At 39.0% G+C, this 576,716-nt stretch overlaps 2 long non-coding RNA genes and 1 other non-coding gene across 3 annotated transcripts; 1 reads left to right on the top strand and 2 right to left on the bottom strand.

Moving 5' to 3' along the window:
- Window positions 1-24,472: 24,472 nt before the first annotated feature.
- On the top strand, window positions 24,473-24,575 carry LOC116753773. The gene has a single exon (XR_004349869.1). It is a non-coding gene; the product is annotated as a U6 spliceosomal RNA (small nuclear RNA).
- A 275,992-nt stretch (window positions 24,576-300,567) lies between these two features.
- Window positions 300,568-420,423, bottom strand: LOC116753103. The gene is made up of 3 exons (XR_004349682.1): window positions 420,292-420,423; window positions 304,280-304,346; window positions 300,568-302,461 (listed from the first exon to the last, which is right to left on the bottom strand). It is a non-coding gene; the product is annotated as an uncharacterized LOC116753103 (long non-coding RNA).
- A 550-nt stretch (window positions 420,424-420,973) lies between these two features.
- Window positions 420,974-537,845, bottom strand: LOC116753102. Its single transcript, XR_004349681.1, has 3 exons — window positions 537,757-537,845; window positions 491,001-491,085; window positions 420,974-421,141 (listed from the first exon to the last, which is right to left on the bottom strand). It is a non-coding gene; the product is annotated as an uncharacterized LOC116753102 (long non-coding RNA).
- Window positions 537,846-576,716: the final 38,871 nt, after the last annotated feature.

The raw sequence follows: 576,716 nt of genomic DNA, 5'->3' as shown, positions 1-576,716 counted from the left end.
ATATATATATATGTTAGCATACGGTATTTGTTCTTCTCTTTCTGACTTACTTCACTCCATACGACAGACTCTAGGTCCATCCACCTCACTACAAATAACTCAATTTCAGTTTTTTATGGCTGAGTAATATTCCATTGTATATATGTGTCACACCTTCTTTATCCATTCATCTGTTGATGGACACTTAGGTTGCTTCCATATCCTGGCTATTGTAAATAGAGCTGCAATGAACATTGTGGCACAGGACTCTTTTTGAATTATGGTTTTCTCAGGGTATATGCCCAGGAGTGGGATTGCTGGGTCATACGGTAGTTCTATTTTTAGTTTTTTAAGGAACCTCCATACTTTTCTCCATAGTGCCTGTATCAATTTACATTCCCACCAACAAGGCAAGAGGGTTCCCTTTTCTCCACACCCTCTCCATCATTTATCATTTGTAGATTTTTTGATAATGGCCATTCTGACAGGTGTGAGATGATATCTCATTGCAGTTTTGATTTGCATTTCTCTAAATGATTAATGATTTTGAGAATTCTTTCATGTGTTTGTTGGCAATCTGTATATCTTCTTTGCAAAAATATCTATTTAGGTCTTCTGCCCAATTTTGGATTGGGTTGTGTGTTTTTTTGATATTCAGCTGCATGAGCTGCCTGTAAATTTAGGAGATTAATCCTTTGTCAGTTGCTTCATTTGCAAATATTTTCTCCCATTCTGAGGGCTGTCTTTGTTTTGTTTTTTTTTTTTTTGTGGTACGCAGGCCTCTCACTGTTGTGGGCTCTCCCATTGTGGAGCACAGGCTCCAGACGCACAAGCTCAGGGGCCATGGCTCACGGGCCCAGCTGCTCCACGGCACATGGGATCCTCCCAGACTGGGGCACAAACCCGTGTCCCCTACATCGGCAGGTGGACTCTCAACCATTGCACCACCAGGGTAGCCCCCTGAGGGTTGTCTCTTTGTCTTGTTTATGGTTTCCTTTGCTGTGTAAAAGCTTTTAAGTTTGATTAGGTCCCATTTGTTTATTTTTGTTTTTATTTCCGTTTTTCTAGGAGGTGGGTCAAAAAGGATCTTGCTGTGATTTATGTCATACAGTGTTCTGCCTATGTTTTCCTCTAAGAGTTTGATAGTGTCTGGCCTTACATTTAGGTCTTTAATCCATTTTGAGTTTATTTTTGTGCATGCTGATAGGGAGTGTCCAATTTCATTCTTTTACATGTAGCTGTCCAGTTTTCCCAGCACCACTTATTGAAGAGACTGTCTTTTCTCCACTTTATATTCTTTCATACTTTATCAAATATAAGGTGACCATATATGCGTGGGTTTATCTCTGGGCTTTCCATCCTGTTTCATTGATCTCTATTTCTGTTTTGGTGCCAGTACCATACTGTCTTGATTACTGTAGCTTTGTAGTCTAGTCTGAAAACAGGGAGCCTGATTCCTTTAGCTCTGTTTTTCTTTCTCAAGATTGCTTTGGCTATTCAGGGTCTTTTGTGTTTCCATACAAATTGTGAAATTTTTTGTTCTAGTTCTGTGAAAAATGACAGTGGTAGTTTGATAGGGATTGCATTGAATCTGTAGATTGCTTTGGGTAGTAGAGTCATTTTCACAATGTTGATTCTTCCAATCCAAGGGCATGGTATATCTCTCCATCTATTTGTATCATCTTTAATTTCTTTCATCAGTGTCTTATAATTTTCTGCATGCTGGTTTTTGTCTCCTTAGGTAGGTTTATTCCTAGATATTTTATTCTTTTTGTTGCAGTGGTAAATGGGAGTGTTTTTTATTATTTCACTTTCAGATTTTTCATCATTAGTGTATAGGAATGCAAGAGATTTCTGTGCATTAATTTTGTATCCTGCTACTTTACCAAGTTCATTGATTAGCTCTAGTAGTTTTCTGGTAACATTTTTCAGATTCTCTAGGTCTAGTATCATGTCATCTGCAAACAGTGACAGCTTTACTTCTTTTCCAATTTGGATTCCTTTTATTTCTTTTTCTTCTCTGATTGCTGTGGCTAAAACTTCCAAAACTATGTTGAATAAGAGTGGTGAGAGTAGGCAACCTTGTCTTGTTCTTGATCTTAGTGTAAATATTTTCAGTTTCTCACCATTGAGGACGATGTTGGTTGTGGGTTTGTCAGATATGGCCTTTATTATGTTGAGGTAAGTTCCCTCTATGCCTACTTTCTGGAGGGTTTTTATCAGAAATAGGTGTTGAATTTTGTCGAAAGCTTTCTCTGCATCTATTGCGATGATCATATAGTTTTTCTCCTTCAGTTTGTTAATATGGTATATCACATTGAGTGATTTGTGTATATTGAAGAATCCTTGCATTCCTGGGATAAACCCCACTTGATCATGGTGTATGATCCTTTTAATGTGCTGTTGGATTCTGTTTGCTAGTATTTTGTTGAGGATTTTTGCATCTATGTTCATCAGTGATATTGGCCTGTAGTTTTCTTTCTTTGTGACATCTTTTTCTGGTTTTGGTATCAGGGTGATGGTAGCCTCATAGAATGAGTTTGGGAGTGTTCCTCCCTCTGCTATGCTTTGAAAGAGTTTGAGAAGTATAGGTGTTAGCTCTTCTCTAAATGTTTGATAGAATTTACCTGTGAAGCCGTCTGGTCCTGGGCATTTGTTTGTTGGAAGATTTTTAATCACAGTTTCAATTTCAGTGCTTGTGATTGGTCTGTTCATATTTTCTATTTCTTCCTGGTTCAGTATTGGAAGGTTGTGCATTTCTAAGAATTTGTCTATTTTTTCCAGGTTGTCCATTTTATTGGCATATATTTGCTTGTAGTAATCTCTCATGATCCTTTGTATTTCTTTAGTGTCAGTTGTTACTTCTCCTTTTTCATCTCTAATTCTATTGACGTGAGCCTTCTCGCTTTTTTTCTTGATGAGTCTGGCTAATGGTTTATCAATTTTGTTTATTGTCTCAAAGAACCAGCATTTAGTTTTATTGATCTTTGCTATCGTTTCCTTCAGTTCTTTTTCATTTATTCTTGATCTGATCTTTATGATTTCTTTTCTTCTGCTAACTTTAGGGGTTTTTTTGTTCTTCTTTCTCTAATTGCTTTAGGTGTAAGGTTAGGTTGTTTATTTGAGATGTTTCTTGTTTCTTAAGGTAGGATTGCATTGCTATAAACTTCCGTCTTAGAACTGCTTTTGTTGCATCCCATAGGTTTTGGGTCATCGTGTTTTCATTGTCATTTGTTTCTAGGTATTTTTTGATTTTCCCTTTGATTTGTTCAGTTATCTCTTGGTTATTAAGTAGTGTATTGTGTTTGTATTTTTTACAGATTTTTTCCTGTAATTGATATCTAGTCTCATAAAGTTTTGGTCGGAAAAGATACTTGATATGATTTCAATTTGCTTAAATTTACCAAGGCTTGATTTGTGACCCCAGATATGATCTATCCTGGAGAATGTTTCATTAGCATTTGAGAAGAAAGTGTATTCTGTTGTTTTTAGACGGAATGTCCTATAAACATCAATTAAGTCCATCTTGTTTAATGTACCATTTAAAGCTTGTGTTTCCTTATTTATTTTAATTTTGGATTATCTGTCCAGTGGTGAAAGTGGATCTTCTTGGACTGATCCCTTGATCATTAGATGATGTCCTTCTTTGTCTCTTGTAATAGTCTTTGTCTTAAAGTCTATTTTGCCTGATGTGAGAATTGCTACTCCAGCTTTCTTTTGATTTCCATTTGCATGGAATATCTTTTTCCATCTCCTCACTTTCAGTCTGTATGTGTCCCTAGGTCTGAAGTGGGTCTCTTGTAGACAGCATATATATGGGTCTTGTTTTTGTATCCATAAAACCAGTCTATGTCTTTTGGTTGGAGCATTTAATCTATTTACATTTAAGGTAATTATTGATATGTATGTTCCTATTCCCATTTTCTTAATTGTTTTGGGTTTGTTATTGTAGGTCTTTTCCTTCTCTTGTGTTTCCTGCCTAGAGAAGTCCCTTTAGCATTTGTTGTAAAGCTGGTTTGGTGATGCTGAATTCTCTTATCTTTTGCTTGTGTGTAAAGGTTTTAATTTCTCTGTCAAATCTGAATGAGATCCTTGCTGGGTAGAGTAATCTTGGTTATAGGTTTTTCCCTTTCGTCACTTTAAATATGTCCTGCCACTCCCTTCTGGCTTACAGAGTTCCTGCTGAAAGATCATCTGTTAAGCTTATGGGGATTCCCTTGTGTGTTATTTGTTGTTTTTCCCTTGCTGCTTTTAATATTTTTTCTTTGCATTTTATTTTTGATAGTTTGATTAATATGTGTCTTGGAGTGTTTCTCCCTGTATGGGAGTCTCTGTGCTTCCTAGACTTGATTAACTATTTCCTTCACCATATTAGGGAAGTTTTCAATGATAATTTCTTCAAATACTTTCTCAGTCCCCTTCCTTTTCTCTTCTTCTTCTGGGACCCCTATAAATCGAATGTTGGTGCATTTAATGTTGTCCCAGAGGTCTCTGAGCGTGTCCTCAATTCTTTATATTCTTTTTTCTTTATTCTGCTCTGCAGTAGTTATTTCCACTATTTTATCTTCCAGGTCATTTATCTGTTCTTCTGCCTCAGTTATTCTGCTACTGATCCCTTCTAGAGAATTTATAATTTCATTTATTGTGTTGTTCATCACTGTTTGTTTGCTCCTTAGTTCTTGTAGGTCCTTGTTAAACGTTTCTTGTATTTTCTTCATTCTATATCCAAGATTTGGATCATCTTTACTATCATTATTCTGAATTCTTTTTCAGGTAGACTGCCTATTTCCTCTTCATTTGTTAGGTCTGGTGGGTTTTTACCTTGCTCCTTCATCTGCTGTGTGTTTCTCTGTCTTCTCATTTTGCTTAACTTACTGTGTCTGGGGTCTCCTTTTTGCAGGCTGCAGGTTCGTAGTTCCCATTGTTTTTGGTGTCTGTCCCCAGTGTCTAAGGTTGGTTCAGTGGGTTGTGTAGGATAGTTTGCACACAGGCTTCTTCATGGCGGCAGCAGCAGCCTTAGCGTCTCATGCCCAACTCTGGGGTCTGCGCTGATAGCTGCGGCTCACGCCCGTCTCTGGAACTCCTTTAAGCAGTGCTCTTAATCCCCTCTCCTCGTGCTCCAGGAAACAAAGAGGCAAGACATTTTCCCGTTCTCCCTCCCGGCTAGCCGTGGCGCACTTCAGTCTGTATTCACACCACCAACCCCAGTCCTCTCCTTGGGATGTGAACTCCGAAGCCCGAGCCTCAACTCCCATCCCCACCGGCCCCATGAGCAGACAAGCCTCTCGGGCTGGTGAGTGCCGGTCCGCACTGATCCTCTGTATGGGAATCTCTCCGCTTTGTCCTCTACACCCCTGTTGCTGTGCTCTCCTCCATGGCTCCGAAGCTTCCCCCCTCCGACACCCGCAGTCTCCGCCCGCGAAGGCGCTTCCTAGTGTGTGGAAACATTTCCTCCTTCACAGCTCCCTCCCGCTGGTGCAGGTCCCGTCCCTATTCTTTTGTCTCTGTTTATTCTTTTTTCTTTTGCCCTACCCGGGTACGTGGGGAGTTTCTTGCCTTTTGGGAGGTCTGAGGTCTTCTGCCAGCGTTCAGTAGGTGTTCTATAGGAGTTGTTCCACATGTAGATGTATTTCTGGTGTATTTGTGGGGAGGAGGGTGATCTCTGCATCTTACTCTTCTGCCATCTTGATGCTCCTGCTTCTCATACATTTTTAAATTGGTATTGAAAAAATTTTGTTACAAGCTTAAATTGTTATAAATATGTAATTCTAAATATTTATGTCTTTAATAAACATTATAATAATGTTTATTATATAATTATTATATTACTGTATATATATTCAATGAAATGTAAATAATATAATTTGATAATCACCATAACCCATTTAAAATGCACTTAAACATGACCTTCTTTAACAGTCAGAATTTTTACATCACTCACTTTTTTCCTTAAACTCATATCTCCATTATTCTCCCTCAGAATTTTATCCAATGTAGTTTTATGCTTGAAAGTCTTTTATTGATCATTTCATTATATGTTGCTGCAGCAACTACCTGTCTCTTTAGATATATAGTTTTCCTTGTGACCACAAAATATTAAACATTAAATATTAAAGTATTCAATAATCTGATAATTTTTTGGCCAAAGTAGATGGCAATACTCTTCTATGATTCTGAATAACTTTTCAATGAAATACAACATACAAATTTGCCTCCCATATGTGTTCCTTTTCTCAAATATTTCATAATCTTTTGGAAGTAAAGTTTCATTTTCTCTCTTTCTTTGAAATAATGCCTAATACACCCCTGAAATGCAGACAGAAACACAGGTACATGAAAACGCTTACCAAGCTCTCAAGATGGAGAATGGCAAAAGTGCAGTGAGAGCACTCTCAAGAGATTGGCCTTTACCAGCTTCCTTTTTACAAATCTTAACTATTCTAATTCTAAGGTAGAGAGAGATATTGAACACTGGCATGAGTTTATTGGCTGGATGAAAAAGATGCCACAACCTTCAGTACTTCTTACCACCAGGACCAATTCTTGGAGAAATGCAGTATTTGACAACGTTTAGGAAATGGAAGAAGCTAGTTTACTGAACAAAATGAGCCATCATCAATTCTGTTGGCCAATTTCTGAGTTCCTATCACCTTGACCCAGGCCATAATATTCTGTTTCTAATGCCAAGCTTTGCCTTAACCCAAATATGTATAAGATGGGAAAAGATGGATAATCCTACTGCTACTGACCATGGCATAATTACTGGCAGACCGCAGTATTTCAAACATTTGTTTTGTTTTCTGTTTGGCACCTCAGAGTATTTTCATCTCAGAGCAGTTTACCAGAGTAAGACTCAGAATGGGTGAAAACTGAACTTTCTCTGTCAAAATAGAAGAAAAAGGAAATGAAAAAGGAAAACCAGCACATTAACTCAAAGTCAACTAATTAAGGACCTTAGTTACATTGGCAAAAAATCTCTTCATCCTTTCCCATGTCAGACACCTAATCACAGAATGACAACTACTATATTTGCAGGTTCCTTTCATACTCTAAGGAGGGGATTACATGGGGCATGAACCCAGGAAGCAGGAATCTTGGTGGTCATCTCGGAATCTGCCTACCACACAAAACCAAACAGATCTTCCTAAATTTCAAAAAGTGCTAACATTTACTAATGCTATTCATTTACAAATAGGCTCTACACACATTGTCTTTAACTAAATGCCCTTTTTCTATTTGACCCAGCTTTCAAGGCCTAGTTCAAATTCCTTCCTTCCACAGTCCTTGATCTGTATTTCCCTTATGGTAGTCTTATTATTTGTGTAAATATTTTATTCCCTTTATAGACAAGTAACTCCTTGAACTACATCTGATTTATCTCTACAACATTCACAGGATCAAGTCGTGCCTTGAAAGAGAAGGCGCCAAAATATTTGATTAATGATTAAATGAAGAAGTAAAAATTTGCACTGTCTAAACTTGAGTATGTTTCTAGCTCCAACTTCTCAGCCTCTCTCTATGCTTATCTTCAGTTATGTCTATGACTAGGTTGTAAAGATACAGAAAACAGGGACATAAGGTACGCTCAAGGATGTATTGTACAATACAGAGAATATGGCCAGTATTTTGTAATAACTGTAAATGGAAAGTAACCTTTAATAATAGTATAAAAATAAACATTAAAAAGAATAGAAAAGAGGGTCAATGTGTTCTCTGTCTTTCCTAATATGTTTCCTTATAAAACTTAGATGTAATTTCTACATATATGTGTATTTATAACCAAGTGGCCTTAGCTCACTGATACAGACTGACTCTAAGAATAATCAAGTATGTGCCAGCTGTGGTTTATGGTAATATGTTTTTTCATTGTTTCCACCTATTTTGAAGTGGGGAAAATTAATACTGTTGAAATATCTGAAGAAGTCAGAGCTGTTTGGGATTCCAAGTTTCCAATATTTAGCAAGTATCTTCCTCCACCAGATTCCCATGGGAAATTTGAATAGAAGACCCACTACTTCAAAATATCTTCCTGTGACTATCACCACAAACCATTCTGTGGAACTCCCCCAGCTCTGGTAAGATGAACAAAATCACTGGAAAGCCACAGTGAAAATATTTGGCCTTTAGTCTAAAACCCAGGTGAAATAAATAAATAAATAAATAGATAGATAAATAAGAGGCTCCTTGGAAGATCTATGAGAGACTCACATCTTAACCTTGACCCTGATGATCTTGCCACACAAATGGCCATAGGTAATCCCCCCACAAAAAGAAAATGCATCAGAGGAAAGGAAGCATTTTTCTCTTGGGCTAAGAGCAGAGTTCAACTAACTCTCACACTGCTGAGACTTTCTAATACAGGAAGGTCCCCTCCTTTGGGAAGTAGCCCAAGACCCATCTACCATACAAAAGACGGAGTAATTCCAAAAGGGAGAACTACAAGGGAAGCAAATCATGCAGACATGCACACTTTGAAACGTTTTGTCAGGGGAGAAGGGACACCTACTTGCCCTGAATTTACAGATTAATATTATACTTGATCTTGCCCCACAGCAGTCCTTGCCTTGTCAGGTAGAGAGAAGGTGTGTGGGACATCTCTGAGAGAGCTCCTACCTGTTTAGGGATCTGACACGATGAGAAATCTTCCTTCCTAGTATTCTGTGGATCATGTTTTATTAGATGCTTACTTGTTCTGGTGATTGGCCCTCTCCATTTCCTCTTTTCCTAAGTACCTGTCAAATACTGGAGAAAAGAAAGTGAATAAGCTTGACATTAAAAAAAAAAAAACCCTGAAGTCCTTTAAGCTAAATAGGCCACTCTGCAATAGAGAAAGTTGCATAACAAGTAAAAATCCTTGAGAAAAAAAGAGAAGCATGCATGCAGGATTTAATGGCCAGAGTCTAATTAGTTTTTGACTGGTGCTATAAAACTTAGAGAGAAGCAAAGATAAATATTTCAGCTAATTTCCCTATGTACTGTGAATAAAAGAATGGAAATAATTCTCAAAATTGAATGTTATGAAGTCATTTGCAAAGTATATTAAGCCAGTTCTTCTTTGTAATGAAGTATCCTTTACAGTTTAAGAGACTTTCCAGAGCTGACATTTCTCTCATAAAGAACATGGATCTTGTGGCTTCATTATGACTTCTTGAAACAATCTGAACTTTAGACCTTTTCATCTGCCAGCTGAGGACACATCTACACACTAACTGGTGTTTAATAGCAGTGCAGGGCACCAAGGCTCAAAATTATTTCAACTCTCATGACCTAAAAATCTGGCCAGTAGACATGTTAAAAGCCTCCTTGCTAACACCTCATTTCTTTTTTCTCCCCACACTCAGTGAGAGAGTTGCACATTGTGCTCATTTAAAAAAAAAAATCAGATTGCATGGTGGAAGGTCACTGAGAAATGAATGTCATTATGAAACAATTCAATGCATCACTTCCTTTCCTTTGATCAGTTTGATTCCCTTCACTGGAGGCCTGATAACTTCCCCCAAAGTGGTCTCCTGTGCATGATTACCTTGAGGCAATCTAGATGATGCTACATTAGGGAGGTGAGAAAGAGCAAATACGAAAACAGAAATTACTATGTATAAGTTTGCAAATGAGTCAGTAAGGCTCCCTTTGCCACCTTCACTGAGAAGCAAATATGTTGATTTCATTTTGAGTTATAGATTCTGATGCTCTTACCTTTAGCTTGGTGACTGGTAAATCTATCCAACATGCAATTTCATTTTATATAATAGTTACCTTTTTAATGGTTCTTTAAATATCCTATATCAGTTTGTAGGGTTTATCCCTACATGTTTGCACAGCAAAAGAGCATATTTTCTCTTCTAATTCAAAAGGCATCCATGGTGTATTTTATTCTGGAATGACGTTTGCTTTATAATGAGAGTGTTTGCTTTCATTATGTATTAATACATTTATAATTTGTTGATACCATATTTTTTCCAGTGCACAATTCATTATTTTCATCAGGAGAAGAAAACATAGGACAGAAGAACTTGCAACTAGGTTGTGAGCTCCTTGAGAAGAGAGAACTTAGTTCCTAGCACAGGAAGCAACAAAATCTGAGTAAATTATTTGTTAAATTAGTAAAAGAATTAGTGTAATAGCAATACTTCTGATATATATGAATATATACAAAATTTTCACCAAGTGAATCCACTGTACTTAGGAATTAACTATGCAAATTACCTATTGATAGCAACTGACTCAAGATTAAGCCTCATATATTTGGAAGTATGAGATGCAATTTAGAGGCAATCAAATGCTATTTCAAATAAATATTTTAAGGAAATACAGAAAAAGTTGAATAAAGAAAACATGATATAGCTTCCAGTAATGGAAATGTATATAATCCTGGCATTTACCACCTAAAATATTTATAATTTCACATCTAAGGCTATTGTAGACAATTATAAAAACTGTCATCAACTAAGTGGAAATATTGCATATTAACATTATTCATTCATTCATGCAACAATATTTGTTTTTTAAATTGTATTAAATTGATTAAATTGTATTGAAGAAAATTATATTAAACTGCCTACAACCTTGTCTATGATTCTTGGGTTCTGTGATTTTTTTCCTCCAAAACAGATTCTGTCATTAAACAGGGAACTTCTTAAAGTCTGGAAACACATTTCCTTTAACTTGGTATTCTCTTCATCTTGCACCTAAATTTTTATGGAATGAGAAACAGTGAAATATATGTTAATTTCTGAGAATTGACAAAAATACTCTGGGCTTCTTATATAAACATGAAATTAGAAGATTTGTTCAACAATTTGTAAATATGAACTCCATATATTATTATTTATCAGAGAAGCATGAGGATTATGACTGCCATCATTCAGCTGCCTGTGGGAACCATTTGATAGAATGGAGTTTGTGGGTCAGTTAGAAGAGTACTGGCTAGGAGCTGAGAGACTTTGGCCTTCTCATGATCTTAGCCACTTATCTTCTTTGGGTCCTATTTCCTCAAGTGGAGAATGATGAATTAAATTAGGTCCATAGTTGTCAATATTTTTAATTCATGATAGCCTTTGTTCAAACAAAAATCTTTCTTGGAATTTACATGTGCAAAAGAGGTAATAGCTGAGATGTTCCTATTGGAATGGAGTGAGGGCTCTTCATCCCTCCTAGTTCACTCTTCATTTACCTGTCTTTCTCCTACCCTACCTTCCAGTGGTAGCTCCTTAGGGAATGGGGCATCTCAAGGAACTCTCATGAACCAAATACTAGACCAGGTCACTGAATCACTAAAATCCCTTTTTAGTTCTAAAATTGTGACTTTAGCATTCAGTACTAATGGTAGCCTAGGATATATCTCTATAATTATGAGCTAGAATATAGCCAAATATGCAACATAGATATTATTCATACTGTTGTTTTCTAAACTAAGTGTAATAATGAAGGCATAAACAGGAATAAAGTGATAAACTTCAGATCCCTTTTAATTCTAGTGACTGGTCAGTAATGACTGAGCAGCTCCTCACTTTTACTTTGCAAACAGTGGCTAAAACTGGCCAAGCCAAGCCAGCATTCTGAGATGATCTTCTGCAATCAGAAGTGGAGTCTGAAGTCCTCACCAAGAAAATAAGAGACAGACACTAACTCATTAGAAATTAATAAGTAAAAACTGCAATAGTGCCAAGGCCCAAGGTGACAAGAGAGAGGGTCAGAAAGATCATTTAACTTGGGGAGACCAGAAGTTGAAATATAACAGTAAATTGTGAAATCGAACTTCAGGGTCATAGAGACAAGAGTAAGGGTAAATAAACCAGAAATAAAAGAATCAGAAGTATCTAAGTTATTCCAAAGTCATGAGCTAGCATTTGTGAGTTATAAGCAGGCTAGGCATGTGAATAGTCCTGGTCTAAAGAACCAGGAATGAAGGGAACAGTTTAATTTTGTGTGTGTGTAGCTAAAATTATTATCAAGGGATTTTAAATGTCTAAATTTCCCTCTTTCCCTGTTACTGCTGATAATTAAGAATTAGCACTATCCATGCCAATTTATAGTTCAGCAAAAACAGAGACAATCATTACTTAAACAGGGCTTACCAGTGGAGAAGGGGACCATGAAAAATGGCTTTATTTTTCTATCAAAGGTCTTAAAAAGTAAAAATACACATAATTCTCTTAAAATACTGTCTCTAAGATGCAGAGACTTAGAATAGCTCAGTCCTGACCCTGGGTTATGAAATCTCACTTCTCAATATCCTGAACTTTTGCACTGGATTCAAACCTCACCTTTCCCTCTTTTGCTAATAACTACTCTGCAAAGTGCACACAGGGTTTCACCACCCTCAAACACCCCTATTCTCACAGGGGTTTAACAATCTCTGTCAAAAATGCATATTTTAGGGCTTCCCTGGTGGCGCAGTGTTTGAGAGTCCGCCTGCCGATGCAGGAGACACGGGTTTGTGTCCCGGTCCGGGAAGATCCCACGTGCCACGAAGCGGCTGGGCCCGTGAGCCATGGCCGCTGAGCCTGCATGTCCGGAGCCTGTGCTCCACAACAGGAGAGGCCACAACAGTGAGAGGAAAAAAAAAAAAAATGCATATTTTAGACTGGATCACTTATTTTCCCTCCCCTCAAGTTAAAATGGTGTATTAGAGATTGAAAATAAATAAAAGTAGACTGCACAAAATATAGCTCATTTCCCCAGAAGGTAAATGTTAAAGGCTGATGTTTTAACAGGCCAGATGACTCCTTTCATGATATACATGTGCCTTAGCAAAAGCCTTTAATCTCTTCAAGTCCTGATTTTCTTGGTTGAAAAATGGAAAATCAAAATTAAAGTAGTAAAATCTCAGCTTCAATAAGGAGTGGAGATTTATGGTTTAATTTGGTACCAGGCTAACCTGATAACTGCCTCTCCCCAACTTCCATTAGGCTTACACCCATACACAGATAGTCTGTGATGGTGCCCAAATGCAAACATCTACAAACAACCCCTGGAGACATTCCTCCCAAAAATAAAGCCAATATCAACTGAGGAAAAAAAAAACCAAAACAGAATATATATATATATATTCTTTTTTTTAACTTCATAAAACAAAGCACTCCAACATTCCTGAAAGAAAGGTGGGGAAACACCTACTGCTTATCTTCATAGATCAGAAATCCAAGGTCTGTACTAGTGATTCTCAACCCTGGTTACACATTAGAAACCCCTGAAGATGGCTTGAGGTAGGTAGAATTCTAAAGATGCCCCCCACCACATACACACACACACACACACACACACACACACACACATACATATCCACACAACATTCCCATGACCTGGTTATCTGATCAAACACTAATATAAGTATGGTTGTAAAAAGATTTTTTAGATGAAATTAAGGCTAGTTACTAATCAACTAATTTTAAAATAGAGAGATTATCCTGGATAATCCATGTGTTCCTATATCATTACATGGGCCCTGAAAAGCAGATAAGGAAGGCAGAAGGGTCAGAGATACACTGCAGAAGAGAAGTCAGGACAGATGAGGCAGAAATGGAGACTGGAAAGAGCTTAAGCACCAGAAGGACTCAATCCATCATTACTGGCTGTGAGGACCAAGGCCAAGAACCAAGGAATGCAGGAGGCCCCTAGAAATTGAGTATGATCCCCAGCCACAGCCAGCAGAGAAACAGGGTCCTCAGTTCCACAGCTGCATGGAAATGAGTTCTGCCAACAATGTGAATCAGCCCAGGAGTCATCTTCCCCCAGAGCCTCCAGAAAGGAACACAGCCCTGCCCACAACTTCACATCGGCCTTGCAGACTTGGAGCAGAGGAGCCCACTGAGCCTGCTGGGCTTCTGATCTACAGAGCAATGAAATAATAAATCGGTGTTGCTGTAAGCCGTTAAGTTTGTGGTAATCTGTTATGGCAGTAATAAAACACTAATAGGTGGTTTCTCTCTTAAAAAACTTAGAGGATAAGGCAAGGCACCAGTATTTTTCAAAAGTTTCCTAGGTCACTGCTAATCAAACTTTAATGTGTATAGGAATTCTAGTCATCTTGTGAAAATGCAGTGCCCAGAGTACTATTATTTCAGGAACCTCATCATTCTATATTAATTTCAAGACTGCAAATTGGTGGAGTGGATGTAGAAGCTGAGTGATATAGAAAGTGAAGGCAGAGGGGGGCAGAATACACCCTGATGGGTGTGGATCCAACAAGCAAACCACAGCAGGTGGGATTTTTAAAAACTGAGCTGCAGGGTACAAGCAGAAATTCTAATTTTTGAGTCCTTTATTAGTTCATAGCACCACAGCTATTAGTTCATAGCAGTGGAAATAATGAGAAAATCTCACCATTGTAGGGCAAAAAAACAATAGATGAAGAATGGCCAGATTCTGTTGATGATCAGTAATGATGATGAGAAATGGATTTAACCAGCAGTTTCCTAATATGAAAAGCCATGGGAAATCCAGATACTTTATCTTAGCTAACTGAATTTGGATAGATGTTTCCTCATTTCCTAAAATAAGGAGGGGGGCAATGATAAAACACTAATGAAAAGGAAAGAAAGCATCACAACAATTGAGTAAAGGAGCACATCTCTGAAGACAATCTACTGCAGGAACCTGGAGAAAATTTAGAATAATATTTTGCATCCTCCCTGGGATACAAGAAGACATAAAATCTATTAAAAAAAGAAGAAGAGATGATAAGGAAATAAAAAACATCAAATTAAAAGGCTATATAGAGTGACTTCTGAGGGGAATAGTGACTGGAAAAGAGCATGAAGGGTATTTCTGAAGGCTGGTGATTTTCTGAATCTTGCGCTTAGTGCTGGTTTCACAGGTGTGTGTATGATGTAAAAATTCATCAGGATGTATTTTTTGATACATATACTTTTCTGTATATATATTTTAGTTCAATAACAACATTTAAAGGGACAGAAATCACTAATGCATCAGCAGAGGATAAAAAGCAATAGGAAGAGATAAAAAGAAGGTTCAATGTGAAATGAAAAATTGCAATGAAACTAAAACTACAATAAGCAGAAATAAAACCTGAGTATGAAACATTGAATAGTAAAGTTGGTACTCAGAAATCTAATAAGTTATGTAAAGTAGTTAATTTGTAGAGTCCTTAGAACACAAAAAGCACATTAAGAGTTTATAAAAAATTTTAGAGGAAAAATGACATTAATAGTGAAGAATAAAGATGCAACCAGAAGTCCTAGGTCCTCCCAGGGAGGAAATTTGAAAAATTGAGGCATAAGTAGAAAGAACAGTCCAGAGTTTGAAAATACATTTGTTTTTGCCATTTTTAGAAAGCTACCTCAGCTTTAGTCCAAGGAAAATTGAAAAGATAGATCAAACAAGATACATCCAAGAATGAAAAGTTAAACAATATTACAATGTGAAATCATGCAAGCATTTAAGAGAAAAAAATGTAGTCCCACAAGAACAGGAATGTTTGTCGACTTAATTCTGCAACATTTCCCCAGTGACAAGAAAAAGAGCCTGGCATATATGGGTTGCTCAATAAATATTTGTTGAATAAGTGAATAGAAAAAAGAAAAATATACTTTAAAAACTGCTTATCATAAAAAAGAAAGAAAACTTCAAATTTTTCTTCAGTAAAATAAATGTAGAAGAAAATAAAACTATATGCACTCACATTTGAGGCAGAAAAAGACATCCCTTGGCAAGGAATTTCATATGCAGTTAAAGTTCTCTTCATAGATTAAGACAATATAGACACATTTTCAGGTATAGAAAGATTCAGGAAATAGATCCCTTATCAGCCCTGCTTGAAAGAAAAATTTCTTGAAGGCGTATCACAGCTTACTGAAAGATGAGCAAGATAAGAGAGAGATGAGAACTCAAGCATGTTAAACATAAAGCTAAAACTGATTAATAGTTTAATATATGGTGATAAAGTAAATATCAAGGGATTTCTTAAAATAAAAGATAGGTAATGTAAGAATGATGTTCTACCAATCACCTGGGTTCTATTTATATAGACAGATACTAAAAAGTGAGGAAAGGAAGTCATGGTAGAAGAATGAGAGAGAGTAAGAAGGAACTAAAGTGAAATCAATTCCTCATTTTCATTATGGAATATTTTTAAATGTATCATTTAATCCTTCTTTCAGAATTATAAAACACAGAGCTTGCTGTTGAAGTTACAGAAGAAAGTAAAAGCAAACAAAACATAATCCATACATAAAAAGAAAAAAATAAAGATATAAGGTATATGGCATTTGAAAAGATGTTCAAATTAAGACCAAAATATTAGATATAATAATAATTGTGAGTAGGCTGAGCCACCCCCATAAAAGAACTTTTCACAGTGGGTATAAGCAAAATCAAACCATATGCGTCTTATAAAACAATGCATACGAATTAATGTGAGAAAAAAGAAGAAAGGCTAAGATATTTCTCAGCTAAACACAGATAGAAAGAGAATGGACAGGGGATATTAATTTATAAAATATACAAATCAAGGCAAAAAATCGTTAAATTTGAAAAGTTATTGACGAAAAGAGGCAACCATGAATATTTTAAAGACATATTAAATAACAGCAAGTTTTTTAATTTAGAAACTCAAGAACACATTGACAAGAAGCAATGGTACAAAACCTTAAGTTAAAAATAAAACGTTTCGGTTAACTTTGCACTCTGAAAATTAAACTCTGGCCCATGAAAAATTTAGGGTTCCTTATGACCTGGTTCCTAAAGCAAACCTCCCATTCTGGCTGATGGATCATCTGGCTGATGGACAGTTATCACTGTCACACCAGGCTTTGATATTCTATTACCTGGAACCTTCTTCAACGCATATTAATTTTTTTTTTGCGGTACGCGGACCTCTCACTGCTGTGGCCTCTCCCGTTGCGGAGCACAGGCTCCGGATGCGCAGCCTCAGCAGCCATGGCTCACGGGCCCAGCCGCTCCGCGGCATGTGGGATCCTCCCAGACCGGGGCACGAACCCGTGTCCCCTGCATCGGCAGGCTGACTCTCAACCACTGCGGTACCAGGGAAGCCCAATGCATATTAATTTGAAGCAAGGCTAATTTGCTACTCTCTTTTAATCACTGGATACTCATTCCAGGCCTGACTCACCATCTATAGCTATGTCACTTTCCTTAGAAAAGGTTCAACTCAGCCTTTTCTTCCACTGTGACCTATGCACTGAACTTCCAGCACGTCTCAAGCCTGAGTCTGCCTGTGTTATGATGCAGATACAAAAGGCTGGAGTTGTATATTTCTCAAAAGCAGATTTTGAGAGATGGGAAGAGCCAGCACAAAGGTAAAGAGGTGCAATCGTCCCAGAAAGTGAGTCTGATTGATAACAAAACACTGGAATTGCCAAAGATAAGTTACTTATAACAATAAAACTACTTTACATTGAATAAGCCATAACTCCTGCCTTTAAGGAACTTCCAGAGAGGAAGCAAAAACACTTAACCTTATCACTTAAAGTTTATAAAATATTCTTATGTGCATAATCTCATCTTTCACAATAATCCTGCCAGATAGGTCAATAGCTCTTGTAGTTCCCATTTTACAGATGAGGAAACTCAAGGTCATAATGGCTGAGTGATTGACTGTGATCACATGGCTAAGTGGCAGAGTCAGGAACTGGACCAGGTCTTCTATATTCAAATGTCTCAATAGTACCCTACTGAGCCTTTCATAACAGTGGAAAAAATTCTTTTTCCTCTGCCACCTTAGGTTCTCCAGCTAGGACTCTGTAAATTAGACTTCCAAAGACAGATTAATAAGAGAAAAACCATTTATTAACATGTGCATCTTGCATACACATGGGAGCATTTAGTGATGAGTGACTCAAAGGGTGGTTAGAACCTGGGCTGATACAGTATCTTAACAAAAGAACAGATTTTAAGAAAAGTCAGAAGACAAAGGAAAAACACTTTGGGCATCTTGAGGTGGCAAATTGTGGGAAGACAAATACATTGGGAAAACAATTGTAGGTAAGGGCTAGTTTTAGCAAGGTCTGTTATGTAGATTACTCTGGTGCTGTATCTGGGCTGATAAGAGTCTAGGGTTGTCTTCAGCGATTAACTTCTGTCCCTTCTGGTAGAGAGGGGAGTGGAGACAACTTTACAAATGTATGTCCTGCTTTTAGGTAAATAGAGGGAGTGCAGAGAGCTTTTCTTGTATCTGCTTCTTAATTGCTTTCAGCTCAATATAATCCTTATGCCAAAGTGGTATATTTTGGGATGGCATACTCTGCTACCCTTCACTTTCGTGCTACTTCTGAAATGTACCTCAGGTACACTGGTTGCCTCTTTAGTTCCTTCTTGACTTGCAAATCGACATTTGGAGGAAATTCAGTGGGTTTATGGCAGACTATTGCTATAGCAGTAACAGGTCACAGACTTTTAGCTTTGTGACAGCTCAAGTCAATGACAGGCACAATACCATGAAATATTCCTCCATTTTCTTAATAAAGGGCTCTGTCCTAAACTTTGGGGACCACAAGGAATCCGACGAAGATTCAGCCCAGATTAGGATCAGTCTGCCAGCCTCTGGAGCAGCAGAACAAATAGCTATGCCCTGACTCTGCTTCTGCTGGGAGGACCAACTCCGCCTGATCTCTGTCTAGTAGCGCAGCAGAAATATTAACTCTAGGTTCCATTGCTGCCTCAATTCCCTGCCCTTAGTGTGTCAGCAGGAGCCTGGTAATGTGACGATGATGTTCTGTATACATTTGGATGCTGAATAATTCTTAACTTTTTCAAATTAGGAACATTATTAGAAATTTAAAATAATTATATGTATTAGTGACTGAGCCCCAGTGAGTTGGCAGTTTCTAAGAATGTGGAAATGACAGATCTCTTGGAGATCTGATTCCCAATTAAGATCAGTCAGTTCTCTTAAGCACTGACTCATTTGTAAATATCACCAAAAGTGGAAACTGTTTAACTAGGAGTTTGAAATTCTAGAAAGGAAAGACGTGAAAGAAATGAGCTCCAGCCAGGTTTTTTAACCTAACCAACAAATGCACTGTGTAAAGCACCTGGGATAATAATTAACTGGCTTTAATCTTTCTTTTCAGGTTGCTGATACCTGAATACATGTTAAATAGAGAAGGTTTTTTAATTTTTTAAGTTTTCTCCCTTCAGAGTTCTTTAAAATCATAGTCTTTCAGCTTTACTTAAAGGGCCAGGGGACTTTTTGAAAGAGATAAAACATCACTAAATTCTTTGTTTTTATCCCTAAGTAGAACAAATTGCCTAATTAATAAACATTTTAGATCAAGGACATGAAAGTAGCTCTGTTGAGCGAATAAAATATACTATAAAATATTTGTTCCAAACTACAGTGTTAATTATATGAAAAAAAGAAACATTGATTATTGAATGTGATTTCTTCCTCTCACATATTCAAAGTAAATGCCCACATATTTTACAAAAGAATATAATCTAGTGAGAGAAGATGGACAGGTGAGAACAATCCTGCTGTTCCATTAAAGGCAGCTTCCACAGAAAAGGAAGGGGCAATTCTTCTAGACCTCCTGTGACAAGTGTATGGAGTCAAAATAATTTTGAGAATGTTCTCTTCCCTTTATTCTCCATTACTGAGCTTAGATCCAGGCAAGAGGCCCTGCTTTGAGCCCTACACTTTAGGGAGGTCCCTGACTGCAATGTACAACAGAAATGTACCAACATATAACACCATTCTTGCAACTAATGCTGCTCAGACCCCAGTGAAGTGCTCCTCTACATCTCTTCCCCACGTCCTCAAAATGAAAAACCGTTATACCTGAATTCCATGAGTGAGTGCTGTGTTGCAGGCACAGGGGACAGACACTGCTTCAGAGAACCAGGAAGAGTTGAGTGGTGGCTGCCCTCAGGTGAAAGAAAAGACAAATTCATCCTTCTTCTCAGAGAGCTTGAAAGCTCTAGATAATGAAGAATCAGTGTCCAAGCAGTGCCAAATGTCCATTTTTCAGCCTCTCTCGGTGTTCCAAATCATGTTTCTGAAATTACTGACAAATTAACATGACATTTGCAACAGGTGCACATAGTGGTTGAAAAAGATTTTGCAAAAATATTAGACAATTTATGTTGTTATAATTTTGCATATGCATATGGAGATACTGATTCTTTACCTTGGAAAATAGAATTGCCAATAGTTTCATTTTTATAAAAGTATTTTACAAGAGTAAATTTTGTAATTAAATTCTAAAATTCAGATGTTAAAATTGTTTTGACTTAAAATTCTAATACACATTAAATATGATTTAGTCTTTGACTTTAATAGAGATTTTAAATAGTTTAGTAAAGAGCTACTTTGAAAACATAAAAATTCTTTGAAATTTTCACTTCCTTGCATTGATTTAATCTACATTTTGAAGAAAAATTATTCATATTCTGTACACTTTTAATGAAACTATGTTGTTATTTTCTAATCTTTCAGATCAATGTGAATTAATACATCAAATTATGGTTGAAGTAGAAGATACAATGGGGCTGAGAAAAGAAAAACTATTGTAAAGAAAAAATTTTAACTTCAAAGAAATAATTTGTTGAACTTTTGAATAGCTGAATACAATGAAAATTAAGACCTTGTAAACGAACCACATAACATATTTCAGCAGGACATTACAAAATCTTTATTTCTTATTTTAAAAATTATGGATCAAAATGAGCAAAAAATTACTCTCATCAAATAAACAACTTGAATAGATTAAGTGATTTCTTCAATAAATATTTTAATTGCTGATCAGAATAGTGGGAAATAAAAATAATTGCTCATATCAAATTTCCAACTCAGGAGCAACAAATGCAACTCTGGCCTGCCCAATAAAATGAATTACATTTATGAAATTTAAAAAGTGGATAAAAATACAAAACTGGGGAGCTTTACTATGATTATTAGAAAATTACCATCACGTCTTTGTGACAGTGGAATACTTTCTAGAAACACACAACTTGCTTCAAATCATTCATTTTGCTTTTTCATTTGACAAGCATTGCAGAAAACTTTGCTTGACACCACACGTTTTTTCAAATGGGCAAAGAGAGTATAAACTGCCCTTTCTATTCTAAGTGCAAAGACAAAGTATTTTATTATTACTCTTCCATGTTCCATAACCAATCTTCCGAGATCAGTTTTGACCAATGTAATATCTGTGACTGAAAACATTTAGGTTCTTGATAGCACATACACACACACACACACACACACACACACACACACACCACAAAACATAAAACATCATTTGTACCCACAAAAGTAAACATGCAATTACTAGAACTGAAACTATTTGAATAAATAGCAAACAAAAAATAGTTTTAAATAAAGACAAGTAAATGGTAATACTACAGAACACTGGAATGGCATTTTGTGGCACATTTATTTTGTGACCCTATTAGTACAATACTACAAAAAATCTAGATTTTGTAGAAGTCATTTCAAACAGTGAAACTAGAATGGCCAAATATGTAAAACAGTTTTTAAAATATTGTAATAAATGTCACTACTTAGGATTGACTGCTTAGCAAATACTCTTAATTAAGAATTGCCAATGCCTATTGATGGAATTGGTTCATTTTTTCTTTTCTTCCCTAGGACTGGCTTTGTGAATTATGAAAGTTAAGATATATACCTTTAAGATGTATCATTCGGTAAGAAAATAACAAGCCATTATCGGTAGTCTAATTATATAATTGCACTATTTATGGTCACTGTGAAATGGATTTTATGGAGTTAAAAATCAGCATATAGGATTTGATAGTATATTTATCACATTTGGGGGAAAAAAGCAGAATATTTCAGTCCTTTATTTAAAAAGATGTCTAATCAATTCACAAGAAATCTATAAAAATAACATTTAAACATCGGAAGAAAGGCTCACTTTACACATGAGAAATGAGAAATGCAAATTAAAACTACACTAAGATGCCACCCCTCACCTGTCAGATTGGTAGAAATTAAAAAGAATAGCAACACTCTTTTGCAGGGCTGTGGGGACATAGGCGCTCTCACATATTTGCTGGTGCGAAAGAAAATTGACACAACCCTTTGGGGATGAAATTCAGCAATATCTAAAGCACTTACACATGTGTTTGCATTTTGACGCAGTGATCCCACTTCCAGGAACTTTTCCTGAAGATAATAATAATAATATGAAATACGTATATACAAGATTGTTTTCACTGTCATTGAAAAATATTGAAAATATCCTAAATGCCATCCATAAGATAGTTGTTGAATAAACTATAGAACATCCACACAATGGACACTCTTTTATTTAAAAGGAATGAGGAAGATGTTTATGAACTAATAGACAGGGATTTTCAGGATATTGTTAAGCACAGCATTATGTCAGGCAGATGTTTGTGGTTTAAAGCTTTCGTAAAATGTTTTTGTTATGGTTACTTTTCCCATTCTTCATAAATACTCTTTTTTAAAACTAATTTTGTCCTCATAATTATGTTTTCTTTTTCTTAAACAAACAAAAAGTCTCCTGATTTCTATAAACTTCTGGTTATACAAAACCAGCATTTTCTTCAGACTTGTGGACTATGGTATGTAAGTAAAACATGTATTGTCTTTTACTTGATTTTTCTGATAGGTTTTTCACCAAAATTACTCCAAAGCATTTTTCTAAAGCAGCAGTTCTCAAACCTACCTGAGCATCACAATCTGCTGTGGACCTTTAGGATAACTGAGATTCCTGAGCAACACATAAGTCTAGGTGCTGCTCAGGAACCTGTGTTGTCTGAAAGCCCTATAGCTGATCCTGAGACTCACTTGGGTTTGGGAACCTCCACTAACATGCTTACAAAATAAGAAAGAATAAAATTATTTTTGCTCTGTATTTTTTTATCTAGTAGTTTGTGGTAATTATCAATAACTTTTTAATCAGAGCTTAACTAATTGGCCAAAAGTGTCTCATCCTGAAATTGGGCGATTTCAAAAACAAAATAAACGATAGTGAAGAATTCTGCTTGCTTCACACAGCAGTTTAGTTGAATGATACCTGGACTAAAAGCCAGTCCCCAGGAATTGATTCCTGCCTCTGATACATTCCTGGCCTGTGAGTTGGGAAGGCAGTTAAGGTCAGTATCTGGTTTCTCTTTTGTAAAATGTGTACAGTTTGGTCTTTTTCACATAGCGCTGAGAATCAATGAAAATACATGATATAAAGTGTTCTTGTACACTAGTAAGTATTATAATTCTGAATATAGTTCTCATTATGTTTGAAAGCCTATGTATTTATTATATTTTTTAAAAGTTTAATTGTATATTTAGACTGTATTATTTTTATATATTAACATCTATCATCTATCTATCTATCATATAACTATCTCTTTCCATTCATTCATCTATTCCACCACCTTCCCTGTGAATTAAAACAAAACACGAACTTTGGTTATTTGGGAATACCACGTTTGCCTGTATTCATGCCAGTGTCAGCATCAGGCAACTCACAGAGGATCTGAGGTGGAGTCATATACTGAACATCTGAGGCAACACAGAAATAACTCTCCTGGTGATGAACAGGAGTTCCAGACTTCTTTAAAAGACAGATGAATGATTATGTTCCATATGATCTAATATAAACATTTACATCTGTTAAGCATATATCTTTCATAAATTCTGGCAGAACCAAATACAATTCACAAACAGTTATTATATAATTGCCTTATTTTCTGATGCATATTGCATACCATTATTTCAGAAAACATACCAAGTAAAATCATATTTATCTTAGATAAATGCATCGTGTATATTTTCAATAAAGTGAGAGAAGTCACCACAATAACTTAAAAACCACATATGGCTGAGAAAAATGCCAAAGGGGGGAAAATTAATTTTGATTTTGGTGGTATGTTTCCTGAGCTGGAACAGAACCCTGAATTGCTGGTGGCATTCACACCTCTTCATTACTGCCGTTAACAATTCTTTATCTACTTCTGGAGTCTATAAAAGCTGAGTGTATCAGAGAGATGCCAAATTCATATATAACTCCTGATACAGTGTTATGAAAATGATTCATTAATAAGCAATATTCAGACCTCTGTGATGAACTGTGGAGTCCAAATCAATTCACAGAGGACATTTCTCAATCTTTTTTCTTTTCACATTCTCTTATTTTGAATACATTCAAAGTAAAATCATGGCTACTGTAATTCTGTAGCAACTTTCAAGCTGAGAACATTGTGTTAACTTACTTATCATACAATCATACTCTGTATTCTGGTCCTTAGACAGGTGGCTTTCACATCTTTTTGATTGAAAGCAACTGTAAGAAATATTTCATGCCCTGACGTGGCACACTCACCACCCTCCCTTGCAGCAAACACATACAGTTAAGAAACAAAATTTTTGAAATAACACATTTACTTATTATTACCATTTTTACTTGTTCTATTTTCTTCTATTCTGTGTCTTTGTAAAATACTGGTCACTCAATTAAATTGATTTAATGTTCCATCAACATGCAGCTGAAAAAAAACTGCCTTATTGGTACTGTCCAAAACTACTTGGAGTTCTGAGCTTGGCAACAGCATACTAAAATTGGAACAACTGGAGATTAGCATGGCACCTGGGCAAGGATGACACACACATTTGTAAAGAATTCCATATTTTTTAAAAAGTCACTTGGGGAATTGTCCAATCATGGATGAATGGACAAGCAAAATGTAATAGATACAAACAATGGAATATTATTTAGCCTTTAACAGGAAGGAAATGTTGACACCTGCTAAGACATGAAGGAATCTTGGAAACATTATGCTAAGTGGAATCAACCAGTCACAAAAGAACAAATACTTTATGATTCCACCTGTATAAGATAGCGAGAGTAATCAAATTCATAGAGACAAAAAATAGAATAATAGTTGCCAGGGCTGGAGGAAGGACGAATTATTTCATGGGTATAGAGTTTCAGTTTTGCAAGATGAATAGAGTTCTTCGGATGGATGGTGGAACAGTTGCATGAAAATGTGAATGTACCTAATGCCACTGAACTTTACGCTTAAAAATGGTTCAAATGGTAAGTTTTATGTTATGTATACTTTACCACAATTACAAAAACATCACTGGACAACACAAATTTCATTGATATATTTCAGATTGATTGAATCAGAGGTTGGGATCCTGAATCTGGGAATTTTTAAGAGCTATCCAGGTGAATTTGATGCAAAGTGGTTTGGAAATCACTGCTTTAGAATATAACTATGATTTTCCCTCCTAACACCCACATTCTTTTGCCATTTCTCTGAGAGAAACAAGAAGTGTGTGGTGAGACCCTGCAGATCCTAACTTTACTCCTGATCAGGATTTTTTTTTTTTTTTTTTTTTTTTTGCGGTGCGCGGGCCTCTCACTGTCGCGGCCTCTCCCGTTGCGGAGCACAGGCTCTGGACGGGCAGACTCAGCGGCCATGGCTCACAGGCCCAGCCGCTCCGCGGCATGTGGGATCTTCCCGGACCGGGGCACGAACCCGTGTCCCCTGCATGAGCAGGCGGAGTCTCAACCACTGTGCCACCAGGGAAGCCCAGGATTATTTTTTTAAAAAGATTAAAATTTACCCTCCCCAAAGACCTCACCTCCAAATAGTATTAGAATTGGTCATTAGGACTTAACATATGAACTTTGGGAAGACACAATCATTCAGAACACAGCAGCTATCTTTTTTTGTGTGTTTTATATACCAAGTCCTGTACATACATTAATTTATCTAACATGGCAGTGTCCCATTTAGGATTTATATTTTTATTTTATTGATGAGGCAACAGAAGCTCAGAGAAGTTAATACCTTGCCCAATGTCTGAAAGCCCATACCTGATGGAAACTACATCTATCCGGCCCCCAAACTTTTAGTCTTTTCAACACTATCCTCCTTCTCTGCACAATTTTATTCCATTCTTCCACAGCACAGTGGAGGAGACCTCATTACTGTCATTTTAAAAATAAGAAAAGAACCTCAGGGAGATGACTTTATGAAGGTCACCCAGGAAGCCTTCCACGTTTTGATTCGATTTTCACCCATAAAATAGAGCTATTTTACCTCTGAGAAATATATTGAAGAAACCAAATAAAACTGAATGTCATAAAAATAATGCGAGAAGAGTAAAATCTTGATTAATATGAAAGTGCCAGGCAGCTACGGTTAATTGAAGGTTAACTAGAGGCTTCTTTTTGTTTTAACCTTTAATGCTGAAAATCCTTTCAGAATAGATTTAGCCACATCCTGGTTTATGTAAGTTTAGTGTAATGAACACAGTTAAATCTTTCTTTGAGTGTTTTCTTTTTCTTTTTTTTAACTTCTGTATATCCTTGTAGATGTGGATCATATAGGAAATTGATTTGAATTTTTATGGAGGCCAAGAAAAAAACTAAAAGTGGCTCTTTAGACCAAGTCTTTCATAGGACCTCATATGGTCTCTTGCTTTAAAATAAAGCACCAAAACAGTTCCAGGTCTAGTTCATTTTTTTGTTTTTGCTGTTTGTCTGTTGTTGTTTTTTTTTTTCCTTTGGAAGGTGTTTTTTGTTTTGGGGTTTTTTTTTTGTTCGCTTTTTCTTTTTTGTGAGACTGATTCAAGGAGGTTGGTCTGTGGAAGACAATTATACAATTGAATAGTACTTTAAGCTCCTCTCCCTCCAAATGGAATTTTAGGCTGAAGAACTATTACCATTTTTTCTGCTTATACAGGATATTCCCTTATATCGAGGAAAAAATGTATTTACAATTCTATAGATTATTCAGAGATAATAAAACTCTGAACTTTTTCATTTATTAGGAAAAATATAAAGGTGCAGTTTTCTCACAGAAGCCAGTGAATCCCACTCTGAACAGTTGACCTCAATCTCCCTTTGCCTAGACTGACACCCATCATCCTTCCCTGTTTGCATTATCCAGCGCCTTTACTATTTTCATTGAAATACATTTATTGAAACAGAGGGATGAATAATTTGATGTGGGAAAGAGTGAAGACAGAATCAAAGAGACACACACCAGAAATGGCTACTACAAGTGCTTTGGGTGTCTTTATTGGCTGGTCAACACTATAGATTTTATAGATTAGCAAACTTAATTTAGAAATAGATTTTATTGTTTAAATTAGTGATTTTCAAAATAGAGACTAAAATAGTTTTTAAAAATTAATAGAAAATTGGGGCCTTTTTAGGAGTTAATCTGCGGCAAGTATTTCTGGTTACAAAAAAACGTTTAATTTATACACTTTTATTCTTATAAAAGATGCTAGTAGAGGAAAATAAAATACCAAACATCAATAAATGTTATGTTGGCAAATATAAAAAAATAAAAATATAAAATATTTTAGAAACATTTACTCTGCCATAAGACTATAGTTTAAAAGTCTAACCAAACATTTCCCTTTAAGAAGGGCCCCCTATGTTTGATTACTACAGAGGCCTCTGTCTAAACACTAGTTTAGAAGACTACTGTTGACCCAGGTCTGATGAGGTAGTCAGCTGAATCCTACTGCTATAATATTGCATTGTCCAGTGAATCTTTCATCCTAGGTATAGTCTTAGCACCCTAAAGGAAAAACATAAAGCCGAGGAGTGGTAGAGTTTATAGGACAGTTTTGTGTATGCTGGCTACTAAATGACTGTATTTGCAGAAGAATTTCATTTTTAATTACTTAGAAAGTTTGCTTTCTTTACTTAGAAAGATGCCACGAAAGCAGTATATAACCTTCTCCTGCTTACAACTATTGGCTATTGATTTCTACCCAAAGAAGCCTAAATATTTGTATATCCAGATTGGTTTAGGTCAGTTTATAACATGATATATCAAAATAAAGCTTGAGTGAGATTCCTAAGGATATTCAGCCAGTGCATAGACTAAAAGATCAATAATATCCTTTCCACTTTAAAGACACAGAACTCTTCCTATGAGCCTACATTCGGAACATTCCTAGAAAAGGAATCAGTTCTCTGGAACATTTTGGTGATTAGAAATGACTTTGCCAAGAAGAATTTGCTCACACCTGTGTTCTTGGATTGATGGTTCTTTTATAGAAGTTGTTTTGCTATAACACAAGTAGACCTTAAATGAGAATATAGAAAGCGTGATGATAATGTAGTCCCAGCATTTTACATGGAAGGGGTTGTAAGTAGAGAGTACACCTGAAGGGGCAACGATTGAGTCTGGCTACCAGAAAAGAAGCTGAAGGCTGTCCCAGTCAGTGTGAAAAGTAACCTGAAGTTCTCATGCATATGATCTTCTTAGAGAAGAAGTAGGACCACCCTCTTTTCCCCTCTACATAGCCCTCTCAGCCTTCCTGCTGCAATTCAGAATCTCTGCTTTCAGGCTGAGCTTAATGTTTACCTGAGTCTTGCATTACAAGATTTAAAAATTGTTGGGGAGATGCCAAATGATCTAGCAGAGAGATCCACAACAAGACACATAATTCAAACAGGTTTGACAGACATAGGATTCATATTTCTAGTATATTGCCTGGAAAGTCAATTGCCTTTCATGTCTAGTTGCAAAGAGTTAACAATCCATGTAAAACCCAAAACTTACATTTTCAGCAGAAAATCTGGCTCCATGTTTTTGAGAGTTATTTATGTTATTAAGAGGGCTAAATGTCACTTATACATATCACCACATTTGTGGAGATGGCTATCAGATATCTTAATCTTCAAAGCTGTTATATATTGTGGTTGGAGACATATTCTATCAAACTACCCCTTTTTCTAACACTAGCCAAGGTGATGACAGAGAGAGAGTTGCCTAACCTGATGAAATCTCATTTCCCAAATTCTTCTATCTCATCTAAGTTAGTTTGGGTCAGCATCTATCTTTCCTGCTTTCTTCCATCTGTTCTATTTTCACACTTGTCTAATTTATCATTTGATTGATACTCTAGCTATCTACCATATTGTTCAAAAGACAAAGAGAACATTATATCTTTAGAATTTTAATAAAATAAATTTAAGTGATTTTAAACTTAGTGCCTTTCCCAACCCACAGCCTTACTCTACCTTTACTATGAGCCAGTTGCTCCATAGCTACTGGAAAGACAGTAAAATAAAAGGGTAGTACAAGCTTGAGGAGGGGGCTAGGGAAATAGTGAAAGTTTGTTAGGCACCTCCCACTATAATGGCATTAGCTGAAAGCTTACTTTTCCTTGAAGATGTTGGAAGATCCAAACAGCACTCCTTCCCTAACCCTGAGAAAAGCTATATAATATATAAAATAATCATTTTTCTTGAGCTCATTAGAGAGCTGAAGTCACAAGACAATCAAGTAAACTGAATTCTAAATAAGGACAAGCCTCATCCAAAAGACATCAAGACATACAAACTTATTCACCTTAGGCAGAGTATGGGACATACATCAAACAAGTGGCTAAAAAGAAATCAGCTAAATTTAACAAATTCTTAATACCAAGTGTGACTCTGCATTTCAGTTAAGAATAGCTGGTGGAGTGAGACACAAGGGGAGTTCACACTCACTCATACCCTCTTTTCCACAGACCTCCATCAGGGGCTTACAAAAAAAATGGAGGCAGCACAAGTGATGAGGTGAGCCCCGCCAGTGGCACAGGTGTGAAGGCGGTGAACAGCAGCTGCTAATGACCAGGCTAAGGCTGTGCCTACTTCCCTGAAGTGTTCTTTCCTACAAAACAAAAGCCTTAATCTGCTATTGTGGGGAAATAAACTCTCTCCTCCCAGGCATGGGTAGAGATTCATTGCTTCTGAGGTAGGAATAGATGTAAAACCTGTCTGCCTCTGGGAAAGGGGTAGAGGAGCCTATCATCCTAAGGACACAACCAGTGATCCATTCTTGCTGAGTTAGAAGTAGAAACAAAACTCCTTCTCCTTGAACCTAGCATCCTACACTCTTCAAAAAAGAGATCTGCTATTACTGCAGGAAAGGTAGAAAACCTCTGCCTAAGAATACTGAGAAAAGGAGCAGGAATGGAGAAAAGGCCAAACCACAGAGACCCAGGCACACAAATCCACCTAAAACTTACCAGGAAAGTAAAATGCCCTACCCCCACAAGAAATCTAGTGGCAGGGACTACCAAAACCTGAGACTAGAATTTGAACACTGAGAAAGAACTTCCAACTTCCCAGGCACCACCCTAAATACAAGCTAATGGAAGCCAAACACTGGAAGAACTGAAGCCTGTACTATACCAGGAACAGGTTTACCAAGCCCAGCTCAGCTATGGAAATCCACTCCCCACACCTAGAGCTTTATTGAAAAAGAGGCAAGTAAAGAGGGGTGGGGGAGGGGGGCTTTACCATTTACTGGCATATATGCTATTTATCTCAGATTCTATACTTCTTTTTAACAACATTAATCATTTAGTCAAAAAATATAAGACACACACTGAAACAAGAAAAAATCCATTTCAATAGTTAAAGCAATTAATAGAACCAGAGGAATGACTCACATATTTGAACAATCAGATGGGTCTTTAAAATAGTCATGATTAATATGTTAAAGTATCTAGTAGGAAAGATAGATCACATACAGGAACAGATAAAAATTATAGCAGAGAGAAAGAAATTAGTTTTTAAAAGTTGAGTACATGCTAGTAAAAAGAAAGAGCCATCAAAGATGAAGATTTCCTTCACTGAACTTATCAGAAGACCAGATACTACTGAAAAATAACCAGTGAGTGAGAAGATAGGTAAATAAAAATATCCAAAATGAAAGGTAAATAGAAGCAACAGAGAGAGAGGGAAAGAAAGAAAGAGAGAGGGAAAGAAAGAAAGAAAGAAAGAAAGAAAGAAAGAAAGAAAGAAAGAAAGAAAGAAAGAAAGAAAGAAAAAGAAAGAAAGAAAAAAGAAAGAAAGAAAGAAGGAAGGAAGGAAGGAAAGCAAGCAAGAAAGAAAGAAAGGAAAAAAGAAAGAAGAAAGGGGAAGGAAAAACAGGAGGGAGGAAGAAAGAGGAATGGAAGAAAAGAAAAAAGAGAGAAAGAGAAAAGAGTATCCAACAGCTGTGGTACCATATCCATTGGCCTAATATGCATGTATCATGCTTCTCCCAAAAGAAGAGAGACAGAGTGTGGTAGAAGACATATTTAAAGAGGTAATGAGAATTTTTCAAGATTAAAGGAAGAAGACAAACCAAAGATCTAAGAATCAGAGGACACACGCACACACACACACACACACACACACACACACACACACACACATATATATGAGTCAAACTGCTTAAAACCAAAGAAAAAGAAAATATCTTGAAGGCAGAGAAAAGAGAAACATTACATGCAAAGAAACAAAGATAAGAATATAGCAAAGCAGAAGGCAATGGAGTGACATCTTAAAAGTGTTTAAAGATATAGAAATTATCAATCCAGAATTGTACACCCAATAAAACTACCTTTCAAAAGTAAAGACAAAACAAGTTTTTTTCTTTTCATATCAATGACTGCAAAGATAATTCTTTGCCAGCAGAACTGTGCTAGAAGAAGCATTAAAGGAAGTTCTTCAGGCAGAAGTTTTGGTTCTATAAAAAACTAGATCTATACAAAGTAAAAAGGAGTACTAAAAATGGTAAAAATGAGCAGAAATATAAAACATTTTTATTTTATTCAATTTAGAAGCTAGTTGAAGATAATATTTGACAAGGGCCAGGAATACTCAATGGAAAAAGATAGTCTCTTCAATAAATGGTGTTGAGAAAACTGTATATTCACAAGCAGAATAATGAAATTGTACCCCTATCTTAAACCACTCATAAAAATTAGCTTGAAATAGGTTGAAGACTTAAACATGAGACCTGAAACCATAAAACTACTAGAACTAAGCACAGGGAAAATGCTTCTCAAGATGCATCTTGGCAAAAATTTTTGATATGACAAAAAAGCACAAGACACAAAAGCAAAAGTAAACAAGTAGGACTACATCAAACTAGAAAGCTTCTGCACAGCAAAAGAAACAATCAACAAAATAAAAAGGCAAAATAAGAAGTGGGAGAAAATATCTGCAAACCATGTACCTGATAAGGGGTTAATATCAAAAGTATATAAGAAACTCATACAACTAAATAGCAAACAGACAAGCAAATAAACAAAACAACAACAATAATCCAATTACAAAACAGGCTGAAGAACTAAATAGACATTTTTCCAAAGAAGATATACAAATGACCAACAGGTACATGAAGAGATGCTCAACATCACTAATCATCAGGGAAATGCAAAGTAAAACCACAATGAGATGGGCTTCTCTGGTGGCACAGTGGTTAAGGATCTGCCAGGCAATACAGGGGACATGGGTTTGAGCCCTGGTCTGGGGAGATCCCACTTGCCATGGAGCAGCTGAGCCCGAGAGCCACAACTACTGAGCCTGCGCTCTAGAGCCCGTAAGCCACAACTACTGAAGCCCACGCGCCTAGAGCCTGTGTCTCTCAACAAGAGAAGCCACCGCAATGAGAAGCCTGTGCACCGCAACGAAGAGTAGCCCCCGCTCTCCACAACTAGAGAAAGCTCACATGGAATAATGAAGACCCAATGCAGCCAAAAATATAAATAAATAAATAAGTAAAATTAAAGCAAAAAAACCCCCCACGATATCACTTCATATCTCTTAGAATGGCTATTATCAAAAAGAGAGAGAGAGAGAGAGAAAGAGATAACAAGTGTTGCTGAGGATGTGGAGAAAAGGGAACTCTTGTGCACTGTTGGTGGGAATGGAACTATGGAAAATAGTATGAAGGTTCTTCAAAAAATTAAACATAGAACTACCACATGATCCAGCAGTCCCACTTTTGGGTAAATATCCAGTGGAAATAAAATGAGGATCTTGAAGAGCTGTCTGCACTCCCATGTTCACTGAAGCTTTATTCACAATAGCCAAGACACTAAAACAACTTAAGTGTCCATCACTGGAAGAATGGATAAAGAAGATGTAGTGTATAATATATATACTGTATATATAATGGAATATTATTCAGCCATGAGAAAGAAGGAAATCCTGCCATTTGTGATATGGATGCATGGATGGACCTTGAGGGCATTATGCTAAGTGAATTAAGTCAGACAGAGAAAGACAAATACTGTATTCTATTACTTACATGTGGAATCTAAAAAAAGCTGAGCTCCTAGAAACAGAGAGTAGAATGGTGGTAGCCAGGGGCTGGGGGGGTACAGGTGGAGAATAGGGAGATGTCAGTCAAAGGGTACAGTTTTAAGATGATCTTTCCAGTTATAAGATGAATAAGTTGTTTTACAGCACAGTGATTATAGTTAATATTATTTTACTATATACTTGAAAGTTGCTAAGAGTAGATCTTAAATGTTCTCACTATAAAAAAGTAATTTATGTGAGGTAATAGAGGTGTTAACTAACCCATCTCTGGTAATCATTTCTCAATATAAAAGTGTATCAAAAAAAAAGTGTATCAAATCATCACAATGTACACCTTCAACTTATACAATTTTTTACGTCAATTATATCTCAGTAAAGCTGGAAAAAATCAGTTACAAAACCGTATGTGTTAACAAACAGTAAATGATATACGAGGTGCTGGAAAGAGCGTATAATGTACTCTTTCGAGAATCTTGGCTGTAAAATAAAGGAAAAAGTTAGGTGGACTAGAATGAGACAATGAATCAATTGCCTCTTTTGGCTTTAGTTAAGGGGAAATTTGAATATGTTGAAGACAGTTGATAAAAATTTTAGTAAGAAGAAATAAAGATGGGAGAGAAAATGTGCTGGGGCTAGTTTTAGTGGGAAGAAATGTGGTTCAGACCCATATGGAGGAATTAGTCTAACACTGATGGACAGACACCTCTTCAGTAGAAACAGAGCAAAAGCAGTAAGCGTGGGTATGAACTCAGATGACTGTAACTGTTTATTGTAAATTTTTATAGTGTTGAGTATTTAGATAGTATCCTGCTGCCTCCTTAAAGTTTTGATTTTAAATGTTCCATAGCTTTTATAAAGTAAGTTCTGAAGAGCTGAAAGCAAAATGGAGGATTTGCTGAGTAACAGTTGCATAATAATATAATAATAAAAATAATGGCAGGCATTCCATTCTCAGAAGGCAAAGAGGAGGATGAGTACCCTTTAAATCATCTGACACCTATTGGAACCAGAAATATAATATTTATCTGACGAATACATTTTTGTAATTAAAATATTCTTGAAAAAAATAAATGGTCTTATGTACTTTGAGGGTCAACATCATAATGGAAAAAAATCTACATTTTATTCTAAGTTTTAAAGTCTGTCTTCCCAATCGAATAAGATGCTTGTGGCTAAGGTGTGTTAATAAAAATATCCCAGAACTCTACTCTGTAATATGTATTTTTAATCACTTTCTCCAGATAACTTAATTCCTTTCTCAGATTTTTAAAATGAAGAATGACACGTCATTGTTATGACACAATGAGGTAAGTTTTCAAAGTGTGAGTGGGTGTTAGGCAGAAGAAAACTGCTAACAAATTAAAAAAATGTAGGTTGGAGTCCCACATACCATTTTAAAAAACAGTCATGTCTATTGCTCTCAATCACTTATTGCTAAAAATAAAATATCACAGGATATAAAGTGTCAAAGAGGCAGTCAAGAGACTTCCTTCACATTTTTCATTGCATAAAATTAATTGGTTCAATTGAAGTTGGAGGATTGTCTGGGGGTTTCTGATAAATGCTCTTTAAAAACCTTGTAGCAGTAGGTTTTGAAGTGAGAAGGAAATCTATTTATTAGTACAAGATGTTCCATTGGAGGCATTTGTAATTTGGTCAAACTAATTCTAGAAATAAATGTTCCCATCAGAAGTTGCATGCATTGCCAATAAAATAAATGTGAGATAGAACTAGTGCACAGAGAGAATGTTGCTCTTAGCGGAAATATAAATCTTTTTTTTTTTTTTAGGTGAGATCAAAAACTCTAAGTAAATCTATTTTCCTTGTTATGGTGCAGAGTACATATAAGGCTCTCATCCTGGTCTCAGAGTCTCCGTTAAGGGGCACAGTCCTTAGTGTCATATTGTTCTTCTTGTGAATAGAGTTTGATAGAGACATGTTGTTTGTTTTCAACTGTTATACGAATGCTGGCCTGTGAAAATTCCAAGACAGATCACAGGGTAAGAAACAGTTGGGCGAGTCATGCTTCCACCCTCTCACCAATAGTTTAGAGTATATTATACTACAGTATCTAAATTTGAAAACTTTAGAGTTTACTACCACTACCACAGCGTGAGTTGCTTGGGTTCAGTGGTGATGCAATGGAAAGGGCCTCAGTGCAGGGCTCACCTGGCCCAAGTTTGCACCTTAGCACTAAAACTTTTGAGTCAAGTTGGCCAAGTTACCTTCCTGGGGCTTAAGATATACTTGCATAAATGGAAATAATGAAAACTGCTTTCATCAAAAATTTGTTGAGTGAATTACCCAAGAAAATGTATGTTAGAGCAATCTGTAAATTTCAAAGATCTATATAACTTTAAGGAATTTTTATTATTGCTAAGAGTAGCAAATGTCAAAGCTGCTCCAGAAAGTAGGGCCAACAGTGAGTATTTGAAACTCCCTCTTGGTCCTGATTTGGGAAATCTTTTCATCAGTCACAACAGTTATTTATTTAACGGCCTTAGTTCTGTGTCTTTTTAAAAAGTCCTTGACCAAATAATAATCAAACCTTTTAAAGAGCAGATTTCCTATTTTAATGACTTGCTAGGACTTAATGAGCCACAATGACTAAGAGTGACTGATCATTGTCATGTTCATATGTTGCTGTGCATGTTCATATGTTACTATGGGTGACTGTCTAAAAAAAGCTTATTCATGAAGACAAAGAGAACTGCATGTGTTGCTTACAGAACCTCACACCATGGTGGGAATGGAGCAGGAAGCACAAACAGCCAGGCTCACTAACTCAGAATGAGAGCTAGGAAATAATAAGGGTGCAGTTGTATTTTGTTTCCTAATAGAAATTGGGCATCTGAGGCCAAATATCGATAATTTTTTAAAACACTTTAAAATTCTTCCCCCACACTTTTCATTTTTCTACTTTTCTAAAGTTACATTCTTTTATATATGACTACTTTTCAAAATGCTTGTCAATGGATGTCACAGGATATAACAGGAAAAAATAAAACAGTGTTTCAGTACCTCTATGTATAAAAACACAGAGACATATTCTCCCATTTCGCCCACCTCCACACACACCCACTGTGGAAAGGATATGTGTTGGCTTATGAATCCCACTTAAGTGGCTTATGTTCCCACTCAAAGATTTTGCTGCAACGAAAGAGTTAACTGACTTCAGAGGTGTGTGTCAAACTCCCTCTGAGGAAAAATTGTGCTGGTACATCAAATAAGCATTTGGCATTGCCAAAGAGCACTGGAAAAGACCCAATGTCATAGTCAGAGTTTGGAGCATGCCCAGATAGTACAGATGAGGGATCAGAAAAAAGGAGTTCAATTCTGAGCATTCTGTGTTGGAAGAATTAGTTCCATTTCAGAAGCTTTCACTGCGTGGTGACCATGTGTCCACACTACTCTAGGCACTGGGACCTCACTGGAGAATAGGCACAAGTCCCTCCCTCAAAGAAATCACAGAGTCCCTGAGCAGGGATTTCTAATGTCCTGTGGTGTGATGGAGAGACAGAAGACGGATTCATTCTCAGCCTAACCTGAGCTGACTCAACTGAGTTGCCCATTAAATGATGACTAGAGATTGTCCCCGATTACAATGGTTCAACTTAACGATTTTTTGAGTTCACTATGGTGTGAAAGCTCTATGTATTCAGTAGAAACTAATTCCGACTTTGAATTTTGCTCTTTTGCCTGGCAAGCAATATGCAGTAGATACTCTCTTGTGATGCTGGGCAGGGCAGCAAGCGGCAGCTCCCAGTCAGGAAACAGCCCATACATTTACAGCCATTCTGTACCCAGACAACCAGCTGTTTTTCACTTTCAGTGAAGTATTCAATTAATTGCATGAGGTATTCAACACTTTATTATAAAACAGGTTTTGTGTTAGGTGACTTTACCCAACTGTGGGCTAATGTGAATATTCTGAGCACATTTAAGGTAGGCTAAGCTATGATGGTGGGTAGGTTAGGTGTTTTTTGTTTTGTTTTGTTTTTTGTGGTACGCGGGCCTCTCACTGTTGTGGCCTCTCCCGTTGCGGAGCACAGGCTCCGGACGCGCAGGCTCAGCGGCCATGGCTCACGGGCCCCACCGCTCTGCGGCATGTGGGATCTTCCCGGACCGGGGCACGAACCCGTGTCGCCTGCATCGGCAGGCGGACTCTCAACCACTGCGCCACCAGGGAAGCCCTAGCTTAGGTGTTTGAAATGAATTTTCGACTTAGGATAGTTTCAACTTTTGATGGGTTTTTCCGAACATAACCCCATCATAAGAGGAGGAAGATCTGTAGATATCAGCCATATCTTGGGAGCACTGAAAAAGCAAAAGCATTTAGACTGAGAGACGGCATATACCAAGGCAGTTCAGCATTGCAGGGACACAAAACATGGGATAGAAGGGCAAGCAATGAAGCTTGGAGAAATAAGCAAAAGTCTTTATGAAGGGATTGTTCTCTTTTTAAGGATCAAGGAGCTTGGACTTCTTTCTGCAGATATAGTTTCATAACCTCTCTTATCATCAACTTGACCTGGAAAGGTTCTTTCTTAACACAGATTCCTGCTCCACCTCTCATCCTTTAAACAGCTATCAATTCAGTAGGCCCAGGTTGGGCTCTGGAATATATCAGTTACAAAGAAAACAAAAATCCTTTTAAAGGAAAACAGAAAAACACAGTATAGAAATAAGTCTGTCAGGAATCACAAAAAATATAATTAATTTTGTTTTACTATGTTGATTTAATATTTGATATTATTTAATATTTTTTCATGATAAACCAACAAGCTCTTAACAAGTAATAGATGAGAACTTTCCTAATCTATTAAAGGGTATCAATCAAATATATAGTAAAGAGCATGCCTTATATTGAAACTTTAGAAACTTTCCTACTAATGTCAAGGACAAACTGCGGCTCTTGTTGTCACTATTAAGTAACATCTTACTAGAATATTTGACAGAAGGAGGGGGAAGATCAGGAGGTAGACAAAAAAAATAAGAAAAGGAGAGGTACAGAAAATGTGAATATTCATGAAAACAAGATTATCAACTTAGAAAATCAATAGGCATCTAGAATGAATTATTAGAACTAATTAGAACATTTTCCAGTATTGTTGAATACAAGATGAACATAAAAATTAATAATGTTTCTATACAGTCAATATTCATTTAGAAAATGAAACCTTAAAAAGGATTTGACTGACATTAAAAAAACAAACAGCAACACTGCAAGATATCTAGAAATAAATCTACCAAAATGTGTAAGACCTTTGGGGAGAATATTCTCAAACTTTTGAAGGTCATAAAACAGACCAGAATAAATGGAAAATACATAAAATTCATGGATGGAAAAACTCATTATCATAGTGATATTAATTCCCACACATTATTAATTAAATAGAATTAATTGAATTAAAATTCAATTATTTTTTCCAACTATTTATTTATAATACTATGCCTAAGTTACATGGAAAAAAACATGCATTTCTGCCCCATTTCAGGAAGTTTCCAATCAACACCAACTATGTGGTGACAAGTATCTGTAATTGTGACATCTTTGGGTTAAGACTAACAGAAATTCTTAGAGGACATTTTTATGGTACGTGACAAAATGGTTTTAAAATTCAAAGAGAAAAGTAAAGAATCTAGAAGAATCAAAAAAGTTTTGAAGAAAAAAATATGAGATGGGGGCTTGCCCTACAATATCAAAACATTATAAAGCTATACCAACAGAAATAGTGTTTTATTGGAATGATAAAATTGAGAAAAATGTCTAGAAACAGACCTACACATATGGGAACTTGGTATAGGACAGAAAAATTTAGTTGGAGAAAAATTGGGTAATTGCTGGAACAATCGAACATCCACATGCCAAAAAGGAACAAGAACAACAAAAAGAACCTGGACCTGTTTTCTACACCTTTTATTAAAAGTTAAGTAAAAATGAATCATAGACCTAAATATAAAAGAAAAAATATAAAATTTTTATAAGAAAACACAGTAGAAAATCTTTTCAGCATTTGGGTTAGGCAAAGAGTTCTTGGATACAACACCAAAAGCATGGTCCATAGAATAAAAAAAGAGAGAGGGAGAGAGAAAGAGAGAGAGGGAAAGGAAGGAAGGAAGAGGAAGGGAGGAAGGAAGGAAGGAAGAAAGAAAGGAAGAAAGAAAGAACGAAAGACCTTATCAAAATGAAAAACTATTGCCCTACAAAAGAACGTGTCAAGCAAATGAGAAGATGAGCCACAGATGGAGGAAAAAAAAAAGACCATTTCTGCCCAACTTGGGACTCCTCTAATGGGATTTGTTTGCTCTGGAGTGCCATACTGAGTTGGCCAAGACTTCGTCAGATGCGTTACAGTCTGAGGCTTTCCCTGCTCAATAATGTTTCCTTCCTTCTTTCCTTTCACAAGTTTCAGATCCATATAATGATATGCTTGCTTTCTTCACTGTGTCTCATCATCTGCTTTCCAGAGGATATAAACTAACATTGTTCTAAATGCTAGAAGATAAGGGATTAAGGCCATGAGGTTTGGGACCCAAGAATTTCATAAACAATAAATTTGTCAAGTAGGAAAGTAATAGAAGCACATTCTATAATATATAAGATCTAGAAAAATATACCCCAATATACATTTTGTTCTAGATTTCTATTGTTTAATCTGCTCAACCTTTTCCTATGCATACTTTCAATAATTAGAGAAATTTAATCCATTATTGGGAAATACTACAGCCACCCACACTACCACTACATCTTCCTGTCAAAACACATGGCTGATGGAATAAGTGAATGAATTAATGAAAGCCTGATGCATTTAATACTATTTTTGTCAGTATTATTGAGAATAGTCAAAAATATATTGAAAGAGAAGATTGATAAATGAGGACTGTATATTAAAACATAACATAAAATAAAAATTAAAAGTATTGGTATGCCAAAATAAATTATGCAGATAAATTAATATGGGAAAAATGTGTTTAATTTACTTTATTTTTTAATTTTATTTTTTTATTGAATGATTCTTTAAATTCCATAGTACTTTACAATTTTCAAAAGAGAAAATATTTTTAAACTCATGATATTGGCAAAATATATAAAAATATAATACTCAGTGTGTTAATATTATAGAAATAAAGGCACTTTTTAAGTATCAATATTGAAGGGAACATTTTTACAATATCTATTGAGGGCATTTTGGCAATATGAAATAAACTCCTTTTTTATTAAAGTACAGTTGATATACGATTCTGTGCCAATCTCTGCTAGATAGCAAAATGACTCAGTTATACACATATATCCATTTTTTTAATATTCTTTTCCATTATGGTTTATCCCAAGAGACTGGATACAGTTCCCTGTGCTCTACAGAGGGACCTTGTTGTATATCCTTTCTAAATGTAATAGTTTGCATCTACCAGCCACAAACTCCCAGTCCATCCCTCTACCTCCCCCACTCCCCCTTGACAACCACAAGTCTGATCTCTATGTCTGTGAATCTGTTTCTATTTTGTAGATAGGTTCATTTGTGCCATATTTTAGATTACACATATAAATGATAATATATGGTATTTGTCTTTCTCTTTCTACTTACTTTGCTTGGTATGATCATCGCTGGTTGCATCCATGCTGCTGCAAATGGCATTATTTTGTTCTTTTCTATGGCTGAGTAGTATTCCATTGTATATATGTACCAAATCTACTTTATCCATTCCTCCGTCAATGGACAGTTAGGTTGTTTCCATGTTTTGGCTATTGTGAATAGTGCTGCTATGTACATCGGGGTGCATCTTTTTGCACCAGGGTGTATCTTTTTGAATTATAGTTTTGTCCAGGTGTATGCCCAGGGGTGGGATTGCTGGATCATATGGTGATTCTATTTTTAGTTTACTGAGGAACTTCCATACTGTTTTCTATAGTGGCTGCACCACATTATATTCCCAACAACAGTGTAGGAGGGTTCCCTTTTCTCCACACCCTCTCCAGCATTTGTTATTTGTAGACATTTTAACAATGGCCATTCTGACCAATGTGAGGTGATACCTCACCGTAGTTTTTGTTTTGTTTTGTTGGCCACGCGGCTTGTGGGATCCTAGTTCCCCCAGCAGGGACTGAACTCGGGCCCTCGGCAGTGAAAGTGCAGAGCCCTAACCACTGGACCACCAGGGAATTCCCAGAAATAAACTCCTTAATAATGCACATATTATATGGTCTAGGAATTCCAGTTCTAATGCTTAGTCCTGAAGTAATATTCCTAAAATACAAACCAAAATTATTTTTCAGAATGTTTTTTATGACACTTTTTATAATTGCAAAAAAATAATGGGAACTAAATATGTCACTAAACTTAGAGTATTGAATGAACAAATTCTGAATTGTATATAATGGGTTATTCCTTTGACAATGTCAAAAATTGTGTTTATTGACAAAGAAATAATTTATACAGTATTGTTAAGTAAAAGAAGATTATAAAATACATGAGGTGGGCTTCCCTGGTGGCGCAGTGGTTGAGAGTCCGCCTGCCGATGCAGGGGACACGGGTTCGTGCCTCGGTCCGGGAAGATCCCACATGCCACGGAGCAGCTGCACCCGTGAGCCATGGCCGCTGAGCCTGCGCGTCCGGAGCCTGTGCTCCGCAACAGGAGAGGCCACAACAGTGAGAGGCCTGCGTACCGCAAACAAAAACAAAAACAAAAATATGAGGTATACTAACAGGTTCTGAATACTTATTTCAAATAATCTTTATAAAAACAACATTCTGCTCAGAAGATTAAGTAACATAGTAAATGTCACCAATTGATAAGTGGTAGAGCACGATTTGGATACAGAGCTACCTGTTTCAAAGGCATGCACACTTTCAGCTATACCATGATTATGTGATTTTAAAATAATTTTAATAAAAACTTCAACATTATAAAATGAACAAAGTCAAAAGAGCTTTTAATAAAAGCACAGTATTACCTTCCACCTTCCCCCGACTCGTCTTCCACCCTAAAGTCAACTTTAAATTCTTTGGTTTTACTTCTAAGACTAATGATAAGTTCCGTTAGTCTCAATGGTCTTACTTATTTAACTAAATACAATATCTGTTGACTCTCTAATTTGAAATAAAATCTCTCTCCCATACTTTCCAATTTTTCATAGTTATGTTATTTTTTGATACCTCTATTGGACAAATTGTGCCCAAACCTTTACTTTTTACTCCATCAGTTTTTAGAAAGTATTTGACTTCACTAAGTCTTGCTGAGGATTTCCAGTGTGATGTTGTATAAAGTGGTGATAGCAGGGACCCTTGTCTTCTCCACAACATCCAGAAGAAAACTAAACATTTCACGATTAAGTATGAAGTTCATCATGTGTCTGTTTATTTTTGGTAGATTCTCTATATCATACTGTGGAAGTGAACTTTTATTTCTAGTTTTGTAATGTTTTATATCATAAAATATTTATTGAATTTTATCAATTTTTTTTCATTCTATTTAGCTAATTATTTTCTTCTTCATTCCATTAATGGGTTTAAATTGATTAATTTCAAATGTTAAATCAAACAAATTCTTGAAACAAGTCCAACTTGCTCATAATGTCTTTTCCTCATATATTGCTGGATTTGGTGTGCTAATATTTCATTTGGATTTTAACATTTCTGTTCTTGAGAGATTAATTCATAATTTTCCTTTATTGGGACATGCTTATAAGGTTTAATATCAAGATTGTGCTTGCCTCATAAAAGAAATTGGAAAGTGTCCCTCTTTTCCTAATCTTTCAAAGATTTGTCTGTGTAAGATCTGTGATGTTTGATGAATTTAACAGGTCAATCCATATGTGACTGAAATTTTCTTTGTGGGGTGATTTCTAATTAAAAATTTCGTTTTTTTAATAGATATAAGACTATCCAGGTTTTCTATTTCTTATTCTGTCAATTTTGGTGAGCTGTATTTTTCTAAAAAGTTGTCTATATTATCCAAAATTTTTCACTGAGTTTGAACAAGTATTTATTTCTTCCCATAATTCTGTCCTTTTGTATTACGTATTTTGCTTCCATTTGAAAACATACACACATTCATAATGTTTATGTCTTCTTGATGAATTGACCCTTTTATATTATGAAATGGACCATATCCTTGGGGGTTGACATCTATTTTATATGACATTATTATAATCACTGTAACCTTCTTACATTTACTCTTTGCATGATATATCTTTTCCATCCATTTCCTTATAATCTCTCTGTGTCACTACATTCAAAGTGCATCTCTTATAGCATATAGTTGGTTCTTGCTATTTTACTGACTCTGATAATCTTTGTCTTTTAATTAGAGTGTTTACTCCATTAATATTTAACATAAGCATTGATATGGTTGGAATTAAATGTACCATTTTATTATTGGTTTTCTGATTGTAATATTTTCTTCATTCCTGTTTTCTTTTTCCTGATACTTTTGTATTGTTTATTTTTTAAATTTACATTGCAATATATCTACTAATGTTTTGCTCATATCTCTGCACATATTAATGTTTAATTATGTGTTTTTAGTATTCTGTTAGTTGTTTTCCTGGAAATGCCCACATATATTCTTGACTTATTAAAGTCTATATGGAAATTAGTACTGTTAAAATTTCAAAAACTTTAGATTATTGTAATTGCTTTATATCCTTTTCTCTAATTTTTTTTGTTTCATTCCTGGATGTTATATATGTATATCTAACATTATATGTAGTGCACTTATTATATATAACATATTATGTATACTATATATCCCCATAAAATTATTTTTGCTTTTAAAAATCAACATTTATATTTACCCCCATATTTTCTATTCCTCTTATTTTCTTTCAGAATCTCATTGACTTCTCTGTAGGGAGAATCCCCCTTAGTATTTTCTTTAATGTGATTCTACTGCTACTGTATCATATCAGTATTTCATTTGCTATTATCTAAAGCTTCATTTTCTCTCATTTTTGAACAATATTTTCAATGAAAACAGAATTCCAGGTCAGAGGGCTTTTATTCTCTCCCATCAATACTTTGAAGATATCATTTCATTGTATTTTGTTTGTTTGTTTTTTGCAGTACGCGGGCCTCCCACTGCTGCAGCCTCTCCCGTCACAGAGCACAGGCTCCGGATGTGCAGGCCCAGCGGCCATGGCTCACAGGCCCAGCCACTCCACGGCACATGGGATCCTCCCGGACCGGGGCACGAAACCGCGTCGCCTGCATCAGCAGGCGGACTCTCAACCACTGCGCCACCAGGGAAGCCCTGTATTGTATTTTTATACGATACATTTTATCATTTTTGTTCAAAGTCATTTCCCATGTTTACTGTTCTTTAAATGTAATGTATCATTTTCCTCTGAATGATTTAGGGTTTTCTTTATATTTGTTTTTCAACATTATGACTTTATAAGCTTAAGTGTTTTGTTTAGTCTTTTAATTATGTTTAGGGTCACAGAAATGTTTGAATCTGTGATTTGATGTCCTTGAGCAGTTTTTTGGAAAATTCTCAGCCATTATCTTTTCAAGTACTTCTTTTACCCTATTCTCTCTGTCTCTTCTCCTTGGACTCTATTTACACATATGTTAGACTTAAATCATATCCACTGTGCCTTGGGCTCCATCTCTTGATTTCCCTATGCTTTAGTCTGGGTACTTTCTTCTGATATATCAGGATTACTAATTCTGTCACTAGTTTTCTTTTTTGCTTTTTCTATTCTGGTGTTAAACGAATCCATTCAATTCTTAACTTCAGTCATGTTTTCCATTTCCGAACTTCCACTAGATTCTTTTTTATAATTTCTGCTTATCTGCCAAAAATTCTCCACCTTTTCATTTAATTTCTTTTAATCACATTTATTTTATGATACCTGATTTTTTTTCTCCAGATCTATTTCAAAGTTCTCACTTTAGTATCACGATTGTTTCCTTCCAAGGCGAGTTCCTTTATTTCATAACATTTCTTTCTTGGTTTTATTCCATTTTTCTGATATAGATTCTTAAATAACTTTCTCAGAAATGGTGGATAAAAAGTAAAATTTATGAATTCTTACATGTCTAAAATAACTCTTTTGCTCTTACCCTAGGTCAGTACTTCAGCTGAGCCTCAAAAATTGTGTTTAAAAATGGGTTCCACATGAATGACTTTATCAACATCCAGTGTAGCTAATAGTAGGTATGATACTAGTTTTTTTTTCATTTATAGGTGAATTAAGGATATGTGTGTGAGATCACCTGTAGCAGATGTTCAAAAAGACATAATCAATTAGTCCCATGTTTTCAAGCTTTTAGTTTCTCTGGCCTTTACTCAGGAAGCTAGACTTCTGACTCCATTGTGGTTTCATTGTGCATATTATGAAATATGGCTCTTTTTCCTCTGTTTTACCTTTCAACATGTCATCATGTCTTCAACTGACTTTAGTCTTCCAGAAATTTGTCTCTCTCCTTTCTCACTCCTTAACTCTGTCTCATGATTCACTTCATTGTTTAGGGTTTATATGGTTTTTTAAAATTAATTTAATTTTTTTATACAGCAGGTTTCTATTAGTTTTCTATTTTATACATATTAGTGGATATATGTCAATCTCAATCTCCCAATTCATACCACCACCACCCGCCCCCCAGTTTCCCCCCTTGGTGTCCATACATTTGTTCTCTACATCTATGTCTCTATTTCTGCCTTGCAAACCGGTTCATCTGTACCATTTTTCTAGATTCCACATATGTCTTAATATATATTTGTTTTTCTCTTTCTGACTTACTTCACTCTGTATGACAGTCTCTAGGTCCATCCATGTCTCTACAAATGACCCAATTTCGTTCCTTTTTATGGCTGAGTAATATTCCATTGTATATATGTACCACTTCTTCTTTATTCATTCATCTAACAATGGGCATTTAGGTTGTTTCCATGTCCTGGCTATTATAAATAGTACCGCAGTGAACATTGGCATGCATGTGTCTTTTTGAATTATGGTTTTCTCTGGGTATATGCCCAGTAGTGAGATTGCTGGGTCATATGGTGATTCTATTTTTAGTTTTTTAAGGCATCTCCATACTGTTCTCCATAGTGGCTGTATCAATTTACATTCCCACCAACAGTGCAAGAGGGCTCCCTTTTCTCCACACCCTCTCCAGCATTTGTTGTTTGTAGATTTTCTGATGAAGTCCATTCTAACCGGTGTGAGGTGATACCTCGTTGTAGTTTTGATTTGTATTTCTCTAATAATTAGTGATGTTGAGCAGCTTTTCATGGGCTTCTTGGCCATCTGTATGTCTTCTTTGTAGAAATGTCTATTTAAGTCTTCTGCCCACTTTTGGATTGGGTTGTTTGTTTTTTTAATATTGAGCTGCATGAGCTGTTTATATATTTTGGAGATTAATCCTTTGTCCATTGATTCATTTGCAAATATTTTCTCCCATTCTGAGGCTTGCCTTTTCGTCTTGTTTGTGTTTATACATTTTTTTAAAGTTTTTATTTCTATACATTGTCAGAGAGATGAAAAGTGAATTGAGTATTCTATATTTATTTTCTTGAGTCAGAACCCCACATCACTTTTAAAATGAATAAATGAGCAGGTAAATGAAGGGACATTTTATTACAGCCATTTACTTATTTCACAGATTAATTGTAATATCATGACATATGCCAACTTTAGCCTTCAGGATTTCTCATTCTTTTTATTATGCTACTTTGTTTTCCATTTTTGGATATATAATTAATGCAGGTTAAATAAAATGATTGTGATCTGACACTTTCTAGGCCTACGTTTTTTCATAATTCAGACCAGGAGCTTGTGTTTTCTAAAGAAGTTGGGATAAAAAGCATTGACCAGAGATTCACCAGCATAATTATAATTTTTTGAATCTCTATAAATTCTTCAATAGAGATGAATTTCAATGCCTTTAGTGCTTGGCACCACAGAATTGAAAGAACTTCAAAAACCACTGTCATCAATCATGCATGGCAGTTCTTTACCCAGACACATGTTAAGGGATTTAATGGGTTCTTATGATGTGTGCACCTTGAAATTTCTGAGTTTGATTTAAAAGAGCTCACTAGGATATAATTAACTCAGAACTTAGAGCCTTGTGCATAATTTAGAGGCAATTACAGTTCAAGGAAATAACAAGCCAACTTTTCAAATTCAAACAAAAAACAATCTGGAAAAATAGAATTAATCACTGGCAATTACTGAGTTAAAATTTCTAACTTATTACCTGAAATACTCCCACGTAATCATGCATTCAACTCTAACTGAGCCAGTAATTGTAATCATAATTAGGGATGTGCAGGCATTAAAAACTCAAAAGACCATAAAACATATGAAGCTCCTGTTTTTTAAAAATAACTGCTTAAACTTTCTACCCTCAAAGTTTGTAATGTAGTTTAAATCCTAGTAGTTGTACCTTACAAATCTGAAACTTGTGACAATTTTAAATGGTTTTTAGACAAAATATAATTTGTACAATTTTGGAAAATAGGTTTGAAAAATCAATAGTAGGAATCCTGTTTGTTCTTTTAAGTAGTTTTAACATGTCTTCTAGAGTCTTATTTGGATATTAATTGTATTTTAAAGCAACCAGTACGCTAACTACAAACCCTCTTCTATGTCTCATTAATAGGGTCTGGAGTTAGACTGTTTTAGTTACTGCTACACTTGAAAACAATAAAAATAATTTCTGACTTTTCATTACATTTAAAGTAGCTTAGCTTATTCTCCCTGATTAGTCCAAATAAATGGAAATTTTACTATACTTATCAGTAGTTTTAAAGCCATCCCTCACATAAATACTCATTAAGACTATAAAATGACATTTCTTCCTGTAATCCAATAATAAGGAAAATTAAAAAGTTTAAAGATAATTTGTGAAGATTTATTCATAAAGAGAGAACATTTATTTCATTTTAAAGAAAAGTCAATTCCATGACTGCCACAAATTGAAGAAAGCAGCATCCTTGCTTACCTCTCTTCTTCTGGGCAAGTAAATCTCCAGTGCAGGTGTATCCAAAATGCTGCCAACCAAGTCTGCACATTTTTCCTTCCTTTTCTCAGTCATTCTACAAACGTCCCTAAGTTGAATTTTGGAAGGTTACTTTTTGATTATCATAACAAGTAAGCATTAAAAACAACAACTATAACAATGAAATTGTCCTTCGTATATAAAAAAAAATAGCCCAAACATAAAATGAAAAGACAGTGAAAAACATCAGATATTTAATATTATGATAGTATTTGGCATATGGTAGACATCAGCAAATTTCTCCAGAATGAGAGTAGTAAAACCTTAACACAAGGAATGAGGTTAACTCTTAGTCAAAAGACCAAATAACAGTAATAGTAATAACAGCAATAAAAATACTGTAAAATAAATCTGCAGAATTATGACTAAGAAGATTTAGAAAATGCCTAAGTCTAATAAAGAAAGATCAAGTTGTTTTCTTAGGACTTAATAGTCATAGCAATTTCAATCCAAGCAATAATCTGACAAAAGAAAACAATAAACACAAACAAGTGGTCTGTATATTGTCTAGCAAAATGTACACTATCATCATAAGGATGACTGGGTCAGAACAATCCATGGGGAGGTAATCCATCTATTATTGTATCCATAAAGGGAATATGGCTGGATCACAATTTCCATGATTAGCCTACTACCACTAATTACAAATTTCATCCAACTATTCCCTTTACTCTGATTTCATGACTAACAAATACATTTTCTATAATATTTTGGCTTTCATATAGACTTTCCTAGAAAAGAGAGGTGCTAATCAAAATATAAATTGTCATATATAGTTAAATTTCTCTTTCTAAATCAATAAATTAGTATTCTTGTTTTTATAGCCATGTCTTGTGAGTCTAGTTATAGAAAACCAATATCCCTAAATGAGCTAATTCCAAATACTGCCAAAATTTGTGTTTCTTGGCCTGTAAGGCTGAGTTACACCTAAATCATCATCTTTTAAAACCCAAATACAGAAATCAGCTGAACTCCTTGTCAACATTTTAGATATTTATATTATCCTTTTAGTTCCATGAGCATGAAAAGATATTCCATTGTGTAACTGAGTGTTCACTTTTGTACTTATATTATTTATTATTTGTTTACATAAAAATATTTATTGAGGAATTATACAATTGTGTCAGGCATCATGCAAGTCACTGAAATGAGGAAACAGATTTTGATACATGCAATGATAGAATGTACATTCTATATCTAGCAGGTCTTATCTATTGAGCATGTTCTATGTATCAGGCATTGTTCTCAGAACTCTTGTGACTATTATTCCATTTAATCTGTTCAACCACTCAATTAGATATTCTTATTCTTTTTTTTTTTAAGATGAAGAAACTGAGATGGATAAAGTTCAAAGTTTAAAAGGTTAAATAATGTCTCAGAATCACACAATTGAGATACAAAGTCAGAGGCAGTGTCTAAATATTGATGGTATATGGATTCCCTTGGTAAGAAAGAGAAAAATTAATTACACAAAATATAAAAATGTAAATAACAATTAGTCTGATGAAAGACAATTTATAATGATATATGAAAATAGTGTGAAATAAGACCAGATATGTAGGCAGGGAACACATCATAAAGGATTTTTGTACCATGTTAAGGAGAAACCACTTAAGAGTTTTAGCAAAGAAGATTGGCTCTTTTAAAAGATCACTTTGGTTGCAAACTGGAGAACACAATTAAGAGTCTGAATGGATGTAGAGAAACCATTTAGAAGTAATTTTAAGAATCCAGTGTGAAAAAGACTAGAAGTCATGGAGATGTGGAGAAGTGGACTGCTTCCCAGTACTAGAACATAATGTCAACAGAACTCATGACATGCCAAGGACAGTTTCTAGGAAACTGACTTGCCCAGCTTAATGGATAGTACAGCCATTCCCTGAGACAAAGAAAGAAAATAATCACATCTTCTAAATTATGTTCACAAATCCTTACTAATATCACACTTCTTAAATGTGTCAAGCCATAGCCAATTGTTTCTTCACTTTGTGACAGTCACAATGTGTATTTCAACTAAGTCTTCTTTACAGTCTCATTCTAGGTTTATGTTCTTACTAAAAGGATGCAGGGAAATGATCTCTCTGTCTAGAACTGTTCCCATTTGTCCCTTCCTGAATACTCCCCCTTGTCTTTTCTTTCCTACTAGATTTTTCTTATTAAAAAAAACAAAAACAAAAAGCAACTAAAAAAAAGAAACTTTATTTTTTAGAGCAGTTTTAGGTTCACGGTAAAATTGAGAGGCAGGTACAGAGATTTCCCGTATATTCCCCAATGGTACATATGTACAGCCTTCCCCATTATCAGCACTTCCCAGCTGAGTGATACATTTGCTACAATTTATGAATTTACATGGATAAATCATAATCACCTAAAGTCTGTAGTGTACGTTATGGTTTACTCCTGGTGTTGTACAGTCTATGGGTTCGGACAAATGTATAATGTATCCAACATAATAGCATCATAAAGAATATTTTCACTGCCCTAAAAAACGCTCTGTGCTATGCCTATTCATCCCTCTCCTCACCCCTGGCGACCACTGATCTTTTTACTGTCTGTATAGTTTTACCTTTTCCTCAATATCATATGGTTGGAATCATACAGTATGATACAGCTTTTTCAGATTTGTTTCTTTCACTTAGTACTATGCATTTAAGTTTCCCCCATGTATTTTCAAGGCTTGATAGCTCATTTCTTTTCAGTGTTGAATAAGATTCCATTTTTGGATGTTCCACCATTTATTTATCTATTCACGTAGTATAGGATATCTTGGCTGCTTCCAAGTTTTGGCAATTGTGAATAAAGCTGCTATAAACATCCATGTACAGATTTTTGTGTGGACATAAGTTATCAATTCTTTGGGTAATGGCCAAGCAGTGCAATTGCTGGATTGTGTGGCAAGAGTATATTTAGTTATGCACGAAACTGGCACACTGTCTCCCAAAGTGGCTGTACCACCCACTAGATTTTTTTTTGTTTTTTTTTTTGCAGTACGCAGGCCTCTCACTGTTGTGGCCTCTCCCGTTGCGGAGCACAGGCTCCGGATGCGCAGGCTCAGCAGCCATGGCTCACGTGCCCAGCCGCTCTGCGGCATGTGGGATCTTCCCGGACCGGGGCACAAACCTGTTGTCCCCTGCATGGAGCAGGCGGACTCTCAACCACTGCGCCACCAGGGAAGCCCCGCCCACTAGATTTTTAACCACGTTCATATAGCCAAATTTTCAGAAATATTTCTACAATATTTGCAGATATTGTACACTTGAAATCCAGATCATTATTCAAGATTCTAATGAATGGTACCTCCTCCAGGAAATTCCATCTTTCTTAACTCTACCTTCTTTGCAGCCCCTCAGACCTTTCCTTCAACCTATTTTATAAGAATCACTTCATTTGTTTCGAATTCTAGCTACTTGTTGTTATAACTGCTCCCTGACCCCATGTTTAAAGATGTGCTGTATTTGTGTCTCTATTTCCTTCATGCCAAGCATAGTTTATTTTGCATATAATAGAGGCTACGTCAGTTGGTAGCGCAATGATTAGAGAACCATAGTAAAAACAATAATGCCTGTGTAAGTATACAGATTCCTAATAAAAAATATTCAGTTGGCTATGAGTTCAAATACATTAGAAATCATTACAAAGAAATTAAAAGGATAATAATTATAAAAATTAAATATGCACTATTTTTTCTAAGTGCTGATGCCTCTTGTAACATGTTTTGTTTTTGAATGTTCCAAATATTTCCAAAACACTGATTAAGTGGCTCCATTTTGCAGTGACTCGGGGAAGCATTCAACCAATGCAGAAAACCTTACTTCAATAAGGGAGAAAAGAGCTTATTCTTGATTTCAGATCTATGCGCTAATGACCATCTTCATGGCAGCTGTCTTCTATGGTTTCACCAGTTGACCTTAAGGAGTACAGTTCCTTGGAAATATACAAACTAAAATACATTTCCTGAAAACATGATAAAACATTAATCAAAACTAAATCATCTATAAGAGTTGTACCATGTGCCTGGCACTAGAACTATTACTGGTCACTGAAAGGAATGAACAATTACATTAGTAATTCGTCATTAGCCCTGAGGAATCCTACTAAAGTGTTCTCATAGCTGATTGAAGTGGAGTGGAGGCAAATCAGAGAAGGCTGTGAAGGACACAGTTTCTGCAATTTTACATTATTTGACCATGTCCTGATTCTGCTGTGAATGAAGCTGTGGCATTTTGAAAAATCAGCCCACTAATGGACAGTAATCCTGAAACTAAAATGAGGGGGAAAAATTGCAATACGAGCGGTACAAAGATAATAGAAAACATGACATTTACATAAATGCCACTTTCTAATTTAATGAACTTGGGCAAGTTCCCTAATCTCACTGTGCCTCCCTTAATTCCTCTGTAAAGTGGGAAGAGTAATAGTTCCTACCCCTGAATGTGGCTGCGGGGATTAATGTGTTAATACAGGCAAATTGCTTTGGACACATGGAAACTATCAGTAAGTGCTGTTTTTGTTATAGTGGTTGTCATTTCCTCAAGATGCCTCCAATTCAAATTAGTTTTCTACAACCTCCAATCTGGATCATCTCTACAGTGCTGTGGAGACCAGAATGGCCCCTCCACTCTTCCAACGCATCCTCTTCTATGGCTCCTCTGTAAATTGGAGTCCTTCTGTGTCTATTTTTCATGTCTGTTCTGGGGGCACGTCCCTCCCATTCATTACAAAACAACCCCCCATGGATGCCTTCTCTTTCCTTTAACCTCTGCTCTTCCAGCCCCCAGTCTCTTATCTTTTTCTCCTCATTTCCTGATATGCAGTGATGTGCACTTGGTTCCATTGGGTTCCAATCTACCTAGATAGGCCTGGGGGATGGGAGCGGAGAGGGCAGGTGAAGATCAATTAGAAGACTGTCTCCATTGTCAAGTTGGCCTTTCTCTTACTGTTCCTAAAAGTACCTCTGTCTCTTCCTCATCTTGACTTTATTATCCTAGCTTCAGGGTCTGCCAGGACTCAAAAAACGGCCCTAGGAAAAGGAAGATATTAAAGAGTGAAAAACTCACCTTCCACAAATTGCAAATGATCTTGTAAAATCCAAATCAAATCAGGTCACTTCCTCTTTAAAACATACTCAGAACTTCTCATTGTATTTAGGATAAAATCCAAACTCCACACTATGGCCAACCCGACCCTGCATGATCTGGCCTCTGCCTACTGTTTCTACCTCATCTCTCACCACTCTCCCCTCCTCTGCACATCACCAGCCTTCCTTAGTTTCTGCACAGTTTAGTCTCTTTGCTGCTTCCATGCATCTTCCTGAAACCATCTTCTCTCACCTCTTTCCCTGAATAACTCCTTTGTCTCCATTAGGTTTCAGCTTGATTGTCACTTTCATTGCAAGCTCTTTCCTTTCTGACTTTTCCACCTAAATTAAAGTTTTATGCATTTTCATAACACCATGCATTTCTCTCTGGAGCATTAGTCATCATTTATGATTGTATATTTATTACTTTGAAAGAGTTCTAATGTCAACTTTCTCCAGTAGGCCCTTCATGGACCATGTCTGTCTTGCTCACAGCTGATCCACATGGATTCAGGTGCATATTTATTAAATAAATGTTTCTATGAATTCACAGTGTGGAAAACACCTAACTACATGGTGTTTAGAGTTCTATAGACCTTACCAGCTATGGGACAGGGGGCTTCACTTCTCTAAGCCTCAGGTTCCTCAGCAGTAAAATGGAGTCACATACCTCACAGTCTTATGCAAAGTTCACAGCATTGGGACAGGTGTTTAGCAAACACTGAGGGACTCTCATCCAGTCTCCCTGCCATTATGCTTGCCTCCCACTGGCTGTTTTTACAGCCAGTGTGTTAAAAGAGAAGTTGGATCACACTGTTCCTCTGCTTGAAAATCCCAATATCTCCCCCATCCCATCCAAATTCCGTGGAAATACACAGCCCCATGAGCTGCCCCCTCCCCTCACCTTCCGTTTCCCAATCTCCTCTCCTCACCCTCTCCCTATCTCTCCTCCAGCCACATTGATCCCCTTTCTTATCTTTGAGCACACCAGACATACTTCTGCCTCAGGTCCTTTTCATTGGCTGTTCTTTCCATTGGGAGAAGTTCCTTTCAGTGATCTAAACAGCTGCTTCCTCACTCTCTCCAGGGACTATTCTATTTTAATTACAATCTCTCCTTGCTCTCAACAGTCCCCACCCACCTTCGCCTACTTTATTTTTTTGTCATCTCACTTATCATCCTTCAAAACATTCTAAAAGTGACTTATTTATTATGTTTATTGTCTGCCTTGTAGTACTAGAATGTAATGTAAACTTTATGAGAGAAGACATTTTTGTCTGTCATATTAATTGCGTATCCCTAATATCTAGAACAGGACTTGGCCTATAGAAGGCATTTAATAAATATTTTAAATTAATAAATGTAACTATCTTATTAGGATTATTATTATCATTATATAAAGATGAAATCTATTCTCCTTAAGGCACCCTTCTATGGATTCTATCCCCATTTACATAATAAAAAAGTAATCTAGTTACTTGTCCCCATGACACCTTCAAAACAATTTGACACTTCAGAGAATTAATTAAGGACAAAGCCAAAAATTGCCTTGCATTGAGAGGCAACTTGGGATTTTTGCCATTTGGTCATTCTTATTTGAAATGTCCTGTTTTGCCAAGTATTTTTCATATAATTTGGCATTTTGGCCTTTTCTCACCAATTTCTGTTTCTGATCAAAGCTGAATATCTGCATTAAGCCACAAACGGAGAAAGGGTCAAGACCTTGTTATTTTCCCCTGTCCATCATTCCCTATCCTCAGGCTCCCTTAGGTGATTACAAGGCCTGTCTCCCATATTTGTGTGTCTGGTCCACTGTGCCCCTCTAGATCTTGATTTCTTGATTTTGCCTTACATAATCCTGCTGCTTCTCAGTTGCTCACACCGATTTAGCTACTTGGCCTGATTAAGGCTTTGACTGACATCAGTATTTGTCTTTTAGAACTCTATTTGATCTAGCTTTTCCAATTTGGTCCTATTACATCTTGTTATAATTTCTAATTTCCCTTTGGGGTGTCTTGGGGCTTGAGGCTGGGGGCAGGAACCAAGAAGAGACCATAATTGCAATGATGTGGGTGGTGGGAAAATGATGTATATTTTAAAAGGTTAATTTAGTAGTTAAAGCACCTTAAACCCTTTCCTGATGGGATTGTCACATGGGAGACACAGGAGAAAAAGACCCCCTTGGGATACAAAATTATGGAAGAGAATAAAAGCTAGTGAGAAATAAAGATTATCTGTTTGTTCAGTTCCTCCAGGGCAAAGAGGCCATGTATTACCTTACTTTTGTATCCTGAGCACCTAGCATGCAGTCCAGTTCATACCAGGCATGAATAAATGTTTCTCATTGAATATGTTGGTAAAGATACACATACGGCAGCAGCACTAACATAAATTGGCAATGGATTATTGTCATTATGTGGTTATTTTCCATCAGAAGTATATCATGACTAAGCAGTTAGCATAATCTAAGTATATGAGAAAAACATACAAACAATATTCAGAAGGTCGTTTTACCATGCTTTCCATGGCAGAAAAAGAAGTGGATATGGGTGAGATAGAGCAAACTAGCTCACCAGTGTCTAGATTCTTAGAAAAATCTCCCAGGGTTGTAGGGAGGATTAATTATGTGAATCCACTTATAGCACTTAGAAAAGGACTGCCATAAGTGCTCAACTTACTAGAAATGTTAGTTACTATTTTTACTACTTGTAGAACTTTTTAAGAATATATATTCCTGCTTCTGATACACAGGACCCATTAAGTCCAGGCTCAAGGAGCGAAAGTTTTAAAGTTCCTCTGCCGATTCTAAAGCGAGTCATTGACCTACCGCCTCTATGTCCCAGGGAGCCTGTGTGCTAACAGAGTGAGAAAGACATGGCTGGAGAACGCTGTTCTCTCTTACACCAGTCCTGGAACCAGAGGGAGACAGGAGCCCATATTCCTTTTCATGTTCTGTGTCACTAGTCGTAAAACCCTGGCCCTTGATGTATCTCAGAGGTGGACAATCATAATGTTTAAGGTCATTGTCATTCCTCTCGCTTCAGACACCAGGTTTAGACCTTGGGGAAAAACAATCAACATTTTCATGATTCTGGATAGTGTGAGCCTGAAAGTCAGTGAGCTTAAAGAAAGACATCCAAACCCTAACTGTCCTTAGTTCTACATAAGAATTTCCAACTCAGCTGTACAAAATGAATTTCATTATCTCTTCTTTTTATCTTGATTCTCCAATAGTATTTTCTCTCTTGGTTAAATGGTCTATAATCCAACCAGTCTCCCTTAGAAATCAAGGGTTTATCCCCATCTACTCTAGCTTATTCACCACCAAACAGTAGATATGAATATAGATATATAGATATCGATGAATATATATGAATATGATGTATATAGAAATGTATACATATGAATATATAATAATATATATAAATATAGATATATAGATACAGATAGCTCATGAAACTGTCCCCTGTCCCTTTGACTGCCACACTGTCCTCTATACCACATCACTATCCTGCTTGAAGCCCTCCATTGATTTTTCCATGCCTGAAGGATAATATGCAAATAGCTTGGTACAGACCAGAAGGATCTCCACAGCATACTCTACAATATACTAAGCAGTTAAGGAAATGGGCTTTGGAATCCCACAGAGCTGGGCTGAATTACGACTTCATCACTTACTAGCTGTGTGATCTTGGGGAAGTAATTTTTCTATGGCTCAGCTTCCTCACTCATCAAATGGAGATGTTAATAACACCCTCACGAAGTGCTTAAGAATATTAAATTATATATGATACTCATCATACCTAGCAGAATAAGTGCTAAATAAATGGTGGTAGTTGTCACTGATGTTATGATTAGTTGCAGTAACATAATCTAGCTCCAATTTATCTTTTTAGGCCTATCTTTCCACCCCCCACCCTCCCGTGTCTCTCCACGTCCATCTGTCCTCTGTACCCCAATCACATCTGACTTCTCACCACTCTCTAAACGTGCCCTTCTCTATCATAGCTCTGTGACTCTGCACATGTCCTTATTTCTTCCTGTATTTTGCCTTTTCAGATTCTCTGAGTGTTATTCATCTTAAAGAACTGCTTTAAATCGCACCTCTTCTCTGAGGCCCTTTTAAGCTTTTCCTCTTTAAAACAGCACTCAGTTCACATTTCCATTATAGGTATCCTTATACCAAAAAAAAAAAGTATGGTATTGTCAGGATGTTCTATTTAATCAAAGATTAAAGAAACCGTAAGTGGCAAAGAAATGTAATCATTTCAAAAATAAAATACTCTGTAGAACTGCAAGAATTTCTGTTGCAATTCAGGAGAGTAAAGACTGCTAAGAAAAATAATGAGCAGGCATGAAGTATTTTCATTATTTTTACTGAAGCTCCAAAATAGATTCTCCTCACTGCAGTTTCTTTTGCGGGTCTGTATGCAACAGTGCAGGGGCAGGTGCAACCTCTAGCAGTCTTGCTCAGCCATTGGTTGGTTCCACAGTGGGCCCCTCCCCCAAGCAAGCAACTGTCAATGAAGGACAATTAGTGGTCCTGCTAAGCCATTGGTCAGCACTGCACTAGGTCCCTCCCCCTCCCCTCCTCTGTATAAAAGGAGCCCAAATTCTGACTGGGACAAGATGGGTTTTTCTGAGATATTAGTCTGCCATCCTCTCTGACTGCTAGCTTTCCGATTAATGTCATTCTTCCTTGACCCAACAACTCGTCTCCCAATTTATTGGCCTGTCGTGAGATGAGCACAGCGAGGTGCGACCTGGTAACAAATTTGGCGAAGCCAGCCAGGAGCTTTGCTATCTGTGACCAGCAGGCTCTGCTTGGGGAATTTTTGGGTAAGACCCTAGCACCTGCAGGGACCACTTGCCCTGAGGATCTTCCCTTCAAAATTCCTGAAGCAGCACCGGCTGCCCCAGCGCTTGGCAGTTGGAGCAAGGAATTGACATTTGGGAACGAACAGGCTCCATATAGTAGGATAAGTCATTGTGGTGTGCATAACCAGGAACATTTTCCCCTCTCAATTCGGGCTTTTTCCTTTAAGGGAAAAGCCAATTTGTTCATTTGATTGGGGTACCCTGTTGAAGAGGGGACTTGTTGCTGGAGTCTACTTGACTTGTCAACCAGTTCATTGGCTTTTGTTCTGCATTCATGTATGATAGAATCTGTTTGTGCTTTTGGTATTGGAATTTGCTTGTGCTTTTTGTTTTTTGTTGTTCTTGAACTTATAAACATGGGAAATACCCCCATCTGTCCCTAAGGAAAGCCCTTTGGGGCGTATCTTAAATAAATGGTCAATATATAGCTGTGGGCCTACGACTAAGGAAGAGACGACATTCTATTGTAATAGTGTGTGTTCCCAATATATGTTAGGATCAGGAAAGCAATGGCCCTTGAATGGCTCACTAGTTAATTATTATATAATCTTGCAATTAGAATTGTTTTGTGAAAGAGCAGGTAAAAATAATGCGATTCTGTATGTAGAAGCATTTACGCTATTGTATCAGGAGGAAAAGAAGACAGCTGTAGCCTATGGTACAGCAGTATAAAGGGAAAACCTGTTCTACAGGAGGGAAGCAGAGCAAGTGAGAGCAAGGACATGTTATTTCAAAACTTAAACCCCCCTCCGGCCAACCTGGCTCCCCCACTGGCTGAGCAGGCTGCACCAGCAGTTGTTCTGACCACCCCCATGCCACCAACATATTCACCACCTCCTGTTTCCCCTACTTATGGGAATCAATTAGAAGTTTCTACGTTAACCCCTGGGGCATATGGGCCTGGTTTGGTATCACCATCTAAGACCCGACAGGGCACCCAATTTGGACAAGGAGCCACTTCAGGAGCAGGGCAATTTCCCATGCACTGATATCCTGTAGGAGGCCTTAATGCAGATGGCCAACCAGCTGGGTTTCTATGGATGCACAAGCCATTCTCAACTTCAGAGTTGTTTAATTAGAAAAACCATAACCCTACATACTGAGAGGACCCCCTCCACATGACTGAATTTTTCACTTCTTTCTTTGCCACTCACTATTCCTCTTGTGCAGACATTCACACTCTATGAATATGACGCTTACTGGGGGATGAAAGAAGGATTGTCATTGACAAGGCTAGAGAGGAAGCACACCAGCTTCATCTTGCAGATCCAGATGGAACTCCAGAAGCAAATCTGGCAGTTCCTATTGCTGATCCTGACTGGGATCCTAATAATGGAGATATGCCACTCCTAAAGCATTATAGGAAGTATATCTTAGTGGGTCTTTAAAAGGGAGTACCTAGGCAAAATAGCTTAAACAAAATTCAGGAGATACACCAAAAACCCAAAGAGGATCCATCAGAGTTTCTAGAAAGAATTTATCGAGCTTACAGGCACTACATTGATGCAGACCCTGAGGCCCCCGAAAATATGAGAATGGTAAATATGGCCTTCATTGGGCAAAGCATCCCAGATATAAGAAGAAAATTACAAAAGTTAGATGGTGCATTTGGAGTGAATCATTCTCAATTGGTAGATGTTGCTTTTAAAGTGTTCAACAACGGGAACAACGACAGAAGTAAGAGGATGCAAGATGGAACACAGCTTTTCTGGCAGCAGCATTGGATTCCTGGAAGGCAATTAACCTGAAGAGAGGTAAGCCGCCATTGGGGAAGGAACAACGTGTTTACTATAAAGAGGAAGGGCATTGGAAAAAACATTGCCCTAAGCTAAAAAATAAGAAAGAAAACAACAAAAGAAAGGTGGGAGCCTCTCATATGGTAGAAAGAGAGGTACACTCTAATGATGAATGGAGATGCCTGGGGGCACCCTTGGGCTTGAGGCGTCCAATTCCAATTTCTCCACAGGAGCCCTGGGTAACTTTGACGGTGGGGGACAAGTTGATTGACTTTCTGATAGATACGGGTGCAACATACTCCGTGGTAAACACCAAGGTGGCACAGAAAACATCTCAATCCATCATGGTCACGGGAGTTTCAGGAGAAGTACAAAATCATTCTTTCTTACAGCCTCTAGACTCCTGTAGATTGACGTGTCAAAATACCAGCCAATGTATTCAGAAAAGGACAAGGAAAGGGGCCAGAGAGTGGGGATTCACTCTCTATCACAACTTGCCTGCCTAGGAATGTAGTGCACAAGGAATTGTTTTGATTCTTGAGGCCCTCTTGGACGCTGTGTTGCAGCACTTTCATAATAGTATCCATTATGGGAGAGATGCCACCACATAATGGATTCAAAAATATATAATGGGGCCTAACCTACAAAGGACCATCCAGTGAGTCCCTCAAAGTTGCATGATTTGTGCTAAAAATAACCCAAAGACTGCTGTCACACCTCCCCAGGTGGGGACTCAACACAGAGGAGCCTGTCCCACCAAGGACTGGCAAATAGACTTTACTCAAATACCTCGAGCCACAGGAAATTTCAGATACCTGCTAGTACTTGTGGACACTTTTTCAGGATGGGTGGATGCATATCCCACCAGGACAGAAAAAGCCTCCAAAGTGGTTAGAGTCCTCCTTAAGGAAATTTTCCCCTGATTTGGACTGCCTAACTCCCTTCAAAGTGATAATGGGCCTGCTTTCGTCTGTAGCATAACCCAACAAATGTCTAAAGCACTGAAAATTAATTGGAAGCTACATTCATTCTGGAGACCAAAATCAACAGAAAAAAAAATGAGAAAATGAATTAGACACTGAAAAAGAACATTGCTAAAATATGTCAACAGACTAATTTAACTTGGGAAAAGCCCTTACCAATTGCCCTGCTACGGATCAGAGTGACTCCCAGAAACAGGCTTAAATTAAGCCCCTTTGAAATAGTATATGGTAGGCCATTACAGGTGTCTGCCACACGGGAGAATCTATAAATGCTCTGAAAGACCTTGCTGTTGCCAGTTATGTTAAAACTCTGGGCACTATACTAACCTCTGTTCATGAGTTTGTTTCCAGCAGGTCTGCCTATCCAACTGAGGTAGCCTTATACCCTTTCCAGCCCGGAGACTGAATCCTCCTTAAAACCTGGAGAGAACAAGGGCCTGAGCAACAGCTGACTACAAGGTGGACAGGACCACATATGGTATTACTTACCACACACTTATCTGTCAAGTTAGCTGGAGTAAAGCCATGGATACATCACACTTGGGTTAAAGTAGCCCCAGTGTCATCAGAAAATGACCCAATTCCTGAGAGGCTTAGAGAGCAATGGGTTTGTGAACACTTAGAAGGGTTAAGGTTGCTCTTCAAAAAGAATAAGCACTGAGATTAAAAGTTCATTGTAGAAGGAGTTTCATCTGGTTCAAATAGTTGTAGATAAAGACAGAGAACTGTATTGCTAAAAATTACTAAAAATGTTAAGGAATATTCCCGACCCAAAGCTGATCAATTCCCTTTCACAATCATCCCCTCATTGTCCCTGTTCAGCAGGAAGTCACCCTTTTGCCCACAAGATTGTGGAATGGACACTGACAGTGGGGAGTTGTAATAGGGGCAGGGGGGACACAACCTATAACAGCCCTGCTCAGCCATTTGTCAGTGCCTCAGTGGGCCCCTCCCTCCTCCCTCCTCTGTATAAAAGGCGCCTGAATTCAGACTGGGACAAGATGGGTTTTTTTGAGACACTAGTCTGCCATCTTCTCAGTCTGCTAGCTTTCCAATTAAAGCTGTTCTTCTTTGTCCCAACAGCTCATCTCCCGATTTATTGGCCTGTCGTGCGGCGAGCAGAGTGAGCTTGGGCTGGGTAACATGTACACTGTACTGGAATCTGATTCATCAGTAATAGTTACTCTACAAATATGATCTGCAAGACGAGTTTCCAAGTCCTAATCAGATCATTAAAGGCGCTATGCCTAATACAACTGCATCCCATCCTGTCATATGACACTGACAGATGGCTTCCCCGTAGGAAATGAGAACTATCAATAGCATTCTTCATAGACACAGATTTTGGATAATGGTAAGGTGTTAACAGATCCATTAATATATTTTTTCATTTTGGTGGCACGATAATAAAATTTAGCATTAATGACACAGTTTGAACTCAATAAGCTATTCCATAAAATCCTTGTTTACAAGTAATTGACAACAATTGTGAAAAACATTCTGTTTTGTTGTTGGCCATCTGTAGCAGTGTATGGAACAAACTCAGAGATACATGGTGCTGTTTCTCCCTCCACCTGTGTTGGTGGACAGGTTACCGCCTACAGGTATTTGCCTTCAGGAAACCATCAAAGATGGGCACTAATCAGAACTATTCCCCATGACAGAAAAGACCTTCTCAGTCATCCAGCAAGAGGATATTTTAGAGCAGTTCCACTGTAGACACTTTTCCCCTCAAATATCATCTTAATATAACTGTTTTCCTTCCTTCCCTCCCTCCTTCCAGAATTCATAAATATTTATCTATGGTGATAATAATAATGTTTTAATGAGATGACACCAGAAAGGACATTTATTGAATACATTATTTTAAAATGTCTTGGTATATATATACTATCTCTTTTAGTATTGTAACAATTCTAAGAGCAAGGTACTACCATTTGATTTGTACATATAAGAAAACTAACTCATCAGTAAAATAACTTGTCCAGGATCACATGGTTAATAAGAGGCAGAATTGGAACTTGAATCAAGGTGTGTCTGACGCCAAAGATTCTCTTTCTGTAATATTAAATGGCCTGTCCAAAGAAAAGGAAAAATTAGTCAATCGGTTTAGCAGTGCCTTCAGTTATAGGTAACATAAACTCAACCATGATAACTCAACCAAACAGTGATTTGTTGTTTGCATAGACCAAGAAATCCAGCACTGGCATGGCTGCTCAAGGACGTCATGGAGGAATGAGGCTTCCAGTAACTTCTGATCTACTCTCTTTAGAATGTGCTTAATTCCCTTGATTGCAGATGTGACTCCCTTCTACTGGTCATCAATCCTTTACTCCAAACAAGAAGTGGTAAAATGTGAAGGACAAAAGGCTCATGTGAGCTGAATCTATCCTGTCTTATCAAGAAAATAATAGCTGGCCAGTAGTGTTTCCTGGTGACTTCCACTTAGTCATTAGGACAGTGTTGTATGAGCGCCCTTTATTATAAGGGAACCTGGGGAATTAATGTGGATTTTAGCTGCATACATTGACAGAATGAACAAAGCGGGGTTCTATGAAAAAGCAAGGATAGATTTCTGTCAGGCAGCAGTATCTGGCAACAAAACTCTAGCTGGGAAAATGAGAATGGGAACTCAGTCAAATATTGAAAGAAATCTATGAAGTCAGAAAGAGATGATTCATTATTTCTCACCAAAAAATATATTGGACAACTAGATAAAAAGGATTGTGAGGGAGTCATTTCCCAAACACTTAAGTACATTCTCTGTTAACCTCCCTATTGGTCTAATTACTTAGGTACCAAAGAGCAGTATCCTCTGATAGCTAGACAATCCCATTTATACTGCAAGAAAAGGGCCACTTAGGACACTCAAATGTAGCATAAAGATTCAATTGGAGAAGTGGTCTCTTAGCCTTTAGGATGATTTCAGAAGGAATCTATGGCCCTATCCATACCCAACGCTTCAATAAATAAACAAATCAAGGCTGCAGACCCCAGACATTTTAAGATAGAAATCATTGTCACAGTGCTTTGGGAATCAAACAATTGTACCTCTGAGCTTGACGAAAAATAGAAAGAAAAGCAAAGAAACTCTCAGATGACAGAGTTCATTTAATCAACTCTTGCTAAGTTAGGCCTGGTTACACTGACAAGCTGCTGAGTCTTCAAACTTGAGACATGCTGAATATTGCCTGTTGATGAAAATAAGCCCCTTTCTTTTCCTCTCCAGCACAGACCTAGAAATTCATTATAATTATTCTCTGTAATATGCATGGGTATATATGCATCTATACACGTAAGGAATTTTATAAAGAGAAGTTGATGAGAGGAAATTAGTGTCTCTTCCCACCGCAGCATCAAGCTTAATGACATAGAAAAAACAGGTGTTAAAGCTCATATGCTAAAATTGGGAGGTTTACACCTCCCTTTGCATGGAGTACTTGCAAATTCATAAAGCTTTCCACATTTCCCCAAGATTCCCTCGTGAAACTTTGTCTGACCCTTAGCTCTCAGAGCAGTTGCTACATCCTTGTATTAACATGTGCTTCACTGTATTTAATTATGAGTGTACATATTTGTCTTCTCCACAAGGCTGTAAGGTTCTTGAAGGCAAAAGCACTATATAGGAAATTGAACTTGAAAACAATATACAGGGACGTCCTGAATTCTCCATCTCTAGAATCTTTAAAGCTAGTTGTTGGTCATAGAAATGTGTAGAGGCAAGACGCTAAATCAAATGACTCTTTCAAGACTCCCAATCCAAAAATCTGTTTTAAAAGCTATCCTTTAAAAACAGAATCAGAAAGCATCTATTTGGTTATCTGGAATAAAACGTAATTTCATGTTCTCTGTACTACTTAATTGGCTCTTGCTAAAAGAACATTTAAATTCTGGGTCTCAATAAAGCTACAATGGTAATTATAAAAGATTCAAGAATAGTATTCATGTCTCATTTCATCACCATAAAACTTACTGCCTAAATCTTACTTATTTCTATAGGCCAAAAACAGCTACCAAAGGAGCAATATCTCCTCTACTAATCATCACTAATAGCTTTTAACAGGACTGAGAGTTGAAACACCATCATTGCTATGTAGCTGGATACACAGAGAAATATTAGAATGTGTTAAATCATACATTTCAGGGACATTTTCCTAAAGAGATTAATGCCAAAACCCACTCTTATAAAGGAATAGAAAAAGAGCTCAAACTCTGATGGTTGTGAATACAGAGGGCTATAGAATGATGCCCCCAAGAACTTGGAAACGAGACAATAAGACTGGCTCTGAGAGTTAAACCAAGAGATCAAAGCAGAGCAGAAATATGCAAGGTTGCCTCAAAGAGACAGAATGACTCATAGGCCTCCAGGGCTTGAAGAAGTCCAGATTAACTGTATGAACATTTCTAAAGACAGAATATTTTATTCACAGAGTGTCTGTCAGTTATAGAAGCACAGAAAAAGTTAGAACCTGAAGGTCCCTGGGGTAATGTGGGCATCACTTCTTAGCTAGACTGTCCGTAGCTTCTCTTGTAAATTTAGTAAGGTGAGAAAATGTACTCACCATCCTCATCTTGATTCATCACTAAGTGTTGCTCGGCTGTACGTTTCGGCCCTGTGCACTTAAGTCAAAATGAGTTCATCTGATGCAGGTCTATCTTGTTCACTGTGATATCGCCAGTGCCCAGCATGGTGCCAAACGCAGTGCATGCTCAGTACTTTTTTCAAATGAGTTAATAGCTCTGAGACTTGACAAGGGAGAACGAATGGGCCTTTGAGTCCAAGATTCTGGAATGCAGAGCTAGAATTGACATATCGATTATTAACATTATCAACTGGGGAGGATCTTCAGCAACCCCATTTTATTGGATCAAACAATTAAATTTCTGGCTTCACAAAAACTGTCTAAGCAAACTAGGAGCAGCTTAAAAGGAAAACTTTTTTACAAATTGAAGGTCTGTGGCAACGCTGCATTGTCAGCTGATGGTTTCTTTCAGCAATAAAGTATTTTTTAATTAAGGTGTGTACATTTTTTTTAGACATAATGTTATTGCAGACTTAATAGACTACAGTATAATGTGAACATAGTTTAATTTGCATCGGGAAACCAAAAATTTCACGTGACTTGCTTTATTGCGATATCCGCTTTACTGAGGTGGTCTTGAACCAAACCTGCAATATCTCCAAAGTATGCCTGTAGTTGACTCATGTTTTATTTATCTATTTTTAATCCAATATGGTGATCTATGCCTTTTACTTGGATATTTAGACCATTTATAAGATATGTGGTAAGGGTTTAATTCTATCTTGCTATTCGTTTTCTATTTATCTATTCTGCTCTTTGTTCACTTTTCTTTTACTACTTTCTCTGGATTAAGTAATTTTTATAATTTTATTTTATACCTCTGCTTACTTATAACAGTAACTGTTGTTATTTTACTCATTGCCTTAGGGTTCATAGAATGCATCTTTAACTTGTCACAATTTATCCTCAAGTGATATTATATTGCCTCACATATATTATAAGAACCTTACAGCAATATCCTCGATTTCTCTCCTCCCAGCATTTGTATTGTTGTTGTCATGCATATAACTTCTACATATGTTATAAACTCCATAGTACTTTGTTACTACTTTTGCTTAAAATTGAATTATATTTTACTATTTTTGATGCTATTCATTCTTTGTGTATATCCAGATACCCATCCGGAGTGATTTTCTTTTGCTTGATGAACTTCCTTTAACATTTCTTGTAGTGTGAGTCTGCTAGATGAATTCTTTTACCTTTTGTATGTCTGAAAAAGTATATTGCCTTCATTTCTGAAAAATATTTTTGCTTGGTTAGGAGTTCTATGTTGTCAGTTTTTATTTTCTGTACTTTAAAGATGTTGCTTGACTATCTTCTAGCTTGTACTGTTTTTGATGAGATATTTGCTGTCTCCATCATATTTGTTCTTCTAAATGTGTCTTCTCCAGCTGCTTTCATTTTTATAATTGCTATTTTTAATCAATTTGATTACTATGATTTTTCTTCAGGTTTCTTGTTCTTGGGTTTGGTTGAGCTTCTTGAATCTGTGTTTTTAATTTTATCAACTTTGTAAATACTTCAGCCATTATTTCTTCAAATATATTTTCTGTTTCATCCCCTTCCTTCAGAGACTACAATTACATGTATGGAGGGCTGTTTTAATTTCCCCTGTACTTCGCTGATTTATAGGATGCTCTGTTCACTTTTGTATGTTTGTTTTCCCTACCTGTTTTATTTGAATGCTTTCTAACCTTATGCATTCATGGTCAGTAATTTTTTTTTTCTGCAATGTATAATCTGCCACTAATTCCATTCAGTGTATTTTTCATCTCAAATATTGTCATTTGCATCTCCAGAAGATTGATGTGTATCTATTTTTATATCTTTTATTTCTCTACTTAGCCTATTGAATTTTTTCTCTAGCTCCTTGAATGTCTGGTATTCAATTATATAATGATTTTAATGTCTTTGTCTACTATTTCTGCCATCTGTGTCATTTGGGGTCAATATCTCCTCTCTGCCTCTTCTCTGACACTCTGCCTTATGGACTCTAGCCACCTTTACCTCCTCAAACCTCCAACTCAGGCCCCTCAACAAAGAGAGGTTGTCATGCTCCTCTTGGGTCTCCAACCCTGTGCAGTGTCCTGGAAATTTTCTTAAAACAGTAAGCTAAGGCAATCAGAGGGCTCACCTAGTTTGCTTACTGTCTCTTAGGGATCAGTGTGCCTCATGGTCTATTGTCCAATGTTTCAAGAATCATTGTTTTATATATTTTGCCCATTTTAGTTGTGTTTCTGTTTTAGTAATTTCAGGTGGGAGGATAAATCCTCTCCCTGTAATTCCATGTTGGCAGAAAGCAGAAATCCGAATTGATTTTTACTTTTTGTCTTTTAACTTTCATTTTAACTTTTAAATATATATAAGTCAAGTAATTTCTAGTGACACCAATATTTGCCAGGCACTGTTCTAGGTACTGGAGATACAGCAGTGAACAAAGCAGCCAAATAGCCCTGTTTTTCATGGAGAAATGGCTGTCTCTTTTAGAGAAATGACTGATTCCTGAAACATTGTTAAAAATTCTGTACCCCATTCCAACATGTGTGTATCAGAGGGTTACCCACATTACCACACAATTCTCCCACACCAACTGGGTATCCTATAATTCAACTCAATTCTGATGCCATCTACCTGAAGATAGAATCAGATTTCAAGAGTTAAAATATCAGTCCTATAAGACTGCCCCCATCCCCAACTTCAGACACTAATCACAAGTCCAGTTTGTCTCCTGTGCTTCTGACCAACCTACTATCAGAGGTTCCAATGACCCCGCTCCTGGTTAATTTGCTAGAGTGGCTCATAGAATTCAGAGAAACATTTTACTTACTAGATTACTGATTTATTATAAAAGGATATAACTCAGGAACAGCCAGGTGGAGGAGATGCATAAGGCAAGGTTTGGGGAAAGGGTGTGGAACTTCCATGCCCTCTCCAAGTGGGCCACTCCCCCAGCACCTCCACGTACTCACAAACCCAGATGTTCTCTGAACACCCTCCTTTTGGGTTTTTATGGAGGCTCCATTACACAGGCATGATTGATTAAACCACTGACCATTGGTAATTGAACTTTATCTCCAGCCCCTTTACCCTCTCTGGAGGCCATGGGGCGAGACTGAAAGTTTCAACCCCCTAATCACATTGCTGTTTCCTCTGGTGACCAGCCCCTATCCTTAGGTGACCTGTGACCAAGGCGCATTCCAAAAATAACCTCATTAACATAACAAAAGACATCTTAATAGCTCTCATCACTTAGGAAATTTCAAGGGTTTTAGGAGCTCCGTGACAGAAATAGGACGAAGACCAAATGTATATTTCTTATTATAAATCACAGCATCACAATTGTGTTACAAGAGAAAGCAAGACGTCTACTGTAATCATGTCAAAAATATTCAGAAGCCAACTGAAGAAGTTTCCACTTGCCAAAGAGAGGACATTTGAGTATTAGTAAAATAATAACTGTGATGCATTGATGCATATGCATTGATGCATATCCAATATGCATATCCAATGGATGCATATCCAAGATGCTTAAATCTATGAATTTATAATGGTACTAAGAAAAGAATAGGTTATCTTTGAAAAATGCTATGGGATTAAATTGTTATTTTGATAACTAAGAAATATAAAGAAAAACTTAAATATTTTTCCTGCCTTTCCTAGAACCAAATAGTAAATACAGGAAGTTTTTCTTTAGATAATTATTTCAACTAATAATAAAATTACACTATTAATATTTTGCAAACTCTAATGAAATTTCTTTTTTGCGGTACGCGGGCCTCACTGCTCTGGCCTCTCCCGTTGCGGAGCACAGGCTCCGAACACGCAGGCTCAGCGGCCATGGCTCACGGGCCCAGCCACTCCGCGGCATGTGGGATCCTCCAGGACCGGGGCACGAACCCGTGTCCCCTGCATCGAGCAGGCGGACTCTCAACCACTGTGCCACCAGGGAAGCCCCTCTAATGAAATATTTGCTCTGGTTTATGAAGATCAGTGACTACTAACATCACACACTAAAAATAAAAACCATACATTATGTGCCCCTGCTGGAATACCACCTAAGAACTATTCTTGCTAAAATCTCAAATACAACTCTAGTCAAGCTTCTAGAGTTAACTACCTAATTTACAGAAAGTATAGGAAACAAAAACATATTAAACAATACTATAGAGACACAGTCAGAAAATCCAGATTGTGGGAAACTCTACGGGACAAACATCCTGGTTTAGTCAACAAATAAATAGCATGGAGGAAACAATGAAGTAGGAGGAACCTATGCATTTAAGAGACATTCTGGGGTGGCAAATTTTGTTCCTCTATACCTTCAAGTTTTTCCCATGATGACTACAGACTTCATAATTTATTTGATGTCCTTCCTTTCCCAGAGGTGTTAGTATCTTGAACATAAAAGGCATTCAGTAACTATTATTGCTTAATTTGTTGCAAAACTCTGTAGTTAAGAGTTATAGAACTCCTTGAATGTGCTGAGGCATTTTATTGATAGCTAATGGTAATGAAATCACTGTCATTCAATTAAATTTTTCAGGGAGCACCTACTACAAGCAAATCCTATGGTGGCAAATTTAATAGGGAGATAAATAACTATAGTCTCTGTCCTGAAGGATCCCATTAGATAAGGGAAAATATGGAAACATTGTGGTGAATGCCAAAAGAGAGGGAGGTGTTATCTCCCTCTCTTTTGGCATTCTGTCCAAAAATGGAGATGGGGGGATGGAGAGAAAAGAGAAAGAGAGCATTCCAAAGGGTAAATCCAGGAAGACATCAATTTGGTGGGCAATGGGTCTATCGTTTCATTGCTCGTGGCTTTGAAAGATGAGCAGGACTTCAATATTTGGGCAAAGATCTGCAGGCCAGGAATGAATGAGGATGATTTCAGAGGAATGACTCTTTTCCTATGATTCTGTAATTGACTGTGAAGCTTTACTCTATCTCATGTCTAGTTTATTTAAAATACAAAGAGCAAGGATAATATATCTCTTCTTTTGTAATTTGTTGCAGTAATATTTTTACTTTCATGGTAATATAATAATTTTTTAGACTGTCACTAATTTCTTTTTTTGCAAATATCACAATACTTGAATCAAGGGTGACATTTGGTCTTTTGACATTTTGTATTCAGCCACCCAGAAAAAGACAGTTTGCATCATTAAATGTTGCCTTTTGAAGCACTCAGTAGGGAGTGGGGGCAGAAATCCTATGTTAATAAGAAAAATGAACCATCAGATACATCCTAATTTTTGAAATAACATTTTTTTACCATTTAAATATATGTTTTGTGTTTTATTTTTATTTCTCTGTGGTATTATAAAATCCTTTAGAATGCACTGTAATTCACTTAATCGCTAGTATATTCTAAGAGGCCCTTCTGGGAATTCTTAACAGAAACAGCATGAAGTGGGCGTTAAGAACACTGCAGCTTGCTTTATAATTTACAGTGTAGGTGTAAATCCTTTCTCTTAAGAACAGCACAAAATTGCCATTAAATTCACTTCAGGAACATTTAAATTAGGTACAGTTATATTTTAAAATAACATTTTGTATTTTCCTCGTTATACTCAAGTGAACTGTTCACCCGAAGAACAGCACATGTATAATGTATAATCAGTGTAACACCGCATAATGACGATTGTATAATAAATAAGAACAATGCTGTTAATTAAGATCTTGATTGAGCCCAGAATTACAGCTAGTGAAATATCTCACATTGTCTCCAGGCCATTTTGTGCAAATTGTCAATATTAACCTCCTAAGCTTTCTTTCAAAAGACGGGTCCAGGGCTTCCCTGGGGGCGCAGTGGTTGAGAGTCCGCCTGCCGATGCAGGGGACGCGGGTTCGTGCCCCGGCCCGGGAGGATCCCACATGTCGCGGAGCGGCTGGGCCCGTGAGCCATGGCCGCTGGGCCTGCACGTCCGGAGCCTGTGCTCCGCAGCGGGAGAGGCCACAATAGTGAGAGGCCCGCGTACCGCAAAAAAAAAAAAAAAAAAAAAAAAAAAAAAAAAAAAGACGGGTCCACACTGGCAAAGCCTGGGAAGTCAGATAAGAGAGAAACAAAAATGCTTCTGCTAATGTGCCCCTACTTCCAGATCATAGAGAGATGCTAAGAAAATGCATGTTTATATAGAGCCATGAAGGATGATGAAGAAAAACAGTAACATTTGCGGCAAGTAGAAAATTGTGAGTGTAGCAAGGGTGACAAGTAAATTGTGAACATCTGTGTGGCAGGAAATATATAGGACGGGGTTTGTGGTAAAAACCAGAAGCAGCAAAATGTATAGGCAGGTGTACTTCGAGTTAAGAGGTGTGGCCTCAGAAATGGGAGAAATTGTTTTATGAATATTTCCTTAGTTAAGTTTTTTCTATGAAGGAATAAAATTGGAGCTAATCAAATATTTAATATTCAGGATTTGAACTGTGACATTTTCAATAACGTGATGATAAGGTATTCAAATAAAATTGAAAAATCTTATCCAGCCTAAGTATAAAACACAGACACTCAAATACAACATTAAAAAGTAGAAAGTTTGGTTTGATGTATTATTTGTTTATCCATTCCAAATATTTATTGTGACCCTTCTAATTATCAGGCACTGCTCTAAATACTAAGGATACAGCAGAGATTGAGACAAAGTCCCCACATTTTTGGATCTGGTATTCTATTGAGGTAGGGAAGAGACTATACATACGCCCAAATAAATAATCTCATATAGTCATATTTTAAGCTAGGAAACAAGTTAATGTGATGGAGAGCATGTGTAGGGGTGAGTCAGAGCAGACACTCTATGAGTTGGAATGATGAGTAAAGGCCCTCTGGGAAGGAGGCCGCTAAGGCAGGATCTAAAGGGAAAGGATTCCACGCAGAAGGAAGGGCTGGCACACACATATTGATTCTGAAGGGACCAGGCATTTCCAAGGGATGGAAGAACAGGAATGGGACTAAAGTCTCACTGCCAAGGTGAGAGTGATAAGAAATGATATTGGAGGCCTGACCAGTGGCTAGATCTTGTGTGTCTTCCTAGCCCACAGTGAAGAGCTCAGCCATGGGACACTATTGAGGGGTTTTAAAAGGAGAGACACAGAATTTGATATACATTTTAAAAGGATCAAGCTGCTTTAGGAAGACTGTAAGGGAATAAAGAGTGGAAACAGAACAGTTAGCAGACTGCTGCATTAGCTCAGAAATGTCTTACATTAAGGGAGTGGAAGTAGATATGGTGGAAGTGATGCATTCATTTCATAATTTGAAGGCCTATCTAAGAATATTTGCTGATAAATTAAATGTCTCTGTTTTTCATTCTAAACAACTGGGTGAATGGTAGAAATTAGTTTGGGGGTGAAATGAAATACTAGTTTGCACAGGTAAATATGTAGAATAGACAGTTGGATATTTTCGTCCAAGTTTAGAGGACAGAACAAAGTTGAAGATAAACGATTGAGTGCCAATAACATGTAGATGATACTTAAAGGCATGGGACAGGATGAGCTGATATAAGGAAAGAGAATAATTAAAGAACAGGGCCAAGCACTAAGCCATGGGTGTAAGTCAATATTTCAAGGTCTGGAGGAGAAAGAGGAACCCAGCACAAAGGAATGACGGTGAGGCAGGAGGGTTGAACATGATGAAGTCAAAGAATCAACTATAGGGGTTTGATAGGATGACGGTTATTGCTGCTGATCTTAATGAAAGCTGTTTGGGGGCAGCTCTGGGGATGCAAGCCTGGGTAAAGTGGGCAGAGAGAACTTGGGAATAAAGAAGTAGAAAGAGGAGGTGTAGATAATTGTTTCCAGGGCAGTGGCTATAAAAGCAGAGAAAAAAACAGGTTAGTAGATGAAAGGAGCAAGACATAATGTCAAGGGACTGTTTTTTTATTTCTTTGTTTTATTGTTTCTTTTAAAATAGCTAATATTAAGGCACGTGCACATGCCAAAGAGAGTAACCCAGTAGTGAGGAAGAAGTTAATGCTGCAGGAGAGAGAGGGAATAATTGCAGAAGCAAAGACCTTGAGGTATTGAGAAAGGATGACCCTAATTTCCTCAACGATGCACTAAGTATTTGTTTACTGTAACTCTTAGCTAAGCCATTGAATAGAGGGATTCTAATTTAATTGTTCTGGGCTGGGTCCTGGGCATCAACATATTTTTTAAAAGCTCCCCAATTACTTTTAATGTGCAGCCAGGGTGGAAAAGCAGTAATCTAAACAAAAGTGTTTTGTGTTTAGCATTTTGGGGGCTTTTCTTTATAGTTTGATGACATCTATATCTGTCCCCAGCAGTTTACCGTTTACTTGTGCGTGAACTTTATATAAATATAATCATACTGTCTGTATTCTGTGTGTCTTACTTTCTTTTGATTTCCATTGTGTTTATGGGATTCACACATGGTGATGCGTGCAGTTCCAGCTCATTCATTGTCACTACTCTAGATGGTCCCAGCAGATGAAAATGTATGATTTCTCCATTCCCCTGTTTAATGGATATGGGAAACAGTTTTTCTTCAGTTTTTGACTATTGCAAATCACATTGCCATGAGCATTCTTAAATATGTAATTGATTCACTATCACAATTGTTTCCTGGGAAATGAGACTATAAACTGGTATAACTAATTTAGAAAATAATTCGACATTATGTATATGTCTTTAAAAAATGGTAATTATATTTTATGTTCAGTTCCATAATAGTATATCACAAACTATATTTTGAAATTGTTTTGAAAAGCAAATGGTTTACATTTGGTTGCAATTCAATTTGATCTTCCTCTTCATTATTTCTTTTATTATGTTTATACTTAAAAAAAATTATCCACCATTAAATAGTAGTTCAAAATTCACCTAGAGTTTTCTTAGTTCCATTTATTCTACATTTAGCTTTCTAATATACCTGAAATTTTCTATTAAATAAAATTGAAAGACAAATTATAAATTGGCAAAAAAATTACAAAAAGAAATTGATAGCCAAAAACTCAATGGGAGGAAAATCTAGTAATAAAAGTGACTTGAGACATGAACAGATAATTTACAAAAGAGACATAATTGCTAATTAAACACAAGGACAGTGTTCAATCTTAGTAATTAAAGAAACAAAATGTAAAACTACTATATAATGTTTTTCACACTTGTCAATATTTTGAAATAAAAATATCTAAGTCAGTCATTCTTAAACACTGCTTGTAGTATTTATCAGTACCAAATTCTTGGAAAACAATTTTATAACATATATCAAGAGCTGTGAAAAAAAACAAGCTATAATTATATGCCTAGGATTTTATTATAAGGAAATAGTTTGAAATGTGGATAAGGATACGTATTCAAGGACGTCCATTGAAGTGTTATTTATAATAGAAAAGGGAGAAAAAGGCTTGAAATAATGTAAATGCCCCCAAATAGGGCAAGCATTAAATTAGTTGTTTGCTCATACAATGGAATAGTATTAGTTTATTAAAAACATGTTTCCTAAGGATGATGATGTGGGAAAATACTAATAACTGAGAAAAAAAGATAGTTGTGTATAACTATGATCTCTATTTTATGAAATGTTTCCATTTCCATCTATCTTGCTACCTGGCTTGCTTGCTCTCCCTCCCTCCCTCACACTTTCTCTGTCAAATCATACGCCAAAACATTGATGGAAAGAGAGGAAGTAAATTTTGTTTCTTTATAGTTTGTTTTTACATATCTTTAAAATGCTATTAAGATGCTTCTCTGTGTTTGATTTAGTTGAAAAGAGTGCTTGACCTCTTAAAATACAGCAGGTTAAGTGCTGAGAATAAAACCATCCTGGCTTGATTTGCTCAATTTTACTCTGTAAACACACATCCTTTTCTGGGTGCTCAGATCTGTCAAATCAACCTTTGTCCCTCATTGTCTATTTTGGTCTTTTCTTATTTTAAATAAGAAAAGACCTGTGTGCACCTTTCCAACAACCACCAAAAACAGCCATGATAATCAAGTCTAGGGGAGCTGATGGCCCGACATTGCCATCTCACGTTGCACAAAGAAGAGAAGGATAAGAAAAAACCAGCAGAGCTGCAGTCACACTGAGTACATACCTCCAGAAGCCTGTGTAAATGAGTGAACCACAGGGACTCTGGGGGTGGAGGAGGGGTGCACTGGGCAAATACAGAGACCCCAGGGAACATCTTCTGATTAGTGTTGACTTTGACTACTGGTTCTCTTTGAGATCTTGTCAACTGTAAAATGGGGGTGTTATGATTTCCCTTCCAGAGATGCTATGGAGTTAAATGAGAGTGACTTAAGCAGAATACCTGTACAAAAACAGTAGGTAATAAATGAATGTTGCTATCATTATTTACACCACTTCAAATTCTCAAGCAGAGAACTCAAGGCATCTCTCCTCATTGAGACAGTTTAGACCGTTTAGCTAATACATTATAAATGATGAGATGAAGTCACAGTGTTGATTTCCCACACAGGACATATCGATCCTCTCTTGTAACAACATCCTTTTTCGTAATAACTTCAGTTTTTGTTAGGCCACATTATTGACACACAGATTTTGTGAGATGAATATTGATGCTGCAAATCTTGCTCCATTCTTTAAAGTGTAATTAACCATTTTATTTTAATCTGATGCTCTAAAGGTGTCAGTAAGTGTTAGTAAAATGCTAGCATTTTTCTTTGGAGACTGGGAAAAATAACCTATGCCAAGCAACTTACTTGAGGTTGAAGGAGAACCATGTGGCTGGAGCTGCAACTTTTTTCTCCTTTTTGCACACAGAAGAAAATGTCAGATCTGTGATGGAACTGGCAAAAGATTGGAGCTGATTTGGGGGCATAGAGGAGGAGACGTTTCCTCAGGCAAGTGAAGCAGAATTAGGGAAAGGGGGCAGCCTAGGTCAGATTTTCATACAGACCCCAGGAGGAAGGCAAAGCAGGGCTGCAATGGATGCAGCAAGATTGAATATAGAGATATCTGCAAAATACCTTGGTCCTAATGGGAGCATGGACAAGAGACATGAGTGAGGAGGACGCATCTCTACTCTAGGTTGGCAGGGATGACTGAAAAGGCCAGGCATGGCGAGAAGGCACACACTCTAGCTCTCTGACCAGTGTCCAGTGATGGCACAACCTCTACTGATGGTGTGAGGTCACACTTCTTCAGGACAATGTCCTTTGTACAGCACCTGAGAGTCTTCCCCAAGGAAGATAACCCAGTAGGCAAAATCTGTGCTCAGCAACCTGAGACTTCCTGTCTGTGCGCCTTTGTCCCTTTTGAGGTGCTTTCTTCTTGTCTTCCTTCAAGATCACAGTATCAACCCCAGCTGTATAAAATATGGGCTCAGAAAGGAGATGGTCATGTATACCCAGATGTCCATTTTTACTTCCTCAAGAAGGAGGAATATCGAAGGCTTCATCACCCAATTAGAAAGATCAGTAAATAATTTTGGAAAACAGAAGATCAACACCTGGTAGGAGATCCATTGTAGCCCAGTTCCCAATTTAAAGGCTTTCACAAAAACTTCTCTTCTCAAAACTATCTCTGCCCAAAACCTGCCAGTTGTAGGCGGGAGTCTGGTTCCCTGTCAGTTGAAGGTATCAAACCTCCCATAAAAGAACACATCAAGCCACCATCACTCAGCCTCACCTTAACATGATATACCATCCCTTTAGCAAACTCATAGCCAGTAGAGGAAGTTGTGCCAGTACAAGAGTAGAAAGAAAGGTACAGAACCACAGTTTTTACCTTGGTCATATAGACAAGTTACCTGGGGAAGGGTAAAAATAATATAGTTTCCTGACTCCATTCCAGACCTACTGAATCACAATTTTTGTATGGTTGGCCTTTAGCATCTTCATTTGTAAAAAGATTTCTGGATAATTTAATGCATAGTTCAGTTTTGGGAAGTCAACATGGGGTAAAAGACCTTGAGTAAACCTCGTAGCAGCTAGAAAATCACAAGCTTATTGCTCTCTAATTCAACTTAAGCCCTGCTATCTTCAGCATTTGCGAGGTGTGTCAGGGCAACCTGATGGTTGATACCAGCACAAGGTAGTGTTGAGCATCTCAAGACATCTTATCTGGAGGCTCTACTCTTTTTCCATGGACATGGGCAAGAGAGAGAAACCATAGACACTGAATCTTATATTTGATTCCAAATCTTCAAAGTGCTTGAATAAAATGAACACTGTTAGAAATAGCAAAAAATCAAGCAAAATCAAATAAAACAAAACCACCTAAATATTCTTCAGTTAGGAGGGGTTGATTAAGTTGTGGTATTTCCATCCAACGGGAATAATTTCAAGTGATCCTGAATAAGTACATTTATAAACCTAAAAAAGATGACACACTATATTATAGACAGAAAAATAAACATTATATATAACATGTCTAATATCTGCTCAAAATTACACATTATCACATACATACAGATTCAGATTATGAACAAATCTTTAAAAAATGTAACAAAATGTTCATTATGGCTATCCCTGAGTAAGGAGATTATGAATAATTATTGTTGCTTCCTTCCCATTATTTTCTGATATACTTGCAAGGAATATGAATTATTTGTTCGTTTTAAAAAAGTGAAAGAAAGTACCACAATGTTCTCAGCGTCTCTCCCCATAGCTATCACAATAGCTTCTCCTCAAACTTGTCTGCTTTTGAGCTCACAATGTTTGAATATAACTTTGATAATATCTTAAAATGCAGATCAAATTGTTTCCATCCTCTCCAAATTCAGTGATGTCTCATTAGCTACCAAACGAGGTCCAGCTCCTACTTGGGTCATTTGAGTTTGCTCGTGACCTTTCTTCAGGTGTGTTTCTAACTTTAAATGCTCGGTCCCTCCCTCCATACTCCTTGTGCTCTCATCCCATCAGAGCATTCCTGGTGCTACCAGCACACAGAATATTTTTAATGCTGGATGGCTTTCCTACTTTTTTTTTCTCAACTTTTTCAATCATACTCACACTTTGATGACTGCTCAGAAATTACTACCTACATCAGGCCTCCCATCGACACTCCCAGAATTAATGGTCCCCTCCACCACACCTACACTGCACATTGGCTGAACCTCCTTGTACCACCTATTTTTTTTTTTTTATTATATTGTTGCTTTTTTTTTTTTTTTTTGCGGTACGCGGGCCTCTCACTGTTGTGACCTCTCCCGTTGCGGAGCACAGACTCCGGACGTGCAGGCTCAGCGGCCATGGCTCACGGGCCCAGACGCTCCGCGGCATGTGGGATCCTCCCGGACCGGGGCATGAACCCGTGTCCCCTGCATCGGCAGGCGGACTCTCAACCACTGCACCACCAGGGAAGCCCTATCACCTATTTTTACTCTTTCATGTTCATCACTTATAGGTTTGCTTCCACTGGCAAATGAAGACTCCTGGAGCAAAGTCATAATCCTGTTCATCTTTGGATCTTTCATAGTTCCCAGCTCAGTGTACTGCGGATTGTGCTCACCAATAAAAAACACATTATAGTGACTTACATAAAAGCCTGAAATGTTAATAACCCATTTAACAATACACTTCTTGAAACCTACAGGTTTGGAGAAACTGAATCATCCCTACATAGCTGGCAGTAATGTAAAATTGTTCAGCCTCTCTGGAAGTAGTTTGACAGTTTCTCACAAACCTAAACAGGCAAGTACCATATGATCCAGCAATTGCAGTCCTGGGCATTCAATGAAGAGAAATGAGAACTTAAGTTCACACAAAAACTTTGTATTAACCATGTTTCCTACTTTCTGTGTTTGATGGGGGGTGTTTTGTTTTTTAAAATTTTTATTTATTTTGTATACAGCAGGTTCTTATTAGTTATCTATTGTATACATATTAGTGTATACATGTCAATCCCAGTCTCCCAATTCATCACACACAACCCCCCAACCCCCACACACACCCACTTTCCCCCCTTGGTGTCCAGACGTTTGTTCTCTACATCTGTGTCTCTATTTCTGCCCTGCAAACCGGTTCACCTGTACCATTTTTCTAGATTCCACATATATGCATTAATATACAATATTGATTTTTCTCATTCTGACTTACTTCACTCTGTATGACAGTCTCTATGGAGAACAGTATGGAGGTTCATTAAAAAACTAAAAATAGAATTACCATATGACCCAGCAATTCCACTACTGGGCATATACCCAGAGAAAAACATAATTCAAAAAGATACATGCACCCCAGTGTTCAGTGTGTCTGATGTTTTGACATCTGGGGCCTTGCTGACTAGTGATGGACTGCCCCTCCAGTGGTTGGTTAATGGTTTGTAGATTTCTCCAGAGACCAAAGCACTCTCCCTGGAGCCTGCCTTTCATATGCAAAGGAATTAATCCAAAAGCCAAATCCCCAATTTGGCTGCCTGCTTCATGGCAGCTCTTACATTTCTGAGACAATATTCCCCTGCCCTAATCACCCCAGGGCCAGGCATCAGGCAGCCTTTGTACCCTAGAGCTCACTGAAATTATTCAAATTACCCAATCCTAACCTTGTTCTCTTGCTTAAGCTACCCTTCCCTTGAAAACTACCATAAAGGCCTTCCTGCAGTTCCCCTGCACTTTCTCTCTGCCTTCCACTGACCTTAGTGTTCTCTTATGTGACCCTGCATGGCATGGGATGCTCTCTTCCTCTTGGGAACTGTGAGTAATAAACTATCATTTCAATGGCAATGTCTCCTGACCTGTTGGCCTCATCATACATGAATAAAACAAAACTCGGGTATGCTGTAATGCAAATCTGTACATTAATGTTCATAGCAGCTTTATTCATAATAACTCAAAACTGGAAATAACCCAGATATCATTCAAAGAGTGAATGGTTAAACAATCTGTACTATATCCATACCACAGAATATTACTCACCAATAAAAGGGAACAAACGATTGATACATGCAACAACTTGGCAGAATTTTCAGAGAATTATGTTGAGTAAAAAATGCCAATCCCAAAAGGTTACTTCAAGATTCCATTTGTAATAGAAGTTAGAAATGACTAAATTATAAAAAGTAGAACAGATTGGTGGTTGCCAGGGGTCAGGGTATGGAAGATGGGCAGGAAGTATTAGCATATTTTAGTAAATTAGGTTGTCTATCCAAAGTCACCCTCCTGCCAGATAAATTCTGCTCCTCGTTACAACACCCATTTCTAGACCAAATGATAGCTATGCAATTAAAACACACACACACACACACACACACACACACTATAAAATATTGCTTGTCATAGCTTTCATAGGGCAGGAAAAAGAAATATAATGGAAATTATACACAGATCATCTGATGTTGAGGAAAACTTAAGAAGAACAATATACAGAAGTGACTAATAGTATCAAAGTGATTATTTATTACACATTTACTTTAGAAGGAATCACTGGTGATGAGATTAATATATCCCACCAAAGATTTTAATTACAAAAGGATGTAATCACCATATCTGTAAATCAAGAGACCAAGTAAGGCCATGATACATAGGGAGTTACAAATAATGATCAAGGGCAAAATTATGTACAAGGAGACTATGCTTACACATCCAACACTCCATCAAAGTCATGTTCAAGGCGAAATGTGTGGTTGTAGGTATCAATCAAAACACATCCAAATGAACAGCAGATGACTAAAATATGAAAGAACAACAGGAGGTAGCTGCAGGAAGTGGAGATAAGGCCACCAAACCATCCTATCTGAAGTGTGTGGAGGGCATAAGGGTGGGGGGCTGCTGACAAGATTTGTCTTCTGAAATAGAAAGGATGAAGGCCTTGGGAGTCAATTAATGGGATATGAGGAAAGTTCATGGGAATCAGTAGAACACTGAACAAAAGGTATGGACAGGTGGGCAATAAACGGCCCCCCACTTTATCCCCTGTTAATTGCAGAAATGGGGAAGTGGGTACAGGAGGAGTAACGGAAAGTAAGTTCAGTGACAGCTGTCCCAGTTGTTGTTTCCCCTCCTCTGGGAGGGGGACTTCTCTGCTAACTCTGACACATACCATTATAAGAAGTTTCCACCTCTTTCAGATAACAACTACAGAGACATACATCTACACGGCGTATAAAAGGAGGGAAATCTGTGACCATTTGGGGCAGAAACCAGGTGACTAGTTGGTTCAAGTGGGTGATGAGAGGGTGGGGATGGTAATGCTGATTAAGGGAGACTATCTCTTAAGGCTCACTTTCCTTCCACAGTCTATTATGCCAAGCTTGTATCTATTCAGAGAAAAGTAAAAATTCTTAAGAGTTATTTTACAGTGGATTTGGGCTACTATAAGGGATATTTGGCCCTCTTGAGGAGATTTTCTGGAGAAAGTCAAGTCCTCATGGTGTATTAGTCAGGGAGGGCTACTGCAACAAAGTACCAGAAACTGGGTGACTTAAACAATAGAAATGTATTGTCTCATGGTTGCAGGAAGTCCAAAATTAAGGTATTGACAGGGTTGCTCCTTCTGAAGACCATGAGGGGAGGATCTCTTCCAGGTCTCTCTCCTTGGCTTGTAGATGTTTGTCTTCTCCCTGTGTCTCTTCATATCATCTTCCCTCCATGTGTGTCTCTATGTCCAAATTTTCTCTTTTTCTAAAGACACTAGTCATATTGGATTAAGCTCTATCCAAATAACCTCACTTTAACTTTGAATATACTTGTAAAGGCCCTACATACAAATAAGGTCACATTCTGAGGTATTAGGGGTTAGGACTTCAGCATATGAATTTCATGGGCATAACACATGTGAAACCATAGATGAGGTATTGACTAACAATTATTTAGGTACTTTATGTCCTAGATTGGGTTTACAATGTTGATGAAGATTACCTACTAGATAATAAAAAAAAGGCTCAAAGATTGGAGAGAGAAGAGATTCAAATTATTTTAACTCTACTGGAGACAGGCAACTAAGTTACTGTCCTATTAGAGACACTTGGAAGCTAAAGGCATCCAGATTGGGCAGGGTGTACAGTGGGAAAGGGAAGATGAAGTAGTCTTGTGAGTGGGGCCTTTGAAATATTTTAATACACAGATGTTTTTGCTTCTACATATGAAAGTAGAAAAACAATGTGTTATTTACTTTCCTACCTCATAAATGCCAGGTGGGATCCTCCATTTCAGGAAGAGTGGCATGTACAGAAGTAGTAGTATGGCATATACATTACACCCTAACCCACCTTTAGTGTCAAGGTACTCCTCCAGAGGTACCTAAACGCTCCTGTCTTTTGCCACCAATAGGTGGACCAGGATTTAGTACAAGTGACCCTACCCAAAGGTTTCATTTGGATTATGCCCTACTGGCTAGAGAACAAAAAGTCTCAGTCACAGTAGCCCTGACTTCCACCAGCAGGTAGGGGTAGAGAGATAATATTAGCAAAACAATATTCAGGAGCATGCTTACCAAATAAAAGTTTCTTGAGATTATGTGAGCAGATTTACAACGCTCAAATCTCTCTGGGAGTCAAGGAAAAGTTGTCTGTCTTCAAACCTCACCATCCGAAGAGAAGTTTAGCACCTTGCTGCACTCTTTGGGTATTGAGACAGCACATGCCTCATCTGGGCATTCTACTCAGTCTTTTATGTCATCCAACCTCCAAATCAACATTTTTTGAAAGGAGCCCCAGGCAAGAGGCTATGTAGGAAGCTGTCCAGCAAGCTGTGGCTCAGTTTCCACATTTGGGGCCCCATAGTCCTATTACCTCTTTGAGAAAAAAGTCTCTGTGACTGATGATTTCACCAACTGAAGCCATAGACAAGGGGAGGCAGCCTCCATGTGGAGGTTCCTCTGGGGGCCACCTTCCTGACAGAGCCACCAGATACTCCTTTGGAAGCTAACTATTAGTTTGCTTCTGGGCTTTTCTGGAGAGTTGACATCTGAATATCTGACAAATGGAAATCCATGCCTCCAGCCTGATAGCCTCATCTTGGAGTGGTTGAACTCAGACTCAATAGCAAACAAGGTGGGAGGGGCCCAACAAGCTTCCTGGCCAAATGGAAATGGTACTAGTGATATCTTGGCTTTACATGAATAAGTGGCAGCAATCTCTCTGAGGGAAATTTTTTCTAAAAACTTGGGCTTAGTTCACTAATTGTTCAGCTAAGATCAAACGTGATGGTACCCACTGGCCTACTCTGACTGTTCCACCTCAGCACCTGCTATGGAACACCAGGCTATTCTCAGAACTCTAGACAATCATCTCCTGGAGGAAACTTGTTATATTTTATCGACTCTTGTTTTGTTACCGGTAACCTAACCATTTCATCTGCCACTGGGAAAACTAAGACTGGCAGGTTAAAAACACTCCTCTTTGGGGCCAGGCACTGTGGAAACAAATTACAGCTGCTGATTAAGTGTGTGGGTCACTCACGTAGATGGCCACAGTAAACACCTGCTCTTTGATGAAACTGACTGGCAGTACCACCCCAATTGCTACAACTTGACCAGCATCAGACCTGGAAAGACATCCATCACCACAGACTGAGCACAAACTAAATGAATCTATGTTTCTGGTGCAGAAGCTGCATTGTATGCCTGACTTTGGACTCCTTTCAAAATTGACCTGTTTGCCTTGGGATGAGGAAGCCCACATTACATGGGATATTGCCCCTGCCTGCTCCTAGTAGGTTGACCGTATGGGACTTTTGACTCTCTTTCAAGGTTATCAGTGCTGCTTCACTACTTTTGACAGTTTTTCTCCATCTGTTTCACACTCATAATGGCACTTTTTGATGAGTAGTGTGTTTACATTTGGTGAAGTCCAGTTTATGAATGTTCCATGGTTAGCACTTTTGGTGTATTGCTTATTCAATAGTTTTTGACCACAAAAAACATCAATTTTGTATGGTTCACCGAAACTAATAAGGTTCAACTGTGTTAATATGTGTTCCATATATTAATTCATTTAATTTTCACAATAAACTATAGGATAGACATCCCCATTTTACAGATGATGAAATTGAAGAAAGAGAGATCAAGTAGCTTCCCTTTAAGGTCACATGGTTAACTAATGACTGAGATTCAAACACAGGCAGTCTGGCTCTGAAGGCTGTGCTCAATCATGATGCTGTATCTATTGCACATTCTACCTGGCACTGAAGTATCAATATATATGTCTCTCCCTCTAGTCTATGTGCTCCTTGAAAGAAAAACTGCTTACTTGTCTTTTTAACCCTTGCACCCAGCACCTTGCACATGGTGATGTCAATAATATTTGAGGAATGAATAGATAAACGAATGGAGAGGTCTACACCAGTGCCACCACCAGGGACTGCTGGTTGGACATTGCAGGGGCAATGGTCATGTTCTTTCAGCCTTGATGCGTTTGCATAGTGTATCTGCTGACCTTTGAACATACATCTGGTTTTATGGAACTCTCACCTTTCAGATCTTCCCTCTTTAATTAAAGTATTTAATATCATAATATAGATACTCATAAGTAATATGGTAATTTCAAGTGGGGATCTCTGACCTATATGGCTGAAGAAAATCGTATTGTACAAAATCCCAGGTATTAAAAAAACACTATCTCAAGGACAGAAAAATGGTGCATATAAAGGATTACAAAACTTAGATGTTATTCTCCCAATTCTACTGGAGAACCATTTCTACTCCTTCAAAAAAAAATTCTGCATATCTATTATATCCTCATATAACAATTATAACCACATATGACTATATACATAGCTCTATATATCTACATAATATAGTTATGTCTATGAATAGAATGTAATCCAGCCACAAAGAGACTAGTTTGTGGCATATTTGAAATATTATCATATTCATCAATAAATTTGGAAGAATCTCACTATCTCCCTTTATAATTTAACAACATCATTGTTTGAAAAAATTAGTTATTCACTCTTGGCATTGTTGCATGCTACACTAGCATACTTAGGTGAGAAAATTTATGAGAGTTTCTCTAGGCAGTTCAGTGACAATGAAGATGAGTTATGTTATAATTTTTGGTAATTAGCATTCATAAAAACAGAAACATCCTTTACATATAGTCAAGGTATAAAACTCCTTCCCAGATTTAAAACCTCTAAAAAAATCACTTCTAATTTGTGCCTTAGAGTTGAATGCCCATTGTGATTTACCAATTCTAACTCATGTCAGCCCTGGTGCAAAGGATATTTTGCAGAAATCATAGCTTTGCTATATAACTTTAATATCACTGTAAGTGAGAACTGCTGAAGCCAGATCTGAGTGTTCTGCAATAACATAATTTTATTTGTTTTTAGTACTACCTGTGAAGGTATTTTACAACTATTTGATCTGATGTAAAATAAAACCCTTATCCTAACTTTCTAATTTGTATTCAGCTTTGAGAGAACAATTTCTTCACCACACAGGTAGCATGTAGATAAATACATGTTTCTATAAATAAGCAACTGGAAGAACACACAGGAAATGTTTTTCAAAACCTAACTCATTATTTTTCATCCTATTAGGGCCCTTTAAATAAAGGTGCCTTGAAAATTCCAGATGTTCTTCTTATTATTATAGTCATTTAAATTATTAGTAGTAATATATCATATTAATTGCTCTTAATGAGGATAATAAATAACTACAATAGTAATAATAAAAATTAATTGCCCTTCATAGAATTAGTTACATTTTGTAATGTTTCTGGATGGGTATGGTTAGCAACACTATTAATTTTTCCCAGAATGCAATACAAAACATAATTTTGATTAGGGTATTAGAAGATCCTACAACCCAAAATTTTATATGCATAATGTACCACCAGCCAAATTCAGGGGTGATATGTTATGAATGTCTCTGTTAAAAAAGGAGTGTACAAATACTGTCCTATATTACACTCTCACCCAAAAGTCAGAATGATGATGACAATGAAAATGTCCAGAAATATAAGCTACAGAGAGATGTATAGAATTCCAGGATTTCTAGATTAAAGAATTTGTGAGACTCTTGACTGACCTCTTATTTTAAAATGCACTTATTGGAAATAGAATCTGTAAAACAAAACAAAACAAACAAACAAACAAAAAAAAAACCAACTACCTGAAAACAAAAGTCCAGGACCAGAAGTCTTCACTGGAGAATTCTACCAAACATACAAAGGAGAACTTATACTGATCCTTCTCAAACTCTTCCAAAATATTGAAAAAGAGGGAACACTCCCAAAGTCATTCTATGAAGCTACAATCACTCTGATACCAAAATCAGACAAAGACATGACCAAAGAAGAAATTACAGGCCAATGTCTTTGATGAATATAGATGCAAAAATTCTCAACAGAATATTAGCAAACCAAATCCAACAACACATAAAAAAAGATCATACACCACAATCAAATTGCATCCATCCCAGGGTCACTAGGATGGTTAAATATATGTAAATCAATCAATGTGGTACACCACATTAATAAAAGAAAAGACAAAAATGACATGATCATCTCAATAGATGCAGAAAAAGCATTTGATAAAATTCAACATCTATTTAGGATAAAAACTCTTACCAAAGTGGGTATAGAGGGAACATATCTCAACATAGTAAAAGCTATTTATGACAAACTCACAGCCAATATAATACTCAATGGTGAAAAGCTGAAAGCCTTCCTGCTAAAATCTGGAAGAAGACAAGGATGCCCACTCTCACCATTTCTATTCAAGATAGTATTGGAGGTCCTAGCCACTGCAATCAGACAAGAAAAAGAAATAAAAAGTATCCAAATTGGAAGGGAAGAGGCAAAAGTGTCATTAGGCAGATGACACAATACTATATATAGAAAACTCTAAAGACTCACATAAAAACTACTAGAACTGATAAATGAATTCAGCAAGGTAGTAGGATACAAGATTAACATGCAGAAATCTGTTCATTTCTTTACATTAACAATGAACTGTCAGAAAGGGAAAAAAAAAGATCCCTTTTAAAATCACATCAAAAAAAAAAAAAACTTATGAATAAACCTGACCAAGGTGGTGAAAGACTTATACGCTAAGAACTATAAAACATTGATAAAGGAAATTGAAGATGATTTAAAGAAATAGAAAGATATTCTATGCTCTTCAATTGGAAGAATATTGTTAAAATTGCCATACTACCCAAAGCAATTTACAGATTTAATGTGATCCTTATCAAATTACCCATGACAATTTTCACAGAACTAAAACAAACAATCCTAAAATGTATATGGAACCTTAAAAGACCCAGAATGGCCAAAGCAGTCTTGAGGAAAAAGAACAAAGTTGGGGTACAACCTTCCCAGACTTCAGACAATACTACAAATTTACAGTAGTCAAAACAGTGTGATATTGGCACAAAAAAAAACATATGGATCAATGGAACAGAATAGAGAGCCTAGAAATAAACCCACACACCTACAATCAATTAATGTTCAACAAAGGAGGCAAGAATAAACAATGGAGAAAAGACAGTCTCTTCAGCAAGTGGTGTTGGGAAAGCTGAACAGCCACGAGTAAATCAGTGAAGTTAGAACACTCCCTCACACCATACACAAAAATAAACTCAAGATGGCATAAAGACTTAAATATAAGACATGACAGCATAAGATTCCTAGAAGAGAACATAGGCAAAACATTCGCTGACATAAATTACAGCAATGTTTTCTTAGGTCAGTTTTCCGAGGCAATAGAAATGAAAGCAAAAATAAACAAATGAGACCTAATCAAACTTAGAAGCCTTTGCATAGCAAAGAGAACCATGAATAAAATGAAAAGACAACCTACGGACTGGGAGAAAATATTTGCAAACGATGCAACTGACAAGGGCTTAAGTTCGAAAATATACAAATAGCTCATATGACCCAATAATACATTGTGTGTGTGTGTGTGTGTGTGTGTGTGTACACATACACACATAATGGAACACTACTTAGCCACAAAATAAGAATGAAATAATGCCATTTGAAGCAACACAGATGAACCTAGAGATTATCAAACTAAGTGAAGTAAGCCAGGAAGAAAAAAATCATAGGATGTCACTTATATGTGGAATCTAAAGTATGATACAAGTGAACTTATTTACAAAACTGAAACAGACTCACAGACATAGAAAACTTATGGTTAGCAAAGGGGAAAAGGGGTGGGGGAGGGATAAATTAGGAGTTTGGGATTAGCAGATACAAACTACTATATATAAAATAGATAAACAATAAGGTCCTACTGTATAGCACAGGGACTATATTCAATATCCTGTGATAAACCATAATGATAAAGAATATATATATAAAACGGAATCACTTTGCTATACACCAGAAACTCAACATTGTAAATCAACTATACTTCAATTTTTTTAAAATGCACTTATTGAATTCCAGCCCTAGAGATTCTGACTCAATGGACCTAGACACAGGCTCATAATCTATATATATATTTTTAGCATCTTTATTGGAGTATAATTGCTTTACAATGGTGTGTTAGTTTCTGCTTCATAACAAAGTGAATCAGATATACATATACATATATCCCCAAATCTCCTCCCTCTTGCATCTCCCTCCCAATTTCCCTATCCCATCCCTCTAGGTGGTCACAAATCACCGAGCTGATCTCCCTGTGCTATGTGGCTGCTTCCCACTAGGTATCTATTTTACATTTGGTAATATATATAAGTCCATATCACTCTCTCACTTTGTCCCAGCTTACCTTTCCCTCTCCCTGTGCCCTCAAGTCCTTTCTCTACATCTGTGTCTTTATTCCTGTCCTGCCCCTACGTTCTTCAGAACCATTCTCTTTTTTATTTTTTTTAGATTCCATATATATGTGTTAGCATTCGGTATTTATTTTTTTCTTTCTGACTTACTTCACTCTGTATGACAGTCTCTAGGTCCATCCACCTCACAACAAATAGCTCAATTTCATTTCTTTTTTTCTGGCTGAGTAATATTCCATTGTATATATGTGCCACATCTTCTTTATCCAATCATCTGTCGATGGACACTTAGGTTGCTTCCATGTCCTGGCTATTGTAAATAGAGCTGCAATGAACATTGTGGTACATGACTCTTCAACCCTCAGAATGGGAGAAAAGATTTGCAAATGAAGCAACTGACAAAGGATTAATCTCCAAAATTTTCAAGCAGCTCATGCAGCTCAATATCAAAAAAACAAACAATCCAATCCAAAAGTGGGCAGAAGACCTCAATAGATATTTCTCCAAAGAAGATATACAGATTGCCAACAAACACATGGAAGCATGCTCAACATCACTAATCATTAGAGAAATGCAAATCAAAACTACAATGAGGTATCACCTCACACCAGTCGGAATGGTCATCATCAAAAAATCTACAAACAATAAATGCTGGAGAGGGTGTGGAGAAAAGGGAACGCTCTTGCATTGTTGGTGGGAATGTAAATTGATATAGCCACTATGGAGAACAGTATGGAGGTTCCTTAAGAAACTAAAAACAGAACTACCATATATATATATTTTGTGTGTGTGTGTGTGTGTGTGTGTGTGTGTGTGTGTGTGTGGTACGCAGGCCTCTCACTGTTGTGGTCTCTCCCGTTGCAGAGTACAGGCTCTGGATGCACAGGCTCAGCGGCCACGGCTCATGGGCCCAGCCGCTCCGCGGCATGTGGGATCCTCCCGGACCGGGGCACGAACCTGCGTCCCCTGCATTGGCAGGTGGACTCTCAATCACTGCGCCACCGGGGAAGCCCCCATATATGTATTTTTGATAGGTATCTCAGAAGACTTTGGTGAAGGATTTCCCATACCACACTTTTTGAAAAATGTGATCTGGAAACACTGAAGTATCAAACAGGCTGCCAAGATAGACTCAGACATGTAGAGTGAGGCTGAAACCTGGTTATCAGAGTCAGATGACATCAGGGCCAGGCTGGAAGTGATGTCCTAGAGGTTGGGTTAAATCTCCATCCTTGTTCATGTCCAAGATCAGATTGGTCTTAAGAAGTGAGGTGGGGCTGAAGCTACAGGCAGGGAAGCAAGTGGTCCTGGCTGAGGACAGGAAAAAGCCCCAGAGACTAGGAGACAGGCAGCCCCTGCCACTCAGCACTCCTCTCACTCCTACCCCATGGCTACTCTGCAGCCAAGTGGAGTATAGTATGGCTCTCCTCTCTCAAGTCAGCCCAGACTCTGGGTGTGAAGAGGAGCCAGTCTCTCTCTTCTCAACCTTGCTGGAGTAGTCCCTGATATAAGAAGATTTTCTGAAAAGTTGTCAAGTGGAAACAAAGAAGAATGAGGAAGGCAGAACAACCTGGGGCTGGGATTATGAGGATACACTGATGGGTAACTCTCTCTGGACTTACCAGTGAAGTTGACTTCTGCTTTGCCAATGTCACATCTATGAGTAAAATGACTTCCTGGAATTCACTTAAAGGCAGGAGTAGAGCTGCTATAGAAATCAGTGATTTCTAGTTTACCTGACCATCAAGGTCTAGGGAGCATTAAAATCCCTCCCCCAAAGATTCTCATTCAATAGGTCTTGAGTATAGTTTAAGAATCTGTTTTTTAAATAGTGTTCCAGTTAATTCTTAAATGCAGCCAGAATTGGGAACCACTGTACTAAAACATATCAGAAAGTTAACTTATGCCTGAATACTGTCTTCGTTTTAATGAGTTTAAGCTTGAAAATTCTAATAATTAATTCTACGCTTATTAATTACTACAGCCAACTGTACAATTTTCCATGTGTGTTTGAAATGTTGCTGAGTGTTTTCATGACTCTAATTATAATTCAAGTTAAGATATTTTAGCTAGAGTTCATCAACAATTATTAAATTAGTATTTTGTAAGTATGTTGCTAGTTCTCTTTCACCTAATGATCCATGGAAGAAACAAGAGTGTGACTAAAATTTTAGCATGAGACAATAGTCTTCAGAAAATGAAAGGGCAAAGCCTAATGAAGAAAAGGAAAAATAAACACAAAACTCATATCCTCAAAGCCCAGTTACAGTGTAATCTTTAGCAAATTATAAAGTATAGATTTCATATAATATACTTTCTTTGTGAGCAAGATTGACAACAGTAATGACCACGAGGTTTATTTAGAATTTTTCCTCAATTAAGAGGAGATGGTAAAGCAGAGGGAGAGAGAGAGACAGAAGACGGAAAACTGAGTTTTGTTTTACGTCTAAAAGATAAAGAAATGTTAGCTGTGGAAGCTATCATTCTTGAGCTAGTCATAAGAGCTGAAGACACAAAAAATAATATTTAACTTTCAAAAGATAAGATAGATGTTAAAAATCCTACTTAGAAGACATTTAAAGCAAAGTAGCATCAAACTACTCAATTTTTGGTCACTTTTAGTATAGACTAGAAAGTTCTATGATTCTTGGAAAAATTATGTGCCAATTGAGAGAAAAATGTCATAGAGAGCTGTTGTATAGGACACAGGATCTCCCCTGGAAACTGTCTCATTATTTTCTGCAAACTACTAATTAGCTCTCATCCTGCCAAAGCCATCTATATCCATACGGTTACTATAGGGCTTTCCCTGATAGTACAATGCAACCTCACCCTCTGGTTACATTTGATTGGTCTTGAGGTAGGCATCTGACCCAAGCTGAGCAAATAACTCTTCTCTGGGAATTTGGTATGGGTTTTAATAGATTCCTCCTCATTTTAGCTGCTCACTTGAAAAAAAGTGATGAATTCTTGGGAAATTACTACAGAAACTACTTCCTGTCACAACAACTAGAAAACAGAGAAGTCAAGTCTGCGATAAGAAAAAAGAAAGAAGTAAATGTGAAAAGAGAAGCAGAGACAAGAGAAAAAGTGTCTGTGGCAATTTATATCCTGGTGCTGATTGTTCTTCAGGCTTGGATACACTCAGTTCTACTTCATGCTAGTCTAAATCAGGCTTTCATTATTGCAATCAAAAGATTTCTAAATAAGGTAGAGGGAGAATGCAATAGTATTGGCCAAAAGGGACAAAAGTCAAATGCCCAGAAAAGGAGGAGGACTCTGAAATTACCAGAGATTGCAGACTGGGGAGGGCTGAAACCAAATTGTTAGTAATGTTGTTATTGGAAAGGAAAAAGAAATAACCAGACTTAATCCAGGAACCCAGATATAGGTAGTTGATACCTAAGAAATTTGGTTACCAGGGGATTGGTCAGGTTGGAAAGGCTTTAAGTAGATAAGTTTGGTGGAGGTAGACAAAGTTAGCATCCACATCTGAAAATCAACCTCCAACTTCTGACTGGAGAAGAGGAAGAAGTGCTATGTTCATTTTCTAGAAGATCTTGATTCCAGTAAAACAGAAAGAAGAGGCTCCCATATTGGGTTTATATCCTGTCTTTGCTGTGGCTGATATCTTTTGGTTTATCTAGCTATTTTAGATACTGTGAGGTTTTTCTACATACAAGTGAAAGATGTTTGTATCATATGTAGTCATCTCTTAATGATCTTCATTTTTTAAGATTGAGTTAAATCTATCACTGAACATGGTAATACCTAAATTATAAGGATAATGAAAATACAGGTGTTATTAACAGCCTTCTAAGGATGGGCCTTGAAAATTCAAGCTAGTCATTGATGACATGTGTCTCTGAAGGCAAATGTCATGATTATGCAGTTTAACTCATGTCATATAAAGTTATCTGCTACTAAGCATACCAAAATGGTTCTGTGAATTACAGAAAAATTTAAAATGGACATATATTTAATCTGCACTCCTACAGATTGCTATTATTTTAATCACTACATTGATGTGCTAAGAATACTTAAGGATCTCAGCTGCACTGACAAATCAATTAAATTTAAAAACTATGTAAAATTTAGATAAATGGACCTTAGTCTGTTGATAGATATGAATATCTCTTAGATTTTAAGTGCAATAGGATCAGCGTGATACTTACTGAACCAGTTCATTCCATAGTGCCTAATACTGGGGACTTGACCTCAAAGTTTACTGAGAAAATATTCTAAGATGATGACATGCTATGTAAGGTTTTATAGAATGAAAAAGTACTGAGTTGGGGGAATGAAGAGTAGGTATCAAAATTCAGGGGGTTTTTTAGTCTTAATGAATTCAAGCAAGTGAGTCTCTGAACTTCAATTTTTTAAAATGAAATAATGTAAATAGTACTTTTCCTTCCACCTTAAAAGGGTGGAAGTGAAGAAGCCAAATAGCACTGGAGAAAGCTCTTTGCAAAAAGAAGAGAAAGAAATACAAATAAAATAAAGGAAGACCCATTCCACTCCTACTCCCAAAAGGTCTCTACATTACCAGCTAATAACCAGGACTGAAACTGCTGAAAAGTGAGAGTGGAAACAAAAAATCGGGAATACATGGATGGCTTTAGAAGTAGCAGAAGAAGAAGACGCTTTTATGATGTGATTTTGGATGTGGCAAAATGGTCCCTCTGATTAAAACCAAAATAAGTTGGGCTTCCCTGGTGGCGCAGTGGTTGAGAGTCCGCCTGCCAATGCAGGGGACATGGGTTCGTGCCCCGGTCTGGGAAGATCCCACATGCCGTGGAGTGGCTGGGCCCGTGAGCCATGGCCACTGGGTCTGCGCATCCAGAGCCTGTTCTCCGCAACGCGAGAGGCCACAGCAGTGAGAGGCCTACGTACCGCCAAAAAAAAAAAAAAAAAAAAGAGAAGAAAAGAAGACCTTGTCTTCTTACTCACTAAGGCCCCAGGCCCCCAAAATGAAATCTATATCCACTTGTCAAAATGTACTGTCAATTAAAAAAATGATCTTTGTTAGTAAGCTCATAGTCTAATGGCAGAATTAAATTCATATGTGAAAATTTGCAATATGTAATGTGATTAATTCCATAACAGAAGTGCAAACTTCAGTGAGAACAAGCAGAAGGGAGGTAGAATTGGGAAAAGCTTTTCTCAGAACAGGCTTTCTGGTTGAAGGTATGAAAAAAGAATTGGCATGAGAAAATTGGATACCTCAGAAAGGAATCCATAAAACGTACGGCTATTACACAAAGAGAAAACAAACGGTGTGAAAAAATAGATTGCTTTGCCAGTAGTATTATGATTGGTAATTTGGGGACAAATTCCAGACTATTTGGGTCATAATCTATTTGAGTTCCTTTTTAGGTTCTACTGCTACCTAATCAGCTGCAGAAGAAAACAGTGGCAAAAGAAGTTTCCAAAAGAAGAGTGGAGAAATTGTGGGTGACTATATTCCTGAAAGCTGAAAATTTTAGTTAGAATGAAGAAAGCCAATACCATTCTAATGGTAATACTATTCTAATACCATTCTGATTCTCTATGACATGAAGGGGCTCTATGTACTTTGAGTGGTTTCATATGCCCAGATCTTCTTTTGTTTGAAATTCTCCCAGGTACATATTGTCAGAGCAGGAAAATAATATTCACAAATATAAAAATAATATGCTAATAAGCACCTCTGCTTACTTTTTCTTGAACATCTTCAAAGAAAAACTACCATTTCTTTCCAGAATTACTTACAGTTAATTTTCACACTAGGTAGAAGCAACTCACATCATCTCAGTTTCACAGTTGGTCATATGCAAACCTGTTGCTATCAAAAACTAGCTGAGAATTCATGGAATTTCTCCTTAATGGCCCAAATGCAAGTGTTCTGATTTCTAGTCTTCTATAATAATTTCTTTGCTGAGTTTCCTTTCAATTTCACATGTAATTTTTCTTGGATAAAGAAGAAAGCCCTAGAGGATTTTCCTTGTTCTCTACTGCTTCAGGAAAACAGAATTTTAAAATAGCTATAGTTTGCCCAATGGAGAGAGAGAGAGATGAGTAACTTTCAAACAGTTACAGCTCTTCTAAATATCCTAGCAGTGTACTCATTATTTGCATTAAAGTTAAAAAAAAAAATTGCACAGCAAACAGAACTTACATCCATCTGAGGTAACACGTTTCATTATATTTTATTACCCCCAAATCAATTCCTAAAGCAATATGTGAATTAAAATGTTTTATCCAGCATTTTCAAGAAACAATTTAAAATTACACAGCTTATAACAACTTGCCAGAAATATTGCAAGCAGCCATTAATTCACTCTAAACCAATTAAACTCTACATTAATACATGCAGTAATATACATATACTTGTTTCTAATTTCCTTTTGTAATGAAGCATGGGTACAAGGCATAGCCTCACTTGACAAAAAAATTGTAATTCTCTTGTTTGATCTTTCCGTGTCCTCTCTGGCCCCTACTACCAAGTGGCAAAAGTCATTTTGTCCAGTATCATCTTCATTTTTCATTTATAAAAGAAATTTATTTTAAACAGTCATCTATACTCTGTAGTGAGTTTCTAGGTACTCTGAAAATGCCTTATATTTCAGAGACATTTTATCCTCAAATCCATGGGGAGGGACTCCCAGAAGGTTAACGAAAAGTACATAATAAATGTTCCAGGACTTAAGGTCAACAGTATGGGAAAAAACGAATGCAAATTTCACTCATTCGTAGTCAAGATCAGTTATGTATTAGGCTTCTCCAGAGAAACAGAACCAATAGATAGAATTATTCCCATCTACATTTTTACAGATACTCCCAGAAATAATATTTAATCTGGGCACTCAAGTTGACAAATAAAATTAGCCATCACAATGTCACCCCTTGTCAACTTGGCACCCATTCACATCTTTTAAAACCATACTTAATCTCCAAATAAAAACAATAACAAGGTCATATTTGTGCCTAACATGGTATAACTATCCTTCATACAATCGAAAATTCACTAATCCCTTGCCCAGAAGAGGAGGTAAATTTCTTGAGTGATGCTTCCTGCTCTCCTTGATATCCCATAACTTAAATATTATGATGTAAAATTAGCAGTACTTAAATGTTATGATATAAAGCCAATGTTACATAAGTGAATAAAAGAGAAAAATATATTTCTACACACATATACACAAATGTACATGTGTACAAATGCATATGTGTGTAGAAATATAAGCAAAATAAGAAGGAATTACTCATGACAATTCTAGTTCTCATTTCTGTAACTGGTCATGTGGTCATAGCTGGTATTTATAAGTACCTTCTTCCACTATTCATACATTCCCTTTACCTTCACCAAGCATCTCAGCTGGTCATAGTTCTTTATCTTCTGGGGTGACCCAAACCTTTATTCCTAAAGGGTCTGGGCCATTGTAGTCCTGCCTGGACTGAGTTGTAGTTTCCATTGACCTTAATTCCAAGGCATGGTAATTCTAAGAGATGCCCTAAGGCATTGCCTGTATTTCAGACATATTCTTCCTTATCTTCATAGTAGAGTAATAGTCCAATTTCCCCTTAGCTGGAATCAATCACCAGAGCCAACACGTTGATTCCCCTTTGCCTTTGAATTTCCTTGTCTTTGCCTCCTTTTTTTGAATGCCTTCCTCTACATTAAACTGAGGCATATTATTTTGCCTGCTGATTCAGAGGCATGAGGAGCTTAAAATGGCCAAGTGGTAGTCTTAACTCCAGTTCAAGGGAATCATTATTGTGTCTCCTGGTGGAAGGATTCCTCCCTCTGGAACTAAGACCCTTAAGCTAGCAGGGCATAAAGTTGCTTGAATAGGATTTTGTTTGTGGGTCACTTAGGGTTAATAGTGAGTGGTGCCACTCCCATTTCCGCCCCTTGAGTCATAGATTCCTGAATCCTGGCCATCAGAGAAATAGCTCCATATATTGGACACTGATTCACAACAAATGCAGCCTTCTAGAAAACCTTGCCCCAGCCCTGCAAGGTATTGTCACATAGCTGGTACTGTAACTTAGTCTTCAAAAGAACATTCCACTGCTCTATTAAGCCAGCTGCTTCACAATGGTGAGGAACATGGCAAGACCAGGGAATCCCAGGAGCATGGGCCAATTACTGCACTTCTTTGGCTATGAAGTTTCTTTATCAGAGGCAATGCTGTGTGCAATTCCATTACGGTGGAAAAGGCATTTTATAACGCCAAGGATGGCAGTCTTGGCAGAGAAGCATTGTGTGCAGGGAAGACAAATCTGCAACCAGAACAAGCGTCTATTCTAGTAAGAACAAAATGCTGTCCCTTCCATAATGAAAGCTATCCAATGTAATCAACCTGCCACTAGGCAGCCAGCTGATCACCCTGAGAATGGTGCCATATTGGGTTACCAGTGTTGGTCTCTCTGCTACTGGGGAACTGGGCACTCAGTGGTGGCAGTAGCCAGGTCAGCCTTAGTGAGTGGAAGTCCATGTTGCTGAGTCCATGCATAACCTCCATCCTGCCACCATGTCCATTTTGTTCATAAGCCCATTGGATGATGACAAGAGTAGCTGGGGAAAGAGACTGACTGGTATCCACAAAACAGGTCATGCTATCCATTTGATTATTAAAGTTCTCCTCTGCTGATATTACCCCTTTGATGAGCATTCACATGGGAGACAAATATTTTCACATTTCCTGCCCATTCAGAGAGGTCTATCCACATACATTTCCCAAATTTCTTTGTCACTAGTATTCTAATCATGGTGTTTCCAAGTCCCTGACTATCCAGCCAAATCACTGGCCACAGCCCATAAGCAGTATATAAACAAATTTCAAGCCATTTTTCTTTCCAAACAAAGTGAACAACACAGTGCTCTGCTCTATGTTCTAGAAGGAACTTCCACTGGAAGGATTTCCCTTCAACCACTATCATTCAGGGATGTTCCAGAGAGGGACAATACTACAGCTGTCCATTTTCAGGTGGTACCTGCAGAGTGTGCAGAACCATCTGTAAACCATGCCTAGGTCTTCTCTTCTTCTGTCAACTGATCTTAGAGAACTCCCCATGAAGTCACAGATGGAGGCTAGGTGAGAGAAGGCAGTGTAGCAGGAGTGGGGACCATGGGCATTTGGGCCACTTTTTCATGTGACTACTTTCTTGTGTCTTCAGGGTCTGCTTGGGCCCAATCACATATACACTACTTCCATTTGATGACAGATATTGCCATACATGCCCAACTTTGTGGCTTGGAGGTCAAATAACACCCAGTTCATGATGGACAGCTTAAGTTGTGTAGTAATTTGGTGGTCCATGGTAAAGTATTCAGTCTCTACTAAGGTCCAGGAGCAGGCCAAGGGCTGTTTCTCCAAAAAAGAGTCATTATCTGCAGATAATAATGGTAGGGCCTTGCTCCAAAATCCTAAAGACCTGTATTACAATTCACCTCTAGGTATATGAGACCTCTCCCATCATGACTTGACCTTTAAAAGGCCTTTGTATCTATCATCTAGAGGAAAATATGATGCTGTAACTGATCTAATCAGTGGCTGGAAATTGCATGAACAGAAGATCCCAAAGTTTTAGTTACTTAAGCTGTGCACACTTTTAAATCTTGTATTGGCCTCAGCAAACCATTTGGAGAAGCAGCAACATATATTAAGGAAATGCAAGAAGAATTCTAAAGCACAAGAAATACTGAGGTTGTAATTAATTATTTTTAGTGTAACATTTGAGCTTTTGTCCATTTAAAGCATAGTTATTAATTAGACTAAATTCTTCCCAGTATTCCATTTAAGTATTTCTTACTTAAATACTGCTCTAGCTTTTTTTTAGTACTCTGTGGTGTGAATCTTATTTGCTACTGGTTGGCATTGTTACCCATAAGAATTCCAGAAAATTATCAATCTGTGTTTCTTATTGGTGATTCAGATGATCCAAGTTAACCATACTAGTGTTCTCATTTAGTATTAATTCTGGATTAGCATGCCCTTGTTCTTCCTAACTTGTCAAACTTCACATAAATATATTTCCAATTGTGAGATAATTGTATATAAATTATAATGATACATCTCTATCTTCATACCTTGAATGGCAAACAGCACCCCTGTCTGCCACTGATAATTCAAGCACCATTGGATCTTCTGGATTATATGGCATAAGTGGTAGAGCAGCTTGGATGTGTTGCAAACTCTTCTCTTGTTCTGGTTTCTATGCAAAACTAGTAGGTTTGGGGGTCACCTGGTAAATGGGCTGGAGTAGCACATCCAAATAAGGAATATGTTATCTCCAAAATTCAAAGAGGCCTAATAGGTACTACGCCTCTTTGTGGGTTGCAGGAGGGGTCAGATGCAACAACTTATCCTTTACCTTAGAAAGGATATCTTTACATGCCTCACATCAATGGATCATTAGAAATTTCACTGAAGTAGATAGAAGACCCATGAATTTTAGTCAGATTTATTTCCCGCCCTCTGACATACAAATATCTTACCAATTAAGTGTAGGTTGGTTGCTACTTCTTGCTTACTAGGTCCAACAGCATAATGTCATCAGTGTAATTGACAAGTGTGATATCTTGTGGAAGGGAAAAATCAAGATTCCTACAAAGTAAATTATGACATTGGTCTGGAGAGTTGATATACCCCAAGGTAGAGAAGTGAGTAAAGGTGTATTGCTTGCCTTGCTAGGTGGAAGCAAACCAGGATGGAGAAAAAGGCATTTGTCAGATCAATAGCAGCATACCAGGTACCAGGGAATGTGTTAATTTGCTCAAGCAATGAAACCACATCTGGTATGGCAGCTGCAATTTGGAGTCACACATGGTTAAACTTTTGATAATCCACTGTCATTCTCCAAGATCCATCTGCTTTCTGCACAGGCCAAATGGGAGAGTTGAATGGAGATGTGGTGGGAATCATTATCCCTGCATCCTTCAAGTCCTTCAAGTCCTTGATAGTGGCACTAATTTTTGCAATCTCTCCAGGAATGTAGTATTGCTTTTGATTTACTATTTTGCTTGATAGGGGAAGTTCTAAAGACTTCCACTTGGCCTTTCCCACCATAATAGCCCTTATTCCATAGGTCAGGGAACCAGTGTGGAGATTCTATCAGCTACTCAGTATGTCTATTTTATTTATGCATCCTGGAACTGGGGAAATAACCACAGGATGGGTTCTGGCACCCAATGGAAAGGTGGACCTCAGCTAAAACCCCATTGATCATCTGAGCTCTATAAACTCCCCACTCAACTGGTGAGGCACAGTGATGTTTTGAATCTCCTGGAATTAGTGTCAGTTTAGAGCCAGAGTCCAATAGTCCCCAAAAGGTCTGATTATTTCCTTTGCCCCAATATAGAGCTGCCCTGGTGAAAGGTCATAGGTCCCTTTAGGAAAGCCTGGGAGAACGATTAGCCGTATAACTTTTTGGTAGTGTACCAGGGGTCTTACCTCAAGGCGGTCCACCTTCCCCTTCACTCAATGGGTTCTGAGTCTGTAAACTAGCTCAAGTCTGTCGACTGATTGAGGGTGCATAACTCTCTGATTTTATAATTCAGGTTAGATTTGTTCACGTGACCTAGAACTTTTCTGATTCTACAGATCACGTAAGAATTTAGTAGGCTTTCTATCTATTTTGTACCTAGGAACACCGTGATCAATTAGCCAACACTATAGACCTGAGTGAGTCAGACTATTCTGACTGCTGCTTTGACTCTGTTGTCCATTATGGTAATGGTACCCACTTGCCTTTGGCACTTGGAGCCACCACTTGGCCCCTGACACCCTGAGATCCAATTACTCCCGTTGCATTTAGGTTTCCCAGTTCAGTGATTGCAATTTCCCTGTGAGATCTGGTCTACAGAGAAGTGTGATCACAGACCTTTTCAAGGATTCTGGGACTCCCTTCACAAATTCATTCCTCACAGTTTTGGTGAAAGGTGTGTCTTCTGGACCCTTCCAGTGTGCACAAGCAGGTCTTAAACCACAAATCCACTCTAACATTCCAATCTCCTTAAGCCTTTGAATCCCTTCCTTTCCATTCATTAAACCCAGGCATGTCCAGCATTTTCAGTTCACTTACAGTGGGTCATCTTTTGGTCCATATTTCAGTCAACCAACCAAAGAAACTGTTAGAGCTCTTCTAACTCCCCAGGCTACAGCATCAAGGGCAGAATCTTTACCTAGTGAGCCCATGTCAATGGATTCAGCCTGATCCAACTTTATGTCCTTTCTTCCATTCTCCCATACCTTTAGTGTCCATTCCTATACATTTCCCCTATACTTCTGTCTTTATAAATTAGAAAACTCAAGTAGTTCTTTTGGAGTGTAATGCACCTTCTTATTGGTCACACATTGTACTTCACCTTTAGGGACCTACCAGGACTTGAGTCTAGTTATAAGTCTAGAAACAAAAAGGGATCGTAGGAGTGGCTCCTAAGGAGAATATGGTGAAGAGTCACTAGAATTTAGTGGTTCAACGTCCCCAGCTTCAGTAGAGTCTTCACACATGTCTCCATCCCAACTAATAATCCTATTACTTCCTAATAAATGCCCTCACTTCAACAGGAGATACCCTGTGAGTCTTGGAGTTCAACTTGCATTGTAATTCAGTAAGTTGCAGAATGAGGTTTGCATTTGATTTTCAGCAATTTCAGCTCTGTAGGTACAAGAGATAAATGTCCTTCGTGGCACACAGAAGTTCTTAGGTTATTTATGTATTGCTTGAGCTAGGAATTTGAATTCCTGTGCTCATCCTTTTCTTTTGCCACTTTGTCAGCAATATTAGGAGCCAACATCATTATATTCATTAATTTTCTTTTTTTTTTTTTTTTGCGGTATGCGGGCCTCTCACCATTGTGGCCTCTCTCATTGCGGAGCACAGGCTCCGGACGCGTAGGCTCAGCGGCCATGGCTCACGGGCCCAGCCGCTCGGCGGCATGTGGGATCTTCCTGGACCGGTGCACGGACCTGTGTCCCCTGCATCGGCAGGCGGACTCTCAACCACTGCGCCACCAGGGAAGCCCCATTAATTTTCAAAAAATGTTCAGAAGTAGCATATAAAGTGACACCTAGCTCCTTGCTTCTTATAAGTGATTGATTAGGAATATCCAATGCAGGTATTTTGCATATCTCTATAAACAGTTCACACTGTGGACCATCAGTGCTGTCTTTACTACTTAAAGTCATTAGCATCTTTAAATCTAATTAGATTAAAGAGATAATTCCTGACTCTCTACACCAAAACTTGTATTAGTCAGTGTTCTCCAGAGCAACAGACACTGTAGGAGATATATACACAAAAACTGATAGATTGATTATGAAAAATTGGCTCATACAATTATAGAGGCTGAGAAGTCCTATAATCTGTTATTTGCAAACTAGAGACCCAAGAAAGCTATGGTGTCATTCAGTCTAAGTCCAAATGCCTGAGAACCAGGGTAGCCTATGGTGAAAATTCCAGTCTGAGGGCCAGAGGAGATGAGAGGAGAGGAGAGGAGATATCCCAGTTTAAGCAGTGAGGCAGATAAAAGAATTAAAAGAGATGAGTTCCTCCTTCCTCCATTTTTTGCTCTATTCAGGTCTTCAATGCACTGGATGATGGTCACCCACATTGAGGAGGGCAACCGACTTTACTGAGTTCACTGTTTCAAAAGCTAACCTCATCTAGATACACCCTCACAGATACACCCAGAAATACTATTTAATCTGGGCACCCCGTGGCCAGTGAAGCTGACACATAAAATTAACCATCACAATTAATATACCATTCTTACCTTTACATTTTCAATTGTATATAGAAACTGACCTCCAATCCAGAATATTAATATCTTTCTGAAATCCATTCAAAGATAAAGAATATTGGCTAATTGTATAAGAGTTACCACATTAATCATTAATTTCTAATAGCGTACTAAAAATTCTTATTTGGGTCCAAAACAAGGATACTGAAATTTCTATAAAAATCAATCAATTTGAATAAAATTTCTCATCCCAAGAAAGTTTCAAGTATTTAGTATAGGGAAAGGGAAATAATGCTACTGAGCTTCTACTATGTCCTAGACTTTTTAAGTGGATTTGCTTATGAAATTTTTACCAAAAAACTTAGCTAATAAGGAAATGGATATTCAGAGTTTCCATATTTGCCAGTGTCACACAGTTTGTGGCAGAGTTGAAATTCAAACCTACCTCTAATCCCAAGTCTGTGTTCTTCAGATAATATAAACCTTCTACTGAATGAGTCAACTCTTTCTATTTGAGAAATGTTACTATCCATACATATATAAACATTGCATGTACTTGAGAATATTGCATTTTGCTTTTTTTCACTTGACTTTATGGCAAAAGTATTTTTCCGTGTATATGTATAGGCTCTAAAATGTTAAATGTCAACATCTTTCTAATGCGTTTTATTGCTAGTACACTATAATTTCTTTAACCATTTCCCTGATATTAAGCAACTAAATTGTTTCCAAGTTCTTTTATTATAGATAGGTCCAAGTAAGGTAGTCGTTCCCTTAGATTTTTGTTTCTATTAAGCTATTTCTTTAAGACACAGTTTTAGTTGTGAAATTCATGAGAGTAAAGGAAAGAAACATCTATATAGCTTTTACTATACACTGCTCCTTTTTTTCTCAAACAGATGCACTAATTTAAAATGAAATATTGTTACTTTTAAAAGGAGCCATTGTCAACACTCACGTTCTACAACAGGGAGAAAAACATGAAGCTTCAGGAATTTATCACTCAAAAGTGTTGTGGATTGATTGCCCTTGAAAAAGATAGTGATAGACCTCTTCCCCTCCCCTGAATTATATTACATCCCAGAGGACTGAAATGGTCATTAATTTTTAATATTATCTCTTCTCAGTGAAAAGTATAATGAATTTTCCTTATATACTCTTATAGGATTGAAGTCCTAGAAATTCTGAGATTTCAGGGCATCTATAGTGAGGCCAGAAAATGTTAACCAGCTGCTGAGTTCCTGGAGAAGAGTATATAGTAAAAATAAGAGTAATTGTTAAATTACCTACAACATCAGTTCTTACCATACTAAGAACGATAGATGTCTGTACATTGTTTTCCTGTTTAGACAATATTTTCCCATTTGTTTGATCTTGGGGATGGGGTGGGGAGTAGATTACACTAGGCTGGGGTTTATGAGATATAGAGAACTGTGTGCCAGGAATAAAGGTAGTGCCTCTGTCCTTATTGAAGTTAACAGTTTCATTGGATTAAAAAGACATCATCACATTAAAAGTTAGCTATATGCCAAAGAGGGTGATATTAAATACCTTACAAGCAAAATATATAATGTGTAAGAATATAAAAGAAAAATGTTTATTCTTGATTTGAGCGATCAAGGTAGTTATTATTGCTGAGGTATGGAAATTCCTTTTCAGAAAAGTCATATATGATGAGTGTCCCAGTTACATTCTGGCCCTTCTCCTGCCCTCCCATCATCACCTCAGTGCACTGGATCCAGGCCTTTGGGAGCATCCCAAGGGGTTTCCTTTAGGAAGGTCAGCCAAGTTCTGGATCTCACACTTCCTTGCCATCTCTGGAATAGATCCTTTTAGCAACTTGAGAACAGAGAGCCGTGCCCAGTGATCCTCTACCACTCTGTAGCAAAAGATTTCTCCTGCATCAAAACCATCCATGTCTAAAAACTTTGGTCAAGTCTGAGTGTGAAAAGTATCAAACTACAAGAATGGGCAGTGAAAGGAGCTGCTGACCGCAGGAGACAACTTAAGTGCATCCATTCATTCAACAAATACTTATGGAATACCTACAAGATATCTGGCTCTGGGTGCTTATACACATCATTAAAATATGAAGGAGGGGACTTCCCTTGGTAGTCCAGTGGGTAAGACTCCATACTCCCAATGCAGGGGGCCTGGGTTCGATCCCTGGTCGGGGAACTAGATCCTGCATGCATGCCGCAACTAAGAAGCCCTCATGCTGCAACTAAAAAGTCCCGCATGCCATAACGAAGATCCCACGTGCTGCAACTAAGACCCAGCACAGCCAAAATAAATAAATAAATAAATAAATAAATAAATAAATAAATAAATAAAATATGAAGGAAAAATGTAGTATTTAATTCTGAATATAGGACAGAAAATATTCACATAATTTATTTACAGTAAGAACAAAGAAAATAATTTACTCCAACCCCCTTATTAAGAATATCAAATAGCTTAGACTACCAAAAGTGACCTACTCCAAGTCAATAAGTGGTTAGGGTCAAAGCCAGATCTTAGAACTCAAATCATCTTATTCTTTGCTAATCCACCTTACCCAAAGGTTCCATGAAGACATTTTCATCACTTTTGCCTTGCTGAAATTTTCAATCCTCTTCCCTGAAAGAAATTGTGAAAAATGTTTCTCAGTGAAGAAGTAGTTTTTATCTTTCTTATTATTATATCCCATGATTGTTAGTTCTTCACTATCTAATATTTATTCTTCAATGAAGTGACCTTGAGTAACTAGGTAAACATCTACAATGCTTCACAAACTATTACAATGGCTCAAATAATGGTATAAATATTAAAGCTGTGCTGTTCATCAAGATAGCCACTGGCCACATCTGGCTAATTGAGTTAAATTTTGAATTGAAATTACCTAAAATTAAGTATTCAGTTCCTCAGTTGCATTAACTGCATTTCACATGTTCAATAGCCACAGGTAGCCAGTGGCTACCATTTTGAACAGTGAAGATATACATTTCCGTCATTGCAAAAGTTCTATTGTAAAGTATTGTATTAAAGCAATGAACCCACTTTTCACCCTGCATTGTAAAGAATGAATTAACTTACAAAAATGCATTTTTTTCCAACACATTCTGCCTTGAGTAATAAGATATTTGCATAAGGATGTGCAGGAAGAGGGATTTTACCGAGAAGCAGTACAAGGGAAATACAATCATCTCGTGTTTTCCTACTTCCCTACTTGCAAAACTGAATGCTTAAGTGGCATTCTTTGAATGCCACAGACGCTGAAAATCTTTCTCTTCATATAACCAGAGTTTGAAAGCTTTTCCATAAGTCCTGTGAAATGATTTATGGAGAAACAGCATTACCGTTCACTATGGTACTCACTCTCTTGCACGTATATTAAATATAAAACAAATAAATAATATATACTAAAGAAAACACATATGATTATTTAGGAAGAAAAGTTGTTTCCAAATGGATATTTAAATGAAAAACCATAAGAGAAAAGATAATATTTTTGACTACGAATATTAAATTGGGCACATCCTTTTTCCAAAAGTAGAGAATTTTGTAGAAAATCATGGAAGCATAAAAATATTTTTATGTAATAACATTTATAGTAGTAAAAATTTTAGAAAACCTAAATGGCCATCAATACAATATTAACAAAACAAAATAGTCACTTCCATACAAAGTCATATTATATAGACATAAAGGAGAATGACCAGAACAACTGAAAATGCAGTCTTCTCCCAGGAAGGAGCAGTATGATTTCACATAAGGGAAATAAAAAGTGTGCATATACAAAAAATAAATAAACAAAAAGGAAAGATAACCCTAAAGTACTAATGTTGGTTACTCTGGTCAACAGTATTTAATATTTTGGGTGTTTGCTATTCTCTATTTCTCTCTCTCTTTGTCTCTGTCTCTGTCTCATTCTCTCTCCTGTCTTTGCTAATTGTTTTTTTGATATTGAATATGTACTACCATTATAATGTAAAATGTATAATATATTTTTAAATAAAAAACTATTTCTCTAACTGGATATCATTTTAGTACAGAGTTCAAATAACAAATACATGAATGTATAAACAAACAAATACAAAAATAAATATAGCTAACTTCCCCAACACACTTAAAATATAGTTTTGGGACATCTCTAGAAAATGAAACAGAGTTTACTTTTGAGTATACTGTAAGAAACAAGTCTATAAGGAATAAATTTTACTTAGTTACCAGCCTTGATTAATAGTATAAAAGCAACAATGAAAAGAGCAAGAGGAGTTTAGAAATAAAAAATTGAACTGAGGATATATAGATATATATATATATTTATACTGTGGCACTGTGTCCTGATAGTTATAGGACTATTCCCAAAGTTTGAGTTTTAATTGGATTTTTAAAACCTTGAAAGGCGAAACAAACAAATCAATAATGCTAAACAAAGCAGTTTATTAGTCTGGTTACCAGCTTTATGTATCTTTATTTTTTTCAAATATTTACTGTGCACGTTGCAGGCAATAAGTGAATTTTCTAAAAGAACAACTTTTAAAAGAAACTCAAAGATTGTAAGTTTTTCTTTCCTTTTCCTCTGAACCTTAATGAGATCAGGTTCACATAGTTATTACAAACTGGGGAGGGACGAAAGAAGAATAGATGAAGGGGGTGGTGATGGGAGAAAAAATTCTAAACCATTTCAGTGGAGTAAAGATCAATTTCATTTTAATATAATTTTTAATGATTGTTCAAACTCCTATAATGCACCCACACACAAAAGGCTTCAGTTAATGTGTGTGTATTTTGAGCAGTTCCCCTCTTCGACCCTCCAGTTTAATTTCCGTCCTTCAAATGAGATGAATGGAGCGTGAAGCAGGTCATATCTCAATGCTGACACATGTGTTGCAGATAGAACACACAGCCTGGAGAAGCAGCCAGTGTGGAGATTAAATCAAAGCAGCTCTGAATAGATGGGAGGTCAGCCAGGGCCAGCTTTGACATTTGATAGGACCTTGTGATCAATCAGACCTTTCTTCACTCTTCCAGTCTTCCTTATGACAGTGGCCTTAAAAAACAGATGGGATATGTTACAAAGTGCAGGAGAAGCACTAGATTGTGAAAGGAGATAGGTGTCAATACTATCAAAGGGACAACTGTTATTTGAAGCAGCCAGCAAATCAGAAGGCCCTGCTTTGCTGAAATTGCTATGTTAAAGTATGCCTTTCATCATGTGAAATCCGAGCCTTGAGAACGATGAGATAATTTTTAAACTGCTTTTTAAAATTTCTTACCTCCTATGCATTACACTGTAAACTTTGAACTTTCCTGATATCCTAAGATTAAATTTTAGCCAGTCTTCACTCTGAATAAGCTGTGTTTCCAGCAAAGCCAAGCTTAGTCTTTGCTCTATTTGTTTCTTTGTCTTCTGGGGAACACACACACACACACACACACACACACACACACACACACACAAATAAAACCAACACATGATAACCTTTGGAAGGAAGGAATCAGAGGGTATTAATGTGGAGCACTCACTGGGTGGGGACCTGAGCATAGTTTCAGGAAATCCCAGTCGTGTCGCCAAGAGGGTCATGAAAAATGAATGGCCCTGGAGGAGCACTGTGACAGACTGTTTTAGTGAGTGGTAACAGGCCATCTCTAGGATGAAAGGCCATGTTTTACAATTGTACAGGCTACCGGCTATCACACCATTCATTATGCCTGCCTGATTTAAGGGAGATGCCTTTTATGGGGGTGACATGGGAGCAAATTATTTTCGGGAGTACCACAGCTCTCTCTTCTCCCCCTCCACCTACCTCTCCATCAGGCCCACTGTCATCCCAGCCGCATAAATACGCTCTCATATTTACACAAGCACATCCTCTGAATTTCTCCTGTCATAGAGCATTTCATACTCATAGTTAACCTCTCCAAAATGTGTCACCTCAGGGTATAGTGGGATGGGAAAGCTGTAATGTGGGAGCGTGGCCTAAGGAGGATTGAGATACTGAGGAATAGCACAGATTCACTCCGCTACCTCTCCTTATGAGATGTCTTGTTGGGAGACTGCGAGCCAAGGTCATTTGGCCTTAGAGACAACTATTGAGCTAATTTGCAAAGTGAGTTTCCAAAGTCAGATTTTTACTTGACATGTACTCCAACTTCACAGAAAAGATAGCATTTGGGTCCCGTTTTGTTTCTTGGTTGCAGTGGTTTGTCATTAGCTAAATATGCAAAATTACTCAAACTCTGGACAGGTTCTGATGAGAAACCAATTGCATAAAATTTTCTCTAAGTTACTTTCCAACACTAATACTTTGTGATTGAAATTCTAAGATAGAAGTATAATACAACCAAAAATTTCTATCAGCAGATTAGATATTCTGGTAAAAATAACTTCATAGAACTTGTTGATGAACTAACTCAATAGCAATATGCAAAATTCCATTTCGAAAAAAAAGAATATTTAAATCTATTCAGAAGAGTTATCATTAGAGTAATTTGTTTATGATATATGATTTAGGTCCCTTAAGGTGTTAAGTGAAAAAAAAAAACTTTATATTTCACACTAGACTGTTGAGGAAAAGATACATATAACATACTTAGATTTTAACAAAGTTAATTCAGCTGCTTTCTTAATACAGCTGCAGTACAATCAGTAGTTAAAATGTGGTATCTACAACAGTGCTTTCATTGTCTGTGTCACAGGGTTTTCTGAAGAGACGGTATAGTTACTCTGATAAAATTTTCCAGAGAGAATCATAACATAACCGAGAGACCTTTGGATTATGAAATGCACTTGTGTTTATGTGTATATTTAATCTATGCAAACTGTGCCCTGATTCTGGCCCCTAAGAGTTCAGATGTTTGTGAGAATTTAGAGATTATTTACAGAGAGCATTTTTGGGGAATAATTTTATCATTGAAATGTGACACAAATCTTCCAAAATTGTAATTCTCTCTAGCAAGGTAATCCTTCAAGAGGTTTTTATGTCTCAGAGAAAACTGTGTGTAATCAGAAGACTCCATAAAATACATGTTGGTTTGAATCATTCTCTATAATTCCATTTAAATATTGCCAGCTCCAGACACAGTCGAAATTGCCCTGTATCTCATGCACATCTGCTAAAGAAGTCAGAAAGAGTTGGCAATTGGCAGTTGAGTAGCTAAAAGAGGAAGGAACAAAAAGCTTTGCTGTTGTTTTCCAATTAACTTTCTTTTCAAGTGAAATTTGGAAAAGAAAAAATAAGAAAAGTGGAAATGACCTAAAAATTCTGGTGTGATAAGATAAACTTTGGCCTGACCATCACCCTGTTACTGAATACATAGTCTGAGTATGAGAAAGTGGACCAAAAAACACAGACTGTATTTTCCAACAATTATTTTTAAAACTTATGCTAAAACTTAAAAGTGAGTGATATAAGGGATTCAACTGTAAAGACATTAAGTTTGTTGGAAAATTACAGGAAAAAGCAAATAAAAAAGTTAAGACTCTTAACCAAAATTCCATTTTTAAAAATGGAACAAATGCCACATTCTTAAAAAAGATCTGCTTTCTCAAATAGAACAAAGACAGTTGTTAATATTGAGTCCATTGTATTTTATATTTCAATTAGCTTTAAAAAATAACAAACATGTAAGCCAATGGCGTTTGTGAGAAAGACCCTAGATGCATAAGGCATGTCATAAATGCTCTAGCACATAACAGTTTAAAATACATGCCAGCTCCCTGTTCCCTTGTGAGAAACAAAGAGGTGAGAGTCTTGGTTACAGGCATAACATGGGGTTTTTGTCGTATTAAACCAAATGTCGCTGTAAACCCTGAGATGGAGCCCTTGGGATCATGTGCTCCTGATACTAAAAATCAATCTAACTGTCCAGTTCAAATATCTCCCACATTCTGGACATTTAAGATCAGCCAAAGTTTTCTTAGGGGTAGAGGCTATAACCTGGTGACAGAGTTTATTTCAGCTTGGGTAATCACCCCTCCCTTCAAAAACATCATGGGCTCAGATTTGGCAAAGGGGCCTATTTGGATTCAAAACCCATCTCAGGCTGCATCCATACAGACACTGAAAGGGCTAACCCTCGTTCTGTTTCATCAGCATTGTGCCATTAAGAGAATCCACCCTATTTATCTACGCTGTTTATTAGCCTGTTTATGCAAAGAGGCACAGGAGATCTTCTTTGCCTGGAGTGATTAAGAGTTCAGGCCTTGCAGACAAGGCAAGCCTGAGCTCAAATTTCAGATCCACCTCCTACCAATGTGTGACATTGGGCAAATCTCCCTGAAGTAGGAGTAATAGTGATATCTACTCCAAAGGGTAGTTATGACAATTATCTAAAATGATTATATAAAGCAATTTTCACAGTTTTGGGTACAGATAAAGCATAACATAAAGGTTAGCTATTGTTAAATATTAATCCAACCTATTTTACCTTTGAGCATTCTAACCTGAGAATTCCAAGGACACAAGGGAACATCACGCCCTAATGGACTTTTTAGCTATCATTTTATAATTAAAGGAATTAATTAATCAAAATATAAAGTAAGATAGTGGAGAGGTAGGAGACCAGACTTGAAGTTGGTATACTTCAAATGGTGACTAAAGGATTCATTAACAATGACATCTTATTAAATGGATTGGAATTGCCTCTTCATAAAATATTGCATGAGAGCAATTAGAACATTTTAGTACAGTTTGTCTTTTAGAACACAAATGTATTTTAATCCATTTCTGCATAATAAATTATCCTAACATTTACAGGCTAAAAACTATGAAACATTTATTATCCAACAGGTCTTACAGATCAGGAATCCAGGATCAGGTTACCTGGCTAGATTTGACTTAGATTCTCTTATGAAGTACATTCAGTTTTGGCTGGGGCTGCAGTCATCTCAAGGATTGACTGGGAGGATCCAGGCTTATTCACAAGGCTGTTGGCAGGCCTCAGAAGGTCTACTTTCAAGCTCACTCCCATGGAACTCCCCTCAGGGCTGCCTCCTGAATTGGCAGCTGGCTTCCCCCAGAGTGAGCCATTCGAAAGACTGAGAGAGCCTGCAGATGGAAATCACGGTCTTTTATAATCTCACCTCAGAACTGAGATCCTATCACTTCTGCTGTATTCTACCTGTTAGAAGTGAGTCAAAAAGCCCAGACCACACGTAATAGGTAGAGATTACATAAGAAAGTGAATCCCAGGAAGCAGGGATCACTGGGGGCGGGCGGGGGGGCACCTTAGACATTACCTATAGTCTCTCCTCTGGCTCCCAATGGTTTATATCCCTCTGAAATGCAAAATATACTCACTTGTCCCCAAAGACCTCAAAATTCTTATCCCACCTCAATATCTGCTCAAAGCCCTGAATCTCATCATCTAAATGAAGTCCAAGTATGGATGAGCTTCCTCAAGTGTAATCCCTTGGTATAGTTCCTTGAGACTTGTAGACCTGTGAAACAAAAGAAACAATCTGCCCCCCATGCCCCACACACTCACCCAGCATGCAATGGTGGGACAGGCATGGAATAACCACTATAGACAGTCCTGTTCAAAGCAGTGGGTGGGAGATACAGAGGAATTAACTAGTCCATGGCAATTCTGAAATTCAGCCAGACAAATGTTGGGAGATCCTTGATTAGGTCTCATATCTGAAATAATTCTTCATTTTCTCCACTCTGTCCTCTGGGCTCCTGGTTCCACCCTCTTCTGAGTCATCTCTCCACTCTCATAAAAGGTAGCACATGTTAAAATTCTAGTGATTCAAAGGACAGTCTCTCCTCTTTGCATGCTGTCTCTTCCCCCTCAGTCCAAGCTGTTGATGTTTCTGCCTATATTTCTTTTGAGAACTTTGTGAGTCTCCTGTGTAACTTCTTGCTGTCAAATCCAATAGACAAAAACCATACCCACAAACCTCTTCTGGATAAATCCCTCCCTTTCTAGGCCTTCTGCTGAGTCGACTGAAGGGCAATGTCCTGAAACTTCCTAGAAGTCCTATTGTTTGAGAGACTCCTTGGCACACTCTTAATCTCTTTAAAGGGCCTTTAGTCTGATGGAAGGTTCTCTGAGGCACTACCTTACATCTTTTCAAGATCTTAACAGAAGATTCTGTGGCTACACCCTGGACTTTATCTCTTACTTCATACAATGTTCTCCTAGTGCTGCTCAGAGAACATTTTTTTTTCGATTTTAGCATCCTGGACCTTTTGAAGAGTCTGAGAGCTTTCAAACCATCATGGCGTGGCTTCTCTTTCTTTAACAGTCCTTCTCTGAGTTTCTCTCCCTCTCTTTCATCTCATACTTTACTTCAAGCAGCAAGAAGAAACCAGGCATTACCTAAACACTTCACTTGGAAATATCCTTAGATAGATCCCCAGTTCATTCAGTATATTTCCTACTTTCTATATTACCACAGGCAAAAGTATTGCTAAATGTCTGCCCTTTACTACAGCTTCCAATAAGATTTTTCTCCCATTCTTTTAAGTCTTCACTACCAGCCTCTACAAAATTCAAAATTGTACGAATAGTACATTCAAAGCATTTGAAGTTTTCATCAACACTCTCCTCAAAATTCTTCCAGTGTTTCCAACTTCTACACACTGCCTGGTTCCGAAGCCACTCCCACATTTTAACTTTTGTTGTGGCACGACCACTTGCAGATGCCAAAATCTATATCAGTCGGGGTTAGAGTTCACGCAGCATTTATACAAAGAGAACCATTAGAATAGATAGATTGATAGGTTAGATAGCTGATAGATCAATAGATAAATGATAGATAGATACATAGACAGATAGATAGGTTTTTTTTTTAAATAAGATTTGACATCATACAATTCTGGGGGATGTTTAATAAGCCTCCAGAAGGCTGTTGTCTTTAGTTTGATGCTGAAGCTTGAAGTCCAATGTAAGCAGTTGGAAAGGGAAGAGTGATGTAAAGTGCATCAGATAAAAGAGAAGTTGAAATTCACAAGCATGACTTGAGCCCATGAAAACAAACTATTAGAAACTGTGTGTGTGGTTTTTTGGTTTTGTTTTGTTTTTTTAGAAACTGTGTGTTCTTATTGCCTGTGACCTTAGTGGTGTGAGTGTCTTGAAGCAGCCAGGGGTCCCTGGTCATGAATCTAAAAATATGCACCTGGCCCAGGAGTCAGCAAAGCTAAAGTAAGATCCATTAGAAGGTAGAGCAGTTGCAGACATGGCTACTGTCTCCTTCACATCAATGAAGAAGCCAGCAGAGAAGCAATACAGGTACTAGATATAAAAGAGGTGTTGCTACAGTTCCACGCTCCAAATCTCCCAAAGATTCTGTCTCATGGTCCGTCCTCATCAAAAACATACAGAAAAGGAAATTTTGAGGAATGTGGTTCAAGAGAGTCAAACTGATACTAAAAAGCCACCACAATAAGCTCCTTTAATAGTGTATGTATGTACTTTTAAAGAAACTTTAATCGATTTTATCTATTCAACAAATGTCAAGAACTATTCTGCGTGCTAGGAGTACAAAAATGAACAAAGCAGAGAAAAATTCCTGTTTTCTTGGAGTTGATTCCCCATTTCAGGAAGAGTGACAACAATCAAAACATAGTGAATAAGTAAATTATATAGTACCTGAGAAGGTGAAAAGTGCTATAAAAAAATCCAGATAAGGAGATTGGGACTCTAGACTAAGGAAGGACTCCATAGGTCTCATTGAGAAGGCAAATTTATACAAAGACTTAAGGGAGATGAGAAAGATGCATGCATTAACCATGCAGATATTTGAAAAGAATTTCCTTAGTACTTAGAAAATGGTATATAGTCCACAAATGAAGGGATCAAAGAGTATATAACTGAATAAATGAATGAATAAAACCGAGCCAAATATAATGGGAAGAAATAAGCCAATGTAGGAGCATTGTCTCCCCACAAGCTTTTCAGATGAGTTGCATTGAGGAAGTATTTCTGTTTCCTGTAGTTAGGATATTTGCTGGCAAACATCCTGGACAATTTAAAAATCAAATTCATTGCAATAGTGTGAGGTAGCTGATGGAATCAAAGAAACTGTTTAGCCAGGCCTTGGAAAGAAGAAATCAGGACAGCTCACATAGTGCAGGTAAGAGGATTAATGGATCAGTGAGGATTCTCTTCAGAGTACCATTAACAAAGTGAATCAAGGACCATGTTTCATTTTTGTGTCATTCCACTCAAGACTCAAATTCATGGGGGATTATCTCACTGTTCAAGCCTGGTCACATGTCTATAGACTAGTGGGAAGAAAGGCAGGACAACTGGACTAACAGTGCCACGAAGATCACTTGGAACAAGGGTCATTAACTCTTCAAAGGAAAAGCATGTGTTACTAAATGAAGCAGGAAGGGATATTGGGCAGGTAAAAGCAATAGACAACAACCACCACTATCAAAACTCTACGTAACTGGCTGATGATCTACTATATGTACATAATAGGTAAAGAGACTCCAAAGAAGGTATGGATCCCAAAGGTTTTGGTGATTTAAAGATTTAAAGACAAAGCCAAGTATGAGATTTTTCTACTCTGTCCCCAGCCCTAGGGCCATCTTCTATTTCAAGGGTGGCTCATGCTTTGCCTACTTGGCAATGGTGCATAGAAACAAGTAGTGGAAGGAATGGAAGGGAAGAAATGTCTTGAACTAAGTAGGATGATTAGAAACACCTACTGCCTATAGATATGACCTTGGCTGATGAATTATCATTCTGAGACCACATAAAAAGCCAGGAGCATTGCAAACAGGATAAACAGATAAACATTCAGACATTGGGGCTGTCTTGACTGTAGAAAACATTACTTGTTTCTTCTCAGCCTATTTGTCAATGTCTTCTTATTCTATTGCTAACATTTCACTGACTGGTATATTTAAAAAATATTAATTCAGAACATGAATCTTTCCTTTCTTCTCTAAAATGTCTTTGGCTATGTGATACTTTCACACAAAGGAGCTTATTTTTGGCACTCAAAAAATTCCTTTTCTTCCTGCTGGCAAGAAGAATTCACCCACTACCTGCTAGAGCAAAATACTTATTTTGCTTAAGAAAAGGAAAACAAGGAGGCTCCTCCAAATGATACAGAAAAAAAAAAAAAGATATTAAATTTTAAAAAGGACAAAATGACTCCTCTTTGAACATTTTCCAGAACAACACACTGCTGCCTGTGTATTGTTCCGGAGGCTAATAGTTATATAAATGCCTCTCGAACAGCATCTATTTCATAGCATCATTGTCTTTCCCACAAAAGGAGTAGGCAATGGAATAATGACTCACTTTTTAACACACCCTTATTGATATCCAGAGCTCATCAAAGGAGAGATTACTGCATTATTTTTTCAATTTTCTTTCCTCGTTTTCTTCTTATTGTTCATTTTTTTGTCTTTATTATGTTCTTCTTTGATGTGTGCATAGGACCCCTATGTTCACACTGGTGTTGTAAGGAGAAATTAGACTAAGAATTAAAACGTTAGAAATCCCTTTGGTCTAGTAGTTTACTAGGTACTCTGAGGCTGATATTTTCTTTAAAGAGAGGGAGAAAAGTGGAGACTTTGTAAACAAGACTTGTGGAATTTGATGCTCAAATGGATATTATGGGGATTAGACTAAAAGGTCATTTTTTAAAATTCTTGGTTGCTTGGTAATTTAGATCATATCACACTTTGTTAGGAAACTATAAACTTAATTATATGATAAAAAATAAACTTGATTATCAAAAAATCAACATGGTGGAGTAGGAGACATGGTACTCACCACCCACCATGAATACATCAAAAATACATCTACATGTGGAACAATTCTCACTAAAAAACTAACTGGAAACTGGAGGAAAGACTTCTGTACAACCAAGGCTGTAAGAAAGATCCACATGGAATCAGGTGGGAAGGGAAGAGAAGCAATCATGTTGGGACATGTGCTCCTGGAAGATGACAGAGTAAAAGGGAGATTACATGGGTGAAGATCTACTCTGGGGAGTAAGCTATTCCAGCCACATATTAGGCACCACAGCCCTGGGGTCTGACAAAGGGAAGTCACTTGGCTGGTTGGTGGGACACTGGGACTAACAGGAGGGCTGTGTGAAGCCTGGACTGTGCTTAGGAGGATCACACAAACACTTGCTTATTCCAGAAGCAGGGTGAAAAAGGTGGATGGAGAATGCACAGGTGGCTACTGGTTGACTGCGATGGCCCTGGTGCACACCCCAGCCTGAGCCAAGCAAAAGCTCCAGCCCCTCTTACTTCACACTGCAGCTCCACACTGGAGCAAGGGCTGCCAGGGCCAAAGAAAGAGCTCAGTGGTGAAACACAGAGGGGACTCAGATAAGAAGTGACAGCAGAGCACAGCAGGGGCAGCCATTACCGGCACTTACACAGGCAGTGCATCAGTAGCAGTCCTGATCTCTGACAACAGCTGGACCACCACATCCCATGCCCTGACACATGCAAAGAGCCCATACGGGACCCACCTGCCCTGAAGCATGGCTCCACAACAGGGCAGGAGTGGCAGAGGCTGAGGGGAGTGATTGGCAGTGAGAGACAAAAGAGACTCAGGCCCAAAACTGCCTATGAGCAAGGCAGAGACAACCATTACTGGTGTTTGCACAGGAAGCACATCAACAGCAGTGCAGACCTCTGTCTGTGCCAGGTTTCCACAGCCTGCACCCCTTTACAAGTTGAGGGCATGCACATGCCACTCTTGCTCCAGCACTGCTTCCCTCTGGGGCAAGGGTGCCAGTGCTGGAAGAGGGGAGAGCACACACTTAAAGCAAACAGAGCCAACTTGGACCCAACCCTCGGGGTTTCAGCTCCAGCAACTTTGGATCTGATCCCAACTCCCACAGGGCAGTGACAGCCACTGAGCAGAGGGGAAGCTCCACCTCAAACTGGGTTTGGACCTAGTTCCTCCATCTCAACCCCACCTCCTACCAAGGTGAGAGCTGCCAGCACACCTTAAAGAAAGAAATGAATTGTGTTCATGTCAAATCCAACTCTCCCACCAAAGGTATTAGGCACATGCAGACTGAATAGGGACACTCCCACATAAGGACACCCTTTCAAAACAGCAATAGGTAACTGTTTCACCTAAATTCATAGAGATAAAGTTAAGCAAAATGAGAAGATAGAGGAACTGGTCTCACTTGAAAGAGCAATAAAAAAAAAAACCCTGAATAATAAATAATGAAACAGAAATAAACAATTTACTAAATAAAGAATTTAAAGTATTAGTAATAAGAATTAACTGAACTTAGGAAAAGAATAGATGATGAACACAGTGAGAATTTTAACAAGGAACTAGAACATGTAAAGAAGAACCAGAAGAATACAATAACTCAAATGAAAAACATGCTAGTAGGAGTTAACAGCAGACTAGGTGATGCAGAAGAACACATAAGTGATCTGGAATATAGAATAATGGAAATCATCCAGTCAGAACAGCAGAAAGCAAAACAAATTTTAAAAAATGAGAACAGCTTAAAAGCTCTCTGGGATAACATTAAGCATACCAACAGTCACATTATAGGGGTCCCAGATGAAGGAAGAGGATAAAAAGTGTATTTAATGAAATTATAGCTGAAACTTCCCAAACATGAAGAAGGCAACAGATATCCAGGTACAGGAATCACAGAGGATGCCTAACAAGATGAATCAAAACAGATCCAGACCAAAACATATCCTAATTAAAATGGCAAAAGTTAAAGATAAAGAGAGAATTCTACAGGTAGCAAGAGAAAAAGAAAGAGTCATATACAAGGAACCCCCATAAGGCTATCAGCTGACTTTTCTGTAGAAACTTTACAGGCCAGAAGGAAGTACAAAATATATTCAACAAGATGAAAGGAAAAAACCTGCAAACTAGGATACCCTACCCAGTGAGACCATCATTAGAACTGAAGGAGAGATAAAGAACTTCTCACACAAGCAAAACTAAAAGAGCTCATCAATACTAAACCTACCCTAAAAGATATGTTAAAGTGTCTTCTCTAAGTGGAAAAGAAAGGGCTATAGAAGAAGTAAGAATTTATAGGAAAGGAAAAATTCGACTAGGAAAGACAAATATATAGTAAGGACTGAGGATTAACTACTTAAACTAGTATGAAAATTAAAACACAAATAATTGTAAAAGCAACTATAACTACAATAAACAGTGGAAGGATAAACAGGAAGATGTAAAATATGATATCAAAAACACAAAATGTGGGGGAGGCGGTGAACACATAGGTCTTTTAGAACGTGTTTGAAATTAAACAACTACCAGCTTAAAACAAGTAGTTATAGTTGTAGGTCAACATATAGGAGCTCCATGGTAACCACAAATCTAAAACCTACAATAGATATACAAAAACTAGAAAGAAAGGAACACAAGCATATTACCAAAGAATATCATCAAACCACAAGGAAAGAAACAAAAAGAAGAAGAAACAAACAGAGAAGAGCTACATAAATAACTGGAAAACAAGTAATAAAATGGCAATAAGTACATACTTATCAATATTATTTAAATGTCAAAGGACTAAATGACCAAATCAAAAGACAAACAGTGGCTGAATGGATTGAAAAAAAGAGAGAGAGACCCATCTATATGCTGATTACAAGAGACTCACTTCATAGCTAAGACAGATACAGACTGATAGCGAGGAGATGGAAAAGATATTATATGCAAATGTAAATGACAAGGAAGCAGGGTTAGTAATACTCATATCAAACAATGTAGACTTTAAAGAAAGTCTACAAAAAAAGACAAAGAAGGGCATTATATAATGATAAAGGGATCAATACAAAGAGGATATTACATTCATTAACAAATATGCAGCCAATACAGGAGCACCTATATATATAAAGCAAATATTATCTGACATGAAGGGAGAAATTAACAACAGTGTAATAATAGTTGGTGACTTTAACATCCCACTTACATCAATGGACAGATCATCCACACAGAAAATCAATAAGGCAACAATGGTCTTAAATGACACAATAGATGATTGGACTTAATAGATATCTACTGGACATTCTGTCCCAAAACAGCAAAATACAAATTCTTTTCAAGTACACATGGAAGCTTCTCCAGGATAGATCACATGCTAGGCCACACAATAAGTCTTAACAAATTTAAGAGGACAGAAATTATATCAAGCATTTTTTCTGACCAACAGTATGAAACTAGAACAGTTTGAAACTAGAAATCAATTACAGAAAGAAAAATGGGAAACATGTGAAGACTAAACAACATGCTACTACAAATACCAATGGGTCAATGAAGAAATCAAAGAGGAATTCAGAAAACACCTCAAGACAAATTAAAATGGAAACACAACTTTCCAAAATCTGTAGGATAGAGCAAAAGCAGTTCTAAGAGGGAAGCTTATAGCAATACAGGCCTTCCTCAAGAAACAAGAAAAATCTCAACCTAACTTACCATGTAAAGAAATTAGAAAAGAAGAACAAAGCCCACGTTCATCAGAAGAAAGGTATTAATAAAGATCAGAGTGGAAATAAATGAAATAGACACCAAAAAAATGGAAAAGATCAATGAAACCAACAGCTTTTTTTTTTTTAAAGATAAACAAAATTGACAAACTTTTGACCAGGTTCAAGGAGAAGAGAGCAGACCCAAATAAACAAAATAAAAAATGAAAGAGGAGAAATGACAACCAATACTGTAGAGAAACAAAAAATCATGAGAGACTACTATGAACAGTTACATGCCAACAAATTGGACAAACAAGAAGAAATGGAAAAATTTCTAGAAACATACAATTTTTAAGACTGAATCAGAAAGAAACAAAAAATCTGAACAGACCAATCACTAGTAGTGAAATTGAATTTGTAATTTAAAAACTCTCAGGAAACAAATCCAGGACTGGATAGCTTCACAGGGGAATTCTACTAAACATATAAAGAAAAGCTAATACCTATCCTTCTCAAACAATTCCAAAAAATTGAAGAGGAGGGAGCACTCCCAAATTTGTTCTATGAAGCCTCCATTACCCTGGTACCAAAATCAGAAAAGATACTATAAAAAAAAAAAAAGGAAAATTATAAGCCTATACCTTTGATGAATATAGGTGCAAAACTCCTTAACAAAATATTAGCAAACCAAATCCATCAATATATAAAAAGGATCATACAACGTGATCAGTGAGATTGAGTCTAGGGATGAAAGTTTGGTTCAATATTCTCAAATGAATCAGTGTGATACACCATATTAACAAATTGAAAAATAAAACCTTATGATCATCTCAATAGATGCAGAAAAAGCATTTGACAAAATTCAACAATGATTCATGATAAAAACTCTCACCAGAGTGGGCATAAAAGGACCATATCTCATCATAATAAAGGACTCTGATGACAAACCCACAGCTAACATCATACTCAATGGTGAAAAGCTGAAATCCATTCCTCTAAAATCAGGAACAAGGATGCCCACTCTTGCCACTTCTATTTAATATAGTACTGGAAGTCCTAGCCACAGCAATAAGACAAGAGAAAAAAAATGCATCCAGATTGGAAAAGAAGAAGTAAAACTGTCACTGTTTGCAGATGACATGACACTATATATAGAAAATCCTAAAGTCTCCACAAAAAAATTATTAGAACTAATAAATGAATTCAGCAAAGTTGCAGGATACAAGATTAATATACAGACATCTGTTGTTTTTCTATATACTAAAATTGGACTATCAAAAAGAAAAAGCAAAAAACCAATCCTGTTTAAAATGGCATCATAAAGAATAAAATACCTAGGAATAAGCTTACCCAAGGATGTAAAAGACCTGTAATTTGAAAACTATACAACATTGATGAAGGAAACTGAAGATGGTACAAAAAATGGAAAGATAGCCTATGCTCTTGGATTGGAAGAATTAATACCCAAAATACCCATGACATTTTCCTCACAACTAGAACAAAGAATCCTAAAATTTATATGGAACCACAAAAGACTCTAAATAGCCAAATGATTCTTGAGAAAAAAGAACAAAGCTGGAGTTATCATGACCCCTGACTTCAGACTACAGTACAAAACTGCAGTAATCTAAACAGTATGATACTGGCACAAACACAGACACATAAATCAATGGAACAGAATAGAGAAACCAGAAATAAACTCAAACTGCTATGGTCAATTAATCTACAACAAAGGAGGCAAGAATACACAATGGAGAAGGACAGTCTCTTCAATAAGTGGTACTGAGAAAACTGGACAGCTACATGTAAAAGAATGAGATTAAAACATTTCCTCATACCATATACAAAAATAAACTCAAAATGGATTAAATACCATTTTGTAAGACTTGAAACCATGAACCTCCTAAAACAGAACACAGGTAGAACATTCTTTTTTTTTTTTTTTTTTGCGGTATGTGGGCCTCTCACTGTGGTGGCCTCTCCCGTTGTGGAGCACAGGCTCTGGACGCGCAGGCTCAGTGGTCATGGCTCACAGGCCCAGCCACTCTGCGGCATGTGGGATCTTCCCGGACTGGGGCACGAACCCGTGTCCCCTGCATCGGCAGGCAGACTCTTAACCACTGCGCCACCAGCGAAGCCTGGTAGAACATTCTTTGATATTAACTGTAGCAATATCTTTGGATCTGTCTCCAAAGTAATAGAAATAAAAGCAAAAAATAAACAAATGAGACCTAATTAAATTTAAAGCTTTTGCACAGCATAGGGAGCCACCAACAAAACAACCTACAAAATGGGAGAAAATATTTGCAAATGATATGACCTACAAGGGGTTAATATCCAAAAAATAAAAACAGCTCGTACAACTCAATATCAGAAAGAAAAAAAAAAATTATAAAATGGGCAGAAGATCAGAATAAACATTTTTCCAAAGAAGACATACAGATGGCTAACAGTCACATGAAAAGATGTTAAACATCACTAATTATTAGAGAAATGCAAATCAAAACCATAATGTCACCTGTCAAAATGGCTATCATCAAAAAGTATACAAATAACAAATGTTGGTGAGGATGTGGAGAAAAGGAAACCCTGGTGGGAATATAAACTGGTGCTGTCACTTGGAAAACAATATGGGGGTTGCTCAAAAAACCTAAAAATAAAACTACCATATGATCCAACAATTCCACTGCTGAGTATATATCCAAAAGAAAAAAAAAAGAGAAAATAAAAGAAGGAAAAGAGAAGAAAAAACTAATTTGAAATGATACATTCACTCCAGTGTTTACAGCAGCATTCTTTACAATAGCCAAGATATGGAAGCAACCCAAGTGACCATCAACAGATGAATGGATAAAGGAGATGTGGTGTATATAGATACACATATTTATATTATATATAATATATTATTATTGCAATATTATAGTTTAATATAACAATAATTAATATATTATATTATTAAAAACAATATATTAATTGTATAATATAATATATTATATAATAATTATATATTAATACTCAATATTTATTTATTGTGTATTTATAGCATATGTAAATATTATATATATATTATTCAGCCATAAAAAAGAATCAAATTCTGTCATTGCAACAACATCTATGGACCTAGAGAGTATTATGCTTAGTGAAATAAGTCAGGGAAAGATAAATACTGTATATTTTCACTTATAGGTGGAATAAAATGAATGAATATAACAAAACAGAAACAGACTCATGGATATAGAAAACAAGCTACTGGAAACCAGTGAGGAAAGGGAGAGGAATGGGGGGAAGACAGGGGTATGGGATTAAGAGACACAAACAACTATGTTTAAAATAGATAAGCAAAAAAAAGCCAAAATAAAATAAAATAAAATAAAATAGATAAGCAATAAGGATATATTGCACAGCACAGTGAAACATATAAATTATTTTGTAATAGTTTTATCTGGAATAAAATCTATAAAAATATTGAATCACTATGCCGTACATTTGAAACTAATATAATATTGCAAATCAACTATACTTCAATACAAAAATAAACAAAAAATAAATAAAAATAAACTTGTTTAAATGTTTCTCACTGAAATTGGTCATAGAATGACATATAGTTTTGCTGGATTTTGGCGGGGAACTAAATTAGAAAATTCTGCAAGCTATCCTAGTTTTTAAAAATTAGCAAGATGCCATATAGAACACTTAACTTTCGGGATATCGATTACTGAACAACTGGTCTGGAAAATTAAAGATGCTTTCCAGAGAGTGTTATTAGAATAAGGATTGAAGAAAAGCCTTCATATGGAGAGAACTAGACACAACTATCAATAAAAAGCAGTTGAAAGGATAAATTATTATTCTAGGAGATTATATGTTTATAATAGGAAATAAAAGGTATGCAACTATAGATGGCATCACAATACAATGAAAAAAATCCTGTAGAGAGTAGGTAGTCACTAGTTCCCTGATGCCTTCCACTAACAAGATGAGGTCATCTGGAATTACACCAAAATCTTGGGAAGTCATTGAGAAGACCTAGTCCCCAGGGGTCCATGACTCGCCCTATATCCCTGCAGGACCTCAGTTTTCTCTTAGGGTAGATAAAGAATTGAGAGCAATATGGTTTTCCAAAGCTACAGGTTTATAACTGGTGGGTCACACCTTCATATTGACACTTCTAAATCACCTTGGTATTTCTACTTCAAATTCCACTTTCCTTCTTTCACCCACCAGTTACTTATTACTTGTCCCAAACTCTTTTTCTCAGCTCCATTCTTGACCCCTCAACATGGCCTCTTATTTTAGACACTTGACCACCATGTTTTAGGCCAAAAACCATGTCTCACTCTACCCCATATCTCTAGCACTGACACCTAACCAAATGCTTAGTAAGTGAGTGATGAATGAATGATGTATAAATATATAAAGAAAGATGTGGATGAGTGTTAAAGGAATAAATGATAAATGTCTGGGTAAAAGATTCATCCTTCATATCACTGAAAATGTGGAAGATACGTTTTGATGACAATTTCAATTTTCTATGAAAACATAGTACTATAGAGAGCCACGATATTACAAAATAATTTAGTGCTCTACTTCATTAACATCATAGGTAAAATAGGCTTTTTGTAGTCCTGTTTGATCCTCCAGCGAGAACTTGACTCTTTTGTAAATTCTGAGTTGTGCTCTCAGCTCCAATCTGACTAACGCATGACTTGTATGTTCTTTAAGTTGGAGAACATCAGAAAAAGTAGAAATTAACTCTCAATACTCCAAATTTAACATGACTTGTAATGTTTTATGGAGGTTTTAAATGCTGACAGTCATGAGCTGACACACAGAATATAGCTCTCCACCCTTATCCAGGCATCAAGCACATTGCTTAGAGAAGTGCGACCACATGTCAAAGGGAGAACAAGTGCTCTGTGACTCTGAAGACAGAATCAGGATCCAAGACAGCAGTCACCAGTAACAACCTGAAGAAGACTAAGACTTCTAGTAATGGAATGGGGCTCCCCTGAAGTAGGCAGCTCACACACCTTTGGGCATATTTAAGAAATAGAAGTACCTAGCATTTGTGCAAAAGTTTAAAACTGACAAAAAACTTGACACATTAAGCCTAAAGAACTCTGGGCCACCCTAAGGATTCCTTTGCCCATTGAGCAGCCACTCCAAGCTAGATCTTGACTAATGGCTCTCTTTAAAAGTTGGCGCAAGGACTTACCTAATCTGTCTGTCTATCCACCTGCTGACCCTTCCATCCATCCATCCACTATCCATCCATCCACCCATTCATTTTACTCATAAAAATCCTCTAAACCTGTCTTTCCCAGGAGTGCTTATGCTCATGGCACCCAGGACATTCCCTTTCCCCCGTGTTCTCCCTTCCCTGGTGTTCTTTGCTCTCCTTCCCTCCTGCTGCTCAGATATGATTGTCCCAATCCAGGACCCTCCCCTGCACACACTGTAGGATGTATATATTCTGCAGCCTAACCACTCACTATGACTTATTTCCTCTCCATGAGACAAACTCCTTAGAATTCTGGGGAATAAAATTTCTCCTCTTGTCACTCACATTGATTATTTTATTTTTATGACACCATGTGAAGAAGGCAACATTAGTATTAATGTTTCCACTTTGGAGCTAAAGAAAGAGAGGCCCAGAGAAATTCTGTTACTGGCCTAAACTCACATAGGTAAAGTGATAGGACCATTACCCGAATCTGGATCCTCTGGCTACAAGCTTGGTGGTCTTTCCACCACCATAAGTGGGACAACTAGGAACTGATGATTTAAATGGGTAATTCTTTCTTAAGGCTCGAAGACTCTATGTATATATGATTCAACTTTTAAGTGTTATTTGTTGATAAAACAAATATGGGGATCTATAAGTGTTCCTAATACCAATCTCTTTTCATAGAGTACATTGCAACAGTTATAAACTCAGGGTACTATTATTTAAGTTGGATAAGATACTTTAAGCTTATACAAAAAGGCCAATTTTATTTCATTATTATTGCTATTGTGTCATTTTAACTCAGACAGGTTAATTTAAGGAAAAAAAGTATTTCAAAGGCAGTAAGCCACAATGGTACTTGGCCAGCTGGCTATAAAACTCTGAAAATTAATGATCACCCCTTAAAATTTTCTCTAGAGCTGCATTGTCAGGAACTTATTCTTTCTAAATTTAGCCATTGGCAAACAGTCACCCTTAAATCTAATAAAATTTAGTAAGACTTTCCATACATATTAGGGTGTGTCTTCTTAGTAAAATTATTATTTAAACAACTGTTATTTTGTAGCATAAATGAATCAAGATGAGTTGTGCTGGGGAACTAGAAAAGAAACTCCAAGGAATGAGCCTCCAAATGTTTGTGGTAAACAGTTTAGCCTGGGTTAGAGGAAAATCAGTCTTATTTCAGCCCTATATCCACATACTGTAAGTCTTCAAGTATCCAAGTAAGATGATGATAAATGTCACAAAAATCCAGGCAGAAGGAGGCTGCATAGATCGTCAGTCCTCAGTAAGATCTTGCTGAAGGCCAACTTTTAGTGAATAAAATAGTTACAATTGCCGTAAGTTTGGGGGTATAAAATGTGTTAAATTTGCATTAAATTTACATAAACCTACCTAAATGATTCCAGCTGCCAAAGAAAAATATATAGGCATCTTCTTACATTATTTTAAACTTCATATACCTTAAAAATGAGAGAAGGGTTTCGGAGAACTTGGTTGTAAGATTTTCTGAAGAATGCTATTACAAAATTTGATAGCTTGATTAAATAACTGGGTTAGGGGAAATCTGTTTGGCTAATTTTAATTCAAGTGAACCCATTTTTAAAAATCTTCATTGTTGAAAATGTGCCTAAAATATGTCCTTTTTTCCTCTCCTTAATTAGTTCAGTATATGTATCGAATATTATTAGAGGAGACAGGGTCATTTAGGTGAAAACTCAAATGGGTTCCACTCCTAGGCCTGACATCTGTGGCCCTGAGATATGAGGCAAATACTCGAAATTCTTGCATTTTCTATTTTCTCAGTTGTAGAACACAAGACAGGGCTCTCTAACCTGACTCTAGAGAAGATCACCTGAGGGCTTTGATTAAAAATTACAGCCCCAGGACCTGCTCTGAGAGTTCCTGATTTGAAGGAGCCAGAAATCCATGTTAATAAGCAGCACTGTAGATGACACCAGCACAGTTTTGGTCAGAGCACCAGAGTTAGGAATTGCCTGACTAGAGGAAATCTAAAGGTCCCCAACAAATCTAACAGTTTATGTCTGCTTAACTCTTTGATGTTTAAGTACCTTGAAACTTCATAACACCTGCGAAGGTCAAGTACTTGAGGAATTTGAGGTCTTGAAATTAGCACTGGATCAGAAGTGAAGGGTTAGAATTCTTATGTGTTTCACTCACTGGATACATTACATTTGCCATTCGTTGTAAGCTTTACACATACCTATAAAGTGAAGACTAATTCATTTCAAAGATCTCTCAAGTTTAAAACTCTACAAAGAACTTGATACGAGGATAAGAATCTAAGTTATGTGACATATACATTCCACAGAAACAGTCTCTGTGTAATTGATATGAACCTCATGAATGGATGCTTCAGCACATTTGAAACCTGATTCAAACCAAGCTCTCGTGCTTCTCTACAGAGAGCTTCCCAAAAATGTCTCATATTTCTATTTTAAAATAGAAATATGGAGAAAAGAAGGCAGAAAGTGTCTTTAGATGCTTTTGCTCAAAAAGCTAATCATTATGTAACATCTCCATTCAAGCTGTCAGTCTAATATTGTGCAAAATATTTGCAATAAAGGACAAATCTGGACTAACTTTCTCTACTTTGGGTCTTGAGGAAAGAACTGTGCAGTATATCTGAAACATAAATCTGTTTGCAGTGGTCAATATTCTAGAGGCAGTAAAAAAAATAGGTTTCCTGATAAGGCATCAGTTTTGCAGTGAACACAGTGAAATATGTTACTTTCAAGTTGAGTCCATTTTTGAAATTCCAGGCAAAGCCATCACAGCCCCTGTCATGAAGGCTGGATAATTGGGATTCGTTGCACAACCTATATGCTCTAAAAGATGATTGACATCACTGCAGTTTGTGCTGTGTAAAACTGGCCACATTGTCAAAACCTGGGCAAACACAGTTATCACAAAAGATTAATTGAAATTCAGTTAAATACAAAGATAGGAGTTTTCTTTTCATAACTTTTTAGTACATAATTTTTAAAGTCACGATTAGAATAAAACAAGTTATCTAGACTTACACTCTCCAATATGGTAGCCACTAGCCACATGTGGCTATTGACCCTTAAAATGAGTCTAATACAGGAGAAATGCAAATCAAAACTACAATGAGATAACACCTCACACCAGTCAGAATGGCCATCACCAAAAAAATCTACAAACAATAAGTGCTGGAGAGGGTATGGAGAAAAGGGAACCCTCTTGCATTGTTGGTGGAAATGTAAATTTATGCAGCCACTATGGAGAACAGTATGGAGTTTCCTTAAAAAATGAAAAATAGAATTACCGTACAAGCCAGCAATCCCACTACTGGGCATATACCCTAAGAAAACCATAATTCAAAAAGAGTTATGTACCACAATGTTCATTGCAGCTCTATTTACAATAGCCAGGACATGGAAGCAACCTAAATGTCCATCGACAGATGAATGGATAAAGAAGGTGTGGCACATATATACAATGGAATATTACTCAGCCATAAAAGGAAGTGAAATTGAATTATTTGTAGTGAGGTGGATGGACCTAGAGTCTGTCATACAGAGTGAAGTAAGCCAGAAAGAGAAAAACAAATACCATATGCTAATACATATATATGGAATCTAAAATAAATGGTTCTGAAGAACCTAGGGGCAGGACAGGAATAAGGACACAGACATAGAGAATGGACTTGAGGACACGGGGAGGGGGAAGGGTAAGCTGGGACGAAGTAAGAGAGTGGCATGGACATATATACACTACCAAATGTAAAATAGATAGTAAGTGGGAAGCAGCCACATAGCACAGGGAGATCAGCTCAGTGCTCTGTGACCACCTAGAGGGTTAGAGAGGATGGGAGGGAGACACAAGAGGGAGGAGATATGGGGATATATGTATCTGTATAGCTGATTCACTTTGTTATAAAGCAGAAACTAACACACCATTATAAAACAATTATACTCCAATAAAGATGTTAAAAATAAATAAATTTAAAAAAGAAAAAATAAATGAGTGTAATACCAATTTAGGTATGCTGTAAGTATATAGTATGCACCAGACTTCTAAGACTCAGTTTTTTTCCTTTATAAATGCAAAATATCTCATTAAAATTTTTATATTGATTACATGTTTAAGAAATAATATTTTGAATATATCAGGTTAAATAAAATAAATAGAATTAATCTCATTAATTTTTATTTTAATGTGATTACTAAAAACTATATATACACGGCTCACATTATATTTATTGGATGGCATTGCTTTCAACAAAAGATGAGAAAATGTACCTTGTCAAAACAGCTTCATTGATCCTATTTGAAGCTCATTATAATCATACATACAACATATGAGTTCAAGATACTAATGTTGCTCCATACCAGTTTATTTAATGCTAGACGCATACTGATGTCTCTCTAAACTACACAATTGTAGTTTCAGAATATTTTTTATTTATGTTGAAAGGACTTTAATATATAACAGAGTGCCTTAGAGAGTCTTAGAACTGCTAGATACCCTAAAAAATCATTTAGTTCAGTCCCACCTTTTAGGGAAGTAAACTAAGAAATAAAGAGTTAAAGTGATCACCTTACTATCACTTAGGAGTAAAATTAGAACTGGAGCCTAGATCTCTGAATTCCAAACCACTTCTATCACAGCAGTGCTACTTAAATTTGACTGTGCTTCAAAGTGAGAATAAAAATATTCCTTGCTTTTCCCCCGCAGTAAATAGTCTTATTTTTACAAAAGAATTTCAATTCAAAAACATTTTTTTCTGGTTTGTACCTTTTGGCTACCTCATCTAATTCCCTGCCCCTTCCCCACCTCTGGTAACCACAAATCTGATCTCTTTTTGTATAAGTTTGTTTGTTTTGGAAGTATAATTGACCTACAACACTATGTTGGTTCCTGTTACCTGACATAGTGATTTTTTTATTTCTATACATTTCAAAATGATCATCATGGTAAGTCTAGTTACAATATGGTACCACAGTTATTGACAATATTCCCCACATTGTACATTTCATACCTGTGACTCATTTATTTTGTCTGGAAATTTGTACCTTTTAATCTTCCTCCTATTTCTTTCCTCCCCTCCACCCTGCTGTCCTCTGGTAACCACCTGTTTGTTCTCTGCGTCTTTAACTGCTTCTGTTTTATTATGTTTGTTCATTTTTTTGTTTTTTGGATTTTACATATCTATATATGTGAAGAAGATATAACAATTATAAATATATATACAACTAACATAGAAGCACTTAAATACATAAAGGAAACATTAACAATTATAAAGGGAGAAATTGACAGTAACACAATAATAGTAGGGGATTTTAACACTTTAATATCAATGAACAGATCAACCAGACAGAAAATCAATAAAGAAACACTGGCCTTAAATGACATTACACCAAATGGACTTAATAAATCTACATAGGACATTCCATCCAAAAGTGGCAGAATACACATTCTTTTCAAGTGCACATAGAACATTCTCCAGGAAAGATGACATGCTAGGCCACAAAGCAAGTCTCAGTAAATTTAAGAAAACTCAAATCACATCAAGCATCTTTTCTGACCACAACGCCATGAAATTAGAAATCAACTGCAAGCAAAAAACATAAACATGTGGAGGATAAACAATATGCTACTAAACAACCAATGGATCACTGAAAAAAATCAAAGATGAAATTTTAAAACACCTTAAGACAAATAAAAACAAATAGACAATGATCCAAAATTTATAAGATGCAAAAAAAGCAGTTCTAAGAGGGAAGTTTATAGTGCTACAAGCCTACCTCAGGAATAAAAGAAACAAATCTCAAATAAAGAACCTATTCTTGCACTTAAAGGTACTAGAAAAAGAAGAACATACAAAACTCAAAGTTAGTCAAAGGAAACAAATAATAAAAATAGCCAAAATAAATGAAAAGAAGCCTAAAAAATAATAGAAAATATCAATGAAACTAAGAGCTGGTTCTTTGAAAAGATAAACAAAATTGATGAACTTTTAGCCAGATTCATCAAGAAAACAGAGAGGGGGCCCAAATTAATAAAATCAGAAATGAGAAAGGAGAAGTTAGAACTGACACCACAGAAATACAAAAGATCATGAGAGATTACTATGAACAACTGTACACCAATAAAATGGACAACCTAGAAGAAATGGACAAATTCCTAGAAATGTTCACTCTTCCAAGACTGAACTAGGAAGAAATAGAAAATATGAACAGATCAATTACCAGTAATGAAATTGAATCAGTAATAAAAAAATAAATAAATAAAACTCCCAACAAACAAAAGTCCAGGGGCAGATATCTTCACAGATTGATTGTACCAAACATTTAGAGAAGAGTTAACAGCTACCCTTCTCAAATTGTTCCAAAAAATTGGAAGGAATGCTTCTTAACTCATTCTATGAGGCCAGAATCACCTGATACCAAAACCAGACAAAGATACCACAAAAAAAGAAAATTACAGGCCAATATCACTGATGAACATAGATGCAAAAATCTTCAACAAAATATTATCAGACTGAATTCAACAATATATTAAAAGGACTATACACCATGATCAAGTGGGATCTATCCAGGGATGCAAGGCTGGTTCAGTATCTACAAATCAATCAATGTAATAAGGCACATTAACAAACTGAAGAATAAAAATCATATGATCATTTCAGTAGATGCAAAAAAAGCTTTTGACAAAATTCTACATTCAGTCACGATAAAAACTAAACAAAGTGAGTATAGAGGGAAAATACCTCAAGATAATAAAAGCCATATATCATAAACCCACAGCTAACATCATACTCAACAGTGAAAAGCTGAAAGATTTTCCTCTAAGATCAGGAAAAAGACAAGGATGCCCACTCTTGCTACTTCTGTTTAACATAGTACTGGAAGTACTAGCCACAGGAATGAGACAAGAAAAAGAAATAAAAGGAATCCAAATTGGAGAGGAAGGAGTAAAACTGTCACTGTTTGCAGATGACAGATACTATACGTAGAAAATCCTAAACATGCTAACAAAAAACTACTAGAGCTCATCAATGAATTCAGTAAGTTTGCAGGATACAAAATAAATATACAGAAATCTCTTGTATTTCTATACAGTAACAATGAACCAATAGAAAGTGAAATTGAGAAAACAATCTCAGTTGCAATCACATAAAAAATAATAAAATACCTAGTAATAAATTTAACTAAGGAGGTAAAAGACCTATACTCAGAACACTGATGAAAGAAATTGAAGATGACACAGATGGAAAGATATACCATGTTCATGGCTTGGGAGAATTAATACTGTTAAAAGGACCATAATACCCAAGGCAATCTACGGATTCAAAAGCTAAGTTTTAAAAAATTGCCATAATTGAGACCATACTCATTAAGACAATTAGTCTGATTAAAGTAATTTAATAATGTCCTATTATTTGTCTCCTTCCCCAATAAATATAATTTGACCTAAAAGGATTTTGTGATACAAAATAATGAAAACATAAAACTCACAAATTACCAAGAAGGCAATCAGTATTTAAAATAGGATATGTCTAAACAGAAGAAGTAGGGTGGGAGGAAGAAACCAGCTTGACTTAAAGAGAAGCATAATGCCTGGAGCAAAGATGGACCTCCAGACAAACTGGCTGGACAGGCAGACTGCCTGCTATGAAACAAAGAACAACAATACCCCTGGAAGGATCAAGTCACCTAAACAGAGGGAAGGAGGACACTGACCAAACTTGCAGGAGATATTTTTAAAACCTCATTAACTTAATAATTTGACACAGAAGAAGGGTAAATGAAAACTGTTACTTCTTTATTAGAAAGGGAGACAAAACTGTCCCTGCCAGAGGCTCTCGAGATATTGACTTGGGCTCTTTGGTGAGTACTTAACCCCTCCGAGGGCTGTGTCAATTGAGGTGCTGCATCGGTCAATCTCTTGGAAAGTGAAGGATCCAGTCAGACATTTTACGGTTTTCTCATTGAAAAAAATAAAATAAGGTATTGATATTACATTTTGTGGGCATTAGGAAAGAAGAACTAAATTAATTAGTTCTTTTGAGGTCCATTTAAAAAATAGTCTCAAGATTAAAGGACAACAGTCCTTCTAAATACTGCTTTGGCTAAACTGACCAGTTGTTTTGATCAAATTCTATGAAACGTAGTGTATAACATGCCAGTCATGGTACCTGCGCATGCTAGGTACCCAGTAAAAGTTAATTATATCTGAATCACTCAGGAGATATCACTGTAAATAGAAGGTTAGGATGATTAAGGACAGGAAAGAATCAAGCAACAATATTCTATTTATTTCAGCATTCTGATTTTATTTAAATTTTGACATTCCAATTGCAATGTATTTTCATTACATGTAACCCAGAAAATATAAAAATATAATGTTGAAAGTAGAAAGAATATAAAGTATAATAAAAATTCTTTTCTTCTTTTATTTTATCCAATTTTTTTTGTCTCACAATGTCTTTTCCCTTAGCATTTGGGTCTTCTCAAACATAGTTTTATGTTACTTCAGTCTCTCTCTAACTGTTTTCTTCACTGGGAAACCACTTTACTGAGCTTGACAATACTTGATGCTCAGTGAAAGACTAAATAACACTAACATCAGGAAAGCCTCCTGGCCACCTAGGGAAGATCAAAGAGCGTTGGTATCTCTATGGGGTCACCAGCACTTTAACTGTAAAACTCAATGTTGTCATTGCACCTAGAAGTGATCTGGCTCAGGGGAACCAATTCCCACTAATCAAACCATTAACAGCTAGCAAGTTAACTGCTAATCTACGAAGACAAAAAGATCTAACGAAAAAAGACAAGAAAGTTCATATCAGTCAGTCAGACATTCTTCTATAAGACAGTATGCATGGGAAGCTAAATAATAATTAGTAACTTGATTGAGGTAGTTGGTCTTAATGTGTGTCATCAGACTATAAAGGTCAGATGCATTTATCCACACACTTGTATTTGCCTGCCAAAAGGTCTGGGGTATTTGAAGGACTAGCAAGAACATTCTTTTCCCGTAGAGTACAGGAGATATTCCAACAAATGTTACTTCTTGACACTTCTTCTAAATTATTCCAGGATAACCATCTCTCTTCTTTTAATACTGTCTTTCTACAAAAGCGTATCATAAAATTGGTTAAATTTCAGATTACTACATCACAATCACATTCCAATTCTGCTTTTCTAAGAAGTCTCCTTGATTAGAGTTTTAGGTATTATCAAGACTTTTCAGTGCTACATTTACAGGTGTCTTTTAGTTTACCCAGAGGGAGCGCTAATCAAATCCATTATGTGCAGATTTTATCAGGCCAACTCATTGAAGGTGATGCTATTTCCAACTTCTTGGTAGATACGTTACTACTGCACTCAGTATTGACTATATAAGGTCTCCTATATACCCTTCTTTAGTAATAGAAGTATTGAGCTTCTTTCTAAATAACTCAGGATATGTCTAAATCCATTTTCCGTGGGGAATTTAGATTTACGTGACTCAGTCACTTCAGAGAATACAGTATCATCATCTAAAAATTCCAGATCTAGACAACCAGATAATTTCCTTTGGAAGGGCAAGCGTTTCTCAATTTTAATTCCTTCCCAGCCTTCCAAAGCCAAGTAAACATCATGAAGTGGGCCTTTGGCAAACTTGGCTTCACTAAGTGAAGTTTCCATTTGAAATTACAAATATAAAAGCAATCCTTATGTTCCATTTGCCTCCACCATAAGGATAGACCTATTTACTTCAGATTTTAGTGTAGACTCAGGATTGTATATTCTGCTTTACTCTGCAGGAACATACTGACTCAGATACCTATGTAATTTCTGTGAACTACTCAGAACAAATTTTCTAAAACAAAGTGACTATATAATATCTAAGAATGCTTAGTTCTTGCATTAACTATAGCTTTTAGGAAGAGTACAGGTTATAATTTTTATAAATATTCCATTTGTTAGATCCCTGGGGATCTCTATTACATCAAACCAGGTGCCGTCTTTTCCCCCTCACAGTCCGTATTTTAACAATCATTCTTAGTACAGCTGTATTACAGTTTTTATGAAAGGTAATAATACATAAAAATCCTAACTAAGCAGGAGGCAAAAGAAGATGAAAAGTACCCCTTCCTCATACTATCAAAGTCCCAGTTTGGGGAATATCTTTTTATTTTTGCCTATGATGGCTAAATTTCTAAGGAAGCTTCTGGAACTGGATACGCCACCTCTCATTTTCCATCAGGTTATAAACCAAAAGTAGAGTGACGTACAAAGGGCAGGTGTGGTAGGAGAGGTAGGGTTGTGGGAGTTGGTGACAGGTCAGTACATGGACTCTCCCTTCCTTTGAACTTTCTAGAAGTCCAAAGTAAGTTGTAGTTGCAAACATGAGAGAAATATCAAAAGCTCATGAAATCAACTAAATTAACTGTGAAAGGTAAGCTATAATTGTTAATCTTGATTAATTATTTAAAATGCAACAGTTTTTTTAAATTGACATAGAAAAAGAAACAAGAAAAACTGTGAGCACATTGACACACAGCATAGGTGATAATGTGGTGATGCTTACTATCATCTCAGCAGTGATTGTATATGTTCATACTTTCTTATCTTTATATTACTTGGATAAGAAATCTCATGATTTTTGTCATAATTGTGATCATGATAAGTGATCATTAAATTTTTGTCTCCATAACTGTGATTCCTTGAAAATGTCAAAAACTAAGGTATTTTTCTCCTATTCCAACAGTTTCCAATCATTTTCCATTTCTCTCCCACTTCCTTCCTTCTCCCCTTCCTTCTCTCATGCTTCTGCATTTTCCTTCAGCAAGTTCAGAATTTCTATAAGAAGTTGGCCGCGATTATCTCCGTCCAGCATAAGAAACAACCCTGCCATGATGAAGGGCAGATCCAGACTATGGTTCCTGATAAACTGGCTTGCTACAGCCCCACCCAATTTAACGGACTTTAATCTCTGTGCAACTTTTTATGCCTTACTACGTTACTCCTTACTCCCACTAGTGATGCTCTCTCACTTAGTCTCCAACTTGGCCACGTGCCTTAGTGGAGGCACTGCAGCCCTGTTACAACATAGTTCTCCAGCTGGAGAGTTGTAGCATGAGTTGTAGCAGTTATGTTAAGCAAACTAGCATGAGTTTTTAAGACCCCAAAATGTACCCTGGAAATCCACAAATATCTCTAGGATACAGGAGGCAAAATTAGGAGAAAACATGGAATTTGGAAAAGAACATAAGAGGAAAGCATGAGCAAAATAATAACAATTTCGGGTAACAGCCAAAAACATAAGTGAAAGAGGGGAGGTATTTTTGAACCCCTAACTAATATATTAAAATGTGTCATTTCACATACTCACACTGCATGCATGATTTGGCTTTCTTTTTCTCAGCCACAGCAACAGCTAGGAATACTTTGTTGACAGTTTTTACCTCATAAATTTGGTTCCCTGATCCGAATTTTCTTTACAAGGGGGGAAAAAAAAGAGAAAACTTAAAGATCTTCTCTCAAACGAGATTGTCTTTCCCCTGGAGTTTTCATTGATTTATAACTGCATCGATAGTTCACATTTCTTTTAAAACACCGTGTTCTAATGTTCAGTCTGGCAGAGGCTTTCCTTTGTATTTGACATGATGTCCACCAAATCTTCCTGTTACGGAGAGAGCTTGGGGTCCTGGGAAAATCAATAGACATTTAGCTACCAGGGAGACAGGGAGATGAAGCAACGTACATGGTGGCCACTAGCAACTACTGGGATAGGAATGTCTCAAAAGGCTGAAATGAAGCCACAAGTCTGCAAGTTGTGGAATGTAAGCAGTTACATAACCACTTTTTGGGTTAATTATTCAGTCTCTCTGCTCATATTCCCTTTAGATGAGTTGCCCCTGGGAGCAAAGCATTGTCATTTCACTGTGACAATTGCCTCTTCACTGACCATCGTTTTGTCAGAAAGGGAATGGCCCTTCAGAGAAGCCATATTTGTTTAAGTTTCTAAATAACAAATCTTTGGTCTCTATGATTCACATTGCTTTGCCATCAGTTTTAGACAGTGTTCAATTATACATCGAGTGAAAGACAAGTCTTCCCTTTCAGGTCCGCCCTTGTCAAAAGCCTGCCTCCCCACGATTTGTGGTGGGTGTTCCATTGTAATGATTCTGCTAGCTGCCTCTTCCCTCATCTCTGCCCCAAAATCAAATCATCTGCTAAAAATAGTAGCCTTACTGAGGAGAAATGTAGAAGAAATTAACTGTGGTCCTCAGAAGGTATTCTGGGAAACAGCATTCGACATCAAAGTCCAGCTCTGAAATGCGACCTATCATGGGCTGGACAGATAATGCTTTGTGAGTCAATGGCTAACATGTAAACAGATGGCATTCTCCCCACCAACACTCCACCCCACAGCTCCTGAGGGTGAGATCCTGCAATTCACTGCTTCACAGTGGTTGAGGCTATTGTTTAACAAGTTTCCATTCATCATGAAGGCAAGGACCTGAGTCTTACTTGGGAAATGTTTTGTATTAAAGCTTTCAAGCAGCAAACTTACCATCAAGGAGAAACAACAGTCTCCTGTGGGAAATAGCCCAACTTAAAATAAAATTGACCAAGCAGAAAGTTATAAATAATATTATTTTAACAGGGTTTTGAGGTGCAGCCAAATATTTTGGAATGTTCTCAGTCCAAACAAAGCCAGCATACTTCTCATTTTTTCCAACCTCATGACTGAAACGAGAGATAAATGGAAAGGAAAAAAAGCCCACAGTTGCGAAATGCAAATTTAAAAGAAAAATCAATCTGGACAGTCATAAAAACCAGGTGGCAGGCAAAAATTAGACTCATTTATGAAGAAATGCACAACATTCTTTAAAACAGGCAATAATTAAGGTACAGTGAAAAGAGCAAAGAATTTGGAGGCAGAATAAAGTTTAGATCCTAAGTCCATCACTCATAAAATGTGTGCATCTGGCTACATTTCTTAGCTTCTCTGGGCCTCACATTCCTCATGTAGAAAATGGCGATGACTTTTATCTGACTTTCTCAGAGTTGTTACAAGGATTTAGAGTTCAGGAACAGAAGCACCTAGCCAGCATTCAGTACAAACAGGACCACCAAATTTCCCCTGTCTTCCACTGCTTCCCAAGTCTCTCCTTTCCTCCCTACCCCCACCCAAGCACACAGGAAGCACTAAAGATGCCTTGGACTTAAATGTATTAAACAGCTTGTTTGTTATTAAGAGTGGTTGTGTAGTACTAAAAAAATGCTATTGAACTAGAAATCTACTGAAATCAGTCTGTTACTGATTTTGTGACTAGTATTAGATTTGAGAAGTGGCCTCCCTTCTCTGGGCTCTCTTGTCTTTAAAGTGAGGCCACGGGAGTAGAAAATCTACAAGGAATCTTCCAATTTTCGCATTCAGGGAATTGCAGGGATCTACGCCTATATGAACCAAAAGTTTTGTTTTGTCTTGTTTTGTTTTTACCCTTTCTTGATATGTTATTTCAAAACAAGTTTTAATATAGCTAGAATTGGGATTTTTCTTTGATATGTGGAAATCTTAGTGACAGCAAAGTGAGCCTTGTTTTCAGAAGTTCAATACGTGTTTGTGGGATGAATACGTTACACTAATTAGGATGAAACAGAATGCTTCTATTAATATAAAACCTTGGTTCAATCCTAGTGCATGGCTCCTCCTTAATTATAGCTCTCTTGCCCACTACTCCAATTTTATGGAAACATCAAAAGTGCTGCCCCTCAATATTGTCAAATGAAGGAACAAGTGGTTAAAAATCTTCTGCTTCTGAACCATGTTTATCCATAGTTCATGAATCCTTTATTGTTTTTATGAAGCTCAGGAAGTTCAAAAAAATAAAATAATTATCTCTTCCAAAATAAATAAAATAATTATAAGCTATCCTTTCCTGATAATTCCTAAGGAAAAAAATAGAGGACCTAAACTTACGGACTCTGAGTGGTACATACGTATTTCCACCTCTACACCTTTATCCATGTCTGGAATTCCCTACTTCCATCTCTTTCTAGGCTTGGTAATTATCTACCTTTTCAAGATATAAGTGTAAGTCTTATACTTCTTTATATCCTCAAGACCTAGACTAGTCCAGCACATAGAGGATATTCACTAAACATACATGGGTGGCATTTAGAGTACTTTCTTTTTTCTAGTGTGTCACTATGTAGCAGCCCTATCACATTTTTCTTTATTTGTTTTTTAAAGTTTCAATAGATTATATTTAGTCTATCATGCATACTATCTTGGAATATATACTAAACTTTAAGATTAGGATCTAAATGGCATGCTAAAAGATTTAATGAACATTCCAAATGGTCTGATTTCTACCCAGAAGTGGTTAATAGGATATGGTATAGATTATCGAAGATACAAAAAACTTTAAATATTGATAGCACTTTGAAGTTCACTGTGCTTTCATTACATTCTATCAAAGTGAATCTGGGCATACCACAGATAGAAGCCCTGCATTCAGTATTTCTGACATCAAATCCAGGACTTTCTTGACTACATCACAGCTATTAAAGGCCCCATGATGTGATGGACCTACTCTGAGTGGGAGGGAAAAAAAAAAACCTAAAGGAATATCAGAAACACCACTACCAAATAAATGAAATGGAACCACAGCAAATCACTCGACCATAAGAACTAGGAGAAAGAAAGACTACACTTAATTTTAGAAAAACGCTGCACATACCTAAAGCCATCTAGAGCGATGCCACATATTAATATTTTCTAACTTAAAAAGGCAAAGCGAAAGGTTTTATATTCACACCTGGGATGATCTGAACACCCTTCAATGGCTCTTCTATCATAGCCGCCCCAGGGTAATGCGATTACAGTCACTTCCCACCTGACACAGCCTTGTTCACCACTGCGGCTGCAGCCGCAACAGAAAGAATAGCATCTGTACTATGAATACTTTATTGATTTTTTTCTACTGTTAAAGCAATTTAACATTTATTACCTCATTTAATCCTAAAGCACCTGTAAGGGAGAGAGGATTGCCTTCTTTTCTATCTCTTTCAATTTACATATGAAGGAAAGAAACTCAAAGGAGTTAAGCATCAAGTTCCAAATCAGAGACAAAATTGTGACAAATAAAAAGTATTTACAAGAGTTTGATTTCCCAAGCATGGACATTCCCAGTTAAGTTCCCTGCTCCAAACTTTCTTATGGTTAGGATCCTTTCTTCCTGATGAACTAAGACCCAGGGGGAAGAGAAACCAGACAACAATTTAAAATATCAGTCAACCATTCAATTAAAAGCAAAATAAAAGAAAAACAAAAAATAAAATATCTCACTGCAAGGACCAGGACTTGGCCGCTTTGGGGAGGAATCAGGCAATGGCCTTAATACAACAAGCAGATAGTCCATGGATTTTGATAATCCATATTAAGTTCCCCAGGAAAGTAACAAGGACAAAAATCTTATGATAATATTTGGGGGAAATCGGTTAAACATAGTGAAATAGGTTTCTTTATTTCAAGACTTCAATGTACTAATAAATAATGTAAATTTGCAAGAAAGAAGACAGTGTGCAATTTTCCTCAAGTAATTTAAATTATTTGATTGTGGAACCCTTTCCCTCACACTTTTTTACATGGAACATCTTAAGAGGTTAAAGTTTAATGGACACAAGTTTGGGGAGAAAGTGCTCTATCTACATCTCAGCAATTTAGTGATCAGCTGTATGAAAGCTGAGGTGTGTAACCAAGTGGTTGAATGTTTTCAAATCCATATGTTTACGGCGTTAGCAATGTCTAGATTTATTTTAATGCCTTTCACGTATGATGATTGCACAGAAAGTCATGGGCATATATTTGTAGAAATATAAAGGTCAAGTCCAATCCTTGAGCTTACTAATTTGTGATTATTTCATACTGTTTCGATTTCTGTCATAAAATATAATCTGTTGTGTTTGAAGTAGAAGAAATAATTTTCATTTGGCCTTGATTATGTGACAAGTCAAATTTCTAAATATGACAGGCCACGTAGACAAGGAAGTAAGACAGTATCATATACCATAAAAAGTGACTCCACTACAGGAAGTGATAATAACTTATTGATCACTTGCATGAGGCAAGCTTTGTTTCAAGATTTTTCTTAAATGGATTAATTCAATTAATGCCAGTGAAGACCCTAAAAAGTAATTATTATTTTCTCTTTTTACAAGCTGAGAAATGCAGCAGAATTATGTAATTCGTCCAAAGTCATCCAACTAATTAATACATTGGTGTGGCAAAATTTGAGCTCACACAGTCATTTGCAGAGTTTGTGCATCTAACTATCACATTAAACTACTTTGCAAGCATTCACAATAGAAACGCAACCGCAACCTTTTTGGAATTTCTATTCTTGCTCCTTAAAAATAGATATCACTCAAGTAATATGTCTCTTCCATAACTGCAGATTGAAAGAAACACATTTGTTCTCACATTGGAAATAGGGAAACAGTCCAACACTAAAGTTTAAATTGCTTTCCCCCTTATATTTAAATCAACTCCTTTGATATCTAGCCCTGGCTGAACCAGTGAAAAATCACACAGGAAATACCAACAGGAGGCACCAGCTTGATTTTATAACAGCCTTAAGAGAAATGAAAATATAACTTCAAGGAAAAGATATGTGGCTGACTTTTCTCCCGTTGTTCAATATTACTGATACACTTTCCTAAAGGAACGTTTTCACTAAGCACATTGATATGTGGTTTAAGTATAACAGTTCTACGAACTAAAAAAGGTTAAAAGATCTTAGATAAAACTGTGACAGTCAACCTGAAAATTACTGGTCTCTAAGATGTACCTTTTAATCATTTCTGAGAAGGAAACTTAAAGTGAGGAACATTTATTAGTAAATTGATTTTCGCTTTGAACTGATCCCTAATGGCTCTGAGAGAAGTCCTGGTTTAACCTTGGGATATATTTCATTATCATGTCTATGGTCAGAGCTCTTTACCATGTACACTGAAACTACAATTCTGAAAGAGATGTGCTCTTTTTAATAAGATCAATCTCCTATATATGTTTAATTTCAAACTTTGGTGATGCTTTATGAAGTCTTAGCAATAAGAATAATACTAAGAGTACACAATCCAAGTTTAATAATACTCAGCACTTATAAGATTTTTCCCAACTATATGCAAAGACATTGTCTAATATTCTTCTTGACAATATCCTTGAAACCCAGGCGAGTGACAAGTCTTATTCTCCATATTTTATAGGAAAAACCTCTGAGTCAGAACAAAATGAAATGACTTACTTAAGGTCAGACTGAAGGTTCATGTTGATATCCTATATAGTAAAGTGATTTTTTTAAACTCTATTTCTTTGAACGACAAGTGAGGAGGTAAATGTGATTGTGTCATTCTTTTTTCCATAATTTAATGATGATCTATCTATATGTCCACCTACTTGTTTGCTTATGCTCCTCAGCCTTAAATAAAGAAACTGAGGATGTTACTGAAACAATAATGTTTCTTCTGTAGTCATATCATGAGCTTATAAAAATACTAAGTGCTGTGGTTTCTCTAAAGAAAATCATTTGCATTACATTGCTTACTTCAACCATCATGACAAAGCCTGCTTCTTCTAAAGCAGGTCTAAAAAATAGCTAGAATTGATTTAAAGAAAATAGGTAAAGGTCCTCATTTCTTTGATACCTTGATTTGTTTTAGAGTGTATTTAATAATCTGATATAACTGTCAGTCACCCCAGTAGAGGAAACCAAAACACTCCGCGTATTTTAAGCAAGAAGTTATCCAGTACAGGGAATAGGGTGTTTATAAGATTGTGGATTCTAGGCTAGGTCTCCAGAAGTTGCTCCCAGAATACCACAGAACTCCCCTACCAGGGCTCCAATCCTACCACTAGAACTATTGAGCACACTGCAGAGTAGTGACCGGACACCAGGAAGCTGGAATCAGGAACCCACCGAAGCTACGGCTGCTGCTTCCACAGATGTCTCCAGTCCCAGGGAGCTGAGAAAAAGCCATTGGAAGTGCTCTTGCAAAGGAGCATGTTGTCTTCAACACCCTGTTTGCCAGAAACACACACCCAAAGGGAACAGGAAGTCACCCTTTGTCTCAGTTTCACCTGCCAAGTTTTGTGTGCTCATCTATTTTGCAAAAGCCAATTTTCAGCCAGAACTCCAGCTACATGGAAGTCTGGAAAACTTTTAAGCATTGAAGTTTATGCAGTACAGAGAAGCACAGCAAAAGACAAATGGAATGAGATTGAACAAGATATTACACAATATCTACAAAATATGAATTAAAAATATTAGCTATGATTAGCTTTAAATCACTTTTCATCATTTATAAAGCATCATTAGTTGCATGATATACCATTTTCCTAAGAAAGAAAAAATACTATCCATTACAAAGATGGCTTCAATTGTAAGATGCAAGTAATTTCAAAGAAAGTAACATGTAAAAAGATGTGCATGTTAGAATCGATGAAATACAAGTCAAGATAGATTGTAATGGTATGATCTTTTCATGATATTATGCATGGCCATATAGAGCAGTTTATAGTTTTTACAGAAAAAATGAAAGTTTCAAATATATTAACATTTCTATTTTAACTGACATGCTAATGTGTAAAGAGAAAAGTACCAAAGGATAATAGAATGGTAAAAGACTGGAAGAGATATTTTATCATTTACCAATACATGGATGTTACCAAATTAAATAACTGAAAGCTATTTATACCTCTCTATGTCAAGAACAGATTGCATTGTAAATTTCCCTATTAAGAAGTTCTGACCTTGTTGAGAAGTGGAAAAAGATATTTTATGAGTGATGTTAAAATACATGAAATCAAGACACCCAGAGTGACTGTATTCCATCAACTTCAACGAACCACAATTGCTACCCAAAACATCACCCTGGATAAAGTGTTTCCCGGGGAGGGTACAGAGAGTCAGAGAGCCAGGAATATGTGCAAAACTATAACCTGTGAGCCAACTGGAAGCCTAGGAGACAACCAGGACCCTTGGCTAAGGCTCAATGTAGATGGATACACAGCAGGGTCTGCACATTGTTCAGTACCCTGGAAGTCAAGTGCGGTTGCAAAAGGAGAAGCAATCAGTCAACAGCGCTGAGATGGCTTATGACTGGAGCCTGAGGTAGATATTTGTTGTGTACCTACTACGTGCCAGGCACTATTCCAGGTGCTGTTAACAGAAGAAGCAACCAGGGTCCCATAAGATCTGTAAAGTAGTATTCAGAGACCGTAGTTCTCAGAACAGAGTGTGTTAGCTGGTCCTGACAAAATTATTTCAATGACGTCTCAATTATTCCACTTCTGTTTTAACTTGTCAAATGGGCCTGGTGGCCTGAGGTCAGAACTTAAAGAGCTGTCCCCTGAGTTGCTGAGAGGGCTGGGCACGTTCTGCCATCACCAGAAAGCACAAGTGTTTTTCCATAGTAACAATCTGTTCCTGGGTACCAGCACCAAAATGTCTAGAAAATAAAAGTGGGCTTGTGATATTTATGGTACACAATATATTTTGTTGTCAGCTCAAAGGTTGCAGATGTCATTTGCCAACAAGTTGCTTATTTGATTTATGGAATAATTAATTATATGTAAGATAAGCCATGCACTGAGGAATAGAAGCTATAATTAATCAACTCTCATAGCAAAGAAATCTTTATGCAATTCTGAGTGCAAATTTATGGACCCCAAAACCAGTGTCTCTCAAACTGCTTTACTTTTTCTTGATATCCCATTCTTCAGGTGTGGGCCAAGGAATGTATGTCTAATAATAACCCTTTATATTCTTTTGATGCTTTGTAATTTACTAGTGATTTCTGATGTGTGCTATTTGGTTGGGTCATCAGCGCACCCCTACAGGGAACACAGAGGAGGCATTGTAACCTGTTCTGAGGGCTGAGGAAACAAACCCTGAGAGGTTAAGTGACTTGCCCAGTGCTACCTAGTCAATGTCAGAGCTGAAGGAAACCCTGGTACAGGGACCCCCAAGTCTGCTGTGGAAAATGCCACATGTTGTAGGAGGTAAGGAAGAGTACAGCTTTGAGTACCTGGATTTAAGCCCTGACTTTGCCAAGCAAGTCCTGTGTGAACAAATCTCTCAACCTCCAGGAGCCTCTGTTTCTTCACGTATAAAAGGGGACAACACAATTTCTATTGCAAGCTTCTGGTGAGGATTACATAAAATGAAAGAAACCATGGGAAAGCCCCTCTCTCCTGGTGCCTGGGACATGAGAGGTACCTAAAACATCACCTTCTGGCTGCTTCCCATCTCTGTGCCCAGCCCTGACTGGCCATTCTTCTCCACCTCCACAGCTACTGGGTGCTCAGTTCATCAAAGACTCCCCGTAATTCTGCCACATCAAGGGAAGATCAGACAGCCTTAAAATGAATCCTTTTCGATACTTCAGTAAAACCCTTCTGAAATAGATCCACTCCAAAAAATGACTGTGCCTAAAACAAAACAATATTTGAGCCAGGTTCACATTTTTTTTTACGATAACAAATGTCTCAGTCTAGACAAAGCCACTTACGTGGGGAACAGAATTTTGACCAGTGCTGCACAGTAGCTATAGATACTTTCATGTCTGTCTTCAAGGAACCTAGAACCTAACAAGAAAGGACTTACCAAGAGAGAGGACATATATAATAACAAACATAAATCCTTAGTTATCTTTTTCTTAACTGAATGTGAGAGCTAGCTTCTTCATCGGTCAACCTTAACTCACTGCTAATAAGAATTACAGTTTTATTTCCTTACAGATGAGGCAACTGTTAATTATAATAATACCCTGTGTTCAGAATACCAACAGTGGTTTTCTTATTAATTAATGGTCAATTCACTCAATCAAAAAGCAACAGTTGCTTTCCCTAGTGTCATTTCTGACTGCAAGTTTCAGGGCTTTTATTAAAATAAAATCTCCGTTCTCACCATAGCCATCTCTCCTGGCTGGATTATTTCCTACTGAAATCTTGCTGGAGAGTGTCTGTGCGCATGTACCTGTGCATACGAGTGTCCTGGAGAATGGGAAAAGATGGCGAACACATGGAGGAGTATTTACTGCAGAAACCTAACGTGGAGTGCAGTTCATGAAGTGGGTCAAATAGCCCCTGATTTATTGCTCTCTATGAGAACATTTTCATCACCATCAATAATACTTCTCGGAGCACAGTCTCTAAGTATGCGATTTCCTCTCTAGGCTGTGGAATATGACTGCAGACTCAGCCACAGAACAATTTTCCAAGACATTCTTAAGGTAACTTAAGGTAACTATATTTTTCATCAGAGACACACAAGCACCAATTTTTCTGATCACCCCTCCATTGAGTGTAGTCTGTGCCGATCAATTTGATCAGAAGTAACAACTGAAATGAGTTGATCAGAACGGTTCTGCTACTGAGCTCAGTGATATTTGCTGTGTAGGAGAAAACGAAAAAAGTCACCTAAACGGTGAGTTGTTTGTGGTCTTGTGCCCCATATAAACATGTTGAATATATTCCTCCTGGATGGCTAAAAAAAAAAAAAAACAAACTCTTTTATTTGTTTTGAATTGGGTACAGAAGAGGGGTGGTTTAAAAGAAGAATGGTGGGGGAAGGGAGGATATTGTATAAAATGTACGAATTACTTTTAAGCAATTCAGAATGGAGCTTATGTTAACAAACACATATCAACCCCCCCCCCCATTAATGGTCCTGTGCCAGGAAATGTTGATAGAAAGACAAAAAAGGTATCGCAAATGGTCCTCATGGAGCTCACTGCCTATCTGGGGAGACAAGGAGTGCGCCATGATGACGTGGTACGAAGTATGAGGGAAGAATCACAGGACGCTGTGGATACATGTTGGAGAGCAAGGCGGTAACTCTGAAGAGGTAATTGATGACCTGAGACTGAATCGTTGAGTAGGAAGCAGCCTGGAAGCAAGGGGAAGGGGAAGAACATTCAGGAGAGGACATAAAAGCCAAAGAGAGTATTGCAGGTTAGGGGGACACTGTCCAGGGTGACTATGGCTGGTGCCAGGGCAGCAGAAGGGGAAGCTGTGAGAGCTAAGGCAGGGTCAGACCTTCACAGGCCTGTATGGCCTGATGAGGAGAAAGCTTCAGAAGAATTTCAACAGATGACATGACTCAACCTACTTTTTGAGGCATCTATGGCAGCAAAGTAGAGGGTGGGTTTGAGGAGGGTGAGGCGAGAGGCAGGGATGCATGCAGAGGCTGTGGTAGTCATTCTCACCATCTAAGGACTTGAGTCAATGCAGAGGAGTGCAAATGAGGAGGGCATACAGCTTAAAAGTAGGTACAGCCGCTCCCTGACTTAGGATGGTTTGACTTACAATTTTTCGATTTTGTGATGGTGCGAAAGCAATACACATTCAGTAGAAACAGTAATTTGAATTTGAATTTTGATCTTTTTCCCAGGCTAGTGATATATGTATGGAAATATCCTCTTTTGTGATGCTGGGCAGGACAGCGAGCTGCAGCTCCCAGTCAGCGAACGATCATGAGGGGAAACAACTGATACACTTACAACCATTCTGGACCCATACAACTAGTTTGCTTATCACATTCAGTACAGTATTCAATAAATTACATGACACTTTACTATAAAATAGGCTTTGTGATAGATGATTTTGCCCAACTGTAGCCTAATGTAAGTGTTCTAAGTATGTTTAAGGTGGACTAGCCTAAGCTGTGATGTTCAGCCGTTTAGGTATATTAAATGCTTTTTTGTCTTTAGATAGTTTCTCCTTACAATGGGCTTATCAGGATGTAACCCCATCGTGAGACGAGGAAGATCTGTATAGGCTAATGTGCTGGTGATTAAAATAGTAAAAACCACCTTATAAATTCAATCTTGGTTTAGTCTTCGTTCTCTCCTGGTCTTATTAGGCAGCTTAATACCTGGTCCCGGCATCAAGAACATTTGGGTTTTATAGTGAATTCAGTATTTAGTTTGTTTTTGTTTTTATCAATAACAAAAAGCTGCAAAGGTGAATCACTGACATACCTGGGATAACTGAAAGGAAGCCCCTTTAGCTCTTTTCACTATTTCGTGCAGAAGATGTTAGAAACAGCATTTTCAGTTGTTAACATTACACATCAAAGACAGTTGACTTTTACTAGAACTAACATTAAAAGCAACACAAACAGCAGCAGCAATGGTAATGGTCAAGGGGAAGTTTCCAGATGAGCCACGTCACTCAACCAGTGGAGTACCGCTGAGAGTTAAGTACCAGTAATTACAGGGGATGTAGTTACTGAGTTGCAGCTCTGCAAAAGGAGGAAAAAAACACTCTGTCCAACATAAAACACTCATTTGCTATTCTGTCCCTAAAAGTTGCTCCTTGGATCCATCTCAAAAATGTGTCACAAAAGACAGATTGTTTTTCCAGCTTACTCTTTTTGTCCGGATGTCACTAAATGTTCAAATGTTCATAGTTTTGCCTTGTACAGAACAGAAGCTGTTCGGGCTTTTTTTCATCTTTTTTATTTTTTCAGTAGGTCCAGATTACTTTTTATTTCATGTTCTACCAGGTATAACTGGAACACATTTTTTTTCTTCTTAAATACACAATCATATATTTAAAACTTTTTTCAGCACACAGTTTTGTCGCACAGTAAAGGAATTATAACAGTTCGCTATACAGAAATGTTAATGATTTTTTTCTTCCTCACTAAATGCTATTTGCATGTAACTGATGTTAGATATTTTTTTTTGCCCACCTCAGAATAATCATAGTGAATTTAATCCTGCTTATCTTTCATGCTGAACAAAAGTCCCATCTATACACGTGTGTGTGTAGTGAGTGTGTATATAGAGGTGTGAAGGTGACAACTGGTGCACAGACAAAATAGAGAGTTTAGAGATCAAAATTATAAAGCTAAAAGCCCTCTAAATATTATGTAGATAATTCCTGTGTCTCCCCATCAGTCCTCCTTTTTTAATACTTCAGATACATAAGAATGCATCTCATTCCTCTCAGCCTTAATCTTTTACTACACTTTAATGAAACATCTTAAATACTTGTGACACATCCACTGTGTTCAATTCACAGTGCTAGAGCCTCAAGGTACTTACCATTCAGGAAACACTGTAGGATAATTATAGATATTTATAAAATAAGCCAGATCGAGGGACCTGAGAGAAATACAAAGAAAATTCAGTGAAGAGATTAGAGAATGGGAGGAATCATGATCATCTGTAGGAATTAGGGAAAGCTTCATGAAAGAGGTGATTTTGAACCCTTAAGGATGGGTAAATGTTCTTGATGGGAATGAAGATGGTTCATTAGAAAGAAGTGGCAAAGACAAACCCAAGATGGAGTGTGCTATACAAAAAGTACACCAAGTAGGCACCTGTGGGTGAGAGTTATGTAGTAGAAGTCAGTGAGATGAGTCTGGAGGGAAAATGGACTCCGATATGAGATTCCTATAAAAACCCAGGTCAGACAGACATATTTGAGTTAGAAATAGAGAGCTACTGAAATATTTGGAGTAAGAAAATGACTATCATAACTATGTTTAAGAAAAATTTATCTGGCAGTTACATATTTTAAGACGAGGGAAGACATGGTACATTAGGAAGTAGGGAAATTAGGAAGAGATCTCTTTAGAACAGTGGTATTGAATAGGACCTGAAGAGAAATAGTGAGAATAGAAAAGAGAAGCTAGATGCAAGCTCATTCTTTCTGTGTCATGGCCAATGTATCATTTTACTGTGATTGGCAAAGTCACCGCTTTATGTGTGGAAGTAGGATGGCCCTTTTGAGTGATGTTCTGTCATAGACTGTTTCAGAGGTAGATCAGCTGGTTGATGCTGACATATTTCCTGCGAGGGGCGACTCACTCATTAGAACTCAGGTATTTACTACAGAAAAAAATATATATATACGTATATACACACTAAATTTGTCTTTTATTTTGGGAACCAGAATGAAGTAGGAGGATACTATGTTGGAAAGGCAGAAAGCTAATGAAAATTAAGTGTTCAAAAGGTTCGATCTTTCAATAAAATGCCACAAGTCTATGGAAACAGGATCCTGGGGTCCAGATGTCAGTGTTACTCAGAAGTCACATGTTGAAAAGACAGGCAGAAATGGAAACAAAATAGGAACTATGTGCTGGGAAGCATGTAGGGTAATTTTCAATCAATGTTTAATAAATACATATCCAGCACTGTGCTAGGTGCCATCCAGACCTTACAAAGTCCACAGTCAAGTGTGGTGAATTGTAACTAGGGCAGGGAATGGGGAGCACATGGTATAAATGAATGGATTTGAAGCATGGTTGAGTGTTAGAACAGTTTAAAAAGTTAAGATATACTGGCTTGGAAGTATTTATCTTTTGAGAGAAAAAGATTTCCCTGTGGGCACTTTTATTTATCCAATTTTTGGAAAAGGAGTTTTCATTTTGTTTCCTCTGACAGAATGTGGGATCTATTGTGAGGCAGAATTGATAGGACTTACATGGTGAGGAGGCAGGACCCATTCAAGGCTCCAGGAAGTCTTGATCCGGGAGAGTAATGGGGTGAGAGGGATATCACAGTGGCTTAGTCCTTCCCCACCATGCACTCTGGAAAAAGACCACCCACCAAGACGATTCACTGTTTTTCTGTGTACTTATCCCATGTACATATTTGGTAGTTGATGGAAAGAAGGGGTAAAAGGAGTCGTTTTAGATGAAATTTCCATACATTCACAATTCAAGCCAAAGACAGCCATTAGAAAAACCAAAGAACTGACTTCTCATTTCATTAACATTCCTTTGCTTCTTTAATCAAATTTCTCTCTCCTTACCTCAAACCCTGTCCTTTCTCATCGTGAGTTCTAGGGACTTGTCTTGTTACTGGAGTCACAAGCCTCATTTGACTATCTCATTTTTTCATTTGTAAATGTAAATTTGATCCCTGACCCTTAACTTCTTGCACACAGACCTAATAAGCATATTCTTTTAAATTCTCTGTGCTCCTTTGTAAGAATTACAGTACAGGATATTTCAGCCCAAGAAAATACAGTTTCTTTTCTTTTTTTTTCTGCCTCATAGCACCATTCTAAATATATTACTCTACAGAAGAGGTTCTCAAACTTGGCTGCATATTAGAATAACTTGAGGACCTTTTAAAAATCCCAGTGCACAAGCCATACCAAAGACCAGTTAAATCAGGACCTCTTGGGGGTGAAACGCAGGCACCAGCGTTCTTAAGACTCCCCAGGTGAGTCCATTGTGCAGCCAGGATTAAGCAGCACTGATCAACAGCAACACTTATTTATTGATACTTCTCAGTTCCATGAACTGGCATTTACTTTCACGATTCTTGTGCCCATGTTATTCTCCTAGCATCGATTCCTTTCCCTACTTTACCTTCTAAAACAAAACAAGACAAAACCAAACCTGCGCAGTCATCAAAGCCCAACTCAAATGCCCTCTTCTTTACAGAGTCCTCTTTTCTTTCCCATCACCAGTCTAAACTTAATTGTTTACCCCCCTCTCTCCCATCCAAACTGCTCAAAACCACATGAAACATTGAGCTTTGAACTCTGGATGGCTGTGGACATGTATTTTTCCCAAACGGATTTTAAGCTATTTGAAAATAGGGATTTGGGCACATAGTGAACACTCAATAAATATTTTTAAATCAAATTAATATTGCCAAAAATAAATAATATAAATCAATCTATACCCTTCCTATAAATAACGTGGGGGCGATGACTTGTCCCTTCTATTAAAACTAAGTTCTTTGAAAAGCCATAATACCATTTCTTATAAAATCGTGGGATGTGATTTACTATTCCTGGCAACAGCTGCTGCTCATCAATGATAACTTCAAAGTCAGTGATAACATAATTCAGCAGACATGGTGATTCTCAACGTACGCATGATGCCATATGGGCTTCAATACAGCAATACTTCCTGCTCATACAAGTACACTCCAGGTTTTGTTTTGTAAAACTTAAGTTAGATTAAATGAGCACTGGCCAAAGCATCGAAAGTCCTCCCAGGATAATGGCTATAGACTAAATGGTGGGGCGGGGGGAGAGAGAATTAGTTTTAAGGGTAACAGAACACAAAACCCACTTCTTCTGGAAGAGACAACTTAGGCATGACCAAGGCATCTCCCCTGCATTCCAGGTGTCCCTGCCTTTCCTCCCTGCTCCCATTTAAACCCTGGATTTAATTTTATCTTAAGGTGACTGGCTCCACTGTCAAATGGGGAGCAACTTGCAGGTAAATATTACTTATGTTATGTTTTACTCTTTTTTTTTCATATATAACACTTACCTATCACAGTTCTTATCACACACAACAGGAGTCAAAACATTTCATAAGTCAGTAATTGAACAAAAGGAAGAACCCTGAATTGATAAAGGTAAGCATTAGTATGAATAGCTCTGTCTCAAAAATGTCCCCTTTTCTTGCCTATGGAAAGCAAGCACCAATTCCAGCCAACCCCGCAAGTACAGTGATTTGAACAGGTGCCCGATTAAATAGGAACACCTAGAATAAAAATAATTAAATACACAAGTGATAAATCAAGCAAATATTGAGTGAGTGATATTACTTAAAAGTGTACAAATTTTAAGTTACAAATTTCACTTACCCACTCAAAATCTTAAGAAGTTACAGTTAACCTATAGGACCAGAACTAGGGTGAGGGAAAAGAGGCACTCACTTTGGGTGTACAATTTAAGGGGGTGCAAAAAACCTTGATAATCAAGGTAAATAATATTTAATGCAATATTCTTAAAAATCAAAAAATGTAAAATAATCCATGATAAACAATTATAAGGACACAATCCATATGGGATAGATTTGCAAAATATTGTATGAGCATTTTTATATCATGAGCAATATTATATGAATGTTACTACATAATGCTGTTAATAAAGCTCTCAGTAAGGTTTTGGTGCACACAGCTTTGAAACTATAACCAGATATGCACAGACATGGGCTGCTTTATAAAAGGAAATCATTTAACACCAAAGGCTGCTGTGGGTGATTTTCCATAAAAAGCAGCAAATAATTTCTCACGTTTGGGTTTTAATATGTGTTGGGTTTTAATATCAAAGTATCTATTGTGTTAGAAAAGAAATTGATACTGCCCCTATTATAGTGCTCTAACAAGTATTTATATATTGAAAGACATATGCTTTCATTTGACTGTTCACTCTTCTATCGTTTCTTGAATGTCTAGCATGGAGCTCGGCACTGAGGCTAATGCGTTGGCCAGCTAGGGGCAGACACACTTGTCAGAAAACACCAGTAATAGAATACTGAGAAAGACACAATCTCTGAGAAAGAGAAAGTGATGGGGTTACCATGGAGACGGGAATGACTGCTCCCTAGGGAAAGGATAAGGGGACAAGCTGAAAAATATTTCAGGTCAGGGTAATATAACTAATTAGTTAACACTCACTTTTCAAAACTACTTTTTTCCCCCCTAACAGCTAGCTGGCGATATGTATGAATTGCCTTAAAATTCAGAATAATTTTCATGAAGCACTTCCATTTTAAGGAAATTACCTGAAAGAAATCTCAGTGGAGTTGTGTTAAGATTTCTCTTTATGAATGTTGATCATAGTTCCTTCTATAATATAATAAAAATCAAGGAATAAACCTAATTAGACAATATGGCTTGTTGAGTTACATGTATGGTATAATGGAATACTTGCAGCAATTAACAATCTGTTGGTAGGGAATCAGTAATTCCACAGAGTGGTGTATACACCTGCTGCCTTTCAAAGGGTGCTCCCTGGTCTAGCAGCACAGGCATTCCCTGGAGCTTGTTAGATAGGCAATATGCAGAGTTCCAGGCCCCAGCCCCGACCTACTGAATCAGAATCTGCATTTTAACAAAGTCCCCAAATGATTCCTATGCACATTAAAGTTTGAGAAGTACTGGTGTATGCTATATATTTTTTGTTTGTTTTTTTGCAGTACGCGGGCCTCTCACTGCTGCGGCCTCTCCCGTTGAGGAGCACAGGCTCTGGACGCGCAGGCTCAGCGGCCATGGCTCACGGGCCCAGCCGCTCCACGGCATGTGGGATCTTCCCGGACCGGGGCACGAACCCGCGTCCCCTGCATCGGCAGGCGGACTCTCAACCACTGCGCCACTAGGGAAGCCCCTATGCTATATTTTTTAAGCAAAATAAAAGTATGTGCATGATGACTCCATTTCTGGCTCCTCCAGGTTTACTCAATGAGTAGATAGATACACACATCAAAGGGTACACAGTGACGATCTCTTGGGACTTTTTATTTTCTCTGTGCTTTTCATTTTCTCCTTTTCTTCATGTTTTCTAAATATCCAACTACAAATGTGTATTAGTTTTGTTACAAGAAAAAAGTAATTTCTATAAGCGTACTTTCTCTTTGCTATTTTTCTTTTAAAATGATTGTTCACAATGAGTGAATTATTTTCTGTAAGATAAAAATTCAGGTCAATTGCACATTGAGGTTTGCAAAATTGAAAATATAATTTCACATCAATTGGTTCTAGGACCATATATCTAGTACAATTTTGATTTTAAATATTTCTTTACCTTGTTTCCATAAGAATATGTGTCTCTTTCTATTTATGTATCTTGGCTTTCTGCCTGTTAAAGACAACTATGTTTGTAGCACGTCAGCAGGTTATGTAATCTCTCAGTTCTTGGGTTCCTTTGAAACTCACCCTCTCCCCTGTTGCCATCCTAAAACAACTAAGATACACAAGTTTTCTATTTTTCTCTTTAATTTTGTTTTAGGACTTGAAAAGCCTCCTTTAAAAAAACAAGTGTAATTAGCATACCCAGCTGTTACTAGTATGAACCCCCTTTGGGGGCTATTTTAAATCCCATACTCTTCTTAGAGGAGGACTCTGAGGTTAGAGGACACAGGAGGTGCCAGACTGGAAGCCAAGGCAAGAGGGAGGAAAGACCTCCACCTGGAGAGTTGCACAGGTGGGCCTTGGTAGCATAGAGTAAACATGACAGAGAAAAGGGAGGTGTCAGAGGAAAAAGAGAGCAGCCTACCTCTGAAGCTTGACTCCAGCAGTCCCAGCTCATTCCAAGACACTTAGGGAATACAAGAAAAATCCCATTCCAGTGCAAACTTTTTAATGTAACACTTTGTTAATGAATCAGTGCACATGTCCTCTGAGAAGGGACACAGTAATTGTGCTTTGCTTATCCCATTCCGGGGATCTTATAGAACAAGTCGAGTAACAAGGCCCATCAATGCAGCAGCCTGATTAAGGCAAGCCTCGCCCTGTTGGGCATCTGTGCTCTTTTCTGTAGCAGGGACCTTAAGCAATAGCAATGGGAAGATAAGGAATTCAGAGAAGTCACAGGTAGAGGAGATGGGGAAGATTATTGAAAAAAATACTAGAAGAAATGGAGAGGAAGTAGCAGGCTTTTTCTATATGATCTCATTTAATCCTCACAACAGATTGTGCTGTATGGGAGCTGGCTGAGATTCAGTGAGTTCATCACTTTCCGCAGTTGATTCAGCTAATGATGGTGCAATAGGAATCAACGTAGGTTTAGCTAGTTCCTTCCACATAAACACACTACCTCAAGAAACAATTCTGATTGTGAGTCATTCACTGTATCCCAAAAAGCTTAAAACTTTAAAAAGTTCCCCAAAGCATCCCTTCCCTGATTCATAGACTATCTTCCATCAGAATATCCTAGGTATCTTGTCAAAATGCAGATTTCTGATTTCTTCCCTGACTGGGGCATAGGAATTTGAATTTTAAACATTTCCCAGGTAGCTCTGAGGCACAGACCACCTAGGGCACCTTCCTATGCCCTAGGAAGGGCATATGCTACACATTAGAAGGAGACCCTTTGTCATTCTTAGAGCAAATACTTAGACCCTTTTCCACCAACATGCCTTTGATAACACTACTCCCTCCTCTTGGTCTGCACTCCATACTTTTCTGCCCGGTTCAAGGCTCCCTAAGGTGGAGGGGAAGAATCTGAAGTGAGAAAAGTGGAGGTTGAGTCTTAAACCTCATCATTAACTAGTGGTGCTAGGTAAGGAAGTAACAACCTCTCTAAAATTTAGTTGACTTTTCTATAAAATGGAGAGCATAATTCCTGCCTCAGCCACCTCACGTGAGGATCGTGAGGAACTAATAGGATTTAACTAAAATGGACTCATAGGCTGTTACTGATGTTTCATACACATGTTAGTAATTGGGTGAGGAGTAGGGACTGTGGAAAGTGGAAACAGCCTGGGCCTTGACATCAGACATGAATCAGAGTCCTAGCTCTGCCCCTTACTAGCTCTCACCCTGAACACTTAACCTCTCGGAACCTGTTTCCTTTTGTATTAAAAGACAATAACAAACGTGTACGCCCAATAGCAGGAATGGAATTAACCGAAACATACATCAGTAGGGGACTAGCTCAATTAAGGATATTTTGTCCATACTGTCAGAGAGGAGTGCCTTCTCCCCACTCCTGAGTTCCATGGAAAGGGATTTTTTAAGCACCCCAATGGCCTCTCACCTGCCCTTCAGTCCCTCCACCCCTGGTAAAGTGGCATAACGTATCTAAGTGGTAGGTCTTGGATCAGCTTTACTCTTCATTTGGAGAACTGTGCTAGGCTACACAGATGGGTTCTACATAGGCAGGTTAAGTATTAACAAGCCTACTTGACTAGTCACGTAAAACCCCAGCCTCTGGTTCTGGCCTCTATCTGAAATAAAATTAAATCTGTGGCCTCAATGTGCCATCCATTTGTTTTGTTCTCAAATTATTCAGAATGTGGGAGCAGGGGGCAGGGGAAGAGGGGTGCTATTTATTGGATCCCCTCAAAGTTCCAACATATATATTGTAAACTGTGTAACAACTAAAATAAAAGAGGTGAAGCCATATGTACTTATTGTCATGAACATTACCTTGGGATATATTGTTAAGTGAAAAATGTCAGATGCACAACAGGGTATTTTAGTGTATTCCCCTTTGTATTAAAATAAAGGATGTATTCACAGAAAAATGCACATATATTTAATTAGGAAGTTACCAGAAAAATATAGAAGAAACCATTTACTCTGGTTGCTCTTGGGAATGGAAACGGAGGTGTGTGGTGAGATGTATATGCTCTAACACGATTTTAACTTTTAGTTATACTTGTATTACTTTTTTAATTAAAAAAAATTTAAAATGCCCATCTATCACATTGTTGTCTTGAGGAGTAAACAGAAGTGCAATGGCAAATGAAGCCCGCATAACAGAGTCAATAAGTCCAGCTTCTTTTCTTCATTTTTCTACCAGGAAGTCAGCTTCCCTTTGCCAATAATATTCCTTTGGAGCCGTTGCAGGTCACTTTCTTATAGGACTGCCCTCTGACTTCTCTTAGCTTCAGCTGTGCCCTTAGTCATCAGAGGGTCTCCCCCCACAGAACGAAAGCTACAGGACAGCAAGGGACCAAGAACCATAGCTTTCCCTGCACCTAACCCAGTATCTTAACACAGTAGAGAGCCAAAACATGTTTGTAACACTGAACAAAACACAAGGCTCATAGAGCCCAAGCCAACCACCTACTTGAATTGTCAAGGAGATGGAGTTGGCATAAAGAAAGGCTTTGCATGACTCTGCTAAGCAGGAAGCACAGCTTCAGAGCGCAGCTGAGGCTCCCCGGCAGAACACAGACTCGGCACGTGACGTTATGTGCAAAATCACCACATGTGTGCTTCTCACAACCATCCTCATCACCTCCCCACACGGAAATGTTAAATGGAAACACATGGCTAGCACAAAACAAATCTGACTTATTTTCCCTCTGTGTGTTTGGTAATTACTTATTGGAGTTTAAGAAAGTATAAATTAAAAATTACCGAAGCAAGGGAAAATGAGCTGAAAGCTCCTTTGAAGTTTTTACCTTGGGCATGGTTTATAAAATTATACATTGGTGTTATGGGGTGAGAAGTTTGGCTAAAGTCCATCTTGGATAGTAGTGGACTCTCTTTGAAAGATCACAGACTAGGAAGTCACACAGAATATGTCCAAATCCTGACTCCACCCTTGCCAGGTCGGTGGCATATGCTCTCTAAGCCTTGGTTTCCACTGCTATGAAATGAGAATACTTACCCTGAGGGTGTAAATGGTAAAATACCTATAAAGTACCAGATCCCTATTCATGGTAATAATTATTAATATAGAAATTAATTGATGAAAAATAATAGAACTAACTCTGACTAATCATCTGTTCAATCATTCATCTTGATTTTTTCCACTGGTCTGTGATCTCATAGAGTGTGGAACCCTCCTTTGTTCATTTTTATGACCCTAGCACTGAGCACCTTGCTTATATTGGGCTGGCCAAAATGTTCGTTTGGTTTTTTCTGTAAGATGGCTCTAGTAGTACTTAGTTGTCTTTAACTTCATTCAAAACAATTTTGTTAGATTGTATGTGACAGCTGTCATATCAGAGTGCATTAAAAAAAAAGACGTATCATAATTGGTGAATTTTTGTGTAGCCATTTTAATATTGAAGATGAAAGAAAAAAAGCAACATTTTCAGAATATTATGCTTTATTATTTCAAGAAAGGTAAAAACGCAGCTTAAAAGCCAAAGAAAATTTGTGCAGTGTATGGAGAAGGTGCTGTGACGATCAGATGCGTCAAAAGTGGTTTGCGAAGTTTTGTGCTGGAGATTTCTTGCTGGACTATGCTCCACAGTCAAGTAGACCAGTTGAAGTCGATAGCTATCAAATCCAAACAATAATTGAGAACAATCAACGTTATACCATGCAGGAGACAGCCAACATACTCGGAATATCCAAATCAAGCACTGAAAGTCATTTGTACCAGATTGGTTATGCGAATTACTTTGATGTTTGGGTTCCACATAAGTTAAGCAAAAAAAACCTTGACCACATTTCCACATACGATTCTCTACTGAAACGTTACGCAAACGTTCCGTTTTTAAAACAAATTGTGATGGGTGATGAAAAGTGGATACTGTACAATAACATGCAACAGAAGAGATTGTGGGGCAAGCAAAATGAACCACCAACAACCACACCAAAGGCCGGTCTTCATCCAAAGAAGGTGATGTTGTGTATATGGTGGGACTGGAAGGGAGTCCTCTATTATGAGCTCCTTCCAAAAAAACAAACGATTAATTCCAAGTACTGCTCCCAATTAGACCAACTGATAGAGGCACTCGACAAAAAGCATCCAAAATTAGTCAACAGAAAATGCATAATCTTCCATCAGGATAGTGCAAGACGGCACGTTTATTTGATGACCAGGCAAAAACCATTACAGCTTGGCTGGGAAATTCTGATTCATCTGCAGTATCCAACAGACATTGCACCTTTGGATTTCCATTTATTTCAGTCTTTACAAAATTCTCTTAATGGAAAAAATTTCAATTCCCTTGAAGACTGTAAAAGGCACCTTCAACAGTTCTTTCCTCAGAAAGATAAAAAGTTTTGGGAAGATGGGATTATGAAGCTGCCTGAAAAATGGCAGAAGGTAGTGGAACAATACGTTGTTCAATAAAGTTCTTGGTGAAAATGAAAAATATGTCGTTTATTTTTACTTAAAAAAACAAAGGCACTTTTTGGTCCACCCAATATATAGCTCACTCCTTAACAAACATGTATTGAATAAAGAGAAAGAAAATTCGAAATAACTTCAAACCAGGCTAGCCAATGTCATTTCTACCCATATTCAACATGAACTTCTGTATCAGTGCACTTGGTCTCTTCCCACTTCCTTTTCACATACCATACTCAATTCTAAGAAAGGGAAAAACAGCAGGCCAATTGCGTGGAAACTGGTCCTAACTCGTTTAAGATTTCCAAGAATGAGGATAAGTTAAAGGCATGCTCCTTGAATTGAGAAACCAAATTATCAGACAGTGTTTCTTAGCAACATGCAATTTGAATCTCCCTACCTCAAACCTGGCCCTGTTGTTTTGGGGCTCAATTTATGTTTTAAGTAACTTGCTCTGGGACACAAAAAAGAAACTTTGCAAAAATAATTACAGTGTAAAATTTGGTCTTTATAAAACCATAGGGTTGCCATGGAAAGTTGGTTATTTCATATTCCCCCAAATATACACTAAACTTCTACTGTGTGCCAGGCAATATTAGATTCAGGAAAAGCTCAACACAATTAAGACGTGACCCTATTCCAAAATATTATGCTTGCCATCTAATAAAATAACTCTACATTTCCCTTCTTTCTCTCTTTTTCTTATATATGTATATATTAAACATTTTCTTTATCCATTCAGTCATCAACGGACATTTAGCTTGCTTCCATGTCTAAGTTTGGGGAATAATGTTGCAATGAACATGGGAGTTCAGAGATGTTTTTGACATCATGATTTCAATTTCTTTGCATATATATACAAAGTGGGATTGCTAAATCATATGGTAGTTCTATATTTAATTTTTTAAGGAACCTCCATACTATTTTCTGTAGTGGCTACACCACTTTGCATTCCCACCAATAGTATACAAGGGTTTCCTATTTCCCACAACCTCCTCAACACTTATCTTTTCTTTTTTAAAAAAAAATTATTTTTAAGTAATAGCCATCCTAGCAGATATGAGGTGATATCTCATTGTGGTTTTGATTTGCATTTCTCTGATGAATAGAGATGTTGAGCATCTTTTCATATACCTATTGGCCACTTGTAGGTCTTCTTTAGAGAAATGTCTATTCAAGTTCTTTGCACAATTTTTTTTTTAAACAACACCTCTAAAATGAAAACTATAAAACATTGCTGAGAGATTTTCTGTGTGTGAGGTATCATTTTTTTTCTCCTTTTATTTATTTTTTTATACAGCAGGTTCTTATTAGTCATCCATTTTATACACATCAGTGTATACATGTCAATCCCAATCTCCCAATTCATACCACCACCACCACACCCCCTGCTGCTTTCCTCCCTTGGTGTCCATATGTTTGTTCTCTACATCTGTGGCTCAATTTCTGCCCTGCAAACCGGTTTATCTGTACCATTTTTCTAGGTTCCACATATATGCCTTAATATACGATATTTGTTTTTCTCTTTCTGACTTACTTCACTCTGTATGACAGTCTCTAGATACATCCATGTCTCCACAAATGACCCAATTTTGTTTCTTTTTATGGCTGAGTAATAATCCATTGTACATATGTACCACATCTTTATCCATTCATCTGTCAATGGGCATTTAGGTTGCTTCCATGACCTGGCTATTGTAGATGTGCTGCAATGAACATTGGGGTGCATGTGTCTTTTTTTTTTTTTTTTTTTTGCCGTACGTGAGCCTCTCACTGTTGTGGCCTCTCCTGCTGTGGAGCACAGGCTCCAGACACGCAGGCTCAGCGGCCATGGCTCACGGGCCCAGCCACTCCGTGGCATGTGGGATCTTCACAGACCAGGGCATGAACCCGTGTCCCCTGCATCGGCAGGCGGACTCTCAACCACTGCGCCACCAGGGAAGCCTGCATGTGTCTTTTTGAATTACGGTTTTCTCTGGGTATATGCCCAGTAGTGGGAATGCTGGGTCATAAGGTAATTCTATTTTTAGTTTTCTAAGGAACCTCCATACTGTTCTCCACAGTGGCTGCATCAATTTACATTCTGACCAAGAGTGCAAGAGGGTTCCCTTTTCTCCATACCCTCTCCAGCATTTGTTGTTTGTAGATTTTCTGATGATGCCCATTCTGACTGGTGTGAGGTGATACCTCACTGTAGTTTTGATTTGCATTTCTCTAATGATTAGTGATGTTGAGCAGCTTTTCATGTGCTTCTTGGCTGTCTGTATGTCTTCTCTGGAGAAAAGTCTATTTAGGTCTTCTGCCCATTTTTGAATTGGGTTTTTGTTTTTTTTAATATTGAGCTGCATGAGCTGTTTATATATTTTGGAGACTAATCCTTTGTCTGTTGATTCATTTCCAAATACTTTCTCCCATTCTGAGGGTTGTCTTTTCATCTTCTTTATGGTTTCCTTTGCTGTGCAAAACCTTTTAGTTTCATTAGGTCCCATTTGTATATTTTTGTTTTTATTTCCATTACTCTAGGAGGTGGATCAAAAAAAGATCTTGCTGTGATTTATGTCGAAGAATGTTCTTCCTAAGTTTTCCTCTAAGAGTTTTATAATATCCGGTCTTACATTTAGTTCTCTAATCCATTTTGAGTTTATTTTTGTATATGGTGTTAGGGAATGTTCTAATTTTATTCTTTTATATGTAGCCGTCCAGTTTTCCCAACACCACTTATTGAAGAGACTGTCTTTTCTCCATTGTATATCCTTGCCTCCTTTGTCATACATTAGTTGACCATATGTGCATGGGTTTATGTCTGGGCTTTCTATCTTTTTCCATTGATCTATATTTCTGTTTTTGTGCCATTACCATATGGTCTTGATTACTGTAGCTTTATAGTATAGTCTGAAGTCAGGGAGTCTGATTCCTCCAGCTCTGTTTTTTTTCCCTCAAGACTGCTTTGGCTATTCGGGGTCTTTTGTGTCTCCATACAAATTTTAAGATTTTTTGTTCTAGTTCTGTAAAAAATGCCACTGGTAATTTGATAGGGATTGCATTGAATCTATAGATTGCTTTGGGTAGTAGAGTCATTTTCACAATGTTGATGCTTCCAATCCAAGAACATTGTATATCTCTCCATCTGTTGGTATCATCTTTCTTTCATCAGTGTCTTATAGTTTTCTGCTTACAGGGCTTTTTTCTCCCTAGGTAGGTTTATTCCTACGTATTTTATTCCTTTTGTTGCAATGGTAAATGGGAGTGTTTCCTTAATTTCTCTTTCAGATTTTTCATCATTAGTATATAGGAATGCAAGAGATTTCTGTGCATTAATTTTGTATCCTGCAACTTTACCAAATTCATTGATTAGCTCTAGTAGTTTTCTGGTGGCATCTTTAGGATTCTGTATGTATAGTATCACATCATCTGCAAACAGTGACAGTTTTACTTCTTCTCTTCCAATTTGTATTCCTTTTATTTCTTTCTCTTCTCTGATTTCCATGGCTAGGACTTCCAAAACTATGTTGAATAACAGTGGTGAGAGTGAACATCCTTGTCTGGTTCCTGATCTTAGAGGAAATGCTTTCAGTTTTTCACCATTGAGAATGATGTTTGCTGTGGGTTTGTTGTATATGGCCTATATTATGTTGAGGTAGGTTCCCTCTATGCCCACTTTCTGGAGAGTTTTTTCATAAATGGTGTTGAATTTTGTCAAAAGCTTTTTCTGCATCTATTGAGATGATCATATGGTTTTTATTCTTCAGTTTGTTAATATGGTGTATCACATTGATTTGTGCTTATTGAAGAATCCTTCCATCCCTGGGATAAATCCCACTGGATCATGGTGTATGATTCTTTTAATGGGTTGTTGGATTCTGTTTGCTAGCATTTTGTTGAGGATTTTTGTATCTATATTCATCAGTGATACTGGTCTGTAATTTTCTTTTTTGGTAGCATCTTTGTCTGGTTTTGGTTTCAGGGTGATGGTGGCCTCATAGAATGAGCTTGGGAGTGTTCCTTCCTCTGTAAATTTTTGGAAGAGTTTGAGAAGTATGGGTGTTAGCTCTTCTCTAAATGTTTGATAGAATTCACCTGTGAAGCCATATGGTCCTGGATTTTTTTTTGGTGGAAGATTTTTTGTTTTTGTTTTTGTTTTGTGGTACATGGGCCTGTCACTGTTGTGGCCTCTCCCGTTGCAGAGCACAGGCTCTGTATGTGCAGGCTCAGCGGCCATGGCTCACGGGCACAGCCACTCCACAGCATGTGGGATCTTCCTGGACCGAGGCATGAACCCGTGTCCCCTGCATCAGCAGGCGGACTCTCAACCACTGCGCCACCAGGGAAGCCCTGGTAGAAGATTTTTAATCACAGTTTCTATTTCATTACTTGTGATTGGTCTGTTCATATTTTCTATTTCTTCCTGGTTCAGTCTTGGAAGGTTATACCTCTCTAAGAATTTGTCCATTTCTTCCAGGTTGTCCATTTCATTGGCATAGAGTTGCCTGTGGTAGTCTGTTAGGATGTTTTGTGTTTCTGCGATGTCTGTTGTAACTTCTCCTTTTTCATTTCTAATTTTATTGATTTGAGTCCTCTCCCTCTTTTTCTTGATGAGTCTGGCTAATGGTTTATCAATTTTGTTTATATTCTCAAAAAAACAACTTTTAGTTTTATTGATCTTTGCTATTGTTTTCTTTGTTTCTGTTTCATTGTTTTCTGCTCTGATCTTTATGATTTCTCTCCTTCTGCTAACTTTGGGTTTTCTTTGTTCTTCTTTTTCTAGTTCCTTTACATGTACGGTTAGATTGTTTATTTGAGATTTTTCTTGTTTCTTGAGGTAGGCTTGTATAGCTATAAACTTCCCTGTTAGAACAGCTTTTGCTGCATCCCATAGGTTTTGGATCATCATGTTTTCATTATCATTTGTCGTTAGGTATTTTTTGATTTCCTCTTTGATTTCTTCAGTGATCTCTTGGTTATTTAGTAACATATTGTTTAGCCTCCATGTGTTTCTGGTTTTTACATTTTTTTCCTGTAATTGATTTCTCATCTCATAGCATTGTGATCAGAAAAGATGCTTGATATGATTTCAATATTCTCCTCATTTAGCTAAAATTCTCTCCTCATTTAGCTAAAATTTTATCTACAAAGTCTTCCTTTCAGCTCATGACCTTCTCATCTACAAGACTCACAATCTATTTAGAACTACTATTTGAGCAGTGTCTCTGCTAGACGTAGGGTCACAGACCTGCCTTCCCAATCCTAACTTGTGAAGAGGATTCCCACTCTTTAGCTGTACAGAATTGCTTTCTTTGTGTGGAAACTAACTTTAAAAGTAACTATTTGTTTGGTATTAAAGATCTGAGATTTCTTTAAAGATTTACAGGATAGATTTGATTTTGCTAAATATTATTTACAATTTGACAGCTTTAGTACCATTCTACTCAGTGTTTAATTTTGTTAATACTACCAATGTCAGCTAACACAGCCCGAGCACTTTCATGTAGCAAGAACTGTGATGTGTATAAGTATTATCTCATTGGATCTCTACAACAGCCCTATGAGGTAGGTTCTGTCATAATCATCCCCATTTCACAGATGAAGAAACTGAAGTTTGGAACACTTGAGTAACTTGTTCAAGAGCACACAGCAATAAATTGCTGTATAAAGAGCTGAACTCAGAAGTTCAAACACTTAAAGAAAACAAAACCCAATCCCCAAATACACATAAAAGAGGTAAAAGTAATTTCTGTGAGGACTTCACATATATCAAAGATCTTTAGAATCAGACATACATAAACTCGTATTATGGTTCTCCCCTTCTCTAGCTAGGGGACACTGGGAAAATTACTTATTCCTCGTTAACTGTTTCTTTATCTTTACAACTCCTTGAGATTAATACCTCTTGATGAGTTCATAATGATTAAATAAGATAGTATCTGTAAAGCACTTGGTACATAAAGGAGGGAATAATAATAGCACTATTATTATTCTAATGGGCTTCGCATCTTGCATCAGATTTAAAATTCAGATTTCTCTGAAAGGAAGTTCCACCATTTATTAGTTCCATGCTCCTGGGTATTTTAGTTAAATTTTCTAGGCCTCAGTTTCCTCATCTGAAAAGGTGGGGATAATAATAGATACCTACTCATAAAATTCCTATATAGCAGTCCCTGACACACCCTAAGTGTTCAGTGTGTTATCTGTCTAATGATTATGACAATGGCTAGACATAATTGTATAGTGGACTTGTTCAAAGTTCAGTACATATGAGGACCAGTGTGCATGAGAACTTGATTTGGAAAAAAAGAGACATAGTATGTGAACAAATCTGTTACTTGGAATTGTCTGCTGGCCCTGCCTGATCAGACTTGTGTCTGCATCCCATTAGAGCCATAAAGACCCATGGAAGAGCTGTGCCATATCAAGCCCACTGTGAACCTCCACTTACAGAGAGCAATCCAGTTGGGAAAGAGCAACCTCTTGGGCACAGTGTTGGCTCAATTCCTCAGAACAGTGGAACCACCCACAGTACTCAAGAGGATAGCAGCACACAGGACAGTGAAAGAGACTACGATTCTTAAGGAATCATCAATAGTAGAGCAGCAGAAGGATACAGGATTTAGCAAGGGCCAGCTTGGAGGTGAGCACATCTAGGGAAATAACTGAGGAAGACTTTTCAGAGAGTTCTATTATACAGAACAATGAGCCAGAGTAATTTGAATAATGACTAATAAGGTAACTTCATTTACATTCACAGGCTGATGAGGTCTGAAAAAATTCAGGTTACATTATAATAAAAACACATAATTATTATTATTATTATTGTGGTGTAATTGCATTTGAAGCACAGACTTTGCTCAGAGCTGCTTGCTTGACACTTTGGATTGCACCAATTTTCTAATGGCACAGACCCAATTTTCTGATGATTTGAGTTTTGACTTTCTCTTGACATTGCTTAGTGGGTCAACATGAGTAAGCTTTTAAGAAATTGTGTATTTGTTCCTTAAGTACATTTCCTTTTTTAAAATGTTGACGTGTTTTTCCATGTGCCTAATTAAAGTTTACATAAACCTTCATGTTTGTGCTTTCCCTTGCATCCTGTGAGAATATGTTTTAAATTGACTTAATTAACATAGGAACAATTAGAAATAGGAGGCCTTGCATTAGTAAATTTTTCATTATTCATTAAAACCTAAAACATATTCCTCTTAAGAATGTCCATCCAAGAGGCTACTATCTCAAATATACGTGTAACATGCTTATCCAGTCTGATTCACACTACAAATGCATCAGAAGGATTAGGGGATAGAATAAAATTTTTTTTACATTTTTTGTTCAGTTTAATTTTCTTAATGTTTAATAAGAAAGCCACAAAGCTATAGTCATCTTGTTCAAGGTCTCGTAAATATTCAACATAACTAGAGAGATTAGTTTTCTTCAAAAGGCCAATTTATACACTCAGTACTGCTGAAATTGAATTTTTTGCTTTAGTTAATTTCTCTGTAAAATAAATCCCTCCCCCCAACAAAAACTCTTTAAAAAGGTAAATAATCTGTGAACTGATAGTGAGGTAGCTCAAGGAAATGAAGCATATGTTTTCAGTAGAGGATAACAAAATATGAATATCTTTTCAAATTTGCCCTCAAAAAACTGATATTTATTTGGCAAACTGTCTAGAGAGTTAAGCTGCCTCATAGAGGTCTCTTTACTATGAAGCTGGTCTTCATCCAATCCTATATTATAGGCATTAGTGAGAGTGCTATCAGTTGCCTGGCTGGTTAAGAATGGACTTCCTTAAATATTTCTTATGTGACAACTAATCCTTCCAATACTTACATATGGAAAGTATGCCAACAAAAATATCTAACCAAAAGATAACTTCTGATTATTTAAAATGCACATTCAACATAAAGGAGCATAAAGCCTTTGAAGAAAGATAAATTTTTCAACACATCAGCAAGTATTTCTAAGCAGAATCAATACCATTGTTAATTAACAATAACTTTTTATCAAACACTTAGAGTCACTATGCTAAACACTTTACACAGATTATATTACTTTTCTAATTATAACTATGGATTATTATGTAATTATGGGGAGGTGCTATTATTATCCCTATTTTAGAGACGAAAAGTGAGGCTTGGAGAAGTGAAATAACTTAAGGTCAGATAATCAGATTACAGAGGCACAAGTCTAGCCCATAAAATTTACATTTTACAAGCTTGCTTTTATCCACCATATTAGGCACAAGATATTGTGATGAGAGCTAAGAGGGAGAGGGAAGATCTGTAAGCCTGAGTTCCTGCCTCAAGTTGTTTATAATCTCATATCTAATGTAAGGAGGTAATACTACAGGGCATAACCATCCCAGGCGAACTGTGTTCACCTCAAGGCTCCCTCTCTCCAGCATTTTACTCATTCCAAGGAGAGGTGCTTGGACACTTGAGGAAGGGAAGCATGAAAGCATTCAACTCCTTTGCCCTCAAAATAGGGCAAAAAATTTAAATTTGGCATCATGATCACAATACCTAGAAACTACCTAGTACTAAATCTTGAGATTCAGGAAAATACAGTGGGGTTTTGGAGGAAGAAGGTAGAGACCCCTGTCATAAGGGAGATCAACTGGCAACACAGAATCAGCTTAATGTGGGAAAGTTAGAATGTATCTTCTTTATGACACCAAATTCTTACGGTTCTGGTAGGGTCCAGGTGGCTGCAGTACCTGCTTAGAGAAAAGCTAGCAACTGAAATATCTATTTTCCATTTAACATTAGTGAGACTTGGCATTGACAAAATCATTTTCATAAAGCAGAAAACCAACTTGTTTCACAGGTCTTCCTATCTGCATGCTATTTTCTCATGGTGGGTAGTAGATTAATTCTCTAGCTTCTGAAGAAAATTTTTTCTTAGTTTATTTTGACTACCCTTGTTTAGAAGTGACCTGAATTAAAATTACCTAGTCTATTTTTAGTAGATTATTTTAGATTTTTCCCTCTAAAATTACAGTTGTGCTATAATGTGCAAATTTTCATTGCTTTTCAACATGAAATTAAAATTACATAGTTATAAAAAGAAGAACTTCAATTTACGATTTTTGAAAAGAAGTCTTGGACTTCAAAGTATAATTACCTAGAGCTCATTAAAATGCAGGATTATTAACCCAAGAGCTGAAGTTTCTAGTAATAGCAGATCTTTTATAAGAGTAATTATAAGAGTCATAAATATTAAGCATGACAGAAACACTCTACATTTAAAGGGAAAGTGTGTGCTCACATCTTTACCAAATTCAATGTGAAAAAGAAGACAATAAAGGAGCTGCCAGATTGCTAAAGAGTGGAGCATAAGCCCTATGTTTGGACTCCTTGTTAATGTAAAGCATTATAATAAAATGTTCCAAAATGTTCTATGTATGAAAAAAAAATCAGTGGATAATATATATTAATTAGTAGGAAAGGTATCTAGTAGCACCTTAAAGTATCTTTTTCCTAAACTGTTCTGGGAAAAATAGCAGGTAGACATAATATACTCAGTATGATATTTTGTAAAAATGTGAAGAGAAAATGACTAGAAAGAAATTTGCTTAAACATTAACAGCAGTAATCTTTGAATGGTAAATTTATGGGTGATCTTTCCAGCTTTTTAATAACTTTCAGTAATTTCTCAGCTTTCTAGAATGAGCACGTTTCTTGTAGCTCACCTACAGCAACTTTTAACAATTAGAGGGTTTTTTTCCAAGATTTCTAGTTCTTTTTCATAATGATTTGTTCTTGTTTTATATTTAAAATGGTATCCTTTACATGTCTCTGGATATTAATTAAATTTACTGTGTTTTGTGGCTGCCTACCCCTTTTAAATTATATTCTGAATCTATTTGCCCACTTTGTCTGCAGGGAGGGGTTGAGACTTGCTGCAAACTTGCATAGCAGTGTTTTCCATATATGTTAGTGGGGTCACGGGAAAGGTGGATGTGCCACTGGGCTAAGTACCTCCATGGTCGGTCTTCTGCGAATGAAGTTTCCTTTCACTTCTAGTTCATCACCAGTCTCCAGGAGCACTGCCTTGTCTCTATACCCAAAGTCCCATACTCCTTGCTCCTACCTGGAGGTAGACAGTGTCATTGCTGTCCCTAGATTGCCTCCTGCCTGTTGCTCCCGCAAACTCTGCTATGAAGCATCCTGTTCTGTTTCCTCTTTGTTTATTACTTCCCTCCATAGATTATGATGTTTCCCTTCTCCTGGGATTGTTTTAAGTGTGTGCTATATATTTAATCACTAACATAAACAAACAAAAATCTTTCCTATTTTTCCTAAATATTTGGACTGAAGAGGCAGACCACAAAATGTATTTAGTCTGCCATCTTCAAACAGAAAAAGTAAACAAAAAACATTTTTTATATGTTACTGTAAAACTGTCATTTTAGTAAAGTTAGATTTCTGCTAATTAAAAAAATTTTTAAGTGCTGCAATGAACACTGGGGTGTTGATATCTCTTCGAGATCCTGATTTCCATTCTTTTGGATAAACACCCAGGAATGGGATTGCTGGATCATATGGTAGTTCTATTTTTGATTTTTTGAGGGACCTCCACAGTTTTTCCATAGCAGCTGCACCATTTTACATTCACACCAACTGTGTACAAGGATTCTAATTTCTCCACATCCTCACCAACATTTGTCTTTTGTTCTTTTGACAATAGCCATCCTAGCAGGTGTGAGTAGTAGCTCATTGTGGTTTTGATTTGCATTTCCCTGAAAATCAGTGACATTGAACATCATATACTTGTTGTTCACCTGTTCATATCCTTGTTGGCCACTTGTATGTTTTCTTTGGAGAAGTGACTATACAATTCTTTAGCTGTAAATGTTGATAAATAGATGAATGGATAAAGAAAATGTGATTATATATATATAATGTCATGTAGTATGTATACATATTACAATATAATGTGTGTGTGTGTATATATATATATATATAATGTAGAATGGTGGTTATCAGGGGCTGAAGGGAAGGGGAGATGGGAAATTGCTAATCAATGGGTATAAAGTTTCAACTATACAAGATGAATAAGTTCTAGGGATTGGCTGTACAACATTATGCCTATAGCTAACAATACTGTACTATACGTTTTAAAAATTAAGAGAGTAGATCTCATATTAAGTATTCTTACCACAATAAAATAAATTTTTTTAAAAAGTAAAAAATACAGAAAGGATGGAAAATTCACTAAGTCATATTCACTAAGTTAATTGGTGCCTAAGGCATCCAGTTCCAAAGATGTGATAAAAGTACCAGCACCACCTGGTCCTGAGTTTTGCCTTTTAATATTGTTCTGGTGGTATGATTTTTTATTTTTTTTTTTGCTTTTGAGGATTTCCTTTTATTTCTTTTGGTAAGTACATGAAGATTCATAGATTTCCACTTAAAGACTGACTCTTTAAGCATAAGTTTATTAAGAAACAGCAATATCATAGTCGAATAATCAAGTAATTAAATTAAAAAATATTAAACTATTAAGAATTCTAAGTGTATATCAGGGTTGCAAATGACTTGAAGTGCTATAACTAATGGAAATTTATTTATTCATCAAGTCTATTTGGGGACATGTTACAAAGCCTAAATCATTCAAATATCATCAGAATGTAATAAAGGAAAATGTCAGCCAGTGTTTTGGAACAGGCCCCTTGAAAATGCTGTTAATGATATAATTTCACTTCAGTTCTCTCAGAAGCCTCTTGAAAAATCAAAAGGTTCAGTCTTTTAATTCTGACCTAATCTTTATGAATGGAATATATTTGATCAATATGTTTCCTATAAAACTTTATTTTCTTCTTTTTTAAAATAAAAGCTGAGAATCAAATGAAAATAATAACTAGAAAAAGGAAAATGCCAAAATGGTTATTCTCTTAACTCATGAGTTTGAAATTTTCAAACTGAATTTTATCCTTTTGAGGTTCAAGTTCTATTTACAGCCAACAAAATGAGATTTCCTGGTTCTGTATAAAGGAGAAAGCCCTAAATTCTTTTCAACACCAAGCATGTCTTAATAAAATGCATTTGACAATTTAAGGGTAAAGGAATCAGATTCAGGCAGCTTAGATTTCTTTTTAAATACACAGCAGTTGGAATTTGAAGAGGGAGAGGCTTGGCGCAGAATACCTTTGGCTTTGCCTGAAACATTTAGGAAAAGAGATATAGTTGAAATCATTTGCCAAGTTCCAAATGTGGTTTGTTTCTCCAATATATAAAAATTATGGTATTAACTTTTCCTAAAATTACCTCCGGTAGTTAACTATAGGAAAATCACAACAGAGAATTTCTTAAATGGGCAAAAAAGGAGAAGTATAAGAATGGCAGTATATTCCTGCTGACTAATCTTTGGCTGTGTCTAACTTAAAGAGCCTGTCTTCCTAAACTTCTGAACTTAGATTTGGGCAGAACATTAGCAGAGACTTCACCTCACTCTTTTACATACTATTTAGGTGGTGGGGTTGGTAAACAGCAAACTTGAAAGGAGAGGCCTTGCCAAGGCCAGTCATATTCACTGGAGATACACAGGTGAAGACAGTTAGTGCATCTGATCCTGGTATTTACACCATCGAGAGCCACCCTTAAGCTGAGCTGCACTGATGGAGGAAGGGAGAGGCAGAAAGGACTCTGTGGTCATCTTCACATATTACGACTGGGTCACAGTTGAGAAGCAAAAGAAATCATCTCTACGAATGGCCAATAAGTATAAAAAGATACTCAACTGCATTGCTAATCATAAAAAATACTAAACTGCAGTAATAAAATTGTATATTTATCAATCATTTTCACCTCTCAGATTGGCAGAGATTACAAAGATTCATAGAAACTAGTTCAGGGAAGGTGTAGAGAAATAGCATTTTCTTGTAATAATTTCTTATTATAACTTTTCTGGAGAGAAAATTTGATAAAATTCAACAAAAGATCTAACAATTCCACTTCTACAAATGTATCCTAAAGAAATGAAGACATATTCTAATATGTATGTATAGGAATATTCATTTAACATAAAAAACCATGTTGTAATTTGGGAAAATTATAAGCACCTCAAAAGCCTGACAAAAGGAGATTGGTTGCACATGTTATTATGTATTCATAAGAGCCATTAAAAGTGATATTGTATCAACTCTCTGTTAAGAAAATTTTTTAAAAATGAAAAGAAAAAGAAAAGAAACTACTTTGTATTTTTTTAAAAGTAATATTGTAGAATATATACTAAAATGTGATAATGTTCATGATATAATTGCTAAGTGAAATAGAGCAACCTAAAACACCATATTAGAAGATGATTACATTAAAATAGGTATAAAGAAATTGCTCTCATGCCTTTGATCTCTCTCTCTTAGTGTGTTCAAGGACTCTGTACTTTCACCACACCCCTGTACCAGCTCATGGTGATCTCAATCAGACTCATGGGTTTAAATACTATATTTGGTTTCCTGGTCGATTTAAACCGGGAGTGCTGCTTGTGTGAGGCGCAGGCGAGAGCCAGTGTGCGTGTAGGCCCCTGCTTGTCTGGCAGCCTCCAACTGCCCAGTGGCCATGATAGCTGTGTGGCTGACAGGGTCTTGGTGCTCCTGCTAGGTGTCTGACTTGTGTCTCTGAGGTGGGAGAGCTGAGTTCAGGACGTTGGTCCATGAAAGACCTCCCGGCACCATGTAATATCAAACAGCGAAAGCTCTCCCAGAGATCTCCATCTCAACACTAAGACCCAGCTCCACTCAATGACCAGCAAGCTACAGAGGTGGACACCCTATGCCAAACAACTAGTAAGACAGGAACACAACCCCACCCACTGGCAGAGAGGCTGCCTAAAATCATAATAGGTTCACAGACGCACTAAGACTCACCATGAGATGAGGTTCTGCCCACCAGAAAGACAAGATCCAGCCTCATCCACAAGAACACAGGCACCAGTCCCCTTCACGAGGAAGCCTACACAACACACTGAACAAACCCTACCCACTGGGAGCGGGCACCAAAAACAACGGGAACTATGAACCTGCAGCTTGCAGAAAGGAGACCCCAGACACAGTAAGTTAAGCAAAATGAGAAGACAGAGAAACAGACAGCAGATGAAAGAGCAAGGTAAAAACCCACCAGACCAAACAAATAAAGAGGAAATAGGCACACTACCTGAAAAAGAAATCAGAGTAATGATAGTAAGGATGATCGAAAATTTTGGAAATAGAATGGAGAAAATACAAGAAAGTTTTAGAAAGGACCTAGAAGAACTAAGAGCAAACAAGCAATCATGAACAATACAATAAATGAAATTAAAAATTCTCTAGAAGGAATCAATAGCAGAATAACTGAGGCAGAAAAACTACCACAGAGCAGAATAAAGAAAAAAGAATGAAAAGAATTGAAGACACTCTCAGAGGCCTCTGGGATAACATTAAACACACCAACATTTGAATTAAGGGGTCCCAGAAGAAGAGAAAAAGAAATGACCTAAGAAAATATTTGAAGAGATTATAGTTGAAAGCTTCCCTACTATAGGAAAGGAAATAATCAATCAAATCCAGGAAGCAAAGAGAGTCTCATACAGGATAAATCCAATGACAAACATGCCAAAACACATATTAATAAACTATCAAATATTAAATACAAACAAAAAATATTAAAAGCAGCAAGGGAAAAGCAACAAATAACATACAAGGGAATCCCCATAAGGTTAACAGCTGAACTTTCAGCAGAAACTCTGCAAGCCAGAAGGGAGTGGCAGGACATATTTAAAGTGATGAAAGGGAAAAACCTACAACCAAGATTACTCTACCCAGCAAGGATATCATTCAGATTCGATGGAGAAATTAAAACCTTTACACACAAGCAAAAGCTAAGAGAATTCAGCACCACCTAACCAGCTTTACAACAAATGCTAAAGGAACTTCTCTAGGCAGGAAACACAAGACAAGGAAAAGACCTACAATAAAAAACCCAAAACAATTAAGAAAATGGTAATAGGGACATATATATCAATACTTACCCTAAATGTAAATTGATTAAATGCTCCAACCAAAGACATAGACTGCCTGAATGGATACAAAAACAAGACCCACATATATGCTGTCTACAAGAGACCCACATCAGACCTCTGGACATATACAGACTGAAAGCGAGGGGATGGAAAAAGATATTCCATGCAACTGGAAATCAAATGAAAGCTGGAGCAGCAATTCTCATATCAGACAAAATTGACTTTAAAATAAAGACTAGTTCAAAAGACAAAGAAGGACACTACATACTGATCAATCCAAGAAGAAAATATAACAATTGCAAATATTTATGCACCCAACATAGGAGCACCTCAATACATAAGGCAAATGCTAACAGCTGTAAAAGGGGAAATCGACAGTAACACAATCATGGTAGGGGAATTTAACACCCCACTTTCACCAATGGACAAATCATCCAAAATGTAAATAAATACTGAAACACAAGCTTTAAATGACACATTAAACAAGATGGACTTAATTGATATTTACAGGACATTCCATCCAAAAACAACACAATACACTTTCTTCTCAAGTGCTCAGAGAACATTCTCCAGGATAGATCATATCTTGGGTCACAAATCAAGCTTTGGTAAATTTAAGACAATTGAAATCATAGCAAGTATCCTTTCCAACCACAACGTTATGAGACTAGATATCAGTTATAGAAAAAAATCTGTAGGAAATACAAACACATGGAGGCTAAACAATATGCTAAATGACCAAGAGATCACTGAATAAATCAAAGAGGAAATCAAAAAATACCTAGAAATAAATGACAATGAAAACATGATGACCCAAAACTTATGGATTGCTGCAAAAGCAGTTCTAAGAGGGAAGCTTATAGCAATACAATCCTATGTCAAAAACAAGAAACATCTAAAATAAACAACCTAACCCTACACCTAAAGCATTTAGAGAAAGAAGAACAAAAAAAACCCAAAGTTAGCAGAAGGAAAGAAATAAAGATCAGATCAGATATAAATGAAAAAGAAATGAAGGAAACAATAGCAAAGATCAATAAAACTAAAAGCAGGTACTTTGAGAAGATAAACAAAATTGATAAACCATTAGCTGGACTCATCAAGAAAAAAAAGGAAGAAGACTAAAATCAATAGAGTTAGAAATGAAAAAGAAGTAACAACTGACACCACAAAAATTCAAAGGATTATAAGAGATTACTACAAGCAACTATATGCCAATAAAATGGACCACCTGGAAGAAATGGACAAATTATTTGAAAAGCACAACCTTCCGAGACTGAAACAAGAAGAAACAGAAAATATAAACACACCAATCACAAGCACTGAAATTGAGACTGTGATTAAAAATCTTCCAACAAACAAAAGGCCAGGAACAAATGGCTTCACAGGCAAATTCTATCAAACATTTAGAGAAGAGCTAACACCTATCCTTCTCAAACTCTTCCAAAATATCGCAGAGGGAGGAACACACCCAAAGTCAATGTACGAGGCCACCATCACCCCGATACCACTATTACTCAACATAGTTTTGGAACTTTTAGCCATAGCAATCAGAGAAGAAATAAAAGTAATACAAATCAGAAAATTAGAAGTAAAGCAGTCACTCTTTGCAGATGACAGGATAGTATACATAGAGAATCCTAAAGATGCTACCAGAAAACTGCTAGAGCTAATCAATGAATTTGGTAAAGTAGCAGGATACAAAATTAATGCACAGAAATCTCTTGTGTTCCAATACACTAATGAAGAAAACTCTGAAAGAGAAATAAAGGAAACACTCCCATTTACCATTGCAATAAAAAGAATAAAATACCTAGGAATAAACCTACCTAAGGAGACAAAAGACCTGTATGCAGAAAACTATAAGACACTGACGAAAGAAATTAAAGATGATACAAACAGATGGAGAGATATACCATATTCTTGGATTGGAAGAATCAACATTGTGAAAATGACTATACTACACAAGCAATCTACAGATTCAATGCAATCCCTATGAAAGCACCAAGGGCATTTTTCACAGAACTAGAACAAAAAATTTCACAATTTGTATGGAAACACAAAAGACCCCGAAAAAGAAGAGCTCTTGAGAAAGAAACATGGAGCTGGAGGAATCAGGCTCCCGAACTTCAGACTCTACTACAAAGCTACAGTAATCAAGACAGTTTGGTACTGGCACAAAAACAGAAATATAGATCAATGCAACAGGATAGAAAGCATAGAGATAAACCCACAAACATATGGTCAACTTATCTTTGATAAAGGAGGCAAGAATATACAAGGAGAAAAGACAGCCTCTTCAATAAGTGGTGCTGGGAAAACTGGACAGCTACATGTAAAAGAATGAAAGTAGAACACTCCCTAACACCATATACAAAAATTAACTCAAAATGGATTAAAGACCTAAATATAAGGCCAGACACTATAAAACTCTTAGAGGAAAACATAGGCAGAACACTGCATGACATAAATCACAGCAAGATTCTTTTTGACTCACCTCCTAGAGAAATAGAATAAAAACAAAAATAAACAAATGGGACCTAATGAAACTTAAAAGCTTTTGCATAGCAAAGGAAAACATAAACAAGACAAAAAGACACTCCTTGGAATGGGAGAAAATATTTGCAAATGGAGCAAATGACAAAGGATTAATCTCCAGAATTTTCAAGCAGCCCAGGCAGCTCAATATCAAAACCACAAATAACTCAATCCAAAAATGGGCAGAAGACCTAAACAGACATTTCTCCAAAGAAGATATACAGACACATGAAACAAACACATGAAAGGATGCTCAGCATCACTAATCATTAGAGAAATGCAAATCAAAACTACAATGAGGTATCACCTCACACCAGTCAGAATGGACATCATCAAAATATCCACAAACAATAAATGCTGGAGAGGGTGTGGAGAAAAGGGAACCCTCTTGCACTGTTGGTAGGAATGTAAATTGATACAGCCACTATGGAGAACAGTATGGAGGTTCCTTAAAAAACTAAAAATAGAACTACCATATGACTCAGCAATCCCACTGGTGGGCATATACCCAGATAAAGCCATAATTCACAAAGAGTCATGTACCAAAATGTTCATTGCAGCTCTATTTACAACAGCCAGGACATGGAAGCAACCTAAGTGTCCATCAACAGATGATTGGATAAAGAAGATGTGGCACATATATACAATGGAATATTACTCAGCCATAAAAAGAAACGAAATTGAGTTATTTGTAATGAGGTAGATGGACCTAGAGACTGTCATACAGAGTGAAGTAAGTCAGAAAGAGATAAACAAATACCGTATGCTAACACATATATATGGAATCTAAAAAAAAAGAAAAGAGTTCTGTAGAACCTAGGGGCAGGACAGGAATAACAACCCAGACATAGAGAATGGAGTTGAGGGCATGGAAGGGGGAAGGGTAATCTGTGACAAAGTGAGAGAGTGGCATGGGCATATATACACTACCAAATGTAAAATAGGTAGCTAGTGGGAAGCAGCCACATAGCACAGGGAGATCAGCTCAGTGCTTTGTGACTACCTAGAGGTTGTGGGATACAGAGGGTGGGAGAGAGACACAAGAGGGAGGAGATATGGGGATATATGTATACGTATAGCTGACTCACTTTGTTATAAAGCAGAAACTAACACACCATTATAAAGCAATTATACTCCAATAAAGATGTTAATAAATAAATAAATAAATACTTTATTTAAGCTAACAACTACTAAATTAAACATCTCTAGTCCAGATTTCTTCCTGTACTCCAAATCCATCTATCCAAATCTCCATCTGCATAGAAAATGTCTCAAACTTAACATTTCTAAAACCAAGCTCCTGGGCTCTTGGTTCCCATAAAACCTGAGTCTTCCAGAGTCTATCTCATCTCAATTAATGCCAACTCCATTGTTTAAGATACTCACCCAAAAAACTTGGAATCATCCTGACTCCACACTGACTTTTATATCCCACATACAATCCACTAGCAAATCCCATCAGCCTTCCTTTCACAGTATAGACAGGATCTAATCACTGCTCCCTACCTCCACTGCTATCATTCAAGTCCGAGCAAACATTATAGCTCATCTGGGTTATTAAAATAGCTAAATCTCCCTGTTTAAACTCTCTGCCTTTATTGTCTCTTCTTCATGTTTTATTCCTCTCCACTTATTGTCTATTCCCTAAACAGCAACAGAGTGATCATATTAAAACATAAGTCAAAACACGTGACTGTTTTGCTCAAAACTCTCCAAAGACTTCCTACATCACTCCAAAGAAAAACCAAGTCATCCTAACGGTGCCCAAGGCCCTACCTGATCTAGCCGACTCATCATTATGACCAGCTTCCACCATCTCCCCCACTGCTCACTCTACTCCAACTATGCTTGCCTCCTTGTTGTTTCTTAAACCTCATAACTAACACTTGCTGTTCCATCTGCCCCAAATACCCTGTTCTGAAATATCTCCATGGCTCATTTTCTCACCTCCTTCAGGTTTGTCCGTAAGCGTCAAAAATGGGGCTTCCCTAAATGCCCTCTTTAAAATAGGAATACATCCTATTTCCCTCTCCTATTCCTTTCTCCTCACCCATGTCCTCCCTATTCCCCTTTCCTTGCATTTATTAGTGCCTAAGATACTATATAATATACTTATTTTCTGAGTTTCTTCCCACCCCAGCTGGAACATAAGCTCCATGGGGTAAGGATTTTAGGTTTGTTTGAGTCACTACTGTATCCTTAGTGCCTGAAACAATGTCTGAAACAAAGCAGGGGCTCCAAGAATAATTGGTGAATGAATGATAAAGACATATACTAAAGTGTGCAGTACTTACCTTAGCATTAGTTTAGACTAGTGTATAATGACACGTATCCACCATTGTACCATCATACAGAATAGCTTCACTGCCCTAAAAATCTTCTGTGCTATACCAGTTCATACCTTCTTCCCCACCAACCCCTGGTAGCCACTGATCTTTTTACTCTCTCCATAGTGTAACCTTTTCCAGAAAGTCATATAGTCAAAATCATACAGTATGTAGCGTTTTCAGATTGGCTTCTTTCAGTTACTAATATGCATTTAAGGTTCCTCCATGCCTTTTCATGGCTTGATGGCTCATATCTTTTCAGTGCTAAATAATATTCCATTGTCTAGGTGTACCACAGTTTATTTACCTGTTCCCTTACTAAAGGACAACTTCCAAGTTCTGGCAATTGTTAATAAAGCCACTATAAACATTTGTGTGCAGGCGTGTTTTGTTTTTTTTTTTGACCGTGTCGCATGGCTTGCAGGATCTTAGTTCCCCGACCAGGGATCGAACCTGCACCCTGGCTATGAAAGCACAGAGTCCTAACCACTGTACTGCCAGGGAATTCCCCGTGTGCAGGTTTTCATATGGACATCAGTTTCTAACTCATTTGGGTAAATATCAAGGAGCACAACTGCCAAATCTTGCAGTAAGAATATGTTTCGTTTTGTAAGAAACTGCCAAACTGTCTTTCAAAGTGGCTGCAACACTTTGCATTTATGTCAGCAGTAAATGAGAGTTCCTGTTGCTCCACATTCTAAACAGCATTTGGTGTCAATGTTCTCGATTTTGGCAATTCTCATAGGTAAGTAGTAGTATTTCATTGTTGTTTTAATTTGCATTTCTCTGATGATTTACGATGTGGAGCACCTTTGCATATGCTTATTGGCCATCTTTATGTTTTGGTGAGGTGTGTGTTTACATCTTTTTTCTACTTTTTAATCGGATTATTTATTTTCTTATTATTGAGTTTTAATAGTTCTTTGTATATTTTGGTAATAGTCCTTGATCAGATATGTCTTTCGCAAATATTTTCTCCTAGTCTGTGGCTTGTTTTCTCATTCTCTTCAGATTATTTCTATAATTGAATAGTCTACATTTAAAAATATATATATTATAGATCACATGCCAAGTGAGTATTCAATTATTTCAACTTCGTCTGTGTACATAACAACTATTTTATGTTAGTTATACCATAGAGAATGCACATGAATCAATATAGCCTGAATCTATATAACTGAATATCCTTCTGTGTATCTTTCCTTTTTTTTAACATACACCTTAAAATAAATGTAGCCATTGCTGGGATGCCTCATTCCTCCTAGTCCAGGCCACATCTCACTTTTTATAGGCAGAGCAAAAGCAAATGCTTTATTTCTAGACAGAGCATCTGTCCTGAGTCCCAGATTTCCTACCTGGTGAATTAAGCAGCACTCTCTCTCTCTTTACCTTGTACAGGAATTGCCCCAAGCAGATACTCCAGTCTGCCTTGCCTCTATACCTGTTCTGCTCTGCAGAACCAAGCATGACTGCCTTGCCAGAAGTTTCCCTAGCCCCAAAGAAATCAGTCACCTAGGACCCACCTCAGCTGAAAAGTGTTCAAGGAGTTCACGCTCCCAGAAGCCACAAAGCTTCCAATCCAACCATCTGTGATCAAAACCCTAAGAGGCCAAAGATCCCCAACAGCCAAAATTCTATCCTCCCTCTCAAATTTTCCAATCCCTTCAAATTTTTCACTTTCATTATCTTTTCCTTGTCTCTACTAAGGCCTGCCATAGGGTCAGAGGGAGATAGATGGCATCTACCCCACTCCCTAGCCAAGAGACTCCCCCTACCAATCCATGTCTGCTTCTAATAGAAAAAAAGGGCTCTCTTGATTACTACTAAGGGTGCTTAAGCACATTTCTTAATCTACCTGAACCTCAGCTTCCATATCTGTCAAATAGAGATAAAATTGTCTTACTTTCAGGGCTATTACAAAGACCAGAAATGGTGTGTAAAATGCATTACATATCTTAACTACTCAACAAAGCTGCTCCGGTTCCCACTGTTCATTCTATGTACATGTCTCATTTAGTTCCCTGTCTGTCTGTTCATACCTTTCCAAACTCTCAAATCCATGTTGCATCCCAAGGCTCTTCCTTGAGAACGTACATGTGAGAAGACAGGATGTTCATTCCTGGTTTATGTAAGTAATATCTCTTGTGAGATGAACTTTTCCACTTTCTAATTCCTGGCTAAGTAAATAGAAAAAATAAGGCTTAGATCTGATGTTACACATTGAGCATATTCAGCAGTATCAATCTGAGGACTGACTTCTAACTTTATAATCAGTAGGAAACATTTTACTGTTACATCATGGACTGTTAGAGATGAAAGGGAACTGAGGCTCAGAGAAGTCTCCTACCTCCTGGCCATAGCAATTTTCCCTGTGCCACTCAGTTATCCTCGTTGCCCTGTACTCACCACACTGCTCTGATTTACCATACTAGAATAATTACATGTCTACTCTTCCAGCCACTTAACCCAGAGGTGGAGTTAGGCTGTACAGATCTAGCCCTGGAGTAACTGGGCAGAAACAGGCTGGAAGGTGGGGCCTGCAGGGTCTGAAGATGGTAAGAAGGCCATACATTTTCACTACCTTCTCTTAATGCCCCTGGTGTTGCTGCCAGTTCAGCCTCTGAAATATCCTCATCATAATTTTGACAATTGTTGTGTTTACCATTATTTTTAATTGTTGAGAGGTACCATTTTTAGAGATTATTCTTTCCTTGATTGCCTCCTAGCTATGTTTCTGATGTATCCCCACTTCTACTTTTCTGATATGCTCATTTATAATCAAGGGAGATATTTAGAGATTGGTTAGCAATTTTCCCCTCAATCCATGTAGCACGAATGACCCTGAACCTCTGCAACAAAGAACCACACAGTATGGTTGAATGGGCAGTCTCTAGAACCAAGACAAGGCTTAGAGACTCAGCTCTGAAATTACTTATTCCTGTTTATCTGCATTTGTAAGTTATAAACTGAGGCTTAGTTTTTCATCTGTAAGTGGGGACAATAATATCAAATTTATAGGATTATTGATATAACACTTTGCAAATGATAACCCCCATAAATCACACATGTCATCTGTGATTTGTTTATTTAAACAATTCCAACTGAATAAATGAAGATAACAGGCACACTATTTGGTAGACAAGGCTGGACACCACCAGCAGAAAGCCAGCATGGCCTTAAGAATAGGTTTTGACACCTTTTAAAATACACTGCCCAATTGAATGTTGCACCATGAGGATGGAGAAACGACCGAACTCTTAGCAAATGTACAATGATACTGTAAAGATTGTGGTCATTACTAATGAAATGTTTGCAGAGCGTAAACATCTTCCAACTGTTAGCAAATCAAATTAAATATCAGAATGGCAGGAGGTCACCTGGTATTTGAAAGACAGACCAACTGGTAGTTATAAGGAAACCAATTAGAAGATTAACAAAACTGAAATGGCTTATTGTTATATAAGTTACTATTTAAAACTCAAAGTTTTTAATTCAGAAAATAGGAATCGTAGAAATTCTCTAGCCGTATCTTCCTTGTGGCCCAGAGTTGTGAAGTGATTTGCTCAAGGTCACACAAAAACGTTGAATGAGAATCTCTAGATAGTTCCAGGTAATATTTAAGCTCTTACATTAAAAAAAAAAATTTAAACAAGATGCCTGTTATATATATGATAAGCTACTGAATTCTTTTTTCTGTTGTATATGAAAAACTCCTAATTATTCAGTGTTTATTAAGAGCCAGGCATTATAGATAGGATTTCACATACATTGTCTCATGTTTTTCTCTCAACACCCAGTGAGGTGGGAACTACTATGTTTCCCATTTAAGCGGTGAGGAAACTGAAGCTCTGAGAGGTCAGTAAACTGGTTCAAAGTCACAGAACCGGTAAGTAGCAAGAGTCAGGCTTCAAATCCAGGTCTGCCTGATTCTACAGTTGGTGCTTTTTGCATTGTCTTTCTTTTGATTCTCAATCTTTGTAAAGATCAGTTATTAAAGATACCAGAGTAATGAACCATCTTGGTGCTTCACAAGAAAATTTAAGGCAGTCCAGGGTAGAGCCTTTCTGACGCATTATTGCTAAGCCTAAAATATAACCCCCAGCAAGGTCAATGGGCACTTTTCCCATTTTGACTCCTGTTTTGAGCTTCAGCAAGGCTATTCAAAAACACATCAAGACTACAGAACAAGACACAGCCTTCCCCAGACCACAGGAATATCCATTATGTTCCTACAAATATTGTTAGAAAGAAAATTGAGAACAAATAGTCCCTCTGGTGGAGTGAAAGATGTTCCAGGATTAAAGTCGGGAAGTCTGACCCAGTGTGACCACTTCATACCTCTGTGACCTTAGAGCAAGACTCTTAACCTTACCTGTAAAATGAGACAAGGCTTTGAAAGAGTAAAATGGAATAATTTTAATATCCCTTGAAAAGCTATGAAAATAAATTATGAAAAAATATTTATAGAATCTATCATTCTTTCAAATAATAATAGAATGTAGAGGAACCTACTTGGTGCCAAGTTTAAAAAACAGTCCCTGCCTTTAAGGAGTTGATAAGCTAAGTGGTAAAAAGCTAGATACACAAAAACAAAACAAAACAAAAATTAGACATCTGGTTTTCTTTCCCCATTATTTTCAGGCTACAAATAATGTTGGCATATGTGGAATAAAGCATTTCTTTTGCCTTTCAAAATATTTTCTTAGAATAACCTCTAATTTAAAATTATGTCTACATTTTACTGGTTTAAGGTATCTGTTGCTGTAATAATTAATCATCCCAAAACTAAGTGGCTTAAAACAATAATCACTTTTTCATTATTCTTTACAGTTGACTCGCCTCAGCCAGACAGTTCTTTCTGTGGGTCTCTTAGGTGGTTGCAGTCAGCCCACAGCTGGTGCTGGAATTATTTCCAATACTTCCTCACTCACAAGTCTAGTGAGTCCACAGTTGATGCTGGCTGTGGACTGAGACCTCACCTAGGGCTCTCGCCCATAACACATATACATGGCCTCTCCGCATGGCTTCTCCATGTGTGCTCTGCTTCCTCATGACATGGTACCTGTATGCCAAAAGCAAGCACCTGAGAAATCCATGCAGAGGCCATATTACTTTTCATGACCCCGCATCAGGAGTCACATAGCATAACTTTGGCTATAGTCACGGACCCACCCAGATTCAAGGGGAGTGAACATTATCACTTCTTAATAGAAGGAGTGTAAATGTCATATTGGAAGAAGAGTATGATGAATAGAAGTCATGTTGCAGTTATCTCGCAAAATACAGTCTACCACAAGGCATAATAAGCAAAATTCAAAGGTCTATTACACCTAATGAAAATTTGTTAGGTATATGTGCATACGAGCAAAAGGAATACAGAGAAAGTTACTATCAGACTAGGGTATTGGGGTAAAAGAATTGTCATTCTCCCAAATGTATGTTTTTGCTACCCTGTGTTTTCTTTCAAAATGCTCACCATGATACCAGATCATCTATGTTTTCCAGTGTGGACAGTAGGAAGAACTCAGGTGGGGAATAAGGATGTAAGCTCGCATGGTGGTTTAGGGCCTCGGTGGAAGATTAAGAGGTTGAGCCTTTGTTGTTTAGGTTACAGGAGGCCAAAGACATCCATTGAGAGGGTCAGCCTGTGTGAAGAAGTGCTTTAGGAAGATGCATCTTAAACTGGGTGGGGAATGGAGGCCCCTACGGGCGAAGACAGTAGTTCAGACTCCATTGTGATAGACCAATTGTAGAGGTGCAAAGTCCTCAAGAAGGATGGGAGAAAGAAGAATGGAAAGGAAGTGGAAGAAGTCAAAAGCATTCTACAGGAAGAGGGACTGGGATTTGGAGACTGGAGAGTTGTGCAGTGAGCTGGAGAAGGGAGAGCCAAGGACACCTCTGAGTTTGCTGGCCCAAATAACTGAAAGAACCTGTGAATCACTCACTGACCTAAATGGGAAGGTTGAGTAAGGGGCAGGGCACAAGTTTCAGGGGAAACAATGGGAAAAATTCATACAGTTCCTCTTTTTTTCCCACCCAGTTCTTTACAGACGAATTTTAAAGATACAGGCACAGAGATGTGTTTGTGAATCTATGTTAATCTCGCTCAAGACATCAACTCTTCATTTTCAAACTTATAGACTCGCCACATCCATGCCTTCATCTCTCATTTAATATTTTCTTGTATACTCTTCACTGAATAATTTCTACTTGTATTTCAGGTCTCAGCTTAAAAATCCTTTCCTTGGGGAAAGCCTTCCTCTGCTTTGAGATGAAATTAGATTCTTCTGTTAGATGCACGCACAGCACGCTGCAGGGCTCCTTCACAGCACTTAGCACACTTGTCATTATTTAAATATTTGTGAAAAGATGTCAGTACCAGTGTTCCTCACTAGAACATGAGCTCCACCATAAAGGAGCTGCATCCTAAGTGTCTTCCCTGCTATCCCCAGTGCCACCCACTGCACCTGGCACATGGCTGGTGCTCAGTAACTTTTGCCTGACTAGCCAGTTCCTGGGGCTGGATACTACCAATGTAAAACCTCCAGGGGAGAGAGATCAAGTAAAGGAGGCCAAGTGGTGAGGACTCTGGTAAATTACAGTATGATCCACTAAAGCATTCAATTCCCACCAAAAGCAAAACAACAACAAAACAAAACAAAATAACACTGTGTACTAAATAAAACATATCTTTAGTTGTCTCCGGCTCACAGGCAACCTTGTAACTCTGATTCAACTTGTATTTTCTCAGGTAGAATTGCCCCATACTAGGTAAGAGTCAATCAACTGACATTCACAGCCAATGCGGATCTTCCACAGGGTGCTCTCACTTAATAAAATCACCTTCATTAACGCTGTTCTAATATGAATTCTAAACATCAGCAAAGGATGCTATTTAAATCCTGTTCCCACATGTCATCTACCACCCCTTTCTATAATCCTCTTCCATTCATTGAATGTAGGACTTGGAGAGAAACGTAAGCATCACCCATTCCAATCCACACATTTTACAAATAAAGAAATTGGGGCAGATGACTTACATGGCAGGTCACACAATTGGTTATTAGAGACATGAAGATATACGATAAGAACCCAAACTCACCTGAGTGCCATCCAGTGCTTTTCTCATATCACCACATCATCTGAAATGAAGCTCAAGGTGAGTTTTAAAACTGCAACACGGCTTCCAGGAAGACGGCGGAAGAGTAAGACGCGGAGATCACCTTCCTCCCCACAGATACACCAGAAATACATCTACACGTGGAACAACTCCTACAGAACACCTACTGAACGCTGGCAGAAGACCTCAGACCTCCCACAAGGAAAGAAACCCCCCACGTACCTGGGTAGGACAAAAGAATAAACAGAGACAAAAGGATAGGGACGGGACCTGCACCAGTGGGAGGGAGCTGTGAAGGAGGAAAGGTTTCCACACACTAGAAATCCCCTTCGCGGGTGGAGACTACGAGTGGCGGAGGGGGAAGCATCGGAGCCGCGGTGGAGAGGGCAGCAACAGGGGTGCGGAGGGCAAAGCAGAGAGATTCCTGCACAGAGGATCAGGGCCGACTGGCACTCACCAGCCCGAGAGGCTTGTCTGCTCACCCGCCGGGGCGGGCAGGGCTGGGAGTTGAGGCTCGGGCTTCCGTCAGAGCGCTGGGAGAGGACTGGGGTTGGCTGCGTGAACACTGCCTGCAGGGGGTTAGTGCACCACGGCTAGCCGGGAGGGAGTCCGGGGAAATGTCTGGACCTGCCGAAGAGGCAAGAGACTTTTTCTTACCTCTTTGTTTCCTGGTGCGGAGAGGGGACTAAGAGCGCTGCTTAAAGGAACTCCAGAGACGGGCGCGAGCCATGGCTAAAAGCACGGACCCCACAGACGGGCATGAGACGCTAAGGCTGCTGCTGCCGCCACCAAGAAGCCTGTGTGCGAGCACAGGTGAGCCATGGCTAAAAGCACGGACCCCACAGACGGGCATGAGACGCTAAGGCTGCTGCTGCCGCCACCAAGAAGCCTGTGTGCGAGCACAGGTCACTACCCCCCCCCCTTCCGGGGAGCCTGTCCAGCCCGCCACTGCCAGGGTCCCAGGTTCCAGGGACAGCTCCCCCGGGAAAACGCACGGCGCGCCTCAGGCAGGTGCAATGTCACGCCGGGCTCTGCCGCAGCAGGCCTTCCCCGCACTCCGTGCCTCCCTCTCCCTGGCCTGAGTGAGACAGAGTCCCCGTATCAGCGGCTCCTTTAACCCCTTCCTCTCTGAGCAAAGAACAGATACCCTCTAGCGACCTACACGCAGAGGCGGGGCCAAATCCAAAGCTGAGCCCCTGGGAGCTGTGAGAACAAAGAAGAGAAAGGGAAATCTCTCCCAGCAGCCTCAGAAGCAGCGGAGTAAAGCTCCACAATCAACTTAATGTCTGTGGAATACACGAATAGACAATGAATCATCCCAAATTGAGGAGGTGGACTTTGAGAGCAAGATTTATGCTGTATAGCTTTGCTTCCACCATTTGTCCTAGGGTTCTATCCGTCCATTTTTTTTTGTTTTTTTTTTAATTTTTTTCTTAATAATTATTTTTTATTTTTATAACTTTATTATATTTTATCTTACTTTATTTTATTTTACTTTATCTTCTTTCTTTTTTTCCTTCCTTCCCTCCTACCTTCCTTCCTTCTTCCCTCCCACCTTCCTTCCTTCTTCCCTCCCTCCCTCCCTCCCTCCTTTCTTTCTTACTTACTTTCTTTCTTTCTTTCTACTTCTACTAATTCTTTATTTCTACTTTTTCTCCCTTTTATTCTGAGCCGTGTGGATGAAAGGCTCTTGGTGCTGCAGCCAGGAGTCAGTGCTGTGCCTCTGAGGTGGGAGAGCCAACTTCAGGACACTGGTCCACAAGAGACTTCCCAGCTCCACATAATATCAAACGGCAAAAATCTCCCAGAGATCTCCAGCTCAACACCAGCACCCAGCTTCACTCAACGACCAGCAAGCTATAGTGCTGGACACCCTATGCCAAACAACTAGCAAGACAGGAACACAACCCCACCCATTAGCAGAGATGCTGCCTAAAATCATAATAAGTCCACAGACACCCCAAAACACACCACCAGACGTGGACGTGCCCACCAGAGAAACAAGATCCAGCCTCATCCACCAGAACACAGGCACTAGTCCCGTGCACCAGGAAGCCTACACAACCCACTGAACAAACCTTAGCCACTGGAGACAGACACCAAAAACAATGGGAACTATGAGCCTGCAGCCTGAAAAAGGAGACCCCAAACACAGTAAGATAAGCAAAATGAGAAGACAGAAAAACACACAGCAGATGAAGGAGCAACATAAAAACCCACCAGACCTAACAAATGAAGAGGAAATAGGCAGTCTACCTGAAAAAGAATTCAGAATAATGATAGTAAAGATGATCCAAAATCTTGGAAATAGAATGGACAAAATGCAAGAAACATTTAACAAGGACCTAGAAGAGCTAAAGATGAAACAAACAACGATGAACAACACAATAAATAAAATTAAAAATACTCTAGATGGGATCAATAGCAGAATAATGGAGGCAGAAGAACGGATAAGTGACCTGGAAGATAAAATAGTCGAAATAACTACTGCAGAGCAGAATAAAGAAAAAGCAATGAAAAGAACTGAGGACAGTCTCAGAGACCTCTGGGACAACATTGAATGCACCAACATTCGAATTATAGGGGTTCCAGAAGAAGAAGAGAAAAAGAAAGGAACTGAGAAGATAGTTGAAGAGATTATAGTTGAAAACTTCCCTAATATGGGAAAGGAAATAGTTAAGTCCAGGAAGCACAGAGAGTCCCATATAGGAAAAATCCAAGGAGAAGTATGCCAAGATACATATTAATCAAACTGTCAAAAATTAAATACAAAGAAAACATATTAAAAGCAGCAAGGGAAAAACAACAGATAACACACAAGGGAATCCCCATAAGTTTAACAGCTGATCTTTCAGCAGAAACTCTGCAAGCCAGAGGGACTGGCAGGACATATTTAAAGTGATGAAGGAGAAAAACCTGCAACCAAGATTACTCTACCCAGCAAGGATCTCATTCAGATTTGATGGAGAAATTAAAACCTTTACAGACGATCAAAAGCTAGAGAGTTCAGCACCACCAAACCAGCTTTACAACAAATGCTAAAGGAACTTCTCTAGGCAAGAAGCACAAGAGAAGGGAAAAGACCTACAATAACAAACCCAAAACAATTAAGAAAATGTGAATAGGAACATACATATCGATAATTACCTTAAATGTAAATGGACTAAATGCTCCCACCAAAAGACACAGATCGGTTGAATGGGTACAAAAACAACACCCATATATTTGCTGTCTACAAGAGACCCACTTCAGACCTAGAGACACATACAGATTGAAAGTAAGGGGATGGAAAAAGATATTTCATGCAAAAGGAAACCAAAACAAAGCTGGAGTAGCAATTCTCATATCAGACAAAATAGACTTTAAAATAAAGACTATTAGAAGAGACAAAGAAGGACACTACATAATGATCAAGGGATAGATCCAAGAAGAAGATATAACAATTGTAAATATTTATGCACCCAACATAGCAGCACCTCAGTACATAAGGCAAATACTAACAGCCATAAAAGGGGAAATCGACAGTAACATATTCATAGTAGGGGACTTTTATGCCCCACTTTCACCAATGGACACATCATCCAAAATGAAAATAAATGAAACACAAGCTTTAAATGATACATTAAACAAGATGGACTTAATTTATATTTATAGGACATTCCATCCAAAACAACAGAATACACATTTTTCTCAAGTGCTCATGGAACATTCTCCAGGATAGATCATATCCTGGGACACAAGTCAAGCCTTGGTAAATTTAAGAAAATTGAAATTGTTTCAAGTATCTTTTTCAACCACAGCGCTATGAGACTAGATATCTATTACAGGAAAAGATCTGTAAAAAATACAAACACATGGAGGCTAAACAATACACTACTTAATAACAAAGTGATCACTGAAGAAATCAAAGAGGAAATCAAAAAATTCCTAGAAACAAATGACAAGAGAGACACGACGACCCAAAATCTATGGGATGCAACAAAAGCAATTCTAAGAGGAAAGTTTATAGCAATACAATCCTACCTTAAGAAACAGGAAACATCTCGAATAAACAACCTAACCTTGCACCTAGAGCAATTAGAGAAAGAAGAACAAAAAAACCCCAAAGTTAGCAGAAGGAAAGATATCATAAAAATCAGATCAGAAATAAATGAAAAAGAAATGAAGGAAACGATAGCAAAGATCAATAAAACTAAAAGCTGTTTCTTTGAGAAGATAAACAAAATTGATAAACCATTAGCCAGACTCATCAAGAGAAAAAGGGAGAAGACTCAAATCAATAGAATTAGAAATGAAAAAAGGATAAGTGGGCTTCCCTGGTGGCGCAGTGGTTGAGAGTCCGCCTGCCGATGCAGGGGACATGGGTTCATGCCCTGGTCTGGGAACATCCCACATGCTGCGGAGCGGCTGGGCCCGTGAGGCATGGTCACTGAGCCTGTGCATCCAGAGCCTGTGCTCTGCAATGGGAGAGGCCACAACAGTGAAAGGCCCGCGTAGCGCCAAAAAAAAAAAAAGAAGTAACAACTGACACTGCAGAAATACAAAAGATCATGCGAGATTACTACAAGCAACTCTATGACAATAAAATGGACAACCTGGAAGAAATGGAGAAATTCTTAGAAATGCACAACTTGCCAAGACTGAACAAGGAAGAAACAGAAAATATGAACAGACCAATCACAAGCACTGAAATTGAAACTGTGATTAAAAGTCTTCCAAAAGGGGGCTTCCTTGGAAACGCAGTGGTTGAGAATCTGCTGCCGATGCAGGGGACACGGGTTCGAGCCCTGGTGTGGGAGGATCCCACATGCCGCAGAGCAACTAGGCCTGTGAGCCACAACAACTGAGCCTGCACGTCTGGAGCCTGTGCTCTGCAACGGGAGAGGCCGCGATAGTGAGAGGCCCACGCACTGTGATGAAGAGTGGCCCCCGCTTGACCCAACTAGAGAAAGCCCTCGCACAGAAACAAACACCCAACACAGCCAAAAATAAATAAATAAATTAATTAATTAAAAGAAAAAGAATGCAAAACAATTCTTTAAAAAAAAAAAAATCTTCCAACAAACAAAAGCCCAGGACCAGATGGCTTCACAGGCAAATTCTATCAAACATTTAGAGAAGAGCTAACACCTATCCTTCTCAAATGCTTCCAAAATATAGCAGAGGGAGGAACACTCCCAAACTCATTCTACGAGGACACCATCACCTTGATACCAAAACCAGACAAGGATGTCACAAAGAAAGAAAACTACAGGCCAATATCACTGATGAACATAGATGCAAAAATCCTCAACAAAATACTAGCAAACAGAATCCAACAGCACATTAAAAGAATCATACACCATGATCAAGTGGGGTTCATTCCAGGAATGCAAGGATTCTTCAATATACGCAAAACAATCAATGTGATAAACCATATTAACAAATTGAAGGAGAAAAACCATATGGTCATCTAAATAGAAGCAGAGAAAGCTTTCGACAAAATTCAATACCCATTTATGATAAAAACCCTGCAGAAAGTAGGCATACAGGGAACTTTCCTCAACATAATAAAGGCCATAAATGACAAACCCACAGCCAACATCATCCTCAATGGTGAAAAACTGAAAGCATTTCCACTAAGATCAGGAACAAGACAAGGTTGCCCATTCTCACCACTCTTATTCAACATAGTTTTGGAAGTTTTAGCCACAGCAATCAGAGAAGAAAAGGAAATAAAAGGAATCCAAATCAGAAAAGAAGAAGTAAAGCTGTCACTCTTTGCAGATGACATGATACTATACATAGAGAATCCTAAAGATGCTACCAGAAAACTACTAGAGCTAATCAATGAATTTGGTATAGTAGCAGGATACAAAATAAATGCACAGAAATCTCTGGCATTCCTATACACGAATGACAAAAAATCTGAAAGTGAAATCGAGAAAACACTCCCATTTACCATTGCAACAAAAAGAATAAAATATCTAGGAATAAACCTACCTAAGGAGACAAATGACCTGTATGCACAAACTTATAAGACACTGATGAAAGAAATTAAAGATGATACAAATAGATGGAGAGATATACCATGTTCTTGGATTGGAAGAATCAACATTGTGAAAATGACTCTACTACCCAAAGCAATTTATAGATTCAATGCAATCCCTATCAAACTACCACTGGCATTTTTCACAGAACTAGAACAAAAACTTTCACAATTTGTGTGGAAACACAAAAGACCCTGAATAGCCAAAGCAATCTTGAAACTGAAAAACGGAGCTGGAGGAATTAGCCTCCCTGACTTCAGACTATACTACAAAGCTACAGTAATCAAGACAGTATGGTACTGGCACAAAAAACAGAAAGATAGATCAATGGAACAGGATAGAAAGCCCAGAGATAAACCCATGCACATATGGTCACCTTATCTTTGATAAAGGAGGCAGGAATGTACAGTGGAGAAAGGATAGCCTCTTCAACAAGTGGTGCCAGGAAAACTGGACAGGTACATGTAAAAGTATGAGATTAGATCACTCCCTAACACCATACACAAAAATAAGCTCAAAATGGATTAAAGCCCTAAATGTAAGGCCAGAAATTAACTTTTAGAGGAAAACATAGGCAGAACACTCTATGACATAAATCACAGCAAGATCCTTTCTGACCCACCTCCTACAGAAATGGAAATAAAAACAAAAGTAAACAAATAGGACCTAATGAAACTTAAAAGCTTTTGCACAGCAAAGGAAACCATAAAGAAGACCAAAAGACAACCCTCAGAATGGGAGAAAATATTTGCAAATTAAGCAACTGACAAAGGATTAATCTCCAAAATTTATGAGCAGCTCATGCAGCTCAATAACAAAAAAACAAACAACCCAATCCAAAAATGGGCAGAAGACCTAAGTAGACATTTCTCCAAAGAAGATATACAAACTGCCAACAAACACATGAAATAATGCTCAATTTCATTAATCATTAGAGAAATGCAAATCAAAACTACAATGAGATATCATCTCACACCAGTCAGAATGGCCATCATCAAAAAATCTAGAAACAATAAATGTTGGAGAGGGTGTGGAGAAAAGGGAACCCTCTTGCACTGTTGGTGGGAATGTAAATTGATACAGCCACTGTGGAGAATAGTATGAAGGTTCCTTAAAAAACTACAAATAGAACTGCCATATGACCCATCAATCCCACTACTGGGCACATACCCTGAGAAAACCATAATTCAAAAGAGTCATGTACCAAAATGTTCATTGCAGCTCTATTTACAATACCATGGAGATGGAAACAACCTAAGTGTCCATCATCGGATGAATGGATAAAGAAGATGTGGCACATATATACAATGGAATATTACTCAGCCATTAAAAGAAACGAAATTGAGCTATTTGTAATGAGGTGGATAGACCTAGAGTCTGTCATACAGAGTGAATTAAGTCAGAAAGAGAAAGACAAATACCGTATGCTAACACATATGTATGGAATTTAAGAAAAAAAAAATGTCATGAAGAACCTAGGGGTAAGACAAGAATAAAGACACAGACCTACTAGAGAATGGACTTGAGGATATGGGGAGGTGGAAAAAGTGAGAAAGAGGCATGGACATATATACACTACCAAACGTAAGGTAGATAGCTAGTGAAAAGAAGCTGCATAGCACAGGGAGATTAGCTCGGTGCTTTGTGACTGCCTGGAGGGGTGGGAGGGAGGGAGACACAAGAGGGAAGAGATATGGGAAAATATGTATAAGTATAACTGATTCACTTTGTTATAAAGCAGAAACTAACACACCATTGTAAAGCAATTATACTCCAATAAAGATGTAAAAAATAATAATAAAATAAAACTGCAACACTATGAAAATGTTAGACACAAAACAATTTTCATCATGTACCTATTTTAATATAAAACATAAATATGCATATGGATAAACATTCTCACACATTGCTTTTCTTTAATTTTGGGCATGACCCAGACTGGGATCTGAAATTGATCCCTTGCTAATGAGGGACAACTAAAATTCAAAGATTTAATGATAAAAATTGTTTATATTTGATAATAAATAATGCAGTAATGGAATATTTATTTATCTCAGGTTCAATAGCTCAAATGAGTGATGGACTAGGAAAGGTCTGCCACTTTCTGAAGGCTTACACACAAGAGCAATTCACCCTGTTAACACAATGTGCTAAAGCACAGAGCCAAATATCGACTGAGCTATCTGGACACTCTAGGCTGACTCATTTGCAAGATGGTTCTTTTCTTAGATTCTCAGGATAGAAAAGACATAATATTAGTTTTTGTACATTGAAAAAAAAAATAGTGTGACCTTGTTTCCTGTTACTGCTGTAAAACTGAAGAAAACAGAGACGTGTTAAAATGGCCTAAAATTTAAGTTGATTCTGTGGCCTATATGTCTCACCAACTACCAACACTCCTCCTCTGAAGACCTTCAGAATCCCTGTGCCACTGTGCTTTGTTCGCATTTTAATTTCCTCAGAACTCTAGAAAAGATCCAAACCTACAACCTTGATGCCTTTTTCCCTTCCCCATGCCTCCCTGGCACAAGTGCCAAAGAGAAACCACCTTGCTGCCTCCGTTTACTTACAGAATGATAATATTTCAACATAACAGAGGGGCTGTTTGTGCTTTATCTTTTACTGCATTTTTATGGGGAACAATATATTTTCTTATTTTCCTCCCCTGATACCATAACAATCTTTCCTAAATTAAACATGTAACAAATTTCTCATACAACTTTATTCCCAGGTTCTTTTTAAACCATCATTAAATATCTTCATGCTGTTTGACAGTTATTCCTCATCAGTGTGTTACCTTAGAGACTGCAGGCTATAAACGGACGTTTACAGTGTGCAGACTGAGAGGAAGAGATTTGAGGATATGAGGGGGTGGTGACTGGACCCTCCCCACAACTGTAGGCAGAGATAGGCACCAGGGGACCAGAAAGGTGCACACTTGAGAAGCAGAGTTCATCCTATTTATCTTTGTATGCCCAGGACCTTTGTATATTCCAGGCACAATAAGGTTATGTGGAGATATTTGAAGGAAGGAAAAGGGGGAGAGAGAGGAGGGGGGATATAGGAGAAAAGGTAGAAGAGGGAAATGGGGGGTAGGGAAGAGGCTAAAGGTTGGGGAGATATTCAGTGGAGAATAAAGACAGGTGGAAAGTACCATACCAGAGAGAAATCTGGAGAAGACTTCCAGATTTGATCCAAGACAAAATGTACATAGATGGCAAAGTGTTTCCTCAAGGGCCATAGGTCCTGAAGAAAATGACAATCTGCAAAGCAGACCAAGGCCTCCCCCAACGTCTGAGACCACACACTGCAGTGGACATAGGCAGCTGTGATCTAAGGGGCATTGTGACAGCCAGGAAGGTGGGCTCAGGGGGAGGTACAGAGCTGAACTACACTGGCAAAGGTGGCAGTCACTGGTTTGCCAGAAATGTGTGTATCATAGTAAAACTGAACTAACAGCCATGATATCTGAGAGGAAATTATATGGGCCAGAAAGAAACACACTTAACTTATCCAATAGTTGTAATTATCTGGATTTATGGATCACATCACTGAGCTTAGCTGAAAGAAAAGAAAATAGACTAGAATTAGATGTTGGCTATAGTCAAGCAGCTGTGTGTCAGCTTTAATTTGCAGCCATTCTCTTTGACACACAGTCTTTGTGGTGCTGAGCAAGAATTGGTAAGGCTTCTAAGTGCCTAATTCATATTACTTTTGCTGATGTGTGGACCTCATCTAAAGTACCATTAAAACAAACAAACAAAAAAACCCTGGACACTTGAGCTACATTTAAGTCCCTTAGGTAACATACTTGTGTAGGATAGTGCTACTTTGGCACTTGTTATTTCTGGAGTCAATCCATACATGTAGATGGATATAAAATCAATCATAGAAGAGGGAAGGAATATTTTGATCAATTTTTAGTGAACAATCTAATTCAGCCAATATTTCTTGGGAATCATGTATACTGCTGACTACAGGGTTAATTTTTGTGTTAGACTTCGCAACAGGTTCTGATATTGTATATTGCAAATGGTGATGGTCTGCTCATAATAGAATGAACTGTCACCTGTGGAGACTTCTCAGCTACTTGAAGGGTCTAGGAAGTAGCTTGGAATAAAAAAATATACCTCATTAGAAGTCAAAAGAGCTGGTTCTACCTCAGGCTTTCCCACTAACTGGGAATGTGATCTCAGACAAATCCCTTCATCTGGCCAGGCCTCAGTTTCCTAATCTGTGACATGAAAGAGCTGGACCAGATGATCCTTAAGAGCTCTTCCAACATCAGCAGCTGAGATCCAGACACAAAATAAGGAGCAACATCGAAATCCATAACCAAAATCCCAGGAAGTGTAGGAAGGGGGTCATCTCCGTAAGGTCTCTACTTCTCTGCCTTGGAATTCATGGAATTGACCAAGACTACAATAGTAATCACTGGTTCTGATAATTATGTAACAGGTGCTCAGGAAGGTGGCTTTTGACATCTGAAAACATAGAGTAGAATGGTAATGCACGCAAGCAGAAGTCTAATAACACTCTGCCTCAACCAGTAATATTCATAGGGATGAGGAAACAGAAGATTAAAGATGATATTAAAAAACACATAGAAAACAGAAGGCAGGGTACAGCCAAGGCCAAATGTTTTGGGTTTGTTTAGCTTCACTTTTGAAAATAATTTTAGGTTGATAGAAGAGCTGCAAAAGAGCATAGAATTTCCTTAGGCCCTTCACCCAGCTTCCCCAATGTTACCATCTTGCATAAACATAGTAAATATCAAAACTAAGAAATTAACATTGCTACAATAATATAAACTAAATTACAAATTTTATTCAGTTTTTATTAAATTACAAATTCCAGTTTTTCCACTAATGTCCTTTTCTGTTCTGAGACCCAAACCCAAAGGCCTGATTTTAATTGGGACAATTTAAGATTTTCCTTGCAAGACCCAGAATTGCCAAAGGAATTCTGAGGAAAAAGAACAAAGCTGGAGGCACAACTCTCTAACACTTTGGACAATACTACAAAACTACAAACAAATCAAAACAATGTGGTATTGGCACAAAAACAGACATACAGATTAACGGAATAGAACACAGAGCCCAGAAATAAACGCACACACCTACAGTAAATTAATCTTAGACAAAGGAGGCAAGATATATACAATGGAGAAAAGACAGTCTCTTCAGTAAGTGGTGTTAGGAAAGCTGGATAGTTACATGTAAATCAATGAAATTAGAACACTCCCTCATACCATATACAACAATACACTTGAAATGGTTCAAAGACCTAAATATAAGACATCACACCATAAAACTCCTAGAAGAGAACATAGGAAGAACATTCTCAGATATAAATCATAGCAATATTTTCTTAGATCAGTCTCCCAAGGCAAAAGAATTAAAAGAAAAAATTAAAAAATGGGACCTAATCAAACTTAAATTCTTTTGCACAGCAAATGAGACCATCAACAAATGAAAATACAATCCACGGAGTGGGAAAAAATATTTGCAAACCATGCAACTGACAAGGGGTTAATATTCAAAATATACAAACAGCTCATATAACTCAATATAAAAGAGCACAGGGAATATGACCAATATTTTATAATAACTGTAAATGGAGTATAATCTTTAAAAATTGTGTAAAAATAAAAAATAAACAAAAAAATTAGAAGAAACACCCCAAGCAACTCAATCAAAAAATGGGCAGAAGACCTAAATCAACATTTCTCCAAAGAGCACATACAGATGGCCAACAGGCACATGAAAAGATGCTCAACATTGCTCCTTATTAGAGAAATGCAAATCAAAACCACAATGAGGTATCACCTCACACCAGTCAGAATGGCCATCATCAAAAAGTCTACAAATAATAAATTCTGGAGGGTGTGGAGAAAAGGGAACCCTCTTGCACTGTTGGTGGGAATGTAAATTGATACAGCCACCATGGAGAACAGCATGGAGCTTCCTTAAAAGCTAAAGAAAGAGCTACCATATGATCCAGCAATCCCACTCCTGGGCATATATCTAGGAAAAATGAAAACTCTAATTTGAAAAGATACATGCACCCCAATGTTCATAGCAGCACTATTTACAATAGCCAAGACATGGAAGCAACCTAAATGTCCATTGACAGATGAATGGATAAAGAAGATGGATGACTAAGAGACCAATTTGATTACCTTACCTTTATTTTTACAGAACAAAAGCCAACATGATCAGTTTCAAGGGATTCTTCTAAATATTTAATTTCCCATTAATTCCTGAATTCTCTTGGTTACTCCAAGATTTTCATATGGTATAGTTTTACTAGAATTAGACTTGGACTATTAAGAATTCTGGAGACACAATTACTATGCCACTACTAACTACCTCTTGCTCCAACCCACGAAATTAGGCTAAATATCCTCATCTGTGCTCCTTTAAGCATATCTCATAATTATTCTTATTACACTATCTTATAATTGTGCAATCTCCAATGAACTTCTGAGTGAGAGTTTTTTCATCCAATTATACCAAGTACCTGACAGATGTTAGGTACTTGGTAAACACCTGTTGGATAAATTCATGATAACTTTTCTTCAGTACACCAACATTATCTATACACCAATATTAAACACATATAATTCTTTAAGTTAGCATTGTTGATGCTAGTCAATAACAAGCAAAATTGTTCGGTGGCATATGTTGTCAAATTTCCTTATGAGAACACCAAATTTTAAGCCTACATTCTCCAGCAAACCCTTAAGAGAAAATTTATTTTATAACCAACTAAAAGACCTCTGACCTTCCTATTCCCTTCAAGGCATATTTCTGACTCAAAACAAATATGTTTTTGTTCTTTCCATGTTTGGGAGATTTGTCCACTAAACAGAGCAAGAGCTGTTTTATTTTAACTGCGGACTTAAAGTACTTAAAACACTGCCACTCACTATATGCTACTCAATAAAAAACTGTCCTTAGTGTAATCAAAAAAGAGCAGAGACGATGAAAGCCATTCACTGCCATGCTTCCAATGCTTTAAGACTACTTCTTCAAACCACCATTCACTCTCATACACGGTGACTCATGCAAACCCATGTCCTTCTCAATGACAGGTCCCAAACCCTTCCGGCTTGACCTACTGGGAGGTAGGGCTTCATGATGAGAATAAAGGTTTTAAAAAGTTTCTGATCAGCCAGCTGGTGGATAGGACTGAGCTCTGAGGAATTAAAGATGATTTACTCATCCATACATATGTATTTACACTGTAAGCAAATCTGCCTACAAACCACATCATTGTAGAGGAACAGAGCTCAGGAGGCCCGTGTAGAGGATCATGCAGTATGCTAAGGAGGTAAAGTGGCTCACTAAGACCTCACTATTAAAATCCCAGTTTGCAGCCTACATATTTCACAATATAAATTGTCGGATTGATTCTTCTAAAATCACTGCTTCAAAACTGGATGCCAAAAGTAGCAGCAGCAGGCATCGCAAATCAGACCATGTTTTTCCCTTGCTTGAAACCTTTTAATGGATTCTGATTGTGCTGGGGGTCCAGCCTGTGGGCATGATTTACAAGTGCTGTGGTGTTCTGGGCCTTGCATACACTCTAGCCTCATCTCTCATCATCTCCTCTCTCACTGCACAGGCTCCCATCCCGCTGTCCTACTTGTGATTGTTTTGAGCTGCTGGTCCACATTCCCATTGCTAGACCCCTGTTAGACCCCATCTTCTATGCTTCTATCTCCTGCTATGACTCCCTACATTGGACTGTTTAGCCCAACATTGAAATTCACCTGTTTTCTTTCCTGTTTTCTCTACAATATAATAAATAACTTGAGAGCAGCAATCATGTCTATATGATTCATTGCTTTATTCCCAGGACCTTGTACAGTGCCTGGTGCATTATAAGTAGTAAATAAATATTTTTTTTCAATGAATTAATACATTTAAAGAAGGAAATAAACATTCCTATTAGTTATCTTCAAATAATATCTAAATATCTCATTAATATCACTTCCCCCTAGAAAAATAACATTATATAAGTCTAAACCCAAACTATATGATATTTTATAAGGGTTAGTTTGCTATAAATAGAAAATTAATTATTACCATTATAATTATTACCAAGCACCATACTATAACTATGCCCTTTAATCAATTAGGTTACAAAAAAAAATTATATCTACCTACACTATTCCCTGCAAAATGATACCCAGTTTCAACATGCTGGGTCCCTAGAGCTCTGATCCACTAATTTTGGATTTACAGCCATCTCTATTATACCTAAACGAGAGTGCTTTCAATGACTATTCCCGAACTACTGGTACCTAGGCACTGTGCCATTGGAGCCCATAATCCTTGATAACCCTCAGAGTAAGCAGCCTGCACCCCTCTGTATATGCATTCTCCTGGCTATAAAGATCTCCCATAAAAAATGCTTTATAGCACAGTGGCTTTTTTTAATATATAGTTTTATGGTTTTATATTCAGATCTATGATCCATTTTGAGTGTTTTTTTTGCATATGAATGGCCAATTGTTGCAACATTCTTATTTTTTGTGTTTTGTTTTGTTTTTTAAAAGATTTAATTTTGGGCTTCCCTGGTGGCTCAGAGGTTGAGAGTCCGCCTGCCGATGCAGGGGACACGGGTTCGTGCCCCGGTCTGGGAGGATCCCGCATGCCGCGGAGCGGCTGGGCCCGTGAGCCATGGCCGCTGAGCCTGCGCGTCCGGAGCCTGTGCTCCACAGCAGGAGAGGCCACAACAGTGAGAGGCCCGCGTACCGCAAAATAAAAAAGATTTAATTTTATTTATTTTTGGCAGCGTTAGGCTTTTGTTGCTGCACGCAGGCCTACTCTAGTTGTGGCAAGTCGGGGCTACTCTTCATTGCAGTGTGCAGGCTTCTCACTGAGGTGGTTTTCTTGTTGCAGAGCATGGGCTCTAGGTGCGCAGGCTTCAGTAGTTGTGGTGCACAGGCTTAGTTACTCTGCGGCATGTGGGATCTTCCCAGACCAGGGCTCGAACCCATGTCCCCAGCATTGGCGGGCAGATCCTTAACCACTGCGCAACCAGGAAAGTCCCTGGCATTTTATACATATAAAAGAGTTAAACTTTTATTCTTGTAATATTCCAGAGTTTTTCAGAGGGTATCACATGACAATAAAGCGGTCTTTCCCACAAGTATTTAGTTTCCTGTCTTCTTCTGCATGTGAATAAAGGATTGCATTTGGATACCTGCTGAAATAAGCCTTGATTGATTTTTTTCAGGTGTTTCTCACTGCCATAGCAACCTTAATCAAATACCTTTTCATGAATAGCCTTGTCAGTTGCAATATAATATTCTCACTGAATACGGTCTCCAGTTCTCTTTCTGCCAAGCTCTCTGGAGCTTTCTCTTTCTTGACCTAACCTTTCCTTCAGATTCCTAAGCCCCATGGAAATAATATACTTAAATAGCATGTATGATTTTTAAAAATCAGAACCTCCTATGAGCCCCATAAGTAATGACACATACACACACACAAAAGACAAAAATAGATCATGCTTTCAAGGGTAATAGATATTTTTAAATTAATTTTTATTAGAGTATAGTTGCTTTACAATGTTGTGTTAGTTTTTTTGTTTGGTTTCTTTTTAAAGAAGATGTTGCGGCTAGGAGTTTATTAATTAATTTATTTATTTTTGCTGTGTTGGGTCTTCGTTTCTGTGCGAGGGCTTTCTCTAGTTGTAGCAAGCGGGGGCCACTCTTCATCGCGGTGCGTGGGCCTCTCACTATCGCGGCCTCTCTTGTTGCGGAGCACAGGCTCCAGACGTGCAGGCTCAGTAGTTGTGGCTCACGGGCCTAGTTGCTCCGCGGCATGTGGGATCCTCCCAGACCAGGGCTCGAACCTGTGTCCCCTGCATTAACAGGCAGATTCTCAACCACTGCGCCACCAGGGAAGCCCTGTTGTGTTAGTTTTTACTGTACAGCAAAGTGAATCAGCTATACATATACATATATCCCCTCTTTTTTGGATTTCCTTCCCATTTAGGTCACTTGCATGATTTGTCAAATATCTGTAATCCTTCTCAAATAACCTTGGAAGGAATTGTTTTGTTTTTTCTTTTTCCCTCCCAAGAAAAGTCATCATTCATCTTAAGAGAGAACATCTTGTCGAGTGTTGCAGTTCAACAAAATAAGGAAAACATCTCTGCCAAAATGCAGCAAATGTGATTACACAAGTCCAAGGAGAAGCCCATAATTAGATCATTACCATGGAAACAACCTAATTACATGTGTAAAGTAGTGAGGGCTGAGTCGCAGATCTGAATATGTTAATGCCATTGTCTATGTTATAATATTTCTGCTACTTAGCCTTCCTCAAATGTAATCATATAAGCCATATATTTAAATCCCATCTCAGTTTAAATGAATGAAAAAGTACTGTGTAGTTATGTGAATGGAGTTTAGGGTTATTCACTATCTTTGTTATAAACACACACCTGTACACTCAAATAAGAAAAAAATGTGTGTATTAATAATAAATGTACATTAAAAAATGTATATTAGCACATAGATAGCCTTAAGTATGCATTCTGTAATTTCAAACTGTGCAAAAATTATAAGGACAACCAAAGTTAGGGCAAGGTGATTACATTTTTAAAATTTATACTAAGGAATAATTTTTTGTGGTCCTCTATTGGTTATTTGGAGTCCAATTGCTTTTTAAGGTCTCATTTGGTCCCTGAAGGCTAACATGTGAGTGTCCAATTATTTGTTGTTCAAGCCACAGTCAAAGGTATAAGCCACATCCCCAGGGGCAGTGGAGAGGCTACCCAGAACAATTTTATTAATATAAGGGCCAGTTAACTTTTTTAAATTATCAAAACTAAATACCTGTTCCTAGCTGCCTTTTAACATTATTTACAAATATTCTTGTGTTTGAATTTGTTAAACATCTTCCATTTTCTATCCTTGCTTGTCCCAACAGGACCCTCTTCTGTCAGTCATCTCGGACACTGGCTGTCACTTGCACTACAGGCAGGTATTTTTTCTTCCCTGCTGAAGTCATAAGCTGGGTTTTGGTGAGGTTGCTTTCGTCCTCCTGTGTGGTGCCATTTAGAAAAGTATCTTCCCCAGTAGACTCTGACCTCCTCAGCTCTCTTGGAAACAGCATGGCTTCCAGAAGTGAAGAAGGCAAGACAGGAGATAATGCTGATGGTCCTCACTCCCTGCACCCCCCCGCCCCACACGATCAGGCTCAGAGGGAGAGGGTAAGGGCGTGAAGGGCCTTTTTATTTTCTCACTGGTCTATATTTCTCATGTCATCTGTGCCTCTGATTCTAGCAATGCTCCTCTCCTTCTGTCATTCCCTACTCCTCCCTACAGACACAAGGAACCGGTCTCCTGCTGGGGAGGAGGAAAGGAGAGATGAATGGAGGAAATTGTGGCTCTTTTGGGATGGGGACGCAAACTCATTCTGGAGCTATCTTCTATGTGCCTTCTGTAGCTTTCTTCTCCCAGTGCACCATACACACACACACACACAAAAACAGACACACACATCTGGGAACTGAGTGGGAGAAGTAGCCAGTTTATCAGCAGTTCAAGGATCCTGGTCCCCAATAACAACATCTTTTGTGTACTATAGATTCTATTGAAACATAATTTTTCACCATAAAATTATACTCATTTCTACCAAAGATAGCCAAATTAAGACTAATTTGTTTCCAAAATAAGTCTGTATTCAATCAACTTGGCCTGGTTATTTACATAAGTACAGTAAGAATAGTGATTGGCCATATAGGCTCTTTTAAATTTGCTTTGCTGGAACTTTTTACAAGCACTCTCCAGACTGAATTTTTAACAGCCTCTTAAGGCTAAGAATCCAAGCCAAATATTTGCCATCAGATTTCACCTGAAATACCTATAGATTTGAGTGAATTCTTCTCTTCTTGAGGTCTCTCAAAAATCCTGAGGCTTTTTTTTTCCTGGGCCTGCAGGGAAGTGACCTTCCTTTTTACCTGGCAGGTTGCTGGGAACCCTGTAAGCAAAGTAGCAGGCTACTTTTCCAAGGGACTTTGTTGTCTCCATAAAGCCAACCTTAGTTCCTTAAAGCTGTCTGGTCATATCTGAGTCTATTTATGTCTCTCTCATACATCACATTCCAGTCAAAGTTTTGGTAACATAATCAATGTTTCTAATTGTGTCTTCTTATAGGAGAAAAGATTCTTATTGAACTTATACAAGTAACGTTCTCACCAAAACAATAAGAATATGCATTGAAAGTTTCTGAATCCTCGAGGGATCGGGTAAGGAGAAAAAGATAAGTGTTTCAATTCTACTTAAAAAGGTATAATTTACCAAATTGCTCTAAGTCACAGTTAGCTTAAGAAAAAAAGAGAAAAAGGTTTTCTTAAATTTGGAGATGCAAAACATTTTAAAATATTTCAAATTTTAAAAATCATAAAAATTATAATCATCTTCCTCAGTTCATTTAGTCCCATGTAATTAATTCTTTCTTTGCTTGACCTTTTGTTAGAAGTTTTATGAAGCCATCAGTTTCTCCATTAGGGTTCTATAAATTCTTACCTTGTTCAGTGGTATGATTTGAAAGTCATCAGAACTCATATTCTAGAGCACTTATTAGGTTCTTTTCCATGAATTTCTCTGAAGATGGTACATATTTGCAGGAAGATTTGTAAAGCATATGAGTAAAACAATAACTGTAAATGATAAAAGGCTTAAAATGTCCATTACTAAATGTCTGATTCATCATAATGGAGCTGACAAGGAAATTTAGTTATCTCTGTGATGCACAACATTTTAAGATAATAACTAGAATTATGACTGATAACATTATATTAAGACATATCCAAATTTTAGAAATCCTATACAATTTTTAGAACATTTATAATAATAATATTTACCCATACAATATAAACTAATAAAGTTTATAATCATTTATTTGACAATGCTTCCCATGTAATTTTTTCCCATGTAATTTAATATATCAAATAACCCTAATTAGGTTAGTATCTCTTTTTTTATAAGGAAAGAAAACAAATATTTTGAGATGTTACAGGAGCCCTCTGGAAAACCCCTAAGTTATTTCTAGGTCAATAAGACATCTTCTAGAATTCAATTTTTTGGAAGTTTGTCAAAGATATCAAAAAGGTTGTAAAACACTTGGTCAAATAAAATCATAGGTCACTGTGAAATAATACTTAGTTATCCATTTAACCAAAGTGACAAAGACTTCACAGGCAAATACAGAAAGTTAAATAGTTGTAAAAAGCTTTAGCTCTTTTAATATTGAGAAAACTCAGTTGTTTTTGTTTTCCTGAGTAATCAAAGATCTGATAAAGACAAAATATAAAATCTTTGTTTTTATAGATAGATTACATTAAAAGTAAAGAAGACCTTTGTTTTCAATTTCTCATTAAGAGCAGACCAATAGTCTAAGAAAACTTCATCCCTTTAACAGAGAAAAAACAAATTTTAATTTTGTACCAGCTTACTTTTGATATTTAAACTCATTTACTTAATAAAATTTATTCCAGTCTCAGTCAGTTCTAACCACACATAAAATTCCTTTCTAAAGATCACTTTTTCCACAAATCTTCTACAACTTTCTATGTTTATTTTAGTTTGTACTTTGTTCTCTTTCCCATTTAGAAATAACCAGCATTGCTTTAGGACAAAATCACTTTCCTTCCTCTCAAAATGTATTCCCATACCTCATGTCATTTTTCCCCAAAAAACACATATCTTATTTTTCCTTCTATAGATGTTTTCCATCTTATTTTTAGTAGCTTTAACTGCATACATTAATTAGAATTCTTAACCCTTAGAAACCTTAATTTATAATGAAAACTAAGAAGTAAGCCACTGTGAACTGTCTGTTACTGCATTCTTTAGATTGACAAATTCCATAATATGTAGAACATACATTGTCTCATAGCAGAACTTTTTAATGTGGCATAAAATGTGTTTGTTAATAGAACAAAACATCTTTAGTTCCTCTGTAATAAGAGGTCAAAGTAGGTAAAATTAAACTTGTTTAGCATTTAATGTTCCAGTATTTTATCTTATTTGGAAATAATCTGGACATTCAATAAATCCTCATCATTTAATTTAATTCTAAGGGTATAAGTTACCAAAGAGATTTGAGAAAATATTTCAGTAGACATACCATAAAACAATCATTGCTAAAAAGCTCATCTAAAAACTTTTTTCACATTTACCTCTATTTAACTCATTTGTTCTTAACAATCCTACTTAAGATTACTCATGAAAATTTCATGAGACATTAAAACAATTAGTCATAATCTTAAGTTTCATTGTTCTTCTTTATGACAAACTTTGCAACAGAGACATGAGCCCATTTGACTAGTTAACCCAGGTAGAACAAAAGTTGTTTATCTGCGTTATATTTGATGCTTACAACTCTGAAGATATTTCTGTATTAATTAAAGCAACAAGCTTAAAATTTGCTTTTATTTACCAAAAATTATCCTACGTCATGTGAACTTGAAAAAAATTGGGGTTAGTTTTTATTATATCTCCAAGGTTTAGAAATACCGTTAACCCTTGAACAATGTGGAGGTTAGGGGTGCTGATGCGCCTTTAAATAAAAAATCCATGTAAAACTTTACTATAGGCCCTCTATATCCTTGGTTCCACATCTGTGGATTCAACGAACCATAGATGATGTAGTACTGTAGTATATACTTATTGAAAGAAATGTGCATGTAAGGGGATCCGTACATTTCAAACCTGTGTTGTTCAAGGATCAACTGTAATTTATAGATGCTTATCTTTAAGCTAATTAAATAGAGCCTTTTACAAATTAATTTTGGTAATACCATTCAGAGGTAGAAAAATACCATATCTACAATGTACATCCATAAATATACACAAATACAGGTAGACACAGACAGCGATATCATAGTTTTCGTTTTAAAACTTTAGTCATGAATCAGTAAAAACTCACTAGTTTATAAATTACGGTTGGAATAAATTAAGTTTACTCACTCAAATGACTAAAATCTTTTATTATTTGTGGAAGACTTTTAGGATCTATATTTGCCTTTGATAAATAATCTTAAGAAGTCTGTGATTTAGAGTTTGGGCAAGAGAGCTCTTCTGGCAGTTTGTATTTAATAAGACCTCTTTCCCTCTTTTTTCTTTTTTTTTTCCAGTTTCAGGTTTTACCAATTGAGTTAATCTGGGCTCAGTCTCAGGTGATTATGGTCTATGTTTACATTTCAAAGACGTGATAAAATGTATAACTTTAAGCAACGGAGAAAAAAATTGTAGGTTTTCTCCTAGGAATTTTGGAATATATTTGTCTATTATCATAAGGCTGGGTAATTACTATAAAAATTTTTCTTAACTAGAGGCCAATTTTACTCCAATATCTTAATCTTTTAAAATGTCTACAAGCATTTTGAGAGGAATAGACAAGTTTCGGGTATTGGTAAAGATAGGTGGGGCTTGACTTGTTTCTAGAGTTGCATTTGTGGTTCTGTAGAAATCTACAAGACAGAGACAGTTGTTTCTATTAGCCCTTGAATATTGGCTTCCTGTTGGTCTATCTCTTGATTATTTTTAGAAGAGCCTGGGGAATTGCTGAGAGGATGGAGAATTTTTTTCAAGAACGGAAATTTACATTGGATCTTTGTTTTAAGTTTAATTTTTGCTCTTTCATCTTAATAAGGGATTCCCTAAAACTTGCTGTTGTGCCTGTGTGTTTTCCTTTAAATTTGATCCTCCTATGAGTACCAATATGGCAGCTGTCTATTATGAGAACTCTCAATTTTTTTTCCTTTCAAATATAGCCAATTTCAAGGATCTATCATTTGGCTATTGATGAGTAGGATCTCATATTAATTTCAAATAGCAACTCAAACCAATAAGTTTTTTTTATGGCTTAACCAAAGATGCAAAAGACATCTCACCAGAGTGTATCTTTCCCTCACAAGATCTAGAAAGTTCACTCCCTAGTTAGTTTAAAAAAGTAAAAAGCTCTTCATTGCTACAGGTGGTAAGAATGGTGTAGTGAAAATGGTGTCTCCAGTCTCCCATGAGAATGTGGTATGCCTCCAGTCATAGACCTGCTAATCTGTGACACCAGGCAGGTGCTACTGGAATGGGACTTTTGCATCACTAACAAGCAACAAAGCTTGAGATGACAAAGGCTCCTTATGGACTAAGACCCCTTATGACAAATTCCCCTGAGAGTTAGAATAGCCAAAAAGAGAGAGTGCTGCTTATGACACTGTGTCATGAAACCTCAGTCTATTCAACAGGCTACTAGACGCAACCCAGTAAGTACACCTTCTGCATGGCAAAGATCAGACAGAATATTCTCAATCATCACAAAGCCAAGTTCTCAGGACACAGAACAAGAGGGAAGGGAAAACCTCTTATAGTGTTTTTTTTGTTTTGGGGTTTTTGTGTTTTTTTTGCGGTACGCGGGCCTCTCACTGTTGCGGCCCCTCCCCTTGCGGCGCACAGGCTCCGGACGCGCAGGCCCAGCGGCCATGGCTCACAGGCCCAGCCACTCTGCGGCATGTGGGATCCTCCCGGACCGGGGCACGAACCTGTGTCCCCTGCATCGGCAGGCGGACTCTCAACCACTGCGCCACCAGGGACGCCCAAACCTCATATAGTTTTTACATAGCGGACCCACAGCAAAGTTTGTCTAAACATATACACGTCCAGTGGAAACTGTTAACTCGCTAGTCTGTGAGGCCAGCTTGAACAGCAGATGTATAAAGGGCCTATGTTCTGCTCTATGGTTCTTCCTTCTTATGACAAACGGCACATCAGACAGAGACAAACGGTGACCATCTCCAGGAGGAAAGGATCAATACAAATTGAGAGTACTCATTTACCAAATACCAGAGTTGCTAGGTCCCAAGGAACCAGTTCCACAAATATTGATATTTTCTCCTGCTAATCTAAATTTAGAAAGAGAGAAAAAGAACTCTGATGACTTTTCCCTTCCTTCAAACCCCGCAGGCAGAGAGTGGGAAGCTGACATGGTAAGAACTTTTACTTTCTACTGGCTTTTGTTAGTGGTCCCAGGATCTCTCAGCTGTAGCAGCCTGGGGTTGGGAAGAGGGGAGCAGGGTCCAGTCAATATCTTGCCAACTGTGCCAACTACTGGGGAGGGAGAAATCCCCCCCATCCCTCTTGAGTTCCTTTAGCTGGTCTAATAATTAAATTGACATGAGACAGATTAGCAGGAGGAAAAAATTTTAATTTGTATGCAAGGAGATCTTATAGCAATGGGATGCCTGAAGTGACCAAAGCAGGCTGTTTATATATCATTTTTACACAAAGAAACAATTATTTGTGAAGATTTAACAAAACAAAGGGGCTTGTGCTTGGGGTAGCAGACTAATGAAGAACACAGTTTGTTTATATAGCTTTGTTAGCCTTGAATACCCTAACTCTGGTGATAAAGATGCTTTTTATCCTCCTGGTAGAAGGAAGATACCTTCACATGGAAGATTTAGTTCCCACTTTCAGTGTGAAATGGGGGGTGGGGGGCGGGGGGTGGAGTTGTCGTCAGATGAGGCTTTTTTAAAATATCGTTTTTTTCCAGCAGCTGTTTCTCAAGTAACTAATTCAAAATAATCAATATGCCATTAAGGCACATTGGGGGTGGCTTGCCCTAGGCCTCAACAGCTGTAACATAGGCTGAGCCTAGCCTTCACTCCCACATTCAGCCTGTGTGGTCCCAAACCAGGACGCTAGGTTCACTCAGGCTCCTCCCTCCCTTTATCGCCCTGCCATCCAGCATACAGCACACACACACTGCTGGGACAGAGAGAAGGAGCCTGAAATGGAGACAAGATGACTATATTTGGGCTTAAACACATCATATAACCTCTTTAGGCTTTAATTTTTTTTTTTCTTTTGATGGTGGCCGTGGGAAGGGAAACTGGAGGGGGTGGTGAGTGAAGGAATCTCTACAATCCCTTCCAGCTATTACATTCCATGAGGAAAATTAATTTTCTTTATGTACTTCTTTCATTAGCTTCCTCCCAGACTGAAAAACCTTCAGTGACTCCCCATTTTCATAAATTCCAAATGTGAAAGCCACTGCCTTTCATAATACACTTTAATCCAGCTACCGTTGCTTTGCCCAATCTTGTTTCTCTCTGTATTCTTTTCCTACAATTTCTCACCACCAACTCACTGGTCTAGCAAGGTTTTCTCACAGATCCACACATCCTCAATCGCAGTTTTTTCTTGACCCCGACGCTGCTTCCTTATTCGTGAACCTAACACATGGTAGCCACTCAGTAGATGTTTGTGGCTGGACTGTTGAACCATGCTCTCCTCTACCATCCAAATCCCATCCCAGTTTTCAAGGAACAGATCAGGCCCTATCCTATCTGAGAAGCTTGTCCTGGTTCCTCTGAATTACATAATCATGCTCTCCTATAATCCACAGAATTAATGTTGTAACACACCACTTAGGACCTACAGTCATGACCTCTTAATCACTGTTATAAGTGTGTGGAAAAATTTAATCTACTCATTAAAAGTAGACATTCTGAAGACTAATAGCAAGTCTTCTATTTCTTCATAATTACCACACAACCTAACCCCACACTGAATCCTTGATAGGTACTCAGGAAATATTAAATTGATGGGCCGGGAGGCGGTCTGAGAACATTTCCTCTCCTGGGGATGAATATAATCCCTATCATACAATATCCACTTGGTAAAATACTCATCTTTCGAAAAGAAACTCAAATGCCAGGTGAATGTGGCCTTTTCTCTTCTTGTATACATCTACTGGCACTCCTCATGTTGCCATAATTATTTGTTTATACATCTATCTTCCCATGTGAACAATGAATTCTTTCCCTTCAGAAAAGAACCAAATTTCACTTTTGTTGTACTTCTATGCCCAGTACTACCCCCACAACATAATAAATATCCAATAATGTTGAATAAATGTATAGAATGAATGCACATACCATTTACAAAAAGAGTGGAGTTTTGCTTTGCTCTCTCTGAAAACTGTAGAACCAACTTCTGACAATTTGTGATAAAGAATTAGTGTGATGCTTGAGACCCAGTTGATAAGTTCATGATCTAAGTCATATACAGGGTCGGGGATAGAATTATCCATAGGTTTCTAGTATCTATACCAAATCTTGCCCCCAATTACCTTTAATAGTTCTGAGTTGACTGTGCATTATACTGCATTCTGCTGCTTTTGAAATCCCAATTGGAGAATCATTATTTACAAACCACCTTTAAGAAATTAGCATAGTTAATACATTAGAAAGTACAAAGAATGTACCTGTTCTTCTCCTGGGGTCATCCATAGATTGCTATGAGACTTAAATTGCTCCTTTTAACACCACATGTGTACCACTCATCAGTACTATCTACCTCAAACTTAGTTTATTAATGTATTACATATACTCTACTGGATGCATATTCTCTGAGACCAGGGACAGTTTTAGACATCACTCTGTTCCCCGTAGCGCCTAACACAACAATTTCTATGGGTAGGGGCTAAGTAAACAGTTACTCTATGAATCTATAAATGACCATATTCCAAGATTCGGTTGAATTTTAAAACTCAGCAACGGTGGGAGGACCTTCAAGATGGCGGAAGAGTAAGACGTGGAGATCACCTTCCTCCCCACAGATACACCAGAAATACATCTACATGTGGAACAACTCCTACAGAACACCTACTGAACGCTGGCAGAAGACCTCAGACCTCCCAAAAGGCAAGAAACTCCCCACATACCTGGGTAGGGCAAAAGAAAAAAGAATAAACAGAGACAAAAGGATAGGGATGAGACCTGCATCTCTGGTAGGGAGCTGTGAAGGAGGAAACGTTTCCACACATTAGGAAGCCCCTTCGCTGGTGGAGACAGGGAGTGGATGGGGAAGCTTTGGAGCCATGGAGGAGAGCACAGCCACAGGGGTGCAGAGGGCAAAGTGGAGAGATTCCCGCACAGAGGATCGGTGCTGACCAGCACTCACCAGCCTGAGAGGCTTGTCTGCTCACCCACCAGGGTGAGTGGGGGCTGGCAGCTGAGGCTCGGGCTTCAGAGGTCAGAACCCAGGGAGAGGACTGGGGTTGGTGGCGTGAACACAGCCTGAAGGGGGCTAGTATCCCAGAGCTAGCCAAGAGGGAGTCCGGGAAAAAGTCTGGAGCTGCCTAAGAGGCAAGAGACATTTGTTTTGGGGTGTGTGAGGAGAGGGGATTCAGAGCACCACCTAAATGAGCCCCAGAGATGGGCATGAGCTGCAACTATCAGCTTCGAAACCAGAGATGGGCATGAAACACTAAGGCTGCTGTTGCAGCCACCAAAAAGCCTGTGTGCAAGCACAGATCACTATCCACACCTCCCATTCCCAGGCGCCTGGGCCACCTACCACTGCCAACGCCCTGAGATCCAGGGACAACTTCCCCGGGAGAACGTACAGTGCGCCTCAGGGTGTTGCAACATCATGCCAGCCTCTGCCACCAAAGGCTCGCCCTGCATTTGGTACCACTCTCTCCCCACTTACTGAGTGAACCGGAGCCGCTTAGTCAGATGCTCGTTTAACCCCCTCCTGTCTGGGAAAAGAACAGATGCCAGAGGGTGACCTACACACAGAGGCGGGGCCAAATCCAAAGCTGAAACCCAGGAGCTGTGCGAACAAAGAAGAGACAGGGAAATCTCTCCCAGCAGCCTCAGGAGCAGTGGATTAAATCTCCACAATCAACTTGATGTACCCTGCATCTGTGGAATACCTGAATAGACAATGAATTATCCCGAAATTGAGGCAGTGGACTTTGGGAGCAACTGTAGACTTGGGGTTTGCTTTCTGCCTCTAATTTGTTTCTGGTTTTATGTTTATCTTAGTATAGTATTTAGAGCTTATTATCATTGGTAGATGTGTTTATTGATTTGGTTGCTCTCTTCATTTTATATATATATATATTTATTCCGTTTTCTCTTTTTGTGAGTGTGTACATGTATGCATCTTTCTGTGATTTTGTTTGTTTTCACCATTTGTCCAAGCGTTCTGTCTGTCCGTTTTTTTTTTTTTAGTATAGATTTTAGCACTTGTTATCATTTGTGGATTTGTTTATTGGCTTGGTTGCACTCTTCTTTCTTTCTTTTTTAAAATTACTTTTTAGTTTTTATTGTAATAATTTTTTTTATTATTTTAATAACTTTATTTATTTATTTATTTTTCCTTTCTTTCTTTTTTTTCTCCCTTTTCTTCTGAGCCGAGTGGCTGACAGGGTCGTAGTGCTCTGGCCGGGTGTCAAGCCTGAGCCTCTGAGTTGGGAGAGCCAAGTTCACAAAACTGGTCCACCAGAAACCTCCCGGCCCAACATAATATCAATTGGCAAGAGCTCTCCCAGAGATCTGCATCTCAATGCTAAGAACAAGCTCCACTCACTGACCAGAGAGCTACAGTGCTGGACACCCCATGCCAAACAACAAGCAAGACAGGAACACAACACCCCCCCCATTAGAAGAGAGGCTGCCTAAAATCATAATAAGTTCACAGACACCCCAAAACACACCACCGGACATGGTCCTGCCCACCAGAGAGACAAGATCCAGCCTCATCCACCAGAACACAGGCACCAGTCCCATCCAACAGGAAACCTACACAACACACTGAACCAACCTTACCCACTGGGGGCAGACACCAAAACCAATGGGAACCATGAACTTGCTGCCTGTGAAAAGGAGACCCCAAACACAGTAAGTTAAGCAAAATGAGAAGACAGAGAAATATTCAGCAGATGAAGGAGCAAGGTAAAAACCAACCAGACCAAAGAAATGAAGAGGAAATAGGCAGTCTACCTGAAAAAGAATTCAGAGTAATGATAGTAAAGATGATCCAAACTCTTGAAAATAGAATGGAGAAAACATAAGAAAGGATTAACAAGGAACTAGAAAAACTAAAGAGCAAGCAAACAATTATGAACAGCACAATAAATGGAATTAAAAATTCCCAAGAAGGAGTCAATAGCAGAATCACTGAGGCAGAAGAACGGATAAGTGACCTGGAAGAAAACATAGTGGAAATAACTACCACAGAGTAGAATAAAGAAAAAAGAATGAAAAGAATTGAGGACAGTCTCAGAGACCTCTGGGACAACATTAAATGCACAAACATTCAAATTATAGGGGTACCAGAAGAAGAAGAGGAAAAGAAAGGGTCTGAGAAAATATTTGAAGAGATGATAGTTGAAAGCTTCCCTACTATGGGAAAGGAAATAGTCAATAAAGTCCAGGAAGTGCAGAGAGTCCAATACACGATAAATCCAAGGAGAAACATGCCAAGACACATATTAATCAACTTATCAAAAAATAAATACAAAGGAAAAATATTAAAAGCAGCAAGGGAAAAGCAACAAATAACATAGAAGGGAATCCCCATAAGGTTAACAGTTGATCTTTCAGCAGAAACTCTGCAAGCCAGAAGGGAGTGGTAGGACATATTTAAAGTGATGAAAGGGAAAAATCTACAAAAAGATTACTCCACCCAGCTAGGAACTCTTTCAGATTCGACAAAGAAATTAAAACATTTACAGACAAGCAAAAGCTAAGAGAATTCAGCACCACCAAACCAGCTTTACAACAAATGCTAAAGGAACTTCTCTAGGCAGGAAACACAAGAGAAGGAAAAGACCTACAATAACAACCCCAAAACAATTAAGAAAATGGGAATATGAGCATACATATCGAGGATTGAATGCTCCAACCAAAAGACATAGACTGACTGAATAGATACAAAAACAACACCCATATATATGCTGTCTACAAGCACCCAGTTCAGACCTAGGGACACATACACACTGAAAGTGAGGGGACAGAAAAATATATTCCATGCAAATGGAAATCAAATGAAAGCTGGAGCAGCAATTCTCATATCAGACAAAATAGATGTTAAAATAAACACTATTAAAAGAGACAAAGAAGGACACTACATAATGATCAAGGGATCAATCCAAGAAATAGATATAACAATTGTAAATATTTATGCACCCAACATAGGAGCACCTTAATATATGAGGCAAATGCTAACAGCCATAAAAGGGGAAATTGACACTAACACAATCATAGTAGGGGACTTTAACACCCCAATTTCACCAAAGGACAGATCATCGAAAATGAAAATAAATATGGAAAAAAAAGCTTTAAATGACACATTAAAAAAGATGGACTTAATTGATATTTATAGGACAATCCATCCAAAAAGAACAGAATACACTTTCTTCTCAAGTGCTCATGGAACATTTTCCAGGATAGATTATATCTTGGGTCACAAATCAAACCTTGATAAATTTAAGAAAATTGAAATCGTATCAAGTATCTTTTCCAACCACAACACTATGAAACTAGATATTACAGGGAAAATTCTGTAAAAAATACAAACGTATGGAGGCTAAACAATACACTGTTAAATGACCAAGAGATAACTGAAAAAATCAAAGAGGAAATCAAAAAATACCTAGAAACAAGTGACAATGAAAACACGATGACCCAAAAGCTATGGGATACAGCAAAAGCAGTTCTAAGAGGAAAGTTTATAGCAATACAATCCTACCACAAGAAACAAGCAAAATCTCAGATAAACAACCTAATATTAAACCTAAAGCAATTGGAGAAAAAAGAACAAAAAACCCCCCAAAGTTAGCAGAAGGAAAGAAATCATAAAGATCAGATCAGAAATAAATGAAAAAGAAATGAAGGAAACTATAGCAAAGATCAATAAAATTAAAAGCTGGTTCTTTGAGAAGATAAACAAAATTTATAAATCATTAGCCAGACTCATCAAGAAAAAAAGGGAGAAGACTCAAATCAACAAATTAGAAATAAAAAAGGAGAAGTAACAACTGATAATGCAGAAATAAAAATGATCATAAGAGATTACTACAAGTAACTATATGCCAATAAAATGGACAACCTGGAAGAAATGGACAAAGTCTTTGAAAAGCACAACCCTCTGAGACTAAACCCGGACGAAATGGAAAATATAAACAGACCAATCACAAGCACTGAAATTGAGACTGTGATTAAAAATCTTCCAACAAACAAAAGCCCAGGACCAGATGGCTTCACAGGCGAATTCTATCAAACATTTAGAGAAAAGCTAACACCTATCCTTCTCAAACTCTTCCAAAATATAGCAGAGGGAGGAGCACTCCAAAACTCATTCTACAAGGTCACCATCACCCTGATACCAAAACAAGACAAAGATGTCACAGAAAAAGAAAACTACAGGCGAATATCACTGATGAACATAGATGCAAAAATCCTCAACAAAATACTAGCAAACAAAATCTACCAGCACATTAAAAGGATCATACACAATGATCAACTTGTGTTTATCGTGGGAATGCTAGGATTCTTCAATATACAGAAATCAATCAATGTGATAAACCATATTAACATATTGAAGGAGAAAAACCATATGATTATCTCAATAGATGCCGAAAAATCTTTTGATATAATTCAACACCCATTTATGATAAAAACCATCCAGACAGTAGGCATACAGGGAACTTACCTCAACATAATAAAAGCCATATATGACAAAGCTCCAGCCAACATCCTTCTCAATGATGAAAAACTGAAACCATTTCCACTAAGATCAGGAACAAGACAATGTTACCAACTCTCACCACTATTACTCAACATAGTTTTGGAAGTTTTAGCCACAGAAATCAGAGAAGAAAAAGAAATAAAAGGAAGCCAAATCAGAAAAGAAGTAAAACTGTCACTGTTTTCAGATGACATGATATTATACATAGAGAATCTTAAAGATGCTACTAGAAAACTACTAGGGAATTTGGTAAAGTAGGATACAAAATTAATGCACAGAAATCTATTGCATTACTTTACACTAATGAAGAAAAATCTGAAAGAGAAATTAAGGAAAGACTCCCATTTACGACTGCAACAAAAAGAATAAAATACCTAGGACTAAACCTACCTAAGGAGACAAAAGACTTGTATGCAGAAAACTACAAGACACTGATAAAATAAATTTAAAATGATACAAACAGATGGAGAGATATATCATGTTCTTGTATTGGAAGAATCAACATTGTGAAAATGACCATACTACCCAAAGCAATCTACAGATTCAATGCAATACCTATCAAACTACCAAGGGCATTTTTCACAGAACTAGAACAGAAATTTCACAATTTGTATGGAAACACAAAAGAACACGAATAGCCAAAGCAATCTTGAGAAGGACAAAGGAGCTGGAGGAATCAGGCTCCCTGACTTCAGACTCCACTACAAAGCTGCAGTAATCAAGACAGTATGATACTGGCACAAAAACAGAAATATAGATCAATGGAACAGGATAGAAAGCCCAGAGATAAGCCCACACACATATGGTCACCTTATCTTTGATAAAAGAGGCAAGAATATACAATGGAGAAAAGACTGCCTTTTCAATAAGTGGTGCTGGGAAAACTGGACAGCTACATGTAAAAGAATGAAATTAGAACACTCCTTAACACCATATACAAAAATTAACTCAAAATGTATTAAAAACCTAAATGTAAGGCCAGACATTATAAAACTCTTAGAGGAAAACATAGGCTGAACACTCTATAACAAATCACAGCAAGATCCTTTTTGACCCACCTCCTAGAGTAAAAGAAATAAAAACAAAAATAAACAAAACGGCGCCTAATGAAACTTAAAAGCTTTTGCACAGCAAAGGAAACCATAAACTAGACAAAAAGACAACCCTCAGAATGGGAGAAAATATTTGCAAATGAAGCAACTGACAAAGGATTAATCTCCAAAATACAGAAGCAGCTCATGCAGCTCATATCAAAGAAACAAACAGTCCAATCCAGAAATGGTCAGAAGACCTAACTAGACATTTCTCCAAAGAAGATATACAGACTGACAACAAACACGTGAAATGATGCTTAATATCACTAATCATTAGAGAAATGCAAATCAAAACTACAGTGAGGTATCACCTCACACCAGTCAGAATGGCCATCATCAAAAAACCTACAAACAATAAATGCTGGAGAGGGTGTGGAGAAAAGGGAACCCTCTTGCACTGTTGGTGGGAATGTAAACTGATACAGCTACCATGGAGAACTGTATGGAGGTTCCTTAAAAAACAAAAATAGAACTACCATATGACCCAGGAATCCCACTACTGGGCATATACCCTGAGAAAACCATAATTCAAAAAGAGTCATGTACCAGAATGTTCATTGCAGCTCATTTACAATAGCCAGGACATGGAAGCAACCTAAGTGTCCATTGACAGATGAATGGATAAAGAAGATGTAGCACATATATACAATGGAATATTACTAAGCCATAAAAAGAAACGAGGGCTTCCCTGGTGGCGCAGTGGTTGGGAGTCCGCCTGCCGATGCAGGGGACGCGGGTTCGTGCCCCGGTCTGGGAGGATCCCGCGTGCCGCGGAGCGGCTGGGCCCGTGAGCCATGGCCGCTGAGCCTGCGCGTCCGGAGCCTGTCCTCCGCAACGGGAGAGGCCGCAACAGTGAGAGGCCCGCGTAACGCATAAAAAAAAAAAAAAAAAAAAAAAAGAAACGAAATTAAGTTATTTGTAGTGAGGTGGATGGACCTAGAGTCTGTCATACAGAATGAAGTAAGTCAGAAAGAGAAAAACAAATACCGTATGCTAACACATATATATGTAATCTAAAAAAACAAAGAAAAGAGTTCTGAAGAATCTAGGGGCAGGACAGCAATAAAGACGCAGACGTAGAGAATGGACTTGAGGACTCGGGGAGGGGGAACGGTAAGTTGAGACAAAGGGAGAGAGTGGCATGGACACATATACACTACCAAATGTAAAATAGATAGTTAGTGAGAAGCAGCTGCATCGCACAGGGAGATCAGCTCTGTGCTTTGTGTCCACCTAGAGCTGTGGGATAGGGAGGGTGGGAGGGAGACCCAAGAGGGAAGGAATATGGGGATATATGTATACATATAGCTGATTCACTTTGTTATACAGCAGAAATTAACACACCATTGTAAAGCAATTATACTCCAATAAAGTTGTTAAAAAAACAAATTAATAAAATAAATGCACAAATTCAAAGAAAGGATTATGGGAAAATGAAGAGTAACCAAAAAATAGAAAAAACATTACAGTATATGACTATCAGAATAAATTTGAATTCAGGAAATGGGAGTTTCTAGGAAGGCAAGAAAAAAGAATAGTTTTCTAGAATCACTTGTTTTCTTAGTAAAAAATTTCCCTGTGAACATGTAGATAAGATTGAAGGAACCCACTTGGACCCTCAGAGTTAATATGAAGAATATTTGAAACTAAAGACATTTGAGATTCAAAAGATGCAGAAAAAAGGCTTCTTGGAGCTTCCCTTATCTCACTAAATGCAGAAACTTATGGAAATGAAATGGTCATAAATTTCCATCCCGAGGAGAGTTTTATGGCCATGAAAATATGGAAAACACCACTTGTACCTGCATAAACAATGATTATCACAATCTTTCTTATCTCCAATTTGGTCCACTAGAAACCCATTTATTCTTCCCATGCAAGCTTCTTATCCCCTCTCCCTTTCCTTTCTTAAGTTAGATATATAAGCATCTAATTTTAGCCATTTACCAACTACTTATTTTGTGAGTTTCCATATGCATATAAATGAATTCTGGTTTACTTTTAATAAATAAATAAATAAAACTGAGCCACATGGGAGAAACACTCTTATCACAGTATCAATAATAATCATCTTTTGCCCGAGCAGCTTATTTGTTTTACATGGTGATCTTAATGAATCGTATTATCACTCTGATTTCTTTTCTTAAATTTGTCCACTAGACATCTTAGAACCAACTTGGTGGACCACAAATAGCAAGTGCATGGTTCTTCAAAGTACAATTTCACATACAAAAGGCTGTCTCCTTATTTCATAACTTTATTTTCTCTTTAATTTTTCCTACTAATTTCAATTTAAGATTATCTTGTTATATAATATGCGTCTTTGTAAGCTGCCTTAACTTATTTTCAGCCCAAACAGGTATTCATGAACATAAATAAACAGATATATGATATAATAAATATAAATAAATAAATACCAAATCTAAGATTTTCTTGATTACATATCATTCCCAACTGTGTTAACTGATAAATTTCCTTAAACTGTTATTACTAAATCACAATTTTAATTACCCTATAGATTATTCATAATTCTGCTCATGCTTGAGAAATATCTTTTATTTTCCATGTAATCATCTGGCCTCTTTATTACGTACTTCCAACTTAGGTAGTGGCTTTATGGGGAAAAAAAGACAATGAGAAGGTGAATGATAACTGTCTTCAAGACTATCTTTGTACTTTAAGAGCTAAGATACAATAATAACACTTATAGCACTTACCATAGGCTGGCATTGTACTAAGAATTTAACATCACTGTTTAATCCTCACAACAACCCTAAGAGATAATACTATTATTATTATCCCATCTTTGTAATGAGGAAACTAGGCACTCAGAAGTTTGGTAAGTTGCCCAAGATCACACCTTGAGTACATGACACAACTGGGATTGGAGCCCAGGCCAACTGTCCCCAGAGCTGGGGTCCTAACAATTTTGCCACACTGCCTCAACTCTTCTGAGTCTCCAAATCCTTAAAAGCCTTGAAATGTTAGCTTCCAGTATCGTCCAGAAACTATGACAAATAAAGGAGAAATGGCAAACCGGATGATCAGTTTCTCCACTGCAAGTAAAAGACGATTGTCCCCTCAAACCCACTCTGTTCCCCAAGATAACATTTCCCAGATTTTGCCCTTCTAAGCCATATAAAGCATTAATGGATAGTGCTTTAATATAAACTTTGTGGCTTTTTAAGAAATCCAAATGCTATTTAAGTGAAAGGGATTGAGAGAGAAAGTGGAATTAGCAAAATTATTCATTGCCTCTTGCTATTAGAAGTCATTTGTTGCTTCGGTCAATACTGCCCAGGGCAGGCCTGGGCTTTATTTGCTATCTCTGTTTTTGAGCCCTGAAATGAGGTTATCGATTTATGATCAGTGTAACTCCTGGCTGACTCCTGAATGCTATGATCCACTAATATAGGGTCTTGAGGAAATCACCTGCTCTCCCTCAAGGCGGGATCTACATCTTGTTCATTTTCTGTCACTCCAGCACCTAGCACATAATAAACACTCAATGAATGTACGCTGAGAGATCTGATTCATAAATTATTCTCTGGGTGTAGATTTTAAGTTCCTAATGAATAGACTCTGTTTAACAACGTATGTGGTGCTGCTAAGATTGAATACTATAGATATGATCAAGTGAATGAACTATTTACAGTTTCAAGTTAAATGCTAAAAATGGTTTATGTGTGACTGAAGTCATATGCTAGAAGACACGTGAAAATAAAATCCTTGCCAATAACAAAAATTTATTTTAAACACCATGAATACTATTTCACAAGGAACCAGCTTCTTCATAATTCATTAACGAGTGATTCGGCTTTTTTTACTTCTTTGGCAACCTAAAAGATAATTAAGCTTTCACATCCTCCCCATTTTAAACCTTCATCGTGTTATACATAAACCCCTAGGGATATGGGTCTTAGAAAAATAAAAGACTTTATATATTTCTCTGGGACACTAATTAAAAGATTTCTGTTGGGGCTTCCCTGGTGGCGCAGTGGTTGAGAGTCCGCCTGCCGATGCAGGGGATACGGGTTCGTGCCCCGGTCTGGGAGGATCCCACATGCCGCGGAGCGGCTGGGCCCATGAGCCATGGCCGCTGAGCCTGCACGTCCGGAGCCTGTGCTCCGCAACAGGGGAGGCCACAACAGTGAGAGGCCCGCGTACCGGAAAAAAAAAAAAGATTTCTGTTAATTTGTTTAACTGTAAAGAGCTCATTATGACGCCATTCAGAGGAGGTTTCACCATAATAAGTATGAATGGGGTGAGAGAAGACAAGTCCCAGTTAACCTGGAACTTAGGTGCAGATATATCTGGCATTTGGCTTTAGAAGAAATCTGTCCATTAAGCTGTTTCTATTAATCTGGTGACTTATGTGGTGGATGAAGAATCTCTTAAAAAACTTCAAACTATATTCCCAGTTGAGGATCAAATGCATACAGAAATGCGTAGAGGACTAAGGATGTAGGGAGGCGAAGGAAGCTATAGTGCCAGAAGGATTTTGCAGAATTTCTGAGGGAAAGTGTTCCAGAGAGGAATGCGACATGACAAGCCTGCCTCAGCCATGGAACCGAGCGTGAGAGGGGATCCAGGTACAATGGCCAGTCCTAGTGCTACTGCAACAGCCCCACCCCCAGTGCTAGATGTGTGAATGACACCATGCTCCCCTGCACTAAAGAGGGGCCCACTTAGCTAGGTGTAACAGCAAAACCAGGAAGCTCTTCCCTACTCACTTCCCAGAAGCCTGCCACCCTGTGGGCCTCAAGCATGGAGGGCTTTGGGGCCAGACTGCTGGGCAAAGCTCTACTCTTCAGATGGGTACAGGCTGGTGGGGAAGAGTAGGAGGAGCCCAAGACTGGATCTGTGAAGGCACATAAGGTATCAACTGCAGTGCACAGAAATGCCTGGGGTAAACTCTGCAGGGAATGACATGCCTGTCTGAATGAATAGAGCTTATGGCCAGCAAAACATGTCTGTCCACTACAGAATTCAAGCTTAACTCTACATTCAGTTTGTAAATTCTTCTGTAAGATAAAATAGAAATAAAATTATAAATCTATATATCCTTTACTGGCATCATGCATAATGGTTTCACAAACCTTGTCTCATTTCTTTCTTAAAACAACTTTGTGAGGAAAAGAGTGGGCATCATCCCTATCTAATAGATGTGGAAACTGAGGCTCAGAGAGACCAAGAGATTTGACATTGATCATACAGTTCATGTAACTCCAGTGACCATAAAGTTCCACAAATCAGGGATCTCTGTGTGGTGCTCACTTACTGAACCACAATGCACTCATCACTTGTTCTAGGAGTTCACGAGTATTGATAAGCCATGATGTTAAAGTTGGTGGACTAACTGGAGTAAACACAAGACTGTCATTCCAATAGCTATGTGCAGGGATTTACTCATTTCAAAGCTATTCGTTATGGTGTCTTTCCCTATCCTTTGCTTCCCCTGTCCTCTAACTCTACTTCTCCTCCTCCGTCTCTCTTCAGATAGGCACCAAGGATGTCCTGCAGTGGTGGTGCTGGGAGCATAGTGGTTACTTGGGAAAGAAGGATGGGAAAAAGAGAGAGAACGAGGGAAAAGTATATGAGAAAATGCATAGAGCAAGATGGAACTGGCAGAAGTCCTGCCCATCTCTACTCACCGTATGCTCTTTAAAAATATTCCCAGAGTCCTTCCCTTTTTAAAATCTCATTTAGCTTAAATGTGTAAATACAATTAACCAAATGCAGTAATGTACTTACTGGACAAAAAAAGCCATAGCAGCTTTTTTTCTTTTAAATCAGCAAACAACACAATGTATCCCTAAGGCCAGCCGAAACAGAGCAGGGGGTGTAAGACACCCAAAACTTTTCAGTATTAAGTGGGTTTTTAGCATTTTCTTTTCTTTTTTCCCCATTTTCAGAGCCAGTTGCCCTTTGCCACATCTTCTATATATTCGTGTAGAAGCCTGTCCTCCAAGACAGCATACACAGGCCAGGCAAGGAACTGTGCAGGCAGTAAGGGCCATCCAGTGTGTCCCCAGTGCTCTCTCCAGGACTGGAAGACACCATGGAGGGGAAATATTTTGCAACTGATTTTTCTGTCTTAGAGAGAAAAGCAGGTAAAATGAAGGTTTCCAGGGGCAGGTAGATTGGCAGAGACAGTTTGGTTTCTAAATATTTCAGTGAGAGTTCATACCAGGGTCAAGCAGAGCACTCCTAGTTTCTGAACAAAAGAAAAGTTGTCTCCATCCTGGCAGTCCATGACCAGGTGGAGGCCGCCTGTCTCTGTTCCCATTGAGCAGGTGATTGCACCCACCACGTAATAAAGGTCAGAGGGGTTGGTTGCATATGCCTGATGAAAGAGTCCAAGCAAGTACAATGAGCTTTGAGGAGTGAATCAGGGCCACCCCTGACCACAGCTATTCAATGAATTCCGTTCCTCAGAGATTTATGAAGTGCCTGCCACATGCAAGGCACTGTACCGTGAATTAAAATTTTAAAGAAATTCCCACAACCTCTATTACTTTTGATTAATAATCCTTGGGCAAGTAGAGTTACTATTGTTATCAAATGATGAGCTGAGGCCCAAAGAGGTTCTGTGACAGTGAAGAGGTATTGGAGTCACTGTGCCTGGCTGCCGGTGGCCCGCTATATGAGCTAGGGCCAAGTCTCTCACTTGGGCTTCAGTTCTTCAGCTACAAAGGGGAGGGCTGACCAGTTGGTCTCTGTCAAATACTCCTGATAGTTTGTTTTTTATCCACTGTGGCTAACATTTGTTGAGTACCTGTTGACATGAAGTGGGTACCCATGTTACACAAAGGGATATTTCTAACATTCTATGATTTGTTTAGGTCTCATTGTCTCAAAATAATACCACCCAAAGTTTAGACTTAATTATATTTATATTAATTTATTAGTGTAGAAGAAATAAGGGAAAAGTTAGCCATATTTTCTTTCCTTCCTCATTGGCATTTTTTAAGGCAAAAACTGTGTCTCATCTCACTCCTTGCTTTTAGTTTTACAAGGAATGTGGAGCCTGAGCTGGAGCATCAAGACTTGCAGAGTAATTTTTTGTGTTGTTGTTTTTGGTTTTAGCATGAAATATAGTTACAGAGAGAAGAGACTTTTTAGTTCATCCTAGGGGTGACTCAGAAGGTTATGGAAAGTAGGAATCTAAAATTCAACCTTTTGAAAATCCATTGTCAACAGGTTTTATGATATATATATTGTTCTCAGCTGTTATTGTACACTTCTGTTGTGGTTTGCATTTTTTAAAGGATTTTGTAATTATTTAGCTGACTCTGGTGATAACCTTCTAAATTAAAACTCAGCCTCAGTAATGGATGTTTTGACTCCACTTGCCAAGTCCACTAACAGGAAATGAGTGAAGACCTCTGGTTGGGAAAGAACCTTTCTGTGTTTCTAGCAAGTAAACTGTCATCACATTTAATTGAGATTTGAGAAATGGGTAGCAAAACAGCAGTGAATGATGATATTTGCAAATTAGTTGAAGTCAAGTGAATTTTTGCCTGGAGTGTTCAGACTGAAAAAATAAAAAGGAAAATCAATGTTAGTGGAGAGAATCTTTCTTGTTTCCCTGCTGATTTTCCATGAATTAAGATGCACATACTTGATTAAGCTTGGAAGACCCTGTCTTTTCTGACCCTTTAAGGGAGACTGTCAAATTTGAAATAAGATGTAGATGTAAGATTACGATGTAGTGGAAACAATCTTTGAACTTACTACACTGATCAAAGTAATGGCTTAACTTGTACCTTCCCCTACTCAGCCCATAATATAGATTTCTTTTTTTTCCAGGGAATTATTTCAAATGCTTCCTAAGGCGGGAAAAGTGCTTTTCAATCTTCCTCACTTTCAACTGTGATATGGGCAAAGTCATCAATACCCATTTCTGCCAGTAATTGACATTCATGGTTATCAATGAGCCTACCTAGTGCTCTGTTCTCAGTGCATTCTTGTTGTACGTTTATAAAATTTAGTATGTGAGGTTAGTGCAAAAGTAACAAGCTTTGAAAGAATGTTAGATAACAAAGACTTTACTTTAGACATAATCATCTCTAATATGTATGTCTAATAATCTGAGTTATCGAACAATTCTCTCTATCCCAATTATAATACATTTATATTTAATTTATATTTTTAGAGAAATTGCCATATATTTAATGTTAATCTCTTTTTGAGAAAATGTTTTACATTTTCCAGATAATACAATAGAGTCTGTTTGGGTTTAATAATTAACTTAAAATCAGACAAACTCTATTTTTATATAGTAATATGATTAAAAACCAGTTTGATTTTTTTATGTTTGCATCTATGTAGATGATATGTATGTATATATATATGTACACATATATGAAGGTTAAAATTGTATTTGATCACTCTAAAATTTTCTCAAATCATCCTCTACTTCAGTAAGTTTTAGTAAATATTAAGCTTCAACAAATAGTGGGATTTTTTTCCTATGTCTAATTTGTGTTTGAATCCAATGGTAAATAAAGAGGAAAAAGAGAAGTTAATCCTTGTCATAAATGACAATTGATCTAACATTTTGTTTTCTTTCTTTCCAAGGTCTGTAGCTGGATTCTAGAAAGGGCTACATGGATAGTTTTCTGATAAAAAATTTCACTGTGATTCTATTCAAACCGTTTTGTTTGTACATGGGGTATGAATCTTTATAAAATCAAAATATGTTCTCATTCAAAATTAGGTTTATTTCCAATGCTGATATAAAAGGCCTCAAAATTTTTTCAGTGTAATTTTCCGCCATGAAGCATCAGGAAACACTCCTAAACTTGTGTGCCATGTCAGGTCTACGGACTGATTGTTTCCCCTTCATCAGGGAAAGAAAAAAGGAATTTCAGGGAGGGGCGGGGAATGAAACAGAACTCTCATTTTTGACATGTCAAAAGTAATTTTTAGCCCCTACAAATGCTTTGAAAATGGTCTAGGCTTTAAATTACCATAATTCTAACCCACTCCCATGTAAGAAAATCTCAGTGTAGTATATTCAAGTACTTAAAGTATTACCTCAGTTGTTTCTAATTCCTGCACAACTTCCCAGCGCTTTGGCATTACTCTTACCTTTATTCTTCTCTAATATGTTTTACATTGATTTTTTTCTATTCTGTGCTGACTGCACAGTCTGAAAATGCTTTACCCTTAAAGTCAAGGTCAAGTTTGCATTACTGGAGTAAACAAGAAGGAAAGATGGAGAAGAGGAGAACTTAAAACAAAGCCATGAAACCAAGAAACACTATGGAGCAAAAATATGTCTTCTAAAAAAAACAAAGAAAGAAAGAAAACAATGTCTCTCTTTTGGTATTTCTCTTTCTTCTATATTTGTCATTCAAGGTGAGGAATATTAATATAAGCTGCCAGTGAAAGGAGTGAAATTTTCCCCCAAGCATTATTTGTGAAGAAACTAGTCTGGCATTAAATATTCCTATCACTATGTAGAATAATAGATCTGATGAAATGAAATTTCCAACCATACTATTATGCTCAGGTACTATACTGGAAAAACAAGAACTACACATTATGGCTCCAAGAAAAGTTTAAATAAATTAGTGCTGGAAAAATATGCTAAAAGAACCCCATAAGTTTGAATAATCTTGTAGAGTTGTTGCAGGTTTTATAAAGATTTCCTCTCTATCTCAGGGCATAACTATAGTAATTTGATAGCTAACCACTTAAAAAGATAGTATTTCTTGAAATGTTCATAACTTTCCATTTATAACAAAGACTGAAAAACAACAAACTCATAAAAACATATTTCTTCTTTTCCTAGCCTAGTTCAAAGCAAAGGTTTCACACAACTAAAAGAAGGCATTTTAAAACTTCAGTGTGACACATCTAATGTGGACATGGTTATCCAATGCAAAGTTAATGCAATTAGATATCTGAGACATCAACTTTTTCATAAAGACCCTCCACTGAAATAGTGTGTCTCCTTAGAGAGAGGCCTTTTAATTTAAAATCAGTCTAGGTATGACCCTTTTCATAATCTGTGCCCATTTCATGATGTGGCGTGATGTCATGTCATCCAGAAAGCAGTTTCAGTAACTGGTTTGCATTCACATAGACTGCCTAGTTCACCTTAGACATACATATCCCATCATACAGTGTGTCATAGATCTCTATCCACTGAAAGCACATTTTCACTAAGATTAGAAACCTACATATGGGCTTTGGTGAAAAATATCAGTACCTATCCAGCACCCATTCCCTCTTCTTTCTTTTTTTAGCAGAACCTAAGTTTGTCTAAGTACCCACCTTTCTTCCCTATGGACCACAACTCCAGGGTCAGACTCAGTGGAATGTGGCTAATTCTATCTTCTTTGCCAAAAATTGATTTAGGAATGGGAATGTGATCCAATTCTGGACCAGAAGATGTGAGAAAAGGCTAATAGGGGGATTCTAGAAAAAAAAGAGAAGCATGAGAAGAGACTCGTTCTTCCACATCTGGGCATTATTGCATATAAATAGGCTACTCAGAACTGATTCAGCCTTCTTTCTGTCAGTCTTAAGATGAAACAAACTCAAAGGATAGGAGAGTAAAGATTATTTTTAAAAAAAGATACTTGATATCATTTTGATAACACTGAGGCACGGTATCAACCAGCCCTGAGGCCACCCTACTTAAGACTTAGCTACGTGAGACATTATTATTATGGTCATTTAAGACTTTTGGCACCTGGGTTTCTATTATTTGCAGCCAGAAGCATGCTAACCAATTTCTCTTGGCTTCCTTCAACAGTCTACACCTTCTGAGCTCATGCCTTTCAGAAGAGAGATTCCAAAGCTAATGGCTTACCCTCTTACTTAACTTGAAATTTTCTGCCATAAACAGATAAACTTACAGAAAATTTTAAAAAGATAATTTAATGATATGGAAACATTAACTTCTGAAATGTATCTTGGAGGAGTTGTTTGGCATTTCCTAGCAATGTTTCTAGCCAGTGTCAAGCTGCTGAGTAAAGCTGTGACTGACAGAGCATTCAAGTGACCATCATGTATGCAACATGAGCCGGTTTATTAAAACAGATCGGCATGATGGGGACAAACAAAATTCCAATCTGTCTTCACAACCTTTCTCAAACCTGCTGTCACGTTTATCTTCTCCACCACTCAGTGAATCTTGGGCATATTCCACAAATTTGCTTACTTTCAGGGACTATAGAACTTTTCAGGAACTAAAAAATCCCATCCAATCAAATACCAGAACTTCATCTCTCCTCCAATTCAAAGATTCTCTCCTTTCTCCCAGCTCGGATCTGTTTGGGGACCTTTCTTTGTAGTCAAATGCCCTGTGTAGGACAGATATTCTGAGTATCAAGGACTCACACAGACAGCATTCCTCATGCTTGGAAAACATTATCTGGTTAATCTCTTGAAGACCCTTAACTCCTGCTGCCTGGAAAGTCCTTGGGATCCCTTTGCTGCAGCAAGCATCCCTCTTGTGTGAGGTCTCTTCAAGATAACTTATGCTATCTTGCACAGCATCCACTAATCCCACAAGAAGAAGAACACATCTTTCTCTGCCATGTTTTCAAAGAGCTGCCCAAATTCTAGAGCTGCTGGCCAAACACTATAGCCATTAACCACATGTGGCTTTGAGCACCCGAAATGTGGCTATTGACAGCTCAAAGACTTAGTATAAAAAATTAAACTGTAATGTGGCTCCCATGATATTTCCATTGGTTGGTACTGCTGTTGAGTCTTGCAGCTCAAAATGTGCTCCAGTCAACAACATTGGCATCACCCAGCCACCTCTTAGAAATAAAGATGCTTGGCCTTACTGTAGAGCTCAGAATGGGCATTTTCACTGGATCTCCAGGTGAACCTCTGAACTACAGCAGTGCTACTTAATCTGAGGTCTGGGCACTCCATGCTGATCCTTGAACAGTCTGTTACCAATTCATGACAAAATAAATAGAAAAATTGAGTACTTTACTGTTTAGAAATTTTTATAACAATTTGACATGACTACACAGGGTGTGTGATCAGTGAAGTGTTTTACTTCATTTTTCTTAGAAATTCAGTTTTATTAAATTTTATCCAAGTAACGTAACAGTCCATTGTGATACACTGCCCTAGAGGACACATTTCAAACTCTCCCAAGAAATTTCTCACATTCTGTATGACAGCAACTTCCCTGCTAGCAAGCATCTCTCTCCTCACTGTCGTTTCTTGAAAGAGGTTTCCTGCAGTCTCCCCCCTTGACTTAAGACAAGGTCACATAGCTGCTTACCCTCCCACACTGCAGTGCTCTCTCTATTCCTACAAATTTCCTGTAAGAAATGATCCTCTAATGAATCTCCAGGCTGTTAAATGTGTTCTTTGAAGCGACAGTAGTTGACAACTAGACCAAATCTTAGCACATCCTATGAGAAACATATCTAGTGTCTCTCTTCAGAATGTGGAAAAACTGTCACTAGTTGCCCTCAGTTTTGGATTTAGCCCAAACTCCTAAGCAATGGGAAAATTCCCATTCTATATCCCATCAAGGCCAAGACTCCCAAGTTCTCTGGGGAACTTATTTTGGGCTTTGGCAGTTTCTGCTTTTTTCCTGTTGAAACACTCTTCCAATTTCCCCATATTGGTTGAAGTAGTCATGGCAATCAATCCCACTTTGAAGGTTTTAGTTGGAATAATATATAATCTTTCTGAAATATTATATCCTATGTTTCTTCTAAAGTTTAACGGAAATCTTTCAGGCATGACCAACACATTCTATTAAGATACAGATATACTTAACTTTGTGCATATCATATGTTCCTGGCAAATAGACATTTTAAACCTCTTTTTGGTCGAGTTAATGCCCACAAGCAGTTCACCATTTAAAGCAAGCTTATGCCTTATTTTGTAAAACAAAGACTCCTTTATTAAATGAAGAATCACTTCTAAATTTTCCATTTTAACCACATAAATACAAGATTTCCATATATCAAGTTTATTTAAAGATAAATGTATCTGAGTTTTCTCTTGTATCTATTTTAATATTTTATTAATAATTTTAATATTTAGTGGAAACTACATTTTAAAAAAGCTCTGAAATTCCATAATTTCTTTATGGCTTTTTAAAAGTTTTGCTTCTTGCTACTGTACTTTCAACAGATTCATAAAATAAGCAATTCAACTCAATTTTTTAAAAATTCAGTGGATATTTATTGAGTCTTTAATATGCACTAGGTGCTCTACTACACCCTAAGGGTACAAAAATGAATAAAATATGGTCCTTCCCTTGTGGAACTCAGAGTCTGCTAGATGAGACAGATTCTTAAATAGACAATACAATACAATGTCAGGGACTATAAGACAGCATTCCATGCAGGATTCTGTGGGAATAGAGGGGGGTGGGGAAGTTAGCTCTTGAGGAGATTCCGGAAAGGCTTCCTGAGGAAGAGGATGCCTGAACTAGAAATAGATGGAGTCACAATAGGTTTTCCAGATAAAACATTTTGAAAAACATTCAGGGCACAGGGTACTGTATGATCACATACTCGAAAGGCATGAAACAAAGCCCAGAAGTTTTAGAGGTAAGTGGAGTAAATTGAAACTGGAGAACAGAAAGAGACCAGCTGATGGAGAGCCTGACTTACACCTAGGATCGTGAATAGGACTTAACAGTTTTCATAGGCCATGAAAGTGGCTCAGGTTCCTAACATTGTATTATCCAGTTAGTTTCTTTTCTGGTCTAATTTTACAGTCATTTCCATAGAAGATCTTCATAGAACCTTTATTGAGTTCAAGATCACGTTTAGGGGCTTCCCTGGTGGCGCAGTGGTTGAGAGTCCGCCTGCCGATGCAGGGGACACGGGTTCGTGCCCCAGTCCAGGAAGATCCCACATGCCGCGGAGCGGCTGGGCCCGTGAGCCATGGCCACTGAACCTGCTCGTCCAGAGCCTGTGCTCCGCAACGGGAGAGAAAGATCTCGTTTAAAACTCAGAGAGAATGATAGCGTCCATGAAACGAGCAGTAAATAAAAGACAGAGGCAGGAATATTTTCTAGATCCATTCATTGATAATAATAATTGCCATAACTTTTTTTGGCATTTAACATTTTAAACTCAAGTTGCGTTTCATTTAATAGAGCAACATTTTGGCATACGTAAAGCAGATATGCTTTCTTTTATGGATGAGGAAATTGAAAACAAAAGAGAGAGTCATACCACTAGTGAGTGGCAGAGGGAAAAGGTGGAAGCAGGTCTTGAAGCAACAAATACTTTGCTCTCTTCACCAGGAGATGGAATCTATGCTAATGAAATTTCTTGTCAAGTTTCAGAATGATCATTGATAATGAATACTACAAGTAACATTAACCTACCACACAGGTACAATCTTTTGGAAATTTTTCTAAACTATATTTGACAAACTTCCTATATAGACGATGCCATTAATAATTATTAACAACTAATTTATTGAGCACCAGAAAGTAACTGATTTTTACTTTTTCTTTCTTGCCATTGTTAGCATTTTTTTAACATCTTTATTGGAGTATAATTGCTTTACAATGGTGCATTAGTTTCTGCTGTATAACAAAGTGAATCAGCTATATGTATACATATATCCCCATATCCCCTCCCTCTTGCGTCTCCCTCCCTCCCACACTCCCTATCCCACCCCTCTAGGTGGTCACAAAGCACCAAGCTGATATCTCTGCGCTATGCAGCTGCTTCCCACTAGCTATCTATTTTACATTTGGTAGTGTATATATGTCCACGCCACTCTCTCACTTCAGCCCAGCTTACCCTTTGTTTTTCTCTTTCTGACTTATTTCACTATGTAGGACAGACTCTAGGCCCATCCACCTCCCTACAAATAACTCAATTTCGGGTTTTTTTATGGCTGAGTAATATTTTATTGTATATATGTGCCACATCTTTATCTATTCATCTGTCAATGGACACTTAGGTTGCTTCCATGTCCTCGCTATTATAAATAATGCTGCAATGAACACTGTGGTACATGACTCTTTTTGAATTATGGTTTTCTCAGGATATATGCTCAGTAGTGGGATTCCTGGATCGTATGGTAGTTCTAATTTTAGATTTTTAAGGAACCTCCATACTGTTCTCTATAGTGGCTGTATAATTTTACATTCCCACCAACAGTGCAAGAGGGTTCCCTTTCCTCCACACCCCCTCTAGCATTTATTGTTGGTAGAATTTTTGATGATGGGCATTCTGACTGGTGTGAGGTGATACTACACTGTAGTTCTGATTTGCATTTCTCTAATGATTAGTGATGTTGAGCATCCTTTCATGTGTTTGATGGCAATCTGTATATCTTCTTTGGAGAAATGTCTGTTTAGGTCTTTTCCCCATTTATGGATGGGGTTGTTTGTTTTTTTGATATTGAGCTGCATGAGCTGCTTGTATATTTTGGAGATTAATCCTTTGTCAGTTGCTTCATTTCCCAATATTTTCTCCCATTCTGAGGATTGTCTTTTTGTCTTGTTTATGGTTGTCTTTGCTGTGCAAAAGCTTTTAAGTTTCATTAGGTCCCATTTGTTTATTTTCGTTTTTATTTCCATTTCTCTAGGAGGTGGGTCAAAAAGGATCTTGCTGTGATTTATGTCATAGAGTGTTCAGCCTATGTTTTCCTATAAGAGTTTTAGAGTGTCTGGCCTTACATTTAGGTCTTTAATCCATTTTGAGTTAATTTTTGTGTATGGTGTTAGGGAGTGTTCTAATTTCATTCTTTTACATGTAGCTGTCCCATTTTCCCAGCACCACATATTGAAGAGGCTGTCTTTTCTCCATTGTATATTCTTGCCTCCTTTATCAAAGATAAGTTGACCATATGTATGTGGGCTTATCTCTGGGCTTTCTATCCTGTTCCATTGATCTATATTTCTGTTTTCGTGCCAGTACCATACTGTCTTGATTACTGCAGCTTTGTAGTAGAGTCTGAAGCCCAGAAGCCTGATTCCTCCAGCTCCGTTTTTCTTTCTCAACATTTCTTTGGCTATTTGGGGTCTTTTCTGTTCCCATACAAATTGTGAAATTTTTTGTTCTAGTTCTGTGAAAAATGCCCTTCATGCTTTGATAGGGATTGCACTGAATCTGTAGATTGTTTTGGGTAGTATAGTCAGTTTCACAATGTTGATTCTTCCAATCTAAGAACATGGTATATCTCTCCATCTGTTTGTATCACCTTTAATTTTATTCTTTTTGTTACAATGGTAAATGGGAGTGTTTCCTTAATTTCTCTTTCAGATTTTTCTTCATTAGTGTATAGGAATGCAAGAGATTTCTGTGAATTAATTTTTTATCCTGCAAATTCATTGATTAGCTCTAGTAGTTTTCTGGTAGTATCTTTAGGGTTAGCATCTTTAGGATTCTCTATGTATAGTGTCATGTCATCTGCAAACAGTGACAGTTTTAATTCTTTTTTTCCAATTAGCATTCCTTTTATTTGTTTTTCTTCTGTTACTGCTGTGGCTAAAACTTCCAAAAGTATGTTGAATGGTAGTGGTGAGAGTGGGCAACCTTGTCTTGTTCCTGATCTCAGTGGAAATGGTTTCAGTTTTTCACCATTGAGAATGATGTTGGCTGTGGTTTGTCACATATGGCCTTTTTTTTTTGCTGAGGTAAGTTTCCTCTACGCCTCATTCTGGAGGGGTTTTATCATAAATGGGTGTTGAATTTTGTCAAAAGCTTTTTCGGCATCTTTGAAATGATCATATGGTTTTTCTCCTTTGAATTGTTAATATAGTTTATCACATTGGGTGATTTGTGTATATTGAAGAATCCTTGCATTCCTGGGATAAACCCCATTTGATCATGGTGTATGATCCTTTTAATGTGCTGTTGGATTCTGTTTGCTAGTATTTTGTTGAGGATTTTTGCATCTATGCTCATCAGTGATATTGGCCTGTCATTTTCTTTCTTTGTGACATCCTTGTCTGGTTTTGGTATCAGGGTGATGGTGACCTCGTAGAATCAGTTTGGGAGTGTTTATCCCTCTGCTCTATTTTGGAAGACTTTGAGAACGTTAGGTGTTAGCTCTTCTCTAAATATTTGATAGAATTCGCCTGTGAAGCCATCTGGTCCTGGGCTTTTGTTTGTTGGAAGATTTTTAATCACAGTCTCAATTTCAGTGCTTGTGATTGGTCTGTATATATTTTCTATTTCTTCCTGGTTCAGTCTCAGAAAGTTGTGCTTTTCTAAGAATTTGTCCTTTTCTTCCAGGTTGCCCATTTTATTGGCATATAGTTGCTTGTAGTAATCTCTCATGATCCTTTGTATTTTTGCAGTGTCAGTTGTTACTGCTGCTTTTTCATTTCTAATTCTGTTGATTTGAGTCTTCTCCCTTTTTTTCTTGATGAGTCTGGCTAATGGTTTATCAGTTTGTTTATCTTTTTAAAGAACCAGCTTTTAATTTTATTCTTTTTTTTTTTTTTTTTTTTTTTTTTTTTGCGGTACACGGGCCTCTCACTGCTGTGGCCCCTCTTGTTGCGGAGCACAAGTTCCAGACACGCAGGCTCAGTGGCCATGGCCCACGGGCCCAGCCGCTCCGTGGCATGTGGGCTCTTCCCAGGCCGGGGCACGAACCCGTGTCCCCTGCATCGGCAGGCAGACTCTCAACCACTGCGCCACCAGGGAAGCCCAATTTTATTCATCTTTGCTATTGTTTCCTTCATTTCTTTTTTATTTATTTCTGATCTGATATTTATGATTTCTTTCCTTCTGCTAACTTTGGGTTTTTTTTTTTTGTTCTTCTTTCTCTAATGCTTTAGGTGTAAGTTTAGCTTGTTTATTTGATATGTTTCTTGTTTCTTGAGGTAGGATTGTATTGCTATAAACTTCCATCTTACAACTGCTTTAGCTGCATCCCATATGTTTTGGAGCATCATGTTTTCATTGTCATTTGTTTCTAGATATTTTTTGATTTCTTCTTTGATTTCTTCAGTGATCTCTTGGTTATTTACTAGTGTATTGTTTAACCTTCATGTGTTTGTATCTTTTACAGATTTTTTCTTGTAATTGATATCTAGTCTCAAAGTGTTGTGGCTGGAAAAGATACTTGACACGATTCAGTTTTCTTAAATTTACCAAGGCTTGATTTGTGACTCTAGATATGATCTATCCTGGAGAATGTTCCATGAGCACTTGAGAAGAAAGTGTACTTTGTTTTTGGATGGAATGTCCTATAAATATCAATTAAGTCCATCTTGTTTAATGTGTCATTTAAAGGTTGCGTTTCCTTATTTATTTTCGTTTTGGATGATCTGTCCATTGGTAAAAGTGGGGTGCTAAATTCCCCTACTATTATTGTGCTACTGTTGATTACCCTTTTATGGCTGTTAGCATTTGCCTTATGCATTAAGGGGCTCCTATGTTGGGTACATAAATATTTACAATTGTTATATCTATCTCTGGGATTGATCCCTTGATCATTATGTAGTGTACTTCTTTGCCTCTTGTAATAGTCTTTATTTTAATGTCTATTTTGTCTGACATGAGAATTGCTACTCCATGTTTCTTTGATTTCCATTTGCATGGAATATCTTTTTCCATCCACTCAATTTCATTCTGTATGTGTTCAGAGGACTGAAATGGGTCTCTTGTAGACAGCATATATATATATATATATATATATATATGTCTTGTTTTTGTATCCATTCAGCCAGTGTATGTCTTTTGGTTGGAGCATTTAATTCATTTACATTTAAGGTAGTTATCGATATGTATGTTCCTATTACCTTTTTCTTATCTGTTTTGGGATTGTTATTGTAGGTCTTTTCCTTCTCTTTTGTTTCCTCCCTAGGGAAATTCCTTTAGCATTTGTTGTAAAGCTGGTTTGCTGGTGCTGAATTCTCTTAGCTTTTGCTTGTGTGTAAAGGTTTTAATTTCTCCATTAAATCTGAATGAGATCCTTGCCTGGTAGAGTAATCTTGGTTGTAGGTTTTTCCCTTTCATCACTTTAAATATGTCCTGCCACTCCCTTCTGGCTTGCAGAGTTTCTGTGATAGATCAGCTGTTAACCTTATGGGGATTCTCTTGTATGTTATTTGTTGTTTTCCCTTGCAGCTTTTTTCTTTTTTCTTTTTTTTTTGCGGTACGCGGGCCTCTCACTGTTGTGGCCTCTCCCATTGTGGAGTACAGGCTCCGGATGTGCAGGCTCAGCGGCCATGGCTCACAGGCCCAGCCGCTCCGTGGCATGTGGGATCTTCCCAGACCAGGGCACAAACCCGTGTCCCCTGCATCAGCAGGCGGACTCTCAACCACTGCACCACCAGGAAAGCCCTCCCTTGCTGCTTTTAATATTTTTACTTAGTATTTAAATTTTGATAGTTTGATTAATATGTGTCTTGGCGTGTTTCTCCTTGGATTTATCCTGTATGGGATTCTCTGCACTTCCCGGACTTTATTGACTATTTCCTTTCCCGTATTAGGGAAGCTTTCAACTATAATTTCTTCAAGTATTTTCAGTCCCTTTCTTTTTCTCTTCTTCTTCTGGGACCCTTATATTTGAATGTTCGTGCATTTAATGTTGTCCCAGTGGTCTCTGAGACGGTCCTGAAGTCTTTTCATTCTTTTTTCTTTATTCTGCTCTTAGGTAGTTATTTCCACTATTTTATCTTCCAAGTCACTTATCTGTTCTACCTCAGTTATTCTGCTACTGATTTCTTCTAGAGAATTTTTAATTTCATTTACTATGGTGTTCATCATTGTTCGTTTTCTCTTTAGTTCTTCTAGGTTCTAGTTAAACCTTTCTTGTGTTTTCTCCATTCTATTTCCAAGATTTTGGATCATCTTTACTATCATTACTCTGAATTCTTTTTCAGGTAGACTGCTTATTTCCTCTTCATTTGTTTGGTCTGGTGGGTTTTTACCTTGCTCCTTCATCTGCTGAATATTTCTCTGTCTTCTCATTTTGCTTAACTTACTGTGTTTGGGGTCTCCTTTTTGCAGCCTGCAGGTTTGTAGTTCCCGTTGTTTTTGGTGTCTGCCTCCAGTGGGTAAGGTTGCTTCAGTGTGCTGTGTAGGTTTCCTGGTGGAGAGGACTGGTGCCTGTGTTCTGGTGCATGCAGCTGTATCTTGTCTTTCTGGTGGGCAGGACCACATCCGGTGGTGTGTTTTGAGGTGTCTGTGAACGTATTATGATTTTAGGCAGCCTCTCTTCTAATGGGTGGGTTTGTGTTCCTGTCTTGCTAGATGTTTGGCATAGGATGTCCAGCACTGTAGCTTGCTGGTTGTTGAGTGGAGCTGGGTCTTAGCATTGAGATGGAGATCTCTGTGAGAGCTTTTGCCGTTTGATATTATGTGGGGCCGGCAGGTCTCTGGTGGTTCAATGTCCTGCACTTGGCTCTCCCACCTCTGAGGCTCAGGCCTGACAACAGGCCAGAGCATCAAGACCCTGTCAGCCACACTGCTCAGAAGAAAAGGGATAAAAAAAGAAAGAAAGAAAGAAAAATTTTTAAATGATAAATAAAATAAGGTAAAATAATTCTTAAAAATTAAAATATAAAAAGGAAAAAAAGAAAAGAGAGCAACCAAACCAGTACACAAATCCACCAATGATTACAAGCACTAAAAACTAAATTAAGATAAACATAAAAATCAGAAATAAGTCAGTCGCAGACAGCAAACCCTAAGTCTCCCGTTGCTCCCAAAGTTCACCACCTCAATTTTGGGTTGATTCATTGTCTATTCAGGTATTCCATGGATGCAGGGTACCTCAAGTTGATTTCGGGGATTTAATCTGTTGCTCCTGAGTCTGCACCTAGAAATTTGCCTTTCTCTTCTTTGTTCGCACAGCTCCTGGGGTTCAGCTTTGGATTTGGCCCCACTTCTGCGTGTAGGTCACCTGAGGGCATCTGTTCCCCACCCAGTCAGGAGGGGGTTAAACGTAGAAGCTGATTAGGGGGCTGTGGCTCACTCAGGCTGGGGGGAAGGATGGCACAGAATGTGGTGTGAGCCTGCAGCAGCAGAGGCCAGCATGACGTTGCACCAGCCTGAGGTGTGCCGTGTGTTCTCCCAGGGAAGTTGCCCCTGGATCACGGGACCCTGGCAGTGGCGGGCTGCACAGCCTCCCGGGAGGGCAGGTGTGGATAGTGACCCGTGCTTGCACAGAGGCTTCTTGGTGCCTGCACCTTAGCGTTTCATGCCTGTCTCTGGTGTCCATGTTGATAGCCGTGGCTCACACCCATCTCTGGAGCGCATTTAGGCAGTTCTCTGAATCCCCCTCCTCGTGCACCCCGAAACAATGGTCTCTTGCCTCTTAGACAGTTCCAGACTTTTTCCCAGACTCCCTCCCTGGTAGCTGTGGCACACTAGCCTCCTTCAGGATGTATTCACGCAGCCAACCCCAGTCCTCTACCTGGGGTCTGACCTCTGAAGCCCGAGCCTCAGGTCCCAGCCCCCACTCACCCTGGAGGGTGAGCAGACAAGCCTCTCAGGCTGGTCAGTGCTGGTCGGCACCGATCCTCTGTTCAGGAATCTCTCTGCTTTGCTCTCTGCACCCCTGTTGCTGCGCTCACCTCCATGGCTCCGAAGCTTCCCCCCACCCTGCCCACACCCTGTCTCCGCCAGTGAAGGGGCTTCCTAGTGTGTGGAAACTTTTCTTCCTTCACAGCTCCCTCCCAGAGGTGCAGGTCTCATCCTTATTGTTTTGTATCTGTTTTTTCTATTTTCTTTTGCCCTACCCAGGTATGTGTGGAGTTTCTTGCCTTTGGGGAGGTCTGAGGTCTTCTGCCAGCATTCAGTAGGTGTTCTGTAGGAGTTGTTCCACATGTAGATGTATTTTTGATGTATTTGTGGGGAGGAAGCTGATCTCCACATCTTACTCCTTCACCATCTTGAAGGTCCACCGGAAGTGTTTTGTTTAATTTCCAAATACATGAAAGTTTCCTTGACATAATGTTGTTATTGAGTTCTAATTTAGTTAAAAGTGGTTAGGGAAACATACTCTGTAAACTTTTTATCTGTTTAAATTGATTGAGGTTTCTATTAAGGTCCAGCATGTAATCTAGGTGACTATTCCATGAGTACTTGAAAGGAGTGTGTATCCTACAATTATTGAGTGTAGGGTTCTATGAATAGTGATTATGTTCAGGTGGTTGGTGATGTTGTCCAGATATTCTGTAACTATATTCTTACTGAATTTTTCTGTCAGCTTGTTCTGTCAGTCACTGAGAGAGGCTTCTAATATACCTAACTGATATTATAGATTTGTCCATTTTCCCCTGTTACAGTTCTGCTAGATTTTTGCTTCATGTATTTTTAAGTTCTCTGATTAGGTGCCTACACATTAAAGATTTTTATGCTTTACTGACAAAGTGGTCCCTTTGTCATTTATAAGTACTCTCTTTACCTCTGGTCTTGTTCCTGATCTGAAAGTCCAGTTTGTGATGTTATTGTAGCCACACCAGCTTTCTTATGCTTTTGGCATGGATTCTCTTTTACTGTCTTTTTACCTTCAATCTGTGCTATTGCATTTAAGGGGCATCTGTTGACTTCTCGATTCTACTCAGGATATAGAATTGGAAGAGCGTTACTCCCATCATTACTACAGCGACAACAATAACAGCAACAAAGGACATATTTATGCTTTCCATGCTATTCATTCAATCCCATAGATTTTGTTTCTTTTCCCTTTACCAGGAAGAACTTCCTTTAGCCTGTCTTGTAGCTTATTTCTGCTGGTGACTAATTATCTCACCTCTTGCTTTGTGAAAATGTCTTATAATGCAAGTCTGCTAAATATGTATTCTCTTCAATAGTTGATGGGTATTATATCAGTTTTCTGTTGCTACCATAACAAATTACCACAAACTGAATGGCTTAATGCAACAAAAATTATTTTACAGTTCGGAAGTCCCACATGAACCTCACTGGGCTAAAATCAAGGTGTCAGCAGGGCTGTGTTCTTTCTGGAGGCTCTAGGAGAGAATCCACTTCCTTGCCTTTTCAAGCTTCTGGAGGCTGCCAGAATTTCCTAGGCTCATGACCATCTTCAAAGCCAGCAACGTTCATTTCTCTGATCCTTCTTCCATAGTCATATCTCCCCATAGCTGGGAAAGTTTCTGCTTTTAAGGACGATGATCGTATTTGATTATATGTGATTATACTGGCCGCCCAGATAGTTCAGGATAATCTCCCCCTATCACTAAGTCTGCAACCTTAATCACATCTGTAAAGTCCCTTTTGTCATGTAAAGTAACATATTCACAGGTTCTGGGGATTAGGGTTTGGGCATTTTGGGGAGGGGGGATATTATTCTGCTTCCCACAATTTTTAATCTAATTATAGAATTTTAGCTTCACAGATTTTTCCCTTTTTCAACACTTTGAAAATTGTATTTCATTGTAATCAGGCCTCCACAGTTTTGATGAAAAAGATTTATATAGTTGTTCCCCAGTACTAATATTTTTTTCTCTTTAATTTTGGTTTTCAGCAGTTTGAATATGATAGGCCATAGTACGGTTTTATTTGTAGCTATTCTTTAGGATTTGTTCAGCTTCTTGGAGTTATAAATTGACAGGACCTTTGAAATTTGGGAATTTTTTGGCCATTACTTCTTCAAATACGTTTTCTACTCCATTCTCTTTCTCTTCTTTCTCTCAGATTCCAATTCCACATATGTTAGGACCAGTCACTATGGAGACCAGTCACTGAGACTGCCACTCTACTTGGCTCCACCTCCCTGCTCAGTGGCAAGAAAGAAACACAGAGGAAAGCTGGGCCCATGATGAGGTCAACTTCTCAGGGCTTGCAGTCCTTCACTGACTATTTTTTTAGTGCCTGGAAAAAGTTGTCTTGTACATTTTGTTCAGTTTTATAGTTGCTTTTGGCCGGAGGGTTAAATTGGTACAAGTTACTCTGTCATGGATGGAAACAGAAGTTGCCAAGATTAGTTTTTAAAGAAAAAATTTACACCCTGATTTTAGGGGCAGAATAGGAAATCTTTTCTCTTTCATTGTTATCTTTGGTTCAATTAACCTAAGCAATCTCTCCATTTTGTAATACTGACAGGAAATTCTGTAGATAAGTGTAGGTTTAGTATTAGTCTAAATATAGTTATTTCATGGCAATAATACATTAAATTTTTGCATATATTTTATCCAACTCCAACATCAAAATTATTGCTAAAAATCTCTCATAAATTTAGAGACATTCGAATTGTTGGCTCATCTCATCTATAATTTGTATTTTATGCTGCCAACCTGGCAAACTACATTTTACTTCTTACTTTAACCAAAAGACAAATAAATAAAATGCAATGCCCACCTTCCAGATAGCTTGTGGAGGCAGTACAAAGATTTTATGAAGAGAAATTAATAACACAAAGTGGATCCATCTAATTTACCAACACTATGCTATCCTCCCCAGCTAAATGCTGTGACATTTGACTCAACATGCAATAGGGGAGCACCTATTTTTCCCAAAGCATAATTTTAGGGGCTGCAGTACAAACATGACTGAGTTTCTGCCTCAGCCAAAGAACAGTCTTTGAAAACAAATCTTAGTTTGGATACTGGTTCCATTATCCAATATAACCTAGGAATGCAACTTCCTTGAGCTTCCACTTTCACATGTTATATTGGCCTAAACAAAATGATCTTGCATGTATATCATACAGTTTAAACCTAATGACCCCTGTACCATGTCTGACGTACAATAGATGCTCTTTTAAGTCAGCTCACTCTGTCATTCCCTACCCTGCCCTCTTCATACCTCTACCCCCTTCCTAGCCTCAATCTCCTGGTAGACATGGTTAGGGTAGTGAATTTCAGTCTGTTCTCTGTTGAGTCCTCACATTCCTCTGCCAGTTCTTGGGTCACTGGCACTGAGGAATGGCAGAGGGTAACAGTGCTGTTTAAATCTTTTACCTCCTTTATATATTATGGGTTAACGTAAAATTTCCTCTGAAAAATAGGGTCTCGTCTTTTCTCTTTTTTGTAAAACAGATTTAGAGAAATAGTAAGTCCTACATCCTTTCCTCATTATTATCCACTTCTCTTTAGAAGCAAATACTTGCAGGAAGTTTAGAGATAAGGGAAAATAGCTCTCCTCCTCTTTTGCTTTGTTATAATCTTTCTAACCTCTGCTTCCTACATGGATAAGTTGGCTTCCAGAATCCTCCTGCCCTCATAGGTGATTTACAGAGACCCTACTTGGATCCATTTGGAGTAAATGAGAGAGTAAAAACTACTACAAGAAGAGTAAGGTAAGAAATAGTATCATATTACTAACAATAAGTCCAATATAATTATATAGCGTGTCATGACTTTTAAGGTATCCATAGACATCATTTTGGGTGAGCCCTACAGCCAACATGACTGTGAAAAAATATAGAAAGCTTTATTATTGCCATTGAACAAATGGGGAAAATGAGGTTTAGTGGGATCAACTGCATAAAGAAAAGAGAAAATAGAGGAAGAAAGTCAGCCTTGTTCTCTAACAAATGATATACTATTTTTGTCATATCCGCCAAAACATATGCCAATCTATTGAAGCATTATCAATGCATTATCAATACCAGGTAAATACTAGAAATAAGTATGTCTAAGAAGTATTTCTCATCATATTTTAAGTATTTATCATTAAGCTGTAGTAAGTACAGATTCTTCACTCAGTTTCTCTAGAATGAGAATTATTCACAACATATTTTACCCCTAAAGTATTATTTAAAACAACTGAGTAACTTTCAACAGTATTTGTTGATACTCTTTTTGAGCTACTTTCCTTTGACTTCTCCATGTTAATCATAGCCTTTTAAGAAAAACAAATTTAAATCAAAATCCTTAATTTACCAAAGCATGTAAAGGATAAAAAGTATATTGTTCAAAATGACAACAACCAACCAAGAAACCACATTTAATGTTTAGAAGATGTTTACAGACTAAGAGGAAATGTTGTCTTTGGCATGAAGAGAGGTTAATGAAATGACCTAATTTTAGACAAGGTACATAACTAAAGTTTTGGGGCAAGTTTATTGTAGTTTGGTATCTTTTTAATTAAGTAATTTTAAGTTTATAGTTTTGAATCATCAGTAAAAAAAAATTGCAACATAATCTGTTTAGAGCAAAGGCATGTTGCTGACACATTCAAAACGTCCTGAACCACCTTTATTTTTTAAATAAACAGGGGCAGTGTTTATTGAGAACAAGGGAAACATCTGAGAACAAGGGAAATACAATGACTCTGAATGTTTCAATTTGGAACTGTTTGTGCTGATTCATCATTATCTGTGGATCCCCTCTGAAATACAATGGAGTGTGTTCAGTACCTGCCAAATACACTACCCAGATATGAATAATTCTGGAAAGAGAATCACATTATAAAACTTAATTTTTCCTACCTAAAACATTGCCCAAAAATCTGGAAATATAATTTTCTCTATAACTGACTATAGCGGCTTTTACTTTCAGTGCTCATATAAATAACTTTTTCAAAGAGAAAAGTTATTTAAATTAAATCTGGAATGGCTTCATTTCTTTTGTATTTAAAGAGAAGAAATTTTTTTAGAACTTTCCAAGAATTTATAAATTAGGTTCATAAGACTATTTCACTCTGCCTTCATAGAAACTGATTTAGTGATTTTCATCAAATAAATGAGGGTGATGATTTTGACATCACAGGCCAATGGCAGAACATAACTTAGACTGGATAAGAGGGAAGATAGCAAACATTTTTCTGTTAATTATTTGTTGTTTCACAGGAAGGATTATTAAAGTTGCAAAGTTCGTCAATCTATAATTAGTAATTTAAAGTATTTTGACATTTAAGCTTTTGTGTACAGTCTCATGAGTAGAGACTAGGTGTTTATTCAGATATTATGGTGTTTATTCTAGGTGTTTATGCTAGGTGTTTATTCAGATATTATGTCTCTGTCCAGGATTAAGCAGAAAATAACTCTCCAGACACCCTGAATTTTCTCCTCTTAACTAAGCTCTGCAAAGGTAACATGCATTCCTCTTGGGGCTTCAGACTTGAAAGCAGTGTGTATGACTCTCTCATTTTCTTCATTCAATCTCGTCTTTTCACAAACATTTATTATCAGTTAATATGTGATAGATACCATACTAGGCCCCAGGGATGGAGAATGGGATAGAATCACTGTCATCAAGATTGTCATTAACTTGCACATGGAGACAGACACGTAAAGAAACAAGTTAAACATGCATGATAAATATACAAGACACAACAGGGACCCAAAGGCGAGTCAACCATTGATTCTAACTATAGTAGGCAGAGTCTTTTTTCCCCCCTCAATTAGTTTTAAAAAATCATTCTTTTTTTCACATTCTCAAAAAGTTCATTTGAGTTAAAAATATTTGTAAATATGACAAACTATAACAAACTTAGATTAAAATTTTAGTGCTAACTCATAACATAAAATCAGATCATGTATTATCTCTATGCAAAAATAACACACCTCTTAGAAAATGTAAATTTATTTCATTTTTTTTAGTACAGGATGGCATTGTTTAGGGCCAGTCTTACAATTAGAGTCAGGAAATTTGCCCATAAGAAATAATACATGAACTATGTCTAGGAGTTTAGAGAAGAGAGATCCTGGAACAGCAGGATCTAGTCAGAGAGAACAGAGTGAGAAAGATCAAAGAATCAAAAAAAAGAATATTTAGTTAAAGTAAGTGCAAATTGGCTTTTCTTTTTCCTAGCTAATGTTCTTCACACTAGATATTAACTTTTTGTGATAAGTCCTAGATTGTCCTTTCATTTTCTTACTTTGTCTCAATTCATGGCTAAAGGGAAAAATACAAGTTATGGTATGATTTTCAGATGTTTATTAAAGTCTTCAAATGTGAAACTTTTCTGTCCCAAACACAGTATTTTTTTCCTTTGAGTCCCTCTTTGATGCTTAGCTCTTCCTTCTTTTGATTTCAGTAACAGGTATATAGTCTCAAGTACTTCAAAACATAAACATTCTTCCAACTAGAATAGCTACAATTAAAACTGACAATAGCAAGTGTTAGCAAGTATGAAAAGCATCTAGAACATTCTTCCATTGTGATAGAAGTATAAAACAGTACAACCGCTTTGGAAAATGATTTGACAGTTTTCTAAAATGTTAAACACACCCTATGATCCAACAATTCCATTCTTAGGTATACAACCAAGAGAAATTAATGTTTATGTGCATTTATCTTTTACTAAGAATGTCTATAGCAGCTTATTTCATTGCCTAAAACTGGAAAAATCCAAATCTGGTTCATGAACTAGAGAATGGATAAATATCATGTATATCCACACAATGGAATACTATCAGCATAATTGCTAAACAAATGGAAAAGAGCAAATTACTAATGCACCAGTATAGACAAACCTCAAAAATGCTAAATTGAATGAAAGAAGTCAGAAAAAATATATATACTGTATTACTTTATTTAGTTCAAGAGGAGGTAAAACTAATCCATGGGGACGAAACTCAGAACGGTAGTTTCCTCTAAGACGGTGCATTGCCTGGAAAGGAGCATGATGGGACTTTCTGGGACAATGGAAATGATTTATATCTCCTATAAGTGGTTATAAGAAGATATAGATATGTTAGAACTCATCAACTTGTAATTTAAGATGTGAGCATTTTACTGTAGTATATTATATTTTAATAAAGTACTATTAAATATAAAATAATATCTTCTGTTAACTTCTTGTTAAAGTATCTTGTGACTCAAAATTCCTAAATATTTTTAGAATATTTGAGATTATCTTAAACCTAACAACAAAATGTGACTAAAATTTTAAACAAAGAGCATACAATTGCTTCATGTCAAGTCAATCCAATTGACCCAACTATAAAGTCTCCACTCTGGCTACTTCCTCTATAAAATAGTTGGTTGAAAACTGGGAGAAAAAAAAAATCAGTGTAAACAAAGGTAAATATTAGGTTAACTGTTCAATTTAAACCTTGACTGAATTTACAGTTAAACTGATCTTGTTTTCAATCACAGAAATCAGCTAATTTCAAGTATGGTAAGAAAAGTGGCCCAAGATATCCAAGAAGAAAAACTATCTGAGCTTTGTACAATAATCTGAAGAGGCCAGTGGTGGTACTCAGATGTGGCCCTAAATTTTAGGACTCAAAAGAAGAGAAAGAGGGCTTCCCTGGTGGCGCACTGGTTGAGAGTCTGCCTGCCAATGCAGGGGACACGGGTTTGTGCCCCGGTCCGGGAGGATCCCACATGCTGTGGAGCGGCTGGGCCCGTGAGCCATGGCCGCTGAGCCTGCGCGCCCGGAGCCTGTGCTCCGCAACGGGAGAGGCCACAACAGTGAGAGGCCCGCGTACCGAAAAAAAAAAAAAAAAAAGAAGAGAAAGATAACCAGTACACAGAATTTCAAAATCATCACTGTCCATTTTGCCTGAAAGGAGATTTGGTTGAGATAAAGAGCCATACTTACATATTAGCAGAAGCTAATGGTTTGGTAAGGTCACTGTTAGTGACTTTAAAGAAGCAAGATTGAAGGGCCAGTGACTAAAAGGTTTTATCTCCCCATTAGATAAAATTTACCACTGGTCATGGTAGTCTGTGTAACATCCCAGAACAATTCCTCCATTTCATTTATGCTGCCCAATACAATCCTATCGTTCCCTGAAAATTCAGGCCTATTGTCCCAAGCAAGAATGGAAACATTTTCCTTCCTCTTTTTTTTTTTTTTTTTTTTTGTCTATTTGGACTAGTGACATGAAAACCAGAAGACCAGGAGGGAATCTCAACTTTCCTGTAAATTGAGCCTTAATTCTAACTCCTGATGACAGCATTCTTCTACTAGGTAGAAAGACCATTAAAATAAAGAACCCTGGTGCCACAGGAATGGAAAAAATAATTGGAAGTAGGTTATTAGGTGTTATGAATAAACACCTCAAACACTGCTCCATCTCTTATTCCCAGATCTATCCTTTCTAGCTATGAGGAAAGCACCCATACTACTACCACCTTGAGTTTAGGATGAGAGCAAAGCTAGGCAGTTCAGTCAAAGGAATGATAGGAAATGACTGAGACTTGGGCAATGGAAAATACACCAAGACACCCACTTCTGTACCTTTCCTGTGCCCTGCATTCCCATGTCACCATGTTTTTCCATTACAATCACACCGCAGTGCAACAGTCTGCTCCCTCTGCTGTTACAGCAAAAATAAACTGATGGAGATAGGGAGGAAGCAGAGAACCCTCAGTCTCTCTTTCAAGAGGGATATGGGAGGAAAGTCAGGAAGAAAAGAACTGTGGAGGTAGAAGCCCACATGGCATGTGAAGAGCCACCACCTGACTTTTCAGAGGGAGAGAGGACTAGGGGGTTCACTATTAAGCCCCTAAACTGGGGAGGAAAAAATGGACAGCAGCTAGAGTAAGAGACTGACAGAAAACCCTGCAGAAATACATCCTGCTCCAGACCCCCAAAGTGGAGTACACAATTCAAAGTATCCAGGGGCTAGAGCACCAGCATGAGTGCAATGGGAAAAAAAGGAAAAAACAAAACAAAACATGGTTCACAAGGAAAGCCTGACCTCGCTCTGTGACAACTGTCCGAGGAACTCCATCAGAACCATTTCACATGATCCATCCTCAGATCCCAATCCACCTACACCAGCAACAAGCAGAGAAACTGACTCTAGCCTCTGCTGCTGACTGTACAGTGATCAACACTCTGTTTTGATATGCATCACTCTCTGCTTTGCTCTAGCTTTCCATGTTCCCTCTGCAGAAATGCTCTTCCCCCAAATATCCATGTGGCTCATTCCTTCATTTCCTTGAGTCTCTGCTCAAATGTCATATTTCCAGGAAATTCTGCCCTGACAACCCTACTTAAAACTGCAAAGCCCACACAAAAACACACACTGAGCACTCTTGATCCCTCTTCCCCTGCTCCACTATGTTCAAATAGCCCTTATCACATTCTAACATACTATAGAATTTACTTAATTATCTTGTTTATTGTCTGTCTCTCTCTGCTAGAATGTAACCCCCATCTGATTTTTTCACTGACATACTCCTAGTCTCTATAACTCAGCCTAGGACATAGTTGAGGCTCAATACATATTTGTTGAACTATTTGATGAATAAATAAATGAAAACCATAGTCTGTTTGCTCTAAAGGTACAGGGATTAACATGCATTCATCTTTGTATTTCTTTCAATCAGGACTGTGCTTAGCACATGCTAGACTCTTAATACATGTTGTTAAATGAATTAATGGATGAAAAATATAATCTCAAGTTGAAATAGCTGAATTTGTATCCTAGATTGGAGTGGAGGTAAGTGGGGAATCAAAGGACAGAGGATATAATAATAATGGTAGTCATAATGATTATAATAATAATAATAGCCAGTTAGTGGTCATGTCAATTTGCCAAGTATGTTGTTTGGTATTTATTATATCTGGTCCTCACAATCATCCTGCAAGGGAAGCATTATTATCTTTGTCTTATAGATGAAGGTGTTAGGGCACAGAATATTTTAACAACTGTCTCACATCACAGAGATGGTAAAGATTGCTGGGATTTAAACCTAGGACCAACTGGACTGACCCTAAAACCAAGGTGCCATCCTGCTTATGCACATTTTGCTCCTCAACTATGGAAACCAAACAGTGGTTTTCTTCCCACCATGGGTTGTGCTGATATGGGAGAAATAACAATGCAAGCTGCTCTTACCACCCCGTTCTAAAGCGTATGAGGGCCCTTGGAACATCAGGTAGCCTCATATGAAAGTGTTGCTATTCTCAACGACTAAGCAACATAAACAATAAACTGAGAATTGAGGGGGTTTGAACTCTATGTGGCAATTCAAGAAAAGCTTCCTAGAGGGAAGAGGTATCTAGGAAGTATTCAAAAGTACATAAGACATATGGGAGGGAAAAGGCAGCAGCGTATCACCAGAAACAAAAAAAAAGAATAGACTAAGTGGAGAACAACAATATTTAAGTAACAGAAATGCAATCGCTGCACTATATATTAATGTATTCAGTTACCTAACATATATAGTGCAATTTTTTTTTTATCTGTAAGACATTTCTCTGGGCACTGAACATACAGAAAGATGGTCAGAAAATCTCTTCCCTCATGGTGCTTCCATTCAAGTTGGGGTGAAACAAAATAAAATTTATGTGAAATATATGGCATATGAGATTGGGTTAATACTAAGTAGAAAAATAAAGCATAGAAAAGAGGATGAGGGAGCTGTAATTTAACAGTGGGCTATTTTAATACTATTTGAAGCTGTCAAAGAAATTGACACGTGTGGGGCAAAATTGCTAGATTTTTGTAAAACAATTTAACCTTGAGCTCTTTTTGGCTATACTGTATAAGATTTTCTTGTTCTTCAATCAAAGATGGCAGTTCAAGAGGGCGATGTGCTCTGTCTCTGTATTTGAGGCTCTCTGACGATTGCTCTGACCCGAGAATAATAGCAGAGCTCCAGCCAATTTCCAGACTGGTGAGAATCTTGGAAAAAAGGATTTTAAAAAATATTATGCTCCATGGAGTCCCTACAGTTGGTGAAGAATAACAGTGCCTCATTAGGTGGCCAAAATTCTAGCCTGACCACTAAGTGTCATTGTGGTTGCAGAGCACAGATCTGGGTCAGCAGAAGAAGAGGTGGAATAAAATGCAAATCATGAGCAGAAAGCTTTATCATACTTGATAGTTCATTTCTGGAGAATCACATGATTAAGGATCGTGAGAGAGCAGAGCATCGGATGTATAAGGACTTCAGAAAAGCATCTTGTGTAGGGCTTAAAAATTACTTAGGAACCTAATAAAAATTGACATCTATATGGACACTATCTCATGGTTGAAAAGCCGGCTGAAAGATTGAAAAGCCTGTGAACAAATGAAAATAAATGGCTTGCAATTCATACTGGGAGGAGTTCTCAGGGTTGGCATTTGAAGAGCTCTTATTTAGCCTGAGAGCTGGATGACTAAGCTATTACATTGGGATAAATAGATTGGGAATGAAACGTGCAAATGAACTAACCTGGCAGGAGTCATTGGAAAGGTAGGGAACCTTATACCACCACGGAGTTGTTTATATTCAGATTTAGAAAAGGGCTGCATCTGAACATCCGTTTTTCAGAATGCAAAGTGGTATGCAGTCTGGAAATCCTGGAAGAGGCCACACTCATGATTGGTTCAAGGAGAGTGGCTGGTACAGGAGGGAAGATGAAAGGCTGTAAGTTAGATCAGGCAAACTGGTGATTAAGAATGAGACAATCCACAAATGCTTTAAGGATGTAAACACCAAGTAGATTTAAAATTATTTGTTCTGATACCCTAGGGCATACTAATAGGAGAGAATTAAGAAAGGGTAATCACAGCCAAATTCTTTCTTTCAAAAATCATGAACTGGGTCAGTCATTTAGACTTAGAAATGATTCTTTTATACTTCATATTCCTATTTCAAGACCTTGCTCAAACGTCACGTTTTTGGCTTTCTTTGATACCTCTCCTACACCTCCAAGGCAGAATTAATCACTTCCTGAAGTATTTTTCCATGGCATTTAAGAAACGCTTCTTTTATACCACTAACCACACTGTATTTTAGTTACGTTTTGATCTCTACTAGTAGGATATGAGTTTCTTAAGGACTGGGTTTATGTCTTAACATATTTTGCACCTTCAGCACCTAGAATATTGACTGTTACATTAAAAGTTTAGTGAATTGAATGGCACCTTACACCTTACACATTCACTTGGGATTTAATTACTAAAGTTATCATGTGTTACTCTGATGAGGCCACACTGTGTTAAAGAGAGAGAGAGAGAGAGAAGAAGTATTTTATGTATTGATATAAAAAGATTGCCAGTATATCCATTTTAAGTAAAAAAGGCAAGGTGCCAAGCGATATGTATATCTTGCTTCCTTATGTGTAGAATGAGAGAAAAATAAGGATATCCTCATATTTGCTATTATTTTCATAAATAAAATCTGGACAGCTACTTTAAAAGCCAATTACTGGTTACCTCTGAGTAGATAGTATGATGGGGACAGTGATAAAAGCAAAAATTTTCACGGTGTACATTTTTATATGGTTTTGACTTTTTAAACATTTGCTCATAATCTACCACCCATTAAAAACATTTTTAAATATTTTTTTAAAACTAATCACATGGAGAATAAAAGCAACAGCAGCAACAACGATGAAAAGGCTACAGAGGATTCATTCTATGGTTAATTGTTTAAGGGGAAAGGTACTGCTATATATTGGTTTGTTTGTTTGTTTGTTTTAACAAATGAACTCACTTCCACTTATGGATCAAGTAGTTGTTGAAGAAATTAAAGGAACTTTTATTTTCTCACTCAAGCCATGGTAATCAAAATTTTTTCAAAAATCTCACTGGATAAAGATGACTGCTTCACTCTACTTCTGCTAATTGCACTACTAAGTGTAGCATGCCTTAAGGATCCTCCATCTGTCCCATTGAACCCAAGACAATTCCTTAACATATTGTTAGAAAATCAATATTTTAAATAATGAGATTTGGTCTGTCCTTGAAGTAGTGCTGGGTACTAATATAGATTTATAGGGCTTCCCTGGTGGCGCAGTGTTTGAGAGTCCGCCTGCCGATGCAGCGAACGTGGGTTCGTGCCCCGGTCCGGGAAGATCCCACATGCCGTGGAGCGGCTGGGCCCGTGAGCCATGGCCGCTGAGCCTGCAAGTCCGGAGCCTGTGCTCCACAACGGGAGAGGCCACAACAGTGAGAGGCCCGCGTACCGCAAAAATATAAAATAAAATAAAAGATTTATATAAGGTTTTCATTTGTCTAAACTAATTAGTGATTGCTTTCCTTGACTGATTTCTTTCAATCAAAAACTATCACATTTAAAAAGTATATATTTATATGTATGCATCTTGAATGGCACATGTCAAAGTATAATTTTCAAGAAGTTATAAAACATAACTCATACAAATATAAAATAAGTTTGTGTCAAAGAGTTATTCACCTCATTAAGGAGAGAACCAGTCGGACAGTAAAGATGGTTCAAAGGAGAAATGAAGAACAAGGGTTATTCAGTCATGGAAGGAAAAATGGATGAATGGGGTTAAACACAGAACCGGTTAATATCCTACAGAGCAATAAAGCCATCACCTTTGGGGTTATCTTTTCTACCTGGCAGAAATCATTTGCATCTCTATCAGGTAAAAATCTACAAATAAACATACAACTTCACAGAAAATGGGTTTTTAAACAATAATTAGGTATAATCAAACAAAGGTAAATTTTCCTGAATGATCAAATAATCTTTCGGTGAGCCTGTTAAACAAGGCTCTGATATGACGTCAAAAGGGCATGCTGTGCTCTCTGCTTTACTTCCTAGTTAGGTGATGTTTCTTAATATATGTTAGTGAAAGTAAAAATTAGTGAAAGAATGGTGTAAGCTAAACTTCCTATCTTTGCCATCAGGCCTGAAGTGAAGAGCAATTCAGAGATAGAGAACAATGGTGTATCAAATATATTAAGATGTAGGCCTGTTCTAATAGGATTCTCTTGACATAATGAGCAAAAAGAATTGTTAATTAATGTATTTTGTAACTTATATGATGTTGCTGAGCATAAGGACAAGGTTAATACTACTAATAAAGATGTTAGTAAATTTGACTTTATTCAACAGTAAAATGCATCAATAATCTTACATTTATTCCTTGAGAGGAGGAGATAACCTAACTCTCAAAACTGCCATGAATAGTAGAAGAGCATTTGATATTTATGCAAACTGAGGATGCAGCTGTAATACATGAAAATATCTCCACAAACCAACCTTGTCTTTCCTTGTCAGTTGGGAAGCTGAACAGCAAAGCTTATATCTGTGCTGCACCAGAGTAAATCACAGGGTTGGTCACCAGAAGACATATTTGTGATGCATTCAACCCAGCCAGTTAGTTCTCTAAACTGTAAGCAAAACAGTCTTGCAGTAAGTAGGAAAGGCTCATCCAGAGTTCTTTAGAAAAAATTAAAAATCATAGAGAAACCAGGAATATGAAGTTCATGTTGATAAAAAGATAATTTTTCAAGGAAAAATGCAATCTATATTTTTCCAGAAACTAATATAAGACATAATCTCGAGTATCACTAAGTGAGACTGTTTGGCTAATTTTTGTAAAAATGAATTAGTCTAGGAAATTTCTTAGAAATTTTTAGAATTTTAAGAATTCTTAGAAGTCAAATGGGCAGTTTATAAGCAAACTTTTCACCCTGGAAACCCAGGGGCTAAGCCCAGAATAAGAACAATCTATTTATCTTTGTCCAAAACACTGCCATTTTTTCTATATCCATTTCTTTTTGCTTTGTATAATATTCTAAGGAATTTTAACTTGGAAGGTTTACAGTTGGCATAAACATTTTTGTATTTCCCCATAGGAATATCAGAGATGCTGTGTTTATATAGGAAACTTGCCCTTTATAAAAGAAGAACAGCTTGTTATCCAAATATTTTTCTTATAATGGCCAGATGATTTGGAAAGGGGAAAATGTCATAAAGAGAAGCACATGCAATTTGAATTATTTAAAAGCCCTACAGCTACTATAGAAAAAAAATCTGGCCCAAATAGAAGTGTCTTCAATACTACCTACTATTTTCTTACTTATTCATTAAAAGCTAATGTACTATTTGGGGAAAATAGGAACTGGAAAAAAGACCACTTAACGTCTTCAAAGTAATGTCATCATCCTTTATATTTCTCTGTGCCTGAGGCAGACTTTTTCTTTGTTCTTTTCTCAACTGGTCTCTTAATAAAGCCTGAGGAGGACAGACTTAACTCCCATGAAGATAAGACTATTAATTAACTAGATTTGCTAACTATGACTGTAAAAGTAAAGTATTCGGTAGGGGTCAAACTCAAATGCTGAAAAGTCATTACTGTGACAGCAATGCAGGGAACTTTCAGTTTTAGAACTGTCTTTAGTGCTTAAACTTATATGTGGGAAAGTTCCAAGATTATTTTAATGTGTTTGCTCGCAGTCAAAATGCAGGCTTTGGAATCTCCTTACGATGTATGGTACAAAACTACATTTTTATTTATTGACTGATTGGTTCTTGAAAAAGTCTCAGTATCTATTCTTGATTTTAAAACAAATTAACAAGAAAAAAAGAAACTCTTTTGGAGAGACACTACAAAGGACCTAGGAAAACTACATAATAATTCTGAAGAGCAATTTCCCCTCTTGCTAGGATCTGACTGGATGGAAAAAGCCTTGGAAGAGGTAAACACTGGTTTGGGATAAAGCAGTTAAAGGAAGAGGTAAACACTGGTTTGGGATAAATCAGAAATAGAAAAGGAGAACTCTTCAAGAGAACTTTTATAGAAGCAGGTGGGACTAAGAGCTGCCTCTGGCAGATCCCCATTCTAAAAAAGGTTTCCAGGAACTCAAAAGCTATCAAGGAAGTCCACAAAAGAGGCAGAAAAGGCAAGTCTTCGTGGGGAACCAGGGAGGGGAAAATGTAGAGGCTCATCGGAAAGGAAAATATGAAAACATAGCAAAGTTTTCACCTACAGTAGAGAATTCTTACATGCAAATGAGTACATTCGAACTAAGAGGTGGTACGGCAAGGGACAAGCCATATGTAGAGGTAAGTAGTTCTCCTGGTCATACAAATGAAGTTCTAAAATTTGGCTTGTGACACTGAAGATGAGAAATTGAAAGTGTCCTAGACCATTAGAACTTTAAAATAACATATATGTCATGGGAGAGTAAACGTTCCCAAATATATAAGGGATTTGATGTATTCTTTGAACTCCTAGGCAGAGTAATTTTACCATTCTTATCTTAGTCTTCACCTATAAAATTTCATTCCTTTATCCTACTTGGTGGTCCAGCACACTATAGTGTTCAGTTAGAGGCAATGTCATTTGGTTGTCAAGTTAAAGAAATACAGACAGAGGTCAGATTCTTGCTCTGACTCTACCTTTCCAAATAACCTCAGAAAACCAAATCTTAAGCACTTAACCTCTTTTCCAAATGCTAATCCTCTCCTATTTCCATAAATGGTCCACATTTTAAACAAGTATTTTGAATTCTCAAATTGAAAGATTTTCAGTAAAGAGAAAAGACAGACTAGAAATTGTTTTCAGAATCACTAAGGTTTACTAAAGGGAAAAACTATGACAAATGCATGGCAAAAGCTTCTAAAACAATATCAGATTAAGGTCTTTTGCCTTATTGAATCACTAATCTTGGAAAAACTGATGTCATAGTTGTTCTTTAAATGGAAAGAATGATCTTGGATCTCTGTACAAATTCTGTTCTCACTTTTTTAAGGAGGAAAAGGAATTTATTCCATCATATTGGCTTTTCATATTTAAGCCTTCTTAAATCTGAAAGAAGCCTTTGAGAGAAGTGCTATTGTGTACCAGGAGACTGGAATTTGCCTGCTGTGAGGAACTGCATGGGTGTGGACATAATTTGTGAATGAAGAAAACTATATAAATATGTTGAAAAATCAATTGAAGTTTTCAGCTTTCTTTGGTTTTTGAACAGAGAAGAATTTTTCTTATAGGTTGTAGTTGTAAATTAAATAATTCCCCGAAATTTTAACCTAAATATAAAGATTGACTTTGAAACAATAGAAGAAGAATGAAGAGGATGAGGAGAGAAGAAGGAAAGAAGGAGGAGAGAAGAGGAAGAGGAAGAGGAGAGAACAAAGGGGAAGAGAGGGAAACAGGAGGAGGGATCTGAAGCTTTTTATTTTCAAAAGACTGTGTGACTGAATTCCAATTTTCCTTTTCTAAACTGGCTTTTGTTGACATTGACATAACCAGAGGGTGAGAATGTGTAGTTTAAACATTGTTAATGAAGTATATCAATATCGACCTCTCATAAATCAGGCATGGTTGACCAGGAAAAGTGTGGCTTGCAGTTATATCTGAAATGCCCACATATTTGGTGCATGCAAAGGGGGGAAGAAACAACCGTTTATAGAGCACTTACTTGGGACGAGGTCCTTTACACGGGTGACAGCATTTCCCCCTACACTAACCTGATGAGGTTGTGATCTCTGTCCTTGCTTTGAAGAGGAGGCTACTGAGGCTCAGAGATGGTGATTCTCCAACGTTTCATGGCCAGGGAGAGGAATAGTCACAGTGTGAACCCGGCTCAGCTTGATGCCAGAGCTTCCTCTCTTTTGCTGACCATCAGCTGCCTCCAGGGAACTGACTGGCTCCGGTGGGCATCTGATGTTACCCAATTTTTTTCTTTTTGCTGTACGCGGGCCTCTCACTGTTGTGGCCTCTCCCGTTGCGGAGCACAGGTTCCGGACGCGCAGGCTCAGCGGCCATGGCTCACGGGCCCAGCCGCTCCACGGCATGTGGGATCTTCCCGGACCGGGGCACGAACCCACGTTCGCTGCATCGGCAGGCGGACTCTCAACCACTGCGCCACCAGGGAAGTCCTGATGTTACCCAGTTTTTTATAAGATCAGACCTTCTCCACTGGCCTCATAATAATAATAAAAAAAATTGTATAAAATACCAAGAATTCTTATAAAATTCTTATAAAATACAGAAGTCTTTCATGTGAAGGAGGCACACAAGGGTCTGTGGTTCCCACCAGCAGCATGTGCTAATAGAAATGCCCTCCACAAGGACACGGCTGCTCATTCTGACACATATAAAGCCTTCATTACATTGAAGGTAAACTTTCAAGTCAAAGACAGAACCAGTCCTGGGAACCATATAGCCATATATAGTTTAGCGTTTTTCACACAAAGGATAACATCCAAACATTCTAAGTAATACACGGTTTACAATCCTTAGCGCTCTCTGTCAAACTGCTAATCAAATGGTTTGGTAACACCCAACAGAATGGTCTTTCCTGTCCTTACCATTTTATCACTCATCCTTTTTTATTCCAAATTAATTCAATCCGCTTACACTTAGAAGTTTGGAAGAGTGTAGGTCACTCTTTTACCGTAACTCAAAATCAAATTAAAGGCCAATGTATCTCATCAGGAATGGCCTAATGTGAAAGACCAAAGAGAATCTGGATTAAATGTGAATAATTCTGAAGAGCAATTTAAAAAAATATTGATTCCACCTTGGTATACAGGACTCACAGAGAAAAAAAGAAGGCATTTGCCCACCCTCACAAAAGAAGAAGTTTTTAAAAAGCTACTGCTTCTTTAATTTCAAAACCAGAACGATACCTGCTTCATAGATGTGATTGCTTTCAGTCTCTCTCACTTAACATCGCCACCCACCTGAGCGCCAAGACCAGCAGTATCAGCATCACTGTGGAACTGGTGAGAAGTGCAGAATCTCATCCTGCCCCCACCACAGACCTGATGAATCAGAATCAGCATATTAAGAGGTACTCTCCTCCCAAGTGGTTCAGATACACATTTATAATCACTGATCTACTGAACCTCAGCACAGAGAAGAAGTATTCCTCTTCTTGGAGATTATACTAGAAATAATAGTTCCGCTAAAAATAACAATGATGTAGTAGTAGAAATAATGATAGAATAATAATATAAACAATAATACCTCTAGAATAATAATTCCACTGGCGTTATATCTGAAAACAAAGACTGATCTTTTATTTTAAAAAATGGAGATGATTTTAAACTTATTATTTTCAAGATAAGCTCTATGGTTACATTCAAATTTTTTTTTGTAAACTGTTTTGTTGACATTGATATAGCCAAAGGTTGAGTGAATGCATTTCTTCAAGTGTATGTAGGGATAACATTGCCTACCCCACAGAATTGTGATGAGAATTAATAAGAAAATGTGTGAACACTGCCTGGCATAGGGCAGGCAGTCAGAAGTAGTAGGCACTATTCGTAACCATCATTACTAATTTTTATACCAGAGCCCAAGTAGATTAACTGGCCAATTTAACTGGCCTCCTAATAACTTTGGTTTTCTCCTCTGCCCTTCATCATAGGATGTGTGGATTTATAATCATAGCAAAGCTTGATTTTACCTTCCTTAAATTTCTAGATATGTAAATGATGAGTCTAGAAAAAGGAAATTCTCCAAATATGCAAGACATTAAAATACTGATTCTACATTCTCCTGTGACTCAAAAATAAACAGTACAATATTCACCGGTGCAATTATAATTAGAATAGGAAATGCTTCAGTTAGACTCCTTCTCATGACAAAGATTATCAAGTTACCATTCCCTTAACATTCTCTCTCATGAGACAAGCCCACCACAATCTATATCTGTCAACACTGTTGTCATTTCTAACCGTAGCCTCAGAACTGTGAGTTGTATAATTATCACTATGCCATATTAGCATTTGTGGGTTCCCTCGATACTAATAGGATGCAAAAGGTGACATGTATATGGATTGTGTCAAGTTGTCACACTGCACAAGAACATGGTCCTAATCCCATAGGCCGTAATATTCACCTAATGATACACTTATGTCACAGAAGTACATAAACAGCATTCCGCTGCCCGTTAAGTCTTCCTTGCAGTAGGATGAGCTCAGTGGGATGTATGTGAATGAGTGATCTCATGTCATACGAGATGATTAAAAATGAGTGGGTCCCTTTTAGAGATTAGTGGTTGTTAAATTATTTCAGTCACTTGCTATTCATGATGAATAATAAATCACTCTCAGCAACTGCTGTTCTATTCCTTTATTACATGAGGATGTTTAGAAGCTAATTACTCTGAGGTAGCTTCCCCAGCAAAAAGGGAGTGAGGGGATGAGGAATCCCAGTTCTGATTGCATTTTTATGCTGGGCCTGACATTTAGCCAGTTTTTTTTAGGGTTACTCATAGTTATATCTGTTTCCTAGTTTTCTTTCAGACTTCTGCTTAGAATTTCCTAGTGTTTTAAAGGCTGTTGGGGAGTCTTTGAAGATCAAAAAGCTATTAATCTAAACTAGTACTTCCTAGAACTGTGTAATATCAGCCTCTATTTGGTAGGTGTCTGGAGGGCTCATTTCCTTACTGAGCATTTGTTAAACTCTGCACGGAACATACAACAGAATCAGCCTCTTCCTTCTAAGTGTGCAATTAATCAATTCCTTCCGCCAGTGTTATTGAGTGCCTACTACATACTCAACACTCTGAGATTGTGGAAAAGGAGAGTATAACCCATGTTTGTTGGCTCTGAAAGAACTTAAAATCAAATCAGGGAGATAATTAATATACATTAAAAAAATGATAAAAGATTCAATAAATATCTATTGTACATGAACCTTGGCCCATGCACTGTGCTAGGTACTTTTGCAAACATATGTCATCTAATTTAATCATAACAATATTTGGAAAGAATCTTAAACCATTTTACAGATAAAGAAATTGAAGCTCAGAGAGGAGATTTGTTTATGTTCAAACAGCTGGTCAGTAGCAAAACTGAGACTCAAACCCCTCTGAACTCCAAGCCCAGTACACTTTCCAAAACTCCTAATGCTCCTAACTGAATGAGGCTGTTCCTTTTTTTTTTTTTTAAGTAACCCTTACTGAATAATTAGAGGGAAAAAAGGAATAAAGGTCATAATTCTGGAAAAAAAAAAAACACAAAAAACAAAATTCCATATGTTCCAAACACAATATGTAAGATAATTAAGTGCTAATTTGTGTGGTGAGAAGACTAAGTTTTGTAGTTCATTAAAAAGAGCCTACAGATATCAAATAAGCCTCTGAAGATATAGGGCCTTCACTGAGTGAGGCTTTGAAGGGTGAAAACAATGCAAGGGGCAGGGGAGAAAGGGAATAACAGGAGTAAAAGCCCAGAGATGAAAATGGGAACAGGACATGGGAGGAGCTATTCCAAGTTGAACTTGAGCGACTGTACAAATTGTGTGGGAGATTAATTGATTAGGTTTCCCAGGCAGATAGGACCAGATTTTGAAGGATCTAGAAGATTAAGCAAGGGGCCGTTAGATGTCATACAGTAGGAAAGACAGCTACAGAAGAGTATTCTTTCCTTGACCAAATTTTAGTCAGGTTCCTCTGAGCTGCCTCCTCAACTGGGCCTCAATCTTGGCCTTGTGGGAACTGCAAACTCTCAGTACAAGCAATTTTGTCCACCCCACACACTAAGAGACTTAAACAAACTCTAGTATGGCTTCTATAAGCCTGAGGATATGTCTCTAGGATGACCCCAGTCCCCTTAAAATGCCTGGCTGAGAAGTCTCAACACTGTAACAAGAATTCACTGTTTCAGCCAAAATCTGACTACAGACCCCTCACCTTCCTTTTCTTAGAGCATTTTCTTTAGAAAACTTGGAATTATAAATCCTTTCTCTGTCCCTTTGAGATGTATCTTCCACAGCCCATGGATACCTTTTTCAAGGAGCCATCCCTTTGAAATGAAATCTTCAGGAAAGGCAGGGCCCCTGTTGTCTAGTCTCTGTGGAAGGGTAGGAGCCTAACTTTGATAAGCAACAGTTAGGGAGCACAGATGGCCTAATCACATCAACTAACACCACCCGCAACCCACATCCCCACCCCTACAATGTCTTTCAGTACTTTTCCTTTAGCACTCTCCAGCATTTAAAAAAGCCTCTCACCTTTAGTTTCAGTGGCACTGAGTTCAGTTTATAATTGAGTCTCTCCCCCCTACTGCAGTAGCCTGAAAAAAAATCTGTCTTGCCATCTTTAACAAACATCCAGCTCTATTTCTCTTTGACAGTATTGGGCAGGAAAATGACAATAAAAGCAATGTTTAGCTTAGCAGCAAGAGTAATCTTCTCCTTTAACATACTTCAGTGGAACCCTATCGCCTCCAGGTTAAAACCCAAAGAATTGAGCATGGCACATAGGGTCCTTCAGGTCCTGGCTCCTGCCTACCATTCCAGCCTCATATTTCACCACTGTGCAACCATTACCCAGAGTTATACCCATCTATAATGTAAGCCTGCCCTTCCGGAAACAGATCATACTTGTTTCTCATCCCCATAATTTTTCAAAGGCTATATTCTTTGCCTGGAATAGTAGGAAGAATAGCTAGCATTTCTTGAGCATTTAAAGTGCAACAGGCTGTGGACCTTCAGGATGGCAGAGGAGTAAGATGTGGAGATCCCCTTCCTCCCCACAAATACATCAAAAATACATCTGCATGTGGAACAACTACTACAGAACACCTACTGAATGCTGGCAGAAGACCTCAGACTTCCCAAAAGGCAAGAAAATCCTCATGTACCTGGGTAGGGCAAAAGAAAAAGCAGAAACAAACAAATAGGGACAGAACCTGCACCTCTGGGAGGGAGCTGTGAAGGAAGAAAATTTCCACACACGAGGAAGCCTCTTCACTGGCAGAGACTGGGGGTGGGCAAGGGGAAGCTTCAGAGCCATGGAGGAGAGCACAGCAACACGGGTGCAGAGGGCAAAGAAGACAGATTCCCGCACAGAGGATCCGTGCCAACCAGCACTCACCAGCCTGAGAGGCTTGTCTGCTCACCCACCAGGGTGGGTGGGGTCTGGAGCTGAGGCTCAGGCTTTGGAGGTCAGATCCCAGGGAGGGGACTGGGGTTGGCCATGTGAACACAACCTGAAGGGGGTTAGTGAGCCACAGCTAGCCAGGAGGGAGTCTGGGAAAAAGTCTGGAACTGCCTAAGAGGCAAGAGACCACTGTTTCAGGGTGCACGAGGAGAGAGGAGTCCTTCCCTCTCTGCCCACAGAAGGGAGAGCACCACCTAAACGAGCTCCAGATAGGAGTGTGACCTGCAGTTATCAGCTTGGACACCAGAGGCGGGCAAGAAACGTTAAGGCTGCTGATACAGCCACCAAGAATCCTGTGTGCAAGCACAGGTCACTATCCAAATGCTCCCCACAAACCCCCTTGGGAGCCTGTGCAGCCCACCACTGCCAGGGTCCCGTGATCCAGGGACAACTGCCCCGGAAGAACACACAACGCACCTCAAGCTTTTGCAATGTCACATTAGCCTCTGCCGCTGCAGGCTCGCCCCGCATCCCAATTATAACTACCATACCCCTCCCTCCCCTCAGCATGAGTAAGCCAGAGCTCCCTAATCCGCAGCTGCTTTAACTCCGTCCTGTCTGGGTGGAAACAGAAACCTGAGGGCAACCTACACACAGAGGTGGAGCCAAACCCAAAGCTGAACACCAGGAGCTGTGCGAACAAAGAAGAGAAAGGGAAATCTCTCCCAGCAGCCTCAGGAGCAGATTAATTCCCCACAATCAACTTGCGGTACCTTGCATCTGTGGAATACCTGAAAACAAAACGAATCAACCCAAAATTGAGTCAGTGGATTTTGGGAGCAACTGTAGACTTGGGGTTTGCTGTCTGCGACTGACTTGATTCTGACTTTTATGTTTATCTTAGTTTAGTTTTTAGCGCTTGTTATCACTGGTGGATTTGTGCATTTGTTTGGTTGCTCTTTCCTTTTTTTTCTTTTTAACTTTTTTAAAAAATAATTTATTTTTAAAATTATTTTATCTTATTTTTAAATTTATTTTTTTCTTTCTTTTTTTCTCCCTTTTCTTCTGAGCCGTGTGGCTGAAACGGTCTTGGTGCTCCAGCCTCCTGTCAGGCCTGAGCCTCTGAGGTAGGAGAGCCAAGTTCAGGACATTGGACCACCAAAGAACTCCTGGGCCCACATAATATCAATCAGCGAGAGTTCTCCCAGAGATCTCCGTCTCAACGCTAATACCCAGGTTCACTCAACAGCCAGCAAGCTCCCGTGCTGGACGCCCCATGCCAAACAACTAGCAAGACAGGAGCACAAGCACACCCATTAGAATAGAGGCTGCCTAAAATCATACTAAGTTCACAGACACTCTAAAACACACCACCGGACGCACCCCTGCCCACCAGAAAGACAAGATCCAGCCTCATCCACCAGAACACAGGCACCAATCCCCTCCACCAGGAAACCTACACAACTCACTGAACCAACCTTACCCACTGGGGGCCGACACCAAAAACAATAGGAACTATGAACCTGCAGCCTGCGAAAAGGAGACCACAAAAAAAGTTATTTAAGCAAAATGCAAAGACAGAGAAATATGCAGCAGATGAAGGAGCAAGGTAAAAACCCACCAGACCAAACAAATGAAGAGGAAATAGGCAGTCTACCTGAAAAAGAATTCAAAGTAATGATAGTAAAGATGATCCAAAATCTTGGAAACAGAATGGAGAAAATACAAGGAACGTTTAACAAGGACCTAGAGGAACTAAAGAGCAAACAATGACGAACAACACAATGAACTTTCAAATTCTATAGAAGGAATCAATAGCAGGATAACTGAGGCAGAAGAATGGAGAACTGACCTGGAAGGTAAAATAGTGGAAATAACTACCACAGAGCAGAATAAAGAAAAAAGAATGAAAAGAATTGAAGACACTCTCAGAGACCTATGGGACAACATTAAATGCACCAATATTTGAATTAAGGGGTCCCAGAAGAAGAAGAGAAAAAGAAAGGGTCTGAGAAAATATTTGAAGAGATTATAGTTGAAAACTTCCCTACTATGGGAAAGGAAATAGTCAATCAAATCCAGGAAGCAAAGAGAGTCCCATACAGGAAAAATCCAAGGAGAAACATGCCAAGACACATATTAATCAAACTATCAAAAATTAAACACAAAGAAAAAATATTAAAAGAAGCAAGGAGAAAGTAACAAATAACATACAAGGGAATCTCCAAAAGGTTAACAGCTGATCTATAAGCAGAAATTCTGCAAGCCAGAAGGGAGTGGAAGGAAATATTTAAAGTGATGAAAGGGAAAATCCTACAACCAAGATCACTCTACCTGGCAAGGATCTCATTCAGACAGATTTGACGGAGAAATTAAAACCTTTACACACAAGCAAAAGCTAAGAGAATTCAGCGCCACCAAACCAGCTTTACAACAAATGCTAAAGGAACTTCTCTAGGCAGGAAACACAAAAGAAGGAAAAGACCTACAAAAACAAACCCAAAACAGATAAGAAAATGGTAATAGGAACATACATATCAATAATTACCTTAAATGTAAATGGATTAAATGCTCCAACCAAAGACATAGACTGGCTGAACAGATACAAAAACAAGACCTACATATATGCTGTCTACAAGAGACAAACTTCAGACCTAGGGACACAAACAGAATGAAAATGAGGGGATGGAAAAAGATACTCCATGCAACTGGAAATCAAAAGAGAGCTGGAGTAACAATTCTCATATCAGACAAAGTGGACATTAAAATAAAGACTATTACAAGAGACAAAGAAGAACACTACATAATGATCAAGGGATCAATCCAAGAAGAAGATATAACAATTGTAAATATTTATGCACCCAACAAGGAGCATCTCAATACATAAGGCAAATGGTAACAGCCATAAAAGGGGAAATCAACAGTAACACAATCATAGTAGGGGACTATAAAATCCCACTTTCACCAATGGACAGATCATCGAAAATGAAAATAAAGAAAGAAACACAAGTTTTAAATGACACATTAAACAAGATGGACTTAATTGATATTTATAGGACATTCCATCCAAAAACAACAGAATACACTTTCTCCTCAAGTGTTCATAGAACATTCTCCAGGATAGATCATATCTGGGGTAAAAAATCAAGCCTTGGTAAATTTAAGAAAATTGAAATTATATCAAGTATCCTTTCCAAGCACAACACTATAAAACTACATATCAATTACAGGAAAAAAAAAACTGTGAAAAAAACAAACACATGGAGGCTAAACAATACACTACTAAATAACCAAGAGATCACTGAAGAAACCAAAGAGGAAATCAAAAAATACCTAGAAACAAATGTCAATGAAAACATGATGATCCCAAACCTATGGGAAGCAGCAAAAGCAGTTCTAAGAGGGAAGTTTATAGCAATACAGTCCTACCTCATGAAACAAGAAACATCTCAAATAGACAACCTAACCTGACACCTAAAGCAATTAGAGAAAGAAGAACAAAAAACCCCCAAAGTTAGCAAAAGGAAAGTAATCATGATAATCAGATCAGAAATAAATGAAAAAGAAATGAAGGAAACAATAGCAAAGATCAATAAAACCAAAAGCTGGTTCTTTGATAAGATAAACACAATTGATAAACGACTAGCCAGACTCATCAAGAAAAAAAGGGAGAAGACTCAAATCAACAGAATTAGAAATGAAAAGGACATAACAACTGACAATGCAGAAATACAAAGGATCATGAGAGATTAGTACAAGCAAGTATATGCCAATAAAATGGACAACCTGGAAGAAATGGACAAATTCTTAGAAAAGCACAACCTTCAAGACTAAACCAGGAAGGAATATATAAACTCACCTATCACAAGCACTGAAATTGAGACTGTGATTAAAAATCTTCCAACAAACAAGGGCCCAGGACCAGATGGCTTCACAGGCGAATTCTATCAAACATTTAGAGAAGAGCAAACACCTATCCTTCTCAAATGCTTCCAAAATATAGCAGAGGGAGGAACACTCCCAAACTCATTCTATAAGGCCACCATCACCCTGATACCAAAACCAGACAAAGATGTCACACAAAAAGAAAACTATAGACCAATATCACTGATGAACACAGATGCAAAAATCGTCAACAAAATACTAGCAAACAGAATCTAACAGCACATTAAAAGGATCATACACCATGATCAAGTGGGGCTTATCCCAGGAATGCAAGGATTCCTCAATATATGCAAATCAATCAATGTGATATACCATATTAACAAATTGAAGGAGAAAAACCATATGATCATCTCAATAGATTCAGAAAAACTTTCAACAAAATTTAACACCATTTATGATAAAAACTCTCCAGAAAGAGGTACAGAGGCAACTTACCTCAACATAATAAAGGCCATATATAACAAACCTGCAGCCAACATCGTTCTCAATGGTGAAAAACAGAAACCATTTCCTCTAAGATCAGGAACAAGATGCCCATTCTCAACACTATTATTCAACATAGTTTTGGAAGTCTCAGCCACAGCAATCAGAGAAGAAAAATAAATAAAAGGAATCCAAATCAGAAAAGAAGAAGTAAAATTGTCACTGTTTTCAGATGACATGATACTATACATAGAGAATCCTAAAGATGCTACCAGAAAACTACTAGAGCTAATCAACGAAATTGGTAAAGTCACAGGATACAATATTAATGCACAGAAATCTCTTGCATTCCTATATATTAATGATGAAAAATCTGAATGAGAAATTAAGGAAACACTCCCATTTACCATTGCCACAAAAAGAATAAAATACCTAGGAATAAACCTACCTAAGGAGACAAAAGACCTGTATGCAGAAAACTGTAAGACACTGAAGTTAAAGATGATGCAAACAGATGGAGAGATATACCATGTTCTTGGATTGGAAGAATAAACACTGTGAAAATGACTATACTATCCAAAGTAATCTTCAAATTCAATGCAATCCCTATCAAACTACCAAGGGCATTTTTCACAGAACTAGAACAAAAACTTTCACAATTTGTATGGAGACACAAAAGACCCCGAATAGCCAAAGCAATCTTGAGAAAGAAAAACCAAGCTGGAGGACTCAGGCTACCAGACATCAGACTATACTACAAAGCTACAGTAATCAAGACAGTATGGTACTGGCACAGAAACAGAAATATAGATCAATGGAACAGGATAGAAAGCCCAGAGATAAACCCACGTACATATGGTCACCTTATCTTTGATAAAGGAGGCAGGAATATTCAATGGAGAAAAGACTGCCTCTTCAATAAGTTGTGCTGGGAAAACTGGACAGCTACATGTAAAAAATGAAATTAGAACACTTCCTAACACCATACACAAAAATCAACTCAAAATGGATTAAAGATCTAAATGTAAGGCCAGACACTATAAATCTCTTAGAGGAAAACATAGGCAGAACACTCTTTGACATAAATCACAGCAAGATCTTTTTTGACCCACCTCCTAGAGAAATGGAAATTAAAACAAAAATAAACAAATGGGACCTAATGAAACTTAAAAGCTTTTGCACAGCAAAGGAAACCATAAACTAGACAAAAAGACAACCCTCAGAATGGGAGAAAATATTTGCAAACAGAGCAACTGACAAAGGATTAATCTCCAAAATATACAAGCAGCTCATGCAGCTCAATATCAAAAAAAAAAACAACCCATTCCAAAAATGGGCAGAAGATCTAAATAGACATTTCTCCAAAGAAGATATACAGATTGCCAGCAAACATGTGAAAGGATGCTCAACATCACTAATCATTAGAGAAATGCAAATCAAAACTACAATGAGGTATCACCTCACACCAGTCAGAATGGCCATTATCAAGAAATCTACAAATAATAAATGCTAGAGAGGGTGTGGAGAAAAGGGAACCCTCTTGCACTGTTGGTGAGAATGTAAATTGATACAGCTACTATGGAGAACAGTATGGAGATCCTTAGAAGACTAAAAATAGAATACCATATGACCCAGGAATCCCACTACTGGGCATATACCCTGAGAAAACCATAATTCAAAAAGGGTCATGTACCACAAAGTTCATTGAAGCTCTATTTACAACAGCCAGGACATGGAAGCTACCTAAGTGTCCATCGACAGATGAATGGGTAAGAAGATGTGGCACATCTACACAATGGAATATTACTAAGCCATAAAAAGGAACGAAATTGAGGTATTTATAGTGAGGTGGATGGACATAGAATCTGTCACAGAGAGCGAAGAAGTCAGAGAGAGAAAAATAAATACCGTATGCTAACACATATCTATGGAATGTAAAAAAAAGGTTCTGATGAACATAGGGGCTGGACAGGAATAAAGACGTAGACATAGAGAATGGAATTCAGGACATGGGTAAGGGGGAAGGGTAAGCTGGGACAGCATGAGAGAGCAGCAGTGACATATATACACTACCAAATATAAAATAGGTAGCTAGTGGGAAGCAGCTGCATAGCACAGGGAGATCAGCTCGGTGCTTTGTGACCACCTAGAGGGGTGGGATAGGGAGGGTGGGAGGGAGACACAAGAGGGAGGGGATATGGGGATATATGTATACATATAGTTGATTCACTTTGCTATACAGCAGAAACTAATACACCATTGTAAAGCAATTATACTCCAACAAAGATGTTAAAAAAAAGGATTCATTCCTGGAAATAGTATTGTGGAGCCAAAGAAGAATGAAAAAATAATTTCTATTTCTTCATAGTTATTTCTAAAACACCTTTATTAATTACTTTTAACTCTTACTTTATGTACACTATATCCTTTTCTGATCTGTTGGGGGATCCCCCCTCATAATAAGGAAATGCAGTGAGGCTGCTGCACTTTGTTTCCATACAAGTATAAAATTTAATCTTAGATAACTAAAAATTAAAGCTCTTTATTCTCCTATCTTTAAAAAAAATAAAGTGCGGTAGGCTCTATCATAAGAAATTTGTATTCATTAGCACCATTAATCCTCACAATTTTGTAAGGTAGAGGGTCCCCTTTTGCATATGAGGCAACTAAGGTGCAAAGAGTTTAGGTAATTTGCTTGAGATCACTCAAAGAATGGCAAAGCAGAATTTAACTCAGAGAATCTGAATCTCCCTCCTGAGTCAGCTTTTACTCAAGACCAAATATGCCATAATATTTCTCCTCTTCTCAGGTTATTTTTTTTTCCTGTCTTGTTCTCACAGCAAAATTCAAGGCATACTATAAAACTCAGCTCAAGTCTCCCCACCACTTGAAATAATCCCAATCTCTCTCGCCTCTGTTTTTATAGTGTTCTATGTTTACCCTCGGTATAGCCTTTGTCACATTGCAGAGAGAGTTTTTCATCTATTTTTGTCTCTCCCACCTTGAAGGTAAAATGTCTGGTTCATTTTCATCCCAAGCCCAGTACTTGCCACAAAACACACACTCAGTTAAAGCCTGTTGAATAAAAGCTTGAAAGTGGAGAGAGACAAGCATGAGAAAAGTAGCTGGAAAAGCTCAATTAGTATTGGCAGTGAAGGACAAGTGAACATTTGACAGAAAAATCTGCAGACTTGCTGATTTGTCACATGGGATTATAAAGAAGAAGGAATTTTTAAAAATTGATCTGTTCAACATCTATTTACTGAACCTCTTTTGTGGGCCTAGCACTGTAGTCAGCACTTGGATGACACTGAAGTTTCCAGTGTGGTTACTAGGGAAACAGATCATTGTTAGGAATAGGGAAATCCTTCTTGAGAGCTGATTTGGTTGGGGATATCTATTGAAGAAAAAGAACTGGACATCTAAATTGATGATTTACAAAATCTTTGAAATGAACACATGTGCATTTTTCTGTTCTTATTTGATTTTTGGTTTATTTTTTCCAACAAGAAAACAGATACATATTTGTCAATCATAGGAGTAAAGCTCATTTTAGCCCCATAGATTTTCTGTAGGTGGCAATGTAGGAAAGTGTTTTTAAATGAGCATTGGTTTGGTGGCTGCTAAATCAAGATTGCAGTGTTATTAGTGTTCCAAGGTTCTTACCATAAAACCCGAATTATTTGCTATTTTGCATAAATTTACATCCCAAATTAAGGGAATTTTAACCCACGTATGTGGGAGGAGAGGGAATGAAATTAATACAGTCTGTATAATTATATTCAAACCCAAATTAACAGGCTATTATGCATATCATATGCAGAATAATTTAGTAAATGCATCAACTTAATCAAGCCCAGGTGAAGGACAATGATATACAGTCAGTGGTGTGCTGGTAAATGTTTAACAACTGGCTCTCTGGGAGAAAAACAGTTATGATGTGTAGGGTTTGCCAATTTCCGTGGTGAAAATACTCCCACCATGGACAACTTCCAGCTACCAGTCTGATATCTCTGAACACTGAATTGGGAACAGATGTGTGTATTTGGCCCTCAGGAGCCAGTATACATGGGTTCTGGCATACGACTGACCTCATCTGATGACTAAAACTTCCCCCATCTTGCTTATTGAGTTTCTAAACTGAAGAGCTACTTCTAAGAGATGGACCCTCTAACTGGTGAAAGGAACGTCGTTACCTATGAGAAGTGGCATTGCTAAACAGTGAGCCACATCTCTTAAGTTTTGGAAACTTGTGGCTCTTTGGAAAAGAACTAAAGAGCAAAAGTACAGAAAAGCAATAATTTTCCCTCATGGAATGGCGTGTGAATAAAGAGATATTTGCTCCACTCTTGGAACAATTCTGTCTGGTCTACCACTTCTGTGTGGTTCTAGATATGTGCCAGGTGTAGAGTAGACCCACAGGTCACTATGGTGAAAGAAAGCAAGTACCTGACAGCACTGTAATTATCTGCTTACATGTTTCCCTCGTCTAGATTCTGAGCCCCCATCAACCATGTCTCATTCAGAATCATATCCCCAGTGAGACCATGACACATAGGGGGCTCTGGATTAATGTGTACATTGAATGAGGAAATGAGTGAACTTGCAGGGAAAACATTACTTTTATGGCATGTGCACTGCTTACTTAATAGGTACAATGACAGATGGAAAGCCTTTTGAAAAATGAAAGAATTAAACAAATCCTGGGTATTATTATTATTACATCTCAAAAGAATATGCTGTAAACTAATTAGAGCAGTATGTGCTTTTCCAGTCAAGGATATTGACAATAACCTCTTGTAGATATAGAAGCCTCCAGGTTGTCGTGTAGTAAATGCCTTGAAGTACCACCTTCTAAATTATTGTCAAAATATGATAGATTACCAGCTCATATGTGTAAAGTACCTCAGCCCCTGGGAAAATAAGAAACTTTGTGATGGTGTTTCTAAGATCCATATTCTGACAGCAACTCTACCAGAATGGGTTACTTGTTACATTTTTCTGCTTAGCTTATTTTTCAGCTGTTTCTTTGAAGCTTCTACTGAACATTTAGTTAAGTTCTACTGTATTCATTTTATCAAAGAGCAGAATATCCAGTGTGTGGACCATAATTTGTTGAGCTGTCAATATGCATCACCTCAAAAGTTTTCAAAAGTGGGTGTCAAGCAGGTCAGAATCATCTAGGAAATCTCTTCACACTACATGTTTACCCAGAAATTCTGATAGGCCCATAATGTGATGTGTCCCTTTCCTCCCTACAGGCTGCAAAATCACTGTTTCAGAGGAATGTGTGTTATATCCCTCAGATCCAATGGATAGAAAAACCAAAAGATTGAGAACCAGTGATCTGAAATAATTTGAGATAAGTGTTTATTGAATACTATTCTATATAAAGTTGAATATTAGAGCTGAAAGGCATCTTTAAGAAGATGAAATTGCCTTTCACCTTACCAGTGAGTAACTGAGGCCTAGAGAGGTCAGGTGGTGGTCAGTGGGAAGGCAGGGCTGACACCTAACTGTTCAGTGTTTTTACATCTGTTTGTGGCTTCTCTCCTCACTGATAATTTTACCACAATAGGCACCTCAGTGCTAATTGTCAGGGTAAAACATTCAAAATGCCATTTTACCTGTTGGCACCATCTTAGTTGGTGCACAGTCCGTTTACGAATTTGTTGGATTAATAATTCTTTTATAATTTGGTATAAATTTCTTTGCCTTTCTCTGTGGTACTCATCTCCTTGACCCCATTTCCCACTTCTACATCAATGTCTGTGCCACATATTTTATAAAGCCCAACCTTCTATCATTATTCAGTGAGTGTTAGCATATTTTATGTACCAAGTGCAGGGTTACTTGCTAAAGATATAGTAGCACACAAGACAGAAAATGCCCCTGTCTTCACAGAATATACAACCTAGCAAAGTGGTCAAAGAAATAACCAGATAATTACAACACTGAATGATAAGTGCTTTGATGGAGGAACAATAGATTGCTAGGGGAACACAGACAAGGATATTTATTACCTATGCTGCAGAACAAATTCATTACCTATGCTGTACAACAAATTATCCCAAAACTTAGCAGCTCAAAACAGCAAAGATTTGCTATCTCACAAATTATTTGTATCAAGAATCCAGGCATGGCTTAATTGGGTACCTCTGACTCAAGATCTCTCATAAGATTGTAGCCACGCAAAGGCTATATTCTCATCTGAAGGCTCAACTGGGGATAAGGTGTCATCTGTTTCCAAGCTCATTTATATGATATCTTACAGGCCTCAAAAGATTTGTTTCCAAGGTCACTGACATGGTTGCTGGCGGGCCTCAGTTCCTTACCATGTAGACCTCTCTATGGATCTTTGAGGGACTCCTGGCAATTGATGGTCCAAGAAAGAGTCAGAGAGTGAGAAAGGGTGCTGGAGACAAGAGTCACCTTCTTTTCTGTAACCTTATCTTGGAAGTGATATCGTAAGTAAGGAATGCACATCTCTTGCTGTACCTCATTCATTACAAGTGAGTCACAGGTCCAGCTCACATTAAAGGAAAAAGATTGCACAAGGGCATGAATACCAGGAAGTGGGGATTCCCTGAGGCTAACTTAGAGACTTCCTACCTCCGGTACCCTAAATAAGCAGGGGTTGTGGGTGTTTGTCAAAGGAGCTCCTCACTCCCCCATCTTGAGGAAGTGGCATCTGAATGAACTTGTAAGAATAAAGGCTGAGCAGAAGAGGCCTGGATGGAGGGATGTGTGTGTGTGTGTGTGTGTGTGTGTGTGTGTGTGTATGCACACTCACTCAAGGGGGTGGAGAGCTGTTCTGGGAAAAGGAGAGTCTGTGCAAAAGAATGATGGCAAGAGAAAGCAAGTTTAATATTGCTGAAGAACAAAAGTAAAGTAGGAGGTGGAGAATGGTAAAAGGTGAGGCTAATTGAAGAGGCAAGCCAAAGGATGGGTCATGACCTCACCCGCTTGCTTTTCTTTGTTCCTCTATAATGGCTTCCATTGTTTTATCATAGGGTAATGATAATTATTAAAAGATGTATCAGTAAAACAATCCCCAACCCAAACTGACTTAAACAGTAAGGACATATATTAGCTTCCATAGCACTAGAAGATTTCCAAGGCTGACTCATTCAGTAGCTTAAGAAGAGTTTTCTTCATCTAATATTGACTTATTGACTTCATCCTTGTGCTCTCACATCACAATCAACAGTGTCCCACGAAAGGAGAGGCAGGCTGTCTTTCAGCATTTCCTACTTGAGATGGAGAAAGCCTTTCCCAGAAGTTCTCTAGATTTTCTCCTCTTGCTTCTCAGTGCCCACAATTAGGTCACAGCCTGAGTGAGGAGGAGTCATTGGCAAGCAGAAAGGAATTACCTTGATTGGCTTACACTAATCAACTGGAATGGAATGATACTAGCAAACCAGCCACAAACTTCCACTACAGACAGATTCAAACTCAGACTAGATTAGTTTAGTCCCTCAAAGAGTTCTTCTCAGGTTTGTGCATTAGCTTTCATGCCCACTTTAATCAAGGGCGGTTCTAGGAACAGCCACGTAAATTCTGTTTCTACATTGACTGTAAAACTATTTTTGAAGGCATTTTTTTCTTATGTCACTTGAGGTCTTTTGTGGGAAGATTTGCCTAAGACACTCCTTCCAGTACTAAATTTGGGAAAAAAATTTATTGAGGATAATATGATCATTTTTTCTGAAAACAAGAGCTATGGAACGGATAATGCTTCCCTTTCTACCATGGCTGTTAAGAACTCTAAGCCAGAGTTGGAAGTAAATCACAGACATCTCTAAACAATTGTAAATTATTGGGGAATTTATTTCCTGCCTTTTCTTGGACGTCATTTTCTGTTTTGATATCTCTGTAACCCAGATATCAGCTGATGCCTCCAAGCATCTCTGGCTCAGCACCCTCCTTTACACCCTCTGTCACCCAGGCCCTCTTCCATCACTGGTTGCCACCATCAACCCCAACCCACAGTGTTAAGCATTTGGAAAAATTTATTGCTGCAGATGGCTAGAAGATGATGGAGTCAGAGGGAAAGCCCAGGTCAGACAACACACATCACTGAAGACTTTCACTCACCTGTGTCATGAACTCTTGCCCTGTGTCCCCTCTCACATTCCTCCTGTCTCTTCAGGAGCAACACAAATTTTCTTCCTTGGCCTGTGTGTGGCAGTTTAGGGGTCGTCTTGGTTATTTATGTATGCTTTTTGGGATTTTTCTTTCTAATTTAGGCAGGCCATCAATGTCTTCCAAACAGTTCTCCCCCAAGAGAAAGGCTGGCAGATAAGATTTCTTCATTCTCTTATACACATATATTTTATTAACCTGTTATGTGTGTCTTTTTAAACCACCCTAAATTCTTTTTGGAAAAGGCAAACTATAACTAAGTTTAGTGAAGCTTTCTAAACAATGTTATAAAGGACATCATTGGCTACAAAAATAAAATGCTTGAAATTAGAAAATCTGTAACTGACTAAAACGTTTAGAGTTGATCCGGTGCATGGCTGTGTCACATATGGATCTTCTTTTCCTGCTCTTCTCCTAATGCTTACAACCAAGATGAGAAATCAATTAAATAAAATACTAGACATTTCTGGATCCAAAACACACCTTTCAAGTGTTTAGAGATCATAACTGTAATTAATATTTTGATGTAATGAATATATTGTAATCGATTCGAAACATTCACCTACTTCACTCTGCTATCATGAAGCACTACAGTCAAGAAAGAATCCTTGACGTCATATTGAATAGCTATGTGATCCCACCATGATAGAAAGAGAGGTTTTTAAAGATGCTGAAAAGGATACCTGATCCAAAACAATATTCTTGAATTATTCATTTTGCCATAATGTAGTTGGAATCTGATCCCCACAGGTCTCCTTTCCACTGTGCTCCAACCCCCTTCATTGTTCCTTTGGAGAGTTCAGCTCAAGTCTTCACTATTCACAAACCTTTTCTGGACCCAGCATGAGTATGCAAAGCCATCAATAATTTATTTTTTTCCACTTTGGGTGGTGATGATGTTACTGTATCAGCATAAAAAATGATCCAGGTGAATAATAATAAGAGTGCTACCTTAGATGTCCTGAACACATTTTCCCCCTGGAGTGCAGAGTGTTCTCCTAATTATTGGCCCTTTTGTCTTTCAAAAGAGGCAGATGCTGCTATGTTAATAAATTAGTAGAGAAGCATAAAGGTTTAAGCCACAGTCAGCAGCTAAGAAGGTAGGACTAAATAAGAAAATGTATAGGGTCTAACTTAAAAATTGCCATATGTTGAAGACAAACCATATTTTCTCTCTCTCGAAAATCTTCAGTTGCACAGTGGAAAAATCAATAAATACAATAAATTAAACTAACATTGGCATGCACTTTACAGTTTACCAGTATTCCCTCTATAGTACCACTTCTTTTTTTTTTTTTTTTTTTTTTCTGCGGTATGCGGGCCTCTCACTGTTGTGGCCTCTTCCGTTGCGGAGCACAGGCTCCAGACGCGCAGGCTCAGCGGCCATGGCTCACGGGCCCAGCCGCTCCGTGTCATGTGGGATGTTCCCAAACCGGGGCATGAACCCGTGTCCCCTGCATCGGCAGGCGGACTCTCAACCACTGCGCCACCAGGGAAGCCCTATAATACCACTTCTAATCCTCAACACTACCCTGGTCAAGGATATTTTTTAGCTCCATTTTCTAGATGAAATTGAGGCTCAGAGAAGTGAACTTACTTGCCTGAGATTGTGGAACTAGTAAGTGGTGAAGCCAAGACACAAATCAAGATCTTCTAACTCTAAAACAAGTTCTTTTGTTGTAATATTTCTGACTGGCAGCCGATGAGGGAATTTTATCTACATTTCAAATCAGACACGAACTCACGGTGCTTCATATTGTTGTACAGGATAAGAAGAAGATGGGAAATAATTCATATATACCATTAAGACTTTAGGCTCAACCGGAAACATGAAAACAATTACCACAAGGTCCGGTTCTATTGAAAATAACATATATATATTTAACATTATATATATATCTTAATATATATATTTAAGTATATATACACATATATATGTGTGTGTGTGTGTATATTTATGTGTATATATATGAATGATAACATGAGACTTAATGGACCCTGAAAACATCTCTGAGGTTCTTATCTACTGAGGAGTGGTCAGTCTGGCTCCTAGAAAAAAAGCGAGGCTATTTCGAAGGCTAGAAAGAAATGTAAATCAGGTATGAGTATGATTTACCTAGATGCCACTTTAAGCAGAGACATACTGAAGAAATGCCAAATATTATGTCAGGAATGAGCAGGTTCGGCTGTGTTGGCGATTTCAGAGGGTTAGGACCATTAAAGCCATAAAGAAAAGGAGTTAGTACAAGTCATTCATCTGAGGATGAATTTATAGTCGCAGACTATGCTAGGACCTGGGAGGTGACCCCAAGGCACTGAGTCATACAGGGCAGGCTGTGTCTCTTCTCAGGTGGTAGAAGAATGATGCTCACAACCGTTCACTGGGCACCTAGGCTTGGTTCTTGACAATTAATGCCCCTCACCTCCTGTCATCCTCACAACCACCCTGGAGGAATTACCCCATTTGCAGCTGAGAAAACTGAGGTGCTGAGAGGCTAACCAACTCTCCCCAGGTCCCAAGCCAGTAAGCAGCTGAGCTGGGCACTTTCAGTTTAAGGCTAGGCCTCTTGCTCACCACACTGCTCTACCCAGGGGAGGGAGGGTTGTTCTATTGTATAACGTAATGCACCAGCTGAAAAGCTCAGGGGTGAAGTGAGGGGGCCGAAAGGAGGAGATAGGCCCCATGGAGCACTCTCTACTCCCTCATCCCCACACCCTCAGTCACAAACCAATGCCTTCCTCGTACTCCTGCCCTCTTCCACCAGCCCGAGGGAGGGTGAGCACAGAGAACAGGAGTAAACAAGGGTTGTCAAGCCGCTGCCCTGGCCCCTCCTAAGGGTCATTATTCACGACTGGCCGGGGAAGCTGTGACTTGATCCAGGGTCACAGCAAGGTGGCTTTCCAGGGGGCCACCTTGGCAGTCATCACTAAAAACCCTGAAATTTGGCCTCTCAGGCTTCCAGGCACATGTGGAATGCATTATGTTTCTAATCATAACACTGCCAAAGCTGTCTTCAAATAAGGAGCTTGTGAGAGAAACTACCCAAATTAGGAAACCAACGTGGGCACAACAGAATCGGCCTTCAACCTCTCAAGCACACTGCCAACATTTTTCTCCTCTTGCCTGATACTGTCATTTAAGCATCCCGTTAACTGACAGATTTTTTTTACAAAGCAACCTCTGTCTTGGGAGAACTTGTACCAGGTTTATTTATAATTGTCCTTTTTCCAAGCACCAAATTTATTTTCACTGCGGCTCTTGTTATGGGGAAATATTCACCCTCTAAAGACTCTGGTCCTTTTGGACTAAATCTAGAAAAATCATAAGCCTCCTGGATCTCAGAATTTCTAACTAACTGATTACCACTTCTGCGGGGTTCAAAGTGAGTATTTACATACACTCACTCTTTATTTGTACCTCTGGCTGTAGCTGTGAATCTTTGAATTTGGGATGTAGATGTTCGGAATGAGCCTTTTCCCAGGGGTATCAAGCATCTTCAGCTTAAGTCCCAGGCTAGGGACCTCCCTCAATATCTTGCTTTGTGCCTCTCACCTCAAGCCTCACATACTTTCTAATGTATCTCCCAAGGCTAAGACAACTCTTTAATGAAAAGACATCCAAATGAATAATAATAAATACTTTCATTATCCTTTTTATTTCCCACAAAAAACCAAGGGGAAGTGCTATTACTTTAACTTTCCAGTTGAGGAAACTGAGGCACAGAGAGATTACATAACTTGCTTAAGATCACATAGCTAGTAAACAGCCAGATTTGGAGCTGCAATAATCAATGCTGGATATCTCTCTCTCCCTCTCTCTCCTTCCCCCGCTTTCAATTTCTCTTCCAATTTTTGATTTGTAAATAATTTTAAACTTATAAAAATTATCAAGTATAGGAATAATACAAAAACACTTGCACATTCTTTACTCAGATTCACCTACTGTTAACAGTTACCCTATTTACTTTTTTCTGCATACCCTCTCTTTTTCATCTCTATCTACATATAAATATTTTATGTTATATGCTATGCACAACAGATATTATATATGATATTTTTCTTGAACCATCTGGGAGAAAGTTGAGTACATCATGCCCCTTTGCCTTTAAATAATTCAATGCATCTTTCCTTAGAGAAATATTCTCTTATATAACAATATCACAGTTATCTAATCAGTAAATTTAACATTAATATAAAATTTTAATCTAATCTATATCTATAATGCAATTTTTTCAGTTGACCCAAAAATGTCTTTCATAGCCAATTTGTTTCTCTAGAGCAGGAGTTAGTCTAGGATTGGGTGCATTTAGTTGTCATGTTTCTTTAGCTTCCTTTAATCAGGAACATTTCCACAGCCTTTCTTTTTCTTTTATGACACTGACATTTTGAAAAGTACAGTTCCTTCCTCCTTTTTTTTTCTAGTAGAATATAGCTGATTTGAGAGTTGTCAGATGTTTTCTCATAATTACATTTAGGTGATGCATTTCTGGACAGAATATCCATAAGTGATATTGTGATCTCCTGGTATCACATTCTGGAAGCTCACAATGTTTATTTGCTCTTCATTGGGGATTGTACTTTATTTACCTATTACTGTCTGACTTCTACAGTATATAGTTACCACTATTCCCTTTGAAGCTGATAAGCAGTCAGTGGGAGTCAGTTTAAGCACATGAAACTCTCCTGCTCCTCCTTATGAGAACTCCCCTCTGAATTTAGTATCCATTGATGATTTTTGCCTGAACCATTCTTGAAGAAGATGATTATAAAATGATGATTTTCTAAGTCTTACGGTCCCTTCATTTACTGATCAGCTCTTGGCGTTCTGCAGTAATAGCTCTCCTTTTTCCTCCATTAATTACTTATCTATCTATTTATTATCAATACAGTTTCATGGATTTCTATTTTGTTCAGTGGCTTATATTCATACCCTCCTTATTTATTTTCAGATTGTTCCAGCTTTGGCCAGTGGGAGCTATTTCAAGCTTTCTCTTATCCTTATGATATATCCTCATCATTTTTTAAAACATTTCCTTATTTTCTGGAACATAACAAGATGTTCCAGGATCCTGTAGAACATTACCTGCCTCAGCCATAGATTCTTCCATTGCTCTGAGGAGTCCTTGGTCTTTTAGTGGAAAATGGTATTAGAAGCCAAGATCTGAGCACTGGGTGTATTCATCGCTACTGGGGTTTTTTCTGCATCTAGTTCCTTTCAGCAGACAGAGCTAGGAAATATATACATGTATATATACAAATCTACGTGTATACTCATTTACATACATACACATAGATACATATACACATGGATGTGGGCACATATGCATGCATACACACATATAGTTTGGAAATCATGGGCTCACACTGATACTTCCAGTTTGGAGCACACTCTCTTTATCACTACATGGTCTTTGTCCTGTGCTTCTGCACTAGCTAAAAAACAAGATGCAAGCTAGAACCCAAAGTGACTTAGAGAATATTGCCTCTGCTCTACTGGTGATAGCTTTACATCTTTTGCTTAAAATTCCACCCCCAATTCTGGGGGCAACATTATGTGTCCTTGACTCAATTTTGTTTTGGATTCATATCTGAGTTCCTCTTCTTACAAGACTGTAGTGGGGGCTTGTGAGGGACAGGGCCTTGATTTTCTCCTAGAATTTAGAATCTGTGACTACCATCTGTCTTAGATACTTGGAAGTCATTCACATAAAATACATCAAATCCTAAGACAGCAGCTAGTATGTCCACCATAGACAGCTCCTGTTCTGAGAGGCTGACAAAGAAAAGTGAAGGTATGTGGGCAAAGCCTCTTCTGGGTGGAGATACAAGAATGGTGATGGCAAAGGAGGATGAGGTCCCCCAAATCTTTAGATATTGAAATGTGGGGGGAACATACAGTCCCCAGAGATGGTCACAAGGTGGCTCAGTGACCCTGTTCCCTGATGCTCCAGATCTCCCTAGGAGGAAGGAAGTAACTATGTTCAAGAGCAGGCAGTCACTGAACATTACGGCAGCCCCCAGCCCAGCTATGCAAGCCCACAACAGAACGTAGAACTAAATGCAATGAACCAGCCTCTAGAGTGATGACCTGGCCCCATGGACTCTACCCAGGTGCAACACAGGCCTTTAGAGGAGTCCTGCTTGCTAGTACTCGTTGGCTTTGACTTTCCTTTATGGCAGCTGTGCTCAGGCAGAAGTATATGATGGCTTTGGAACCAGACAGAACTGAGTTCTAGTCCTAGCTCTGCTGTTATTAGTGTGTAGCCTTGGATTGCAATAACTTCCCTGGGCCTCAGGTTCTTCACTTATAGAATAAAAAGAGTGTAAGATTGTTATGTGAATTTGAGGTAATAAAATTCTACACGGCATGTAGCTAGGTCTTAGATAAATATAGACTTTCTTAAGAACAATAAAGAGGTAATAATACCTTATGTAGATCCTTAGGTATGTCCCTAAGTAAAATAGTCTGAGGTGCCTTGCAGAGGGCCTGATATCACAAGAGAACAGAAAGGGGCCAAATGCATGCCATTTTTTTAAGGTTATCTCCAAGTGTGGATTGGCTAATAGCTAATAAGACTGTTTCCTATGTACATCAGCCAGAATTTTACAGCAACGTAATGGTTTGGATTAATGTCCTTAGTTATTGAATTTTTAGCTGCTTTCATAACTGAAAACATACCAGCTCTTGGGCCATTGTGATCTTGAGAACACCTGCAATATTGCATTTTTTTTGGAAATTAAATGGTCAGATATGGTGTGGCCAAGGGCTGAAACTAAATACATGTAGTCCCTTGCCACGATATTCTCTAACTGGGCCTGCTGTCCTCACAGGCAGCATTGTCTCTCAAAGAGTATGCATTCCTCTAGCTTCCCCTACCCAGGACTGCATGCTCACATACCACTCAGCATGGCTGAATTCCAACGCTACCTGAGGATGATTGGCAGGTAAAATGTGACTTTTGTTCTTTCCCTACCCAGTAACACAAAGACCAGAGCCACTGATGGATGCTGCCATGACACATTCACATGGGAGCACATATCTCCTACCACTGCTATGCAGGAAGACCCTGTCTTGAGCTTGCAGCCTCAAAGCCTCTCTGCTCTCCAAGCACTGTCGCCCTAACCCAGATGTCTTTTCAAGCCATGCAGAACAAGTACCTCTGTCGCCCAAGTGTAAGGAGATGGGGGTGGAAGGGACCATCTGAACAGCAGAAAGCACGCCCCACCTAAAAGTCTTGATATTGAGTTATTTTTTTTAAACACTGTGCTGGCCAAGACAAATAAATCAGCTTGTTTGTGACCCCTGCCTTTACCTGATGATACGATGATAAGGGAGGAGGGCGGGGAGGGGGGAGAGGAGGAGAAGACATGACAGAGAAGCAAGAGTTGCAGTCCTGCTCTTGGCTCTGCCACCAGTAGACTCTGAGAACCTTGGAAGTCACTTGACTTCTCTGGGCCAAGTTTCCTCTTCGATAAGAAGAGGATGTGAAGCCTCAGGTGAATATGAAGGTTTTCCAGCATTTCTTGAAGCTCAGATTCCAAACTGGTCCCAGTCTACCCCTCCCGTCTCTGCTCTTACCTAGAGGCTGACCCAGGTTTGGGGGGACCTGAAGCTTATACAATCTGGGGGCCTTCTTTAAGAATAATAATACAAAATTATAATACAGAAATAGGGCAACTTGAATATTTAAAATGAGAAAAAAATCACAAAAATACCAATTTTCAAAACCAACACATACCAGAAATCCCACACACACAAAACAACAAAACAGGAAAAAACAATGTAAGATTTGTTTTCATTATCTGTTTGACAAACCTCTATCCATGCTTATATTCTACATTTTTGGCTTCACGATCCTTGACTGTCTCTTCTTATGACAAAATTCTGTAACAGCCTTTTATATAGAGAGACTAGAAAGATAATTCAGTTTTCTCTATAACATAGTTGATCAAAATTTATTGATTGATAATAAATTTATTTATTATTAATGTGACTTGGAAAATTTCTTTCACCATCACAACTTATTATTAGCAATATCATTTCATTTTTAGGACTTTTGTCAAATTCGGAGAAATCCGCTATCAAGTGTCTTTCATATGTGAGCTGTATGATTTCAAGCATTCATGTTTCCTTGGGCAGAGACTACTCTGAAATGCTCTTTAAATTGATGTCTCTCATTACCCAAGGCTGTGGGAGGGCCTCTGCTCTTATCACTTCACACCAGGTAGCCTATAGCTCCACTTTCACACACATGGAACTTCTCATGGGTCCCTGGCACAGGGCAACCTTCCACAAGTCTGTGGCTTTGCCAGTGCTGATCCCTCACTTTGAATTGCCCTTCCTCTCCTCTCCCTTTCACCCTTCCTCAAGGTGCAAGCAGACTCAGCCACCCCTCCTGCATGTTTTCTTTGCCTTTGGCTCCCACCACAAGAAGAGGATCCTTCCTGTGGTGCTTTAGTCCTCTGCTCATTTGTCTGCCTTCCCACTAGACTCAGATTCCCTTGAGGGAAGGCAGTGGATCTCTCCGTCTGCCTAACATAAGGCCTAGCTCAAAAAAGATGCTCAATAAGTGTGTCACAAACAGAAATTGCTACACAACACAGATTCCAAGAAGTGTGACAATTCTTAACCTTTCTAAAGCAAACCTTGTTCTGCTGTGATTTCTCAATTGTCAATTGATGATAAAAACAGCAGAGTCATTTATTAGGGCATCTTCCTCCCTCCTTGGGCTCCAGGCTGTCCATGAAAATGGGGGGCTCACTCTCGGCCATTCATCGGCATTGCTTACCCTGGACACTGCTTCTTCTGCTCTTCTAGGAGGGTGAGGGAACTGTCATCCTGTCTACTCGCCTTTGGCTCGCCCTCAGGGATCCCTTTCCCCTTGCTTTCAAGGTTGCAGCATTTGGGGCTCACCACCTAAATCACCTAGGTGGCCATCCTCCTTCTGAGATGTTATCACCTCTGGAAGGTGCAAATGTGAGCAGGGGACAGGCCTACGCCAAAGGCAGAATATTTCAGGCTCATTTCCTTCAACTGCCTAGAAATATACCCAAAAGGATTAAGTAAAGAAGTCATCAAATGTGTGTATCCCCACCAGCCTCAGAGGAAAAAGGAAATAAGAAAAGAAAGAAGGAGGAGGGGAGGCAAGGGGAGGGGAAAGGACAGGAGAAGAAAAGACTTTCCTGGGCAAAGAAGTGGAAACTCGAGAACACAGGAATCTGGTTGCCTTTCTTCTATGGGTGAAGGATACAATTACTTCTTCATCCTCTTTCTAATGAGTCTGCTCAAGCAAGAAAATAATAATAATAATAAACTTAGGGACAGGTTAATTTCTACATTAACATTAATACATTAGCCTGCCACAAACGTTTATTGAATGAATCAATCAGTGAATAAGTTCTCACAGTTACTTCATTATCATGAATGTTTTTTAAAAAACTACATAAATATCAGCCAGGGAAATATAAACAGTGTCCCTTCTCTTTACACCTATGTAATTATATAGGTAAGAACAATGATTAGAAGTGATTCCCTTACTACACTGGGAAAATAGGCAAGACTTGTTCATTTCAGGCACAATGATGGAGTTTCCTGCCCTGCTTCAGAAAACGGCTTTAGGTTTATTCTGTATTTTATAGAAAGTGGTTATGGCAGGTGAGACCCTGCATTTGCCTTCTGCTGGCAAACTTCACACTGCAGCTGTTATTACACTGGGGAAAAAAAAATAAAGCAAAGCCATTGTTCCCTTAATCAGAATTTCTCTAAGAGAGGCTGGATTACAATGCCTTAACATCCTGTATCAAAAGGCAATAAAAGATTTCCAGAGCAAAGTGCACTGCTGATCTAATGTATTTCTTCCAAGTAAAATTGATATTTGTAGTCTAAGAAGAAATGGAGACTTCATTTCCTCACATCATCTGGTCATTAACTTATGTAGTAAAATGGCCCACCAAGCTCTTTTCTAGTTAGCAGGACTCCTTTCCTTCCCTTCCCCCATCCTCCTTTCTATAACCAGTGGCAAATTACCAGTATTGATAAACCATAAGAAAATAAAATAAGAGACAATTTTATTGACAGCTAAATGAAGTAATGCCTGGGTTCTGTTGGTATTCAGCAATTGATCTTTTTGTATTCATTAAAACTCTGCAAGCAGCATGTGTTAAATTTTTGATATATGCAGTGTGCACTGAAATCTTTATCTACATTAACCGAGACACCAATTTCCACCCCAGTTGCACCCTAATAGGCTGATTTATTGTGGTTTCCCAAGGCTTATTAATGAAAGAGCTTGGAGTTTTTTAGTGGCCTGAATCAATTTCATTTTTGGATGCGGCAGAACTTGTCAAGGTCCATGCCTCTCGTTTCCTCTTTTGTCAGCGTGGATGGATAGTGTGAGCTCTCGTGTTGCATGCAGCAGCCAGGTGCTTGACAGACTGACGTGTAAGCTGGGGACTACTTGGACATCCGCACAAACTCAGAGTAGAATGACAAAGAAATGCCACGGGATTCCCCAACTATCCCCAAGGGGAAGAAATGCCTATTAAAAGTTTTTACCAAAATCAATAAATATAAATTTAAAAAACCCCAAAGCACCAATCTAGTGGCAATGTTCATTCTCCAACATTATTAGCAAGTTTTTGGCCCACTTTGACGGCTTCTAATTATCTTACTCCTCTGTTTGAATTTAAGCTTCTGGTGAGTTGGGAGTTAGAGGGACAGCAATCTAGTTTGTTCACTGATGTATCCTAAGCACTTAGAATAGAGTCTGAGCTCATTAATATTATCAATGGATAGCCTTCCACACAACATGAGGAAAAGAGAAATATTCATTAAATGAGTACTTTTTTAAACCAATGTTTGTTACCATTAGTGTCATGGGATCTTTGAGAATCTAGCGAAAGGTATGATCTCTCTCTCTCTCTCTCCAGAAAGATGCTTAGCTGTTCATGAACACTTAATTTTCCATACACTTTCAGACTTCCTTAAAATCCCATAGGCAGACCTCAGAGTAAGATACCCTTTGGTCCACACAGTGCCAAGAAACAAGAGTGTTTAATTACTGGAGTTGGGGGGAACAGGCAGGGGATACACAGAGGCTGGGAGAGAAGGAACTGATCCAATTGGATTAGATGAGCCTTTGCTTACTGCTCCTAGAGATCCAAACTCAGTCAGTCAAGCAACCCATCCAAGAATTAATTTGATATACTAATCATTCTTAACAGCCCAGAAAATATTAAAGGGATAATGAGCAAATTTGTTAAAAGCCACATAAAAATTGTCCTCCTTTCTCTTCCAGATTTCTTAGTTGATGTGTTTCCTAGGGTGACTGAGTTACAGAGTTCTTCTTTAGTGTACCTTCCTCCTTATGGAGGGAATTCAGAATATTCAAGAGCAGATCTTCCTATTCCGAAGCTGACTGATCCAAGAATTAAATTATCCCATAATTTTGCTATCTTGGAATAGAATCCCAAAGACCTCTGAACACTCAGCTGAGTTTGAGGGATCACAGGAGGAATCAGCAGCTGTACTGCCTGTCGGATGAAGACACTGCTGCAGAATTTGACAAATTTGGCCTATTTACATGGTTCTTGTTATTTTCAAGGCATTTCTCAGCGACTCCATCAATTGATTAGATCTATTGATTCCTGTACAAACATTGATGGTAGCATTTCCACATCACATACTGTATTAAGTTAGGTTTATTTTTGGTATATAGCTTCAGGTCCAAGAAGCCTGAAAGATGGCATACTACCCGACACAGCACTCTTAGATGACTATTGTCATGTTTCATCTTGTACCAGGAAAATCTGATAGAGGGACAAGTTTTCATCAGGATTATAAGACAGTCTATAATGAAATCCTGATACTATGGCAGAATTCCAACAAGAAATATACTGATCACAAATTTAGGAGAAAAGTTAATTTAGAAATTAACACACAAAAAAATGGTGCTAATAGGGCTTCCCTGGTGGCGCAGTGGTTGAGAGTCAGCCTGCCGATGCAGGGGGACGCGGGTTCGTGCCCCGGTCCAGGAAGATCCCACATGCCGCGGAGCGGCTGGGCCCGTGAGCCATGGCCGCTGAGCCTGCGCGTCCGGAACCTGTGCTCCGCAATGGGAGAGGCCACAACAGTGAGAAGTCCGCGTGCGGCAAAAAAAAAAAAATGGCGTTAATATCTCAGATGTGGTAAAATTTGAAGTAAAATATGCCAAAATATCACAGATCAAATATGTGGAGAATTAAGCTCAAGGATATGGTCATTCTTGTGTTTCTGTGTCTGGAATATAAGGAAAGTGAAGTGGACTAGAAATGCCCCCTCCCCCAAATTAACACATTCTTTAGGAGGCTCTGAATATTACTTTCATAACAGGAGAGAGTTTTTCATAGTCGGGCAAATGAGGCTGTAAGCTTTAGCTTTACCACTAATTGGCTGGGTAACCTCAGGCTAGTTGCCTAATTACTTTGGTCTTTGGTTTCCTTACCTTTACATCTATAAGGCATTTAGGGCAGGGCCCAGGAGCACCAAATACACATTCAAGAAACAGAAATTGCCCTCTTGCAATCATCAAGGGACCAAGAAAGAAATCAATAGGAGAAGCTAAAGGAGACCATAGGGCAGGTCAGAGGGACTGACAGGACACTGGTGGACTGTCCAGTCTTTAAAATCAAATCAACTGTTAGCAAAAAATACAGAGATTTGTCTTTTAAGGCTGTCTCTTTTGAGGTACTGAAGAGAGGAGCAAATGTGGCTTGTAGATAGAGATGAGGGTGGCAGCAGGGAATACGGCAGCCTGAATTTATGACAGAAGAGGCTAAACAATTGACAGAAACTTCAAATTAAAATAAAAACAAGGTCCTACTTGTTTGGCAATAATAAAATTTAGATAAGTCATTTTAGAAGGAAAGACAAATACTATCAAAGCCAACAAAGCCATCAATATGTGTTCTCAGAACGACAAACACTGCAGGAAATGCTTACAGTGAATGAAAATACATCCAATTCACAACAAAAGAAACGACGTGGGCTCAAAGCCAGAAACTATTCTTGGACTGAATTTTTTTAGGACACTAAATTTAACCAACTGGAATTCTTTTTAAAAATAGCATTCTATTCAACCTTTTCAAATGAAGAATTTGCATTTAATGGGAAATGTGCACTTTATCACAGGGATGGAGCTCCCAGTCCCAGGGCTTAGTTACTCTTGAAGAAGTAAGACCCACGTTGCAGTGAATATTTCCTAGTCATGAATGACTGGGGCATGTACAGGTTGAAAAGCAGGAAATATTTCTTCTTCCAACAAGTAATGCCCCATGGTGAAGCTTCTTTGAAGGGAGGCAACTAATCTTGTCTATGAGGATGAAACACGTCAAAAGAAAAGGCATAGTGTAGAATAAATGAGTGGCACAATTAACACTATTGTTAAAGAAGGACCTAGTTATTAAGGGATAATAGAGTCAGCAGCAAGTTTAAGCAATGAAGTAATGTGCCATGGGTGTTTTCTCAAATTCTTGCTTACTTCAGGAAATTATGATGGGCTAATCAAAAAGCACCACGGTCCTATAATAGTCAGAGAGCATAAAGGGGGTACTGTGGGACAAAAGAACCCAAATAATTCATTTCTAACACAATAGGTAACTCAGTTGCTAAAAGTATCGGCAGGTTAATTAAGAAATCTGTTAGCAACGATGCTGGCACATTTTCATTTCCAGGAGATACTGCTCATTAACACATGAGCACAACTTCTGGTTGTTGAATAGTGACAAGTCTTTGCAGAAGGGAGGATGTAGGGATGTCTTCTTAGCTCACAGAGAGACAAGTCTCTCCTTGCTCTCCCTACCCATCACATTCTTATACTAACAAGAAAGTAGCCCTGTCACTACTTATACCTATTGTCTATCTATGAAGAGACCAGATGGAGAACTCAGATTCCCACACTTCATGGATATTAACTTATTCTACTCCTTTTCCTTTAGGGAGCTAAAAAGAAAACTACTGCCTGTAAAGTATTCATAAAATGTATGCTATATCATTGTGGAAGCTTTTGACTGCAGGAAAGAGAAAGCCGCAACTTAAACAACAAAGAATTTACTGATTTTGTCAAATGTAAGACATCGATTGTAACACACACCATCATTTTATGAGCCACTAAGAAAGAAAGCAAGAAGGAAAAATAAAAACACTGCCAGTTAGCATTGACACAATGCTTTCTAATGACTTAAAATTTTTATTTTTACCTATTGGAAGAGAATTGTAAAACTTATATAACATATTTTATCATATATCACATAGACAATATATGTTATAGATTAGAAATATATGTATATATACAACCATAAATCATATAGTTCACATTCATAAAACATTTTCACATTCAGAGTTTGAATCTTCTGAATTGCTTTTTTTTTTTTTTGCGGTACGCAGGCCTCTCATTGTTGTGGCCTCTCCTGTCACGGAGCACAGGCTCCGGACGCGCAGGCTCAGCAGCCATGGCTCATGGGCCTAGCCGCTCTGCGGCACGTGGGATCTTCCCGGACCAGGGCACGAACCCGTGTCCCCTAGCATCAGCAGGCAGACACTCAACCACTGTGCCACCAGGGAAGCCCTGAATTGCTTTTTAAAGTCAGAGCCATTAATATCCATATTTTTTCTACCCAATATTATCCTCTATTACATCAAAAGTGTTGTTGATGTAGCACTTTTTAAAAGACTATTCCACTATTGCCTCTTGAAATTTCTTCCAAGCACTGATACTCATTATGGAAGTTTCAGTGATGATGCTTGCTTTTATATTTCCAGAAGATGTCAGTGGAAGGCATTCAGACAGAGAACAAGATCCCTGACTTGAACATCCTTCAATGGTTTGTTGACTGAACTGTCAAGGGGCTGCAGCTGTCAGTATGTCACTGGGAATAATGATCAAATTGACACATGCACAGGCAATGACAACTATGTCAGGACCACCCCTGGCCAGCAGTGACTGTAAGATATTATCATGGCAAAATACATTCTGATTTCAGAGATGTTGAACAATGAAAAGAAAGTGTAACGTAGAATGAACAGAATACATTATCTTACTTAACGAGAACTCTGAAGACATGATGGCTCTAGAGCAGGTTAATTCGGTGGCTCAATGATGTCATCAGGGACCCAAGTTATTTTCACCTTTCCACTCAACCATCCTCAGCATAGAATCTTGTGCTCGGTTCACTGCCTTCATGTACCCAGGTGATGTTAGAGTTTCAGAAGTCATGCAAACCTCACGTCCAGAAGTGGAAGAAGAGGTGTTTGCTCCTAAGCGTCTCTGTGTATCAGTAAGCAAACAATCCCTTTGGAGAATAGTCCAGTCAAGTGGGAAGAAGGAAATGAATGAACACCATTGTTTAGCTCTATCCTATAGTCACTTTGCGGGAATCGGGCCTAATGTTAACAGATTTTCCAGTTTGTCAAACAGTATCAGAAAGCTGGATTTTTTTCTGTGGAATACTCTGATTTTTAAAATATATCTCCAATCCATCAGTTTCTATACCATACCACCTTGCTCACATATAGCATGGAAGCTAAAAGAACTTCAGTCTGACGGTCTTCTACAGAAACCTAGGTTCAGGGGAAAAACTGAACTACAGCTTGTGCAGCAATTCTGGAAAGGTAGTCTACATTCAGTTAATGCATCTGAAGGATCATGTACTGCCAGCAGAAATGACGCAAATGAGACATAGGTGACCTCCACCCAGGAGAAACAGGACTCATATGGCTGGATCTGAACCTTTACCAACAGGCAGGGTGCTCTCAGGTGGTTCACCTAATGAAGGTCCCTTGAGGCTTCCCTTAGAAGCTCTAACTTGGCAAGGAGTCTCTGATGGCACCACAAGAAACACTAGGTGTCATTCCAGCAGATGATTCAGACCCCAAGCCTTACTTCAACTTACTCCACCCACTGCCTTCAATCCCACAGCATCCAGCCAGCCTTCCCTGAGCAAAGCTCATACCCAGGCCTCTGTACTAGACCCCATCCTCATCTACTTGTCACTTCCTGGCTCCAATCCCTTTCACTTGGACTTTCACTTGCTTTAAATTTATTTGGGACAACAGTTGCAAACTCAGACTCCCGTTTGCTTTAACCATTCCATCATTCTAACTTTTCCTATAATACTCAGGTTAGATATCTTAAGCTCTGCCACATCTGGGAAAAACTTGACAACCTGCATATGCAAAAATGAGCAGTTGCGGGTTTATGGCCTAAACAGCCAGGGTTCTCAGAAGTGTGAGTGGCAGAAAGAAAAATATCCTTCCTCAAGCATGATTTATTTCCTTCCTTCCTCCCTCACTCCTCCGTTCCTTCCTTCCTCCTTCCCATCTTCACTAACTTTATTTCTTCCTTCATCTCCTTCTTCCAAGGAATTTTTATATTTTAAACTATACAGGAAAAGTAGGCTTATGCTAAAAAATAAATAAGAGTGAAAACCAAAATCACTCATGTTTCCATCACCATAAAAACATCACTGTGAGGGCTTCCCTGGTGGCGCAGTGGTTGAGAGTGTGCCTGCCGATGCAGGGGACACGGGTTCGTGCCCCAATCCGGGAAGATCCCACATGCCGCGGAGCGGCTGGGCCCGTGAGCCATGGCCGTTGAGCCTGCGCATCCGGAGCCTGTGCTCCGCAACGGGAGAGGCCACAGCAGTGAGAGGCCTGCATACCGCAAAAAAAAAAAAAAAAAAAAAAAAAAAAAACCAACATCACTGTGAACATTTTAGTGTACTGCCTCCCAGTTTTTTTGTATTTCCAGTTTTATTTATTTATTGAGTTTTTTAAAGTTTTGGTGGCTCTGTTTATTTTTGTAAGGTTAAAATCATCAAGTAGTTTTCTTACATACATACCTATGAAAATTTAGCTGTACAAATTATACCATTGGGCTTCCCTCGTGGCGCAGTGGTTGGGAATCTGCCTGCCAATGCAGGGGACATGGGTTCGAGCCCTAGTCCAGGAAGATCCCACATGCCGCGGAGCAACTAAGCCTGTGCGCCACAACTACTGAACCTGTGCTCTAGAGCCCGTGAGCCACAACTACTGAGCCTGCATGCCACAACTATTGAAGCCCACGTGCCTAGAGCACATGCTTTGCAACAAGAGAAGCCACCGCAATGAGAAGACTGCACACTGCAGCAAAGAGTAGCCCCCGCTCGCAGCAGCTAGAGAAAGACCGCACAGCTACGAAGACCCAGTGTAGCCAAAAATAAATAAATAAATTTATATATATTAAAAAAAATTATACCATTAATAATTAGATATAGCATTCAATTAAAGCAACAATATATATTCTGCCCTTCTAGACTATAACAAAAGGCAGAAACACTTTTAATCATTTTTTTATACCCTCCCAGTTCTTTTAACACAGTAGACACTCAACAGAAATATACTGAAGGTGAATATTCCGAAGTCTAAAAAACCTAATATAATTAAGCAAATTCCTTTTTCACTAATTTTGAATACTGCATAGTGTTGCTTAACCTGAATTAGATCTCTCATCTGCTCAGGTTTGAGTAGAAGAATCCATTTCACCCTAAAAGTATTTTATTTTTCTGTAAATTAGAACACCATCTGGGGGCATTGACAGAGCTCCAAGATTCCAGCCCCTTTACAAGTGTCAAAGCAGAACCTGGCATACAGTAGGTGCTTAAAACATGTTTGTCTTGGCAGCTATCTGTTGCTACAGACTGTTACTTCCCTAGGCAAGAATATCTTGATTTTGAAGTGTCTTTAGGAATCTGTGTTCTTGCTACTTAATTACTCAGATTCTCCCTAACTCCCAGTGTGAAAAATAAAGGTGACTTTTGAATCCATGTTTACAGTATTTTCTAGCAACAGAATAAACTCCCAAAGCAAGAGGAAAAAAATTTATCTTCTCAAAAAAAAAGGGAAGACATCCTTCCAACACACACGCACATACACATACTCGCTCCTTGCGAGAGATATTGTCATATCCTGATGTTTACATTCCATTTCTCATGTTGAAATAGCCACTGAAAATAAATTGTTTCAAACAATGCTTAGTGTTGCAAAACCAAGTTTTCTAGAACTCATTTTTTAAAAATTCATCTAAATGGAAATTAATTCTATTTTTAAAAGAAGTTAAAATCATTTTTACCCCAGCTTCCTTGTTTGGATTTTCTTGAGAGTTCTTAGTTTCGGAACTAGACACCTTTATAGATCTTTCCCTATATCTCTTATTTTACATATAACTAAATTCCCTCATATAGATAATGCCAATCAGTAATCAAGAGATTAGTAGATTGGGCTCGGAATGCCACCCCCCTTCCCTGTTCTCATCTTCATGGACTGTTTGCTAGTTTGTTTAGCTACTGGGTACTCTCTCCATTAAAATGTACTGGCAGACGAAAACAAATTTGCTTCATCTGACAAGGCAGTAGCGTGCATTTATTTGATCTGCTAATCCCAGAGGTAATATTTGAGGGTAGTGGGTTTTTAATCAAATCTTCAGTATGCCAAGTAGCCAGCCCAGTGCCTGAAATTCTTTCTGAGTCATAGAGGGCAGCCTTGGTTTGCAGCTACTGTCGTAATTTCATGGAACCATAGAATTTTAGAGCTGGAAGGGACCTTAGATTATTTGTGACTTGACCTCCTAGCCACTTTAAAACCATTGCTTGAAAAACATTGTTCTCTGTAACTTTTCTGTTGTTAAACTCTTATGCTCTTTAAAAGAAATGATACACCTGTCCTAGATACCTTTATGGGACTGCTTCTTAAAGGGTTGTTTGGTGGAGTCCTTTTACGCTCGTGAATTTTTGAGCCTTTTGAAAAACACTGGTAAAAAAATTATTTTCAAGTGAGGACACTTGGAAGAAGGAAAGAAGGACTGGAAACCAACCTTTGTTGCAAGACCAATGGGTGCCAGGTGACCCACTTACATCATCTCTTTTGGTACTTGTCTTCAAAGACAGCTATTGTCTCCATTTTACAGATGAAAAAACTGAGATCCAATAAGTTTAAAAGTAACTTGCTCAATGTCTCAGAGTTACTGAGTGACAAAGCTAGGATTTAAACTCATGTCTATCAGGCTCCATTTAGGGCCAATGTTCTGTTTATTGTACCCAACTGTTTCCCTTGAGTTTTATTCAAATATATAAATAGAAAAGCACTCATGAGCCTCCGCATGGCTACATGGTCATAGTTGACACTTACCCTCAGTGTAGTTAACTCAAAAATCTCTAGGAAAGGGGCTCATTTTCTTCTGTTTGGCTGTGTGATAATTATAAGTGAATGTGCTTTGTACAACGGTTCCTTTATATCAGATAGCAACATTTACTCCTTTCGAAGCTGTCTGATGACCTTGCTGTTGAAGACTCTACCTACAAATTCTAGGAGTAAAAGGAACAAGGTTGACTGAGGGCAGGATGCTGAGTTAGCAAAGAGATTCTCTGCTGGTAGGCAGGTTGATGGCTGGAGGGCTTTCAGGCCATCCAAAACACAGAAACAGGTTTTTCCTTAAGGTTCAAGATAACTCTGAAATCAGCTCTGCCAATGCAGTCTGGACATTCCCCAGCTCCAATTTACATAGTGGGCAAAAAGAAAGAGTGACACTCTCCCCTCCAGCCCCTGAAAAGCCCTCAAACTGACACAACTAAAACTCAAGGTTAGGTGCAGAAGGCTGCTTGGGAAATGTAAAGAGAAATCAGCCCAGATGTTGAAAATAACATAGCTGGTCTCCAAGGTAATATTGAAAATCAAAAGTGAGCAGTAGGGGCTTCCCTGGTGGCGCAGTGACTGAGGGTCCGCCTGCCGATGCAGGGGACGCGGGCTCCTGCCCCGGTCTGGGGGGATCCCACGTGCCGCGGAGCGGCTGGGCCCGTGGGCCCGTGGGCCCGTGGGCCATGGCCGCTGAGCCTGCGCGTCCGGAGCCTGTGCTCTGCAGCGCGAGAGGCCACAACAGTGAGGGGCCCGCGTACCGCAAAAAAAGAAAAAAAAAAAAAGTTAGTAGTACAGTTGATGTCAATGAATATGGATTCTGTCCCAGTATTCTTTGTCAGATAGGCACTTCATCTCAATATTTCTTTAAGCTTCCTGCTCTACTGAGACAAAATCACACCTCATGGCTCTTAACAGCATGGTTCTTAACAGCAAGGGCTCTGCAGTACTCACAACTGATTGTGCTCAATCAATGAAAAATGACTGTAGCTACCAAGAAAGGGGCCTCTTGTTTAATTATCTTTTTATTCATAGGCACCTCCCTTCTCTGCCCTATTCAATAGCTCGGCTCTCCTCAAGCTGCCTCTTCCTGGGCTAAGTGCCTGACTATGTGACCATGCCAAATCCTCATCTATTTCTTTCTTGCTATCTTGGGTCCCCCTTTCTTTGCCCACACGCCAGTTTAGTTCTGCTCGTCTCCTAGGAAGATCAATCTCTGGCGTTCTCACCCTGTAAGAGGGTTCAGTAAACACACGATTTCTACTTCTGGGATTCAGCGCTCACTGTCTCTGCAAGAGTTATCCTCTTTCACTTAGATGGGTAACTTAGTTTCCTTAGGATTACTTACTTTCCTTTCCTTTCATCCTTTTAATTGCTTTTTCAATACATCCAGCCCAAGTCAGATCATGTTATTAAAGAACCTGGGATATGGAGCAGATAAGCAGCAATTTATTTTTCTCACCCCTTGTAAATGTGTCTTTTTTTTTTAACATCTTTATTGGAGTATAATTGCTTTACAATGGTGTGTTACTTTCTGCTGTATAACAAGTGAATCAGCTATACATATACAGACATCCCCATATCTCCTCCCTCTTGCGTCTGCCTCCCACTCTCCCTATCCCATCCCTCTAGGTGGACACAAAGCACCGAGCTGATCTCCTTGTGCTATACAGCTGCTTCCGACTAGCTATTTTATATTTGGTAGTGTATATATGTCCATGTTACTCTCTCACTTTGTCCCAGCTTACCCTTCCCCCTCCCCGTGTCCTCAAGTCCATTCTCTATGTGTCTGCATCTTTATTCCTGTCCTGCCCCTATGTTCTTCAGAACCGTTTTTTTTTAAGATTCCATATATATGTGTTAGCATACAGTATTTGTTTTTCTCTTTCTGACTTATTTCACTCTGTATGACAGTCTCTAGGTCCATCCATCTCACTACAAATAACTCAGTTTCATTTCTTTTTATGGCTGAGTAATATTCCATTGTATATATGTGCCACATCTTCTTTATCCATTCATCTGATGATGGACACTTAGGTTGCTTCCACCTCCGGGGTATTGTAAATAGAGCTGCAATGAACATTGTGGTACATGACTCTTTTTGAATTATGGTTTTCTCAGGGTATATGCCCAGTAGTGGGATTGCTGGGTCATATGGTAGTTCTATTTTTTGGATTTTTAAGGAACCTACACACTGTTCTCCATAGTGGCTGTATCAATTTACATTCCCACCAACAGTGCAAGAGGGCTCCCTTTTCTCCACACCCTCTCCAGCATTTATTGTTTGTAGATTTTTTGATGATGGCCATTCTTGTAAATGTGTCTTGTTGATGGTTTTTGCTCAGTGACCCAAATAATAAGTGTTCCTGTTATGTGGTGGTTGAAACAAGCAGAGAAGGTTCTTGTCTAGGTAAACCATGGAGCCCACACAGAAGCAGTCACACGGATGCAGTTCATCAGGCAGAGTCAGCTTATGTTTTTATTTGACTACAGATGATAAAGTAAAGAAATTCAAGTAAAACTATAAAGGATGCCAGACAAGAAAAACCACTAATTAGGGAAAGGGAGAGAATTTCTTTCTAAACGTGCTCATTAAACTATTTTGACTTTGAAATGGAAACAGAATACTAAAATATGGAAATATTCACATTTGTGGTTTTATTAGGGCATATTTAGATTTTTCAAACACTAGGCTCTTTTTTGAAAGTTCTTGACTCAGCAAAATATGGATGCATTTGACCAACCACTTTTTCTTCCTCTGTTTTAAACCCATTTGTATTCCAAGAGAAATTTATGATTCATTTGTGCTTAACCTGTCAAAATGTTAAGAGCTGTTTGAAATAAAAGAAGCCTTTGGATTCTGATGCTTATATAGTTTTTATCCTTAGAATCAGAAAGCCACACCTTTGCAGAGAAACAACAATCTGATACCCTATGGGCAAAGGCATCAGATATGAGAAATTGCAGGGCTCAAGCAGATAACAGATATAATGCTGTTACTTTGAATTTTAATATACAGACATACATATATAACACAAGTAAGCCTTAAGCTTAACTTTCTTTAAGCAAATCATATAATTTAAATGGTGATTTATTTTAAATCAAGTTTCTAATTATTCCTTTCCTTGCAGGGCTACTATGCAATGTTGTTTATGTTGTGTACTGCACAATTCTGGGAAGCTCCATTCTCAAAAACAGCACAAACCTTCACAGTGAATCTGTTTCCTTGTATTCTTAAATTTTGTTTTTCTTTTCTCAACACAAAATTCAGGCAAGAGCATCACCTAGAAATATCACCAAGCTGCAATATCTTTATTGACTAGACCAAAAATTCTATCTTGACTTGCCAAATTGGCAAGGACTTACAAGTGTTTCATGCATATTAACCTAAGATAGTTAGTGTCTGGTGAATTTATAATCAGGCTTTGGGTTTAACTCCATATTCAGTTAATTACCTCTAGATATATGTCCTTGGAAAAGGTCTTTTACTTCTTGGAATCTCTGTGTCTTCAGACGAGAAATTGGGATGACTCTATCTACCTCAGAGAATGCCAGCTGTGTGGAACTAACAAATACACCATGATAGGGCACCTTGAAAGCTCAGCGTGAGTGGTCCACAGAGTAAGTCAACATGGGTGGGGTCTCCTGTGCTTGGGAGCCATCAGCCAGGAGGGGAGAGTAGGCTGGAAGCTTTGGGAGATGGCCAATTGGTATAACCAAAATGGACTGGTAAGTGGTGGAATAGACACTGGGGGAGGTTAGAAGAAAGAGATCAAGAGCAGTGTGTGAAATGCGAGCTGTGAATGCTTAGGAAGTAAGGGCTCTCCTTTTACATGAGGCCTAGTTCAGCCTGTTGGGCGATGTATGACTCCTAAGAGGGCTGAATCCAGTAAGAGCTAAGAATATGATGCATTTAATGTACTCAGCACAGGGCCTGAACTTAATAAGAGATGTTAGCCCTATAGCCCTTTCTAGGGCATGGATTCACTTTACCATGGCAAAGAAAGTGCTACAAAGGACCTAACTCATAAATTCCCACTTGCCAAACAGTGGGCATTGGTTGGGTTTTTTGCTCTTTGCTCCATTGCTTCATTTTGGAATCTGCCTTTTCCTCACTTCATGTGACTCTAGAGAGGTTCACAATCATAGGGTCCTGCACTGACAACTATAGAGGGAGACACATGACCCAAGCTGATCAGAGTCTAACTGTAGATACAACCCAAACAGTGGCAATCAGAGTACTTTTTTGGAATTAATAGGATGCTGAGATAAAAAGGACCTCTCTGCCTCTGAGATTGCAAGATGAAAGGAGCACCCAAACCAGACATTGTTGGGGGCCAAAACAAAGGAAAACAGAGTCAATAGATTTTTATAAAAGAGTCAGATATCACCTGGATCCCACCGTGCCTGAAGCCCCAGACTTTGCAATTACATAGACAATTAGTTCTCTTCTTTGGCTGAAATTAATTTGAATTGAATTTCTATCCATTACAACCAATAGACCTGATGGCTTTGTGGGGATTAACCCTGAGCATTAAACTTTGCCATAGAATATATAGGAAAGCATACCATTTCCTCCTTTTCACTATAGATATTAATCTAAACTGTCTTCTAATTAAAATAATTAAAATCGAATTGGACTTCTGTTCTTGAATGAATGGATAGTTACTGGGATTTATTCCCATGTCCCCAGTATAATAATCCTTCCGTCCTCTGGGACGATGAGGACACTGGTGAAGACAACCACAGGCTGATGACGGCATAGGCACTGACTGTGCCTAGAGTCTCCCAAGACAATCAAGGGAACATGTAGAGTTGAGAGTCAATCCTGTGACAGGGCAGCAGGTCCTCCCAAAGTCAATGAGAAAAGTAAGGGTCTAAATGACATATCTTAACAAAGGAGGCAGCCGAGGCCTATATCTAGATCCTGGGCATGGAGTCAGAAAATTAGGAAATCAACAGTCAGGGAGGTGGGGGGACCAGTAGATTCTGTAGGCAGAGCAGGAAAAGCCTGCGATAAAGCCGCATCATTGTTGGACCTATATGCTCTCCAGGGTATTGTATAGATTAGGGACAGTGGAGTTAAAAGGTCAGGGCAAGAGTAGATGTCTATGGGCTTTACTATATTGTTAACTAGGGCATAATCACAGTCTAAACACAGAAACAGAACAAATGGTTATAGGGAGTAAACATTCATCCATTTACTAATTTATTAATTAACATATCATTTCTATTCTAATCAATCATATATTGAGCATTTGGCATGTACATAGTGCGGTACTAGCGAAAGAGATGGAGAAAAACATAAGAAATGGTCTTTGCCTTCTAAAAGCCACAGTCTAATTAGGGCTATCTTGACAGGGCTATCTGTGCACAGATAACTAGCATATAAAGCGGTGTGTGGTGGTTAAATGTCATCCCAAAGGTTTGACCACAGCAAAGGCTGTGAAATTCCTAGGGAGGTAGACATTATTCTCAGGTGATAAGAAGAGGCTTCTTAGAAGTGGGAGGATAAAGCTGGACAGGTAGTCACTATAATGAAGGGAGCCACATGGGTCTGGAAAGCAGATTGTGCTCTACTAATCTGGGCAAGGTCTTAGTTACTCTGAATCTCATTTCCCCTGCTTCATAATGGAAAACAATATTTCAAATACCCAGGGTTAGAGTCAAGATAAAATAAGTAGTTCTGGACTCCTACAGCATCACAGGGCCCCCACGCCCCAGAGTGACTCAAAAGGAGCAAAATGACCAGGAGCAACAAAAAAAGACCTTGTGAATGGAAATAAGGGACAACCCAGCAGCTGGTTGGGTATGTGGGTCACTTCGCTTTTCAGTCTGGTAGGACTTATACGGTGCTGAGGACTGAACACCAAACCCCTCTCCAACATCCAAGAGCCCCATGCTGGAAATATATCAGCAATTGGTCCTCAAGAGCTTAGATATCACTCCAAGGAAAACGGGGTCAGAAGCTCTGAATTAACTGAGACTAAGTTCTTGGCACTAGACAGGGGCCCAAAATAGGAATTAAGCTATTTTAGAATATGTGAAAAGTTATATTGCTTGGACAACAGGGTTCAGGAATTATAATTCACACCAACTAATTCTGTAAAGCACTCACAGACCACCAACATATACTTGTTCTCTTTTCCCATTCCCCAACATTTCAAGGAATGATATAATTCTGAATAGAATCAATAAAAGCAGAGCTATCAGGTACAGACAGCATTTTACAGATCTGCCTTTATGGCTATAAAAATAATTCAGAGCACACGTTTCTCCTGATGGTAGGAAAGTCATTTTACTGCCACATAGAAAGGACATCACATTAAAGAAATCATTTCTGTATACTTCCATGTATGGCTTCTCATATCAGAGAAGTTGACAAAATTGTGACTCATTGGTGACCCATTTTTGGAAAGTGTGAAAATGGGATCAAGTGTCCACTTATCCATGAGCAGAGCATGTGTACTCCAGGGGAGAGAAAATGTCTTCCTCCGGTGACATTTAAGAAAACGGCAGGGACAGCTATCATTCAGTGTGGGTTGGCTGCAAAGCAGCTCCAAGGCAGCGTCATTGTTGTTGCGATCAGGGAAAGGGGTAGTTCCTCGGGGGTGAAGGAAACAGGTTAGAGCTGACAGCAGCCTCTGGTTAGCTTCCTTTCCCCACACCGCCCTTCCCCACCATGCCCTTCCAGTTCCCCAGTCTTTGCTCTCCCCATCGCCGCCGCCTCACCCCCAAGGACAGTGACCATCGGCTCCTTTTCCTTCCTTTGACTTTCTTCTTCTATCCCTCGCTCAGGTTGACAGGTACACAAATCTAAAATGCCTCCCCCAAATAGAAAAACTAGGAAAAGCTTTCCAGATTGATAGATGGTGGGAACACTGACAGCCTTACTCCTGACTTCCCAGAAGTTTTTTAACCCTAGATGCTGATAGTTTGTATTAGACTATAGGCAATGTGGAGTCTGCATTAGTTTCTTGAGCTTGATTTAATGCAGGCAGATAAGAAACACTATTGTCATTCTGAAAATGTCTTAACTTCTTATTTATCTAGCATCATCACAAACCAAATGTATATCTATTAGTTTTATGGACAAGTGATCATTACCCTTGAAGCGTGAACACTTCTTTTTCATCTGAAATGTATTCTATAATTCCTTCACTTGATAAATACACCCTGTTAAGAATTATTACCATGCTCCTTGTTCAGCCAGGCCCACTGAGCTGGACTTCAGTGGCTGAATTTTGCTGAACTGATTTTGTGCTGTCGAGGAGGGCTAGGATGCAGGTCCCCAAACAATGTCTTCAGACCCTTGTGCAACTCCAATCTGTGAGGCATCTTTCTGTCACATCCCATGCAATAGTATCTCACAGGCTGAGTCACCGCTGGACAAAGCGAATATCAGGGTTTCTCTCTGATAGTAACAAACTATGAACAATTCCAGAGGAAGAGTAGGAGAGCAAAGTCTGGAGCAAAAACAGCCTAACCAGGTAAGGAATCGAGGAAGCTATTGGGAAGAGGTGAGAGCAACCGGCCTGGTGAAGTTTGGAAATCTGCTGAATGAAGTCTGCTAGATTAACCGGTTTTTATTGGCCCTTCCACACACAAGCTCACTTTTGCTCTAAAGGCTTCTTAAAGAGCGTCATGATTTTTGACACTAGCATTGACACCACCTTTATCCTCATCACAAGCTGTTGATTCGAGATGTTTGGTTTTCTATAGTCTCCCTCAATCCTCACTGCTTCCAACCTGATGTCAACTGTGATGGAGAAAGAATGAAGGGTGCCAGAAAAGCCACACACTACACACACCCACCAACAGCACAGATGTCCCAGCTTGTTCCCTGTTGCCCTGATTCACCTGTCCTTCTGATTCAGTATGTCAGATGCTGGCTGGGGTGTTCTGTCCTCTCACATACTGAGGTGTATGGCCTTTGAGAGAATTATTTCCCCTCACCTCACCAAGGAATATTTCACTTGTTTATCAAGTCACAGCTGTGATCCAGGCAGTGTTTCTAGAAGTTCAAAACAAAACAAAACAAAATAAAAAAATCTATTCTCCACCCTACAACCAGAGTGTTTTCTTAGCATGCAAATCTGATCATGTAACTCCCTTTCAGCAGCTTCTCACCATCCTTAGAATAAAGTTCAAAACGCTTAACAGGCCCTGCAGGGTCCCAGGGAAACTGCTCACTCTTCTATTCAGCTTCCTCACCCATCGCTCTCCCCTCACTCTCCATGCCCACCAGCCATGGGGTGCCCAGTACAGGCCTCAAACCAGCCCTGACCCCTCCTGGCCCAGGGCCTTGTCACCCACAGTCCTCCCCACCTGTTAATGAAGCTCCTTCCTTGACACACAAACAAAACCAAACATTCATCCTTCAGGTCTCAGCTTAAATGGTCACCTGCCAAAAGACTAAATCCCCTTGCAGTGGCTACCCAGCCCTCCCCCAACCCTGAGATCCATCAGTCTTGCAACTACTCATCCATCAACTGTCAACCCTTCCTCTCTAAGCTCCATGAGGATAGCGATGGGGCAGATGTAGGCCCCTGAGCTTCTACCCTTGGGGGAGGGGACTGGCTCTTTAAGAAAAACAATACAAAAGTACCTTACTGTGCACATTTTACAAAAAACTTATAATCAATTGTGTGAACACTTTCCTCAGGCCTCTCCCGGGACCTCAAAAGGGGCTGAGCTGGTGGGGACACAAAGCTTAATCTTTAGCTTCATGCTGACTCTGCCTCTGGGCAGGGACTACATTTGTTTTGTTCACTGCTGTGCTTCTGGCACCTGACACAATTTTATTTGGGTGACTATTATCTATTAATTTTCTAATTACTAAATGAGGAAAGGTAGGAATTAGAAAATCTATATTTTTTGAATATTAATATATTGAATATAAAGTATAGTATATACATTTACTGGTAGAACTATGTAATCCCAACAGGAATGAAAGAAGCACGTTAGCTCTCTGAGGGTTGAGCAGATCTTGTATGAAAAGAAGATAAGTGATCCTTTCTCCTCCACGAGGGAAGGTTCGTGGACAGGCTGTCAGAGAACTGGGCTGTGATCACACCAGTTTCAGGCTGATTCCAATCTTCAGCCCTGACTCCGTGGGAAGAAATCTGAATCCTAATCATGAAGTCCTTAATCCGGGATGCTTGATGAACCCACAGGGCTCGTAAATCGGGAATAGTCCTTTCTACGTTCATGTTTCTGGGAGAGGAATCTTGCTTTCATCAAATTCTCAAAGTGAAATGAGACCTCCCAAAAAACGAACAATGACTTGAGATTAGTCCAGGAAGTCTGCATGGAATCAGTGGAATCAATTTCAGTTCAGACAGATGAGGGTTCATATCCCTGCCCTACTTCTTATTAGAAGAGGATCTTCACAATCCACTCGACCTCTGTGTCTATGCAAATGTATAATGGCCCTACTAATGTTACTCACAAGGTGACTGCAACAGTATATATATATATCTCTACATACATGTGTGTATATGTACATAGACACATAATATATATTGTCTGGCCAAGTTCCTGTCTCATAGTGTGCAGTCAATCATATGTGTTCTCTTCCTTTTTAAATAAATCGTTTTTCAATCCTTAGTATAATCTCTGTACTGGAGGTTAAATTATTTAAGAATAATATATACATTAAACCATGTATTCATTTAAAAAGTTTATTCAGCATCTACTCTGTGCCAAGCACTGTGCTTGGCACTGGGCAGGGGGTAGAGTAGGAACCAAAGGTCAATAAAATAATTAGAAGGCATAAAGGCAAATCAAAAAGACTGAAAAAAGTCAAGAAGTGGTTTTGAAAATTTCCTACCTCATGATGATTATGTATTCTCTCTTGGAGATGAGCCCCTTCGGCTGTCTACATTATTCCAAAGTATCTGGGTAAAAATGGAAAAATATAGTCAGTCATGTGGCTTTTTATGCAAAGGATAGCAATCATCCAGATGTTTCCAAATATTCATGTGTTCACTGTAATCTAGACAACCGTTTTGGAGGATTGAAATTTTCATTCTCAATGAGATGGCACTGCTTTGGGTATACACAGCTTTGCCAGTTTCATGTTACAAACCAACAAATATCCTGTCTCTGACAAAGGCCAAGTGCAACTTTGTGCTTGCAAAGCAAAACAAACCCCTCCCCCCAAAAAAGTAATGAGAAATTATGGAAATAAGTGGGTCTTAAAGCCAACATATAATTATTCAGGATTAGTCTCTTAGTCCCTCTTTCTTTCTCTCTCTGTCACACACATAGACACATGTTAGACCTGCTCCATCTCACTCTCCCCACCGCCAGCCTCCCTCCAGCCAGCCCCACCGTCATTCCCAGATAAGTGAGGCTTCCTCAAGCACACAAGTGCTGACCAGTGTCCCCTATACACACCTAGGGCTGCCAGATAAAATACAGGATGCCTAGGTAAATCTGAATTTCAGATAAACAATAAATTAATTTTTAGTATGAGTATGCCCAGATAGTGCATGGGACATACTGGTTCTAAAAGTACTCTTCGTTTATCTGAAATTTGGATTTAACTCGATGTCCTGTATCTTTATTTGTTAAATCTGGCAACCCCACCCCATCCCTTCCTGGAGTTGTAGACTGGGACCAAGTTACTGCCACTCTCATTCCTTTGGACCTTCGTGCCATTTCCACCCTGGCATGTCCCAGTTCCCAGGATGGTGCTTTTTCTCTGGACCCCATTTCAAATCCCTATGCTACCAAGCCCTACCTTTGGAACACCACCATTGTAATTACCCACCACTGTGCTTGGCAGGGCTGTCGCAACTCCCAGCTTTTCTTTCTCAGGTAGCCAGAAATCTTTGTCACTGGCCCCTTCTCCACTGGTGACCTCTGCTATCACTGGATCCCTTCTCCACCTGGGTCCCCTCCTACTTGGTGGGACTGTGACAGAACTCTGACCCCTGAGCAGCCTGCCCTGTGGCTGCCCTGACCCACTGCAAATAAATTTCCAGACTCCCTGATAGATACCCAATAGGACAGTACACCTAATTCACATTAGCCATGTTAAGGATTAGTTGCATTCACAAGCTAAAATGAACAAAAGAAGAGGGTCAAACAATGCAGTCAAGAAGAGACTGCTTGGGCTTCCCTGGTGGCGCAGTGGTTGAGAGTCCGCCTGCCGATGCAGGGGACACGGGTTCGTACCCCGGTCCGGGAAGATCCCATGTGCCGCGGAGTGGCTGGGCCCGTGAGCCATGGCCGCTGAGCCTGCGCGGCCGGAGCCTGTGCTCCACAGCGGGAGAGGCCACAACAGTGAGAGGCCCATGTACCGCAAAAAAAATAAAAATAAAAAAAAATAAAAGAAGAGACCGCTTATTTCCTAAGAAGAAATGTAACCAAATGGGAAAATATTTAATAAACCAATAAATGAGTTAATAGTTGCACAAAATATAATTTATCTCAGAGCCTGCAGTTCAATCACATAAGCACTCATAATATCAAAGCTTTTTTTATTTCCTCTAAATTTATCAAGGTCTCATTTAATTGCTATAAACACCTAAAGACATGAGCAAATTAACACATAAAATTGCAGGATTTTAGGTGATACATATTCATGAATGCATGTTGTTGTGATCAGACAAATAATGACCTGAGACATTGATGAATTTGGTAGAAGCAAAAGAAAAACATAGCACACTGTTAGAATTCTCTGCAGATCACAGAATGGAATATTTGATAAGCCCTACTCTAAGAGATCATTCATAATAATTATTGTATATCTCTAATTCTTCCAGGAGAGAGATCAGCAAATGTTTAATCAGTAAGCTTCATAAAAATACTGTCCCCAAAGCACTTGAAAGCCAGATCAGTGCTAAAGAATGCTGGCTTCTTGGAAGGCTAATCCAGGCCCTGTTTCTCAGAATCAGTTTTACATTCTTACTGGCATTCTTGCTTCTATATCTACTGCCACTCAGAAAGGACTGACAGTTTTCCAAGCATTTGTGGGAATCTCAAGTTACAGCTGTTCCAGAGTCTTCAAAATAAATGCCTTTTATTTGGATGGAAATATATAGCATGTGTTGCTCACCCAGAGTTGCTGCAGTGTAGTTATTTTTGAATCCACAGCCTGCTAACCCCTCTTGTCAGAACCCATCCATACATAGCTCCTGTTCATTAAACTCTTTGCTCTCACCCAAGCAGGCAGTGCCCCTGTGAGCTGGAAACTGCACTTAGTCTGAACATAGTTGGACTGGTCCTGACAAAAAAAAATGAGCAAATGCTTAAGGCAGACAATCAGATTGAGAAGCAAAGGCACAGACTGACAGATGCTGCAAATGAGTCTCAAGAAAGGGCGAAATTACACAGCTCACATATAGGAACACTAATTAATTTCGGCTGATCTCAGAGTAAACCTCAGAATCCTTCTCAACACAATATTCTAGTCAGCCATTTCCAATCAACCTGGAGCAAAAAAGCACTTCAAAGTTATTTGCCTCCCCTGTTCAAATTGAGGTCAACTTGAAAGTTGGGCTCTGGAATAAAACTACAAAAACACTGCCACCACAATAATACTTTTAAAGGATTTACTATGTTTCAGAAACTATGGCATATATGTATTTGTGTGTATATCTATATGTATATGTATACATATATGTTAATTCACTTATTCCTTACAAAGCCCTATGATGGCTGTCCCTTTTTGTACTGTCCCAGTTTGTAATAATTTGCTCAAGGTCACATACAGGAGGTTAAAGGTCAGTATTCAAATACAGGACTATCTCCCTTTACATCCTGTACTCTTAGCCATTGTGCTGGCAGCTGGACTACCATTAAGTGGGGAGAACTTGACAGCTGCTTGTCGTGTGACTTCAAGGGATAATGGGAAAATCCTCTCCTCACATTTTCAAGCTCCCCCTCCCAACACAGATCTGTTTGCTTTATTCAGAGGGAACAACTGGTAGAGGGGTGAGAGCATGAAATGCAGAGTCCCAGCTCATCCGCTACATAGGGGTCTGACTTTGGGTAAGTAGCTTAGCCCTCCTGGGGATGATTATAATGATAATACCCCACAAAGTTGTATGGGCATTAAATGAAACACTTAGAGAAACACATTTTGAAAGTGGAGTTGAGTGTGCAAGGGTTAGTCAGTATTATTAAGACCCAGAATTAGATAAAGTACATGAGTTCTCCCCAAAGTATTTGTATTTAGACAATGGTATTTACCCTGAGATTCTGAGTGGAGTCTGGAGGGGGGGTGTTAGTGGCATTTTGGGAGATGGAACATTAGGGGTCATGAGGAAGGGGCATAAGACTGCCTGACATGGCTGGAGGTGGAGAGAGGAAGCTGGGGCTCCCGCTTTCCACTTGTAACCTTGGGCAGTGATGCGGCTAGAACCAGCATCCCCAGATGCTCAATACATAGACTAGATTTGCCCACCACCCTTGTCAGGAAATTCCCAGCTATCAGACACTTTTCAATTAGCTGTTGTAAAATACAGATGGGATCATTAGAGATTAGTTACTATCCATGGAAGTGAGGACACAAGCACAGGATCCCTCAGGAAGCACCTAGCAGCCTGAGAGGGAATCAGCACTAAGAACAAGTATACATACTCCAATCCCCAGGGCTTGGTCAGTGTAGAGCAACAAAGGGAAATTGGAGGTTCTTCCATGTTCATCTCACCCCTTGCCCAATAACCTCAAAGGCACCCTATAGAGTCTTATCTCCATTTTTAGAAAAAGTCCAATCCTCTTGGAAGTCAGTCGAGACTTCTGTAGGGGGCACTAACTGCTGTAGTCTGGCAACATTTCATCTCTTCTCTGTAGGCACTTTGCACTTTGTGTGGGGAGCTTTGGTTATGTGGACAGCCACTGGTTATGTGGCCAGTACAAGAGATGACCATGCGACCACCTTGAAAGCCACTCATACTTGTCTGGATCACTCACGGAGCCATATTTCGTAGCTGCTCCGTAAGATGAATCTAACTGAACTGGATAGGATGGAATGGCACTGAGTTGAACTGAATTTGAGCCAGTTGAACTGGCTGCCTTTTCTAACCCTGAACCAGGTAAGGTGAGAAGATCTCTGTTTCCTTTCAGCCAGTGTCTCAGACCAGCCCTAACGATGCACCCTTTCAGTGAATGGAACACTCATCTGCCGAGTTGCTGGAGTCGTCTTTGATAACACTTCCTCTCTTTCACCTTTACCTCCCATCTAATCCATCACCAAATCCTGCCCATTCTTATCTCACACTCACTTTTAGGAAAGCTTCACTTCTCTCCATCTTTGCCACCACAATCCTTGCCCAAATCACTGCCATCTCTCACCCTGAGTACTCATGCAGCCTACAGAATGGTCTCCCTATGTCTATTCTTGCCCCACTCCCCAATCTAAACCCTGCACTAAAGCTAAAATGATTTCATACACACACACACAAAACAGCAAAACACCAATATGATCGATTTCTCCCCCGGTAAAACCAAAGGGCCTCCCTCACCATTAGGATGACTATAAACGTCCTCTGAGCACAGCCTGGATCCTCCCTCCTGGACTCATGCCACTCTGGCCATGCAATTCCTCAAATGCTCCCTCATGTTTCTTAGCCTTTGCTCACATCATCCCCTCAGCCTGAAACACCTTTGCTCTGAACTCCCATCCCTGCCCCACACTTTCCTATATCTGATGATACAAAAACATGGCCTTCTTTCATGCTATAGCAGGTATTACAGCTATCCACTCTCCTAGAGTACTTTTCTCTTTCTTCACAATGCCTATCAGACTTTATAATGCCATTTTCCCACTAAGCAACAATCACCGTAGAAGCTGGGACTATGTCTTTTTGGCATACTATTTCTCCCCAGGGTCTAGCACTGGGCTTGACAGATGATAGGAAACAAGAGCCATTGTTGTTGAATGTTGTGTGGAGGGATACCACTAGCTCTGCAAACTGCCAATGGCGACTCAGAGAGTAGGAGAACGATGAAGCTGATATAACCCACGAACCTCTCACTCCACCCCTCCTCCCATTTGGAGCTTACTCATTTCTGCTTTGGAAATTTTGGGATTACAATTTACAAGGGCACTCAAAGGTGGGCAACAATACTGCAGGTCATACAAATACTCAGTATGACTGTTGACAAGTTTTTATTACTGTGTGGAGTATTTTAGAATAGTTCATTCCTTATAGTGCATTGTTTAGAACCGTTCCTTTCATACAATCATTACATGCTGACCTTAAGTGCATGTCAGGGGCCAGTCTACCCACTGCATAAGCTGGATCTCATAGCAGGCCAAAAAGGAGCTATCTAGCTCTGTTTAAATGCGTCTTGTGATGGAGGAAGAGCTTGTGACCTCCATTCCATTGTGAAGCAGCTGCACTTCTTAGAAAGTTCTGCCCTCACTGTATCTCTTCCCCCCGATCTTGAACCAAATAACCCTAAACGTGCATCCACATGGCAACATTTCAGTCACCTGAAGACCCCTGACAAGCCACATCTGAAGTCTTCTCTTCCATATTTTATGCTTTTGCCAGCCTTGATTTTTTATTTATGGACCACATCTTGCTATTTTACTGCATGCATTCTTGTAAGCTGCCTTATATCCTGTGTGGAATAAGGCCATATATAAATAAACCCTGTGTCTTTCCTCTAGGCAACAACTCAAGTTCCCCACCTGACCGTCTCCTTACCAACCTTGCGTTATTACCTCAGATTTACCCTCTGATCAGTCTGACACTAGAATAGGTAAAAGTATAGGGCTATCCCCAAACTCTGTCTTCGCCTTAGACAGATACTGTCAAGACCGTGGGATGGTCTCTGGGTGCAGTGTCTTGGGACTAATAGGCAGAGTTTGGATGAGAGCAGGTCCATCACTGCTGTTTCACAGTTTCATTTTGCAAAACAGTTCTTAGTGACATGCTCAGGCTTTGGAAACCCTTCAAACCACCCTCCCTTGGTACTTGAGGTGATAACCTGGCCTCCTTCATGAGCTAGAAGATTCAGGTCACGGGACTAGAACTCCCCCAACACACCTCCACACTAATTCAGAGTCCACTCCCTCTCTTTCCTTCTTCACTGCTGTCTGTACCTTCCTTTGAAAGCTGTTCTCTCTACTCTAATCTATTCCTTTCCACAAAATGAGATCTGCTCCAACAAGTGTCCCTGTTATCGTGGTATTTCCATCTTTCCCTTACAGATAGCTCCTTCCCTTCTGCATACAAAATGCTCAAGTCATCCCTAGTCTAAAAATTACTATTAATGAAATATTTAATACCTATTTTAGCCAAAAGCTGACATCCTAGCTATTTCTGTTCAAACATGAGTAAACCTTCAGAAAAAAACCCTGCTGTTATATGAGGGGGGATCCAGGTTTTGCGGGGCCTGCAGGTTATACAATTTGGGTGCAGGAGGGCTCTTTAAAATAAAGAATTCAAACTTATAAATAAAAAGTTAAGTACACAAGTGAATATTTATTTAGAATGAGAAAAAATGCAACAAATTATAATTTAAAAAAATACTACAATTAAAAAATAATGTAATATTTTAATTTATTAACTGTCTGGCCTCTACAACATTTCCTCCCTCGTTTTTTACCTGCATTCTCTTTGATTGCTTCTTTATTTGGCAAGGATTCAATCTGTTTTTCAGCATTGTTAATTTTTTTAAAATGTGTTCATTTTTATAGTTTAGAAAAGTTTTAGCTTCCCACACCATTATTGGTAATATGTAAATCTGTAGAATTTTTTCCCTCAAATTTATAAAAATCTCATCAAATTTCCTTCATTTGTGAGCTAAAAAATTTAGAACATTTTAAATTTTGTGTGTGTGTGTGTGTGTGCTATGACTTATCTTAAATCTTCTTTGAACTGACAACACCCATTAACCAGTTTGCCTTTGATGTCTCATCACAGTGGTATATTATGAATTTTAGGTTACCTTATCTGATAGGAAAGAATTTGCATTTTGACTGGGCCTTGACAAGAGCCAGATCCTCTTCTTGCAATTTTACATATCTCATAATTAAAAGGACGTTTCACACACTAGCTTCTGGCTCTGTACATTTCAAACCTTTTCTCCTCCACATTTTTCCTAATGCCAGGTGTCAAAAGACACATTCACACTTGGTGTCATTGCTGGATGAGTCAGCCCCAGTGGTGGAGGGAGAACTCCCAAGACTATTAGTAGTAGCTTAACTATATATTAACTCTATGTGAACCACACAATGTATCCCCCTTAAACCCTAACTCTAGTTCCCTAAGCAGATACTCAAATGCCATTCACAACCACAGGGGAACTGTGAGTAAAGGAGGGCCTGAATAGAAAGATACAGTAGTCTTAACTGACTGCACTTAAATATTGCTATGGACTGAATGTTTGTCTTCCTCCAAAATTCATATGTTGAAAGCCTAATCCCCAATATCATGGTATTTGGAGACTGGTCCTTTGGGAGTAATTAGGGCTAGATTAGGTCATGAGGGTGGGGACCTCCTGATGAAACTAATGCTTTTATATAAGAGGATCTTTCTCCCTTTCTCCTCCAACTCCCCACTCCCCCCACCTTGTGAGGACATAGGGAGAGAAGACACTGCCTGCAAACCAGGAAGAGGGCTCTACCTGACCACGCTGGCACTGTGACACCAGACTTCCCAGCCTTCAGAACTGTGATAAATACATTTCTGTTATTTAAGCCACCCAGTCTGTGGAACTTTGTTAAAGCAGCCTGAACAGACTAAGTCGAACATCTTACATGTGTAAGTTTTACAGATTACATAACCATAGGAAGGCGCTGCTAGTACATCCTAGGGCCTGGGAAAGGTCTGGGCAAGTGAGGGTCTTGAAACTGACAGCTAATCTGCTTCTTGATATGTCTGCCTTGGCTTTAGAATTTCCTCAAAAAGTCTCCTCAAAGTCCTGCCCCTTTACCCGGATATGCCCTCCTTGCCACTTAACCCCTTGGAGGCTGGCTTCTACTCTACATTCTTGTAACTCAGCAATGACCTAAAACTAATACAGTACCTTGGGTTTTTTAAATAAATTTATTTATTTATTTTCGGCTGCCTTGGGTCTTCGTTGCTGCTCACGGGCTTTCTCTAGTTGCGGCGAGCGGGGGCTACTCTTCGTTGCGGTACGCGGGCTTCTCATTGTGGTGGCTTCTCTTGTTGCAGAGCACGGCCTCTAGGCACACGGGCTTCAGTAGTTGTGGCTCGTGGGCTCTAGAGTGCAGGCTCAGTAGTTGTGGCACACACGCTTAGTTGCTCCACGGCATGTGGGATCTTCCCGGACCAAGGCTCGAACCCATGTCGTCTGAATTGGCAGGCGGATTCTTAACCACTGCGCCACCAGGGAAGTCCACTAATACAATATCTTTTCCCCAGCCTTTATTCTTTTCAACCCTCTGCCTTCTTTCTCTGAAGCAAGCTACTCCCTTGTCTCCTACCCAGAATCTTCCTGACTCATTCACCGTCTCTCTCTCTTCCCCACCCTCACACTCCCCAACCCTCCCACCTTCGCCTCTCCCTCCCTAAGTGAAGGCACTTTCCTTGTTTCTGTCCCTGGCTCCTCCTTCCTTCTCTCTATGGAGCACGCTTCCTTGGAAACCTCATTCATTCATAGACTTCCTTCATCAGCTCAGCCTCTACGCTCGCTCACTCCAGTCTCCTTTGCTCTAGAGAAGAAATTTCTCTCTAGAGCCATTTTCATTGCCTGCCAGCATCCCCTCAACACTTTAATCCAATGTCTTTTCCCCACACTGGCTCTTCTTTCTTGGCTACATGTTGTCTATTAATGCTGAGAGATCACTGTTGACTCCTGTTTTTCCCTTGACCACCATACTCCTTTTTACCCTTTCCTACTTCTAGCCTTCGCACCTCTTAACTAGAGTAAAAACTTCTCAGTTGTTCCAGAGAATTCTACAGCCTGGTGTTCTTCTCCTCCTTCCAACCAGATGGTTTTTCCTTCTCCTCAGAACTGCCACATGCTTTTAATTTATCTGATAGAATTTATTATATTTCATCTTGTATTTATGTGGCAATAACTCACATTTATAAACTGATTATAATGTGCTAAGCATTTTGTATTATCTTATGTAATTCTCATACCTACTCTGTTACTGGCTTTTATTAACATGTTAATTATTTCTGTTTTCAATGGAGAACCTGAGCCTTAGAACTTGCTCAAGGTCACATAGAAAGTGGCAGAGCCAGAATTTAGATGCAGCTCTCTAACTAAAAATAACCATGAGCTTAATCACCAATAACTAATCATAATAATATAACTGCTACCATTTATTATGCACTTGCCCTGTGCTCTATAAACGTCATATTACCTATAAGGTTATAATGTTATCATTCCCCTCTCATAGAGGAGAAACCTGAGTCCCCCAAACTTTATGCCATCCCCCTAAGGCCTCCTGGCTGGTAATGGCAGGGCTACTATTGAAGATGGGCTGCTTGGCTCCAAAGCCCATGGGGTAACCATGTCACCAGACTGCCTCCCTCTGCACTCTGCTAACTTCATCTTTGTTGTCCTGGCCCTTCAACTATACAGTAGCCTCCCTGAAGGCAGAGGGCTCTTCTTATTCATTTTTTTCATTCTAAAGGTAATTTTTATTTTGAAATTATTTCAGAATTACAAAAACGTTGCAAACACAGTACAGAAATTGTTTTTTCCTAAACCATTTTAAAGTTACCAACATGCTACCATATAACCCCTCAACAATTTTGCATAAACTTCCTCCAGACATAGATCTTCTTCTACATAACTACAATAAAACCATCAAAATGAGGAAATAGACATTGATACCTCATTATCATCTAATATCAGACCCTATTCAATTTTCACCAGTTGTTCCAATAATGTTCTTCATAGCAAAAGGATCCAGTGCAGACTGAAACATTTAGTTCTCTGTGTCTCTAGTCTCCTTCAACATGGAATAGTTCCCCAGGCTTTCTGCAACATCCAAGCCCTTGACACTTTTAAAAACTGCATCCCAGTCATTTGTAGAATGTCCCTCAATTTGAGTGAGCCTGCCTGCTACATAACTCAGGTTATATATCTTTGACAGTAATGTCTGAGAAGTGATATTTGGTTCTTCCATGCCTTCCTATAAAGTGGTCACAATTTCTTTTGTCTCTTTTCTGGTAAGGTTAACTTTGATAATTGGACTAAGATGTTATCTCCCAGGTTTCTTCAAGTTACCCTTTTTTCTTAGTACGTAAATACTTTGTAGTAGGTACTTCTTTGAGACTATATTTTGTCCTCATCAAACTTTCACCCACTTAGTTTCAATATGCATAGATGTTTCTTGGCTTAGTTACTACTGTAATCGTTGCCAAATGATGATTTTCTAATGTAAATCTTCTTTCTACTTTCACTAGTCAGCATCCACTTCTCTCAATTTATTTATCCACTGATATATTAGTATGGACTCAAGGATCCTATTTTATTCAATGGGTTATAATACTCTACTAACATCATCTATTTTGAAGTTCAAATTGTCCCACGTTCATGTTCATTCCTTCAAAGAGGCTGCTATGTCGTCATGTTCCCACCATCCTTTGAGCACTTCCTACATCCTAGGACAATAAGATATTCCAGGCTTCTCTTATACTTTCCCTGGCCCAGTCCTGGTATCAGTCATTTCTCCAAACCATCATGGTTCCTTTTAGTAGAGGATGGTACTTAGAAATTAAGATCTGGCCACTTGGTGTGCTTGCTGTGACTGGGATGTCAGTGCTCTGGGGCTCTCTCGGTGGTCAGGGCTAGGAAGCTAGAAGATGCGTGTGTGCGTGTGTGTGCATGCATATGTGTGTGTATGAAACAATGAGTTCACATCAATACCTCCAATTCCATTCTAATATCATATGGTTCATTCCATTTTTCTCCTTTTCTACATTTCTAACTTTCTTCTTAAATACTATAAAACCATTATTAATTTATGTACTTACTGGGTCATTCTCCCCATAGGTACACAATCTCCTGATGCTACCACAGTTCCCCCACCCTCACACGGATGCCCTACCCTACTCAGACTCCGACTTCCCCTGCCAGCCTGCCCCACTCCAACTCCGCCACCTCGCCTTCCTCTTCAGTCCTGCTCACCCCCGCCTAACAGCTGTTAGACTGAACTGTTCCAGAAGCACTCATGCTATGATGAATCTCTGGACTAGCACAATGCTCTTTGCTGAGTGGTTACTCTCAATTCACATTTTTTAAACAGAATAAAATAAATATTGGCCCACTTGAGGTTTTATACATAAAAATTGGTCTTTATTAAGAAAATAATAAAGTTTATACTTATCATAAAAAAATAATACCTGAGTAAGAACAAAAATTAAACAGAACGTAAGTTCTTACTAAAAAGGCTAAATTCAACGTACAGGAAGCATAAAGTATCAACCAAAAGGTGCTGGTTTTCCCTCTACATCTGGCCTGCCTCAGGGTCCATGAGTATTCCTGACCTTCATTTTTTCTAGTCTGCTATTAAGGAAAAAAGGTTTAATTCTTTTTTCCAGAAATGTTTTTGTCACTTCATGAATTTAAACCGATAACTCTTAGTTTCCCTTGGCTGGGGTTGTCTAACATCTATTGCCTGAAGTATAAAATCCTGTTGTGGGGTTGTTGTGACACACAGTTGCCAACTGCTTTCTCCAAAGGCAGAGTCCACCTTCCTCTGAGGGTCTCTCTCTGCAAGCCCATCTACTAGCTCCTCAGTCTAAGAACACAGTTTCTCCACTACACACCTGGATCCAGAATAGTTTTCCTTTCTAACTTTTCAAAATTATAAGAGGACATATACAACTTTCTTCACAAATATTACATTTCAGTTGGTTGACTTATTTTTAAGTCAACCAACATGATGTGGCTATAAAATAAACAGATGTGTGACCTGTTTCATTTCTTTTATAGTGTACTGTAATATATAAAAAATAAGTATATTTTCAAGAATATTTGATCTTCAGGACTTTCAGAGCAATTAAACAGTATGGCTACCAGCAAACAAAGGTATGGCTTAAATTAAAACTTCTAGGGACCTTTGTAAAGCCTGGGTTGAAAGTTTCAGTGACTATTCAATAAATTCTACCAAGAAACTTCAGGTCCAACTCAACAATATTAAGGTAAGATAAGAGCCTAATTTCTAGTGCCATCATCCATAGATTGTATGCTAACAATAACAATTCACACATATTATTACATGTATTCCTCACATGAACCCTTTGAGGTAGACAAGAGCTACAACATGATGAAACAAACTCACACATCTTCAAGGTGGGAGAACTAAAATGCAACCCTAGGTTTCTTCTCCTTTTTTAAAGATTAACTTTTAAAAATTAATTATGTATTTTTGTCTGCATTGGGTCTTCACTGCTGCGCACAGGCTTTCTTCAGTTGCAGTGAGCAGGGGCTACTCTTCATTGCAGTGCATGGGCTTCTTGTTGCAGTGGCTTCTCCTGTTGCGGAGCACGGGCTCTAGGCCTGCGGGCTCAGTAGTTGTGGCTCACTGGCTCTAGAGCACAGGCTCAGTAGCTTCGCGGCATGTGGGATCTTCCTGGACCAGAGTTCTAACCCGTGTCCCCTGCATTGACAGACGGATTCTTAACCACTGCACCACCAGGGAAGTCTGCAACCCTAGGTTTTAATTCACCCCACACCCACACGTCATGCTGCCTCTCCAGACGAGATTATGTTTGTAATAGGTTTCCAATTCCTCAACCATATCTTCTTATGCTGTGCATCCAAACTCCCTTCTACCTAATGAGGTAGATAAATCAAGCCAATGAAGTCTAAACTCATAGGAAAAATGCCTCTGAAAAGATGTTTTCATTAAGATAACTGGCTTATTCAAAAAACTATTTTCCCTTTAAGCTAAAGAGCAAGGTACCTAAAGAAATTCCCAACTAAATTATATTCAGAAGTCAGAAAACTCTTCCGACATGAAATGTGGGAGTTTTTACTTTTCTGACAAAGTAGGGTGAATGCTTTTTATTCTAGATTATCATTTTTATATGAAGACAAAATACTTAAGTTCATTCATAGACATTTTCAAAGATGGCTATGCTACTGCCATGAAAGTATAAGAAAGAAAAAAAAAGTCAGTTATTTAATGGTCATCACAAGGCCCAAAAAACACCATTTCAGTTTTTGATGAATGTATTACTTCTACCACTTTAACTTATTGGAAATTCAAAGAATTCTATCACTATAAGGAATATTTATTGTGTTTTATGATTATAAAATTAACACATGCTCAATATTTTAAAAGGCAAAAAATTATAAAGAATAAAAATAAGATCACATACACTCTCATCACCCATTGATAACAACCGGTTTCTCTTAAATGTATCTTTTCATGCATTTGTGTGTCTGTTTTTATTTTTGCAAAGTTGAAATCATAAAGTTTCATTTTCTGTTTTTTCTCATTTATACAATAGCATTTCCTCATAACATTAAATGCTATAGTGTGACATTAGTGAATGAATAATAGCCTATGCAATGTACCCTAACTTATTTAACCATAATTTAATTCTATTATTAGAAATGTTAGCTTTTTTATTTTCAATATTAAAAATAACAATTTTGCATATAACTCTTTGCCCACAACTTTGGATAGATTCCTAGAAGTAAAATTATTGCATGAAAGGACATGAACTCTTTTAAGAATGTTATTCATATTGTTAAATGCATTTCTAGGAAGATTATACCAGTTTGCAAATCAACCAGCAGATTATTTTTTAAAAAACTCTTAGTAGCATTTAATGTTTTAACATCATTTTGCAAATTTACTAGTTTAAAAATTATATCTCGTTGTTTTAATTTGCATGCATTTGACTATTAATAAAACCAATTTTTTTGCATATGTTAATTTCCCATTTGTGTGTGTGTGTGTGTGTGTGTGTGTGTGTGTGTGTGTGTGTGTGTTTTTACATGTGTTTCCTTCGGTCTTGTATTTTGTATTCATTTTTCAAGTGGGATATTTAGATTACTATTTTCAAATATACTTTTTCATTTGTTAAATATAATAGACCTTGGTTGCCAGTATTATTTACCAGTTAGTCATTTGCTTTTAATTTATATGTAGTTAAATTCTTAATGTTCCACTATGTATGCAGAGCACATAATGTCTAAAACATGTTGTTACACATTTTGGTAAATAAAATAGTTTGTCTATAAATCTGTTCATTTGTGGCTGGACAACAGACATTAAACCAAGCTGTTTGAGGAGTCTAGTAACCCCTCATCCAGCAATCTCTGCTGGCTCTTTCAGAGAGCAGTGAATCGTACAAAAGAACACTTCTAAACTCAGCCTTCCATAACCCATTTTGAATGGAGCTTTGAACTGACCCAGAGCCCTTTGGGAACTTTGTTTCTCTCCAGGCATAATACTATTTCCTGATTATAAGAGCTAAATCTTATCAAAAGCACCTCAAAAATCTTCTAGGAGACATCAAATGCCAATTATCAAATAGCACTTTGATGAGTTAAGTCTAAGTGAATGTGAAACATATAAATAAACAAGAATATAAAGTGGAAAGGTGCCTCATCAATTAGGTTTGGGACAGGTTGAAAGGAAAGATGAGTTTAATTCAAGCGTAAAGTATAATTCGTTTACCAACTGTACATCTGATCACAAAATAAGTTGAGTCCGTGCTGGCCACAAACGTCAATAATCCCTGAGAGAAGATAGGAATTTCAAATATATTTCTCTTCAACCTACATTCCGAGTCCCTTTGTGGCAATATTTAAAAGAAGAGGAAATAACATACAAAGTATATTACTTTTCCTTTCATTTCAGTTCTGATCCTGTGAAATATTAAGATTCAGGCCAGCCAGATGAATCCTCCCCATCCCACTCCATGCTGAGCGAGCCCAAAGGAGTGCAGACGAGACCAACACTGGTAGCACAGAAGTACCTTCGAGGAATCGGGCTGATCCTATAGCCAAAACCGCCATCTGTCCTCAGCTGAAAGCTGTCAATTGTGGCTATTTATGAACTCTCTAGTTGAGCCTATAAATGGCTCAATCTTACCTTGCCTACTCAGTGTCACCCTCTTATCCAAAACCTTACAGTCTCACACTCACTCTTCTAAAAGAAGGAGGCAAGTATAGAAGAGTTACTAAAAATATTCATGAAATGTAGAGTGCTGTGGTAAAAAGTGAAAAGAGGCTGGACTTTGGAATCAAGCAATCTTAGAGTCAAATCCTGGTGACACTTGCTATTCACATATATTGAATATGCTATTAACATCTCTGTGAACTCTTCTGTGAAATGGGAGCAGTGATGTCTCTCCTACCTCACTCACTGGTGATGGGAAAGAGTCACTGAGAAAATAAACATAAGTGTCTGGCCATCTGCAGCAGTTATTTGGTACGTGACACCTCCACAGTTCTTCCTAGTGATTTCCCAAGTCAACAACAAACATTGCAAATGGGATTCGGGAGAGGAAGGGGGACTGGGTTGCATTTGAGATTAAAGATCTTGTGGAAATGTTTAACCTTCATTTTACTTTTCAGGAGTGATCTACATTCTTTTCTCATAATACCATCTATATTTGCATAAAACTAGTATACTCAGAGGGTTTGTTGCCTGATTTTTTAACTTACCATTGCTATCTGGAATTACTCAGAAATAAACAGAAAACCACAAATGGAGAAAATGCCAGTCTAACCAAAAGGAGCTCTCTCATTTCCAAAAACGTTAACAAATATTTCCTAAGCAAGATTGGCCTCAGACTCTCTCTTTAAGCCAGCAGACAATGCAAGGGATTACTAGGGATTCCTAAAGTCATCTAGTTTTGCTCTTCAAAAGGCTACGCTTTTGCCAAACCCCACCTCCTAAGATTCAAATACTCCAAGTCAATTCTGTCATCATTTTTACCTTAAGTATGTTTACAAGGTCACTGACAACAGAAAGAGAGCGAACTCCAATTGTCTCTCTAAACCAGAGCAGAAAGGAGGAGGCAAAAGCTTAAGGTAGGAATCATATCTCAAGTCTTTCCATGGAATTCTTTGTATTTAAAGAAATATCACTGAAATGTGACGTCCTCCATAAAATTATGGAGCATTTGAAAATACTATCGTGTCATTAATCCATGGCTGATTTATCTCAGAATGTTAATACATTTTAAACATTTTTATACCTCAATATTAAAGGAGAGACTTTTCTAAGAATTAGCTATATTTCATGAGCTTTACCAAGTCTCAGAACAAATGAAACCCAAACGATCATCAGTTTTCAGCTTATTCTTTATAGATAGCTTAACAATTATGTAAAAACATGAAACCACAGGCAACATATTTTGTAAGACACTGTCAAATTCAAGTATTTCTATATTCATAAGTACACCGAGTATACTGTACATAGCAGGTTAAGAGCACAAGCTTTAAAGTTAGACAGGAATGATCTCCTGGATTTGCCATGAATTATCTGTGCGACCTTGGGGAAATGATCTACCATCTCTAGCCTCAGTTTCCAGATTTGTAAATTGGGTTGAATTGCATGACCTTTGGCTAAGGAAGTAATATCATAATAATTAAGCTCTACCCCAAAATACGCAAGCTGAGTTCCACACAGCTGTGGTAAAAGTCTACAATGCAAAGAATACACAGAAATTTTATTGTTCTCCTTAAATTCTCACACATACATACACACACACAGAGGCATGCACACACACCATTCTCAAAGGCTCTGGAGTCAGTCATTCTTCCTTCTGCTTCCAATACTCAAGCCATTTCACTGCCTTGTAGCACCACACCTAGAGGATCACAGAGTGGAGAAAACACGGGTACATCAAATAAATGCTCCTTATAAAATATATGCTCCCTTTGTAGGTCAGAGATTTCCATACACATGATGTTAGAGAAATCACAACCCCTCTTTTTCTTTTAGTTACGTGAGTTTGATGGAATGATGGCTGACGTCCTTCTCTGAGTCTAATTTTTAGGATTTATTTTAATGATTGTAGCATTATATAATAAGTAAGTTCATTATGCTGAAGTGAATACTCACAATGAGAAAGTGAGATCTTGAAATTATGGGCATGATTTCATTATTCTGGCCATCTTTGACCATTGAAACAAATAATATCTCTTGAATTTAATAAGCAAGCCTCACTATGTTTCTCAAAAAATGAAGTTTGGGATGAACACTTCCCAGATAATGGAGGTTCCATTTCACTAATAAGCTTGGTCGGTCTTGGCTGTAGGCTTTTTGGAAATGATTAAATAGTACAAAAGGAATCCACATATAAGAGTGCATGAAATGGTTGAATTGCAAAACTTCACTGAAATGAGAGAGAAAACTTTTTAGCTCAAGATTAAGGGCCAATATGGGCTGGGGGAAGGCCTGGGGTGAAAGCATAGGGAGTAATTGAGATACTGGGGGACAGGAAAGAACCTGATGAAAGGGTTTCTAAGTAATGGGAGAGATTCTTCTGGGATCCCCTAGACCTGGATTCTTTTTCCTTGGTATCCTTTAAGGTAGGAAGTTTTCTAAAATCTTTCCAACCTTAGCTGCAGCAGGCATTTCCTAAGAGGCTTTTTTCGCTGGAAAAAATCAGTAGCGATCATCCTTAGTGAAAGAAAGCTACAGCTGCATCATTATACGGATTTGTGAACTGGCAAATAAAAGAGAAGAATTAAAGCAACAGAGAGACAGTCAATGTCACTCCACGACTGAGGCAGAAATGCTTTGCGTTTCCAAGAATGAAGTGTGACAGATGCACCTCAGAACTGTGAGAACTCTGTTCAGTCAAGACTTATGTTCTGGATTAAGGATGTATGCAGGCTGGGGCATGAAAAGCAGATCTGACCACAGAACCAATAGGAGGCAAGAGAGAGGAAACATAAACTGGTCAGCTACCATCGGTGACTTCCTTTAGAAGCCAAGCAGTATGTGGGAAATGCAAGGGAGTGGAGGACAGACTGCCTTTCTTCCAGGCTCCTCTGTTTGCTATCCATGTGGTCTTGCTCAGGTTAAACTTTCGCAGCCTATTTCCTCATCTGAGCAAATAGGATAACATCTGACCTTTATCCTCACAGTGTGTTTTGATGGTACACTGCACACCAGAAAGTGTGAACTGATTGTCAAACACGTAAGCTCTTTCCTCCGGTAATATAAACCCTGTCTCTTAAGCCAGTGTTCTGTGCATGTGGTGAGCAGACGTCCATCCTCCTCCCTATAAAAATGTTTCCATTTTTCTTGAAGAAAGTTATCAAATCACCTCTCAGAACTCAGGGATCCTTAGGAAAAAAAAAAAAAAAAAAACAGTAAGAGTTTTCACAAATGCAAACTATGTTATTCCTCTTCCTCTCTCCCAAAGATTCAATTAACAAGAGGGAAAAGGTGGCATGTTTTTAACAAGTTCTTCATGATGAATTGCTTACAGAGGTACATTAGGCCTCCTTTTAGTAATAGGAAAAAATTATCTCGTCATGACTCGACTCTCTTTCCCACCTCCAGCAGAGGACTGCAATCAATCAGCCAGACAGCAAGATTGATTTTCTAATTGAGCCGGCATTTGTATCTTCTCTCAGAGCCACAGAAGGCTTCCCTACTGTATCTTCCCAACACATTCCTATTTGTATTCATTTACCCTCACATTTAAAGCACTTTCAAAGTTGTGGGGGTGGGGGGGAAGGTTAGATAGCCACTCTCTTCATGTACATATCCAATTGGGTCACTGGCTGCTTCAGGGAAGAATTACACCAAGTTACAGAGCAAAAGAGAGAAAACGTTGAGCTCTATTTCTCTATTTGAGAGAAAATTTGGGCTCTATTTGGCTCAGATGTGAATGAAATTGGCCACCATGGCCCTATCCCCCACCCCTGCCACGGACGCAGCTGGCCCAGCCAAACACAGATGGCGGGAGGGGGCAGGCTTTTAGTATTTCTGAAAGCTCCATTTCAAGCACTGCTTGCCAAAAAGGTATAGCAGGCTTTTGTGTGGGTCTCTGTGATGAGATGTGCTCCTGATTTAATTTACTTAGGGGAAGAATATGAAACCTTGAACAGCTCAGCCGGATTCAATGTCCTCGGGGACTCTGCTGGCAGAGAAAACCTGCTTTAGCAACTCTGGATGCTGGGGCTGGTGCCTTGCTGCTCATGACCTTCCCTCAGTGAGAGACACCAGGGAATAAAGCTGAAATCATTAAGAAAAGCTTACATCTTTTTTAGTTCATTCCTGGTACATCCATTACCTAATATTTTATTAAAAACCTCAGTCTTTCACTAATTCAAAATGCTGATTTCGATTTGGGGAGCATTGTGACCTGAACGGGGATGAAGGTTACTTATGTTCAATGTTAAGAAAGAAAGTAAGAAGAGGGAAAGAAAGTATGTGAAAGAAAGAGAAAGAAAAAAGAAAGGAAGGAAGGAAGGAAGGAAGGAAGGAAGGGAGGGAGGAAGGAAGGGAGAAAAAAGAGAAAAGATGAGGAGGCTGGCTGAGGCAAAGTGACTAGGGGGTGGCTGTGTGTGATGGGCTTAGGTGAGAAACAATTTGTTTTAAAGAGCTTTAAAAAATAGCCTTTCAAGTAGCACCATTCGTATTCATTAAGTAGCTGCTAGTCTTTGGTGGCACCACTCCAGTCACTCAATGTCCCCCTGGGCTGCACAAACACAACAGGCTCCAAACTGAACTCATCATCTTGCCCTAAAACCCAGTCCTCTTTCTGCCCTCCTCCCTATTTCTGTATATGGCGCCTCTGTGCTCCTAGCCATCAGGTTCAAAACCCGGGACTCACTGTTGACTCCGCTCTCCCTTATCCCCCACATCCAAATGCTTGCCTCCCCTAATGAAGGAGACCTCTATGTATCCACCATAATTTGTTATCTTCCCTCATTTGGATTATTCAACAGCTTCTGACTCTCCCCTCTTCCCACCCCCCAATCCAGGCTCTCCTCTTTGTTGTCCTCTATTTCACTGCCAGTATTACTCTGGCAGTATTAATTCTTTCCAAAGAGCATCTTAGAGCCTGTCATCCATGCTGAAAGACTTTTAGTAGCTTCTCACTCAATCCTACTTAGGCATAAACTCCTCAGTTCAGCAGATCTTTCTGGGTTTTCCCGTATGATATCCATGGTTCGGTGGTTTGCACAGGAGGATGGTACAATCCCCAAGGCATTTGGAAATTGTGTCAGAGTTGTGTTTGTTAGCCTCAGTGACTGGAAGTCACAATGTCATTTACTGAGTAGGACATTTAGCATCCCAGTCACCAGACAGTCACAGAAGTAGTGACTTCTGTGAAATAGTAATTTTTCCTGTTAAGAAATACTACTACAAGTCTAGCCAAACTTAACTTCAATCTTTGCCCAAACATGTATCTCCTTGGTTATGACCCTATCCATGTTCAAATCAATACTACATGCCACCTCTTCCAAGCAAACTCTCCTGATCACCACCACCCTGCACCCAACACACACACACACACACACACACACACACACACACACACACAGAGAACTTCATCTTTCACTTTCCTGAATATCACTTAGGGAATTTATCACAGTCTGCCTTGTACAAATAAATTGGCCTTACTTTAGATTGTAAACTCCTTGAGAGTAATACAAGTATTTGTATTACTCATTTTTATATCTCTGATGCAAGCTACACAATGCATGGTATACAAGAAGTGCTCAATATGCAGTCATTAAATTGATCTGAGATGAGTACCTGTACTGGCAATGGGAGTCAGAAGCCCAGGGAGTCAGGCAGGACCTGAAGGACTATGTGGACAGTAAAGGCAAGAGCAAACCATATTCTTAGAAAGGGGAAGATGAACCAGGCAGAGGGAATCTGTAGCCCAGGCAAGCAGTCTGAAAATGAGAGGCAGCAGTCCAGAGGAGAGAGGAAACAGGAAGAGCTCAAGGCCCCAGTGCAGGCAGAAAGAAGGGCAAACAAGATGGCAATGAGCAACTCAAAGAGGCATCAGGAAACAAAAGGACAATTCAGAATCAAAAATGATCTCATTAAGTGGTTAAGAACCTGGGTGGGCAGTGGCCTTGGCAGGTTGTACCCAGGGACTCACAGCAGATGAAGGGGAGCAGCTGCATGGCAGTGGAACTCAGACACAGCTGAACTCATGTTTGGCCCAGGCTCTGAGCTCTTGTGCGGCTCCTCTGAGGGTGGGCGTCAATCCTAACTCCATTAGAATGAGGCCTGCGGGAGGGGACAGGCCATTGGGAGCATGCAGCCTGTGTACTCACCAGAGGCAGCAGAAGCTTTTAGAAGACCAGGCCGGGTCTAGGAAGACTAACTGCCTCACAGTTTGAAGGTGGGAGAGGGAGAAAGGCACTGTTTCAGAAGCACACTTAACTAGGGTAAGTTGGACACATGATCGACAGTAGGGAGAGAAAAAAAAGTGATTTAAGGAAGAGGGACAACACTCGAAGGTGAACTATGCAGAAGGAATGGGAGGGGAGAAATGTTGAAAAGAGGACTTTACAGTAGAAGTAAAAGTAACTGTGCTATGTGCTAGGATTGAAACCATGGAAATAGAGAGTAAGAGGAAAATGAGAGAATGTGCTAGAAAGAAGATTTCAAAGCAAAGGCCTTGAAATCTCAAAACACGGTCTTGGAGTTAATACTCAAGTAGTGAAAGAGAAAAATTATGGAAAGTAGAGAGAGATTCATTGACTGGAAAGATCACACTCAGGTGGTATAATCCATAAACAGGAAGAAAGAGTTGGAATGAGAGTTAGAAGAGACTGAAATTAAATGGAAAGTCCATCTATTTTGGAAAAGTGAAAACCATTAACTACGGCAAGAATAACCAAGAAAATTTATCAGTGACTATTCACTGGAGGACTATTTTGTATAAAGCTCCTTATGAGAGGAGGCGATATTTGAAATATGCCTCAAAGGAGAGGAAGGATTTCAGCAGGTAAAGAGGAAAGAACTGAGCATTGCTGGATAATGCAGACACCATGAAGAGCAGACTAGAACCTGAAAAGTCTATTCCAGGAGCATGGGGAAGATAAGCCTACTGGACAAAAAGGAATGGAGAAGAGAGGAAAGAAACAGGAAGAGCTGATTGGCACATTGGGAAATTTAACCATCATCTATCCAGCGGTAAACTATTAAATGTCATGGAAAGGAAGGTACAGATGTCATGGGGATGGATACTGAGAAAATGTATTCACTAATATATGAAAAAGTTATTTGGTTCTGTGGAGAAAGATAACATCCATCCAGTCTGTGTTTTAAAAAATCACCACTTCTCCCCTTCCCTCTCATGCCACCCATTTTCCTGGGATGATTTTTGCTTCAACATCTTGAGAAGGGGAAGAATTCTGTGAGCTTTTTGGACTTGGGTTGCTGCCATCCTCAGCACTTCCCTTTATCTTTGAGAGTCTCAGTTGCATTTACAAGGGATGGTGACAGTTAATTACAGGAAAAGTTAATTAGAATCTAGATCTCCTAAAATTTCTCCCTACCTTCAGCAATTCCTCAAGTTCTTAAAAGTGCTGCTTAGAGGAAAAGACTTGCACTGAGGCAGAACTTTGTGTCTGTGAAAGTAATTCCAAGATGATTACACAGAGAAGGATGTGACTTGTAAGTATTTTCATTTACAATGGCTTGCCATTTGGAGGTGACTCTAGATGTTAGGGACAGAAGGTCCTCAGAGCTGTCTCAAAATTGACGATTCATCTGCCTTAGTAAAAGAGACCCAAAATTGGGTAAGAGAACAAGGCTGAGTAAATCTCCCTTCTGCACACAAGGACCAATTTCAGTAGCCAAGGCGCCATTAATTTAACCCATAGTTTTAACCCAAGTTTCTCTTTCATGTAGTCTCTTCTAGGAGTAAATTGACATTTGGTGCACAAAGGCAAGTGAGGTGAATGATATGCAAGAACAGTTGTGGGTTTGTTTTTTGCTTTTGCTTCTTAGTTTTCTTTTTAATTATGTGTAGGAAAATATGGTCACGTGTACAATCCCCTGAAGGGCTCTTTCTTTGGCACTTGGACTATAAATGCTACCACTTATAAAAGAAGATTCATCCCTAGGCATCCGCTTTGTCACAGCCTGGAACCAAAATTCATATCGGGGATAGGCAGAAGGAAAAAGAATTGCTATAGCATAAGCACCTGCGCCGGGGGAACAGGATCTGGTTAATATGGCTCTTTCTTGAAATAAAATAAGAGTAACATCTGGACTCAGACAAACCTTGGGTCTAACCTTCACTTCAAACTTAGAGTTGGAGGTCTCCAAAGTGCAGTTTCCTCATCTCTAAAATGACAGTAATAATACCTGCTTCTTATGGTCATTGTGAGGACAAAAAGAGATCATGTACAGAAAGCTCAGCCCAGTGCTTTGCACACAGTATGCATTCCATGAAAAAGAATTGTGCTGGCAGGGACTTAGAAGGCTCTTCACTGAACAAGGTTCACGTTGGGGTGTGAGGGGTGAAAGTAATACTGGTTGCCACAAAACCAGCTGCCATATAGCAAGACTTACTTGCCTGTCTCTCCCTACAGTGAATTTTTGTTCTGGCACCCAACAAAATGAATAGCTGTACACCGAGATGAGTGAAAATCCAGCATCTATTATTGGTATCTTTCTTATGTTTTCAACACCATCAAAAAAGCAGACCAACCAGCCAATTGGAAACCATTCAACACTAAATAAACATTTGGAATGGGGCCACGCCTTTTGCAAAATTACGATCTGCTTAAAATAGATGGCCTCAGAGGTTAGTTTCAAATATAATCCATTGGATGTCCAAGTTTGTTTACTTCTATCCAAAGGCAATTTGAGGGTGAGCAACTCAGACAGATGCTTTGGGCATTAGGCACTATGTTCCTTAGACACTGCTGTTCCTTGAACAAGATGTGCTGCACCACTGCTTCTATTTTAAAAAGGACTCCACTTACCATTGTCAGAGAAGGCAAAGGCCACCAAACAAGAGTGCAAGCCTTACAAATGGCATTTGGGAGGGAAGTGGAAATGGGGGTAAGAGGAGGGCTCTGCTTACATTTCTGATCTGATCTTTTGGGTCTCTAACTGCTTCTACTGAAAAAAAGACTTCTTGGTCTTCCGATAGATGATAGGTAGGTAGGTAGATAGATAGATAAATAAACCTAAAAGCTCTTTGAAAGATAAACATGTTTTAAAAATTGAATAGTTTTCACAAAACACTATTTAGGTCAGATAAATCAGAAAATTATGCACTAAATATTTCCTTTTAATAAAGGCACATGTTGGGCTTCCCTGGTGGCGCAGTGGTTGAGAGTCCGCCTGCCGATGCAGGGGACACGGGTTCGTGCCCCGGTCCGGGAAGATCCCACATGCCGCGGAGCAGCTGGGCCCGTGAGCCATGGCCGCTGGGCCTGTGCGTCCGGAGCCTGTGCTCCGCAACGGGAGAGGCCACAAAAGTGAGAGGCCCTGTGCGCCACAACAGGAGAGGCCACAACAGTGAGAGGCCGGCACACCACACAAAAAAAATTAGTTTTAGGTGTTAGATATCCCTCCCTTTTCATCTCAAATAAAATATATCATACTAATAATGGTATAATATACACTTATTTTAGGAGAAAAAACATTTTTTAATTGCCAGCAATAGAATTTCCAGACATTGAAGAGACAAGTAAATTGACTACTGAAACGCTTTTTAGGAAATCATTAACATCAACTGTACTGTGTAAACTATTTCTCACATTTTCCATTGATCCATCTTAAAATGAGGAAGAAAAGATCTGTCCCTAGCACGTAAGAATTTCCATTTTTTTAGTACTTTCAGAATATTTTATTTGAAGCAAAATACCAATTTTTTTGAGAAAGCCTGCCTTGACTACTTCAGACTGCACTGATTTATTGCTTTACTGCATTTTTATAGATAAGAGTCAGTCCATTCCATTCAGGAGTTAATTATCCACAGCTTGTGTTTTTGCTCAATTGTTCCACATGTATTTGTTTTGTTTCCCCAACTAGATGGTAAGCATTTTGAGAACAGTGACCATACCTTATATTTATGCCGTACCCATTGGGCGCCTGTTCAGTGCTGAGTACATAGAAAGCCTTTAGTAAACACTTACTGAGTGAAAAAACTTTTTTTGTGATTGCCACAGTTAAAGTGGAGTGTTTCTTATATGAGATGTTACTTGTTATTCAATATGCAGGTATATTAAAATCACCTGGCTGCGCACTAGAATTACATGAGGAGTTTTTAAAATATTCTTATGCCCAGGCTAGATGCTAGATTGAAAGAGAGAGGAAAAAGAATCATGCGTTTGCCATCAAGGAGGTTACAAATCTAGGGCCAAAGGCTGAGATTTCAAATAATAGTAAATAAATATGATTAATAAATTCTTCAGCGAGACAGGCTATACTTTAATTGATCATTTTGTAGCTTTTTCAGTTACCATTCATTTCTGAGGATATACTATGGTGATCTTGATTGGACCTGCATACTCCCCAAGCCTTCTCCAATAACTTACTTCCCAACCATTCTCTAAGATAGGGTTATTTTTTACAGATGGCTAAGTTCATCACTTATGGGCTTGAGGCTGATTATTTTTGCTTACAGAAGGGAGTTCTATTTGCAAGTTCTAGGGAAAATAACACGTAAGATGTAGCTTCATGTATCATGAACAGTATACATTATTACTATATATTTTGGCAAAGATAAAATAACAGGGACCAGGGCTTCCCTGGTGGCGCAGTTGTTGAGAGTCCGCCTGCCGATGCAGGGGACACGGGTTCGTGCCCCGGTCTGGGATGCCGCGGAGCGGTTAGGCCTGTGAGCCATGGCCACTGAGCCTGCGTGTCTGAAGCCTGTGCTCTGCAACGGGAGAGGCCACAACAGTGAGAGGCCCGTTTACCGCAAAAAAAAAAAAAAAAAAGAAAAAGAAAAAGAACAGGGACCAGATTTACCCTTCCACATAAAATGCTGGAAAGACCAGCTCCCAAGATGTTGGACATCAAGCAAAGAAGGATAGCAATACCTGAGACCTGGGAAGCAAAGAAGGCGAGAACTATGAGTGCCCCAATTTACCCTCTGGAAAAAGATTACAGACCACAGTGCAGGGAGGGAGAACCCAGGCAGAGCAGGGCAGACTGTCGGAGTTGAGGAAATAGAGGAGATAGTTCAGAGAAGCCAGAGTGCGAACAGTTCACAGAGCAGAGTACTGGGGAAAGAGAGCACTGCACAGAGAGAAAAATTCCAAGATTTGTAGAGAGTGTGTTCCCCTCAAATATTTTGCCAAGCACTGGTGAGCAAATGAGAGTGAGGAAACTACCCAAAAGGATTCAAAGGAACAGTGCCTGGAATTCACACAGGGCCAGGAATAGTGCCTGTTCCCCACAGCCAGAGGAGAAAAGCTCATAAAATATGGTAGATTGATTAAAGCAGGGGTAGGCAAACCATGATTCCCAAGCCAAATCTAGCCTGTCACCTATTTTTGTAAATAAAGTTTTATTGGAATACAGCCACACCCATTTCTTTCCTATAATATTTTGTTTGCTTTCATGCTACAGTGACAAAGCTGAGTAGTTGGGACTGAAACTAGATGGCCCACAAAGGCTAAAATATTTACCATCTGGCCCTTCACAGAAACATTTGCCTACTGACTCCTAGGTTAAAGTACTAAGAAGCGCCTTGCCTCAGCTGTGGGAAAGATTCACTCTAGACCAAATGTAGCTCTGATTCCACTTGTTAAAAGCAAGATCCAAAAAGATCAAATTGTTTCCAAGTAACTTAACTATGTTCCAGAAGAAAGCTCAATAATACGTACGAAAATACAAAAGACTCCAGCACTCAACAAGGTTAAACTCACAATGTCTGGCATCCAATCAAAAGTTACCTGGCACACAAAGACGGAAAATACAATCCATAACTAGAGGGAAAAAATCAAACAATTAAAACTGACCCAGAAATGATGCATGATAAAATTAATAGACAAGGACAAGGATTAAAACAGTTATGATGACTATATTCCACGTGTGGGTGCTTGAGGAAAGATTGAACATGTTGAATAAAAGATGAAAGATATTAAAAAAAAAAAAAAAAAAAGGCCTGGGGGCTTCCCTGGTGGCACAGTGGTTGAGAGTCCGCTTGCCGATGCGGGGGACACAGGTTCGTGCCCCGGTCCAGGAAGATTCCACATGCCATGGAGCGGCTGGGCCCGTGAGCCATGGCCGCTGAGCCTGCGTGTCCGGAGCCTGTGCTCTGCAACGGGAGAGGCCACAACAGTGAGAGGCCCGCGTATCGCAAAAAAAAAAAAAAGGCCTGAATCAAGCTGTTGACCATTTAAAACAAATTAATAACAGTGATCTGAAGGTTTTAACATATTTAAAAGTAAAATGTATGATAACGTGAGCAAAAAGAATAAGAGGGGTATAAATAGAATTATATGGTTATAAGGTTTTTACATTGCTTGTGAAGTAGTTTAATATGATCTGAAGGTAGACTGTGATAACATATAAACATATATTGTAACTTCTAGAGAAACTACTTTAAAAAAATAACACGAAATACCATGATGTGTTAAGCCTATCAAATAAATTCTTTATTCATTTTTTCCATTTTATAACATTTCTATTTGTTTTTGTTGCTGCTATCATTTCTCTGCTAAGATTCCCTGTATGTATTCAGTTTCTTGTCCACCTTTTCCATTAATACTTTAATATATTTACATGGCTATTTTTTTTAATTGGGGTATAGTTGCTTTACAATGTTGTGTTAGTTTCTGCTGTACAGTGAAGTGAATCAGCTATATGTATACATATAATCCCTCCTTCTTGTACCTCCCTCCCATCCCCTCACCCACCCATCTAGGTCATCACAGAGCACCGAGATGAGCTCCCTGTGCTACACAGCAGGTTCCCACTAGCTATCTGTTTTACACATGGTAGGGTATATATGTCAATTGCAATCTCCCAGTTCATCCTACCCCTCCTTCCCCTCACCCCATCTACACGTCCGTTCTCTACATCTGCATCTCTATTCCTGCCCTGCAAATAGGTTCATCTGTACCATTTTTCTAGATTCCACATATATGTGAGGCATGGCTATTTTTTTTACAGACTATGTTTTGGGCAGTTTTAGGTTCACAGCAAAACTGAGGGGAAAGTACAGAGATTTCCAATATAGCGCTCTGTCCCCAACCACGTATAGCCTCCCTCATTACCAACATCCTCACCAGAGTGGTACATTTGTTATAATTGGTGAACCTACACTGACACATCATAATCACCCTAAGTCCACAGTGTACATTACAGTTCACTCTTGGTGTTGTATATTCTATTGATTTAGACTAATGTATAATAGCATGTTTCCATCATTAAGTATCATACAGAGTCTTTTCACTGCCCTAAAAATCCTCTGTGCTCTGCCCATTTATCCCTCTCACCCCCAACCCCTGGCAATCACTGATCTTTTCACTGTCTCCATAGTTTTACCTTTTCCAGAATGTCATATAGTTAGAATCACACCATATGTAACCTTTTCAAATTGGCTTCTTTCACTCAGCAACATGTATCTAAGATTCCTTCATGTCTTTTTATGGCTTAATAACTCATTTCTTTTTAACACTAAATAATATTCCATTGCCCGTATGTACCACAGTTTATTTATCCATTCACCTACTGAAGGATGCCTTGGCTGCTTCCAAGTTTTGGCAATTGTGAATAAACCTGCTATAAATATTTATGTGCAGGTTTTTGTGTGGACATAAGTTTTCAGTTCCTTTGGGTAAATACCAAGAAGTGCAATTGCTGATCGTATGGTAAGAGTACATTAGTTTTGTGAGAAACCACCAAAGTGTCTTCCAAAGTGGCTGTACCATTTGCATTTCCAAAGCAATGAATGAGAGCTCCTGTTATTCCACTTCCTTGCCAGCATTGGTGTTGTCAGTGTTCAAGATTTAGGACATTCTAATAGGTGTGAAGTGGTATCTCAATGTTTTAATTTGCATTTCCCTGATGACAGATGATGTGGAGCATCTTTTCATATGCTTATTCCCCATCTGTTTATCTTCTTTGGTGAGGTGCCTATTTAGGTCTTTGGCCCATTTTTTAATTGGGTTGTTTTCTTGTTAAGTTTTAAGAGTTTGTTGTATATTTTGGTTATCAGTCCTTTATCTGATGTGCTTTTTGCAAATATTTTCTCACTGTCTATGATTCATCTTCTCATTCTCTTGGCATTGTCTTTCACAGGGAAGAGGTTTTAATTTTAATGAAGTCCAGCTTATCAATTTTTTTCTTTCATGGCTTGTGTCTTTGGTATCATATCTAAAAAGGCATCACCATATACAAGGTAATCTAGGTTTTCTCCTATCTTATCTTTGAGGATAAGTTTCATAGTTTTCCATTTTACATTAAGGTCTATGATTCATTTTTAGTTAATTTTTGTGAAGGGTATAAGGTCTGTGACTATATACTTCTTTTTTTGTTTGTTTTGCACATGGATGTCCAGTTATTCCAGTACCATCTGTTGAAAAAAACTATCTTTGATTCTACATGGTTAAAGTCCTTTTTTTTTAAGAATTGTAGCATCTGGGACATATGTTGATTTGTTTCTACTGCCTTTTTTCTCTTGATTACGGTTAACATTTTCCAGTTTCTTCAAATGTTTCATAATTTTTAAATTAAATTCTGGACGTTATATGTAAAATAATAGTGGAGACTAAAGTAAATAATATTTGTACCCCACCCCTCTGAAGTAAAAATTATTTGAATCCCACCCCTCCCCAGAAAGGATGTCTCTCGTCTTCTGTCAAGCTGTTAGTATTCTGTGCTCGTTCTATCTCTGAATTGGGTCTTGCCTTTTTTACAGTTATATTCATTTCACCATTGGCTTCATATGTTTTGAGGGCAGGATGGAGACTTTCTTTTCAGCTGGTCTTGAAATCTGAGGACTTGTGAGACTCTGGAAATCTCTATTTTACAGCCCATTCTCTAATTTTAAGGTACTGGGGAATTTGATTTGCTCTTCAGTCCCACCTCCAGTTTCCTGTGCCTGGGAGATCTCCCTCTGCCCTGCTGCCCTAGTCCCAACCTTCAGCAGCCTTCTACTTTCCACTTTGTGCGGGACTCCTATGCTCAGAGAGATCCCTCTCTCGTCTCCTTCTCTGTCTCCAATCTACTTGTACCCCATGTTGTTGGTGAAAGCTCATGGGAGAGAGCTGATGGCTAGATACAGACTTGCTCTATGCCTGGAGTCCTCAGGATCCTAATCCATTATGCCACCCCAAAAGCAACTGTTAAAAGTTCATTAAAAGTTTGCCTAGTTTTTCCTTACCCCAGTCTGTGTCAGGTTCACTCCACCTCACACTCCTCCACCAGTATCAAGGCATCTCTGGTTCTCTCTACTCTCCTAGGAAGAAGTTGTGTTTCCTGGAATTTGATTCATATTCCTCAAGTCTCTAATGGGTCAAAAACAAATCTATGATTTTGTAGATGATCCAACTTATTCTCATTATCCGGATGAGAGCAATGTCTATTGGGACTTTCTGCATCCTAACTGAAAGAAGACTCTCTAAGGAGCTTACAGTTTTAAATGAACACAATTTGGCCATTTGTTACATGAGTAATATAGGTGGTAGGAACAAAACACAAAGGATATTTTTATTCATTTATTTTAAATTTAAATTTTTAAATTTATTCTCATTATCCGGATGAGAACAATGTCTACTGGGACTTTCTCCATCCTAACTGAAAGGAGACTCTCTAAGGAGCTTACAGTTTTAAATGAACACAATTTGGCCATTTGTTACATGAGTAATATAGGTGGTAGGAACAAAACATAAAGGATATTTTTTTTTTTTACACAAAGGATATTTTTATTCATTTATTTTAAATTAGTAAAAACTACAGGACCTTAAACCACAGACTCTTGAGACTTGAAACCAACTACTTTAATACATTATTTGCATAATTTGCAAAATAATTAATAAATTAAAAATTAATAAATTATTTGCTTAAGTCCAACATTTTATCTGTGCAGGTGAATTTGCCGCAGACTCAAATAAAATTATAGAGTTGGTGAGACCTTACAGATCATGTAATCACACATAGACTGGAGAACTCTAGGTATCTGTGAAAGTCTGTTTGGAGTTGCCATAGGATATGGGTAGATGTCCAGTCTGCTCTGGGTCCCTCTCCCCAAACATAAATTCTGCTTTTACCAGTTTTCTATATTGAGTTCTGAATTAGATAACAATTGAAACAGAGGTTCTGATCCTTTAGAAACTATGAAAATTACAACCAGTCAATCTCCCACACACACACTTCCAAAAACACATGCATATACACAAAGATATATATACATTTTCTTGTTAAGGAAACTGAGGTCCAGAGGTATACAGTGACTCCCCTAAGAACACACAGCTAGCTAATAGCAGAAATGGTGCAGAATCCCTCCAACTCTAGTCCATTTTCTTCTCCACATGTTCCTCTCCTTGCTAATTAACCTGCCTGCACTAGACTATTGTCTCTACCGCCGCGGTCGATGCAGCGTGGAAGCATGGATGAGCAGGCTTAGTCAGGTTGACAAATGATTCCTAGGGCTTTGGAGACTCTTGTGTGACATCAGTTGGACCCAGGTGAAATTGTAATCACCAGGGTATAAATGATTTGGACACTGTAATTTCCCCCTGTGATTTAGTTTGCTTTCTTCCATTGATTTATTTAGAACGTGCTCTGCTACATCTCCCAACCTTGCTATACATTGAGCACCAATAAACGTCAAACAGATCAGACAGGCCCATTACTCAATGGGCACATTTCTAAAAATGGTACAAAGGTGAAATCCCAGCAGTTTGAGATGATTGGAGTATTTACAGGATGTTAGGAAAACATCTGCTTCAAAGATTCAGAGGTTCGAGAATTGATGTAATGTTTTATTAGGAGCCTATACCACCATAGTCAATGTACAAAAAATATTAAGCCATTATAGAGTGAATGAGTTTTGAGTACCTATTATATAGAATGGGCTGTACAGAGATCAGCCCTCTAACAGCCACTTAAGAGTGAATACATTTTGCTTTTACCAAAAGAGAAGGGAATGGAACTCATTTTTATGACTTTACTCAAAGATAAATGTGGGCAAAAAGAGATATATTTTTATTCTACACTGACCACTTGGGTTTGGGCACATAGCATCCTTGTTCCGGTATAATGTCATAAGCCTTAAGAAGCAGGCAAAAGATGGCAACAATTCACTAGAACTAAACTAACTAATTTATCTTCAGCATCACTGTAGTGACCATTAATAGATCACCAATTACAGACCCAAACAGTATATCTCATTTACCTTTATAAGAATCCTAAGATATAAGAACAACTGTCCTCATTTTACATATGAGAAAATTGGGGATTAGAGAGGTTAAGTAACTTCCTGTGGTCACACAGTCATTAAGTGGTAAAGCTGGATTCTAACCCAATCAGGTGAATTCCAAAGTCTTTGCCTTTGCCATTACTGTCATCAGTTGTGCAGAAAACAATCAGCTTAAGGTTGAAATAACAACAACCACAAGAATGGGTTGTTCTGGTTATTTTATAACCACAAGAAGTTTACAATCTCTTTCAAGAAATTGTCCAGAATAATGTCTGTTGGTGGGGACACACAGTTACTAATGGATTAGTTCTAGAATCACACTTCTGCAATCTTCCTTTCACCGAGATTTAGTTACAACTCCAGTATTTTCTTTGTGATGTTGTTCCCTTTCCACAGCTAATGGGATAGCTGGTGGTGTTTGCAGATGAAGCAGTATGCCTAAAGAGGAGGAAAGACAGAATATAAGCTGGGCTTGGCAGGAGCCAACCAGTATTTCCAGTCTATGGTGCTAAATTCACCATGTAGTTTTATATGCATACACATATGTACATATGTGCACATGCACATACCAAAAAAATAAATGGGGGGAAGAGGGAGATATGGCTTTCTTCTTTTTGCTTTGCTTTTCTGAGGAAATAGTAATTGGATTTATCATTTATTAATCACAAATTGTGTTGCTATGTCTTCAGAATAGAAAAACATCACTCGATTTTCAATGCACATTCTGCTAATTGGTAGGTTTTGCCTCTCAACGAAACTGTAAAGGGGAAGGGTGCATACTAAACCGATTGCCCTACTTAGGCAGCTCCTGGCAGGAATGCTGAGATGGATTAACATGCATAACAGAAGGCTATGTGACCCTGGGAGACAGCAGAACCTGAAATAACCTTAATATCCTGTCAACTTTCATTACCAGACCCCAATGAACAAGTAAAGCCTATTGCACAATCTGTCTGGGAAGGAAAAAATCCATATCTTGTTTTTTAACCAGGATTTTTCATCCTGTTCTTTTTATCCTGGGGATATTTTCTTCCACCTCACTTCTCAGAGCAACATCACTGTGCTAGACCAAGTTATATGGTGCCCTGATTTCATCAAATTTCTCAGCGTGGATGCCACTCCACAGCACCTTGCTGCCACGGCCCTTGCGTTACAAACATGCCCTCAATTATCTGAAACACAGAGTCTGTGTTGAACAGCTAGCAGTCTGGAGCCTAGCAGTGTGTTTGGGCAGAAATAGCTCTATCTTGACAGTTGGCCAGGTTCTGTGCTAGGAAATTGTTTGAACTCAAGAAAGAGGGGAAGCATTACTCAAACTGAAGAGTCAGAAAGCAAGAATATCTTGAATAAGCACCTGGGCTTTCTCAGAAACACACGAATCCAGATGTCTTGTCAAGTTGTCAACTGCATTTGCTGAAGGCATCCTGAAGTACCGTGGCAAGCCAAGAGCAGTATATTCCTCATGGGAGGTGTTTATGGGGAAATTCTAAAAATACCAGAGCGCTAAAACAAATCCAAAATAATTGCATTCCTGTAGCTTTTTAACAAAACTCTCAAGAAACAGACAATTCTCTCAGGCTCAGTAAATGCTTGCCCAAATTTCCAATTTAGATGTCATATCTTGAGATTCCAAACTCCCTCTATTCACAAGACATGGCTTAGCTATGGATTCAAGTCTGTCTAATTAGAGGAATCAAAATTATGTCTTTAAAAAAGTCACTAGGCAGTATACAGAGACCTGGATTCTGCAAATTAGCAGCTGTGTGACCTTGAGCAAGTCACTTCTCTCATCTGAAACATTAAAAGGAGGAGGAAAGTACTAAAATTTGTTGAGTTATTGGGCACTTTGCCACCACTGTCTTCTGTAAAGTTTACACTAAATGGTTCCCAATACTTCTTCTAGTTTTAATCTTATTCTATTTACTAAGTGCTTAAAGCGATTTAGCAAATGTTTGTGAGAGATTCTATGGGCCAGGTATAGTACTATGTACTGCGAGAGTCATTAACACCAATGTGAAGATGAAATATTAACGGATTTTTACAGACTTTCTTTTCCCATGGCAAACCAGGCCTCCAGGTTTCTTTTTGCAAAAAATTCAGAAGACTAGTTTCTTATGGTATTAAGGTGTCGGTGCATTACCCACCCTATCACATAATCCTGTCAGAAATGTGTCATTTTATTCCTTGAGGAATTTATCAATTCCTCCCAGTGAGTTGTACTGTGACTTCATTTATCTGAGCTCCAATAGCTTTGTTTATAAATTGTAATTCATAAATTAGTTGTTTAATTGGAAAGAACAATGGATTGAGTCAGAAAAAGAAGTTTGAGTTCTGGCTGTGGCACTCACCAGTTGGACAATAATGTTGGACAATTTGCTATCTGTTTGGGTCTCACTTTCCTGATATGAAGAATTTGGAATTGGTGATTTAGCTTATTCCTAAAATTCACAGACAGCTTTAAGACAGTAGGGGTGGGGCAGAAAGGGGGGGAGGATTAGTCTTAAACCTGCCCTATGCAACACAGTAGCCACTAGATACATGTAGCTATTGAGTACTTGAAGTGTGGCTAGTCCAAATTGAAATGTAAAAAAAAGGATGCAAAATATGTCATTAATAATTTTATAATATCGATTATATAATGAAATATAAATATTTTGGATATGTTGGGTTAAATACATTATTAAAACTAATCTCACCTGTCTCTTTTTACTTTTTATTTTCATGTGGTTAGTAGGAAATTTAAAATCACACATGTGGTTCACATCCGTGGCTCGCATTCTGTTTCTATTGGACAGTTCTGGCCTAAACCCTTTCAGTCACCCTCTTACTAAAAAGCCATCAGCTTGTGAAGAGTTAAGAAGGTCATCATGTTCTGGTCTGATTTAAAAAGAGAAAAAGAGGAAGACAGGAAAATGAAGAAGCAAGTTGTGTCCATGCAGAGGACTGCCCTGTCCCCCTACCAGGAAGCCACGGAGGAGTCCTACTTCTCATGGCCTTTGTTATACAGATCTGAGTAAGAGCAAGCCCCACTGACTTTGTATTAGAAAAGGCAGACAGCTGCTGACAGGAGAAGGTGAGCCACTGAAAGGGAAAGGGCCTGGGAAAAAGGGTTGTAGGGAAGCTTGGAGTTGGGAAGAAGAGACTCCCTTCACTTCTCCGTCCTTCATCCTTTCACTTCCTATTTCATGCCTTCCTTTATATCTTGCAATTCTATTCTTGCTAGGCACTTCCACATATGTATCTCATTACATCATAGTGAGTCTATGAGATTGGTATGATTACCTCATTTTACAGCTGAGAAAACTGAAACTCAGAGAAATTCTATAACTTGCACAAAGGTTGAACCACTAGCACTGTAGTGAAGCCAGGATCTGAATCCGTATCTCTTGGTTTCAGTGGTTATGATTTTTCCACAAAACTACATCACATGCGTGTGTTTCAACTGTTCTTTCATAATTGACTTATGATATATTTTAAATTGAGCTAATTCTTTAGTTGTTCTATGAAAAACAGTTTAGAGGTTATCCTACTTCACATTTTTTAACTGTTTCCTAAAATATGACAGGGCTAAGTTTCAAAATTCTTTTTCATACTGCTAACTAAATACTGTCCAAATATTAATCAGGTTTGAATACTTGGACTAATAAAATAAGTCGGCGTACAACTCATTTAAATAGCTCAGCCAAACCGGTGAAAAAACACAATTAGCTGATACCCTGTTTGCTTTTCAGTGAATAATAGATCTTAGCAAAAAACACATTAAAACATTTTAGCTCAGAGAATTAAAATTAACTTAGTTGATTATGAGAAATTTGTTATGTAAATGTGTGAACCTAAATCTTTAAAATCATGGTCATATAATTTCTGTAATTTAATTTCAACAGAAGCAGAAAAATATTTTTTCCTTTTCACCTTCATGAACCACTGAAAAGAAGACAAATGAAATATATGCATTGTGTTTATTTGAAATAAAGTTCCGTGGTGTTCCATCTGTAATGCCCCAATTGCCAGCGTTAATCCATCTCTAAATCCATGAGGCTTTCAGTTCAGACTCCAAGAAGGCATAAGTAATGCATACAGAATCTGTGCCAGTTCAACAACCACAACAGAAGCCAGAGCATCCTGAGACTGGCCTGGGAATTAGACTTCAAACAAATCCCCAAGTTGAGGATTTAAACATATACAGAACCTTTTTTTTGTTTGTTTAAGTCTATGTAATAAAGAACACAACCCTCAACACTTTATTCGTTGTTCCATCTCAACCTACATTTTTCATCTGTGTTACAAAACCCTACAAGGAAAGAGGAGCTAGGTATGATCTGCCTTCAGAAAACAAGATGGTGCAAGAAAATTTAAATATAACCAAACACCAATAGATGCAGGAGGTGAAAATTGTTCTCATTGCCTAATAATTTTTTATTTACAAAATAACTCTGAGTTGTTTTACATAGTATTTCCTCTAGTGCATCTAAGTATAAATATATAATTTTTACAGATTTGAGTGGGATAGAGGATAGTAATTAGAAATTACATACAGTAGAAAATCAGTCAGAAAGTAAGATAAAGTATCTATAAAACAAAATAAATCATAATATAATTTGATTTAGAAAATTTCAGTGCTCAAGAAACTTTCTTAAACACCTGTATAACATAAAAGAAGGTATTCCTATGTGTAAATAAGTTATGGGGAGATAGATAGATGAAAGGAAAGAAGATAGGAAGGCAGGAAAGAAGGGAGGAAAAAGATACAAATGGTTGTATATATTTTTCCTTTTTAAATCAGGAAAAGTGTAAGTATATATTTCAAATGAATAGAAGTCAGAATTCAACTTACTGCAAAATAATTTCCGATGCACTTCACATTATATCATAGACTCTTTAAAATTTTCATATGAATTATATTTGTGTGTATAAAGTATGTTAAATGACCCAAAATGTGGCTATCATTAAAAACAAACAAACAAACAAAAAGCCTTCTGGTGAGTTCTTTATTAAAAACAACTAACTGCTTCCTCATTTATCTGTGCTGTAAATTTGCCATTCAACAAATAATTACTGGCCACCAACTATGCCCCAGGCACCAACTATATAGTACAGTAGTCCCCCCTTATCCACAGGGGATACATTCCAAAACCCTCAGTGGAGGCCTGAAGCCACAGAGAGTAAAGAACTCTAGGGCTTCCCTGGTGGCGCAGTGGTTGAGAGTCCGCCTGCCGATGCAGGGGACACGGTGTTCGTGCCCTGGTCTGGGAAGATTCCCACATGCCGCGGAGCGGCTAGGCCCGTGAGCCATGGCCGCTGAGCCTGCGCGTCCGGAGCCTGTGCTCTGCAACGGCAGAGGCCACAACAGTGAGAGGCCCACGTACCGCAAAAAAAAAAAAAAAACAGGGCAGCAGCAGGGTCTTGTATCAAGGAACTAAGAGTATACATACACAGACAGACAAACAAGTGAATAAACAATTTCATTTAATAAATACAAAGTGTGCTGAGTGCTACCAAGGAAATAAACATGGCATGTGATAGAGAAGCCACGTGTTAGGAGACTATTGCATAATTAGAAAGATAATGGTAACTGGATTAAGTAGTTACAGTGGAAATAGAGACAGGTCAGTGGACTTAAGGACAGAAGCAACAGGGCTTGCTGATAGATTGGATGTGGGGCTTGATGAGGAGGCTTCCATCAAAGATTCCCATATGTATACACACACACACACACACACACACACACACACACACACACACACACACAGTCCATATCTTTATATAAACTCTTCTCGATTTAATGTAAGGATTACATTCTAAAAGTATGCCCTAGTCTATTGCATGTGAAAGTGCACTTCAGTTTAACAAAAATTTATTTAAGTTGCTCAGATTTAGATCCTCAATACCATTTATAATTAAATTTCTATGGAAAAAAATGTATTGTGCCAAACACGTAAATCTACAAGTCTCTCTTCCTTTCATAATACATTTAAAGTGAGCATTTCTTTCTTTTTTTATCCCTCTTCAAAACTTTTAATAGTTTCCATCTGTGTTATTGTTGTTGTTTTATAAAGCTGACTTAAATCCTCACTGTCTAACCTAGAAAATGATTAAAGAAAGTCATTTAACTAGATCACTGCTTTGAGTGGGACATTCACAGAGATGGAAAGATGTAAATGACCCACTACGATGACCCCAGACAACAGCACAAGCAGAGGCAAGCTACAGTTGACCCCTGAACAATGGCGAGGGTTATGGGAGTGGACCCTCCTCACAGTCGAAAATCCGCATATGACTAATAGTCAGCTCTTGGTGTATGCGGTTCCTCTGTATTCGCAGTTCTGCATCTGGGAATTCAAACAACTAAGGGCGTATAGTACCGTAGCATTTACTTTTGAAAAAACTCCACATATAAGTGGACCCACATAGTTCAAGCCCATGTTGTTCAAGGGTCAACTGTACTAGGAAAGGAGTGGCTATGAAAACTTTGCTTACAGCTCTCACCGGAGGCCTGGTTCAGACTTGGCATTGTGCTGACCAATGTGCAAATTGGATGATGTTTCCAAATCTGCTCCAGTTGCTCTCTCATGTACTGAATTTTTACTGAACTTTTATACCTCACACACAAAGTAAGATTGTTCTTTGGCTTGTAGGATCATTGTGAATTTTATCTGTATAAATCTAGGTTAGCCTCATGAAATTCTGAATCTTCCATATGGGAAAAGACAGATGCCTAGGCAAAAGAGATTCATACCTGGTTTCCATTTGAAATTATTTCTACTCATTGCTTTTAATTTCTAAATTTTAATTCCTAAATGTATAAAAATTTAATTTTAAGTGCTTTGAGGAGTATTTGTAGTAACTAAAACTAAGGTAGGGGTGCCTGTCAAGACCCAGCCTCGTGAATCTTGTTCCATATGGAGGAGACTCACTCTCCCTCTATCCCTTGTCAGAGTTCTCCAGAGAAAGAGAATCAATAGGCTGTGCATATTTATATATAAAGAGATTATGATAAAGTACTGGTTCATATGATTATAGAAACTGGCAAGTCCAAATCTGAAGTGTGAGCCAGCAGGCTGGAGACCCAGAGAACTGATGCTTCAGATGAGGTGTGAAGGCAGTCTGCCGGAGAATTCCTTCTTGCTCAGGAAGGCCATTCATTTTGTTCTATTCAGGTCTTCAAGTGATTAGACAAAGTCCACCACATTATGGAGAACAATCTGCTTTACTAATTAAAATGTTTATCTCATCCAAAAATACTCTGGCAGAAACACCTAGAATAGTGTCTGACCAAATATCTGGGCACCCCATGATTCAATCAAATCAACATATAAAATTAAACATCATATCTTGCCACTCACAGTACTCCTTTTTTTTTTTTTTTGCAGTACGCGGGCCTCTCACTGTCGCGGCCTCTCCAGTTGCGGAGCACAGGCTCCAGACGCGCAGGCTCAGCAGCCATGGCTCACAGGCCCAGCCGCTCCATGGCATGTGGGATCTTCCCGGACCGGGGCACGAACCCGTGTCCCCTGCATTGGCAGGCGGACTCTCAACCACTGCGCCACCAGGGAAACCCCCGATCCTCCTTTTTGCAAGGACAAAATCCTACAATGGGAAGAGCTAGGCCTCAAACTTTAAGGACTAACTATTAGGTCCGAGTGACAATGTAGTTTAGTAGCAGAAATGCAGGTGGGTTTTGATACCAAATATACCTGGGTTCAAATCCTCTATCTACCAGTACAGTTCAGGAAACTTAAGCATGTTATTTGACTTCTGAGAACCTCAGTTTGGTTCTTTGTGGAATGGAGATTACAATTCCTCTCTCATAGGTTCATTATGAGGAATCAACTAAATAATATCCCTGGAAGTTCCTGGCACATGACAGGCTGCCAATGAATCTTATAGCAGGAGTTCCAGCTGCACTGTTTGCTACTAATATTTAGCCATGTCTGGCTGCCTGAAAGGGTGAGTCTACCAGGAGACTGTTTGCTTCAGGAACTGAAGAGTCTCCTGGGAAGGAGCGTACACAGAATGAGACTGTCAGACAAGCTTGGCCTGAGAAGAGAAGGTCTTAGTTATCTGGGGAAAGGCTGACTTTGATTCTCTGGTGCTACATCCCTCCCCAGCTGCAGCCCCTTTCAGATGTACTCATATCAGAGTCCTGGCAAGAAAGGAGACTCTGAACAAAAACAAAGAGAGCTATTTTTTCCTAAAAACATCTGGCTCACCCTCTTGTATTTCTTCCACTCTTCTCTGCCCACACTCATCATCACTGGGGAGGATTCTGGGTGGTCCAGCTGCCCTGGCATTCTTTCTTCCTTCAGGTTTTGGTTGGTTTGGCTGACTAGTCCCAGCTCAGTCTCAGAACCCAGATTCTCTGGGATGCTTGGATGAAGCAAGCACCTGCCTTCTTTCCTGTTCCTCCCAAGTCTGCATTCTTTGGATAGATTAGTACTTACATGGACCTCCAGAGGGACTTAGTTTTTCTAATCAAAATATGAAAGTCCAGTTGGTTCCTGGTTAGTAACTTAACAGGGCAAGCTGCCTCTTACATTCACAGGCACATTTCCCAGTGGGCCACCATGTCAATCTACCCCCCTGCATCACCCCTTTCAAATAAGGAAGCAGATACTCAATGGAATCAGAACAGCATCAGGAACTCACCTTGGGAACTGGCCCAGATATAAACTGGAGTGACACTACATAGATGCTTAGGTTTTCCAGGCTGAAAGTAGCCAAATCTGGTTCACCCAGAATTAGACTTTATCCTTTCAACACTGAGGCTACCTTTGTTTTCCTGGTCCACATTCCCCACCCTATACTAGCCAGTGTCTTTCAGCAGATAAAAACATTCCTGCTTGCCATCCCCACCAAAGTTAGTTCTTTTATTTAATTTAATTCATTCATTCATTCATTTATTTACTTTTGGCTGCGTTGGGTCTTCCTTGCTGCACGCGGGCTTTCTCTAGTTGCGGCGAGTGGGGGCTACTCTTCATTATGGTGCACCGGCTTCTCATTGCAGTGGTTTCTCTTGTTGTGGAGCACAGGCTCTAGGCACGCAGACTTCAGTAGTTGTAGCATGCAGGCTCAGTAGTTGTGGCATATGGGCTTAGTTGCTCTGCAGCATGTGGGATCTTCCCAGACCAGGGCTCGAACCCGTATGCCCTGCATTGGCAGGCGGATTCTTAACTACTGCGCCACGAGGGAAGTCCCAAAGCTAGCTCTTTTAAATTAGTGCTGTCCAACAGGATTTTCTGCAATGATGGAAATGTTCTGTATCTGCACTATCCAATGTGGTAGCCACACATGGCTACTGAGCACTTGAAATATGCTACTGTGACTTAATGAACTGAAATTTTATTATTACTTAGTTTTAATAAGTTTAAACTGCTACTACTAGATAGTAACTACCATATTGCACCATGCCTATCTAGATAATCATTCCTCAGCCACACAAAACTACTTTCTGTCATCCAGGGGATCCATAACCCTGTTTCAGGGCACCGGATCCCAGCTATGTGGTTCTATTCTCCCCAATTCTAATGAATTTGAATTCCTCAATGAGGAAATTCATAGACAATAATTTCTGGTGGTAGTAGCTCCACACAACCCTCAAACAATCCTGAGGTGGCTAGTTACAAATTTAACCCTAGGCAAGTTGTTTTAGGGTTCATCACTTGCAAGACCTAACAAATAGAAACCCAGAGGATAAATACTAGTTTTTGGGTGTCTTTCTGATTCCTAAAGACCTCCTGAGCCTCTTTGGCTACCCAGGATGCTCCCAGATCTTCTATCATCCACCCTGCCTACCTGTCTGTTTATGCCCTCTCCATGGTAGACGTAGACTTATTCTAATCTCTGAAGGCCAAAAGTATATTCATAGAGTAAAAGCGTTTCCCCATACCCCAAAATGTTTTAAAACTTTGTCATTGGCTTCTTTTTCTAAACAGAACCCATTCTACATGTTATATATACAAGGTTCTCAGAAGCTTGCCCTGATGGAAAAAAATTAAATGGTCCTCAAAAACTATTCTCAAATATCAGAGTACATAGGATCAGGACAGATTCACAGATGCCACCCTCCATATTCTCATTCAGTAGGTCTCAGGTGGAGCACAAAAATCTGCATTTCTACAAGCACCCAGGGGATAGTGATGCAGGTAATTCTTGGAATTCACTTTCAGAAAATCTAAACTAGAAAAAATAACTTCACTTTCTTAACTCCATCTGTTGGGGCATTGTACAATAATTTGATGGCGAAGTTAAGTGCAAAATAAAAAAAAAAAATACAGCCTAAAACACCTCCCAATAGTTAAATGCATATTCTCTGATCTTTAGTGTCCACCTGAAACTTCCGAATCGCTTATATCCTGCTTGCATCTTTCCTAGCAATCTAAATCACCGTACCTCCTGAACCTACCTCAGACATTACTCCACTCAGAACAGTGCCACAATCCAGTTGAATGATCCTCCTCCTTCCCTGTGTCATTTGCAGGGCCCATTATACACAGGCACAAGTCATTGTGTCTCAGACCACCTCTATACCCATTCAGACAGGGGCCTTTTAGACAGCCTATGACACTTTATGCTCTACCTCTTTCTCACATCCAAGGGGCCTGTGCTTAATTTATCTGTTTGGACTATGACTCTACTCCTGCTGTTAACCTTGAGTTTTTAAGGCTCTGACACATAATAACAACAAAGCTTTTGATGGCAGCAGTCCTGTGACAGGTAAGAAAATCTTGTACGTTAAAAATAAGATTAGAAAGCTCATGGGGTTCTGAAAGCTTCATTCCTGCCTAAGGCTCCCAAAGGTTTCTTTGCTTCTAGAGCATATTATTTTCTGCCTTCTGGGGACAAATCCATTTGACACGTATTTGTCACCTACAAATCAATGGACAAACCAAGCACACTAATGGGGTTTTAGAACCTTTGGAATTTAAGCTAATTGGGCAGGATTCATGACGGATGTTTAGCAATATAGGATGAGGGAAGCTAGGAGGAACTGGCAGAGACATCTAATTACTCAAGAGCAGGGATTAGGGTAACTGACCCACCTGCAGCAACAAGCTCTGGGGGGAGATAAGAAGATCCAAAGGGACAAGACTTAGTAGTTGACTATTGGGTTGTTTGAAGGGCACAATGGGGAGAGACCCAGGCAGCAGCCATCATCCTGGCAGGTGTATATATGTTAGGACCCCGATAAATATCTGGGGCTAATGGCATGCTGTAGAATACAAGACGGTTCTGGCTTGGTTTGAAGTAAACCAGTAAATTAGGATTCAGCAATGCAAACTTGGGCAGACAGACAGCAGGGTCAGCCAGACGAACATAATGTGGAGGAGAGTATGGTAAGAAGTGACGTGACTCACGGGCTGCACTTCACAGGCTGTACTTCAGAGCCTGGTGCAGGTGGTGAACAGTTCAGAGGTTGTGCAGCAGGCGACAAAAATGACCAGTGTCACAGCTCAGTCACAGCTAGGTCAGCAGACCTCGATTATGGAAACCACTTCATCTGCGCCCACAATCTGGGCTGGAGGTAGGCACGGGGGAGGTGGCTGTAACAAAATATCTTTTGCTCTGTCAGAATTAGCTCAGGAACTAGCTGGGCACAAATAAGACTAGTGGTCGCCATTTGTGAAATTACTCATCAAGACAATTGAGCCACACTTCTTGATCCTTGGACTCTGTTATAATAATACAGGCTACATCATACAATACACTATCTGCATCAGGTATAGGCTCCGCACCCAGATTTGCCACCATCTATCCTTCACATTCCCATCCCAGTTCAAGAGACACCTACTCAGGAATCAAGAGGGCCCAGGCTGATGTGCAAGACTGTAACAGTGCCCAGCATTCAACTCAGCTGGTTGGGTCATGCCCTCCAAGTTAGCCCTCCAAGGGTACCTTCCTCCTCCTTCTTCCCTGCCACTCTCGCCTCTATTAGCTTTAAGAGTACCATCAAAAGAGGAATACTCGGGCTTCCCTGGTGGCGCAGTGGTTGAGAGTCCGCCTGCCGATGCAGGGGACGCGGGTTCGTGCCCCGGTCCGGGAAGATCCCACATGCCGCGGAGCGGCTGCGCCCGTGAGCCATGGCCGCTGAGCCTGCGCGTCCGGAGCCTGTGCTCCGCAACGGGAGAGACCACAGCAGTGAGAGCCCGCGTACCGGAAAAAAAAAAAAAAAAAGGAATACTCAAGCCTAGCATAGCTGACCAACACTTTGGAAGTGAAAACAAAAGTGCTAATGAAAGGCATATCAATGCCAACCAACTGGTAGATAAAATAAAATCAAAGGTGTAAGATCTGTAAGGAAAAAAATACTTCTCAGTTATGATTTGCAGGTGCAAATTTTTCAAGCTTTTAATAAAAAAAAGCTAATGTAAAAAAAGTGGAATGAATTGTATGAATGGTACATGAGCCAAAAATCTGTTCAATGCCAAGAATTTTCTGTTCAATATAAACAGGCATTAATTTTCATGTGTTTATTATTCCTAATTTTCAAGCATGTTGGAGGTCAATTAACAAATTGATAAGCTTATCTCCTGAAAAGATTAAAGGAGAAATATATTAACACACCATTAATATACTCACCAGAAAAGAGAACTTGGTAATCATTGCTAAAGGTAAATGTCCATGTTAACGTGACCAGATGGAAGGCTAATGAAAAAGGTGTCCTTCTTTTCACACCTCAAATAGTGGATGAAATGGAACTGTCATCAGCAATATAACAACAGACATATATTAAAATGTTTCACACTTCAAAAGAAAAGTAACACCTGTGAAACTCAGAAAAAAAGGCTTTCTACTGTTTATTCATGCAAGTTCACAACTTACACTGGATTTAATAAATTAATAGTATTAATAGTATATTCATTAAATACCCTAAAAAGTCAAGTTATTTGAGAGAGATATATATGTATATATATATACATATATATTCTACAAAAGATGGCCAACCAATACCTATAAATTATAAACTGATTAAAGAATATTAGAAAAGATTTAGAGGAAAAAAAAATCCCTAAACAAAACCTCCATTTTGATCACATTATACATGTCAAGAATTCCAGGGAAAGTAAATCATGCCCCTTGCCATCAGTAAATCAAGATACTGCAACTTTGGCTTTGAACTAAAGGAACCCATCTTTCAATCATGCATTTATTCAGCAAAACTTTGCTGAGTGTCTACCAAATATCTGGCACAATGCTAGCTAGTAGAGATTGAAGTGAATTCGAGGAATGCATCTTCAAGTTGAAAGAGATGTTCCCTGTCCTGCTAAGAGCTGCTCTCCCATTATCATCTGACCCATTGAGAACTGTAAAACAGAAAACAGCATATAGGCATAGAGGAAGAGAACAAGAACAGGATGTGTAAGTGCTGAGGGGAAATCCATAGGCAGAGGATCTAAAGGAGTTTTCTGCCATGCATGGATGATATGCACCCTGGGATTTACTGAAAGTTTTAAACTGAGCAGTAATGTGATCTTACTTTTGTTTCAGAATATCTGGAAATAGAGTGGGAGTCAGGGTCAAACCTGGTATCAAGTGTGTCAATAATGAGCTGTCCTGTGATCAAGAGGAAAATGTAAGGCAGTTTGCTCAATATCAGGGGTGGTGGAAATACACAAACATGAAAAGATTCAAGCGATATTTAAGAGTTAATCTCCACTGGATTAAATGATTGAATGGACATAACGGATGAAAAGAGGGAGAAGGCAAGGATGATGTTTCACTTCATCTCCCTAAACCCCGGTTTTCTCATCTCTTAAGGTGAATTTATTATCGTAACAGTGCACACGTCCCTCTGTGTCTGGGGGAAATAATTCCAGAACCCAGTTAGATACCAAAATCAGTGAATGCTCAAGTCCCTTAATAAAATGGCGGAGTACAGTTGTCCCTCGGTATCTGTGGCTCCCACATCCGCAGATTCCATCAGTCATGGAATCCATGGGTGCAGTGGGACTACTGTACAGGGTAGGGTTCTTAGAGAGATCAAACGAAATCGATGACAATAGAATCAACTTTGTAAACTGAAAAGTTCTATATAGATGTTTGTAAAAACAACAACGAAAATGGTGTTAAGGGAAAAATGTTTTTCTTCGAATCTCGATTTCTTCATCTACATAAATGGAATAGTGAGGGTGCCTTCCAGCTCTCACAAATCTTGACTCAATGACACTTTACTTAACAAGGTGGAATAATTCATCCAATTCCTTGAGATGAGGTGGAAAGATGAGCCGGTAACCACCATTACTATTTCAAAGATGGGCCTTTAATTCTACTCTATGCCCTAATATGTGGTAGGCATTCATCCATGCAAAGAATCTCCGCTGTGTTTTTTATCTCTATTCAAGGTCTGGACATGAAAATGTGATTAAGAAATGGTTCCTAGAATGAGCTGCTTATAGTCTAAGACGTCTTTGTATTACTCAGATGTAACAGATATTCTTTCCTCCCTCTGCCTTGCAAAATGAAGACTGGCCAGCCTTCCTTACAATCCCTCAGATAAATGCCCCAGAGAAAGCAAATAGTCTCCTCAGATATCTTTCCTGGCATCAAAAGCACATGCACAAAAAAGGGCAGTATAGTATAGGACATCAAAATTGATACAGGAGCAACAGTGTCTGTAATGTTGAAGAGGAGGAGGCTAGCTGTGATGATAATTATGATTATGAAGGTTGAGATGTAGACATTTGGAAGTGAATATGGAAAGTGATTCTGTTAGCAAATAGTGGAGATTATCCCAGGAAAATGTCATTTAACTTTGACCTCAAGCTCAATAGCTTTGTAAGAAAAATATTTGTGTGATCAAGTGATGCTTATGTCATCATTTCAAGGAGGAACAATTCCTCAAAATATATCCCACTCTTTAAAATTATATAATTAACTTTATGGATTTATTACTTAACCAAAATACATAAAACCATGAGTGACACAGAAAAAAAAAATAGTCTCCTTCTCTAGACCTATTCATAACTGCCTTAGTTCCCAATAATGGTTCCAGGATCTAGTCCTAAATTAACAAACTTCAACAAAATGTATGGAAAACCAAACTCATTGATTGTATGCTTAAACATCCATAGACATTATAGTCATATTTCAATTCTGACCAATTAATCTCTCATTGATTTACCCAGAAAGAGTAAACAAAAAAAAGTTCACCACTCTTGAACCGTGGCCTTAACATAGAAATCATTCTACAGCAATTCAGTAACCAAGAACATTCCAGTTGTTTCCCCTCTTCCCTTTTCAACTTTAGGCTGGCCTCAAACCTTGTAGGATCCCTCATCTTCCTTGGCTTACCTTCTTCTCAAGTGTTTAAGAAAATACGATACACAAAATACTACATTTGTTTAGCATTTCACCACAGGGTCAGCTACTTGATGCCACTGTGATCAGGATGAAATACAAGTCTCCAGGCATTTTTTCCGGCTGAAAATTATAATTGTCTGCATCCAGATCATTCTTCAAAGCATTAGCTTCACACCTTGATTTCAGCTGAAGTTTAAAAGCTACCAACTATTCTTTTCTTTGCAACTAATTCTTGGTTACCAACTGTAGTGAAAAAGGTACAATCTATAAGGGATAAGTAAAAACTTCTTAACTTACTTCTATTTGGAAAAACATGAGAGCAAAAAGTATTAAAGAAAACTAATTGGTAATCCAGCCAACCAGGATAATTCAGAGATAGATGTTTAAAGATATATACAAAGCAGAATTGAGGGAAATGACTATTCTAATCTTGTCCTAGTTTTTTTGTTGTTGTTTTTTGTTTGTTTGTTTTTTTAAGGATAACATCCGTTCCAATTTTTTTGCAAGTAGAGTTCCTTATTGTTTCTAGCTCATTAACTTTCCACTATCTCTCCCAGAACAACCCATCTCACCACTGTTTTGCATATGGGAGGAGTAAACAAAACCATGACATTTTAAGGCATGATCCCATGGGGCCTTCAAGAAGTTTATATTTCACTGGAAACTCTGAGAATCTTTTGCCCAGCTAAAAGGAACATCTGCTTCCCCTTAGCAACTTTAAATACACTTTGATCCTGACGTCTTTCAATATCACCACACGATATACTTGAGGTTTTCCTGAGTAAAATGGGAGAGAAGAGTGACATTTGAGTTGGGGGCAAAGTGCCACTTTCCAGGAGACATTTAACTAAAGCTTTTGCTTAGGAATTAAAAAAAAAAAAAAAAACAGGTTTAGTGTTGCTTATTCTTGGTTCTTCCTTAGAAACCTTATTCTGCAATAACACTCAGGATCTATGTAGCGTTTTTAAAACATTAAACAAATTACTCCTCAACCAACCTTTCGTCAGGAATCAATTAGGTAGAATATAATTTGTAGATGGAAAACCAAGAAATGAGCAGGCTGAATTAGAATTCAGATGTATACTCCATGCTTCCCATTATCCCTCTCCCCAGACCACCAAGAGTTTCCATATGTCAGCATAATTTTAGTCAAGATCATGTAGTAGCATTACTTTGTGATAAATGTCTAGTTCAAATTTAAAATGTTCTACCAATTACATTACTTTGGGTTCCTTTATTTATTAGTTCATTCCAAAAGCAACTACTGAGTACAGAGTAACCTTTTAGACTTGTAGTTCATTTTTATTTTATTAAATTAAATAATAATCTAGCTCAGGGATCAGAAAACTATAGCCCCCGGGCCATATTTTTGTAAATAAAGTTGTACTGGAGCACAGCCATACCCATTTGTGTAAATATCGTCTATGATTGCTTTTGTACTGTAACAGCTGCAATTAGATTGAAGTTTGATTCAATAGTTGTAAGAGAGATTGCATGGCTCATCAGCCCCAAATATTTGCCATGTGACCCTTTACAGAACAAATGTCCCAACCTCTAGTTCAGTGATTTCTAAACACCTTGTCTAGCTGCATGTGGATCTCCTAAGAACCTGGCTAAAGGCATATCCTTCACCCAAGAGATTCTGATTCAGTACGTCAATGGGAGGGGCACATAGGAATCTATACTTTTAAAAACCTCTTTCAGGTGATGGGGTTGTATAACTCCATTTGAAGAATGCTGTTCTAGGCGATACATTTAAGGGTATTCAAGAGACAGAATTTTTTTTTTTCTCATGCCCATGGGATGAGATTAAGGAAAAGCTTCTTGGAGATAGTAATTATCTGCAAGTTTAGACCAATTTGGATTGGTAGAGAGAAAAACCAGAATTTATTCCAGGCAGTGGAACACATAGTATGAGCCAAGAAATGGAGATGGAAAGGAACAAGGATGAGTGAAGTGTACAGTAAGGAAACAGGTCTAACCAAAGACAGGGTATCACCAAGGAGTCAGGAAAGAAAGGATTTCATTTGTATAGAGCTGGGAATCAGAGCAATAGATGCCTTTTAAGCCTACTGAAAAACTTTCAATCTAAATTAATAGTTCAAGATCTTCAAGTTGCAATGGAACTGAGCCAGCTAGGCGTTTTATCCAATATCTCTGATAAACAATGGAGGACATAATAATGTGGGTGAGGGTCAGGGTACAGAATTAACACTTCAGAATTTGAACGGCAACTTTAACCTCATGTCTTCAAACTTTAACACGCATCAGCAACACTTAGAGGGCTTGCTAAAACTCAGAAAGCTGGGTTTCACCTCCAGAGTTTCTGATTCAGTAGGTCTGGGACAGGGCCTGAGAATCTGAATTCCTAGCAAGTCCCTGGATGATGCTAATAGTGCTGGGCCAGGGACCACGTTTTGAGAACAACCACTGTAAACAAATGGGACCAATGACTGGAAAAGAGGAACCATATAGCGTGCCTGTAAATAAGCTTTGTCATGTTGAAGCCCACTCAGTTGTATGGCTGATGAATCAAGGCAAGGTCATCACCAGTTAGGATGGAAACCAACTGAAATCATAGGATCATAAATAATAATAGAACTAATAATTGAATAGGCCTCAGATATCACTTAGTTCAACCTTTCATTTTATAGACTAGATGGAAAAACTGAAAATCAGAGAGGTTACATGGCTTAACTGCCCCCAGTTCCTAATGGCAACTCAAGGGTTTTGTTCTTCAGCAGAAACCTACATAATAAAAATGGGTGATATTCAATATTAAGAAAATAAACTAAGATTGAGTCCATGCCCCCTGAGTTTACTAAACAGCTTACATATGGCAACAATACACAAACTCTGATTTTAGTAATTGTACCAAAAATGAAATCTTCATTGAACAAAAACCCATATTTACAGAAAACAGACAAATAATAATACTGCTACTCAAGATTAGAAATCATTGTGGGTCCTGAATAATTATTCTAAAACTTATTGCTATATTACTGAGTACCTTTAAAAGGCTAACCATCACATTACAGTTTCTGACTATATTTAGTTTTTGACTGTTTTGCTGAATTTCAAGTGCAAGAAAATGGAAGCTTGATTCAGGTTCAAGTCCTAGTCCCTGATAATGGGTAAATGACAACTCAGGTAACAGATGCAATTGATTGAAAGTGACATATGAGCAGAGATGCTTTAGCTGCCTCTGGGCTCCCAAGACACTCAGAAATAATTCAGATATGGTTTCTTATCAGCTGGGTATTAGCAGCCTGTAAATATGTATCCCCGTTCAGCATAATGGGTTCTGACAGAATAAAAGCCACCTGGAAAACATTTAAATGTCCTTCTTCAAGAGGTTGTTTAGCTACTTCTCTCAAGGGACAACCAATCAACAATACATTATTTCAGTTTGTTAACATGTAGGATGTGTCAGGTTTTTTTTTGGTTTGGTTTGGTTTTCTGCTTGCTTTCATTTGTTTGCTCTGTGCTCTTCATTTGTCTTTTAAATGTAGAGTAAAAAGGATCCGTTTCCTTGTCCAGCCTCACATCATATGTAGATAAAAATGAAAGTTAATCTTTAATGAAACAGAAAGTAAGTTATATAAAGGCAATTTCCTTCCAGGTTTTACATGATGGCTCTTGTTCATTTTATTGTGCTCATCAACCAGATGGTTATTTATTCATATATCCATCTAGCATATATTGAACACTGCTATGTGGAAGGCATTTTGACAGATTTAGGTGCCCCCCAACTCCGTCACCTTGTAATTATTGGAAAAGGAGGAGAAGCAAGTACATACTGCTCCCACACCAGGCACATTTTGAGTCCTAATTTCCCTTTTGTTTTGTCCTGGTATAATTCCTGTGCTCCGGGTTGGTTAATCATTTTACAAATAAGATTACTCTTCCACCATTTTCAAAGTGGTGAAATAAAGGATTTAATAATTTCTTTGCTTGAAAACTCTAGGCATTATGAAATATTCTATTCTTTATAAGTTAAACACAATTTTTCTCAGCCTGGCATTTTGAGGTATTCTTTTCTCTGATGTTCTTTCCAAACTTATTCTAACCTTGAATGAAACCAGTCCTTCAAGTCAGGTCCATCTATGCACCTAAGCCTGTGTCAGGAGTACCTTTGTTATTGGCGGCTCTCCTGGAATGTGCTCCACTTCCACAAAGGCTGAGTCCTTCGAAGACCAACTTAAAGTTCAGCCTCCTCTGTTGGGCTCCTTTGGGAAACATGGCAACCCACAATGAGATCTTTCTCCATACTCCAGGACACTGATTTTTCTACACCATTCATTTGGCAAATCAAATTCTGTCTTATATTATGAATTACTGTTTTGAAATATGTGTACTATAAGCTCTTTGAGGACAAATAATAAAGCATACATTTCCTCGTATACCTCATAGGGCTTACCAAATTATTAAGTAGTCAGAATTCCTTGAATGGGAGGAGGGTAGTCTCAAGGATGCTTATAGTAATGATCATTGTTAAAGAATATCTACTGGGAATTTTCTCCAGCAGAAAGTATCTATGGAATCAACTAAAAACCAAAAAAACAAAACCTTGAGTTACTGAAGTTAGGTATTTAAAAGGTTAACAAAATTTCTGCAGTCACTGTAGTTAAATTTTAAAGGTTTTATGTTTTGGTTTTTGGTTTTTGTAAGAAGCTTAGAGAATTAACTGATCTCCTAATGTTACATAATGCAGGTTCACAGTAAGTAGTATTTATTCTTCAAAGAACTTTAGAAATCTTTACTGATTAACTCACTAATCACTAGCTAAACTAGCAAGCTGGAAAGAAGATTGCAAGAAGAAAAGCGAATGGTTGTAGCAGTAGCAATCTAAAAACCTAACCAGGGTTTCCCTGGTGGTGCAGTGGTTAAGAATCCACCTGCCAATGCAAGGGACACGGGTTCGAGCCCTGGTCCGGGAAGATCCCACATGCGGCAGAGCAACTAAGCCCGCAAGCCACAACTACTGAGCCTGCGCTCTAGAGCCCATGCTCCGGAACAAGAGAAGCCACAGCAGTGAGAAGCCCGCGCACCGCAACAAAGAGCAGGCCCGACTCACCACAACTAGAGAAAGCCCGTGCGCAGCAACGAAGACCCAACGCAGCCAAAAATAAAATAAATAAATTTAAAAACCTAACCATATTCTAGAGAGTTGAAGGAGGGGTTGTTATGCATTTGGTGATGCATCAGCGTTGGGATTTTCATTGTCTGTTCATTTTCTGGTATGGAGGAGAGTCTATCTGGCGTTGATTATTAGACAGTGTCTTGCTGAACATTGCCTGTTCTTACAAATAGCGCACAATGCCAGTTTTTCACACACTGGATGCTAGGGTTTTTCATTTCATATAGCAGAAGGGATACAAAGAAAACATTATATAGTGCCCTTTATGCTGAAGCACCAAAATGTACTTTAAGAACCATGGAGGACGGAAATGGGAAGAGGGAGGGGCAGAAGAGATGATTCCCAGTTTTAGTAAATAAACCAAATCCTAGAATTAAAAAGAAAATACTCAAATTGGAAGCTAAATATGTCTGACAATTTTAAACCTAGGATAATGGCAACTTATAAAATTGAGGCTTAAGACAAAACCAACATTCCCAGATCCCTCAACCTATACTTTAAAGGGCATCTATTCAGGTGGTTTCTAATAATTCTGGTGTTGAGATAAACAGGGAGGTGTGAGTGGGTGTAGGGCAGCCTCAGGGTAATGCACAGTCCCACCAATTTACTCACCCTGAAAGCAATTTTCAAATCAATTCAATATTTCCTGGATAGGTTGACGTCACCCTGCTCATATCAGAGTGAAAAACTGAAGTGCTGGCTTTATGCTCATTAAAATTCTGTATACCACACTATGCGGGAGCTGGTGGCCTATTTTCTGGACAACCATAAAACAAAGTAATAAGTGTTCTTATCTCTGGGGCCAAGGTGGGGAGAGCAGAGAGGAGTCATGTGGGATGAGGGGAAAGGGAGAAGGGAAGCATGTAATCTGTTAATGTTTACCAAATTCTAGCAATAAAATTAAGTGTCAGCCATATACAGTTAATAAAGCATCCAAAACACAGAAATGAATTCAAGAGTACTCCAAGAAATTGAATCTGAGGGAAACCAGCCAGGAAGGTTGTGGCAGACAATTTAATCTTGGGAAAATGACTTTACATCAAGGAAATTGAAAACACCATTCTCAATTCTTCTTTGTGATTTTCATTAAGTAGTTTTTCTTCTCACAGCCCATTCATGAAGGAAAATGTCTGTCACCCATTCTGGTACTATTTGCATAAACTTAGAACCTAGTTCTTCCAGATATATGTTTTATATATGTATGTATATATGTATACACTGTGTGTATGCATACATACACTTTTATATACACAAATATATGCATAAATATATATCTAACAGGATCCCCGGGTCACAGCTGCCATGGTAGAGGGACATTCTCAACCCTGGGTCTGAGGGTTGCCTTTGCTCTGAAGGAGCAGGGTGGCTTACTAGAGCATTAGAGTTTTACAGACCTGAGGGAGAAAAGTTGCTATCTTTTTCCAATGTTAAGATGCAGCTTTTGTACAATTGTGTCATTCAGCTAGGCCTGCAGAAACCTCGTCCTCCAGTGAAGGGAGTAAACTTTGCAAAAGGGAAGCTCCTCCATGGACAGACAGATAGACGCTACTGTCAGAGAAATTCACGCCCTGTGCTTTCTTCAGTCCCACCTGATGGGTAAAAGCAGCTGCCCACTGACTAAGAAAAAATGACCTCAAATTCAGAACAGGAGTGTCATTCTGTTTTCGACCATTCCATATCAAGTATTCTTTCAACAGGTAAACCCAACTCTAAATATTATTAAAAACTCTAATGAGGTTCCTGGCGTTTCTTCTTCTTTCAGCCACTCTTCACATGCACACACACACAAGACCAGTGGGACCACGCATGTGGTATAAAACAAGATTTTTATTCTAAAAAAGGGCAGGCTGACCTTTCAGAGTTCACCCCAACATAAATGTGCAGGCTCTCATCTCTCTAGAACAGGACTCAGTGTTCAAAGGCAGTGAAAAATTGCCTAAAGACCCAGCTTCCTTGTCCTGCTGGGTCAAGGAGAAAGGAAGATGGGAGAGTCCTTCCAGGAGGGGTTGGCACTGTGCTCACTTGGCATGGAAAGGAACCAGCCACCTCTCTGCTCATGTCCTCTCTTTTCAGAGACAACCTGGTTTCAGTTCTCTGCTGGAGGCTGTGGCCTGGCTCGGAGCAGCCAGGAGAAGGGTACCTCCTGTGCTGTTGGAGTGTTTGGGGAGGGGAAGTGCACCATGAGAATTCATGCCAAGAGTCACATGAAGGGGACACCCCCAGTCCTTTGTCTTCCTGGCCCAGCTCATATCTCCCTTTGAAATGGCATGAGGGCCACAGCCCAGTGGGTCGGGCACAGCATAGTTCCCTAGGACCCAGGGAACAAAGGAGGCTCTCTCTCTTACACCAACTGGGATAAAATCACAGCGCTGCCACTTTCCCAGCTCTGTGACTTGGGGCAAGTCACTGAACCTCTCTGTGCTTCAAGTGCCTCCTCTACAAATTGCGTCAGTAACCATCCCTCCCTCATCGGATAGCTAGAAAGATTGGATGAGGCAAATTTTGAAGGGCTGAGGAAAAGTGTCTAGAACATCACAAACGTGTATAAGTGTTAGGGATGATTATCAGACATCTATCCCACCTAACTTCCCATTAACCTGCTCTTGGACGTGGAGGGGAGAGCAAAAGAGAACCTGGCTACCGCACTCATGATCCTACCCTTGGGCCCTGGCAGTTGCAGACCAGGTGGGGCTGGCACTGCCTTCAGATCTCCTGCCCCACCTGCCCCTGGGTTTGTTTCTCTGGAGTGAGCGGAAGCAGAGTTGTTGGCTGCCTCTGCTGAAAGGCACAGACATCCTCATTACCCTGAAATAACCTAATGAACAGAGTCTATAATAGAAGGCACTGGCGCTAAGAAGAACCTGGTCCACTTACTGAATACGTGAGTTGAAATTCTGGAAACACTGTTTTGAATGGGCTTTATTATTAACAACATGAGGGAGAAAACGCAACCACTGAGACTTCATTCTTCATCATGGACCCCTACTGCCCATAAATAAAATGCCCACTCCCCAGGGAAATACATCTGCAACCCGCTTGCCAGGCACCAGGACTGCAGGAGAACTGACCAGGGCACCAGAGATGTCTGATCTGAAACTGAAACTGCAATGAAAAAGATGTTCCTATAATCCAGACTAAAGAGTCAAGTCTAGAGAAGAATGTATGAAGGCTGTTTCTCTACCCTAAGCATATATTTCCCAAACCAAAAATTAAAACCTTGTATATCACAGAAGATTTTTGTATGGCTTCTGGGACTGCCCTTAGTCAATCTTGAAGATACAGTTTGAATGCCAAAATATTGACCTTTGGGGACTATAAGGGAAAGTAGGACAGAATATTGGGCTAACCTGAAAAATTCAGGCACTCTACCACACACATTCGTTTGGCAGGAAATAGGAAAATATTTTTAAAGTGGAAACACATATTTATCATTTATAAGGGCGATCCTTTTGTGCTTATCTAGATCTGAGTAGCAAAGAGGAATTAGAGCCTGACCCTGAGCTTCCATGGTGACTCCCAGGGCAACAGTGGACATGGGCAGAATTGTCAAAGGAAGTCACAACTCAAAAGGGACAACAGTCTACATACCTGTTCTCCTTCTTATCCCAGGTCACCCAGAAGGACAGAGCATTCCTTGAGCACCTGTGCTCTATTCAGTGTGCTCCTTGGTTAGAAACAAGGATGATATTCCCCTCACACCAACAGAGCTTTGCCTGAAAAGTCTCTATAGCATAATAGTAGGTGGCCTTGGAGTCAGACTGTCCAGATTGGAACCTTGTAAACTGGGTAACCTCTCTGAGCCTCAGTTTACGCATCTATAAAATGGAAATAATAACCAGCACTTCACTCACTGGAATAACTGTGGTGACATAAGCAAACAGCTTGTCTCATTCTTTTTTTTTTTTTTTTCGGTACGTGGGCCTCTCACTGCTGTGGCCTCTCCTGCTGCAGAGCACAGGCTCCGGACGCGCAGGCTCAGCGGCCATGGCCCACGGGCCCAGCTGCTCCATGGCATGCGGGATCCTCCCGGACCAGGGCACGAACCCATGTTCCCTGCATCAACAGGCGGACTCCCAACCACTGCGCCACCAGGAAAGCCCCTGTCTCATTCTTGACTAAGAATTCAATGAATGTTAACTGTTGTTGCTGGAAAAGAAAAACAAGATGTGGTGGTATGCATCATCATATCAGCATCACCTGTGTGCAATTAACAGTCTTCTAGTCCCCTCCTGGAAACTTCTAGAAGCATAAATCCTAAAATTAAATAGCTTTCATATCTTGAAATAGAAAATACAGAAATACAAATTTTTAAATAAATTAAAACAGGCTGGTGTTCAATGAGACAGAAAACCAGAGAGAGGATGGTGTGGCCATTCCTTCCCTGATCTGGGCCAGTCCATTAACATATGAAAACCACACCCCACATGGAGTCTGAACTTACAGTCCCTAAAACTGTGACGATTTCAATTGCTTGTTTTTTGACTAACAAACAAAGTAAACTAAAACATAGGACAATACCATGCATGTATCCAGGGCACTATTTTTACCTGTTGGATCTGTCAGACTAATTATAAACTGAATTTCAAATTTAAAGTATATGCTTTAATTGTAAAATTGTGGTTATTAGTTTTGAACTCTGCTTTCTCATTTTTTTTTTTTTTTTTTTGCCCTTTTTCTACATGGATTTGGAGTTTTTTTAATTTTTAAAATAGGGGACATGAACAAGATAGACTCTAAATTCATTTCTTTTTTAACCTTTTATTAGTCTATGAATTCCTTAAATATCAAACTCCATGTTAAATTTTTAGCAATTAATGAAAATAGTTTTTGAGAAGAAGTTGAGAGGAGCTATGTCTCTATAGCCAAGAGTTGTTTATTTCAACTGCAGGCAGAGCCTTTTCATAATTGTGTGAAAAAGCCACAAAATAAGAAACAGTCTCTAATCTCTGTGTCATTTGCAAATAAGGGACAATCATGATTGAAAAGAAGCCAATGAGGGCAGCAGGGAGATTCCAGAAAGCACAAGACATTGGGCAGAATCCTGGAAGCAGATGGCGTGTGGTGCAGCTGAGGGTTAGGAAACAGTGAGGTGAAACTGTTTTCAAATATTGAAAGCCTCCACCCTGCTCTACCCCCATTCAGAGTCAAGGTATTTTCTAATCTTCACATACTGCATCCTGTCAGAAACGGTGGTAGCTTTCCATCTTCCGCAGCCCAGCTTTTTCTCACCTCCTTTCACACATCCTGTGCTTTTCATACACATCACATTCAGATAACCACGTGTACCATCCACCACTACACAGGGCAGTATAGGAAAACTAATCTAATTAATGATTACCATTTACAATTCTATAGAAACTGCTTCTCTGCACAGTCAATAAGCAGCCTGACCGGTTTCTCTCTGTGCAACAGGTTTCATTATCCCTAAGGCTGTACCTTAAAAAAAAAAAAGAATTCTGATATATTCCACTCAAACATTTGGCAGATCCCTTTAACTTAAAGATGAAAGGAAAAAATATTCACTTAAGAAAGCACTGTATTGGGGCTTCCCTGGTGGCGCAGCGGTTGAGAGTCCGCCTGCCGATGCAGGGGACGCGGGTTCGTGCCCCGGTCCGGGAGGATCCCACGTGCCGCCAGAGCAGCTGGGCCCCGTGAGCCATGGCCGCTGAGCCTGCGCGTCTGGAGCCTGTGCTCCGCAACGGGAGACACCACAACAGTGAGAGGCCCGCGTACAGCAAAAAATAAAAAAAAAAAATTTTTTTAAAAGAAAGCACTGTATTCATATGAATATTTGGAGATTCTTAGCTATGCTATATATGAGGTAACTGTCTTGAACCTGCAAATAAAGATTAATTAAGTCTGTTTGCAAAGACTTATCAGGAGACTACCATTTAAGCTATTTCATCAACCACTACAGAGGGCATGATAGATTGTTCCTGTTCTTCAAAGAATTTACAATCTAGTTAGTTGGAGAAGAAAATTAAAATTGAAATAATATTTTTAACTGTTTAAAATATGATTGTTTAAAAAATGTAACACTGTAAAACTACACAAGGACAATGTAACATGTTTACTTAATAGATGATACACAGTGATGAATTCAGAGGAGGCAATACCTCTGTGCCGGTGTGATGGGCTGCTAAGTCTTCACAGCAGGGGGTGGTATTTGCTCTGGGCTGATCAGGCATGAATGGTGGACTTTGGACTGTTGGGAGGAGGACGCTAGGTTCCCAAGGGAAGCAAGAGTAGGGGAAAAACATGGGGGAAATAACAGAGGCAGATACTTGCAGGGCATGTTCAGAAACCACAGCTGGCTGGAGTTGAAGCTTCATGTAGAGGAGCACGATTTGATGATGAAAAGAGAGTGTCTGCATTAAGACAATCTAAAGGGATTCAAGTTCATCATATTTCTCTAATTACATTTTCTCAGCCAATAAAAAATATTTGTTAAGCTCCTATTATATACAAGGCACTGCTGGGGATGGAGGAAGCAGGGGAACAAAAAGGAAAGATCTAATTCAAGCTCAGGAGCTAGTCATAAAAACAGGAAACGTTAACAATGCAAAATATACTAAACAAAACCAAGAAAAAAGAAAGGTGAATTTGCAAATAATTACTCCATCGGTAGAGAGGAAACCAATTATTTTGTCTGCTAATACCTTTTCCTTTCTTCTGAGAATAAAAGAGCCTCTCTTTACTTCTTGAGTATTGTTTCTCCCAGCCCCCCAACTAGTCCTGTTGTATCCACAGGAGCTACCATTGCTTCCACAACCCTGCTCCCCTGGCCATAACTGATTGTAAGGAATGAGTCTTAGCAGTATGTAATTCCCTGGTTCCAGTTTCTTCCAGGAAACAATTACATCCTTGCTTTGTTTTTCAATCTTTTTATCAATAATATGGGCATTCTGCTAATAAAATTCCCCCTTTGATAAAGCTAATTCAAATTGGATGCCTGTCACTTGCAATTCAAAGAGGTCTTATTAAAATTCTAAGTGATTAAAATCTGTTTTGTCTTATAATTGTTTGCATCCAAACTTCTAGGTTTGCATTCTTTCCTTCAAACCTCTGGATGTTTCTCACTCATCTTTGTGTCGCCTTAAAGTGCCAGGTCTGTCTGTGATTTGTACTAAGCAGACATAATTAGGTGCAAAATACTAACTTCAGTAACAGATACTCCCAACTCTTAGATGCTTGACACCTTACAAGTTTATTTCTCAATCCCATAATTGGGTGTTCCTCAAGGAGAGGTGGTTATCCTCTAGGTGGCATTTCTGGAACTGGTTCCTCTCATCTTGTGACTCCACCACCCATGACCAATGTGTTTCCTGTGCTGGAGTTCTTTATAAACAGGAGCAGAAAGCATGTAGAAGCCTCCTACTTCTTAACCACCTGGGCCTAGAAGTGATCACATCTCTTCTACTGTCATTCCACTGGGAGAAGAAGCCACATAGACATGAAGGTTGAGATATTTGATCCCTAGCTGGGCAGCCAGCTCCTGGCAGCAGCTCTACCCCACTGAAAGGAGTCAGTCATTTATAGTGAAAAACTACCCAGCTCTCTCTACAATGAAAACTACAAGACTGCTGAAAAGAATTAAAGAAGACATGAACAAATGGAAAGACATCCTCTGTTCATGGATCAGAAGAACTAATATTGTTAAAATAACCAAACTATCCAAAGCCATCTACAGATTCAACACAGTCCTCATCAAAATACCAAAGGCATTCTTCACAAAAATGGAAGAAACAATCCTAAAATTTGTGTATAACCACAAAAGACCCTGAATAGCAAAGTAATTCTGAGAAAAAAGAACAAAATTAGAGATATTATGCTTCCAGATTTCAAACTATACTACAAAGCCATAGTAATTAAAACAGTATGGCACTGGCACCAAAACAGACACATAGGCAAATGGAACAGAATAGAGAGCCCAGAATTAAATCGCAGCATATGCAGTCAACTAGTATTTGACAAGGGTGCCAAGAACACCCAATAGGGAAAAGATAGTCTCTTCAACAAATGGTGCTAGAAAAACTGGAGAAACATATGCCGAACAATGAAATTGGACCCCTATCTCACACCACTCACAAAAATTAACTTGAAATAGATCGAAGACTTAAACATAAGAGCTGATATCATAAAAATCCTAGAAGAAAACATAGAAAAGAAACTTCTTGACATTAGTCTCGGCAATGACTCTTTTGATATAATGCCAAAAGCACAAAAAACAAAAGCAAAAAATCAACACATAGAACTACATCAAATTCAAAAGCTTCTGCACAGCAAAAGAAAAAATGAAAAGGCAACCTACAGAATGGGAGAAAATTTTTGCAAACTGTATATTGTATAAGGGGGTTAATATCTAAATTTATAAAGAACTCATACAACTTAACAACAAAAATCTGATTTAAAAATGGGTAGAAGAACTAAATAGATATTTTCCAAGGAGCACATCAAAATGTCCAACAGGTAAATGAAAAGATGCTCAACATCACTAATCATCACAGAAATGCAAATCAAACCACAATTAGATATCACCTCACTCTTGCTGGAATGGCTATTAATCAGAAGACTGGTGAGGATGTGGTGAAAAGGGAACTCTTGATACACTGTTGGTGGAAATGTAAATTGGTCCAACCACTATAAGAAAACAATATGGAGGATCCTCAAAAAAATAAAAATAGATCTACCATATGATCTAGGAATTCCACTTCTGGGCATATGAAAACAGGATCTCAAAGAGATATATGTCCTTCATGTTTATTTCAGCATTTTTCACAATAGCCAAGATATGGAAAACAACCCAAATGCCCATTAGTGGATGAATGGATAAAAAAGATGTGGTATATATATGTGTGTGTATATATATATGGTGTGTGTGTGTGTGTGTGTGTGTGTGTGTGTAATGGAATATTATTCAGGCATGAGAAAGGAGGATACCCTGTCATTTGCAGTAACATAGATAGACCTTGAGCATATTAAGCTAAGTGAGATAAGTCAGGCAGAGAAAGACAAGTACTGTATGATCTCACTTATACATAGAATCTAAGTCCAACTCATAAAAACAGAGAGTAAAATGGTGGTTAACAGGGGATGGGAGGTGGGAGGATAAAATTAATTCTGTTTAAGGGTACAAACTTGCAACAACTAGTAAGTTAAGCTATAGAGATCTAGTACACAGTGTAATCAATATAGACAACAATATTATACTACAATCATCAAACTTGCTAAAAGACTAGAACTTGATTATCCCAACCACTAAAAAGAAAGGATAATAATGTAATGTGATAGAGGTGCTAAATAGTGCCACAATGGCAATCATATTATAATATATAAATGTATCAGGTTAAAACACTGTACACCTTTAATTTAGTCAATGTTATATGTCAAATATAGTTGACTGAAAAAGAAAGAACTAGCCATCTCTCCCATGAAGACATTCAAGTAATAATTGAATTAAAAGAAAGAAAGAAAGAAAGAAAGAAAGAAAGAAAAGGAAGGAAGGAAGGAAGGGAGAAAGGGAGAAAGAGAGAAAGAGAGAGACAGAGACAGAGGGAGGGAGGGAAGGAGGGAGGAAGGAAGGCGAAGAAAGAAACCCTCTACAGCAAAGTGAAGAAAAGTTTCATTATAAGTTAGAGATGGGGAAAGATTGCTTCCCAAAGACCAGGGATTGAGCATTTTTCTTGCATTTTCTTAACTATACAAAGCCCACTGGAAAATAAATTTAAGATGTACAGGATCACAAATAAAAATGTAGAGGAACTCTCACTAACTACCTTAATGAAAAGGCAACGCCTCTAACATACATTTAGAAAAATTCTTCCAAATTATTAGCCTTGGAGTCTAAACTGCATGTGTCAAAGTTCATTTCTCTAATAGCTTTCTTTGTCAAAATTCTCTTCACAGAAACCACATAAAAGCACAGAGCAATCTGCTGAAGACTTAAATGGCTGGAATTTCAAGGATACAGATATCTTCTTAAAATGGCTGTTTCTTCTATTGAATTGAATCCACCCACCTTTCTCTGTGATGGCAATGAGGGAAAATGTACAACCTTAGAACAAACAGGAACCAATTCAAAGCCTTTCTGGAGAGTCTCCAAATACATTTAAATTAATTTTTTTTCTCCTGAAAACATTCTAAGCACAAACTCCTATGGTATAAAAGTTGGATTCAAGTAAAAAAAAAAAAAAAAAAAAGTTGGATTCAATCAACAAGTGAGGTTCTGGAGCAGATCTCCATCCTCAGGGGAAGGGAAGAGAGTGGAGGAGATAGAAGCTTCCTAACACAAGGTTGGACTCCAGTTGTGAAGGGCCCTGGGAGCCCCCCTGAGTATAAAAGCAAGTTCTCTGGCACTAAAGGTAACTTCTGAAGGACATGGCCATGTTTCATTTGTTTTTGTGTTTCTTGCTCTGAGCACAGCATCTGACACCTAGCAAGCATCCAATAAATATTTGGTAAATGAATAAATGAATTGAACTGGGATTTAGTTATTGTATCTTGGAAGCAAGGTGATCATTTGACCTCAATAACAAAGAAAAAAATCTAAAACTGGGGTACAAGATTGGAGCAAAACAAAGAAAAGACATTCAATGCTAAGTTTCTTTAAATGTTTTTAGTTATAAACCAGTGTGGTCTCAGAATCAGGAGCAAAGATGAGTCACCAAGTAGAGGTCAAAAGGATTTAGCTAATTAGGTGGGATGTTGAGTCAGGAAGCTGAGGAAGTCATTACTTTTAAATTATTGTACAACCTAATTGGAAAAGGTCAAGAGCAGTCAGACATGATTTCTTTACTCCTAGCTCATTTATGTTTCTCCAAAAAGTAGAATCAGCCTGGAGCACAACTGTATGGTAGTCCTCACCCCCTCATCTCCCCTTTTGTCTCTTCCTGCAGTCAGCAAGTATACCTCCAGGTGTCTAATGGCTTTGTATTTTCTCCACCCAGCCACCCCTTACTTCCACGTCTTCCTAGGACCTCTTGCTCCAGATGTTCCCAACCTAAAGGTTCTCATCTTGCATCTCAGTCATTCACACTCTGCTCTAGGCTGGTGAAAAGCTGCCTACATTTGTTAATCTGTTCATGTATTCAGAAAGGGCATTAATGGGCATATTCAGGTAAAATATAGTCTTGTTGGGCTTCCCTGGTGGCGCAGTGGTTGAGAGTCCGCCTGCCGATGCAGGGGACACGGGTTCGTGCCCCGGTCCGGGAAGATCCACATGCCGCGGAGCGGCTGGGCCCGTGAGCCATGGCTGCTGAGCCTGCGCGTCCGGAACCTGTTCTCCACAATGGGAGAGGCCACAACAGTGAGAGGCCCACGTACCACAAAAAAATAAAAAATAAAAAAATATAGTCTTGTTTATCAGTGCCTTCTGGAGGCAAGGCCTTTATCCAATGGAGTATCTCTAACCATGAAAATTTTCAAGTGAAGTAAGGCCACTGGGGAGGAGATCATGGGGCAGACTGAACTTTTACTGCCCTTTAAATCACAAGAGGAAAGGCAGCTACTCTTTCTGTCAGATCTGGAGACCTAGCTATCAAACTCTTTTAAAATGGCAACTGTCCTGGTTGAATCGACGTTGCAAGACCTCTCATGGCAAAACCTTGGCACCAGCCCAGTAAGAAAGATAACGGTTGCATTAGTTGATATGTTTTCAAAAGAGTGCCTGAGTCATTTCCCTTTAGACCCCCTGACCCTTTATTTCTGGTTATGTCAAATGCTTCTTATAAATTAATAGTTGAAAACACACAACAATGGCCTGTGATGTCCTTTACACACTCCTTCAAAAAAAATTCACCTAGGGGCTTCCCTGGTGGTGCAGTGGTTGAGAGTCTGCCTGCCGATGCACGGGACACGGGTTCGTGCCCCGGTCTGGAAGGATCCCACATGCCACGGAATGGCTGGGCCCGTGAGCCATGGCCGCTGAGCCTGAGCATCCGGAGCCTGTGCTCCGCACGGGAGAGGCCACAACAGTGAGAGGCCCGCGTACCGCAAAAAAAAAAAAAAAAAAATTCACCTAGATAGTTTAAAGAACAAAACTGAACTTCCCCAAGATTGTAACTGTGACCAAGCCACGTCAGCCTCCAAGTTTACTTATAACTAAGGGACATCCTGCCACAGTCTCACGAACAGTTTGAAGGTAGTTATGTCCAAAAAGAACTACAGAGTACCAGGCTGCCAAGTTAATAAAAGGTGTTAGCAACTGTTATATAGCCCCTTGAACTTTACCCATTTTTCCTTTCCTATTGTCACTACTGTTACTTTAAATCTTTTCAGAAACAATATAGAATATAAGTGAATTCACAGAAATATATATATACATATATCTCTATATATACACGCATATATTCATACATATGTCAAGTCACTATTCCTAGAAACATTCCCGAAGGAAGCTGCCTTTTAAAAGTCTCCTCCTCAAAATAGCAACAAATTAGGTTATCGTCTTTGTTGCAAATTATGAGTCTCACATATTCAGCAGACAGCTCTATAGAAACTCAACCAAATACACTTTCCTTCTTGAAGATTGAACAATGATAACAACAGAAAAAAGACTTTAGCACTGATAAGGAATGTACTTAAACCAAGCTCATGGGTTTTACAGAGGAAGATAAATGAGTTCACCCTGAAGCCTATAGGTCAGAGCTAACTGAAATTATTCAGGGTTTCACCTTACAGTAGCTGATTAAACTTACTGACTTATCTGGTACTCCCATGAAACCCACAGATCAGCCTTAGCAAACAGAAGACATGGAATTAGACATACAATGGACTGTATTTATGAAGAAGACCAGGGAAACCAGTGCAAATGATCAGAGATGACAGAGGGGAAATAAAAAGAGAAATCAAGCAGACAGGAACCGTCCTTTATAAGCTCTGACACCTGAGGATATCACTCTGCAACCCCACAGTTTACAAATAATAGTCAGAGTGATGGTGTTGAGTCATAAAGGAAAGCTTAGGTCACATCTGATAGACTCTGTTTATTAAGACAGGGAGGTGAATAAAGCACCCTAGATAATTACCCACTAAAAATGGTTTTCAGAGAGCTTTGATACGTAAAATCTATCTTTAAAAAATTGAACATTGAAAGAACTTGATTCCTCAATGTTAATCAACACATGAAGTGTTAGTGTGTCAGCCAAGCGAGTTCAAAAATTGAAAATAATAGTGGAAGAAACTGTCTTGAAAGGCTACCCTTTTATTTTTTAATCCACTTTTGTTACTTTAAACTACTGAGACAATTTTTAATTTCAGAGGACCTGTTTTAATAAATATGAATTAGATAAGCATGTTTTTATATTAATATATTAAAAGTTGAAGAATAATGCTTCTAAAAAGCTTCAAGATATTTATCTCAGTCATTTATTCGAGTGTACTGGGCATACTTCTTGGTTCAGTGGATAGAGCAGTGAAAAATTTTCATTTATTCAAGCAACATCCCCCTGGCCCCATAACAATTTTGCTTTTGCTGAGGGTTTATGTAAAAAAATCTTTGGCTTATCATTCAAACTCTGGTAGATTTTAAATCAACTCTGTTTATACAAAGTAGCCATTGTGCCAAGCAGAGTCCTAGCCTCAGGAAATATCCAGATCAACCTAAACCCATCCTTGATCACCACTGCTCAGAGCCCAGCCCTGAGGAAACATAAACACACAGTCACTGAAGTAGAATAAGTGCTATGTTAGAGCTAAAAATACACTGCTTGTTATGAGAGCAAAAGGAGGGAGCAGGGTTTAGTGTGTATATATATATGTACATGAATATATGTATGTATGAATGGAGATAGATGATGTGTTTTGACTTCAGAGACAGTTAAACAATATTGACGCTCTTCTTCATGATAATAAAAACATGGCATAGTAATTTGGGATTGTAGCATCTATACCACCAGGTAAACCAGAACTGAAAACCAGGTTCTGCCACTTATAAATTTGGCAGCCTTAAAGAGGTTACTTGACCTCTCTGAGATTCTGTTTTCACCTATAAAATAAGGGTTACTATAGTACTTAATTTACAGGATTTTCAAAGCTCTTCATATAGGAGAATCAAAAATCATTATGTTTATTATTGATATATAAACGTTCTTTAAAATAGTCTATTGCTCACCACACATTCAGAATATTCTGTTTTTCATCTTAAAATTTGGTCTAAAATATTGTGTTCAAGAACGTAAACAAGGGAGGGGTTGTGCCCTTCAAACACACAGGAATGCATGCCCGAAAGAACCACCACCAACCAGGCAGGGGTAAGAGCTTTAGCTTTTTTGGAAGCTCTCCTGAGTGCCCAGATATTTTTAGATTATTTTTTAAATGGAAAACAGATACGCACACCAAAAGGCATAAAACAAACACCCAGAAATATTTTGCTTCAGTTTTACATGGGTTATTTTTAAAGATCTGTCTTGCTGTGTGGATTCCATTGAGAATGAAATGAATCTGTGCTATTGCTTCCATGGAAACCTGTTTCTCTGTGATTGGCTGAGCAGTATCCAAGCGCTTCAACAATATCCCAGAAAGTACAAGTACTGTTAATATTTAACAGACGAAGTAAAACCTACCAACCCCATGGCATTTATTATGCAACTCACTATTAATAAAGAGATTCAGATCCATCCTAACATTTTCTCACCCTCTAAATATCCTTGTGAGGGTTTTTTCCTTGTTAACCTGACCTACCAGAAAAAAGAATGGACAGGGGGGAGGGGAGGACAGGACCTAGATAGAAGGGGCATGAAACCTTGAAGGTGCAATAGATAAAACCTTACCGTATTTGTAATTGCAACTGCCTCTATTTCATTTGTTTTATTTCAAGATAGAACTGGTTTAAAAAGAGAAAAATGATACACCCTAAAGGAATGTTTTGCCAATTTACATTTGATCTAGGTTGAAAAAGAGAGTATCATGTGACCGAAGACAATTTATATAACATATAATCTTGGTGTGATTAACCAAGTAAGATGAGGCAAATGATACAAATCAAACGGCCCAAAGGAGAAAATGTATATTTACCAGTGTCCGTGGGAAACTGAGGTGTTTTTTTAAGTGTATATGATTTGAAACTCCCAGTGTGCCCTGCATGAAGAAAAGCATTCATATCCCTATCCCTCCCACCACCACATACACACACAAAAAGTCCCATTTTTCAAAACAATTAAGCATCCAGGTAACTATTTTTTCTAAAATCTTTACACTGCCTGGATACTTGGGAACTCCTCCAGCGTTTTAAAAGTTTTATTTATACCACAGTGTGAGGAAATTCACCACTTAAGAGGGGGCAACAATACTGAAAGCGGCCGGGGTTTTTAGTGTTTCCATATATTATCATTCCATTTAGAATATTCTTATTTGAATGTCTTGAGATTGAGTTTCTCAATTCTCAGGAGAGGATACAATTTGAAAGCCTGAACATATATGTTTAGGTTAAAAACCTTAAAAATGATAAGGGGAAAAATACTATATTTTGAGCTTATATACAAATGACTCTATAGAGGTGTGTCAATTTTGTGTATAAATTCAATAAAAATCATGTTAGGAAGTGCTAGTGGGCAAAATCACTGAACTATTTATATCTAAAGCTGATATTTGCTGATAGCCCAGAAAGATAGCTGCCCATGTGCTTCCTGTGAATCTTTAAACTGATACAAAGTTGAAAAATAGGGTAGGTTTAAAATTATATATAATAGTATCTCAGCTTTGATAAATTAATGTAAATTTGTAAAAGATTAAAAAGAATCAAACATCAAAATACTAACCATGATTATCATTGGGAGCTTATAGTTACTTTTTGTGAGATTTTTTTCTTTTACTTTATACCTTAGTCTCTCCACATTGTTCACACTAAATATATGTCACATAAAAAGGAAAAATTATATTTTTTGAAAGAAACTATCAGCAGTCTTTTCATCTTTCTTTGTAAGGACAATTAAACCTTAAATATATAATGAGCTTTATAAGTTTTAAAGTATCATGCATCCATTATTTCATTCCAGGTACACAATAGCCTGGGAGGAAGATATTACAGAGCACGGCGTCTCACCTACAGATAAGGGAAATGAAGGCCAGAGGTCATCTGACTTTGCAGGATGGAAGGGGACATAAGAGTCAAAGCTTGAAGAACATATCTGGTGTTATGGGGTCCCTGTCTCCCAACACTTAGATTATATACAAGATATAAAACATTGATGGTTTTCACATCTCTTTAAACTAAGTTATAAGTCCATTTTCACATCTTAATTTTTTGTATTCTGTTCCTGTATGTAACACACTGCTAAGAATCAAGCAGATGTTTAATAAACATTTTTTAATTAACTTACAACAATCCTTTTCTCTTGTATATTTTACAACTCATTTATCTATGCAGCTAAACATATTTGCTAAAGAACTGACAGCACTTTAATCAATTTTTTTCTTTAAACTATTTTTCAAAGTTTGAAACTCTGGGGTTTTAAATTTTATATATATATACATACATACATATATATATACATATATATATATACACATATATATATACATATACATATATATATGTGTATATATATATATGTTATATATATACTTTCCTGACCATCCATGCAGTTTTAGGGGAAAGGATGTAAGGAAAGAATAACATGAATATTCACTAAGCAGTTTATAAAGAGTAACGCCTAGCAAGGGTAAACAGGCATTGCATCAGTGCCAGCTCTCCAGGCCCAGTGGGAAGTGGAAAGAGGGAGAGAGGGAGGCAGGCACTCTCCATTTAGCCATTTTCCCAGGCTAGTCCCAGAGTGAGATCAGTAGTCAGGACAAATGGAGTTCTAAGGGACAGTCCCAAGATGCATGATAGAGAAGGGGGAAATGAAGAAACAAACATCCCAAGATGCCACGATGAACAGGATATTACTTAGAGTTTCCAAGTTCCTTTCCAGGGTTGCTCATTTGTTGTAAGTGATCTGCATCAGCAGAGCAACTGCAAACATAGATGAGTAAACTAGAAAGAGGTACCCCTTCCTCCCAGCAGACACAATCTCGACCGAAGCACACAGCTTGGTGAGTGGCCTGGGGTTTGGATTATACCCACTTGTTCCCTGACCAGGGATGCACACAGTAAGCAATGTACACAACCCTACGCCACAGTTCCCTGCGTGAAGTGGAAACATAATCAAGTTGGGTCAGCCTCTAACTGGAAGATATTTTTGACTCCTTGCCAACAAAGTAAACTTTTGTTTAATGGATACACATACACACGCATCTGATATGTAATAGAGACAAAGAGATGATTCGCAGAATCCAGAGGTAAATGAATTCCCAGTTAAAGGGAAAATGGATGCCACCTCACAGAGTATAGTAATGACGAATAAGATAATACACATCAAACACAGAGCACAATACCTAGTGTGAATCATTCAGTAAAATATTGGTTCTCTGCCATTTTCCCCTGAAACTATTTTGATAAAGCTGCTGTTACGGTGGTAATTTTTTTTTTTTACAGTGGTAATTTTTAAGAATCCAACTCTTTCTTGCCATAAGTCACAAAGCCTTCATATTTCCCCACCTAGGAACAAACTTTTTCCCTCCCTCACCATCATTCTCTATACCAAGTACATTTTAGAGTAGCAGGCAGTATGCCATAGACACTGAACCCATCTGGAAGAACCGTAAATTAGTTTTGTATGATATGTTAGTACAAAACACAAAGCCAGCTCTGACTTTACATTTTATAATAAAGCTAAAATTTGGCCCATGTTTGCAAAACTTTTGCCAGCATTTTGCCAGCATTTGCTATGGGTCTGTGATTGTCATTAACCCGTAGATATGAACCCATCCCAAAGACAAAAGATTCCAGATCGGCTGAGAGCTGAGCAGAAATCAGGCATATATCCCAAATGTCACTGACCCTGAAAAATATGAGAAGTTGATGCACAAAATTGTGTAGGAAAAACGTTCAGAGTCATATCTTTCAACGAACTTGGGTCACAGTCCTTTCTGCAGCTCTTCTATCTCTTCCAAATGATCCTCAGAGACGGGTTGTTTCTGAATGTTTACCATGGCTTCTAGGTCAGCCATGAACTCTCTCCTTCCCTATAGCTTTCTCGTTAAAAAATTGTAAATGTGTAGAGAATTCACCTGCCATATCTTGACCAAATTAAAAGGCAGTGGTAAAAAGACAACATGCTCTGTTAGTAGTCTCAGTCCTGGCCTTGATTTCCACATTGGCATAGAGTGACGTTGTTTTTAAGATAGTCATTATATTCTCCTTAAGGCTGCAGCCTTCTCAGAACTTCTGAACCCTGGAATCTCACAAGTAGACAAATGACCCCCAAGTGTTCGTTTATATTTTATTAAAATGTCATGTAGCCAGATTTTTCTGACCTGGTATAGCTTTAACCAGGGACAATTTCTAGAGAATGAAATTCAAGGCAATGATCTAACACACAGTATCTTAATAAATAGGAAATTGTACAAATCAGAGAACTTCTATCATAGCAGCAAGTTTGAAAATAATAGAGGCCATTATACAGAATACGGGTCAAATACCAGAATTAGGCAACCCAAATTGGAATGAGAATGTACACAAAACAACAGAGTACAAATATTTTAAAGCCAGGGAAACAAAAATAGATTCTTTTAAGAACAAGGTAGTGGAGGGAAAGATAACAGAAAACAAGTTAAGAGCTTAAGTTCCCTTTGGGTTCCTCTGAGTTGTAACAGCTCCCCAGCTGAGCATACCAGGTGAGACCTGATCTTACAAGGTGCTGAGCAGAGAAGAAAACAGGACCCAGGTTTTGCTTCCATCCTTTGACTCTCACCCAACATTGTACACTCCCACCATCTGGTTGACTTTTAGTACTCATGAAGGACACAAGTGCCTCTTTTCAAACAACTCCAAATCTTGAATCTCACTTTCACTCACACCCATAGGTAAAGCAGCGGCCACTACGGTGATGCTTAAAAAAAAAAATCTCAAAAATAAATATACGAATAATCTCAACTAAATTTCATTGTTTGTATGTGACTTATCTGCCCTGCCATACACATTAAACACCAAGTCTAGGTCAATTCACTGCTTTGTAATCCACAAGTCCTAGCCCAACACCTTGAATAAAGGAAATGTTTAGACATTTATTCATCTATTTACACCATATCCATATATTTTTCTAAGTTCAAAGTTATTATTGATACTTAGTTAAGAACAAATTGATAGCCATTTAAAATGCAGAAGAGAACAGTTTCAGCACCATTCTGTTTCCCCCTGCATGATTTTTGCATTCATTCAGTCCACAAGGGTAAGAGTGAGGTACCTTGCTAGATGTCCCTGGGATACCAGAGTAAAGACAACAAGATGTCTGGCCACCAGAATCTAGTTAGGGAGACAACAAAGTGAGCAAATGATTGAAACAATGTAGTTTTTCATTGTTAGTAGTTTTGCCTCTAAAATTATCTAGAAAGAGGCTGATACTGGGATTCCAGATTAGGAATTATCAGTTGGCCTCCTCCTGCAGATCCAGGACCCTGGGGTTCTCAGGAGAGATACAATCACAGAAATGTGCTAGATGTGCACGTGGTCTTCATGACTCAGGGATTCTATCAAGTTCAAGACTGACTCCCATGCACATGGCAGATGCTCTATACTTGCTGCTCAAAACAAAAGTGGGCTGGGACAGACAACTTTTGAGCTATAAGCTCTTTGAGTAGGCTATAGGAGCATAAATGTGAATAATACCTACTTTTCTTGATAAACAATCCAGCTTCCCAGTTAGCCTTCTCAGGGCAAGGGAACCCCTCCCAAGAGTCAGGCAGGCCCAAGGCTATCTCACTGTAGCATCTGAATTCCAGGAGAGACAGTCCACTGAAAGCTAGAAGGATAGGGTATTGTTTGAATTATCTCTGCACTATTCCTGAGGCCTAGACAATGTCTGCTCCTTAGTACGCCTTCAAGAAAAGTTTGTTAAATGAACAAGTAAATTAATGAATCAGGATAGGACCTAAAGCAATGACTCTAAAGAGAAGACACCAAACATAGACCAGAGGTCACACAAAGTGAAAAGAGTCTTCTATCTTCTCTCATCAAATTGAAATTTATACCACCACCCCCTTAAAACGGACCTTGGTCCAGTACAGTCCTTGGTATTGACCTTTCTTCTTGGAATGAATGAGAAGAGAAATCATAGCTCTCCCTAGAGATGAAAGGGTGAGCAATAAGTTTATTTTAAAAGTATGCTCAAAGTATTTCTGGGAATACAGTAGAAAAAAGGAGAATGCACTTACTTTATTCAGCCTTAAGGTTAAAGAAGGTTTATTAGAGTGGAGACCTTCAAGATGGAGGAGGAGTAAGACGTGGAGATCACCTTCCTCCACATAAATACATCAGAAATACACCTACATGTGCAACAACTCCTACAAAACACTTACTGAATGCTGGCAGAAGACCTCAGACTTCCCAAAAGGCAAGGAAATCCCCACGTACCTGGATAGGGCAAAAGAAAAAAGAATAAACAGAGACAAAAGAATAGGGACAGGACCTACACCTCTGGGAGGCAGCTGTGAAGGAAGAAAGGTTTCCACACAGTAGGAAGCCCCTTCACTGGCAGAGACAGTGGGTGCCAGGGGGGAAGCTTCAGAGCCACAGAGGAGAGCACAGCAACAGGGGTGCAGACGGCAAAGCGGAGAGATTCCCACACAGAGGATCGGGGCTGACCAGCACTCACCAGCCCAAGAGGCTTGTCTGCTCAGCCTCCAGGGCAGGTCAGGGCTGGGAGCTGAGGCTCGGGCTTCGGTCGGAGCTCAGGGAGAGGGCTGGAGCTGGCGGCGTGAACACAGCCTGAAATGCACCACAGCTGGCCGGGAGTGAGTCTGGGAAAACGTCTGGAACTGCCTAAGAGTCAAGAGACCATTGTTTCCTGGTGCTCGAGGAGAGGGGATTCAGAGCACCGCCTAAACCTGCTCCAGTGACAGGCGCAAGCCGCGGCTATCAGCATGGAGAGACTGGCATGAGGCGCTAAGGCTGCTGCTTCAGCCACCAAGAAGCCTGTGTGCAAGCACAGGTCACCATCCACACCTCCCCTCCCGGGGAGCCTGTGCAGCCTGCCACTGCCAGGGTCCCGTGATCCAGGGACAACTTCCCCAGGGGAAGGCACGGCGCGCCTCAGGCTGGTGCAATGTCACCCCGGCCTCTGCCACCGCAGGATTGCCCTGCATTCCATACACCTCCCTACCCCAAGCCTGAGTGAGCCAGAGCCCCCGAATCAGCTGCTCCTTTAACCCAGTCCTGTCTGGGCGGGAACAGACGCCCTCCAGTGACCTACACGCAGAGGCGGGGCCAACTCCAAATCTGAACCCCAAGAGCTGTGCAAACAAAGAAGAGAAAGGGAAAACTCTCCCAGCAGCCTCAGGAGTGGTGGATTAAATCTCCACAGTCAACTTAATGTACGCTGCATCTCTGGAATACCTGAAGAGACAGCGAATCATCCCAAAATGAGGCAGTGGACTTTGGGAGCAACTGTAGACTTGGGGTTTGCTTTCTGCATCTAATTTGTTTCTGGTCTTATGTTTATCTTAGTTTAGTATTTAGAGTTTATTATCATTGGTAGATTTGTTTATTGATTTGGTTGCTATTTTGCTTTTTTATTAATATATAGATTTTTTTTTCCTTTTTCTCTTTTTGTGACTGTGTATGTGAATGCTTCTTTGTGTGATTTTTGTCGGCATAGCTTTGTTTTTACCATTTGTCCTAGGGTCTGTCCATTTTTTTTGTTTTATTTTTAGTATAGTTTTTAGCACTTGTTACCATTCTTGGATTTGTTTTTTGGTTTGGTTGCTCTCTTCTTTCTTCTTTTTTTATAATTTTTTAATTTTTAATATTTTTTATTTTAATAACTTAATTTTATTTCTTTATTTTTTCTTTCTTTCTTTCTTTTTTTCTCCCTTTTCTTCTGAGCTGTGTGGTTGACAGTGTCTTGGTGCTCCAGCTGGGTGTCAGGCCTCTGAGGTGGGAGAGCCAAGATACAGAAATTGGTCCACCAGAGACCTCCTGGCTCCATGTATTATTTTTTTTTTTTTGCTGTATGCGGGCCTCTCACTGTTGTGGCCTCTCCTGTTGCGGAGCACAGGCTGCAGACGTGCAGGCTCAATGGCCATGGCTCACGGGCCTAGCCGCTCCATGGCATGTGGGATCTTCCCAGACCGGGGCACGAACCTGTGTCCCTTAGCATCAGCGGGCAGACTCTCAACCATTGTGTCACCAGGGAGGCCCTCCACGTATTATCAAACTGCGAAAGCTCTCCTAGAGATCTCCATCTCAATGTTAAGACCCAGCTACACTCAACGACCAGAAAGCTACACTGCTGGACACCCTATGACAAACAACTAGCAAAACAAGAACTAATCCCACCCATTAGCAGAGAAGATGCTTAAAATCATAATAAGTTCAGAGACACCCCAAAACACTACGCAGTCCTGCCCACCAGAAAGACAAAATCCAGCCTCATCCAAAAGAACACAAGCACCAGTACCCTCCAACAGGAAGCCTGCACAACCCAAGAACAAACCTTGGCCACTAAGGGCAGACACCAAAAACAACAGGAACTATGAACCCACGGCCTGCGAAAAGCAGACCCCAAACACAGTAAGTTAAGCAAAATGAGAAGACAGAGAAACACACAGCAGATGAAGGAGCAAAGCAAAAACCCACAAGACCAAACAAATAAGGAGGAAATAGGCAGTCCACCTGAAAAAGAATTCAGAGTAATGATAGTAAAAATGATCCAAAATCTTGGAAATAGAATGGAGAAAATACAAGGAACGTTTAACAAGGACCTAGAAGAACTAAAGAGCAAGCAAACAATGAAGAACAACAAGATAAATGAAATTTAAAATTCTCTAGAAGGAATCCATAGCAGAATTACTGAGGCAGAAGAACAGGTAAGTGACCTGGAAGATAAAATAGTGGAAATAACTACCACAGAGCAGAATAAAGAAAAAAGAATGAGGACAGTCTCAGAGACCTCTGGGGCAACATTAAACGCAACAACATTTAAATTATAGGGGATCCAGAAGAAGAAGAGAAAAAGAAAGAGACTGAGAAAATATTTGAAGAGATTATAATGGAAAACTTCCCTAATATGGGAAAGGAAATAGTCAATCAAGTGCAGGTGGTGCAGAGTCCCATACAAGATAAATCTAAGAAGAAACACACAAAGACACATATTAATCAAACTATCAAAAATTAAGTACAAAGTAAAAATATTGAAAGCAGCAAGGGAAAAACAACAAATAACATACAAGGAAATCCCCATAAGGTGAACAGTTGATCTTTCAGCAGAAACTCTGCAAACCACAAGGGAGTGGCAGGACATATTTAAAGTGATGAAAGGGAAAAACCTAAAACCAAGATTACTCTACCCAGCAAGGATCTCATTCAGATTTGACAGAGAAATTAAAACCTTTACAGACAGGCAAAAGCTAAGAGAATTCAGCACCACCAAACCAGCTTTACAACAAATGCTAAAGGAACTTCTCTAGGCAGGAAACACAAGAGAAGGAAAAGACCTACAATAACAAACCCAAAACAATTTAAAAAATGGTAATAGGAACATACATATCGATAACTACCTTAAGTGTAAATGGATTAAATGCTCCAAACAGAAGACATAGACTGGCTGAATGGATAAAAAAACAAGACCTGTATATGTGCTGTCTGCAAGTGACCCACTTCAGACCTAGGGACACATACAGACTGAAAGTGAAGGAATGGAAAAAGATATTCCATGCAAATGGAAATCAAAAGAAAGCTGGAGTAGCAATTCTCATATCAGATAAAATAGACTTTAAAATAAAGACTATTACAAGAGACAAAGAAGGACACTACATAATGATCAAAGGATCAAATCAAGAAAAAGATATAACAATTGTAAATATTTATGCACCCAACATAGGAGCAACAAAATATATAAGGCAAATGCTAACAGCCATAAAAGGGGAAATCGACAGAACATAATCATAGTAGGGGACTCTAACACCCCACTTTCACCAACAGACAAAAAATCCAAAGTGAATGTAAATAAGGAAACACAAGCCTTAAATGACACATTAAAAAAGATGGACTTAATTGATATTTATAGGACATTCCATCCAAAAACAACAGAATACACTTTCATCTCACATGCTCATGGAACATTCTCCAGAATAGAACATATCTTGGGTCACAAATTAAGCCTTTGTAAATTTAAGAAAATTGAAATCGTATCAAGTATCTTTTCCGACCACAATGCTATGAGACTAGATATCAATTACAAGAAAAAATCTGTAAAAAAATAAAAACACATGGAGGCTAAACAATACACTATTAAATGACCAAGAGATCACCGAAGGAATCAAAGAGGAAATTTTAAAAACACCTAGAACCAAATGCCAATGAAAACACGACGACCCAAAACCAATGGGATGCAGCAAAAGCAGTTCTAAGAGGGAAGTTTATAGCAATACAATCCTACCTCAAGAAGCAAGAAACATGACAAATTAACAACCTAACCTTACACCTAAAGCAATTAGAGAAAGAAGAACAAAACAACCCCAAAGTTAGCAGAAGGGAAAAAATCATAAAGATCAGATCAGAAATAAATGAAAAAGAAATGAAGGAAACAGTAGCAAAGATCAATAAAACTAAAACCTAGTTCTTTGAGAAGATAAACAAAATTAGCCTGACTCATCAAGAAGAAAAAGGGAGAAGACTCAAATCAACAGAATTAGAAATGAAAAAGGAGAAATAACAACTGACACTGCAGAAATATAAAGGATCATGAGAGATTACTACAAGCAACTCTATGCCAATAAAATGGACAACCTGGAAGAAATGGACAAATTCTTAGAAAAGCACAACCTTCCAAGACTGAACCAGGAAGAAATAGAAAATATACACATACCAATCACAAGCACTGAAATTGAAAGTGTGATTAAAAATCTTCCAACGAACAAAAGCCCAGGACCAGATGGCTTCACAGGCAAATTCTATCAAACATTTAGAGAAGAGCTAACACCTATCCTTCTCATGCTCTTCCAAAATATAGCAGAGGGAGGAACACTCTCAAACTCATTCTACAAGGCCACCATCACCAAGATACCAAAACCAGACTAAGATGTCACAAAGAAAGAAAACTACAGGCCAATATCACTGATGAACATAGATGCAAAATCCTCACAAAAATACTAGCAAACAGAATTCAACAGCACATTAAAAGTATCATACACCATGATCAAGTGGGGTTTATCCCAGGAATGCAAGGATTCTTCAATATACACAAATCAATCAATGTGATACACCATATTAAAAAATTGTAGGAGAAAAACCATATGATCATCTCAATAGATGCAGAAACAGCTTTTGACAAAATTCAACACCGATTTATGATAAAAATCCTCCAGAAAGTAGGCATAGAAGGAATTTACTTCAACATAATAAAGGCCATATATGACAAACCCACAGCCAACATCGTTCTCAATGGTGAAAAACTGAAACCATTTCCTCTAAGATCAGGAACAAGACAAGGTTGTCCACTCTCACCACTATTATTCAACATAGTTTTGGAAGTTTTAGCCACAGCAATCAGAGAAGAAAGACAAATATAATGAATACAAATCAGAAAAGAAGAAGTAAAGCTGTCACTGTTTGCAGATGACATGATACTATACTTAGAGAATCCTAAAGATACTACCAGAAAACTACTAGAGCTAATCAATGAATTTGGTAAAGTAGCAGGATACAAAATAAATTCACAGAAATCTCTTGCATTCCTATAAACTAATGATGAAAAATCTGAAAGAGATATTAAGAAAACACTCCCATTTACCACTGCAACAAAAAGAATAAAACACCTAGGAATAAACCTACGTAAGGAGACAAAAGACATGTATGCAGAAAACTATAAGACAATGATGAAAGAAATTAAAGATAATACAAATAGATGGAGAGATATATCATGTTCTTGGATTGGAAGGATCAACATTGTGAAAATGACTCTACTACCCAAAGCAATCAACAGATTCAATGCAATCCCTATCAAACTACCACTGGCATTTTTCACAGAACTAGAACAAAAAATTTCACAATTTGTATGTAAACACAAAAGACCCCAAATAGCCAAAGCAATCTTGAGACAGAAAATGGAGCTGGAGGAATCAGGCACCCGGACTTCTGACAATTTTACAAAGCTACAGTAATCAAGACAGTTTGGTACTGTCACAAAAACAGAAATATAGATCAATGGAACAGGATAGAAAGCCCAGAGATAAACCCACACACATATGGTCACCTTATTTTTGATAAAGGAGGCAAGAAAAGACAGCCTCTTCAATAAGTGGTGCTGGGAAAACTGGACAGCTACATGTAAAAGAATAAAATTAGAACACTGCCTAACACCATACACACAAATAAACTCAAAATGGATTAAAGACCTAAATGTAAGGCCAGACACTAACAAACTCTTAGAGGAAAACATGCAGAACACTCTATGACATAAATCACAACAAGATCCTTTTTGACCCATCTCCTAAAGAAAGGGAAATAAAAACAAACAAATGGGACCTAATGAAACTTAAAAGCTTTTGCATAGCAAAGGAAACCATAAACAAGATGAAAAAACAACCCTCAGAATGGGAGAAAATATCTGCAAACGAAGCAACTGACAAAGGATTTATCTCCAAAATATACAAGCAGCTCATGCAGCTCAATATCAAAAAAAAATAAACAACCCAATCCAAAAATGGGCAGAAGACCTAAATAGAGATTTCTCCAAAGAAGATATACAGATTGTCAACAAACACATGAAAGGATGCTCAACATCACTAATCATTAGAGAAATGCAAATCAAAACTACAATGAGGTATCACCTCACACCGGTCAGAATGACCATCATGAAATATCTACAAACAATGAATGCTGGAGACGATGGGGAGAAAAGGGAACTCTCTTGCACTGTTAGTGGGAATGTAAATTGATACCCCCACTATAGAGAAAAGTATGGAGGTTCCTTAAAAATCTAAAAATAGAACTACCATATGACCCAGCGCTCCCACTACTGGGCATATACCCTGAGAAAACCGTAATTCAAAGGGTCATGTACCACAATGTTCACTGCAGCTTTATTTACAATAGCCATGAAACTGAAGCAACTTAAGTGTCCATCGACAGATGACTGGATAAAGAAGTTGTGGCACATATATACAATGGAATATTGCTCAGCCATAAGAAGAAACAAAATTGAGTTATTTGTAGTGAGATGGATGGACCTAGAGTCTGTCATACAGAGTGAAGTAAGTCAGAAAGAAAAAGACAAATACCGTATGCTAACACATGTATATGGAATCCAAAAAAAAAAAAAAAACCAAAATGTTTCTGAAGAACCTAAGGGAAGGACAGGAATAGGGACGCAGATGTAGGGCTTCCCTGGTGGCGCAGTTGTTGAGAGTCCGCCTGCCAATGCAGGGGACACGGGTTCGTGCCCCGGTCCGGGAGGATCCCACATGCCGCGGAGCAGCTGGGCCCGTGAGCCATGGCCACTGAGCCTGCGTGTCGGAACCTGTGCTCCGCAACGGGAGAGGCCACAACAGTGAGAGGCCCGCGTACAGCAAAAAAAAAAAAAAAGACGCAGATGTAGAGAATGGACTTGTGGACACAGGGAGAAGGAAGGGTAAGCTGTGATGAAGTAAGAGAGTGGCATGGACATATATACACTACCAAATGTAAAATAGATAGCTAGTGGGAAGCAGCCACATAGCACAGGGAGATCAGCTCGGTGCTTTGCGACCACCTAGAGGGGTGGGATAGGGAGGGTGGGAGGGAGACACAAGAGGGAGGAGATATGGGGATATATGTATATGTATAGCTGATTCACTTTGTTATAAAGCAGAAAGTAACAGACCACTGTAAAGCAATTATACTCCAAAAAAGATGTTACCAACAAAAGAAAAAAAAAAGAAGGCTTCTTAGAAGTGGGGCCATTTGAGCTATTTACATTCCATGTGAACCACAAAGACTGCCCTTTTTTTTTTTTTTTTTTTTTTTTTTTGTGGTGAGCGGGCCTCTCACTGTTGTGGCCTCTCCCGTTGTGGAGCACAGGCTCCAGACGCGCAGCTCAGCAGCCGTGGCTCACGGGTGCAGCCGCTCCACGGCATGTTGGATCTTCCCGGACCGGGGCACGAACCCGTGTCCCCTGCATCGGCAGGCAGACTCTCAACCACTGCGCCACCAGGGAAGCCCAAGACTGCTCTTTTGAAGTACTTTGCTCTTGGACTTAAAGAGGATAGCATTGAGAAAGATGCCTTCATAATTTCCCCTATGAAAAAAGGAAAGGCAAAAAAAAGACAACAAAAAAATTATCACAGACATCAAAGATTATTTCCTGGTGACCTAACCTCTCACTATGTATTCTGGTAGCTTACTCAACAGTTCAAGAATAAAAAAATATAAAAAAAAAAAAATTAAGAAGAAATCAAATATGGCAAGGAATACTGTCTAAGAATTTAACTTTGTGAGTTTATTGTGAAAGAATGAAAGCTACTTTTCCTTACCTTCATCTCAGGGGCAGAGCAAGGATTTATAACCTGGATGTCACCCCAAGGAAGAGAGTTTCAGAAGGTTAAGCTCCCAAAGTAAATAGCTGGATCGTTCAAGATGGAAAAAGCTCAGAAGTTTCTGAAAGACATGACTCTATCCTAGTGGACGTGATGCCCATGCAATGTGGAACTGCTAATGATGGAACATGATGTCTAGGTCTAAACCCTGGGCCCCGTGGCTCAGGAGGGATCAAAGATACAGTGGCCAAGTTGGACATGCAGACTGTGCCACCAAATGCAAACGCTGTTCAGTGAGCCACTTCAGCAGCCAGACCAGAGGCCCTCCCTCAAATTTTCTGGAATGTATAAGACCCTCATTTTCCTTGAATGACCAAAAGAATTTGCAGGGCAAAAACAGATGAGATTAAATTCTCAACAACCTTGCAGGGTTAGGAGGAAACAGAGCCAGATTTATATGAACATGAAGAAATATAACACTTCCTGCTCCCAGAGTGGAGGAATCAATTTATACTCATTCTATAGGTTTGCCTGAAATTCTAAGACAAAATCAACCTTTTAAAAAACAAAAGCAAGCCCCTAGACCTTTGTAAATGAACAGCAGAACTCACCATGCTGCAGAGTACCCATATTTACCTCAGACACAGCAAGTCAACTGGAAAACCAGCCAAGCTTGATAAGTTTACCCAATTTCTAACCTTCCCAGAGCTGGAAGAATGTCTGTCTCAAGCCGTTTCAGTTGCTGGCCTGAGATGACCCAAGGACTTCCTCCCACTTAACAACCATTCAAAAAGAGGTGGCGGGTGGGGGGGGGGGGGCGGGGGGGGCAATCCACTCACTGAAATTCCCTCCTTGGCCAATCACCCATTTAACCAGACAAACAGGAACAGAGGAGCTAATGTTTAAACGGAACTAATGTTACATGTCAATGTTAAAACTCATGTTATCTTTTGTATTTTTATTTTTTCACAGAACATATGAACAATGTCTAAGGGTGACAAGAATTCAATAGGGACATTTCACTTTTCTAGATAGCAGGCATTCATTGGTTCTTGAATGTTTCGTACAAGGCAGAATTTCTGGCTTATTGTGTTTGATAGAAAAAAAAGCATTTTGAATCAAAACAGAGGGGGAATTGCAAAATGAATTCCAATGAAACATGAGCAAGCAAGCACATCAAAGTAGGTTTTGTTATGACTTAGCATTCCAGGGATGGGGAAAAGAATAAAAAGCGAGTATCCAATTGTTAAATCAAGACTTCGCAGCTCCCCTGTCCTGTAGTCAATTTGCCAAATGCCCTTTTTCTTCTCTAATCCCATGTTTCAATATCTCATAACTCAAACCTGATTGATCACTTAGTCACATCGGCCTAAATTCATTAGGCCAATTAAATTAGAATGCATGTGGTAGAGAATCAGGCTTTCACAGAGCCATCGGCTGCTGGGCTTCTAAACATTCGACTACAGAGTCTCATTTCAAGAGCTGTGATCCTGCAGGGGTGGTTTGATTTTTCAAAGGGGACACGTTGCTACTCAGAAGGACTTCTCAGGACACTGTGGGGGAAAAAAGTAGTAAAAACCAGAGCAATCTGACAAAAATAGGATGCATTGTCACCCAAACCCTGAGGCAACTCACACATATGGTGCCGTATTTTAAACATGAAGAAATAGACGCTGTCTTAACAGCCTGGTGCTGTTAGGATAGCAGCTCCCAGAGAGCACATCTTTCCTGGTAAATGTGTGGAGAGAAGCATTGTTCTGAGGAAGCCTCTTATGGATTTGCTGGCAAGGTTGTCCATAGGCAGTGGTGCAGGTTCTGTGCGGCACCCTCTGAGGGGCAGGACAGGGGGCTGAGATCGTGCCATGTGCTCAAGGCACCGCCTACCCTGATGATGGGCTGGAGCCTGTAGGAAGGGGGCCTTTCCCTAACTGGTCCACAGAGGAGCCACACTTATGTAATCTGTCTAGAGAGGATACATATCCTTATCTGCAAAAAGGCTAACAGCTTGGGAACTAGATAATAAATAGGTTGGATAATGATTTACCATACAAAAACCTGACAATGCTGAGACCAGAGGAACTTTCACTTTTAGGCAATCTCTTGAATTCACTTTAGCTCCTAAAGAGTCTCAGCCCCACCCATCTGCAACCTTGGGATATTGGAGCTTTTGGAAAAAGCCAACCAGAGATTTGATGACAGCCCTAGGTTTCCTTCAGGATAGGGTAGGAGTGTAGGGAAGAGGGGGAAGAACTGACATGCTTCATGTCAAACTTCAGCACGTTTGAGGGCAGGGACTGTGTCTTATTCACTATTGTATCCTTAGTACCATGCACTCAACAAATCTGTGTGGAAGGGATGTATTCAAATCCATTTTATTCTTCATCTTGCTGTGTTTTCAATAAAAGAGAGATGGTTAAACCTATCTTTATTTTTTTTATATGCAAGAAATTCAATCCTATGTTAACCTGGCAAATAAGGCACCTTTGTGAACATTTTTCAAAATCTGTTAAAGGATCACAGGACCTTAGAGTTAAAAGTGTCTTAGTCTAATCTGCTTAGTTGCAAACAAGGCAGCAGCAATCTAGAGAGTTTACATGACTTGTGGTTGATTTCACAACCCACTGGAGGCAAAGCCAGAACTGGAGCTCAAAACAACAGATCCCAAACCCAAAGTCTTTCTCCAGTGCTCTGAGAATAAAAGAGCAGGCACATATACCTCTAACATAAGAGTTGTCCACTATGTTAGGTGCTGTCAGCCACCCGTGCTGAGGTCTTACACCATGCCTGTGGCCCCTTTGCAAGCACCATCCTCATTTTCGTAGTGCTAACTCTGATACCACCCAATCAGCTGTATGCTTGTGTACTCTACACACACTGCTAGGCTCAAAAGTGGGTAATAGAGAGCAATTTCATAACATTTACATAAATGGGCCCCAAAGAAAATACCCACTAGAAGCCTGTTACTTTCAATTCCTTTGTTAAATGAGCCATGGAATTTTAAAAATGATAACTTCAACACCACAGAGCAGGTAAATGTGTCATACACCCTCCTTTAGCACTGAAAGGGCTAGGCCAGAGCAGTAATAAACTAGGAAGCCCCCATTGAGAAGAGTGATCTGGCTTTGCAAACATCATGCAACAGAGACACTGAGGAGACCCACGATAAGGCAGCCAGGATGAAACAAGAGTCATTCCACTCTTATAGAAAGCATTCCAGTGACTGCCACAGAACAAAGTGGTAATCGTTCTTAAAGAACGCTGGATTCACGTCAACCAGGGAACAACATTTAAAAGGGCATTTTTTTCTGTGGAGTAAGGACAGATTTTCTGACCTCCATTTCCAATAACTGGAATGGCACATGTGTCTGGTAACTCAAAAGAGAAGAATATGTGAAGACCATTATAACAGAACATTTTAGTCAAATAATAACAAGCCATCCCTTCCTCAGGCAAAGGAACCAACTGCTTGAATGTGGCAGGAAAGTGAAAATTCAGAATCTCAATCACATGGGGTCACACAGGCATTTCTGGCTTAAGATGAACTTGAAAAATATAACAAAGAAAAATCTACAATGAGCAACAGATTTATGAGCTCAAAATGTCCATTTGCCCTCAAAAAGACTTCTGGAAATAGATTTTCATTGTATTTTGGACAATATAATGTTGTATCTTTTGTATCTAGAAAGTTCAAACTGGATGAACCAGCTACGAAAGGGAATTAATTTTATTATACCTTGATAACTTTTGTTTCTATTCAATAATTTCTCAACCGAGACTATTTCATGCCTGGTATTGATTACCATTTCATACATATTGAGTGCCAGTGTTCAAGATGCTGCATAGGAGATATGATGAAAACTAACTAAATTGGCAAAGTGGAGTCGAGGGTGGGCAGTTATTCAGTGAGTTTGGGCAGCTTTCTAAAACTGGAAGCATTTTCATCAGCAAGGTTCTATGCATAAATTATTTTTGTAAATGTCTTAAGATTATGGAAAAGAAAAAAAGGGAAGGATCTGGAAGAAAACCATTGTAAACAGTTGTCTAGAATTGAGTTGATATGGTTTAAACTCTGAACCATATTATTCTGCTTATAATAATCAAGAATGTTAAGGGAAGGGTAGTAACAAGTTATTCTTTAAAAATTTAAGTTGGTTCCCAATTTGAGCAACAAAATAAAGAAGCGTTGGATTACAACCAAAAATACAGAACACATAACCATGTGTACATACCAATATTAAATTTTTAAAGATTAAATAATGAATGCACGAATGGAGGAGAATAGACAAATCCCCCTTGCAGAAGAATTTCAAATAATTTACGTAGGTACTTCACCCTCAAGGAAGTTGAACATAATTCCCCACTCACACTTTAAGTATGAGCCGTGTACAGTAACTTCCTTCCAAAGAGTATAATGTGAAAGCAGGGGGAAAGAATAACTTTACAGTGGAGAAATCTGGCAAACACTACCTCAGTCAGGTTATTAAGGCAAACACTAGTGATAAGTCACATTGATAGCATGTACACTTGATAAGATGTGATGAGTATGGTGTATTTTTGCTGTGTGTGTTTTTCTGGTTGTTTTGTTTTGCTTTTGTTTTTGTTTTTCACAAAACTCATAACCCCAGTCTACTCATGAGGAAAACAAATACATCCCTATTGAGAGATAGTCTATAAAATATCTGAGTAGGACTTCCCAAAACTGTCAAGATCTTCAAAAACCAGAAGAGTTCTTAAAAAACTGTCACAGTCAAGAGAAGCCTAAAGAGACATGACTTCTGAATGTAATCTGGTGTCCTGGATGGGATTCTGGAAGGGGAAAAGGACATTAAGAAAAATCTAAGGACATAGTAGGGACTTTAGTTAAAAGTAATGTGTCAATATCAGTTCAAGTACGCCATACTAATGTCAGATTCTAACAATAGGGGAAACTGGGCCATGGATTTTGGGGAACTCCCTGGACTATAGTTTTTGTTTTTTCTATATTTTTCTAAAACTACTCTAAAATAAAAACTGATTCAATAAAATAAAAAGGAAGTTGGCTGTGGCAAAAGAAAAAAAAAAAAGAGATAGTGTTAGAGGTGAAGAAATAGAAGTTAACAGTCAAAAATAGGAGCTCTTAACCCAGCGGAGCCTGGAGTGTCAGCACTGGGGAAAAAGAAAGTCAAAATTCACCTCTAAATGCCAAGAACTGTTTGAAACAATGTGTTAATAATAGCTGGGAGGTATTCACAGGCACAATTAGCACCTTGAGTGACTGGGAGCCAAAACTAAGCAGCTGTGGGAGAGCGAGCAGCCAGGGTCATAAACAGGTCCTGTGGTGGCATCTTAAATGAGATACGGTGCCCGAAGAGAGGAAAGTGTTCAGCGAACAGCGCCCAGGTTTGTAACAAGAACTCCTATGTTATGTGTTCTCCCTAGTGTTTCTAACTAAGAGGCGGAGTTAAACTGCTTTTCTACAAAATTTTCATGTTGACGTTTTTTGTCACTTTTATAAAGGTTTTTATGTCTCTATACAGGCAGGCCCTGCTTCTCACTACTTTGAAATTTACCGAGTAGGAAAGAACCTAAAAACAATGCCTCCCAACGCTGGATCTGACCAGCCTTCCGTTTCGGCAGCAGATTCTTAATCTGGAGGGACTGAATCATCCATTTCTCACTTTTCTCCCCAGCCAAGTATTTTTAACTTACTGTCAGCTATGGAGTAAACATAGAGTCTATAAGGAAAAAGTCCATTTTTCACTTTTCTGCTTTTGGCTGTTGAATCCAGGATGCATTACAGCAAAAAAGAGGGTCTTTTATGGAAAAATAATATTGGTTTAACATTTTTCTCCATTTTGTTAAATATCCAAAATGAGTCCCTGCTACTTCAACAGGGTCCACTTCTCACCTAGAGGCAGCTTTTCTGCACTATCCCAAGTATAGAAACTGTGGGCAGCAGCCTTGAGCTCCCAGTGGCTCCAGGGATAGAAATGTCATAGGGATGCATCCAGTTCCCTGTACCAGAAGGGCCCGATCTGGAAGGTAAGCCTCTGTGGACCTGTTCTGTTAGACCTCAAAGATCTGGGATGGGAAAGAGACAAAGCTTGAACTGCTGCTCAAGATCCACTGGACACACTGACACTCAAGAACCTCAACTTTACAAAAACAGTTTGTTCCAACATCTAAAAGAAACAGTCAGGGTTCTATTAGGTTCTTAGGTCTAAACTGGGAAAATGAAAGTAGGGAGGCCAGACAAAGCAACTGATTGAATAAGAAGAGAGTGGCATTTTCTCGTCATCAGTGTAAGTGGGTAAAATGTCAATTAAAAACATTTAAGCAAAGCTTTTGTTTCCCCTTTTGTTTGTCTGCATGATAGATACAGAATACACTTCACGGTCAGGGACAGAAAAGCGTATGGCAAAGACTGGGTATTGCAGAATGATGAAATTCAGATAACAGTTCTGTGTGGTGCAGTGAAGAACAGAAGGAATAGATTATACCTTGGAATAGAAACACCAGGGGAAATATCAAAGCCGATGAAGATAATGATGAACAGAGAGGCTGCCTGAGCACATACTCCATGTCCACAAGTGTGGGTACAAAGGAAGATGAGGGAAGTTAAGGTGAGAAAAGGTCATCTATAAAAGGTGACCAGAGTGAGATGCTAAAGGTGGGGAGGCTTAAAGACAAGTACTTGGGCAAAGCCTGCATAGTCTACACAGAAGGAAATAGGGAAACTGTGTTTGAAGAAAAGCCCAGAGTAACTGGTCTGTCCTCATAGTCCTTGAAGACATAGTGGATAGGAGAGCCAAACTCAAGTCCATAAAAGAAAAGTAAATAATCCTAGTAAACACTTATACAGCAATTGCTATATGCCAGACACATGTAAACATATTAACTCAATAATCCTATGAGGTAGGGACTTTATTGTCCTATTTTACAGGTGCAGAAACTAAGACACAAAGGGATCAGGTGACTTGCCCAAGGTTACACCGGGCGATCACAACAGCTATCCAATGCTGACTCACATCACACAAAAGCTGCCTGCCACAGGGAAAGAACATGAATACTCAGCTTAGAGCTATACTGCCATCTAAAATAATTGTTTTAAAATGAACTGTTTGGAACCATTGTGTTTCTCTACATTTGTTCTTTCAGTCAACTGTGCTATAAATATCTACTGAATACACATGAGGCACCAAGCACTGTTACAGGATTTGGTGGTAGGAAACATTACAAAAGCCATGCCTTCCTGAGCATATGCTCTAATGAGGGGCAACAGATAAACAAAACAGATGAGAGTGATATAGTATATTATATGGTAATAAGTACAGTGAAGACAAAGCAGGGAAGGGGAACCAGAGTGACAGCTAACATTTTCAGTAGTGTGTCATAGGTTTGAGACATAAAGGACGTGAGGGAACCAGCCATGCAGATATTTGGGGGAAAGCATTCCAGGCAGAGGGATCAGCAAGCATAAATACTCTCAGGTCAGAATGGGACAAGATGTCCCAGGGAATTTTTGCAGCTAGAATGGATTTATCTTTGGTTAGGTTCCTAGGCCAAGCCTGAAAGTGTCTTTTACTCCATAAAAAAGTGAAATACAAGTGGTCTCTAAATTACATATACTTCACACACTGTTCTCCAGAAGAATTCCCTTCACATATCATCCTTCCAGAAATAACTCGAAGGCCACCAGTTCCTCACAGATTCTTCTTTTATCTCTTGCTAAAAGTGGTACGTGCCTTTTCCAAATTCCTTAGGGTATTTGCCATTTCCACCTTGTTTCTCATTAGAGTTGCTTTTCTGCCTTATCTTCCCTCTGAATTGTACATTCACGGAGGACAGGATATGGATCTGGTTAATTTTTTTATTCTCTAGACTTTAACCTTGCTCGTAGTTAGGGTTTAACAAACACTTGAGAAGGTTTGAGTGTATGCTTTCTATCAAATTAAGCTCTAAATTAGAATATCATTAATTTCATATCTATATTTTATTGTAACGAGGAAACATATTGTTAACCATATTTCTTGAATTTTTAATATTCACAAAAGTTTTTGCCAAACTACCGTAACTCATCAACATGTTAAGCTACAAGCTAATATTTTAAGCTCCAATGATCTTAAAGAGTAACACATTTTTCCCACACAACCATGAAAAGAAAGAAAAGGATTAGTTTTGACAGCTTTGTTGTAAATAAGCAAAAATGGCAGATTGCAAAATATCTTTGCTTATGCAATCAAAAAATAAACAAGAATAACATATTTAAATATCTCAGGTAGATAAAACATTTAAAAACTAGGCCAAACTTCCATTTTTTGCCCAATTTGGCATTGACCAGTGGCTTATGCCCTATTATTTCCAGACCGAAAAATTAATTACACAAGATGTCTTTTTGTAAGGAAACACAAAATCTGACATGGGGTTGTTAAGACAGCCAATAAGTCACTACCAAACTGCTTTCAAAAACCAAGAAGTAGAGAAACAACGTAAGAGGAGTACTACAGAATTCAAAATAATTTGCACTGAATTTCTCTTTTATTCCTCTGTTGTAGAAAGTAGCCTAAAATCTCATATAACTGATTTGAAATTGACCAAGCAGACATTTCAGCTCTATGGTTATTATTACTTTTAAGAGAGTAGAAAATGAGAAAATCAATGAGAGAAAAAAATTCTTTATTTTGGGCAAACAATCTCCTCATTTGGAATTGTTTCCTCCTTCTGTGCCTCTCTGTAGAGTGACTTTAGGTGACTTCAGGCTGGGGTCTCTGTGGCCCCTGTGAAGCAGACTCCTTTGGGGAAGCTGGCCTGTGGCTTGAGGAAGGCCATTCTACAGACTCTGATCTAATCTCCAGTTTGACGGTAGATGATCACTGCTGATACTAGGGCTGGATAGCTCAGAAAGCTTCTGCTCAGTGCCCATACATTCACCAGGACTTTGTATCTTATCGCAGTAGGACTGAGAGGGGCAGGAAGCAGCAGAGTTCTAGTCATTAGAACCGAGAAACTGCCCAGTCCCAGGGAAACATAATTTAATACTCTGGGCCATCCTGGGTTTCAAAATATGAACCTCTCTAAGTAGGAACTATTTCTCCCTTTCCCCTTCCCTTTTGCTAACCCCAAATTGTCCTTCCTTCCAAATCATAACAGCATCACTTCCTTAATTGTCTTGGATATAATTTTTTTCCCAGAGCCAAAGCTAGCTGTCATTCTCACCATCCACAATAAGTATTTCCAGAGTACCTGCCATGTGACTCACTGTGCTAAGTTTGGAAGACTTATGCTGAGTGAGACAGATATGGTCCTTGTACACATTAAGGATAGGAGGAAAAAATGAGTGCCCTGAAGTATAGGGAACAATGACCTTTGATCAACTTCTTGATACGAGACAGCATATTTAAGAATGTATCACACAATAAAAGACAACGGTAAGCACTGACAGAAAGTGTGGTCCTCAGGGAGAGGCAAGTCTATGTTAGAATCACATGGGGAGGCTTATCAAGCTCCACAGCCCAACAGTCACCCCCATCCCTCCCACCTCCACCCCAGTTCCAGTGCGAACCTTACCAGGTCCTCTCCCACCCAAGATAATGGCAATCTTTGTACATTTCTTCTCAGCAATCCTTCCCAACCACCCCTCCCCACCCCCAGTCTGTAGTAGCTAAGCAGGGATGCCCTGGGAAAATGCAGTACTTTTTTCCAAAGTTCATTCATGACATGAGCACAGGCAGGCACGTAAGGCAAACAAACAAACAAAACTTCTGGAGATTCTGAAGCTTTGGCTTTGAATATCAAAAGCCAGATCCTGGAAGACTCAGAACAAGCATTTATGGAACGGGAAACATTTAAGAGGGAACTGGACAGCCAAAGAGCAGTTTTCCTACCACTTGGATTAGAGATAAGTCTGAGGGGCTCACGTGCTGTGAGGACCTGAAGAGTGGCCTGGCACACTGTCCCCCTCTGGATCGAAACTGGGGGGGGGGGCCACAGTTGTGCCCACATCAGAAGTCACAGATGAGAGTGGGGATCTCAGAGCCGAAGAGGCTCTAAGATTTCCTGGCTTCCCACAATGTGCTTCAGACACTTCACAGCTCACAGAAAAGCCCTGTGTCCAACATGATGCCAAACCGTAGGTTTCAAAGGGGCTGAAGGAAGAAAATAGGCTGCAGAGCCCCAGGACAGTCCCCAAAGTCATGGCTTCCACAGCGTAGCACATGGAAAACAGCCAAGAGTTTCAGAGGAGGCACACTCCCCACTTCCTACCAAAAAAAGTAAAAAATAAAAAATAGTTATAAAAGTTACTAAGAAGGGAGGTGATGGATGACTCATGGTTCTGGGGCAGAGCATACAGATTGTATTAAACCCTGCACTTGTTACAAATGAATAATCTGTAACAATTTCTAATAGAGTCACTAAGAGAAGAGTTAGAAAATAAATAGTAGTTGTATCCACACCAGAAGAGACAACATCACATGTCTACTCACTGCATTTGCCACAGGGAGTTTGTAGAGAGCAGTTCTTTGGGAGACCAAAGAGCAAATGGAAGGAGACCCCACTGAGGGAACCAGAGAGATCAGAGGAGGACAGAAAACCTGATGCTCTTTCCTTACACCACACTAATCTACCAGAGATTAAGGGAAAGTAGAAGGAAAGGGAGGGAAATTCTGATTAGACTGAATTTTAAACCAAAAGAGACAAAGATTCAACTAGAAGTGAATGTTGTTGAAGTGACAACATAAAGTTTTCCTTTAAAAGCAGAGATAGAGACCAGAGAGTAAAGTTCAGATATAAAGAAAAGTTTCAGCTTTGCACATCCAAGCCTGTGGACTATATAACTTATAACACTCATACCTATTTTAACTGGCACTAAAGAACAGATACTCCCCAACAAATTTCTTAACAGCACATGGCAGGATCAGAGACACACCAGAAATCCAAATTATCTTCTTTTACAACACTTTGGAAAAACCGTGGTAAACTCATATACAAAGTTAGTAATGGGCAACCACTCAACTTCATAATAAGAAACTACAGCAGTTAATTAATTCAGTCAAAGCCCACTGCATGGTTTTTCTCATTGTAACTTTTTGTTACAAATGAACAATCCACAGCAATTTCTAACAGAGTTACTAAAAGGAGCATTAGAAACTAAGTTATAGTTGTGTCCACACCAGAAGAGGCGATATCACATGTCTACTCACTGGACTTGCCCCGGGGGAGTTTGTAGACACAGTGGTTAGAGCTTGGGTTCTGGAGTCATGGAGCTTGAGTTCTAGTTCCAACTCTGCACTGATACACACAACAACATGTGTGAATCCCAGATGCATCAATTACAGTAAGTGAAAGAAATCAAACTCAAAAGATTATATACTGTATGATTCCATTTAAATGACATTTTGGAAAAGGAAAGTTTATAGGAGCAAAAACAGACCAGCGGTTTGCTAGAGCTGGAGACAAGTGTAAGGGTTGACTAGAAAAGGCCTGAAGAATTTGCAGGGGACGGGTGATGGAACTATTCTGTATCCACATGTCCCTTGTCATTTGTCAAAATTCATGTAAATGTATGCCAAAGAGAGTGAATTTTACTGGATGTGAATTTAGAAATAAGTGCTTTTTACTTTTTTTTTTTTTTTTTTTTTGTGGTACACGGGCCTCTCACTGTTGTGGCCTCTCCCGTTGCGGAGCACAGGCTTCAGACGCGCAGGCTCAGCGGCCATGGCTCACGGGCCCAGCCACTCCATGGCATGTGGGATCTTCCCGGACCGGCACACGAACCCTTGTCCCCTGCATCAGCAGGCGGACTCTCAACCACTGCGCCACCAGGGAAGCCCAGAAATAAGTGCTTTAAAAAAAAAAAATCCCCTTCGTGCCATTTAATGGCTGAATGATCTTGCCCCAGCTACTAAATCTTTTTGTGCTTCAGTTTCTTTACCTCAAAAGATAAATAGAAGCACCCTCCGCACAGGAATATTATAAGGATTAAATGAGTTAGTGTGAATAAAGTACTTAGAACAGAGTCTGCCACATCAGAAAGTTTTGGTAATCATCATCATCATCACCATCACCATCATCACTGTCATCATGCCTGGTCTATGCCAGATATAGGGATTCCGTGATGCTCTGCCTGGATCCCTCTTCACCCATGCACCAATCCCCCAGATGCTGGGAAGATTGGCTGTTATACTCTCCCAGCTGATTTCCTCACTAGAAATTGCCCTCCAGCAGGCCTGTCAGCCATTCATTGGCTATTGGTGGTCCCCAGGTGTAACCTTGGGTTAATGTAGGGATACAAAGGCCAACCCCCTTCTCAAAATTTGGGACAATTCTGAAGGGCCATCTCAGCTCCAGAACTTTCAGTAGGATTGATTTTGGCCTCAATTGCAACGGCACAGTGGGTCAAACACTGCTCATCCGTGATGTCTTCTTCATAGGCAGTAAAGAAAATAAGTGTACAGACTCTGGAGCCAGACCGCCTGGGTTCATTTCCTGACTTGGCTATGGCCATGGGACCTTGGAAATCACATATCTCCTCTGTGGCTAGGTTTCCTCATGGGTTTCTGGCAAGGATAAAATTAGCTAACGCATGTAGCAGCACTTTGAACAGTACCTGGCACATAGCAAGCACTAAATTAACTGCTATTATTACCCAACTCCCAGTGATCCAGCCTTCATCTGAATCTCTGTGACCCTCACTGTCTGATCATTCATTTTCTCTTAGCTAATTTCAAAACATTATTCATATTTTTTAATCCATATTCATGTTGTTCCATTGTTTTATCTCAACTAGAAGTATTAGTCCTATTATTTTTTTCAGTTTACAAAATAGGAATTCAGAGAAATTACATGATTTGCCTAAGATCACATAGCTAGACAGGGTTATAACAATTTGTCCTCAGAACGTGGGCTCTTCCCATTATACCACACTAGTTATATAAGGAGCTGGGTAAAAGCTCCTCCTTATATATATTTATTTATTTAAGCATATGTGCTATGTAAAATACAGGTCTTAATAAGGAGACAGTAATTACATAAAAGTTGAAAGATACTAAAGCATGATAGTTCAACAGCCTCTCCCTAATACTGGAAAGCCTACTACATTTCCAACAAATCATTGGTTGTCTGGTCTCTGAATATTTTCAGTGACAAGGAACTCATAGCTCCCTGAGACAGCTTGGTTTTATGATGCTTTCTCCATCAGGAAGGAGCTATCTATATTAAGGCACTTTTCCTAACTACTACTTTGCTTCATTGGTCTTAGCTCTGCCTCAGGAGCCACACCAAATAAAATAAATCCTTCATCCATACACTACCCCTCCAAATATTTGAAAAGAGTTATTATATTCCCATTCTTGTTTCCAAGCTAAATAAAGCAGATGTCTTCCCCCAACCCTCCCATCACAAAGCTTTTAGTCACCTCTCCATCCTATGTGCATTCCTCTACACACACTCCAGTTTTCCAGCATCCTGAAATATAATGCCTGAATCCAAACATAGATTCCCATCTCTGAACTGAGCAAGTCAGAGAGAAAAATGACACTAAAACTCACATTGATATAAATACTATGCTTTCATTCATTCAGCCAAGAAACCCTACTATTTTTTGGAAGTCAGGTCACCCTGCGAACTCGTGTGGAATTTACTCTCAACTAGACTCACCAATATTTGTTCCAAATCTCTTTCCCATTCCCACCGTATCCTATCACTGTGCTGTTTCATTGTGATTATCCACTTAAAATTTGTCTGGTTAGATATAACTCATTATCTCAACATGTCAGGAACATTTTGTCAACTAATCTTCATCTGAAATATTAACTTCTTCCAACTTGAGTCCATTGGAAAATTTCAGCAACCTGCCATTGAGGTTCACCTCCAAAACATTATGAAAATAATGGCCTGCAAAGGGCAATGACAGAGACCTCCCTCAAGCATGCTATTGACAACTCATGCCCCCCTCGGGGTTCTGTGTTCTACCAGTTACAGATCTCACTTAGCACTATGATCCAACCTGGATCCTTCCATGTTGTTCTCAAAGATGGCCATGAACGACTTCATCAGATGTAGGCCCAAATCTCAGTGTGCTACATTTCTGTTATTCCTGTAACTTCCTGATCTACCAACTCGATTCTGCTGTCTCACAAACAGTTCCAGCTCAAGGAAAAAAATGTATTGAATATTATGCTAAGGAGCAAACAATGACCTTTGGGTCAAATTCACAAGATCTTCTTCAGACTGGACCTGAAGACTATGAACTACCCAGAGAAAAGACACAGCCTGTGCACAGAGAACAGGACACATTTTAAAAACTAAAGCAAATTCATATACTTGAAGGAAAAAGGTGCAAGAGGAGAAGAGTGAAGAGGTTTGAGGATGGAGGGAGAGAAGAGGGGCCAGACCTTGTAAGTCATGTTAGGAATTTGGACTATATCCTGAGGGCAAAGGGGAGCCACTGGCTGATGTTAACAGGAGAGTGACATGATTGAATTTGCATTTTACAAAGATCACAGGCAAAGGCTGTTCTGGGGACTCCTACTTTGACAGGGAAGTGGGAATAGTTAACCTCTAAGGTCCTGTCCAATGCAAGGAGTCTGTAGTTCTATTGCTTAGCTAATCAGGAAACTCAAAGGAGGATTAGCTTCTTCTTGGAGGATTTGTGCTTTCCCTGTCCTCATAAAATTGTCTAAGATTCACCACTCCTATTGGGTGAGGCTGTATGTGTGTGTGTGTGTGTGTGTGTGTGTGTGAGTAATGGGGGGAAGAGGGAGGTATACATCACAATATCCTAGCACCCTCACATGTCACTGCAGAATAAGTTCTCACTGCCACTGACGGTTCTTTTCAGCTCAGCAAGCCAGGATGCTAAGAGCTGCAAACATCAGTGAGACTAATTCATAAGCTGCAAAGTACACAAGCACCAAATACCAATAGTGGAAGAATCAAGGAAGTGACAAAAGGTTGACAGATACCTGATTAAAATTTCATTCTTACCAAGCAACATGCTGTCAAAAAAAATGTAACAGATGATTACGCGGTAAATTCAGAATTCCTTAGGTCACTTGTTAAGAAAAATCATCCATAACTTGTAAATGGACAAGAGGATGCATGTGAATTGTTTCAAAGTCACACTGAAACAGTGTTGAACAGACCCATTTGGTCAAGGATTACTTAATTTTCTGAAATAATCTACCATCGCTAGATTTTGATATTTGAAATATAAATTAAAGGCTCAGGTTCTGTGAAGTTACATGTTATCTTGTAAACCTGCATCTGGTACAGAAGCAATATTTTCTGTCTGAGAGAAAAATAACCTCAAGTGTTACAGTTTCTTCTACTGTTGATGATTAACAGTTTAATTCTAATGCAGCAATCTAACTTAATATTCCTTTTTTACATCATCTATAAACAACCAGCTCCTCAAATGCTCTTTGAACCAGCTTTATGATTTTACTGTTTTTCTCATGAATTAATGAGTTGGATAATATCTTTGGTATGTGTTCATTCTATATTTGCATCAACGTCATGTTTTAACTTTTTGAAAATTACACTTTGACATTCTGAGCACTAAAAATTTTAGTGCAATACTTCACTGTAGTCTTGCTGCTGGATTTTAAATTTGATTGTTGGAGGTGATCTTTTTTTTCATAATGGGTCTTTCCTCTGTTTTCTTCATCTGGCAGTGGTAATATCAAGTAAACTAGCATTGGTCAGACTTGTACATCCTCACTTCTGGTGTCTAAGAAAAAGACAACACATACGAGAAAATATTTATACCTGGGGGCAGAAGAAGCAAATACATATCCTTTCCTTTTGGCCACTTCCTGTCTTCATTTTTAGGGCTAAAAATTCTCCCGAGGCAAAAAAATATATATATATTATAGAAATATCTTCCAAGTTGTGAGAAAATTCTTGTCTACTTGAACAAATGGAATGTATGTTTAAAACCAAATGAAAATGTCCCTTTCTGCTTTGTCAGTGCGGTGGGGTCTGGAGTCATCCTTATTACTCAGTCCTACAGAGTTCTTACACTTCAGAGTTTCCACTTTACACAATAAATGTCCATGAAAGTGGTGCTGGTACAAGACAATTCGTTTAGTGGTGGTTTCTTACAGATACATGAAAACCAGTAAGAAAAATAAAAGATTGAATTACGGAAAATTTTCTCAAAATCTACTAGCTGAAAGAATCCAAACCTTTTGCTTCATTTCCTACAGAGCTTATGCTTTCAAAGTAAAATAAATTGTGGTATATGTATTTATGACCACCACCTGAATTTTCCATATACTCTTAGCCTGCTGTTTTTCCCCCATGTAGAAAAGCATTTATTCCCCAACCACCGTATAAAAAGTACAGAGAGGAAATGAGCAACCCTGGTTCAGTACCATCATGCTAATCTACAGTTAAACTTCTCATTTTGTCTAATGTCCTTTAGAATCACTTGGTCTTCTTAAAGTCTGTTATCTGAGTTCGTGTGGCTTTCAAAAAATACAATATTGGTTTTAGTAACCCAGATTTGCAATGATTTTGATTGTTAGCATAAATTTCATCTCCTTTTATGCCAGAAGCATTTCTTGTTTCAAAACCATTCAGCCCGTAAATATTATGCTGTTCTTTTTCTGGCTTTTATTGGATCTGACAACTTGAGCCGCTGCCATCAATGTACATTATGGTACCAAGTACAGTTCTCAAACATGGGATGTACAGAGGTTGCCTGTTAATATTACAGCAGGAATCTTTTTTATTAAGATGGTTTCTGAAAAGACCTCTGATGGATGCTGCTAAGCCAGAGGCTCCCACAACTGCAGCTCTAGACAAATCCAGGGTGGATGTTTGTCAGCAGTTGTCTGAGTCCCTGTGACAGCGCCCATGGATAGGTTGCCAGGCTGGAGCAGTGCTCTCAGTGGGAGGAAATGGAGGGGGCTGGGCTCCGCAAATTCCTGAGCTGGAATCACCCCTGTGGAGAGCCTGGTACCCAGCGCCCCACATCCCGCAGCCCAGGAGCTAAGCTGGCAATGGAGGAAGGAGGCTGAAAAGGAACTGGTTACCTGGCATTTAATAAATGAGCTGTCTGAAAATCATTTGTATTGTGAGGAAAAACTGTTTTCTTTCCTCTCGATTTTCTGTGATTTCATTTATTTACTTAATTACTTCAGCCCCACCTTGTTTCAGAAATGATTGGGGAAGCTTGGAGTGATTTAAGCAGTGCTCCACTGAATATGCACCCAGTAAACAATTTGCTTCTCACTGTTCCATGTCTGTTTTTAGTTTCCAAACAATTAAGCAGGAGCACATAAGCTCTCTCAGGCTGAGCCTGCACCCTGAGCAACTATCACTTCACAGTGAGGGGGAGGGAGGGTGAAGAGAAAGCCAGTTAACATTTTCCATGCCCCAGACAGCAGCTTCATTTCAGCTAAGATCCAGGGAGGGCTAAAAGAAGGAGAGGCTCCAGAGTCCTTCCAAATTCACCCTCCTGCCTTGTTACTCCTGCCCTCTCAGCCCATTTGGAAAGAAAGGCTGTGGACCCTGCTTCTGTCTAGAGCAGCTTATCATTCTAAGTAAGTCAGTTAGGAGAGGAACAGAAGGTTTGGCCAAAGTAAGCAGCAAATCCAGCTGCACATGTTTAAGACACTGGTTGGAAAAGGTTAACTATTTCTTGTGGGTGAGCCTAAAGGGAGCAAACTGCCTGCGCAGAGAGCACAAGGGCACAATGCACAAATAGAAGGTAATTTGGGTCAATAACTATCATAAGTCTTAAGAGGAAGGTGGGTGAAGGGAGAGCTGTTCTGAAGCTGTAGAAGAGATGATCTCTTCAGCCAGTGTTAATTAAGACTTCTAAGTGCTAGGAGCACAAAACACAAAAGTGGCCAGTAACAAGGCCTGGTCTCTGTCTTTGAAGCGCTCACCATCTAATAGATGCCAATGGAACTGCATTTAATTTGGGGTTGTTTTCTGGAGTCAGCTCTTACAACAAAAACTGAAATAAAAATCCTATGCAAAATTTCATTTGAAAAAATCCTTTAAGAAAGAGCTGGGTTTTCCTCCAGTGTGAGAAGTGATTATTCTTTGATTGCGTCCCTGGTGAAGGAGTTTGTTGTCCTGCATTCAGGTTCATAGTGTGAGAAAAAGTAAACATTTAAACACTAGATTCTTTTCCAGCACAGGGAGACACCCACCAACAGAAGTCCAAGAAACCGAGATCAGCTAGCACAGGGTGAGATTCATGTATCCCAACTTAAACCCACTCCCCATTTCAATAGATATATGCTTTTCCAATAGAGTTGTCACCTTTTTCTTGCTTTCCCTCTTTCTTGGTCTTCTGGTCTGCTTTCTCCCCTCCCCTTCTTCCCATCACCTCCTCAAAATGAGTAAATTTAACACGTATAAGACGCAACTATTCTGGACCTCACTTTAAACAATGTGAGAAGTACTATGGCAGAATAAAAGTTGAACCAAAATACTGTAGAAGATGGTTTTAACGGCATATCCAGGAGTTAACCTGCTCTGGCTTAATGAGGTTAGATATCTTAATTCCAAAGGAGCACTGTGATGGAGAATGACCAAGAATCTTCCTATCTCATACATCACCTGGAAGACTACCAAGACCTTGCTGAGGGTTCCACAGCACCCTCTCCATCACCAAGCGGTTGTGGCAGCCCACAGGATTAACCCATTGTGTGCTGGGAATTCTAGCATAATGAGTATTCAGTCATTGTAATGCCATATTTGGGGAAAAAAAAATCATGTTAATTTTTAAAATCCTTTTGGCATGATTCCAAGATTTAGATGCTTTTGATCTTCTTTATTTAAAATCTACAGTGCTGTTAAAACCGTCAAGGAGAGAGTAGAAAATTCTGCCTGGAAGGTAAGAGAAGCCTTCCCAGAATAGGCAATCTTTGAACTCAGCCTTGAACGAATGGGTTGGACAGGATTCCAGGTGGGCGGTGGAGGAAATCATTACTGGTGGCAGAAAAACTGGAACAAAAGCACAGAGATATTCTTCTTTATTAAGGGAGTAAAATTACAAGGTCAAAGAAATCTGCCTTGACCATTCTCTTATCTCCTTTTTGTCCCCACTGTGCTTGTCCCTAATCCCTCCTATCACCCACCAGAGGCACATCTCTTCATTCTATGGCCTCCTCCAGGCAGAAGCCCAAAGTTCACAGTCCATACTACTTCATCTTTCTGGTTCCCCCAGCAAACAGTAAAACCGTGTACTTGGCTATTTAGCTAAGGTGTTAAAATTAATGCCTTCACCTCTTCCATCAAAATTTCCTCAACTTGTTGCCAAGTTAATCTTTTCCCTGTCCATATCCTGTAGCACTCTGAAGCTCTAATACAATGCTTAAGCACATAATATACCTATTCATAATGTGTTGACCCTTGTTTGTCTCTCCTACCAGGTACAACTTCCCTTTGGCAATAAGGATGTACACAGCTGAATCAACCTTTTCACAAATGGACTCTTTCTGTGGGAAAGTAGAGAAGAATGAGATGTACTGTTTTTATTAATAAGTGATGACATAATGAAAATATTGGCTTCAGAAACAGACTCTTACACTAACTTTGTGCTGTCCATGTTTTGAAAATCCTCTATTTGGATTTTCATTTTCAGAGATGTGTCCTGGTAAAAAAATGGAAGGGTTTACAACTTCAAATGTAGAACCTGTTCAAACAACTTGGCTCCACTCTGTAAAGCCTTCTGGTTCTCTAATTCATTTTATTCTTGGCAAAACTGACAAAAATTATTGTTTAAAAAAATCCAGAAGCTTCTTTTGACATCAGGCAGTCTTTACAATGCCACATTGCAATGACTTAAGGGCAAATCAATTTAGAACATATGGGTTAATTTTTCCTATAGAAATCATAAAGGTTTAAAATGATATGGTCCTATATTATTGTACTGTGACTTTCCCATTGAAAACAAAGCAGCCAGACATAAGATGTTAATGTATTCTATACAAAACAAGATTTACTTGGTCTTACCTATTTTTACCTAAAATGAATAAATAAATACTTTTGAAAATATGATCTTTAATAGCATAAATTAGTTGATTAATAAATTCATTAGGGACTTCCCTGGTGGCACAGTGGTTAAGAACCCACCTGCCAATGCAGGGGACACGGGTTCAACCCCTGGTCCGGGAAGATCCCACATGCAGTAGAGCAACTAAACCCATGCGCCACAACTACTGAGCCTGCGCTCTAGAGCTGGCGAGCCACAACTACTACAGCCTGCACACCTAGAGCCTGTGCTCCGCAACAAAAGAAGCCACTGTGATGAGAAGCCCGTGCACTGCAACAAAGAGTAGCCCCCACTCGCAGCAACCAGAGAAACCCCGCACGCAGCAACGAAGACCCAACACAGCCATAAATTAATTAATTAATTAAAAATAAATTGATTAATTCATCCAGTAAACCAGTATGAAATGCCTTACATAAAGCTTTATCATATGTTATCCCTCAGCCTTTTTCTCTCTTAAACTGGAAAGGATTAGCTTTCTTAGCTCTCTTTGCATGCATTTTCATCTCTTTAAATGTTGTTCTTATTTCTTAATTAGGATCCCTATGTTTAAATTCTATAACTAAAGACTGATTCCAGAAGAGTGAACCGATTCCTTTTTTCCAGCAAAATCATGTTCTGAAATCAAGAACTTTTTCAGAATCTATGAAGTCTCCCAGAAATTCGTGGTCCCTACTTTGAGAAACCAATCTTAGAAATAACTGGGATGTACTGTTAATGCAGAGAACAGTAAAGTTATAAATCCCAGTTCTGGCAAAGATGCGATGATTCTGGCCACCTCATTCATTGTTGGTGGCAGTTATAATTTATTGATTTCTTTAGAATGAGACATCGGATATCAAGAACAATAAAAATGTCCAGTATAGCTATATGTTCTGTTTCTCAGATATAAAAGTAACCTGCAAAATTTTCATAAGGATCACTGAAGTCAGATTTTATCATGGTGGGTCCTGGTTCTGCCTGGACAACAAAACCTTTCATTGAATTTTTACAGTATAATTATTTGGAGATAAGTAAAGACAATAGATTACTTCATTCAATAGATAAGAATGAAGCTGTTAAAATATTACTTATTAATAGCATTGATTATTTACATTCAGCCTCGTTCCCAAAGAGATTTGAGGTTACTTTCAGAGATGTATAAAGTATAAAAGCGTTTTTTAAATTAAAAAATCAGGATTAATGAAAACTAAGAATGGGAAAGTAAGACAAAGCCAGAACCAAGTTGAGGACAAAATGGTAGAGACTTAAACTTGGAACTAAGCTTCTTAGCAGCCAAGTAAAAGGAGAAAATATTCACAATGTCTTTGAGAGTAGCAATCTACCTACTGGAAGAACCACAGCCTTGCCTGATACTGAGTCCAGAAAGAAATTTACCCATGCTCCTACTAGGAACAGAGACTGGACTATACCACCATTGGCACCTCTTCTGGTGATATCTGTCCCAATTCCTAGGGAAGCAACAACCACTCTGGGGCCCAGGAGCCTTGAGAATGCCCACCTTCATGCAAAGATTGAGAGATCGTGAGTAACGTCAGAACTTCGTGTTCTTTGGGAATAAAAAAGAGCCTTGTCTTCTCTCTGTCCCCTTGGTATCCTAAAATTTCCATCTTGTTGAGATGAAAAGAACCAACGTACTCTACAGCCCAGATAACCTAGGCAGCCCCAGGTCCAACCTTTGCATATTAAAGTTAAGAAGTTAAATTTATAACTGATGAGGAATACTATTCAAGGATTTGTTTATTTTCTGACTTTAAACAGTAACTGGAAACATAGCTGGGCTTGAGAATAAGTTGATCAAGGGATGGTGGAAGTTCCAAAAAAGTAGAGGTACTTTCAAAAAAGTAGATACTTCACTGACACAAACAGCCTCTGTTATCTACATATGATTTCCATCAGAAAGCATTGGCATTGTCTAGTCCTTAATGTTAGGTCTGAACCCATTCTCATAAACCCTTCTACATTAGCCAAACCATGATTTAGAAACTTCATCCAGTTTGTAGTTCTGCTAATGGTTAAGAGGTAGGAGAGCAGTTTGCTGGTAAGTAACAAATGTTACAAGAATAGGGCTATGAGGAAAAGGATTGAGATCTGAAAGGACCCAGCACAGAGGTGATTCTTATCAGTGGAGGGCTGTGAGATGAGATGACAACACCCTATGGATTTATACAAACCCAAGTGAAAGTCCCAGTTCAGCCACTCTGTCTTACGGGAAGCTGTTTAGCTTATATTCTCACCTCAGTCTCCTCACATGCAAATCATGGGTAATAACACTTACTCTACAGGTGTGCTATAAGAATAAAGCAATGAAATATGGAAAACACCTGGGAATAAGTGCTTAACTGAGCATAAGTGCTCAGTAAGTGGGAAAATTAAGGTTTTCTAGAAAAGAATAAGACACACATAGGCTTCAATTGCAGTGGAAAAACGTTGGTATGACTAAATGATAACTTCATAACTAAGTGAGGAGAGGAGGGAATAATGGATTCTGCCTGCTTAATCACCACTGTGTACCAAGTGCCTCACACAGTTCTGGGCAAATGGGGGGAGTTCAATACATTTTTTTCTTTTTAACTTTTTATTCCCTCCATCTATCTTCCCCTAATGTTAACATCTTACATGAGCACAACAAAATTATCAAAATCAGAAATCAAATATATTTTAATGAATATCAAATATACATTTTTAAATGATTAAAATAAGGATATTATCCATTTATCTGGGATATCATTCAAGAAACAGAGGAATAAAAGTCCCTTTGAGTCTTACACTACAAGTATCAGAATTCCAAAATTATTTTTGAGAGGAAAAATAATTCATTTAACGAAAGTGGTCATTTTAAACAGACACACTGAGGTGGACCTGTATAACTATTATATATAAAGTATAGGAGCTTTGCTCCTACTTGATCCTTTTGATTCATCAATGTTGGGGTCAAGATTCATGGTGAAGAAATGAACTTCAGCTTATTGAGCAAACCAGGATTTATAACAACAAAATACATAGGTACAAATTATGTAGAACATGAGTTATTCTTTCTATTGTGAAAAAAGGACATTTTTCATATCATAACTCTGTGTTATGAATATCTTTATATACCGCATAGACATTTATCACACTCCCACCAATTTTGTGAAGAGACAGTACATCAGGGAGTTACCTAATTTGTGTCACAAACAAGGAAAAAATGTGTCAACAACAGCATTTTTTCCATCCGAATGACAGGTTAGCACTCCAACTGCTGCTTATCCATTGGAATTTCCTGCTTCCCCTTTCACTGAAATGTTTTCTCTTTACAGTTAAAGTAATAAATTGGAATCAATGGGGCAGGGTAGGGCACGACAGTTCATAACAACAGATGGCATCTGAAATAACTATCCTTGGTACACTGGATATAGTAAAATCAATCTACCCAGAATCAATAGGGCCAGATTTTCTTAAAGATTCACAGTAATAATTAGAATTTAAAATAAGACTTTGTAGGGAGACCTTCAAGATGGCAGAGGGTAAGACGTGGAGATCACCTTCCTTCCCACAAATACATCAGAAATACATCTACATGTGGAACAACTCCTACAGAACACCTACTGAACACTGGCAGAAGACCTCAGACCTCCCAAAAGGCAAAAAACTCCCCACCTACCTGGGTAGGGCAAAAGAAAAGAAAAAGGACATGCACCTCTGGGAGAGAGCTGTGAGGGAGGAAAAGTATCCACACACGAGGAAGTCCCTTCACTGGCGGAGATGGGGGTGGGCAGAGGGGAAGCTTCAGAGCCATGGAGGAGAGCGCAGCAACAGGGGTGCAGAGAGCAAAGCAGAGAGATTCCCACACAGAGGATCGGTGCCCACCAGCGCTGACCAGCCTGAGAGGCTTGTCTGCTCCCCGCCGGCCAGGGTCCAGGGCGGGTGGGGGCTGGGAGCTGAGGCTCGGGCTTCAGAGGTCAGATGCCAGGGAGAGGACTGGGGTTGGCTGCCTGAACACAGCCTGAAGGGGGCTAGTGTGCCACAGCTAGCCGGGAGAGAGTCCGGAAAAAAGTCTGGACCTGCCTAAGAGGCAAGAGACCATTATTTTAGGGCGCACAAGGAGAGGGGATTCAGAGCACTGCCTAAACGAGATCAAGAGACCACAGCTATCAGTGCAGACACCAGAGACGGGCATGAAACGCTAAGACTGCTGCTGCAGCCATCAAGAATCCTGTGTGCAAACACAGGTCACTATCCACACCTCCCCTCCCGGGAGCCTGTGCAACCCACCACTGCAGGGTCCTGTGACCAGGGACAACTTCCCCAGGAGAACACAGTGTGCCTCAGGCTGGTGCAATGTCATGCTGGCCTCTGCCACCAAAGGCTGGCCCCGCATTCCATACCCCTCCCCCTCCCGGGCTGAGTGAGCCAGAGCTCCCTTAACAGCTGCTACTTTAACCCCGTCCTGTCTGGGCAGGGAACAGACGTCCACAGGTGACCTACACGCAGAGGTGGGGCCAAAACCAAAGCTGAACCCCAGGAGCTGTGCGAACAAAGAAGAGAAAGGGAAATTTCTCCCAGCAGCCTCAGGAGCAGCGGATGAAATCTCCACAGTCAACTCGATGTACCCTGCATCTGTGGAATACCTGAATAGACAGCAAATCACCCCAAAAATTGACGTGGTGGACTTTGGGAGCAACTGTAGACTTCGGGTGTGCTTTCTGCATCTAATTTGTTTCTGGTTTAATGTTTATCTTAGTTTAGTATTTAGAGTTTATTATCATTTGTAGATGTGTTTATTGATTCGGTTGCTCTCTTCTTTTTTCTTTTTTATATATAGATATATATTTTTTTCCCTTTATCTCTTTCTATAAGTGTGTATGTGTATGCTTCTTTGTGTGACTTTGTATAGCTTTGCTTTTACCATTTTTCCTACGGTTCTGTCCTTTTTTTTTTTTGTATACTTTTTAGCACTGGTTATCAATAGCGGATTTGTTTTTTGGTTTGGTTGCTCTTTTCTTTCTTTCTTTCTTTCTTTATTACTTTTTAATTTTTTAATTTTAATAACTTTATTTTATTGTTTCTTTCTTTCATTTTTTTCTCCCTTTGCTTCTGAGCTGTGTGACTGACAGGGTCTTGTGCTCTGGCTAGGTGTCAGGCCTATGCCTCTGAGGTGGGAGAGCCGAGTTCAGGACATTGGTCCACCAGAATCCTCCCAGCTCCATGTAATATCAAACGGTGAAACCGCTCCCAGAGACCTCCATCTCAATGCTAAGACTCAGCTCCACTCAATGACCAGCAACCTACAGTGCTGGACACCCTATGCCAAACAACTAGCAAGACAGGAATGCACACAACACATTAGCAGAGAGGCTACCTAAGATCATAATAAGTCCACAGACACCCCAAAAACACACCACCAGACGTGGACGTGCCCACCAGAGAAACAAGATCCAGCTTCATCCACCAGAACACAGGCACTAGTCCTGTGCACCAGGAAGCCTACACAACCCACTGAACAAACCTTAGCCACTGGGGACAGACACCAAAAACAACAGGAACTATGAACCTGCAGCCTGTGAAAAGGAGGCCCCAAACACAGTAAGTTAAGCAAAATGAGAAGACAGAAAAACACACAGCAGATGAAGGAGCAAGGCAAAAAAACACCAGACCAAAAAAATGAAGAGGAAATAGGCAGTCTACCTGGAAAAGAATTCACAGTAATAATAGTAAAGATGAACCAAAATCTTGGAAATAGGATGGAGAAAATACAAGAAATGTTGAACAAGGAACTAGAAGAACTAAAGAGCAAACAAACAATGATGAACAACATAATAAATGAAATTTAAACTGATCTAGAAGAAATCAATACCAGAATATCTGAGGCAGAAGAATGGATAAGTGACCTGAGAGACAAAATAATGGAAATAACTACTTCAGAGAAGAATAAAGAAAAAAGAATTGAGGACAGTCTCAGAGACCTCTGGGACAACATTAAATGCACCAACATTCGAATTATAGGAGTCCCAGAAGAAGAAGAGAAAAGGATAGGGTCTGAGAAAATATTTGAAGAGATTATAGTTGAAAACTTCCCTAATATGGGAAGGAAATAGTTAATCAAGTCCAGGAAGCACAGAGAGTCCCATACAGGGTAAATCCAAGGAGAAACACACCAAGACACATAATTAATCAAACTATCAAAAATTAAATACAAAGAAAAAATATTACAAGCAGCAAGGGAAAAATAACATACAAGGGAATCCCCATAAGGTTAACAGCTGACTTTTCAGCAGAAACTCTGCAAGCCAGAGGGGTGGCAGGACATATTTAAAGTGATGAAAGGGAAAAACCTACAACCAAGATTACTCTACCTAGCAAGGATCTCATTCAGATTCAACAAAGAAATTAAAACCCTTACAGAGAGCAAAAGCTAAGAGAATTCAGCACCACCAAACCAGCTTTACAACAAATGCTAAAGGAACTTTTCTAGGCAGGAAACACAAAAGAAGAAAAAGGCCTACAATAACAAACCCAAAACAATTAAGAAAATGGTAATAGGAACATACATATCGATAACTACCATAAATGTAAATGGATTAAATGCTCCAACAAAAAGACGCAGACTGGATGAATGGATACAAAAACAAGACCTGTATATACGCTGTGTACAAGAGACCCACTTCAGACCTAGAGACACATACAGACTGAAAGTGAGGGGATGGAAAAAGATATTCCATGCAAATGAAAATCAAAAGAAAACTGGAGTAGCAATTCTCATAGCAGACAAAATAGACTTTAAAACAAAGACTATTACAAGAGACAAACAAGGACACTGCATAATGATCAAGGGATCAAGGCAAGAAGAAGATATAACAATTGAAAATATTTATGCACCCAACATAGGAGCACCTCATTACATAAGGCAAATGCTAACAGCCATAAAAAGGGAAATCGACAGTAACACAATCATAGTAGGGGACTTTAACACCCCACTTTCACCAATAGACAGATCATCCAAAATGAAAATAAATAAGGAAACACAAGCTTTAAATGATACATTAAACAAGATGGACTTAATTGATATTTATAGGACATTCCATCCAAAACAACAGAATACACTTTCTTCTCAAGTGCACATGGAACATTCTCGAGGACAGATCATATCTTGGGTCACAAATCAAGACTTGGTAAATTTAGGAAAATTGAAATCGTATCAAGTATCTTTTCTGACCACAACGCTATGAGACTAGATATCAATTACAGGAAAAAATCTGTAAAAAACACAAACACATGCAGGCTAAGCACTACACTATAAATGACCAAGAGATCACTGAAGAAATCAAAGAGAAAATCAAAAAATACCTAGAAACATATGACAATGAAAACACAACAACCCAAAACCTATGGGATGCAGCAAAAACAGTTCTAAGAGGGAAGTTTATAGCAATACAATCGTACCTCAAGAAACAAGAAACATCCCAAATAAACAACCAAACCTTACACCTAAAGCAATTAGAGAAAGAGGAATAAAAAACCCCCAAAGTTAGCAGAAGGAAGGAAATCATAAAGATCAGATCAGAAATAAATGAAAAAGAAATGAAGGAAATGATAGCAAAGATCAATAAAACTAAAACCTGATTCTTTGAGAAGATAAACAAAATTGATAAACCATTAGCCAGACTCATCAAGAGAAAAAGGGAGAAGACTCAAATAAACAGAATTAGAAATGAAAAAGGAGAAGTAACAACTGACACTGCAGAAATACAAAGGTCATGAGAGATTAATACAAGCAACTATATGCCAATAAAATGGACAACCTGGAAGAAATGGACAAATTCTTAGAAAAGCACAACCTTCCGAGACTGTACTAGGAAGAAATAGAAAATATACACAGACCAAACACAAGCACTGAAATTGCGACTGTGATTAAAAATCTTCCAGCAAAGAATTACTCAACCATAAAAAAAAACAAAATTGAGTTATTTTAATGAGTTGGATGGACCATGAGTCTGTCATACAGTGTGAAGTCAGTCAGAAAGCGAAAAACAAATACCATGTTCTAACACATATATATGGAATCTAAAAAAAAAGTTTCTGAAGTACCTAGGGGCAGGACAGGAATAAACATGCAGATGTAGAGAATGGACTTGAGGACACGGGGAGGGTGAAGGGTAAGCTGGGATGAAGTGAGATCATAGCATGGACATATATACACTACCAAACATAAAATAGATAGCTAGTGGGAAGCAGCCACATAGCACAGGGAGATCAGCTCGGTGCTTTGTGACCTCCTAGAAGGGTGGGGTAGGGAGGGTGGGAGGGAGGTGCAAGAGGGAGGAGATATGGGGATATATGTATATGTATAGCTGATTCACTTTGTTATAAAGCAGAAACTAACACACCATTGTAAAGCAATTATACTCCAATAAAGGTGTTAAAAAAAATTCTCAAGAAAAAACAAGACTTTGACCATCATATAAAATAAATTATGGTCTGTTTAATTTTAGTGTTACATGATGTTTTTAAGAATTTTTTGACCATGAATTGGATAAACTGTAGCTGTTGCCAAAATAAATATTTCCAACCATTCTAGATAAATAGACGTTTCATCTGTGTATTTTTTTCTTCTCCCTCTTTGTTTTTCCTGCTCTTCCATTGGCTTTTCTTTTCCCTGTATGAGGTGATTTTCGTCTCTCCCACTGCCCCAGGCCTTCTGCAGAGACACCTTGATTATTGAAAACCCTGGTTCATGGGGAATGTGCTCAGGAGAATTGAGGCATTGGAGTTATTCTCCATTGAGTCTAGAACAGAAGAACAAACACTGCCCTGGGAAAAAGATGAGCTGAATCTAGCCTCCATCCTTACTCACCTGTTATGAAATTATGGGCAAGTGTTTAAAAGTCTTGGAGTATTAGTTGCTTTTTCTGAAAAATAGGCATAATGATGATACCAAGTCCAAGCTCATTCTGCTCACCAAACGATAGGCCAGTAAACTGGGAGAGGAGTTGCTGGGACAAGGAATAATGACTTTATTCGGGAAGCCAGCAGACCGAGAAGATGGCAGACTAGTGTCTCAAAGAACCATCTTCTCCCAGTCAGAATCTGGGCGTCTTTTATACAGAGGAAGGGGAGGGAGGGAAGATCCACTGTGATGCCAACCGTTGGTGGAGCAGAACCTCTAACAGCCACTTGCTAAACAGCCCCACACTGACAGCTGACGCCTGCCCCACCCCATTACAACTATATCTCCTCTGCCCAAACTCATCTCTTGACATCTTTACAGTTATAACTAGAAAGTACTCCCCCTACTCTGTTATTTGCACTGATCTTGGCCTCCTAAACCTGCCCTGTGAAGCCAACAACCACTGAGCCTGTGATCAATCACTTTAGTTATCATCCAGCTAACCATGTGTTTCCAGAAACATACTTGTAATTCAAAGACTTATTTAAAGAGTATCTAACGGTGAACCAGGTACGTGGAATTCATTTTCTTAGAATGACTCTTCAGTACTTCCCCTTCACAAAAAAACAGAAAAAACAAAACAAAGCAAAATCACATTCAGGCAAGTCCTGTGACGGCTGTGGAACTGTGACTCCTGAATCACAAAATGACACAAGAAGACGTGAGGGTGAAGGTTTTTTGTTTTGTTTTTCTCAGATATGGCTGGCTATCAATAAATGATAAAATTAGACACTTTTTTTCTGATGGATATTTTCTCCTTTACATAAATCCTGCCCCTCAAATTTGAGTGCTTTAACATTCTGAAAGAAAACACTGTTTTAACATACTTTGCCTAGGTGCTGCCCAATTATTAATTTAACAGAAAATCTTAAGGACAAACAGCAATTGAGCTTCTAACACCCACCAAGTATTTAGTGAGTTGCTAATGCTGCTCTGTGGAGATACTCAACAAATATGAAACACAGTTCCCAGTTTCAAAAAACTACAACTCATTGTGGAAATAATATTTATTGTATTTTAGAATGAAAATGTTCATCATTTTCCAGATGGAAACAGGAAATAGTTCACTGTCCAGAGAATAAAACAAAGAAAAGGATGGTCTGACTACCAGCAAAATAAAGTCAGTCCCTTCCCTACTTTTTGAATTGGCAAAAACAGACTGCCTTATGTTTGGAAAAATCCAGGTAAGTATCCAACAATGACATACATAAAGGATTATCAGTAGATGACAACTGTAGAGTATCTTAGCACAAGCATTAGACAGCTGGCTGGAGGCATCTTAAAAAAGCAAAAACAAAAACAAAACCAGAGTTCCTCAGAGGGTGCCTGCTGCATGCCTTCCGGTATTTGATGCATATGATACAGGGAGGAAGGGGTGGAGCAGACACTCGGATACAGAGGTGCCAAAGGGGGTGCCAGATCAACACATTCAGGCACGTTCTGTGACGGCTGTGACTCCTGAACCACGAAATGACACAAAAAGACATGAGGGTGAAGCTTGTTTTGTTTTTGTTTTTCTTAGATATGGCTGGCTATCAATACACGATACAGCCAATTCATGATGAATTGATGTGCTATATGGTGTTTTTTGTTAATTAAACTTTTTATTATAACGTCACTAAAATATGCTTGTGGTGCATTTTTTCATATTCACAGTAGTGCAAAAAACTATGCCAACACGTGACAATTTCCCATGGGAGAAATTATCTGTAGGTTGCATAAGGATGGAAGTTCCACAAGGGGTATGACTGCTAGAGCAGTGAAAAACAGCAGAAAAGACTCACAGATGAAAGAATACTGGAATGGGACACGACATAATAAGACTCATCTGGATTATTAAAAAAGAGAGAAGTACGTTCCAACTGAACTACATGAAGATGAGAGGCCAAAAACTGCGGCGAGCCGCTTCTGACCAGCAGAATGACGAATCACCACACGCTAGATTCTTCTCGCATCACACTTTATTGGAGTACAGCTTGGTTTCGGGCGGATGGAAGGAAGACCCCGTACGCTCGAGCCTGTCTGCTTATATAAGGGCTTAAGGACTCGTGTAAGTCCCTGATTCGTCCGTATGGTTATCGCATTTCGCAAGCCGGACTTTGGATAGGCCACTGCTTCAAAACCTGATTAGTATATTAGGTGCATACGCCCTAGCGGCATACTTAGTGCATGCGTAATGGCTATCCGGCCGCGCCCTACATCTCCCCCTTTTTTCTTTTCGACCATTGCAGCGGACATTGACCTGTACCAGTGCTCATACCGGGGTATGTACACGGTGTACCGGTAGTTTCCGCTTGCATTCGCAGACACCCTCCTGCGTGCAATGCTCGCAATCGAACTGCAGGGTGCAAGGGCTGTCTTCACGTGGCATGGGCTCCTCATGGAGGTGCAATGGTAACGAGACCTCTCCGTGCAGAGGCAGCCCCTAGGGCCGATCCCCTATAGAGGTGCAATGGCGGCAAGGCCCCTCTGTGCAAGGGCGATCATATGTTTTTTAGGGTGGAGAGCCAGGCTGCGGGGGACTCGCCTTCACTGATGGCCACAAGCGCCTGAGTGAGCATTATCCTATCTCGCCGGGTTCGAATGCGAATACGACAGACCAACCAGAGACACAACACTATCCCAAACAAACAGCAGGCTGCGAACAGTCCCACACCCACCCATTCCTTAAAAAAGGAAAATGCTCTAGCTAGCCATGCGGTAAATTCTCCAAGAGTCACTGGATCCACTCTGGTTGCATTCAGCTGCAGGATATTCAACTTCTGCTTAAATATCATCTTCTCCGCCTCGCGGGACCAATTTCCCTTTAGGAATTCTCCAATCTGCTTGCTCTTATTCAGAGCATCCAATCTGTGCTTAGTGGCCTAGCACAAGCCGTATTCATCTCACAGCTAGTGGAATACAGTACTGGGAGAATGGTACTTTGAGAATGAACGGGGATGGGGACTGGCCAAGTTCGGCTAATTCCCCAAAACGTCTTGATCTCCGCCTTGAGCAGGGGGAAGCTCATCAACAGTATCCAGCCCAGTGTCACTCCTTGAGCGCTCCACATCGTTCTTGGGATTATCTTCTCTTGTTAACCTTGTCGGGACCCAAATCGGATCTTGATCCTAAACTGGACTACTTAACGGCGGTTCACTCCGTGTGTCGAGTTCTGAATCGGTCCTCCATGCGGGGCGCGCAGGTTCCCGGGTTTCGGCACCACTTGCGGCGAGCCGCTTCTGACCAGCAGAATGACGAATCACCACACACTAGATTCTTCTCGCATCACACTTTATTGGAGTACAGCTTGGTTTCGGGCGGATGGAAGGAAGACCCCGTACGCTCGAGCCTGTCTGCTTATATAAGGGCTTAAGGACTCGTGTAAGTCCCTGATTCGTCCGTATGGTTATCGCATTTCGCAAGCTGGACTTTGGATAGGCCACTGCTTCAAAACCTGATTAGTATATTAGGTGCATACGCCCTAGCGGCATACTTAGTGCATGCGTAATGGCTATCCGGCCGCGCCCTACAAAAAACTATGGAGAAATATTAAACAAGTGGCAGCAGCTTTGAGTTCAATAGGTGTTGAGAAGTGTTTGGGGACAGGAAGGAAGGCAGAGCAGCTACTGGTGAAGAGATACTCAGTGCAGGTAGGACAGGCAAGCCTCCACAGCCCAAGATATTTATTGCTCACCTGCCGGATGATGTTTGAAATATCTTTGACTTTAATGTTTAGAGTTTTGCTTCAATGCTTAATCAAGCACATATTTGTGGGTTTAAAGGATGCAGCCATTCTTTTTCTTTGTAACAGACAGATAGAAATGGGGTCATCCCATTCAGAAAGAGTACCACCAATCCAATAACCAGAACATGTTCATTAGGCTTTAACTAGATTTGGATATTTTGTTTGTAATTAATACCCTATGATGGTTAATTTTGTGTATCACCTTAGCTAGGCCACAGTACCCAGATATATTTGGTCAAATGTCAGTCTGGATGTTTCTGTGAAGGTTTCTTCAAGATGAGATTAACATTTAGATCAGCAGACTTTGAATAAAGCAGATTACTTTCCATAATGTAGGTGGGCCTCATCTAATCAGTTAAAGGCCTTAAGAGAAAAAGACCAAGGTTCTACAGGGAAAAGGGAATTCTGCCTCCAGACTGCCTTTATGCTCAAGCAGCAACATCAGCTTTTTGCTGGGTCTCCAGCCTGCCAGTCTGCCCTGAAGATTTCAGACTTGCCAGCCACACAGTCACATGAGCCAATTCCTTAAAATAAATACCTCTTGACAGATAGACAGATAATCTCCTATTGGTTCTATTTCTCTGGCAAACCCTGAGTAATATGTACACCTTTAAGGGTTTAGATCCATTAACTTGAAATAAAAAGGAATTTGAGTACACAACCTCAGACATGCTGGATAAAGAATGACTTTTTATTAAACAATTTAAATGAAACCTAATAACTGATTATAGAAACATTAAAAACTTCTGGATAGATTTTGAACCTTGGATCCTAGGAACCCAGTCTTGCGGTCTAGATTCATGATTATCCTCTTACCTTTTTTTTCCATCTTCCTGTTTTATGATCTGTCATAGAGTTTCTGAAGTATGACCTGGTACACAGTTGTATTTTTTTCTAGGTTTTGCTAACTCTCCAGAAAGTCTTATATACTTACTTTGTGTACACTCCCTTTCTTGACTGCTGTTTTCTTAAAAGGAGCACTTTACAGTGAAAATAACAAGAACTTTGTGGTTAAAAAAAAAAGTGAGTTTTAATCCTGGATCCAAAGCAAACAGTAGCTGTGTGATCTTGTCCATGTTGTAATAGTTAACCTCTTTGAACCTCAGTTTCCTTATCTCTCAAGATCTTCACAGAGTCAGTGTACAGAATAAATGAGGTAATGAATGCCTTGATCATACTGTTTATAGAGAAAGGAACTGAATGTCAAAAAAACTTGTATCTTGATGTAGCTTCTCAGTTTATTTTATTTTTTATAAATTTATTTTTGTCTGTGTTGGGTCTTCGTTGCTGTGTGCAAGCTTTCTCTAGTTGCATCAAGTGGGGGCTGCTCTTAATTGCGGTGTGTGGGCTTCTCACTGCGGTGGCTTCTCTTGTTGCAGAGCATGGGCTCTAGGTGCACAGGCTCAGGAGTTGTGGCTTGCAGGCTCTAGAGCGCAGGCTCAGTAGTTGTGGCGCAGGGGCTTAGTTGCTCCACGGCATGTGGGATCTTCCTGGACCAGGGCTCGAACCCATGTCCCCTGCATTGGCAGGCAGATTCTTAATGACTGTTCCACCAGGGAAGCCCAGTTTCCTTACTTTAAAAGTTGCTGATGGGGGATTCCCTGGTGGTGCAGTGGTTGAGAGTTCGCCTGCCAATGCAGGGGACACGGGTTCGTGCCCCAGTCCGGGAGGACCCCACATGCTGCGGAGCGGCTGGGCCCGTGAGCCATGGCTGGTGAGCCTGCGCGTCTGGAGCCTGTGCTCCACAATGGGGGAGGCCACAACAGTGAGAGGCCCGCGTACTGCAAAAAAAAAAAGTTGCTGATGATAATAAAAAAATTCAACAAGTATGTGATTTAGGAAATAATGTCTCTGCCAAACTTAGCAGCTAAATAGTGTCAAAAGGACTATATTATTCGAGGTAGCCTAACTTCTATAACAAGTCCCAAATTATAGCAGCTAAACATAGTAAAATTGTATTTTACTCACATCACAGCCCTGTGTGGATTAATTGGTGGTGGGGGAGGGGGTTATTTTGCTCCACAGAGTCTTTCATGAACCCAGGCACCTTCAACTTGTGGTTCCACCCTCACGTTGGCCCTTAAGGTTCTCTCTTTCAAGCCAGCTGATGAGAAAGAAAGAGAAAGAGAGATGATCACCCATGACTGCTTTTATGGGTCATTCCTAGAACAGCACACATCATTCCAGTTGACCAGAATCCTACTACATGGACTTACCTAGAAGACGTAGTGCCGCTATGTGTCCAAGGAGATGAAAACAAAGATATGGACGAACTTGGACACATATTTCTGTCTCAGAAGTCATAAAAACTTAAGAGATTAGTTTTTTTCAAGTTTGTTTGCCCTTAACTGTTTACTTCCCATTGCTGGGGCATATGCTTTGATCTGTTTCCAGGCCTTCACATCTTATATAAATTCCTAGGAACACGTTTCCCTATCAGCAGAATTTAATAATGGAGAAAGAGGTAGCTCGTAAGTCCCTTGGTATCTAAAGTAGGAAGAAAAGATAGCTGCTTAGAGGAAAGAGGAAAAAAAGGGAAGCTCAGAAAATTATAAATTTATTACACTAATGAGATCATCAAAAGTCTATTCAACCATAAGAATTAAGTATTAGAAATGCTATCTTCTGTGGTGATGTTACCAGTAGTTCCAGTAGTCCCCAAATCCTCTCAGCTTTTTAAGTCCCACACTGAGAAACAGTAGTGCTGGCCAGAGCCTCGCAGAACATCTAGAGAAATTAGTCTGGCAGCTGCAAATGCCTATGGCAAATGATGTCCGTGATGAAAAGTGCTTTCAGTTTCATAGACGATTTCAAACTCCTAAGAGAGGCTGAGGTAGAAACAAACATGAGCCAGACTTCCCAGTTCACTAATTTCTTTTCTTTCTTCTGGATCTTTCCCACATTCTATGTCCATGTAAAAATTCAGATCTGCACCTGCCCTATGTACTCCATCCCACCCTGTCCAAGCCGAGATCCTTACCTGAGGCAAGGCCCCCACATGTACACGGTGGGCAGCACCAATGTGACACGATGTTTGTCTCAAGGTGAGTGGAGACCCAAAGGCCTTCCCCACAACCCCCTTGCTAAGCTGTCAGCTTTCCACCTGTATAGCTAAGTGCCAGAACGTTCCAGTATGAGCCATGCATTGGGGTAAGGAAGTAGAGGCCTCTGAAAAAGTCCAGCACTAATAATCTGACAGCACTGATAGCCAAACCAGTATCAATTAAGTGGTTACTATGCGCTAGCAACTTTATATGCATTATGTGATTAATCCTACCACAATCCTAGCAGCATTAGGAGCTCTGTTTTAAAAAGGAAAACAGTTTTAGTGAGGTTAAGCAAACAGCTCAGGGCAGCACAGCTGATAAAAGACAGAGCCAGGGTCCAAACCTAATTCTGTCTGACTCCTCCTACCTGAGGCAATTACAGCTAACTTTCGCTGAGAGCTTACTACGTGCCAGTCATTGTTCTAAGCACTTCACTTGACTTAACTCATTTTATACCCACAACACTCCTATGAAGCTGACACTGTTATTATCATCATTTTGCTGATGAAGATACTGAAGCACAGGGTGTCCTCAGGGCGTACTGTATTCTGAGATGTCAAAAAGAATGCTGTGAAACCAGAGCTGAGTGGCTGCTTCAGAAGCCGTCAGAGTGGAGACAACAGGGCCGTTTCTAGGCACCAGGTCATTTGCCTACCTATCCTACCAGACCATGCCCAGTTTGGGTGTATGGCTGAGGGACTAAGCTGCTTGGTTCCCATGAGCCTGTGAGGAGAGCTCAGGGGAGGAGACAGGCTTAATGCCACCTCAGAAGAACAAAGATCATATGGAACATTAAAAACATGCATTTTCCTATCAAAACCTCCTACATGGACTGAAAAGTTTTCTTAAGTAAAAAAATATATATATATAATTCAAAATTTTATTAAAGTGAGAAAGACTCTTTTTATCTAGCATCTTTGAATTGTACTCTGAGAAGTATTGGTCTTCCCAAACCGAAATGAAGGAGAAGAAAAAGAAAACCTCACTTAATCTGATACTTTGGAGGAAATTTTTAAAGTTCATATTGTCTTCCTTCAACGACACAAGGAACATTTTATTGTGGGCCTGTATTTTTATTATAAATGCATAAAAACAATCAAAGAAAAAAGTCAGTAGAAGGCTTGGTAAGAGGGATTTCTTAAAATTAAAAGCTGTTGTACCTTCTCCAACTTGCCCCTACTTTTCAGAATGCTTGCTAGGCTAACCCAGCAGCCCCAGACATGGATAATGTGTCGTAGCCAAGGACTCATACAGAGACCACACGCACTACTGAGCATGTGCATTGTGTGTGGAGTGTCTCTGCATGTCGTATGTGTAGAGCGGATGGGAGTGGATGCTTTGTTTATCTTTTCCTTAATTAAAAAAAAAAAAAAATGTGTTTCCCTCAGAACTCAACCAGGAACTGGCGCTGAGGTTTAGGGAGATGACCCGAGTTATATCACTCACCCAAATTATCCTGCCTCTTCATTCAGGGTGGTACACATGGCACCAAAAACTCCCAGTCATGCCTGTTTTCAATGTGTGTTAACTTTGCTTTATAATCACATTCAGTGACTAGCATGCCTCAGTAGAATGTTGAGTGACTTAAAAAATACTTGGCTCCCAGATAAGAAAAGTAAAACAAAGCTAAGTGTGTAATGTTTAACAAAGGAACATTCAGAATCCTTCTTCTGGCAGAATCAAGGCGGCAAAGAACACCCTTGTCCTCCTCTCCCAAATACAAATAGGAGAAAACATCCTGGAAAATAAATGCCAAGAGCCAATAGTCAGTTACTATTACGAAACATGAAGTTTTAAACCATTCATTCTCATGTTGTTCTTCTAAACCGAGGCCATTAATAACCTCTGAAAATGTTGACTGATTATCTTCCTTCTGCTTGGTTGGTATTTCTGTACCAAAATGTTCACATGGGAGGGAAATAAGGGCCTGGCAGCTTAGATTCAAAAAAAGTTTGAACTGGAACTCATTTATTTGTATTTCAAAATCCTGAGGCAGATTAACTGGAAGGCATCCAAAACCTCAGAAGCCAAAAGTTCTGCCAAACATTTTTCAGCTTGGCAATCAGTAATACAATACGGCCAGATCATTAAAGAAACCCTGTTCTGAATTCCCTTGAAGTTTCTAAGACAAAGTTTAAACAAAAATTATTTCCTTCAGAGGCTTGTATGCATGATAAGGTTCCATCTGTGCATAAGGAATAAGTATGGTAGATTAGATGCCTTGACTAAGAAAAAAACAAACACAACAAAAATAAACCTACATTCATTTCTATCTCTAGACCTGCATGACTGCATGTTCATGAAGCAAAAATCTGTCTCTCATAACTTAGGAAGGAGTTGTTTATTACTCCATTGCTTTGTCATGGCTGTATCATTCACTTGTTTTCAGCAATCATGTACTGTAAACCCAGTATCAAGAAGGTCCAGCGTCAGACACTGTGTGAAGGAAGAAACAAAGATGAAGATACATAGATTCTCCTCTCATGGGCATAATACATGGTGATAGGTAGGGAGAGAAGAGACACATAAAAATGAGTGTTAACAAGGTATGGTGTTACATACCTTAGGAAGGTAAGATAAGGTGCTCTGGGTATTCAGAGAATGGGCATGTTAATTACAATCAAGAGGTGAGGACAGATTTCAGGAAGGAGACAGAATGAGCGCTGAGTCTTGAAGGGTATGTGGGATTTGGACAAAGGAGAAAAGGTCGTTGAGTATCGTGGTGTTTCATTTAGTGTTTTATTGTTTAAAATGTTCTATTAGCTCATTTCTACTCTGGGTCATATTTAAGTCCACTCAAACACTTAAACCAAAACTGATAACGTGAGAACACGTTTCTTGCCCACATGTTAAAATCAAGCTGGATGTAATCTCACATTTCTGTATAATCACAGTTTACTTTATATGCTGAAATTTATTTTTTTATCTGAATTGTCTCAAGGCAACGTCTCCTTAAATTAATTTTACCAGGGACAGGTTAAATGCATGAAACCTAGTGGTGTAGCCACTAATCAAAACCAGCATGAGAACAGGAATCTGAATTATTTAGCCTCATAAGCATATTACCACTTTGCCTAAGAAGGGTGCTTACAAAGAAGAATCATCTTTTTGCCACCGTTGTACCAATCCCATTGTATCCATCTATGGGAAGATCAAAATCCACTTATTTAATTCAACTCATTTAAATAAGCATTTACCAAGAAATTACTGCAAAGACACTGTGCCAGTTTCTGAGGATGCTAAATGATTACCTATAGGGATCTCACATCCTAGATGAGAATACATAGCACCTCTAATGCAAAGTAAAATAATAGACACCAGGGACAAGTATGTCTGATACTCACATTCCACTTCAGAAATAAAGCTATACCGTTTGGCCACCTTCATTCAATTCCCCCTCCCTCAACTCCCCTGCCCCCACCTCTGGGAACCACAAATCTGATCTCTTTTTCTGAGTTTATTTGTTCTTTGAAGGATAATTGACCTACAACACTGTTAGTTTCTGATGCAAAATAGTGATCTGATATTTCTATACATTACAAAATGATCACTGTGATGTCTAGCTACCATCTGTCATCATACAATGATATTACATTGTTACTGACTGTATTTCCCATGCTGTACATTTCATCCCTGTGACTCATTTATTTTGTAACTCTTAATTTCCCTCACCCATTTCACTCAAAAGCTTCAAAATTGCAGTTGTAAGAATAATAAGTACTAAGGATGTAATGTGTAACACGATTAGTATAATGAACACTGATGAATGTTACATATGAAAGCTGTAAAGAGAGTAAACCCTAAGAGTTCTCATCACAAGGGAAACTTGTTTTTCTTTTGTATCCATATGAGATGATAGATGCTTGCTAAACTTATTGTGCTAATCACTTCATGATATATGTAAGTCAAAACATTATGCTGTATGTACAACTTAAACTTACACAGTGCTGTATGTCAATTATATCTCAATAAAACTGGAAGAAAATTAAAACTTAATTTAAAAATTTAAATAAAAAAGAAAGGTTGGGCTTCCCTGGTGGCACAGAGGTTGAGAGTCCGCCTGCTGATGCAGGGGACATGGGTTCGTGCCCCGGGCCGGGAAGATCCCACGTGCCGTGGAGCGGCTGGGCCCGTGAGCCATGGCCGCTGAGCCTGCGCTCCACAGTGGGAGAGGCCACGACAGTGAGAGGCCCGCCTACTGCAAAAAAAAAAAAAAAAAGAAAAAAAAGAAAGGTCATTTGCATATGTAGATTCATATTCGTACTATTTACGATTCTAATTGTAAAGTAGGCTCAAAATATTCTTTAAACTTCTTTGGAATTAGCCTTAGAGTCTATTTATATACAAATCACACACACACAAACACTAGTAGTATTTTTTAAGTCATTTGCCAATATTGACAAAATGACTGGTTTCATTTACCAAACTTGAATCTGAATGATTTTTCATATTTTCCAATGTTCGGATATACCTTAAAATTCAAAGATTTGCCACAACTGAGACTATTAAAAGATATGCCATATATTTTGAAGGCAATTTTCTAATATACATGTATTAAAAAATTCTCCAGAAAAGCTTTTAGCGATGGCACCATCATTTCAATGTACTTTCCTACCTACCTCCTCTGTCTGGAAAACTCCTACTCACCTTTCACAACCCAATTCAGATATTGCTTCTTCAGTGAAGTTCTAGATTCCCTTCTGTACTTTCACACAACTTTGTTAAACCTATAACTTCATTGCTACAACCAAGTCTAAGATACCAATAGCCTGTGCCTTAGTTCCCTCATCTGTAAAATGGGATTATAACAGATAGTATTCATGAAGGTGAAATGAATTCGTAACATTTAAGAACAGCATGTGAAGCATGGTATCATAAAGTACATTTTCAGTTACACTATCATTATGGGCCCAAGTAATTGTCATATAGTAAGTCATCAATATTGGACCATTGGATAAAACATATACCCTGTTTAATAGATATACCAGAATTAATACATTCCAGGGTGTGTTAGCCTCTTTCATAAAATGATTTACAATCACACTTCATAAGTTAAAAATAAACATTCATCGAGTCTAAAACATAGCTTTACGCATTGAAAATAATGCAAATAACTTATTTACATAGTACATAGTTTTACAAAGCAAAGTGAAGAAATTAATATTATTTTCTTTCACACTACGTAATTCCGTTCTAATGCCAATCATAGATGAAAAGTATGTATTTGCCCATTTGGCTCCCCCTTCAAATATATCTAAGCATCTAAGTTGTCACTGAAATCTGCAGTGGCTTTTTCATCAATGAGCTTCTAATGGTCTTTTGATGCTTATCAAATGCCTATCATACATTTCTTCCTCTGAACCACACTCCTCCCAGGCTTTCAGTCTCCCAAAAGGGACAGCTGCATATTGCTCTTCTCTTTCTACACCAGTTCCAGTAGCTCAGTGGGGAAGGAAGGAGAAAATAAACACACACATTTCTAACTTTCTACCCTAGTGACTAGTCTACCATTCCCCTAGCCAACATCCTCAAAAATATATAATGAAGTGGTTTGTGTGACTGAAAGAGTGGGTTCATTTTCCTAGCTTAACATCTTCTAAGACCGGTCCAGCTTCCGCTGAGCACTCTATTTTCTATTTATCTATACCATTTGCGTAAGATGTATCACAAACTTCAGCACTTATTCATTGTGTATTATTCACCATGGCTCTATGCAGATTAGTTCTCTCTTCATATTATCATAAGCTACTTGAAAGCTAAATAATTTGAATCCTCTCACCCCACCTCCTGGCAACAGTGCTGAAAATTCACCATTTACTGAGACCTTTCCCTTACAAATAGGCCCAAAGGGACCAAAATGAGTGGAACAGGTTCAACAGAGCTCTTGTCCTCCTGCAGTTTAAAATGCAATGGGCAGAGACAGTAAAAAAGCTCTAATACTGTCTGCTGAGGTGGAGGTGTAGACACAGTTCTTTGTGATGCAGATAACAAGGAGATTAGTTCACCTGAGAGCATCTGATTAAAGCTATTCAAACTGTGGTCCAAGGACAGGTGCTGGTTACATATGAAATAAATTCAGAAATTGAGAATAAGCGTTTAGAATTGTTTATAGCCATTAACAAAGTGAAGTTATGTCTGCTGAGCCTAACAAAAAAATTATGACTTATGCTTTGTATGTCTGTAAGCAGATTGGAAATTTTAAAAAGAAAGGAAAAGAAGGAAGAAAGAGAAAGAGAAGGAAACTGGCCTTTCCTCACAGAGAATTTGAGCATCACTGTCTTAGATGAACCAGGATTGACCTGGACCCTGCAGAGGGGGAGGACTTCCACAGCCAAATACGTGGAAGAAGGTGGGACAAGGACGGTCAGCAGCACCAAAACTCAGAGAAGAGGGTGCAAGGAACGAATGAGGAATATCAAACCAGTGAAGTGAGAAGACGGGATTCTCCTGTATGTGAGACAGGAACCCAGAATTATTGAATGATACCAAAGGTCAGGAGAATTCATTCCAAGCTGAAGAGTTTGGACTTTCCTCTATTGGCAGCAGAGAACTATGGAAAGTTTTTGACTGGAAAATACCATAACAGAATCTGCACACGGGTAGACGATGCTCAATAGCTCCTTGCTAATTGAACTAATTTGCTCCAGTGGCTGTAAACTCAAATGCTGACCTAGGCAGGCAGACCCCACAGGAAGGAAGGCGAGGCTTGTCGATCTACCTACCACTTGCCTCATCTGATGGACCTACTATGTAGATCCAGCAACCATTTTCATCTACAGCTATATACCCCACATGCCAGATATCCAATCTTTCAAGAGAAGCTGAAAAGCAGGATTTATATGGGAACTCCTAAATTTCAAATGTTAGCACTGATCAAAAACTTGTTAAAGGATAGTATTAAGGCCCAACCAAACAGGTCTGTAAATTGGATTTGATGCTCAGGCCCCCAATATGCATCTCTGCTTCCACACATTAAAAAAAGAGGTTTATGATATCTGCTAGAGTGATAACACTGCTCCTCATGTACTGTTTGGTCCCCAAAGCCTACAAAGATTATTTTTCATACTCATAATGTAACGTCTATACTATCCTGTGGTCCTCTGTCTTCAGAAATGATTGCTGGCATTAGTGATTACTGCAAATGTGTGCTGATATACCCAAATCTGATGCATCCTTCAAGTTCCTTCTCTCTTGGTTCAGCAGTAGAAACTACATGCAATTACAGCCACCCGTATAGCCCCTGCAAGTACTTCCATCACTAAGGGGTAGAGTTGTGTGCGAGTTTTAGTATCTTTATCTCTTAAAACCAGACGATTCTTAATCCTGGACTGAAACTGGGCTGCCCCATCCAGCCCCCAAAGAAATAGCCCCGCATTCTGCCCAGACCATTTTACTTTCTCTTTTCCCTGGGGAATCTTTGCTTAGCTAAGGTTGCCTGGGCCTGGTTTCAGCCGAGGTAAAAGCAGTATCAGGGTGCAGCTGGTAGCCCTATTAGGATGCTTCCAAATTACGAGGCTTTTGGAAAGGGAAACGTTCTTATTCCAACAAGTTTCAGAAAATTAAAAAAAAAAAAATCTCTCTGCCAGTAAATTTTAAATGTGTTTGTTAGAAAGGGTGGGAGAAGGGGTGAAGAGGAGACTTTTTTTTTTCCAATAAAAAGTCTCTTCCCAGCTGTTCTTTCCACAGCCTGCATAAAGAACGTATGTCCTTTTGATTAAAGTACAGCTTTCATGCCCTGCTCTGGCAGGCTGCCAAAATCTGCCTTAAGGTGAGAGTGGCTATTTTAAGGTGGAATTGTTTGCATTTGACTTGAAAAGACTTGTTATTCCACAGTTAACTTTTCATACTGCTCAGAAGGGAAGCAGCAATCTGAACCTGGAGAAACAAGATGGAGGAAATGACCCCTGGCCCTTCAGGGAAGAAAAATTTTTTTAATCCAAATAACCATAATTTCCACAGCTTTCATCATTCTCTGTGGTACATTTTACTGTTCCAAGAAAGCTGAATTAGACTTGATAGGGTTACATCATAAACTTCCACAGTAAAAGGTTAATATTCAATTATAAAAATCACTCAAGTCGGGGCTTCCCTGGTGGCGCAGTGGTTGAGAGTCTGCCTGCCGATGGAGGGGACACGGGTTCGTGTCCCGGTCCGCGAAGATCCCACATGCCGCGGAGCGGCTGGGTCCGTGAGCCATGGCCGCTGAGCCTGCGCGTCCGGAGCCTGTGCTTCGCAACGGGAGAGGCCACAACAGTGAGAGGCCCGTGTACCACAAAAAAAAAAAAAAAAAAAAAAAAAAAAAAAAAAATCACTCAAGTCTTGGATTTACTTAGTTTAGGAGGACATGTTTTCACTCATTTATCTTATAAATGTATCCATTCAGAAATCCATATAACTGCTCACAATTTGAATTGCTTCCAAAGAAAGATAAACATTCTGGACTGTTGGCTGAGATGTTGTTGTCATTGTCGTTAGCCTGGTCATTTTTCTATTTCTCCAGGAAAATGTGTTGGTCTTTTAGGCTGGAAAGCCATTGGGCTTATGCTTGAAAAACAAATCACTGTGCACATACACACGTGGAAGAGTTGTGCAGCCTAAATATGACTCTCTCTCCTCTGCTCTTCTAGAACATTTGCTGCTTTCCCTGCTACAGTGTGTCAGCTAAACTCCTCAGTCAAGATGTGCTCAGCACACTAGAATTGCCTGAACTGATTACTAGTGTTTCTTAACCAACCCACTTTATAATTTCTGTCAGTCTCAAGTTTTTAAAAAATTAGTATTAATTACTTTTGTCTTTGTGGGCCCAGAATTGATGAGGCATTTAATATGATTCTTGACTACTTTCTAACAAAACTGTTTTTCACATGTATAAAACAAGAATTTTAAGTTTCGTTTTTCCTTCTCTTCTGAATCTCACTGTTCTTTGGTTATTAGCACTTAGAACTTATATTTTAGGATTTCCTTATTGCGCTATAATAATGGGAAAATATCTGTATATATCTCGTACAGAACGATTTTCCTAAAAGAAAGGAGATGAGATTGTCTTGTGATGTTAAGAAAATAAAGTCATAAATTGAAATGCCTATGTTATGGTTAACTCCTAAAAGCTACAGAGTAAAATAATACCTCACAGAGTAGATGTGAAATGAAACAGAGTGTGTTTCCCTACCCAGATTAGATAAGTTTTCTTTTCCCATTCTCTCCAGCCTCTTTCCATGTCTTCTCTCAAGTTCTGGAGTTTCTTTTAATTTTTTTTAACTAAACAGTCTGCATTTAACATAAGCAGGGAGAGCTTGCTCATAGCACACTAGTGGAAATCACTGAGTTTGTGGGGACAGTTCTGTAAAACGTGCTCCAGGGCAATGGAATAATTTACTTCCTTTAAAAGACTGAATCAAGCCCTTTGGACTCCCAGAAGGGAACAATCTACCTCATCTAAAAGATGTGATGAGATGGCATGAGAGAGTCACTGATAGCTTTAGGCAGAAACTTTCCTGTGTCAGTTTCTGGAAGGGGTCATTCCAGGCCCAGGTGTGGTCTCAGCTTCAATATAATGTGAGTGGATCTTCAACTTTCTGTCTCAGGTCCCCTCTGAGAATTAAAAAAAAGGCCATAGATTTCTTCCTATGTACATACACGTATGTCTGTCCCCACTACACACACACACACACACACACACACACACACACACACGCACACACAGCCCTTTCCTGGATCCCACTGACCAATTTTAAAATTTTTCCAGAGATGACACATCTCTGGTGTCAGATTCATGCAAAGGAAACCCAGAGTCTGATTTACTAAACAGGATGCCAATTTATTAATTTAAATGTGGAGACATGGCTTGGTCCAGGAGCTAGGCCAACTGTCTGCACACTCCCTTCTGGTAGGTAGAGCTATACAAGAAATCAAATTACAGATGAGAAGGCTTCCTGGTGATTTTAGAAATAGAACAAAGGCGGTGGACGTCATTAAACCACAGCAGCCTAATCAATGTCTCTTCTCCATTCCAAGGATATGTGTGTCCACTCACCAACCTTAGAGCCCTCTCTCCTCTAGTCGCTGTTTCATTAAATTCCAATACACAAAGCGGAGAGGGCTCAGAAAATTAGTCTGTCACCCATACACCATTACTTATGCCAAAAAGTTAAATACAACTTAACTGAAATACAGATTTCAGTTACACTTCAATTATTTCTTCTTCAGGATGTATTCTTGTTAGGATCCTTGCACCTTTTAAAGATTTGAGAAGTACTTTATTAGTAAGAATAGTACAAACCATTTCTTCTTCAGGTAGCTATAAGTAGAATGTTTCTTTTACATGTCAAAGAGAATTTAACATGACTTCGTTTCCAAGTCCTGTGAACACATCATGGGGAGAATTATCAGCTACCACACATCAACTATGGAGTCAACTCCATTGTTTATCTGTAGTAATGCAGGGCAACCATGGCAGAGATCATCTAAAGCAGTTGTTTGAATGCACGTGTAATACTTTCCAAGGATGCTTGCCTCCCTGGGTTTTTCTTAGATTATTTCTTTGTGTTTGCCTTTGATGAGCCAGACAATGGAGCCCAGAAACACCCTGAACTAGAAAGAGTACAGTATTCTCTCCTTGGTGCTTCACCAACAGGTAATATTCCTCTCTCTCTTTCCCTCTCTCTCTCTCTCTCCTACCTCCAATTCCTCCTCCTTCCTTCCTTCTCTCCCTTTCTCAGTAAATCCTATTCAAAGCTAAGAATCTAGAAATTTTTTTTCAGCATATCACCTACCACAGCAGAATTCTCAATCTCTGTTGGTAAAACTCAAAATTTTCTCCTAAATTAAGTTAATGAAGCAGTTTGTACAGTGATTTTTTTTTTGAAAGGTTAGTCTTTTGCTCTTTTCCTAGTAAGGGACCAGGTGAAACAAGTCGTGGAGGCTTTTCTCAGGATATAATACAGAATGGCAAACATGAGAACTGTGTCCAAGGTAAAGGCCAAAGCTGAACCAGAGAAGTAGGCAACAAGCAGCCTATCAGAACACCAAGGAGCAGACCGTGAGATACAGACAAACAACTCAGGGGATAGGCTAAGGTCACAGCAGATAAAGAGATGATAGAAAGATCTCAAGGCAGGGAGAAGACTCCCCCAGCTGATGAGGTCATCCTTGTAAGAGGGCTAAGATGATATGAAACAAGTTAAACTGTGGTTCACAACTACAAACAAGCAGCATTGAATGAAAGCCACATGAGGACAGTGACAAGTGAAGCAAAGAATTCCAACATGACCCGGGGTTCACCGGAAGCAGTAGAAGCTTTCCTTTCATAGGGTTAAGTGTAAAGTTGCTGCCTGGCTCCTTTCTCAACCAGTTGCTTCAGTTGAGATATCCTGAAAATCAGCAAAAGATATTACCAGGGATAGCCATTATCTTCAAGCCTCCCAACAAGTTAGATTTCCTTGCAACAAGTGAATAGGAAATAAGATGTAAGAGCCCAGATTCACAAAAGCTTCACCTTGGCTTGGCAGGACTCCTGGGTGGTATAATCTTCTAGGATTCTGACCTGTTCTGCTTTCCTTTGAAACTAAATGGAAGCCTCCAGCAGACCCTTCTCTCTGTTTCCAAAACATGTTGAAGTCTGCCAAGAGTTTAATTTATATTTTGGACAAAATGGCATCACTTAACATTCTTCAGTAAATACTGATTAAGTATATGCTCAGGAGAAGATGTGCACTTATATAATACCAGTGAAAAACTTCTTGTGAAGATGGACACAAATTCTACGAGAAATATTTCCCATTAAATGATGCCATGGTCCTTATTTTGTGGACAAACAGAGAAGTTAAATGCTTTCCCATCAAAACCCCACAGTAAGTCAAGGGCCATGCTCAACACTATTCATTAAGACACTACCAGCTAAACAACACTAAAAGATCTAAGTCATGATATTTTCCCACCCAATGTTATATAGAAAGTGTTTTCAGCTTTTCATTTAATTGCATTAAAAAGAGTGCTATTACAACAATTGCATTAACAAGGATTTAATGATTTGTGAGGAACCTGAGTGATCCTAACACTGGTGGCACAAAGGCTACATTGAAACTACAAGTTGTTAGGTATCTGTGAAACCCTGAGTCAGCAGCACAGTTTTGGAGAAAAGCCATCCTCTCACCTTTTTCCTTTTTCAAGTCTGATGATTCCAAATGAACTCTGAACTCACAGCTGGGAGCTCCCATTCATTTAAAGAATTGGGCATTTGCTATTGCTGACCCACAGTTTTCAATAAAAGCAATTACCTGTCTATAAATTGTTAATAGTTCAAGCAACACACAACAAATCAATCATTCCCTTTGAGCAAGACAATATGCCAAGTGCTGGAGTGGAAACAGAAGCATAAGGTGGTTTTCTCTAGTTATTGTCTATTTGCCCCTTATGCCCCCAAATCCATTCTCCACCTTTCTCTGTCATGCTTTGCTCTCAGGGAGGTTGACTTCTATAGACTGCATCCGTGAGTCCCTCACCTTCTGGTTTACAGTTGGGTGTGGCCAGCAGAAGGCACCAGCAAGAGATACAAGGCCAGAAGTCAGGGTCTTTACCTCCAAGTTCCCTCCCTGATTGGCTCAGGTTCAGACTGTAGTTGTGATCCTTTAGGCTACAGTCGCTGTCAGGGGTTCATTTCCCTTCTGAGAGGCTCAAGATCTCACCAGGGCTTCACGACAAGTAAAAGACCCCTTCTCCTTCAGACCTAATGCTAGTAATCATTTCCAACTATTACTAGTCTCTGGGTGCCTCATGATTCCTTGTTGACTCCCAAACTCCTGTAGACAGGTCCTTTGTTATTTCAGTCAAACCTCTTTGAGTATGCCATCTGTCTTCTGCCCTGATCCTGAGATACATGATCTCTGCCCTGGCAGCTTTTACAATTCATACTGGAGAACAAACCTGAAAATAGAGCCAAAAGCTTTAATAGGGGATGGAAATGTTTCATATCTTGATCCAGCTGACAGCCACTGACACTTAAGATTTGTGCACATTACTATAACATAGGTAATCAGTTCAATAATATTATGTCATAAAAGCCAAGTGCCAGGTGAATTCTAAGGATAATAGGGCTGTAAGTGTTTAGAGGAGGAAAACAATCACATTTAGGGACACAGTAGAAGAAAGTTTTAGAGAAGGAGAGATTTGAGCTGGCATTAAGGAATGGGTAGCACTTGCACTAGCAGAAAGAGAGAAGACCATTTCTGAGAAGAGGCATTCAGAGTGTCCAGAGGTGTGGAACTGGGAAATAGCATAGGAGACAATAAATAAATGGTCAGTATGTGACCCTTTCAAGTCAGTTATTCTCAAGAAATATCTTTAATCATACAACCTATCCTTTTCCATAAGATAGCAAACGAAACAATTAAAAAATCTCTAATATGCAGAGCATCCCCTCAGAATTTCCAGGCATGACATCATCTCAGATAATCTCCCAGAACAGAGTCTCTGCAGCACTCCTTTTCCAATGAGCTTCAGACAATCATTTATTTTTCACTTAATCAGTTTAGTCCTTGGAGCCCACACTTCACTAGGAGACCATTTGGGAGGAGGAGAGGTATTCATTCAGAATATCTTAGTTCATTGAGCCAATGAAGAATCAAAAACTACAGGAGCCCTCATTCTTGCTGATGTTTTACAATGCTTGTTCTGGGCAAGTCAAATTTGAAGAAGGTCTCTGGCATGTGAGTGTGTCGTCACTGCCTCTGTTCACTTCAAACGTTTAGAGTACTCCTGCATACCAAAAAAACCTTCTCCAGCTCTACACAGGGCCAACAGAGTTCTTCATGTCCTTCATGGAGAACGTTCTTTTTTAGTCATGAAATGGTGAGATAATGACAGGAAGAATGAGCACCTGAGATGTAGTAGTTGATGAATGGAACTACACTGAAAGTTTAGGTTAGTCAGTTGAACTAACCTAAAATTACAGAAGAGAAAAGTTGCTGACAGTCAGGGGAAAAAAAATCTATGTAAAATCAGGCACTTCCCTCATGCATTTTGAAATGTAAATACATTTAGCACCCACAGAGGTGCAAGGGAATCAAGCTATTTTGGGCCATTCTGAACAAGGACAGCTGTATGTTCTGAAACATATGGCTTAACATTTATAAAGTGGAGTTGGAGGTGGGGGCGGGTAACAGGAAACCACTGAATGGCATATTTGAGTTGGCTATTTTAGGATTCCTTAAAAGTTTTGACAGGCAAACATGACTCCCTAATAACTAACATATCAAGTATCATGCATTGGGAAACATTCTGTTAACTGATGTTTGCATTGGAATATGTGGAGGTGGAGTTCTTTCTAGACAACAGGCCAGTTCAGTTCACCCCATCTCATTTCATCTATTCCCGTGCATGTTTGGAGGAAGGGGTTATGGCAAGGGGTGGCTCTCTCTCAACGTATAACACAGGTTCTACTAAGCTAAGAGCCTATGAACGTACTTTTCTGGTTTTCTCATTGTTTCCAGTTGGCAAAAAGGCTCTCTGCAACCTCTAAACAATAATTTGTGCTAATTTCAAAGGGCAAATTTGATGTTTCCCTTTTCCATTAACAAGTATTAATTGCTAAATCTGTTACCAAGAATTTAATGAACTCCTACCATGATCTCAGCACTGTGCTAGGGACTTTGGAAGAAAATAAAACATGATTCCTGACCTCAAAGAGCTTACAGAATAGTTTGCTGGAACAAGACCAAAGCACATGAAATAAATCTAGCAAAGATACAGGAATCTATAGAAATATAGTTCAGCTCTCTTTATATAGGACCAGCTTTCCAGACCCTCCAACACCATGCCTATATGTGTTAAGGATTTCCCCTACTTACCTAAAAGCAGTGAGGTTTTGGAGCTTTGTGGAAATATTTCCTCTTACATTCCTACCATCCCAGCATACAAATTTTGGATGCTAGCCTACTTCATATCCTCCTTCCTCCCTCTTTTATCTCTCCCTGATGCATGATTTACCCTCCCCTGGAGCTCCCGCCATCTGGATCAGACTTTCTGCCTCCCTGGACCTAATTATTTCCCTGATTCTCTAGAGTGATCTCTTCCCTTTTTGCCAATGACTCAACCTTTTATTAGTGAACAGTTAATTCTTTGCTCTTCCAATGTTCTCTGCTCTATTTTCCTTTCCTGTATTCTTCTAAGTGTGCACTGACAGATAAATACAAAAGTGTGTTATGTTGCTACTCACCCCCAATGCACACACATACACACACAGAGTAATTTTCTTAAATTCACTGGAGTCACTGTGCAAGTAACACCAGCACAGAGACTGAAGCTTGAAATGCCCAGTTCAATGAAAGTGAAATATGGTTAAATTTCACAAGGCAAATGAGAAGGAAAGAAACATAATAAATAACAAGATAATTTGACAATGAAGGAAGCCAAAGTAGAAGAGAGATCTGAATATAGAATGCCAGATACTAAAGAACAAGAGAATGCAATGATGAGATAACAAGGAAGAGAAATGTAGTATCTTAAAAGAGGTGGAGGTTAGGATGCATTTTCATGATTTCTAGATGGTAGACCTGGGACCAAAAAGAGAAGAGGGTATCAAGAATTCTTCATTTTGAGTCAGTTATCATCTGCTATATCCTGTGGCAAGTCACTTATTCTCTCTAGTATCTCAGTTTCAATATCTATAAAACTATATGTAACAAATCTACACTATGGCCCATGTACAGTCTAAGAAATACATAATTTTAAATTATCCAGGGTGATACTAATGCTCCAGATTATTTCTGCAATGGTTGATATTGTCAGAAAAGCCCAGAAAAAATGTTTGAAAGGATTCAGTTACCATGGAGGGGGTATGTGGGGACACGGGGGAGTCTTTGCTCCTTTGACTCAGAGACTTCAGAGAAATACTCCCAAAGGGATGTCATCAGGGGATTATACCTGACAGGATGCATTCTAGAGACTGTGATGGATTTCCCCATTACCTGGGAGTGGTTAGGTTTTGGTGCTATTTGGAAGTGTTTCCTCTCACATTCCTACCATCAGGGCAGATTCATACTGAAAAGCAGCTTGCTGGCAGGGGTGTGTGCTGGCTGTGACAGAAGAACAATGCTTGTTAATTAAGAAGAGGACCAAGTAACAAGAAATCACAAGTCTCTTGGTACCACAAACATACTCAGCTACTTTCCTTGGCAGTCCCTTTAAACCCTTGAGCCAGTTCTGCCTGTTAGACTTCAGAGAGTTATTTTAATTAGGACAGAAACATTTGAGAAATTCTGAAACAAAATGGCTACTATTTCCTAGAGAGAGTTGCAACATGGGGAAGCATCATTCAAAAACTGATCAAATGTTTGTGAGCAATTCATCTAAAACATCTCCAAAGAAAAACGTGTCCACATTTTCATAGGTGGAGATAACAAGAATTCTTTCCATCAGTCCAGTACTTTTCCGTTTGCACTTGTGACCCACGTATGTTCTCTCACTTGCCCCTGCTCTGACCCCTTTCCTACCACAGAAAACCTTTAAAGTGAGCATTATCATCCCCAGTTGACAGATGAGAAATCTGCGGCCCAGATAAATTTGCTCATCTGGCTGCCTGTCATAAAACTCTTAAGAAACCTAACCAGGACTTAATCTCAGATTCTCTGACTCCAAGTTCACTGTAACTTCTCTTATCCTACTATTGCTTCAAGAGATAAAAATGTATCAATTCAGAGCAAAATGTAAGAGTTGAGGAAAAAAATTAAAAGCCAGGCAATGAGCATTTGGTGCTTGCATAGAGTCCCTGATTTGTGATATTAAGATTAAGCTGACTGAGGTAGCACCAAAATGGTAGCAAACTGAATTCAACAGCACATTTAAAGGATCATACATCATGGTCAAATTGGACTTATCCCTGATATGTAAGGATATTTCAACATATACAAATCAATAAATATGATACACTACATTAACAGAATGAAAGATAAAAATCATATAATAATCTCAACAGATGAAGAAAAAAGCATTTGACAAAATTTAACATTCTTTTATGTTAACAAATCCCAACAAACTGGGTATAGAAGGAACATACCTTAACATATGACAAGCCTACAGCAAACATCACACTCAATAGTGAAAGGTTGAATGCTTTCCCTCTAAGATCAGAAACAAAACAAGGGTACCCACTATCACCACTGCTATTCAATATAGTACTGGAAGTCCTAGCCAAAGAAATTACAGGGAAAAAAGAAATAAAAGACATCCAAATCAAGGTGGGAAAAGTAAAATTGTCTCTGTTGGCTGATGACGTGATCTTGTATATAGAAAATCCTAAAGACTCCATCCAAAAACTATTAGAATAAACAAAATCAATATACAAAAAGCAGTTGCATTTCCATACACTAACAATGAGCTATCTGAAAAGAAATTTTTAAAAGATCCCATTTCTAATAACATCGAAAAGAATAAAATACTTAGGAATAAATTTAACCAAGGATGTGAAAAATCTATAAACCAAAAAGTGTAAGACATTGATGAAAGTAATTGAAGATGACAGAAACAAATGGAAATACATCCCATGTTCATGGATCAGAAGAATTAATATTGTTAGAATGTCTATATGACCCAAAGCCATCTATGGACTTAATGCAATCTCTATCAAAATTTCAATGGCATTTTTCACAGAAATATAAAAAACAATCTTATATTTGTGTGGAACCACAAAATACCCCAAATAGCTAAAGCAATCTTGAGAAAGAGCAAAGCTGGGAGCATCACACTTCCTGATTTCAAAGTACAGACATACCGCATTATATTACCCTTTACTTTATTGTGCTTCACAAATATTGCATTTTTTTTCCAAATTGAAGGTTTGTAGCAACCCTATGTGGAGTAAGTCTATCGGCACTATCTTTCCAACAGCACTTGCTCACTTCATGTCTCTGTGTCACATTTTGGTAATTCTTACAATATTTCAAACTTTATTATGATTATATTTGTTATGGTGATCTCTGATCGATCAGAGGTCTTTGATGTTATACTATTGCCAAAAGATTACAACTCAATGAAGACTCATATGGTCAGCATTTTTAGCAATAAAGTATTTTTAAATTAAGAAATGTAAATTTTTAGACACAATGCTGTTCACACTTAGCAGCCTACAGTGTAACATAAATGTAACTTTTATATGCACTGGAAAACCAAAAAAATTGTGTGACTCACTTTATTGTGATACTTACTTTATTGTAGTGGTCCAGAACCAAACCTTCGGTATCTCTAAGGTATGCTGCCTGTACATTACAAAGCTATAGTAATCAGAACAGTTTGGTACTGGCATAAAAACAGACACATAGATCAATGGAACAGAAATCAGAGCCCAAAAAGAAACCCACACATATAAGTTCAATTAATATTTGACAAGGGAGTCAAGAATACTCAATGGGGAAAGGATAGTCTCTTCAATAAACAGTATTGGGAAAACCAGATAGCTACTTGCAAAAGAATGAAATTGGATCCCTATCTTACACTACTCACAAAAATTAACTCAAAACGGATTAGGACTTAACATAAGACCTGTAACTCTAAAATTCCTGGAAGAAAACATAGGGAAAAAGCTCCTTGACATGGGTCTTTGGCAGTGATTTTTTGGATATGACACCAAAAGCACAAGCAATAAAAGACTTTTTAAAGATTTATTTTTAATTAAAAATAAAATCAACAAGTAAGACTACACAGCAAAAAGCTCCTGCACAGCAAAAGAAACAATCAATAAAATGAAAAGGCAATCTATAGCATGGGAGCAAATATTTGCAAATCCTATATCCAAAATATATAAAGAACTCATATAACTCAATAGCAAACAAACAAGAACAAATAATCTGATTTTTTAAATGGGCAAAGGATCTGAATAGACATTTTTCCAAAGAAGACATACAGATGGTCAACAGATACATGAAAAGGTGCTCAACATCATCAATCATCAGGGAAATGCAAATTAAAACCACAATGAAGGGGCTTCCTTGGTGGCGCAGTGGTTGAGAGTCCGCCTGCCGATGCAGGGGACACAGGTTCATGCCCCGGTCCGGAAAGATCCCACATGCCGCAGAGCGGCTGGGCCCGTGAGCCATGGCCGCTGAGCCTGCGCGTCTGGAGCCTGTGCTCCACAGCAGGAGAGGCCACAACAGTGAGAGGCCCGCATACCGAAAAAAAAAAAAAAAAAACACACAACGAAATACCACCACTCTCCTGTTAAAATGGCCATTATCAAAACAGACAAGGATAAAAAGTATTGGCAAGGATATGGAGCAAAGGGAATCCTTGTGCACTATTGGCAGAAGTGTAAATTGGTACAGCCACTATGAAAAACAGTATGCAGGTTCCTCAAAAAATTAAAACTAGAACTACCATAACATCCAGAAATTCTACTTCTGGGTATACAGCCAAAGGAAATGAAATCACTATATTAAAGAAATATATGTACTCCCATGTTCATTGCAGCATTATTCATAATAGCCAAGACATTGAAACAACCTAAGTGTCCATGGGCAGTTGAATGGACAAAGAAAATGTGGTGTATACATACAATGGACTATTATTCGGCCAAATATTTTTAAAAAAGGAAGAAGAAAATCCTGCCATTTGCGACTACATGGATGGCCTTTGAGGACACTATGCTAAGTGAAATAAGTCAGACAGGAAAAAACAAATACCATATGATACCATATGATCTCACTTATATGGGGACTGAAAAAAAGCCAAACTCATAGAAGCAAAGAGTAGAAAGGTGGTTGCCAGGAGCTGGGGGTGGAGGGAGTGAGAAGATGTTGGTCAATGGGTACAAACTTCCAGATATAAGAGGAATAAATTCCACTGATCTAATTTACAGCATGGTGACTATCATTAATAATTGTGTGTACAACTTGAAAGTTGCTATGACAATAGATTTAAATTTTTCTCACCATAATAATAACAGCAACTAAGTGGGAATTATGTGAGGTGAAGAATGTTAACTAACCTTATTGTGGTAAACATTTCACAGTATATACATGTATCAAATCATCACATTGTACACCCTAAACTTACACAATGTTATATATCAAGTATATGTCAATAAAGTTGGGGGAAAGGAATAAGCTGACTGATTTCCCCAAAGAATGATGACTGCAGGTATCTAGAAATATGCTTTGTCCTAAAAGGATTGGCTAATTCCACTAAAAATCTCCTGAGCAAGCAATTTATATACTTTTTTAGTCACTTGGAGCTCACTAGTTGAGCTAAAGTCACTTTATCCATTTTAGCCAAAAGATAAAAATATCATCAAAATGAAGTAAGAGGAAAAAAATATAACCATAGATTGGCAAGATAAACACAAAATCCTAACAGTGAGTATCTCTGGAAGGTGGAATTGTGGGTGATTTTACTTCTTAGTTGGACTTTTCTGAAATGTCGTACAACAAGCAAGCATTACTTCTGTATTTAGGAAGAAAGTTATATGTTTAAATATATGTAAAGAATGATGACATGTTAGATGATGAATAAAATATAAAATTATCATTAAGATCAAGAAGCCATCGTATAGGGCTTCCCTGGTGGCGCAGTGGTTGAGAGTCCACCTGCCTTTGCAGGGGACACGGGTTCGTGCCCCGGTCTGGGAAGATTCCACATGCCGCAGAGCGGCTGGGCCTGTGAGCCATGGCTGCTGAGCCTGCGCGTCTGGAGCCTATGCTCCGCAATGGGAGAGGCCACAACAGTGAGAGACCCGCGAACCGGAAGAAAAAAAAAAAATAAAAGCCATCGTATAAGTTAGTAATAAAAGAAACCAACCTAAGATACCTTTCCCCAAGTCTCTCACAAATCATTAGGGGCCTTCATCCTCCAGATCATTCTAGAGATAATTGTTCTAGAGGATTCTGAGGGAGTAACAGCATATACTTACTCCCTTTCCCACCTCAGTGCAAATCATAAAGTTTAATAGATTTTTAATCTTCTTTTGTTGTGATATTTATTTAAACTCAGTATTTTAGAGACACTCATTTGAGACATTACAGGTACATATGTGAGGAGTTATGGAAATCTTCTTAAAGGTAGAGTAGATACAGGGAGGTATGGTGGGCTTGTGCAGAAAGTAAACAATGATTGTAATGGGCTTTACCCAAATGTTGTGTGATATTCTCAAACCATCCTAAAGTCCAGACCCACACATGGCATCTCCCCATTTTTCATCTCCCACCCTACCTTCTTTTCTGCATTCTTTCCCACCAACTTTTCCTCTTCTGCCCTTTGCTTCTAATCACAGGTTCACTTGTCAAGGATCCTAAATGAGGATTTATTGCATCAATTTAAAGACTTGTAAGGGCCTGAGTATTAAAACATAAAACAAACAAGAGCTGACTTGTGTGCATAAAATATGTCTCTTCCCTCAGAAGAAGGAGTGGTTTAAAAAACTTAATCAGCAGAATAGTTTCCAACATAACCGCATTCTGGAAGTCAGGCTAGAGGAAACAAGTTGGATGCAGACTTAGCAGCCCTAACCAGCAATGGTTTCTGAGACCAAAAAGAATAGAGCTTTTTGTTTTGTTTCCAGTCTACTTTGTAATGACTACTTGAAGTGGGTTTTTCAGTACACTCTCTGCTCTACATTCAGTCCTTACCTCATTTCTTCCCTCATCTTTACTTCCAACAGCTGGAGAACTGGAGAGTCTCTCACATTTGAATCCTACAAGTATTCCTATTCCTATTTATTAATTGAATCCTATTTCCCATAATACCCATAATATGAATTATTTTACATTTCTGACTGTAGAACAGAGAGGCTCGAATCTGTTTTAAAACACTCATGTAATACAATTGAAGTATTCTGGATGGAAGGAAATGCAGTTTTAGCACTACATGTTGCCATCTTATTTTGTCAGGGCCAAGTTTATAAATATGAAAAAATTAAGCTCAGCTCTAAGCTCCATGAGAGTAGGGACCATGCTTTTTTCTCCCCATTGCCAGCGCCTAACACAAGCCTGGCACCTGGAAGGCAAGAATATTTAAGTTGCAATGTAACTGAATTGAAATAGAATCAATGATATCTCCAGTTGTCACAAGGCCGTAGCATCATTAAAAACTGGGTCTCAAATAGGCTAGCCGGTTCAGAAAACCCTGTCTGATGGGTACACAGACAACTGCAACGACAGAGAAAGAGCAATGAGTGATGGAGTCGCCTATGCAAAGCTGACAGAACTGGCACTCTCCGCAACTGGGTGTGAAGCCTGGTGATATTTGGCAGTCAGTCCTAGCCAAGGGCAAAAGAAGCCATTCTATCTTTGAGGACAGCCTTTCTGGAGAGGTCTGCTCTCAAAAATCTCAAAGCCGTGACAAGTCACCCCACATCTGTCCTTCACTAAGCAGACTCCAAAGTGAAGCCAGGAATAAAATGAAAGACGCCCCAACTTACATGTGGAAATATTGCCACAGGATATTATTGCAGGAGCCAGAGTTTGCACCTCATGCCTGAAGAGGTCCAGTCTCAACCTTGGTTCACCAAAACCTGCTACAGGGTAGAATGAGGCTGTGCTGCTACCATCTGGGATGGTAGCAGACTAAGAACATACTTAAAAATATGTGAAAGGTTGGAGTTATTCTTCCATGATCTCAATTTTCAACTGAGAGCATTTTAAATGACCCCTGCCTCCTAAGACAGAGGCAAAGGACTATACACCTGAAGAGCACAGGGTCAAGAGAGCTACTGGGAAGAAAATTAATGCCTTTTAAAGTCAGAGACAGAGTGGCCAAAAAAAGAGGCTTCCCTGAGGCTCAGTTACCCCAGCAGGCTCCCACCCTGCTGTGTTCTAAAAACTTTTACATATTCAAGAGTCTTTTTCATACAGCAGTTTCAGAAAGACCTTTTTGTTTTTCCTTTTCTTTTTCTTTTTTTGCATTTTAGAGATCTTTCGCTCAGACTGGCAAATAAAGTCATCCTTCATCGTTTTCCAGCCAAAAAGTGATTGAACTACGTCAGAGCAAAGGTTCCAACACAATTTTTCCAAGTCAGTAGGAAAGTAGAGTGTTAAACATGAGAAACCTATTCTGAAAGAGCAGAAGTTGAAGGTAGGTCCCCCCCTCCACTGGGTTACAGGGAAGGGAAGACCAGGAAACCTAGGAAAAATGATCCAGGAAAAAAACAAAAATGAAAACATTCAAAGCCCAGGAAAGAACTCTGACAGGCTGGAGAGAGGCTACAAAAACCTAGGAGAGCATCATATTAATGAGTGGGACTGAGGAGAAAACCTTTAAGGAAGTACAGGATGCTAGAAGTCAACAGGAAACGAACTGTGGCTTTTGAAGGTCTGAGAGTTAAATGTGCCCTAAATGTGACCCCTGGTAAAGGAGGCCAGGTTTCTATGGGAGACATTAAGAGAATGTCTGGCTGGATGCATTGGAGTGAGTCCCAGAGTTTGTCAATATTTGATCTGAGAATCACCTCAGAGGGTGACAACTCCGCCACGAAGCCAGTCCCATATACCAAAGATGCACCTTGTGCTGCCTGTGTTCGAGAGACCTGTAGGTACACACATCCTATCCTACTCCTGCCTGCTTTTTTAAGGGACTTTGCAAAGGCCTAAGATGGCAAGGCTCCAGCCATGAGGCATGAGGCTAGAGAGCATCTTTTTTGTCTTCAGCAACCAAACACACATTTCCTGTGAAGCCAGGTAGGTAATTAAGGGGAAATCAAAACCGCATTTTGGGGTCATCAGTCCAGCCTTGCAGCTTCTCAGCAGAAATCAATGTAGTGAGTCAAAAAGGCTTGTCTGGATGTGCCTCAGTCTAGGTGGTGAGATTGTACCTGGAGCATTCAGCAACATCTGAAGCATTTCTAGAAGCCATCCACAGGAAAGGTGAAGCCACCACCCAGATTCAGGCATGGATTTTCACAAGAGTCCATTTTCCCTAGGCTGCCAAGTTTAAAAGGGGCTGAGCCAGAGCACAAATTCAAATTGGCTTACGCAATACCGAATCCTGTTAGATCGCAACCCTCTACTGTCAAACTTTGGGAAAACCGCTCAAATTATGGCCTTAATGTCTTCTGTCAGAACACAAATGGACAAAAAGTCTTCTCCCGTTTCCTGGGAAGAAATCAGTAGCTGGGATAGCTAGGAGCACACTGGAACATGCAAGCCACAAATGTCTAAATGACCCAGCCAAGGGAGTCCCTCCATATCTCATCGGAAAGGTGCCCTGAAGCAACACACACATGCAGAGCAGGTTCTCACTGACAGACCTAGCAGGGCAGAAAGCCCGGGAAGCCTGTGTGATTAAAACCAACGAATGTGCATGAGAGTTGTGCATGTGGGCAGAAGGTGCGGCTTTTGATATGATCTTGCTCCATTGGTATGGAACATTTACACCTCTGGTTCTCTTTTGCAAAAAGAAAAAAAAAACCCAAAAGAATAAACAGAAAGCATGCCTTTGGTTCCTTCTGCCAACATCTGCATAAACCTTTAAGGAGCTTTCAGGCAATAGAACTTGGCACTGTGCTTCACAAGTTGGTACAAAATTCTTGGTGCCAAATGTTCAGAGAGAACGTGCCTATGACTCCACAGGAAAACTCTAGCCAAGTCCACTCCCTTGTAAAGGGGTCTTCTATGATGCCTTTGCTGTGGAAATAGGATGCAATTCCATGGCACTGGGGGCCTGCACCTTGTCCTGGCATGGACCCATGCCTAGTGCCTACAGAAACACCCAGCAGATGACATACCGGACAAAGCCACCCTGATAGGGCCACGGCCTGAGCCAGAGCCTGTGGCCTGTACCACTGATCAGGCCCCTAGATTATCAGGAGGGCTTCAGTGCAGTTGCCCTCACCAAGTGGATTGCCCCCACTTCCATGTCAAGCACAGCACTGACCCAGGACAGCAAGCCTGCCCTACATCCAGCAGACAATGAACGTCGGTTTAAAAGCCAAGAGGAGGGACAAGAGGGGGGAAACTCTGAGACAACGCTAATATCAGGGGCTTACATAAGGAAACATGTGCAGTTGAGGAAAAACTCCAAATTGGGGCTCAGGTCATAACTGGTCTTCATCCATAGAGATAGGGACAAAGTCATCACTCATGCGACTATTCACTGACACAACACAGGGGTCAGTCACTAAGGTTCCATAGGAGAAACCATACTCTCATTCCACTGACCTCAGGAAGCTTACAACAATGATTATAATAAGTAATACTTGCAGAGGTATTTTACATTTTACAAAATGCTGTTGCACATATCAATAAGAAAATAAATAAGAGAAGCATAAATTAAGTGAGAATAAAAAAGAGAGCACAGATTGGTATATAAATAACATGTTGAATAAATACGACCAGCAGTAACCACTGAGATATCAGAGGGCTGCTTAAGGGCCAGATAGGCGTAGTTTAATGGGGCAGAGGAGGTTTGAAAAATGGAAAAAGTGGGAGAATCAGATTATATTCTCTTACCAGAAAATGTAAGCATCATTTTGTCAGTCAGATAAAAAACTGTATTTTGAAACATCTATGTTCCAGGCAATGTGCCAGGTGCTAGTTTTATAGCAATAAAAAAAGACAGAGTCTCTGCATTTCCAGTGGACAAGATATACAATGTGTAAGGAAACAAATAAACGAGATAATTAGATAATGCAATAAGTGCTGTGAAGGAAATAACTGGTAATGTGACAGGATTTTTCTTTTTTTTAAGCTTTCCACTGTGCAACTCTCTGCATGTAGCAAGTGCTCAGTTAGTTGATTTAAGTAAACACGTGGTAACACAACACTACACAATACTTCAGAATAAAAGATCCAATGACAAGTTCACCAACTCTTTTGCAGTTGGGATCCACCAAGTGTAAATCGACTTTAGCTGGCTGGTTACCCTCAAAATAGCAATGGCAATGGCCTCCTCACTTAGTGTTCCCCATCAGCCTGAGCCAACATAAATCAAATTACAACAATGAGGGCAGAAGAGTCAAATGACGAACAAAAAAATGAGAGAAAACAGTTTTATACTATTGTTGAGGCAAAATTATGATTTAAATGGAAAATTCTAGTATATTCTCTAATCCTGACTTTGAAAAGGCAGAAAATAATGTTGGAAAGACAAGCAGAGGCTGTCTCCCTGAGGTCAGGATGCAACTTCCTGAAAAATGAGATGATCCAAATGAAACAATAGGCATATAACTGGATATATAGTGCCAAAATACCAAGTTGATAGATTCCTTGTCACCTAATTGGTTAAATAAGATAATTTTATTTTCATTATATGGTCACAGTCTTAGTCTTAGGCACACTGTGCCACAGTCAGATATTTAGGTCTTATTCCCACAGTATTAACCCTTAAGAAGAGAATAGCTAGAGAGAGGTGACTCCTGTGAAAGAAGCAGGGATCAGTGAAAAGAGGCAAAATGTGTTAACAGGGTAACAGTATGAAAAATGTTAATGTGCTTTTTTCCCTTCTGCATTTCCTGTAGATGATCCTCTCCTCCAGCTGAGTAAGGCTGCCTTTCATGGCAGTGGCAGGGAAATCATTACATAAGGAAAGGAAAGAGAAAAATCAAGATAATATTCAACTTCTCATATTCACAATAGGATTTTTCATCAAGGCAATAGGCTTGAGAGAAGGATATTTCAAGAAAAAGAGAGAGCATATTCTTTAATTTTGTAGAATATCAAAATGCAAGCCTAAAGAACACAGATTATATGGTAACTTATATGCTCAGAAAATAGAATCCTTTCATCTACTGATAAATAGGTCCTAAGCTTAGTATGACATAGTGGAGGTAAAATCCTGAAAACTTTTCCTTCTGCCCTGCAATATTCTAGGAGGGCTTTCTTCTCCCTTGCTGGCTAAATGGAAGCAATACAGTGGAGAATTCCACTTTCCAAGATGGTAACCTCTAGATATATTTGGTTCCTGAGCACTTGAGATCTGGCTAGTGTAATTCAATTTTAATATTTTATTTTAATTAATTTAAATTTAAATAGCCAAGGGCTTCCCTGGTGGCGCAGTGGTTGAGAATCCGCCTGCCAATGCAGGGGACACGGGTTCATGCCCCGGTCCGGGAAGATCCCACATGCCGCGGAGTGGCTAGGCCCGTGAGCCATGGCCGCTGAGCCTGCGTGTCCGGAGCCTGTGCTCCGCAACGGGAGAGGCCACAACAGTGAGAGGCCCGCGTACCGCAAAAAAAAAAAAAAAAATTTAAATAGCCAAGTGTGGCTAATGGGCTACCATATTGGATGGCATAATCCGAGTGGATGATGAAAGTCTCATAATGAAAGATGTCTAGATCCAATCACTTCTTGGAAGGGAGCAGCCCAGGAGTACCTCCTGATTCCTGTCAGGCTGTGATGTGAGCAAGAAAATAAACATTTACTGCTCTAAGATTTGGGAGGCTGTTGCAACAGGTAGTGTTAATTACCCTAAATAATACTGTCAGGTACCCTTACTGAACCTTTTTATAGATGAGAAAACTGGGGCAAAGAGGAATTAATTAATTTGTCCGAGGCCACATGGCTACTAAGTGGTGGAACTAGGTGAGAGCTAGGTAGGCTGACTAGAGAGTGCTCACCCACACTCTTAGAACCTTTGCTGTACTGCAGCACCTTGGTGTATATGTGAGTAAAAGAAAGGGGATAGTTCATGGTCCAGACATCACTGCTTTACACTAAAAAAAAAAAGAAAAAGAAAAAAAGAAAAAAATTTGTAACTTTGCTAAATTATATCATCTCTTTGCCATGCAAATCACAAGTAATCAAATCCTTAGACAGCCTTACCAATTAGAAAGAGTGGGCACGCACATTTCATACACACACACAAAACCTGCTGTCTGGTTTCTTCAGAAATGACAGGACACTCTGTCATAGGAACACAATGAAAAGTGAGTAAGTTGTGCCCAAACCAAAGGAACGAGAAGTTCTGTAAATATAAAACAGATGGGATTTCCGGAGCCATTCTCATGCATTTTAGCAGTTTTCAAATGAGCTACGTTTTAAAAATCCATTTAATTTTTTACCAGGATCTGAGTTGATTTGAACTAATAACAGTTGTCCAGGCCCCTGAAATTGTCTTCAGCATTGCTCATCCACACTATCGTTCAGACAATGGATGTACTCATCTGCCCTTAGAGGAGCTATAGTGTCTGATACTCTCAGCTGGGGCATGACTGATAAATTGGGGCTTGAGAAAGACTCTTCTCAACATTCCCCTTTCCTGGGGTCTCTTAAGATGTTCAGTACTCTGTTTGTGATATAGTAATAAGGTCTCATACAGACCATGTTTGCAAACATTCTCATGTAGCTTGCTCATAATAAAGATATACTGTTTATTGAACATCAACTTCATAAAAGGTAATTTATCTACATCATCTTATATGCACAAATCTTAACAAAAGATGGAAACATAATATCACTGTCCATTGTTTAATGTTAACAGCAAGTGCTATATGGTCTTAACAATGAACAAGGTACCTTTCCAAGGAAATTAATGTAATAACTCAGTCTTCATAAAAGAATGAGAAAAGTGCTCTAATCATCATCCTGTTTTACAGGTTGGAAATTGAGGTGAAAGGAAGTTAAACAGCTTGCCTAATGTCACAGGCCTAATAAGAACAGAGCCAAGATCTCAAACCACTCTGGCTCCAGAGGCTACACCCTTGACCTCTTCACTGTACAGCCTCTCAGTTACAGTTCAGAAAACACTTGCCCAAGATTATGAAGCAAAAATACAGGGTTCAAAACCCCAGTTCATCCAATTCCAAAGCCCGGCTCCTCCTTCCTTGTCAGTGTTCCCGCAAACGTGCCTCGTTCTCAGAATCACTTTAATAACTTGCTCAAGGAGACACCCACGCCCCATCAGTCTCCCCTGGGACCTGGGAAACGGCAGAAACCGCACATTGAATAAGAAGCACAGGTGATTCCCATGTTCGGAGACTTGGGAACCCCGCCAGGCCACCCGGGGCTCCCTCCTCTAGACTCTGAGCTCTTCTGCAGCAGGGTCGTGGACCTCCAAGGCAGTGGAATGCACGGCAATAACACGGCTTTGTGGGCTCTCCCCTCCTCCTACTGCCGCAGGTGTGAGTGTACTGATGAGAGTGTGGGACATGCCAGGACATGCATCATCTGAGTGTGTGTCTCTGCGTCTTCCTGCTGGAGCCACTGCTCATGCCGTTTCACTTTCCAGCCACAGCGCTATCCTGTTCCCTACTTAGCCTCCTACCCTTTGTTCCTACCCATTACCAGACATCAGGAACCTGAAGCTGACTAGCTGGCTCCAGCAATTACAAGTCAGTTCCTGGCAGTCTGAAAGGCCTGAGGGGAAGTGCTGGTGGTGCCTTTCTACTGACAAACCCTCCCCCTCCAGGTGCCAGTATGTGAGAAGCAAAGGAGACAGGCAGCCGGGACACGACACTTGGCACCCCAAGGGAGGACTTAAAATACATGGCTGTCTTGCCTTAGCCACTGAATCTGCACCTGCGTCAGTGTGGATTCTGTCACCTTCAGCATCCTACCCTCTGGTCCCTTTTATTCCTCTGCCCTTCCCCTCCTTCCCAGGGTTTGTTTTTTGTGTTTTGTTTGCTAGTTTTGCCACACCCTGAGCACTTTTAGGTCCCTGTATGTGGATCATGTCCCAGGATGTGTACGTTGGGAACAACAGTGCTCATTTAGAGCAAACAGATGGATGAGGCCAACTGAGAACATCAGGGGTGTCCAAGGACAAACCATGCCAATAGGAAGCAGGATGGAAAAGTGATTTTGAACCAAGCAGTCAACTTGGAATCAGGAACTGGGCCCTTTAGACGTGACTCTTCCACTTAGCAGCTCTGCGGCCCTGAGCAGGTCAAGGATGTTTTCTCCATTTGTCTTCCCTCATTTCTAAAGAGTGGTTGGATTATTTAACCTCTTGGTTCTCTTTTCATACTAATATTCTATTTCTTAAAGGCAAATTCCATTAAATATGAAGTACTAAAAATTGAAAAACTTCAAGTGCGACATAAATCTAAATCATGAACAAGAAAACTTGAGCTAAGAGCTCAGTAGGTCCTTCCCCAAAGTACAAATAACTACTGCAGAATACTGCAGCCAGCCAGGCATGATCTCATCATCTGCCCTCAAGCACAGCAACCTCAGTTTTGGCCTCTCTGCCTTCCCACCCACTCCCAGGACAACATCTGACCTGAATTACAGGGGAGACTTGGAATTTGCAACCTTATTACCTAGTAATGTGGCTAACCATTTCCAGAAATATAAATATCAGGCACAGCATGACAGGTCAGGGTTGAGTCAGCTGGGAAAGCAGTACACAATAGCTGGTCTGGCCACAGGAAACTTTGATTGAGAAACCTGAAACCTTTTGTCTGCATCTCTCATTTTCTGGACCATTCATGGATTTGGACCAGAATCATTTAAGCCTGGCCTTGAAGAAGCTGTACTCAGTTAAAATGAGTCTGGCCAGCCTGGCAGAGAAGACACACACCCCTCCAAATAAATTGCCTAATAAAAAACCCTGGCTCCTGACAGCATAGGTTTGAAGGGTTGGACGGAACATTAACAATAATTGAGGACAAACCCTTATTTCATAGTTGAGAAAGAGCCTCAAACATCCAGAAATATACATCTCACTAAGACTTGAAATATGGAATATTTTAAACTAAATCTGGAATCTTTCCTAGTTGTAGTTTGGGTGCATTGTTGGTGCTATCTTTGTCACATACAGAGAACTAGAACTCCTGAACAACTAATTTCTCTCCTTATGAAACATTCCCATAGAAAAATCTCTTTTGAGCCTCACCGAAGACAAACAAACCAACCCTGGAAAGTAGATATTATAATTCTGCTTTAGAAATGAGAAAACTGAGGCCAAAATTACACAGCTAGGAAATGACAGATCCAGGATTTGAATAGAAGTCTTGTTTTCAAATCCCACATTCTTTCCACCATCCCCACAGCTGCTACCACAAAGGTGCATAGCCCAGGTGACAGAGTGAAGAACTCAAGCGTCTGTAAAATGATTTACCAAGGTCAACATACATCCAGTACAGACAGTCTAGCCAAACCATTTGTTTTCTGTCAACATCCAGGCTGATGAGGAAGAACCAGTTGGTTAAATATTTTGAATATCAACCTTGTTATTACTGGCTATCATAGTAGACTCATGCATGGTAAGCGTGGTAAATGAATCCCCACCGACCAGGGGTAAATCTCACCCAGCCCAAAGGCAAACATCTGAAATTCCACTTAGAACTCCACCCACTACCTGTTCTTTAAGCACCTAATAATTACTGACATATGTAGCATTGAAGGAAGAGTCTGAAGGCTGGGCTTTTAACAGGAAAGATAGAGAACACAAGATCCCTGGGGATCAGAGGAAAAAGAGAAAACAACTGACAAAGCAAGGAGGAGAGAAAAGAAAAATTCAGAGCAGGAAGGAAGGGATGGGACAGTACTATTTGCAGACATCTTTTTAGATGTCAGTCTCAGTGGTTGATTCTTTCTCATTCATTATCTAATGTTTGTCCTCTATGCTCCTATGATATTGATATTAACGCCATATTACAGATGGGAAAGTTGAGTCTGAAAATCAGTATCTCCTACTTTGCAATTTTGTCTCAGGCCAATCCTTAAATTTTTACCTCCTAAGTTATTGTCTCAAGTATTTATTAATCCCACACACCATCCCTGTGTAATGTTCTGGTAAATTTAGAGTGTCTTGCTTTCTAGGTGGAAATGGAGAGAGTGAGACTATGTAATATAGCCAAGTCTGAGAAAGAAGGACTAGCTGGCATTCTGAAAACCATACCTCATCTCACTAATATTTTAAGTATATCTAAAGCTACACTGATGCATAACTGTACGAGAAAAATCCTGTACTGTCATTAAAAATGATACTGTGTGTGTTTTTGTTGACATTGAAACTTTTCGTGATATGGGATGAAGAGTACAATTCTACTGCAGTTTAAAACAATAAGGCACATATTATATGTGTGTGTGTGTGTGTGTGTGTGTGTGTGTGTGTAAGAGAGAGAGAAAGAAAAAGATAAGGGAAAGAAAAAGAAATAATAGGATGTTATTAACTTACCAATAGGTTAACAACAGACATCCCTGGGCAGGGAAATGAAGAGTGATTTCTTTTTTTAGTTCATTTCTTCACATTTATACAGTGACAAAAGTATTACTTGTATAATACAAAAAAAAAATGGTGAGTTAAGGGGAAAAAAGGTATTTATTAATCACAGCTAGATTCTCACTGAAGAGAGATAGAAAAGTAAGGTATTCTAATAATACCAAAAAGGCTTGGGTGAGATAAGGGTCACAGTTTGGGGGTTTTTCTTAACCTCTTTATTGGAGTATAATTGCTTTACAATGTTGCATTAGTTTCTGCTGTATAACAAAGTGAATCAGCTATATGTATACATATATCTCCCTATCACCTCCCTCTTGCAATTCCCTCCCACCCTCCCTATCCCACCCCTCTAGGTGGTCACAAAGCACAGAGCTGATCTCCCTGTGCAATGCAGCTGCTTCCCACTAGCCATCTATTTTACATTTGGTAGTGCATATATGTCAAAGCTACTCTCTCACTTCACCCCAGCTTGCCATTCCCTTCTGCCTGTCCTCAAGTCCATTCTCTATGTCTGCGTCTTTATTGCTGTCCTGCCCCTAGGTTCATCAGAAACTTTTTCATTTTTTTTAGATTCCATATATATGTGTTAGCATAAAATATTTGTTTTTCTCTTTCTGACTTACTTCACTCTGTATGACAGACTCCAGGTCCATCCACCTCACTACAAAAAACTCAATTTCATTTGTTTTTATGGCTGAGTAATATTCCATTGTATATATGTGCCACATCTTCTTTATCCATTCATCTGTCAATGGACACTTAGGTTGCTTCAACATCCTGGCTATTGTAAATAGTGCTGCAATGGACATTGTGGTACATGACTCTGAATTATGGTTTCCTCAGGGTATATGCCCAGCAGTGGGATTGCTGGGTCATATGGTAGTTCTATTTTTGGATTTTTAAGGAACCTACACACTGTTCTCCATAGTGGCTGTATCAATTTACATTCCCACCAACAGTGCAAGAGGGTTCCCTTTTCTCCACACCCTCTCCAGCATTTATTGTTTGTAGATTTTTTGATGATGGCCATTGTGACTGGTGTGAGGTGATACCTCATTGTAGTTTTGATTTGCATTTCTCTAACGATTAGTGATGTTGAGCATCCTTTCACATGTTTGTTGGCAATCTGTATGTCTTCTTAGTAGAAATGTCTACTTAGGTCTTCTGCTCATTTTTGGATTGGGTTGTTTGTTTTTTTGATATTGAGCTGCATGAGCTGCTTGTATATTTTGGAGATAAATCCTTTTGTCAGTTGCTTCATTTGCAAATATTTTCTCCCATTCTGAGGGCTGTCTTTTCATCTTGTTTATGGTTTCCTTTGCTGTGCAAAAGCTTTGAAGTTTCATTAGGTCCCATTTGTTTATTTTTGTTTTTATTTCCATTTCTCTAGGAGGTGGGTCAAAAAGGATCTTGCTGTGATTTATGTCATAGAGTGTTCTGCCTGTGTGTTCTTCTAAGAGTTTGATAGTGACTGGCTTTTAGGTCTTTAATCCATTTTGAGTTTGTTTTTGTGTCTGGTGTTAGGGAGTGTTCTAATTTCATTCTTTTACATGTAGCTGTCCAGTTTTCCCAGCACCACTTATTGAAGACACTGTCTTTTCTCCATTGTATATTCTTGCCTTTATCAAAGAAAAAGTTACCATATGTGCATGGGTTTATCACTGGGCTTTCTATCCTATTCCCTTGAGTTATATTTCTGTTTTTGAGCCAGTACCATACTGTCTGGATTACGGCAGGTTTATAGTATTGTCTGAAGTCTGGTAGCCTGATTCCTCCAGCTCCATTTTTCATTCTCAAGATTGCTTTGGCTATTTGGGGTCTTTAGTGTTTCCACACAAATTGTGAAATTTTTTGTTCCAGTTCTGTGAAAAATGCCATTGGTACTTTGATAGGGATTGCAATGAATGTGTAGATTGCTTTGGGTAGTATAGTCATTTTCACAATGTTGATTCTTCCATCTGAGAACATGGTATATCTCTCCATCTGTTTGTATGGTCTTTAATTTCTTTCATCAGTGTCTTATAGTTTTCTGCATACAGGTCTTTTGTCTCCTTAGGTAGGTTTATTCCTAGGTATTTTATTCTTTTTGTTGCAGTGGTAAAAGGGAGTGTTTCCTTAAATTCTCTTTCAGATTTTCTGTCATTAGTACATAGGAATCCAAGAGATTTGTGTGCATTTTTTTATCCTGCTACTTTACAAAATTCATTGATTAGCTCTAGTAGTTTTCTGGTAGCATCTTTAGGATTCTCTATGTATAGTATCATGTCATCGGCAAACAGTGACAGTTTTACTTCTTTTCCAATTTATAATCCTTTTCTTTTTCTTCTCTGATTGCTGTGGCTAAAACTTCCAAAACTATGTTGAATAACAGCAGTGAGAGTGGGCAACCTTGTCTTTTTCCTGATCTTAGAGGAAATGGTTTCAGTTTTTCACCATTGAGAATGAGGCTGGCTGTGGGTTTGCCATATATGCCCTTTATTAGGTTGAGGTAGGTTCCCTCTATGCCTACTTTCTGGAGGATTTTTTATCATAAACGGGTGTTGAATTTTGTTGAAAGATTTTTCTGCATCTGTTGAGATTATCATATGGTTTTTCTCCTTCAATTTGTTAATATGGTGTGCCACATTGATAGATTTGTGTATATTGAAGAATGCTTGCATTCCTGGGATAAACCCCATTGATCATGGTTTATGATCCTTTTAGTGTGCTGTTGGATTCTGTTTGCTAGTGTTTTGTTGAGGATTTTTGCATCTATGTTCATCAGTGATATTGGCCTGTAATTTTTTTTGTGACATCTTTGTCTGGTTTTGGAATCAGGGTGATGGTGGCCTCGTAGAATGAGTTTGGGAGTGTTCCTCCCTCTGCTATATTTTGGAAGAGTGTGAGGAGCTTAGGTGTTAGCGCTTCTCTAAATGTTTGATAGAAGTCGCCTAGGAAGCCGTCTGACCATGGGCTTTTGTTTGTTGGAAGATTTTTAACACAGTTTCAATTTCAGTGCTTGTGATTGGTCTGTTTATATTGTCTATTTTTTCCTGGTTCAGTCTCGGAAGGTTGTGCTTTTCTAAGACTTTGTCCATTTCTTCCAGGTTGTCCATTTTATTGGCATATAGTTGCTTGTAGTAATCTTTCATGAGCCTTTGTATTTCTGCAGTGTCAGTTGTTACTTCTCCTTTTTCATTTCTAATTCTGGTGATTTGAGTCTTCTTCCTTATTTTCTTGATGAGTCTGGCTAATGTTTTATCAATTTTGTTTATCTTCCCAAAGAACCAGCTTTTGTTTTATTGATCTTTGCTATTGTTTCCTTCATTTCTTTTTCAGTTATTTCTGATCTGATCTTTATGATTTCTTTCCTTCTGCTAACTTTGAGGGGTTTTTTTCCTTCTTTCTCTAATTGCTTTAGGTGTAAGGTTAGATTGTTTATTTGAGATGTTTCTTGCTTCTTAAGGTAAGATTTTATTGCTATAAACTTTCCTCTTAGGACTGCTTTTGCTGCATCCCATAGGTTTTGGGTCATCATGTTTTCATTGTCATTTGTTTCTAAGTATCTTTTGATTTCCTCTTTGACTTCTTCAGTGATCTCTTGGTTATTCAGTAGCGTATTATTTAGCCTCCATGTGTTTGTATTTTTTACAGCTTTTTCATGGAATTAATATCTAGTCTCATAGTGTTGTGGTTGGAAAAGATACTTGATACGATTTCAATTTTGTTAAATTTACCAAGTTTTGATTTGTGACCCAAGATATAATCTATCCTGGAGAATGTTCTATGAGCACTTGAGAAGAAAGTGTATTCTGCTGTTTTTAGATGGAATGTCATTTAAAAATCAATTAAGTCCATCTTGTTTAATGTGTCATTTAAATCTTGTATTTCCTTATTTATTTTCATTTTGGATGATCTATCCATTGGTGAAAGTGGAGTGTTAGAGTCCCCTACTATTATTGTGTTACTATCTATTTCCCCTTTTATGGCTGTTAGCCTTATGTATTTGAGGTGCTCCTATGTTGGGTGCATAAATATTTACAATTGTTATATCTTCTTCATGGATTGATCCCCGGATTATTATATAGCTTCCTTCTTTGTCTCTTGTAATAGTCTTTAAAGTCTATTTTGTCTGATATGAGAATTGCTACTCCAGCTTTTTGATTTCCATTTGCATGGAATATCTTTTTCCATCCCCTTACTTTCAGTCTGTATGTGTCTCTAAGTCTGAAGTGGGTCTGTTGTCGGCAGCATACATATGGGTCTTGTTTTTGTATCCATTCAGCCAGTCTATGTCTTTTGGTTGGAGCATTTAATCTATTTACATTTAAGGTAATTATCAATATGTGTGTTCCTATTACCATTTTCTTAATTGTTTTGGGTTTGTTACTGTAGGTCTTTTCCTTCTCCTGTATTTTCTGCCTAGAGAAGTTCCTTTAGCATTTGTTGTAAAGCTGGTTTGGTGGTGCTGAATTCTCTTAACTTTTGCTTGTCTGTAAAGGTTTTAATTTCTCCATCGAATCTGAATGAGATTTTTGCTGAGTAGAGTAATCTTGGTTGTAGATTTTTCCCTTTCATCACTTTAAATATGTCCTGCCACTCCATTGTGGTTTGCCGAGTTTCTGCTGAAAGATCAACTGTTCACCTTATGGGGATTCCCTTGTTATTTGTTGCTTTTCCCTTGCTGCTTTTAATATTTTTTTCTTTGTATTTAATTTTTGTTAGTTTGCTTAATATGTGTCTTTGTGTGTTTCTCCTTGGATTTATCCTGTGTGGGACTCTCTGTGCTTCCTGGACTTGAATGACTATTTCCTTTCCCATGTCAGGGAAGTTTCAACTATAATCTCTTCAAATATTTTCTCAGACCGTTTCTTTTTCTCTTCTTCTGCAGGGATCCCTATAATTCGAATGTTGGTGCTTTTAATGTTGTCCCAGAGGTCTCTGAGACTATCTTCAATTCTTTTCATTCTTTTTTCTTTATTCTGCTCTGTGGTAGTTTTTCCCACTATTTTATCTTTCAGGTCACTTATCCATTCTTCTGCCTCAGTTATTTTGCTACTGATTCCTTCTAAAGAGTTTTCAATTTCATTTATTGTGTTTTTCCTCATTTTTGTTTGCTCTTTAGTTTTTCTAGGTCCTTGTTAAACGTTTCTTGTATTTTCTTCATTCTATTTCCAAGATTTTTTTTTTTTTTTTTTTTTTCGGTACACGGGCCTCTCACTGTTGTGGCCTCTCCCGTTGCGGAGCACAGGCTCCGGATGCGCAGGCTCAGCGGCCATGGCTCACGGGCCCAGCCGCTCCGCGGCATGTGGGATCTTCCCAGACCGGGGCACGAACCCGTATACCCTGCATCTGCAGGCGGACTCTCAACCACTGCGCCACCAGGGAAGCCCTATTTCCAAGATTTTTGATCATCATTACTATCATTACTCAGAATTCTTTTTCAGGTAGACTGCCTATTTCCTCTTCATTTGTTTGGTCTGGTGGGTTTTTACTTTGCTCCTTCATCTGCTGCATATTTCTCTGCCTTCTATTTTGTTTAACTTATTGTGTTTGGGGTCTCCTTCTCGCAGGCTACAGGTTCATAGTTCCCATTGTTTTTGGTGTCTGCCCCTGGTGGATGTGGTTGGTTCCGTGGCTTGTGTAGGTTTCCTGGTTGAGGGGACTGGTGCTTGTGTTCTGGTGGGTGGGGCTGGATTTTGTCTTTCTGGTGGGCATGGCTGCATCTGGTGGTGTGTTTTGTGGTGTCTGTGACCTTATTATGATTTTAGGCAGCCTCTCTGCTAATGGGTGGCACTGTGTTCCTGTCTTGCTAGTTGTTTGGCATGGGGTGTCCAGCACTAGAGCTTGGTGGAGGTCAGGTAGAGCTGGGCCTTAGATTTGAAACAGAGATCTCTGGGAGAGTGCTTGCCAATTGATATTACATGGGGTCGGGAGGTCTCTTGTGGTCCAATGTCCTGAACTCAGCTCTCCTGCCTCAGAAGCTCAGACCTGACACCAGGCCGGAGCACCAAGCGCTTGTCAGCCACATGGCTCAGGGAGAAAAAAGGAAAGGAAAAAAAATTTTTTTTAATAATAATAAATTTTTTTAATTATTAAAATAAAAAATAATAATAATAAAGAAGAGAGCAACCAAACAAATAAACAAATCCACCAATGATAACAACTGCTAAAAACTAGACTAAGATAAACATAAAATTCAGAAACAAATCAGTCGTGGACAGTAAACCCCAAGTCTACAGTTGCCCCCAGGGTCAACCACCTCAATTTTGGGTTGATTTCTTGTCTATTCAGGTACCCACAGATGCAGGGTATCTCAAGTTGATTGTGGGGATTTAATCTGCTGCTCCGGAGGCTGCACGGAGAAATTTCCCTGTCTCTTCTTTGTTCGCACAGCTCCTGGGGTTCAGCTTTGGTTTTGGCCCCACCTCTGCGTGTAGGCCTGCCTCACGCATCTGTTCCCCACCCAGAGAGGACAGGGTTAAAGCAGTGGCTGATTAGGGGGCTCTTGTTCGTTCAGGCCAGGGGGGAGGGAGGGGTACGGTAGTTATAAGTGGAATGCGGGGCAAGCCTGTGGCTGCAGAGGCCAGCATGACGTTGCACCAGCCTGAGGAACACCGTGCCTTCTCCCGGGGAAGTTGTCCCTGGATCACGGGACCCTGGCAGTGGCAGGCTGCACAGGGTCCAGGGAGGGGAGGTGTGGATAGTGACCTGTGCTTGCACACAGGCCTCTTGGTGGCTGCAGCAGTAGCCTTAGCGTTTCATGCCCGTCTCTGGTGTCTGCACTGATAGCCGTGGCTTGCGCCCATCTCTGGAGCTCGTTTAAGCGGTGCTCTGAATCCCCTTGCCTTGCACACCCCAAAACAGTTGCCTCTCAGGCAGGTCCAGAGCTTTTCCTGGACTCTCTCCTGGCTAGTTGTGGCGCACTAGCCCCCTTTAGGCTGTGTTCATGCAGCCAGCCCCAGTCCTCTCCCTGGTATCTGACCTCTGAAGCCCGAGCCTCAGCTTCCAGCTCCCACCCATCCTGGTGGGTGAGCTGACAAGCCTCTCAGGCTGATGAGTGCTGGTCGGCACCGATCCTCTGTGCGGGAACCTCTCCACTTTCCCCTCTGCACCCCTGTTGCTATGCTCTCCTCCATGGCTCCGAAGTTTCCCCCCCACCCACCCCCTGTCTCTGCCAGTGAAGGGGCTTCCTAGTGTGTGGAAACTTTTCCTCCTTCATAGCTCCCTCCCAGAGGTGCAGGTCCTGTCCCTATTCTTTTGTCTCTGTTTTTTTCTTTTTTCTTTTGCCTTACCCAGGTTCGTGGGTATTTTCTTGCCTTTTGGGAAGTCTGAGGTCTTCTGCCAGCGTTCAGTAGGTGTTCTGTAGGAGTTGCTCCACATGTAGATGTAATTTTGATGTATTTGTGGGGAGGAAGGTGATCTCCATGTCTTACTCCTCCGCCATCATGAAGGTCCCCCCAAGGGTCACAGTTTGGTAAATATGAGAAATGTTACAAACATGATACTCTGGTATAGAAAATGCTGGGCTCTTCTCCTGGACTGATGAGCTACAAGAGTTCTTGTCAGGCATTATTATTCAGGCAAAGGTGGAGACACAAATTTGTGTTTACTCCAAAAACTTGAAACTTTTCCAGTAGCGTATACTTTTTTATGTTATTAATGTTTAAAGAATACCTTAAGAAGTTTAGAGACAGAAGTAGCTTCGTATGTGAATATTAGTTATAGATTTTCTGAATACTTCTCACTTAACAGACATTTATTAACTGCCTATTATTTGTTTAGCACTCTACTATGCTATGATCTAATCATTCCTAAGACATTTTCCTCAGGACTATTCAACCTGTATGAAGGGTAAGAGGGTACTTGGCACTTGACTCCTAAGAAGCACCACCACACTGTAGAAAAAGGGCCCTCCAGTAACAGGGAAAGACCTATTTTTACTCCTTAAACTACTCAGAAAAATAAGCCATCAACTGCAATGTGCAACACAAAAGGCAAATTAAAAACAAAACAAATAAATAAAACAAAAACACTGTAAGGAAGAGCTACAACACGTGCTCAGTTTCTTTACCTCTCACTGGTTTGCACCAATAGAGGGAAATAGATGACTGAATTCAGAGTATTTTGTTAAATTAAAATTCCTCAGAACCAAAAAAGCATTCTCTTGATTATGGAGTACATTACCATAAAAGATAAAGTCTAGGAGCCAGTTTCTAGTCCACAGTTGATTTAGAATCCAAAGGATTCTAAGATAAAAGTTATCATTTAATTCTTTTCATTTCCCTGTAGTCACATAATTCTAATGAGTTCAATTTGGGGCTCCATCTATTATTTTCAGCAATGTACACGTGGGAGTTTTGCCACAAAAGTATTTACAGTGGGGCGCCTCAAAATTACTTAGCTGTTCAAAACTTGAGTGGCTGGTTAAATGCATTCTTGATAAGAAAGTCTTTCAGCATGAAATACAGTATCTTGGGCTTAGTAGGTATTTCATATACATGTTAAAGGAAAGTTGTTGATTTGGTAAGACCTACACCAATTATTGACTCAGGGCTATGCCAAGATCTCAGGCACTGAAAGAAAGAGAAATTAGAAACAGACTTCTTAAATACATAGTAAACTGTTAATAGTATTTGGTATGACAGAAGCCTAATTTAAAGTAACTTGATAAATGAGGAAATTATTAGCACACAAAGCAGAAGAAAATGGAAAAAAGAAATACAGGGAAAGGTCAGGCCTATCGTTGGTTCTCAGGAACAACTGGAGCCAAAACCAGAACATCAATCAATGCCAATTCTCTCCCTAGCTCTCATTTCTGCTTTTCTAGGTGGTGACTCCACTCTCCCCCACTGACTTCCTCTATATGGAAGGAAACATGGATACCACAACTAAAAACCCCTCATCCTACATCTTTTCTCTCTAAAAAGAGTTAACTCATCCCAGTTTTAGTAAGAAAAACCCCAGTGAGTAACCTAACTAGATTCAAGTGCCCACCCATCAACTGTGTCTAGAGGAGCAGGTATTCCTCCTGCATCCCCAAAATTAGAGCAAGGAAAGAAATAATTACCAGAAGAATGGAGGTGCTTTCTCCAGAAGGAAGGAGAAGGGGGTGCAGCACAAAGTAGCAGGCGCTGACAACAGATAAAAACGAAAACAGTGATGGTACATGCAAACAAGTCATTCTGTTAGTAGCTATCATTAGTATTATTATTATAGTAAAATGGCAATGTGAATTTAAGCCTGACACAGGTTATAAATGGAGCTATGACCTGTTTATAGCCTTATGTAAAAAAAAAAAAACATTACTAAGGTATAGCAGAAATGCAATGAACTATACATATTAAAATGTATAATGTGAAACATTTTGACACATATGTATAACCATGAAACCATCACAATAAGAAAATGAACCCATCCATAACCTCCAAAAGTTTCTTCCTGTACCCTGTAGTCCTTCTCTCTTACTTCTCTCCAAACCCCCCTTACATCTCAACACAATAAATAATCTCCTTTCTGTCACTATAGTTTGCAGTTCCTAGAATTTTGTATAAATGGAGTCACACTGTATGTACTCTATCTTGTCTGATTTACTTCACTCAGCATAATTATTTGAGATTAACCCATGTTGTGCCATGTATCAATAGTTTGTTTCTTTTCATTGCTAAGTAGGGTTCTATTGCATACAGACTTATTGTGCCCCATCCCCTCCCTGCCCAATTCACATGTCGAAGCCTAACCTCTATTACTTCATTGCTCTAAGAATGCATTTGGAAAAAGGCCTTTTAAAGAGGTAGTTAACTTAAAATGGGGTCCTTAGGTTGGTTCCTGATCCGATACGATTCGTGTCCTTATAAGAAAAGGAAATTAGGATATACAGAGGGATGCGCTCACACAGAGGAAAGACCATGTTACAGAACAAGGCAAGAAGACAGCCACCTATAAGCCAAGGAGAGAAACCAAATCTGCCAACACCTTGCTTTTGGACTTCTAGCTTCCAGAACTGTCAGAAAATACATTTCTGTTGTTTTAGCTACCAGGTCTGTGGTATTGTTATGGCAGCCCTACTAAATTAATATATATAGATTTACTATAATTTTTTTGTTATCCTGTTGATGGGTTGTTTCTAGTTTGGAGTTATTACAAGTAAAGCTACTATGAAAATTCATGTACAAATCTTTGTACAGATATAAGCTACTACTTCTCTTGGGTAAATACCTAGGTATTTAGGCCTAGGTCATATGGCAAGTGTTATATTGGTTTGGCCAAAAAGTTCGTTCGGGTTTTCAGTGAGATGGTACAGAAGAACCCGCACGAATTTTTTGGCCACCCCAGTAATAACCCCCGTTTTCAAAAGTGGTAGTACTATTTTACATTCAGTACTTTATATTATTCTATATGTGAGAGTTCCAATTATTCCATATCCTTTCCAAAACTTAGTATAGGCAATCCTTTTAAATTTAGACATTTTCATAGGTATACAGCAGCACATTGTTGTGGTTTTCACTTGCGTTTCCCTAATGACTAGTGCATTGGAACATCTTTCACACAGTTACTTACCATCCCTATATCTTCTCTGATGAAGTGTCAAAGTTCTCAACTCATTTTTTTAAATTGACATGGTAATTTTTGTATTGAATGCCTGATATTGTAAATTTTAGCTTTTTAGAATTGATTATTTTGTATTCCTACAAGTATTTTGAGTTTTGTTCTGGGATGCAGGTAAATTACATGTTAAAAGTTTAATCCTTTTGGATCTTGCTTTAAACTCTGTGAGGTAGAACCAGAGCGGTATTCTAGGACTATTTTGCCCTACTCTTTTTTTTTTTTCTTTTTTTAAGTAATTAATTTATTTTTGGCTGCGTTGGATCTTCGTTGCTGCACGCGGGCTTTCTCTAGTTGCAGCGAGCGGGGGCTACGGTTCGTTGCTGTGTGTGGGCTTGTTATTGCGGTGGCTTCTCTTGTTGCGGAGCACGGGCTCTAATAGCGTGCGCTTCAGTAGTTGTGGCTCGCGGGCTCCAGAGCGTAGGCTCAGTAGTTGTGGAACACGGACTTAGTCGCTCCGTGGCATGTGGGATCTTCCCGGACCAGGGCGTGAACCTGTGTCCCCTGCGCTGGCAGGCGGATTCTTAACCACTGTGCCACCAGGGAAGCCCCGGATTTTGCCCTACTCTTAAGGCAAACCCTTTCTGAGTACTCTAAAGGTCCCAGGTATTATGAGGTTTTCTACTCTGTTGGGAATAGAAACTATCCCCAGCTCTGCCTGCACTAGCTTCAGGAATTATTTCCCTTAATTCTTTTGAGTGGTTCTTTTCTCAGACTCACGTGATTTCCTCACATGCGTGTGTGAATCAGTGTTCAACCACATACTTGAGGGGACTCTGCTCCTCCCCAGCGTTCTATCCAATCTGGTTCTCTTATGAAGGCAAGCCACCTTGGCCTCTCAGGTGCCCAGTTCAGTCTCCTCTGTTCAAAGGGGCTGTCAGGCATCTCCTGGGTTCTCCCTCTCTGTAACAAGGTGTGGCAATTCTCTCCAGGCAGTAAAATGAGGGCCATCACAGAACTCACCTCATTTGTTCCCATCTTTCAGGGATCACTGTTCTTCATTGCCTGATTATTTGTTGTCTTGAAAACCATTTATACATTTGGAGGCCTTTTTTTTCTTTTAATTGCTTCAGTTCAGAAGGTAAAATTAGGCCCTGTTATTCTTTTTTTTTCTGGAAGTGGAAGTCTATAGTTCTTTTTTCAATATATTATACATATTTATATATGAAAAGTTATTTGTAATTAGAAGACTTTTTACCTGCCTGGAATCCAAGGTCTCTGCCATATGAAATTTCTGTATTGGTTAAACAGGGATTGGTAAATTTTTTCTATAAAGAGCCAGATAGTGAATATTTTAGACTTTGTGGGCCACATATGGTCCCTGTTGCGTATTCCTTTTAAAAAAACAACCCTTTAAAATTACAGACTCACAGAGAAAACAAACTATGGTTACCAAAGGGGAGAGAAAGGAAGAGAGGAACAAATTAGGAGAATGGGATTAACAGATACAAAATACTATACATAACATAAATAAGCAACAAGGATTTACCATATAGCACAGGGAACTATATTCAATGTCTTGTAATAACATATAATGGAATATAATCTGAAAAAAATAACTGACTCACTTAGAGGTATACCTGAAACTAACACAATATTGTAAATTAACTATACTTCAATTTTTTTAAAAACTGTAAAAAATAATTTTAAACTATTCTTATGGGCTGTGCAAAAATAGATTTGACCTGTGGGCCATAGTCTGTTGACCTCTGAATTAAGATAATTAGCCTCTGCAAAAACAAACTTAAAATCTTAGTTATTAACGAAACAGACATTTCTTTCTCACACATGTCCCAAATAGGTATTCTTGATTAGTGGACATCTATTTTTACTTTCCAAGTCATGATTCAGGGATACAGATGCCTTCTACCTCCTAGGTCCTTCATTTTCTCACAAAGCTTTTAAGATTGCCATTGTAGCAAAAAGAATATGGAGCATTGCATCGGGAGGTTCTTAGGAGCAAGTCCTTCTGGGTACAACTTCCATTGCTCAGAACTCATCCACATCAGCACATTTAACTGCAAGACACGGTGGGAAACCTCGTTTTGCCGTGTGCTCAAGAGGAAGACTAAGTAGACTTGGGTAACAGCTAGCTAATCTCCATTACAATGTCGAATGAATTTAAGTAGCCAAGTCCCAATTATCCAAAGTATACATAGCCTTTGCCAGCATGTTATTTGACTTGTTGGTACCACGTATATGGTAACATTCCAGATGATGACTTTCAATAGCTCCTATGATAATTACAGTCTATTAATGGTTCATCTTCCTCTGTCTTCTACACAAGATTCACATTCCTGCAGGAGTGATCATGATACATCCTCCCTTTCTCACTTCTCTGTCACTCCATGAAAGAAGCCACTGCAAATGTGACTTTGCCAAGTTCAAACTGCTAGTTAATGGCAAGATTTCTAAAAGAATTTTGGATCTCCTTACCACAGTGATTTTTCCATCCTATCCTGCTGCCTTGCCCCAAAACACTGAGATAGCCACTAACCAGTCTGTCTTCTCTTTGAGGGAAGAAGTTTTGTCTTGTTCATATATATATATATATTTTTTATTGCTAGTGTCTAGAACACAGCTAAGTGCTCAAGAAGATTTTCTGTATAAATTAATCTGGCACCTAACAAGGATCAGTCCATTAAATTCCTACCCATAAAAGTTATTACCAGTCTTCACTTTGAGAATCAGTCCCCATTCCCGTTAGTTCAAATTCCCTAATAATGTTTTCACCTCCACTGGGGACTTTCCTATAATGCATCTTGTTATTAGTCTGAATTGTTCAGGTGTATAATTATATTAGGGCATATTATTAAAACAATGAGCATTCCAATTTAATTGGAGCATAGAAGGCATGAAAATAAATAGTATTTCATCTGTTAATTTATTTAAAAAAGAACTGATGATAGCAAGGGGTCTCTTGAGAGCTGTAAATACTATTGACTTAACCCCGCCCCACCTCTAACACACACATGCCCAATTCAACTTTGTAAGGAGGTCCAAAGCCCTCTCCAAATTTCTGCTAATGCATGAGACCTGTGTTCTCATGCCAACTCCTCTCCCCACCTCCTGGTTCCTATATTCAGTAGCTGTACATGGTTTCTGCTTTGCCCCACCTAAACCCAGATATTCTGCGCAGTCCTTCACTATTGCACACGTACACATAAATACACCAGATCCTCTCATAGGTAGATTTACCTTAAAGTTGATGAGCTGAGGATACTTAAGCTTCAGAACCTCTCACTTATGCAGGCCCCTTTTAAGAATCTGTTCCGATTTGCTTCATTTGTAACTTTAGGCTCTTTTTCAGAAAGAAGGTCTCTGGAATTATATAACCTTCAGGCGTCTCAGAACCTGGCTCTTCTCACACCAAGTGTTCCTGGATACCTCAGCAAACATCTGGAAACTTCAGGAGTTAAAAATCATGGAACTGACCTAGAGTCTGCCCTGAGCCTCCTTGTTGACTCCCCTTCCTCTCCCCTCTATTTCCCTTTATGTCTTCTTTTTCATCTTTTTTTTTTCTTCTTCTCAGAAGGATGGATGGGGAAGCCTTTCCTAACTAATTATTAGAATATTTTATTGTTTGAATATGTCCCTGAGGTCTCCATTTCCACTCCTCAGCAGCTTATAAACATGTCTTCCAAACAAATTCTCCACCATTCATTACACAAACATATACTGAGAAGCTGTAGTCTATACAACTCAATTCTGCATTATAAAGAGGGCATGACCCTCAAAGTCAGACTAGGTTCAGTCCTGGTTCTGACCTTACTAGCTGGCTGACCAAGGACAATACACTTAAACTCTTGGAGCTTCAGTGTCTTTACATATAAAATGAGGCAGTGGGGCTGTGTATTGAATGTAAGCTCCCTAAGGGCAGGACTCTGTCTTACTCTCTGGCATACAGCAGGAGTGCAATTAATATCTGTTGACTGATTGACTTTAAAATAAATAACATCACAAACATGTTGTACTGATTAAATGTAAAATGAGACACATACAAAAAGCCCAAAAACTACTCAATGAAAGAACACAGTGCCCAGCCTCAAATATCTCATATTCTAGCTAAAGAGAAACTGAACAAAGGAACCACTAAAAAGAGATGCGAAGGCAATAGAAATGAACTCTGAATTTTACCTTCAAATCTCTTTTATGAGAAAATGATGTCTATCTCCTAAGAAATTCTGAGATAATTTAGTGTAATCACCTGAAATATAAATTGGGAGGCCTAAACTTAACTGAAACTAGGCAATGAGATGAAAAGAATAAGACGATTGTTTTGAAACAATACCCCCCATAAAACCTGGTATTCAATTAATAGCATTCCTTTCTAAATTTGTAAAAAAAAAAAAAAAAAACAGAACAGATTTACAGGTTTTTTCTACTTAAAGTGTAGCAAGATATATACAGGCACACATATATACGTATATATTCATTTAAATCTTCCTGTAGCTGTTTCCACCTTTCAGTATGGTATATGATTTATCCTTGGAGGAAGTCTGTTTTGCTTGGGAAAATGCTGGGATGAAACTTTTGGCTATGCCTGTGAAAAGGCGGCCGAGGCCTAGAGGGAAAATTTGAACCAGGAGAGCTGAAGTGCCCAGGAGAATGGACTGGGGACAAAGGTGGTTATGATGTTAACTTGGGGCCTACTCTGAGGGTACCAGAGGCAGGAGACTTAGAGCCCTGAGGTTTTAAAGGGAAAATATATGAAATAGGTGACTTTAATCTGAGCTGCAAGTAGGCCCTAAAAATGTAGCATTAACAAATAAGAACCTGCTGTATAGCACAAGGAACCCTACTTCACTTCACTGTACAGTAGAAACTAACATAACATTGTAAATATCTCAATTTAAAAAAACAATGTAGCATTAGACTAAGGTTTAAGGAGGGAGACAGCCACTACAGGACCCTATAAAATGCCTGGACAAGCTTGGGAGTAGAGATGTCCTAAATCCACTCTTTGGTTTTCCTCCTTAGTCCCTGGAAGCCCTTAGTTCTGTGTCCCATGAACACGGACAAGGAAGCCCCTGGTCCACGCTTGGGACAAAGAAGGACAAGGAAAAAACATCTTTATGAGATGGCAAAAGGTGACCCAGAACATAGCTTCTCAAACTTTAATGTAGGTGCAAATCCCTGGGGAACTCGCTGAACTTCAGATTCTGATTCAGCAGGCTGAGGTGGGACCAGGAAATCCCTGCCTACTGGTGAGGGTGGGGCATATTCTGAGTAACAAGAATCTACAGAACTGACTCTGGAGCAGCAGTTCAGAGTATGGCTGGGGGGTGGTTAGGGAGACCGTGACAAGAGATGATCAGGACATGAAAGCACTCTCCAGGAATCCTCAGGTATCCAAGAAGGAATGGAATCCCTACAACAGGGAATGTTGAAAACCTGGTCCTCAAATTACTCAGTCTTTTTCATAATTTTTTAAAACTTCAGTGCCTGCTACTGCTTGTCTTTGGGCAAGTTAGTAGACATCAAAAAACAAAAGGCAGCAGACACATTAATAGGGAAAAAAACAGTTTTGTAGCTTGGGTTATATTCATACTTGTGGTCACGGTTTTATAATATATGCATACTTCCTGACCTTGAAATTGTTTGTAGCTTATCTAATGGAATCAATTCCACCACCATATCACTGTGTTCCATAAATAGCAACAAAACTCCCAAATGCTCTGTCCCCTGAAGCTGTTGTAGCGTTTTAGGTCATGGTGGGTGTTTACGTTCCTGGGGACTAGAGAGTTTTAATGTTTTCACAATTTCTTCTCCAAGAGTTTGGACAGCATATGTAATTAAAAACACTGTAAATATATTTAATGTGAGTTTAATTAAGTAATGGAGCTAAGAGATTTGAAACTTCACCTGCTAACCTAGAACTATCCTCTCAGAAATTTGTCACTACCTGCACAGAACAAAAGCACCCACCTTGACACACCAACACAACAGAAAATCATCCCCTTAGCCCATCAGCACTGCTCCTAATCCCAGGCCGCTGTCAGTAACAACACCCCCACCCCCCATAAAGTGAAACACACACTAAGAAAAAACGTCCATCTCTGGAAGGAAATGTGGACTTTCGCATCGATATACTGTAGTATGTACAGCCAAAAATTAGAGTTTTTTTTTTTTTAAATCAGCATGTAATTTGTTGTTTGCTATACAATTGGCCATTTTTATATTTATAGAGACAAGTATAAACTGGTGGATCAACTGTTCATCATTAAATGGATATATTTTGAATGGGATTAACCAGTTTAAATAAAAACAGAATCTTAGTTGGCAAAACCCTTAAAGGTTATCTAATTCAAGCACTCAGCTATTTTCACCAAGTAGTCATGGAGCCTACAGTCACTCACTTCCAATAACACATGGTCTAGTCCATTTTTTGGCAGTTCTATTAGGAAGTCTTCCTAAGTAGAACCAAAATCTATCTCCCTGTGTCATCTGAGCATTGGTTCTATTTCTACCCTTTATGGATCTTTGACACAATCTGGTCTCTCACACGATAGCATTTCAGATACTTCAAAATATTATATTTTTTCTGCACCTTAATTTTCTTTTCTATATTGTAATAGTTTCTCTTAAAGTCATTAACTGAGCCACAAATGGTACTGTGTTAAGTCCTGTATAATCCTAGGTATATCCATGGTCCCTACTATGGGATGGGTAAAGTAATTCCAAACTGGTTCCCTAGGGAGTTAATAGATGTACCCTTAAAAAAAAAAAAAAAAAAGGGGCTTCCCTGGTGGCGCAGTGGTTGAGAGTCCGCCTGCCGATGCAGGGGACACGGGTTCGTGCCCCGGTCTGGGAAGATCCCACATGCCGCGGAGCGGCTGGGCCCATGAGCCATGGCCGCTGAGCCTGCGCGTCCGGAGCCTGTCCTCCGCAACGGGAGAGGCCACAACAGTGAGAGGCCCGCGTAACGCATAAAAAAAAAAAAAAAAAAAACCCTCTCTGATCAAATAAGTTCTATATGCAAACTCCGAGCTTAAAAAAATTCAAACAGACTTCTTTGTTGCAGGAATTTTCACTCTTTAATATGCTGGTGGGCATTGTGAAAGTCTAAGAGGAAATAAAGTATTTTCCCAAACATACAACTACACAACTTCCTTTTAAACAATAATATTTGGAAAGCATTTTTTGTTGTTTATCTGAAGTTTAAATGTTCACCTTGTCATTTTATTTGCTAAATCCAGCAGCCCTGAGTCCCAGGGTTGCTGCTCATAAACAAACAGCTGTTTTATACAATAAGAGATGAATCTCACCATTAGGAATTTTATGTAGGATCAGGCTCTTTTATACACACTTGACTTGTACCTCTGGAAGCATAAGCTTTATTTGATAACTTGTCAAGGTCAGAGTGGCCCTGGACATGGCATTTGAAGGCATGTGCTTAAGTAAGTGAATTATTTCTCTTCCCTGCTCATGCAGAGAGCATGGTAACTGAGTAAACATCTTCGGCATTCAACTGATCTGGATCCAAATCCCAGATCTTTGGTGACTCAGTGTGTGGTATTAACCAAGGTACATACATTTTCAAGCCTCAATTCCCTCATTTGTAAAATGGGGGCAATAGCATCTACTTCCTAGGGTATTCTTAGTACTTTCTTTTTTTTTTTTAAGATTTATTTTATTTATTTATTTATTTATTTATTTAATTGGCTGTGTTGGGTCTTCCGTTGCTGTGCGCTGGTTTTCTCCAGCTGCAGCGAGCAGACGCCACCCCCACATTGCGGTGTGAGGGCCTCTCATTGCAGTGGCTTCTCTTGTTGTGCAGCACAGGCTCTAGGCACGCAGGCTTCAGCAGTTGCGGCACACGGGCTTCAGTAGTTGTGGCTCACGAGCCTACTTGCTCCGCGGTATGTGGGATTCTCCCAGACCAGGGCTCGAACCCATGTCCCCTGCACCGGGAGGCGGATTCCCAACCACTGCGCCACCAGGGAAGCCCCTTCCTAGGATATTCTTAATGAGATTGTCAAAGTACATCGAGTATGACAGGTGGTAAGTACCCTACAAGGGTCACTGAGATGATTTTGCATTTTTATGTATCAATTCACTCATTTTGCCTAAATGATTAATTTGATAGAATAGAATAAATGCATTTATTCTTACCCCCATTCATTCCCAGAAAGGATGATGTAGATAAGAAGTATATGCCATGTTCAGGATGGAGAGACTGTCTAGGGCAGGTGACAATGAGGTTTAGGAAGCAAAGGCAGTCATAGATGTAGCACTGAGAATTTCTAATTGAGCAACTTATTTCTGCATTTGGAAAAGGTGAGGAAAATATGTGGATTTCCAAACCAGCTTACAGGAATAAGGCTAGTATCCAGCTCATTTCTCCACCATTGATTCCTTTAGAGAAAGTCCACCTTTATACTTCTTGACCTTCATAGTAAAAACAGGTTTCTAAAAAAAATTTTGGTGGTGTTGCTTCATTGTCCTCCATTACTTTTGACAACTGTAATATGAATCTCTGTCCATAAACTCAGAATTCAAAACATGTAACTTTGTTTTTCCTTATATCTACCTATTTGCTCCTGAGCCCCATTCTACTGAATGCTAGAAACTTAATCTTGGTCACTTCAGAGTTTTGTCCCTGTTCCCTCCATTCCCAACGGCTGCATCTAAATTGCATCCAGGGGTCTTAAAATATGCCAAGGGAAGGTGGGGGATGAAGATGCCTTCAGGTTCTGAGCCTTTATCTGCACATTTGGCCCCTCTGAGACATTCCTCACCCAGCTCCTTGCAGTCCTTGTTCCACTTCCGCTATTTGTTCAGAAGGTTATAAAACTACAGAGCAGAGCAAAGAAGCGATTCAACGTTAACTGAATATTGATAAAAGAGGAGGGGGCAAGTTAATTGAGTTAATTAGTTCCTTAGTTGCTAAGGTAACTTTCCTCCCAGTTGGAAAGAAATGTTCTCAGGATTAGAGCCAGCCTTTAGAGAAAGAGATATATTATCAGCTTTTCTCTTTGTCTTGGAAAAAGTCTGAATAATCAAAGGAAGGTGGGGTGCAAGAAAGAGGCTCTAGGAATAAAAGATGGTGCAGAGCTTCCCAGCACAGAGTGACATCACCCCCAAGAGAAAGCAATGAGCTCTCTTCCAGGAGAGAGCTAGCTAATTAGTGAGATCCAAGCACAACAGCTGAGTAAGGAAGCCATTGGCCCATGAGCCTGGATGAATTCAAGCAGCAAGAAAAAGGGCAACAAACATTTTTTAATACTCAAATTACAAGGGCCTCCCAGGCTGAGGGAAAATGCTGAGAAATTTCATAGGTGAGAGATAGTAGATGTTTTCAAGAGGCAGAAAGAGAAGTAAAGTTATATTAGGTTGAGAGGATGCTTGTAAGGTTAAAAGAAGTGGCACTTCACTTGCCTTTTCCAAAAGTATTTTACTCTTGATCTCTGATACAAAAAAAGAAAACAAAAAAAGAATAGTAATTAGAGATCACTAATTACTCACCCTGTTATTTTAGTAATATATTTCATGGAAAAATTGAAATTTGCTGAATTGTGTACCATTTCTGTCCCCTCAGTTAACGATGTCTAAAATACTCCACTCATTGGGTCTTTTAACCAACTAGCAGACTCTCCCAAACATTGTCCAATGGTAGCTACCAAAAGTAGAGTTATTATGGCCAGAAGGGAATGATCTGCCTTGTGTTTTTAAATTCTGTTTTGGAAGCCCTGAAGCCCCAGAATTCTCCCCTTGGCATGAGCAGGGGAGACCAGACTCCCACCCAATATATTTGTTCAGGGCTGAACAAAGTGTTAGCTGCCTCAAACAGGGCCCTGTATATCCAACTGCCTGTTTGATGCCTCCTGTTGGATGTCTTAATGTCACTTCAAAGGAAGCTCCTCTCATAATCTTCCCTCCCCAAATCGGGTCATCTTCCAGGGCTCCCTCTCTCAGAGGAGCCATCACCAGCCTTCCCAGGCCAGGAACCTTCATGCCATCCTTAACTAGCTTCTCACCATGTCCAATCAACCCCCAATATCTATTTTGTTTCATCCTCCAAATATTTTTTTCAAAATTTTCCCTCTTCTGCAGATCTCCAGCTCTACCTCCCCAGTGTAAGCTACATGATCTCTCACCTGCCAGAGCTTCCTGTGTGACTGAATGTGCCCTCATCCAGTCTGTTTTGCCCCCAACTGTTCTCCATGCTCCAGCTGGAGTGATGGTTATGACATGCAAATCAGATGAGGTCACCCTTAAGGCATCATTGTCTTCCCAACCTCCAGCACAGCTTAAACCCTTCAATAGTTTCCTGCTTGTTTTAGGATGAGGATACAAATGCCCAATGTTACTCTCCAGGCCCTGAATGGTCTGATAATAGCTAACCTCTTGGCACTGATCATCCTCACCTTAGCACTTTGCTCTCTCCACTCCAGCCCCTCTAGTCTCTGGTACTTACATCCTTCTCTCCAGGTATTTTTGCATGTGCTGATTGCTCTGCCTTCCCCTCTGCACCTAGATAACACTTACTCAGTCCAAGCATACTTGTCCCAGAATCCAAACCAGGTCTAATCCTCATTGAGTGAGATCTTGGAGCACCCTGTCTCTCTCCCCTTCTCTCTTGGTTATTTTGTATCTGTTTCTCTGATGATTTGAGTAAATGTCTGTCTGCCCCACTGGAGTAAAACCTTAGACTCTGTTATGGGTTTCACTGTGTCCCCTCAGAAAAGATAGGTTGAAGTTCTACCCACCTAGTACCTATGAATGTGATCTTATTTGTGACTAGGGACTTTGCAAATGTAAGCAAGTTAACACGAGGTCATTAGAGTTGGCCTTAATCCAGTATGACCAGTGTCCTTGTAAGAAGGAACTTTGCTCACAGAACACAGGGAGAGCACCTGTGAAGACAGACACAAAGGGAAGATGTTCATGTGAAGATGGAGACAGACTGGAGTTATGCTACCACAATCCAAGGGACACCTGGGGCTTCCAGACACTAGGAGAGACAAGAATGTGTCCTTTCCCAAAGGCCTTAGCGGGAGTATTTTTACTCATCGTTGCCTTCCCAACCTCTAGCACAATGCCAGGTTACATAACCACTTTCTGTAACAATGATCTTCAAATAGAGAAGGTGACTTTCACAATTACCTGGGAAGCCTTTACAAAGAATTCTTGCTCATCCACAAAACTCACTCTACCCCCAAGAGGGTTCATCCCCATAGCTCTGAAACATCTTAAAGGAAAGGATTCCCTTCCTTCTATTCAAGGTACAGTAGCCAGGATCACCTGAGTCATTCAGGCAGACTCCCTTATTTCCCTGAATTATCTGAGTAATTGCATAATTACCTGCTTCACTTTGGCTGCACAGATATTTAGCTCTGCACATAGGTGTGATAATTGGTTCATGGCCAGAGAACACAAAACACATGGCTCCAAAGCATGTGCCTACAAAAAGGAATCTATTTAAACTGAAATTCAGTCCTAAGAGTTGGTTAAAAACAGCTCTAAACGATCAGTTACTGAGTGGTGAGCACTAAGAGAAAAATGATGCCATCTTTGTCTTTAAACATAGTTGGAGAGAGAAAACAGAAGTACATGAACTGAAATAATGAACACAGGACCATACCAGGGTCCACAAATGCCAGATTCATGGCACAGAGCAGATGTCCTATAACAGAATTCAGAAGAGAGAATGACTGGAAAAATTCATGACATAGTAAGTTAATAAATAAATAGATAAATAATTAAACAAACAAATAAAAAAGCAAGTTACAGTATAGTATGTTTACTATAAGCCTCTTACATAAATATTTTTAAATAGAAAGAAAACAAAGATCTCATACATGTGCCTATAATCACAACAAAATAAAAATTAGAAAAGTATATGGTGGCATATGAGTGGGTGAGGAGGCAACTTGAGAAGACTTTTAATTGTTACCTTATATATATCTGCAGTATTTGAATTATGAAAATGAGATGATTAGTTTTCTAATTCAAATGACTGAAATTTAAAAATCACCACCATCCAAAAAAAAGTAAAATAAAAGTATTTATCTTTACATCCACCTCAAAATGATACTAGTCTGAGGGTGACAGTCTTGGCTCCGTCAATCCTTCTATTACTTTCTCAGGTACGAACAATTAAGTTGAGGATCTAACACTCACTTTCCCTGTATGAGAGGCCCACCAGCCATTCTGCAGCCGGGAGTGCCTCTCGGCAAATGGGCACACTCCAGCACATGGGCTGCAGAGAAACCAGGGATTTGGGTTCCACCCCAGAAAATAAACACATAAATAATACATTTGGTGTCAAAAGAAAATCCTATCGCCCTGCTTCAGAGGCTTACATTTAGCGGAAGGCTGCCAGGGTGTGCAATATTTAGGTGGTTGGTAAGGGTGACTAAAGTCTTAATGTATCTGATAATGCCAAGTGTGAGGGATTAGTCAGAACTGGGCTTGCGAGCAGCAGCATTTTAATGATTTATTGAATTCCTCTTAAGGTCAGTAGTTTGTGATTTGCCATTTAAAAAATGCACTGTAAAAAGATAGATGTGTATTTTACTTTACAGGAACCGAATCATTCTCTAAATGCATGTTTTAAGAGGAGAAATCAGTCCAAATAGCCACTGCCAGCGTACCCCGGGTCTAACCTAATCACATGAACTCCAGCCCAGATAAGCAGCTTTCTGAATGTTACTGGTGGAAATACAGTTTCCAGAAGGAAAAGAGACAATCTTTAGGTCAGAAAGTTGATGTTATCAGCTTGCAACATTATTCCTGTTGTATAACTTTACCTTTGGGACTATTATTTCAATTCAAGTGTACTGTAAATTCAGAGTTAGCCTAATCAGTCATCTCACTCAGGGACCTTCAAATACAGTTTTTTTCATATTCTGAGGTGCCTGAGTGGCATTCACATTTTCCCTTAGTAGTTAGAGTCACAGGTAGAAAATGTGAGAGTTAATCAAAAAGAGTTCCTGAGTGCTGCCTCCAGAAGCCCAGCTCTCTGCCAGGAGCCCCGGACTAAAGACCACATTCTATCCCAACAGGGCATGATCCCTCCTCTAGGTGGAAAATTAATGTAGCATCTTACGTAAAAATCATACAGAGAGTGAAAAAACGTGGCAAAAATTTACACCTCCTGACTGTCAGTGAAAACTCTCTCCCCTGGACCATGCTGCCTTCCAAGATGTATTAATGTATTCGCTACAATAAATATGTAATGGGTGCCCATCATGTACCAGGTTCTGTTCTAACCTCTGGGAGCCTGACAGTGCATGAGCAGACATGGCGGGTGTCTTCATGAAGCTTGCTGTCTTCTTGACAGGAAAGGCACTTTAAAGAGCAGTGGTGCACAGGGTGACATGGTAGAGAATATACAGGATCCATAGTAGGACCATCTCAACCAGGCTGGGGAATGTCGACAATCTGAATTTAGGTAGAAACATACATAACACGGAGGACAGGGAACTGGGGAGCGAAGATTCCAGAGAGTGGGAACTACACAGCAATGGGTCCGGAAGTCAGAGAGCCTGGAGCCCCACATAAGAGTGAGGACTTGGTATAAGCAGAACAAAGATTGTGATAAAGGAAATAGTGAGAGACAGGCTGGAGAGATGAGAAGGATGCTGGACTGTTTCTGGAATCCTGCCTAAAGACGATGGAAGGCCACCTGTAAATTGTACATAGGGGAATCACATGATCACATCTGCATTTTAGTGAAAGCCCAGGCTGCAGTATGGACACTAGGTCAGAAGGACCTGCTGTAGAAATCCAGAGGCGAGATTAAGAAAAGAGGATAGAAGGGATAGAATCAATTGATATTTAGGAAGTAGAAATGACAACACTTGCTAATTACTTGAATGGAGTAGGGAAGGAAAAGAAAAGAAAAGGAAAGGAAAGAAGGGAAAAAAAAGAAAAGAAAAGAAAAAAAAAAGGAAAAAGCCAAACCTGACTTTCAGCTTTCTGCCTTGGTCAGCTGGATAGAAAGAGATGCCATTCATTCATAAACGGGGAACACACCGGGAGGGGCAAACTTGAGGCAGAAATCCAGGTTTACATTTGTGCTAAGAGAATTCCCAGGGAGGGAGATTTTTTAATAAGTATGCCAGCCTTTTACCATCTGGAAAGAGAAAGTCTCCTTGGGGAAGATTTTGTTGTTCTTGGAAGAGTAGTCTGGCTGTTCTGTAAAAACTTAAGTTAAAAAGTACCCCGTTGCCCTGAGAAAAAAACTTCCCCCTCCCAAAGACTTGGGAGGAAAAGCAGTTCCTCTCTTTAGTATAGGAGAAGATAAACCAATTTGCTTAAGGAGCCCATATGGCTTCTGAGAGAAAATTACTCAGGTTCCTACAAAGACTCAAAGGCATAGACACTACTGGGCAAGAACTGCAGGGCATGGCCAAGGTCTAGGACCCCAAGATTCCCAGAGGAAAACTTACCAGAAACAGGGGCTTATGGTCTTGCAATCTATCCTGTTGGCCAAAAACCCATGCAAAATGGCCAGCTCCAGCACAGCATTAAACTGAAGTTGGAAATCAGTCCTTTATGTCCTAAGTGTTGTGTAAATAGTATTTGTGCATGTGAGCTGGAGCCCTGGAGTCCAAGACACAGCCCACTGAAGCTCCAGCAGGGGTGAAGCAGCAGATCCAACACAAGGAAGAGACAAACATCATTAGGACATGCAGGACTGGTTTTCCACAGTAACACTATATGGCAATAAGAGCAAAAGCAAGAAAGAATACCTAAGGACATCAGGGATTGAGTCTCTTTGGATAGAATCAATTTGGGAACATTCTGGACAAATCAGGGTTAATAGGAAGTCCAAGAGAGATGTTTTGGGACTTCTATTGTTAAAAGCAGGTGGGCATTTGAGCTACTAAATAGAAAAGTAAGATATTTGACTCTACAACACATTAAAAACTGGTAAAGTACAACACAATGCTAACATGTATGCTACATTTAACATAATTGCTTGGTTTTTTTAGCATTATTTTAAATATATAGCAGAACAAAAGGAGGAAATCAATGCTATACATTTGTATATTGTTACATGATTTTTCAAAGTACTTTTGTAAATGTGGGTAAACATATACTTTTTTTGCCAGCTCATCATCCCATCTCCTTTATTCTGGTTAAAAAACTGCTCTTTTTTGTCAGGGGCCCATTCTATGTGGTTTAGATGGGGGCTGATCCATCAGAGAGCTGGACTTGATGTTTGAGGAATGAATGGATATGTGACACAAATTAATACGAATCGTTCCCATAGCTTTCCTGAGTATGGGGAGGAGGAAGCTCTTCTCTAGGATCATGACTTCAAAGGATGATAAACACTTGAAACCTGCTATCATATAGGAGTTCACGAACATTTTTAGGTTGAAAAGTGCTATCATTCATATCTCAAAAGATTGGAAACTACTGGCTTAAGATAAGAGGATCAGATTTTGACAGGAAGAGCCCTTGGCTGCAAGACATGCCAAGTTCCCTCTGAGGGGATGTGGCCATTCGATGTAAAAGGAAAGGGTAGGTAATAGCAACCTCTCCTTTTTGTCCTGACCCTATCCCCAGGGGTAGCCCCTCCTCCCCTGAGATTCCGGGCAACTGGGAAGCCTTCAGAACTCCTGCTGGAAGTAGAGCTTCTCTTCAAGTTTGAAAAAGAAAAGTAGAACCCAGTGTGAAGGAGACCAGCAAAAAATGGCATATTTCTTGGCAGAAGATTCACCACCACGAAGTGTGTCAGAGAAGGACAATGCAGCAGATGAGTTCACCCAGTTTCTGATTTTAGTTTATTATGAAGATTTTTTTGGTTAAGTTCCCCAATGTATATTAATGCATTAATACTCATTAAATAAATGAAAATCTGCTTTCCACAAGTATGTTTTATTGTGCAAACCACACATTTCACAGAAGGCTCACAGACTCAGTGTTGACCCTGCATCCAAGTGTAGAGCTTCAAACAAATAACAGCCCTTTACTGTGGAAATGCAGACTGAAACCTGATTATTGTATTTGCTTTTTCTCTTGCTTTAGCTGTAACAGACCATAGACATTATGCGACACACAACCCTAAGCATGTGCAGGATATGTACCGCATATTCTTAATATCATATATTTGTATATATGAATGTCTTTGCACATATATTATGTGTACAGCAAATGAAGACATACATTACTTATCTGTCAATAAGCATCAAACAAACAAAAATTGCTTAGTCTATGACTCTTAACTGGCACATTCTCTTGCTCCAAACTACCCAGTTTTCCAGGTTTGCTAACAAGCAGGAAATGAGCTTTTGTCATTTGTTTCCATTTATTTTTTCATCTTTCTCCCTGAAGAGATAGATTTGAATTGTAAAGTAGAGGAAAAGGAGCAGTAAAGAGTCTGGATAATCCACATACTGGATAATCCCTTTCTTTGTAATTACTTTAATTCCTAATATTTATATAGCAACCAATAAACGAATAAAATGACATACAGTAGATTATATATTCCCTACTCTTACTCACCTACAGTCCCTAACAGAATGTCCTGCACATGGTAGGCTTTTAATAATAAGTATTTAATTAAATCCAGTAAATGATATAACCAATCTTATTACTTCATAGGTAACTTGAGTATGTCAGTTGATACTACAGCTAACTAGGTCTTCCCCTCCCCCTCCCTCATCTTCCAACATACCCATAGTCAGCATGAATTACATCTGAGATGGTCCTACTCACTTGTGACCTGAGGCCTAGAGTCTCAATGATGCTTAAAATAGCATGGTGCCTATGACTGGTCATTGACGGAGACATTTTTGCCTGCTCAATAAGCATCGAATGGAGGCAACCCCTTGGAATTTACATTCATTGTTAATAGTGGCTAAGTTTTGTTAAAATTCAGCAAAATTGGAGTTAATTTTATTTAGTAGAAATAGGCTTAAAAATAGCCTCCCAAGTGAGCATAGTTCTGCAATTTTACCATCCCATAGTGATAATGAAAAAATTCTGTTCGTTAGTTTTCCTCTTTCATTTGGTTAAAACCCCCTCCTCCATATAAAATTAGATTCTATACTGATAGTATAATTACTGTATAATAGAGTTTGCTCAACTACTCAACACAAAATGCTTTGCTTTCATAGCATTTTAATACGAGCAGCATAATGGGCACCAGCTTGAAAATCAGCATGCCGGAAAGGAATCTAGGACCCCAAACGAGCTCAAGTTTGTAAAATTTGGTTCAGCTGCTCAGCAAACTAGTTAATTCTAACCGACTTGACATGTGGATATCAAAAATTTTCTGTTCCCAATCGTGTGTTCTGATTAAAGAGAAATGGTCTGGCTCCAGACACATCATAACGTGGACGCTGCCCTGTGGGTCTCTGAGGGCTCACGGCATGAGTGGGCCTCACTGCCTCACATGCAGCAGGGGAACCTTATCTGCTCCACTTCATGGCTCTGAAGCATGATATTGAAAAGCCAGACGCTCCCCATGATGTATCAGTTTTAAATTAAATTAGACTTTTCTATTTCTCCCAGTAAATACTGCTTTTATGGACTTAATGGCTCTGTGTTGTACACCATACACTAAAACCATTTACCCCTTTGGGGATAAGAGATTAACACGAGTAATATAGTGAAACCCCTTATTTACATAATTGCAATTTTCCTTTTGCCATAATAGAGGCTTTTTTGACCTTTTAAATGTCCAGTACTGCCAGAGTTAGCAGGGTTCGTACTGCATGTCCAATTTATTCACTCATTTCTCTGAAATAACTCGTAAATCTCCCTATTGTTTGCTAAGAAACTACTGAAAGGCAACCAGTTTCTTTTACATACTTGCAACGAGTGCTAGAGAAAGAGCCCCACAGAGGGGCTTTCTTCAACCATTTCCACAGGGGTAAACAAGTCCAGGAGTCCCATCAGATAACAAAATTAGGAAATGAACTGGGGTATACAATAGGGAGTCACTATGCCATCCTGCAGGAAGCACGACCCACCTACACACATTCAATTTTATACACACACACACATACACATATATATAATATATATACACATATACCGTTGACCGTTGAACAACACAGGTTTGAACTGCATGGGTCCACTTATATGTGAATTTTTTTAAATAGAAAATAATACAGTACTACATGATCTGGGGATGGTTGAACCTTCAGGTGCACAGGAACTGGGGTGTGAAAGGCTGACTGTAAATTATACAGGAGATTTTTACTGCATGGAGGGTCAGTGCCCCTAACCCCTGCATTGTTCAAGGTCAACTGTATACACATATATACATACATATATACATATACATGTGTGTGTGTGTGTGTGTGTGTATATATATATATATATATATCAATTTGGCCAAAAGCACCACTACTGCTAGTCTATTGCAGTTCCAGGTACGGTTCATAACTCCTCCCTATAGCACTTCCCCAAAACGGGGATACTCTAAAAAGAATATTCCTAAGTTGTCCCGTTTCAAAATGTTTTTGGAACTAAAGTCCAAAGGACACTAACTCCTGGAAATAGGAAATCTCAATATCCATTATTTGAGAATTTTTGTGCCTGGAGTAAGGAAAGTCCATGTAACTATTTTGTTTGATGCTTTAAATATGTTCTAATAATTGTGCTGAATTGAAACTACAACAAGAAACATCCCAGGCAATTTAAGAGTTTCCCTGTATTTGTACTCCATATTTGCAATATTTCTCTTGCCCTTGCTCCTAAAAGAAATGGAAAGCATATACATGTAAGTGTAAATGTAAAACACACAACAATCCTCATTAAGCATCCTTCTATCACATACTCTTTCCAGCCCCAGGGTCTAAAATTAGATGGGACCATGTGACTGGTTCTGACCAATGGGCTGTGAGAGGACGTGGCAGTGTCCCTTCTGGGTAAGACAACGCAAAGTCTTTGCACAGTGCTCTAGTCTCTTTCCCTGCCCTGGTAAGCAAAGGGGGCAGGTGGTTTCAGAAAACCCAATCATAAGATTGTAGGGAGTTCCCTGGCAGTCCAGTGGTTAGGACTCGGCACTTTCACTGCTGTGGCCCAGGTTCAATCCCTGGTCTGGGAACTAAGATCCCGTAAGCCTCACGGTGTGGCCAAAAAAAAAAAAAAAAGTTTTTTTCAATTAAAAAAAAAAGATTGTATCATCTAGGTTCTTTGAGTGATTGTATAAACAAACTTTTTCCTTTCCCGCCCACATACAAAGGTCAGCAAGAAAGAAATTTTGGTTTTTTTAACCACAGTATACCTAGCCTAGCCCAGTTAAAGCAATAATCAGACATCTTTGCAGTGACAAAACTCTGTCCTTGACTAAACTTTAATCAGGTTCCGAGACCTCTGGGCCTTGGCCTTAGTATACCTCTTTCTTGGGCCTCTATCGCCCAGTTTTAGCAGAAATCCTGCTAAGTCAATTTAGAGAAAGTCCCTCATCCTCATATCTGATCACCCTCCATATCTGATCAAATTTTCATCCCACACCATTCCCCAGGTGATATATGATCACCCTGGCCTGCCTTCAAGAATCCTGTTAGGTCTGTTTAACCAATATCCTTCCCCATCCCATGCTTTCTCTTAGTAATTTTCCATCCACTGACCCCATCCTGCTCCTTGGCTATAAATCCCCACTTGTCCATGGTGTATTTAGAATTGAGTCCGGTTCTATACTGAGGTCTCTTTACCCTTATTGCAGTAGTTCCTGAATAAAATCTGTTTTGGCCATTTTACTGTCAAGCTGTGTTTTTTCTTTAACAGCAGTAATTCTTTATACTGTCTTTCTTTGTCCATCCACTCGTGCCACCTGGTTTCACTTATAACTTCTAAACTAGATCAATACATAACCACAATTACCCTGGCAATTCTGTAAAGCACAATTTTTGTGAACCTCTGTTCTCCCAAATTTGTTTATCAACATGAAATCAAATATAGAACCCCAGAATTAAGTTTACAGAAAAATGTTGCTTGAAATTGTCTTATGGGAAGGAGAGCTACTACCTTTTATCCTTAATGTTCTGTGGATTGTTCTGAACTACCCCGGCTTAATATGTAATACTGCATCTGCAAGGTAATGATTAATTATTACTTTATTAGGAGCATACATAGGTTCATCACTGACACACTACTAAGTGTGGAGGTTTGATTGATTTAGGAGATTAAGGGATAATTTTGTTTTCAAGACAATTTCTGCAGTCCTCCAGAGGTAGTATCTATGTGTGGTGCTTCCTACATAGGTGCTTCCTGTCACTGTACTGTGATGGATGAACACTCTATTCAAAACTCAAACTGCCTCCCATTTGTTCATAAAAGCTGGCAATGCAGAGAAATTTGCTGAAAGAGCCACAGAAGAGTGAATTCCAGAGAAATGTAAAACAACATGACAGAGAAGCATTGGGGCCAAAAATAAAGCAACCAAATTCCACGAATCTAAAAGAGTGATTTTGTATTTTAATTTATTTTTTTTGGCCAATAGTACATTCAGATGTAGATTCAAACAGCAAGCCTGCTGGTTCTCTGTCAGCAAAAATGCTAAATAGGGGCGAACTTGTCTTCCTGGAGAGAGAGGAGCATAGTCAAACGGAAAAACCACCTGAAGTTTGAACCAAAAGCCAATTAGATCAAGCTGAGCAAACAGACAGGTCCACTGGCCAATTCAAAACCAAGTTATTAAAAAAAAGAAAAAGAAAAAAGTATGTAAGTACAAAAAAGAACTGTACAGTCCAAGGCAAACCCAGAGAGCAATTTCAGGGACTAATAGCCCACTTCCCATTCAGATCCGGGCCTAGGGTGCAGCCTGGGGCAGTTCCCACCCATTCCTCCCAGTGCCCTTTCTTTGTTTTGTGTTGATAAAATCAGAAAGTCAAGGGTAGCCAGAGGACTGCGGGGGCTGTGAGGGAGGGCAGTTCCTCCCACTGGGCCCAGGTTAAAGTCATGGAGGCTGTTACTTGCTGAGAGCAGATCTGCACTCCCTTTTTTTTTTTTTAAGGCACCAGCTGAGCTTCTCTGTCAATTGCCCTCCACACTGAGTCACTAACCAGCCACTGGGCGTGGGGTTCTAGCAGCAGCAGCTCTAATCTCTGACACTCCCCACCCCTGCCTGCTCCTCTTCCTCTCACATGGCTTTCTTTGGTAAAGGAGAAAAAAACCTTTGAAATCCTTTTAGCGGTTCTGAAAATTGTTTACAAGTGATTCTTTCTGAAGGGGCTCCCAGTGTTTGCAAAGCACAGTCGGGTTATGTGAGACTTTAAAAGATTATTGAACATATTTGCTCATGTGCATAATGCATGTATAATTTCACTGAAGAATTTTGGGGAGGGGTCACTTTCTATACTTTCATTACATATTTATGGGAAGTGATAAGCAATACTGCTTGCGTGAACACAACTATTTTTCAAAATTTACCTTTTTCAGATTACATATTACTATATATTCACTTCTAATTTTCTAATGAAAATGCATTATACTATACGTATAGGAACAAAATAATGTATTTTCTCTTTTGATGATATAACTGCTCTAAAGAAAATTCAATATTTACATCTTCCTTCAGTCAGCAACCATGACTCATAAGATGCAAGTAAGTTTTTGATACATTGGGGAAGGATGTCTCTTATACACCTGCAAATGCAATGATGTGTCTGGGTCTGAATGCCCTTATCTACAAAAAGAACTAAACTCCAGTCCTCTTAGCTCTGAAAGTCTACAATTAGCAATGGCTGTGCGGCAAAGACAAAACAAGGTGTTTCAATAGGGTTTAAAAAAAAATAAGGCACTGAAATTGGATTAACTTGGCAAGCAAAAGCAACCCTTCCACTGACCACCCAAAAGTCATTCTGCAAATATTAATTTCTTAAGTAACTAAAGAATAATGATGTATGTCTTTTTTCCTTAAGTTAGATTGGAAGTTCCTTGAGGCTAGGACCAATGTTTTTAATTAAAAATGACATTTCCCGGGCTTCCCTGGTGGTGCAGTGGTTGAGAATCTGCCTGCTAATGCAGGGGACACGGGTTCGAGCTCTGGTCTGGGAAGATCCCGCATGCCGCGGAGCAACTAGGCCCGTGAGCCACAACTACTGAGCCTGTGCGTCTGGAGCCTGTGCTCCGCAACAAGAGAGGCCGCGATAGTGAGAGGTCCGCGCACCGCGATCAAGAGTGCCCCCCCCCCCCCCCGCTCACCGCAACTAGAGAAAGCCCTCGCACAGAAACGAAGACCCAACACAGCCAAAATAAATTAATTAATAAACTCCTACCCGCGACATCTTCTATAAAAAAAAAAAAATGACATTTCCCATAATAAAATCAGGAGACACCTCTCATCCTACCAGACCAATGGCTTAACAATGAAAAAATATATTAAATCCATCAAAAAGAATGCAGGTCTCAGAGTTCTCAGCCCAAAGATTTTTTCTTTCCATTACAATGTTCTGCCATCAAGAGGGTCAATGTAAGAGGCTTCTAAGGAGAGACAATGAATGGCAATTAAGAGGAAGAGATCCAAGACCATTGTAATAGACATGAACTATATATAAGGATCCTAAAATCTTGGCACGGGCTCTTTTGTGCCAACAATATTTCTGCAAGTAAATGCTCCCTCCCTAGGAGTCTTTATAGAACACTTGGGCTGAGCACTTGGGTATGGAGCCTGGGTTGGTGGGCTGTGTTGCCTGACATTTGTATTGAGACCCTTCCCTGGCAGAGCCTGGTAGCACCCAGGTGACCACTGATCTTGAGCAGACAGGGCTAGCTCAGTGCTACAAGGCAGCTCTGAGGGCCTGGGGACTAGAGCAGTAATGCTCTCTGAGGTGGCATGCACATTCTCAGTTTGCAATTCTATTTTGTCAGAACTAAAGGGAAACAGCGGGAAATGGCTTGGCTGCTTTTCCAGATGCTTTTGACGAAGCAGGGCACTTAAAAAAAAAATCTGACTTGACAAATGTTACAAAGATAGAAATAGGTTCTATTTGCCCATTAATTTTAGCTGGGATGTGGTCTATTGATTATTAAAAACAAACAAACAAACAAAACTACTAACATAGCTTTTCTGTTTCCCTGTTGTACGCTAGCAGCTTCATCCAGTCCAAGGGTCTAAGATTGGCTGTTAGAAGTCGGGTTTTTGTCCCCCATCACCACCATCTCCTGATCTTCATCCTTGATTTCCTCCTGCTTCACTGTGTCTCTCTAAAATGTCATTTTTAATCCCTGTCCTTCCTTACCTCAAGCGAATGCTGTGAGGACAAATGAGATGGCTCAATGTTACCTCCTTCCCTATCCATATGGCACTCCGATTTGCAAAGACCACATCGGGTTCTGGACTGGAAAACAACAGCATTGTGCCAGAAATGAAAGGAGGCAGAATGGATCCAGGCAGAAGCCCAACAGGACACAGAGGCAGAGATCCAGCCCAGGGTTGGAACACTGGACTGGCCACAGTCTCACATATCAAGGTTATAGCCAGGCCCCCAGAGTACACATTTGTGTGGTTACAGGAACATCTTTGAGTCATTCAGGTCTCAATTGCATCACTGTTTGAACTCTCAGGTGCAAAATCATAGGGATTATACTACAGAGATTTTCTTCCTTTTACCACAGAGTATTTTTCCTTGTGTGGCCTTGAGTGCCTCTTTTGTTGTCAGAAGTCCTGATAATGACTAAACTAGTCATTTTAATTCACTTGGGTCCAACTAAGGTATTTTTGCAGCACCTTCTGGCTTTGGCACATCCAGCAGACCTTGGGCAGCTAGGCAACAGGAATGAAGTCCTCAAAGGGGGCTCAACAACAGACCCCCCCCCTCCCTTCACACCCAGCCTCTCCTTTCCAGTCACACTAATCCCCTCCAAAGACCCAGAGGCTTCTCCACGTGGACACCCATGGGAAAACCAATAGAGAGGGCAGGACGGGAGCAATGCTGCTCTTTGTCACTGTTAATTGTGAGCCGGTTATCTGATCTGCTTTGACTTACTCTTTCTGGAAAGGTCTGCATAATTTGGCAATAGAATTCCAAGATTCTCATTTATTATAAATTGCGCCTTTGCCAATTGCTTTTGTCAAGACTCCCCATTTCACCTCATGTCTCTGCTCTCTATTTTTGCAAATGCACTGATCTGTGAAAATGAATTAAACAGATTAAAAAGCAGCTTTTCTTATTTCTTGGGATAAAAATGGACAAATGCGGACATGGCACATCCCAGTACACAATCTGTGAAAAAAAATTACCTCAGACAAGAGAGTGGCCTGACTCTGGGGAAAACAAACCCAGAAAATGCTCCATGACTCAAGTTAAGCCACTCCTGTAATCTACAGTGATGTTCTACCTAATGACAGTCCACAGTGATAATCCAGTTATTAGGCTTTCAACAAACCCATACCATAATGACATCATAGATTCTTATAATTAAATTTGATCTTTATATAAGGTAGTTCCTCTTCACAGAGAAAGAAATATTTGTAATGTTAAATAACTCATCTTACAGACATCTCCCAGTTCACAAATTAGAGTAGAAACACTCAAAAGGAGTGTTTATAGATACATGTTATCTTTAACATATGAAAATTCTAGGTGCCATTTTGACCCCACCTGCCAAACCAGGACCAAGCAAAAAGCAACCTCCACAGTACAGCTGGGAGTGTCCCAAAGCATCATGGGGGCACATCAAAGGGGGCTGTGGGAGTTGGAGACCATATACATTTCAGACAAGTGACACCGTCGAGAAGTCTCGGGAATGCCACACTGTTCTGCTCCCGGGAGCATCAATCACACCTAGGCCTTACGTGTTGGGTGATTTCCAGAGATGGGAAGAACACTATGTGTGTAAACTAAACTGGTAGCCCTGAATGCTTTTATTAAAGAGTTCACACGTTGTTTTTTTTTTGTTTATTTGCTTAATATTGTTTGGAAGGGCTAGGGGTAGCAAAAAGAGGAGAGGAAGCACACTTCATTACCCAAGCAATAAGCCACCCTCTCCTCCCCTTGAAGATCTGGTTCTTAATTCAAAATCAAGTATGTAGGGTTTGGTAGCCAAAACTTCCTTATCTCTGTGCTAGATAATCTTATCTGCTCCAAGGTTTGTCCTGAAGAATAAATGGGTTAAAGCATGAAAATTTCATGGTTCTGTACCTAGAGAATGGTAAGTGCTCATTTAAGAATAGTTATTCTTATCATGGTGATTACTAGCAGTATTATTTTCTTAAATGGGCTTAGATGAATAGAAAATGAACCCATTCGTCTCAACAAGCAGCAAGAAAGATTTCCCCTCTTGAAGATGGGTAAGAGCATAGCTGAAGCCAGTCTCATCACAAGGCGTCAGTACTCTCAGGAATACTGGCACAGTGACATGAGCTATGGACTCCTCTGCATTCATATGCAATTTTAGACTTCTCACAGAATGTTCATTTCTGTTTGCAATGCTGCTCATTTTGCAACAAGTTATTATGTGGACTGTCCTGTGCATTGCAGGATATTTAGCATCTCTGGCCCCCTCCCACTAATACCAGGAGCTACCCAGTCCTTGTAACACCCAAACAACATCCCACACATTTCTAATTGCCATGTAGGAGACAGAACTACCCCACTTTTTGGTAGAGCAAGTATCCCTATGTCCACTTTACAATGGTATAAAGGTATAAGGAGTGACTGACCAAGTTAATCAGAGAACAGAGGCAGTAGAAACAAATAGGAATTGATTTATGTATGTCACAAACAGTGATCACATGGGGTGGGGGAAGGGAAGTTACTTTTTTCTAACTACACAGGAACCACCTGTAGACATTCACCCAGTGAAAAATCAGTCACCGTGGGTTATTGATAATGACAGGAATGTGTTATATTCCTCAAGGTCTGAAGATAGAAAAAAGGTCAAAAGTGCTGAAAAGAACTCATTTTCTCTCAATGTACCTGGCTAGAACAATAGGAGGTAAAGGGGAGAGGAAGGCAGCATGGGGAGGGAAAAATTACAACTCTGAAACACCTCAATAGAAGGAAAGCAAACCCCTGAGCTGACTCCACCCCAATTTCATCCTTGGGATTTTAATATGTGTCAGCAATACATCACAGAACAACTTCTATGGCTCAGCATCCAGGTAAAGCCTTTATAATCTGTAATTCTCTTTAAGTGCAATTAACTTCCTGTTTCCTCACAGTCTCTCATTCTGTCCTGTGGTATTACAGCATTTAGAAGCCACATGTTTTTGGAAAGTCTTTTCCATTGTTTTATTGAAGTCAGTGGAAAAAGCACAATTCTACGTGATGAAATTTATGATACAGCCAACTCTTTTTTTTTTTTATACTTTGGAGGATTTTATTTAGGCCAACTTCTTAGTACACAGCAACAATTAATTCCAAATAGAATTTCAAAATTTCAGAGTGAATGTTGACACAGCCAACTCTTCAAGAACATGTCTACTTTAAATAGGGAGAGACACCTGTGTTTGGCAGCGTTCCTTCAACTTTGTGTAAAGAGGAGTAAACACTGGTACCCTGTGCCTATACAGGGAGCACAGCTGGCTTCACTTTGAGTCTCTGAATAAATTTTCTAGCTTGAAAGGAAACTGTGGCTTCTGCTGTGCAACGAGCTCAGACTTTTTTGTTGGAAGTCTTCAGAGCTGAAAGCCAGGTTTGACCAGAGGTGCTCTGTGACTCTTTCCTGGGTACTTTGAACGCTAAGTATAAAAGAACACCACCTGAGTGTTTGGTAAGGGAAATAGGGGCTTCTGAATTCCTTTGTGTGCCAGAGAAGGCTCGGCTTCCATGCAGGATCATCTAATATTAGGCTAACTTTTCATGTACTTTTTTTCCCCACAACTAGCTCTTCTTTTCATTGCTTAGTAAAAAAAAAATTCAAACGTATCCAAAATTGGAAATGTAATGCTAGGATCATAGCAAACATTTAGAATGATTTCATCAAATCCACTACACACATACATACCCACACACACACTGACTATGGGGACAGAGGGTGAGGGAAGGGAGGGTGACAATAATGTCTGCATTTAATTCTGAAATATAAAAAAGTTTAAAAATCACATACCTCATTTTCAAGTCAAGAAATATTTTTGCAACACCAGCCAGTCATGTGCCAACCACTGGGGGGTGAGAGGTGCTGCGGAAGAGAGCTGGAGGGGACAAGAGAGATCAAAGACAATTAACACCAGTCCCTGGAATATGCAGGGCACTATGTCTTCCTGATATGGGAAGGGCCAAGGACAGCTCTCATACTTCTCCTGTCTTCCAGGAGCCTGCTGTCTAGCTGGAGGATGAGAAACGCTGAGAGAAAAAAACCTCACAGACAAGGGGTAATTGTAGGTCAGAGTAAGGAAAGATTTCCTAACAGCCATTTAGGACATCTGATCTATAGCAGCCCTCAGGAGGCTCCTAATATCTAATAATAAAGGGGCCAGGTGACTTTTTTAAAAATGGGAACATGCACCACTTTATTATAGAAAATGCTATTTTAGAGGTATTCATTCATTTGTCAAACAGTTATGGGGCACCTAATATGCCAGCACTGGAGAAAGACAGATACGTTTGTTTGGATCTGGACACAAATTACTTACTGACTTCATAGACTGAATGTTGTTCCTATTCCTCACTCCCTCCTTATAGAAGGAATATCCATCCATGAACTTTGCCACATGACCTTCAGGAATATGGCGTTAGAGAAAGTGGTGGCGTATATTTCTCTACCCCACTGATACTGGGCTTGGCCACATGACTTTGCTTAAGCCAATGGAACCTTAGTGCATTTGACACAAGCCAAGGCTTTAAGTGTATTTGCACAATTTGCCTTGGCCTCTTGTCTTCTCCATTTCTATAAGAAGAAATTGCTCTGAAAAACACAGGTTCAAACAGAATGACAATCACACAGGGGAGACTTGTAGTCCACCTGGGCCCAGGCTTGATTAGCCAAACCATAGCAGATCTACAGAGCCACAAAAGAGAAATGTTTGTGGTTGTAAGCCACTAAGAATTGGGGGGGTGGGTGTTTGTTGTGTAGCATTATTGCAGCAATAGCTTAATAATACACTGACCAATGGTTCACCCTGAACTATGACATATGCAAAATTTTTCTTAGTGCTTTCTAAGGTGACCAATCCTCCTAGTCTGCCCAGGACTACCTCTGTTTTACAACTGGGAAAACTGGTCATTCTAGTGCTTTCCCACCTCCAATTTCTGAATCCTTTCTGCTGGTTGGTGCTAGCCATAGCTCAGCTATAGACATCAAAGGCCCTCATCCTGCCCTGAAAGTTCTTGCTGGCCCAGACTCCCACCCACCACTTCTGCAGCTCCCCAACTGAGCCTGCCCTCTATGAGCAACCCCAAGGGCCAGATCCATAGGTCTTGTTTTTCTTCAATCTCACCTATCTCCAGAAGTTACTAATTGCTGGTAAGATATATTTACCACAAGTTGTTAACATTGATGTATTATTGTAAAAGACGTTTCTTAAAAAAAAAAAAAAACTCCCAGAGTGGCAATGCCTTAATCCAGGGTTGGCAGATACAGGTGTTGCCATTATCCCCAACCTACACCCATGGCAGACATCAGAAATCAATTATGACACCCTTTCCCATTAAGCCCAGATGTGCATTCAAAACCCTGCTCAACATAGTGCTTTTGGTAACCATTTCAAATATATTCAAGTTGGAACATAAAATGAATCCCATATGTCAACCCTGCCTCAGGCCAGAAAAAAATGTAACTCTAATGGTGGGAATTTCACCTGACACTCTACTTCTAAGAGGAGGGGTGGAGGCATACAGCAGGCAATAAATCAAGAATCAGTCAGGAAGCCATTTCCGTGACTCTGATCAAGTTATGGAAATTTTCCTGGCTTCAGCTTCTTCATTTGTTGTTTTTTTAAAAAGAATTTTATTAATTCCATGGCTAAGATGTTTCTCTCTAAAATTATGACATTAAAGAAAATGAATTTCTCTGATGTCTTCCAGTTATACAGGACCCATATCAGAGGGTTTCCTTCAGAAAGATCAATACAAACTCTGCTGAGAGGATAAAATGAGACCACAAACTTTTGAATACCTTGTTTGTTGTAGTATGTTCTAGAAAAGGGATAGGAAATGACTTTATGTTTATTATTTATCATCATTAACATCTCATCCTCCATCTTTTTCTTCATCATAGGCCCAGGGCAGCTTGACCTCTGTTGAAGGTGAGGATGGGGGGAGTTCATGAAGATGATTTTCATAACACCTCTTAAAATAAACAGTGAGAAAATCTGGGAAGTCCAATCTACACATGAGGTTGTTGGTATCAGGAAATAAGTTTGAATGTAAAAAGGATGTAAGAGTTTGGCAAATACCTTAAGCACTTTAAATTTCCATTTATGTATCTCCAAAATTAGAGGAACACATACATACGAAGTTAGACAGAAACATGTGAATAAGGCCTAGCTGAATGAGAAAGAATTGTACTATCATGGGGATTCACTATAAGTTACCTAAAATCATTTAAACTGATATCTGTCATATTATGAGTGGTCTGCAAATGGCAACAGCCATTAGTATTATTTAAGATATAGTTTCATCAATCACCTTGTAAACTATCTGAAGAAAAGCCTTGTATAAGGAGGATGACATTCCTGGCCTCTAGGAAAGGGGCAGCCAACGAGGATCATCCGGCTCTCAGGACACTGGAAATGTGCACCCTTTTGAGAAGGGCTGCCCATTAGGCTTTTCTTGCCTTGACCAGAATCAGCTAATCCAGCTCACCCAGAAACCTAAATGTCATCAGCTTTTCTTTCTAGGAGGGATGCCCTGCACTGGGTAACCCAGGAGGAGACACATGGTTGACACAGTTGCTCCTGGTGAGAGTGTGTGTGTGTCCAGCTCAGCAATCCAACCAACTCTGAGGACACTGACAGTGCTGGGATCTGGACCTACCATCTCCATGTGAGTGGTCCTGCACTAGGGAGATCCCTACACCAGTATGATGTCACCACTTCCATGTGGCAAGCAAGTATCCCTCAGGACAGCTCTGGAGATTTCATTTACATGACATTCTGGGAAAGGCAAACTATAGGGATGGGAAATATCAATGTTGCCAAGGGCTGGGGTCAGGGAAGGGGACTGACTGGAAAGGGGCACAAGGGAACTTTCTGGGGTGATGGGAATACCATGAGCTGAATTGTCCCCCCACAAATATGTTGAAGCCCTAACCTTTCGGTACCTCAGAATGTGACTGCATTTGAAGATAGAGCCTTTAAAGAGATGATTAAGCTAAAAAGAGGCAATTAGGGCAGGCCCTAATCCGATATGATTGGTGTCCTCATAAGAGGAGGAAACTTGATCACTGGAGACACCAGGGATATACCTACAGAGAGGAAAGACCATGTGAGGACACAGCAAGAAGGTGCCACCTGTAAGCCAACGAGCAATGCCTCAGAAGAACCAAACCTGCTGATGTCTTGATCTTGGACCTCCAGCCTCCAGAACTGAGAAAACAAATTTCTGCTGTTTAAATCACCTAGTCTGCAGTACTTTGTAGTGGCAGCCTTAGGAAACTAATACAGATATAGTCTATATTTTTATTGTGATGGTGATTACATGACTATTTTACATTTGTCAAAACTCATCTAATTATATACTTACAGAGGGTGGCTTTCAGTGTACATAGATCATACCTTAATAAGCCTGACTTTAAAAATGCTACTAATCAGATTTTTTAAGTTTGGCAGGAATAACGATATCTCTTTGAAGAATTTCCTAAGTAGGACTATTTTTGAAAAATGCACATTTAAATAGAATTAAATAACTAAAAATCAAATATAATTCTTAAAGTTTTGTTTAGTTTTTCCAATGCAAACAAACAGTTCTACAAAGAAGACAACCATGATATAATGCAATCTCTATTCTTATGGGGTTTCTTTGAATTATTTTTTGTGTATAAACATTTGCTGGTTCAAATAGGATATGAATCTTTAAAGCCAGGGAGATAATCTACTATCTATTAACTGTCAACTCATATCCCTATTTGAAGGTTCTTAACTGTTTTCTTCATGAAATTATCAATATTTATCATCAATAATTGAAATACTCTACTTTTATGATAATAAATACGTTTGTATTTTAAATGGGGATTTCAATATATAAAGCATATTTTTTTTTTTTTTAAACATCTTTATTGGGGTATAATTGCTTTACAATGGTGTGTTAGTTTCTGATTTACAACAAAGTGAATCAGCTATACATATACATATGTTCCCATATGTCTTCCCTCTTGCGCCTCCCTCCCTCCCACTCTCCCCATCCCACCCTTCCAGGCTGTCACAAAGCACCGAGCTAATATCCCTGTGCCTTGCGGCTGCTTCCCCCCAGCTATCTACCTTACTACGTTTGTTAGTGTGTATATGTCCATGACTCTCTCTCGCCCTGTCAAAACTCACCCTTCCCCCTCCCCATATCCTTAAGTCCGTTCTCCAGTAGGTCTGCGTCTTTATTCCTATCTTACCCCTAGGTTCTTCATGACATTTTTTTCCCTTAAATTCCATATATATGTGTTAGCATACGGTATTTGTCTTTTTCTTTCTGACTTACTTCACTCTGTATGACAGATTCTAGGTCTATCCATCTCATTACAAATAGCTCAATTTCATTTCTTTTTAAGGCTGAGTAATATTCCATTGTGTATATGTGCCACATCTTCTTTATCCATTCATCCGATGATGGGCGCTTAGGTTGTTTCCATGTCCTGGCTATTGTAAATAGAGCTGCAATGAACATTTTGGTACATGACTCTCTTTGAATTTTGGTTTTCTCAGGGTATATGCCAAGTAGTGGGATTGCTGGGTCATATGGTAATTCTATTTGTAGTTTTTTAAGGAACCTCCATACTGTTCTCCACAGTGGCTGAACCAATTCACATTCCCACCAGCAGTGCAAGAGTGTCCCCTTTTCTCCACACCCTCTCCAGCATTTATTGTTTCTTGATTTTTTGATGATGGCCATTCTGACTGGTGTGAGATGATATCTCATTGTAGTTTTGATTTGCATTTCTCTAATGATTAATGATGTTGAGCATTCTTTCATGTGTTTGTTGGCATTCTGTATATCTTCTTTGGAGAAATGTCTATTTAGGTCTTCTGCCCATTTTTGGATGGGGTTGTTTGTATTTTTGTTATTGAGCTGCATGAGCTGCTTGTAAATTTTGGAGATTGATCCTTTGTCAGTTGCTTCATTTGCAAATGTTTTCTCCCATTCTGAGGGTTGTCTTTTGGTCTTGGTTATGGTTTCCTTTGCTGTGCAAAAGCTTTGAAGTTTCATTAGGTCCCATTTGTTTATTTTTGTTTTTATTTCCATTACTCTAGGAGGTGGGTCAGAAAGGATCTTGCTGTGATTTATGTCATAGAGTGTTCTTCCTATGTTTTCTTCTAAGAGTTTGATAGTTTCTGGCCTTACATTTAGGTCTTTAATCCATTTTGAGCTTATTTTTGTGTATGGTGTTAGGGAGTGATCTAATCTCATACTTTTACATGTACCTGTCCAGTTTTCCCAGCACCATTTATTGAAGAGGCTGTCCTTTCTCCACTGTACATTCCTGCCTCCTTTATCAAAGATAAGGTGTCCATATGTGCGTGGGTTTATCTCTGGGCTTTCTATCCTGTTCCACTGATCTATCTTTCTGTTTTTGTGCCAGTACCATACTGTCTTGATTACTGTTGCTTTGTAATATAGTCTGAAGTCAGGGAGCCTTATTCCTCCAGCTCCTTTTTTCGTTCTCAAGATTGCTTTGGCTATTCGGGGTCTTTTGTGTTTCCATACAAATTGCGATATTTTTTGTTCTAGTTCTGTGAAAAATGCCAGTGGTAGTTTGATAGGGATTGCATTGAATCTGTAGATTGCTTTGGGTAGTAGAGTCATTTTCACAATGTTGATTCTTCCCATCCAAGAACATGGTATATCTCTCCATCTATTTGTATCATCTTTAATTTCTTTCATCAGTGTCTTATAATTTTCTGCATACAGGTCTTTCGTATCCTTAGGTAGGTTTATTCCTAGATATTTTATTCTTTTTGTTGCAATGGTAAATGGGAGTGTTTTCTTGATTTCACTTTCAGATTTTTCATCATTAGTATATAGGAATGCCAGAGATTTCTGTGCATTAATTTTGTATCCTGCTACTTTACCAAATTCATTGATTAGCTCTAGTAGTTTTCTGGTAGCATCTTTAGGATTCTCTATGTATAGTATCATGTCATCTGCAAACAGTGACAGCTTTACTTCTTCTTTTCCGATTTGGATTCCTTTTATTTCCTTTTCTTCTCTGATTGCTGTGGCTAAAACTTCCAAAACTATGTTGAATAAGAGTGGTGAGAGTGGGCAACCTTGTCTTGTTCCTGATTTTAGTGGAAATGCTTTCAGTTTTTCACCATTGAGGATGATGTTTGCTGTGGGCTTGTCATATATGGCTTTTATTATGTTTAGGAAAGTTCCCTCTATGCCTACTTTCTGGAGGGTTTTTATCATAAATGGGTGTTGAATTTTGTCGAAAGCTTTCTCTGCATCTATTGAGATGATCATATGGTTTTTCTCCTTCAATTTGTTAATATAGTTTATCACATTGATAGATTTGCGTATATTGAAGAATCCTTGCATTCCTGGAATAAACCCCACTTGATCATGGTGTATGATCCTTTTAATGTGCTGTTGGATTCTGTTTGCTAGTATTTTGTTGAGGATTTTTGCATCTATGTTCATCAGTGATATTGGCCTGTAGTTTTCTTTCTTTGTGACATCCTTGTCTGGTTTTGGTATCAAGGTGATGGTGGCTTCGTAGAAGGAATTTGGGAGTGTTCCTCCCTCTGCTATATTTTGGAAGAGTTTGAGAAGGATAGGTGTTAGCTCTTCTCTAAACGTTTGATAGAATTCACCTGTGAAGCCATCTGGTCCTGGGCTTTTGTTTGTTGGAAGGTTTTTAATCACAGTTTCAATTTCAGTGCTTGTGATTGGTCTGTTCATATTTTCTATTTCTTCCTGATTCAGTCTTGGCAGGTTGTGCATTTCTAAGAATTTGTCCATTTCTTCCAGATTGTCCATTTTATTGGCATAGAGTTGCTTGTAGTAATCTCTCATGATTTTTTTTATTTCTGCAGTGTCAGTTGTTACTTCTCCTTTTTCATTTCTAATTCTATTGATTTGAGTCTTCTCCCTTTTTTTCTTGATGAGTCTGGCTAGTGGTTTATCTATTTTGTTTATCTTCTCAAAGAACCAGCTTTTAGTTTTATTGATCTTTGCTATTGTTTCCTTCATTTCTTTTTCATTTATTTCTGATCTGATTTTTATGATTTCTTTCCTTCTGCTAGCTTTGGGGTTTTTTTGTTCTTCTTTCTCTAATTGCTTGAGGTGCAAGGTTAGGTTGTTTATTCGAGATGTTTCCTGCTTCTTAAGGTGGGCTTGTATTGCTATAAACTTCCCCCTTAGAACTGCTTTTGCTGCATCCCATAGGTTTTGGGTCGTTGTGTCTCCATTGTCATTTGTTTCTAGGTATTTTTTTATTTCCTCTTTGATTTCTTCAGTGATCACTTCATTATTAAGTAGTGTATTGTTTAGCCTCCATGTGTTTGTATTTTTTACAGATCTTTTCCTGTAATTGATATCTAGTCTCATGGCGTTGTGGTCGGAAAAGATACTTGATACAATTTCAGTTTTCTTAAATTTACCAAGGCTTGATTTGTGACCCAAGATATGATCTATCCTGGAGAATGTTCCATGAGCACTTGAGAAAAATGTGTATTCTGTTGTTTTTGGATGGAGTGTCCTATAAATATCAATTAAGTCCATCTTGTTTAATGTATCATTTAAAGCTTGTGTTTCCTTATTTATTTTCATTTTGGATGATCTGTCCATGGGTGAAAGTGGGGTGTTAAAGTCCCCTACTATGAATGTGTTACTGTTGATCTCCCCTTTTATGGTTGTTAGTATTTGCCTTATGTATTGAGGTGCTCCTATGTTGGGTGCATAAATATTTACAATTGTTATATCTTCTTCTTGGATCGATCCCTTGATCATTATGTAGTGTCCTTCTTTGTCCCTTTTAACAGTCCTTATTTTAAAGTCTATTTTGTCTGATATGAGAATTGCTACTCCAGCTTTCTTTTGGTTTCCATTTGCATGGAATATCTTTTTCCATCCCCTTACTTTCAGTCTGTATGTGTCTCTAGTTCTGAGGTGGGTCTCTTGTAGACAGCATATATAAGGGTCTTGTTTTTGTATCCATTCAGCCAATCTGTGTCTTTTGGTGGGAGCATTTAGTCCATTTACATTTAAGGTAATTATTGATATGTATGTTCCTATTTCCATTTTATATATTGTTTTGGGTTCGCTACTATAGGTCATTTCCTTCTCTTGTTTCGTGTCTAGAGAAGTTCCTTTAGCATTTGTTGTAAAGCTGGTTTGGTGGTGCTGAACTCTCTCAGCTTTTGCTTGTCTGTAAAGGTTTTAATTTCTCCATCAAATGTGAATGAGATCCTTGCTGGGTAGAGTAGTCTTGGTTTCAGGCTATTCTCCTTCATCACTTTCAGTATGTCCTGCCACTCCCTTCTGGCTTGTAGGGTTTCTGCTGAGAGATCCGCTGTTAACCTTATGGGGATTCCCTTGTGTGTTATTTGTTGTTTTTCCCTTGCTGCTTTTAATATGCTTTCTTTGTATTTAATTTTTGACAGTTTGATTAATATGTGTCTTGGCGTGTTTCTCCTTGTATTTATCCTGTATGGGACCCTCTGTGCTTCCTGGACTTGATTAACTATTTCCTTTCCCATATTAGGGAAGTTTTCAACTATAATCTCTTCAAATATTTTCTCAGTCCCTTTCTTTCTTTCTTCTTCTTCTGGAACCCCTATAATTCGAATGTTGGTGCGTTTCATGTTGTCCCAGAGGTCTCTGAGACTGTCCTCAGTTCTTTTCATTCTTTTTTCTTTATTCTGCTCTGCAGTAGTTATTTCCACTACTTTATCTTCCAGGTCACTTATCCGTTCTTCTGCCTCAGTTATTCTGCTATTGATCCTATCTAGAGTGATTTTAATTTCATTTATTGCATTGTTCATCGTTGCTTGTTTCATCTTTAGTTCTTGTAGGTCCTTGTTAACTGTTTCTTGCATTTTGTCCATTCTACTTCCAAGATTTCGGATCATCCTTACTATCATTATTCTGAATTCTTTTTCAGGTAGATTGCCTATTTCCTCTTCATTTGTTAGGTCTGGTGGGTTTTTATCTTGCTCCTTCATCTGCTGTGTGTTTTTCTGTCTTCTCATTTTGCTTATCTTACTGTGTTTGGGGTCTCCTTTTTGCAGGCTGCAGGTTCGTAGTTCCCGTTGTTTTTGATGTCTGTCTCCAGTGGCTAAGGTTGTTTCAGTGGGTTGTGTAGGCTTCCTGGTGGAGGGGACTAGTGCCTGTGTTGTGCTGGATGAGGCTGGATCTTGTCTCTCTAGTGGGCAGGTTCACGTCTGGTGGTGTGTTTTGGGGTGTCTGTGGCCTTATTATGATTTTAGGCAGCCTCTCTGCTAATGGGTGGGGTTGTGTTCCTGTTTTGCTAGTTGTTTGGCATAGGTTGTCCAGCACTGTGGCTTGCTGGTCGTTGAGTGAAGCTGGGTGCTGGTGTTAAGATGGAGGTCTCTGGGAGATTTCCACCGTTTAATATTATGTGGAGCTGGGAGGTCTCTTGTTGACCAGTGACCTGAAGTTGGCTCTCCTACCTCAGAGGCAGAGCCCTGACTCCTGGCTGGAGCACCAAGAGCCTTTCATCCACACGGCTCAGAATAAAAGGGAGAAAAAGTAGAGAGAATTAGTAGAAGTATGAGGAAAGAAAGAAGGAAAGGAGGAAAGGAAGGAAGGAAGAAAGAAGCAAAGAAGGAAAGAAAGGAGGGAGGGAGGGAGGGAGGGAGGAAGGAAGGAAGGAGGGAAAGAAGGAAAAAAAGACAGAAAGAAAGATGATACAGTAAAAATAAAATAAAGTATAATATAGTTATTGAATTAAAAAATATTTAGAAAAAAAAAAAGGGACGGATAGAACCTTAGGACAAATGTTGGAAGCAAAGCTATACAGAGAAAATCTTACACAGAAGCATACACATACACCTTCACAAAAAGAGGTAAAGGGGGAAAAATCATAAATCCTGCTCCCTGAGACCACCTCCTCAATTTGGGGTGATTCGTTGTCTAAAGGAGGGAGGGAAGGAAGGAAAGAAAGAAAGAACGAAGGTAAAGTATAATAAAGTTGTTACAATTAAACTTAATTATTAAGAAAAAGAATTTTTAAAAAAAAGTCATGGACGGATAGAGCCCTAGGACAAATGGTGGAAGCTAGAGTATACAGACTAGATGTCACACAGGAGCATACACGTACACCTTCACAAAAAGAGGAAAAGGGACAAAAAATCATAGATTTCGCTCCTAAATTCCACCTCTTCAATTTGGGATCATTCCTTGTCTATTCAGGTATTCCACAGATGCAGGGTATATCAAGTTGATTGTGGAGCTTTAATCCGCTGCTTCTGTGGCTGCTGGGAGAGATTTCCCTTTCTCTTCTTTGTTTTCACAGCTCACAGGAGCTCAGCTTTGGATTTGGCCCTGCCTCTGCGTGTAGGTCGCTGGAGGGCGTCTGTTTTTTCGCTCAGACAGGACGGGGTTAAAGGAGCCGCTGATTCGGGGCCTCCGGCTCACTCAGGCCGGGGGTTGGGGGATGGGGGAAGGAGGGGCACTGCGTGCGGGGCCGGCCTGCGGCGGCAGAGGCAGCGTGACGTTGCGGCAGAGGCCGGCGTGACGTTGCACCAGCCTGAGGCCCGCCGTGCGTTGTCCCGGGGAAGTTGGCCCTGGATCCCGGGAACCTGGCAGTGGCGGGCTGCACAGACTCCGCGGAAGAGGGGTGTGGAGAGTGACCTGTGCTCGCACACAGGCCCCTTGGTGGCGGCAGCAGCAGCCTTAGCGTCTCCCGCCCGTCTCTGGGGTCCGCGGTTTTAGCCGCGGCTCGCGCCCGTCTCTGGGGTTTGCGCTTTCAGCCGCGGCTCGCGCCCGTCTCGGGGGCTCGCGCCCTCAGCCGCGGCTCGCGCCCGTCTCTGGGGTTCGCGCTTTTAGCCGCGGCTCGCGCCCGTGTCTGGAGTTCCTTTAAGCAGCGCTCTTAAACCCCTCTCCTCGCGCACCAGGAGACAAAGAGGGAAGAAAAAGTCTCTTGCCTCTTCGGCCGGTGCAGGCTTTTCCCCGAACTCCCTCCCGGCTAGTCGTGGTGCACTAACCCCTTCAGGCTATGTTCAAGCCGCCAACCCCAGTCCTCTCCCTGAGCTCCGTCCAAAACCAAAACCCGAGCCTCAGCTCGCAGCCCCGCCCGCCCCGGTGGGTGAGCAGCAAGCCTCTCGGGTTGGTGAGTGCTGGTCGGCACCGATCATCTGTGCAGGAATCTCCCCGCTTTGCCCTCCGCACCCGTCGCTGTGCACTACTCCGCGGTCCCGAAACTCCCCCCTCTGCCTCCCGCAGTCTCCGCCCGCGGAGGGGCTTCCTAGTGTGTGGAAACTTTTCCTCCTTCACAGCTCCCTCCCACTGGTGCAGGTGCCGTCCTTATTCTTTTGTCTCTGTTTTTTCTTTTGCCCTACCCAGTTACGTGGGGAGTTTCTTGCCTTTTGGGAGGTCTGAGGTCTTCTGCCAGCCTTCAGTAGGAGTTCTGTAGGAGTTGTTCCACGTGTGGATGTATTTCTGGTGTATCCGTGGGGAGGAAGGCGATCTCCGCGTCTTACTCTTCCGCCATCTCTATTTTTCCCCTAAAGCATATTACATGTAGAATATTTACCTGTATCTTAATGAGATTATTCAGATAGACATGCTTTGTACCTATTACTGATTTTATTATGCTGATTATACATGATGATGACTAACATAATCACTCAATCATTGATCATCCCAAGTTCAGAGATGTCATCAACAACACTGAAGTAGGACTGTGGTTACTCAGCCTTAAAGGTCATGGGGTCAAGGCCAAAGCTAAAGCCAAATAGACAATTTGGCCAAACACCATACTAAGGTTGAAGCAAAAATTTACTATATTCCTATAGGAATTGAACTGAATTACAGACTGAAAACAAAAAGTGAATCTATAAATACAAAAAGACATACTCTTATCATTTCATCAGACAAGAAAAAGAACCTGACATTGTAAACGCTTAGTTCTCATTCATATAAACAAACAAGTCTATAAAAATCCATGCTCAGGGCACCACCACTACAATAATCCTAAATATCTAGCCTTCCAATCCCCAAAATTCAGCCTCCCTCATGTAACCAACCCTTTCCTTGACAGGTTTCTGAAGCTACAGTTCAGCAACTATGGAAGTAGAGTTGCAAGAGAGTCACTCTGCCCTTTCCTTTTTCCTGCCAAGAGATTTCTTTTGGGAACTCTTGAAAATTTACAAGAAATTTTCGGCCAGACAGCCTTGCCAGCAGGACTGGCACCCTTCCTAGGCCCGCCTGTAACTTCATGATGAATGCTTTAATAATCTGCCTCTTTGCTGCCTCTCACCCTTCAGCGCTTTGCTCTAAAGACATTGTTTTTTAAATCCAGTTGAGGAAAAAGCCCTGAACAAAGCTACTTTTTTCTGTGGTTCTTTCCACGGCCTGCTCATGGGTCAGCATTTAGCTATGCCAATGCCTCAAAGCTTAATTATTAGATGAGATATCTCCTCCTGAGGCAGCACAAGCTGTTTCCTTCTTTCATAAGGTACAATGTGTGCACTATTCCATAATCAAACAAGTAGGGAAAATCGCTACTTAGCATATGCACAGCTCAGAACACAAATTCGAACACCAATTAGTAACAATATGAATTTAAGTCAGAATAGCCAATTTGCTAGTATGAGAATCCCAGCCAGGAAAACGTTTCTTCCTTTTCTACCATAACAGCCCTCATGCACAAATAATTGAGAGTCTGAGAGTTAGAGATCTTCTATTAATGTTTTTAATTGCTTCTATGTATAGCCATTGCCTTCATAGCAGCACTACCTAGGGTAGGGAAATGTGCAAAATTATTCCAGCAGGTCTTCTAACGTGGGTCATCATGACCTGGAGGCTAGTTAGAACCCTAAAGCTAAGAGAGTGCTCAGAGAAAGAGCACTGGAGTTGATCAAGTTCTAGTCTATCTCTTCTTTGACCTGGCTGTGAGGCATTGAGCAAGTTACTCAACCTCTCTGAGCCTCAGTTTTCCCACTATAAAATAAGAAATGCACCATGTGGAAGTCCTTTGGGAACTAATGTGCCATTCAAGTGTAGGAGACTATCAGTAACGAAATCAGGGCATAGTTTCCCATCAAGCCTAAATAGATGTGTGAGCAACAGAATCCCTAGTCTGGTGCTATGGTGTGGGTGTGGCTAAGAATCCCATAGAAATAGACCCTTTACTGTGTTTCACCCCTTGTCCTCACAAGAGCAGTTTTCCTTTCCCTACACCTTATGGCTTTGGAAATAAACTCTTCCAAATATTACTTGAAGTCCCAGCCAGAGTATGTTATCTGCTTCTTTGTATAAGTTTCTTCTCTTATAAGCGTTGAATTCAAGACCTGAAGGCTTGAAGACAGGCGGACATTCTCCTTATATTCTGTGGGGAATACGTAGTGGCATCCTTCATGGAAAATGGATTCTCTTAACTGACTCCAGTAATATAATGTTCCGATTTACAAATTTATATTTTATCCCCTCTGATGAATGCACAGCAATACATAGTAGAGATATAATCAATTAAAGATACTTTCAGACCTTGAGAGACCGAGTCGTAAGGAATAAGAGTCAAATATAGAAACTTAGATGATATATGTGAAATATAGAGAATGCGGAAGCATTGTTCAACCAAGAAAAAATGTTAAATATAGGTAAAGAAAAAAACGAGCTGAATGAAGTAAAACAAAGAAAAACAAGGACTTACTGTATATAGCACAGGGAACTCTGCTCAATCTTATGTGGCAGCCTGGATGGGAGGGGAGTTTGGGGGAGAATGGATACATGTATATGTATGGCTGAGTTGCTTTGCCGTGCACCTGAAACTATCACAACGTTGTTAATCAGCTATAGCCCAATATAAAATTAAAAGTTAAAAAAAAAAAAGAAAAAGACAAATGACAAAAATCTGTTGAGTAAATAATTATCTTAGGGATATTGCCAGGGGTGTACTAGAGCTTATCTATTAAAACCTTTAAGAATCCATGGAATTCATCTAACAAGCCCTTGTTGAACCCTGTTATGGGTAGGACACTGCGTTCACTGTGGAAGTAGGGCAGGAGAAAAGGCAGATGATCTGGGTTCGAGTTCCAGTGCTGCCACCTAGCCATTGCACTTTCATCATGGCACTCACTTCTCTGGGTCTGCTTTCCACATCTATAAGATATGTGGTTAGACTAGATGAAAAGTAGCAAGGTAGAGATCAGTAGGCTGATCACTGAATGAGTCAAATCTTAAACATTCTGGAAACATTACATAAAATCTAGAATTCCAGATTTTCTTGAAAAGTTGGAGCAGCCCCTAATGTTGGGTCAGCTTTCTGCATGGCAGCAATAGGCTAGAGCTGATTATTTGCACCAGGATACCCTCACCTCTCCCTAGAGATGCCTGGAGCTGCCCAGTGTGTGCTTATGTGCCTACTCTCTGCCCTGCTTCATTCCCATGAATCACCTGCATGGGCTCTCGAGCATTTACACTTGTGACCCTGGAGAGCTGTTCTCTACCATCCCACTCAGTTCTCAGACTCCATAATTCTTTAAAACTCTGCATCTAGAAGGAAAAATCCAGCACATTGATTCTCTTCTTGCCCTCTAATTTCAATCATCCCATTAGTTGGAGAAAAGCACTTAAAGATTTGAATCCAGAAATCAAAACTAACATACTGATGGTCTAAAACCTCTAAACCTTCCACCTCTTACATGTTGCTGTGGTGTTTATTTTAGCTTCCCACTCATCCACTTTGCTTCCTGTCCAACTTGATTTCTGTTTTACAGTACACTTACATAGACTTTCCACAGTAATTAATTTCAAAGCATGACATTAAACTGGTTCCTTCGAACCGGACACATCAGAAACTGAAAATGCTTATTTAATGAGAATAGCTGGATGCCAAAGATGGAATTCTTGAAGCTCAGGCAAACCTGAAGGACCTGCAAACACTAAATCTTTGTCTTTTAGCCCCTTTTGTAAACTACTTCCATAAAAGAAAATCTATTCTATTTTGACCAGACTGCACACAAACATGAGGTTTAAAATGTTCGCCTGACACTTTTCAATACCCCTGCTTTGAATGCAGCAGTTTGTTTTGCTGCCATATTTCTTTCAAACGATGTGCTTTGTAAGAATTTTAGATTCATCAAAATACCTATGAGCAAATTCTTTTAGTAGAAAGTGTTAGCTTGCTGCTTGCATGCCTTTCAATGTGAGAGATTTTACCATATGTTGCCATATCATTTAGATTATGTCTAAATGATGCCAAAAATCTGGAGGAAAAAAGGGAGATTCCATTGTCTAGATGCTTTATTTGCAAGTCACCAAACAGCTAGCTGTTTTAGATCACCCAGCTGTGTGGCACCATAGCTAACACATCTGGGTGATTAGCTGAATTACTCATTTTCATCAAGATATTTTGTTCTCCTATGGACAATATCTGAGCTTTACACGTGGATGTGCATAGTATATGCACGTGTTTACATAAGCACATGTGTTTCTAAAATGACAGATTTAAGCAACTGTTTCAAATAAAAAATGCAGGGTCAGACTCTTCCTTCACCTCCTGCTGGACATTTGTAACAATCTACAGCTCTTTTCCATCTGTGCCCACGCAACCCACAGAGTCAGGCTAGGGAGCAAAACTGAGAGGTCAGTCAGGTAAAGCCAAGGAATGGGACTGGCAGTCCCATTGCCTGCAATCCAATCAAGAGTTCTGACCCTGAGCAAATGCTGGTAGATAAGCACACCTAGGAGAACGCAGCCTGGGCTGGAAGAATCATGAAATACAACGTTACTATTTAAGGAGCACTTATTATACAGCAGGCTTAGTGTTTTTACCTGCATCATCTCATTTGAACCTCAAAATAACCCCATGAGGCAAAAACTATTATTTCCTAATCCCTCTTTTTGTTTTTTTGGGTTGTTTTTTTTATTTACATAAATAAGGGGACTCAGAAAAATTAAGTAACTGCTAAGTGGTAATGTTTGTATCTGAAGACAACTCTGGCTTCAAAACATGCCTCATAATAAAGCCACTACCCTGTCTTGTCTGGGTCGCATCTGGCCATCCTCCTCCAAATGTCACTGGAGCACTCGCAGTGCATGTCATCCAGGCTGGTGTGACAGTGGCAACCATCCCTGTGCTGATCCAAACCTACACTGCTAGAACCTTAGATAATTCCCTAACATCTCTGGGCAGGGTTAGAGAAGAAGGAGCCGATGTTACCCTGCTTTCACAACCATTAGCACATGTCACTTGAATGGCTAGGGTGGGCTGAGCACAACCTGTATTATTGTGTTTCAAGCTGCCATATGTCCTGAGTTTTTTAACAAGTCTAATCTCAAATCCTATCTCTCAGTGTCAGTCTATCTATTTGATTTGAGGTTTATAAAATTAGACTGCTAAATTCCATGGAAGACTGTGACATCATCTACCATCCTGGTATGTTTAAACTATTTGAGTCATGGATGGCTGCAATTATTTTTAATGTTCACTGTAGTACTTTTTTTTGTTTTGTTTTGTTTTGTTTGTGGTACACGGGCCTCTCACTGTTGTGGCCTCTCTGGAGGAAAGCACAGGCTCCAGACGCGCAGGCTCAGCGGCCATGGCTCACAGGCCCAGCCGCTCCGTGGCATGTGGGATCTTCCCGGACCGGGGCACGAACCCGTGTCCCCTGCATCGGCAGGCGGACTCTCAACCACTGTGCCACCAGGGAAGCCCCACTGTAGTACTTTTAATATATCTCCATTAAAATCTGTTTAAGGAGGTACTTCTCCTTGTGGGGATGGAAAGCATGATTTTTTGTTCTTAGAAACTAGGCAGGCATGATATATCGTACCATGGTACCATGAGGCAGACAATAGAAGGAACTGAACACAGAAAACTTTTGAAACCAAACAAGCAAATAATTGTCATCCCAATTATTTCATTATGGCTGACAATAGAATAACACAGAGGACTGAGTGGCTCCCAGAATGGCACGACAATCATAAAAGACTGAAGACACAAAGAGTATTTCTAAGAGACAGCAGAATTTGTACAATATGTGACGTACAGTAAAACCTTGTTATTCTGATCACAGCTCATTTTTCTCCAAATAGTATGTAATTCAAAACAATTCCCACTCCCCAGCTGCCTAGACTGTCTTACTGTTATTTTATTAAAATACAAGCTCATTTTAACCTGGCTAATTCAAAGTCAAATTTTGCCAGCCCCTTACATGGTAACTAAGGAGCTCTTACTTCCTCTCTGTTTCATCGCCCGGGATCTCCCGACCCCCAAATTGGTTTCACAAATGCAAGCATGCAGAGTAAAAGAAAATTACCACACTGGATGGCAATAACATATGCAGAAAAATGCATGTTAAATATCTGTTCTTTTGTGACATTCCAAATTCTCTTTCTTTTTTAAGAATTCCCTTATGTTTAGATATTAAACAATAATCTGAACACATTCAGCGTATATAATTTATAGGAAGGAGAGGGAGGGAAGGAGAGAGATTCAATTTTTCACTAGTAACAAAATCCATTAACATCTAATAGTAGTATCTCATATAATGATACAATTTATTGGCACTGACTACATGCAATGAACTTTAAATATGTTAGCTTATAGAGTCCTCACAATAACCACGAGTTAAGTATTTTCGAACTCATTTTGGTGGTGGAGAAAGAGAGGCACAGAAAGCTTAAGCAACTTGCCCCAGGCCATGATGCTGTTAAGTGGCCAGGACTTGGACTCAGCCAGGACAGGAACTTAGGCCTCTGTTTAGGAGGACAACGATGAAGCTTCTTAAGTCCAGAAGTGGAACTCCATCTTCTTTCCTCCCCCTTCCACTTTACCCTCACAGCACCAGCACCATCACTACCCGAGGCCACCATCACAGCCCCATGGAAAAACTGAACCCCTTTGAGTCCTCAATTTCCCTTCCCACAAAACATTAGAGAATTCCCAAATCCTAAAACAATAATGATCCCTTTAGCAGCCAGTAAACTCCAAGATGGTTTTCTAGCCAGCACTTGAACAGAAGTGGGCAACCCCTGAACCTCGAGTTCTACGTGGCCCTCAGGCCACTCACTGCCAACACCCAGGTAACTCGAATCTCATCAGGGGCTAGTAGACTCCAGCTGCTGCATTCTGTTCTGAAACTTGTCTGTTCCACTACTTAGGATTTCTAGTGGGGCCCTCATGACCCTTTTCCCCAACACGATTTTGATTGGACACAAATTCCCAATACCACACATCTGTGTATGCTTTGCTGCTTACCTATTCCTTGCACCAGGCTGATGTACCCAGCCCCAGCTGTAGTGGCTGTTGGCTGCAAAAGATGCATAGCTACACCCATCTCAGAGAACTACCCTAGGCCAAAGGGAGCTGCCCCACCTTGGAAGTTATGGAAGTTATGCCAGTGGCCAGTGACTGACTACCTAGGGCACAAAAGGTTGGCCCTTTGCTTTGAGGGGCAGCCATCTCTGGGGTGCAATTTGTTACCCACAGCTCACCATAGGTCCCTGTGAAGCTAGGCTCCAGCTGAAAACATCCTTCCTAGCTTTCTTCCCCTTCTCCTGAGAGCATCACCTCAATAAATCATGTACACAAGAATCCCTGTCTCAGGCTCTGCTTCTAGAAACTAAGACAATGATATTAGCTGCTCTCCCAGAGCCAGGACTCTTTTCATTCACCTCATCCCACCCTCTGCCTCTAGACTTCCCCTGCATAAGACTCCTCAGCCTGACCCACTCCAAACTTCTATGCAAGGTGCCAGGTGTTATTTTCAGTCACCATATAACATTTTACCTACCTATAAAAATAGAAAATATTCATAACTTATTTTCCTGAGCAAGTTATACCAAAAGTTTACTCGATTTTGTTCTGCCAACATAGCTGCAGATTGTGCACTAGGAAGAACAAATATGTAGTAGTGAGAGTCAAGATGGCGGTGTGGGAAGACACGGACTTAGCATCTCCCCACAGCTAGGGCACCTGCTGGCCGCTGGTGGGGGACTCTGATGCCCAAGGAGACAGGAGGAACCCCAAAGTGAACCGGCAGGTCAGAGGGGGACTGAGGGGGGAGGAGAAGTGGAGACCAGACAGGATCCACACACCTGAGGCCGGGGAGATCAGGAGAGGCACGTGGGAGGGGACCTCCTAGACCCCAGACCCAAGGAGCAGGAGAGGAGAGGAGGGTGTTTGCCCTGCCCACTCGAGCCCAGGAAGCCTGCTGGGCTCCCAAGTGAGGTCCCCTGCCCTCTGAGACCAGTGGTGGGGGGCACACCTGGGCCCCTTCTGTTCCTTGTGCCTAAGCCCCAGCCCCCACAGCCCCCAGGGCCTTTTCCAGCCCTGTGGGTCCTGAGCATTGGCCCCACCCACCACCCAAACCTCGCCCTTGCTTAGGCCCCACCCTCCACAGCCAAGTACTTCCCCCCCCTTTTTTCTTTTTTATTTCTTTTCCCTCCTTTTTTTCTACTATTGTGGTACTGATGTACCTTCCAGTTATTGGTTAATCTATATTTTTATTTTTATGTTCTTCCTAACATATCTGTTACTTTCCTAGTCAAATTTTATTTTTTACTTTCTTTTTAACTTTTTTGCCACGCCAGGAGGCTTGTGGTATCTTGGTTCACAAGCCCGGGGTTGTGCTAAAGCTCCTGGGGTGGGAGCTCAGAGTCTGGACCACCGGACTAACAGAGAATCTCAGAACCTAGGGAATATTCATCGGAGTGAGGTCTCACAGAGTTCCTCATCTCAGCACCAAGACTCAGCTCTATCCAATAGCCTACAAACACCAGTGTTGGAAGCCTCAGGCCAAACAGCAGTTAGACAGGAACACAATCCCACTCATAAAAAATAAAAATAAATGAGATGGCAAAAAAATATGTCACAGATGAAGAACCAAGGTAAAAACCTACAAGACCAAATAAATGAAGAGGAAATAAGCAATTTACCTGAAAAAGAATTCAGAGTGATGATAGTAAAGATGATCCAGAATCTCAGAAATAGAATGGAGGCACAGATTGAAAAAATACAAGAAATGTTTAATGAAGATCTAGAAGAACGAAAGAACAAACAAACAGAGATGAACAACACAACAACTGAAATGAAAAATACACTAGAAGGAATCAATAACAGAATAACTGAGGCAGAAGAACGAATAAGTGAACTGGAAGACAAAATGGTAGAAATAACTGCCAAGGAGCAGAATAAAGAAAGAAGAATGAAAAGAATTGAAGACAATCTCAGAGACATCTGGGACAACACTAAACGCACCAACATTCGAATTATAGGGGTCCCAGAAGAAGAAGAGAAAAAGAAAGGGTCTGAGAAAATATTTGAAGAGATTATAGTTGAAAACATCCCTAACATGAGAAAGGAAAGAGTCACCCAAGTCCAGGAAGCACAGAGAGTCCCAAACAGGATAAACCCTAGGAAAAAACCACCAAGACACATATTAATGAGACTAACAAAAATTAAGTTCAAAGAAAACATATTAAAAGCAGCAAGGGAAAAGCAACAAATAACATACAAAGGAATCCCCATAACGTTAACAGCTGATCTTTAAGCAGAAACTCTGCAAGCCAGAAGGGAGTGGCAGGACATATTTAAAGTGATGAAAGGCAAAAACCTACAACCAAGATTACTCTTCCTAGCAAGGATCTCATTCAAATTCAATTGAGAAATTAAAACCTTTACAGACAAGCAAAAGCTAAGAGAATTCAGCACCACCAAACCAGCTTTACAACAAATGCTAAAGGAACTTCTCTAGGCAGGAAACACAGAGAAGGAAAACACCTACAGTAACAAACCCAAACAATTAAGAAAATGGTAATAGGAACATACATATTGATGATTACCTTAAATGTAAATAGATTAAATGCTCCAACCAAAACACATAGACTGGCTGAATGGATTAAAAAAAAAAAAGATCTGTATATATGCTGTCTACAAGAGACCCACTTCAAACCTAGAGACACATACAGACTGAAACTGAGGGGATGGAAAAAGATATTCCATGCAAATGGCAATGAAAAGAAAGCTGGAGTAGCAATTCTCCTATCAGACAAAATAGACTTTAAAATAAAGACTATTACAAGAGACAAAGAAGGACACTACATAATGATCAAGGGATTAATCCAAGAAAAAGATATGACAATTGTAAATATTTATGCACCCAATATAGGATCACCTCAACACATAAGGCAAATGCTAACAGCCATGAAAGGAGAAATCGACAGTAACACAGTAACAGTAGGGGACTTTAATACCCCACTTTCACCGATGGACAGATTATCCAAAATGAAAATAAATACGGAAACACAAGCTTTAAATGATACATTAAACAAGATGGACTTAATTGATACTTATAGGACATTCCATCCAAAAACAACAGAATACACTTTCTTCTCAAGTGCTCATGGACCATTATCCAGGATAGATCATATCTTGGGTCACCAATCAAGCCTTGGTAAATTTAAGAAAACTGAAATCGTATCAAGTATCTTTTCCGACCACAAGGCTATGAGACTAGATATTAATTACAGGAAAAAGTCTGTAAAAAATACAAACACATGGAGGCTAAATAATACACTACTAAATGACCAAGAGATCACTGAAGGAATCAAAGAGGAAATTTTAAAAATACCTAGAAACAAATGACAATGAAAACATGAGGACCCAAAACCTAAAGATGCAGCAAAAGCAGTTCTAAGAGGGAAGTTTATAGCAATACAATACTACCTCAAGAAACAAGAAAAAGCTCAAATAAACAACCTAACCATACACCTAAAGCAATTAGAGAAAGAAGAACAAAAACAACCCAAAGTTAGCAGAAGGAAAGAAATCATAAAGATCAGATCAGAAATAAATGAAAAAGAAATGAAGGAAACAATAGCAAAGATCAATAAAATTAAAAGCTGGTTCTTTGAGAAGATAAACAAAATTTATAAATCATTAGCCAGACTCATCAAGAAAAAAAGGGAGAAGACTCAAATTGACAGTATTAGAAATGAAAAAGGAGAAGTAACAACTGATAATGCAGAAATACAGAGGATCATGAGAGATTACTACAAGCAACTATATGCCAATAAAATGGACAACCTGGAAGAAATGGACAAAGTCTTAGAAAAACACCACCTTCTGAGACTGAACCAGGAAGAAATAGAAAATATAAACAGACCAATCACAAGCATTGAAATTGAAACTGTGACTAAAAATCTTCCAACAAACAAAAGCCCAGGACCAGATGGCTTCACAGGTTAATTTTACCAAACATTTAGAGACGAGCTAACACCTACCCTTCTCAAACTGTTCCAAAATAGAGTGGAGGGAGAAACGCTCCCAAACTCATTCTACGAGGCCACCATCACCCTGATACCAAAACCAGACAAAAATGTCACAAAGAAAGAAAACTATAGGCCAATATCAATGATGAACATAGATGCAGAAATCCTCAACAAAATACTAGCAAACAGCATCTAACAGCACATTAAAAGGATCATACACCATGCTCAAGTGGAATTTATCCCAGCGATGCAAGGATTCTTCAATATATGCAAATCAATCAACGTGATATACCACATAAACAAATTAAGGAATAAAAACGATATGATCATCTCAATAGATGCAGAAAAACTTTTGACAAAATTCAACAACTATTTATGATAAAAATTCTCCAGAAAAGAGGGATAGCATAGAGGGAAACTACCTCGGCATAATAAAGGCCATATATGACAAATCCACAGCAAACATCATACTCAATGGTGAAAAACTGAAAGCTTTTCCACTAAGATCAGGAACAGGACAAGAATGTCCACTCTCGCCACTCTTATTCAAAATAGTTTTGGAAGTCCTAGCCACAGCAATCAGAGAAGAAAAAGAAATAAAAGGAACATAAATTGGAAAAGAAGAAGTAAAACTGTCACTGTTTGCCGATGACATGATACTATACATAGAAAATCCTAAAGATGCTATCAGAAAACTACTAGGACTAATCAATGAATTTTGTAAGGTTGCAGGGTACAAAATTAATGCAGAGAAATCTCTGGCATTCCTACATCAACAACAAAAAGTCAGAAGGAGAAATTAAGGAAACACTTTCATTTACCATTGCAACAAAAAGAATAAAATACCTAGGAATAAACCTGCCTAAGGAGGTGAAAGACTTGTACTCAGAAAACTATAAAACACTGATGACAGAAATCAAAGATGACATAAATAGATGGAGAAATATACCATGTCCTTGGATTGGAAGAATCAACATTGTGAAAATGACTATACTACCCAAAGGAATCTACAGATTCAATGCAATCCCTATCAAACTACCAGTGGCATTCTTCACAGAGTTAGAACAAAAAATTTTACAATTTGTATGGAAACACAAAAGACCCTGGATAGCCAAAGCAACCTTGAGAAAGAAAAATGGAGTTGGAGGAATCAGGCACCCTGACTTCAAACTATTCCACAAAGCTACAGTAATCAAGACAGTATGGTACTGGCACAAAAACAGAAATATAGATCAATGGTACAAGATAGAATGCCCAGAGATAAACCCACGCACATATGGGCACCTAATTTACGACAAAGGAGGCAAGAATATACAATGGAGAAAAGACAGTCTCTTCAATAAGTGGTGCTGGGAAAATTGGACAGCTACATGTAAAAGAATGAAATTAGAACACTCCCTAACACCATACACAAAAATAAACTCCAAATGGATTAAAGACTTTTAAAGGTAAGACCAGACACTATAAAACGCTTAGAGGAAAACATAGGAAAAACACTCTTTGACATAAACCACAGCAAGATCTTTTTTGACCCACCTCCTAGAGTAACAGAAATAAAAGCAAAAGTAAACAAATGAGACTTAATTAAACTTAAAAGCTTTTGCACAGCAAAGGAAACCATAAACAAGACAAAAAGACAACCCTCAGCATGGGAGAAAATGTTTGCAAATGAAACAACAGACGAAGGATTAATCTCCAAAATATACAAACAGCTTATGGAGCTCAATATCAAAAATAACAAACAATCCAGTTAAAAAATGGGCAGAAGACCGAAATAGACATTTAATCATGGAAGACATACAGATGGCCAAGAGGCACATGAAAAGATGCTCAACATCACTAATTATTAGAGAAATGCAAATCAAAACTACAATGAGGTATCACCTCATACCAGTCAGAATGGCCATCATCAAAAAGTCTAGAAACAATAAATGCTGGAAAGGGTGTGGTGAAAAGGGAACCCTCCTGCACTGTTGTTGGGAATGTAAATTGATACAACCACTATGGAAAACAGTATGGAGGTTCCTTAAAAAACTAACAATAGAACTACCATTTGACCCAGCAATCCCACTACTGGGCATATACCCTGAAGAAACTATAACTCAAAAAGAGACATGTATCACAATGTTCATTGCAGCTCTATCTACAATAGCCTGGACATGGGACCAACCTAAATGTCCATCAACAGATGAATGGATAAAGAAGATGTGGCACATATATACAATGGAATAATACTCAGCCATAAAAAGAAATGAAATTGAGTTATGTGTAGTGAGGTGGATGGAGTAAGTGTGAAGTAAGTCAGAAAGAGTGATACATATCACTTCATACATACATACTTCACTCTATCATACAGAGTGAAGTAAGTCAGAAAGAGAAAAACAAATACCATATGCTAATGCATATATATGGAATCAAAAAAAAAAAAGGTACTGATGAACCTAGTTACAGGGCAGGAATAAAGAGGTAGACATAGAAAATGGACTTGAGGACATGGGGTGGGAGTGCGAACGTGGGGCAAAGTGAGATTAGCATCGACATATATACACTACCAAATGTAAAATAGTTGGCTGGTGGGAAGCAGCAGCATAGCACAGGGAGATTGGCTGGGTGCTTTGCGATGACCTAGACGGGTGGTATAGGGAGGATGGGAGGGAGGCTCAAGAGGGAGGGGATATGGGGACATGTGTATGCATATGGCTGATTCGCTTTGTTGTGCAACAGAAACTAACACAGTATTGTGAAGCAATTATACTCCAATCAAGATCTATTTAAAAAAAAAAGAATGAATATGTCTTAGTTTAGGACGCCTCCTACATCACTCTCTTCCCTTAGGTCACTGAAGAGCAGGCCTACCCATGGTTTAACATCTAATAAGATGACCTGGGCCAGGATAATTGCCTAGTGAAGATTACTCTGCTGTCTTGGCCCTGAAAACAGGCCACCCATCCAGATGTGGGAACATGGAGACTGGACACTCCTTTCAGAGGTTAAGTGTAGGTGCACATGTATGCCTGCATGCATACATGTGCACATACGAACACACACACACACACACACACACCCTCAGGCCCAACATAAACAAGCAGCTCCAGCTTAGGAAGGATCAAGGGCTGGCAAGGGAGGATGCTTGGACACTGAGAAGTTTTCCCCCTTCAAGCAGAAGGACTGAAAAGCATTGCATTTTCCCTTCTACATAAGGTTTGAGTATTTCCAATGATTCAACTGAAAGGTCTTTAAAAGTTTCTATGAAGCCCTTTGACCAGCTTCCGACTCTTGCTGCAATGACAACCCCATCTCATTGGAGCTATTAAAAGACTCGTCCGGGCTTCCCTGGTGGCACAGTGGTTGAGAGTCCGCCTGCTGATGCAGGGGACACGGGTTTGTGCCCAGGTCCAGGAAGATCCCACATGCCGCGGAGTGGCTGGGCCCGTGAGCCATGGCTGCTGAGCCTGCGCATCCGGAGCCTGTGCTCCGCAACAGGAGAGGCCACAACAGTGAGAGGCCCGCGTACCGCAAAAAAAAAAAAAGACTCACTGTCTAGCCCAGGGAAGGGAAATTAATCCTCAGATGAAACAGACCCCAAAACACCAGACATTTTTTTTAATAACTTTTTTTATTTTATTTTTGTCTGTGTTGGGTATCCATTGCCGCGCAGTGGGCTTTCTCTAGTTGCAGTGCGTGGCGGCTACTCTTCCTTGCAGTGCACAGGCTTCTCATTGTGGTGGCTTCTCTTGCTGCGGAGCATGGGCTCTAGGTGCACAGGCTTCAGTAGTTATAGCTGACGGGTTCTAGAGCACAGGCTCAGTAGTTGTGGCACAAGGGCTTAGTTGCTCCGGGGCATGTGGGATCTTCCTGGACCAGGGCTCAAACCCGTGTCCCCTGCATTGGCAGGCAGATTTTTTTTTTAACATCTTTATTGGAGTATAATTGCTTTACAATGGTGTGTTAGTTTCTGCTGTATAACAAGGTGAATCAGCTATACGTATACGTATATCCCATATCTCTTCCCTCTTGCATCTCCCTCCCACCCTCCCTATCCCACCCCTCTAGGTGGTCACAAAGCACCAGAGCTGATCTCCCTGTGCTATGCGGTTGCTTCCCACTAGCTATCTATTTTACATTTGGTAGTGTATATATATCCACGCCACCCTCTCACTTCATCCCAGCTTACCCTTCCCACTCCCTGTGTCCTCAAGTCCATTCTCTACGAACACCAGACATTTTTTCACATATTCCTTATTTTTCAGATCCCCTTCCACTATGAGTGTTTTTCCCACTTATATTTGAGTGTAGGCATTATCTTGCTATCTCCTTTTTAAACAAAAAGCAGGCTTAACCGGAATCAGGAAACACAAAAGCTTATATGTGACCCTAGATAAGTCTGTCTGTCTGTCTGTCTGTCTGTCCATCTCTCCCCCCTCATCTGTAAACACAGCGGCCTGGACCAGGTTGATCTAAGGTCCTGTCCTTTTCTAATGTCCTATGAGACTTTACTAGAAGCACAGGAGTATAGTCTTAAGAGCATGGGGTCCAGAGTCAAATTACCAGGGCTCATATCCCAGATTTACCACTTACTATTTACATCTTTGAGTAAGTTCCTTGATGAACCTCAGTTTCATCATTTGTGAAATGGGGACAAAATGAGTACCTCTCTCACTGGGTTGGGGTGGGGATTTAATGATATAATATTTAGAATGTACTTAGAATTGTGCCTGGCACATAGCAAATGTTCAATACATATTTAACTGTTGTGATTCATCCTCATTTACCAAAAAAGAACTTGCCAGGTTGATTTCCCCAGTAGAAGACATAAAATATTGGTGGCCCCAAATATAATCACATTAACACTTATTGAGAACCATGTGCTAGATATTAAGGAATTATATAAATTATCTCATTTAAACCACATCAAAATCATACCAGGTTGAAATATTATTTACTTCCATTTCAGAGATGAAGAAACAAAGGACCGAAGAGGCTTAGCAACTTGCTCATGGTCACACAGAATACATTTTTTTTTAATATTTCACAATTAGCTCTTCAGGAACAAAAGCCCAATTCATAGCATGATGCCATTTTCCTTGGCGTAAATCCTTCCACCACAGCCAGTTACAAGCTCCCAGTCTGGCATCACTGAACGCAGAGCTGAGAAGAGATGAGCACAGCTGGCTCTCCTGTGCTGCTCCACACACCTGGATACAGTTAGAATGTTGTGAAGTGAGCAGCCCACTCCAGAGCCACTCAGCTGACCTCTTCACAGCATGTTCATGTCATTCGACTCCTGAAGCTAAGCACTGCTTTAGAATGCAAACCAAAGGATACACATACTCCTTATAAAACATCTAACTCAGATGATAAAACTCAAACTCAGATTTTGCTTGTGTTTCAGTGTGTAAGTCTGAATAGGGGTCTGAGCTATGTTGTTAACTATGCATTCATGTTCTTTTTATTCGTGGAAGGAACAACTGTTTCACTTCAAAAGGACTTAGAACTGATTTATTTCTGTTATCTGATTCTGTACCACAGTTAATATGGTAATTTATTTGCAAGCTCTAATAAACATAATGTTTAAAAAAACAGATTTTTCTCTTCACTTATAAATCGAATCTAGTTTTCAACAATGTATAAATTTCCTGGTTGGTTGGTATGTTTTTAAATGTTTGGATTGCACAATTGTTGTATATGATGAAAAATGTATATTATGCATTCTTTCTAATTGAGTGTTTTATGCAAATTAATGTTTCTCAGTTGAAACTGTTGATTCATTTCTGCTAACTTATTAATAACACATTACCAGATGTTTCTAAATCTCTGTATACAATTTCAGTTCTTGATCGAGGCTGACATACAGAATTTCACCCAAAGAGCCTTTTCTTTCTAGTCTTAATTTAGAATATGCATTGACTTAGCAATTTTAAAATGTACTGTAAGAATAAATAAGAAGATTCTCAGTTTCTAATCCTTTGTGGCAGCTAAAATACCATTTTGTGCACCATACAGCAGCTATGTGAATTTATTCACAGATAAATATAGTGGTGGCAAGCAAGTTGTAAGAGCAGAACTATACATCCCCCGCCCCCCAAATCCTAGGACGTTTCTTTTACCACCAAGAATCTCAGGTGCTCCAGGCTTTAGGAGCCATTATCACGGCCTCAGCTGCATGGTGGCGGCCAGGGCTTGAGTCTGGGGAGCCCACTCTAAGCTGTCTCTGGCAGCATTAAGAAAGGCCAAGCCCCGGGCCCAGGAGGCCTGTCATGCCCTACCCTCGCCCTTCTCAGCCCTAAAAGTTCAGGAAAACAAAATTGAGATGGAGGTAAATGTTGACTTTGGCACCTCCTTTTTTGTATTCTTCTAGCATCCAACACCTCCCTCAGAGGTCTCAATGTTTAAAAGCCTTGAATAAACTAGTTCAAGCCTTGTGCTAATATGTTAATAACTTGAGGTAATCCTTAACCCCATTGCCAAATGTCTTCATTATAAATGACAACTGACAAGAAGAGGTCACGATAGGCCCAAAGAAGTTGTTCAAAGGTGGGATTTCAGGGACTGTTGCACCAGAAAGTTTTTAAAGGGAGAACATCTCCCCCAGTCTTCAAAAACACACCGTGTGCATAGCTCCTACCCTTTTAAAGGACCACCTCCAGCCCATCCCTCCCACCCCCACCCTACCTTGGCCCCTCACTGCCATACAGTCCCCAAACAGCAATTCTCTGTGCACCAGTGATAACCTGTCTCCTCCCTTCAGAGGGGAATAATGCCAGGCTCTTTCCCCTCTTCCACCACTAACGGCTAATACATACTGAATAATCACCATGGATCAGCCTAAGTTCTAAATGCTTTGCACACATTAAGTGATTTCATCCTCATTCCACACTTGTGAATTAAGTTCTATTACCCCTGTTTTACATGGAAGGAAACCAAGACACAAAGAGGGTAAGTCACTACCCAGGGGTCCACAGCTGACAGATGGCAGGGCTCGCCTGTCCCAAGAGCCTGGCTTCTAGCTGTGTGCCCTCGACAACCACACTGCCACATTGTACTGCCCTTTGCTGACAGCATGTGATTGATCCCTTAACCTCTCCCTTAACCTCTCATTGATCCCTTCACCTCTCCTCATTTTAAACTGAGGAACTGGATTACATCATCATCCAACCTGTTCCCACTCTGACACCTCATCCAGGTTTTAGGCACATCATCATCTCTATTAACTTAATGCAGAAACTCCCACTGTCATCATTTCAACACTGCAGCCTTCTCCTGTGTTCACGGAACACAGAAACAGACCTTTTTCCCCATTGGTGACACGGCCCTCTTGCCTTTCAAAAGAAAACAAATTAGAAGAAGGTGTTTTTGTTCTGCTTCATGGTGGAACTAGGTTGCACCAGAAGACCTGTGTCTATTTCTGCCTGAGCTGTTATGTCTCTGGGGCTTCAGAGAAGAGCCCTGTCCTTCCTCAGGCTGAGTTCTCTTCCCAGGGGAAAGGTAGGCAAAAGCACTGCTATCAGATGATCTTTTAAAAAATTCTATGGAGATGCTGGCTGCTTCTATTCATTCTGTAGTCACCACTTAGCACTGGTTTTACTATTAATATCCAAACACCAAGGGAACATGTGAGAAGAGATATAGTCAGTCTATTTACAGAAGGTAAAAATGAAGAAACAAGATTTCATATAATTCAACTTTCCAAACAATACTTTATAAACAAAGATGAATACAGAAAGATTCATTTGAGTATACAACGGGTACTGATTCTGAGCTACCTAAGAGATCAATTGGTAATTCAGTCATTTAGCAAATATACACTGAGGGCCAATGATGCAAAGTTTACCAAGACTTTTGTGTCAGGAACAATGTTCATCACTGTACATAGATTATCTTATTTAATTCTTATAAGAAAATCTCTGAGCAACTATTATTCCCATTTTACAGATGGGGAAACAGGTGAGTGAGTAACTTACCTAGGACCATGCAGCATATAAGCTGGTAGAGCTAAGATTTAGGACAATAAAGACCAAACATCCCCATTTTGGACTGGGTTTTTTGTTGTTTGTTTGTTTGCTTGCTTTTTGCTCAGGGTTTTTGGGTTGGATAGATAAAGCCAAGATCTCCGCCTTCAAATTAACACCAAACTAACATTTCATAGATCCATGATCATCTATTCCAACTTTCCGCCCTGGCCACAGATCCACCTACCCTTGTCTAAGTCTAAGAGTGTTGATAACATTCTCTGAATTCTGTAGAAAAAAGAAAAACAAACTATAGAGCACTGAGATCTAACTTAGATGAGCATTGATCCATAGGAATTATGTCCACAATGTATTATTAAATGAAGAATGTTACAAAGCAATCTTGGAGCAGGGAAGTATACATCCACCCCAAAGTGTTAACAGTGCTTAACTCTTCTGAGTGGGATTACAGGTGTTTTTAGCCTTCTTTTTCTTTTTCTGTACTTTCACATTTATAATTCAAAGAATAAAATAAAATTGTTCTTGCAACAGGAAAAATTTTTCATTTTAAAAACTGTAAAACTAACTATAAAAAATATATTGACACAGCTGAGGATTCTCAAGGTTTTACGGCATAATGCTTTTGTGGCAATGCCATGATTTACCAAAAGGCAATGCTGACACACAGCCGATACTGTCTGGAGCACTTCCCCTGGCTCAAGGCTCCCCACTCCTGATGCCACCCATTCTTCTCAACCACCATCTTTGCACACAAATATGACACATGGGCTCCCCAACAGACACCCAATTTCTGTTAGTAAGAAAGGCAGGAAAAACAGAAAGACTGCTTTGACCCTCTTTTCTCCCAATACATTTGCCCTCTTCTGTCCAGGATTTCTGGAAGCCAGACAACATTCACCACATTCACCCATCAAAATTATGCCCATGCTGGTAACCACAGAGGTCACTTCCTCATCTCCAAGATGTCTGAAGGCCTACTGGACCTTTTCTTTGGGCAAGTTACAAAGTTTTTTAGAAGCAAACTTTCCTAAGGACATTGAGATCTGTCTTCCAATGATCAGTCTAAATATTACCTTCCTCATATAATTTATAAATGCCACATGTAAGAACAAGGCAGTGAAAAGGACATCGTCAAACCACACCTGAACTGTCTTTCTCCTCCTTGTGCTCACCCCTCTGGTTCAACTGCAAAGAAAGGAACCAAAAAACAGAATTTCTTTCAAGGCTCTAGCGTCCCTTGTGAGCAAATCAGTCATAAATAGAATGCATCTCAAATTTAATTTACTGATGGCATGTATAAGAATGAGGTCAGAATGTGATTTTGCAAAGAGTTAAATCATTTTGTCCATTTTCATTGCTAAAGCACCTCTTTGACCTGTATGCCCATTTAAAACTGTTTTTTTTAACTATTCTCCTTAATTACCTAGAGTAATTATTACAACTTAAATAAAAAGTAGGGCTTCCCTGGTGGCGCAGTGGTTGAGAGTCCGCCTGCCGATGCAGGGGACACGGGTTCGTGCCCCGGTCTGGGAAGATCCCACATGCCACGGAGCGGCTGGGCCCGTGAGCCATGGCCGCTGAGCCTGCGCGTCCGGAGCCTGTGCTCCACAACGGGAGAGGCCACAGCAGTGAGAGGCCCGCGTAACGCATAAAAAAAAAAAAAAAAAAAAAAAAAAAGTAGAATATTGAACCATAATTTTTTTCTCATAATAGGCCAATCCTAAAAGAGAGCAAAATGATTTGTATATCACACAGAGAGAAAGCATACCTTTTAGGATTGCAATGAGATTTTAAAAAGAAAAAGAAAACCAGCATATATGCCCCTCCTAATTCTCCTCTGTATCTTCTTTGTTGGAGAAGGGGGTGAAAAGGAGCTGCTAGGCATCGATTCAAGATGCTCTCTGGCTCAGGAACAGGGCTGAGGGAATTAAAGCCACCAAAAGAAGGTCCAGGGTGCCACTGACACGATTTCCCCAGACATCCTCCCCAAACACTGTGTGAAGTTCCATCTTCTCCCAACCTGTTGTGTTTATTTCTATCTGCAGTTTTGGCTTCACCCAACATTGTGCGGAAACCGCATAATCTTCACGTACAGTTGCCAACTGTAGCTTCATCTTTATCTTAACTATTCCTTCAATAAAAGAAAAACATTAAAAGAATATACTTTTCCTGTTAAGCTTAACTATGAACATAACAGTTGATTATCTCACTTTCAGTAAGACCATTTCGGGTCTAAATATTATTTTATGAATGGCAGCAACCACAATATGGAAAGCATGACTGTCCTAAAGAACAGATTTACAAGTCAGAGATACAACACACAGAGTACTAACCCAGATGCCTGTAGGAGCCCAACAAGTAGTTTATAGAGTGAGGCAAACCGAGGGGAAAATGACAGGAAGACACAGCACTGGGAGGAAGTAGAGTGTGCACTCCCACCCCCAGGTGACAGGTGATAGTGGCCAAGCGTGAACAAGAGACCTTCCTTCTTAGAAGTCTAAAGTTAAGATCAGATGAACAGAGAGTCTCCAAGGTCAGATGGGTGCTTTCAGATCAGTGATTGAATCTTCTGCCAGAAGGGGCCATACCCAGAAACTAGAGCCAAGCAAGTGCTGGGGAACCAACTCTGAAGACCAGTAAAAAATATCCAAAAACTTGCTATTTCTATCCTCAGAGAGGAGCATGTCATCGGATGAGTTCCAGGAAATATTCTGGGACAAGAGTATTTTTTTTTTTTTTTTTAAATTAATTCATTTATTTATTTATATTTTTGGCTGTGTAGGGTCTTCGTTTCTGTGCGAGGGCTTTCTCTAGTTGCGGCGAGCGGGGGCCACTCTTCATCGCCGTGCACGGGCCTCTCACTGTCGTGGCCTCTGGGACAAGAGTATTTTGATATTTCTCAGACTGTTTACCACAATAGTGACTGCCTACACAGCTTGTGCTGAGGCCCAACTTGAAAGAGGGTCCAGCTTACCTTTTCTCAGGGAAGACACCAACTACAACTGCTTCGAAAAAAGGTAGCTGAAACATTGGGGAAACAGAGGGATTTCCAGTAAAAAAAAAAAAAATTCATCTTACACAAATCTTTTTGATCCTGGAAAGGCTCAAATGGAAAAGGCTTCACATATCTGTATTGTGTAAATTCCTTGGTTTGCATTATTTATAAAACACTAAGTTAATGACAAATCTCTACTCCATTTCTGCTATGTACACACAGCCATCCTGCCACTAAACCATTTAGGGAGTTACTGGGAAGGAATGATCCAATTAGATCTTTCCCTTCTCATGTTATTAAGAACTGTGTCATCATTGCATAAGACCTGAAGTTGCAAAAACTGTTATTTCAAAAATGATGTTTGAGGTCTTTCCATGCACCAGGTCTTAGATGCTGGAAAACCAAGGATAGGTAAAGCAAAGTCCTTGTTCTTCATGGATTCCAGTCCAAGTGGATGACAATCATATACAAAACTAGCCAAATGACCATGCAAGAAAAAACATTATGAACAAAATTCTACGATATTATGGGCAAAGATGTCCCTAATTCTGCCTTGGAGATGAGAAAGGGACATTTGAGCTAGGCTTTAAATGACTGTGAAATATGGGAAGGGTTGTTCCAGAACATGACACCTTGTCTAGAATTTCATACTCATAAAACCCAGTAACTGGTACTAAGTGATTACCAAGTAAAATTTTTATTTGGTTTGTTTTCATCTTAGGTTTTCTTTTTGTATTCTTGTATTTTGGCTTTATTTTCTATGAAGAGCACCTGAGAAATTTATAAATTCTCTTTACTAAGTCCCATATTGCCCTTGAGTTTAGTTGGGGTCAAATTATAAATGTTTCTCATCTCTTTCCCTAGCTACTAACTTTCTTTAAATAGGATCCCATAAAGTGGCACAATGTTGTTTAATAACAAACTCAATGCATAAGATTCCTGAAGTGTTTGAAAAATATAAAAGCTTTATGACAATACATATCAAATGATACAGAATATGGACAGTCCTGGAACATTAGCAGGATTGGCTAGAAATAAACACATCGTAAATTAACCTCAGTTTTATACAAGTGGAAATGACGATTATATTGAAAGAGAGGAAGATTTTCAAAACCAATAGTTTTTATGTTATTAGATTGATGTCCCAATACCATGAATGGCTCATTGTCATTTGATGATTGTGTCAGCCTATTTAATTCTTGAGACCTTAATTACGGTGCTTCCCAGGAGATAAACTATGGGTGAAAAAAATCATACCTTTTTATAATACAACAAACTAACCAAAAAAAAAGATTCTGTAAAAAAATGAGAAAACACGTCATGTATTTTCAGATTTATCATGCCACATGCCTTCAAGATAATTATCATTTGTCATTTTGGTTTACACATGAAAAAAGTCTGATAAAAGATAGGCAAAATTAAATCAAATGCTTTTAGCAGACACTTAATGAATTCCCCCTACTAATGTTTACATTGCTAGGCTATCTATTTGTACATCATCTGTCATTTGTTTCCAAAGGGTTCTATTTTTCCATATGATACTTACAGTGCATTATGAATCAGCTAATTATACAATAACCTTTACCAGAAGCAAAGCCAGAATTACATGGATTTCAGGGCAGTTATTTCTAATCCTCATTTTAAGTTACATTTGTCTCTTAAATCACAAGAAGAAAGAGGCAGTTGGTAAACAAGCCACCTACAGCTAAAGCCAATTGATTTGTTTTGTTGGACAATAATAGTTAATAAAAGCTGTAAAGCAAAAGATTTATAATAAATTAAATCCTTGTATAAACATTATTTCTTCCCTAGTTAACGATACAAGTTGGCCCAGACTTACTGTCTTTACCTGGTGAATTTCTTATGATACAGAGAAATAATCTCTAATGGGCTCCAAAATGCTCTTCATGGAAAGGGACAGATAGGTAGATGTGAATAAATAATTCACCATTTCAACACTTATCCTTGTGCAAATGTGTTCAAAATCTTAACTTTTTTTCTATTTTGTATTGAATGCAAGGTGTCCAATAATTGTCTCTGTGATAGAAAATATTCTGCTTTGACTTATTCTGTGATCTTTGGCAAAATATGTTGAATAATGAAATGTCTCCCCACTCCTTTCCTCTTCCTAGCCGCTCTGTCCCTGTTCTCTACCTGCTACTATTTCAGTACATACGTAGCACATTTATGATTACCAGAACATCAATGAATGTTGGGCAATTGATGTCTAAAAGGCAGGGGGTGGGGTAGGTGGAATGACTCCCTTCTCCCCATCACTTGTTAGCGTATGGGGAAAAAAGATATTCTCTGTAATTTTTGGCCATGTGGGTTAGCCCACACATTGGTTTGTGAACTGATTGTTCCCATCAGATGAGTCAGAGAGGGGAATGTTAATGTATTTGAGGGGATATCTGTCAATGTAGTTCCAAAAAAAAAAAAAAGGTGTAGCATTCTTTACCACCCAGCTCCATGACAAGGAAAGCTCATCCTGTGATCTTCCTCAGGTGATTGATTCTCTAGGGCCAATCAGCATCTCTCTATCATCCGGCTGTATCATACAACACAATCTGTATGTGAGTACTAATAATTGAAAGTGTGCAGAGCCGAATACAAACATGTACATGTTCTGATACAGTTTCAAGACCTTCCTAGCTATGGACGTGGTGAGATTTACTTTCAGGCGTTTGCTGATTTTTCTTTACCTATGTTTCCATCCCATATCCTTCACCAACTCACCTCTTTAAGCAAAGAGCATGAATTGACAATGAACCACTCACAGACTTCATAAACTCCAAAGTCATGGAAAAGAAACCCCTTTTTCTAAGTCCCTCCTAGATCCTTCATTTCAGTTTTTTTCCTGATTCAAGGAGAAAAAAAACCATGTATTTTCTACATACTAAGCAACCGGACTGTCACCTATTTTATCTAATAAATGCTGATGTATTCTTCAGCGATGAAGAAAAGTGTTAGGTAGAAAGAAGCAAAGGCCAAATCTCTGGGCTTCCAAGGATTTGAAAATAGCCTGAGAAAACATAGTCCCTTTCCCCCTTCATTGGGTAAACCACCAGAGGTCACTCCCCAAGAAGGGGTTACAAACACCCCCACCTCCCTGCTCAGCCTTCTCATTGAAATTCCTTCATTCTTATCTCTCCACAACACCCTCCCCAACTCCTAACAAGCCCTTTGGGTCCCTGTTTGGAATTTGCCTTTTTTTTGAGATGCCTTCACCAATCCCCCCACCAAGTTAAGCACTCTGACTTCTTATAGCACTTAATGAAAATCTTACTGACCTCCAAAGTCTGTTCTATTTTCTATACACTGACCAATAACCATTCAAATTAATAACTTTTTAAAGAAAATTTTTAAGTTAGAGAACCAGGTTGCAAAGTCAAGTCTTGCTGACCTTGGACCTGCTCTCCTCTAGTCCCTTCTTTATTGAACTGTCAGGTTGCCTTAATTTACCCATTTCCAAATTCTGGGCATTACCCCCACTGCCTCCTACACTGACCAGCCTGGAGTCCCCTGCTAATTTAAACCTCAGACCAGAATTTTTTAACAGCCTGAAGGAAATTAAAGAATCTTAGGCTGACGGATTCTAGATTCCACGTCAAGTCAGTCTTACTGTTGATGCAGGTAGGCCTCTATGCTTGTTTTACCTCTTATAACTAAGCCCTGATGTCACCAACCACTTTAGGATCTGGGCCTCATTCCCCATTGCTGAGTCCCTGTCTTAGGCACAGTTCCTTTTGAACTGGAGTCTTGCTGGTTGTCTTCACAACAGATCCCTGCTCCCTGCTGCCTCTCTGTCAGACCTCTTGGGCCTCAACACCTGCCCTCTTCCCCCTCCACTTACTGTTATCTGCCTCTTTCCCAATTATAAGCCTATGCCAGACCCTAACTTGTTCTGACTGGTCATCTAATCTCCAGATCCAGGCCCTTCTCCTTCCCCATCCCTGGTCTAGCCGATCTTATCTCTGTTCTCATACCTGACAGACATGAAAACACAGATGAGGTTAAGTTTCTTTTGCCAACTGCTCATGTGGACATTAGGTAGTCACACAAGTAAAAATAGAGATATCACTTGGAAATTCATCTCTTCTCATTGGAAATACACTGAAATAACAAGAACTTAGTCCACATTAGCAGGCATTCCCAAATTCCACAATGGGAAAGAATACTGTTTTAGGAATTAGAAAATACAACCTATTTACTAAATGTCCATCGTCAACAGAATGCATGCCTTTGCTTCTCATCCTGAAGCTAAAATGACAGGGCTTAACCTGATGATTTCTACAGTCTTTTCCAATTCTAAAATGCTAGGACCCCCGAAGGGATCGACTTTATAGTCGCTAGTGTGTACATGCATATGTGTGTGTGTATTTGTTTATATGTTTATATCTCTCTGTATTTTCCCTGACAAGAAAAACAACCATTTAGTAATGATGTCGTTTGCTAACGAACCAGAGACAGTTCACCAGAAGCTTTTAGTTTGAGAAATTCCTGTAACTGGTGGCCAAAACCAATGCTATGTACAAAACAAAAGAAATGAGGATAGTGCCTCTCACTGCAGCCCACTGACCTATGGCCTGGCTCAGGCCTGGACCTCTAGAAAGGGGAACAGTTTGGGGCCTGCTGGGACAGCACAAGCTGCATCACACCAGCTCATGGTGCAGCTGATCCAAGCCTACCCAGCAGCAGTTTGGCTGCCCCCAACCAGATTATAAATTCCTCAAGGGCAATATAAATATCCTTTATATTTTTCCTGTATCCATATGGTGCAGGAGAAAAAAAAAAAAAAAAAAAGATTTTTGGGCTAGCAGCCCAGCCAGAAGCTGAAGAATGTTATCCGCCTCCATCCCCAGCCAGCCTCCTCCCTTCTAATCACAAGAGGAAGACATTCAGGAATAGTTTTTAAGAAGTGCCTCCCTCCTTCCTGCTGAAGAAGCTATGTAAGTAGTTCATGTGCTCCCACACTTGAAGGGGAGACTCAAGTCCATTGATGTATCTATGAGATATTCCTGCATCAAAAGGATAAGAGGCCAGCCACAGAGTTCCATTGTGTTCACGTCCCATTTCAGTGATCTGCTGAGCTGGTAGCACCCCCTCTCCCCTATATAGTACTGACTTAACTGGAGAGCCAGACCAGAGATAGACCCTGCTCAGGCACCAGCTGTGTGGCTGGAATCTATGTGACTACAAACACCCCAGCCAGAATCAACGAGGCCCTATCTGGACACATGCATTGATGCAGCGAGGCTGTCCAGGGTCGACTCTGCCAAAGTATTTCCCCGGTGGCATCTGAGGTCCAGTCAGGACTTCGGGAAAAAGAAAAAAAATTTACTGACAGATGAAAACACTGAATATGATTTCCGAGTACCCTCAAAACATAATTTGGTCTACTCTCTAGCACTTTCTAATGAGTAACACCCAGTTAGATGAATTACTTGTCACTAAGCAATTGTTAAATTCTTCTAGTTTCCTTTGACTAGACTAGAAACAATTTCAACTTACATTCTATATAGTTCTCTTTCTTTGTAATTTATTGTTGCCATTATCATCACCATTAATATTGTTATCACTACTAAAGTAATACATGCTAATGGTAAAAAAAAATGCAAACAATATAAGGAGATAAAGTTAAAAGCAACATTTTCTTATTCTTTCCTATCCTTTCCCCAGCCCCAGCTTGACCTTCCCTGATCTGCTTCCTAGAGGAAATCACTATCAGTAGGTTTGTGGAAACTTCAAAAATGTTCCCTATATCACTTAAAAATATATATGCATAGAAAAATATTACACACATAAATGCATACAATCAATCACACATGTATTCATACACACATATACACAAACTTATATACATATTTTCACAAATTGATCATAGTATACCATCTGCAACATGTTTTCACCTGAGATGTCTGACATTTATATGAAAACATTTTTTTTTTGCTGTTATCTTGTTTTTTTTAATTGAAGTATAGTTGATTTACAAGTTTTGTTAGTTTCAGGTGTACAGCAAAGTGATTCAGTTATACATATATACATTATATATATTTCTTTTTCAGATTATTTTCCATTATAGGTTATTACAAGATACTGAATATAGTTCCCTATGCTATACAGTAGGTCCTTGTTTTTTATCTATTTTATATATAGTAGTGTGTATCTGCTAATCCCAAACTCCTAATTTATTCCTCCTCTGCCCCCCCCAACCTTTCCCTTTTGGCAACCATATATTTGTTTTCTGTGCCTGTGAGTCTGTTACTATTTTGTAAATAAGTTCATTTGTATCATTTTTTAAGATTCCACATATAAGTGATATCATATATTTGTGTTTGACTTATTTCACTTAGTATGATAATCTCTAGGTCCATCTATGTTGCTGTAAATGGTATTATTTCATTTTTTTATGCCTGAGTAATATTTCATTGTGTGTGTGTGTGTGTGTGTGTGTGTATATATACACACACACACACACACACATATATTATATATATATATACACACACACACACACACACACATATAATATATATATATACACACACACACACACACACACACATATATATATATATATATATATATATATATATACAGCATATCTTCTTTATTCATCTGTCAATAGACATTTAGTTTGTTTCCAAGTCTTGGCTATTGTAAATAGTGCTGCTATTAACACTAAGGTGCATGTATCTTTCCAAGTTAGAGTTCTCTCTGGGTATATGCCCAGGAGTGGGATTGCTCAATCATATGGTAGCTCTAGTTTTAGTTTTTTGAGGAACCTCCACACTGTTCTCCATAGTGGCCGTACCAATTACATTCCCACCAACAGTGTAAGAGGGTTCCCATTTCTTACACCCGCTCCAGCATTGATTATTTATAGACTTTTTGATGATGGCCATTCTGACTGGTATGAGGTGATACCTCATTGTAGTCTTGATTTGCATTTCTCTAATAATTAGTGATGTTGAGCATCTTTTCATGTGTCTGTTGGCCATCTGTATGTTTTCTTTGGAGAAATTTAGGCTATTTAGCTCTTCTGTCCATTTTTTTTTTTTTTTTTTTTTTTTTTTTTTTTTTTTTTTTTATGCGTTACGCGGGCCTCTCACTGTTGTGGCCTCTCCCGTCGCGGAGCACAGGCTCCGGACGCGCAGGCCCAGCGGCCATGGCCCACGGGCCCAGCCGCTCCGCGGCATGCGGGATCCTCCCAGACCGGGGCACGAACCCGCGTCCCCTGCATCGGCAGGCGGACTCCCAACCACTGCGCCACCAGGGAAGCCCCCTGTCCATTTTTTGATTGGGTTTTTTATTCATATATATATATTGAGTTTTATGCGCTGCTTGTATATTTTGGAAACTAAGCCCATGTTGGTCACATTGTTTACAAATATTTCCTCCCAGTTCACAGGTTATCTTTTCATTTTGTTTATCATATATATCTTCTTTTAAATGACTGCATGGTATTCTCTATACAACTGTATCATACTGTATTCTGTGTTTCTCTCTTTCCATCATCTTTTCTTTGGAGTCCAAGTTTATCATGGTTTACTCCTGAATTTATTTAAGCTCAGTTTCCAATGCATATATCTGACTGCTCTAGTTGTTCCTACCACTACCATTGCTCTTTACTGGTTATACTTTTGTATATTCAGTCTATCTTTGTCTTTCTGACTTCGCACTTCATGCATTGCTTTACACAGCTGAAAGGGCCCTCCTTACTGTCCTCCCAGGGAAACTCATGTCTCCTCTGATTGTCTCCTGTACTTCATGCATTCATCCCCCTGTGCCAGGCTCTGCCTCCAGAGACATGCACCATCACTTGGCTTTGCTGACCATGCTCCCTTCCCATGATGCTCTTTGTTTGGATTCTCCAGGCTGCATTTCATTTTTGACCATCTATCCCTAAAGGATAGGCAGTAGGCCGTGGGCATTCTCTAGGGACTGCACCCTAACTGCATTGCTACAAAGTCAGAGACCTCACTGGTTATAATATTCTAGTTCAATTGACCATAACTGCTGGACCCAGAATGGCCTCATACTATTTCTCTCAAAGTCTCTGCCTCCCAGGTGTCATCACGTTCCAGAGGAACTTTATTCATTTTGTCCTAAGTTTCCAAGAAGGAAGAATTTCTGAGCTAAGAGTTACTAAGGAGGTTCTCACCCTACCCCACCCCTCCTTGTGCAGAAATCTAGGTCTGTGAAAAACATTATTCTTATGCCACATTCTTGGGACAAAGAACAAAATAAATTACACTAACACAGAAAGTATAATTCCCCTTTGAACTGCTGCTATCCCACCAGAAAGGTCTCCTTAGGATCTTAAATTTTGTTAACACCTTCCCACAGCATCATATTTGGATGATACCAGCCCCAAACACATTAACATTATTTAAATAGCAGATAGCAATATGAATAGGCTTCCTTGTTTCCTAGGCAGTTGGTGGTAGAAGAATTGAGTGCAAAATGCCTCTTCTAAACATACATTGTAGCTCTGCAGCATATCATAATGACCTCACAAAAAAAGCATGCAAAATTTCCAAAAAGATGTCAATCACATGGGGGGAAAGAAAACAATTATTAAAGCTCCCAACTAGCCAAGCAATTCTTTCCCTCTTCTTTAAAGGCCCAAGACTTTTTTCCCTGAGTGGGGGGTGCCCCTCATACAGACATAGCCTGATGGCTGCAAGGTTCCAGCTGTTTAAGTGAAGCCAGCCAATATCTATCAGGATGTTAGATGATTGCCAGGAAAACCCTGCGACAAGCAGCTCATTTTTCATCTAAGTATTCGATTGAAATTTTATCTCCCTCACCCATGCAGTTTAATTTAATCGATAGAACATTACACTATGTCACATTTAGTATTAAAAATAAATGATACAGACCAGATATTTGAAAACTGGGCATTTGTTTTTGCAGGCATTTTTAACTTTCCAGTGGCAAACATGCCAACTTGCAGTGCTGGAAAAGCCAAACACGGAAAACCATCACTTCAAATTAAGCAGTTGTCGCTTTACATTTGCTGGGGTTTTGGTCCCATACTTTCCTCAGATTTCCAGTCCCTTCAACTCAAAGTTCTCATTAGTGACAGAGAAATGAAAATGCTTAACAGCACAGCTTTCTACATTTACGGATTACTGTTAGGAGTCAAACATGACAGATGTCTTGGGTAGAAAAGAAATATTTGCAGCTGATTATATCACCACTGTTCATTCAAGTAAACTGAAGTGGCATCACAGTTTAGAATTTCAAAACAGAGTAGTTATTTCAATATATTAGTGGACTTCTGGGTGATGATTTGTTGTCAGAAGTAATAACCCCAAAGCATAAATCTAAATATAAGCTAAATCCATGGTTGCACAATGTTCTCACCACCACACCCCACCCCTCTGCCCTGACAATATTTTCATTTGAGATAGAGGCAGAGAATTTCTGGGCTGGAGGGACTCTTAGAGATCATTTTAAACATACTGTTAAGTCCTCCTTTTTTAAAACAGAGGGGAAACTTGAGACCCCTGAGCCTCAATGCCATGCTCAAAGTCACCCAGTGGGTGGCAACGCCAAAACTCTAAGCCAGCTCTGACTGATTCTGAAAAGTCATCTCTCCCTTGTCTCCAGAACAACATCAACATTCCACCTGCTCATGAATTCTGATCCAACTTATACTTTCAGCTCAAGTGTGGGCTTCTAAAACCTCCTCTCCCAGACTTAAAATCCTTTCATATGTTTCCAGTCTTCCTCCTGACTTCTCAGTATTTGGCATAACATGTCTTTTCTTTGGTTCCTCAGTTCTGGCCCAGACTGTTCTCTGAACTGACTCAGCATCTCTTCCTTGGGCTCCGAGATGGCCATTACAATGGTCACCACCTGGCCTGTTTAGGTTCTAGACTTCCCAGAGGTGTCCCCTGTCTTCTCCTTCTCCCCCAAACCTCTCTTCCCCTGCTACATCAGCCCTTGACTAGAAAACCCTTCTTCTTTGTTGCCAGTAGCTATACCAGCAGCAGATTTTAAGCTGACCCCTGTTACCCCCAGATACACTCATGGGTTCCAGCAATGCTCAGCCTTTGTGGGTGATTTCAGTGATACAGCATTTTGTCATCTTGATTTTTATGTGGTTTTTAGACCTTTAAATTGACAATTTTTTACATGTATATATAACAACACCTGGTGATAGCAAGCATTCAGAGAAAGGGAAATTGTCATATGCTACTGATAAAAATGTAAGTTATTATAATTTTGTAATGCAATCCAAATACCTTTAAAATGCATGTACCCCCCCAGCATTACCCTGATAACAAAACCAGACAAGGATGTCACAAGAAAAGAAAATTACAGGCCAATATCCCTGTTGAACAAAGATGCAAAAATCCTCAACAAAATATTCAATATTAGCAAACTGAATTCAACAATACATTAAAAGGATCATACTTCATGACCAAGTGTGACTGATTCCAGGGATCCAAGGATGGTTCAATACCCACAAATCAGTCAACATGATGTACCACACACTGACAAAATGTAGGATAAAAATCATATGATCATCTCAATAGATGCAGGAAAAGCATATGACAAAATTCATCATCCATTTATGATAAAAACTCTCAACAAAGTGGGATAGAGGGAATGTATTTCAACATAATAAAGGCCACATATGACAAACCCAATGCTAACATCATACTCATCAGTAAAAAGCTGAAGCCTTTCCCCTAAGATCAGGAACAAGACAAGGATGCCCACTCTTGCAACTTCCATTCAACATAGTAAGTCCTAGCCAGAATATTCAGACAAAAGGAACGAAGGAACGAAGGAAGGAAGGGAGGAAGAAATGGCATTGAAATTGGAAAGGAAGTAGTAAAACTATCACGATTTGCAGATGACATGATATTATATATATAGAAAACCTTAAAGACTCCATCAAAAAACTTTTAGAATAAATAAATTCAGTAAAGTTGCAGGATACAAATCAATACACAGAAATCTGTTGCATTTCTATAAACTAATAACAAACTCTCAGAAAGAGAAATAAAGAAAACAATCCCATGTACAATTGCATCAAAAAGAATAAAATACCTAGGAATAAATTTAACCAAGGAGGTGAAAGATCTGTATACTGAAAACTATGACATTAACAAAAGAAACTGAAGAGGCCATAAATAAATGGAAAGATATTCTGTCCTCATAGATTGGAAGAATCAATATTGTTAAAATGATCCATACTACCTAAAGTACTCTACAGATTCAATTTGATCCCTATCAAAATTCCAATGGCATTTTTCAAAGGAATAGAACAAGTAATTCTAAAATTTGTATGGAACCACAAAAAAACCCCAAAGAGCCAAAGCAATCTTAAGAAGAAAACATCTGGAGACATTATGCACCCTGATTTCAAACTGTATTACAAAGCTATATTATGGTACTTATTACAAAACATTATGGTACTGGCATAAAAACAACAAAGGAGGCAAGAACATACTATGGGGAAAGGACAGTCTCTTCAATAAATGGTGCTGGAAAAACTGGACAGCCACATGTAAAAGAATGAAACTCAACCACTATCTTATACATTTTATTATAAACAAAAAATAACTCAAAATAAATAAAAGATTTGAATGTAAGACCTGAAATCATAAGTCTCCTAGAAGAAAACAAACAGTAAGCTCCTGATGCTGGACTTGGCAATGATTTTTTAAATCTGACACCAAAAGCAAAAAAAAAAAAAAGCAAAAATAAATAAGTAGGACTATATCTAAATAAAAAGCTTCTGCACAGCAAAGGAAACATCAACGAAATGAAAAGGCAACCTACTGAATAGGATAATATATTTGCAAATCTGATAAGAGGTTAATCTCCGAATATATAAAGAACTCATAAAACTCAAAGCTAAAAAAACAAACAATCCAATTTAAAAATGGGCAAAAGACCTGAATAGCCATTTTTCCAAAGACGACACACAGATTGCCAACAGGGTCATAAAAAGATGCTCAACATTATTAACCATCAGCAATGGAAACCAAAACCACAATGGGATAGTGCCTGACATGCATAGTGTTAGAATAGCTATGACCAAAACGACAAGAAATAGCAAGCATTGGCAAGGAGGTGGAGAAAAGGGAATGTTTATGCACTGTTGATGGGAATGTTAATAGGAATGCAGCCATTATAGAAAACAGGATGGAGGTTCCTCAAAAAATTAGTAATAGAACTATCCTATGTATTCCAGCAATCCCACTCTGGGGTATTTATCTGCAATTTGGGTATTTTTGTCTGCAATTCCACTACCAAGAATTTATCCTAAGGAAGTCACTAGGGATGCACATAGAGTGCTCACTGTAGTAGTCTTTATCCATGGGAAATATTGGAACTCACTTCAATTTCCAAAAATAGAAGAATGGTCACGTAAGTTATAGTACATTCATACAAAGGAACTCAATAATCATTAAGAACACTGTAAGTAGAAGAGTATGTGGTATGGAAAAATATTCACAATATAATGGCATTTTAAGCAGCTTATAAGAGAGTGTGTATTATATAATGTTATTTTTTCTTTTTCTTTTTCTTTTCAATTTACAGTCACAAACCTGGAATAAAGCTTGGCAGGATACATATCGATGTTTACATTGATATGAGTATAGGACAGTAAGTCATAGGACAGTAAGTTATTTTATTCTTTTTATCTACATTTTCCAAATTTTCTATGGTAAGCCCTTTCCTTTATAAGTAAATTATAACCTATATCAAAAGGTTGCTCTGGAACGTTCACTTATTGATACCAACTATGTGTTAAGCACTGCTAGGCACTCCCACATATTTATAATTTATACAAATATAAATAAAACAAAAGTCTCTGATCTCAAGCAGCTCACAATCCAATAGGAGAAAGATAAAAAACAGAGTTAGTGTTCAACATGGTAAGTGCTTCTGGAGCACAGAGGAGGGCATAACTAACTCCAAAGGACAAGGTGGGTGTTAGGAAAAGCTGAACAGAGATGAGTCAGTGAGCAGAGGCTTACAGGGTTACTCAGGCAATAGCATCCAGGCAGAACATTCCCCTCTGACATCAGCACTTCCTGAAATACTTTTATCAGCATGTTTAAGTTGACCATTTCATGAAAATAAAGGGGGAAAATACTGTTTTCTGTGATGACTAGAGATATTCCTAGCATCACACTCATAGATTACAACCCTCAGCCCCTTGAGTGATTGAAAGAACCATCAGAGAAACCCCAACTCCAATTCACAAGGCTCAGTGGAGATGACCAGCCTCTCAACTAACTTCACGTCTCTGGGACTATTTGGAGAAGACCTCAAAGCAATCCCCATGTCACCACCCGATTCCCCGTCCCTCTCACCTCTGCCTTGTTAGGACCACAGCACACTATCACAGCACACAATTGCCTCGAATCTTCCAACAGCCTACAATTACCTATCTAGCTGTTTGCTCTGCTTTTTGTGAGGGGAGGCAGTAAAGAAGACAGGCAAGAAAGCCCCCCTATTAGAACTCTTCATGCTAATTTTGTAACTGTTTGAACAAACATATGTGTATCATGTCGCAAGAGAAGAAAAGGCAGAGAACAGAAATTGCTGCTCCCCCTCAACTTCACAGAAAAAAACACTCAAACTGGGACTTTCTTTCCTCCTAAGTAAGCCAGCGCTCTTTCAAAGCACCATCCTCCCCCCACCCCCAAGATGGTCCCAGATGCCATCATGTTGTTTTAGAATGAAGGCTGAGACTATCCCTGACCATGCCACTAGAGTCCTCTTGGCTTCATCAGGGCCAAGGGTCAAGGCACTTCAGCCACATTTTGGGCACAGCCAAGTAACCAGACACATCTCCAGAAGGCCCTCATTGAGTGACAAAGAGCATCATAACAGTCCTGTGTGTGCACACCCTCTGCTCTAAGAGAAGCAGGTGCTCCACAGATGCTCAAAGACTTGAAGGTTTCCAGAGAACACAAGTAAACCTTGAATATCTGTGATATTTCCAATAAAGTTACTGACTGGGTCCAATGGCTTCAGGTAGAAAGTGACCAATTCCACATCTCTATTATAAGTTCAGAGTTTTTCTCCTCTGGGAATTAGCTTCCTCAAACCACTTCATGTACAAGTTTTAGTGTCTGAGGATCATTTCAACATTTTGCTCTAAAATTTTAAAATAGCCTATTTCTGATGTTGTCATTCATTGCTATCATTGGAAAATGTCAGCAAAGGGCTAGCAGTAACTTCCTCCGCCAACAGCAGTGAAACATTATGTTCTCAGAGTTGTTTATAACAGAAGGAAAACGTAGAATTAGGTAATGGTGGTGACTTAGCAGTCCCCTGTGTTGCAAATACTAACAGACGTTAAAGCTCACAATGTAACCTTTGAGCATACATCAAAAATACATGATAAAATTGCAAGTCCTGGCACTGTATTTCCCCACAGGCCACCATCAGCATTTGGAGGCATCAAACCTTTATGGCTTTTGATCACAGGAAAATAGGAGGAGTGATTTTTCTAAATGTTAAAAAAGCATCTGATAAAAGAGCTTGCTAATAATTAACTATAGCCACTGGACTTCTCTGGAGGAGCTTTTAATTCTTTCAAAACTACCTTATATCATGGACATGTGACGGTTTTATAAAGCGTAAGGGACATATTCAGCATGATATATTTCTAAAGAGAAATAATGGTACAACCCACTTAAATATTCTTTCCAACATGTTGAAAATTTTGTTACAATACATAACGATTAACATAGTAAATATAAACATATAACATATTAAACATAATTTTAAGATGATGATACAACATAGTTATTTTGCAAGGTTAGAAACTTTTTATTTTCTCTTCTCTCCTTCAATTCTCAGTGGGTTTGCATGATCCGCTGGCATGGTTAATCACTGACAGAATCCTAGAAGATCGATTCATGACCTGCCATCCCAAGAGTGTCTGGACTGATTAACTGAGTAAAATGAGTATTTTCTAGGCCACTGATTGTTGAGTTTACACAGTTACCACATTTTGAAACTGCATGTTGAGGGGACCTTGAAGAAACCGTGGAATATTCCATAAAATACTGAGAGGACTAACATTAGATCTCTTCTTGTCCCTTTCCACCTTTTGGCTTCCAGAACATTAAAAACATGTATTATCTTAGAGTTGATGAGAACGTTGCCTCTGAACAAACCTTTCAGTTTGAACTTACAGATTCTTCAAAGTAAATTTTACTGGCAATGAAAATAACTGCCTTCATGTTGTAGAGAATTAGCTCCATAATTCAATCAAATTGGTTTTAAAATGATATGTAAATATAAACCAGAGCATATTTTCAGGTTACTGGAGCCTATAAAAGAGATCACTAAAATTTCTTCCAACCCATAATGTACTGGATTTTTAGATCTTCCAGCCTACCATTAGATTAACATGTATTAGCACAGCTGAGGTTTGATGTTGGTACAGATAGATGATTCATATCCTCTCACCCATTTTTAATCTCTCAAGGTAAAAAATTAATGTTACTGCTACTCTAACAGGTACATATTAATAAAAGATCACCTAAAAACAAAACTGTCCAAGAACATGAAGTTTATCAGTCTCAAGAATTTTAAACGATAAGTTACCCACTTGCCTACATTGACCTGACAGGATGCTCTGCTTTAGGATCTCAAAGGATTGAAATAAGTCATGACAATACGAACAAAGACATTTTTATTCAGTATTTATTAAGCAGTTAAGACGTTAACTATATCATTTTTTAACTTTTATATATTTGATATGTTGCCCCTCTTTTACGCTAGTCCTAGATAAAATTAATATTTCATGGTCTCCCCCACTTACAAATCTCCTCTCTTTCTTATCAGTGTTGTGTCAACTCCACACTTAACAAGGCAACTGAATTTGAAGTAAGTGGCCTCCAATTACATATTGGACCTATTCCTATCTAGCTATGTGACCCTAAGCAAATTATCATGTATGAACATCAGTTTTCTCTCTGGTAAGAGGAGGTTCACCTGCCCTACTTGCCTAAAAGTTTTATAAAGATCAAATTTAAAAAGTCATATAATACTTTTCTTAAGTGAACATTATGTGATCTCCTTGTGCCCGTTAATTAAGTTCAGCAGATGTAAAGGACAGCCCAAAATGATAATGGCTTAAACACTACCTATGACACAGCCAGAATTTCATTTCCTTCTCATGTGAAACAGATTCGGGAGGAAGCTTTCCAGGGTCACCATGATGGCCACAGAATGCAAGGACCCAAACTCTTTTGATGTTTTTTCTCTTGATGCTCTGCCATTCTTAGCACCCAACTTCCCCTACTCACGATCCAGGTTGGCTACCTGAGCTCTGCGATCATCTCTGCATCCCAGTGGGAAAGAGGATGGGAGGGGGCATTTACCCTCCCGTTCAAAATACTTCCGGGAAGTATACTGCACTCCTGGTGACATGTATTAGCCAGAGGTTAGATATATGACATTATCTAGTTGCAAGAGAGGTTGAGAAGACACATTGTAGCTGAAAACCAGGAATTCTATTACAGAGGAAGAGGGTGGTGGTTATTGGGGATCAACTAGCAATCTCTGACAGAGATCTTTTTTTTTTTTTTTTTTTTTTGCGGTACACGGGCCTCTCACTGTTGTGGCCTCTCCCGCCGCGGAGCACAGGCTCCGGGCGCGCAGGCCCAGCGGCCACGGCTCACGGGCCCAGCTGCTCCGCGGCATGTGGGATCCTCCCAGACTGGGGCACGAACCCGTGTCCCCTGCATCGGCAGGCGGACTCTCAACCACTGCGCCACCAGGGAAGCCCAGAGATCTTTTTTTTCTGACTTCTGTAAGACTGCTGCATACTCTATTGCCACCTCACCTTGAATCCCTGTTAAAACTTTCCTGTCTAGGTTACATTTCTGTTGAATCCTATTCTCTAGTTTCTAGGTGACACTGACCACACAATAAACTATAGTAAAGTATTTAGAAGCAGATAATTGTTTACTATTGCCAAAATTCTCTGAAATTATATTTTATAAATTCTTTCTACCATAATTATATTGCTCATTGCCTGAATTCCAAATTTATCCTATAAAGCACAAATCTAATTATAGAATTTCCTTGCTTAAGGGAGTAGCAGTACTCTCTGGCTAGAGAAACTATGTTTCCATTGGCTGAAGACAGTCTTGATTTCTGCCTCTTGCTTAGCATCCCATCATGTTTAGCACTTGTCTTGGATTTTAACTTTTTGCCAAAATGATCTTAATATTTGTATTAAAATAAGCCATAATGTGTTTAATGGACCTCTACTTTATACTTCTAGAGACTCTTATAGTACCACGTGAGAAGCATGTGCAATGAATAGATTTACTCTGACATTTGGTTAAATCTGAAAGATAACCAGTGACAATCCAACTTGCCTTTCCCAATCCCGTCAAGATCCAACTTAAGTTATATCTCCCTTCCAAGGACAGCATATGGGGCTATTCATTCATAATTCATTCATAAATTGAACTGCACTTTGATATATTTGGGAGTCAGTTAACTCCTTCTAGTTCAGGAGCACTGCCTTCAAGGTATAGGAAGTCACCGGGCTAACAGTTGGCTAGTCAAGTGGGAAACATGAAAATAAGTTAAATAAAAATGAAAATATGTGCAAGAAATAGACTGAGCAACTAGAGAATAGTCTAAATATTCTTACTACAAAAGTTTGTCATTTATTGTGTAACACAGAACTATATATTTTATTGTTTGTTAATGTATTTCTATTTTGCAATAAACCTTTTCGGTGGCAATAGCTAAAAAAAGAAAATTCAAGCTTAATGAAAAATTAAGACTAAATTTCCATTTCTTAAGAAAGTTGATGATTAAAAAGTAACTCACACCAAATGTTTGTTGAGAATTACCATCCATGTGTAAACTACTGGTATCACTGCCCACATATAAACCAGAAGACACAAAACTTCTGAGTGAACATTAGCAACTCTTCCCAAAGTTAATAGAAGATTTTTCCCAAACATGGTGATTTAATACGTGCAGCCATAGAAGGTGAGTTTCCATAACACACTGTAAAGCATCACTTTTCATTTAGATCACAATGGCTCTTCTAAATTAATATTGTTCACTTTTTATTCCAAGTTTCCTTGTGCAAGTATAAAAATAAAGTGATAGCTGTCAATGTGCTATCTCCATTGGAAGGAAAACCTCAAATAGTTCAATAGTACAAGTTTTGCATCAGAGTCTTCAGCTTCAAACAGAAAAATCAGTTAATTCCAAAGTGGTTCAACTGTTTTCATCGACTTATGAAATAAAGTAGCTCATTCAGACATAGTTGAAACAACTGATTTTTGCAGATGCTATTGTAAATTGAGTTAAAATTTTCAATATTAAAAGTAATTATTTGTTTTTGTTGTGGTAAAACAATTAGAAACTGATGGAACCCAGTATCATGTTAAAAACAAAGATCTAAAGAAACATATTAAAAAAGATTGGAACTACACAGAACTCAGGATTGTGGTACACATATAGTTCATAAGTTTGTCAAAATAAGCTATGATAGCCTACTCTTTAAAATACAATAGTGTTTGAGAACTGTAGTTCTCAAATTTTACACATGTATACTTATATACATAGTTTAAATGATTTAACTGCATAAAAACTTGTAATGACAGGTACTGAAGACAAAAAACTTTTCACATGGCAATACATACTTTCTTGTTTTGCTGCCTACATTTAACTGGATGGTAGAAATGTTTGAGCCTTTGAATAGTTGTGGGTGTTTTAGGTCAACCTAAGTGTACAATGGAATCGAACTTTTTTATAAACATGTGCTCTAATTTTTGTTTGCATTTTGTTCAAGATTAGTTGGAAATAAAGAAAATGTCCAGAAACTTCAGTTTTTGAAACTTTTAGTGAATTTTGATTACTAAAAACAAAGCTTACAACAAGGAAGTCACTGAAACTTACCCTCCAAAAGTAAAGGAAAAACTGAATTAATTAAATGACAAAGGCTAAAAGGGTACATAAGTTTCAGTTTTTAAAATTCTATAATTGTCCTTTAAAATATATTACTTGTAGGGAGTGTCATTTGGTAGAGTTACTATTTTTCATTGGATAAATTTTATTCTGTTCTGAAATGGAATGAAATTGAGAAAGCCTATAATTTGCAACATTTATATTTGGCAAAAATTCTAAAACATCATAAACAGAGACAACTTATTTGATGAGTTTTATTTTATAAAAAAAAAAATTATTGGGCTTCCCTGGTGGCGCAGTGGATGAGAGTCTGCCTGCCGATGCAGGGAACACGGGTTCGTGCCCCAGTCCGGGAAGATCCCACATGCTGCGGAGCGGCTGGGCCCGTGAGCCATGGCCGCTGAGCCTGCGCGTCTGGAGCCTGCGCTCCGCAACGGGAGATGCCACAACAGTGAGAGGCCCGCGTACCACAAAAAAAAAAAAAAAATTATTGAAGAAAGGTACACTGAATAGAAGAAGAAAACAGCCAGAGATGTTTACACACTTTAATATGAAAAAAATTAAATTGAGAATATCCTCTATTTAGCATAATTTGTTTGAACATTTCTCAGTGCCTGAAGGGAGAGTATTTTTTCAATTAAGAAAAGAGAAGTGTTCACTGGAGTTACCAAACATTCTAATCTACACACCATAAAACAGAGCTTTAAGCAGCTTTTTGCTCTTTTATTAAAACATTAAAAGTAAGATTATATTGAAAAATATATTCTAAGAAAAATACTAATGGCATAGTGTTAGAGATAGTTATAAATAAGCAGATTAAAATATATGGCTATAGCAAGAATAATTTTTGCTCATGTTTTTATTGTTCATATAGATTTTTAATTTTTGCTTTAATATACAAGATAAATTTTTTTTATATTTTTAGAAAGAATTTTCTCTTCAGAAAGTTTAATAGAATCAATTTGATGATCAATGAATATTCAAAATTTTTAAATTCCAATGATTTTTAGCATCTCCCTTTTACTCTCAAAAAAGTCCCAGTTTAAACAATAAATTTCATCATCACCCTGACTGTAGCCAACAGGACAAAGCCACATTCCTTGAGATGTGGCCTTTGACCCTTTCCGGCCTCTGCTTCCTCATTTCTACCCCATCCTCTCCAAACCCTCCCAAGCTCAAGCCACACACTCCTTCTCACTGGCCAGGAGCAAAGTTCACTGGCACTGCTCTGCCCTCACACTTCCCTATGCAGTGCCCTGTGCTCTCGTAACCCTGATGAATTCTAACTCAACATTAAATCCAACTCTAATATCTTCCTACAGCTTTCCATGGTTTTCCCCTCCCACCTCACGCCACAGCATTAAGTATGTGCTGATCTGGGTCCTTGTACAGCCTACAACCCTGATGGTTACAGCTCCATTATTTTGTTTCTGGTCCTTCTTTGTGACTGGATGGGGAGAGCTGAGAAGTCATGGCCTTTGATTTCTTCATCTTTGTTGCACCCAGAGCCTGATACATTACCTAACACACGGGGCTCGTTAAGTAAATATTTGTCCAATAGAATGTGTTGTATTATAAAGATGGCCTTTTAGTATCTCCTGAAACACACCTTTTAGGCATCTCCCTTTTCTGTGTTTGTGCGTAAGACACAAACACAGGACTGCTCCACCAGCTGCTGAGCTCAGCAGGGCCTGGTGTTCTCTGAAGGACATAGGTTTATGATCACCTATTGGCTTGTCCTTACTTAGGCTCTAGGGTAAACAGATAATTAACCTCAGCTGTCTAGTGACTTATTTAACTTCATAGAACCTGAGACAGTGATAGTGTATATGTGTGTGTGTATGCACACACGTGTAAAATGAACTCTGATGAATAAGCTAACAATAGGACCACACACAAAGCCTGACTAACAGATAGGGTAATGAATGTAACCTAACCCTATTCCCTAAAGCTGACCACAGACCCCTTCACTAGATAAGCTAGCCTCAAATATAAAGATGCTCCTTCAAAGTGAATCTATGACATACACAGTGGTGGGACTCCACATTTCATTATGTCTCATTCAAATAAGAATGTTTTTCATTATGGATATAATTCAAGGGTTCCTATAGGTGTGCATATATGTACATATTATCAACACCTGAATAGAAAACAAATGTTAGCTATTAAGATGTCCATTGACATCAATAATGCTGAGAATTATATAGGTTGTAATAGACAGGCCTTGGAGCCAGACAGATCTGTCACAGAATTTTTTCTTTATTCTATCATTTACAGTTGAGTATATATATATTTATATATATATAATTTTTTTTTTTTTTTTTTGGTTGCGTTGGGTCTTCGTTGCTGCACATGGGTTTTCTCTAGTTGCGGTGAGCAGGGACTACTCTTCCTTGCGGTGCGCGTGCTTCTCAATGCGGCGGCTTCTCTTACTGTGAAGCACGGGCTCTAGGTGCACGGGCTTCAGTAGTTGTAGCACGTGGGTTCAGTAGTTGTGGTTCGCGGGCTCTAGAGCGCAGGCTCAGTAATTGTGGCACACGGGCTTAATGCTCCGAGGCACGTGGGACCTTCCCAGACCAGGCTCAAACCTGTGTGGCCTGCATTGGCAGGCGGATTCTTAACCACTGCGCCACCAGGGAAGTTCTGTCACAGAATTTTGACTTCATCTTTCCCTGAACCTCAGTTTCCTCATCAGTAAAATGTTGATGATATTGCCTGCCATTCAGGGTTGTTGAGAGGATTAAAGACAAGAACAGTGCTTGGCTAGATAAATGGTAAATTTGTTATATTTCTTATTACAAAGTTTGCTCTTGTTTGACTACCACGTAACCTGCTAACATTGGACAACTTTAATTCTTATTCTCTTAAAGGTCACCAAGTATCTCATCACTGACAAATTCTGTTTCCAGTGCATTTTAAGCTCAGCCTCCCTCTCCAGATCCACAGGGAGCTGTCCTGCCCAGGGGCTCCTCTGCTCTTCCTAGCAGGCAGCTCCCTCAAAGCAAGAGGTGAGCGCATTTTCTGTGATCCCACCAAGATTTGGCTGGGCTCCACATTCTGCCTGGTGACTCATGTCTTTTTGAGCTGCTGAATGAATTTAAAGTGTTGCCAAGGAATTTTGCAATTCACAGCAGGTAGATGCAGAAATTATAGAATCAGTTTCCTCGAATTAGTAACAATGGATATTTGTGCCCATCAAAATGAGGACACCTTGGATAAAACACCATACTCAAGTTTTCTTCATACTTCAGAGCAGACCCCAAAACACCAATGTCATTTTATCACCTTCTAGTGTACACAAATATACAAGTGCATAAAAAGAAAATTCCTATCCCAAGCAGATGGTCCAAATTCATAGGCATTAACAAATATTTTATAATCTTTTTAAAAATATGAACAGTGAACTGATGAAACTGAATAGACCGATGAATGATTACATTATTCAGTTACTTCACTTTACATATAATTTTAAACCTTTCAAAAGACATTTGCCTCTCCTTATCAATAAAACTGATTGCTTTATCTCTCTGTGCTGTATCTTGGACAATTTTCTTATATCTAGTTTTCAATTTATTATTTTTTTCTTTAGTTGTCTTTAACCAGATGATTAAACCATGTTCTGAGTTTCTATTTCAATGACTATTTTACAATTCCACAAAACTTATTTGGTTATTTTTTTAATTTTTTTAGTATTCCAATTAAACTTGTGTCGGTGTTTGGACTATAGCCCTTTGCATAATTTTTCATGGCTGCCCTACAAACAAAATGGCATATCTAATTTTTAGTTTATTTAGTCTATTTTGATTTAATATTTTAGCACTGCAAGTAAAATATAGAAACATTACAACCATATAGGTCTGTTTGCCTTCTCCCTTTTATAGTGTAGCTGTCATAATGCTTTACATCTATATGTATTGAAAACTCCATCAGTTATAATTTTTGCTGTCAACTGTCATAATTTAAAGAACTTGAGGATAGCCTTAAATTTACCCAGATATTTACTATTTTTATTGTTCTTCTTTCATTCCTGGAGTTCCAAGTTTCCCTTCAGTATCATTTTTCTCAGCCTAATTAACTTCCGTTCGTATTTCTTTTAGAGCAGATCTGCTGGTAACAAACTCTTGGTTTTCCTTCCTGATACATTTTTACTGAATATAGAATTCTGGATTGACAGTATTTTTTTAATTTATTTATTTATTTATTATTTATTTTTGGTTGCATTGGGTCTTCGTTACGGTGCGCAGGCTTCTCATTGCGGTGGCTTCGCTTGTTGTGGAGCACAGGCTCTAGGCACGCAGGCTTCAGTAGCTGTGGCACACGGGCTTCAGTAGTTGTGGCTCGCAGACTCCAGAGCACAGGCTCAGCAGCTGTGGCACCCAGGCCCAGCTGCTCTGTGGCATGTGGGATCTTCCCAGACCAGGGCTCGAACCCGTGTCCCCTGCGTTGGCAGGCAGGTTCTTAACCACTGCGCCACCAGGGAAGCCCTGACAGTACTTTTTTCTTCAGCACTTTAAACATATAGTTCCACTGTCTTCTGACCTCCATCACCTAAGAGAAATCTTTGGTTATTCGAATTCTTGTCTCCCTCTATGTAATGTGTTATTTCAAAGGGTTTTTTTTTCCTGTTTTCGGTTTTCAGCAATTTGATTATGATGTATCTGAGCTCATTTTTCTTTGAGTTTACCCTGCTTGGGTTTTGTTGAGCTTCTTAAATCTGTAAATTTGTGTCTCTCAAATTTGGGAAGGTTTCAGTCATTATTTCTTCAGTATCTTTTTTGCACCAATCTCTTTCCTTTCCTTCTGGAACTCAGATGACGAAAATGTAACACATATTGCCATTGTCTCCAATACCCCTAAGCCTCTATTCATTTTTTAGGTGATTTTTTTTTTTTGCTCTGTTGTTAAGATTGGATAATTATTACTGATCTATCTTTAAGTTCACTGATTCTTTGGTCATCTGCATTCTGCTACTGAGCCCATCCACAGATTTTTTTTTTTTTTAATTTCCGATATTGTACTTCAGTTCTAAATTTCTGCTTGGTTCTATTTTATATTTTCCTATTTACCTGCATAGAACTTCTATATTTCCATTCATTGAGTATTTCTACCTTGATATGGAGCATAGTAATAGCTGATTTAGTCTTTGATCTCTAAACTCTGGGTCATCTTGGGGTTTTATCTTTATTGTCTTTTTCCCTTGAGAATTAGTCACATTTTCCTGGGGCCTTTTTTATTTGTTTTTGGTATGTTGTGTAATTTTTAATTGTATGTGGGACATAATGAGTTATGTTGTAAGACATTAGGTTCTGCTAAACTCCTGGAGTATTTGTTTGTTTTGCAGGCAATCAACCCAGTTAGGTTTAGAATGCAAGTCTGTCTCACTGTCCCTGGACAACGGCTCCACTATCAGCTCAGTTTTCAAAGCTGTTGCCATACTGCTTTGGGTCTGCCTCATATTTGCATAGGTCCAGCATGAGCCTGGAATTTGTTCCAGTTCAAACACATATTTGGGGGTCCCTTTCTTCAGCTCTCTCCTTTGACATTCCCTACACACTCTCTGGTGTCCCTTTTTCTGAACTGCTGGCCAGAAATATATAGTTTATCTTACCATTTAAGCAGCTACAGATCTTCAACTGGGGCCCCATCTCAACACAAGATGGAGAACTTAAGAGGAAAAAATCAGAAATTTACATCTGCATAGGTCACTTCTTCAAATTTTGACTCCTTTCCCCAATCTGTCTGCTTTTTTTAAGTTTTCAGGTTTTCAGGTACTTGTTTTTTGTGCTTTGTACAGAGTGTTAGCTGTAATCACTAAGAAATAGGCTATACCATCTTGGCCAGCAGCAGAATTCAACTATTTGATTGTTTTTTCAACTTTTCCTATATATTTTTCATTTTATCTTATTCTTTTCTTATAGGTTCTATTTCTCCTTTTCATCTAATTATTTGAAACAAAATTGTTTTATTTTCTCTATCACAATGTTCTATGATCTCAAGTTACTGCTTATGGTGAATTCTTACCCTGCCTATTTCATAATTTTGTATTGTGAGCTCATCTTGAGTCAAAATCTTTTGGAATCCTTTGCAAACTGGGCTGTGAAAGTAGTCCTTCAGAGTGGCTTTGTATTTGCTTCTCCAGAGGTCCCTGGTGACTCACTAGCCAGAGATAATTTATATGAAATTTCTCAGTATCATGATTTCTAGACCACAAAGATGGTATAATTTGGATGTTAATTTGTCAAGGAGATTTTGTTTTCGTTTCCAGCAAGAGCTCAGGCAAAAAGCAATCTTTCTTGACATCTCCCTGGGCCAATAAGCAGTTTGTCTAGTTTCTTTTTCACAAACATGCAGCCAATTAGCAGACCATAGCAGTGAAAAGGTGGAGAATAGATTTGAAAGCAGAGAGTGATTAACATCCTCTATAACCCAAAGCAGCTGAGCCCCAGTAAGGCCCCTTGATTCTTTTAGGCAAGTCTCAGGAACTCAGCTTTTCTTACTATCTTTCTGCATTTGCCACTACCAACCTGCCACTCTGTGTTCTCTTCCCTCATACCAGCCATGGACTAATTTCCTCTTCCATCAGCTGGAGAGAATAAACACCTACTCTGTTTATTTCACAGTGTCATTGTGAATTACGATGCTCAGAGTGTCAAAAGCCACATAGTCCCCAAACCAGTATGAAAAGACAGATTTGAACTGAAGGGAAACTGAATTTTTTAAGGTTATCTTTGCTATCCCAGTGATGCGGACCACCGTGAAATACAGTCCAGAGGGAAAAAAAATTAGCAAATCCAAATTATGGTGCACCTTTATCTCTACTTTCCCTGATGCATATAGATGTCATTGACCTTTAATCACTGGTCAAACCATAAGTTGTTTTGCAATTTTTTTGGATCTTTCAAGACTGGGGGTTATTATTGGGAGACAATTTTCCTTGAATCTCAATATTTCTGCAGATCTTGTTTGCAGAGATATTGACTTCCCTTTGTTCTGAACTATTTTTTCAAGGATATTCATATAGCAAACAGCCTTGAAATATACATGTATCTTCCTCTAGAGCAAAGATGAGGTTTGCTTACTGCCTTTAAGATAGAGGTATTGTTTCCCATGAAGCAAAGGGCAGGCATGCTTACTGTCCAGTTAGTGTAATAAAGAAAATGTCTCTCCCTGAGGCAAAGGTCAAGCATGCTGACTGCATATTATACAAGATTCAGGTTCCCTAACAAACCCTGTTCTTCTGTAACAAACCCACTGCATTCACAGGTATCGTTTGCCCTCTTCAAGACATCCTATGAGAACTTGGGCTTGGGAACTGGTGCAAAAATGCTCATTCTCTGGCATCTGCTACTGCTGTGAGTAACATAACTGTCCTTTGCCTCTGGCTCAGTCTCAACTCTACTAGCATCCTTGAAACCACGGCAGGCTAACCTGTTAGCTTGCAAGTAGAGTAAAATCTTGGACCGTCAGAGTCCTCGGCAGTTATATAATGTCTTTCTATGCCTGCCCAATGCTTCCATGGTATTTATTTCTCCAAGGGTGATGGTTGCCATGTATCCACATAGCAACTGGGCAAGGGCCAATTTACAGGTCCTCTCTGGGTTCGATCCCAGAACTGTGTTTCTTAATACAAGTACATAGGTGCCAAAAGGGGTCACTGGTTTCTTTGTTTCATCCTCAGTTACACATATTTCTCTTTTATATGCATAAACTCATATATCTCAACAGCTGCAAGCAGAAGCAAACACAAACAGATTATATTCTATGGCTACTGTACACATCTATGCTAAGCCTATACAAATGCATTAATAAACCCCACTTGACATTAAGGATGTAAAAACCCCATGTAAGACCATCTATAAATATAAAGTTTTATTATTATTACAAGAGCTAAGGTTAGCCACCCCTGAGCTACTTATTAGAATTTCCTCATTCCTGAATAGAGCTTTAGTTAAAAGTAAATCAGTGAGCACTCAGCTAAAACATTTGTTAGAGATCAGTAAACAGAAGTTTGTTTCCTCTGTCAAAGGCTAAAAGGGACCAGGGACCATGTTTAATCTGTAGATAGAAAGTATCACTGTGCCTCTCTATTTTGGTTGTATTTCCCTGACAATTTGGTTACTAAGTTGTTAGATTCCAGAATTGACTCTTGATTGAGTCCACTTGGTCTAGCAATGCATATTAAATTAATGAACAGGAAATGAGTTAACTTAAATTCCCTGGCTATCTTATTTTTCTTTTGTATTATTTACATGGCATCAAAATCTGTTCCAGTTACTACAGATGCATAACAAATTACCCCCAAATTCAGCGGCACAGAACAGTACCGAGTCATGCTCACTGATACTGTGGGTCAGGAATTTGGATGGGGGCACAATAGGCCCAGCTGGTCTCTGCTCTGATGTCTGGAGCTGCCGATGGAAAACTCAAAGGCTAGGAGCTGAAACTGTCTGAAAGCTTCTTTACTGATGTCGGGTGTTTGGTGGTGACTGTCTACTGGGGGCCCTGTTTGCGCTCCACATTGACCACTCCATGTGAGTTAGTCTGTGCTTCCTCACAGCATGGCAGCTGAGTTCTAAGGGCAAGTGTCCTAAGAAAGGGAACAGATGGAAGCTGTATCATTCTCATGACTGAGCCTTGGAAGTCACATAGCATCTCTCCTGCCACATCTATTGATCAGAGAACTCAAGTCTGCCCAGATTCAAACAGAGAATATACAACTCAACTTTTAGTGAGAGGATGTCAGTCACATTTAAGAAATTCATGTGGGATTGCGATATGTATATTGGTGTGGTCATCTTTGGAAAATACGATCTGCCACAGTATTTATTTGTGGTGAATTCTCACAATAATGTTACAAAACAGATGCTTTCATATTCTTCGCCTTATAGATGGAAAATGGATTTCAGGCAAGTGAAGCAACTTGACCAACATAACAACCATTGGTGAACCAGTGCCCACCCTTAACACACATAATGCCTAAACACTTGATCATAAGAACAACCATTAGTAAACTTACCCATATTTGAGTTTTGTTTAGACTAAGAATTCCTCCTCCCATAACCAGAGATGATTTTGGTCTGTACCCAGAGCCACTGCTTTCAGGATTCTGTTGACCTTTCTAGTTGATCTGGCCATTTTCCCAAGTTTCAATGTGTAACATCTGGCACATGACCTGCCCTTTTAAAGTTCTTATTTTAACAGCTTCTGGGACTGTATTGGCTTGGTAGAGGAGCCTAGAGGGTCTCCTACAGCATGGTGGCAATATGAGTAAGCTCTGGAGGCAGAAAAACAGGGTTTAAATCCTGGCTTTAACACTTCTTGTTTTAAAACAGTAAATGCATTACTTAACTGCAAAGCCTCAGTTTCTTAACTACTGAAATGGAGACAATAGTATGCTTCTAGAACCTGGTACAGAAGTGGCATATTAATAGAAATACATAAAGTACCACTGATACCTGACTCCATATTTTTAAGCAGCATCCTAGGAACTTTGGTCTAATTATAACTAGATGTTTTCAAGTGGTGCCACATGAGCTCTTACAGATACATCACCATGGATGCCCCCCTTAGCTTCCTCTTCTGATCCAGATGCCCCCGCCCTTGGCAGATGCCTCCAGAAGTCACCTGAGGGCCGTGCCTCATCAGCACTTCAGTTATAGGTGCTCCCCCAGGAGAAGACTTGTCTTCTAACGAGACAGTAGCAGCAATCCTTCAGGATGCCTGAGAGAAATGATATTCAAGTCCCCCACCATTCTACTTGGGTCACATAGGAAAACAGTTTCTTCTGCTTTTGCTACTAATTTCTCTCTCCAGGGGGCTTGTACCATCAGTCTTTGGAGCCAGGACAGAACACTGCCCACTACCATAACCATCCCTCTTCCCTCACCCAAACATTCTTTCCTCTTTCTTCAACCAAAAGCAAAAATACATACAACTTATGCAAGTTCCTTCTTCTCAGATCCATCCATTGCTTTACAGACTCTCCTGAGTTGCAATAGTCACGCTACCCTTTACATGCTCACTCTTTTCTGCCCTTCCTACTCTGATTTTATATCCTGGTCAGTCTCTCTCATCTCTTGCCTTTCCCTTTGTCCTCTGTGTTTGTAAAGCATGATATATCCAGGTGGGGGTTAGCTTCCATTAGCTGCTTTCTGTAAGGGGAGTTGTTGGCCTGGTTGGCCCATACTGTGTACCCAAATTTTATTATTTAGATCCTCCCCATGAAGCAATCAGATGTAACATTATCAGGAGAGGTCTTTAACTGCAGATTTCATTTAAAAACTAAATTAAAAAGAATGCATTGAGAATGACTCAAACCCCATTGTGGAAAAAGAACTATAAACAATTCACACTTGAATAACTTAAGCTGAATGTTATTTGCAGTTTAGTGTAAATTTAATTCAATGTAGGGCTGATGATAACTTACAGTCCCTCATCACTAAGAAATTTTTCATAACCCTTGGCCAGTTGTGGCTGAGGGGAGTATCTCTGCCATGGTCCTATTTACATGTCCTTCTTCTTTCAGATCCATTGCCCCATGCTGAGCCCCTTTCTGTATGTGTCTGTGTCTCACTCTGTCTGGGTTTAAGTGGCCACTCTCCCGTGTCAAGACTTAATGCCAATTATTTAATGCCATCTCTCTATCTGTAACTACTCAAAGCTCACTTCTAATTCAAATTCCTCATCAACTCTAGTTTTCAGAGGTTGCTTTCTCCAAGTATATTCTACAAACTGCTATCTCTGGCTGCCTGCTGCCATAAATAGCACTCAGTCTCTACATCCTGTGCCACAGCAAAGAGAAGTGTTGTATAGCCCCAGGCATTTTGGTAGGAAGAGAGCTACTTCCAGTTTGGATAGTAAAAGAAAAGCTTCCCTTGTTGCCCAGATCTCTGATACTTCCTGTGTTTCCATGGCAAACTTCCCTCCCCTGGATGCAGCTGCTTGGGAGGGTTGGGAAGAGAAGAATTATTAACCATTTTGTTCCCGCAACATACGTTTTATGCTTTCTCTTTTCCCCCCGCCCCCGCACACTACATTTCACTTTCTGTCCTTGTTCCCTTTTTAAGCACCCCCATCTCCATACACACATGCTTTTTTTTCAGCTCTCTCAATGTGTGGGGTTACTCACTTAACCCCAGAAAACCTATCTTTTTGGCAGTAAAATACTGGATTCATAGCAGTGCCACTAGAAAAACATTTTTTTAAAATAAGTCCTCTGTTTTTAGAATGAGTAGGCCCTTGAACCCCTAAGCCAGGGCTGTTGGTCACTCCAGGAAGTCACCTTCAGCTGTAAAAACCAATGCATATAATGAGGATAGTATTTTTGGCATTTTGAATATATATTCCCCCTTAAATTACGCTCCTCTGCAGCTCTGGCATCCCAGCTTAGCCAAAAAGCTTATTGCTCCAAGGAATAGCAGGCCATTGATCATCTTTGAGTCATAAATCTGACGTTTACAAATCCACATCAAGACAACAGTTATGAAAGCCAAGCTTTGGGTAGAGAGAAAAAAAAAAGAAACAAAAGAAAATCACTCCACGTTGCCCTGACCTCATTTAACATAGTAAGAGCCAGACCTGGCCCACCAGGGGGGTCTCACCATGGGCCTAGGGTAGAGAGAACTCAGGACAGAACACAGGAGGCTGCAAATGTGACTGAGCATCATAGCCTCCTCCCTACCCCATGCTTACCCCTCCCCCCAAAACTGGGATGTGAGCCTAGAATGGGATTTACATAGAGAGGTGCTTTTGCCTCCTTTTCCATTTGGGACTCAGAGCAACTTGCCACAGAATGGCTGCAGCAGAGGAATGCTGGTTGTACAATATGATTGTGTGGGGAATGCGGTGTGGGGGATGGGGGAGGCTCAGTTTAACCCTTCAGAGACTCCCTTAGCCCTCATATGACATGAAAAGTGTCTAGAAGTTTCCAGATGCCCTGAGAAATGAAGCAGGCTATATGTGATGATACTGCGTGGAAAGCTTACCAGAGGGTCACTGTAAGGGGCCACAGGGGAGTCTGCTAGGCTAGAGGGTCAGATGGAAGGGACAAGAATGGAAGTGATACCAAATCAGCAGAGAGGACAGTCAAGCCCCCAAGTGAACCACAAGATTACAGAGCATGTGTCCACCAGCTGCTAACTTCAGCTGTTGAGCGGCAGTCACCAGGCATAAAAAGAACATCAGAGAAAAGAGGAGCCAGGATAGTACAGATGGGTCTGAGGTGTCTCTTTCCCACTGACATCAGGTCAGAAGGCCTTATTCTTGCCATATACTGAGAAACCGTCTCAGAAAAGAAAGAGAAAAAAATTTTTAATTCTGAATGACTACCCGAAAGTTACTGTTACCCACATTTGCCAAACCGGGCTAAATTTTACTTTTTTCCCTTTGTAGTAAGCAGCTTCTAAAGATTTCTCCCAGGGATCCCCACTTCCTAGTATTCATGGCCTTGTACTTGTGCTTGAGTATGGTATGGACCTAATGACTTGCTTCTCACAAACAATACAGCAAAACTGTTGGGTTGTGACTTTGAAGATTTGGCTTGAAAGAGGACTTGGTTTCCAATTTGCTCACCTCTCTTCCTCTCTCCTCTGCTTGTTCTGATTAAACAAGATACCATGTCGTAAGCTGCATAATGGAGAGGCCCATGTGGCAAGGAATTCAGGAAGCTTCTGAACAATAGCCAGAAAAGAACTGAGGCCCTCAGTCCTACAATTCGCAAGGAACTAAGTCCTGCCACCTGACATGGACGAGCTTGACAGGTTGTCCCTCAGTCTAGACTTCAGATGGAACCCAGCTAAAGTAACCAATTCATTTCAGTTTTCCCAAGACTTTCCTAGTGTGAGCACTGAAAGTTCCACATCCCAGGAAACCACTCAGTCTTGAGCAAAATCCCACACAGTTGGTCACCCTAGATCTAGCCCTAGATGACACCTTGAATGTAGCCTTCTGAAAGACCCTGAACCAGATGACCAAGCAAAGCCACACCCAGATTTGTGACCTAGAAATCATGAGATAATAAAAGTGTGTTGTTTTAAACTGCTGCACTTTAGGGTAATTAGTTTCGCAGCAATTGATAACTAATACATTCTTCATTACCAAATTAAAAGTTCAAGAGAAAGATCAGGTCAGCTATAGAAAAATAAAGAAGCTGCATTTTTCCTTGTGCATGTGCATGTAGTGTGAGTTAAATTAGCAACTCACTACAAATGTACTATACTTCTAAACAGCTGATTCCATGAGCACAGTTTTCAGAAAGAATGAAGAACCAGGTATGCCCCTGATCTTCAAGTTTAAAAGCAGATTAAGAAATCCAGGCACAATCACCTGACAGATCAAAAATTGCTATCACAAACTTAGTTTCTTTTCTAGACGCCCTATAAGTAGATTAAATAAATTTTGTAAGTCAGGCAATGAATCTATTTTGTAGATAGGACCAGAACCAAAATATCTCCCTATCTCAGGAAGCAAGTATATCATAAAGCCAATATTGAATACGAGTGGGAACTCTTCAAATTTTCTCCTGTCACAGGAAAATTGGCTTCATTTAGCCAACCTGCTACACAGAGATCAGCCCTATACCATGCAGACCGGCATTTAACAAATGCAACTTCATGATTATGAGGCATACAATGTAGTATATTAAGATCCTGAGTATTTTCAGTGATAAGGCTCAATCAGAGGCAGTGGCTGAATGATTAGTTGCGGGCATGGAAAAATATGCCATGGAGGCCAACACAAATGCTTCAGCTTCAATTGAGATAACAACAATAGCCATAGCCATAAATATTTGTACAGTGTTTCACAGCTCAGAAAGATCTGCACACACTTTAAATCAAAGATTCTGACACTTCAACTCTGAAAGACACCTAGGGCTGAAAGAATTCTTTTCATTCTCATTTGATATGAAAAATTGAAGTTATAAACATTTAAATGATTTTTCCAAAGTCACAGATCTGGGATTCAAACCCAGACATCTCCGAATGGCAAGTGCTACTTACTCTTTCCTCCCCAGCAGCAGAGAGTAAGTGGAAATATTCATGAACTATCCAGTTTCCTACTTTCACTGGGAAATGATCTAGGAAGCACTGTGGAAGGCAGAGAGGATCTATAAAGCATATTTATGGAAACAGCAGAACTGTTATGCATCATTGTGGGAATTCTTCTTTCCCTAAGCCCTGGGGTCTCTGAAACACTGCTCTAGTAATAATGATGGTTTAGGTCCAGATGTAGAATAAGTTTTTAGTTGAAGTGTCATATGAATAGAAAATCTAGAATTACTGAGAATAAATTATTTTAGAAATTTGAAAAACACATGGCAAGTGCCCTGAAGTATGGTAAGTTCAATTCAATTTAACAGACAATGATTGAGTCTGCCTCCCATAAGTCAGGCAGTAGTATTCTAGACCTGTGCTGTACAGCATGGTAGCCAATATTCACATATGGCTACCTAATTAAAATTTTAAAAACTAAAACTCCAGCTCCTAGTCACACTAGCCACATTTCAAGGCACCCAATAGCCATATGAGGCTAGTGGCTAATGACAGAACATTTCCATTATAACAAAAAGTTCTACTGAACAATGCTATTAGACTCTTAAGAAGAAATAACCAAGTCTCCCAGAGTAACTCACATTCTCATGGAGAAAACACTCTACTTTATAAGTACTCTAAAAATGCAGTATAACTCTGGCCAGGCTCTCTAACAACATCTTATGAGAAGTAACACATGACTTCTGGAATCATTCCAAATAGGTGCTAGCTAATTAGAGGCTTCTCTCATCCTTTAAAGATGTTATGACATGTATTAAAATGTCATGCCTTCTATTTCCCTCATCTTACCAGTATTCCATAGGAACCACACACCAGAGTTAACATAAAATACCAGATAGTCTCTATTGTAGAAGTGTATTTCCTGTGCACCACCATCCTAGGGAACACGCCAGGCACCACAGTAGCCACAGAATGGGCTGCCCTTCAATCCCTGAAAAAGGTCTGCCAGATTTATAGACCTCAACTGTTGACCCAGTCATTCGTTGGGTGTGCCTGAGAACAGGAGGATTGGATGTGGAGCAGCAAGTGGCAACATGATTCAAGGAACCAGTGACCTGGATGGCTATGTGTCATAGCAGTGAGCTCTCAGGACCCACCCTTCCTAAGTCAGGGTCCTGGCCTTGAACAGAGCTGCTTGGCCTCAGCTAGATGTCAGCAGAGCAACCTGGCACGCAGCTCAGAGAGTTTTCCAGCCAATCTCACTGCCCCACACAGCCCCATCCTGCTTGTCCATTACAGGCAAGCTTCTCTCTAGTATACTAGAAGCATCTCTAGTATACTGGACAAAAACCATCCCAGTAGACAGTACAGATCAAAGTGAAAAGGAAGGAAACTTGGAAATCATCCTTCCCATACCCTGAATCTCATAGAAGCACAGAGAGGAGTGAGAGACATGAGGTCACCAGAACCAGGGTAACCTGTTTCTGCATCTGTGAAATAGATGTTTCCACACAGAGATGTCATGTCTCACCAGCACAACTACAGTCACCAGCACCATGCTCCTGTGCTGTCCCAGCTCTCAGTTCCTCACAGCACCCTGCAGTGAGTAGTACCAGCTTTTAACTCTTCTCCTGTGGATAGACTTGTTTCTTCTCTACTGCCCATGTTTTAATCAATGACCAACTAGTTGACTCTTGGTCATTCTTCATGGGAAACATACCAACAGAAGTCTATAGTAAGTACAGATCCCAACAAGACAAATTCAATTTGGGAAATAAGGATCTAGGCCTCAGTTAAATACTATAACTGATAAAATTGTTACTATCATAAAACCTGATTCACCCAGCTCACCCTGTCATTATAATTTTATTCTTGGGGGTGTGTGTGTCTTAAAATATTTACAAATTTCAGTCATACAAGCTTCAGGTGCAAATAGTCAACTCATAATGAACTATTAATGCCTTAATAAGGATTAGGATACAGCTACTTGGATTAAGAATGGGACACCAGATGAATCCTGCAGATTTAGCTCCCTAGGGGTGGAAACAAGAGGAAGTTTAGAGCCAAAGACAAAACCTAACTTACATTGAGACTGTGTACAGGGTAGGCCTCATTTCCAATGGTGAAAAAAGATGAAGCTTTTTCAATAGGTCACAGGCTTTTTAAGTTACAGTCTTGAAAAATCAGCCACTGAAATAGCTTATGAATCTGTGGGTACAGCACGGCGAAACATTTAATCAAGGAACAGAAAACTTTCTGGAACAAATAAGCCAAATGAATGCCTAGAAGTAGAAATGTTAACTAGTGATGTAAGTTCAGAGTACAGCTGTGTCAAAATGAGTCCGGCTCCTGGCCCAACAAGCAAAGTCTATGAAAGATATAGAAGAATTTATATTGTTTTTCCTAAACTCAAAACAGTGGACTTTTGCCATGTTAATTCTGAGTTTATGAGATGAGATACAAGAAATTAAGAAAGCAAAATGGAATGGTTATAAAACAAATACTTCCTATGTTATTGTGTTGAGGAGATAGGGTTGTATTTTTTTTCTTCTGGCAGAGGAGTGATTAGACATCTTTCAGGAGATATGCCTCAGATTTATTTCAATGACCTTATAGTCTGGGTATGATGGCACCGAAAATATACTCAGTTTATTAGTTAATGTCTAATGAATCACATTTTGTGTGTTTTAGGACAATTCATAAGTTCTTGTGGTTCATTTGGTCCACAAGACATCACTGAACAAACCACAATGTCAGTGCCTGCATTGGCTGTTCTGCACTCCTTGTGGAAGAATGGTTCCAAGAACCACGCAGGGTGGGACTTTTTGCCAAACTAATCATCATAATTGTCCAACAACATGATAAAGACTTCAAAGTATCAGTCATTGCTTACGTAGGCTTTGGGAAGAAGATAGATCAGTTTCAAAAGGTTCTGATTAAAACTGTTCTTAATAATAGTAACTATCGCATATGGAGACATCTGTCAGGCACAGTAATAGGCACTATTATTTTTTCCATTTTATATTAGAAGTTTAGGCAGTTTTTAAAACTTGCCCACGGTTACATATCTGGTATGGCAGAGCTAGGGCCTCCAGGAAAGACACTGGAATGCCTCTGCTGGCAACAACTTCAAGCTACACTAAAGTAGTTCTCAGTTGAATTGAGCAGGAAAAACCTTACCAAGTCAAATAACTAGCAAACAGTGCAGAACTGTATGCAATGAAATGCTGAATAGTGGAAAAGAGATTCTAAAGTCCTAGAGAGGTTCAGCAAAAGAGAAAATCCAGACTGGAAGACACAAGCAAGGTTGGCAGTAGAAGGTGCATTGTGAGCTGACCTTTGGAATGGCTGTGACAGTACAGATACAAGAGCAAAGGTGAGAACAACAAGAGGAAGAGGTCAGAAGGTGTGGGACTTATGAAGAGGCCAGACTGAGCAAACAGTACAGGAAGAAACAGTTGTCCACTTTTAGGCTTATTCCCAATTTTTAAGCTCACAAAGAACTCAAGGGGCATACAGATCAACCCATGTAATACGTAACGGCAGACCTGATAAGGAATTGCGCTGGAATCTCCGTTACCCAATCTACAGTGCTTCCCATGAGCTACCATGCAGAAAGGCTGTGCTCCATAATCCTAATTCAATCTAATGCTGATTGAGCCCCTACCTTGGACAGATACAGTGCTAATTATTGGGAAGATAAGAGTGAAAAAGATGTACGGTCCCCAGGGAACTCATGTTAAAACCACATAAGTACCCAAATATTTGTGGAATGGGTTGGCCTGGGGAGGAGTGTGACAATAGATACACTAAGTGTTAAAGGAACAAAGGAAGGAGTATCCCATCTCTCTTGAGACAGGAAAGACCTCTGGGCAGGGACAATCGATATAGGCCTTGCAAGAGGAGTGAACTATGGTCACTCAAGAAAAGGAGAAAGGCAGAACAAACAGCAGGAGCAGCTGGCTGTCAACATGGAAGGCTCCTACATATGCTATTAGAAGGAAGGGCAACCCAGCAGAGCTAGAGCTGAGAAGAGCAGATACGTGAGTCGGGAGGCAGAGCTGCCAGAGCAGTCTTAGATGACGGGGGTGAGGGATAACATAAGGAATCAGAACGTAACTGAGGAGCCACAGAAAAACTTAGCATCGCAATGAGATTTGATCTCCAGTTTAAGATGAAAATCTGGCAGCAAAGTGAAGAACAGATGTGTGTGTGGGGGCGGGGAGAATGAGCTAAAAGGCTCCTGAGCTATTCAAGAAGAAGCCCGAAGTCAGGTGATGGTAACAGACAAGATGAAGGATTCATGAGGCAGAGGTAGATTAATAAGGCTTACCAACTAAAAGATAATGACGATTTCTGATTTTAATGACTTGGTGGATGGTGGTGTCACTAAATAGGATGGGGACATCAAGACCAAAAGCAATCAAAAGTAAGTACCACTTGAACTAGAAAAATTCTGAAAACACGTTGATGGATTCTCAAAACTGGGTGATGCCATTTTCTATAATGACTGTGTAGTCTGCCAGAGCAGATGGCTCAGGGGAGTGACAATAAGGACAAAGGACCTCCAGGTCACTAGTTCAAAGCCACAGTTCTCAAATGTCCAAAATTTGTTCACATATCTGACAGCTGTTCAATGACTTATGTAAAAGGAATTAGAGGTCTTAGTTTAGGTTCTAGCAAGACAGGTGTTCCTCTTTATAAGTGATACTCTTGTTGATTTTTTATGAAATTAAACCAGTTCTTGCCCTTGAGTTGCCTGCTGAGGTGGTTTTGGACTAATCAGAGTCATTTTCTTCCAAAAGCATTCAACAAATCAGGCGTAGCTGATTTGTTTGAAATGTTTAAAAATTTTAAAAGTCAAGGATAAGAGTTGGCAAAAGTGATAAAGCAATCATTTAATACAGCTCTTTCTGCTTCCATCCATCCTTCTTTATTCTCATAATGTCACTTACAAAAAGGTATCTGCCACATTTCGTGTCTCTGTTTCTTTCATTTCTCTGTCAAAATTTAGATCCAGATAAAGCATTCAGCCTGCAGTAGTGGATCTCTCTGCCTTTGGAAGATAACACAGTGTCACCACAGGTTTTTGGATTTTATATGTATATATATATATATAAAACATGTGTTCTTCCTTTCAAACCCAAAGTTCCAAGTGGAAGGATATGTGTCCTGGGCATTACGTGAGATATAAAGGGTGTTCCCAGAGGCCTCCACTGCATAGACTCTTTGAGGTGCAGGGGAACCTCAGACCTCCATGGTTCCATATTTGCTTACCCTGTCCCCATGTGTGGACTGGCCCATGGCAAACCACCGTAAAAAAATGAAGTCTTATAAGAAATGTGCTTGAGTTTTGTACATTCCTTGATGTCGGCTAAAGCACAGGACTTTGGCTGTATTTTCAAGTACACACATTCCCCATTGCAGTGCAGGTCTGTGAATAATGCCTTAGCTCTGCCAAAACCCACAATGATTATCAACAGTGTAAGTAATCAAGTAAAAGCACTTTTCCACAGCCCACTGACCAGACTGTCAAGAAAACAAGAAGTAGTAGCAAAAATTGATTGCCGTTTGCAAAGGTAATTTCTATCTGAATTATATCACTGTATACCAACAGTGATGCATAATGTGTGCCTGGCATCTTTACAGTAAACATTTTAGGTTTAATTTAGAAATCTGAGTCATTAGAAAACTTCTCTCTCATTATGATGAAGGGGCCACTGTGGACTCAGCACTATTACAATCTGAAGAGGGAAAGGGAATAAACAAGCAAGCTACACACACTAAAAGCAGAGAGAATTACCACTGGGCTGAAATATTGGGAAGAAATTCAAATTACAGATAGCTGCTTACTATTGAATAGTTAATACAAGCATGGTTATTTTACATTATTAACCAGCTTATTTTTAATGTTCTAATATAAAGTGATATGGTCCCTGTTTTGTTGTTCTAAACCCTTCATTCCTATGAGGGAAATAAGGCTTCAAATTGTAGGAAACAGGCCAAATACATCAACCAAACTAGACTCCCCACCCCTCACAAGATACCCCTATGCCGCTTCTTCAATAATTGCTAGCATCAGTATTCAATACTCAGGCTGGCAAGATGTTCAACCCTATGCTGCTGGAAAATCTTATTTAAATTGATTTTTCCCTATTTAGCTCTTAATGTCAGAACCTGAAGATGTCTGGTGAAAAGCATCAAGCCTTACTGAAAGTAATGTAGCAGAAACATAATAAACTTGGGCCGGAGGCCTCCTCCCAAGATTAGTAGGTGTGAATCAGTGGTTCAAAACCTGGTTGCATACTAGCATGGCCGGGAAGCCTTTTTTAAAATACTGATGTTTGAGCAGCCCCCTCCAGGGGCCATTTTAATAAAACATCTGGTGAGAATGGTGGCCCAGGCACGACTGGGTTTTTGAGCCCCTCCTCCGCAGGTACTTCTAATGTACAACCTGGTTTGAGAATCACTGTTTCGTGTTCTGGCATGCCCGTGGAGAGAGAATTTTGTGCGTATTTGCCTAGAAATACTTGCGACTGATTACACTAAGAGCCCTTGGCATTCAAACTTACATATCCATCGGAGACACCTGGGGAATTTTAAGACTGCTGATACCTGCATCTCACCTTCCAGGATTGTGATATTCTGGGAGTGGACAATCATTTCCAAATGGCTCCAATGTGTAGCCAAGTTTGAGAGCCACTGCTCTCCATCTATGAAATTGATGAGGGCTGAGCTGGAGGTGGTCCAATATGAGTATTAACAAGACAAGGCTCAGGGTAACCTACAGACGTCACACCGAAAAAACAGGAATCCTTCCTCCTGTTGCCAGAACTGTGATGCTGACGTTTAGACTGTACAGAAATAAGCACATAAACAATTGTCTATTCTGAGTAATAAGATAGAGTTGTTTCCATAGAAACAACTGACTAATAATCATAATGGCTAATTAGATAAGTGATTTCCAAAACGTATTTGGATGATAACTAATGTAATAAACTTCAAACTCCTTGTTCAGTGACATGTTTCTTCCTACTTCTCTTAATGGTCTGTCAAGGCTTGGCACTCGGGTCAGTAGAAACCAGTTTTTTAAACCTTAACACCTCCAGAAGAATTACTGAGTGCAGAGAAAAGTAGCATACAACAAGCTTGAGTGTGGAGTCAAACAGACCAAAACCTGCATCCTGGCTGTGCCATGTCTTAAGCAGCCAGCCTCAGGAATGGGGCTGAACCTTCCCCCCTTGTCTTCTCGTCAGTAAAATGGCAGTGATGCTACCCACCCACAGCATGGTAATGAGGATTTGAGAGAACTAATTTCTCTGTTACAGTGCTTTGCACATAGCTATTCCTAGAAAAAGCATAGTAACTATTATTAAAATCATGGCCTAAATCGGGGGGCTAGTCAGGGTTAACATGATACCAAAGTTAAATTTCTCCAGACAGGATGACCACAAATAAAGTTCAAATGACTCCTTACTGCCACCTCATCAGAATACAGAGTCTTGCAATGATTGGGTCTCACCACCCTATTTTTCAGCACATTTTGGGTTTTTTTGGACCAATGACCAAGATATTTGGTGGTTCTCCCTGGTGCTATCACCCTTCCTGGCCACTGGTTTCCTTCCATTTTCCTCAGGGTAAAGATGACTGGTCTATTCTTGATGTTCCTGCATTCCTCTCCTATTTCTGCCTCAGTGCGGCTACCAAATCCATATCTCGCAGACAAGGTTCTGAAACAGAATATGCCGCCATCAGTCTTATTTACTCAGCTAACCAAACAAGCCCAGGTGATGTGCTCAGAACCCTCTGTCCCTTTCCCTCCTTCCCAGAGTCGGCATCCTAGGGCTGGGAAAAGTATAAAATTCATGGCCCTGACTCCCTTATTTTATAGATGAGTCACATTAACTACCTCAGCAGAAAGATTCTAAATGTTCGCTTTCGCACCCTCAAGGTACACCTCAGCAGCCCTATGGGGAGGTTACAGAGGAGTAAACAGAAGCCTAGAAAAGATGGAACCCTGCTGACGTCACACAGCTGGCAGAAGTGAGATGAGAACTAAGGCCTGCTGATTCCTAGTTCTGTGCTCTGCATAGGAAGCACGTTTGCAGCTTTCCAGGTTTTTCTCAGACTGTCTGCATATAGCACCACCATAGCGAAAGTGCCATCCGTTTATAGCGCAGAGGTGAAGTGATATTCATTTTTTCCTGAGAGACTTTCTCGCAGATAAATGTTTTATGGCTGAGTGCATGACTGAGCGCATTCAGCAATCTAGCCAGGTCCCACACTGTAAAGTAAAATAAAGTGGTCCTAGGAGGTTCCCAGTCTCCTCCCCAACACTGACACTGCAAATTAAAGTATTAAAAGGAATTCTGTGAACCGCTTGTGAACAAGCCAAACCCACTGTTATTGTCCCTGAAAGCCTGACACGCTTGGTGCACAGGCTGGGCAGCCCCATGCAATGCTGCAAGGGCCTGGGTGCAGCACACGTTGGATACCCCGGCTCCGAAAGGAAGACCAGAGGAGACAGCGGCGTTCCTTTGAGCCACCATTTGCCTTGGGATAAATACATCAAAAAGCAATTAGTGCCAGTCAGATTCTACCAAAGGCAGGAAGATAAGACCACTAGTGAACAGCAACTGGTTAGTGGCCTATTAACACTTTTGGTCCAGTCTGAGGAAAGCAGCATGAATGCATTTTCCCAAAATGGTACATGTCCTCTGATGTTGTAACTATTTTAAAAGGTTCAGGGGGGCTTCCCTGGTGGCGCAATGGTTGAGAACCTGCCTGCTAATGCGGGCGACACGGGTTCGAGCCCCGGTCTGGGAAGATCCCACATGCCGCAGAGCAACTAGGCCCGTGAGCCACAACTACTGAACCTGCGCGTCTGGAGCCTGTGTTCCGCAACAAGAGAGGCCGCAACAGTGAGAGGCCCGCGCATCACGATGAAGAGTGGCCCCCGCTCGCCACAACTAGAGAAAGCCCACGCACAGAAACGAAGACCCAACCCGGCCAGAAAAAAAGAAAGAAAGAAAGAAGCTTTCATTAAAAAAAAAAAAAAAAAAAGGTTCAGGGATAAACCTCTGTTTAAATTACGTGGGTTTTTTTTTTCAAGTGTATGCATTTGAAGCATACACACAGCACATTAAACTCATGATCCCCTGACTATTATTGCTTAAGATGAGGCTACATTTAATTGGAAAAAAGTAAGCTGACATAAAGAAAAACTGATGGTTCATGGCTTTGGTAAAAATAGTGACACATTTAAAATAACTCCAGTTTGGGAAATATCAGTGTACTGGTTAAAAGCATGATAGGCTTTGGAGCTTAAAGGACTTGACCTTGAATCCTGAATCTACTGTCTTGTAATTAAGTGAGACTTAGGTCTGTTTCCTCACCTATGAGGTGAGGATAATGACACTGACCTCAAAGAAGCAAAGTTTCAATTAAATGAAATACTATAGGTAAAGGGCCTGGCATATCTGCTGACTATCATTATTATTATAACTGCCTGGACAGATTCAATGGACTGAATAAAACCAGTCCTATCAAGCAAACTTGGCTGCTGCCATTTAGAGAGGAGTCACACTCAGACTCTAGACTAGCTGTCACCAGCAAAGCCCATTAACAATTCCCGGAGAATAAAAATAGAATGTGAATAACAAAATAAAGTCTAACCTTTTTTTTTTTTTCTTTGGGCTTTGTCTAGTTTTGCTGGCTCACAGGGTACCTCAGGCACCAGTTACTACAGACCAGAGTTCCTCGTGAGAAACGGCTGTGCGTGGTTCACCTCAGCTCAGGGGCCATGTGCAGAAGCGCCGCGCACAAGACGCTGAAATTCAAGATGGCCACGCAGGCCGTGTGCGGACAGCCTGCGCCCAGCACTGCAGTCTGGAGCGGTGAGCCGCACGGCTGGGCCAGCCCCGCGAGATCTCCGCCCCTCCCCCCACGAGACCCCATAAAGCAGCCCCGCCCTCCGCCTATGGGGAGAGCGTGTGCTCTAGAGGGGGCGTGCGAACATCGGCATTATCTGATCAAAGAAGGAAGCTTTCCTTTGCTTCTGAACTGAACTTGGTCTCCTTCTACTGGCTTCAAGGACACCAGGCGGGAGGACTCATGTTGGGGACTGACTTGGGAGGGTTCGGTAACATAGGGAAGTCAGTGCTGCCCATGCTAGGCCTACTACCCTGTCACAGCTCCAGGGCTGTCGTGACCTCCCTGGTAGCACCATCTGCTCCGAGCGAGCCACAGTTCACCAGCTGGTGGGAGGCAGAGCTCTTCCTGGGCGTAGCTGTCACACTGTCGTGCTAACGCCCTCCTCCAGGTGTGCGTGCTGACGCTCTGCAAAACTGTCTTTTCCAGCAGCTCGGAGGCCTCACAGCACGTTTGTATCCCCGAGCACACTGCGCACAACTCTGCTCCACTGCGAGGCCAGACCAGGGACAGCCGGCATCCTGACCGCAGTGAGAAACAGGAGAGGTCTCAGTAATGGCTGCCATAGACTGTCTTGCCTTGCCGTTGAAACAGGCGATCCTGGGAGGATTTCTTCAAGAACCCTGTGCTGGCAGATAAATGGAAGCAACCGTTGCCTCCCCAGCAGAAAGCTCTAACAGGCACCTTCAAGCCCAGATTGTCATCTGCCTACGAGGCCTGGCAGCAAGGCTGATGCCTCAAAGAAAACTAAGAGCACCCAGTCTCACCTGGCAGACTCAGGGCCCGTGCTTGTTATCATTCTTCTTTTCTATCATAAACATCACATGTACTCAATGTAGAAAATTTAGAAAATATATAAAACAGAATTTCCCAAATGCCACAACTCAGTAAGAAGTATTAACATTTTGATATTTCCTTCCAGAATTAGGATTTTTTTTTGTACAGTTGTTTTGGAACTATTTATATATTTAACATTGCATCAGAAATTCCCCATTCTGATGTTTTTCATAATGGCCAGATCATTGCATCATATAAGTATACTGTGATGTGCTTAACCAATCCCCTATTAGTGGGTATTTGCATTTTCATTTTTATTATAATTAATTCTGTAATAAATATCTTCGTGCATGCATCTTTATCCACATTTCAAATTATTTCCTTAGGAGAATTTCTATTTCTAGATATGGAATTACTGGGTTAAATTGTGTGTTTTTCGGTTCTTGATATGTACTATTCGATTGCTCCTGGAAAGATAAAAACACTTTGCAGTCCTACAACAAGCGTATGAGACCCCAGTCTTACCAAATTCTTGCCAGAGGATTTCTCCTTTTTAATTCTTTGCTAATTTAACAGACAAAAAGAAACTAATGGCTTCTTGTTCTACTGTGCATTTCTCTATTGCTCAATTTTTTACATGCCTTTAGCCATTTGTTTTGCTCTTTTGGGAACATTCTGATCATGTCCTTTGCTCTTTTATCTTTTGATTTCTTTTGCTAAGATCTATAATTAAAATATTCTCACTTCACTTCCATTCAAGTTCATTAGAACTAATTTTTCTCCCACTGAAAGAACAATACATTACATTACCTTAGGTGTCGGGATAAAAAATGGTTCATCTGTCATTTTATTCCTGTGTAATTAGAATATAAAAACTTTTTTTTATGGACTGCAACCTGACACTTTAACTTGTTTAGGAAAGTATATAATAGGTTATGGTTATATTACATTGCCTTGTGTTTATTACTGTTTTGCAATGTTTTACTTCATGGATTTTAGTTTGGTAGACTAGACATCATTTTGGTTTAAAGTACAAGATTATGGGGTTTTTTGGAGATATTAAAATAAAAACAGAAAACATGGTCAGTTGATTTATTTTCAAAGATTGTGTCTCTGTGAATTTCCATATTTAAACTATACCTGAGATGACCTTGGACATGATGTTAAAGTTAACCAAGGTTTAAAAAAACAAAAACCACAATTTTCATAAAAGAAACATCTACAAACAGATGGCCCAAATAAAATCTCTCCTCCTCCAGGGAGCCTTCTCAGAATCCCCTAGGCAGAATTCCTCTCTCCCTCCCCAGCATACCCACAACTTACTGCATATGCCCCAGTGCCATTAGTCATTAAGATCTACCTTGAATTGATGATATGTGTACATCTCACTCCATCAAGGTGATTAATTTCTGGAAAGCAGGAACAATGTTTTGTTTATCTGTGTGTCCATCTGTGATCTCAATACAGTGCTTTGAGTATAGTACATGCTCAGTAAACAGACTGAATTGAACTGAACTTTAAATTTTTGAGAAGGGGACTATGTGGAATAGTGGAATCCATGCAGGGTTTTGAGTCAGATTAAGTCAGCTCGGAATCCGGCTGTGACACCAGCTATGAGACCCCATGCAAGTTAACTTAGCCTCCTGAGCTACTTTGTCATCTATACGTGGATAACAATGCCTACTGTGGCAGGCCCTCTAAGTTGGCTAACCCAGTTTCACTCTTGCCTTCCTCAACTGTAATGACTAGAAAGCTAAATCCTCAACTTCCCAGCCTCCTCCCTGCTGAAAAGGTCATGGGCCACACTTCTTGCCAGTGAGACAAAGACAGAAACAGCTGAAAAGTTTCTAGGAACTCTTTGCGTTCTAGATAAAGTAGTTCGTACACCCTAGACAAAGCGAATGTCAACATGATGCCTACAGATACACTGCCCACTTTCCAACCGTGAGGCCAAAACATGAAGGCAGTTGCCAAAGACTGAGGAAGATGGACTGGGAAGCTAGAAAGAGTCTAGAGACTTTAGTGGCCTCACTGAGACCCAATTCAACAACTGCCATTCTCTGGACTTTGTATATGGAAGAAATTATCCATATACGTTTAAGCCACTGTTATCGGGTGTTCTATTATTTACCACCAAATACATTTCAAAGTGACTCTACCTTATAGGATTACTGTAAATAATATAAATCACATATGTCACAGGACTTAATACATTGCAAGGATTCAATAAGTGATTGCAGATAGCCTCATCCAATAGAGGGCAGACAGCAGAAGCAAGAAGAATTATAATCCTGCAGCCTGTGGAACAAAAACCACATTCACAGAAAGATAGAAAAGATGAGAAGGCAGAGCGCTATGTACCAGATGAAGGAACAAGATAAAACCCCAGAAAAACAACTAAATGAAGTGGAGATAGGCAACCTTCCAGAAAAAGAATTCAGAATAGTGATAGTAAAGATGATCCAGGACCTCGGAAAAAGAATGGAGGCACAGATGGAGAAGATGCAAGAAATGTTTAACAAAGGCATAGAAGAATTAAAGAACAAACAAACAGAGATGAGCAATACAATAACTGAAATGAAAAATACATTAGAAGGAATCAATAGCAGAATAACTAAGGCAGAAGAACGGATAAGTGACCTGGAAGACAGAATGGTGGAATTCACTGCTGCGGAACAGAATAAATAAAGAATGAAAAGAAATGAAGACAGCCTAAGAGACCTCTGGGACAACATTAAATGCAACAACACTCGCATTATAAGGGTCCCAGAAGAAGAGAGAGTGAAAGGACCCGAGAAAATATTTGAAGAGATTATAGTCAAAAACTTCCCTAACATGGGAAAGGAAATAGCCACCCAAGTCCAGGAAGCACAGAGAGTCCCATACAGGATAAACCCAAGGAGAAACATGCCGAAACACATAGTAGTCAAATTGGCAAAAGTTAAAAGACAAAGAAAAATTACTGAAAGCAGCAAGGGAAAAATGACACATACAACGGAACTCCCATGAGGTTAAAGCTGATTTCTCAGCAGAAATTCTACAGGACAGAAAGGAGTGGTATGACATATTTAAAGTGATGAAGGGGAAGAACCTACAACCAAGATTACTCTACCTGGCAAGGACCTCATTCAGATCTGATGGAAAAATCAAAAGCTTTACAGATAAGCAAAAGCTAAGAGAATTCAGCACCACCAAACCACCTCTACAACAAATGCTAAAGGAACTTCTCTAAGTGGGAAACACAAGAGAAGAAAAGGACCTACAAAAACAAAGCCAAAACAATTAAGAAAATGGTAATAGGGACATACATATCGATAATTACCTTAAAACGTGAATGGATTAAATGCTCCAACCAAAAGACACAGGCTCGCTGAATGGATACAAAAACAAGACCCATACATATGCTGTCTACAAGAGACCCACTTCAGACCTAGGGATACATACAGACTGAAAGTGAGGGGATGGAAAAAAATATTCCATGCAAATGGAAATCAAAAGAAAGCTGGAGTAGCAATATTCATATCAGATAAAATAGACTTTAAAATAACAAATGGGGCTTCCCTGGTGGCGCGGTGTTTGAGAGTCCGCCTGCCAATGCAGGGGACACGGGTTCATGCCCCGGTCCGGGAAGATCCCACATGCCACGGAGCGGCAGGGCCCGTGAGCCATGGCCGCTGAGCCTGCGTGTCCGGAGCCTGTGCTCCGCAACGGGAGAGGCCACAGCAGTGAGAGGCCCGCATACCGCAAAAAAAAATAAATAAATAAAATAACAAATGTTACAAGAGACAAGGAAGGCTGCTACATAATGATCAAGGGATCAATCCAAGAAGAAGATATAACAATTATAAACATATATGCACCCAATATAGGAGCACTTCAATACATAAGGCAACTGCTAACAGCTATAAAAGAGGAAATCGACAGTAACGCAATAATAGTGGGGGACTTTAACACCTCACTTACACCAATAGACAGATCATCCAAAATGAAAATAAATAAGGAAACAGAAGCTTTAAATGACACAATAGACCAGATAGATTTAATTGATATATTTATAGGACATTCCATCCAAAAACAGCAGATTACACGCTCTTCTCAAGTGCACACAGAACATTCTCCAGGATAGATCACATCTTGAGTCACAAATCAAGCCTCAGTAAATTTTAAAAAATTGAAATCATATCAAGCATCTTTTCTAACCACAACACTATGAGATTAGAAATGAATCACAGGGAAAAAAACGTAAAAAACACAAACACATGGAGGCTAAACAATATGTTACTAAAAAACCAAGAGATCACTGAAGAAATCAAAGAGGAAATCAAAAAATACCTAGAGACAAATGACAATGAAAACATGACAATCCAAAACCTATGGGATGCAGCAAAAACAGTTCTAAGAGGGAAGTTTATAACTATACAAGCCGACCTCAAGAAACAAGAAAAATCTCAAATAAACAATCTAACCTTACAACTAAAGAAACTAGAGAAAGAAGAACAAACAAAACCCAAAGTTAACAAAAGGAAAGAAATCATAAAGATCAGATCAGAAATAAATGAAATAGAAACAAAGAAAACAATAGCAAAGATCAATAAAACTAAAAGCTGGTTCCTTGAGAAGATAAACAAAATTGATAAACCATTAGCCAGACTCATCAAGAAAGAGGGAGAGGACTCAAATCAATAAAATTAGAAATGAAAAAGGAGAAGTTACAACAGACACCGCAGAAATACAAATCATCCTAAGAGACTACTACAAGCAACCCTTTGCTAATAAAATGAACAACCTGGAAGAAATGGACAAATTCTTAGAAAGGTATAACCTTCCAAGACTGAACCAGGAAGAAATAGAAAACATGAACAGACCAATCACAAGTCATGAAATTGAAACTGTAATTAAAAATCTTCCAACAAACAAAAGTCCAGGACCAGATGGCTTCACAGGTGAATTCTATTAAACATTTAGAGAAGAGATAACACCCATCCTTCTCAAACTCTTCCAAAAAATTGCAGAGGAAGGAACACTCCCAAACTCATTCTCTGAGGCCACCGTCACCCTGATACCAAAACCAGACAAAGATAGTACAAAAAAAGAAAATTACAGGCCAATATCACTGATGAATATAGATGCAAAAATCCTCAACAAAATACTAGCAAACAGAATCCAACAACACATTAAAAGGATCATACACCACGATCAAGTGGGATTTATCCCAGGGATGCAAGGATTCTTCAATATACACATATCAATCAATGTGATACACCATATTAACAAATTGAAGAGGAAAAACCATATGATCATCTCAATAGATGAAGAAAAGGCTTTTGACAAAATTCAACACCCATTTACGATAAAAACTCTCCAGAAAGTGGGCATGGAGGGAACCTACCTCAACATAATAAAGGCCATATATGACAAACCCACAGCAAACATCATTCTCAATGGTGAAAAACTGAAAGCATTTCCTCTAAGATCAGGAACCAGACAAGGATGTCCATTCTCACCACTATTATTCAACATAGTTTTGGAAGTCCTAGCCACGGCAATCAGAGAAGAAAAAGAAATAAAAGTGATACAAATTGGAAAAGAAGAAGTAAAACTGTCACTGTTTGCAGATGACATGATACTATACATAGAGAATCCTAAAGATGCCACCAGAAAACTACTAGAGCTAATCAAGAATTTGGTAAAGTTGCAGGATACAAAATTAATGCACACAAATCTCATGCATTCCTATACATTAATGATGAAAAATCTGAAAGAGAAATTAAGGAAACACTCCCATTTACCATTGCAACAAAAAGAATAAAACACCTAGGAATATACTTTCCTAGGGAGACAAAAGACCTGTATGCAGAAAACTATAAGGCACTGATGAAAGAAATTAAAGATGATACAAACAGATGGAGAGATATACCATGTTCTTGGATTGGAAGCATCAATATTGTGAAAATGACTCTACTACCCAAAGCAATCTACAGATTCAATGCAATCCCTATCAAATTACCAGTGGCATTTTTTACAGAACTAGAACAAAAAATCTTAAAATTTGTATGGAGACACAAAAGACCCCGAATAGCCAAAGCAGTCTTGAGGGGAAAAAAAGGGAACTGGAGGAATCACACTCCCTGACTTCAGACTATAATACAAAACTACAGTAATCAAGACAATATGGTACTGGCACAAAAACAGAAATATAGATCAATGGAACAGGATAGAAAGCCCAGAGATAAACCCACGCACCTATGGTCAACTAATCTATGACAAAAGAGACAAGGATATACAATGGAGAAAAGACAGTCTCTTCAATCAGTGGTTCTCGGAGAACTGGACAGCTATATGTAAAAGAATGAAATTAGAACACTCCCTAACACCATACACAAAAATAAACTCAAAGTGGATTAGAGACCTAAATGTAAGACTGCACACTATAAAACTCTTAGAGGAAAACATAGGAAGAACACTCTTTGACATAAATCACAGCAAGATCTTTTTTGATCCGCCTCCTAGAGTAATGGAAATAAAAACAAAAATTAACAAATGGGACCTAATGAAACTTCAAAGCTTTTACACAGCAAAGGAAACTACAAACAAGACAAAAAGACAATCCTCAGAATGGGAGAAAATATTTGCAAACGAATCAATGGACAAAGGATTAATCTCCAAAATATATAAACAGCTCATGCAGCTCAATATCAAAAAACAAACAACCCAAACCAAAAATGGGCAGAAGACCTAAATAGACATTTCTCCAAAGAAGACATACAGATGGCCAAGAAGCATATGAAAAGCTGCTCAACATCACTAATTATTAGAGAAATGCAAATCAAAACTACAATGATGTATCACCTCACACCAGTTAGAACGGGCATCATCAGAAAATCTACAAACAACAAATGCTGGAGAGGCTATGGAGAAAAGGGAACCCTCTTGCACTGTTGGTGGGAATGTAAATTAATATACCCACTATGGAGAACAGTGTGGAGGCTCCTTATAAAACTAAAAATAGAATTACTGTATGACCCAGCAATCCCACTACTGGGCACATACCCAGAGAAAACCATAATTCAGAAAAGACACATGCACCCCAATGTTCATTGCAGCACTATTTACAATAGCCAGGTCATGGAAGCAACCTAAATGCCCATCGACAGATGAATCGATAAAGAATAGGCAGTACCTATATACAATGGAATATTACTCAGCCATAAAAAGGAAAAAAATTGGGTCATTTGTAGAGATGTGGATGGATCTAGAGATTGTCATACAGAGTGAAGTAAATCAGAAAGAGGAAAAGAAATATCGTGTATTAACGCATATATGTGGAACCTAGAAAAATGGTACCCATGAACCGATTTGCAAGGCAGAAATTGAGACACAGATGTAGAGAACAGTCATATGGACACCAAGGGGGGAAGGCGGCAGGTGGTGGTGGTGGGATGAATTGGGAGATTGGGATTGACATATATACCCAAACATGTATAAAATAGATAACTAATAAGAACCTGCTGTAAAAAAAAAATAAATAAATTAAAATTCAAAAAATAAAAAAAGTGATCACTTTTAATAGCACTAGAGAGGGTATGACGTGCTGGTGAGTGACAAGGAGTTTTGGAGCATCAGGTGAGAATCTGGAACTAGGCACTGAAGGAGAAAGTAGGGAATAGTATAGGAGGGACCTTGTAGGCCAATTTAAGGACAGAAATCCACCGTGAGAGCAATGGACATGGAGCCTGTAGAGAAAAGAGAATGAGACTGGATGGTGCTTAATGTTCTCCTGGTTCTCTGGGCTCCTGGAGATCAAATCCCCTTGTCCATCAACGCCCCCGCCCTACCCCTACTCCTCAGGATCAGATGTGCTTCAGAATCTGTGCTTTATAAGAACACAATAAGTCTCATGTAAAGTGTTCCCAGCTCTTACTTAGATATATCAATGTCCAACATCACTGTCTTGTGCAGTAGTGGCCAGTGCCTCCCCCTCAGAGTCACTTCCCCTCTGGCCAGGTCCTCAACATTGCTCCCAAGTGCTAAAGACAGTCTCTTACTTCTCCTGGGTACCTACCTTGGGCACCCTCATTAATCATCAGCCCAGAGCTTCATAGAAAGTGGTCTTTGGGGTCCTTGGGTAACAGATCTGACTGGTCTAACTATCTTCTCCCCATTCCAGACCTACTTTCAGAGTTTACATATTTGTAGAATAGCATTTCCCACATGTGTAATATGGAAATTACTCAAGATACTATTAATAACTCATAAAACAATATTATCATGGTCAAAGAAATCAGAACATTAGGTTTAACAGAGTTAAACAGGCTTCTTTCCTATATGACTTGTCAGAGCTTCTATAATAGCGTTATACACACACACAGAGTACAGTGTTTTGTACTCTGTGTACAAATAGTGCAAATAGTGTTTTGCACACTTGTTCATTTGTTTTTCTGCAAATTAGTCCATGAATATCTCAAGGGCTGGTGCTTTATGGGATATACTTTGGGAAATTCTGTCTTAGAAAAACAGACTTCTGACTTCCCTCCCATAGTTGGACACCTTCTCCCCACATTGTTAAACATTCTCTTCACCCTATAGGTTTTCCCATATTCCCAGCCCCACACTGACCCTTACTCAACTTTTCTTCTCACACCCCCTGACCCTCAAACCTTCTAGCCCCCCCAGCC

Source organism: Phocoena sinus, chromosome 4, assembly GCF_008692025.1.
Source record: "Phocoena sinus isolate mPhoSin1 chromosome 4, mPhoSin1.pri, whole genome shotgun sequence".
Taxonomy (NCBI): domain Eukaryota; kingdom Metazoa; phylum Chordata; class Mammalia; order Artiodactyla; family Phocoenidae; genus Phocoena; species Phocoena sinus.
This window is presented reverse-complemented; position numbering and strand designations above follow the sequence as displayed.